Here is a 576,716-nt window from a genome sequence, read left to right as displayed (position 1 = left end):
TTATTGGTTTCCTAATGTATTGAACTGTGCTTCTTTCTAGCCCAGATGTCAGAGCATTTCTTCAGATGGATAACCCAAAACACCAGTCAGATCCATCTGAAGATGAAGATGAAAGGAGTAATCAGAAGGTAATAAAGCATAGATATAGATCAGTCTCCTAAATTTTAACTATTTGACAGCAATCTTAAATATATTACTTACAGAAGATTACCAGTTGGTTTTGCAATAAATCTTTCCCATGATCTTTTAAACAGAACTGTTCTGCTGCAGGCTGTAAGATGTTTTCCTGTCTAGTATAAACTGCAGAGAGAAGTAATCCTGATCATGAGCTTTGCTTCTTTCCCCACTTGCTGTGAGTAGAAGAGGCACAGATTGAGTTATAGTTTAGCTGTCAGTTTTTTCAGTCTCCTCGAGCACTCTTGCTAATGATGACTGGCAAGGAGCAGAGGCAATTGAATGATTTTTTCTTTGTCTTTAAAAGAAAGAGAGATGCCATTAAGTGTTGGAACGAGATGAGCTTTAAGGTCCCTTCCAACACAAGCCATTCTGTGAAGTATAATTCTCATGAAGGGAAAAAAAAAAGTTGCAATCTTTCTTTAAGTTGCTGAATTTAACTTTAGCTCACATTTAACACTACCAAGCCTCTTCTGTCAGAAAAGCCCCTAAAGAAGTGCAGTTTAGATGGGTTGTCTGAAAGTTAATTTACAGTCTTCAGAAACAGTGCTGATTGAAGAGAGTCTTTCTAGGAAGGCAGAAGTGCCATAATTAAGTTTATTTTCTCTGGTTTACTTCATGGCCTTAGCACTTCTCTTTTTATTCAGTCCTCTTACAGAATATACGAATAGGCTATTTGAATCAGCTGTGGATCACACACAATGCACCATGTTTTCTCAGTCTCACTTCCAAAGAATGCCAGTCTTTTGCTTTTTTTTTTTTCTGAGTACTTGACAGCATGGTGAGCATACAGCAGAATTTAATTTAGATGACAGATTTCCTCCTCTTCGTTTGAAAATACTTGAAATAACATGAAAAGCTTCCATAGAAAATTAACAGTGTATTACATCATAACAAATTTCAAGCTAAATGGGGCACTCGTGCTTAGTGGCTGAACCGATGAGCTGCAATAGGAAATGGGTGCTGTCATAGTCACTGTAAGCGATGAAGATGTGTGACCAGGAATAAGAACGGTCCCCTTCCCAATCCCTGCAGTACTGAAACTTGCACGCTGACTTTTCTGAAACTGCTGAGTACTGTTGTGTGATTGGTTACTATTGGTGCAGCTGTCACACCTGGTGTTGATGTCGGGGCGTGCTCTGTTTCTGTGGGTGTGCTCATTTTGTGATGCCTGCTGGCCCGTCTCCGGATAAATTGTTCTTCAAGTTTATTTTCTCTGATAAAATCCAAAAGCACAGTGAGAGTACTAGAACTGCTTTTTTATTTGAAAACAAATTGGAGAAAGTTGCTTAGATGACGGTGATTTCCTCCTGTCCACATAATTTAGAGATTCCATCATCAGTGTGTACTGGTGAGATTCGTGCCTTTCATGGAATTGAGTTATCCATTATTGTCAGGGTAGGAAAGATTCCTAGTGGCTTTTCTTGGTAGAGGAAACTGTTTTTGTTTCTTAAAGCACCATATCCTTAATTAATTAGACTCTTGCATAAACAGTGGAGTTCTACAGTAATTTTATTGGAATAAAAGGTAAAAAGCAGTTGCAGAAGGGTCTGAGTTCTCCATGGGGAACATTGTTTGTTGACACAGTCTGAAATTTTTGTTCCTAATCTTGTCCTCTCTGTTTGGACGTAATTATTTTATTGCCTTTTTTCTTCCATATGGTGTATATAGAAATGTTTTGTGAGAAGGTGTTGGTGGGCAGATACTTGAAACTTATGAAGTTCACAATCCTAGATATCTTTAAAGAGATATCAGAATATTTGATATCTTCAAAACCTATCAACAGATGTAAAGATATAGTTTGAAGAAATTAGTATTTTGAAATTACTACTGGTTGAAGCATAAGAAAGGTTTATTTTATTGTATTCTATTTGTTTCTTCCAACAGTTAAATTCTACCTCACCGAATATCAACTTGGGACCATCTGGAAATCCTCAGTAAGTTTTTCAATTAACTGTATACTGAAAAATTGGACTGAATATAATTGCTAGTAGTATGAAGAGTGGTTTGAATATGTGGCTTTATCTTTTCTCTGCCCAGAAGGAAGCAAGGCATTTAATCCTGTGTTCAGTAAATGAACTCTGTTAAGACATTTCCCTTTTCATCTTGAGGTTTTGTTAGTCTGCTGTCCTTTCACATGAGGATTCTGTGGCGAAAAATAAACAAAAAACAAAACCCTCTCTCTTTCTGGAACGGTCCCACAGCAGTTAGGAATGTGAAACATTCTGAAAACACATTTGTTTTAATGCATGGCAAAGGAGCAGCTTAACTTGTTGGTATTACAAACTTTATCACTGCAGTTACAACTTGCTTCTCTGGTGTTTACTTCTGTAAACTACTTTCTCAGTTCCCTGTGCTTTCTTCATCTGAGAGATGACACCTATTTTGATTTATCTTTCCTCTCAGATTTTTTTTTTCTGGGCTAACAGGAAGAAGTGCTTAACAGATTGCAGTGAGAAATGAAATTGTAAGAGTGCTTCCTTTGAGGGGCAATAAACGAAGAGTGTGTCGTAACTGTTGTTTCAGAGGTGGAAAACGTAATTGTTTTGCTGACAACAATACCTCTAAATTGTACTTAGGAAAAAGTGAGGTAATTAGTGGAAATTGCTGGAAGTAGTAGTGACTTGGCAAATGGAAAAACAGTGAGTTCATACAAATAACACATAGAAGAGGAAGGTGTTGGGGCCTCCCTCCTGTCACTTTAAACTGGGGAAGCAATGGATGGTAGGAAGGATGGGATGAGGAAAGAGGATGAATGATAAACTTCCTCCTTCTGTCATGTAAGCTTCAGAATCCGATTGGATGTCTGGAAATGGGAGGTAAGCTTTGGGAAGAGTCATGGGGAAAAGAAGACTTGAAAATTAGAATCTTGAGTCTCTGGGGGGGGAAGAATAGTCTTGTTCATCCTCTGCACTTACACTTAAAATGAAAAAAATGAAATAAATTCAAATGCTTTAGCTCTGTCACTTTTTCTGGAGGAAAATGGAATTCCAGGATGAAGGGCAGCTTTGCAGAAGTCCAGTTGTTGATTAGCACGAAGAATTAAGAAAGGTGCTGACTTCACATTACGGTTGAAGGGCTACACTAGACTTCTGTACAGCTATGAAGCTTGTAATTTGTACCCAAATGACCTGTCTCCTTCCTAAATATCTTTCAGCGCTAAGCCAACGGACTTTGATTTCCTGAAAGTTATTGGGAAAGGCAGCTTTGGCAAGGTGAGCTGTCTGATTGCTGTGACTTGCTGTGGTGCAGGGGTGCCAGCTGGTGTCTCACGCATGGCACGTAAACTCCCATGTTGGATTCCTGTTGCTACTTGTCCATAGCCCTGCCATTGTTATTTTCTCATGGTACTTGTTGCCTGCCTTGGTTGCTTGTTGGGATTAAAAAAAAATCAGCGTTTCCCTTTCTTGCTAAGAGCAGTAGGGATCCCCTCTTGCCCCAAGGGAGGAAGGGAGGTACCCCTGTGCTTATGCAGCTGGAGTACAAACCCTGTGTTTTCCTTTGTTCTGCTTTCTCAAGCGCCTGGTGCTATGGAGCAGTGCAAACAACTCTGAGCAGTGCTGAAAAATGACTAATATTGATACTTTCCAAAGAGATGCATTTAGCTTTTCGTTATATCAATGTATAGAGAGACTGTACTGAACTGTAAGATCACACTATTAGTGATTGACTGTATTAAAAACAAAGAGACTATTGTGGACACATAGCATTAATGCTTTTCAGTTATGCTGAAATTAGCAAGTCATCAGTGGAATGTGAACTGCAGCCATAACATTTCTTCATTTGTTTTGAATTTCGCAGGTTCTTCTTGCAAAAAGAAAACTGGATGGGAAATATTATGCTGTCAAAGTGCTGCAGAAAAAAATTGTTCTTAACAGGAAAGAGGTATAAAGAAATGCACTTTCTCCACACGCTTTTTTCCCTTCATTACAAAATTGTGTCTGTTCACTTACTGATCCTTTACTTCCTTACAGCAAAAACATATCATGGCTGAACGTAATGTGCTTCTGAAAAATGTGAAACATCCATTTCTAGTTGGATTACATTACTCATTCCAAACAACAGAAAAGCTTTACTTTGTCCTGGATTTTGTTAACGGAGGAGAGGTATGTGGGGATTCTACTTGGATTTGTGTCTGTTTATTCTGCAGTTCTGTTATTCTGTGGGAGTAACAAAATGATCCTTTGCAATGGGCTGTGATCAGTATTCTCCCAAGTTTTGGAAATCCCGTTACTTAATCTCCAGTGATGCTATTCCTGCAGACTTCCATAGCTAGACAGACCCTGTTCCTCTTCTTATCAGCAGCGTTAATACAGAATTAATTTATGATTGTCAGATATAAATACTGTCTCTTTGACAGTTACCTAAATTTATCTGTTATTAATTAATCATGTATTGACATTTTTCAGCATGTAAAATTCTTTTCCTTTTTCATCTGCATTATCTGAGGTGTTTGTATTTCAAAAGTGTGAGGAAGGCAACAAGCAAACAGACAACTGATTTTATTGCTATGATTTCTCTTGAAATCCTGGGATACTTCTGTGGCTTTGCAGATGTAATTGCTTACTGCCAAATAGCCCTATTCTCAGGATTCTTCTCCTTGGAGTGATGCTGTTGAGGACAAGGAGTCCACGAGTAACCTAAGGGAAAACTTCTAAAAGCATTAGAAAAAGTCTATAAATACTTGAATAGTGTTCTGGAGCAGCTTGCCTTTAGCTGTTGCTTTTCAGAGTACTTTGAGGAGTGCTCAAGAAACTCATGATTGAATAGCTACTAAACATGATAAGGGTATAAAACGTTGTTTTTATTTCTTCAAAAGATACTATTGTATGCTAATTGTATGCTAATAATACCTGGACCTGTCTAGCAAATGAGTTGTGATTGAAGATCACAAAGCATAGTGAAAAATGATTGTGTGCAAGTAACTGTACAGCAAAAATGCTTAAAAGGGAAGCTGCTTGTACTCTAGCAGTACTGTTGTAGATAGTAGAAACTAGCACCTGGCAGAGGGCAGGAGAAGAAAGGGTAGAATTTACATTTGTTTCTGCATATCTCAGGTTTTCCTGTTATGTCACTGCATCTGAATACACTCAGGATATACATATGGTGAATAAAGCAGGGTGAGGTTCATACTGTGACCTATATTGGTTGATATTCATAAAGACTACATGGCAGCATTCATGATGCTCCTGGAATTGAGATTCTGACTCCCTTTGAGTGCTGGAATCTGCACTTGATGGGCCTTTCTCTGGTCTGATGCACTGCCATCTCATTAGAAGAATATGATCAAACTCCAGGTTTGCTCTACTCTTCTTCATTTGGCATTCTTCCAGGCAAACTAAAACACAGTTCAAAACAGCTCTCAAAGTTGAATTAAGAACTTGTAAGATTTTGGTTGCTTGCTATATTTTCTTTCAAATTTTGCAGATAGAAAACAGAATTTGTTCTTTTTTAATTGAATGTATAGTACAGTTTCATGTGTGTATGATTTAATCTTTGGCAAGATTTGTGCATATGCTCAACTTGTTTAAAGTCTGAAGACTGTCTGTAGTTGAGAACATTAATGGATGAGCAGACTGGAACATACATCACCCCAAGTGCTCTCAGAATAAAACGCTTTTATACAAAGTCTGAACACAAAGATACTCAGAAATGAAAGATTCCTTGTGTGGCACCTGACTATCTGTTAGGAGACTATTTATGCACTGTTGTGCGTGCCCCATCACTAGAGGTGTTTAAGGCCAGGTTGGACAGGGCCTCATGCAGCCCTGCCTGTGGTGGAGGTGTTTGGATCTTGGTGATCCTTGAGCTCCCTTCCAACCCAAGCCATTCTGCGATTCTGTGATCTTGCATAATTGAATCTTGCCACCCTCAGTTAACATGGTTTTCTCTAGTTCTTTCTGACTAGTCTTGCTTTTAAGGGAATATCCTTGTTAGTAAGTTGTCTATTTATTTCTAAGCTGTGAAAGAGAAAAGGAAGTGAGTGAAGGAACGTTGTCAATTTTATTTCATTTTGCATTCTTAAAATTGTAGGCAGCTCAATAAAATTGCTGTTAAAATTATACCATATTAACTTGGTTTTGTGTATGATTTTTTTTTTCTTATTTACTACTTTGCATATTTACAGCTGTTCTTTCATTTACAAAGAGAACGTTCCTTTCCTGAGCACAGAGCCAGATTTTATGCTGCTGAAATAGCCAGTGCACTGGGATACTTGCACTCCATAAATATTGTGTACAGGTAGGTTTCTGAAGTGTATTCTTGTCCTGTGGAAGTTCAAAATTAATATATAAAAATTACTGCATGAAATGATCTCAGGAAGTTTGAACAAAATGTTTTCACCAAAATGTCAAGCTTCCTTTCAGCTGAAAAATAAGTCATTGCCTTTGAAGCTTTTGTGTTACTGACTGCTGTTCTGAGTTAATACGAAGATTTTTTTTTTTTAATAGGGATTTAAAACCAGAAAACATTCTCCTAGATTCACTAGTAAGTAAGCCACGTTTTTGTATTTTATATGTCCTCTGTCAAAATTGACACGTGGATTTGTAAATGTTGATTGTGTTCTGTTTTTTAAAACTGTTTCTTAAACAGGGTCATGTTGTGCTGACAGACTTTGGACTTTGTAAAGAAGGGATTGCAAGTTCTGATACTACTGCAACGTTTTGTGGGACACCAGAAGTATGTTGATGACTTTGGCATCTTTTGGCTGGTAACAAATGGTTGTTGAGTGTTACTGGTTGTGTAAACGGAAAATCAAATATGTGTGTGTTTATAGTTATGTGTTGTTGAGGACTTAAATTCTTTTTACGGGTTCTTCCATGAAACCAAAGACAAGTTTACTGCAGGTCTGTTCTTTGTACTACTTCTAATGTTCAGTATTTCCTACTTAGCTACCCACATTCTCATAACTCTTGTCTGTCCTCTTCCCTCTTCCCAGTCCTTTTCACATACTGTTTCTTCCCGTGTGTCTGACTAGAAGTAAGACAGTTGGCTTGTGTAACAGCTGTCACAGATTTGTCAATAGGAATCTATTTACTGTATCCTGCCATTAATTTTTAGTAAGTTTAGAAGCACTTTGTATCTTTGAGACATGAACAAATTTTGTGTGTGGGAGAAGCTTTTGAACTTACTGACTCTATTGTCTTCTTTTTACTAAGAAAAATGGACTGGAAAACTCAGAATCTGGAAGTCTTAAAAATGTATGAGGTATTCACCTAGATGTCAAGAGCAGTGCCTTTGATATTTTGATAAAATACACTTCATATTATAGGAAAGGCCTTTGAAAGCAGTAAAGGATGGGTGAGGGATAATGTACTGAAACATTTGAACTCAAAAGGGAGAAAAAAATAAAAGGGCAATGTGTGACAACTTAGCTATCATTAGAGTAGGAATTTAGATGGTGATCTGAGCTGAAATAGCATTTGTTGGATTGTTTTGGAAAGCACAGTGTGTATAAAACAGTGATGGTTTTGGAGTTGTTGGAGGACAATCTATGAGATTTTTGTCCTGTGCTCAGAAGTGTGGGCTTTGTGCTTATCGTGGATTTGCATGAACTGCAGCGTAACAGGATGCTTAATTTCAGCTCTTTAAAATACCAAGACTAAACACAGCAACTGAATATTAGTCTTTACATGCCAAGATTTAGGTTAAAATCTTTCATGATCCTGTGATAAGTGTAATGATATTCTCTGTGTTTCTGAACACTGAGTTGAATGACTTAGTTCCAACTCACTATGTAGAAAGTTATGAAAAATTAGGAAAGTTAGTTCAAAAATGCTCTGCTGCTTTTCATGCTTTCTGTAGGGTTATCTATAGACGAATGAGGTACAGAGCACTCAAGCATATAGAAAGTTTGAGAAATGCTGACACCATTGAACAGTGACTTACCTCCTCATTACAAATGGTACCTGCCTTGTCCATTAACAAATAGATCTATTTTGTACATTAAATTTCAGAAGGTGGATACCAGTGAGTGATCTTGTATTCTTGTACTGTATATGAGAGAAGGCTTTAGAAACCGTGTGTGCGCTGTGCAGGGGCGACTGAGATGACAAGGATCCAGCCACAGTAATTCTATACTAAATGTCCACAACAAATAGCCTTGTACTGTGAAATGCCTTTGCTTGTACTATGGTATTAGTGAGTTAGATTTCTTCTGAAACTATGACTAAAACCTAAAAACCCAGGTTTTATCATTGCTATCCTAATGCACTGCTTTTTTTTTAATTTCGTTTTTAGTATCTCGCACCAGAAGTTATTAAAAAGCAGCCCTATGACAACACAGTAGATTGGTGGTGCCTTGGTGCAGTTCTTTATGAAATGCTTTATGGACTGGTATGTATTTAATATAGGTGGGAAAGTGCCATTAAGGATGCTAACTTTTTGCAGAGCGTTGAAGTACTCTACTTCAGTGGATGAATGATTTGTCTTAACATAGCATCTCTTTTTCTCTTTGGGATTTTGCATTGCCTCTCAATGTCTAAACTTCTGCTTTCCACTGAACTTCTGGACATCAGCTAAAGACAAACCGTGATAACTAGAGAGATGTTGAAGTAAATAGAATCAACAGCAATAGCACCCAATAAATTAAAACATGTATTTTGGCTTGGGTCTTCCAGGATTTCTCCTAGTTCTTCTGCTTCTTGATACAATATTAAAAGAAAAAAAAGTCTTACTGTACTACTTTTAGTCATCTGTAATCACTCTAATAGTAATCTGTTCTGTTACTTTTCTTTTTAGTTTTATATGCATCTGGATATTAAGTAGGGAAATAGATTTCTTTTCCCACTCTCATTCTTTCCAGGCAAGCACAGTGGGAGCTTTGAATCTTGGTGGCATCTGCAGTTACATTACCTGTGAGTGTAAGATGTTTTGGAAAGAGGAGGTGGCAGGGGGAAGTTATCAAGCATGGAGAGCTGGCTGTGTGAATGACTGAATTAGAAGTTAGCTGTCTTAAGATTTCTTCCTTGACTCTTAGTAGTCTGCTGCTTACAGACTTGTTTGTTGGTCCATGCATGTGAAACAAAATGCTGATGTAGCTTTGGATTAATGTGTAACATTTGGGTTTTTTAGCCTCCTTTTTACTGCCGTGACGTTGCTGAGATGTATGAGAATATTCTTCACAAGCCCCTAGTCTTGCGTCCAGGAATCAGTCTCACAGCCTGGTCCATTCTGGAGGAACTTCTGGAGAAAGATCGGCAAAGCAGACTTGGAGCAAGGGAAGATTTTGTATGTAATCTCCTAATTTATCAAGCTCTTCTTCATTTAAATAGACACGAATAAATTTGAGTGCATCATGCAAGTTTGATAGCAGGAAACAGAAAATGCATTTCCATATATCTGTCCCTGTTTGTTTTTTTTTTCTTTTTTCTTCTTTAAAGATATTAGTTGTGGTCATCAAGTCCTGAAAGATGTTTGGAATAGAAAGGGGGTAATTGTTGTGGGATATAATATTTTTAGCTTGGTTGGTGTCAAACCAGTCAGCAGGGAAACAATTCCCGGCATAGTAATTGCTAAGTAATTAATAAGTAATTGCTAGTTAGTTAGTTAATCTAGGAAATAATCAAACAAAAAGGTGATTTTCTGGTAATATCAGTTTACCTGACTACATAAAAAGGTGTTCCTCAAACACAGAATAGAACAGTACTGTACAAGTAGCAGCTTTTTCTTTTTTTTTCCTCAGACTTAAAATCATAGTAAATGTTTTCCCAGTACAACCTTGAATTTTATTTTATTGTACTTGCAAAAAGATGTTGCTAGGAAGCACAGACGACTTCAGAAATGTACAGTGAGGAATAATCTAGAAAGACTGTGCTTCCATCCATGGATCGTGAGTCTTCTGATTGCAGCCTTAATGTTAGGCAGTGTGTTGACCTCATCGTAGAACTGCTTAGGTTCAGAGGGACATTAAACACCATCCAGTTCCAATGTCATGGGCAGGGTTGCCAGCCACTGGATTGGGCTGCCCAGGGCTCCGTCCAGCCTGCCCTTGAGCACCTCAAGAGATGATGCATCCGTAAGTTGCCTGGGCAACCTGTTCCTGCACCTCATTGCTCGCTGAGTAAAAGTTTCCTGCTAACATCCAACCTAAATCTCCTCTCTTTTATTTCAAAGCCCTTTCTTTTTGTCCCGTCACTATCAGACAGTGTAAAAGGTAATTCCCCCTTCTGTTAATAAGCCCCTCCCCAAATACTAGAAGGCCACAATGAGGACTCTCCAGGGCCTTCCCCAAGCTGAACAGCTTATCTTTGTGGGAAAGGTGCTCCATCTTGTGATTGATTTTTAAGCCTTAAAAGCAGCAAACAGGGTTTTAAAAGGAAACTAGTTTGTATAGGCAGGCTAATTTTAATTCTCTTTTTGCCAGCTACAGCTTTTATTGAAAAATAAACTGTAAATGCAGAACTTGACCCCCTTAGGTTTTGTTTGTGCATTTACTGTGATGCATGGGATGGATTTCTGAAACATCTGTGATTTCTATTCTTTACTGCAGCTTGAAATTCAAAAGCACCCATTCTTTGAATCTCTCAGCTGGACTGACCTACTACAGAAGAAGATTCCACCACCATTTAATCCTAACGTGGTAGGTGCTGTTTTAGTTCCTAGCTGCCAAATTTGTGCCTGTGCAGGCTCCTCTATTTGGAAAGAATACGCTTGTATCAGAGTGGATGGGAACCTCCTAGTGCTGACTGCACTTTAGAGCAGTGACACTTCTGAGCAGTGATGCTGTCTTTTTGACTAAAAACTCACTTTGACACATCACTGTTTCTTCTGTTTTTTTCCCATCAAAGGACTCACAGTTTTTTATGGTGTCTGAAGACCGAAGAATTTACAACCTCTTTTAAATAAGCCTCTTTCAATTTGCAAAGACTATTTTTATAAGCCTTAGTTGCAGCCCTACTCCTGTTCATCTTCATAGTGGTTTTACGTCTGTTTGATGAAGAAACCTTTGCTGCCTTGTTTCTTCTCTCTGTAACTGAATGTTACTGTGCTTTAGTTCTTAGGTCCCTTACTGCAGATGTGACTTTATAGTAGCTACTGTTGATGCTGGAATGTAACAGTTTTATATTATTGATGGAAAAGGGAGAAAGATAACTGTATGTGGTCATACAGTTTTTATTTCAGTTTTTTTTTTCTCTAACAGTCAATTAAGAAAGAAAATATTTCTTACTATTTCTTATGTTTATTGTGTCATAAATGTTGTGTAGCTCTTGGCCTGATCCCTGGCCCAGAAAAAAACAAGCAAGCTTCTAATAAATGCTTTCAGGGATGCTGCGGTGGGTTTCCTTAGGCTTTATATACTTAAATAGGAAAGAATAGTACAATTCAAAAAATACAGAATTAATGTGAGAAATGATAGATCTTCTGTTTTCTAGGTTGGCCCGGATGATATTGGGAATTTCGATGCGGTGTTTACAGAAGAAATGGTCCCATATTCAGTTTGCATCTCTTCTGATTACAGCATTGTTAATGCCAGTGTCCTAGAGGCAGATGATGCGTTTGTTGGGTTTTCTTATGCACCACCTTCTGAAGATATGTTTTCCTAGGAAGTTAGAAGCCAACGCTGTTCTGGGAGTCTTGGGATGAACTGAAACATTATGAACACATTCCAAATTAGTGTAACTAGTGCCTCATTTTGTATATAGATTTGTAACCTATGAAGAAACGTTCTCTGCTGTATAGAAGGAATTTGGGCATTTTTGGATGGCTTTCTTTGGGATTTGAACTGTTTATTCCTGCTGCAGAAAATATTTTTTAAAAAACGTTAAGTAACACTCTCTACATTAACGTATTTTTTTAAGCAAAAACACTGACTGTTCCCATCAGTCCCTTCAGGTTTACATTCGTACATATCTAAGATAATGCCGGCACAAGCAGCAGCGTATTTAGTGAATTTATAAATGCCTTTGTACCTATTTACAGTGACTTTGTGCTTGAATTGTAACTATGCAAATTATCTTTTGTATATCCTGGTTTAAAAAAGGTAAATGTTTTTTTCCCTGTTACATTGGTATGAACTTTGTTAACCTGTCTGCACTTAAATGAAGACTTTAACTTAAGACTGAGATGCTTGGAGGATTTACGTAGAATGAAAAATCGGGTATGTAAAACTAGATTGCCACTTTGTGTCTGCTGGAGTACCTGCGTCTCTGAACTGGATTATTTGAAGTATGCAGGATTACTCAAAGCAAGGATGGAACAAATTAACTATTCATTTAACTTCACCGATCATGTGTTCTACCTTTTTTCCTTGGGATAAATGTGTCTGTATTTCAACTGCATTAAAAATATTTTTGGTTAAAACTCTGCTTTTCCAAAGATAATACGCAATAATCAGTGCTACTTTGAAAGGCTATCTTACTTTAACCTTCCTGTGGTGGATGGTGAGGGGATCACGCCAAACATTTAGTACTTTTCTCACTGATTGATATTTGGAAGCACTAATATGTTCCAAATCACTTGTATTTCAACATGCATAGCTACTTGTCTTTGTGTCCCATTTTTAAATCTTCACTTAATATTTGAGGGGAAAAAAAAAAGTAAATTGTGCTTATAGTTTTAGAAATGTGAAAAGTTAATGTATTTCTCATAACATACATGTGTATGGAGAAACTGATCGTTCTGATCAACTTCGGTGTAAGGAAAACTTTTAACAATGCAAAAACTGCTGTTAGTGCGTAAAAGCTTATCATGGCAGGTAGTAGTATTATTATGTATATCACCTGTAAATAACAACTTATTTTTGTCTGTTCCTTCATAATCGTTCTGTGGTGTGTTTGGTGTTTTGGTTTGGTTTTGTTATTCATAAATACATTCAGTTGAAAGCCTTGGTTTGAGGGAAGTCTGATAGGGCACAGTAAGCAGCCAGAGTCCTGAGGGAGCTGGCTGATGTCACTGAGCTGCTCTCAATGATATGTGAGAAGTCGTGGTGGTCAGGTGAAGTCCTTGGTGACTGGAAAAAAAGGCAATGTAGCACTGCCTTCTTAAGAAGGGTAAAAAGGATGTCCCAGGGAACTATCAACCTGTCAGCAAAATTGTAATTATTCTTGAAATTAATGATGTCAGCAGCAAAGCATGAGACAAGTAGAAGCTAAACCAGGATTGTTTGCTTTTTTTTTTTTTTTTCATTCTTTCACGTAATGCCTAAGTAATGCTGAGTAGCTGCTGTGTGAGGTGTGGGAAGGAGTGGCTGGGTAAAGCAAGTAGGAATTAACGCTGGCATGGGAAGAAGGAAGGAACTGTGTCGTTTGTGGGAGGGGACTGGTGGCTCTGTGCTCATTTCCTGTCCTTTCACACTGAAGTTTTGAGAAGTTTGAAACAGCTACACAGCTGTTCAGGACAGCCAGTGACTTACATGAATTGCAGTTACAATCATTTGGCAGCAAAGTACGTCTTTCTAATGGGCTGGAAGGCAAAAATTGTTGCAGTATGGTATATTCTGCACCCTTTCATTTTCTATCCTTTCAGAAATGGCTGTAACTAGCTTCCTGACCACGTGTGGGCTCTCCTCTCTCTCCTCTTTATTGGGGTTTCTTTCTTATGGCTTTTTGGTGTGAATGTGTTCCTTTTCGCTGGAAATGCTCTGCTCTGTTATTCCTTCCGTTCTCTTCCATGTCGTGAAGTGCCCCAGTCAGATCAGGACCGCCAAAGGCAGAGCAGCAGACCCTTCCATACTTCCATAGATCAGCGCTCTTGTTCTGCATGTCTTTGCATTTCGTGACGATACTTCTCATAGTAAGATGGTGAAAGTGGGGCGGGCCCTTCACAAACCCTGAGTTGAGAAGTAAAGTCTCAAATGGTGGTGGTAAATCCGAGGCAGGAGAGCCTACGTGGGAACCGCGATGGTATTCCCTTCCCGTTGCGGCGGGTACTTGAGAAGGGGAGGTGCCATCTGTGACTGACGGAGGAGCGTTAGGACTGACCGCGCGGCGCCGCGTTTCCCCTCACGAAGCGGCGGGGCTCCTGAGGGGCCGCCTGGTGCTGCCCCCGAGCCCGCCAGCGGGCGGCGAGAGCGGCAAAAGCTTTGGCGCGTGGCGAAGGGAAGCCCTGGGCTGAGAGGAAGGGTGGTGGCAATAATGGGGCAGCTGGGAGCGATGGAGGTGTTAGGCGCGGTGCCGTGAGGCAGCGGAGTGCGACCGTGGGGGATGCGGTGGTTGCGAGAGGCTGCGCTTGGCTCTGTGAAACTCAGGGAGCGGCAGCGTGTGGAGAACGCTGTGAGCCGTGGTGCGGGCTGTCCTCAGGCTGTCCCCGCTGTGCTGCGTGACTCTGCTTTGTGGCCGAAGAGCACGGCGCAGTAACCTCAGGGCGGTGGGGGCCAGGAGAGGCCGTGGTTTCAGCTGGACTTTAATGTCTTGTAAAAGGTTTGAAGGGATGGAACGGTAGTTGCATGGGATTCATCCTAAAGAAACTGAAAAATAAATCCTAATGTAAGTTCTCCTTCAGTTTGTGCATAAAATGTGATGCTTCAGGCCAGATAGGACGCATCTTCCAGCCCACCCACAGCATACAACTGACAAGAAGTTCTCTGCTGCTGCCATACAGGTGCACCTCAGGTACCCTGTTCTCTCCACGTCTGTCTGTCCTCCAAACCGACTTCTGTGACCTCCCGCCATGAATCGTTCATAAATGAAGAGCTTTTCTTTCTCTTCAGCCTCTTAATGCTGAGTTTTGTCCTATGCCAGGTAGCTATGTCTCTTTGAAGGTTTAAGTGGTGTTTCATATCGGTTACCTTTAGAAGAGACAGATGATAATTTGTAAAATAAAGTCTGTGTGACCGTCAAAAGATCATAGAATCAAAGAATCCTTAGAGTTAGAAAGGGCCTTTAAAGGTCATCCAGTCCAGCTCCCTTGCAACAAACAGGGACATCAGATGTGTGTATACAAAATGCCACATTTTGGCCTTAGTGGTTCTCCCTCTAAATTCATAAGAGAAGTTCTGAAAATGCTCTGAAAATACATGAACAGTATGCAATAAAAACAACACTGAAGAGTGTGGTCACCTTCTAGACCAACTCTGTGGTCTTGAAAGTTTTATCTACAGGAATAAGAATTGATCACCTGTGCATACTGATGTTTGCAAGATCTGCACCTTAAATGGATGCTACAGGAGGTGACAGCAAACAAGGAAAATGTAATTTAAGAAATAAATGATTCCTCAGTTTCATGTTTTCAGCAACTGTGACAGCCTTCATAGCTCTCTATATATGTCTCACTTTAGCTCCAATGACTGGGGGGGGAGGTAAGGAGAGGAGGGGCTAAATGCTGCCTTTAATTTTGATGGGTCAGGGTTGGGTGGTGCAATAATTCAGTAATAAGAGGAATAGTAGAGCATTTTAGGAATTTATTGTTATTGTAGCACGGCCAATTCTGAACTAATTCTTTCCAGCTTATTCCAGAATTCTCATTAAGAGTCCAAAGATCTTTTTGGAAGATGCATGAAGAGATACAGAAAATGAAGGAAATTATCCTTATTTACCTTGACAGAAGTGGTGGCCTTGAGAAATTTGTGCACGATTGCAAAAAATACAACGGTATTGCTCACTCAGTAGATATTTTGTTAACATTGGTAAGTATTGTTAAGCAAACCTCTGTCATATTTAAGACCGTTTTTGCTCCTGCAGACTCAAAACAAAGTTATGCTGTGTATCGTTTCGTTATTTCAATAAACCCTTCTGATGTTGCTGAACTGGATGCAACTCTTGGAAACTACATTCTTCATAGGCCCATGAAAGCTGCAGGGATTTTTCAGTCAGTAAGTTTATAGTTGTGGTCAGGGCTGACAAAAAATAATCCTTTTCTATTTTAACTAGATTTTCCTTTCTAAAGTGAAGTTATTTTTCAATTACAGGTATGTTTCATAGCTATTAAGACATTATCATTAATTGAACAGTTACAGACGGAGGCCCAAGTGAGTCTACACTGTTTCCCCAGTTAGATCTTAAATCTTTTAAGTCTGGTGAAGTATTAGCAAAGATTATTTTTTGTATTAATTTTTCAGCCTTTATATTCCCTTTGGTTGTATTATCCTTTGTACAAAGTGCAAGTCTCACCTCAACATATTGCAAGAATCCTGGCATAAATGATTGCTTTTCCACTTGATACGTTTCTTTTTCTTTTCCTAAAAGCTATTTATACACCATGTTGCATTTCTTCATGTAAGCACATTGAATTTATAAACAGCATTTTAATATATTTAATCTATATATTTTTATTTCAATGTCATCGTGTCTCTTGTTAGATAAGCATACTGCTGAAACCAACACATTTACCACCATTACCGAGTTATGTTCTCAGTCTTTCTGCATTTCCATTTAATTACACATCTAAGAGATTTTATATGTCTGAAGGAATAGTGATTGCAATGGGAACTGTCACAAAATACACTCAAGGAGCAAGATTTCTTTGCACTGGGGAAACCTGTCCACTCTCTGAAGGTAGTAGTAGAAGAAATTAATATTATTTCATAGAACTGTAATGTCACCAAGGTTGGAAAAGACCTCCAAGATCGTACAGTCCAACCATCCACCTGCCACCAACATTTCCCCACTCAGCCACGTCCCTCAGTACAACATCTAAATGTTTCTTAAACACCTCCAGGGACCGTGACTCCACCACCTCCCCGGGCAGCCCGTTCAGTGCCTCAAGAGCTCTTTAATAATTTAGATAATTTACCAGATTGAAAACCTATCTTGAGAGTCATTTTCCTACGTAGTCTTTATGGGCGCATGTCTTTGTGAAGGCGCGTATATACAGCATGTATCTGTCCGGTGTCATTCCCACATGACACAGAATAGGGGCGCTCCGCTGCTGAGAGTCAGGCCCTGCAGTCGCGGTGGGGAATGTGCGATGGGGGCACGGCGCCATCTGGCGGCCAAACGTGCGGGAAACACGCTTGTGAATTCGGAATTTCCCTGCCCAGTTTTTAGTTACTTCTGTGCTTAATGTGAAATGCAGAATGAAAACCGTGCTCTCATTATAAATGTTTACTAAACTTTTTTCTTTTTCTTTTTCTTTTTCAGGGTTTAGGTACATTAGGGTGCATCTGCCCGGAGCTACAGAATCTGCCACAGTGAGGAATGACTTTGTGTGCAGTTTGTGTTCTTCACCACTGCAGGAAGATATGAAATTCAGAGTACTCGGTGGTAGGAACTGTGTAGTTTTATTTCTGGGTCTGTTATTCTCCTACTTCTGATACACAGTACATAAACAAAAATGGCTGTGGGGATAACAGCCCCAAAAGATAGTAGTCATCCTAGAATGATAGAATGGTTTGGGTTGGAAGGGACCTTTAAGATCATGTAGATCTAACCCCCCTGTTTTAGGCAGGGACACCTCCCTCTAGACCAGCTTGCTCAAAGCCTCATCCAGTCTGGCCTCCTAGAGGGAAGAAAAAGAAAAAAAAAAAAAAAAAAGCTTAGTACTTGGTTTTCAGGACAACTAACCTTTTCCTTTCCTTTTTTTTCTGAAAGATAAACAGATAGTTGAAATGATTGATGCCAAAGTTCTTCATGCTTTAAAAGGATATTCTGATCATAAATCGCATTTTAGGATTCAGACTTTTACAGTTTTCTTGAGAGGTATGCTGAGTTTCAATTCTCAGACTTGCTAAAAATATTTTAGAAATGAATTGTGACAATTACCTGCACTTCCTTACAGGTTCATTTCTCTGAATAAACTGATGAAAGTCATGATAATTTATATTGAGGTTCTTTCTCTAAAAAAAATCAGGGGGGGAGGGGGAGGGGTCGTCACCTGAGTAATGCAGGCACAAATGATTGCAGAGAATAATATATAGCTGTGGTGTTCACTTCTATGTCTTCATTTAAGCAAGATCCCCTGGCCAGCTCTGCTGCATTACATTCTAGTTGAAGCTTGTTTTTTCCTCCTCTCTACTTCCTTTGGTCCTGCTGTTTTGCACCCATTTCATGTGTTTTTGACATCCTTCCTCAATCTAGCTGGTTTCCGGATTCAATCAGGATTTTTGGCTTCTACTACCACTGCTTTCCACTGGAAACATTAAATGATTTCTAATGTGAATACCCGACTAAATCACAATTCATCATCATATTTCCAATAATTTTATCTGATACCCAGTGTCTATGGAAGCATACAGCTCATCTCTTGAAAACTCACAGTAGCTCCAAGATCATGAGATAGAATGGCAGCGCTGCATGTACTGTTATGTTGGTGCGATGCTGTGAATTGTGCAAGTACTGAAATTCTCCTGGCTTCAGTGAGCAGTGCAGTTAGACAGGATCTTACAGGCTGAGATGCACACTTAGTTGGACACAGCTCTCACTTCTGAAAACTAAACGTGACTTCTGAATAAAGTGCACAGAACTACAGAGCTTCCCAAAGCTGTGTGTGTATCTTTTTGAAATCTTTGCAATTTGTCATGTGTAATATGGTCACTTTTTTTGTGGGTTTTTGTTTGTTTTTTTTTTCCTGTCATGTTTATAGGACAGTAACTAACAATGGTGGAACCACAAGCTTTGGAATATACTTGCAAACAGCTGTCCATTTTCTTTTCAGTGCAGAACCAAGTGAATCATTCATTTTCTTTATCAGGAATTTACTTCTACTCACCCACTCTCCTTCCTTACTCCACAATGGTAAACCTGGATTCCAACTGTTGTTTTCAGCAACTACGTGTGAGAAATGAAAGCAGTTTAGAAAAGCTGACTGTGTCTTTAACAGTTTTTTTTTTTTCTTAGCTAAAACATCTTCAGGTCTCCTCCACGTTTTGTTTTTCATTTCCAGATGAACTGGCCAATAGAATGACAATAGGAAACCACTACAAGATCATAGGAATTCCAGCTTGTGTACAAAATGGCCCACAAGCTACAGCATTTATAGAAGTCAGTAGTGTAGAGCTCTGTAAACCAAATGGTAAGGAAGTTCCAATTAGAATTGACTTAAAATTTTGAAAAGCGTTTTTTTTCTGCAAAATCTTGAGAACTTTTTGTTATCTAGAAGCCTGGATTGCAAAACCACTGTGGGACTTTTCCTCTTACTGGGAATGGGTTCAGTCAGTCAGCTGAGAACGTCTCTTCCCCACTTCTCTTTCCATGCATTGGGAAGTGACATAATTATTTACTGCAGTTCTTCAGCTTCCCTTTCCCAACTTCCCTTGTCACTTGTAAGCTTGGCAATCATGTGTGACACTGACCCAATATTTGAGTTTCTTATTCCTTTCTTATCCCATTGGTTTTAGTAGATCATGTCTGCAGCCTTTAGAGCAGTAAAATGAATAGCTGTCTGCTGTTTACATTCTGAATTTGTGTTTAATGCAAAAATATCTTAGTTCTTTGTAAGCTTTTGTATAAAGACTCGAATGGCAATGTATTCTAATGTGCCTGCACTGCTCAGTTAAGTGCTTGTTAATCTCTATTTTGTTTCACTTAGGTCCTTCTTTCATTGGTGAAAATTTTAAGTATCTACTCTCACTGACCTCAAGTTCATGCTGGAGGTTTACAGCCATGCTTGCCAATATTTTTGCTTCTCAAGTTGTTCCACCAGGCACTTACAACACTCTTAAATTGGCAATATTACTGAGTCTGGTACAGACGTGTGAAATAGAAAATGCAGATTACCTCGATCTACTGATTGTGACAAGTGACACTCTAATAATTGATAGGTAAAGAGATTCCTTAACTCTTTTTATTGTTTTAAGACAATAGGGTTGGCCCTACATCAAAAGCAAGAGATGAGGCTTAAAAGGCATATAAAGGGTTCTGACTTGCTAAACAATAACCGTGAAACATCTCTACTTCAAATGATGTATATAGGATTGCAGCTAATAAATACCCCTAACAGTCTCATAATGATCTCTGTAAGCTTTTAAGACTGGCACTGTTTGGCAGAGGTCAAACTAAACCTTTTTCTAAAATCAAAACTATGGTTGCCCCAAAAGCTGGTGATTATGAAAGTGAAGTTGTCTGCTTCTCAAATCTTGTGTCACTTTAAGCCTTTCCATCGCTAGCTTCCCAGCTACCTTAATTTTCAGTTATGTCCTGGCTTGCCTGGGACAGAGTTACTTCAGAGAAGCTTACATGGGGGTGAAGTACAGTTGATGATGGCCAGCTGGCTCCAGAAGGCTTTTGGTCACAGCTTATGCTATGCACACAGTATTCTGTTATCATTAACCTATTTTAATCAATAATTTTATGCTGTTTCTTAATATGAGAAGAAATCATGCTTTAACATCTTAAAATCATAAGGAGCCTTTGACTGTGGGCCCAAGCAGTGTGTAACTGTGTGCCAAGGAATATAGTGCAGGGGAGATTAAAAAAAATTGAGCACTCTCCTTTCTCAAAAAGAATTGGGGATGTAACCCAGGTGGCTGCAGTCTAGAAGTTACCAGCCTCTTCTTTTTTCCCCCGATGGCCAAGAGAATTATGAATCCTCTGCCTTGCCCTAGAACAGGAGTAGGCATTAATGGTATGGGGTTACATTTGGGGACTTCTTTGATTTCCTAGGTATTACTTCTGTTACAAGCCATGGTTTGCCTCATGTTAAAACCATCAGAAATGCAGTCCTCCTGGGCCTTAGATTTCTGTATTTGCACTGAAGTGTATTTTACACATGTAGTCTTGACAGTGGTTTAAATTTGTTGTTGTTTAAAGGTAGATCTCGATATATCTATCACTACCACATGTTAAGAACAGTGTTAATTTAGAAAAATTAAGCAATGTTTTGACAGCTTATGACTGACAATTATTTAATCCTCTAGGCTTCTGAATTACAGCCTGTGTCTCCTGCCTCGTGGCATACGCCACCCATCCTCTAGTGACATCTTTCCTTCTGTGTCCAAAGATAAACATGGAACTGGAAGTGCTAGTATTCAAGCTTGCAGTGCTGTGCTGGCTCAGGGTGGTATCTGTTACATAGGAGACTTCTCTTCATACAAAAAGGATAAACTTGAACTCCTGCAATCCGGTAATTTCATATCTACTAACAAATGAGGGGACAGAATGAAACAAACATAACGCCTCAGCTAGGTCTGTTCCTCACCTTATGGCCCTCAAATGCTTGGAAAATATCAGCTATTTTTAACAAGTCTGAAAGAAATGAGGTTAAAAATGGCAAAATCCAATAAGCTTGCATTTGCTATACGGGCTCCAGCACAGGGATCCATTTATTGGCAAAACAAGCACTACAGTGAGGTGGAATGAGAAGTGTATTCATCAGGCTTGCAGGATTTGTGATCTAGCCTTTAACAGATTTAGGCACTCACACACTCAGCCCTCAAAACTGGTGGTGTGGAAGTGCCAAAACTTAAGACAAATTCAGTGAAATAAAATAATGACTCTTTTGAGCTACTGTGCTTGGAACTAGGATTTATAGTCAAACTACATCAATCACATCGCTGATGTTTTTTGTCCTCTCCTAGTGCTAGAGAGCAGGACGACAACGCTGTTCATTCCTGGGAAGAAGTATGGAGAAGAGGCTGACCAACAAGTGACTATTTCAATTCAGACCAACTTCTGGTCTTATGTAGATGTGGGTTCTTCCCCAAAGAAACAGACAGCAAGGGACAGCTTTTTAATTGGGCAGATGGTAAAGCAACTGACAGTTATTTCTGGTTATTGTTATTTCAGCTTGGGAAATAATGAAAACAAACAGCTTAAGTGACTTTAAATCAAGTGTCTTCTAAAATGAGCTAGCTTTCCCAAAAGTAAATGCCATTTATTTTATTCACAATAGCTTTTGACAACTACTACTGAAACACAATTATGTTGCTTATATTATAGATAACTCATAGCTATTCTTGCACCCTTTGGCATATGGATACTGAATATTACAGACTGAAAAAATTGCAATGTTTCTAATAGTCAAAATTCCATAATAATTTGTTTTCTTCTCTGGAACTTCTCTTCAGGACCTGAGTTTGATTCCACCTAATCTTTTAGATGTTTTTGGGCTGTTGATATACAATGAATTTCCTTCGTGTCAGCTGTCTTTTCCTGTAGTGCATCATGTCTTGCAAAAAGCCATTAATCCTGAAGCCATGCTGTACAGAGTCTCACAGCAGTTCAGAACACAGGATTATGAAGAGGTAGTTAGTTATTATCTAATAATTTAGCAATGCATTATACTTGGAATCGTATAGAATCATAGAATGGCCTGGGTTGAAAAGGACCACAATGATCATGTAGTTTCAACCTCCGTGCTGTGTGCAGGGTCGCCAACCACCAGCCCAGGCTGCCCAGAGCCACATCCAGCCTGGCCTTGAATGCCTCCAGGGATGGGGCATCCACAGCCTCCTTGGGCAACCTGCTCCAGTGCGTCACCTCCCTCTGTGTGAGAAACTTGCTCCTAAATATCATCCTGTTCCTAGAATCAGAAGGTTCTGTCCTGATACTCTGACAGATTATTTTCAAACCTGTCAATATTCACCTTGTACCTCTGCCCCCCAGCACTGAGAAGATCAGGAATCTGACTTGCTTCAGTTCTGTCAGAGTTGGCATAATAAATTCAGCATCACCTGCCTTCTGAAAAGCATGCTGGGTCAACATTTCTATGAGAACAGCCCTCTAATACTTGCTTTTAACAAGAACAATTTATAGTCAGTCATAAAACTTAGTGTGAAATACTTACTAGTTAGTACTGAACTAGTATTAGATCTGGAGGCTGGCAGCCCTGTTTGAGGCAGGGGGGTTGAAGCTTCATGATCCTTGAGGTCCCTTCCATCCCAAGCCATTCTCTGATTCTATAAAAAGTTAATATTTCATTCTAAAGAAACTGTCAGTATTTCTAATACAATTAACTTGCAATAGGGAACCTGCTTTAGCAGGTTCATCTTCCTTCCAATCCCTGTAATTCTGTAACAGGTAATTCAGCCCAGTATCTAAAATCTACCCTTATGCACAGCTGAACAGTGACAAGCTTTTTACAAAAATTGATGGTGAAATACACTGTTCTACCTCTCTTACTATGCCAGTATGTTAAAAGCTATGAAAAAAAAGGTGTATTATTTATTTCCCACAGTTAAATGTTTAAAATTTTTTACCTTCTCTCTAGTTTATTTCATTCGCAAAGAATCTTCACGTCCAACTGAGTTCTGAAGCAGAAAACCTCATTCAGGGCTACTATCTTGCAAGTCGTAGAGTGAGGAGAGATTCTTTGCGTGGATCAAAATTATCAGCATCTGCACTAAAAATCCTGTATGTCCAATGCTCATAGCAACACATCTCAGTTTCCAATAGAAACTGCTAACCAGCTCAATTTATTAAGTAAAAATGCAGACATTGTTTGAGTTTGGAAGAGTTCAAGTATAAAGAGTATCTAAACATTAATGAATACCACCTTATAGGATTGGTTTTAAAAAATGAACTATTTAAAGAATGAACTATTTCTTAGACTTGATGTTTCTTCAATTTTTTTTCCCATTAAAGCTGTCTAGAAAAATAAAAATGGGGTTTACATTTTCATAGCTTTCTCTTACATAAGTTTATTTTTAAAGCAAGAAGCCTCTTGATTTACAGAAATGCTTGCAACAGAAAAATATGCAACATCTTCATTTCTGCAATTTTTTCAACCATTCTGACATGCTTACATTCATCTCTTAGGATTTCACTGTCCAAAGCTCATACTAAACTGAGTTTGAGGAAGAAAGTCCTTGAGGAAGACGCATTGATTGCCATCCTGTTGTTTGAGTCATCTCTTACCCTAAAATACGGTGAGGCAGTCTTTAGTGTTGGGTGTATCGTTTTCATGTTTTGTCAGTTTAAAAAAACTTACCTTAAGTCAATTGCAGTAACAGAGGTATTTCATTTCAAGTGAAAGCTGAGATCTTTCAGTTGACTTTCCAATGGTGTGCTTCAGTACTGTCCATAGTGAGGCCCCAGACAGCACCAAGCCTCTATCCTTACGATAGCACACTGGAGACACTTCTGCTGCTATAGCATCGGTCCAGGTTAAACCCTAGGCAGAACTCTTTCCCTGAAGAAGTGTTTTCATTATCATGTCACGTTTGTTCACACACAAATTTGGCAGTGACAGAATCACAATGTAATACAGAAGTGCTAACTCACAAAATGAACTAAGTGATCTGCAGCTTTTTTTTTTTCCTCTCCACTCCTTAAAAATACTGGCCAAAGGTTGCCAAGCCTCCTAAGGTCTGAACTGATTTCTTCTTTGCTTAGGTAAGTCAGCATTGTGCATAGAACCAAACGCAGTATTTCCATTCGACCTCAGTGATGAAAACAGCCTCCAACAGAGAGATATTTACCTACTGCAGTGCCACCATCAACTGCTTCAGTTTATTGGTGCATATAGCCCAGGGACTTACGTTAGCACTAATGAAGAATGAACTCTGCTGCGAGTCCGAAGCTTCTACTTCAGCTTTCTGGCACTGCAGTTACAGAAAAATAGACAACTATTTTCAGTGCTAGTTTGCAAAGAAATAAAACATAGCTGATAGGATTTAGTTGAAGTTGCCTGGTAACACTGAAGAAAGACAGAAGTGATGTTTCTGTTCTGGAAGGCCACGGCTTCAGAATAAAGCCAGAACCTGATCTTCTATTCCCAGCTACCACTATGATTTAACTGGATGAACAGAGACAAGTTTTTAGTAAGGTAACTAACATTTAAACCAAGAATGCTTAATACTGTATTTCATTTCAACTATGAACTGTACTTTTTCCTGTTGCTTCTTTTTAAATGCATTATCCAGCAAGGAATAGTTTAAATACACTACAAAAAACAGTACTGATGTAAGACAACTTCAAGTTATTCATGTACAATATAATATACTATAAATTTTAAGATTTATATCACCATACTGCTTCTTGCTTTATGTCTCAGTTTTACATTACAGCACCATCATATCAGCACAGGATGCAGGTACGCTCCTGCAATCTGAAATAAAGCTTAAATAAGGACACTGGAGACAGGAGAGCAAAAAAAAATTATTAGTAGGCCCACCAGGGAGGAGGCAGCTCAAGGAGTTCCAGCCTAACTGCCTCATTGCAAAAATGAGTGTGAAGACTGATACAGTGGGTACGCTGTTCTAAGTAGGGCCTTCTCTTGCTTTCTCTTCCTACCAATGCTGCAGCTGTAGCACAACACTGGGCAAGTTTTACATCAGAGGCACACATTAAATGCAGCAGCAAAATGGACAGACTTCTACTCGAAGATGGATAAGCTGAACAAATACTGAGGGCTTGCTGTAACTTCGGCACAGGTCATGCAGCAAAATCACGGTGCTGCCATTTACACAGCCTTAACAAACACTACAGCCATTGGAAATATAAATCCAGGATTTTATTTATGCAAACATTGCATTGAAAATGAGCAGAACAGCTTCTACCATTATTATATACACTAATTTAGGCAAGAAAACAAAATTTCCTGCGTTTTAACCCTGAAATCAAACTTTGACTGCACTTGAATATTCGTACCGAGTTCTAACATTGTCTGAAGGGCTACTTCTCACTCCACTCTCACTTGAACTTCATTCAGGCATTATTCACATTTTCATCTAAACTCTAACTCCATCTTACTCAACTTCTTCCTTTCAGCATGGTATTACAAGTCACAGGACTTCACCCAGAGCACATTCAAATCAAGCAGTGCTTCTGAGAAGCAAGAAGGGCCAGCAAAGCATTCCCAAGTGCATTAGAAATCCACTTCTCACACTGTTCTCAACCTGTAAAAAAAGCCAAAGCATTTCAAATTTAGCCACTTTTCTATAAGCTTAATCTCATACGAAATTATACGAAGTTACTAACCGTGCTGGCATTTCAGATCCAATGATACACATCAACAACCAGTCAGATGGGTAAACGGCAAAGATATCATCATTATGCCAGCACAACTATTTTCGTAATAGACTTATCAGAAATAAGTCTGAAAAGAATTCTGTTTAAGCCTTAATAAGGACTACATATGACTACATATCCTTAGAAGAACAATATTCAGCAAAAAGAACCCAACTTTTTACTCTTTCCTCTCCCCAGCTTTACCTATGTGATGCCTTAAACAAAAACTGTAGTTCTTGTAGAAGGATCACGAGTAAGAACTACAAAGTCAGGCAGCAGTATAAAAGCTTAAGTAACAGGCCACATCTTAAGCCACTGTAAGCTGGCACAACTGCATGCAGCAGCAAATATGGCTAGCAAGCTCTCCCAGCTAGTGAACACCTCACTGGAGCCTCAGCACTGTAGCATCACAGCAGAAAAACAACTTACCTTCTTAAACACCCATACTTCTGGAAATCAACAGTCTGCTGTTGGCTATACACAGCTTGAAGTCAGCGGAGAAAGTCATCTGATAACCTTTGAAAGATTAGAATAAATCAAATCAGAACCAAAAGGTTTATCCCATTTGATTTGCCACCTACTGATGAGCTGGCACATCAGAGATAGTGTTACTCATCACAGAAATCAGTTGGGTAAACGGCAGAGAGTCATCATCACAGTGCCAGCAGACAGGTTCCCACGTGCCTTAAGACTGGAGCTATTCTTCCCAGGTACCAAGTACAAGGGGATTTATTAGGCTGGCCTCCAGAAATGTGCTTCTAGAGATCTAAGCAGAACTGTGTTTTCAACCATTAAGCACAGAACTAATTTGGTGTAGCCAGGAAAAAAAGAAAAGCTCTTTTAGGGCACAACAACATGGGTCTCTGCTGATACATTCAGGCCTTAGATGCCAAGTGTTTTTTTTCTTTTTTTTCCCAGAGGTGAAGTTCACTGCCACGATTCTCTGTCCACTCTGACTGTATTCTGACAGACTGATGTGGTTAAGTACCAGCAGGGATAGCTATCCGAGTACATGTTCTCCACTTCAGCCTTTTACTTCCAGCTAACATCTGGTTAATCCTTCACAAAACTATTTATCCAGTTAAAACAGGATTCTCCAGTGTTCTCAAGTCTCTCATTTCCAATTCCTTCATGATTCTTAAATTGATACTGACACCCCACAACACAGCAGTTGCAAAGGCCTTATAGCTGGTATAATACCTTTTAGAATTTTAGCCTCAGTAAAAGCTCAGTTAGCTCTCTACTGTCATGGAGTTCAAGTTCAAAGAACAAAAGGCCAGATTTTAAGGGCTATGGTTGTTAATTTAAAAATGGATAAAACCTCACCTTCCAAAATGCATGGCAGTAGTACATGGTAAGGCAAACTGAGCTCCATCATAGACAAATGGAGTCATTATGTAAGTAAAAAGCTTAGTAGTAGGAAATCAGTCAGTAATTCAAAACGTATTAACTGGTCTGTGCTAACTGAGGAATACTCTCTAGGACAGTTTAAGACTTAACCCTTCATGCAAATGATCATATATCTTGTTCCATCAGTAAGACAATTTACAAATCTTAAACAGCTGCAGAAATCAAGACCTCGATTTCAGGAGACAGCTCTGGATGATTTCCTCACCACTAAGAACAGTGAGAGATACTTCTGTCACAATTCATGTGACATCTTCCTGCTTGCAAGGTAACAGCACAGAGCCGAGCCTGAAGATTCCCGAAGCCAGAAACCAACTCATCTCCTAATTGCCTTTGTTGCCTAAAACAAGGAAGAGAAGAAAAAAAGGTTTTATTCTCCTGAGCATTCTACTATTGGGCCTCGAGCAAAACACAACAGCGTTTATCTGGGGAAAGCAAGCCAGTAAAAAAAATATGAAATGAGACTATTGTTGGCTTCACCACAACCTGGGGAGAAAAGCAGAGAGTGTCAGTCAAAATTAAGGTTAAAAAGACTGTATTCCACCAACAGAAGAGTTCCAGAATGAAGAATGACAGATTATAGGATCAGGCTGCTCCTAATGAACAACTACCACCAGGGAGAAGAGTATCCCAGCACAGTACAGCAAATAAGACAGCCTCTAAGCCCTTTGTGGACTGTGCTCTGCAGCACTGATTGATGGGTTTCCCTACAAGCTGAACTTGAGGTCAGCCCCTGCGCTACGGCCCTGGCAGGGCACTGCCACAGAGACACCTGGGGCTGCCCTGACCCTTTGGGATCTGTGCCTGCTGTGCAAAAAGGGCACGCTCAGGGTCACAGTGCAGCACCAGCCAAACTGGGGAAAAACAGTAATTTATCTTCACAATTAGGACATGTGCTTGCCAATCAAAGTGACTTATCAGCAAAACCAAGTCTCTCCAGGTGCCTCATTTCCCACTACTTCAGAGGCCTGATGAGCAGCCTGTGAGGTCAGCACCCCAATTAGACCCACTTTAAGCTCACAGGTCACACTGCATTGCCAGAATCCTGCCCTGGCCAGCAGGCATCAGCCTGAGCTGCACCGCTCAGCACCGAGGTGAGGCCACTGATAGCAATCAGGCACCTCTGGTGAGCAAAGCAAAGGCTGATAACACTCGCTCATCCCTCAAGTGATGCTTTAGGTTTGGTAAACGCAGCCAACAATTACTGCTTTCAGTTTAGAGGTCGGATTCATTTCACTGCCAGGACTGCACTCTTCAAATTAAACTGCTGGCGACATAACTTAATGCCTTAAAAGAAAAAACAAAACAAACAAACAAACTAGAAGCGACTCACTTAAAGCATCGAGCGCCGAGATTGACGTGGGATTGACGCGGAGCTGCAAGGCAGCATCAGCGAGCCACAGCCCTCTGCAACCACCCGAGACCGGCGCTGCGCCCCGTGCCCGCCGCACAGCACGGAGCCAGCCGGCCAGCCGCCCGCCCGCCCTCAGGAGCGGCGTTCGCCGGGCACGGCCCCGGGTTCGTGCGCCCCCAAGCCTCACGGAACTCAGAGAGGCTCCTCCAGCCAGCCGCTGCAGCACTACCGACCCACGCCCCGCACCACCAGGGCCCGGCCGTAGAGCCCATCGCTGCTGCCCCGCGCTGCGCCGCCTCAGGAAAGGGCGGTGCAGCCGCGCGCTGGCCTTAAATAGAGCGCGCGCCGCGGGGAGGGGCGGGAAAGGCGCGCGGGCCTGCGGCCACCTCCGGCGGAGCTGCGCACGCGCAAAAGGTGGCGTCGCCGTCGCGCTGTGGTGACGGTGAGTCGGTCCCGATGGGTTGGCGGGAGATCGGGGTGAATGGAGGCGCGGCTCTGGGCTGTTGAGGGGGGGTTGGAAGAGCGGGAGCGGCTCGCACGGCTGTGGCTGAGCGGGTGGTGCGCGTGTGGCGGCGGGCAGAGGGCGTTCCGTGTCTGTGAGCAGAGCGGTGCTGACAGGGAGCGGGCCGCGTTCTTCCGCTGGCCTGTGACGAACCGTTCCCTTCGGCAGCGGCGTGCGGACGCAGCTTAGAGCCGTACGTTGGAAGGGACCGCTAAAGGTCAGTTCCCCCACACTGGCCGACCTCTACCATCGCTGGGCCGGCCGTGCTGTCCGCACGTGCGTCCCCTGTGTTTTACGTGCTTACTTCTCAAAGCCTCGCAGTGGCATGAAAGGAAGAAGCCTTTGCAGACCAGCGGGTGGCATTTTGTGTTGCTTTGCTGTGGGCCTCCTGAATTCTGTCCCCTCCAGGTGTGTTATTTAGGAGCCGCTGCTGCACCAGGTAACTGCATGTAACAGCATGCAGCACGCACATGTCGTGTTTTCTCTTAATGGTGATTCATCGGCATGTTATTACCTGCCCACAGTGCAGGCTGAGCTTTGGCACTGCCTTCTGGCTGTTAATTTCACTGCTTCTTTTTGCCCTGACCTGCTGCCATTAATATAGGTTTTAGTTATGTGTGAACCCCACGTGACTTCTCCGTGTTTCTGCCATCCTACTTGGCATTTTCTCAGCCTAAAACTTCATCTGCATCTTATGCCCTCATCTCGTGCGTTATTTTAAGACTTAAGTTGTGAAGAAGTCCTCAGAACTGTTAGTATAAATGCACTCCCAAAATTGAAGAGCCAAAATTACCCCATTCCTCTACTAACACTGAAACAACTCCATGACGTTATTATCAGTAACTGTTCACCCTATGCAATTAGAAACAGAAGTGATACAGATTTTGCATCTCAATAAATATATAATGTCCAGTGAATAATATTTAATGTTTACCTTGACAATAACAATATATGAAAAGTACGGTGTTTTACAGAACAGATACATTAGATGGCACTGGTGCATTTAGTTTAAATATTTCTTGCCTAAATATAGGAAATGATGTAGTGAATCATGTGCTGTGAACAAGCCAGCTCTCAGGGCTCATTCATCTGAAGCCCCGGATGAGAGGAGTGTATTTTGATGTAATAGTTCTGGGGTAACACTTAACAGACACATCACATGCAACACAAGGCTATAGATCAATACAAGTAATACTTAATTAATGGAACTACATTTAGTCTGTAGAGCAGTCTGTGTTTGTTGTGTGTGTGTAGAATAAATTTCAGCACATCTTTACTTGAAGTGAATGTGCGCCCCCATTTTCAAAGAGCTCCATGCATTTATGACTACCTGAAGGATAAAGGCATGACCTGACTGCTGTCTGTGGGCTTTCTGCTATTAGCTTCATACCACAAGGAAAGGGCACGCGTTATTTTGATGGCTATTTGCAGACTTGTTTGCCATTTGTTTTTCTTCAGAGCTTGTATTGCACTGCACTTAGCCAGTATGCATTTCCTTGTCTCTTTTTCGCATCGTGTACCTATCAGCTTCCTGTGCAGAGGTGGATGAAAACAGCTGTTGTCAGCAGTCTTGCCCCTGTGCAACAGGAGACAGTGCAGTCTCCTGTTGCCCTGGTTCAGATACCAGCAGTATCCTCAATGATGGAAGGAAGTGATAAGTCTCATGAAGTTAATGAGGTATCAGAGATCTTTAAGAACCAATTCCTTCTGATCTACAAACAGTATTTCAGGAATTACGGCTTGCTGATGTGGTATTTTTTTTAAATTTAAATATATATGTGGTGTAATAAATAACTTTTTTTAATGAAAAGGGAGACTACTGTTGAGAATTTGTTGATGTTTCTCCTTGGTTTGCACTTTCTCCTTGTGCTGAGTGATTCAAAAACTGTCCTGTCGCTCCAATGTATAGCCTGGATCGCATCGGCCATTTCTGCAAGACAAGAACAAGCACCATGCTGAAACACCTGGGGTCTGAATGCAGCTCTGAGTGACAAAAGCAAAGCTTTATGTGGTGATGGAATCATGACAGAAGAAAATAGGAATCTGACAGTACTGCCAAAAAAAGTTGTGTCTTGTCACTTACTGGAAAATTAGGGTCTGTGCAAAGGAACTGCAGCATGGATATCTTTGGGAATAAACTGTGAGATATAGTTCCTAGAAATTCTCATGACCCAACAAACAATTGTAACTCACACTGCTGAGGTGTCTCACCACAAGTTGCATTGCAGCTGCTCTGCCACTAAAACAAAGCAAACCATGCCCTCGATGCTGGAAGGGACACTGCCAGGATGCCCCAGTGTTGGCTCTGCGTGCAGCCCCTGCATGCACACCCAGCTGTGCCAGCCTGCCTGCTCTGATGGGGAGGGTTTTTCTTGCAGCCTGGGAGTTGCCGTGCTGTGGGTGTTCGGCTGTATGCCTTGCTGTAGGAATGGACGAGCTCAGCTTGAGCATGGTAAGCTGAGTTTGGTTGTTAGAATTGGATGCAACATGCTGTCTTTTCAGGCATCCCTTTGACGCAGAAATACCTGAAAAAGCCAGCATGGTCTTCCAAGTAGTACCATTCTTTTAAAATTAAGGCACTTGGGGGAACAGGCTGGCACCTTTCCTGAGCAACAAAGGTAGCTCTAAAACTGGAAGGGGGCTGTCAAAGCTTTAGCACTGCAGTTAGATTTCAGCCCTTCCATTTAAAGACATAAAGAAGCAGAATGTTCTCTCTTAGAAAGACCCAAAGATCTCATTTGGTGTTTTTATTGCAAACCTGATGTTATGAATTCATCTATATTAAGGCATCTGAGACATTACCTAACTTGAAGTAATTAACCCTGCTTCCTGGTCAGTGTACACACAACAGCACCTGAACGGTTTAGTTTCCACATTATTTGCATTTACTGTGCTTGACACAGGAGTGTTGTTACAGCCCTTATCTGCACTGCTCTTCTCATATCCTGCACTCAGATTTTTTGAAGCATTTACTGTGATTTCTCTGGGACACTTCTGTTCTAGTTCCAACTAAAGCATTAATTTACTACCCAAAATATCAGAAAGTTTGGTTAGACTGATAGGATCTCTGGCAAAACTGCAGGTAAATGAAACGCAAATAGGATTATCAAAAATAACTGCTGAATGAATCAACTGTTGCTGTATTCCAGTAGCCTGGGAAATGTGCAGCTGGATCGTTTAACTGCTTTAATGGCTATTTTTTCTGCTGGCAGTAGTTGGCAGCCGTGCTGTGAGACCTGTGTCCCCTCACCCTGGCCAAGCGAGCTAACTGAAGCTAGTGAGAGCTTATTTTGAAACACATCACAGTGTTTATTTTTTTTTTCTTAAATTATAGCCATGTTCTGATTTATGTAAAGGTTTTGCTTCCCTAATGAGCCTGCTAATCATTCGAATGGGCTGGGAAGCCTACGTTCACATCGCGCTTTTTACCACGACCAAGAGCGTGAACAAGGAGGTCTCTGTGACTCAGTCACTTTAGAGGAATTAGGGATTACTTCACGAATTAATCATAATTAAATCATTCTGAATTCATCAGCCTCTTAATAAAAAAACAGCAGTGCGCTAATTCACTCCCTTAGGCTGGAGCCAAAGAAAACACCTCGCAGCATTTCAGCATCACATGTGTTTGGAAACAGCTCCCATCCACAGGTACTTCCTAACAGCAGTTCCCCTTTCATGTCCTCTGCATCTCCTGGACCTATTTTGATGAAGGCAGGAGAAACAGCAGCATGTACCAACTATGTGAAATACAAGCATCAGAAAAGCACTTTCACAGGAGGAATTAATGCATGGCCAGTAATTAATGTCTTATTTCTTATCTTGGCTGCTTCAGCAGGAGAAACTGCAGACTTGCAGACATTGCCAAGCACTGCCATGGCTGGGATGGCCACTGTAGAGCATTTCACATCTTAGCAGTTCCCCCATACATTGTGGTGGGTTTGGAGCGGGTCTGCCAGGCTTCCCATGGACACTGAGCAGATACTGGCATTTCCCTTCTTAGGATGGAGTCCCACTGCACTTGGACTTCAGTTGTATCGGATATTTTTGTGAAAAGTCCCTGAAGGAGGGGAAACGCCAGCAACTCCAGGTATTTCCACCAGGCCTGCAGCAGCCAGGTGCGTAGTTATATGGCTCTGGCAGACTCAGCTAAAGCAGTCTTTCTGCGCATGCGTTCTAGCAAGGTAAATCAGCCTGCAATTGCCGGTTTCGTCTGAATATTTGAACACCAGTTAGCTGCCCTACCTTGACAGGATGGAGGTACCCATCTCCTCGGAGGGCTCCCAGGGCCTCTCCTGAAGACTCCTCCTCGTCCTGGAGGCTGCGCGTGAGGTGTGCAATGTAGGTGGTGGCCAGGAGGAGCACGTCCAGCTTGGAGAGCTTGGTGTCGGGCGGCACGGAGGGCAGCGTCTTCTGCAGCTCCAGGAAGGCATGGCGCAGGGTCTGCACCCGGCTGCGCTCCCGTGCGGCATTGGCAGCTGCGGGTCGCCCTGGGCCTGTCCCGGCCCGCTGCCCGACTGTGGGGGGTAGGCAGGGGCTGCTGCTGGCAGCTGGAGGTGGTGGTGACTCGGGCTCTGGGCTCAGGGTCTCCTTGCGGGCCTCAGGTAAATGCCTACAGTCCATGGGGGGCTTCCCTGTGGGGAGGGGCCTGTAAGTGACAAGAGCGTCCATGAGGCTGGCAGCCGTGGCTGAGGGCTCATGTGGTGCGTGAACCTCAGTGCCGGGCCAGAGCTCCCCAAGCTCCTCATCACCCCTCACCTCATGTCCACCATACTCCTACTGCGCTCACACTGCAACTCCTCGTGTGCTGCCAGGAGGAGACTGGAAGCCCCACGGCCAGGAGTCACTGTGGGACCAGGAGACTGTGGGGTGCAAGCAGCATCCAGGCTGCTGGCACCGCCCATGGCACGGCCCCTGCTGAGTACAAACTACCTGTCTGCAACCTCAGCTTGAAAATAAACACAGGTTGTGGGCATGCATGCACCAAAAAAACTTACTAAGTGAACGTAGTATTTTCACCACCCAGAGATAAAGCATGGAGTCACATTATCTCCTGACTGCTGAAATGGATACCTTCTAGAAGCAACTCCTATCAGAAATGTGAAGGCTGCCAGCTCTAGGAAAACCAAGGCTGTTGCATAAGGATGTGAGTGACTTTTGGGCTCACTGTTCATAAATTGGTTTGCTGCCACACGCAGGTACAGAATGAGAACTTTCTGGGTGGTGCTGCATGGAGCCAGGAGTTGGATGCAACAGTCCTTATGGGTCTCTTCCAACTCGGTATATCCTGTCATTCTACAATTCTATCTTACACCCTTGAAAAGGTGATTTTTCTTTTGTTTGGTATTACAGTGAGCACTCTAAGGATTACTTTTTGCTTTTCTGAGCAAACCTGGCTGACCACGCTGAGCAGTGCTGCCATGGTAGGTCCCATTTATAACCAACAACATCAGAATAAGTGTGATTTTTTTCAAAAAAATACTTATTAGTTAAATGATATGGGATGTGAGACTGCGTATATTTTTTTATTAACAGTCTCACAGGTAATCGGGGCTCCATTTACTGCAGAAAGAAAAATGTTCCTTGCAGATATAAAGGGGAATAGAGCCACAGAACACAGCACCCGTGTTTTGAAGGGGAAGTTTGATGGCTCAAAAGACTGGGAACAACATCTGCATGTCCTTGTACACCCAGCATCATTCAAGCCTTGCTGAGCTTGTCCTATCGCTTTTGTTTTCTAACTTAAAAATTGGAGTCCTGTAAGCTGTATTTCAGCCTTCGGGGGGCAAAAGAATCATGTGAAAACAACAGCAAAAACCTTTCCTTGAGCAAAGCTGCAATAACTGCTGAAAGGTCTTTCCCAGCTTCCAGAAAAGCCTGTGCCAAACTCTTTTTCCTTGAGCTCATTCAGTTCCCCAGCAATAAATACTCCATCAGTGTTCCCCAACGCACGGCACTCCGCAGTGAGAATCATACCTGAGCCAGTCGCTTTTATCCAAGCAGAGCTTCCAAGCTTCCTGGGCAGCTCCCGGCTTCCCTGCGTCGCAGAGCTCTGTGTTGCCTTGGGCCAGCAGCAAAGGCACCTTATGAAAGCAGTCAAAAACAATGGGATTTTAAATATCTAAATAAAAATCAATACACGTGAATGACTGAAGGTCTCCATTTACAGAAGTTAGACCTTGGTGCTGCAAAGCGTTTCAGCCCCACACTGAAGTCCCCAGAAGTCCCAGTGCAGCCACAGCTGACAACAGCAAAAAGCCACAGCAATGAGCCGAGCCAATGGCTGTGATAATTATCATCTATGTAAAGTAAAACTCATGGAAATCTACTTGAGCTTGTCCCGAATGACAGCAAAAAACAGTCCTTGAGTCCCGCTGGCAGTGCAGGGGTTTAATTTACTATGTGATCAGGTAATAGCATATTACTTTCCAGTGTTTTCTCCCTCTGTTAAGCTGGCTCTGCGTGCCTGTTAGTGACACAAACATCTCCACTGCCACTGCTGAGTCAGTATGGTCATGAACAAAAGCAGAGCGTGGTTACAGCTCCCAGCTTCATCAGTGGGATTTCTTGTTTGCTATCCCGCTGAAATCCCACTGAAATGAAGCAGTCTTCCCTGACACTGGATAAGCCTGTGTTGCACAAGGATACAAATTGGATTAGCAGTGCTGGTCAATCTGCTAAAACACTTTTACGGCGGGTTTACATGCAGTTATGTCTTTGCAGTTTTGGAGTGTGACAAAGCAGAGTTATGCTGGCATTGTATATGATACACAATATAGAAACACACGTACCTGAACACCTCATCTCCTCATGCGTCCCTTGGAAACTGGAGCGAGCGTTGTAGGAGCTTCACATCTGCAGGGGATGAAGTCCTGGGCCTGAGGAAAATAAGCAACAATTCACCTGTGGAAATCAGAGGTTTCATTCACTCCAACTTCCGTTCTGTGCTGTTGGTTTTCTGTTGATAGCACCAGCCTGGGACAACGTGATGCCCAGAAAACCAGAGTGTCTGTGGGGATGTGTGTTTGTGCTCACATCCCACTCACTGCGGTTTGCTACCCTGGCTTCTGTGGTCCCCAACAGCTCATGATCCAAAATGCCACTGCAAATTAGTTCCTGTATCACCTGGTTGCAGATTTTGCAAGCAGGTTTGGGTTTAAGGCAATGAAACATTCCCCTGAGCAGTGTGCCAGCACACACGGACCCAGGGCAGGCAAAGGGACCTGGAGCCAGTGGCACAGCATCTCATCTCAGCATTCTTTCTGATGCACTTCTGCTGCATGCCGCATTTGTCGGGTGGGCAGATGCATGCGGACTTCACACGACATCACAAAGACAGCATCCGTTCAAAATTTCATTAGTTTGCAAGAGAAAACAGCGCGATGCTTTCTCATTCTCTATGCTGTGTGAAAGAAGTGGTGATGAAGGGGGGGGGGGGGAAAGAAAAGAAAAATGAAGAAGAAAAAGAAGAAGAGAGCGAGAAGCCCCGACGGGACGCTGATCCGCACTTACCGTCCCGGCTGCGCCACCCGCCAGGCCCGGCCCGCCTCCTTTATAAGCCGGCGGCGGCCGCAGCGCGGGGCTGGGCGCACCTGGCCCCGCCACCGCCCGCGGGCAGCGACCGCCCCTCGCCGCGGGGGACGGACCGACAGCGCGCTGCGGGCGGCCCGGCGGCTGCGGTTGGGCTCCGCCGCGGCGTGGGTTGGAGCGGCGGCATTGAACCGGCGGGCCCGGGGTCAAACGGTTCTTGTAGCGAGCTTTCCCCCGCCCCGTCGCCAGTTCTTTCTCCGGTTTGTCCCACGGCCGTGTGTCCGCCCGTTCGTCCGCGATGCTACGGACGCGGCCTCGTCCCACGGCCCCACACGGCAGTTGGCACTCCGAGCTGCGGGCGGGACGAGGTGCAAGGAGAGCCGGTTTGGAACCGAGCGATGCCATTGCGGATCAGTGACGCTAATGAGAAGGGACGGGGCAAATAAACAGCGAAGGGATAGAGTTCTCCCAGAAAAACATTTTGAATGGAGCCTGATTTCACGATAACGCAGGCACGATAAATCAAGCCTTGGGAGCAGTAGAGAAACAAAGTCTGAGCAATTTATCACAGCTTTTGCAGCCAAGAAAATTAAGAAGTTAATCGCTAGCTGTTAGGGGCGGTTTGGGGCAGGAGATTGGGGTCTGTTGGGCACCTCCGGCCCCGTCCTGCGGCTGCTCGGCTTCTGCGCTGCCCGGCTCCGCACGGTGGCGCGTGGTGTCGCCCCACAGACAGCCGCTGCTGGGATCGGGCTGCCGGCAGTGTGGGGGTTTCCCCTCTTCCTTCGGGAGTGATTCTAACAGAAGTCGCTCTGTGGGGATTTACAAGGCCGCAGTTACGGGCCTTGTCTGCACCGTGGATCGTAGAATACCTCGAGTTGGAAGGGACCCACAAGGATCGTTGAGTCCAACTCCTGGCTCCACATCCAAAATCCAAGCCCTGTGTCTCAGAGTGCTGTCCGAACTCGTTGAACTCCAACAGCTCGGGACCGTGCCCAGTGCCCGGTGCAGCTCCATGCCCACCGCCCTGTGGTGCAGACCCTTTCCCAGCTGCCCCTCCGCTGACACTGCTCCATGCCGTTCCCTCGGGCCCTGTCGCAGTCACACAGAGCAGAGCTCAGCGCTGCCCTCTGCTCCCTGTGAGGAGCTGCAGCCATCAGGCCTCCCACTCTGCTCTGCGCTCAGCTGCAGCTCATACACCTTGCCCTACAGACCCTTCTCCATCTCTGTAGCTAATAGTTTTGTTCCCTTCTTATGTTGAGGCGCCCAAACTGCACTCAGTGCTTGAGATAAGGCTGCACAGCACAGAGCAGAGTGGGACAATCCCTTCCCTCAGCCATCCAGCAGCTGTGCCCAGAAGAATGATGGCTGTGGCTCCCTGGACGCTGATAGAGCACCCCCAGTGCTTCTCTTTCCTTTCTTGATGGCCACAAATGCACCAGATCGTCCACACATCAGAGGGCTGGTTCTGCCATACCCCAAGGCAATGTCCTTGCCTGCCCAAGACATATCCGTTCAGAATGGACTTTTAACTTCTTGCATTGCAACGAGGAAAACAGATCCAGTGATTTTTCCTTGCATCAACTGGTAAAGTGTAACAGGCTGCTGCAGCTGCTGCTTCTTCTCTCCCAGATAAATGCCTGAGTTGCTCCCTGGCCTTACCTTCTACAGTATATTTCAGATGTGAGAAATGCCCCGGTCACAGAAGAGCCAGATTTCAAGTGTGATTTAAGTAAGGCACAGCTCTGCTGGAGATTGTGATATTTTTCCAGGTACGCTTTGCTCCCTTCTTGTCACATTACTCTCTGCTTTTACAGCTCCAGTTCAGTGTGAACACTTGTGGCACTTTGCTCCATTTTGTTCATTTTCACCCATTCTTATTTCTCTGATAAGAATTTAAAAAATGTGTTTGTCTGCTGATAAGGTACAGCATGAATATTAACACTACTGACTGCAGTGCGGTGTGAGCTGCTGCTCCGGGGAACCTGTGAGAAATCCCACAGCCCATTCTGGACAGGGAACTGCTCATTCAGATCTTAAATATGTATATAAATAATAAACTAAAATCTTAAAGTGAAAGTTGAAAATACTCAGAACCTATGAAGACTGTCACACTCTGGTTGACTCACAGCAAAACCCACACGGAGAAGTACTAAACATCCTTTAAATGTTTTTAAATGGAGATGTGCAAGGGTGGGAAGGCATCCCAGATACACTGTGCTACGAAGGCCAGAGGGCAGCTTTGTAATGCCGTGCATCAAATCCAGCAGCTGGTCAGCGTTCAACATTCACCAAAATATTTACATTTGTCTTTGGAAATTGTCTTATTGAGAAGCAGCTTTTACAGTTCTGTCTTCCTTGACCTGAATATCATAGACAGTGGCAGCAGAAAACAGAGGTATCATGCTGGGTCAATACTAATTTCAGTAATGGACTACTGGCAACAGTTACACATCAGAACTTTTTTCATTGTTTCATTGTTTTCTGGGTTGTTTTTTTTTTTGTTCTGATGCTGAACTACTCCAAAGCTTTAATGGAAGCAAGTGACAGCTCCAGGCTGGGATATCACTCAATTACTACATTAGTTTTGGAAATCTGTTTCTTTACTACCATTGAAAAGTATCTTGTAACTCAGGGAAAATGCATACGAGAGTTAAGTTTATTTGAATTACATTTATCTAAAGACAACAAAACATAAATGACAACAAAATACACAAAACGCTGAATGTAAAAAGACAGATTTTCTGATTCTGGGAAAATTCTTTCCTTATTTCATTGAGGGTCTCAAGCACAAGACATCTATACTGACATACTGACATTCAGACAGAGAAACTCCATTAGGAAAGGTTTCATTCCAAGGGCAATTTGCAGTCCATACTTTCCTTATCTGTACATTTGGAGTTTTCCTGTATCTGAAGACTTGAGCACTCATCTAATTACTCAAACCAGAGCAAAGCAGCCAAATTCAAGTCCCAGCTACATAAAGCAGAAGCTGATGTCAAATTAACGTGCAATATTCCCAACCCAAAAATTCATCAGTACAGATACCATCAATCTTGTTGAGCTTTTTTCTAACTATTCCACTTCATTTATCAGAAACTGAAAAAATCCTAATCATGGAAATAGCTTTTTAGGACTACGAATCTTCTCACACATCATGTGCTGATGGCTCTCTTCTTGCACTATGGGACTACTAGCACACCTCTGAGTAGCTGTTAAGAGTATCATACATGGAAATAACCTAAGACACTGGTTAAAGGAAACTTATTTGCTGAGGAAAGTTAAGAAGAAGACAACTAGTTAGCCCACTAAGTGCCGATATTTTCACATGCTTACAATACAGAACGTCGCTTCTAAATAAATCGGCAGTCACCTTACATTTGGAATGCTCTTGCAAGGCAGTGTTAAGTTCAACATACTTAATTTTGTCTGCTTTTTAGATTATAAAGACACAGATAACATATTCAAATAGATGTCAATAAGCTTTCTTTTTTAGTTTCGAGAAGGAAAAAAAATCCAATAATGGCCAACTGTGCATCCTGTAACTTCTTTTAAAGTTCAGCTTGGCTCTGCCATTTTACTTCAGATTCCTCCTCAACCTGCATCAGAGAGATCAGAGAAGAGAGATCAGACCATTACGGCAGAAGCACACCAAAGCCACCATTGCTTCTGTCTCCATCAACGTGCCTCAGGACCACGCAGCATTTCTACAAAGTTTATAATCGGTGTTACCAAAAGCTGCAGGTGAAAAAGGAACAAAGTATGCTTGGTCCTGCCCTGTTGTGAGGATATCGACCTAATTTCATGATTTGGGATATGAAGGGACCCACAGCACAGAACTGACCAGCTTTTTCCATTTACACATTGAAATATTTGGTCAGCCATCAAGTTTATATCAAATACTGTTAATTTTCAAGATCCACAAGAAATAAAACCTTAGTAATAGTCAAAGCAAATTCTCATCTAAATGAAATCAGATAAGACGAGATCACTTATTCCAAAATATTTTACTACAAATGATGTGTAACTGATTACATCCAACTTTACTAGACATGTTATCAGTGATTAATATGACACGGTAATATATTAACTCTCTAAGAAAGGAAGATCTTATTATTCCAAATCTCGTTTTTGAATTAAATTATTAGTTTGCTATGTGGGTCATTTCACTGCTGGCTCTGACTTTTCTTGGTTTCGATGCAGCAATTAATTCTGCTCAGAATGAAGGGAACAGAAAGATGTCAGTATTTCTGCAGTCTCTGGTTACAGTGTTACTTGAGATTGAGAGAGGTTCAAATACATCTTTTTTTAGCACTGAACTTTTACAATCCTTCAAGGTCAGGTGACTAACAAAATAAAAACACTTTCTAGCGAAGTAGAATAAATTACTGATTACAGTCACCATATATTACATTTATTTTATTGGCCATAATTAGGTATTTTTGAAGTTTCATCAGTTTCTGATCCAAATTTACAATTCATGTGCATACAGTGATCCCTGCATTTACTCTAAGATCAGAGGAGCACCACGAGGAGGTGTTCAATGCCTTACTTTGTTTCCCTGATAGTACTTCCAGCAGAACAACAACCTCCAAAATCACTGTGGGTTGCTCTGGAAGCATCAGGATCTTTATGGAAAGGCCTGGTCTCAGACCTCCCAGGTCTATGGTCCCTGTAATGATTTTTGGTGGGAAGAAGCACCAACAACAGTAGATGATGATTGAGTTGGAACCACTCAGGCAAATCTGACATATCCAACTCTTTGTAACTGGATGTGATGCAACCTGGAGTGCTGTGAGAGCCAGCCAATGCCACATGGAGATGGCTCTCATGATTATTTAAAGGTGGCGGTGAGCCAGAAAGCAGCAAAAGCAAATGCCAGCACATTTTGGTGTTGTCTGCCCTCACCTCTGCCCATAGGAACAAATCTTCCTGAAAAGGAGTTTCAGGCATGTGAAGGATAATAAAGTGATTGAAAACAGACAAATAGCAAGGGAAGTTCCAAGTGGGTGTGAGGGAAAGACAAAAATGGCAGCGAGGGCATTTGTGCAGCGCAATGGTCTGTGGCATTGCCATCCTTGAAAACTTTCAGAACTCCACAGCAATCCAATCTGACTTCAAAAGCTTTAAGTAGGCAGTTGTAACAGTAGCATAGAGATGGTTCTGTTTTTAAGCCCACACTTCATGATTTCCACCCACAATCATAGATTCTTTCTTCTCTGAAAGAGTGGTCAGGCAGTGGAATGGGCTGCCCAGGGAGGTGGTGGAGTCACCAACCCCGGAGGTGTTCAAGGAACGTTTGGGTGTTGTGTTGAGGGCCATGGTTTAGTGAGAACTATTGGTGATGGGTGGATGGTTGGACTGGATGATCTTGTAGGTCTTTTCCAACCTGGTGATTCTGTGATTCCATGATTCAGGCAGTCGTGCCACTGGAACACTGGTGCTTAAATGGAGCTTGAAGGACTTCAGAAATTTTCAGGTTATAGTGAGAACAAAGGTAATATTTTACTTGCTGAAAACGTGCAGTCATTCATAATACGTAGGAATTCAACAGCCATTGCGACTTGTGTTCACAGAACTGTGCAACTTTAAGTTGACAAGGTTCGCGCTTTCACCAAGCAATTGAGGAACCCAGAGACAGGAGCACGCGCTGAAACGCCCCAGTCCCATTTATGCTCAGTGCTGGCTTACAGAGTGTCTGATAGGAGCTGTATCTGCTCAACTCTGTGACTTTTTGTTAGCTCACAATGGTTCTTAGAGATGTTTTTTTGAGCAACCTGGTCTAGAGGGAGGTGTCCCTGCCAATAGCAGGGGCTGAAATTAAATGATTTTAAAGGTCCCTTCCAACCCAAACCTTTCTATGACTCTGTGAAGCCAAATGGTGAAGCAGTGTTTATATCACTGTAGTAAATGAGTGCATTGAAACTGGCTTCAGCTGGAGAGCTTCCAGAGTTACACTGCAGTTGTACAGAAGTTAGTAAAACAGCTCCAGTTATTTACATTGTTAATTGGATGCATGCTTCATGCAGAGAAGTGACTTGTATAATTTTGTACACTGCACAATAAAAATGTGCAGTGCTAAGGCAGCAGACTAAAAAGATGTTAAAGGGCTTTGAATGTTTATCACAACAGCAGGCTGTTCAAAGACTAACAACAGAGACCTAAAGATAGGAAGAATACTATGTAGTCTAAACCTGTTTCATTTATCTAATAACTTTTATAATGGAGATAAAACCTGTAACACCTGAAAAATAGATATGTAAACTTTAATTTTTGCATATTTCCCTACCCTATAGTACTTTACTCCACTTTAAAATCACTGAGCAGCCCTCTGTTAAAAATATTAGCATGTATCTCTGTTAAAAATATTACTAGTAAAATTCTCATGTACGTTACGTGGAAGGTTTCAAACAGGTCTGGGTTTCAGTGCTGGTGTGAGCATACAGCAGGTCTGCACGTAACGGCCTCCAGACCCAGATGAGCCCTGCTAATTTCCTGACCTCTCTTGCCATTTGCACGTGCCATTTGGTCTTCTAAGGTCGGGGAGATAACACACATCTCCTGGAAGAGGAGGCACACTAGTGCAGGCACATGTGCCCCTGCCCCCCTGCCAGCAGCATGCAGCTCCCAGTGAGAACATGCCTGTGAGGAATGTGCTCATCTGGACGTGGAGGGGGTGCGTGTGGTCTGGCTGGCAAAGCTCATCAGGAGACACGCACCCTCATTCAGCTATTTGAAAAAGGGGTTGTTCTTTTCAAGGGTACAGTGTGTCTTTCAGCGTGTGTTCTATTACTGCATGAAGTGTTCCACACTGTATCTAAAGATCATTTATCTTTCCCAGTTTTGGGCACAGACAGCTGCACAGAGAACTGGAATGGGGAGGAAAGAAAAGGTGTTTCCAAATCAGCAACCTCCAGGTAAATGGCAGAATTCATGGCCAAAAAGGAATGCTTTCTATCACTGCCTTTGTGATGTGGCAGCGTTAGGTATCGCAAATTTGGTGCATATGAAAGCTACTTTTTTGAATAACTACTACAGAAATTTAGTTTAGACAGAAGATCACAGCATTTGAGTATAATCTTACATTTGTATTGATATAGTTGTCTTCTGCCTTCTAAAGAGATTATGAATTAGCACATGAAGAATCATTCAGCACCACACTTAGCAAAACTGTAAACACAGATAAAGAAAATACCATGAAGGTTCGCAGCGCAGTGCCTTTAATTATGGTTCCTGAAAGCACTCCTACTCACCTTTGCAGGTATCGAATCTCCTCCAGAAAAAAGGCAAGCAGCCACTCAGTTGTCTGAATTGCCAATTGTAATCTTACAGGGACCATGGCAACCAGAAACTGCTCACACCTGATATCCAGCCCAATAGCTCTGCTTCAGCGATGCTATTTCAGAATTTCCTCTCTTCATCCTTATAGTTTAACTTATCTAGCATTCCACTGACTCCTCTCATATCCCACAACATGATTTTCACATCCCATCAAGAAAACTCCTTGTTTCTCTTCCTCAGCCTTCATAATTAATTGCCAACTGGTACTTTCTAGACCTCACTGAGATGTTTACATTTTTTCTTCCACACCCCCACCAAGGAAAGGCAGAGAGAGGGGATGTAGCTGCTGCAAAAGGCACTCCAGGCCGGTTGGAAAACACGATCTCAGCTCTGCCCCAGTGCTCCAGCTGGTATTGCCAAGTATTTTATGCACCTAATTCTGAGTAGGGTTGAACTATTTGCAGGCAGTTCAGTGGCTCATTGCAGCTGGAGGGTGCACAGCTAAAATTTCACTTATTTGTATCTCACCTCTGTAGTTCCCATTTTTTTCTGAAGACAAGGCTGAGAGTGTTCCTTATTTTTGAAGGTGCAGAAGCGTGCTGAAATTGATATCCAGTAAGGGAATGATATTTAAGGTTGTGTGGAGGTAATGCTCCTCTCCATCCCCCAAATAAGAGAACTATATTCTCTAACATGACATAAAAGCAAGATTCTAAGTTATCTTTTGGGTACACAACTAAACTGATGCGACTACAAGTTCCTTGAACTGCACAGGACTAACACGGTGGCCAGGAGATTTCTTATGGTTAGCTGACACAATCTAGAGTAGGAATTATCAGTCAACTGCATCATTTAAATACGCTGCCATATTTTCAAACACTGCACATACACTGGAGAAACAAAAGGTGACTTTCCCACCGAATTCTGAACTGCAAACCTATAACAATATTTACCTTAATGAGTAAGGAAATGTGGGCAGACACTGCTGGTTACAGTTTAAGTTTACAACATCAAAATTTCAACAACTTCCCTACTCAGGGAAAATTAATAACAGTGTTTCCCATTGGAAGGTATTGAGTATCTTTAATATGGTTATTTGTTTTCTTTTAATTAATTCCTGCCAATATCTCTAAATGTTCAAAACTAACTTTCAAAATCCAATATGAAGTTGCTATTGTTTTTGTATTATCAAAAAAGAAAGATTAATGACACATTTCAGTAATTGAGTAATAAGTGGCTTTCTTCATTGTTCAAGCTATATGTAATCCTCAGTGGATCTTAGATGTAGGTTAAAAAGGTATTTAATGCCTGTTTTTCAGTTGCCAAGGGTCAAAAATCACCTAGCTTGTATAAAGAAAGAGGAAACATCTGTTGGAATAATTTATTTGGCTAACACAGAGGGTAGGATTAAAATTCACTGATTTCTTTGGTCTGATACTGAATTTCAATTAAACAATGGAAGTAATTGTTCAGTTTGACAAAATTTCCTTTGCTTCACACTTGGGCACACTTGTGCATATCACTGATTACTGAATCTGACTAGGGAATACTCTGATTTGTGATTACTTCACGTCTGCCTGCACTCCAAGAAAGAATATTCCTGTATTTCAACTTGTTTTTCATCTTCCTAAACATTTTAAAGAATTCACAAACCATTTACTAATTCTCAAGACTCTTTGGTTTCAACAACATTCCAGCAGTAACAAGAATACGTTGTTAAGACGTATTGGAACATGGGCAATTACACATGGAATGGCATGTATGTAATTGCACACGTATGCAACCTCTGGCATCCAGGGGAAGAGTCCTACTTTCAAAGCTTGTTTGAAATATCAAATGCGTAATGCCTTACTTTCTTCACTATGATCTTTATGTGAATCCAATTAAAAACGTGTATGTACATGTGTATACTGTATATGTGTACATTAGGCTAACACATACAATATGTATATAATATATTTACGTATGGATATATTATGTCTGTATAAATTGCAATAGTTTACAAATGCAATCTTTGCCTTTCTAAAGTCAAAAGTCATTTCAGAAGGGCTAGGATTATACTCCAGCTTCTTAATATTGGCAGAACTTTTTCAAGCCACGAAGCTCATCAGTTGAACAGCTTTTTAACATAACAGAGTAGAATCAGAATGTTTTGTTTAAAGGGAGACAGCAGAAATTCTTTCTGAAGAAAGTAAGTCGGAGGTACTGCACACGAACATTCCATTCTCCGTTAGAACTAAAGGGCACGGTAAATGAAAGCTTAATTTTATTTAGCCTGGCTCAAAAGACAAAATACTAATAAAGATGAAATGCAGGCTGACAGAACACTGAGTTTTAAGCTTATTTCACAAAGGAATGCATGCGGTTCTTATTTTTGAATTTCTCCATTGCTGTGTGCCTTCTGCATCAGGAAAAAAATATCAAGAATAGGTGCATTTGTGGGTTCAGTTTCTTCTTAGGACAGAATATATCCATTGCCATTTGAAGAGCAAACTACTACTTCAAAATTGATTTGTAATTCCTCTTCCCATTTAAGGGAAAAGTAGATATTTTTAATCAGAACAAATAATTGGGAGGAACAAAACCAAAGAAATGGGAAGCAGTAAATTGTCAAGAATAAAACAGTGTTAAATGTTGCTCGATCAAAACTTCAAACCTACTAATAAATTCTGATTTGAATGTAAACTAATGCTAAATGCTACATTTAGTGCTTTAGTTACAAAAGAATAGCTGTGTCAGTTAAATTTGTTTGTTTTACAGAAAGGACTGCTTAAACAATGTTTTTGTTGTTGTTATTGTTGTTGTCCAGTAGAGCTGATAAATAACAAAAGAGTTAAGTTACAAGTAATATTAAAAGACTGAAAGGAGTGGTGTTCCAAATGTGGTTCCAAATACTGAATAATCAGAAACACTTTTATCAGGTAACACTGGAAAACCTGAGGTCCCAAATTGCAAATCCCTGTTAGATTTTATTCCCACAGTCCTGTTAGAGCTGGCAAGGATGCCTTTGTGAATAGGGAATACATACACTGAATTCTAAATTGTTTAAGCTCATCTAATGTCTGAATGTCTGTGAGGCACACACATCAAATTTCCTTTCCTTATTACTTCATCGGTCTTCAGCCGATGCTACAGGAAAACTAGTCGTGTATGTAATGCACTGAACACGTCCATTACAAGTAAGCCATAGTAGTGAAAAGTTTCTCCTTCACATAATACTGCACACAGAGTACCAGTGCTCACCAGCGCTGTTGACAGTAACTGCATTTCCAAGAATTAACATCTGTATTGTTTCACTTCTGTTTACGATGATGATCAAATTCTGAAGATCAACCAGTGACACCTGAGTACAGTTCTTACTGTTACCTCGTCTGCTGATTTGTAACCAGAAACCAGAATCATTATCCTGACTTACAACAGATGAAGACAATAAACACAACACCATTTAAAAACTAAAACTGTTTGAGATGCAATTCTACTTCATGTACTTGTTTTCCACTGGCTCAGCAAGAACTGTAAAAGCAGTCCCCAAAAGAACTAATAGGAAGATGGCTGAGGTACATACCTGAGCTTTCCTCTGATTTATGTTCTTCCACAGTTGCTGGCAGAGGATTCCTTCTGTCTTCGTGCGTCTCAGACAGAATTAAAATATTTGTTTTTTCTGTCAGAGATGGACTATAGTTAAAAGTGAGAATAGAATGAGGTGTTTCAAGGCCAGCTGCAGAAACCAAAGAAAAAAAAATTAATTCAGCATTCCAAGTCAAATGGTATCTATTTTAATATTTAATATAGTTAATTGTGAGCTTTGCATCTCAAAATGAATTTGTTTTCTACGTCAGGAATTCAGTGTCTTTTCTTTTAAGGCTTTTTCCTTCAAGACTGATTGTTTTCTAAGTTTTAAACTTTTCCTTCTGCTAGTTGTGTGTTTTGAAAAGGCCTTCACAGGGCTGGCGGTATAAACAGATAAAGTAAGTATACAAGTCTGGTTTGTTTCAGACATTCTTACTGCAAAACACTCAACGCTTTCTTTTGTTACATACATGGGAAGCAATCATGGGTATTTACAAACATTCAGCACATACCAGCTACTCCTTCCCATGATTCTGGGAGGCTGCAGTGGGGAAATCAGAAACACCCGTGAGCTGGCTCTAAAATTAAATTTGATATTGGAAAAGTTCAATTTCAACTCCTGTGCCTTTGTCTTACTGCCACTGAAAGCCTCATCTCTAATATATTTACTGTGAGCTGCTATTACAGTGCAGTCATGAAGTGATTAGTTTGCTTACAAAAATGTAGATAGTCTGCATGTTCATTTGTCATTCTTCCTTTGCTTTTTTTCCTGACACCTCTGGAGGCTTTCCAATTCATTAGGAACACTCTTTCAATTTCTTTAATTTCTTTCCCATCAAGGTATTCTGCCAAAGAAAAGAGAAAATTTTCTATGATACCAGAAGAGTATTTGGTCTCTTCAAATCCTTTTTTTTTTTTTCCCCTCTTTTTTAGTCTTTTGGTAAAAAATGATGATAAAAAATCCAACGATACATTCCAGCTTGATATTCATATTTTAATTAGATGCAGGAGTGAGTTGACATGTCTTAAATGGAAAAGGAAGCACCAATTCTTTTTATAATTTTCAAGACATATGTATTCAGTTAAAATTATGGTTTCATGATTAAGGACAAATGTTATACACCAGAAATTCAAACTGGTGTGGTAGGAACTACTGTCACCAAAACACCTAAGCAACGCCCACAGGCTGACAGAGGATCAGGCTTAACTTATCTTTTAAAACCAGTTTTACACCTGGAATGTGAACACAAAGAAGTCTTGCTGTCTTATAACAATCTTGCTAATCATCTATAGCTAAAACTAAGGGTTACTGTTACTAGCAGCAGAAGCTATGTAACAAATGGTGCAGTTGTTAAAGGAGCAGTTTTAGCTACGTTGCTTGTACATGAAGTCAAAATGCATCATTTGACAGAACTATATAGGGCAATAATTGGCTTTATAATAATTGCCATTCAAGAATGGTTAATGCAGCAGCTACTTTCTAAAACAGAAAGGGTTAAGAGCACGTTCTTTGGCTGTTGCTTTTATTTTTTACCTAAAGTCGGTGACTGTACAACAATCCTGTCCCTGTACTTCGGTTTGTGGCAGATGGGGTTTCCTGTAAGATCCATGCTGCACAGCTTAGTCCATTTGTTTAATACAACCTCCAAATCCTACAATTAACACGAGAACAGAATACTGTGGTTATTTTCCCTTCCCCACTGTAGAACACAACAGCAATGAGATTTGTTCCGTCAGGCCCTAATGCCGCGCACAGAAGTCTCTTCAGTGAGATAATGCATGTACTTTGAGAACGTGCACCCTCAAAGTGGTGTACAGCATTCCATCAGAGATCACAGCTGCACAGCGAAAATGGTGCAGCAGTTGAAAAACTGTCTTTAAGGATACAGTGATGCCAGCTATGGAAAATGACCACTGCAATTCCTACTCCAGTCTCACCTATAAACTCCTACAGCAGAAGAATGACCAGATAAAAATGCATATGCATCAAGTAAACTGTGCACCCCCATGCTCTCAAAGAGCCCTCAGAATATCACAGAGTCTGAAGAGATTTTGAAAAATCTGTGAATAACTGTTTCACAGAGACCCTAAAAAAAGCTACAAGGCCTGGAAAGCACAGCAGATTCCCTCTCTATTTATACACACGTAAATTGTATTTTAAAGGGGGAAAAGTAATCCCCACCCTTCAATAACTGTGGGTGGTTGGTTATAATATTGGCCTCAATAGTGAAATTTTTGAAATACACCTTTCTCCATCTGGGTTTCTGCCTGGTTACCCAAGGGCAGTATGACCCAGAAAAAAAAACAACTTCTCTCTTTTAAACACAATAAATTCAAGGTAAAAAGATGCAAAGCTTAGCAGACTGCACCTTCCTACTCAAACACTCTCTGAAATCCCTTGTTTTTAGAATTCCACCTAACTGTCATTATCGATGTGCTTCCTTGTATGTCTATAAAGCTTAAGCAAGGATTTAAAACAAGGTATATGAATGCAAGAGATTTTTTTTCTGTTGTATAGTTGTATTAATTTGGAAAAATACAAAAAAAACAACAACCCGCAATGATTATGATTTGATAGATTCTAAACTGTGAAGTCCACAGAATTTTGTGCTGTGATGCCAACGATGGAATATCTAGCAATTAGAAATCTCTTACCTCCTTCAAACTTAGAAAATCACTCTGGGAATTCTGGATTTAAGTTAAGGTTATTAAAAAAGAAATAGGATTTAGCAAGTTTATTTATTTATTCTTACCTGAGCATTCAAGCATTGTTATTGAAATTTATAACGTGTTCTGGATTTCACTAGAGAGACTTTTTTCAGGTAATAGTTTTGAAACACAACATTGTCTACTACTGAAATAAAATGTATACAGTTTAACTTTGATGAATGCATACTGGGAGTCCTGTAGGTTTTTGTTAGCTGTTACTTACTTGATAAATGACCCAGAACATGCTTACTCCAGTGTGTGTTTATCTAAGAGCACACTAATCCTGTGCTGAAATATGATTACCCTTTCGATACGCTCTAGTTGTTCATTGCCTTCCTGTCTCTAATAAAGTGCTTTCACTTCCCAGCCTTTCAATAAGCTGTACTAAAGGGACCAGACACTCTTTTGGGCAGTCTCCGTTTGATAAATGATCATGTCATGCTATCACTTTGAGGTCTGCTACAAAATACTGACGAGCAAATTATATTCCATCTATGGGGGGAGCGGGGGAAGGGCAAGTGCCTTAGTAGGCAGCTGTAGTGCTGGCAGTAACATTCCTACCAATTAAAGATGGCCATTTAAGAATTGGTATTTGACCAGTTTGCTCCAGTTTTTATCGGAGATGTCGACTACAACCATTCTAACTGCGTCTACAGACAGCCATTTGTCACCGTTTTGACTACCTGTCATAATCAGTTGGAGAAAATCTATAATTTTTCTCTCGTTCCTGACTCAGTTCTGAAGTGAATGAATTCATCTTTTGTGATATCCTCTTGTCATAATCAATACTGGGCAGAGGTTGAATAAATTAAAGACTTACGTACGTGTACATACTGACTTATGTACGTGTTTCTAGCTGCACTTTTGCTGTCTAGCCAAACACTTCAGTCATAATCTCCCCAAATCTGAAGTCTGTTGTTTATACATGTATATACACATATGTGCACTCTATGTCATCAGGACTTTTAAAATCAGAAATAGCTTTGAAAAAAATTCCCCTTAGTATTCTTACCAGAACATACAGCAACTTAGAAGACCTGGTGAGCCTAACTGAAGAAGCTCCGTAGAATGACATAGTAACAAACAATAGAAAGCAAAGAAAAGCCAATTCTATAAAAATCAGTGGTACTGTTGATATCTCACATAACATGCATTTTACATGCGGCAGGCTCAGTAAATTGTTTTCCATGTGCTGGGTAGAGTTACCTACTTTCTGTTCTGTCTACTGTTCTGACCACGTTACGTAAAATTCAGGCACGTGAAGTGAGGTCATATGCCTTATGCCTCTTAACTATGCTAACAATTCCCTGAATTAGCCAGAACATTACATGCATGAATTCACTAGCCCTAATTTTCTACTATGCTGAAATCAGCACGGCATCGTTGAAAATGCAGGGAATACAGGTTTATATCAAAATGTGACAAAAGCTGAGATAAATGTCTAAACATCAAGGATTGTACTAATTATAAAAAGTAAGCAAAGATTACGTGAGGAAGTTGCCTTTCGTGCATTTGTTACTTTTTCACAATTCCCTTTTTTTCACGGACCCCACTTCATTCCTGCTGTCATCTACCTCTGCTACACAGCTTACAGCTGTTGAGCAGACCTGCTAAGACCGGATGGCTTCTCCACAACTGTTCACTGGGTGAAGCAAAGCTGAGTACTGACTCTCTGTTGCTCCTCACTCACTGAGGCACCACCACAGTCTCTGATCAATGCAAAAAATTCCTGGATATGATCTTGCTGGCAGTGATGGGCTGGTAGGGATAGGAATATGGGATTTAGAGCTGGATATCCAGCTGTGTTACCCCGTTTGTTTGACACATTTAATACAGTAACTAGTTTACAGGTCTGAAAGAATACAAATAGAAATACTCTACCTGTACCTTCAAAACTTGGACACTGCTTATACAACCAAGGACAGCCACCTTCAAAAATTACCAGAGCTTGATCTGAGTTTAAATGACAGCAGGAGCTGCAGGTAACTCAAATGCTACACCTGTGATTATATCACATGGAAATCTGTATGTCTAATTTACTGAGATAGATATTAGTTCTTGTCTGCCCGATGAGAAAATAATGAGTTCTAATAATTAACTGAAAAATATACACATAGTTACTGAACAATGTATTGTTTTCATCCATTCATTCTGTCTCAGAAGACACTGTCTTTTTTCCTCTGACACACTGAAATACCGCTTCTAAACCGGCATCCTCATCCTTAGTAACAACCAGCTGTTTGGCTAGGATGATCTTTAAGATCATCACAACTGAAGGATTTTGTACTTAGAAGAAGGAAAGAAACAATGAAAAAAATCACACACTAAGCTTTCTTTTGAAATGGATCCTTTTTGAGAGGAATCCTTTTAGAAAGACATACATACCCATTTAAAAAACCTCAGTGTTATTCTGATTCGGCCAACATATCCAATCTGGTTTTAATTATCTAGCCTAAGCCTATATGAATTGTACGTCTATGTGAATTCAATTACAATTACCAGCCAGAAGCATAGCTTGAAATACAAACCATTAATAATACTCTAGCTGAAAAAAAAGAAAAAAAGAAAGGATGCATTATTCAACATCTTAAATATTAAAATATATTTTAAACAAAGAGTCCAAATAAAGTATATTGACCCAGGTATTTGCTAGATATGTACAGGAATCTCCTCATCAGTAAACAGAACTGCCAAATTAAACATAAAAGGCATTATGTATTCTAAGAGTTAGTTGCCATACTTGTTCTAGTAATTACTGACCTATAGTAGTTCACTTTTTGTAAGAAAATAGAATGTATATGCAAACCAGTAACAAGACAGTTTAATTTAATCAAGGTATTTTCTTGATGAATTGGGTTATGATAGAAGCCAATTCATTTTAGTATTTATTAACTAAATAAGTCAAAAGAAAGCAAAACATGAATGCCTCACGTTTATATGAAATGAAAACAGTGTTTATCGGGAATCATTTATCAAGTTTGTTCTTTCATGCCTGTACCATCCAGTGATAGTGTTAGCAGTGTTAGCATACTGTTCATCATAGATTTACTACTCACTATTATTGAGCATGAAACTCAAATTATTTTTTGAACTTGTTTACTTTAAGAAGTAGAAAACATCATAACTCCTGAAATAATGAGAGGTGAAAAGGCCAATGTTCCTGTTCCTTTCTGAGAGGCTGGAAGTTTTAAGTCCAGAACGTTCTGCTTAAACCATATCCACTACTGCAAAAGGAAGAGCAGAAATACTTTTGTGTCATTTGTTTTAGTTGTTACTGTGGGACTTAGAGCTCTTGCTTATGGAGACTTCTGTTTCCTTTACAGAAAGAGATTCAGCATATTCTTGTGTCAAATACTTCTTATGCTATGCCAACGACAGTCAAAAAAAGCCATTTTGATATTAGAATGGATAAAGGAACAGCTACATAATTTGATATCTAAGAGTTTGCTTTTATTTACATTTAAATTGAGAGTTAAGGACTACAATATAGTAAATAGCTGTGAGTTAATTACAAAACACTGGCCATGAGCTCTGCAAATTAAACCACTAATAGTCACTCAGATGGCCAACACGTACATGCGTTCTCTACGTTTTATACATGTTATATTATAAATTCTGTGCATGTTGGATCTATCAGGTTGATAGATGCATGCACAGCTGTGTCTTCACATAGGATTAAAGGACATTTGGACATCCGAGATGAATGGCTCTCCATTTTTAACCTCAACAAGATTTCTGAATAAGAAAAGCTGGCTTGGAAAGTCAGAGGTTCAGAAGCTGTAGAAGTGTTTTTTACTTCTTTACTTGTTTATTTTGTGATAAAGATGAGTGTAACTTCTTTTAAAATCATCCTTACTAAGTTGAAAAAATATTGATTTTAATACCTTCATATGTTGAAGTTGATTGTCAGCTGCTCTAAGATGAGAAAGATTTTCCAGAACTGCCAGTTCTTCCAATTCATCAATGTTGTTATTGCTAATATTCAACACAGACAAAGATTTCTGGAGGAAAGAAAATGTAGAAAATGATTTTTTTCATGCTATGCATGACTTGGTTGTAAATTCTTGACGGAAAGTGTCTTAAAGAACAAGTGTGAAGCACAAACATACATGCAAACACTTCACACCTCACACATTGTTTTCTCTTGGCTTTGCACCCTGTTCTGAAGTGCTGGCTTTGAAGTTAATCCAAAATAAGATTATTTCTCAAGTATTTCAGAAATTCTTAGCAAATACAGATGCATTTTTTTTCCAAACAATACAGGTATACATATATATATATATATTTTCCCAGATGCTTTACGGAGTTCTGCAAGTTTACCAGCTCTACCTCAGACGTAGATAACAGACAGAGAAATTGACTTCTCTAATGTTACATCTGAACCATACAGAGCTGAAATCCACATCTGATACCCACGCTCCCATTTAACAGCTCAACTATCTGGTTTCTCATTTTGGCTTAATCCTGCCAGCTTCTCTGTGCACGTATCTCTGGTTTGCCCCTTTGGAACAGCAGTGAGTCACATGATGCACTTTGCCTTTTCTAACAGGTAATAGTTGCAGAGATCTTTACATTCTAGATAAGAAGCAAATGTAGTTCAGGTATTTATCTCAGGAAATACTTAATGCGGTGTCACATAAAAGCAAGGAGAAGGTGATATGTCTACAAGATGGAAACGAGTCCCTAATGCAGTCAGTTTAGAGTCATACCAGATATGGTACTTACCACTGGTTAGAAAATGTCCATTTGTTTCAGCACTAAAGATCATGAAACTTAGCCTCCTTTTCAAATCTGAGCTACCAACAAGACCTGTGTTACAGACCGCAATTGCCAGTATCCTCTTGATACACACAGTGTAACAGGCTCCTCAGACAAATGATACAGCATACTGTCATCAGCAAAACATGTGCTTGGAGTGCACCGAGAGCTACACGGCCCCATGTTTTGGCTCTTTTGTCTGACGGCATTGAGAGCCCCAAAAGGGAGAAGATGAGATAAGAAGACATCTTGTAAAAAGGGACAACATACTTACTGATTGAACAGTAAAAATAGAATGTTTTACAGGTAGCTTCCAAAAAGGTATAACGTGATCAAAGGTGAAAAGTCTGGAAAGAAAACCAAACCAAACCAACCTCCAGAAAACTTAAATATTAGCTAGGAAGAACAATTTGCTAGCGAGTCTTTGCAGGGTGCTGCAAAACACTGGAATATATGAGCTATCATGCTGGGAAAATTGAAGCTGTATAATCCTCCTCTACTTTCATCATCTCTCCAATGCAGAGGGAAAAAAATAAAAGTGCTGTCACAGTAATGGCCCATTTATTTTAAAGAAAAATAGTAATACATGTCTTGGATTACGACATCTCGAACCAGCAAGAATTAGAGCTAGGTGAAATGTTTGTGATATACACATGAAAAGAACTCACTTGTCAGTGAATGTTCTTTGTTCATCTTCACAAAACAGATCATAAATCCCTGACTGCATCAGGAGATACAGCAAGTGAATTTTACTGCAGTACAAAACTACAAACACTAGTAATTGGAGTGTACTTTAAAACAAACAAACAAACAAACAAAACTATTTCAACAATAAATTTGATGTTTACTGAGCAACTAACATCTCAAACAAACATTTCAAAAGCTGACTTCCTGGAATTTTTATATACCACAGCATAGAAGAATGGCATGGCCAGAATGGAATGCTTCAGATTGCCTCTCACTATTGCCATCGAGGAGCTGTTTGCCCCTGCTGCTGGCCATTGCAATATCTGGAGAAGTACAAGAGACAGTAAATAAATTAATGTGATAATCAAATCAGGGAAATATCAACAAAATAATTGTTTACTCCTTGCTTGTATGACAACAGAGATGGGAATCCCTCAGTAGAATTTGTCAGTCTGCCACCAGTTCTCAGAAAAAGCACACACAACAATTGAGTCCTTCTAATCATTCACACTAAAAATACTGACCTATTGATTAACAGCCCATTGAAAATCTCCATGTACTTACTGCCAAGGACCTGAGGGATCTGGGATCAAAGAGAAGCTTTTCGCCAAGAGGGAGGTGTTGACTTTCAATATGTAGCTCCCTTATTTCTTTTAATTGATCCAGACCCTCTACTACAGCGATGGAGTTGCCCCCCAGGTACCTGAAGAATAAAATACAAAGTTGGTTTTACGTCCTGTGAAAGTGAACACAAGACATCAAAATACTATTTTTAAAAAAGTGTTATTGTGTAATGGTTGGAAATTATAATAGAAAAAGTAAGGTAGCGTGCCAGTAGGACACACAGCTAATGGATTCCTTGGAAACTTTATGTTTAAACGAAAAAAAGAAATACATGTTAAGATGTCATTACTTTACTCATCATAGAACACTTCATTGAAAAATCATAAGCAATTCTTTTTAGTTGAAAAGCCAAACTTAACTATTGAAGAGACCTTAATGGCAGCATCTTTTTTTCATTTCTTAGTGTAACAATTATTCTTTCACCAGTAAAATAAATTCACCGTTTTCAACTTACAGTTTTTCGAGGTTTTTCAGTGATGAGAGATTTTCTATGCATGAAATGCAGTTGTTCTGCAGGTAAAGGTGTGTTAAATGTGAAGCAAAGCCCAGGTTCTGGATTTGACTGATTTGGTTATCGTATAAATACAAAACTCTAAGGTTTCTGCACAACGAGATGTCACCCTGTAAGAAACAACAGCAAATTGATGCCTTATTGCTTTTATTCACTGCCTGTTTCTGGAAGCTGTTGATTGTTTTTACATTTAAATTTATTATTACACTTTTAACTATATTTTTTTTCCCAGAAAAAAATAAATTGGAGTCAATAACAATCTCCAACATAGATTTATGACAGCAATAGGTGGTTACTGTTCTGCTGTCTAGAAGTTGACGATTACATCCATCAGCAGCAGATAGATCAGATCCTGTGTGACTTTATTCCCTTCCCTGCCTTCATCAGAAAGATTTCAGAAAAGCACAATTGTTAGTGAGTTGTCTCCACCAAACCTCAGAGATGTAATACAAAACAGTTCTTGGCAAAGGAAGAACGATTTCTACAAAAACTGTGTATTTGGATGTACTTCTTTTGTGACAGTTCCACTCAAATGTCAGGTTTCTTTCTACTCCTCTCAAAACACTCAATGGTAGCACGTTTTTTGTGAGTTTCTCCAAAACTTCTCTGTGGCACCTGATGAACCAATCCCAAGCAAATGGACTGATGGAATTAACAACTCACTGAGGCCATTCCAAGGAGTGAGATGAATGGAAAAACCTATTTGCTTGCCTGGCTCTGTTCATATGGTACAAGGTACTTCAGACCTCTTAGCTGAAACCACGCTTTTGTTTTTAAAACAGAAATCCATTACACACAACAATTCAGTTATTCAGGGTTCAGCCATTTCAAAATGTGCTCAGTATCTTCAGGGGATTCAAATTAACTCGGGACTTAGGAAACCGGTATAAATTTCATACCATTGAGCTCAAAGGGGGGAGGGACTGGGTTAAGTGTGCGGGTTTCGTTTTTGAAAATGGAAAGGTCATGGATTATTTCTTAAATGAATAAGCTCCAGGGAGCAATTAAAAAAAAAAATATGTAGATTTTAACCTGCCTAATTTGAAAAAGCCACTACAGCAGTCCAAATCTGTTAACCTCACTTGGCTCACATCCTGTTCCTGAACTCTCCTTTCCTTTCTCAGACTTCCTCTGAAATCTAAGGACTAAACCACAGATACACGGAAAATATTATGCTGAAAGTTAACAACCCTTCTTGAAATTCCCAAGAATGGAAAAAATATGGCATTAGAAGGAATGAAATGAACATTGCACTTAATTGGATGTAATATCGTTACAACTTCCTTAAAAAAAAGAAAAAATCTGATTTCCTTATCTCTCCCTCTGTTTCACACTTCATATTTTTGACAAGCATAACCATCAATACATACAAATCTTTAAAGCAAAACCCAAACTTTTGCTGAAAACCTTTTTTTTTGGCTTGGATCTAAAGTGCCCAGAACTAATATAGCTGGATGTCAGCATTAGAGCACTGCCATCAGAGTCCTGCACCTAGTGATTCCATGGCAAAGACCTGGCTGCAGTCTATAAGAAAGCATCATGTCTAAATGATTAAATTTAAATATTACATTCATGTAAGCAGCTGAAGAAGTGGATTCATCATTTCTATTCTGGTGACTTCCTAAGAGGTCCTTTGCAATATAGCGACTGTATGAGATAATAAAAGCAGCAAATTGTGGTTTGTTGGTGTTTTTTTTTGTTTTGTTTTGTTTTGGTTGGTTGGTTGTTTTTTTTTTTTTTGGTAAGCTGCAGATCTGTGTAACACTGCAATACTGAAAATGCTGAAATACTGAAAAGATATTTCACTATCACACTTCAATTCACCACTCTTCCTTGTATATTACATGGATTTTCTTTAATGGCAAAAATGAGTAAATGTACTGACAATGCCTTTCTTGTCAGCCACACTGATGTATGTATTTCTCCAGTTTCACATGGGTAAGGCAGTTGAACACAACTTTTGGTACAGAAAGAAAATTGTGTCCGTTTGATACAGAGGGACTCAGCAGACTGTTGGAGGCACTTGCTCTGCTGTTTTCTATGAAAAGTTTGCTTACATATTTCAAACGCATTTGAAAACCTTCAGTATACCAGCAGGTAAAAGCAATTTTCCACAGAAGAGCAGCATGTTAAGCAGTGAATGCTGAAGCATGTTTCCTAACTGACACATTTTTAAGGCTTAGCTTCAGATACAAAGTTCGGATATTAAGGAGTAACGTAGCTGCTACAGAATATAACCTTTGCTTTGCTTGCTGGTCTCCACAGTGATAAACAAGTCATCAGAACAGTAACAACGGATCATCTACCGCCGGGTTAAAAGGAAGGAAGAGGAACAGATCTTACGATTGCATCTAGGTTTCTATCTGATAGATTCAGATGAGTTATTTTTCGCAGGTGCCGTCCCAAGTCCTCCTCCCTGCGGTTCCTGTGGCCGAGGCACCTGGCGACGAGGTCAGTGGTCAGCCGCACCATGGCTGCGCTGCAGGCTGAGCTGTGCTTCCTCTCGGACTGATGTGCACACAGGACAGAGAGCCTGAACGTGCCTGCAAAACAAAGAGCGAAGGATCAGGCTGCTGGCAGCCCGAACCTTGAACACAGCTGGTGTGTGTATTCCAGGCGTGCTGCTTCCCCACGGGAACCGGGGCACCCGAGCAGCGCTGCTTTGTGGGGAGCTGGCAGAAAGTGACAATGAAGGCCGCAGAAGCAGCTAACTCCCTTGCTTGCTGTTTCAGCTTTTTATTTTTGTTTTAATGAAAGGAGGACAAGATGGAAAGCAAGAAGGACGCTATTTCTTTTCACTGTGACCCATACTTCTTTCTTGACGGTTTTACACGACAACCCTCCCAGAGCAAACAGTACGGCGGCGGGACGAGCCGGGCTGCCGGCAGCGCCGGGTGCGGGACCGCTCGGCTCCGGCTCCCAAGCCGCCGCGTGACACCGAGCTCCGCACGGCTCAGTGACCTTCGCGTCCCGTGCGACGGTTGCTTGTACGGCCCCGCCCGCAGCACAGCAGGGCCGGGGCAGGCAGAAAGGGGCAGGGTCCGCTCCCAAGAGGAATCCCGGCCCCGCTCCCCCCTCACCTCCCGGCCTGGCGGCCACTGAGGCAGCGCTCCAGCCGCCACCGCCGGCGGTTGCCACGGCAACCAAACGCCAACAGCGCGAGGGCGGGGATCGCTCCCGCCGCGCCCAACCCGCGCTGGGAGCAGAGCGGAGGCGGGAAAGGCGCCGCGGCTGCCTTAGCGCAGCGGGGTGACGGGGCGGGTGGGAGCGGGCTTCATCGGCCTCGGTCTGAGCCGCGGCGTGACTCCTCGCAAGTCGGGACGAACTGGGGCTGCGGGCTGCTGGTTTCAAGCCCGCAGGTCCCTGGGGTAGAAGGCTGCCGGGCCAGGGGTGCCTCCCGCCTCCTCCGAGCGCGGCCAGCCGTGCGGCGCACCTCAGAGCCCTCAGAAGAGACCGTCACAACCGGAGGCTCTCGCGGGAAAAGCTTTGAAGGTTGTTAAAATAAATGGGTGGTGAACAGGACCGCTGTCAGTGCCTCGTCGGTGTAGCGGTAACGCCGTGTGCCCTGGCACCCATCACTTGCCTCCTCAATTAATCAATGAGAGTCTGATCACAAGAAATACCTCAGGAAGCAAGCTTTGAGCCAAAAAACAAAGGATTCTTACACCCCTGTCTTGTGGTGTGCCTGGTGACGGCAAAGCTACAGCTTGTACGTCTTATCAGTCTTTCTTAGTGCCTTTCTAAATGAATGAGTTAATTGCTGATGGGAAGGGGGCTGTGCTGCCATCCACAGCGACCTCAGCAGCAGCCTCATGAAGTCTAAGTCATGCCCTGGGGAGGAGCAGGCCCAGGAAAGGCAGGACAAAGCTCTTTTCTGCTGTGCAGGCAATGGAGCAGTGGCACAGGGCTGGCTGTGAAGCCATCTGGATGTGGTCCTGGACACCCTGCTTGAGCCAGTGACCTCCAGAGACCCCTTCCAACCCCAACCAGTCTGTGATTCTGAGAATTAAGCATATGAGTAGAATCATAGAATCCTTGGGGTAGGAATGGCCTAGATGGCCTCTGAAGGCCTCTGAAGGCCATCTAGTCCAACTCCCCTGCAATGAACATGGACACCACAGCCAGATCAGCTTACCCAGGGCCTGATCCACCCTCACCTTGTAAGTGTCCAGGGATGGGACATCAACCATATCACTGGGTGACCTGATCCAGTGCCTCATCGCCCTCACTGTAAAAGACTTTTTCCTTGTATCTAGCCTAAATCTACCCTCCCTAAGCTTGAAGCCATTTCCCCCTGTTCTACTGACACAGATCCTTATGAAGAATCCATCCCTTTCTTTCCTGAAGCCCCCATTTAGGTACTGAAAAGCTGCTATCAGGTCACCTCTCAGCCTTTTCCAGGCTGAAGAGCCCTAGATCTCCGAGCCTGTCCTCATAGGAGAGGTGTTCCATCCCTTGGATCATTTCTGTGGCTCTCCTCTGGACGTGCTCCAACAGGTCCACGTCTCTTCTGTACTGAGGACTCTACATGTGGACATTTGAGTAACATCACATCATCGTAACTCAGTGTAAGCCAATAAAACGTATGTGTGCTATGTGCTTGCTATGCATCAGTTGAAGTCAGTGGCAAAATACACTGATTCCAATGAAACCAAGATTAGGATTTTTATTTCTGACAGGAAAAATGACAGTGTTGTAAAGAGCAATCGTGTTCTGCTTTGACTTTTGTTAGAAATGCATACAAGGTATAAAGAGTCCCCTTCTTCCAACCTGGAATTTCCTATATTCTTTTGAAGATACAGATCATAAGATGTCCTTATTTCAGCAATGGAATCCAAACTGTGCGTACCCTCAAGCTGCTTGTTCTAAGAAAAGTTTCTGTCCAAAAGAAGTATTTTAATATTACAAAAGTTAATTTTGGACTTAGTCTGTTCTCCCTCACAGCTGTAGATTCTGCAGGTGTCCAGGGCTGTCTGTTGGTAATTTGATTTAAAGGCAGAAAAAATCTAGGAGAAGTTTCAGAGAGAGTATTTATTCATTAAGATTTGAAATAGGATTCTCATCTAGTGGCACAGAGCATTAAACAATCGTCTGTGTACTCTCCAGTGTGGCAGTAATTTGGCTGAGTACAAATAGTCCTTGTCTTCAAATCTGCTTTTGGAAATACCTGTATAAAAACACTGGTGGCTATATTTCTTACTAGATTGGAACACTGAACACACATTTATTTCTATGGACATAAAACACCTTAAGGGTCTCCTCTGTGTAAAAGCTAGTGTGCATTCTGCATAGTGCTATTTCTGTGTGCATGAATTACACGTGGGGGTGTGTCATACAACGATTGAGGCAAATAATCTTAGAAAATATTTAATACTTCTAACTGTAAAATATTACATTCAAGCCTAACTATTTCTGATAAACTTTTTCAGAGTCAGGTTTTAAACCTTTATTCAGTAACGGGTAAACCTTCTCCCAAGCACCTTACCTTCCTCCTTTATAGTTAGAGCTATGTGAAATGCAACTGACACAACTGCTTCAGTATAGCTGTTTTAATGCATAAAATATCTGAAATAATTAATTATTTCCACCAAATTTAAACATACATTTTGCATTTTATATATTCGGGGTAGCAAATATAAGGTTCACAAAAATGTAAGCTTTCATTCAATGATTTTAATAGGAGAGTACTGTACTGAAATGTCTTTGAAAAACAAAGCTATCATCTGTTCAGTCTGACATTTTTTCAGCCCAGTTTCTTAAGGAAATGGTACTTACATGTCCTTGTTGTGTCTGCCTGTATACACAGCCTGCTAACCCAGGATCTGGTAGCCAGATGGGCAGCAGGAGCAGTGCAGAGGGTGTTACAGATGTGGAGAAAGACCTCCAGGTATGAACAACTATTTAGTTACAGTCAACAGGCAGTAAAATGCTACAGATAAGGCATCATTATTTTTGCTGCTCACAAATAATAATTCTGGTAAATACATAGTTTTCTCAGTAATAAAGTTTTGTCTGCATGTCAAATTCTGAAATAGGTGTATTCGGGTATAACTCCACACATTCATATTTCTGTTCTGGAAGTGTTTCAGTTGAGACACCTACCTGGAATAATTAGATAAAGCCATAACCTTGTGTACAGTGTTTCATGTTCTTGGACTCGTTCTGTTCCATGACAACTACTTGATAACACCTCGATTCTTGATTTTGTTTAAGCAGGATCACTTGCATGGATTCTTGCAGAGATTGTGCATTCAAAGCTAAGGTCATTTTTCCTCCCTGTGCTGGCCATGTTTGGGCAGCACTGGATTGGAGTTTTTTCCCTGCAGTGCATTCTGCTAAGCATCCTTCCAGTGAGGGTTACACGATCTTCACCAGATAATTTTCACTGCTTGGCTTTATTCCTTTTTCTGTATAATTTCTGTTTGCAATTTGATTAATACTTTTGCTGATATTGACTGCTGATGTCAGTAGAACTGTGTGAGCCTAAGCAAAACCTAAGCTCTGACAGGAAATCCCTGAAGTAACTAAATGAAATAGGTAACAGGCTTGCTGAAGTTTCCAAAATGATTTCTGCAATTAAAACAGGTACAACAACAGACAAAGCCACAAGACCAATATAGATAATTATTACTACACAACTTTAAGGTCTGTTATTACTACAAAACTATTACCATCATTATTGGCAGTTGAAGGCTTTTTTGACCTTGACCTACAAAGTTCTTGCCTGTAAGACTGAGCACAAATTTAAAAATATTTTCCCCAATGACTCAAGAAGAATCCATCTATGTAGTATCTGTATAGGGAGACAAGAAGTCAAATACCCTCTGTGCACTTCCCAGCATTAAAATCTATTGCAGCCTGAAAGTAAAAGTGAAGCTATTAGAAAACTATATGCTTGCTGTAAATGTCTTTATGGTGTTTATAATAGGTCTTCAGTAACATTGCATTTTACCTCCAAAAGAGACAACAATGTTGATTCAGTCTCCAAAGATGAGTGAAAGTAAAAACTCAGAACATACTTTTACAGATTTCACCATGGAGAGAATAGCCATTAATTGTGCTTCCACTTATCACCAGACAGAGCTGTAGAAGACAACAGCTTTCCATATAGTGTTGTGAAGTTAGATACACGAACCAGAATGTAGAAGTTACATGCTGCTAATACTCAGCATTCAGAAGGTGTACTGGTCTCAGCATTATTTTGTCAAACACTGTGTGCAGAGTGAATGTGAGTATTCATGCAGTCACTCCATGTTCTTAAATAGATTTAAGTTTTATTTACCCTTTGCTCGTCCCTGGCTTTTACACAAGTATTTGTTAAACCATCTTAATCACTTCAGAATTGTACCTAGTTGTTGTAAGATCTTTTTTAAAGGAAAGGTAAACATTCCACAGAAATCACAGGTTTAATGAGAAGCTAATTTTGAATTTATAAACCACACAAAATACCTAAACCTTACTGAAGTTGGAAGATTATCTGTGATTTTTGTTGTTCCACGCTTCTTCAGTTATATCTCCAGCTTTGTGGAACTCGGACTAAAAATGTCTTCCTTAGGGACAGATTAAAAGCACAGGCTTAATTCTAACCTCAAGTGATAGGGTAAGTGAGTGCAACTTATCTTCAGCTGGAGAGAAAAGTTCAGATGGTTGTAATTACTAAAGGCTGCTTGCCATTAGATGCAGGCACATAAATTAATTTCCGTTTTTAATAAAGTAATGCCACTGCAGTTATACACAAGCCCTAAGGTAACTGTGTCTAAAACAAACAGCAAAATTCACACAGGAAATGGTGGACAAATTACATAGGAGCTGATTGCATGTTTCAGTTGGAAATTAAGAGTCCCAAAAACAATATATTTATAATCCCCTCAAAGGGCTGAAGCACTTCCTATCTGAGATGACATAAGAGATAAACGACACAAAAGAATAAACAATCTTTGCTAACAGTATTACTGAGAATTGCTGGTTGAGGTTGTCAGTGTCTGACAAATTGAAGATGCAGTGATGACCTTTGGTTTATAAGATGATAATGCTCAGATATCTTTTTTAATCTGTATTTTTTAAAGGCTAATGATCAATCTCACTGTTTCAGAGAGAACAAACGACACTTGCTCTGGCAAAAATGCTTTGCTCATGTTTACATACTCCTGGTTTGTGAACAGCCAGGAAGAAAATCCAGTTCTCCTGAGATGGAGTCCTGTAACCTATCCAGTGGACCGTGCTACTTCCAGAACATTGTCGTCTTCAGAAAGCCCTCTACGAAGCAATTTTTCTTAATTAAAAACAAACCAAACGTCACAGCAAATATTTCCTATGTTAGAAGTTTCATCTAAAGGTCAGAATTAACGTTCCCGAGTTACATATTTCCTCACAGATATTATTCCTACAGCTCGTTAGAAAAATATACCCTGAGGAACAATTTGCTTCATTAATTCCTTAAAGGTTCAGGATAATTGTTTTTTAACTCTAGAAAAATTCTCCAAAACTAACTGGAGTTCTCTGATGACTGTTCTTCAAGACTTGACACCACCTGAAAAAAATTTATGTGCAAGCAATTAATCTTACCTATTATCACCCCAAATTTCAGTCATTTTCACCTCTAAAGCACCCGCACCCTTAAAACAATGATAACTCAAACTCTAATGCTGGTATGAAAATTTTGGCTGGTTTTGGATTTGGTCTGGTATTTGCTTTTATCATTTTATCGTACACTAATTTACTGCATGATATTAAAAAAATCTCATCTCTAAGGCTTTGAGTTAGTACTTCAAATACTGTGTATTAACATACTAGATGAGTAGCACAGTGAAAGCCCAATTCTGACTTGGAATATTTGGAGCAGAGCAGTAAGAGAAAGTAAATAATATAGTTAGCAAAAAGAAGGTAACAAACCAAGGTTATTTTGAAACTCTGACCCCCCCAAAAACACTACCCTCACCCTATCACAAACATTTACCAAAGGGCAGAAAACAAACAGGTTAACTAATGCCTAATCATATTTAGCACATTTAGGACAAGGGCGATGTGAAAATGGAATGTCTGAAAACAAAACATAGTCAACGTTTTGCCAAGACACAAGTGATAGAGATGCAGGACTATGCCTTGTCTATTAAATAGGAAGTTCAATCAGGAGGAAGTTTTTCACACAGAGGGTGGTGACGCACTGGAACAGGCTGCCCAAGGAGGCTGTGGATGCCCCATCCTTGGAGGCATTCAAGACCAGGGCAGCTTGGTCTGGTGGTTGGTGACCCTGCACATAGTAGGGGGGTCAATAATCATTGTGGTCCTTTTCAACCCAGGCCATTCTATTCTCTTTGATCTGAAATGGTGCATGCAAACTACTACTGAAGGCCAAGAAAATGAGCATCCCTTGTAAAAACAGAAGAGACACTGGAGTGAGGGGAGTTTCCTAGAACACAGGCTGACAATGAACAGAGGTGTTATCCCTAGCGTGAGCTGCATGTTACTGCAGTATCAATATCAAGTTCTTCCAACCTGATGTGAATGTGAGGCAAACAACTACTTAATAACTCTCATGTTGCTCAAAAACAAAAGAACATAAGGTTAGCAGTTTCATTTGCTTTTGTTCCATGCACGCTCTTGCCATTTTCAGGAAAATGAACAGCTCCGAATACTGAAATACCACATCATTTTTCTCCTGCCTCCCACCACCACTGCCATGCTGGAAGAAACAAAATTGTCCTCCCATCTAATCCTGACTAGCTCCAATTTAAAGCATTCTTCCTGAACTGCTGGATGCTGCTGCTTTAAAACTCTTGATGAATTTCTGCTTCAGGGTATCTGTGTTTCCTTGCTGAATGATGTTCCCATTGTGTAATTGCATCTTAGCTTCAAACACACTGGAATCCATTGGAATGAAAAGTCCCAAATGAGTAATAGCTATTACAATTTCCAGACCAAAACAAAAACAAAACCCACATCAAGGCACAGTTAAGGTTGAAAAGGAATATTAGTTACTTAAGGTATAAAGCATAATGGCATATTGTACAAAGCATGTTATAAATTATCCCAAAAGTAAACATTCCAAAAAACCCAGGAAACTCAGGATTAAGGATAAAAACTTAAAAGAAATCCAAACATCTTGACTTATTGAAATGCAGTATGAAAGCCTCCAAAACAAACTTACATCAGCTGTGCAGCAGCACCATGTTATAAGGCAACAACGATGATTAATGCATTTCAGTATCTGTGGCCCTAAACGAGGCTAACTCATATTTCAGAGATACTGGGTTTTTTTCATTGGGTTCCTTTGCAGGCAACAAGTGACCATGTCAAGCAATAGGAGACAAGCAGGAGAAAAGTCACACTGTGTGAGCCTCATGTTAGTTTCACAGTGCACTGTCTGTAACTTGACTATCTAGAAATGAAAAAGGTTCATCTTAATTGTGAAGCTAGGAGCAGAACATTGCCATCGGAGTGAGAAGAAACCATTTCTGGCAGGACCAATAAAACTAAACCAGTAATAGTGCCATTACATTTAATAACTTGTTAAAAGATAAACAAATGGCATTAAAATGTTAAACACAGAAACAAAATCTAAGATCCCAACTTCTTACATTGCATAAATCACCTATCCAGTCTAAGTGGACACAACACTTCCTTGGAACAGTAAGAAAAACAGGTGATAAATGTTTGCCAAAAAATTCAACCCCCAAAACATTTGTTCATTTTTAAAACTGTTTTATTACAATTAGATACTTGAGATAAATACTTCGGACCAAAATCCAGTGAGTCACATTTATTTTCCTTTTGGAGCAGTTCTCAAAACTGGTTGTGTTTTATGGAGAAGAACAAAAAGTTACACTACATTTCAGAATGTTTTATTCTTTAAATCCGGTCGGACAGGTGGGAAATATTAAAGTACTACAATTTAAATGAATGATTTTCCACTTCAGATCCTTTTCCCAAGTTGAACAAGTCCAAGTGAAAGAAACCATAACTTTTTCTGCTTTGGAGATTCATATCAGCTAGCGATGCACTTCAAGCTATATTAATTTGATTAAAAAGTTTATCCTTAATAACCTGAGACATCAATCCATGTATAGCTTCTATGGTGGTCTTGCAGCTGAAAAACAAGCATAAATTCAACGTTGGCTAAAGACCGAACTGAACTGTCATTTTATTTAAAGATATTCAGCTGTTTTGGAAGTTCAGGGTGCCCATAACCCCATGAATCTCCACAACTGTCCAGGAAGGAGAAGTCACACACCCCAGTTCAGCCATTGTTGCCAATAGCTCTGAATGCAAACTGATGGGATCTAGACACACAAAGACCAGCTCCAGGGAACTTGTTTAGCAATTTAGGGCATCTTATGTTAACAATAGAAAATGAGCTCTGTGGTCTTCTGATCAACAACAAAAAAATCCCCCAAAATCCTGGGGGAAGAGGGCTACCACCTTTTATCAGTGCTTGAAGGTTCTCACTCTTCTCCACCTTATCCCAACCTCAGGAGTTCTTAATTTTTAAATGAAAGTATTACACAAGTATTTCTTAAACTTTCAAAAATAACTGGTCATATCTGGAGTCTCTCATTCCTATCCATAGCTTTCCAGGATATGATTTTATTGGTTGGTTACTACAAAGGACTCGATAATTAAGTTTAACACTTTTTTCAGGGAAGAACACATCCATGCATTGTCTTACCTGTCTCTTGTTGCTTTAGCAAGTTTGTCCTCTGATTTCTTATCGTGAGTCTCTAAACCCAGCATAAAACTGCCCCGTCCAAGCTGAGCTTCTGACTGCTCTAGTTTTTCAGACAAATCAAAGACTTGGCCAGTGGTGTAGTCAGCATTCTTAGGAGAAAGCAAGCAATTACCTTTCTGAGTTCTAAGCTATAAACTCAAACATTTATACAGAAAAATACAAGAACAACATCTAAAAGAGTCTGTAGTACTGCACATTTTAACCTCTATCTGCAATTTATGTACTACAGAATACAACTGCTACGTGAGTGGTGGCTGACAAAACAGTGTCTCTGCATCTGAGAAACACTCACTACTTAAAAACTGAAATGGTACTCTTACTATTTTCCAGCCACTCCTAAGTAATGAAACCAAGAAAGTGCAAGTAAAACTTCTCATTTTGGCTAAGAGAGAGGATTTCAAACTGGCTTCTGCAGAAGGAAGCTTTTGATGCTGTTGCTGCTGTCCCCCTGAAGGCCTACTTTCCGTCTATCTTGCAACCTCATTTTAACAGTTCCACCTGTTAGGTATTTACAGATAAAAGCAGCAGTAGAAACGGTTACTTATTCAATGCATTACCTTAAGACATCCTATTGATTGCAGGGCTGTAAAGGGATACATGGCTAAAAGATGTTTAAGACAGACACATGCACATAATAGCATATTATGGTACTTACAGTAAGCAAACTAGAAGAGCTGAGAGTGTTCACCCAGTACTTGTTCCACAAAAGCTCAAGCAATTTACGATCCAAAGATGATTTAAAGTAAGATACTTCTAATGCATAATACCTTTAAAAACAAACGTGCACACAATAAAATTCCATATAAATACATCTTGTTTGCCTCTAACACCCAAATGATATCCATCTGAAAAAGTCCTTACTAGTGACAAGTACCTTCAGAAATTCAAGGTATTGAACAATAAAAAAAGTTACTCCCACTTCCAACTCTAACTCTACAATATGTTTTGTAATTATTTCATATATAGCCTTAATATAGGTTTACACAACTCCTATACACACTGCTGTTTTATTTAAGAGACTGCAAGTGTTTTTGTTAATTTTGTAAAAGCAATGCGATGACGCACTGTACAATAAGGAGAATCCAGGGAACTACAGGCCTGACATCCATACTGGGAAAGGTTATGGAGCAGATGATCTTGAGGGAGATCATACATCATGGGGGATCAGGCCTAGCCTGCATGGGTTCATGAAGTGCGGGTCCAACTTGACCAACCTCATCTCCTTCCATGATTGAGTGATCTGCCTTTTGGTTGAGGGAAATGCTGCTGATGTAATCTAGCTAGACTTCAGCAAAACACTGTTTTCTACAGTATCCTCCTGTAGAAGGTGGCAGCCCATGGCTTAGATACACTCTGCTGGGTAAAGAACTGTCTGGAAGGCCAGGCCCAGAGAGTGGCGGTGAATGGAGCTAAATCCAGCTGGCGAGCAGTCATGAGTGCTGTTACCCAGGGGTCAGTACTGGGGCCTGTCCTCTTCAGTATCTTTACCGATGACCTGGATAAGAACACTGAGTGCACCCTCAGTAAGTCTGCAGATAACAAAGCTGGCTGGAAGTGTCGATCTGCCTGGGCCCTACAGAGGGATCTGGACATGCTGGATAGCTAGGCTGAAGCCAATGGGATGAGGTTCAATAAGACCAAATGCTGGGTCCTGCACTTTGGCCATAACAACCCCAAGCAATGCTACAGGCGGAATGGCTGGAAGACTTTGTAGAGCAAATGGACCTGGGGGTATTGGTCAATGCTTAGCTGAACATGAGCCAGCAGTGTGCCCAGGTGGCCAAGAAGGCCAATGGCATCCTAGATTGTACCAGAAATAGTGTTGCCAGCAGAAGCAGGGAAGAGATCATCCCCCTGTACTCAACACTACAAGAAAGACACTGAGGCCCTGGAACGTGTCCAGAGAGAGGCAACAAAACTGGTAAGGAGTCTGCAGCACAAGTCTTACGAGGAGTGGCTGGAGGAACTGGGATTGTTTAGTCTGGAGAGGACATGGCTCAAGGGAGACCTTGTCATTCTCTACAACTACCTGATGGGAAATTGAGGTGAGGTGGGGGTAGGCCTCTTCTCCCATGTAAGTAGTGATAGGACTAAAGGGAATGGCCTCAAGTTGTGCCAGGGGAGATTCATGCTGGACATCAAGAAATATTTCTTCTCCGAGAAAGTGGTCATTCACTGGATCGGGCTGCCCAGGGAGGTGGTGGATCCACTGACCTTGGAGGTGTTCAATAAAAATGTGAGGATGTTGTACTGAGGGACATTGTTGAGTGGGAACTATTGGTGATAGGTGGATGGTTGGACTAGATGATCTTGGAGGTCGCTTCCAACCTTGCTGATTCTATGCCTCTTCAATATTGTAATTTTTTAATAATAAATCACTAATTTTGCATATCTTGCATCAAATTCAATTAGGAACATTTGATAGCAGTAAATGTTACTAATGGACAAATAATTTTGTTATACCATACTTGTTTTTAAAGTCAAACTTTACTGGTACTATGCAATTCATAAGAGATGACAAAGTAGACAGAAACCTGAGCTATGTGTAGATGAATTACAGCAACATTAAAGTTATGCTACATTTTATTTTGATCAGTAAATTCTTCAGCACTATTAGTGCTTAATTTCTATGGAAAGTTACTGTTACTATGAAGCAATTAGTAGTGACTAGACTACCAAATAGTGAGGATTACCATTCAGGTTGTCTACATTTTAAATCTGTAGTGCAACTACCCATACTACTGAGAGGAAGAATCACTCTAACCTGTTGTAAACAGTAGTTCAATAATATGCCTAAATTCCAGTTTTAATTCCATCTTTTTCTGTAACTGCTGTTTCTTTCTAGGGAAGACTGGAAAATATTTACTTTGGATGAAAAGAAGTAGCCTGTAAGACAGGCCAGCTTCCTGAGATGGAGATTATGATGGTAACTGTTAAGCACTGACAACTTAAAAAAAACAAAAACAAAAACCCCACACACAAAAAACCCAAAAAAACCAACAGTAAACCCCACAACAAAACCCCCCAAATAAGCAAATGAACTCTCCCAAACTGACCACTTCAAATAAAGAACAATAAAACACAGCTTCCTGTCACACGTAAATACGTTGGTTTATGGGCAGTGCCCATACAAGGACTATTCTGCAACAACAGAATCATTACAGTTCTACAAAGATTTCTGTGTAGTTACTGTTCTGGATTTTTCTCAGTTTGTACAGGAAAATCAATTCTCAATTGTATTAATTTCTTCAACCCTCGAGGCTCTGACTCTGCATGCAGCTATAAATGCACTAAGAATAGATATCCATGCACCAAAACCATGGAAAAAAAGAGGCAATGGCCTACACCATATCCATGAGCCCACATGGCATCAGTGAGATCTCAGAAGCTTTCTGTGCACAGTTCCTTAAACTGTAGGGCTTGTCAAACATTTGAAGACGGAATCTAAACCAGAATGAAAGAAGCAATCCCATCTTTCTCTCGCTGATCCCTGGATGCATTCAAGGCCAGGTTGGATGGGGCCCTGAGCAGCCTGATCTAGTGGGTGGCAATTCTGCCTATGGCAGGGTGTTGGAACTGGATGGTCTTTAACATTCCTTCCAACCCAATACTGCATCTCCACCATCTGCCTCTACCTTCCACTCCACCTTAGCTTAACCAGCAAGAACAAATTGGATCTGATCAGGGGACTGAGTTGGCAAAACAAATGCTTTTCCAAGTAAGTACATGTATGTATGAAGCAAGGAACACTTGACTGGGAGACAGGAGAACTATCTTTAAACTGCCTTTAAAATTCATGGAAACTATACTAGTGGGAGAGAAAAAGCAGTAATTCTTCCTGTTACTGATGTTATCCCTTGAAACAGCTCCACTTCACCAAAGAGAGAAACAACTCAATATGATTGAAAACCTGCAGCCACGTTAACAGTGACACAGGATAAAGGTATGCACTACAGTTGCTGTTACTCAGAAGAGCAGCCCTGCTGCTAAATCTACATCTGTCTCTGTGCTCCTTGCCCTAAGAAAGCACCATTCCTTATAAGTAAACCAACTGCTAGCTCTTTCAACTAGGTTAAAAGAAACTTCGTCTTTAAAACAGTTCCCCTGTAGAAGATCTTCTGATAAATGATACACGTTTCCACAAAATCAACAGTGTTAATGCAGCAAATAATGTCACAATTTGAAACATACCAAGAAATGCAATTTTTGGTGAATCACTAGGCTAAATACAAAAACTGAGAATTCGTGCTGCAGTTGGTAATTTTTATATTACTTACTGTTTACAATGAACACCAAAGTCTTCTATTTTATTAAGTGGAATAGTTTGGTATTCAGAGGGACCTTCATCCGGAGGTTTGTACCCCTATAATTAAACAAAGAAAGGGCAAACATGACACAGTACATCTGGGACTTCTACAGAATGACTAAGCTCTTGAAAAGCACGTCACAAAAATTCTGATTTATGCAAAGAAAGACACTTCCCTAAGGAAGATGACATTTCCCCCACTAGCCTGAAATTTGGAATTTTCTTACATCTCTGGTTTACATTTCGCTTTACTAAAACCGTTGGAAGTGAACAGGGTGGCAAGTTATGATTTGATCTTTTTCTTCTTCTTTTGATCAAAGTAGTAAAGTGCTTCTAATGCAAGACTTTTTTTCCTGTTCTGGGAAGTGATTTTGGTCCTTTTTGGAGGGAAGACAGAAGGTAAGAGAAGTGGGAGGAAACATACTTGCCCTGCATATGCCCTAGAGATAGATAAAACTTCAGTTACCTATTTAGCTAAGCTGCTGCCCCTCACAGCTACTGACTGGCTTGCAAAACAATCCAAGGACTCCCTAAAAATACCCATCTCATGTGCATTTTCTACAGAGGATTTGGTTCCCAGGTGCAGGATTCTACTTCTCTGCTCAAAATATGGCATTCATGAAGTGGTTTTGCCAACAGAGGTGAATATTCTTCTGAAACACAAATTGTGCAAAGTCGAGCTGCTGTATATTTTTCAACTCTAAAATGATGTTGAATGCAAACTGGAATGTCTCATAAACATTCTTGCCAATTACAGGTATTACAGGTTTACTGAATGACAGATGAATGTTCTTGACATGTCAATGATAACTGGAAATTAAACTTCCAATTATACTTAAGCTTTATTAGATTGAAATAAAATAACAATTACATGTGTCAGAAGTATAACTGTAAGACTGCATGTGGAGATCCAGATCTTCAATATTTTGGTGATTCTTAGTTTTTAGCCTAACCTTTCCATGTTAATTCACCTCCTTTGTGTGGTGTTTTTTTTTTGTTTTTTTTTTTTATAGGTTCATAGTGTTTATCTAAAAGAGGTAACTACAGAAAGTTTCAAATGTTTTTTCTAAAATGAAAAGCAGATTACAACGTATGAGATCAAATTTCACAAGCATGTTAGGTCTAAAGAAATAATAGAAAAAAATTAACATAAATACATTAATGAATGACAGGAAAGCTCCTTTATCTAGAAAGTCTATTTGATTTAAGACTGACAAAAATCTATTGAAAAACATACTAGAACTCAACTTTTCTAAACACTGTCAATATTCACACAATAAGCAGTATAGCATCAAGTCATTATGAATGCACAGTGATACAGTGCAGCAGATTCATCTGTCAGATGATCAAACTGCACTAATCTTTAGAACCAATCAATTAAAGAGAGGTTATTGATCACACTGCAAGTAATTTTAAGTATTTACCTTAGGATATGTCCTAAATGCACCAAGATTTACTTTTCCTGCAGATATTGTTCTTGTTGGATCAATCTGTAAAAAATAAGGTAATGCTTCTTATGTAACATTTAATGTATTATTAGAATTAATAGCAATCATACTTCACAAACATAATTAGTGCAAATTCTACTCGTTTAGTCATAAACACATTTTTTCAGTTGACATCCATGGGCTTTTTAAGGACCATATTTCAAACCTATTTCACCATTTTCCCAAATACTTGAAAAGAAACTGCACTTAGAGCAAGCAACAAGCCAGAATAAAAATCCACATTTTAATCTTACAACACATCACAATCTTACTAGAGCTAAGAAAGATCTTGTGATCTACTTTGGTGGAAGAGATAGAAGAATTGCAAAGGAATCTCCTTGAGAACAAACTTACTGATGTTCTGTCTCATTTCAAAAGAAAAAAAAAGAAAAAGGATTAAATGAAAACAGAAAGAAGTTCCAAAGGAAATGTTCTGAATCCCTAAAATTGTCATAACATGGGGAAACTCATATGGTAGAAATACTTCTTCTTAGGGTGATTTACCCTTGTCTAATAGAATTCTAGCATTACCTATATCCCTTCTTTCTGACTAATTTCAGTCTTTTATCCTTTATTTCCTTCAGCAGCAATAGTTGCACAAGTTGTACTTAAAGTAAGTTTTATTTTGATTTAAAATGTGATCTGCAGCCTGAAAGGGCCCAGTTTCTTCAGATTTTTTCTTCAAAGACTTCCTACGCTTTCTACTTTACACCGTGCCACTTATTTCAGCTAAAAGGCATTTTAGATTCAAAGCAACAGAACTGTGTGAACATAATCTATTCACTTTTCAGAACAAGCAACACAGAGAACAAATTTTTCTTACATTGCAAGAGGTTAAATATGGATTGCTAATGCATTTTTTTGCAGAAGTACCAACTTCAAACTAAGAGCAGCATACAGATTTGTACAGCACTGCATCCTCTGGAACAACGAAGCAAAAATGGCCTCAATGAACAAGACTACCAGTTTGACCAGCACGTGGCCAGCAATGCAGAAGCAGTAATAACAATTTAAGATTTAGATCTAACACTTCCATCCTGCAAACTACACATTACTAGACTGCTAATGGACAAAAATCTAGAAGTGACCCCCCTCTCAACATAATTTGCTATGCAGTTTATGAGCTATCAGACAGAACTTACCACCACTGCTACAAAGGGTTCTTGAAATTGCTGATTAAGCATCTGAGTACTGACATCGATCCCAGAGAGCCAACAGCCGTAGCCAGGGTGACTGTGGTACCAGCCAATTGCATTTTCTAGACGACCAACCTAACAGTGGTGAAGGAAAACAAATGCAGAGCTATGATCCTCATTTGTAAAGCATGGGCAGCCCTCTACTGGGCCTTCCAGCACACTACAACGCAGCAAGGGGATAAAAAGAACGTACACACAGCCTGTATGCTAACTTTAAATATTCAACATACACCTTATTTTGCTTAACTACCTTCCAGAAATCGTAAGATCTGTAGTATCAGCTGTCAGAGCCGCTACCTCAAGACAAATAACTCCAAGAACCTAGTGACAACAACTTCAATGACAGCTGAAGTACAGAAGAGGCTCCACAGAGCGAGATTAAGTAAGCCAGGACTCTTCAGTGTGGGATTTTTTTTAGTGTGGAGATGATGCCACTATGTAGAAATGCATATAATGTATAGGAAGCAAGCAGAGAATGAACACTATTTAGTACAGAAACACACTTCAGAGGCATACAGTGAGATCATTGGTAGGTTTAAAGAAATAGAAACTTGAACGTTTTTGGAGACCAGAAGTATCAGAATTCATTGCCACAGTACACAGTATGCATTGAAAACCAAAAGATTATTTTAGGTGATTTTTCACCTCAAAGAAACTCATAACAGAAGTTTCCAAATAATACTCTGAGCTATCTCTACAAGTACCCCAAACAAAATCAAAAATCGTGGTTCATCAAGGAGAATAAACACTCACTGCACCTAGTTTATTGAAACTGGTCATGAATTGTGTACTGGCTGCTCAATACTGAGTGAAACTGTTTCAGTACAGCCTACATGGCAGTGTGTTCAATGCATTTAGCTGCTTGGTTTTGCCAAATACTGAGCATGCCAGGAAGGTTAAATCTGGAAACTATTAAGAGACAGAACATAGTATCTACTGAACTGAAGATTTACTTTATTTTTGAATTGGTGAAACAAATGACTTTATTCTTTTAACCATTTTAACATTGGATCCTGCCTGTGGAGGAGCGAATAACTGCAACATTAGCTTCTGTAAAGCACTTATGTGGAGGGATATTATCAACATGTAATCTAATATTAAAAAGAGGTATTCCAGGACAAAGTGCTTGCCAACCTCTGATGTAAAGCAGCCAGCATGCACACAGCCAGAGCAACAGCAAAGCTGAGTTATTATTTTTGCTTGATTTTCATATGATGAATACTCCCATATAAACCTGGGCTGTTTTAAAAGTCGAATGAACTAAACTGCATATATAAATACCAATGCTATGCTCTATACTTAAAGACATTTTTTCTATCTACAAACATATCTTCAGACATTTCATTTTCTACACTTTTCAGCAACAACAGTATTAAAATCATTACTTTAATAGTATCCAGATACCATTAACTACATTAAATAACTACTTTAGAATTTTCTCATAAAGAAGTGTGATAAATTATTTTTTAAAAAGCCTCAAAAAAACCCACCACAGGCCTTAGAACATATTTACCTTTGGTCTGTATTTATTCTCTTTTGAAGTCATGATCCAGCCTAATTTATTTAAACCTCATTAAACCCACGGAAAGCTGTGACTATAAGCACGCCTCGCCAAAATAACCCAAATAGCTGTATCTTTATCTACATTATGTAAGGACCCTACAGTTTCAGCTGATTTAAAATACTTCAAGGATTAACAGCAAATCAAAGGTTAAACTGGGCCTCAAACTATTTGAGCTTGGACAGTTTGAGGGATTTCAGTGCTTATTTGCAGTGTCAGAGTGCTGTATGTTGGCAGCAGCAGGCCAGCTAGCGCTCATATGACATGCTGGCTTCTCCATCAGCCACAGCGCAGATTAATATTTCACAGAATCACATAGTTGTATGGATTGGAAGGAACTTCTGGGGATAACCACCTAGCCCAATCCCTGTGCCAAAAGCAGGTTTCCTATGGTGGCTCACACAGGAAAACATCTCTAGGCAGATTCTGAATATCTTCAGAGGATATTCCACAACCCCTCTGTGCAGCTTGTTCCAGGGCACCATCACTCTTATGATAAAGTCCTTCCTTATGTTTGTATGGAACTTTCTGTGCTGCAGATTTTTTTTTGTTGTTTCTTGTTCTGTTGCCGCATACCACTGAAAAGAGCCTGGCTGCATCCACTTGACTCCTACACTTTACATATTTACAAACAGTAATGAGATCCCTCAGCCTTCTCCAGGCTGAACAGTCCCAGTTCTCTCAGCCTTTCCTCATGCAGGAGATGCTGCAGGACCCTTACATCTTTGTGGTGCTCTGCAGGTCTCTCTCTAGAAGCTCCCTGTCTTTCTTGAACTGGAGAGCCCAGAAACGGACAGAACACTCCAGATGTGGTCTCGCTGGGGCAGAGAGGGAGGATCACCCTTCTCGACCTAGTGGTTGTGTTCTTTTTAATGCACCAGGATCCCATTGGCCTTCTTGGCCACAAGGGCACGCTGCTGGCTCATGGCCAACCTGCTGTCCACCAGGACACCTAGATCTCTCTCCAGCAGGTCAGCCCCTCCTCTCCAGAACCTGCTCCTCTCCAGCAGGTCAGCCCCTCACCTGTACTGATGTGTGTGGTTATTCCTCCCCAGGTGCAGGCCCCTACACTTGCCCTCACTGAAGCTCATCAGTTTCTTCTCTGCCCAACTCACCAGTTACATTTCTGCTACCTTTCTGTAAGTGAGAAGTTTACCGCACTTTCAGACTTCAGAAGGCAAGAAGGTAAGAGTCATGCCATACCCCCCCACTGCGTACCTGCTTGGCGTTCTCGATGTAGGCGGCCATGTACTCATAGGCGGCTGCCTGCGCGTTTACGCGGGTCTCGGTGCCCTCCACCGGCAGAGCGAAGCTGTCCATGATGATCATGGTCTCTCCGTCCACCTTGCCCAGCATCAGCCCCATCACCTCCAAGTTGCCCCCAGAGCGGGCGTGCATCACCATCTTCAGCAGGGCCAGCGCCGAGATCTTGCAGTACTTGAAGTAATGGTGGCTGCAGCGGGACAGAGGCCGCGGAAGCGCTCAGGGCCTCGCCTCGCCTCGCCTCGCTTCACCCCCCGGCCCCGCCGCGCGCCCGCCCGCCCGCCCCACGGCCCCGCTCTCACTCCTTGGTCCAGGGCTTGGCCGCCAGGATCTCCTGCTGCTGCTTGCGGTCGTACTTGTAGATCTCGTCGATGCTTTGCGCCTCCTGCATGTTGTTGGCCAACTCCCACGTCTTCTGCGCCATCCCGCTCCCTGACGAGCCGCTCGCCGCCGCCATCGCGCCCCGCGCCCGGCCCGGCCCGCTTCAACGCGCCCCTGCAGTCGCACCGGCCCGAGCCAGGCCGCGACTCACTGGGCGGAGCGGGGAGGTGGCGGTACGATCCGCGCAGGCCTCGGGCCGGGTCCTCCGCAGCGGCAGGGGGCGCTAACGAGAAAGCCCTCCGGGGCAACAGAAAGCCGCCAGACGGCTTCCGGGGAGGTGGCAACTGGCGCGGGAGGCGGACGGGGCTGCGAGCGCCGGTGAGCGGCGGTGCGGTCGGGAGGGCGCTCGGTGATGTTTCGCCCCGTTTTGCCCCATTCCCAACTCCGCAGAGCGGAGGCCGAGCGTCCGCCCCGGGTTGCGAACGGAGCGGGCGAACTCGCCGTCCTCCGCGGGGCGAGCGGCGGGGTAACGGGACGGGCCCGTGCGGGGCGCGGGGAACAGGGAACGGGGGCGCGGGGAACAGGGAACGGGGGCGCGGGGCCGGAGCGGGCTTCCGTGTTCCATGTGGGGGCGGCGGGGCGTTCCGGTGGGAGCCGCTTGTTGTACGGCCGTTGCCTGACAACGGAGTAGCGCTGCCGTGAGGGGCCGGGCGCGCAGCCCCGCCCCGCTCCGGGTGCGGCGTGAGGAGGCGCGGGGGTGCCGGGGCCGCCCACGTCGGGAAGGGCTGCGCTGTTGGAGCAACAAATGTCAGCCGTCCCTCAGGGCTTCCTCCAGTTCATTTGTTCTGGGACCGTGGGACGTGGTCTGCAAATGTAGGTGAGGTCTTAAAGTGAGGGGAAATGACTCACAGAACTCATTGGCTTGTTGTTTCGATGGATGGTTGCCTTCACAGTTAGGAAAAGTCATTTTTTTTTTATTTTTTTTTTTTTAGTTAGAATCTGGTAACTGTGAGTGTGCCTGTAAGTGCAGTTACTGAACGTCACACGCGGGAGCTTCTTGGAGCACTTCACTCCCCTGCCACCCTTGCTGCAGTTTCTGTGGAGGAGAATGGCCATCTGTCAGGTTTTCTGGATATTTAGAATTATGATAGCACAGCACGCAATCTGTCTGATCACATGTGCTGATTTTAGATCCTTGCCTCGCTTTCTTGAAGAAATATGAGGGGAAGGGTTGTGGTTGGACTTGATGATCTTTGAGGTCTTTTCCAACCTGAGCAATTCTATGGTTCCGTGGTAAAAAGGAACACAGTGAATGTTTTCCTAAGTAATGGAAGAGATGCACAGTGCACATTCCAATATGGTGCTGCATATACAAACAGGTGGCTCGAGTGTCTCGAGGATGGAGGCATGCATTATTAATTGCGTTTGGGTGTAGATCCAGTGTCTATCTCTGGCATTAGGACATGTTTTTTTGTCTTGAATGTATCTATGCTTTCCATTGCTTGCTGTATGTGACTAAGATGATGTCTGTCTGGCTTTTTGTTTATTCAGAGTTGCTTTTATGAAAAATTCCATTTTAAAAATGATAGGTTATAGAAGAAAAAAAAAACAAAAAACAAAAAACAAAAACCAAGCTAAACAGTCTTGAAAATTAAAAATATATTATATATATATTGACACATCTGTCACTTGTACCATGTAATTCTGAAGACCTGTGGCTAATTGTTACGTTTTCCAATGTTTACCACATGGTCCTCTCCTGCTCTACACAGAGTACCCACTGAGCAATGTCTTCAAGCCTGGTTTTGAACCTGCTGCTATCACTAGGAATGATTGCAAGGATCTGGTAATTCACATCATTCATTCTGACACATTGCTAAACCAACAGCATACTCTTTTATTTAGGATTGAGGTGTTCTGTGGTGATGAGTAAATCTTTGCAGCTGAATAATCTGTCATTTTCTCTTGTCTCATAAAGCTTACGCTCCTTCATGTGGGAATTTTCCCTCCTGTGGATGCTGCACTTTGTAGCTGATGCTAATAAGTTAATTACTATTTACTGTATATTACTAGATTTGAGTTGTTGGTCTCTTCTCAGAGGTGAGAGGTGACAGGACAAGGGGAAATGGCCCCAAGTGACACCAGGGTAAGTTTAGGTTGGATATCAGGAAAATCTTCTTTATAGAAAGGGTGGTTAAGCACTGGAATAGGCTCCCGGGGAGGTGGTTGAGTCACCATCCCTGGATGTGTTTAAAAGCCTTTTGGATGTGGTGCTCAGGGACGTGATTTAGTGGAGGGCTGTTAGAGTTAGGGTAGTTTGGTTAGGTTGAGGTTGGTCTTGATTATCTTTAAGGTCTTTTCCAACCTGAGCAATTCTATGGTTCTATGACAAGTTATTTTATCCACTCAGAACAGGCTTTTCGTTATTCTTACGTAACTTAATAGGCTCAATGAAACTCATCAGAGCCTCAAATCTTACTGTCTTATAGACATCTTTGATCTGTTATCACTGTGCAAAAGTAATGAGATTAAAGTTTTAGCATAAATCAGATGGGGAATTTATTTTTGGAACTGATTGTCCCGTGTTACCACTAGGGCTTGCAAATAGGATGTCCTAGTTCTGCCTCCTTTGTAACAATATCAGAGTTCAGATTTTCAATCCAAGAGAGCGCTCATGGAAGACATGACGGTTCAAGTAGATGCATTCCTTGTATTCCTTAAGTTGAAGTAACTGCACATTAACTTATTTACCTGCTCCAATTTTGACATCACTTCTCTTGATCTTGATTTTCATAGTAAGCATTAATCACATTCTCCCTGAACACTGTATTATGTTTTCCTGCTTAATGTCTTATTTTCCTGGGCTTTGTGTGTGTGTGTGTGTGTGTGTGTTATTCCTGGTTGTTCTATTTTTATTTTTAAATTTCTGTGATGTTCTTCCTGAAATTATTTAATATCTTCTTACTCTGGACTTACTGTTTACTTAACATAATTTTTAGCAAGATAGTGAATTAGCCTTATTTAAACTGCTGTGCAGTCTGTGCTTTAGAACCTGGATAGGATGGGATTGATGAAAGCCTTCACAAGCAATTGTGTTGCTGAAGTTATGGGGTTAGCATTTGAGTGACTTAAGGATCTTGATTTCCTCCTCACTTCATTCTTCCTCTAAGAGTAGAATATAACACAGGATTTTTTTTATCCATTGGCATGGTTTCACATGACTTTCTTCAGTGAGGTTGGTGGAAATGCTGAGATTAGGATGAGTGGGCTTGAATGCAGTGACTCTTTTCCTTCTTTTTCTTCCCCCATGGCTATGCAGTGTGCAGCTTTTCAGCATTTCTAGTTCTGATAAACTACCCAAACCAGCTGTGTGAAACCTGAGGATGTGCCCTGACTTCTGTACCATTCCACCATCACGGATTTAATTCACTTTTAATTTTTATTATGAAATTATCTAGCAGCAAGAGTGTACAATAAGTTGCACTACAATGATGCTAACATTTCAACCCTGAAGAGCTTTCAGCTCCATAGGTAAGATGCACAGCTAACAGAGGAGGCAATCAACTGTTCCTGCATGTCTGATTAAAGGCAGTGCTGCCTGGTATCCATGGCAGTACTGTTATTGCAAGATGGTAGCTATTCCTCTTGCTCCTGTTATTTTATTGATACAAAAAGTAACAGTACGCTGTCCAGCTCCTGTGCGTGTTTTCTGGCTTTCTGTTTGTTTGTTTTTCTGTATTCTGACACAAATGTGTTTTTCCTACCATTTAGAAATGATGGCAGAAGATTTAGAAAAGTTTATTGAAGATCAGAAGGCCAAGTTGGCACAAGATAAGGCAGAGCTTGAAAATGATCCACCTTACATGGAAATAAGGGTAAGAGTATTAATTAGTTTCTCTGAATTTAAACACATTTCTAGGGTCTCACTTTAAGCTTTTAGTACACTCTTAAAGCTGTATATTTTGTTAAAGCACACACATATTAATGATTTATCTAGTCAAACCCATTTCTATCATAAATACTTCTTATCTGTACTTAGGTAGATCTTTTTATAAGCTGCTTGCCACCAAGCATACGCAGTAACATTTGTATTTTCCAATTAGGGAATCGCTCTCTGCCCACTCCAAGAGAGTGGGTGGTGGGATGGGGATGGAAGGTAAAAAATAGCCTTAACGTTTCTGGTAAGGAAACTACGAAACAGAAAAAGAATAAATTACTGAGTCCAATCAGTTCAACAAAATCTGTTCTTATCATGGTTTTCCTGTTAGAAAGCTTAGCGCCTAACTCTAAAGCTGTACATCTTCTCTAATTTGCAAATCACCATCTAGGTTTTTTTTTTAATAGTACTTAGCAAGAAGCTGTCATCTAAATTATTTGGCTACTGTCACTCTCAGGCTGCTTGAATTGGGTCCTCAGTTTAAAAGGAAAAATAAAAGCAGGTGGACATACCCCCAAATAGCTTAAGCTTTTAAATGCGTTTATACTGTTTCATTCTTGGTTTTGTTTTGGTAGGTTATTGGAATTTCTTTCCCTTTATGTGGGTAATGTCAATGTTTTTACCTAGTTGTAATACATCTCCTAAGAAAGTTATTTCTTACAGAGTCATTGGGCTGCCTGCATTTTTGTATCCACTGCACAAAACAAGATAAAGAGGAGGAAAATGTTTCCAAGCCTGTGTTTTGATAAAGTCTGAAGGTGTGTGGTGAAAGTGTAGTTACAGGGAGCAGGTACTTTCATCTTGCCCTGAAATACCTTGAAGTTCCTTCATGGTTTCTGTCAGAGTGCAGTACATCAATTCAGCTCCCACAGAAAACAGAGATAATACATGGAAACCATGTGGAAGCAGTTGAAATAGCTTATGATGTGAAACTTACTGAGCTGATTTCTATGTTGTAGAGGAGAAGCTACTTTTCTGATAGAATCAGTGAGATCTATAACCTGTTCCATGTGCTAAACCTTACTTTTAATCTCCTTTCTCAGGTGCATCAATGATGTTGTTAATGATGTTAATGATTAATGATGTTACATTAATGATGTTGTTGGGACATTTCTTTCTGATGATGTGGGTGGTTTTTTGTTTTTGGGGTTTTTTTTTTCAGAATAAGGAATCAGAGAAGCTTTCTGAGACTGGCAAAATGTTCATCTCCATGTCTAAAGAAAACATACCTCCAAACAGTCAACAGAACTGTCCTTTAGGTACAGTATATATTTTTGCATCTTGTGGTTTAAGTAGTGCTTGATTACCTGTGGGAATTTTTGGAAAGCAATTACTGCTTTGGATTTTTAATTAAAACATTAGTTAAAGTGTGTACTGATTCTGTATTCTTTCAAGTATCTTGGTATTGTGTGGAATTTTTTGTAATTATTATTGTTTTTTCTGGGATTTGAATAAGGAAAATGTGCAAAACACTTTTTTTTCCAGAAGTAGTGTTATTTGAGGAAAAGCAAGTCAAAATTGCTGCTTAGTCTTCAGTAGAGGATTGATGTTTTCCTGCTATGTGAGGTACTGGTAGCAAAAGCTTTGAAAGTCCATCTTTCATCTGAACTGCCTTCTTGCTGTTGAAGGGCACTTTCTCTGTGCTTTGTGCCAGGGAAGTAAGGATGCCTTTTCTTTTGGCCTCGCAGCTTGCAAGGCTCACTCAGACCTGGCTAAAACAAACATAGTTAAAGTAATTTTTCTTGCAAATGCCAAATATCCATTAAACTCTTAGGCATAGAGTACTAAACTGATTTTGTTGCTTTTATGATAAAAGTTGTTATAATGCAGTCATACGTTATCCAGGAAGGAGCAAGCACTGAGTTAAGAATCTTCCAAGACCAGTGAAATGATTAGATTTCTGAATGTGTTGTGACTGGACTTTTTAATCACAGCTGTGGGTTTTGGGTTTCTTTTCCCATGTGTATCATTCTGTTTTCTTTCTCTTCTCTGTGTCGTTTGTGATTTTGGTTTGTGGATGTGTGGCAGTGTTCTTTCCTCTGTTTTATTCTGTGCTGCACCATCCTACCCTCCTTATCATACCATCTCCTTTCTGTAGGCACAACTACTTAGTTGTAGTTTAGGCATGTCCTGACAACTTTAGAGCTTTTTTTGTCCCCTCTTGATTGGTAGGCAATCCTTTTTTTTTTCTTCATGTATACACTCCTAGGTTTTGTACCTCATTTATTTCCATGTTCTAAACACTGTCATTTTTGTGTTAAAGAAGTGGAAATGCTTTCAGGGAAACAACAGGCAATTAAAATGAAAGTTGCAGTCCTTTTACTGTGTGTTTTTTTTGTCCGTGGGAAGTGATGGAAATCTCAGCAGAAGTGGTCTGCTAGGGCAGAGCATATTGCTTACAAAACAGATGAATGTATTCTGGGAACAACAACCAACTTCCGCAGCATTGTATTTTAAGAGTGCAGCTGTAACAAGGTTACACAGTAACTCTTTAAATGAACTAAATGTGGTTTGAGTCTGTTAAATAAAAAAGAAAGTACGGCTCACTGAAGTGGAAAGAAAAATTGAATATCGTTATTATGAAGTCTGATTCCTTCTAGTTGTATGGAAGCCAATGTAGATTTCATGTGTTTCATGCTAAATGAGCAGCTTGCTGCTTTCTAGTTTAGCATATTTCATCTTGTGTGGTTAGCAGTGCCTAAAATATCAGTAATTTATAGAGTAATGTGAAAGAAGAGAGATTTCCTTTGAAACGCTTGTTAAAAGAAACAAGTCAGAATAACCTGAATATTGTAGATAGTTGATACTCTCTTTTAATTAATTTGCTCCTTTATTCCAGTGGGGAGAGAAGAATACAAGCACTAGAGGAAAACTGATATTCCCCCAAACAGTGAATTTTTCTAGCATGCTTTCCATCCAACTAATCACAGAGAGAGTGGGTTTTAATATTGTTTGTTTTGTACTTGCTGCCTGCATCGATCTTTATGTTTTGCCATGTCTGATTAAAATCCAGGTGTGTGTTTTGCAGCATGTGCTTTGTATTGATTCCAAATGGTAGAATAATAATGTTTATCAGAGTTAAACTTCCAGGTGACTACGGCTGGAGTTTACCTCTCGGAGAAGAATATGAACGAAAGAAGCATAAACTGAAAGAGGAACTTCGACAAGATTATAGGCGGTATCTCTCTCAGGTAGTGATTCTTGTCTGCTTGTCTGACTTCAATGAGTCTTTTACAAGAAGAGAGTCATTTTAATTGAATTAAATGGCAGGAGATTTGTGAGAAATTTGTGATAAGAAAGCGCTTGTTATGAATTTCAAAGGTTTTATTCAAAAGGTTTCAAAGACCTTTTGAATAAAAGTACTTTCAAAGTGTCGCTGCTGAGAAGGGTTTTATATTTTAGGCTTCTAAATACATTTTAGATTTTAGATCTCATTGCCATTTAGAATCTAGCAGTATTCTAAATTCCTTTATTTGTCTCTTTACTGCTTTATTATTACTGAAGAATTTAAATATCACATGCTTCTAAAGTATCATTCTTAAGTACTTATTTATTCTGCTGTCTGTAATTCCTCTAAGTGACTCCATTTCCTGGCTTCTTTTTAGTTTAGTAGAGATAAAAGAGCTTCCATGCTCTGCTTAGCAGGATTGATTATCTGCAACAGTAATAATTTTAAATGGAAATGGTATGTATGAAGTGTCCTATCTTGGGAATATTCTGTATCTCTTCTTAATGTATCAGGTCACACTAACAAAAAATCAGGAAGCAAATAATTTCCATTTGAAAATGCCGATCAGTGCCTTTAGTTCTTAGAATGGAATAATGGATTGGCTGTAAGAAAATAATCAGTTCTTGCAAAGTCAAATGTTTGTGAGCAGAAGACATTTTTTTGAATAGTATTTTTTCCCTGATTTTAGGGTATTTCGCAGGCAAAAAGAAAGGTAGGGTGCCTGCAATATCTTTTTTTTTTCCCCTATTCAATTAGTAGCTTTTTGCTTTGTTTGAAAGCTTCAAGCCCTCTGAATTAAAAAAGAAATCATTATTTTTTTGTGCTTTGTGTATTTGTTCGTGCTGTAGTGATTAGTTGTGATTCATTGCATTGCTTGTATTGTGCAGAATGATTGCTTATTTATTATTTGCCGTTATTATGATTTAAAAACATTTGCTGATTTCTGTTGTCCCTTGCATTTGCTATTGTTACTGCCTAATGCTGACTGCACAGAAGTTTATTTTAGTAGACGTTTGCTTCAAGGCATACATTAGATAGATGTTAAGTATGTATATCTAAACTCATAATAAAGATGAGGAAAAGTAGTGAGCTCTGAAATATTATAAATGATCTTGGAATTACAGTGCAATCTCATCAGTGGTGCTTTAGGAAGCATGGAGCCAGCCAGTAGTTCAGAATGCAAGAATGAAGGAGTTTGAGAAAAACAATACCAGAGGCACATCTTTTTGAGCTGCCTACAGTTGCAGTAATTCTTCTATATACCATTGTGCTGTCATGCATGATAATGGTTAACTTTCACATTTTTAGTGTTGTGTATCCAGGTTTTTCAGATTAAGCAACTTCAGTAAAGGACCAGAAGGTAGCACGGTAGAAAATCAGTGGCTGTTCTTTTTTGGACTGTGGATAACTTTCATGTGAAACAAAGTAACTACATTAAGTGTGCTCTGGAATTCCTGAATTACAATAGCAAAGCAGGATGAGCAGGCTTCTTAACCTCTAGTTGAAAGGATGTGTATATAATTGTTGTTTCTTGTTTAATCTGAAACTTCAGAAGTTAGAATGTTGTATGAAAACTTAATCAGTTTAATAATTCCCACCAAAGCACCTGAATAATAACATTTTTGAGTTGAGTTTTAGTATTATCTTCCCAACTGAATTCTGTTTTCTACGTATTTAGATGTTTAAGCTTTTCAGTTATGCTATATTAAGCTTGTAAAGCCTGAGGAAGAGATAAAATAACTTATTTTTTTTCTAGGAAATGTAACTTAGTTCTCCGTATTAATATAGTTGTCTCTGTGTTTGAATATTTGCATGGTGCTTAAATCCCTTAAATCTTTTATTGTGTAGTTGTGGAATGTAAGTCATAATGGCAGGGTTTTGTTCCAGAGCACACAGAACTCTTATCTATTTACTCTGAGCTTTTAAGCTAAGTTACAGCGTAGATAATGGGAGGACGATTCCATTCTAGTAAAATACCATACCTATAGCAATACCATTAATTCCCCTCATCAGCCCAAATCATGGAAATAAATGAGCTTTTTAAATATATGTATTTATAAAACATCATTTGATTGACTGAGAATGGTTTGAGGATGCTTTTAGTAAAGGATGGTGTAGAGGCAACTAGACCTCGAGACTGAAGGTGTGTTGCTTGGTGTTTGGCTGGAAGTGCTGATGTTTTGGCCAGCTCTACAGTTCTCATGCTGTGGCCCAGGGAGCTGGGCTAAACAACGCCATCGTGTTTCCTGCTGGAAACTCATTGAGAAAGTAGCTGATGTTCCATAAGGAATGACAAGGCTTGGTAGTGAGTTGTTATCAGGAAACATTGCTGATTGCTGTTGTTGCAAACAGGTAGTATTGATATGAAGAGTAGTGACTAGCGTTAGCATGGGTTCCATCTGTTAAAATAAGAGAGACCAATGTTTTCTCTAGTTGGAAAAATTAATTTTTCATCTTAAGTAGAGCAGCGTCTTGGAAAAATCCTCTATTGCTTATAATTTTACAGAAAAATTCAGTATTTTTGTATTTTAATGTGTTTATCTTCTAATATGCAGAGACTAAATAGTCCTTGAGATAGTGTAAAGGAAAGTGCAGTGAACACTTTCAAACATAAACTTAAAGCGTGGAACTAACAAAGCCCTTCACTTTCCGTATTCCTTGACTTCACTTCATCTGTTCTGAGGAAATCCCACATCTTCAGAGTATGATGGCTATCATCAGTCTTTGTTTCTTTGAACTGATGAGGTACATTTCAGCAACTACAATTCCTGCCAGCTATTTAGCAAGTGAGATTGAGTGTTTTAAAGTATAGTGAATTATGTTTTCTTTCTTCCTTGTTGTAGAAAAATTACCTGACTACAGGTGAAGTAGATCCTTATACTCAGGGATTATCTCTTCCTATTGATGAGCGAAGGTCTGCCAAGGTGAGTGCTTGGAGGAAATTAAATGATGTGCAACTTGAAAATGAACCCAGATGTCTTAACTGTTACACAAAAATTGTTTCTGCATACATTTACAGAGCACTTGAGCTGTTTAAAAGCTCTCCTGCTTGTGCTTGTTCTTGTCCAGCCTGCATACCAATTAAATAAAAGACACTGCTTTTTCTTGTGGATACTTTTCTAATTTTTGACTCTTATTCCAGTCTGATGATAAGATCAATTTGAAAAGTATTTGCTTACAGTGATTTCTGTAGTGATATCTCTGCTTAACAGAAAGTATACTTTCTGCTATATGCAACTTGTTTGGATTTCTTTCACTGTACACTTACATGTCTGTACACTACCTGCTTATTGTCATGGGATCATTATTTTAAACAGCTATATCCAGGAATGTAAAATAAAAGCTGATCTGGTATTTCACAAATTGCCTACTGTTAGTACAGTTTTCCCACGTTCATTTTTTCTTTGAGAGAACTGTACTGATGTATTTGATGAAAAACACACATTCTCTACATGTAACCTGAGATGTCTAGTTTTGTTTTCATATGTTGGAGAAATGTATCAACCAGGTTGGTCTCTGTTATTGAATGTTGGTGGAGGCTAGACACGAAGATGCAACACCCATGTGTGGGTTTTATTACTTCTGACCTGTTGTGCTGAAGCATAGTATCTTTCTGTGAAGGCCTAAAACTGTATTATGGGGGTCACTTGACTCTTGAGGCCTTCACACAGTTTGCTTTATATTACCTCTTCCTTTCTTGTGCTTTCTTATGAATTGATGCATGACACTGAAACAGTAGAAATATTGTCTTTTATTAAATATTTTTGCTGACTTGTTGATTACTACTGGTTTATAAGGATCATTGAAACCCTGGTCAACATGCAAGGGAAAGAACTAGAGGATGACTGGACTGTTGCTGCATTCTTAGCCCTGTAGATGCATATTTTTTAAACCTGTTTTGTTTTAGAATTACATTCTTGCTCTGTGTTTGTGGCTACACAGTCACTGTAATCTCGCATGTGACTTCTGCTATGGAATGTGTTGCTCCCATCCTAGCTGTGCTTATAAATTCTTTCTGCCTTCTTTTGTCCTGACAATAACGTTTGGGCTTCTGAGGAGCCATGAGACCTCGAATGAAAAGCATTACAAAGAAGCCCCAAGTCCCCCAAATTATATTAGTGTGAAGACAAAGGGAGACAGCAAGAGTGAAATGCCTGGGGAAGGGGAAGAATGTGTTTGTGCCAGATTAAGTTGGCTTCAAGTTTTTGGGAATGGTGGAAACATATTTTTGGTTAATTCTGTGGAAAATAAAGACATCTGAACTTGGGATTTTTTATTTTTATTTTTTTTTTTGTAACAGCAGTTTGACATTCAGTTGAGATTTTGTATAGAGATGTGTTGTATTCTCTTTATGCATTTATGTACTGCTACTGTAGAAACTAAAAGCAGCCAGAAGGTGTCCTGTTGTGCCCTGCTAAATAGTCAACCTCTCTGCAGATAATGTTTAGAGGGTTACACATTTTTGTTTTCTGTACCAGGTAAAATGCACTTGCATTTTTGTTTTCTTACTAGGTAAAATGTGCAGTCACCCAGCATACTGATGTTTCTGCTGGGTGTTTTAGTAGCTTTTAAGGATGATGTTAGTTTCTCAGCCTAGGAGGATATACCCCTCTGTCAGTTTTCATAGCTGTCTGCAGTTTCTGCAGGCTTTATGGTGCCCTGCAAAAACGTCCTTTATTTCTTGGATGAAGTGAAGAGATTAAGTTTTGCTACTCAGAATGCAAAATTGATTCACTTCTCAATGTCTGTTTTAGGAGAAACTACGTCTTGAAAGAAACAAGGACTACAATCAGTATCTCAGGGATAAAGAAGAATGGAATGAAAAGCTAAGGAAATTAGCAAAGAAAAGCACAGAGGTAATTCACTTTTACTGAAGCTGATAGAAAAGAGAACATAAATGATCTTGTTGGTTATTCATCCTTGACTAAAACATGCAAAATAAGACAAAAGGAGCAAAGAATGTTTTTTACCTAGGCCACATTTTCATGGATGGTATCTAGTGATTCCTGAGTATGAGCCATATGGCACAGTGCAGTTCTTGATTTTTACTTCTGTCATGTCTGTGTGGTAGAAGAAAGCTTTCATTCTTCTGTGTCTCTGAAACTGGTCTCCACATCATTCTTGGTGGTAGAAGGGTGGCTAAAGAAGCAGAAGCTGTCTCATTGGACAAAATATTGAGCATCACACAGTGCTCCTCTGCTTTTCCTCAGTCTGTGTTCAGTCCAGGAGAAAGCAGGACAGGTGCTAGCTGTCCAGTATATGATGCTGTGCAGTTGTGAGTCAAAATAATGTCTTTATTCTTGAATCCAGACTAAGCATGTACTTGATAGATCTCGGATTCTGAGCTGAAGCCTTTCATTTAATGTGTTGATGCGTTTCAGTGCCAGTGACAATTTCTCATTTAGTGGTTCTTAGGTTATAGGCAGCTACAAATTTGCCACCATTTCCTTATCCAACCTGACAATTTCAAATGGCTACCCAGATTTTCTTTGTGTGAACTTTGGGGAGAAAGGGATCAGACTTCGTACCTTTGTCTCCCCTGTTTCTCATTTAATTAGCTCAAAATCTTAGGTGATGGGCCTGTAAAGATATAGTTGTTCTTTTCCTCAGTCAGGTTTTGAATGAAGACTTGCTTTTGTATTCCTTGAATGTGATTTGCTTATATTCAAATTTTTAAATATTTTTTCCCATTAAACAGCATCAGATGGACAGGAATAAAAAAGCTATTGCTGTTACCAGGCTCCAACCTGAGTTCCATCCAGATGTAGAGTCCCGTACTGCAGCTGCAGAACCTCTCAGGAAAGATGCCTTTACTTCCACAGAAGGTTATGAAGAGCTGCTGAATAAGCGACGGCTGGAAGAAGACAGGTACCATAGGCTAGATGATGAAATTGAATTAAGAAGTCGACTATTAAATAAAAGACTTGATGAAGATTTGGATGTTCCTGGTAGAAGACATCGGGGATTTGCGAGCCAATCTCTAATTCCTATTAGAAGGTATCACAGACTTGATGAGGATCGTGACTTTGATCGAAGGTACTACAGAACGGACTATGATCCTGAGATAAGTGAAGAACTAGATCCTAGATTTAGATGTGAAAGTGCTTATGAGAGAAAACCTCCCCGGCTTTATTATTCTGAAAGGTATTTTTAACTCTGTTTTCTACTTTATTTCTGTAGTCCTTGTGAACAGCCATGGTTTGCTCTCAATGGAAGTTATACAAGATTTACGTGTGAAAACAGAATTTTTGGACTTATTTCAGAAAATAATTTTGTCATCGTTTTTGAAAAATGTTTAAAACTGGAACAAATACCTGATCAAGTCTATATTAGGTGGCATTTTATATACAAACCAAGGGTACTGATGAAGTTACACCAGAAAAAGTACTTTTAAGTACTAACCAGTCAGAATATATGTGTTTGTGAATAGCCCAAGATAAAAGAGTGAACGCTTCTAGAAATAACAGAAGACAAATTCTGCCACTCTCTATGGTGTTAAGTACTGCAATTATGTTGAATTTTTAGTTGCTGGTGGACTGACTAAACAATCTTTTGAGTCATTGTTTACAGGGATAATATTATAGATAGTATTGGAAATGAGTATCTGGAAAAAGCAATTCCTTAAATGCTCTTCTACTGGAAACACATTTTCTAAATGGAATGAGTCATCTTTTCTAGTATCAAGTGGCAGTAGAGTACAATAATGTTGAAAAGTATTTTTGTAGACATTACTTCTCAGCACTTCCAGTGTTTATAAAAAGAAATCATGAAGGAATGAAGGTAAGCAAGTATGGGGAAAATGTCTGGAAGCATTTGGGAGGTGCAGATTTGTGTGTCCAACTGTGCTTAAAAGTGCGTATTTCCTCATGTAATTCTGAAAAAGACTGGCTAAATGGAAGCACAGTGGTCAGAAAGACAGCAGAGCAAGACTATCTGTTTCTGTCGAATGTAGTTTGGAAAAAGAGAGTGCAAAATGCAAAAATTTCTAATTTCTACCAATGCTGTGCCACAGGATGGAGCAAGGGGAGTCTTAAGTAGGATCTTCTTGTCCGACAGATTTGCAGAATGAAACAGTGTAGAAGCTTGATTCAGCATCTAACAAAGATAGCTGAAGTGTCAGTGTTTTTTAGGAAAAAAAGCATTGCCATAGAACCTCTATGCTAGTTACTACTTTGCAGACTTTTATTTTTTTTGACTTGAAAGTGATTATTTTTCAATCATTTTTCATCATTTTTATATTAAATGCCATTTGTAGTCCAGTATTTTTGTCCTTTGGAAGGAGCTCCATTCATCTTTTTACAAACTGCAATTGGTGTTTCTTCAAGAAGAAAATTCATGCCACTGACAGTTGAGTTTCTAAAGATTTTGCATTTTTCTTAACAGTTTTCAGAAGTAGTCAACCTTTTCCAGATCTTGTTTGATTTATAACAGAAACTAAGATGCTAAGTCAATGTTTAATAGTTTGTTTGCATCCTTTTGCCTTTGATTATTGGCTGTAACTTAAATTACAGAGATTCACAGAGCTGTGGATTTTCACACACGAAAAAATGTTTCTTTCTATATTTACATCGGATTTTTTTGGTTTTATTTCTTTAATAGGAATTCCATGACTTTGCCCAGCTTTGGAAAATATACCTTTGTCTTTTGCATGCTTTATTTTCTCATTGAATACCTATTCTTGCCTTAGTTTCTCAGGGTAACTGATCATTCTCATTACAGACTAATTTTCAGGGCTAGAAAAATTCAGCTACCCTAGATGTTTTCAGGAAAAACTCTCATGTGCTTGTGCAGTTTTTAGCATCTTTGGAATTATTTGGAGTTTCTTTTTTATTTCTTTGAACTTCAGCTCCTGAATTTAGGTATTCACCATATTACCTGTCTTTAATCTTGATCGAATGTTGTCAGGTGCATAGTGAACAATAGGCTGTCATTAAAAAAGCTGAAATGACTGTTTCACTACATTTACCCAACAGCTGTGGTTCAAGTTGTTGTAGGCTTAATCCATTAATCCTGTTAATCTGGGATTAAGAGCAAGATGAGTTCCAATCAATGCAGTCCAAATGCCTAAGCGTGTGATCCTGCATCACTTCTGAGATCTTGTCTAGGGTTGCCACCAGTGGTAGGATTGTAGTCATATCAGTGTACACAACAAAGAGTAATAAAACTTGTCAGGGAAACTGGCTCTGCAGTGAAGGATTTCATAGAATCACCAAGGTTTGAAAAGACTTCCAAGATCATCTAGGCCAACTGTCCACCTGCCACCAGTATTTCCCCACTAAACCAGGTCCCTTAGTACAACATCTAGATAGTTCTTGAACGCCTGGTGATGATGATTCCACCACCTCCCTGGGTAGCACATTCCAGCACATGACCATTCTTTTTGGGAATAAACGTCCAACCTGAACCTCCCCTTGTGCAGCTGGAGGCCATTCCCTCTAGTCCTATTGCTCATTACATGGGAGAAGATGCTGACCCCCACCTTGCCATAACCTTTCTTCAGGTAGTTACAGAGGATGATAAGGTTTCCCCTGAGCCTCCTTTTCTCCAGACTGAACAATTCCAGCTCCTTCAGCCGCTCCTCATAAGACTTGTGCTCCAGATCCTTCACCAGCTTCATTGCCCTGTTCTGAACATGCTCCAGGGCCTCAGTGTCTTCCTTGCTGTGAGCAGAATATCTGTTTTTGTAAGGAAAAGTAAATTCTACATGGGAAAGTCCAGCTAGCATGCAGTCAGCCAGACATTCAAGTAAAAAGATATTTTGTGAGAGATGTGGTATCCCTTTGGCTTGAAGGCAGACTTGGGAATTTGAATTCCAGACAAAGTGTTGCTCTGATAATGCTAGCAAAATGAATTGTTCCTAAAAAAAAAATTGTGTAGTATTTTCCAAATTGGTTCTGTTATCCAGTGTGCAATCAGGCTGAGGATCCATCTGCTGCACCTTTCATTTCAGATTAGGTGTTTTTAGGCAAGTATGGTTGAGTATTTTCTATTTCTTTAAGGCCCGATCTGGATGGAATAGTAAGAGATCTTCCTGCAGATTATGAAGACGAATTAAAGGAGAGATCACACGTGCAGCGGATCTCGCGAACTGGAAATTTTAGGTCTGGTATAAAATGTGTTTTGTACTACAAAATCATGGTGAGATGAAAAGCCCTGTTTAAAATCCCTAATCCAAAATTACTTTTCTTTCAGCTAAGCTACTAAGCTAAGATGTAAATGCACCTGTCACGTTTTACACAAAGCGTAACTAAATTCTCAAGTCTAATCTTTCTGTTTTCTTGTTTGTTTTTGCCAGAAATCAGGCACGGATTAGTTCTTTAGCTAATGAACCTGCCAAATCTGCTCCTGAAATGACATATGCTACTGGCCTCATTCTTGGTATGTATAGAAACTTATCTAATGACATAATTAGCTTTTCTTTGTGCAGTTCATTTTTTCTTCATACTTATTTTCCCTGATACTGGTAAATAAGTGTTATTTACGAAGAGAAAATAATACTAGTAAAAACTAGACCTTAAGTTAAGTTTGTAGAGCTTTCTAATTAATTCTGAAGGGCCCAAGTTTCTTCTTAGTTGTTATCAGGGTAAAGCCCAGATACATTCTTACATTTATCTTTTTTTTTTTTTTTAATGAGTAATAATACAGAATGTTGGCGAAACATTAACCTGTACATTTTCAGATACACCAGAACCTGATACTCCAAAATGAATTGCAGAAGTATGGGAATGGGTGGTGTTCACAACTGTGTGCAAAAACACACAATTCTGATGCTTAAATGTAGCCATCATATTTATCAGTGAACATCATTATTGAGCTTATTGGAGAGAAGTACTGCTGAAAAAACAGCATTTCTAGCTACAATCATAAAATAAGGCAGGAACAAGAAAATTGATTTTTCAGATGCAAGCCTTTGAAGGCAGGCTAGATTTTAGTTGGTGGCAAAATTGGATAATTTGTTGTTGCATGATGTCAGCATTAGTTTCTGTTTATTTTTACATATGAGTGTACCTGATCTTCAGTGTATGTGGCTAGATGATTTTTTTCAGTGGTTTGAAGGCAGAGTTAAAATCACAGTGCTGTAACTGTCAGCCTCTCCAACCTGCTTGCAAACATCTCACTGTACTCACCTGAGTTACGACTTTGTCTTCCTCACAGAAGATTATAACTAGGTTGTGTGAAAGTTGAAATATGTGGAAATAGGAAGTGATTTCAGTCACAAGCCGTGAGGTTCCCTTGCATACTTGGGTCACTTTGCACTCACAGCACAATAACTGAAACTTGAGTCAAATGTGAATCGTGGGTATTTATTTTCCTTCTTTTTTTTTTAACCTTCTTTCTCCAGCCCGCTTCACTAGTCAGGTCTAAGTCACTGATGATCTAGAGTTATGTTTTTTTATTTTTGTTTGCTTTGTAATCTATTATTAATAGAAAGCTCCACATATACACTGGAGAAATTACCAAAACTGGAGGGTTTTTTCCAAGTTCATAAAATCCCCATGAGATGTAATCACTGTTTTCCTTTAACACATGCATATCTGCCAGTACTTCTCTAATTCATAGTAGTCATGGAAACCATCTTAAAAGTACGCTTTTTTCCCCCATGGGTTTGGCTGTTTTTTGTTTTAACTTTCTTTTTATCCAAAGCTTCATAATTTGGACATGCCACAGTGCAGCTTCCTTAGCGGAGGAGCGTAAGAGGGAAAGAATTAAAAATAACATAAAATTGAAGTAACATTTCTTCAGTCATTGTGTTGCCTGTATGGGAACTGCTGAATCATGGCCTGAACCTCTGATTGACCACCTGAGGCAAGCAATAGTCAGCCCTGGGAGCACAGGTGAAGGCAATTCATCTGTGCTGCCAGAAGGAGTGGAGCCTGGCTCCGCCTCCCGTAATTCCCATTTAAGTGCTGACTGCCACTGAGGAAGGATCTCTTCCTGGAGATTGCTCCTCATGGAAGATATTGTGAGCCTACAGCATCAGTAAGCATTTTCCACTTATTATCTTCCTATTATGATAATCTTACTTAGCCTAACTTTCTTGTGTGTTTCTCAATCAGTGAATATACAGATGTTATAATTATACAATTGCCTCATGGCGTACCGTGCTGTGTTTCATGTTTCTGATTTGAATGACTTGCAGTGCGTTTGCCCAACTACGTTTGTGTATTTTGTGAAGGGTTTATGTACTGTGTGACCATTTCCATTAGGTGATCAAGACCTAGAACTTCTCCAAAGGAAAAAGGAGAAATACAGGCAAGAATTAATTGAACAGATGGCTGAACAACAGCGAAATAAGAGGCGGTAATGGAAAGTTACTTTATTTTTAAGAGAGGATATCTGAAATTTAAAGGAATTTCATTAACTGGATGTGATAATTTTCAAGCTAGCTAGGTTAATTACATCTAATTAAGTTGGGGGCATGGGAACTTTAGTTTTCAGTAAATTCACCAGTTTTCAGCTTTCTTGATGGTAAAAGAGTGAGCAGTTACTTTGAGAAGTTGAAAATGAATCTTTATTCCTCTCCAGTTTAAGAAAGTAACCTTTCACTTTCAAAGTTCTCAACCATATGACTTATGCAGAATAATAACATACCAATTTCTTGCTTATGTATTAGTAGTTGCTTGCTGGGTGACAATGGAGATATACACAAACACACCGTTAGGCCAATGGAAGGATAATGAATTAAAAAGTTATTTCTGACAGCTTCACTGTGATTGAAAATTGTACACACTGAACAAACCTGGGACTGGAAATTACAGTATATTATTTATTGTAGTTCTGAGTAATTTATTTGAGTATGTTTATTAAAAACTTATCCTGACTCCAGAAGAAATCAAATAGAAGTGTGTTACAATGCAAGAACTCTATGTTTTCAGAGTTATAGCCATTTCAGAGCTGTGATGTTTGTGCTTTGAAAAAAATAAGTCTAGTTGTTACTGCTTTCTGATTTGATTCTTTTTTTGTTGTTGTTATTAAAAACAGTGAGAAGGAACTTGAGCTCTCAGTTGCTGCTTCTGGGGCTATAGACCCAGAAAAGAAGGTGAGGAATATGGGGTGTTTTTTGTTTTTTTCCCTACTTATGTGGGATTTCTCTTATGTAATGTTAAGGAGCAAAAGCATTTTTATGTGATTTAATTAAAAAGATGTTTAATGTTGTATTACTTGTAAGACCAAATGCAGAGCTACCACTGCCTCCACTTCCTTATTAGGGTAATTCTAGTAAAAATTTTGATTATCCCGTATATGAGAGTGGACTGTCAGTGCCAGAAACATCCATGGCAGATTGCTTGCCACACAAGTATGATGATTTGCACGTCATTTGCATGTGTGTTTTGTTTTTTTAAGAGGCCAAAGCCAGTGCATCTTGGGTGCTGTAGATGTCTGCTACTGGAGATAAAGGATGGATAACTTTCTCAAGCAAGAGTAAAGTGGTTGTTAGTTGAACTGGTTACCAGCTTAAGTTATCAGTGGTACTGTTTTTTGAGGAAAGTACAGTGTAGAAAGGAACTTGAGGTACTTCTGGAGAGAGGCATGAAAGGAGCTCTCATTTTTCTAAAAAATGAATTTGACTGTATTGCTGCAGCTTACTGTCAGCAATAAAGTCAGCATTTGAGGCAGGAGACAGAAACTGCAACTAAATAAACAGCTAAGCAGAACCAGAATTCTTGCTTTACGTGGGGAGATAGGGCACAGTCATGTTCCAGCTGCATGTTCCTGGCCTCTCTGCTGAAAGCATCTGTGATGTCAGTTTGAACTCTTTCCACAAACTGATTTGGTTTGTTTAGGTGGCATTTTTGCCAAATCTCTTTTGTTGCTTTAGTTGGGTTAGAGCTAACTGGGAATTCAGATATTGAAAAGGAGAGGGTTGAAGTGTATGTGTGAGAGTTATACAGGAAAAGAAGACAAACTGAGCAGAGGATGCTGCTGATCTTGGCTGCAGCGAGCATTTCTGATCAAACCTGAGCAGTCATATGCGTACTGTGGGGAAGCACTGTGTATTCTGCATGCATCTCAGGGACTGAGAAGTACTTGTATGAGCAAAGTTACATCCAGAGTAAGTTCAGGACATGTTTAAAAACCATTAGTTTGGCCAAAAGCCTTTGATTAAGTAGAGTTGCGATATCCATTAAGCAACGCTCACTGTTAACTTTAAATTGCATCTTGAGGAGAGATTCTAATGAGGTGGTTTTCTTGATTATTTCCAGGTAGCTTAAATAATAGTGCTTGATTCAGAATATATAAAAGGAGACTGTTGTGTTTACTGCTTGTTTAGAAGAAAACAATCCTCAAGATAAACTGACTGCCAGAGTTACCTCTGTAATTAGTCCCAGAGCTGAAATCTGGGGGATGCTGGGAACTCTTGATGTTAAACTTGTTAGTGAGAAAGACTGCTTTAAATGTTCTCCTGCTCCATATCACAGATTTGAAAAAATAAGATAAATAAATAAATAAAAAATAAAAACCAAAAATGTCTGTAGATAGCTTTAGAATTTTAAATTGCTGTTACTTGTATTCACAATTAGGCGTTTGAAGTTAAATGTTAAATAATAATAAAAAAAAATCTAGATTTTGTGAATTCTAATCTTAATGCTGTAGTCCATGATTGGTGAGTACTAACTGCCTTGTATATACTGTCTTGCAGCTAAGTGATGAGGAGGTAAACATTTAATATTTTGCTGAAACACTTTCCTGTTGTAGGACATGCAGTTTGCTGTTAGATATTTAATATTTAGCTGGTGCTAATATTACTGTCTCTGCATGCACGGTAGCTGAAGCACTACAATGTTAGGACTGGTAAATTCAGAAACAGTCTGATTTTTACTTACATAGCATATGGTGGGTTTTTTGGTCTTCTGTTACAGTGGTTCATTTAAACAGATGTTAAAGTACTTATGTGTAGCAGGTGGTGTAGGGGCTTTGTGGGTGTGGTAGGATAGTTGTGAAACTAATCGACTTGCATGCCTTTGTTCTACTTGCATGTTGCCTTTGACCATTTTCTGAGGCTGCCAGTTATCAATAAACATTTGTTACTTAAGAAATAATATTTTTAAAAGTGTAATTGTTCTGCTTGAAAAAAATCTAAAGGAACCTCAAACATAATGACATTGCAAAGAAATGTTTATTGGAGAAAGTCTCAGTGTGTGTTTGTCTTTATTCCTACTGATTATGATCTCAATGTTAGAGGGGGGATGGATTTCATAAACTTTGTTTAATATGAGAATGCTGTCAGTGCAGGAAACTGGCAGCTGTAGTTAAGCTCTACTACAGATAAGTAAATACTTCTTCCTGGATAATGATTAGGGCAATATAATTCCTGAAACCAGCAGTGGAGATTATTTTTAAATCTATGGTAAACATATTAGATCTCCTTGTAGTAAAAGATTTCCAGTAGTTCCCCAAGAAGGGGGAAAAAAAAAAAAAGCAGTTACAGGAAACGTGAACAGTAATTAGGTACTAGTGGTACTAACACAACCTAAATGGAGGTTCAGAATATTCTATGTTGATAAAATGTTACATACTTTTTTCTTCTACTACTTTTCTTTCTCCATTAGCCGAATAGATTGAAGCAGTTTGGTTTGACAGCAAGAACTTCTGAAGAGAAATTGCCACCTGAAAGGCCCAGGGTTGCTTTCCAAACTCCAGTGTCCATGCCTTCTGTCTCTCCAGGGAATGAAGACTTTCACAGAGGGCTAGCCAGCGCTCTTGGTGAAATGGCAGCTCCCAGGTGCTTGATCATCATCTTGATTTTTGCATGTTAAATAAGCTCAGTGTTCATCATGTTGCTGCTACTTAGAAAGGCAGAGCTCAGCGGTGTTGTCAATCCTTCTCCAAGGAACTAATGAAGATGGAAGTAATATTAAAATATTAACAAAAAAGAGCTTAATAGTAAATTACTTTGCACTGACATAACATTGCATACCTAGGGTTTTCTTACGGTGGATTATCATAGAGTCACAGAATGGCTTGGATTGGAAGGGAACTTACAGACCATCGAATTGCAGCCTCCGTGCTGTGGACAGAATTGCAGCACAGTAGATCACACTGCCAGGGCCCTGTCCAGTCTGGCCTTGAAAACCTCCAGGGATGAGACATCCACAGCTAAAGCTGTGCTGCTTGCTTTTTGGTCAGAGACTGCTGCATGGCGTGTTTTATTTACTGTTGCAGAGATAACCTGCAAATATCATCATCTGAACCAGTTAAAGAAGATGGGCTTCCTTTACACTCCTTATTTCTAGAATAGTGTGGTTCACTTGCTACTCCCTAAGGGAAGGTTGACTCCTTATTGAGATTTATTGTATCTTGTTCCTACGTGGCACTAATGAGAGTTCTTGGATTGAGCTACATTTTCCCACAGTGAATTCCCTCTCTTTCTTTTCTATTATTTCTCTAAGTGATCTCTGTTCAGTTCAAATCAAAAATGGTTCCTGTTTTCTTTAAGGCTCGCCCCTATGCCGCCACCTCCACCACCAGTTTTGACAGACAACTATAGAACACCTTACGATGATGCGTATTACTTCTATGGAGCAAGGAATCCTTTGGATCCCAATCTTGCATATTGTAAGTTGATGATTTTGGATGGGTTGGATGTAAGTGATTCAGATAACTGTCTTTAACCAAGTTAACTGATGAATAATTTAACTAGTAACAACTGCTTGTACCCAGCTCTTAGGTGTGTGCTGAATGTGAGAATGAAAAGTAGATTTTTTTTTTTTTTTTCTCCAGTATTGGTTTTGAATGATGCAAAAAGAAGCTACAGCTTCCAGAAGTCTTAGGACTTTAAGATCAGTTGCTTAGCCATTACTCTGAACACATTATTTTCTTTGTAGCTTCAATAATAGGAACTTTTTTTAAATTACTAAAATGATTTTGTGGTTAATTGTTTGTCCTGGTTTCATTGTGATTTCAGATGTAGGTATTTTTGAAGGAGTTATATTAAGTAAACCAGTGTGCTTTTTTTTTTTTTTTTTTTAATTTACCCTTTGCTTATGATGGTCTAATGAGTGACATAAATGTGATTAGGGAAGGTTTGGTGTGGTTTTTGGGAAGGGGGGAATTCTAAAAAAAAAAAATTGCTCTGATACCTCCATAGAAAGAACTAAAATACAGAACAAAGAAAACTTTTGATGATAGTTTTTAATGGGATTGATGTCAGTTGGGAATTTTGTGAATGCTAGATATTTAAAAGCAGTAGCTTTTTAGTCTTATGCCCCCCATTATAAATTTCTCCTTGAACGGTAGTAGCTTATGGCTTGATAGATCTTTGAAGTTACAAGGAAAAAGTAAGATGGGAATCTGTGATCTTGAACCTCTAGAAGTTTCTTTTTAGTCTTGTCATCAATGGCTTACTGTTTAGAGTATTAAACAAATGAATGCTTAAAGTTCACCTGCAGGGTTAAGATTGTCACAAAGTAGGATATAGCTAGGACATGAAATCTGAAAGTATGACATTGTTTTAGAGTTGCATTTCTTACTGTCTCGGACTGAAGCAATAGTACGTGTAGTGATTTCAAGCCCTGCTGTGGCACAGTACTATCTTTCCTATTTCAGTATGAATACAGATGTCAAATACAGTGGTTTTGATTGTTTTACTTTGCAGATGGCACAGGTATGATGGGAATGCAACCCACACCTAACCTGGATCCTCCTTTAGCCCAAGCCCCAGTAGAGCCATCTGTGTAAGTAATTATGTTTATTCTTTGTTGTATAATTTATACTATTTCTATATGTATATTATTTATTCTTTGTCAGCATTGGATCTTTGTTTGCATTTCTCTGTGTTGATATGATTTTCATACTGGAAGTAGTTTGCTAACAAGGTATATTGAATTAAAGTGTGTTAAAGGCTACTCTTCAAGCTTACATTTAACAATCTCTATCTAAATAATCCAGTGAACTTCTCTGTTTTGTATAGATAAACTGCTTAGGCTGTAATGTATTTTGGTCAGAGCTTTTTTTATTTAATTTTTTTCCCCTTCCCTTTTGAACCTATGTTTGATGTTTTCCACTTTTATATGTGTGGATTTCTGCTTCAGAAGTAACGTTGGACAGAGGAGTACAGGAGACAGACGAAGAAGCATAGGAGTATTTTCTGAAGAAAAGTCAAAGCCTTCCAAAGAGGCAACGTTGTCTTATCAGCAAGAATTGCAGCAGCAGGTACTGAGTTACAAAGCTGCTGACATTTTCTTCTTGTTAACATGTAATGGTTGTAACTGTAGTATTCTTTCAGAGATATTCGTTCCATTTGCTAGTAAAAAAGCCTTCTTAACCCTCCCTCTCTCCATTGTTTCCTTTCTGCTGGTCTTCTGACCTTTCTTTAGCTCATTTTAGCTCTTCAGGTAAACAGCAGGCTTTTCAAGCTTACTGCCACGTGAGATACTGCACAATTTGACATAAAGATCTGGCAATCCTGACAAGATAATTTTTCAAAGCTATAATTCTGCATATCTTTAAAAGCGAGCAGAATATACTGTACATTCTTTCATTTTCTCACTGTACACAAAGCCATAGAATCATAGAATTGGTAGGTTGGAAAAGAGCTTAAAGATCAACAAGTCCAACCTCAACCTAACCATACTACCCTGACTCTAACAACCCTTTGCTAAATCATGTATCTAAGCATGGAAACAAGTCTTCAGATTGGAAGTGTCTTTGTTTTGACTCATTGCGTCTCATTCAAAATTGTCTGATTACCTGATGTAGTGGGTGGCAACCCTGCTCATGGCAGGGAGTTGGAAGGAGGTAATCTTCAAGGTCCTTTCCAATCCAAGCCATTCTGTGATAAAGGGAAACTTATTTTTATTTATTTGATGCATGAAAGGAATAAACTTAATGTGCTAACGTAATTTAGCTACAGAAATAGCAGTGTGTTTCAGGAGCTTTGAATAGAAGTTAGATTGGTTTTTTAACGGCTGTTGTCTTTATGAGAGCTACATGAAGTAGTAAGGACACTGTTATGTGTATTTAATGCAGTCTCAAGGGAAAACAAACCATATGAGCAGTCATGCATTATTTGCATGTATCGTCATGTCTTACTGTAGTACAGCTGTTTAATGAATAGTTTCAGAATTGTATCACATTCTCTTATTGTTTCTGGGTAAAAGTCTTTATCCCATCTCTGAGTTTAGGCTGAACAAAACATGTCAGACTGAGAAGCAGTACAACCTCCTCTATCATAAGATCCAAGAATGTGGGACTTTCGATGCAGGGACTGCAGGTGTCAGACATGAATATTTGGAAGACTTCCAAAGTGTTCCTCTGTGATCACACACAACTGTACTTGCGTGTTGTGACAGTTTGGTGTTCTGTCTGCCTGGTAGGCAGTGAAATGAAGTTTATTAGATACAGGTGGGGGGATGAGTGCACTCACCTTATTTCTTTGGCTTTTTAATCAAATTATATGCCTTGTGATATTTTTAAGCAATTAATTTTGAATTGTTTCTTTTTAGATAAGGGAGAGAGAGGAAAGACGCAGACAAGAGAAAGAAGAGAAAGAACGTTACGAAGCCAAGTTAGAAGCAGAAATGAGGAATTACAACCCCTGGGGAAAAGGTGGTGGTGGAGCTCCTCTCAGAGATGCAAAAGGAAATCTGATAAGTACGTTTGCCAAAACTATGGGCTGTCTTTTGAGGATTCTCTTGCTCCTGTAAGGGCTTTATTCACATATGTTATTTCATGTTTTGTAGCACTGATAATGCTTTATTTACGAACACAAATACTTGTTTTAAGCAGATGCGCTCTGGGAATATTTAAGTAATCGATTTCATTTCAGTAGAATGATTCAAAGGGTACTATTTAAAAAAAAAAAAAAAAGAACAAATGCAAAAGTAAAGGGTAAAAAGAAAAAAGCTGCAGTAGAAATAGGCTGAGGTCTGTTCTGGAGGCTTTTATATAAACATTTTCCAGGTTTTTAGAAAGCTTTACTTGTGACATGGAAAATGTTAGAATAAATATCTAAACCTAAGTGGAATACTTAAATCTCCAAGTAGCACTGCTGGCAAATGGTTGTGTAAATGGCAGTTTGTCAGTAATGTTTTAAAATTTTATTTCTTTTATTTCTAAGCACTGCTTTATGCAAGATGGGAGCAGCAGGCTGGGAGATGGCAGATGAACAACTTGCCCAGATTATAGCCTTCTGTAAATCAGAGGTAGATGTACAACTCAAACTTGTAATTCTGGATCCTGGACATAGTCCCTGCGTTTAGGCAAAGCTTTCTCTATGTACAGTTATGCTGTAGGGTTCACAACAGCAACAAAGTTTTGTGCAGAAATTAAAATAGTTCTCAGTAAGCACAACTAGATTCGTACATTTCAAAATGAATTTCTTAACGTTAAAGTAAGTGCCACAAAGTGTTTCTTTTGTTGAACTGTTATCTCCATGTAATTGCCATAACTGTTTTGGAAATCCCCTCAATCATTTCAGCTGAATGAAAGATGTTTGCATGCTCACATTTGATCCTGTGACTTGAGGACTTATGCCACATCTCAGCAGCCATTTATCTCTTGTAGGCCTATTCTAGTTCAATTCTTGCCTTCAGCATCTTAGCTTGAAAATAGCTATACTGGCTCTTGAGCAGCGATTGAGAGATGGATTTGTTTCAGGCTTATGGTATAAGGAAACTAGAGTAGGTTTTCCATGGGTGAATTTAAATGCCATGTTGATTCTGTATCATATCCAACCTGATTTCAGTGTTAAAGATTCAGCTTCCTTCATGATTCTGTCGTTTATTCAAGAGGTAATAATGACAGCACACAGAAACAGTAAGTCAAATGGACTTGATGTTTTCTTATTCCTCCTCCCAGCTGAAAGAATTTAAATGCTTCCAATTAATGTGGAAAAGAAAGGGAAGACTCTAGAAATTATCCAGTAGAAGTCAAATGTGATGTTTGAGACAAGCATTTCTCATCCCCATTCAGGGGTATGATACCAGTCATTTTGTGGAAAGCTGAATACACTAGTGGAAGCAATAATAATAATGGTCAAAAACAAATAAAAGCAGTGACTTTCAGAGTGGATGAGACTTAAAGCTATGTAACTGTTGATTTCTAGTGTGATGCAAATTGATTTTCATGCTATTGGAATATGATGCTGCCTTCCCGTTAGGTTTTCAGAATATGTCCTCTGGTACTAAAATACGAGAATCTTGAAAGCATGGAACACACACAGGGTAACAGTCCATATATAGGTAATAAGTTTCAATTTTATGACGCCCCAATGGCATGTGGCTAGTCATTTGAAGATGGAGGTAGGGTTCAAAGGCTTTGCAAAACCTGTGTGCCCAAATAGTAAGTTTAGAAGCTCGTGTTTATCCCCAGAGCAGGTAGAGATGTTGTCACTGCCTATCTTTAAGCACAGCATTTGAGTACCTGGTTTCTTGCTCCAGGCTTTTTGACAGTGTGGGTAGTGTAAGCCAGAGAAAAAGAGATTGCTTGTGTTAGCCTGAAGTGTGCATATACTTCCTCAGAAATTTGTTTGTGAATGGGGAACCAAGAGAAGATTGTTAGCTAGTTTTCCTGGATTATGTATCTAAAGTTATTTATCCCCATTGTACTTCAGCAACTTGAAGGATAAGGTAGGAGTGAAACATCATCAAACATAATGTGCTGTTTCTGCTATGTCTCTTATTTTGTGCAGTGTGACTTTTGCCTTCTTGAAGATGTCTGTAAACAGCTTCTGAAACACTGATGCAAAAGGTCCTTTACAGAGAGGGATGTAATTTCAAGTATTTGAAACCTGTGTGTTTAAATGACTACAGTGATTCCTATGTATCAGAATGACTATTTTGAAACATAGTTTGGAAACTATGTAGTAGGGTTGGTTTTCTTTGTCTTTATTTTGGAAATGAGCCTTTTAGGAGTAATACAGTGACTGTTTCAAGATGAGCTGAAATTGGTATCTTTGACCAGGATTTTTCTGGTAACAAATAAGCAGTGTGTAAATCTTGATTGAAATGTGCTTAAGAAAAAAAAAAAATTGGATGACACTATTTTGCACAGACATCAACACTTGGACTATTAAGGTGACATGAAGACCACAGTACACCTTAATGGCTTATTGTGGTTATTGCCCCTAAAGGAATGAAATAGACTAGGGATTCAGTACTTAAAATACCAATTCTAAACTGAGAAGTATTTTACAGCTTTTAGGAAATAGGTGCTCATCATCACAACTGTTTCAGTCTGTTTTGTCTTTGAGCTCTTTGCCTTTCCTTTTCATAGCTTCTGGTGGGGCAGAGGTTTGCTGTGAGGAATCGTTCCTGGCAAAAGAATTCCTTGTAACTAATATTTCACTGTAGCATATATGTTCTTATCTTTGCTTACATTTTTTTGTTCCTGTAGTTGCTGCATCCAGAAATGAAGTCTGCTAAAAAGCCCTGTTTTTGAGAATCTATGGTGAACGTGCTTATGTGAGAACAAAATGCTATAAACAGTTATTTCCCCTTTCCTTCAGCTGACTTGAACATGATGCACAAGCAAAATGAAGATGCGTATCATAATCCAGAGGCGAGATTATACGAAGATAAAAGGGCTATTGTATCTGTTGACCTAAGTTTGGCCTCACCAAGACCTGAGAACGCAGAAGCATCTACAAATAAAATAGCAGGTTTTTAAGAACACTATTATAGCTCTAATTGTAGGTCTTAGTGATCAAACTCTTCTAGTTTCTTTTCCTCCTTTCTTGTAGTCCTTTAGCAGCATTAGTGCTTTGTGCCATTGAAGTCTATATAATTATTCTTCTGCAAGCTTCTCTATTGCTGTCATTTGTGTGCGCTGAAAATATATTCTCCTATCTGTCTCATAGTGATAAATAGTAACTGTTGACAGTCAGAATCAGTACATGAATTTTCCAGGTTCAAAGTTACATAATCAAATCTTGATACATATGTATTTTACTTCTAAATGGTGCAGTGAAATAGGACTGTATAGTGGGAGAAAAATGCCATAGAAGTAGGGGAGATGGCCTGCAGGTAGATGATAGCGTAAGATGAAACAGGCATAGTTAAGTTCAAAGAGGGAATGGGTACACTAAGTAGATATGCAGCCCTGCATACTGCCTCCAATTTTTAGGGATTCTATTTGACTTTCTTATTTAAAAAACAAATGCATCTTTCTCTCATGTTTCATGAGACATCTGAATGAGAGTGCTGTGATACTCCAGACCTGTCCCCAGGATCTGCCCTGCTTGGGTCAGCTTATATGCTGATTTCTTTTTCCTACTCCATCTGTTGCACTTGTATGTAAAGATGTTAATTGGAACACGAATCTGTTTCCCAAGATCAATGTTCAATGTCACGACCGTTGACTCCTGAATCTTCTTTTTCCTTTCTTTCTGTGCTGTCTCACTTTTCCTACCTGATACACTGTGTATTTCACCATTTAGTAAGAGGTGGAACACGCAAGGCTGTTAAAGCCAAGAGTCACCTGGTTAGATCATTGACACTGAGAACAGAAGGTGATATGGATGAGAGTTGTGACCAGGATGGCCTTGCACCTCCCACTTAAATAGTCAGGCATTAAAATGACCTTGTTTAGACTATTTCTATTTTATTTCATTTTTCTCCTTCCTGCTAAACAGGAACTTGCTGGGTAGTAGCTTTTACACAATAAGTTAATTCCTGGATGCATTCCATAGTAACTTGTCTGCCTTGTTGGTGCCTTTTAAATGATATATAAGCTTTCTTGTGAATTTCTGCACAGGATGGATTGTGTGAAGTAAATCCATCCTGAAGAACCACATATAAGTTCTGTTTTGGAAGCATTCAAACAGTGATTCAGTGTGAGGAAAACTAGCATTAACCGGAAAGTATTTGATTCTGTAATTAGAGCTGAGTAGTAGAAGTAAGCCTGTCTGTCTCTATGGGAATAAATGTATATCTTGTTTCTGCTTTCATCTGGCTTGGGTGTTAAGCCACTGCACAGGGAAAAGTAAGGGAGGAGCATGAGAGCAGCTTGTAGCTCTATTCATCTCAACTTAGTGGAGCTGTAGTGTTTGCACACCCCTGAGGCACTATGTCCTTTGGAGGAGACATGGTAAGAATGAGGATTATGCTGTATCAGTTGAAAAGAGAACACAACTTACGCTTATTTATTTTCTTTCTCCTCCACTTCCTGTAGAGATTCTGTTCTGCAGAGGCTGTTCTGTTATCTGAGTTGATCCTCTTCTCTAGAGCTATTGGGACTGTATGGTTATGACACATTCTTAACTCAGGAAGGTTTACTTGGTGACCTGTCCCCAGTGATGTTGTTTCCAATACAGTGGAGAAAGTTGCTGAGCTCAAAGAGACCTGACACTTCAAATTTCATGGAACAGAAGGTGCCTTACAATGGCAGAATTTCATTTTCTGAGTGCTTAGAATTTTATTTGCCAGTTTTTGGCTTTGTTGTTTGTAGTATCCATTGCTACTTTACCTCATACTCTGTTTTTAAATATTGAATAAACCCAAGAAACAGAGCTATGTGTGTTAAATCAGAGTAGATGGCAAGCAATAGAATTATGAAATATAGAATGTTTGCTATTCTAATTAACTTCACTGTGACTTTTTTACATCTTAAACTGTAGATTTCAGGGTAAAATATGTGACTTGTTTCATGATATCCTAAAATCTTTTGTAGCTGTCATTTTGTAACAAGGCATCTAGCTCACACATTAATGAGCAGTAAAAACGTTTTAGACAGGCAGTGTGAAAACTTTTAATTGCAACTGTTGTTTTCAGCTATTGCCTTGAATTAGGGCTGTCATAACTACTTTGTGAAAGGTAACTTTGTGTCTCACATTCCTCCTCCTTCACTCTGGTTTGCTCTCTTCAGTTCGATTTGATTTTTAGCTGGATTTTTTTTTCCCTATCTCCCTCTTAGGTTTTGCATTTGCACAGACTTCTCCTTTTGCTCGGGGCAATGTGTTTGGTGAGCCGCCATCTCCACAACAACTGAAGCGACAAGAGTCATACAAAAACTTTCTTCGTCTACAGGTGAATGCTTACACCACTTGTCATGTTAAATAATTTCTTTTAAGAGGGATTACATGCAAATTAAATCATTAGATAATGTTGACTAACCGAAGGTTTTATTGTGTCGCAGCCAATTCTGCAAGCTGGCTGTATGCTGAGAGCTGTATGCTGTTGAATCTGGTTGTTTTTTTTTCCCCTTCATAAGAAATGGTTATGAAAATGATGCTATTAATAATTGGCTTCATTAACTTAGATTATGTCTCTTTTCCGAAATGTGACTCTCTAAATTCAGTTTGGAGTTCTCAAGCAGTTCATACAGTACAAGCTTATATACATAAATGCGTAAAGGAAAAAAATTGCCCTTGGAAATGAGCGTGTTACAAGTGCATGTTTGTCAGAATGACATGCACTTGTCATTGTCATTGGGACAGTAATAATGTGGTTATTTGTTGATGGCTTTCTAAAGTGTGACTGCTGTTCTATCAGTTTCTGTCTTCTGTCCGTAAAGCTTTGTGTGTAATTTTACTCTATGTGAATTAGATGTCAGTGTAATTACAATATCAAGGAAATAGTAAGTAATTTAGAAGTAAAAACATTTACATGGGTGGATAGTAATAGGACAAAGGGGAATGGTTTTAAACTGAGACAGGGGAGGTTTAGATTAGATATTAGGAGGAAGTTTTTCACATAGAGGTGGTGACACACTGGAGCAGGTTGCCCAAGGAGGCTGTGGATGCCCCATCCCTGGAGGCATTCAAGGCCAGGCTGGATGTGGCTTTGGGCAGCCTGGTCTGGTGGTTGGTGACCCTGCAGATAGCAGGGGGGCTGATACTAGATGATCATTGTGGTCCTTTGCAACCCAGGCCATTCTGTGATGTGTATCTCTTAATGAATGAAAAGCTTGAGTCCTTTACGTGTATAGGGCTACCAAAAGTAATTAAGAATGGGCTTTGGCTGCAGTAAGTCGACAGTGAGTCTATAAATACAATTGTGGAAAAGAAGATGACAATCACTGTGTCTTTTTTCTTTGGTTTCCCATCTTCTTATTTGTTTGGTAAAGTGTTATTTCGGTACCTCCAGAGGAAAGTGTTTGCAAATATTCAGATTTTATTACTAGCACATATAATTAGTGTTTGTACTGAAAGATGGTTCAGTAAATAGTGGCCAAAAAGAAACAGTGAAGTACTGGCTTGTTTTAAAGGAATCCTGAAATTGAAACATAGGCTGGCCTTTGAGATCTTTCAGTTGTTGCATACAATTGTTGGTTGCATGAGCAGAGATTCAAAGTTCTGTAGATATTCACGATGGGAGATGTTTATGAGATTACTGCTGTCTGTTGATAGCTGAATACTTCTTTGTTTTGTTTTCTAGATTGATGAAAAGAGACGTAGGGAAGAAGCAGAGCGAGAAAAACTTAGACTGGAAGAAGAAAAAGAAGAGAAACGACTAGCTGAACAGAGGAGGAGAATTCAAAAAGCATATGAAGATGAACAAGAAGAGAAAAGAAGGAAAGAGGAGGAGGTGTAATATTTTGATCTCTGCACTTCTTTCATCCTAATTTAACCCTTTGAAGTATTTGTCTTCTAGATCAAGAGGGTAAAGTTAGAAGTATTGTGAAGTTGCCTCTGTAATTAAAGTAGCTTACATTAATCAGAGGAGAAAAAAATTGTAGGAAATGATCATTTTTAATGCACGTTCTTCTCGCTTTTTATAGTGTGCTGCCAACTTGAAATATCATTAATTCTTCTCAGAAAAAAATTTAGTTTTATATCTGTCAGAGGCACACTCATATTAAAAGAAAATTGTCAGTGAGGCCACTACAATAAGTTTTGTCAAATCAGTCAATTAAAAACAAACAGAAACACACTTATGTTCATTAGTCTCTTCCATCTAGCTCTAATGCAGTTTTTGTATTCTGAATGCAGCTTATTTCAGAAAGCGTGTTTGATTATTTGGCCAGAATGTATCTTTGAGATAAAATACTACTTTTTTTGGAAGAATCCCAAGCAAGTCTAATAAGTATTTCAAGTCTAATAAGTATTTGTCACAAGGTGAACTTGTGATTTAATTCAAACTCAAACTTTATCGATCAGATGTGGAAAATTGAATGAATTTGTGTAATTCAAAGTCTCATAAATAACTCTGAGACAAGGACGGAGGGCCATCAGATCTGGGAGAATCTTTCAGTATCTTTTGTGGTTAGGAAACGTTACATGGGAAGGTGTAGTTTGGGATTTCTGAAACTTTGTTCTTTATGCACAGTTTAGTTGGATGGGTTTTCTGGATAAGAGAATGGGGCATCGGTAGCATAGGAAGCAACTGGTTTTCATAGGAAGATTAAAGCTGTGACCTTTCTCTGTGGGCACTGCTGTCATGTTGTGCTTCTTCTAGAAATGGTGGCCTACAATTTGGCTGACTGACGTGGATCTGGGGACAAAAACTGACGTGTATTGAAGTTATGAGAAATTCTGTTAAATGTTTATACAGCCAGGACTGCAGATGATTATCTTCATGGCACTGTTTTGGATTTGAATTTGAATGTTGTGGAATATACTTTCATATTTCATACTAACAGCTTAATTGAGTTCTAATTTCTCCAAGAAAAAAAGCAAAACCTTAAAACTGTTGAATCTTCTTTAAGGTATGGATAATGTTTTTATTACAGCAAAGGTTAAAAAACAGAGAAATTATTCGATTAGATGAAGAAAGACAAAAAGAGGCAGAAAAAAGAAGGAAAGAAAAAGAAGAAAAGCGAGATGAACAACTTAAACAGTATTTTGAGAAGGAAAAAGATGCCAAGATAGAAGAGGAAAAGAAAATGGTAATGCTTCAGTTACTTTCTAAGATACCAATTACTTCCTAATTTATAAGAATAACTGCTTTGAAAAGAGAGTATGATTTCAGAAACCTCTGCCAGTATTGCTCCCTTCTTGGCCTCCTCAGCTCCAGTACACTTAGCAGGTGCAGTACAGCTGATGGGAAAATATCAGACACAGGACAGTGGAGCCTTATCTTGCTGATAAAGTTTCATTTAAAAGTACTATAGAGCAATGTCCATATTAGTAAGCTGCACTCTGTTTTTTTTAAATCTGCTATGAGGAACCTTAGCCTGCTTTTGCTGAGGACCAAACACAAAGAGAAGTTATTAAATATTTTAGGGGACTGAAGGACAGTGTATCTTCAGCAAAGAGGCTTTTTGTAATTTAATTATTTTCCTTTGACCTGGATGAGAAGTCCATTACAAAGTTATAATAGGCAATATAAATTACAGAACTGTTTCTCTTCTGTATTTCTACAAAGCATTTCCCTAAAACAAATACAATGGAATTGGCTGGAGTTTAAAAAATAAATAAATAAATAAAATAAATAAGAAAAATAAAAAGTAACAACTGTAACTGAAAAAGACATGCAACACAGAAACGCATATTAAAACTTCTATATGTAGTAAATAAAATCACATGAAATTATTTTTGCAATCATTTTATGGGGTTAAGAGTTAAAGTTAATATTAAGTATAAAAATGCTTCAATTAGCAATAAATAAAAGCATTTTACTGTCAAATGAAGCATGTTAACAAAACTCTTGATGTGTATAATATATGTATATTTTAGAGCCTTTAGGAAAGTAGTTCCAGTCTTTCTTTACTCCTTACAGTTCTCGAGGAAACCTTCTCCTGTCATTCCTGCTCTTCAGAACAAGTCAATAAGAAAAGAAGAGAGGATTCCATCAGCTGAAAGCCATATATCTTACTACTCACAAGTAGGATTTTTCTAGTCATCTTGCACTTGATGATTCTTGTGGGTTCCTTCCAACTTGGGATATTTTGTCATTCTACTTACCTATATTCAAGTCAGCGCAGCATGTGAAATCCTACTCAGTTTTTCCTCTTTGCCCATTTGTTCACTGGAACACAATGAATAACTAGAGATGGTCTTTATTGTTATTTAATGGCTGTAAAGCTTAATGTTATTGAGAACATAAGAATTGTTTGGAGTGTCTTATTTTAATTTTTTTCTGCACATTGTGTGCTTTCTGTAGTGAAGAGCCTCTTGTTTTTCAGAGTAGATGCTCTGTTCAGCTTTCCAGAGATCTAAGGATCCTCGTCAGCTGGTTGAAGGAATGAATTGTCCCACTCTGCTCTGTGCTTTGTGGCCTTGCCTTGAGCACTGCATGCGTGGCACCACAACAGAAGGATGTAAAGATATTAGAGAGCCTCCAAAGGAGGGTTACAGTGATGGCAAAGAGATGAGCAGCTGAGGTTTTTTTCTCACATTCAGTTTGTTGCTGGGTTCTTGCTTGTGAATGCAGTAATCCAGAATGTTCACTAAGAAAAGAACTTAGCTCAGACTTGCAACCTGACTGTGGGCATTGTTTTGTATTCCTGAAAGTACAAAAAGTTTGCTGCTACACTTCACCTTCTGTATTTTTTTAAAATTCCTCCTGTGATGAGTAGAGTAGATTAAATAACTGTGAATCTTGAGCTACATTTCTGACTTTTTATTGGAAACTGTTTTTATTATGTATGTAGGAATGAATTGGACTATAAGTTCTTTAAATGGGTTTACCAGGAAGTGATAATTTGGCAAAATATAGTGCAGTTTCAGAAAATGTTTTAAGACTTTAAACCTTGTCTAAAACCAATTTGTTTATCTGTATGTCCTTCCAGCACATAGCACAGCTGTGTTCAGATCTGAGTGTGTTACAGTTCATATTGCTATACCTTGCTTAATGCATTTAAAAGATCAGATTTAAAAAGCAAACAAACAAACAAAGCCCTACGCATTAATGACTTGCTAGGTTACTGTTCTTTTTGCTGGTAGTAGTGGTAGTTAATAAGTTGGACATAAAGTAAGGAAATAAAAGGCTGCTATGGCTGATGTAGTTGCTTACTATGACGTGTTAACATTTTGTGTTCATTCTGATGATTAGGATCCTCCACAACCCAGAGCTCCTTCTCCACCTGTCCCAGCTAGAAGAAATCAGTTGCGAGCACTTGGTAGGTACTGCCTTCACTGCAAAAACACATGAAGTGTAACAGTAAGTGCTGTCCTACAAATGTAGTCAGTACCTGGGTTTGTTGTAGCTCTTCCACTAGGAAAGAGGTTCTTCATGCAGCTCATGGAAATTGAAAGAAATGAAGAAATATGGATTAACTCTTGTGTAGGAGCATTTAAACTGGTAAAACTTGCTCACCTGATAGATTCTGCAGTCAAACTAAAAGGTGCTTGCTAGAATGTATGTAATGTGAAAAACAAGGAATTTGTAAAACTTGACACTTGTTGAGGAATGTTGTCCTAACTACAAAAGCCCAGCAGCTGAGACCAACAGTAGTTCTGAAAATTCAGCATGAGCACACTCTAAAAATAAGTGTTGAAGTTGGAACTCCTTAACACTTAAGAGATGGCACTAAGCAGATTGATATTTCTCTTTTGAACTGTCCAGAGGGATTTAGGAGACAGAAATGGGTTTTATGTGTTGATACCACCTCAGTTCCTGTCTTCTAACTCTCAGGAGAACTGTGTAGATTTACAAACTGCAGAATAAGGCTGCTTACTGTCAGCATCCAGTTGCTTCTTAGCTTTTCCTTTTTTTAAACGCAGCAGAACATTTCTGTTGAAGTTTGAATGCTTTTTGCTGTTCTGGTGACTTCATCCTTCTGCTGCCTTAAAATACAAGTTCTCCCCTGGTTTCTAAAGTATGAAATGCTTGTGCATATCTAATCGCTTTAATTAACAGTGCATTGTCATTTTTTTCACCTTGCATTTACGAGGCAGGCAGGAAAGTGTCTCTAACACTTTATTGGTGTTAAATTACAGAAGAAAGAAAGAATGTGATAAATGAATTATCAGAGATGAGGAAACAGCTTCGTAGTGAAGAGAGGCGACTGCAGGAACAGTTGCTAAATGTGGCTAGTGATGATGATGGACCCATTACACGGTGAGAATTTCATCTGCATTTTTTAGAAGTCAGCTTTTATACAGGAACTTGGAGCTACTGTGTATTAGAAGTGTCAGTTGGCTAATATGATGTGTTAAATGAAAACATGGGCATTAAACTTACACATACCTTTTTTCATTTTTCTGATGTGTGGTTGGCTGGTTGTTTTTTCCAGAAATCTTTCTAAGTTTCAATCTAAGAATGAGTGTGTTGATAATGTTGGTAGTTAGAATATTTGGTCTATTGGTCTAAAACTGATGTCTAAGTTTTTATCTCAATGCCTTCCCTCCAAGGCTGTGAGTTGTGTCTGGAGACTGCACTATCTGTTAAATAGAGCAGTGCTGTGGGAGTACTTTCTTCCTTACAGAAATTCGTGCCCTTTTATTTAAAACTTCATGGTTTGCTTCCAAACTGTGCTAGGTAACTGTACCCACTAGTTGCAAAAGACTCATCAGATCAGAAGTCATAGTTCTGTTCCTTAAAGTAAGAGGTTCTTTTTTCTTTGTTTCAAATAGATTATTTCTTCTCATTACATGATATGCAGTGTGATTATTTTCAAAATTATTAGTAGCTTTAAATAAACAGTTGCTCAGTGCCTAAGTATAAGAAGTGAGTTCTATTAGCATTAAACTATGCTTTCATGTAATTCATGAGTATTGTGGTTTGAAATGATGTTTTGCTTGTTTCACACACTTTTCAAGTGGGAGGAGAGAGAAGAATCCAAAGGACATATTTGAGATGGCCAGGCTGCGTCTGCAGGCTCCGGTGAGGCGGCCTTCATCAAAGGATGCACAAGATCCTGTCAACATGCAGAACATCTGGGATTTTAATGAACTTAAATACAAAGGTAGGGAGATCTTGTTGCTGAGGAAGAAAGTCTGTGAAACATCTTTTCCTCCGTCTTCCACGTCACTCAGGATTTAAAACAAAAAACACTGGCTTCTTCTCAGCCACTGCCTATGCGCAGCATGCTCTGTGGGCAGCATTTTGCATGCATTTATGTCACTTAGTGTGAGTGTTTCTACAAATGTCTACAGTTTGTTGTTAGGTACTGCACAACTGCCAGAGTCAGTGTGCAACCACTTGGCACATACCTTATGGGGAGCCTTGCTAAATTTTATGGGGGTCTTTTAAAGAATGCATGTAATTTTGATGGAGAAATGTTTTTCTTTTCCAAAATGTTTGTCAACTGTTGAATATTGATTCAAAGAATGCTTTGAAAGATTTTAATTTGATAAATTGTTTAATTATATGATTTGAGCTGTTCTCATAAAATTTTTAATTTGATCGATGGAGACCCCCCCAAAATGCCTTCTAGATTTTGGAGGGAGAAAGCATTGCTCTTCTCTGTAAGGGCCTTCTGGCTGGAGATGTCATTTTGAAGTTAAACAGGAGTGCAAGCTCTTTAAAATGAGGGTATATCAGCCTGCATCTCTTATGCCTGCCATAAAAGTGTGCTACTAAACAGCTTGGGGGATAGAATGCCATTGTCACCATTCTTTTTAATGTTTCTTCTGACTGTGAATGTGTAACTGCTTTAAAATTTCTTTTCCAGAAACATTAGTTTGAAGTAAAATTCTTATTTCCTATCTTTGTTCTAGATTCTGAAACACGTGTAGGCTTAAGGCAAATGTATCCTGATCCTCCAAAAGATGACCAGACTCTAGAAATTCAACAGCAGGCTCTGTTGAGAGAGCAGCAGAAGAAACTTGACAGAATGAGAATGAGGAGAGAAGCAGAAGGTAAGGAATGAATGGACCAAGATAATTTCAGTGGCTTTGTCTATTGCTTTTGTATTTGATGAAGGTTTTTAAAAAATGGCAGCTCTGATTTTACCTTGATGTTCCCTGTCAGCACTGCAGCACAGAAGTGTAAAGCACTTCTGTTCACCAGAACACTGAAATTCTGTCACATTAAAAAGCATAGAAGTATTGAATGACTTCTTTTAAAAATTAGTGTGACTATTTCTCCTTATTTCCCTGAAAGGAATTTAATTACTGCTTTGTGCTTGCTTCAGAACAATGCAAGAGAGAATTAGGTTGGTTACTTTCTGTTAAAGAAAATCATAGAGCAGTAAAAATCTTCAGCTGATACCTGGTGGAGGTGTTAGCAGGTAAGTCCCTCCCAGCACCTTTTCAGTTCTCACTGGAGGAGATGGCTTTGAAGCTGTATCAGTTATAGTGCAGCCAATGTGTCTCCTACTTTTATCTCTTAGTACTAAATTCCTTTTATGTTTGTAGTCATGGTTTGAATATTTCACAGATTCAGAAATCTGTATCCTAGAGCAGACTTTGCTTTAGAAATCATGTGTAAGATTTTGCAACTTACTAGCAACTCCAGAATGGGTGGATGTTTGGGTGTTCAAGCAAGGTGGGCAGTATTGCTTATGAATAATATAACATTGCAGTTACAAATCAGCATCTCTGTAACATCTTCTGGGCTGATTACAAGATTTTAAATATCACAATGTCAAAATTGGGTGTGCAGGGTTGCATTCAGTCTTGCCCTTTCTGGGGTGGACTGAAATTGTGCAAAAGAGGTCAGTAGTTTCAGTGGAGAACTGTGTGTTTCTGGTTTTGGTTTTCTTCCCATTGGAGTATTACTTAACAGGCAGTCTGAGAAGGCTCTGATTTAATGTTGCCTGGAGAGCAACCTCCACTAGCTGGAAAGCAAACTTGCCTTTTTTCATTAGTTTTAAGGCTGAGTGGTTGTATTAGATGTAAGCTAATGCTGAATGGATACTGCAGTCTTACGTGGGGGCAAACTAGCAGCAGGCATTTTCTGCTGGAACGCAAGGAGCTGATTTCCAAAATAACTTTCCACTGAATCTTACAGAGGATCCTCAAGCAGCCTTTTCTCTCTCTCAATCCCATTTACTGCTTTACAACATCATTTATAGCCTGTCAGCACGTACTGAGCTAGATAATTAGTTACCATGTTATCTCTGTATTTCCAGTTCATTTTCCTCAGAGACAAGTTCATCTTCTTCCCCTCAGTGAAAATCGATGAGCAGTTTTATTGTCTGAGATGAGGCAGACAGGAAGATGAATTAAAGCAATATGTATTGTGGATAAGAGGCCGTGTTACAAGCTGTTGTGGCAAAGGCTTTCCTGTTTTATCATACTGTATGATAGTGTGGATTGCCTTACCTGCTTAAAACAAATATTTGAAGAGAGGGCTGTGGGGAGACCTCATTGCAGCCTTCCAGTATTTAAAAAGGGGATTATAAACAGGAGGGAAATCAACTTCTTACAAGGGTAACAGTGATAGGTCAAGGCAAAATGTTTTTAAGCTCAAGGAGGGAAGGTTTAGATTGGATATCAGGAGGAAGTTCTTTACAGAGAGAGTGGTGAGGTGCTGGAACAAGCTGCCCAGAGAGGTTGTGGGTGCCCCATTCCTGGAGGTGTTCAAGCCCAAGTTGGTTGGGGCCCAGGGCAGCCTGGTCTAGTACCAGATCTGAAGGTGGTTGGCCCTGCCTGCAACAGAAGGGTTTGGAGGTTGGTGATCATTGGTGTCCCTTCCAGCCCAAGCCATTCTATGATTCTGTGGCTGTCCATAGGACTGCTGCAGCTACTTCTGGGATGATAAATAGTGTAGTTTACACTCTTTTTTTCTTCTTAATTCACAAATATATTTAATAAAAGAAAAGCAAATAAAATGTACAAAATACCTGTGAAGGTGAAGATAAGAAGAATATGCTAGAAAAGGCAGTATAATCTTATAGTAGGAAGGCCATATACTTTCAGGTTCCCACGTATAGCTTGGAAAGTTCAGATTCACAGAATCATAGGGGCTGGAGGGGACCTCTAGAGGTCATCAGGTCCAGTCCACCTGCAAAGCCCCCTACAGCAGGCTGCACACGTAGGAGTCTAGGTGGGTCTTGAATATCTCCAGAGAAGGAGAATCCGCAGCCTCCCTGGGCAGCCTGTTCCAGTGCTCCGTCACCTCACTGTGAAGAAGTTCCTTTGCATGTTGGTGCAGAACTTCTCTGCTCCAGTTTGTGGCCGTTTAATTGCTGTCTCATCTGCAGTTATTTAAGCTGGTGTGTTTTCTCATTACCGTGTCCTAGTTTCACTGGGGTTCAGCAGTGTGCAGAGCGTGTCACAAAACAAACTTCTTTCTAGCTGTGTACCTAAATGTCTCGTCAGATACAGTATTTCAAATGATGTGTAAAGATGTTAAGGTCTCAACAGGTGAAACTGGGGAGGGTGAAAGAAAAACCCAGGTATTCGTGCAGCAACCTTTTGTGCTCTCATGGGTTTATTTGATGCTTAAAACTATACATGTCCAACCCCGTAGTTTTTTGTTGCTCTCTTTTAAGAAGAAAAATCTTTTAATAAAAAATGTTTTAAAAATCTTTGATCCTTACGTACCTTAACTATATGATATGTTTTGAATGTGGCCCAAGACAATTGCTCAGGCAAGCTAAGAAGTTGGACACCTGTGGTAAACCATCTCACAAATTGAGGTCTTTCATAGAATCATAGAATCATAGAATCACCAAGGTTGGAAAAGACCTAAAAGATCACCCAGTCCAACCGTTCACCTATTCCCAATAGCTCCTACTAAACCATGTCCCTCAACACAACATCCAGCCTTTCCTTGAACACCCCCAGGCTCGGTGACTCCACCACCTCCCTGGGCAGTCCATTCCAGTGCCTGGCCACCTTTCTGAAAAGTAATACTTCCTCATGTCCAGCCTGAATCTCCCCTGCTGTAGCTTTCTGATATATCCAGCCCTTCAGAAGTGTGTGCACTTGAGAACCCTCAAGTGAGAACCCTGGTGTTCTCAGAAATAATATGCTATTGACTCCTGTTTGATTTTTCTGGTAATACTTACATTGGCATTCAGACACTTCACTGATGTTCGGAGTTTTCAGGTGTTCAGTTAAAATGTATACAATTTTAAAGGAAGTTGTAGTAGTTGACAGTGGTTTTTCTCTTCCATGTAGTAGCAGAAGTTTTGTCAGCACGTCGCGTGTCAGTGTTCTCTCTTTTCTTATGACACTGTAATTATTTAATCTTTTCTCTATGTGGTTCTCATGGATGAAGATGATTCTCCTTCTGCCTACAACCCACAAACCATGGGACTGGTAAGAACAAAACAAGTTTAAAAAAAAAAAAAAAGTAATATTGTGCTTTTTTCAAGCACAAGAAATGCTTAATGCTTATTAAATTGTGTGGCTTGTACAGAATTTGGAGGAAAGAATTACACCCAAGACAGCGAGCTTCTTTAATGCTATTGCTTAATAGAATGATTAACAGGTTCTTAAGCTTGACGTGGAAGTTGTTTATCTTTGTATATAGAGATTGTTTGATTCATTAGCTTCCTTTTTTAATATTCATCGATACTTACTTTATATTCATATGATGTTAGATTGCTGCTGGGAGTGTGAATTAGTGGAAGCAGCCGAGCCAGCAGCAGTAGCTCTGAATCCACGTGACTTGAGTGATGCACACTGTCTCAAAGGAGAGGTTTATTTTCTTGTGTAAATAAAGCCAAATGAAGTGCTATCAGAATTGGGTTTTTATTTTTTTCACTAACCTAACTGCAGAACAGCATACTTCAGTGGTGTTTTGTGGGAGTGTGGGCCCCTATATGGTGGAAGACTGCAAGGAACAGCCATTAGCCTCAAGGATAACACTATAACTTCATGCGGAAACGAAATATTACTGAGCAAATGGAAAATATACATCACCTTAATGCATGTTAGAGTTGTAAATTAATACCTGAAAGTCTTCTCCAGAGCAGTAGTTTGCAGTAAAAAGTTTGTTTCCCCTTGTTTCCTCAAATAGTTTCCACTACTTTGATTTTCGTAGTGATTTTCAAGTTGAATTTCTGCTGCGAATGGTTGCAACTATGCAGTGAACTGTAAGCAATGATCTTACTGCTTGTTATTATTAGGAAGATATTTGGTGCTTTAATACCAAAGATTGCACGTGGTGGGATAAGCAAAAACATGAGGAGTCTTCCCTCTTTTGATCAGAGCTTTGGACAAACCTTGGGTGCAGGCCTGCTGCCTGCTTTGTCCTGTGGTGTAAAGCTCAGGTGGTGACTGGGATGCACCCCTTGATGGATATGGTGGCTTGCACAGACTGCCACAACCACTGCCACGTGCAGACAATTACAGTAAATGGTGCTGCAACAGAAAAGTCCAAAAACTACTGCGTAAGGAGAACATGAACTATTTGAAAAGATGCACTTTTTTGCAGCTATGAAGTATAGAATAGTGCAAAACACTGCAGAGCTGCTGTTTCCTTTGCAGAGCTTCAGCAGATGTTAAATGTACGTTATTTATAATTAGGTAATAGATATTGAGGCATCTGACTTTGCGTGTCTTCTGCTTCACCTTTGCAGTTCAGGAATGACTCCCATGAATCCTTGAAAAATTCGCTGTTGGAATCTGACAGTGCTTTTATTGGTGAGTTTCTCTCTTTTAGCACATGAGGGGTGCACAAATGCACCTTTTAGCATAGTGATACTTTTCTGAACAGATTATTGCTGTTTTAGAAGTTGCTGTGGGTATAGCAACTGTGATTTATTTTTTTTTTAAAGTGATAAATTATGCCATCAGTACAAATGCAGATCTTTATGGAATTGTACTGCAGTAAACTTGCATGGATCACACCTAAAGTCAACAACTCTGCTAAGAGCCTTAGGCTGCTTTATGTCTTTTTGTGAGAAGGCATCTTTCTGTGTAATGCTCTCTCTGGGATGTCGCCTTGCTGGGGAGCTTTATTCATTTATTTTTATTTCTGATAAAAACCAGAAATGAAACAAAACTGAAAACCAACCAGCTCAGGTCTCTTAAGTGTTAATTTTCCATTAGTAGGCATTACAGTGCCTTGAAATTCTCTTTGTCATCTAAGGGAAATAATCCTATATGGTTTTTATTCTCTGCTATGGGGAAGATGCAGTACTTTTTAATGAAACTCAGTATTTTTCCATATACTGATTATAATCACATCTGGCTTTGCTTAAAAGCTTTTTTTTTTTTTTTCATTTGAAATATATTCAGACTTACTCTATTAACATGTGGATCCTGGAGAACCTGGACTTTAGGAGGGGCACAGGGTATTGCTTTCAGCCTTGTTCAATGCATTTGGTGCTTTCTGTAGTCTTACATTCTTCGAATTAGGAAATCCTATTTATTATTTACTGCTCAGATGATGACAAGAAAGATGCTCAGTGCTCTTAGATGAAGTGAGTGCATCAGTCTAGAATCTGGCCAAATAGCCTGCCTGTAATTTTGGTCAAGATGTGTGCCTGTGGAGAGATGTGAGCAGGAGGGCAGCTGTTGCTGCCCTGCAGGTGCTCTTCAACCCCCAGTGACACAGAGCTCTGAGGCTACCTGAGCCAAATGCTGCATGTTTACATTTAATATGCCTTGATAAGGTGAGGCTTTGGCTCTCTGTCCTCTATGAACTGTATCCCCTCTTTTGGAATGCAGGGAATGTGGCCACTGAGGACAAGGAGAAGGCTGAGGTCCTCAATGCCTTCTTTACATCTACCTTCAATAGTCAGGGCAGTTATCCTCTGGGCTTTTTATTCCCCGATCTGGAAGTCTGGGATGCTGCTCAGAAAACGCCCCCAGCGATTCAGGTGGAGACAGTCAGAGAGCTCCTCCTCCATCTGGACTGTCACAAGTCCATGAGACTGGATGGGCTGCACCCTCGGGTGCTGAGAGAGCTGGCAGAGGTGATTGCTGAGCCCCTCTTGGCCATCTGTCAGCACTCCTGGTTAACTGGTGAGATCCCAGAGGATTGGAGGCTTGCTGATGTGACTCCCATCTTCAAGAAGGGCTGTAAGGAGGATCTGGGGAACTGTAGACCTGTCAGCCTGACCTCAGTACCAGGGAAAGTTATGGAGCAAATGATCTTGGATGAGATTGCACGGCATGTGCGTGGTGTCCAGGGGATCAGGCCCAGCCAGCACGGGTTCGTGAAAGGCAGGTTGTGTTTGACCAACCTCATCTCCTCCTATGCTGGGTGACCAGTCTGACAGATGAGGGAAGGGCTGTTGATGTAATCTTCCTAGACTTCAGCAAAGCCTTTGACACGGTCCCTCACAGGCTTCTTCTGGGGAAACTGGCTGCCCGTGGTCTGAACAGATATACACTTCTTTGGGTAAGGAACTGGCTACAGGGCCGTGCCCAGCGGGTCGTGGTGAACAGAGTGAAGTCCAGCTGGCGACCCGTTTCAAGTGGTGTCCCCCAGGGGTCAGTACTGGAGCCCATCTTGTTTAGTATCTTTATTGATGACCTAGATGAGGGGATTGAGTGCACCCTCAGCAAGTTTGCAGATGACACCAAGCTGGGAGGTGGTGTCGATTTGCCTGAGGCCCTTCAGAGGGGTCTAGGTAAGCTGGACCACTGGGCTGAGATGAATGGGGTGAGGTTCAACAAGGCCAAGTGCCGGGTCCTGCACTTTGGCCACAACAACCCCATGCAGTGTTATAGGCTTGGGTATGAGTGGCTGAATGAGTGTGAAGAAGAGAAGGACCTGAGGGTGTTGGTTGATGCTTGGCTGAACGTGAGCCGACAGTGTGCCCAGGTGGCCAAGAGGGCCAACGGCATCCTGGCCTGCATTAGAAATGGTGTGGCCAGCAGGAGCAGGGAGGTGATCATCCCCCTCTACTCAGCCCCTCTACTCGAGGTGAGGCCGCACCTCGAGTACTGTGTTCAGTTTTGGGCTCCTCACTACAGGAAAGATGATGAGGTCCTGGGGTGTGTCCAGAGAAGGGCAACAAAACTGGTGAGGGGTCTGGAGCACAAGTCTTATGAGGAGTGGCTGAGGGAGCTGGGGACATGGGGTAATGGCCAGAAGTTGTATCAGAGGAGGTTTAGATTAGACATAAGGAAGAACTTTTTCTCTCAGAGAGTGGTCAGGCAGTGTTCAAGAGGTGTCTGGATGACGTGCTGCGTGATATGGTTTAGTGCTAGTGGTGGCAATGGTGATGAGGAGATGGTTGGACTGGATGATCTTATAGGTCGTTTCCAACCTTGTGATTCTATGATTCTATGATTTTGCAGGTGCTAATGGAGAAACTTTTTCTGCCTTAGAAGAAATTGACTTATCATCACAGCTTCCACTTTCTGCAAGGGAGAGGAGACGAATAAAGAAGAAAGCACTGGAGTGCGCTGTAAGTATGGTAACCAGATTGACTTAAATATGAAGACAGGACACAAACCTGTCGTTGTTGGATAGTGCTTGTGGTTCCTTAGTGGCTGGATGACATGGATACAGAGGGTGTACATGTATGCCTAGTTGCCCTTTTTAAAAGTATGCTGGTGTTGTGGTTTAACCTGGCAAACAGCTGAGCATGATAGAGCTGTTTGCTCTCTCCCACCAGGTGGGTTAGGGGAGAGAATTGGAAAAAGTGCACGAACTCCTGGGTTGAGATAATGGCAGTTTAATAAGAAAGAGGAAAAAATAAAGTACAAAAAAACCCCTACCCCACAAACCCAAAACAACACAAGAAGTGATGCACAACACAATTGTTCACTGCTGGCCAACTGATGCCCCACCATTCCCTGAGGAATGGCAGCCTTCTGGCCAACTCCCCCATTTTCAACGTGGCAGCATGTGGAATAGAATCTGTTTCGTTGGTCTGGGTCAGCTGTCCCCTCATTCCATGCCATCTAACTCATGCTCAGGTCTTACTCTTTCCAATATGTCCTCACCAGCACCCTTGCCATCCTTTGATACAAACGTACAGATCTCATTGCTCTTTTTCTGTGGATTATCTCTTTAAAATGTCCATTGAGCTTATTTAGTCCATGACTTTGAGCTCCATCTGTCACAGCAGTCATTCAGGGCTGGAGAGATGGTGTGTGGTGTTGAATTGTTGCATGCTGAAGCCAAGCCAGGTTCCATTGTTCTATTGCTATACACCAGTGAGAAGAGCCTGGCCTCATCCCTTTGCCTCCCACCTCCCTTTAGATATGTATAAACATTTATCAGATCCCCCTCTCAGTCTTCTTTTCCTCAGGCTGAACAGACCCAGCTTACTTAGCTTTTCCTCATAAGGGAGATGTTCCAGGCCCTTAATCATCTTTTTGGCCCTCCACTGGACTCCTTTCTAGGCGATCCTGTCTTTGAACTAAGGAGCTCAGAACTGGACACAAATTATTGGCTGTTCTCACCAACATCAAATCACCTGGAGGTACACAGCAGACTTCCTCATCTTTACGCATTACCCCCAAGTGCACCCAGGTCCTTGAGAAAAAGCAGCCTTATGCATGGGTTTGCCTTTGCTTGAGGCAGGACTAACCCATACTGTGGTGCCCTACACAGGGCTCTACAGGGACTTAATCACCTTCTACAGAGCATAAGTTTTTTTCTGGGCAGGGCCAGCTTGACTGGCAGATCTCTGAATGTTGATTAACAAGGTGACTTTTGTTAAACGTGTGCCCCAGTGTTTGAATATCCCAGCACCCATTGCTCTCAATGTAGTTTTTAACAGTCCATTGTATCATTCCATTTTCCAGAGGCTGCTGCATGGTGGGGGATGTGATGTACTCACACAGTGCTGTGCTCTTTGGCCCAGGTGTTTATGGGGTTGTCTCAGAAATGAGTCCCATTGTCTGACTCAGTTCCTTCTGGGGTGCCATGTCACCATAAGACCTGCTTTTTAAGGCCCAGGATGATATTTTGGGTGGTGGTGTGGAGCACGAAATACATTTCCAGCCATCCAGTGTTTGCTTCCACCATTGCAAGTATGTGGCACTTGCCATTATTGTGAGTGAGAAGGTGATAGAATCCACCTGCCAGGCCTCCCTGTATTTATGTTTCAGCCATTGCCCTCCATACAAAGAGGCTTGCTTGGCTTGCTTAACTCCAGCATATTTCACATCTGTGGATAACCTGTGCAACAGTGTCTGTGGTCAAATCCACCCCTTGATCCTTATCCCATCTGTATGTTGCTCCTCTTTCTTGATGGCCTGAAGCATCATGGCCCATTGAGCTAGAAATCATCTTTACGCTGCCAGTCAAGATCTACCTGAGTCACTTCAATCCTAGCAGCCTGATCCACCTGCTGGTGGTTCTGGTGTTCTTCAGTGTGTGAAGACTCTTGGGTAGGTGGGCATCTACATGTTGTGCTGTTACCACCGTGTTCTCTACCTGGGCAGCAATATCATGCCACACTGCGGTGACCCAGATGGGTTCATCCTGGAATCTTAGTGTATGTCCCAGCTCACCCAGGGGTGATCAGGAGGTTTTTGTCTCGTTTATGAGTTCTGTCGCATCCACCTCCTGTTCTTACGAATGCTTTGTAACAGTTTGCTTCTTCTGATGCTTTCTCCTGCTCTTTGTTTAGGAGAAGCTGCTTCTTCCCTTACTGAGTGAGCTGACTTCTGCTCCCATTCTTTCTTCTTGGATACCTGTGATGGCTCTGCCATGGTGTCTGTTGCAGGGGTTGGATTATCCAGTGTTGTGGGTCTGTTGCTGTTAGATCCAGAGGCTGTCTCTTCCTCTTGAAGGTGGTGACTGGGGCCAAATGAGGCTAGGTAGGCCAAACCCCGGCATGCTGTAGTGATTTGTGTCTCTTTGGAGCTGCCAGGTGATGGTGTAATCACAGGTTTCAATCACTTTTTCATATCTCTGCACTTGTTTAGATTGAAGTTTCAATGCATTGGAGGTGCCCTGTGTTCTGGGTGCCTGCCCATGCCTTTGCAGCTGTCTTGCCTTGGGGCAGAGCTCTGGGTGGTGGTCTCAAATAATTGTTTAGCCTCAGGATGAAACCTGAAACGTGCTCAGGAGACACAGCAATAACAACGTGCTGGTTTGGGTATCCCAAAGGTATACACAGTTCTCAAGCATTCTTCTAATTGATCTAGAGGAGAAGGGTTGACTCTCAGAGAAGGAAAGGTAAGAAGTGTAATTGCTGATAGTTTCCAAAGTAGAAGGATGGCAGCAATGCTGAGTGCAGCAGTAGATTATGCTTTTATCACTTTGTGAGTGTTATGCAGTACAGCAGAGTGAGAAAACCCAAAGCAGTCTTTAACCAGCCCTCTGCGCTGATAAACAGCAAAACGGGGAGCAAGTACAGCAAGAAAGGGATTGCACCAAACAGCCCTGAGAGCAGCCAAAGCAGCCCGGAGAGCAACCAAAGCAGCCCTGACAACAACCAAAGCAGCTTTGAGAGGAGCCAGAACAACTCTGTGAGCCAACAAATGAACATTGTGGACAGCAGCTATTAAAATAATGTGATAATTATGAAAAAATACAAGCAAATGTGTTCTCTGTAACACGCTGTGGTCAGATCTGTTGCTGTCTCAGCCTGCGTTGGGCACCAGAAGGAACGCAGTGGTGTAATGCAGGAGCAACTCAGCACCACGCTGTCGTTTGTGCACTCCTCCAGGGGAGCTGGGGGAGAGAATTGGGGAAAGGTTAAAAAAAAAAAGTGTGAGAACTCACGGGCTGAGGTAAGGACAGTTTAATAAGAAGGAAGAAAAGAATAAGCAAAATGAAGAAAAGAATGAATAAAACAAAAGCAATGCACGACGCAATGGCTCACCAGCAGCCAGCTGTACCCAGACAGTCCCCGAGCAGCAGCAGCCCCTCTGCCAGCTCCTTCGGTTCTACTGTTGCTGTGTTTTGTCACATGAGAAAGCCCTCTGGCCAGTTAGGTCAGCTGTCCTGCTTATGTCCCTTCCCAGCAGCTGCTGCACCCCCAGCTCCTTGCCGGCAGGGCGGTGTGACAAGCTGAAGAGTCCTTGACTTGATGTAAGCACTGCTCTGCAATAACTAAAACACCGATGTGCTATCAACATTGTTTTCTTCCTGAATCTGAAACGTGGCACTGCATGAGCAGCTATGAAGGAAATTAACTCTGTCCCAGCCAAACCGGGACAGCTATGTAACTGCAGGATTTCTGTTTTTTGCACTTGCTGCAGGAATATGTCCCACCAGCCCTGACACCGCTGCTGCAGCCTGACAGTGTGTCTTTGCACTCCGACTTCAGCCTGGATGTTGATCAGATGAAAGGCAAAAACGAAGAACGAGTGCGCAGGCTGACCGAGCTCCAGCAGAGATCTGCTCACTTAGGTACGCCCGTGTGCTAGGATTTACTGTGTCATCTCTAGATAGGTACAGCAAAGGAACGAGCGTTCGTACACTGCCTGTAGCTGAGCAGGGAGTGCCTGGCTCCAATAGAAATTACTTATCAAGGTCGGTAACCGTTGTGAGAGGCTTCCAACAAGCTTCAAGCAGCGTGTTGTAGATAAAGCTTAGAAGAGCACAGTGGGACAAGATGCTCTGAGTGCTGCCTCGTCACGCTCTGCTGCTTGTCCCATCCGTACCACTGCTCATACTGCAGGGTGCTGTGTGGGTTACAGCAGCACGGTGGCGATGCTGAGGGAAAGAGAGCAAACCCTGACTGTTGGTGGGAGGCCTGGCCTTTCATTTTTCGTGCGATGTGATTTGTGCAAATGAATTCTTTCATGTAAGACAGAAATCTTTTTTTCATCGAGGCAGTCGCTGTGCTGTCTGGTAATTACAGTGTCAGTACCTTTTTATAAACACTGTGAGAGTGTGAGATGAATGAGATTACAGCTGCTGACAGGCTTTCTGTTTCTGTAGCTATGGGTTCTCTTGCGATGTTTTTTGTTTGTTATAACCACCTTGCTCAGATTTTTAGTGAATATGGAGGTAGGGTTTTTTTTTCCTTCTGTAATTCCAAACAAATGGGTTTGCTGATTTCAGTCCATCCAAATTAGTCCACTTTTGCCCTGTGAGCTTCTTTTGCTCTCTTCCCCCATTTTCTGTCATCTCTTCTTTGTAACCATTTGTACTTCCAGCTGCTGGAGGAGGTAAATAAGAACAGAGGCTGCATCTGCCCAAATTTAAGTACTACTGTCTCTCAAGACAGGAACAATAAGTGCTATATGTCTTTTTCATATTCATATATGATAATAATAATAAAAAAGCATCACTGATATTCTATGCTGCACTGTGCCTAAGATATAAGGTCTGTATCTATGGCTGACCTGCAAAACCAGTCATAATAGCCTTCAGAGTGGTAGTGGACCCATGTTCTGAAGGGAAGCAATTGGTGGCAGCAGGCTCAACAAGCCCACTGCTTGGAACGACATTGCATTACGGTTCCTAGCTGTGCTGGAATGCCATCTGTGCAGGTAATTGCATTTGCCCTGCTTGCCAGTGCTAAACTGTTTATTTCTTGGGTGTGAACAGAGTGTCTCACTGAGCGTGCTCAGCCATAATGCTGTCACTCAGTGGCTTCATTCTTCTCTGCATGTGTGCACTGGTACATGAGATAGGCCTTTGTGCCAAGAGGCTTGGGGTGAGCAGCTGGGCAGGCACAGGGGGATCTGCCCACATCAGCCCTGGGTTGGTGTGACACAGGCTGTTGGCATTGGGCATGGAAGGCCCGTGGGGATGTACCTGCAGTGGGCCCTGACCTGCATAACATCTGAAATGAGTCTTGAAAACAGCAAATCTTTTTTGCTTTTGTTCCTGCTTAGTCCAGACAAATCAGCATGTTTGGTGTAGGGATGATGATGTCTTTTTGGGAGGAAGTTTTTCACACAGAGGGTGGTGACACACTGGAACAGGTTGCCCAAGGAGGCTGTGGATGCCCCATCCTGGAGGCATTCGAGGCCAGGCTGGATGTGGCTCTGGGCAGCCTGGTCTGCTGGTTGGCGACCCTGCACACAGCAGGGGTTGAAACTACATGATCATTGTGGTCCTTTTCAACCCAGGCCATTCTATGATTCTCCTTCAGCACACTTGTGTTGTTCCTCTCCCCACAGGTGAGGATGTTGCCCTAGGAGAAGCAGATGACTTGCTGAAGCCTCCTCCATCCAAGGACAGCCGCCCGCCCAGTTCTGTTGACTCCATTGCCACAGAGCCCTGGCTGCGGCCGGGAACGGCAGCGACGCTCCGCAGGTTCCTGACGGAGCAGCAGAGCCCAGCAAAGCTGTCTCCTGAGGGCACGCTGCCGCTGGGCTGGCAGGGCCTCTCCACTGCACACGGCTGAGCACAGCCTGAATGGAACCCACGTGTGCCTTGCAGCAAGGGAAGGGAGCGTCCTGTTCGGCACTACTGCACTTTTAGAGTCTCTCATAGGGATAGCTGTACTCGATGTGAATAGCGTGGAGCTCTGTGTGCAATTACAAGTAGCAATAATGAAGAAATGGAAGCTGCAGTGCAGTGGGGATTCTGTACTACAGGGTGGTGGAAGTGGGGCAGTGAAGTATTTTGGCATTTTTTGCACTTTTTATACAAGTTAGTTTCAGCCTTAGAGGCGAATTTGCAAGGAACAGTGTGTGTGGGAATTTGATATTAAATCAGAATTACATTTTACCTTTGCTCATAGCAAAACTCCAGGACTGTTTGTTTGCAAATAGAGGCACAACAGCAGAGATGCAGTTTGAGCTTTTACCAAAAGGATGAACAGCCTGGAGGAGGCCACTTCCCAGTGCTGAATGGGGGCTGTGGTGCCGAGGAGGAGAGCAGTTGTTATATGGAAGAAGGTCTGTTAGCAGTATATCTTACCTTCCTAACTTGGTTTGTGTTGGAGTATATATTTATGTTTCTGATGCAGGTGATAATAAATTATTTTGTTACTAAAAATCTGAAAGCAGGCTGAAGTAGCATTAGTGCTGCAGTTGCTGTCACTTCCCTTCTCATGAAGGAAGCGGGGTGCCAAGGCCCTCTTCAAAGCAGGAACAACCCATGGAGCAAGAGCTGAGCAGAAGCTCTGCTCTTCAGCAGTGTCCACAGCTTTTAGCACAACCCCATTCCCTCTTGCTTATGGTTCCCCCCCTTGGCCCCCGCTATGCTGTTTGCATTCGAATCCTGTTGGCTCTTCAAAAAGGATCCTCCAAATCTTTCCTAACAGCTCAGTAGGCAGTGCTCTTTTTGCTACACCCCAGAAAGTCTTAATGTTTTATGAGTGCAGACTACACAGAGGTCAGGCCCTTTAATTCCTGTCAGTTGCTTTTCCCCAGCTCCTGCACTCAGCTGCTTCCAGCTCTGCCTTCCAGCACCCTGCTGCTGCCTGCTCTGTTCCTCTCCCTCAGTTCCAAGTCATGGATCCGTGGCAAAGGAAGGTATAAAACAAGTGCTGTTGCTTAGGCTGGTTTTGATTGCACTGATGAAAGAGTTCAAAAACTTTATTGACCTATAACCCGATTAGAGTATGCCAGATGAGAACCAAATATTGTACAGAAAGTTGTACAGAATTTTTTTTACATAGAAAACTTTACATATCTGTACCATATACATTTTGTCCATCTGAAAAAAATTTCTACATCCATTGTAATACAGAATGCTTGACAATCTCGTCTTTTAACCATCAGAGCACAATTCACAGTATGAATACATTTCCAATAAATTTAACCATCCCCAAACCATGCCCGATTTGTTACTCGAATATATTCAACATTAAATTCTGTACATCAGAGTGAAATCTACATCAAACAAAAAAACATGTGACAGCAGACACAACCTAGACTTGTTTGCAGTGATTCAAGTTCCACTCCTTGAAGGATCATCGTTTTGATGGCTCGTTATACTGAGAAGCCCTAAAACAAGTATAGTACAGGTAGTTCAGTCAGTCGTGGTACTTCTACCTCTGCTCTTGACCAAAGTCAGCAACACTAACTGCTGGGCTACAACGAAACCAGAGAAATAAACCACAACCCCCCAAAAAGAAACCCAAACTTCTAGTGCATTTGGTAAACAATTCAGTGGTATGGGTTTTCAACAAATCAAAAATACAGAAATAAAACAATTCAGGAAGAACTGTATAGTGTTAAAGAGTTTATATTACAGACCTGCATCTCTGTACATTTTCACAGAAGGATGATTACCGATGTCTCAGTCAGCCTGAGTGTGCAAAAAATCTTAGAATATCAGACATAGTCGCTAAATAACTTTTACCATCAACAATAATCTCCTTTTTCTTTTCACTATAAACATTTGATCCTTCAAAATACAGCTCTCCTGAGTTGTACTTCTCGCAGAAGCTCAAACCTTTACATACAGAGTTCTTTGGGTACGTTTTCCTTTCACACCCGCCACAACCACATGTTGCTGTACTGCTGTCTAGGACAGGAAAGGATGGCGCAGCCCAACGCTGACGAGGGGACTGTGCTGAAAACTGGCTCGAGGGGACTGTGCTGAAAACTGGCTCTGTGCTCAGCACCGGCCAGGGCAGAGAAACCCATAGACAATCCATCAGGAAACAAAGGGACTGGAGTGTTGCAAGCCTTAATTACAGGTGTAAGCATCTGTACCATTCATCCTTAGACACACGCTGCCTGCCGTACAAAGAAACCATTTCTATGGATGCCCAGACAGAACGGCTCAGCTCGCTGGTCCTTTTATTTAGCTGAGGAGTTCAGGCTTTTAAGGGAGCAACCCCCAGTCACTACGTGCTACTGCTTGCTGATTGCAGACTCGTGCTCTGCTGGTTGGGATATCTGAAAAACCACGCCGATCCGCAGGAAAAACCTTCGCAGAACAGCCCGGAGTTCAGGGATAAGGTCAAACTGCATAATTTCACACAAGAGAGGATAGTAGAAAGAGGCGTGAGCCTTGAACTGGGGAGAAAACAAACAAACAGCCAGGTTATTCCATAATGCACCAGCACACCTCAGAAAGCCTGCGAGTGAAGAATTTTAAATGCTCTCCTAAGTCAAGGTGAGAAATCCATGAAGTGACAAGCCGAAGCATCACCGTAACAGGAGCCTGCAGTGCTGGGATAAGGCTAAGGCAGCTGTCAAGCCTTCTGACATGCTCACTGGCTGCACACAGATCTCTAACTCTTACTCCTCACTAGGAAGAATTTTGCCCTCATCCGTTATGTCTGTGGTTGTGGTTGGCCTTGTTCACTTAATAATTCAGCCCAGTTCTGCTAGAAATGGTGGGAGATCTAAATACAGATTTATTTAATCCAGAACTGCTTTGGAAAAGGTCAAGGTGACTCACGTGCAACATGGGAAGCAAAAGCAGGAGTTACTTCCAAGCACTTTGAAAGCAGTACCAGCCACTAACCCTTCTCAGCAGGAGAAGCATAAAAGCGACTTAAAACACATTTCTAAACAATTTTAGCATCTTTAAAATATTCTCAGACAGCTCAGCACTCACTGTACCCCCATTCTGCAATGCAGCCGTTGGTAACCAACGAGTGCAGCTGCAACACAGATTTCTACAATACACAACCCTACAGAGCAGCAGGAACTTCTGAAGCAAAGAGCTGCTGGTTTGGAATGATACTTAATGCAGCATTTCAAGTAGTTCCCATTACCTACCCTTTCATCACTTATCTTCAGAACTTTAGTCAAAAATAAGAGCAGTAGATTAGTCCAGGCCTCCCGATGGCTTTCTGATGTGAGAGTAAGAAAGTAACTCAGAGCCTCACTGCAGACACTGGAGAGAGAAGACACAACCCAGTAACTCACACTGTATTTTGAGATCTACTGTAAGGTGAGCTTTGGCTTTGTAAGTAGCCACACCAGCATAGAAAACTGGCACAGAACCACATTGCTCTGGGAAAGCTACTGTGAGTCTCGTGATTAACAAAAAGCAGTGGCTTTGCTCAAATGAAAACCAAAACCCAGTGCTAAACAGGATTATGAACTGTAATAGCAGTGTTTGCACGTCTACATAAATGGTACCAAATGCTCTCTGAGGGGTGTTAGAATGCAAGACAAAATGATACAACAGACTGAACCTTGTGCTGATGCAAGAACATACTTTTTCATCTTTGCTCCAAGTCCCTTTAATAGACTTGGTCTATTAAATCCTAAAATACTTCCATTCTTTCTCCACCATGGTTTGAAGGCCTCTGTTATTCCAACTCTGGCTTGAAGGACTTTGCAAAGTAAGAACGTTCAGGTAAATCTGAGTGGATTATAATTAATATTCAACAATGCAAAAAACAACATGCCACAAGCTTCTATGTGCCCACAGGATCCTGAAAGCCTGTGCTCATTTCTACAGATGAGAACAAACAGCATCAGCTCCCTAAAACAGCTGAAGTTACTAGGAAGAAAAAAAGAAAAGTTTGATATATACATATATTCTTTGTAAAAATCCCTCACTGACCCACATGCTAGCTGGGACCACCACCACACAGCGCTGTTCACTCAAGTAAGTGTACTACAAACAAGCAAACCCAAACCAGCACGTTCTTTAACAGAGATAACATTAACAGGTTCTGCTATACAGCCCTTACTTTAGCAGCCTTTGCTGGACTTCTTCCCACGCGCTGGTTCGGCTTTCATCCATGTACATGCGGAACAGAATGCGTAACCCACAGGCAAGACTGCTTGTCTCCTGCTTCAGAAGATTGGGCTTGGACTTGCCTTTAAAACCTAAAGAAATTCAAAGAACCCATTTAGGGTTTTGTTTGTTTCACTTAAGTTTTTGGTACCTCTCCTGAGCATGTCCTGCACATAGACAGCATACTACACATGTTATATTTGTTAACATACAACACACAACACATATGAACAGAAATAATACACGTTTATACAAATATATGCATTTAAGTATTTATTTTACAATGTATACTATGTATTTATAGATTAATACTGCTAATTTTAGTGCAAGGAATAGGTTGAACTGCTCCAGTACAGAGATTCCATTTTCAACCCGTTTTGGAAAACGCCACAATTTCAAGAGCAGACTTGTTAGCACCACAACCCTCCTAACACTGTTTTGTACCTGTAGTTTCCAAACACAGGACTCACACCTACAGCCAGTGTTTAACTTGGCAGCTGCGTACACCCAAAGGCAGCCCCTTACATCTTTGGAAATCCAAAAGGCATTTGCATCCAAATAGATGGGGCTTCCTTCACTTAGGGATGTCTAAGGATGTAAAATTACAGCATCACTGTATTTTTAAAGCTTTTGTACCCATCTATTCAAAGCAGAGCAGAATGTTCATGAAGAATCTCTCTCCACAGAGACTGACTGACTCACCTGCTTTCCAGAGAGCAGTTCTTTGTTCATTGTTGGAATTAAACGCCTTGGCAAACCTGTGAGATTCTAGCAGACAATCGAGGAGTTTGAAAAGCTGCTGTGATGTCAGAAAACGATACATCCCTTGATCCTGTGTATCCACGTGGACATCAAAATCTACTGCATCTCTCTATTTGGGGAAAAAAAGATTTCAGGTCAGAATTGACAACTGCCTTCATTAAGCTGCTGTGACATTGCAATCCTACCCTGTTTTCATCTGCAACTGTACTTAAACTTAAAACTGTATGAAAAATTGCACCCCCATCCCAGGTTGGAGAGATCTCTGAACAGCAAACATTCTAATCTCCACAGCATAGCACAGAAGCACAGCGAACCCCATTTTACACAAGCTGTAAAAGATCTCAACAGTCTGCTGCAAGTTCTCTAGCACTTCTAAAAGCTGTAAATTCGATGTTACAGGAGTTTATGAAACTTTGTCCACTTGAGAAAAAGCTGTTAAAGAGGGAATACACCTGCACATTTTACTTACTTGTGCTGCTGCTAGATTCTCTGCATCCTCTTTTTTGCTAGTTGCAGGGAAGAACACAATGTTGTCGATAGTCTGAATGAGTTCCAGTTGTACAACGCACTTGATCAGAAGAGCAGCAAACAATTTCTGTTCTGGAAATTCTTTGAAAAAGAAATAGTGCTTAAAACACCAGAGTATTATCTTACTTCTCCAAAGCTGTTCTTCAGTTTATTCCTACAACAGTTCAACTTCAAGCACATAAACCAACTCCGGAATCTGCCCATCTAAATCACTGTTCTAAAATCAGGGCTGATGACCGTGTTAACAAGGAAGGCTTTAAAAAATTACTTCCTACCTTTTGCCAAGTCACCTGCCATGCACTGGGCAAACAGTCAGCATTACATAAAATCACCCAACTTAGCGACCCTGTTTTTAGCACCAGTGCGGCAGGCAAAGGAGGCAAAAGATAACACTGGTATCACAGATGTTTGCCTTGTCCTTGGGGCAGTAATAGCACTAGGCAAGAGCATTTTAGGCGGCAATGCAAAACTGCACGTATGTATCTTAAAGGATTGATATACTCTCTTCAGACCTGTCTACGTGTACTTGTTCTACCTACTGATTTTATTGCACTCTACACAGAAACAACTGTCTTCTTACAGAGAAAAACTACTCTCTGATACAGGACTGTAAGGAGAGCACAATTTTTAATATTTTGCACTAAGTAAAAAGCCTACAAAAGCCAGCAGCATCTTTCTCACTTTTTAATGCACTGCTCAAAATTGCAGACCCCACAATATTCCAAAGGAATTCTGTCATACAGCATGGAGACAAAAATGTAATCCATGCCATTTTTTTCCCACCTGATTTTTCTTAAACTGCAGTTGGAGCTACAACTAAAGACATCACCTGCTAAGTACTACCCAACTGATGCAAGACACCAAACCACTCAAACACGCACTTGCTGTTGATCTGGCTTTGCTCACTTCTTCACTTCCTGTGGGCACTGCAGTGGGTTGATGTGGACGTCCATCTGAGGATCTTGGTTGAACAGTATCATGAATATCTACAGATTTCTGGGAGATTGTATCCTATAAAGAAACCCCAAAAATTATTTACAGAGAACTTCTGTGAGCTAATCATCAATAGCAGTGTGCTTCTTACACAGCAAGTCAATGAGAAGTATTTTGGATATTTCTTTTTCTACATCAGCTGAAGGTTACAACCACAGAATGGCTTGCATTGGAAGGGACCCCAACAATCATCAAGTTCCAACCCTTCTGCCACAGGCAGGGCCACCAACCTCCAGGTCTGGTACCAGACCAGGCTGCCCAGGGCCGCATCCAACCTGGTCTTGAACACCTCTAGGGATGGAGCATCCACAAGCTCCATAGGCAGCCTGTTCCAGCACCTCACCACTCTCATAGTAAAGAACTTCCCTCTTAAATCCAACCTAAATCTTCTCTCCCCTAACTTAAAACCATTTCCCCTTGTCCTGCTGTTATCAACCCTTTCAAAGAGTTGATTCCCCTCCTGTTTGTAGGCTCCCTTTAGGTCCTGGAAGGCTGCAATGAGGTCACCCCACAGCCTTCTTTTCTCCAGGCTAAACAAGCCCAGTTCCCTCAGCCTGTCTTCATAGGGGAGGTGCTCCAGTCCCCTGATCATCTTTGCAGCCCTCCTCTGGACCTGACATATTTGTACCGAACACTTGCAAGCTTTTAAAGTATTGACTTGGCAGCTTACCAGTTTTTCTTTTGCATCAGAGGGTGATACAGGGACAAAAGCCCCACTGACCGGCTTCCAAGTCAGCAGCCTTGAAAAGGCAAAACCAGTAACAAATAAATTAGTAAGCATAAAAGAACACTCAAAACTGATACTCTAGCAGGCAAACCACTCTAATAAGGTGGTTGGTTTGTTTTCAAAGTTAAGGAAGCAAAACCTAAGAAGTGGATATAGACAACTTTGTAAATTAATAAACTTATTTCACTTTTAAGGAGTAAAATAGATACATCTTGTTCTTTCATACGTATTGAAAAATTTCAGTTATCTTTGTTGTTTTTTTTTTTAAAACTTCTGCATTTCTGCCAATTGCCTGATTGGACAACTAGATTCTGTTCTAGGCAGAATATCAGAACTTTAGTGTCACCAGCCAGCCTCATTCTCTCATACTGCCTTAAGCTGTCCTCAGAACATGGACTGAATTTATCCACCCCAGGCCAAGTCAACATGCTGTGAAGATCCTCTGCCATTCTCTATTTGGGATATGTGCCAGCATTAAGGTTCTATTTACACTTAAAAGTAGACATTTCCACTTAAAATTCAACATATCCATGTCAGGTCATTGCTGTTATAAGGCAACAAGACACTGACAGTACTTCTGATCTCTCTCCTGCTATTTTCCTATTGCATGCAGCTGTCTCAAGGCTCTGTGCCTTAAACACTTAAAGGCTTTATCAACTGCAGTTTATGGAGGCTGTTTGTGCCTGACAACAATTGAGGGAGCTCAGGTTAAATAACTTAAGTGGGCAAATCATTGCTTGGTCCACCACAAGTATTGCTAGAAAGAAAATTAAAGTTATTGGTCATTGTTAGCATGTCAAACTATTTAGGAGGCATTTATGGAGTAAGGCCTCAATCTGAATGAAGCAACCCTTGACGAACATTTTTGTCTGTATTTCTTAAGTAAGATCTTCCCAAAACTGTAAAGGATCCTAACTTGACACATCACTGGTCTCCATACAACTGAAATAGGACAAATCACAGCAAGTGAAAAGATAAAATCTAGAAGCATGTAGTGAGGCACCAAAGTGGAGCAAATAATTGAATTTGTTCTTGAAAGCTACCAGGACACAAGCTGCAGATTATTCTGGATCACAGGTTAAGTCTTGACAGCCAAAAATAAGTTAGACTAGGCTTAAAATGCCATCTGCTAACAGGGACATTAGAATGAGTCAACACAGCCAGGTCATCACAAGTTGTGCTAGGAACCAATTCACCAGAACAAGAGGGCATTCACTCTGACTTTCTGCCAGGAAAGCTCAGAAAGAAGAAAAGAAACTCGTACAAAGTTTCCACTAAAAGTATGAATAAATATCTGTGTATCATAATCACTTTTTTTTCCCCCCATATGAAAAATTCAGCTTTATTAAGACTTCAGCTTTAATAGAACACATTAAGGATAAGAGAGTACTTTTTAAGTGGCCCGGTGAGTGCTCAGAAAAAAGCAAGCCACAGGAAAGAAGACTGATTATATCTGCTCAAGGGAACACTTGGGTATAAAATCCAAGCGTGATTTACTTAGCTCTGCAGAAATTAGGAAGTTTCCAGCAATGAAAGAAGGGATAACATAATGGAATTCCCTAAAGAAGGTTTAGAAAGATTTCAAGAGATGGGAAAAAAAAATGGAAATTTGTGGAAGGAAATAATGCCTATTTTTCCGTCATCTAGCTAGAGGCAACAAGAGTATTTTGAATGCGTCTAAAGATTAGGATATCCCGTGTGCTGCTCTGAAGCAGTTTCTGGTATATAACTGCAATACTACCCACAAGCATATGCTTTGATCTTATGTGGAAAGGGAAGCTTGTGTTCTGCTAGAAAATGTTCTGCTTTCGAATTATGGGACGTCCTAAGTCAGGGCTAATTTAATTGGATTTTTATTCCCAGAAATATGGTTTCAATTTTTAATTTTGGCAGTTACCAAAATGCAGACAAGTTCCTGGCCCCCTGATGTTACAGCTTTATTTTAATAATAATTCCTACCCACTCATGTAGACAAGTAGGTGAGGTAGTTATATATGGATTAACTTAGGTTTCTTCAGGTCAGAACTAAGTGTTGCCCAGAACCAAATGCTAAGAACTAGCTCACAGACATAGAACAAGTCCTAATGTAGCAATCCAGTATCATCAGGCTTGAAAATAAGAAATGTTTCAACTCAGTGCTGGTGGAGTAAGAACTAAAAAAGAAAATCTAGGCTCAGACAATGCTGGAAGTGGTTTCTTGTTACACTGCTCTATGATCACAGAATCACAGAATTGTAGGGGTTGGAAGGGACCTCCAGGGATCATCGAGTCCAACCCCCCCTGCCAAAGCAGGTTCCCTACACCAGGTAGCACAGGTAGGCATCCAGGCAGGTCTTGAACATCTCCAGAGAAGGAGACTCCACCACCTCCCTGGGCAGCCTGTTCCAGTGCTCCGTCACCTCACTGTAAAGAAGTTCTTGCGCATGTTTGTGCAGAACTTCCTATGCTCCAGTTTCTGGCCGTTTCCCCTTGTCCTGTCTCCACTCACCACTGAAAAGAGTCCGGCCTCGCCATTCTGCCCCCCACACCTTAGATATTTATAGACCTGGATCAGGTCCCCTCTCAGTCTCCTTTTCTCAAGGCTGAACAGACCCAGTTCACTCAGCCTTTCCTCATAGGAGAGATGCTCCAGGCCCTTCACCATCTTCGTGGCCCTCCGCTGGACTTTTCCAAGAGATCCCTGTCTTTTTTGTACTGGGGAGCCCAGAACTGGACGCAGTACTCCAGATGAGGTCTTACCAGGGCAGAGTTGAGGGGGAGGATCACCTCCTTTGACCTGCTGGCCACGCTCTTTTTAATGCACCCCAGTAAGCCATTGGCCTTTTTGGCCACAAGGGCACACTGCTGGCTCATGGCCAACCTGTCATCCACCAGGACACCCAGGTCCCTCTCTGCAGAGCTCCCCTCCAGCAGGTCATCCCCCAACCTGTACTGGTGCATGCAATTATTCCTCCCCAGATGCAAGACTCTACACTTGCTTTTGTTAAACCTCATCCGGTTTTTTTCTGCCCAGCTCTCCAGCCTGTCCAGGTCTTGCTGAATGGCAGCACAGCCTTCAGGCATGTCAGCCAATCCTCCCAGCTTTGTATCATCAGTAAACTTGCTGAGGGTGGCCATTATCCCCTCATCAAGGTCATTGATGAAGATGTTGAACAAGACCGGACCCAGCACAGACCCCTGAGGAACACCGCTGGTTACAGGCCTCCAACCGGACTCTGCACCACCAACAACGACCCTCTGTGCTCTGCCAGTCAGCCAGTTCTCAGCCCACCTCACTGTCCACTCATCTATCCCACACTTCCTCAGCTTTGTTATAAGGCTGTTGTGGCAGACAGTATCAAAAGCCTTGCTGAAATCAAGGTAGACTACATCTACCACTCTCCCCCCATCCACCCAGCCAGAGACAACATCATAGAAGGCCACCAGGTTGGTCGAGCACGACCTCCCCCTGGTGAACAAGTGCTGACTACTCCTGATAACCTCCTTCTGTTCCAGTTGTCTGGAGATGGCATCCAGCATGAGCTGTTCCATCACCTTTCAGGGACAGAGGTGAGGCTGACATATATGATATATATGATGTGTACATATAATGTACTAACTTAGAATAGTACAGCTTCACTCTTAGAAAACTCACACAGGAAAAACACCACAAAGGGAAAGAGCATTACAAAGTATATACACAGATTTTCTTGAGAAGATTAGGGCTCAAAAAAACCAACCAAAAAATACAATGTATGCTAACAGACTCAAATCTGTAAGGTAACTGCAGCATTGTAACCAGTATTTTTTGAAGAAAAATTGACTGTGGGGAAAAAAAAACAGATATGTAATTACAAATTGCAAGATCAGCCCACTGGTTCCATTCTTCTATTAAAAAGACCGACTAAAAAAGCAGACAGTACTTCTCAAAAGAGCAACTGTTCTGATACTGCATAAAGCTACAGGTCACAGATACCATATCCCACATATGGTATTTCTAATTATCATTTACAACACAATAAAAGTAAATCCAGCACCTAACAGCTATATGTAACAGTTTGAAACCAGTATCTGCCATCCAGCTAAACCATGTTACGAAAGTGAAGTATTAACAGTCCTCTTACGCATGAGGAATTGTAGTTTTGAAGATGTCCAGCATGCAAGTGCAAGTTTTATCCCAGATTTCCAGGGTAAACTTTTCGCCATTTAGGATGACAACATTCTCCAAACAGTTTGTACCAGAGCGTGCCAGTTGTTCATTGTCTGGAAAAGAAAAATAGGGCATTTGTTTATTTGCTTGCAACATAGTAAGATGTCAGCATTGTTTAACATAATTTGGTACAGTCCTACCTTGCTGCACACACCAGTAGAGCTGTGCAAATATATCGTCCAGGAGAACATCACTAAGTACTTCCAGATACTGTGTGAATACATCGCATATTGCATAAAGTGCATGGTTGCAAGTAGTCGTCATCCATTCAGCTTTCTAAGAAGGTTAAAAGGAAAAAAAAAAAGATAGCAACCTGGTTTAAGATGAAGCTTTTAAGATACATCTTCCTACAGGTATCTAAACACATTTATTCAATTTGGATTGCTTTAGAGTGACATGTCATTCCTTTCTACCCCAGACTCCTCAAACTTAAAGCCCTCAAATTTTGCTTTGCTCATCAGCAGGTTTAACACAAACTATGGAAACAGACAGCTATCCCTAGAGACCAAGCTGCAGGACTAACAAAGTGTTCATCCTCGTGGAGATGGAAAGCAAACTTAGCACACACCCTAGCTCAACAGTTTAACACCAAGTTAAGCTTGTCTCTGAATATTTTCTAGATAACACAAACGTAGAAAGCAAGAGTTGTCCTTCTATAGTCAGATGAAGCTTCCCAAACAGTTGACATTGCTAAGACAAGTAATTTAAACATAATTTACCCATCTCTGTTTCATTCATCTGGATAGTATCCACTCGCAGGGTCAAATGGCTGCACTGAAAGCACTGCTGTTTTTTACTTTCTAGTCATCAGAATGTTTTGAACTAGCAGAACTAATTTCCCCTAACTGTGACTTCACTCCTGACTACAACTTGTTGCCATGAAATGATGTGCATCAGATCTGACATCATGTGCAAATGCTGAGGTTCATAAAAACCCTAAATATACTGCATTTTATATTATCCTGCCACTGTCTGCAGCATAAACTACTGCTCCTTTTACATGTGTGGCTTAAAAATATGGGAAGAGTGACAATAAATCCAACAGAATGCTAATAAAATAAAGTAAGGAAAGCAGAAACACAGGTCAACGGTGCCATTTTCAAGGGATGCCTCAAGTGACTTGATAATCATGTTTTCTATGTAAATTCTTTCTTTCTTTCTTTCTTCACCTCAGTCTGCTGTTCTGGCAGTTTCATGTTGTCAAATATCCTGAAGACAATACGAAATAAATCCTGCCACCAGTGTTTTTCGTACGTATGGCCATATGTCTTCATTATCTCAAACATTACTGTTAAGCCCCTGAAATGAAGAGAGAACAACAATGTTAAGAGCATTGACATGCAATAGACCAGGTATGTCTGGACAGCAACAGCAAACTCAAATATTATGAAGAACATTTGATGTTGACCTGGTAAAGGTGTATGCACCTCAGTCACATCAGTACACTATAATTAACTTTAAAAGCAGTTTGAAACACACTTTACAGTTATAGGCAATAGTGAGACAGTAGTGGCCATTTCAAATAGGATTACAGCTTACACAAAAGACCACAAAACCAAAGGAACAAGTATTTCTAGGTAAGAAGTATGTATTTAGCATTAGAACTCCAACAGAATGTGTCTTGTATGGGGAAAAAACACTTATTCAAGGAAAAGAAGGAGGTATTACATGAGATTGGAGTACAACTTTGCTTTTTCAACTGTTTCTGCAATCCTCAACCAATGAATGCATCTTTGTGTAAGAAGAGCTTGTAAATTGTCAAGGTATGATACACAGGACACAAGGGGGCAGGCAGAACTGGAGTCACAATACTATCAAAAACAAAGGGAGATTCCAACGGAATTCAGCTGTTGGGTTCCACTAACACAAAATCTAGTCATTGCATGGAGCATTTTGCATTTCCTTTAATCAAAAACCATCAGAAATGTGATATGAGGTCTACCCAGGTCAACCATGACAAATAATAAGATGGAATGTGTAACTAGCATATTTCATAGAATGTAACATTACTAAGCTTACTAAGTCCTACATTTAAACTTACTAAAGAAAAGAAGAGGATCAGTACTGCCACTAGAAAAAATACAGATTTGGATATTAATCCAACAGAACATCTCATGCAAAAAGAAAAAAAAGGCCTACTGATAGTTGACTTTCCACATCAAAATACTGTTTGACTGTCATATATTAGCAAAGTTAAATTTGAGTTTTACATACTACTAGGTTCTATGCATAAACTGTCTCCACATCATCTAATGGTAAACGTTGAACTGGCCTGTCTTAAATAATTTATGAGTTCAGTGATAAATCAACTGTTAATAATATACCTATTTCTAATCTTCAAGGTTTTATAGTTGCTCATCGTAAGCAAACACTGCAGATGTGCTTGAATATAACACTTCACATGTGAAGACAGAATTTCTACGTTCCAGCATCTACTTAAAAGGTGTTTTTAAAAAGTCTGCTCTTCCCATTGTGATACCACATATTAAATCCACGAGACATTTTATGCTAGTTACACTTATTAAGAGAGTTGTTTCTATTTTTAAAGTGTAAAATAAGCCTTCTAGAATTTGAATTACAAACACTGATTGTTACCTGGTTCTTACATCTAATTTGCATCTATTGATGATACAGGATAACTCAAACAGAATTGGGAACCATCCTCTCACCCACACTCTGTCTTCAGGAGCTACATTCATATCATCACTTGTATATTCCTTGAAGGCCTTTAGAAGCAAACACAGTGTTATACGGAGCCAGTGCAATTCTTCACAAACAAAATACAAACTGGACTAGAAATAACAAGCTCTACTATACTAATACTGGGCTAATACTACTGTATTAATATAATAGCTTGATACCTCAGGTGAGTGAGAAAGTGAACTGGTTTTGAAGTAATGCTTAGCATACTATGAAAACTCAAAAATAAACTAAATGACAGATTCAAACATTAGATTTTGCATGCTGTTTGCTCTGAGTTCTGTTATGTCAAGACAGCACTGAAAGTAAGGATCTATCAAAATATAAGCAGATCAAGCATTTTTGCTTATGTCACTATACACTAACATTTCTCAGTGCAAAGCAGATCCTGAGCTATGTTCATCTCCATCAACAGATGAACTAGGAAGTTGGGAGGCAAGACAGAGAGAAAAGAAATTTGCTGATAACTTTAAAACAAATGGCATTTTATACTCCCGTTCCTTCTGAATAAAGTATGTTTCTCACTAATCTCTGAAACCTGAAGCAAAGCCAATAAGGTTAGCATTTTCACTTTATTAAAACACTGTTCATTAAAAAGCCCAATTTCATGAATACAGATTATACCTGAGGTCTATCAGATACGTATTTTGCACAGTGGCGGATGAGGCGGATGGCTTCCATGCTGGTATCTGGAAATGCTGCATTGCAGGCAAATTCAGACAAGCACTTTACTGCATCCTGGAAAGAATCTATGGTTGCTGGGAAGTGTTTTTCAAACACGATTGCTGGCAAAAAAAAGTGTGAACAGAAGAAAAAGGTAATGTTTCAAAAATCTACTAATTCTAGTATGAACTAACTGTAAGAGAAGTCACAAGAGGTTGGTTCATCAACTGATGTTGTGAAAGGCTTGATTACTGAACAAAACATCAATGCTCAACAAAAATAATCACTCTGAAAGCATTATAGTTTGAAAATCACTGTCTAAAATAAATAAAGGTAGCACACAGCCTAAAGGAGATTACAAGTAAATGAGAAGAGAGCAATAAGCTTACTGCTTAACACTAGGTCTGCGACTGGAGCTTCACAGGGCCACCTAAAGCAATGTGATTCGTTTTCCCTCAGCAGTATGGTCCTTTGGTCTTGATTTTTAAATAGAAGGAATTTTGAAAGAATGGAACGTTCAGAATAAAATGCTGAAAATGTTTTAGGAATTTGCAGATGCTGACAGAGAATAAGAGAGCCCTTTTGGCATTTAAAGTCTGAGCTCTAGATCAGAATGGAAAAAAAAACAAAACCCAGCAGTTCTATCTATCTCAGCAGAGCTGCACACAAACACAATTCAGAAACAATGAGAAAGATAAGCAACCAACATAACAGTAAAATGACTGCACAGTTAGTTGTTATGTCTTTCTTCCCCTGGAAAAAATACATTTTGCTACGCTAAAATGAAAAAGTACATATCAAAGAAAATAATCTAAGGCTTGACTGGTTTTATTACAGAAGACTGTAAGCAGTCAAATGTTTCCTAAGACCTAAGGGGAAGACAGATGACAATGACCTGACTGAATTACAGCAGAAAGCATTTTACCAGAGGATTGTTTGTACAGTACATAACATATAACATGGTTTCCTGAAACATCCACTGAGCTTTTACTATGTAGAGTGTAGAACTAACAGAGAAACAAAGCTCCTCAGCCTGCAGCGTCACAGCCCGTTTCATGATGTTTGATCACCATCAATACTCACTGACAATGTGTCCTGTAGTCTGGAATGCAAGTTCCACTATACTTTCATCCTGATCTGAGGCAGCCAAATGAAAAACTGAAAAAATATTCTTCCAACCAGAACGGATGTTGGCAGCTTGGGAATTCACCATCTGCGCAATGCACCGAACAACCATGTCTCTAATGGTAGGGGACCTGAATGAAGAGGATAAACAGTAATTGTTTAAACTAAATTAATCAATTAGGATCATAGAATCATAGAATATTATTATTCTTCAGCAACTGATTTTACGAAGGCAATCTGAAACATTAACTGCAAAAGTTGGTGCTTCTCATCCCAAGAGACTGAGTTAATTGTAAGTCATTACCTGTTTCTCTTCATTATATGTTCAAATGGTCTTAAGAAGTCCTTCTGAAATCGGAAATTCGCAAGTTCTCCTTTTTCTAAGAACTTCATTGATAACTGTCTTAACGAGTCAACTGCAAAAATAGCTACATCTTCATTGGGATTGCAGCCAACCTGACAACACAGAGTAGTAATTAAAGTAAGCTGGGATCAGAATTCTTATGGATTCAGCTTGCCTTTACATTTGATCATGGACAAGGGAGCAGTACTGGAAAATTAACAAAGTTAAACAGTAGCCAATTCTGTAAAACACAATCATTAATGTAATTCATTCATTCCTAACCAATTCCAACATTCCATATAACTAGCCTTTAAACTTTCTCAAAATAAACAAGCTGTGTACGAAGACTTCTACAATCTGTATTGAAAACGTGTAAATCTTCAAATCTACTTTTGTAGATTTGAGTAGAAAACAGCCTCTGATCAATCCCAAGCCTCATAAAACTCCCAAGCACACAGCCCACAGAACTAGAAGCTAGTTCAAGACTCAAATCATTATAAATAACTTAATTTGTGCCCCTGGTTTTGCATTTTATTATACTGTGCCCCTCTGCTTTACACATTTTGCAAGCTTTACATTTTTTGATATTTTAAACTACTTATGGCAAATGACACAAAATCAATATCATTCAGATGAGAATGCTTTCAGCAAATCTCTAAATAAAATCTGTATTAATAAATCAAGCAGCATAACAATTAACAGAGAATACCTTATTAAAATGATCTCCAATAACTTCCCAGATTCTAGACCACTGTAGCCTAATCCGACCCATGTTGTAGTAAGAAATCTCTACTATCTTTTGCAGGCTGAACATTCGAGGGTGAGTAGCAGACAGCAGTTCATCCATAGATACAGCACAAAGCCAACGAACGAAATCCACTGTTAAATGAGCACAGATATTAATAGAGCATTGTTCCAAGGTTTATCACAAAGATGCTTTGCAGTTTGCAGGGAAATAAATAAAAATGAAATATAAAACCTACCAATAGCATTTCCATCCAACCTTGTAGATCCTGTAAATATTCTGTAAAGTAAAGTTTAAGACTTTATTACAATGTCTTAAGAAAGTATCTATTAACCACGTACTCAAGCCTTTATAACCATCTAATGTTATCTATTCAATATTAAAAACTGTGAGAAAAGATTGAGCTGTGAAAATAAAAACAGAAGTACTTCAATTATTTCTAATATTTAAAAATTGCTCCACACAATACATGGGCAGTGAGCACTGTTTCAAATTCTATCTGCTCCCTGACAATGACAGATGAATAACATCAGCAGCTTTATAAACTATGCAGGCCTCCTTCAAATGGATAAAGCAGCCTTCTCCAGAGTGCATGATTCCTACTTGCCATGACAAATAGATACTTGAAACACTTTTCGTTATGAAGTGTGGAGAAACACAGCAAACCTAAAGAGCTGTTATGTGTTTGACATTAAGCCCCTCCAGGTAGCTCAATGCTATTTTACTGCAAGGCAACTTTCACTGAACTGACATCGATCTTGTTGCTATACTCAATCACAGAAAGCCTGCAAGCCTTTGGAACACCGCTTTGCTCCAGGATTGTCAATTTTGACAACCATTTAGAAAATGATACTTTCTGATTTCTTACAAGCTGACACAGATAGATCCATTAAGACCTCAGTTCAGATTGGAATTTTGATGATGTGTACTAGGTCTTATCAAACCAGTTAATATAAATATGATTCAAAGAAGGCAACACTGAAATAACAGTGTTGATAATAACAGACAGCACCTACCTACTCTGGAGAAAAGCAAGAAATCGGTACCACATTTAAGAGGGAAGGGATTTGTCTATCAGTAATGCTCCCTGTACAAAGGCAAAATAAGATTTGCTATTTGTTACTACATTTAGCCAATCAAAATTCACCAGATGGTGCAGCAGCCTCCATTCTGCAAATGCCCAGTAATAATTTCACATCACTAAAACAGACTTTTTGCCTGATCTTTATTCCTTCTTGCAAAAAAAAAAATCTGCTCTTCTTAAGACAGAAGTGCAAAACCCCAAAGCATCCTTACATGGCAATATCTTTGTAGTGCCTTCCATGGCAAACTCATGGTAAATTAATAACTTCCTACTATCAGAATACTGAATCAAGTTTTAAAAAAAAAAAAAAGGAATCTTGAGATGGCAAGAATAAATGTAATACAGTACCTGTCTACAGCAACAACAACACTTTGGGAGCTAGTTTCACCAATGGACTCTTGAATACTTGCTATCTGCTTCCAATCCACGTTTCCACCAACTGCAGTAAACAAGATGTGGAAGTGGATGACAGACAACAAAGAAAGGGCAGGGAAGAAAGGAAAAGTCATGTCACTACAGTGTCATTATTTCTAATTCACAGTAAGTATATTATTACTTTCCCATCAAGAGTGAACTACTGCATAATATTCCGAAGATTCTCTATACATATACAAGCTCATTAGTGACATTAAACAGTCCCCATTTTGAACTTTTAGATAAATATAAACAAGAAAAAATAATTCAAAAGCACAAGAACCACTTTTTTCTCTCCATCTTTAAATAGATCCGTGGTTATTCTGTTACTGGAAAGAAAAACTAGGACAGAGAACACTGGACAAAGGTGAACATTTCTCACTCTAAGAACAGCAAGTAAGTAAATCCATCCTGACAGGTTTCTTTCTAATCATTCACAGAGAAGAACTCCCATCAAAACTCCATCTCAAGTACAGCAAAATTATCACCCAACAACAGTGAGGAAAAAAGAAACAACTCCGGAAGATAGAAACTGTAAACAGCACCTGGAAAAGCTCATATTAAAATGCTAACTTCAGCGAGTAAGTTTCTCAGCTTTCCTGTAACTTCTGAGCTCCCCAGCATCAGGAAAAAAAATGACAACAATCTTACAATCACACTGGGTAGTTCTACCTACACTATATGCAAGCTTTTCCTCTTAAGGAGCCTATCAGAAAGGTAAAGAAAACAGAAGATTCAAAGAGAAGTGATACTGTTTTCAGCTTTACAGGGACAGAGAAGTTTTTGCATTTCAGACTGTCTCCCAAAAGCCTGCCATTTAGTCTTGCTGTGCTCCGCAGATGGAGGAGGCTTGTGATGATGGCCATCAGATCCAGCTCAATAGGGCTATTTGAAAAATTTTTCTAAGACTTCAAATAACTTTTCAGCAGGCACACATATACACAACCTTATTCTAGTATTTCAGCAACTTGTAATACTGTTGGATTTGATTAGAATTTTTATTTTAAGCATACAGATCAATTGCCAAGCTCAACTGGCTTGAATACGAGTAACATGTCAGCTAAGAAATGCACTGCTCTGTGTGAGGTGAACTGGGAGAGGTATTTCAAAGTCAAACAATCCTAACCAATTCTGCCAGTTTACACAAAAACTTGTTATTACCAGAGGATTTATGATCAATGCTGTAAAGCTTCTACAGGCAGCTGATTTTTTTTTTTAATATGCATTTCTATTCCAACATTTATGAGATCTTTTACAAGGAAACAGTCACTTACATAATTTTACTTTATGAAAAATGAATTCCTTAAACTCACATTGCCTGTGGAGGACTTTCAGTTACCTAAAAGCCACACTTAGGCTACAACTTACTCACTGCTGTCTTACAACTTTGCACATAGAAATTAGAGACCTGTTAAAACTCCAAGTTTTAACTCCATTCCTATCAAGGAAACAAAAGAATAATTGGCTATTCCTTTACTTCAACAACACTACAATGCTGTGAATTTTCAAGCAAAACTGAAAAGGTTCCTAGCAGAAAGAGTGATGAAGACATTGAAAAGTAGGTGCTGTAAGAGTACACAGCTGAATGGCTTTTCATGCAGTAAATGAGCCTTTTGTTTTGCTTTTAGATAGACACCTCTACTTCAGCAGTAAGAGTTAAAGCTGCTGCATACCTACACCAGATTCTGGACACAGGTTTGAAAGATGAGACTTATGTGACATCAGGCTGCACCTTCAATGATTAAACAATTACTTGCCTGTAAAATGTATGGCTATATTCATGTGCATATACATTATGGGTTCTTCACAGAAGTATAGTTTTATGGGTAGATGGCTAGAAAGCAGCATTCCCAAAAGTCACCACAGAAAAAAAAAACAATCTGCAACACAATGTGTGAAGAAGAGTAAAAAAACAGAGAAGTCAAGAAGGGGCCCTGTCAGAACACAGTCACTGAGTGTATGAAAACTGAATTCGAGTGAGTTAAACATCTTCCAATAAGATTAAAATTATATTAAGAGAAAACAGTTAAATTTCCATATGTGTACAGTAATAAATATTCCAGAAATTCAATTTGGGCAGAAATGTTTTTATGCATTTGGGCATATGATATGTTCCTTAGAAATGTAGTTGACAAAAGGAGAAAAAAAATATTTATGAGCTGGATCTACACCAATGACTGGCAAGTATGATTTAGAGACACCTGACTACAGTTTACATTCTTGAGCTGTTAGGACTTAAAATTTTTAAGGGCCTGTCACTGCAATGTAGAAATACTCTCAGTGCTTGGAAAAAGCAAAGCTGGATAGGTCATCAGGGAAAACTAAAGTGCAAGATGCATGTGATGAGGGCAGAGAGAAGCACAGTATATGAGATGTTGGCAGATGCAGTGATTTCCAGGGATAAGGTTGCCCTTCAGCAAATCTTGGCAAGGTGAGGCAGGCCAAGGCAGAGCACGATGGAAAGAAAAGCACTGACTGCAGAGCAAGAACTACAGGAGGAAGACACAAAGCTAGATGAGGATGAGCTGAGGGCTGATGTCAAGGTAACTAGTAAAACAATCATTACTGCTCGGAAAGAACACTGCAAGAACAATAAAGCTTGAGGAAACACAAAGGTTTTGCTGTACTGTAGGTAAAGTCACTCACAAAGCAGGAGAAACCTAGCAACATCTTGAAATGGAACATTTCTAACAGTCTAATGGAGTTACACAGCCTTGGTATTTCGATACCCTACACCTTTAGTCATACATGGTACAATACTTAGTGCGTTAACTCTGGATTATTATTTAATCTGGTCATACTATCAGCAGTACATTCTTACTTTATCAGCTATATTTTAAGAAAAATAAAGTATAATTTCTTTACATTTCTTACTTTCTCATCCCAACGATAATGATTCACAGAACAAACCAAATATTCCAGAGATGCCTACTCAAAGCATAAGATACACCATGTAAACATCATTTCAGAAGGACCACTCACAGTCAGATCTCTGAATCTTGACAGACACCAATAATGAAAGCAAGGTGCAAACTAATGCGTGCCTGCACATGAAGTACTTAGTATCTGCATTACTTACCCAGCCCTAGCCCCACAAATTCATCAGGTGCCTGGTCTTTTGTTCCTGTAAAAGAACCTTCCCTGCCACGCACTGTCCCTGAGATGTAACGAGGTTTTACTCCAGTTCCTATTAGCTGGGCCAGCTCAAGTTGACTGATGCATTTCAGAATCTAGTACAGAGAGAAAAGAAGTTGGTTAGCAACAGAAAGTAGTTTAAAACAGTAAAAACAAAAACCTTAGGGCAGATGTTTATAAATTAATCTCCCTCCCCCTCCCCCCCCAAGTGTTCAAGGCCAGACAAGAATTCTTGCTCTTCAATATAAAATGAGAAGTAATTTGAATACTACAGCATTAGTCTCTTGCAATTCTTTTTTTTCAAAGCTGGACATCTTTTGCTACTTCAGCTGGCTACAGAATAAGCAATTCTATGTAATGTATGTGTGAAAGTACATATGTGACACTTTAATATAGAAAAATGTGTTTATGCACAACTGAGCACACAAGTACATTCAAACTCAGTAAGCACTCTTATAGCTCAAAAACATTAACTTTGGTACCTCATGCCAAGAATTTCCTAAATAGTTTCCATCTGTATGAGCCACTGTGATGAGAGTTTTAATTGTGTCAATATTCTTCTGCTTCATTTCAGTAATACCAGAACTCACTGTAAGTAGTGTAAATCTTGCTAATGCTTGGACGTAGGCATCTCTTTCAAGCTACAAAGGAGAGAAAAAAGATTTGCTTTGCATTTTCTCAGTTTCCTGTTTTCAGTACAATATGTAATTTTAACAACTATACCATTTACCTTTTTCTTTCTTAAACTGAATTTCTGATGCATTTTACAGAACAAAAGTCTCACCAATTCTTCTGTAGTAAGCCAAAGGATAAAGTCAGGATCCCTCTACTCGGGAGCATGAAGTATAATGCGTGACAGCATAGAACACACAGGACACGAAGGTTATTAGCTTTCTAAGTCTGTTTGTTACATGACTATTTTTACAACCCTGAAACAGGATGCTGTTACAGAAGAAACACAGCTTCTTAGCTAAGCTTTTAGTATTCTTTCACTGCACCTGGACCTTTTCTCAAAATGCTGCCTTAGCAGATTCTCCCAACTTTTACAATTTTTTTTTCTTTTTTTTTTTGCAACGGAGTCTAACTAACACATCTATAAAGCATCTTTTTGCCAATTCTGCAGAATTGTTCAAAAAATATTTGATTTATGCTACACACTTTGGACACCTCAAAAGCATGTGAGATGACTGTTACAGTTGGGTAAACAGCAACAGACCTATAATCTATGCAGATGAAATCCATCAAAGGGGCACAAAAGGGAGCATTCCACACATAGGTATCTGATTTCTAAGTATAGGGTGCTATTAACACCAAAGGAGAGACCTCAGTCTTATATCAACCCATCACAAATCTAGAAGGGGGATTACAGCTGAGCTCTCTAGCATATTTTACTCTTCTGTCATGTAAGATCTCCACAGTTGATAAAGTGAAATGGCTGCAAATCAAAGAAACAAATGACAACTATGAAAGATATTTAACTGAATGCTTAAGACTGTTTTAAAATAGAAAATCATTCAGCACAAAATAATAATACATAAAAAAAATAAATAAATAAATCCCAGAACATGAGGAGCTATGAGATATGGCTTAGTAACCTGTGGTAGCAATGGTAGTGGGAGGATTGTTGGACTAGATGATCTTGTAGGTCATCTTGCAGGTTGCAATTCTATGATTTATAGAGGGAGCAGGAATACCACAACAGAGGGCAGCAATACAAGAGTTGAATTCTCATAGTCATGCAGCTGTCCCATTCAGCCCCAACTACTATAACAGAGCATGCTGGTTAAGGCACAGCAAATGAAGTACAGGCATAAAAGTGGAAGTAGTGTGGTAGTGAGTGAGTAAGTTTTGGAGTCTACAAACTATTTATCTTCTGATAAATAGTATTTTTATCTCTACCTTCCCACTCTGTTCTATACATATATCCCTTCCTTTTCTGATCCTTTTTCTAAGCCATCGAATTAAAAGAGAAAAACTAAGGCATGCATCTATTCAAACAGAAATCAAAAGAGATGAGGTAAGTGAACTGCATATATCCTTTATACGAACATCTTGTCCCAGCTGCTTAAGGAAAAAACCGAGAATGTGACAGGTTGAGGTTAACAGTATAAGTGATGAAAACAGAACCTTTTTACTGCTGTCAGAGGTGAACATGCTCAGCTTAAACTCTATTGTGTGCTTACACAATTAAAACAAAGCGTCTGGCTCCCTTCATTGTCTCTCTGGGCATGTAAAGTAATGGTTAACTGTTGAGACTGATCTGAACTTCCATATGTTTATTCAGCAGTACCAATCAAGAGCACAAGAAAAATCTGCTTCCAACAGTAAGGATCCTTAAGTTAGCAGAAGCACAGATTTGCGAGACTCCTTCAAACCACCACAACTCTCTGGCACCTGAAGTCAGACAATGTTTTCACCTCATCAGGACCTTGTGTAATGGAACCACATCCTGTACTGTACTGAAGTCATCAACAAACCAGCTAAACTGCTTAAACAATAACACAACAGAATCTCCAAAGAAAACTAGAAACATCAGTTCTGAATTGAAATAAACAGAAAACATTAAGTTCCAGCAAATGAGAAGTGCTTCTTTTGAAACACCTTTAGTTCAGTACAGTTTGTACCAAACCAACCAACAAAAAATGAAGTGAAAAAGACAGGGAGGAATCACAGAATGGCCTGGGTTGAAAAGGACCACAGTGATCATCTTGTTTCAACTCCCCTGCTATGTGAAGGGTCACAACCACCAGACCAAGTAGCTGTATGAAAACTCTCAATGTGCCTTACCACATTAGTTCTAAAAAGTTAACTAATTTGTTCTATCAGAGTGAAAGAATAAACATAAGAGAATTGTTTATTATCATCACATTTCAACAGTTTGTATTTAAGTTAGTCTTACATGTTCCTTTTTTTTGGCGGGGAGGGGAAGGAGGGAGTTGGAGGGGATTGTTGTTCTCATTTTTAATTGTGAACAAGAAATAATAGATGAATTTGGATTACTCCTGTCTTCATTTATCCCTACAGAGGCTTATGGCACACTAGTCCATCATTCAGTATGTTTACTACCCATGATTCTAAAATGAAAAGCAAAAACCAAAACCAGCCAACCAAAAACAAACCTCACATTTAATCAGAATTACTGTCCTCTAGAGACATAAAGTCTGGAACTCTTGGCATTGCACTTAATGCAAAATACATTTTTATGCATTTATGTCAGGAAAAACATTTCCATTGTCATTAAGGTTAAAATAGTACCCAAATATTAAAATCTCAATTTACTATTTTGTCTCTGTATTTGAGAACAGTACTTCAAGTACAGTTCACAGAAATATTATTTTACTTACAAAAAAGCCTAGAAAGCTGATATTTTACATAACATCACCTGCACTACTAAAAAGCTGAAAAAAAGTACACTGAGGAGAAGTGCTTATGAGGAAACAAAAAATTCAGTCCATCAGCATGACAGCATTTATCACAAAACAACAGGGAAGATGTTACTTTAAACGCTCTCAGTCAAATACAATACAAAGATTTATGTTGGAAGAAATCCTTAAACATCAGCTGGTGTAAGACTGTTGTAAACGCACAAGCTGCCTCTGGGAATTACAGTGTACAGCTTTAGCAACAAGAACTTATAGAACGATACTAAAACTATGCTGCTACTTAAAGCATTGTCTCAAGCTTAATTTTAACGTTTATTATTTTACCTGTATATTGAAAATACAAGCAATCCTGATAGCACACCGTATACCCTCCAAACAAAGAGATGCAACTTCTGTGTCATCACAGTCCTGAAGACCCACACTGAATGCAGCTAGGAAAGGTGTCCACGCCAACTGGAACATATGCAAAATAGAAGTTACATTAACAGCTGCTAGAACTTGGAGAGAATAAATGTTACATTTTCAACACTTTGCTGAAGCTTCAGTTCAGCCCTCAACTCAAAAAAGACCTTGAAGTTGCCTTCTGAGAAAAGGAAAAAGTTGTAAGAGACACCAGAGAAAAAACAGAAGTAATACAGACAAGCATTCCCATACAGAACCACTCTGTCACACCAAACAACAAAAATGTCAACTTGAGATAGCTAAAAAAAAAAAAACCCTATCCCCAAAGTTACATCAATTAAATGTCTATTACAGTTTTGGTACTCCCTAGATAACCTATCTGTTCTACATGAACACTTCACAGAACAAGGAATAAAAGTAGAGCCAATAATTATGACACGAGCAGGTATGTTCAATTTCGCAGCACACAGTGTGCAAAGAAAGCTATGTACTTCAGTAAGTCACATTTATCGTGGCTTAAAAAAAAAGGTTGAAAAAAGTAATGCATAAGAGAATGTATTTTATTAATTCAGCTACAATTACTCGAAGACAGTAAAAGGCTGTATATGGGCCCACTGTTTCCTCATGCCTTGTGTAGGACTGCAAGTATACTACACGATGTTATGGCAGCAGAATCCCATGCTGCTGTCCTTGTGGCTTAAGTTCCCTCTCCAACACGCAGAAAAAGGGATCTGAAGATGCAAAGGATTCTGTCATAACTACATGCCGTTATGAAGAGGAAACCACAGGGTATCAAGAATAATTTTAGCAATAATTACCCCAAGACACCACAGATGCAAGACAGAATCAACGGCCACTGCAGGCAGCAACACAATTTCAAGTGAAAATGATTCATCAGAGTTTTGGATTCGTTCAAGCTACTAATTCCAAAAGCACTACCTTGATAAACTACTTAAAACTTGCACACATCAAAACATCCCCCTGGGAGACTGTTAGAAAATTCAGATGAACTCCTTGATCCAGGACTTAATTCCCTACTGCACAATGCAGAAGTGCAGTATTACTTTTTCTTCTTTTTTCCTCACTTCCTTTTATGTGAATTTTCATTAACCAAAACCAATGCGAAATATTGCAAAACTGAAATACTTTCCTCCATTAAGAACCATCCAGAGGTCATTATGCTATGCTTTGTAACTACATTTATGCTGTTACTTATAACAGACTTTTGTCATAAAAGGTGAAAATCCATCACTTAAAACATATACTCAATTTTGGAGTGCTTAGATGGTTGCATAACATGTACTACTGTTCCGATTTAACCACCTGGCAAATCTGTCTATACAGATGTGATAAGCTTTACTGTATCATCAATGGCTGAAGGAGACAGCTGGAAATTTAGAACATTTGCTGAAATCTAAATTATAAAGTCTGAATAGACAAGAGATTTAGTATTCATAACTTCTATACCTCATGTTTGCCAAAACAGTTCTCTCTCCAACATACATACAGCATTGTCATCTGTTCTTTAATTAGCTTATGACAACAAGAAAATTTCTCTGATTAACTTCACAGAAGATGTTTAGAGTGTTTCTCAGATGGCTTATATTTTGCTCTTTGAGAAAAACAGGATTTTACTAAAGAACTTTTCAAATAGAAAAGGCTAGAGATGTCAGATCAGTAGGGCTGGTAAAACAAATGGGAAACAAAAAAATCTGTGATTTTTTTACATGCCTGTATGCAAATTATTTCATTTCAGCCTTTAAGACGACACTAGAGAGAAAAGGCATACAGTACATCTCTGCTAAGTAATGTCTGAATCTAGATCTTAATCAAGGGCTTCATTCTGCATCATTTTGTGTGGAGTAATGACCTACTTACCAATAATTAATACTGGTGATAAGCAACTTGGAATTTTGCCTCACAGACAGCAGTTTCACAGCTACATCCTCATTTCCTCTCTAGCCATGGTCTAAAGCTCAATCTGACTCTATAGCAAACTACATCAGGGAACTATTTGTCCCTTTTCAGGGTAGTCTTCTGAGAATGTAACTCCCTGGAGTAGTTCACAAAGTGCTCACATATGAGCACCTGGGAAAAGGGCAGCAAATGAGAGCAGACGGAAAGAGCATAACGACCTCTATCAGGGTCAGTTTACCAAAACGAATTAGTGGCCAAAGATCATATCCACTACCATTCTCTGACACAGTAAACTACTGAGCATATTTTTTTAAACTAAAAAACTGAGTCACTGGTATGGGAAAAGGCATTTGGGTTGCAGATAACTTTGCACCTACAAAGTGGTAAGGAAGGCTGTTTAGAATAATACAAGTTTTAAAAGCAAACAAATAAAAACCATCCAAGCTTAATACAGATCTAGCTACTTACCCCCAAACTAGACAACCACCTAAGTCCCATTGAAATACTCATTTGAAACAGAGAACATCAGGCAGAAGTTTAATCCAGTAACTGCTCCCCCAAAATGTGAAGTAATCACTCTTCAGAGCAGCAGGAGGGACTCAAACAATAAACTGGGATTAGTCTGAGATTGCTTGGACTACATCTCCATACACGAAATAAAAATTCCATTATTTCAAGTTTTTAACTAGTCTTTACACTTTTGTTTCTCTCTGCACTCCTCCTAATTTCTCCATTGCATCAAGGCACGCAAACTCCTGAAATCCCAGTGTAAACGGAACTGCAGTAGAAGAGCTCGAAGCTCATTCTTCCCTTTACATGTTAAATAGATTAGAAAAGAATCAAAACACAGTGGACACATACCTTCAGTATTTTCAGCAAATTCTGTCTGTCAGCTTTTTGTATGAAGAAGAAACTCCACAATATTTGCATTAAGTATCTAAAAATGTAGCTCACCTTAAACATGGGTCTCACATGCTCCAGGTGTGTTGCACTGGTAAATGGTGCCTGAACATGACTCACTGCCTCCATAAGAGCTTTAGCTGTCTTAGCCATTTGTTCCATTTCCAGATTATACAGGAGCCTTCTCTGCTTTTCACTGGCAACACCTGCAAACACATTTTTTCTTCTTTTTACATTCGTACATCTATAGCAGAGGCATCTTCAGGAATAACAGAATTTTAAAAATTTTCCATCAAGTTCCATACTTGAATTCAGGTGTTTTTGTTTGTTTGTTTTTGTATTCTCATTATTCTCCAAAGTTACTACAGAATCATAGAATGGCCTGGGTTGAAAAGGACCACAATGATCATCTAGTTTCAACTCCCTGCTGTGTGCAGGGTCACCAACCACCAGCCCAGGCTGCCCAGAGCCACATCCAGCCTGGCCTTGAATGCCTGCAGGGATGGGGCATCCACAGCCTCCTTGGGCAATTTGTTTCAGTGCGTCACCACCCTCTGTGTGAAAAACTTCCTCCTAATATCTAACCTAAATCTCCCCTGTGTTAGTTTAAAACCATTCCCCCATGTCATATCACTGTCCATCCATGTAAACAGTCATTAAGTTAATGCATCAGCAAGGTAGAATATTGACATCATTTAACTTAAGATGAGTTTATGTATGAAATGTAACCTAATTTTGATCCAATTTGCATAAAAAGCATTCCTTCTCTATCACCTCAACTGACAACATAAAAATCATATCCACTAAACTAATTTCAAATTGAATAGAAGTTTCATAGCAAGCCATCACTACAGCAAGCCACAGAAGTGCAAGGCCATCCTTTTTCTCACAGAACTACTTTTTCACCTTCTCATTTCAGTAGCAGAACATCCACCTTATCAAGAAAAACAAACTGAAGCCTAATACATGCAGCTTTTTAAAAATTATAATAAAAAATTAACTGAGTGATGATAGAAAACTGGATGGGTGTTTTTTCAGATAAAATTTCCTGCAAGCAACCTGTTCAAAATACTAACCTAGGACTTCTATACAAATCTGTCTACATTAGGAATAAAGCAACAGTTTCACTTAATAGTCTCTGTCCAATAACTAGAATGAGTAACTTCTGAATTTTCACATGGTGCAAACCACAAGAAAGTCTATCTGGTATTAGAGAGAAGAAAAGATAATCTGAAAAGCATAGTCAGCTAGGGCCCTGTAAATGAGAAAGATTTTTGAAGAAGTCTGCTTATTGCAGGAGAAAAAAAAAATCAACAACAATAGAACACCACCACAATGCTTAGCCCAAAGCCAGAAGGTACTGCTACTGTGTTTGTTCTGCATCACGCTTATTTGACAATACTCCTATTTCATGAAGCCCTCATACGTATCTCCCTCTGTTGTTGGTCAACAGCAAAGCCCATACTCAGCATACTCAGTGCACTAAAAACCAGAAATTCAGTAGCACAGGGAAGCGAGAATAAACAGTTGCATTTAACACACATTTGAAGGTGCTACCTACATGCATTTATGTCAAGTAAAAAAACATGATGTGAGTTATGTGTCTATTATTGAGTTATATAAATCATATTGATTTCATTGCTCTCCCATTTTGAATAGGACACATAGTTACATGACACTGAAGAGCCAGTGCTAACTGCAGTTACTTACTTTGCTTACTGGATTTTGTAGGTATTGTTAATTCTTTTGTTTCTTTCATTGAAATCTTCTTTCCAGCTATTTCATTATAGATAGCAGACAGATATTCTTCAGGGAGATCTTTACTGTCATTGATACCTCTATTCATTTTAATATATTGTTCTTTCGTCATTTTATTCTTAACCTGAAAACCAGAAAGAATCTTTTAATACGAACAAGAAACATGCTCATAGAAGTTAAAACACTTCCTAAAAGCAGCTGGACAGATAAGTTAACATGAACTTTCTGATTCAAAAGCAATTGTTAAGTACCCAACATATGCAAGATTTCTTTATCAAATCTACATCGTCGTGCATGGACATGTGGGCACTACAACATATATTCAAGTAGGAACTGCAGGTATATCAGCTATACATTACCAAAAAATAAACTTTGTTCATACAGACCAGACTATTTGTTCTAAAAATAACCCCAGAATTCAATACTTTTTGCAGATTTATTTTTTTCTTTTAAAATAATAATGGCTAATTACTAAACTTTCAAATATTGTGCACTGTGGAAGCGAGCTTTTGTTTACTGAAATAAGGCTGTATCATAACTGTCTGAAATCAGGAGTAGATTTGTGCTAAAATCAACGGGTAATGTAACTTATGTAAGTAATTACATAAGTTCTACAAGACAGTAGATTACTACTTTCAGTGTCATAACCAATTCAAGGTAGGAAAACAATACCTTACAGAAAGTGCTAACCAAAACAACTTAAAAATCTTCATATCCATGGAATAGTGTTACTTAAAAGGTACACAAACTTTAGCTACCATATGTTTTACGTGCATACTACCATCCCTATCTCTAAACAGGAGAGATATGAAGGGTAGACTTCGGTGGATAATGAATTGGTTGGAAGTTGTAATCAGAAGGTTAACGGTCAGTGGCCCTACATCCAAGAGGATGCTGGTAAAGAGTGGTGTCCCCCAAACAGTCTATATTGGATCTACTACACTAACATTAGCAATGACATAGATGATGGGATTGAGTGCATCCTCTGCAAGTTTGCTGATGACACTAAGCTGAATGGGGCACTTACACATAAGAAGGAAGTTAAGCCACCCAGAAGGACCTCAATAAACTCAAAAGGCAGGCCCTTTGTGAACCTAATGAGGTTCAATAAACCAAAGGGCAAGCTTTTGCACTTGGGTCAAGGCAATCCCAGATATGTATGCAAGTTGGGAGAAGAACTCCTTGAAAGCAGTCCTGCTGAGAAGGACTTAGGGGTCCTGACTGATGAAAAACTTAACATGAGCCAGCAGTGTGCACTTGTAGCCTGATAGGCCAATGGTATGCTGGGTTTCATTAGAAAGGGAATGACCAGCAGGGTGAAGGAGGTGACTGTCCCCCTCTGTTCTGCCCTTGTGAGGCCCCAGCTTGGAGCACTGCATCCAATTCTAGGGCTCCCAAACATAGGAAAGATGTGAAGTTTTTGGAGAGGATCCAGAGGAGGACCATGAAGATGATCAAAGAGCTGAAGCACCTCTCCTATGAACACTAGTTGAAAGACCTGGACTTAGTCTGGAAAAGAGAAGGCCACGTGGAGACCTCACCGCGGCCTTCCCATATTTAAAAGGAGATAATAAACATGAGGAATATCAACTTTTTACACAGGTAGATGTGATAGAACAAAGGGGAATGATTTTAATCTAAAAGAAGGGAGATTTAAATTAGATGTCAGGGGAAGTTTTTTACTGAGTGAGTGGTGAGGTGCTGGAACGGGTTTCCCAGAGAGGTTGTGGGTGCCCCATCCCTGGAGGTGTTTAAGTCCAGGTTAGATGGGGCCCTGTGCAATCTGATCTAGCATTTGATCTAGTGGCTGGCAATCCTGCCTACGGCAGGGAACTTAGAATTCAATGATCCTTGAGGTTCCTTCCAACCCAAGCATTTCTATGATTCTGTGATCAAACTGAACATTAAGCTTTTACAACTACATTGTCAAAAAGGCTGAAATTTAGATGTCTACAGATGATAAAAATATTTCCATAGCAACATACCTGTGGACTGTGAAGATCTGTTGTCAACATGATAATTGAGTAAGCCAAGACATATGCAGTGTCTGCACTAGCAAAAAGAGTTTGCCTGAGTTGAGAAAGAAGAAAAATAACAGCAAATTTAACGTATTAGGAATCTTCACTTGTTATTCAACTTTCCAAAATTCAGGAGATAAAGCATGGCTTACCCTTGGTTACATTCTAAATATCTGGCAGCAAATTTCTCCATTAGCCGATCAATTTTTTGAGCCTCTCCTGGAAGGCGAAATCCCTCTAGAAACAGACGCAGAGCTGAAACAAAATCCTTTCCTGAGAAGTCATGCTGGTCTACGTACGCATACATGACTTCTTTGTTGAATTTATCATTGTCTCCCAGGAACTCCCCAACCTGAGTCTAAAATAAGAACAGAGAAATGCAAACTAGCACACTTACATTGGGGGCAAGGGAAGAGAGGTAGGCAGATTAAGAATAACAGACTCACTGCCAATACATTACACAAAAAGAAAAGCCTGAATGCAGCTCAGACACACACTGCTGCTTCTCCTCTATTCTCTAAACCAAAGCATTTTGCCTAGACGTTCCAATGCTCTCTTACATGCTCTATATGCCTGCTCTCCTCTGATTTGACTCATGTACCATTTTGTTCTATTAGACAAGGACCACATGTATAAAAGACAGCATTACCAGTAACTTCCTTTCTCTGCTCTTTATAGCTGGGGAACTTATAGGAATGAAAGGTTTACTATCATAAACTTGATACCCACTACAGTATAGACTTCAAATGCCTGAGAACCATGCCCAAACATATGTTGGTCATGTTCAAACACATCCCCCTGATGGCTGTCAGTGCAACTATCAGTGCTACCTTGGATTCAGAGAAAGGTGTCTGTAAATATAATTTGCATTCAGATAAAGGTGCCTGTATATATAAACTGAGGTTAACAATTTTTGATGGCTGATTCTAAATTCCAGCGCTGAAATTTGTCGCTGAAGCCAGAGCTGCAATCATGGGTATATGCACACCTTTCCTCAGGAAATAACTAGGTAGATGCTGAGCACAGTGGTGCTGGCTGCTGTTTAAGAAAGTTGTGTCTTCTGTGACAATACCGATGTAAGATATTCCCATCATCCTCTGCCAGATACTGCAGGACAATCCCAAGTTCAGCAACAGCTCCCTAGCAGTAAACCAAATCAAACACAATATCTAGACTAACTAACTTTCCCCTGGGAGGCAGCAAATGCACTTTTCACATTGTCAGTGCCACATTCTTTTTCAGCTGTCTATGAAGTCCAGTTAATTCTGGCAGTCCCTTTCTGGACTCAATAAATATAGTTAACTAAAATACATGCCTAGGAACATCAGCAAGTCTTGAGTCAGCTCAAGTAGGTCCACCTTTTTACACTCCACTGAACTGTAAGATGCTTATGTGACAGTGTACAACTCTCTTTCATATTGTAAGTTATATTCATAACTCCATGACTTCCCAAATTTTCAAAGACAGAAGTTTCCTTCTCCATTGCACAAACAAATTATATGCTTTAAAACACTCGTGTGACTGGCAATTAATATCAAAACCTCAACATAACCAAGAAAAAACATCAAGAAAACAATTTTCTTACTGAATCTAATCTCTCCTCTTGATGCAAGAACTGAGCAATATCCTCAGGGGTAATGCCAAGCATTCCTTGTTCTTGCAGGTACTGAATCCCCCTCTTTGGCTTCTTATTGAACCTGTAAAATCAAGATCAGGATGGAATGAGAGTTAACTCTCACCTGTGCACAAAACTATAAATGCTTTAACAAAGAAGATTAAATAAATTTTGGATGAGAGATTAAAAATCTGTACGTAAGTATTTTCCCTTTATCAAACTATGTATCAGAAAGGAGTAAGTTATTCCTGATTATTCCCTTCATCAGACGATGAATTTTTACTCCTGTGAATGGCTGCCTCTTTCTCTTTCTTATGTAAATGCCCTTATGGCATCCAAGCCGGTCCTCACACAGAACCCACACAGAAACAGAACTATTATTTAGTCTGATTTTCAGTTTCTGCCCTTCCCTGATGTAACAAAAACAAACTGGAATTCCATGTCTATTGCACATTCCAGAACTGTATATTCGTGTAAACATATGAATATGTACATAGATGTATAAACAAAATGCATTTTGAAGGGTTATCTTCAGGAAAAGAAAAACATCCACATCAGCAAATCAGCAAATTCTTGATCTGGAAAGAAATAATTATGCTTTATTGCTCTTCGTTTTTGTCTTTGTGAACGACTCTATATATCCACGAGTTGCCTATAAGAATGGAAATGCACTAGACAAGGAACCAAGCGACAGAAAGAAACTGAAACACTGAAGGCCTAAGGCATGTCTTTTCAGAGTCTGAATACTACAGAACAGAAAACTTCTAGTTCTGCTTAAAGTGACCTCAATGAGGAGATGAGGTGACGAGTCTGAAATCACATGGAAGAGTCATGTCAGAATCCATGAGCAATGATATTATCCTACAGTTCAAATTACGAAAAAATAATGAATTAGGAGGAGGCTATTTCACTTCCGCCAGTAACGTGTACAGCAAAACAGGTACTATTTAACTGATTACGTGAGCTCAATGTTCTTTATATACCAATTAAAAATCTTATTTTTAGACAAGCAGGTCTGGAGAAAAAAGAACAAACATTCAGAGTACTCATCTTCTAGCTGTGAGGAATTAGGTTAACACAAAACACTGTTGACAGGCTCCAAAGGGGACACCATTCAGCACTCTTTCACCAGAGGAAGTGCTGTTACATCCAGAGTTTTTTTCCTAACACAAGATGAGTATCTATGAGGAGAAGGAAGAAAAACCCAGGAATCTTCATAGTTCCAAAAGAATCCACCCTCCCATGGGTGATAAAAGGCACTCACAAGTCAATTCCTTGTTCTATTATTTCCTTTTGTTGCTTTAGGACCTCAAACTGCTCTGGGTTGTCAGTGCCAGACATCTGTGTGCTGTAGCTGCCAATTCCTGATGAAGCAGTAGAATCCAAGGAATTCAAGCTTCCATATCTGTTAATTGTTTCCGGGTGTTTGGTTTCATTGCTGTCCTGTTCTGTAGGTTTTTCTTGCCCTACAAATTGAAAGGATTACATATGTAGGAAATACAGCGCATTCAAGTGAAAAGAAATCGAAATCAAATCAAAATAATTCAATTATTTTTCAAATCCTCTCTAAAGGCTTCTAAAAGTTGTAACAGTTATCATCAATGATATATTTTTCTATAAATACTCTGGTTTTGCTTTCATTGGGAAGATAAGCAAAAAATCACTAGAGTGCATCAAGGAGGATTCTTTCATCGTATCACATATTTGATATTTAAACTTAAATTACAACTATACTTTGTAGTACTTAGGGAAAAACAAGAACAACTCAGAAATCTAGTTATAGATTCTTTTATTCTTGTGGTGGAAGTTACCTTTGACAAAAGCAAATGACACTGCAAGTTTCTGAAACAGAGTGCCTAAAAATGTTTATGATCACACATGCCAACTAGCTGGTGCTCTCACTCAGTTCAGTGACAGTAGTGCTAACCACCTCTGAGCTTCCACTTCGTTACTTCAACTACCAAACTAAGCTCTTAACATAGAAATTCTGATATAACCTTAATAGTTTTCATCTCAGGCCAGATTGAAACAAGAATAAAGCAAGTAGTGATTCAGTTACTTCGCTATTTACAACAATGGAAATTTCATTAGCTATATATTAATAAATCACAGAATCATAACATGGCCTGGGTTGAAAAGGGCCACAATGATCATCTAGTTTCAACCCCCTGCTACGTGCAGGGTCACCAACCACCAGACCAGGCTGCCCAGAGCCACATCCAGCCTGGCCTTGAATGCCTCCAGGGATGGGGCATCCACAGCCTCTTTGGGCAACCTGTTCCATTGTGTCACTACCCTCTGAGTGATAAACTTCCTCCTAATATCTAACTTAAACCTCCCCTGCATTAGTTTAAAACCACTCCCCCTGTGCTATCACATTCAGCCCATGTAAACAGTCATACCCACTCCTGTTTATACTCTCCCTCCAAATACTGGAAGACCGCAATGAGGTCTCCCTGGAGCCATGAAAAGAAAAAAAAAAAATCACCCTCCATCCTAGTTGCTTGAATAGTAATTTAATCAATATGAAACTAAAGGCATTTCAAATTACATTTTATGGTCTTTTTCAAAGTTAGAAATATGTGAAATAAAAGGATTTAGTAATCTCCAGCGTAACCGCATTATAGGAATTCATACAATTAAGACAGACAAATCACATAAATGACACTAATCCATGCATGAGGTTTTACCAATCTGGAAACTAGAAATGTCAAAATACTGTAGAAACTAAATTCCAGTGGCACCTCTTTACTAAAACTAAAAGAAAGACGCCTCATGCCTTACCAAGTGTTGTCTGAGAATTGGGATTTACATATTGATCCTTACTCCACTCCACCATGCATTTCAAGATTGATACTAAACACTCCAATCCTTTCTTCCTCAAACTTAATTCCTAGAAAAAAAAAAAATCAAAAGAAATACATTAGTGGAACAAAGAGCTTCATTTTATCCTTTCAAGAAACATGAAATTTCAAAAGGTTTGGTAGTTGTTTTTTTTTTTATTTTATTCTTGTTGTTGTTGTTTTTACCTGAACATTGGACATGCCTAGTTCTTGGCTACCTCTTCCTTGAGCAATCTTTGATAGGTCATTAACCAGCCTTTCAAATATATTTGCTGCATTTAAGTCACAATCATAGTTCACGTAGATGTCCACTACACTCTGGGCATCTATAAACAAAGTGACATTGTCAAACCCGGAATCAAGACTACATCGTTCAACAGAAGACAACTATTGTTTTGGTTTTCAGCATAAAAATGTAAAAACTGTAACGAAGAAGATCTTAGTACCTGCACATATCCGTGTCAGTGTCTGTATAACCATCCACTTATGATCGAATGAGCTAGTAGATGTTTCCAAGATATACAGGAAAATTTCTTTGAAGAAAACCTAATATTTCAGAAAGAAGAAAGAAATCCATTACTTGCACTGTAGTGAAATTTGATGGCCAGTATTCCAGTACATTATTCCAAAAGATCACGTATAACAGAAAAGAACACTCAAGAAAAACAGGAGAAAATAGAGTAAAGAAAAAAGGTAGAAAATACAGTTTTTGTTTCTTGTGTTTAAATCGGGACTTCAAATTAGTATTTACATACTTCTGGACAGCTAAAAACTTGTTTTATATTCTGATCACTCAAAATCAGAAGAACCAAGAATGCTGTGAAATACCCAAAGTCCATATAGCCTAACAGGAAATCTAAGATACTTTTAGAGTTCAGAATCATTTAAGATTTGGAAACAGACATTACCCACCACAAACTATTTCCTCTACAAGATGATGATATGTAAAGAATGGCAAATCATGTCAATTAAAAATATTAGTATCATTATAAGGGAGATATCCTGATACAGGCGGATCACTAAACAGCAGCAAAAAAGTACCGGTCAGACAGCATTGAAAAATGCAACACATCCATTAACAGGAAGTTCATCTTCTAAAAACAAATATTAACTTTCCTTGGAATTACTTCAGTGCTAATGTTTTTGTTCAGAAGTGTGACTATTTAAATCCCCTCTCAACTGGGTCCTCACCACATGCATTAGTATTTTAACCTGAATAATTTCAACTGGGTATGCTTAGCAGGTACAGCAGGCTTTTTCTCACTTCTTCTAGATTCCATGCTAGCCACCAGCTAGAGACAAGAACAGGGCTAATTTCATTTTAACTCACATACTTCGGGAAAAACAAATGAACAAAACACAACAAACAAAACAAACAAAACTGACACTAAGGTATTTCCACGAGGAAAATGCACTAAAAAAAATTCATTTTGTTGACCTCTTTAGATCAAAACATGCACACAGCAGCACAACCTTGGTTACATTCTTAATAAGGATCCTTATGAAATATAAAAGGTTCAACACATAACAGATCAAAGACTACTGTGAGTGGAACAAAATTTTAAGCATTTAAAAACACTCACAATAATGTGGTTTTATTAATAAGTTTATGGAATCCAAACAGAGGAAGACAATTTTAATGTATGTCCTGCTATGAGCAATTCTTAGTTTTGGGGAGGGGAAAAGGAGCGTCAAGGCAGAGATAAACATCTTAAGCACAAAAACATTTCAAGCTACAAGAGAAATTAAGAGCACAGTCTGCAAACTTTAAAGACGCTTTAGATCTCTATGCTTCTTAAGTGGAATTTTTGCTCCTAATATCAGCTTTGGAAAAGCATATTGCATGATGAACAATTTCTCGAAGTTGTGCTGATTACATACCTTTAATTAGTTAAAAATAGTATTGAGCACTATGTCACTTATGGCAAATCATGCTATAGAGCTGAGTTTTTATTTCTAGCATATAAAAAAATTAAACTGGAAAAGAGCAATTTTTTTTTCATTTGGTCAACTGAAAATAAAAAAAAGGTGCTAACTTATTGTATAACCAAGATGTTATAATCACAATATAATTGTGTATAATCAATAGATATCAAAATGTTATAATCACAATATAATCAAGAGAGTAAGGCAAAGCAAACAAGGATCACAAAAGAGAATAAGTGAAAGAGCTTACCCTTGGGTTGAGCTCACCAGAAGATACCAAAAGAGGGGATCTCCAGATGAGATCCTTCCCCTCTGGTAGCCAGCTCTTAAATAGGTCCAGGAGGGGTGGAGCCTGGCTCCACCCCTTCCGGCAGCACAGGTGAATTGCCTTCACCTGTGCTCCTCTGGCTGACTCATGGCTCACCTCAGGTGATTAATCAGAGGTTCAGGCCGTGACTCAGCAGTTCCCATACACTTATTCACCATCATCAAAAGACAGTGATGGTTACACACAGTCAAGTGGCACTCTTTGATACCTAAGACCAGATTTGGATGAAAACCACAGAGCAAAAGGAGTAGGGAGACAGGAAAGTATGCCAGAATTAGCCATACATTACTGTAAATACAGCCAGTGACCCATTTAGAAATACTGTTACAACAGAGTTCAGAAAAGACCTAGTATTTAACTGTCAGAGGACACTGCTAGTGGAAAATTTAAGTCAAAAGACCAAGGGAGGTTGGTCTTTCAACAGAATCTGAAATTACTCTTTAAAATATGCTAAGAATATCTTGAACAGATGATGAACATTGCCTCAATCCCAAAATCTATAGATTTTACATACTGTAAATCAGAGCATATGGCTCTCCTTACAGCTCCAAGACAAAAATTGAATGTGAAGATATCTACTTGTCTACCCACATCTTTTGAATAACCTTTAGGATCAGTAGCTGCAAGAAAATTCTTTACTCACAATCAGGGAATAGATTTCTTGAAACCATACTTTTGTAACAGATAGATATTTAACAGTATCAAGTGCAGGAAAACTAGGTTCTTCCTCTAAAGATTTCATTAGACATCAACTCAAACAGTGACATACATAGATGAAGAAAAGCGTGAATTCAAGGTCTTTATGACTAGAATATTATCTACATCTCCCAGCATCTTTTCACAAGCTTGACTTCCAGACTTAAGAGACTATCTGTAAATCAAAGCATGTTTTGCACAGTAAAATTTATTAGTTTATGTAAATGTCTACTTTTAAGTGATGAAATGGCCTACTTCTTTTTCAAGACTTCATTTTATGTTCAAGTTAAAATATGATGGTAATTTTTTTAAAGAGTCCTCCTCAGAAAAATTTTCCCATCAGTTCTCCACTTAACCACTCAACTTGAGACTGCCTGAAGTGCCACTCCTGATGTTACAAAGCAAATCTTACTGAATCTGTAACTATTTCAAAGTAAATGTTGACATTTTATTCAAATGTGATTTCAAAGATATTTCACCAATTGCCACTAGCTGAGAAAGAGTTTCTGTGCATGGACAGATCTGGAAAGTCTTGCACAAAAGCTGGAATTCAGAAGAAAAGAAAGAGAAGAAAGAGAAGAAAGAGAAATTTCTTTAAGCAACACCAAGTTACATATAAATATAGACAGAAGTAGACTTAGCCCACCACATCTTTTAAATTAGGAAGCCACACAACGTACCTCTATTTGCATCTTCAGATGAGTCTTAAAGTTTGAGAGAAGGGTAAGAAATATGGAAAGTGAAAGTTCAAAAACTTCTGGAACTGATGAGACTCCATTTTTTGACAGTGCAACACAAAGATACTGCTTAATAGCATTAATAAACATCTCATTTGTCCTGAAGACAGGCCCTGCATTTTGTAGAATGGACAGAAGCAACTGCAATGAAAGAATCTTTGACCGCAGTTCATGAGATCTGGAATAAATCAAAACAGTAGATCAGCCCAATACAGTACATGAAACAAACACAAATTCAAAACAATTTGCTTCCTTCCACTACTACTGAGCCACTCTCTCTTCTGTAGTATGGCACATCTAGTAACAGTGACAACAGCAGGCAATGCTATCCTTTCTTAGTCAGAGCACAAAGTTCTTGTTTTTCTGCTTTAATGGCACTTTGAAGATCTCATCTAAAAGATCCATTCCATCTACAGAATCCTGACTACCAAAAGCTGACAAGTGACTTCAGGAATTCTTCTTCCCTGTTTCCACCAGAAAGGAAAGAAAGGTAAGGACCATAATGAAAACAGCCTTAACCTACTGCTTCTTAATGCATCTATTTCCTCTAAATATGTTATTTCACAGTATTTATCAGTCACTAACCTCATTCCACTCCAAGTGCAGCAAAAATACATAGTTTGCCTATTTTAAGTGTGGCATTAGCAAAATTGAGCAACTACAGCGTTGTCAAGAGTTTCACAGTAGCAATGTGCTTCATACAGACATCATGCATGACATCAAGAGTACAGCTGGCACACAACCATACTGTGTTTTGCAATGAATTGCAAAAATTTAACTATAAAGAGAATTTCAAATGTAAATTAAGTATTACATATTGACTACTTCCAGAAAGTGTGAACTCATAATCCAATCCTCATTTGTGGGCCTTACTAATTCTGTGAGAAAGTGTAAGCTTGCTTAATTTTACAAAGTTTAAGGACTGAAATCTAATAAATAAACCTTCAGGGCATTTCTTTCCCATCTTATTTTACTTAAGGGGAAAAGGAGCCAGTAAGTTGCAAAGAATGCAATCTTGATGTCAACTTGTGATTTTAAGCTAAATCTCCATGCCCAGTCAGCCAGAATTTTAAAATATTTTCATTAACATTTCTTTAGAAAGCCAATTTCTTTAGAAAGCAATTTTTATAGAAAGGAGGATATATTTATTTGTTGTCACAGATATCCTATTCTCTCCCAATTACAGCATATTTGTAATAATTTATAAAGCCATCAATGCCTCAGAACCACAGATAAATTCTAGGCGCTTCTCCAAAGCCAGAACATCTCTGAACGTCTTTGCAGATAATCCCTGTTGTTCTAAATGCCACTTCGTTCTAGATGAGGAGCCTAATCAGCTCTACACTGAACATCAAGGATTTCATTCCAATGAGATGTGCCAAGTACCTTAATATTGCTGCCCTTCTAGATTAAGTTAATCCTTAAAGCCTTTGGTAAATTGATACATTCCTAGATCCAGTGTACCAACTGAAAGACTTTTGTGGCACTTCCAGGAAGACAAATTCTCACAAAGAGAAAGGAAAAACCTCATGCCCCAGTCTTCATTCCTGCATATCTTGACTTCCTGTAGTGCCTCAGAAGATAACAGTTTGAAAAATGACTAACCCTTCAAAATCATTTGTACTGCATGATAATTTTCAGGTTATTAAACTCACCACACTACTATAAGCGATTAAGCTACACTGTCTTAAATTCATCTAACTTAGATGTTAGATCTTGGAAGAGTAAAGCTGATTTTAAAGAATACTGAATGTCTGACTTTCAACAGTGGTCATTTTATAGTTTTAGTATCTTAGGAACAAAAAAGCAATCCTCTTTAAAATTGTCACAAAATGTTCCTAACAGACCAAGATTCCATACAGGTTCCATAAGACATGAGGAAAACCAAGGTCTTTGCCAAGAGACACCGTGACACTGTCACTCAGCCATGAAGGAGAACATTCTTCTGTTTGTTTTCCAACAAACAGTTTGTTAAGCCAAACTCAAAATAGGATATCTTCAGTCAAAGGGTAAGATTTTCAAAACATTTGTGTTCAGAAACAGAAGCGTTCAACATGAGCAAGAAAACAAAATGCACCGTAACACCAATTTGCCATAATGAGTACCAGTTCAATGCAAAGCATTCTGCATACATAAGGGCTATCCAACATACAAGAGAAAATCAATAGGGTACAAGCTTAAGGACTTCTTTACAAACCCTGCTGAAAAGCATTAAACAGGGGAGCTAGGAAGAACACAGTGTACTTACAGGAAATGAAGCACTGTATTAAAAGAGCAGGCATTATTAAGAAACTTCTGAAGACTAGATGGGTAACAGCAGATGCTTTCATTCAACATATTAAAATGCTTTAAAATCGAAAAGGACCTTCTCAAAGGTGCAAAAAACCTTTTAGTAACAGGGTATTGTCAAAAATATTGAAATAACTTATTTTTATTTTCAAATTGTAAAAAAAGATTAATTATGAGAACTCTCAATTCTACTTACTTTGGATCTGGTGGTCCATCTGATAGGGGCTTCATGGAGAGTTTACACAGTGACCTGAATACAAGGAAGGCATCCTTTTGTAAAATGTGGGAAAACTTAGCACCAGGTGTAGGTCCTGAAGAATTTCCAGATTCCTAAAGAAGTTAACATATTTCAGTATTCCATTCTGCATTAGCAAGTTGTGTAGGGAAATCCCCACCTCCTAGCAACAAGAAGTTAAGATATTATACAGATATAACCAGTTGAAGACTAAACTAAAGTAAACAAAAAAGGATTCTGCAGTACAGTTAAAATGAATGAACTCTGTAATAATACATGCTATCTCAATAAAAAGCCAGTATTACATTGAAGACTGTCCCTGAAATTATAGACTAGTGGGAGACGTGGAGCTGTCTTGGGCTGAATGACCACAAAATAGCAGAATTTCTAGTCTTGGCACAAGAGGAGGGCCAGCAAAATTGCTCCCTTGGACTTTCTGAGGGCAGACTTGGAACTATCCAGGACACTAATAGGGATGGCCCCCTGGGAGTCTGTCCGGAAGGGTAAAGAGGTCCAGGAAGGCTGGATGCTCCTCAAGAAGGAAGTCTCAAAGGCACAGGAAAAGCCTGCTCCTGTGCTGTAAGATGTGCCAATGGGGAAAAAGACTGACTTAAGTATACAGGGAATTTCTTCTAAGGCTCTATGAGAAAAAGTGAGTCTACCTCCTATGGAAGAAGTGACAGGCAACTCTGGGAGAGTGCAAAGCAGTTCTTAGGATATGTAGGGAGAAAATTAGAAAAACAAAAGTGCAGCTTGAACTCAACATGGCCACTGGGTTAAAAGAGAACTAAAAACTTTTTACAAATACATTAACAGTAAGAAGAGGGCTAATGACTGTCTCCATCTTTTACTGGATGTGGCGCAGAATTTGAATGAGGATAGGGCAAAGGTTGAGGTTCTCAATGCCTTCTGTACATCTATTTTTAAAAGTCAGACCAATTACCAGAGTGTCAGGAGCACTGCGAAATGGACCTGGAAGTTCTGGCTGATGCTTATCAGTACTGGCTCTAGCTGAATGCAAGCCAGTAGCGTGCCTAGGTGGCCGAGAAGTCCAACTGCATCCTGATTTGTATCAGCAACAGTGCTGCCAACAGGACTAGGAAAGTGACTGTTCCTCTGTATTCAGCTCTGATGAAGCTGCACCTCCAGTACTGTGTTTAGTTTTGGGCCTCTCATTACAAGAGAGACATTGAGGCCCTGTAGCATGCCCAGTGAAGTGTAACAAGTCTTATGAGGAGCAGCTGAGAGACTGCTCAGACTGGAGGAGACTCAGGGGACACATTATAGCTCTCTGCAACTGCCTGAAAGAAGACTGTAGGGAGGTGAAAGTTGACCTCCCTATATATAACTAGTGAGAGGATGTGAGGGAATGGCCTTAAGCTGCAGAAAAGGAAGTTCAGGCTGGATATCAGGAAAAACAACTTCTTCAAAAGAACTAGAATGGGCTGCCCAGGAAGGCAACTGGAGGTGTTCAAGAAACATTTGCACACAATACTAAGGGACATAGTTTTGTGGGGAATTGCTGGTGGCAGGTAGATAGCTGGACTGGATGATCTTGGAAATATTTTCCAACTTTGGTGATTATATCATTCTATAGGGGTCAGGCTTAAACATGGTGCCTTGTGAATAAACTGCCTTTAATTACTTTCTGTAGGTAACTCCAGCTCAAGAAAAAATGCTTGACATTTCAAAAGAATGCAAGTGATTTCGTATCTGCAGCAAAATACTCCAGCAAAACTTCTGTCCTGTGTTATACACCCCTAAAATCTTGCAGTTTTGTGCTGTTGTTCCTGATATAAACAAAATGTTAATATTTCACTTGTATGGCATACATGGCATACATTTTAGCTTACAATCTATTCTCCTCAAACATGATTATTGAATACACTTTGGTATCAATAGATACTGCACACATGGTATCTGATACAACACTGGGAATGCATTTCCAGATCTTTTTTGTTAATGAAAATGAAATCTCATCAGACAAAGCTATTAATCCTAAATCACTGCAGAAACAGTATGCTATAAGCTTTGAATTTGTATTTATCATGTGAAAAAAGCATATGGAAATTACATAACCATGTGTACAATACGTATATATCTATTTAGTGCTAGTTTCATTGTTTCTTAGGTGCATTTTGAAAAACAGGGAAGAATTCTCTCATCTTGAAACACTGTTTCGTGCTGCAGCTAAAAATATGGTAGTCACATGATAAAAATTGACACTGAGTACGAATATTTTTTAAAATAAACAGTGCACTAAAAGGATGTTTAGAATGTGAGTTAGTACTTAGAATTCATTTGAGTAAAATATTTTATGTAATTACATCAAATATTTTCTGTATAACCACTGGGCAATACTTAAAGCGTCCTGCTTGTTTTCAGTATTTCCTAACCTATACCTGCCTGTACCTGAGTATCATTGGAAGAGACGGATAATCTGTCGTCCGGTAAAGATGGTGTATAAGCAACAGAAATTGGAGTCCCTGGAATTCCATTTGCCTGAATGTTTTCACTGTCACTGCCATCCTCTAACGTTACAATTGTTCCATCACCACTTGCACTTTCAGCAGATCCTTCTATATCTAGCAGAGAAGAAAAGATGTAAAAACTAAACCAAATGTTAAGTCAGAGCACAAAATAGAAGAAGTGTACATTTAATGCTTGAATAACAGAAGTACTAGAAGCAAAAGTGTTTTAAGAAAAATCTTAAGGGAGAATTTATATGGCTCTATATAACTAACAAACGTCCAAATAATTTTTACTAATGAAAATTACAATAAGAAACAACTTAGAATTTGACACTGCAGTTTTACCATTCTGCCAATTTTCCAGCAAGTACTGGAAAAAAGTCACAGATTTTATACACACTTTTCAACAAACTACAAAATTTAGTGTTTCACTGCTACTGCAGAGATGGCCCATTTAGGAATACATTATTTGGGAACAAAACTAAAATAAAACAAGATTTTTTTCTTAAATATCATTAGTATTCAATAGAGAAAGCATAAATGTATGCAGGAAATCTCGCCCATTTTATAGCTAAATAACACATAGCTAAGTCAGACAACTGAAATCCCTTTTCTTCAGCATTATTATTAAACAGTGATGAATTTTAGTTAAATATCTAGAAGTGTTAAAATAATTTCTAATGTCAAGACTCAGACTGTATTACTAGCTAGACAAATTAATATAGTACCTCCAACTACTATGTTCACCATTTCCTGTACAATACTTTCTACTATTTCTTGTGCCTTCTCTTCACATTCATTGCTTTCATCATCATACGTTTCTCCATCAGCTTTAGAAAGATCTTAAAAAAAAAAAAAGAAATCATAAGAATATTACTGAGAAATTTGTAAACTAAGGAAATATTTTACTTTCACTGATTATTTAAAAATTCAGTTACAAATCTCTTAATAGCTAGGAATATATTAGAAAAATGAAATTGTGTTTGAATGTTTTGAAAACAGTATTTACACAGCATAGCCATTCCAGCGTTTAACTAGTATTTAATGCACAGGCCTTATGCCAATAGGAGACAAATACATGGATTCTGTATTTTCATGTACGTTAAACACTGAAAAGTTGCTGGCATTGAGGTGCTATTCTCAAAACTTTCATAACATCACACAGGGGCAAAGAGGTACCTTTGCTAGAGCAACTAAAAGGATGCATAAGACTAAATGGTACTTGATATAAAATTTAGCAACGATAACAAGGACTACAAGCAATTATTAGAAACTGTCTATATGCCTGACTCCAAGTTTGGGAGAAGAAAAAAAAAAAGACAGTCCTCAGCCTTTATTTTTTTTTACAGATCTTTTCCCTCCCTCCATGAAACACAAATACACACTGATTACTTTCTGCTGCTGTGGCTTGGTCAGCTTCTGTTTGCTCATTTTCAGCACTAGAAATATCAGATCCATTTTCTGTCTCTATATCTTCCTGAAGGTTCTTGTCCACATCATTCGTGTTGTGGTCAAGCTCTCTCTCATGTTCTTTAGACAGCTGATCAGCCTGTGTTGGAATATGCCTCAACTGAGGTGACTCAGGCTCATGCTGGCTTACTGGAGACTGCTGTAAATGGTGTTGCTGCCTGTGTCTTTCTTTTTCCATATGTTTGGCTTCCTGAAGCTAGAAATACATTGCAGTTACATGTTAATCATAACAAAATTACACGTTTTATCATCAAAACAATGAGCTGTACACATACTTCATATGTTATGGTAGAAACATGAAATTTCTACAGGCTCTGCTTACACGCTGCCTTCATAAACTTCTAATAGTTTAAGAAAATATATTATTTGTATTATTTCAAAGAAATATAATATATAATAAATGCAAAAATAAATGTAATTATGTTATTGGGAAACAATGTAAATAAATGCAAATTACATAAATAAATAAAAAATGCAATTACATTATAGGGAAGGACTTTTTGTCTTTGGTGGTTGGCTTTGGTTTTTTTTTGTTTTGCTTTGTTTTTTAAATCATGGATTACTTCTTCAGTGCATACCCTCACAAGAACATCTGAACATTTCACTAACTCTAAATTATTCTGTATGTACTCTTACACAGGTAGATTGCCATCTCTTGACAGACAGAGTAGAAACTGGAGTCAAACACATTTATTAAATAAGCAGGTCTACTGTAAGAATTTTAAACCCTTATGACACTCCTCCCTCCAAAATACATTTAACATCATTTTCAGAGAACAAAATGCAAAAAGAAAAACAGAAGTCACCAGATGCTTTGTCAAACATAGATAAGTTAGCAAAGTCCAAATTTAATGACACAACTTTCAAGCTCCTTTCTATACAAAAACACTGGGATACTCACTGCTTGGTTTTCCATACGCGCAAATATGACATTCAGCATCTGTGTTAGAGTGGCCTTGGCTGTGGTTTGATTTATGAGATTTTTGCTTGCTAGATAGATATTGTAGCATGTTCTAACAGCCTGCAGCACTGTTCCTTCATGGATTTCTATATGTTGAGATGTCACTGCAGTAAGCAAAGCCTGAATAAACAAATATATGTATTTTCCAGTCAGAACTTTTCTTTTCAATGAAACAGTTTGCAATTGAATAAATACCAGGTTTGGATTAATTGTTAAATAAATATGTATCTTAAACTCAAGTTCATTAAGTTTTCTAGAGAATTTTGTAGCTGTACCAGAATATCACACACTGGTTACACTGTATTTAATATTTTAATCAATGTATCTAGAAAATACAAGCTTTTAACATTAAGAAGTATCCAGTGGAGTTACCAAGTTGTTAACAAAAGCCTAAAATTGCACCCGAGGACAAACTGCAAAGACACTATCAAAAGCATATGATGGCAAAGAGAAGGAAAGCAGAAGAGCCTTGTACAGATCCAAATAATCATGCATACACTGATGACTGTACTCCAGTAGAAGGTGAGAGAAAAAAGGGAAGAGTTTTTTGCATTGAAATCTTTGACAGAGTTAATGATTACACTGAACGTTTATGGAAAGGAACAGAGAACTTGAAGCCCTGGAAGGCTAGCACAATGGAAAGTTTCTCATTGGTAGTTAAAAACACAAGGCACTTCAAGTGCTGTGCAACTTATTCAAACTATGCCTAATTACTCTTACAGAACCTCTTACAGCATTGCCAGCATCTCTGTCCACACACAGTACCAGAACATCTCCTTCTCTGGAGATGTTCAAGACCTGCCTGGATGCCTACCTGTGCAACCTGCTGTAGGGAACCTGCTTTGGCAGGGGGGTTGGATACGATGATCTCTGGAGGTCCCTTCCAACCCCTACAATTCTGTGATTCTGTGATTCTGTGAAAGTGGACAAACGTGCTTTCCTCAAACACTAAAAACCCTCTACAGTCTAACAGGAAAACAGATGAACGAACAAACAAACAAACAAACAAACAAAAAGATGCATCTCACTGCAATGCAACTCATGAGACCTGAGTTCTACTTCCAGACTTACAGTTGCTTGCAGTCCCTTCTTTTTCTACTTGTGGTGCTCCTGCTTTCTCATAGGTAAAGGCACATGCACAGATGACAGTACTTACAATCTTCACTGAACAGAATACATTACATGACCAAGAAACAGCATCTAATGCTATCATCTACAAACCATAGTTCCTAACAGCCCACTAGAAAGCTTTTATTTAAAAAGAAAGATGACTAAAAACAATCTCTATAAAACTAGCTAAAGAAAAAAAACGACAGAGGTAAACAAACTGTAGACAACAGCTTCATTAAATACAGGTACTTTGCTTCTTTTCCTGCTCAAAATTCCTGTTACATTACACTAGTCTTCTGAAAGTCAGGGAGTGGTAAGTTGAAATTCATCAACCATCCTTAATTCTCATCCTCTCGTTTTTTAACAATTCCGTTTCTGCACAGAACTTACAAAAACTCTGCTCCTGCTAATAGAAAGTATCATATGAGAAAGATGACAAATAAAAGTTGCAACAAAATTAAGTGCCACAAAAAGCTTTGCACTGCGCTCTCCCTTACTTCTAGGAGTTCGTGGGGGCTTTGTGAGACTTGCAAGTATTGAGTTAAAACATGCTGAATCCAAGGATCCTGAACGTCAGAAGAGTAAAATTCCACCTGTTCAATGAATTACTTGGGATGCCCTGGGATACTGTCCTGAGGGACACAGGAATGGATCAGGCCTAGAAGCTCCTTAATGATACCCTTCTGAGAAAACAAGGGCATTCCATACCCCAGCAGATAAAATCAAGCAGAAGCAGCAGAAAACCAGCATGGCTGAGCAAGAACCTGCTGGTCAAACGGAGGGAAGAAACATACATACAGCAGATATAGGGATGTGTAGCCTGGGAAGAATACAGAGATGCTGTCCAGACATGACATGGTATCAGGAAAGCCAAGGCACTGGAACAGGTTGCCCAGAGAAGTTGTGGGGCCCTGGGCTGCCTGATTTGGTGGGTGGCAACCCTGTCTGTCTGTGGTATGGGAGTTGGAAGTAGATGATCTTTAAGGCCTCTTAAGGAAGTCATCTAAAAGCCAACAAATAGCACCATGTATGAACTCTCCCCCAACACTGGCTCATAGATCACAGAATCATCATAGAATGGCCTGGGTCGAAAAGGACCATAGTGATTATCTAGTTTCAACCCCCCTGCTTTGTGCCAAGGATTGCCAACCATTAGATCAGGCTGCCCAGACCCACATCCAGCCTTGCCTTGAATGCCTCCAGGGATGGGAGGCACTGAGGGGAGGCACTGACTGGGAGGCCAGATGCTGGAAGAATAGCTGGCAACTTAATAAAGGCCATCCTTCCAGTAGGCAGAACAAAAATAACCCTCCAGGGAGGAAAGTGCTGGATTGATCAGGATTCTTAGGTTTTACAGTGATCGTGGTTACAAAACTGTCTCAAAGGAACACTGATTATGTTTGAGAGAGCAAGTAGAGAAAGGTGAAGACCCAAGTCCTACATCTTCTACCTCCTGTTGGAATTAAAACTCATCAGAGAGCATTATTAATTGCCACAGAACATTCCAAAAAGGCATGAAATCCATCCTTTCATCATACTGGATCATTACGCATCATACTAAGTCATACTGGAGAAAACAGGTCCACAGACCAGTTATGAAGCCTAATAGAATAAGACTAACCACTAGGTTTCATTATTGTTCATGGTAGAAGCCAAAAGTTGTGGTATTCGCTAACGATTTCTAACTTTCATGTTTTTTATAGCGTACATCCATTGGACACACATGCAGTCAAAGATATCCACTTTCAGCTGGAAGGTTAATTCTGTTAGCATCTTGGCCCAGGTAATGGGCTAAGGGTTGAGAGGGTAAAATTAAGAAAGCATTTGGAGACAAGGCACTACAGCAAAGGAGAGAGAAAATGATTTCAGCCGCTGAAAATAAGAATGAAAACTTTCCTTTGCAAGATAAAAAATGTCTTAAGCGCTTGGGCAAAACAGAAACAGATGACAGAAACATAAACTCAATGTTTTTAACAATTATCTGCTGGAGAAATTGAATGTCAAGAAAAAGGATGAATGGAGCTAAGAAAAGGAATAGGAGAAACAAGTACCTAATTTGCACTAAAACAAGGAAACACGTTCTACGAGAATGTCAACCTCTCAGGATATCTACATACAAGAATACAAGCCAATAAACACTCTATTATTGTTACCTATCTTTTACTGTATTGTTCAGTACCACTCAACATCCAAAACATTCAGAGTACAGTCAAAAGAATAGAGCATGATATTTCCATTAAGTAACTTTGATTATTTAGATATTTTCCCATAGTGAGTTTCCATAATTTGATGGGTGCAATCAGAAAACAGCTAGATTCCACCAGAAACCCCTGTATAAATTCCACAAGCATTGTTTACACAGCCTACAGAAAGAAAGATTAAATTTCTTTCAAGCATAAGCTTATGAAAGAGCAGCACAGAGATATCTTGGTAACAACTGACTACCAGGTCTAATTCCATTTCATAAAATAATTTCAAAGCGGATTTAATAATCCTAACATTTCTTAGTTACCATCATCCCCTGGCAGTACAGGATTTTTTGACAGTAATTCTTCATAATTAGAGATGCCACTGAATTGCTGTGAATGAAATTTCATCCAGTGCTCTATGTATCAGACTTTAAGCCACAACCAGGAATTCACTCAAAATGCAAAGGGAGAGAGTAGGGAAAGGAACACAGGATATTCAGCTTCCATCTCAAGCAAACAACAAAGGAAGAACTATCATTATACTTAGAAAATAAACATTTCTGCTTTTGAATTCTGAGGTCATAAACATCTTCCTGTTGTCACCACTACAAATAGGGAAGTAGTGGCTAATTGTAGTACCTTTATTATTTGTAGCTGAACTCCTTCATCTGTTTGAGGTCCTTGAAAACAGCCACATATTGTCTCAATAATTCTATCAATTAATTTTTTGCCCGGAGCTGTACTGTCTGGAGCATTCCCTGTCAGATGACCATATGCAATAAGTTTCTGGAAGAGAAAAAAAACATACAGAAGAACTTAAAAAGTCAGCTTTTTGTTAAAACAAAACTCATTTGATAACTCTAATTTGTACACTCTTCTTAAAAGAAAACTGTACGTTCCACACCAAATCTCAATCAACAGAAAGGACTGTTTTTCATAAGATCCTCCAGGTTTATTTAATTTTCACTCAGCAACTGTAACACGTTTGTCAAGAAGCTTAACATTAAAGCTTTTTGTTCAGTGATAAAAGTTTTTAAGAATCCCATTTGTTTTAAAACAACCTCATATCAGATTGGTCTTCACCTGTAATCAGCATACAAATGTTTTTAATAACAAATAAACCACCAACCACCTACAATTTTTTTTTTAAATGCTACTAGCTAGCTAGTCTTCTCTTTTTTTTTTTTTTTTTTTTTTTTTTTTTCCTATTTTCTCTCCCTGTAGGTCTTCAACACTTTGAAAAGCAACATATTAACAAAATGAGCAATATACTGGTCCTATCAATTCAAGCATTAGAATCTTATAAATTTCCACACCACTATCAGACAGCATGCCAAGTATGCAAGTGCCTGTGAATGTAAATGAACTGAGTTCACTGCTGTCGGGCCACTCGTGAGAAAAGAATAGCTAAATCCTATGCTGCAAACATAGTTCTGAAAACATTATATTTTGAAAGACTACATACCTCATATTTAAAGTATTTTACTGCAATTACAAAAAGCATAAAATAAATTAGACAACTATATTCCCACAGTTACTGAAATCTTAGTCTTTCATTAATTGTACTGATAGCAATTTAAGTTAAACACATGTAAGTAAAAACAGGTAGCTGCACATTAATATAAAATGGATCAAAACACACAACTACTGGTGGTAAAGTATGTATAAAATGAACATATACAAATTATAGAGTAACTAGGACACATTCACCTACTGTCACATACACAGTTAATTTTGTTTCTTGTACACAGTTCAAGAAAAGTAATACAAAAACATTGTTACATATAACTGCTACTTTTCTTTCATATCAACAGATTCTGTATTTGACAGCTGAAACTCAACCTCATACAGACCTGTAAACAATCTAGAGATGTACTGACAATCCTGGGGCATTTTGACTGGCATGCCAATTCAAATGGTAGGAAGTACTTGTCTGCTTCAATGAAGCTCGTCTTTGATTTCACAGGTGGCAGAGTGCTTGAACCAGGTTTTGCTTCTCCATGAGGGGGACTAAACAGAATGATTTCATTAGAATGCTGTAAGTGATCATACAAATAGTTTTCACCACTGCAACATTTATGAAATAAACATAAAGAAAATTAATATTAGGAAGGAATAACTTCTACAAAGTTAACACACAAAGGTAATGTAAGTATTCTTAACAGCTTGTATAGTATCTTTGTGTTATTTATGGAACAGCAAATTGACTTATTTATAGAATAAGTAGGTATCCAGTGGTCCCTGCTGGTTGGAAGGAATAGAAACTTGTTTCCTCTGAAAACAGAAAAAACCTCTCCCTACAGCAGGTGAAGTTGTTAGGGGGGAGCAGCATGTGGAGCACAAAGAGAAGAAAGGAACAAGAATTTCATTAAACATCACTTCTCTAGGAATTAACACTCAATGTGGAAGTATAATAAAAAGTTACATTACTGAAGCAGATAAAATTTAGATGTTTAGACGATGCTGGAAGTTAGAAGTTACAACTACTATATTACAATACAAGTTTGGTTCAGTATTTCAGAGGGAGTGCATCCATTCTGGAGGTTAGATCTTAAACATCAATTAAACGTCAATTCTGGATATAAATTGAGGGGAAAATATCTAAGAAAAATAAATCCATAAAACTTTTTATTTTAAACAGTTTTAGCTGTACTTCAGATGACACCACAGAATTTTATGGTTCAGTGCTTACCAACATATCTAATAATCTGGAAGGACTGTAAGTATGTAACATTTAAGAAGATTATTAAGATTATTAACAGTTTAACTGCTTACAGTATCTCTAATACATAAATCTCTCTACGTATCTTTACCTACAAAGTAAACTACACTACCTTACACAGATTTGATAAATCGTTCAAAGAAAAAAGCATAACCTTGTGTTCTGTAGCAAAGGATTACAGAATTATTGCAGTAATATTTAAATAAATGTAAATAAATAAATTTATAGAATAACTGATTTCAAATCAAGGCCCTCCACATTTGCGTCAAATAAAAGCTCTTCTTTCAAGGAAGTTTTTCTATCATCCTGGGTACGAAAATGTTTTTCAAGTTGCTGAAACACACGAATAAACTGTTAGGAGTTTATTGTATCTCCAAGAAACAGATGCACTCCCAAGCCCCACAGCAGAAGCCTTAAACTAACCAAGCTGATAAAATATTAGTATTTCAGCTTTTTAAGGAGCAAGCTGAAATTTTCAAATCCTTGAGAAAATATCTGGTATCACATTCAAACATCAATCCTTGTTTGGGCACTTTAAAAGTGTAAATTTCTAAATTCCAAGTCTTAATAATGAATAGTTGGTGTTAAGACTCTACTTTTCTATTAAGTAATTCCTCTTTTCAAGATGTAAGGATTTATCCCCATACATTTTTTTTCCTTGAAGAAAAATAGAGGCTTGCTCTTCAATCGGATACATCATTTTTACTTATTGCTCAATAATTGCTTTGCTGTAGACAGAGCAAAGCAATTTTTTAGACAACTCAAATCAGATAAGTTGCTGAAGAATGCTGTTCTTATCAAATCTCTCTGAAAATCTCTCTGAAATTTCTGTAAGAGCTCGTCTGTGAGGAATGGAAAGATGGCATCTCTTGTTACAGTCTTAAAACAGACTGCTCTACATCTATTGATACCATTAAAATTAGGTTAAAATGATTCTTTGTAAATAAAACCGTAGTTTTTCATAAATAAGGAACAAGCCATGATGAGACTCAGAAAATGATGAGCCTACTACAGAAAGCTACTGCAGAAGCATGAAGCTTCCTTTAGGTGTAGGCTGGAAAGATAACTCAAGAATCCATCACCTTGTTGATGATGAAAAGGAGTGGACAGCAGGGAGAAGAGAGACCCAAAGGTCATCTTAATGCCAGCCAAGAAATTACTTTGTCTGGCTGTTTTCTGTCTGTTTCCCCCCTCCGCAACTCCCCTCCCATCTGACCATGCAACCAGAAACCGTCTAACAAAACCATCCTCCACCAAGAGCTCTACCAAGTATGAGGAATACAAAAATCAGCTAATATTTACATAAATGATTCTATGACCCCCTAGGAGGAGACCCCACATCTCTCTGGGCCCTGTGCAAGTGATTTGGTACCACCAAGAACAGCAGTACTGCCTGATAGGCAGGGGGTTGTGGCTCTGGGTCTGGCTCTGGTCACCACTGCGAAGACAACCACAAAACTTATTTTCTCCTCTAGGCTCACATCTTTGTTACTGTTCTGTGCTCTTAGGAGAACACTGAGAGGCCTGAAGAGAGGAAGTGAGAAGCAAAATTTAAAGGCACAACATGTCCCGCTCTGGCAAATACTACCTATTCCGTTTAGTTTGGGTGACTCTACGTGGAGCTAGGAGTTGGATTTGATGATCCTTATGGGTCCCTTTCAACTTGAGATTTTCTATGACTCTATATCACTCCTGGAAACAAGCTAATCTATACATGAAATGATGAATTTTTAAAATGATTTTGGCAGCTTCAGCTGTATAACGGTTACATAAATCACCCTGTCCTTTTCTATTCCCCTTTGTGTCACTGCCAAACACCAGTTCTGTTTAAACAGAAAACGAACTAAAACAAAGAAGCTGTTTTCTGTGTAAAATTATGGGGATGTATAATCTATTTTTCAGCACATTCCAGGTGAACGGTGAGAGCCTTTTGCTAGAGCAGGAATTGAAAAAAATTAACCAATTATCACTGTAAGACCTTTGCTAAGATACTCAAATCTCAATTACAGCTATCAAAATATGAATATTTTATAAACTAAGAAGTTTCCCTATTTGGAGACCTATAAAAAGAACTCCTTCTCATGCATGTAAAAAAAACCAACAGACTTTATGGTAAGATTGGCATAAATCCAATCACAGCTCAAGTCCAGCAATGCCTTCAAAGCAAAAGGCTACTGCCAGAATAAAGACAGCACTAAAGAAATCCAAATCTATTTATCAAGCACGCGCAGACAAGACCTACATTTCATACCACAAAATCGCAACTTGAAATATTGACTGGACAGAATATAAGCACTTGAAAGTTCAGAAGAGCTGCTCTGAAAGTAATGCCTCCTATGATGTTACTGCACTGGCCCATGACCTCAGAGGCAGATGTTGGTGATATGGCAGTAAAGGCTGACCCTTCCCGCCAATATTCCATACACGCTGTTGCTGTTTGACAGCTGGCAGCAGAAGGGGCAGTCTGATAAAATGATGTTTGACAAGTGCTGAGGAAGCAAAGGTGTGTCACTGAATTCCTCCATGCAGAAAAAGTTGCACCCACTAACATGCATTGATGCTTGCTGAACGTTTAAGGAGACCAAACAGTGGATGTGAGCACAGTGAAGCAGTGGGTGGTGCATTTCAACAGTGGCGACAGTGGGTCATCTCCACTGGTGTGGACTGTTACAAGTGTCACATGTAGGTTCTTGTTCATCACTGGCAAAAATGTAGAGAAAATACAGTGGTGACTGTATTGAAAAATAGTGTTTTGTAACTGAGAATTTGCTCCATCAAACAGTGTTATTGTGCTTTTTGTGGTTTCTGTGGAAATAAATAGGAGGCATTACTTTGAGAGCAACCAAAGTTTATTACAGTTCAGCTCTACCATTACTTTTTTGATGGCATTTAACTGCAGGACAAGATATTACTTATCCTTACTCAGTGCCCAGAACAAACACCACTCACTGAATATTTCACGTTATGCAATTTTATTTTTTCTTTCAATTCTTTATAATGTGGACTTTTATTTTATTTATTCTACTGTTAACAAAGCTTTTTATAGGAACACAACATTACTATCTGGCTGAGACTGGTGCTCAGTGCAACATTATCCGAACACTGCACAAATCTTAGATCTGTTTTTACCATCTAAGAGCTGATAGTATTGATTTTACTTTACTAGAGGGAACTGAAGAATAGTGACTTAATCAGATGCCTCCATTAATTTTTGTATGCCCAATCTGAAATGTCATTAGAATAAACTGTTCAGTGTATTCGATATTAAATAAATCCTGATATCTGAAATAAAGTTCTTGCTTGCTTCTATTCCAGCTAGAACTGTTTGAATTTCCCAAACAAAATCCATAGCTCTCCACTTGAGTGCCCAAAGGATAAAGCAGAAATTGTTAGCAGCCAGTTCTGACAACTGTGGTTTAAATTATTTGCCTAAAAGAAAAATTCACTTCCAGAGCAGAGAAACAGGTCCCCATGTAGAATTCAAATTCTTATGCCATAAGAACAGTTCTTCAGTCTCATCCACAAATCTGGTTCTTTCAGCAAGCAGTAAGAACTGTCATAGCAATGCCATGACTCATGGTTAATGATGTACACTCAAAGATAAGGAAGATCCTGTGGAACATGTAATTAAATACTAATAATGCATTCATAGTCTATCAATACTTAACACATTACTCACTGACAATAGAAGGGAATTGCATACCAACTCTGCCTTCTGCCTTCACTTCCTCTAGAGGAACTGCCCACAGAAATCTAGACCTATTCCCTAACAAAATCCTTTCCACACTATCTTTTCAAATTACAGCACTCTACTCATTCTCACTTACCCATTTCAGCCTCTCTCTCCTTGCCTGCTCACAGTTCAAGTATTTTATGTGCATTCCAGGCTTTTGTCCTCTGAACTCACATGAAATCCTTTTCAGCTCATGTCCCTCCCTACAAAGTAATTTTCTCATCTACTCCTACCCTTGCCAGCCATTTTCAATCAGTCCCCTCTAAGCTGTCTCCTACCTCTACTCCCAGGTCCTGTGCCTTCTAACCTAAGAGACAATAATAGAAGCAGCACTAGCAGCACTTCTAGAGTGTTTCTGGATACCACCAATCTTATGAAATGAGAAAGCTTCTCAGAGTGAGCCCATTATCACAACTCAGAATAAGCATGGCACACATTATAAGAAGACAAAGCACAATTAGTCAATATAAACAACTACCACATACCTTTGCTTCTCTGTTTCAGTCTTTATTTCCTCTGTAAAATGAAACAAAGGCATAGTTATGGAAATGGAGTCATAGGCGCAAAAAAAAAAAATAATCAAATGTTAATTTAAAATGTTTGGAAAGTGAAACTATTTAGGCAAGCATTTGAACTGGAAACTTAGAACAGCAAATAAATGGTTCTAAGCAGTTTTGTTAAAAGTTTCTACTATTCCATTGCATTGGTTGCAAACTATATTAAAATCACATTACAAATCTGCATGACAAACTAAGCACTTAAGCTTGCATTCAGTCATGGCAACAAAACACTATAAGCCCAAAATGTCTCTGCAGAAGTGAGTTCCAGAAGGCTGTGTTTCTGTCTTTCACAGTTTGAACACATAGAAATAATGAGGAAAACTCAAAATACTAAAACTATTCATCTATTCATAAGCAGTGACTTTGCTGCTCATTAAATGTGGATTTTTACAGATAACAACAAAAAAGCCACTGAGGGATTTGGGCTTGTTTAGCTTGGAGAAAACGCACTGGAAAGAGCTCACTACAGCCTGCCAGTACTTGAAGGAAGCTCTCAAACAGGAAGAGGACTGACTTTTCACACTATCTGATAGTAACAGGACAAAGGGAAACAGCCTTAAACTAAAAGAGGGAAATTTAGGTTAGATGTTAGGTGGAAATTCTTTACTCAAAGGGTTGTGAGGCACTGGTACAGCCTGCCCAGAGAAGCTGTGGATGCCCCATCCCTGGGGATGCTTAAGGCCAGGCTGGATGGGGCCCTGGGCAGTGTGAGCTGGTGGGTGGCTTCACCTGGAGCGCTGTCTGGGCTCACGAGTAAGAGAGCTGGATGTAATGGATAGAATCCAGTGAAAGGTAGCAAAGATAATAAAGGGACTGGAGAACATCATTCCAGAGAGCTGGGACTGCTCAACCTGGAGAAGATGAGGCTCAGGAAATATCTCATCAATGGCTGTAAAAGGGAAGGTACAGAGAGGACAGCACCAGGCTCTTTTTAATTGTTTCCAGTGCCAGAACAAGAGGTAATGGACACAAACTGCAACGCAGGAGGTTCTCTCTGAACATCATGCAGCACTTCTCTGCAGTGTGGGTGACTGGCCTGGGTTGTTCAGAGAAACTGTGGAGTCTCTCACTGGAGATCTTCAACAGCTGCCTGGACACAGGCCTGGGCCCCCTGCTCTGGAGTCCTGCTTGAGCAGGGGCTGGGCCAGATCAGGTTGGGAGGCAGAGGGCTCTGTCAACCTCAGCTGTTCTGTGACCTTATCTCAGTTTGATAACATCCAGAAATAACACACCAGCATTAGGAAGATTAGAGTTCAATATAGTGCTATTTAAGCCTGAAGACACTGCTCCATTCGCTTTAGAATTTTATCTTAAAACAGAGTCCATTAGGCAAAAAGGACTAATGACTTCTCCTCAGCTTTTAGCTCTCCTCTCTCAGAAACAAGGAAAAAAAACAACAAACCAGCGTCAAGCCTAATAACACAAATTCATTTTACACTGACATTACTAAAATCCAAGAAAATTGTATATATACACAATAGTTTATTCAACAATTTTACTTAAGATCACTCAGGTGTAGGAGTCAAGCACCCTTTACTGACAATACAAATATTTATGTATTTCTAAGTTACTTTATACTTCGTTTGTGGAAAACAATAATAAAGGAGGCTGAAGATGGAAAACTATCAGAATTTTTCCTTGGGGTTCTAAAAATGGTAACAGTAAAACCTTTCTTAAAGAAGGAAAAAAGCTCTGTGATCTTCTCTAGAAATCTAGTTTGGGAAATCTCTTAGAAAGGAAATAAAGAGGAAAAAAAGTTGATAAAAATGGAAAAACAGAAGATCTGATTTGTTTCAGAAACACAAACCAAAAATCTTCACAAAAACAACAGTAAGTGTTCTCTTTCCACATACACCAAAGTGCAAAGCTTCACCTCATGAATAACTGTGGTTGCCTTCCTCAACACACACCACACTGCAGGAATGCTTAAAACCCTTAAAGCTTGCCTTAAGCGGCAGATTATAATGGAACTCTGCCATTACCGAGAATGGAAAGAATTATGATTATTGAATATGAGAATTACTTAAGGAAGTACAAGGCAGCTCTTCAGCTACACTTCTGTGTCCTTAGCCCCTCCGATCTCCCATGCACAATAGTATCTCTATTAAAAGCAAGACCTAAGCTCCAATATTCTTCCTGCACTATTAAAAGCAGATGTGACAACAGGTGAGTGTTCAGCTGTTCTCAGCAGTTTTACAAGATAGAAAACATGGGTTCAACTGTATGCTTAAACACATTTCTTCACCTAGAAGCACTGCATAAACAGACACAGTCTCCCACAGAGAAACATAAAACAACATTCCTGAAAATGAATATTAGAATTAGTGGCTCCACTTTGCTCTCTTTTTATTCCTAACCTGAAAGAACTTATCAAACTGTGCAATCCTGGTACTACTCGAGGTCATCTGAATTGACTCCATAAAATTTCTCAGCCAATTCGTAGAACCAAAGAATGGCTTGAATTGGAAGGGAACTTTCAGCCCACCCAGTCCCAAGTGCTGCCATGGGCTGGCTGCTCCCACCAGCTCATGCTGCCCCGGACCCCATCCCACCTGGCCTTGAGCACCTTCAGGGATGGGGCACCCACAGCTCTCTGGGCAGCAGTGCCAGTGACAGTTGCTGTGGTCTCTTCTTCACCTTCTACCCCAAAAGCTTGTGGCAGAGTGTTTGGGTATTTTTGAACTGCTGCTAGATTTCCTTTTCTTCCTTGAGCAACTGTGTGAGCTGCCCTATGCCAGGGTAGCTCCTGCTCCAGGAGGGGGGTGGGCCTGGAGGAGCCAGGGGCTGCCATCCACAGGGGAGTTGGACTAGATGACCTTTAAAGGTCCCTTCCAACTCAAACAATTCTATGATTCTTTGTTTTATAAACTGCAACAGTCCTTGAAAGATAATTAAAATAAATAATCCAGTGTGAACCGATTAGAGCTCTCCTTACACTGTTTAAAATCTAAGAGGTTGTCTTTGGAATAGGTCACCATAATTCATAAGAGAAAATGGAAATTTTTGCAACTGAAGTATATTGCAATTACAAGGGAAGATTTTTTGGAAGCATTAATCTAATTAAGCAACACTACTATTTCAAGCAGCATTGTGCAACTCTGTTGATGTAACGTACAGGTGTCATAACCTTAAATAAAAAGACAAACATCTTCAAAGCAGCCAACACCAATTCTTTTAGGAGGCTAGAGCATTTTAAGTGGGAAATAAATAAGCACATGCTATGACACTATTGCTCTGAGTAAGACAGACATCAGACTGAGAGTTTACTTTCACCCTTGAGGAAAGAGAATATCTTATTTTCATGCACTGATAGCTCCCTCTCCTCTCCACACCAAAACACAATTCAATCACAATACAATTACATGGTCACGTAATAACCACATTCAGTAGGAAGCATACATAAACTTGAGAAGCATTATCAGCAGGGAAAAAAAAATCCACAGCAGATCATAATCAAGAAAAGTAACAGTTCTTACACTAGCTAAATAATCCCTTGATGGCAGATGAACTGAAAGACTGATGCATTATTTTTCAATGGGAAGAAGTACTTCCTAAAACTCCCAATAATTACTTAGAAAAGCAAGATGAAGCCAGGCACAAGCTGTGGGCTGCTTCCTTGTTTTGTTCATCTCCTCTCCAAAGCACACACCCAAAACCACAAAGGCAAGAGTCAAGGGCTGGAAAAGCTTATTATCCAAGCATGACAGATCATTTTGAGAAGGAAGCATAAGGGAAGACTTAAGAAGCTAGAATAGAGGAAGAAAACCGTAGAAAAGGACTACAGCTTCCAAAGTTTTTCTGCATTATCAAAACATTACCAAAAAATAACTACTGTGGAAAATAACTCCTATTAGTCTATGACATCAAAATGATGATGCATTCAAAAATGTAATTTATTGGGGCGAAATGCAGCAGAAATAACAAGAAATGAATTCCCTCAAACTCTTTCATACATAGTTCTAGAAGAAGACCTGCTTAATAGAGCCCTAAACAGAGTTGAAAGAAATGTGGCTCTTACTACTATTATTATTTACTGTAAAATAAGAAAATACTTCACAAGTTCTTTACACAGTTTGACGGCAAGAAAATAACATACATTTAAATACATTTCTCACACATTTTCCCATTCTCACACAGAATTGTATTCAAAAAGCAAGAGAACATCTTCCCACAATACTCTATTCCAAACAAGTAACTTTGCCTGCCAGAGAAGCACACATTAGGTCAATTCAACAAAGACTCGCACATTGGAATACTAATATTCAGAGTAAACAGAATTGAAGCTTATTTACCTAAAAGAAAACTTACTGGAACAGAAAACATCCAGTGTTTTCACTGGAGGAAAACAAGCTAGCACATAAACGTTACACCTCAGATTTATTCACCTATATGTTAATGTGATGTGTCCACACAGACAAGGGTTTGTGAAGAGAGCTGTGTCCAGCAAACACACAGCACAGAAGTCCTCATGCCTCCAGTCAGAGCCTCTGCTCACCCACTGCTCCTGTTCCAAGGTGTTTTCCTGTACTGACAGTGTATGGAGAGTAGCAATAAGCAAATTTAGATCTTGATGCTTTCCTCTTCCACTTTGTTTTTAACTGTAGAGGTGTAACTGACTTTCACTAACTTTCAATATGTCCATCTGCAGTGTTAATCCCTTTCAGTATAAGTAAATAAACAGCAATCCAAAAATGACAACTTTTTAGAAGTATCACTAGGACTCTAAACTACCATAAAAATAATTAAGCAGTTTGGTACAATACTGTTATTCTCAATGATCGCATCAGGTTGACCTCCCTCAAATTGGTACTGGAGTACGCAAATTCACTACAGGAAAGTCGTATTGAACTGAGCAGTGCTTTAGCCTCCAGAAGAAACCATTCACTACTAAAAGTGAAGTTCTTTCTTACACAGAATTCTCAAGATACACGTAACAATGTGTCCTCCTGTAAGCCCTGTAAACAGCTTTCCCCATGACATCTTCTAGAACACACACATCTCCTATCTCCTGCCTTGCCCCAAATCCTCATAAACTGTTATTATGGACCAAAAAAAAAAAAAAAAATCTTCTTTATGGGACTCCAGGAAGAGTCTGACAGCAGCATAGTACTGTTTTAATCCAGAAAGCCAACCTTACCCTAATTAGAAAGGAGTGGAAAGAACACAAAACAGGTACATGCATTTATAGCACCTGAGCATGAACTTCAGCTGTGTGCCTCCTCTCTGTTCTAATAATGTACCACATCCTTAGCTCAGCTCTTAGAATTGGCACCCAGTTTTAGTTTATTTATGCACCTGCTCTTCTTACTACTGTTAGTTGCTGGAGTCCCTTAAGCTTTCTTTTTATCCATCTCCGCTATCTGCAAGATCACAGCTCACACAGCTGTGTGCAGGCTCTGTGTAGATACAAGCACTGCTATGCTTTACATCCAATTAAGGCCATAACAGCAAGTCATTCTTATAAGGATACATAAAATAGACTTAAGAACATAGTTAAACACTTCTACTCTCTTTCCATTTCAGCATTTATTATGCTGTTACAACTTCACACCTACAGGCATTGAGGGAATAACTAAGCAAGTAGCAATTAATCACATAATTAAAGAAATGTTCCAAACAAACACCAATTATATTTCAAGTCTGACAGCTCTTGCTGAAATTCAGTGGAGATCCTCCTTGCCCTACTCTGCAAAACTCTGAAACCTCTAGCCAACTGTAATACTATGGCATATCTCAATAGCTTCAAAAAAACAGGGAATTACAGCCTTTGAAGTATGCAGAGAACTAAGTATGTGTACATACACATGCATACATATAAACAAGAAAACTCTTCACAGGTGAGGTACTTCAACTTCAGATGGCACTTATAATGTTCCTTTGTTATATTCACTTCAGCTTTAGTGGAATATGCAATTTATTATACTTTATCTTCTGATCTGTAAGAGGTTTGAGGCAAACCTGTTGAAAAATAATGAAATATCATTATTTTCACATCTGCTACTCGAAACACAGCAACTGTGCCTAATGGTCCATATTGTGCTTTTCATCTATAAAGTAATCTTCTCATTTTTCTTCACAGTCATTCACATAAACAAGAGCTACAACTCCCTTCCCTTGCTCACAACAGAATTCATTTGGGAATACCCAACCCTGGTGTGAATTCGGAAACCTAAATTCATAACCTGACTTGACTCAGCCAACTGCACCACCTACTCCTCTCTGGGTCTTTAAGTATGATGTTTTCCAAGAGAGAATCACTAGCAAACCTATTCGAAAGAATAAACTGCTGGCTGCTTTCTGCTCAAAATTAATTCAGAATAGTTCAATGCAAGGGTGTTTTATGACTAGAATTTCTGTAATAACTTTCTATTTCCAAAGCCAAGTCAAGAATACTGTCAAGTTGCTTCACTCATCTTCACAGGGAATGAAGGGGGGGAACACTCAGATGTAGGTCACACATTACCAAGAATAACTGAATTGCTTTCAGTAGCATTTATATTCTAACATGTGGCTGAAAAGCTCTTTTTCTGTAGCAGTAAATCCCTCTGCTTCCCTCTGGTATTTTAAAGTCTCCATCTTTTCTTAAATCTACAGATAAATCCCAGAAGTATCCAAACTTCTGTCTTCAAACCTCAAAGACATCTCTTATACTGAGATCAAAATCTAAGAGTGAAGGAACTGTTTACATCTTTAAACAGTTAAAAGAAGAGGATAGCTACGTACCTTTATTTTATCAAATAGTGCACACCTTTAAACCACCTTTCCCCTGACGTTTTTTGATACATTCTCCCATTACACTCAGACACTGGTTTTATTCAGAACTCACTGTACAAGTTGCTGAGAAGATGCATTAACACATACACAATTCTGTTTCTTACCAAATACAGTCACCTACACGGACTATAGGAAAGATCCTGATGATCTTTTGATCTCAATGCCTTCTTTACATCTGCCTTTAACAGCCAGATCAGTTATCCTCTGGGCTTTTTATGCCTCGATCTGGAAGTCTGGGACACTGCACAGAAAACGCCCCCAGCAATTCCAGTGGAGACAGTCAGAGAGCTCGTCCTCCGTCTGGACTATCACAAGTCCATGGGACTGGATGGGCTGCACCCTCGGGTGCTTAGAGAGCTGGCAGAGGTGATTGCTGAGCCCCTTTTGGCCATCTATCAGCGCTCCTGGTTAACTGGTGAGGTCCCAGAGGATTGGAGGCTTGCTGATGTGACTCCCATCTTCAAGAAAGGCCATAAGGAAGATCCGGGGAACTACAGTCCTGTTAGCCTGACCTCAGTACCAGGGAAGGTTATGGAGCAAATCATCTTGGATGAAATTGCACAGCATGTGTGTGGTGTCCAGGGGATCAGGCCCAGCCAGCACGGGTTCATGAAAGGCAGGTCGTGTTTGACCAACCTCATCTCCTCCTATGCTGGGTGACCAGTCTGATAGATGAGGGAAGGGCTGTTGATGTAGTCTGCCTAGACTTCAGCAAAGCCTTTGACACGGTCCCTCACAGGCTTCTTCTGGGGAAACTGGCTGCCCGTGGTCTGAACAGATATACACTTCTTTGGGTAAGGAACTGGCTACAGTTCCCAGCGGGTCGTGGTGAATGGAGTGAAGTCCAGCTGGCGACCCGTTTCAAGTGGTGTCCCCCAGGGGTCAGTACTGGAGCCCATCTTGTTTAGTATCTTTATTGATGACCTAGATGAGGGGATTGAGTGCACCCTCAGCAAGTTTGCAGAAGACACCAAGCTGGGAGGTGGTGTCGATCTGCCTGAGGGTAGGGCGGCCCTTCAGAGGGATTTAGACAGGTTGGATCACTGGGCTGAGATGAATGGGGTGAGGTTCAACAAGGCCAGGTGCCGGGTCCTGCACTTTGGGCACAACAACCCCATGCAGCGTTACAGGCTTGGGGATGAGCGGCTGGATGAGTGTGAAGAAGAGAAGGACCTGAGGGTGTTGGTTGATGCTTGGCTGAACATGAGCCGACAGTGTGCCCAAGTGGCCAAGAGGGCCAACGGCATCCTGGCCTGCATTAGAAATGGTGTGGCCAGCAGGAGCAGGGAGGTGATCATCCCCCTCTACTCAGCACTGGTGAGGCCGCACCTCGAGTACTGTGTTCAGTTTTGGGCTCCTCACTACAGGAAAGATGATGAGGTCCTGGAGCGTGTCCAGAGAAGGGCAACAAAACTGGTGAGGGGTCTGGAGCACAAGTCTTATGAGGAGTGGCTGAGGGAGCTGGGATTGTTCAGTGTGGAGAAGAGGCTCAGGGGAGACCTCATTGCACTCTACAACCTCCTGAAGGGAGGTTGTGGTGAGGAGGAATTTGGCCTCTTCTCCCAGGCAACGAGCAGGACACGGGGTAATGGCCAGAAGTTGTATCAGAGGAGGTTTAGGTTGGACATAAGGAAGAACTTTTTCTCTCAGAGAGTGTTCAGGCACTGGAATGGCTGCCCAGGGAGGTGGTGGAGTTGCCGTCCCTGGCAGTGTTCAAGAGGCGTCTGGACGACGTGCTGCGTGATATGGTTTAGTGCTAATGGTGGCAATGGTGATGAGGAGACGGTTGGACTGGATGATCTTATAGGTCGTTTCCAACCTCGTGATTCTATGATTCTATGAGAGGTACAGTTTCCCAAAATGCTTTGCCCAATCCAATAGAGAGCAACCACTAGAAAAGGCGGCTCCTCTTGTTCTATTCCACATGCTTCTTCATGCCTAGCTGCACACTCCATACACAATCATTGCCAAGGCACAAAGTTTAAGCAGCTTGATAATTCAAGACTTCACTGGGATGAGTGAGCTATTTCATCTCACTGTAAAACAACACAGACACTATCTGCCAGGCCTCATGCACATCACACATTTCAGGAAGCAAAAGCTAGAACAGAACTGCCCACTGCAGTTCACTGGAATAAATACACTGCAAGATGATATGAAATTCACCCATTTTCTTTCATCAGCATCAGTACTTTTTGTAATGAACTAAGTTTAAGAAGGCCAACAATGTTTCTTCAATAGAAAAGACAAAGAGTCTGCAGCTGGATCTTCCTCTTCATGTTCCCAATGCGTGGATTGTTTTCTAAACCCTTTTTTTCCCCCCTTACAGCCCACGTTAAAATTCTTGGAAGTGTGTAATTCCCAATTCCAGAGGCTTCTATTCTAAGCACACGGCAACAGCTATTTTAATTTTTTTTTTTTTTTTTTTTAAGAAAAAAGAAGCTGGCAACACAGTTTTGAAAACTACAAAGTTCCCGCAGGCATTTTGATCTTTTTTGTTCTGTTTTGTTTTGTTAAATTAAGCAGCATATGCATGCTATGCAGACCAGTAAATCAAACACTACTAAGGACAAAGAAACCCTTCTCAGAATGAAAAACTGAAGAATGTTGTTCAGTGAGTCGAAAGGCACAAACCTTCCTGCTGCTTTGTGTAACATGCAACCTTCTTCTTCACAACATCACCTGTATTACGACAGAGCAATGTCTGTGCATGTCTGCACAGGGACCTTACCAGTTGAAACATAACACAATTACACTGGATTTTAAAAACTATAAGTTGAAAGCTTTTAATTGAAAGTTTAAATTTTTCTTGATTTTTAAAGCATGAATCAATTCTTTCATCTGGTTTTACCTTGTGGCTGAGGGTAACATACAGAAAAAGAACTGCTTTAGCCACAATTAACTGCTGTTGCTGGGGAAATATGGGATGTTAATTGTAACAGACTAGATCACTGAAAGAACAGAAAATTAAATTTAAGGAGTAAACACATTCTGAAGGAGGCCATTTATTACTTTACTAAAGAACTGAGGAGAACAAAACTCCGTAGAGAAACAACTCAATTAAAACCGATCACCTAGAAAAGTCTCATGAAAGGATATACTACAGCTATTTAGATTGGAAATGTAATTTACAGAAAATATCATTTTACTGAATGCAGTAGCATACGGTATTCTGATCAGTATACAAGAATTCTGTTAGTGTCTCTCTCTTACCTGGTAACAGCATGCCGGACTGTGAAAACTACTGCAAATCTTATGAGACAAACCAGCAGCTTTTCTGCCTTAATACCTAATTGATTTGACTTTTCAAATACTCATCCCAAGAAACATAAGTACCATCTGACTAACCCACAACAAGGAAAAAGAAAATAGTAATTATAAATCAATAATTACGTCTTTAAATAAATGAGATTTATGACAGACTTTATAGTCAGATTCTCTCTGTCATGCAACACAACATCATAAAGCACACAATGCACATTAAGTTCATGGGAATATCTGCTACTCCACAAGAAAGACTTAAGAATTTACTCACTGAATTACATTTCAAACTTAAGAAAAGAGGAAAGGAAAAAAATAAAGAGGAAGCCTTAAGGAATGATAAAATTTAATGGTTCACAGTACTACATAACCCGTTCACGTTTCTCCAGAGCAGTTCATACAAGTTAATAGGAACATTTTCCCAATACTTCCTACTGATTCAACCAATGGTACATAGCACTTTCTCAGCATATTTATCAAAGAGATATGACCCAAAATATCCAGACCTATTCTCTATTTTTTCAGCAATTCATCCAAGTGAGTATTTTCTTTCGGACAGCAAAATTCTAGCATGGGCCACCTGTATGAAAAGGCCTACAGAGAGTGTGTGGTTTATGTTTCCTCCAATCCACCAGGAAATCGGGTCTCTGTTGTTATAGGCTGTAAAACATGTTTGCCTAGTTCTAGAGAAGGTGAATCAACAACTCTCAATATGCCACAGTAGCTCAATACGTTATCCTCTGAAGTTGAGAGAAGTCAAAAGGATGCCTGTCCCTGGAGACACTCAAGGTCAGGCTGGATGGGGCTCCAAGCACATGACCAAGCTGTAGGTGTCCCTGTTCACTGCAGGGGAGCAGGACTAGATGACCTTTAAAGGTCCTTTCCAACTCAAGTGATTCTATGAAAAGCCCTTGCTATTACTGCTGCATTTTTTAAGAAACAAATTTGGATCTAAGTCTTTGTGTTTTTCACTTTGTAGACTGAATAATAATATGGCTATTTTGGGTAAACAGCAGGAAGAAGAAAATTCAAGCTATGAACTCCAAAACTGAGTGTGTGTGTATATATACACACACATATACACATACACAGCTCCATATTTAATCTGTGATTTTTTGCTTCCTACATCAGCTTGAGGAGGAAATTTTAATTCAGGACACACTATGAACATTTACCTAATAGTTTGACTCAGGAGATAAACCAGGAGTGAAACTGTAACTGGAAAACTGATTTATCTCTAGCCTCGTCCACTGTTTATCAGGCATCCTGATAAGCTTTTTATGAAGAGTGTGCCTTATCTACTAAAAAATAGTGTAGAACCTTTTTTTCTTTTGAAAGTTAAAACAAACTCATAAATACAGGCAGGCAGATAAAAGAACTGATTGTGTATATTTCTGGTGAAAGCTAAAAGAAATGTAGTACAGTATCTTATACAGAACGAAACAATGTGGTAACACAAACTGTTCCTCTTCATGTCAAGTTGGGCTTTTTTTCCCTCCTATTAATACAGTAGGTTAGCTTCCCTCATTTCTAAGATCAAAAACTCACAGAAGTGTGTCAAACCCAATCCTCATACTCTGCTTGGAAAAACATGAGTTTCTGCCAAAATACAAAGATGAGAGAAGCAGAAACAAATTTCACAGCAGAAGGTAAATTACATTTGAAATTGGGAAAGCATTTTCAATCCAATCATTTCTCTCTGCTTGGAAAAGCATTTCTGAAATTAAATATATACAAATCAGAATCTCGTGAATCCATCCCTTGTCTGAAAGGACACAATAAGTTCCTTTCCAAAGGGCATCTTTAGTCTGACCTTTAAGGTCAAAGTAGGCAAAAGTGGGCAGCCCAATTAAAAGAAAAAACAACAAAGACCTGATAGTAAGAAATTACCTTACCCCTTTGTAATACAGCTGCTGGATTCTTCCACCAAATACATCCCTCTAAGGGAGAGATTTGTGCACAATTTGTCGTGCTGCTACCAGTGTAATCCCTTTTGCACTAGGCTGCCCAGAGAAGTGGTGGCCTGCTGCTAGAGAGGCCTCCAGCTGGTCTGTGGCCCTGCTTCCACCAGCAGCCTTCTCAGTTCCCTTCAATCAGCATGTCTGACTCAACTCACTCATTTCAAGTATTCGGTACACAAGAAGCTCACCTCAGCGTTCCCTTGCAGTCGAAGAGTGAGATAAACAAAAGGCTAAACAGAAACGATTCTGAGTAACTCTCAAGATTTAATCAATATTAGTATTTTTGACCATATTGAAAACAGAAAAAGCATCACATACATTCAACAGAAGCACCTCGTGAAGTACCTGATTCAAGGTAGGATTCAGTTTCATACTGCAGCATTGCCATCTGTGCGTTTTCACACACACTGGTTGCTCAAACCTTTGTACAGGAAAGCTGCCACAGAAAGCTGGGAAGGCTGAGCAGCAGTGTGGGGTGGGTTTGCTGAACCTTTCTGCAAAGCCAGCCAAGAGCCAAGTGGGACTGCCAGTGCCATACTGACCCAGTGCACATGAAGACTCCTAGCCTAAGCACCTTGCTTTTCAACCGAGTCTTGTTTCAAAAGCTTATGCTCCCGTAACAGGATCAATTACATAGAAACAGCAGAACAAATGACAAGTGATCTGACAGTAACAAATTCAGTTTCTCATTTTTTCCTCAGCACAAGTATCAGCAGAAACTTAAAGAAAAAAAATTATGACCACTCCAGCTAAATAGCTGGCTTATTTACAAACAAAAGGTTTCAAGGCCTAACAAAACATTACTTAGAAAATTAAGCTGTAACACATTTTGCATCAGTTCAGCTCCCCTCGTGTTATACAAGCATTCTGTTCTTCCTACATCACATACAGCACAACTTTTTATACCAACATGCAAAGTTTAATTCCAAAATTTGTACCTTCAGTTCATAACGTCATTCCCAGAAAACCAGCCTTTTCATTACAATTGCATGTCCTCAGACAGGGACTTTCATGCAGTGGCATGAGTCCATTTAAAGGAAAGAAAATGTAGATATGGCTAAGCATGCTTTTTAACATGTAAAATTAAACATCAAAAAAAGAATTCAAAGACAGTTTAGTAATATTCTGAACTTCTGCACTAGCCAGCTCAAAACCATTTCACTAGACTGCAGAAGTGATGGAACTCAATGAAAATAAACTTCAAATGAGAGACACAAAAGTCAACCAATTAAACTTTCCAGCCAATGAATGTCTGAGGAAATGCATAAGCAAACCACAGGGTCCAAAACAGGAAACACAACCAGAGCAACCATATCTCAGCTTTTTAGAGGAAGTTCATGTAATTGAGGACTAGGAAAACTGGGCTGCATTAAAAGGAGTGGCCAGCAGGGAGAGGGAGGTGATTATCCCCCCACTTGGCTCTAACTTACATTTTGCTGCAATTATTGTGTCTAAGCGAACTACAAAAGCAAGGCAAAATCTCCAAAACTGTCCCCTCTTACCAGCACCAACCCGCCTGTTGCTTATGCCCTCAAGCACCAGGACTGTTCCTTCACGTTTGACAACTCTTACAAAAGTTTCATGTAATTACTGAAGGTACTTAAACTTTAAGGATCAGTGTAATTAAAAGCTGTAGGAAATAGTATTTTTCATTTCACTTTAATTAAGCTGTTCTTTACAGGTTTGCTGTACCTGCACAACAAGAAATTACAAGTAGTAGTTCTCCCTTCACGTACAACCTTATAGACCTCCTTCACATCTACTTCCTTTTCACAACCAAGAAGCAAGAGGAATACTCAACTTGATCTCTTTTAGAAGAATAACTTCGGCCACCCTTGCTGACCTCCTGTGAGTATTTTGTCACTGCACTGTCTCTTTGGGAGACAGCAAAGAGCAAAACCATTAGGTGGAATATGTGGAATCTTTATAAGGCAATTTAACAATTTCATTTTCTTCTTTCTGTTTTCCAATTTGTCTTTTTGACAAAGGAATCAATATTTCCAGGGAATCACTCACAGCAACTTCAATTCTGTTTCCACTGATGGATGAAAGTCTCACGAGAGCCTCTGGTGGCACACACACCACACACACACACAACTGAGACCACTTCTCTCCTCCACTTCCTCTCTCCTGCTTCTCATACTGATTAGTTTGCATGGAACAACAACTGCAAATTTTTCTGTGAGTGAACGAGTGTAACACAACTACAGGTTTCAACAGGTTGATTTTGCACTATCATATATTTATTCTTGTCAATCTTCATCACCTCATAATCCACCCTGAAACAGAATATGCCTTTATAAAATTTTAATACCTGCTGCGGAACAGAATAACTCAATACCTCTAACAACCAACCAGGTTGAGGTTCACTGGAATTGAAAAGCAGTGTAAAACTGGGTTTCCATACACTTACCTACATGTCACTGACTGCCTTACAGATATGCACCTGCCAAGTCTGTGCTGCTGCTTCCTCACTACAGTGCACACATCCATTCTGTTCTCCACCAGTTTTGTGTTATGCTACAATTCAGATGTGACAGTCCAACGTTCTCAAGATTTCCCACTCCCTTAATCCCCTACCACATTTTTCTTTAAAAACATAAAGTAGATTGATGCTAACATCTACTACTTCCCTTTCCTTTGTTAGGGATCAATAAAGTGCTAATGTTATACAGTTTATTAAACATTCAAGATTAGAGACTCTCTAGAACTATAATTCCAATGAGTTAATGACAGTTCTGATTTAAACTTCAAACTGGGAAAATCTTCCTACTCATGCCATCATACCAGTGATGATCCACTCTTACTCCATAATTTTAAAAACCAGCTAGTACAAACTACTGCTACATACACTGAGGATGCTCAATAATAAGTCTCACATATTAGCCAAGATACAAAGACAGCCTGAGGGAGCTGACCTTGTTCAGCGTGGAGAAGAGAAGGCTGCAGGGTGATCTCACTGCAGCCCTTCAGCACCTAAAGGGACCCTATGAACAGTTGGGGAGCCAACTCTTCACAAGGGTAGATAATGCCAGGATAAGGTGAAATGCTTTTAAGTTGAGGGAGAAAAGATTAAGGTTGGATATCAGAGAAGTTCTTTACAGAAAGAGTGGTGAGGTGCTGAACAGGCTGCCCAGAGAGGTTGTAGATGCCCTGTCCCTGGAGGTGTTCAAGACCAGGTTGGATGGAGCCCTGGGCAGCCTGGCCTAGTATTAAATGGGGAGGTTGGTGGCCCTGCATGCACCAGGCATGCTTCATGATCCTTGGGGTCCCTTCCAACCCAAGCCATTCTATGATTCTCTGATACAAAAAGCAGTGACATCTCTGCTGTTACATTCATGAATGCAAGCACACAACTTACTAATTAGATGTGATAAGCATACTGAAATGATTCATAGAATAAAACAAATCCTGGCATATAATGTTGGTTATTCTAAGCCAGGCACATGAGCAGAGTTATCTCAAAGTTGGTGTTTATCTTGACAGGTTTATTTTGAACCTTTTGTTTTGTTAAAAAAAATAATAATAATCCAGAGTTGAAACTGACGAAATTAGATACGTAGCTATCAACTACCTGACTACAGGGCAGTCATTCAATATAAAACATGGAATGCCTACATGAGATTTCACTGTTAAGTAACCAGTAGCGTGAATTATCCCAGCATTCCCAAGCTTTATTTCAAATTTACCTCCAAGATCCTTAGAAGTTCCATTATACCCTAAGAAATGGTTAAAATATATGTAGTGCCCATTAAGTGGCTCGCTAGCATATTTCAGAAATGGTCTACAAGTAAAATCAAGAAGCAAAACAAATGACACTGCTAGACTTCTATTCATTTCAAGCACTAAAACTTTAAAGGTCATGTGAAAGTTCATATCTGACTTATGCTACTGATAAAAATCTGCTTGAAAAGCATTATGACACTTCCCCCTGCTGTAGCTCCGAACGCTACAAAAATGGTGACGGCATATTTTCAAGATACAAGATAGCCACAGTTTAATGATTACCTATAAACTCTGTCAAACTACACTTAAGAGAGAAAAAAATATCTACAGAATAATGAAGAAGTATGGACTTTGGTTGATCTTTATGTCTTTAGAATGCCCCAAAAAAGCTACAACCATGCCAGCTTTGTAATTTTCACCTTGAGCAAAAACTCCTATTTGTAAACAGAAGTTCAAGCTTTAAATCAGAAGTTCTGATGTGTGATCTTTCAACTGAAGCTTTCAAAGTGATCACGCTATTGTTAACGACCTGATTTCTTCACTAGATTCTGATACAGACAGCAGCTCAGACTAACATGGATGAACACAATAAATCAAAATACGATTATCTCAGTATTACAAAAGCTCCAGTGTCACCAGCAAATGCACATATCCATTAGATGATTAATACAATAAAACCTTTACCCATTACCTCATTTTATCTAACTTAGAAGGAAGTATGTTTGAAAGGCTGCTTAAGTTAAGACAACTACTCCTATGACAACTTTTCCTTCTTTTCTCAGGTTAAAATTAGAAGACAAGTGGAAGATACTTAAGAATGGTCAGCACCACTCAGTACTGTTAGGTCCATCCACACTGCACACTATGTCACACGGCCATACTTCTACCCATGCTTACTAAAGCTGTGAAGAACATAACTATCAAAGTGTTCAATTCAGTATTAATTGAAACCACGATTTCATAAAATCTGTTATGAAAAAATGTACTCACATTGACTAGCACAGGTGATTTTTTTTTCCATGTAATTTGTTTGTAATTACTTGCACTTTTTACTGAACTTTAAGAGCATCATTGGACATAGGATAAAACAAACTACTATGAACCACAACAGACCTTTCAAAACAACCTTCCCTGTTACACAAATAAATTACCTATCAGTAGAAGTTTCTTTGCATTTCAGAAGCCGGCACACAACTGGTTATTTCTAGGCAATCTATTTGCAGCCATCTTCCACCAGCAGCTAATGCTGATCATCACAGAGGCACCTACTAGGTTACATATAATCTGGGCTATTCATAGCTTTTTTCCCCCTTTCTTTAAAAATATATATGCATATAGTTATACACACACAGACAGATGTACACTGCTAATAGCCCCTAACTTGTTTTTTAAAGCCTTAAAATTACACTTTTCTTGCTCTTTCATACACAAATTAAAGTCCTTCATTTCACTGTGAGGATATTTCACCTTGACCCACACAGGGGGAAGGTTTTTGCTTTGAAGGGATTGTTATTCAAGTGGAATCCTGCACAAAAGCATAAAAAAAAAACCCCAGGGGTAGAGGCAGGAAGCCTCAATGCCATGTTACCTGCCTGAAGTTCAATACCGGAAGGACTGCAGAGCAACCAAGCAGACAGACTGCAGCTTCTGCTTTCAGGTGAAAGCCGGTGGATGAAGGATCAAATGGTCCAAATGCCATTTCTCCTTCCTTACAGAAGAGCATTAGGAACCCAAACACAGATTTTTGACTTGAGCTTGAAAATACAACATGAAGACTCAGGTAGGGCAGGTCAAATTTATCTCCTCTTCCTTTCTGCTTCTCAGATACAAAGCTAAGGCTCCTTCAAACCACTAACCATTTTCCCTCCATTCACAACAAAGAAGAGAGACAACCTCAAAGGCGAAAACTATTTCTCCTTATTGCCAAATGTCTAAGTATTCTACATCTACTTATATGCACAACATGAGCACAGTTACACAAAACAGTGTCATGGCTTAAATTACAAATGGAAAAAAAAAAAAAAAATCTATGAGTCTCATTTCACTGCAGGTAAAGAAAATGTTAACTGCATTTCTCAGACATTTAGGCAGTCTTCATCCAGCTTTCAAAATGCTACGCAAATGCAGCTGCCCTTCTCTGGCAGTTTTACTTATTGCTGTTATAAAGCTCTGTTTCCAATTCAGAATAATGAAACAGAGGTTAATTAATTCCTATCCCCTTTCCTATATACTGTACAGGATGCAATACACACTCTTGCTGATGTCACTGTCCATTAGCTAAATGAAGCAAGCTAGGCTAAGACTCTGGATTTTCTAGCTTTCCTGAGCTCCAGGAACACTATGGCTTTTTATAAGGTGCTATGCTCTTGGTTCACGCAACAGTACTGTCGAGACTTTTACACACAATTTATTAACCGCATTACAAGTACTACTTTGTCATGGCATCACCAGTTTAAATCTGTAGCAGTTTTAGAATTCATGTGATTTGAAGCTATCAAAGAAATCAAACCAGCGACAGACACACTACTTACAGTAAGTACTGATTTGTATTAAATTTACAGAACGGGTTGAAAAATCCGTGAGTGTATCTCAACAATATCTGTACAGCTGAGCCCTGTAGACTAAAATGCTATTTAACATCCTAGTAGTAGAGCCCAATACTTTCACCATGATTTCCAAAGTACATATATTTGTTCCCTCCAGTTGCTCCCTAACTGCAAAGCAGCACTGTGATACAGAAGCGTGCTGGTCATTCAGACATCCCTGACAACTAACTGCTGTGAAATTGACACTCAAGATTCCCACACTCACACCAAATGAAAGCATGAAGCGCTAACACACCTCTGTGCCCAGCCCCGCTCAAAATCTCTGCACATGAACTATTTATACACCTAATCATACTTCTGTTGGTATGTGAAATGAACAAATAACATTCCCAAACCTGTTAAAATTATCAAAACATGAAGTGCTACAGACAATGAATGCAGGATTTGTATCATCAATGGAACGTTTTTTGTATTCATTTTCCTCTGCATTTAAAAACAGAGGCAAAATAGGGATTGAATAAACTATATTTGAATGAAAATATGTAGCATTTTCAAGTCTCTTAAGAACACCTTAATGTTTTTTCTGACCCAAGAAAATCACAACATGAAAAAAGATCTAGGGGCAGTAGACTACAGACACTTGAACACAACCTGATTAAGCAGCCTAACATCAATAACCATGCAATCTCATAATGGATAACATATATGATGCATGGGGCACAAGAAAAGTTGGGGGTAACAAAAGTAATGCATCCCAGACAGAAATTGTCAACTGGAGGGGAAAGGAAAGCTCACAGAAATTACAGCAGAGGTGTCCCAGCAGGAGAATCTCTTGGTTTGGGTAAAATTGAGTTGTTTAGGTGTGTATGTAATTCCACAATCAAAAGCCAGGATAGGAGACACAAATGCAATATGTAAGGCACGTATCACAAAAAACCACAACCAACCCGACTTATGTAATGCAATTAGAATGAGCTCTGTTTAGCTGAAAAATTAAATAACACAAGAACAGTATACTTGCAGAAGTCAGAATCTGGGCCAATGAAACAAGCAGTCACATGAAATTATCTAATTAGACGGGGCTACTGGCCGTTGCTTTGGTAAAGTGTTTATCCGCTTTACGGTTTTTTCTTTCCAGGTCCACCTGAGAAGCTGTTGAAAAACTGTGCTTTGTTCCAGCTCCAAAAATAATAATAAAGTCACAGGAGGATGAAATACATTAAAAGTGAGCAGAAAAAATATTTTGGAAATCTAATCAGACATTGCAACCAAATACATAACTGCTTTGGAATCCTTTGCTAGCAGGAGTATATTTGATGGCAGCTTAGAAAAAAGCCACAAGCAACCCGCTTCACAAAATAAACTCCACTGGCGTGCAGCAACGGTCACCCAGTTCAGGAAGTTGTGCCTGAAGAGGCAAAGTTCAGTGGGCAGATGATGAAGATGGAGGAGGTGACATTCTCTCTCTCTCAAAACAGTATTTGTTTGGTAGGAATGAGTGCATGCTTCCTGTTAAACAGCACTTCTACAACACATGAAATACATGAATTTCTCAGTACAGCGCTTAAAAACATAACTTCACTTAAGCCCGTGAAATCAAGTGCCAATTTTCTATTAATTTCCAAAAATCTTTCTTTTTTTTTTTTTGGACCGGTAACAGGAAGTATCCAGTGGGAATATATTTTATAAAGTCCTGAAAAGCAAATCCAGATGCAAACAATCTCTGAAACAATTTTTCCTCGAATTAAAACAAATTTTTTGAAAGAAGAGACCAAAACACAAGTGTAATGCTAATAAAAGCAGCACACTGTTCTCCCTCCCATGTCTAAATAGAAATAACAGATCTAGGAATCTTGACTTTTGTGCTTTTCTTTGTACGCCTCTTCAAGCATGTCTCAGATAATAAAATCCATCTAAAAACCAGGAATAACATTACCATAAAAGCTGTTCCAGGTACCGAGTTAGTAAAACCCTCACATTCCCAATCCAGGCTTCGAAGCTGCTCAACTACAACATCTTTCTATGAGCTCATGTTTCTCAGGAACTCTCTTAACATCTCTTGCTTCCAACCAAAATCTCATTACCTACTAATGCGCCTGCACTGACTACAAAGAATGCAAAAACAACAACAAAAGCAATAGTATAAAGAAAACCAAACTCAAAAGCCTAGAAAGAAACACAAGCAAAATCCCCAGCACCAAAAGGGCTGGAAGCTAAGATGATTGGATAGAAGCAACACGACAGTGGGAAAAGAACAAAATAATCTGTCAATATTTATGCACATATATATTTTTAAGTATTAGTTTACACTGTTGGAAGTAACAACTGCCAAAGTTAAGAACTGAACAACACAGGCTGTGTTGTGTTTTACCAAAACTCACGCTGGTGGAGGGTACTTTTAGGGGGGGTTGGGGGAACAGACGTTAAATCTTCCTGAAATTCTTGCCAACTGGTATTTTCATTCTCACTCATCACGTATCAGCTACTCCTCTACCTTGCTGGCACTAACATTTGGCCATTACAGTACTAATTACCGAGGTCATCCTATTCACCCTTTTAACGGTGTTGGCACAGTAGGTGATTTCTTCCAGTCCTTTGGAATTTTCACAGTGCCCTAAGACTTACTAGAAATCAATAAGGGAGTTCTGCCAGGTATTTCAAAATCTAGGGACTCAAGATGCCTATTTATAGAAAGCACTTTCACATTTGCGCTCAAAATGGGAAGCATGACATAACAAATATCATCTACCTTGTCCTCAAAACAGTTACTTCCATTTGACACTCTCCTGCATTCATTAAGATATCCATAAAGCACATATGCCAGGGATTCTGTTTGTTGGTATCAGTGAGATTTAAGTTCTGGTACTAAGTGTTTTTCACAGAAACTAAGCACACCAGCTATCATCTGTTCAAGTATCCTCTACCTATAAAAATCTCACAGAAGTGCTTTCTGTCTTCCCTGGTTGTTTAAAGAGTTTCTGGATATACTTTATATTAAGGCTTGGTTTGCCTAACAAGAACCTACTGTTTCTTCTTCTATTTACTCCAGGAAAGGGCATGGTAGCAGCTGTCAGTTATGTACAGAGCACTTCATGGTGCATACCTGCCTGACTAGCACAGCCAGAACACATATTTTGTGCTTGCAAATACGCACGGTGCAATTTTGTCTCTTCAAACATATTAAAGCTTTTTCCTCAATTCTCTTTCCTCCTCTCCACCTGCAGTTGTGCTTCCTATCATTTCAGCACCGATGCTCCATCGTCCTTCTGAGATGAACATCCTGTTAAGTGTCCCTGTGATGCTCAGCAGTCTTTCCCAGACAAAAATACATACAGGAAATCCCCGGCTCGATGCTGGAAATGTGAAACACTCTCTCCCATTTTAAAGTCAATCACCAATCTATGGCTGCCCTTCTTAGACATGCAGAGATCCATGCACAATCTCACTGCTCTTGCTTACCAGGCTCTTGGCAGCCTGCTTTTACTTTAAAGCACCAGAGACTTAAAATAATCAACACCAGTGGACAGACAGGTTGCCCTCTAAAAAGACAAGACTTCTTCACCTTGGCCTTTGTGAGCCTTTGTGATTTTCATGGGTTCCCCCAAAAACAGGAAAGAAAGCCAAAAAGACAGTGGCTGGTATCACCTTGCTTAGCTGTCATGTAGGACTGTCACGTGGCTGACATGTTTAACAACAAACCAACAAAATACCATCTCAACCCTAACTACTCACTGAAAGCCTGCAGAAAAGGACTTGAATGTACATCTGATGTCAACAAACAAAGTTAGGGCTTTTTTTTTTTTTTTCAATTTTGTACAACAAAGACCCACAAGAATGGACGCTGCTGTCACGTTGAAGAAAAAAAAAAACAAACTAATGTAATAAGGCTAACAGGAGATGGGAAAAAATACAGACGAAAACCAAAGGAAAGGAGAAAAAGTTGACCATTACAGGAATAACACACCAGAAAAGGATATGCAAACAGATCAGCTAGGAAGGAAACTACAAAACAGGACAGGCATCTCATTGTAAGAAACAGATGCACATATTGTTGTCATATGACAGTTTCTCTTTCTAAGCTTTATCATTCCAATCACTGTTCTGAAGTAAGCAGAATAAATACACTTAAAAGCTGCCTTATATTACAAGTCCTCCAAGACTAGGTTTTAAAAATAGATCAAAAATCAATATTAGAACTTTCAAAATATCAAAAGGCTTTCATTCATGATGTATTTCAGAATGAAATCAGAGCTCCACCTGAAAAAACACCTGTTTTATCTTCTTTTTCTAAGACAAAAAGCAATTATTTGATACTTACTTCTCACCAACAGTTTTCCGACTCAAATACAATCTACCTTGTTTTCTACAAAAATATTTTTTTATGTGCACCCTGCCAACCATTCCATTTCTCAAGGGAGATTAAAGCTTGTCAGCACTGCCATTCTACACAGCCAACAATTGATTATATTCACAACAACAACTCCCACCATACACCGCTTCTCTTAAATGAGCCCCATAAATCTGACATAAACTGCACTTTACACCTCAGATGGAGAAGGCAACCTGAAAAGCAGCCCATGTGGCCAACCAAACCCTACTGATACCAAGCTACATTCGAAACCTTTGCAAAAGTGCACAAGAACTCAACCACAAAGAGAAACCTGCTGAAGCCCAAGCACAGCAAGCAAGAGGACAGAAGATTTTTTTTTCTGTTAAAATATCTTGATTTGCAATAGCAAAAAATCTCTATTCATCCCTCTTGTTTACTCTGCAGTGTGTTTCAGAAGAACAATTACAACCAGAAAATAAACTTTGCACGGACAATGGCGGCTTGTATATTGTGAAAATCAATGCCTATAGCACATGCAAACAGCAGACAATGGTACAATACCATGTCAATCTCCATCGAAAAGATCACTGAAAATTCTGGGTTTGCATCTAAAACGAACAACTGGATTTGATAAACGACAAAAGCAGTCTATCGAAAAGAGCATTATCCAAACTATAAACAGAAATTTTGCTTATCTAACACTCCTCCAGCCAAACTGAATCCAGAACACAGTAATTGTCTTCAAAAGGCATTTTTAACTGTTCATACTGAAGTTTGTCAATGCATGCAGCATTTGCAACATGTACATGCCTTTCAGTATTGGCAACTAGTGAGCTTACCTCCATTAGAACATGGCTGTACTACAAGACATTAGAAAATGATAGCAGGATGGGTAAAGAGAGACAGATAGAAATGCTGGTGAGGCTGCCCCAGGCCATTCAGAAATCTGTGCAGGCAAAGGTCAATCTTCCCACCCCTGAGGCTAGAGATCTATTCCCAACTTTGCTCGTCTTCAGAAAAACTAAGGTTCAGTACTTACTAATCTCCCACATATGCCTGTAATGTCAGCACAAACAGAACAGAGCTTTTACATCCACGCTGCATAAGGATCCTGGATCCTACATCAGCAGGATGTTTGCCTGAAAGACTGCACAATCAGGGAGCATTTGAAGAACCTTTTAGAACTGCATTTCAGCCCTCTTCAGCTAACACTTTCAGAATTCCAAGCAGCACATGCACACTTCTCTTTAAAGTGCACATTAGTTACACATCTTTATCATTTCATATTTTTTGCAATTTGGAGATTTGAAGAGAACTTCTTGGGTCCCAGTCCGTGCACAAAAAAGCGCTCTTTATACATATAGGGAATTTGTTTTCTCAGCTAGGTCCTTCCAAGCTGACAAACTCAGCCTGGATTCTGACACAACACGCTGACAGCTTTTGTTCTTTCTATTAAAATTTTTATATCCAACTGAGAAGAGCTTTTTTCCCCAAGACCTTGTACGGACTGCACACAATGCAGTATGTTTACAGTAAACTTCCCTAGACTGTAACAGACAAAGAGCAGCACAACCAGCAGTGCAGGGACCTTTCAATCTAATCCTGCCAGCTAGATGCCTGATGCCTTGCAAATGTACAGTTTTAAAGATAAACTTGCTCCTTACACAGCTTGAAAGTAAGCTGCTATATGCACACAACAAAAAGTTTCTAATTACCCGTATTTCATTAGGTGACTAGTGAAGGAAATGTAATGTTTCTTACACACAGAAAATGTTTTTCAGAAAAAGCAAACTTACACAATAAATACATGAAACCTGGAGCTGACTATTCTGCATTAGCCTAGACAAAACCTGGTGGACAGAAAGACATGGGACGTCAGTTACTAGGCTTAATTTCCTCCCTATGTCACTACATCAAAATATCCAGCAAAAAAAAACCACCAACAAACACTTTCGGATTAATAACAACTGTTAGTAGTTATGATATTTGATACAATAAACAACGACTTACTATTACATTCATGCAGCTGGAAAAAAAAGCCCAAATAATGGAGTTTTCTTTACATAAGATACTTTCAGGGAAGACCAATCAATTAAACACTCAGGCTGCAAAAGATGATGTTGGCTTGCAAATATGTAATTACTGTTATGATTTTTAAGAGCTACCTTTTACACAAGAAGCATTTAGGGGAGAGAGAAAAAAAAAAAAAAAAAAAAAAAGAAAAAACTTTAGAGTTTGTCACAGTTAACTTCAAATCCACCTTAACTCTAAAGCACCGTTTTACTGAATTTTTATCATTCATTTTACTGGTCTCTGTAATCAAACAATTGCACAGGAATAAAAAAACATTTACTCCTTGCTTAAGGTGGCCAGGAAGTGTCTGGCCAGAAAGTACTTCTCAGAGCAGATACTATCTGGTCCTCCAAAGGAAAACGAAACTTATGCATTCGACTTCCAATTCTGCTAGAGCAACACAGCCCAGTCTTAATCCCAGCCAGCCTACATGCAAAATAGGGAGGAGGTTTACTTTTCTCCGAGAAGCTTTTTATAGTTAGATGTGAGCACTACTATTTGGGAGTTATACTTTGCCACTGTGGAATTAGGTCTCTACGATGCACAAAAAAAAAAAGAAAGACATACTACATTCATAAACAATCACCAAATGTATTTCACTGTGCCGTAATATAACATCACTGACTTTCTGATATGAATGGTAATTAACATCATTTCTGGCTTTTCTAAAGTAGATGATACCATTCTATGCACATTAGCTAATACACACATTTCCTTTACCCCTGCTTTGCTGTCTTTTATGCCCGCACATGATATGGTTGCTCTTATTTATGGCCCAAATAGTGCAATCAGACCAACAAGACGAGGTTTCACTGAGGCTGCAGCACAGCAATCACTGGGATGTGTGCTGGGGGTCTCCTGGCACAGATCAGTGCACAAGAGGCAGGCCGCACAACCCAAGGCTTTGCTTTGTCAGGTGCACAACAATGGACCATGCCTGGGAGGGATCCGGTGACACTTAAGGCAGATCTCCCTACTGAGAAAACAAAGCACAGCACAAACTCAAGGTGAGCACCAGCATTTGATTCTACAGATGACATCCAGGCTGAATGCAAACTCAGCTAAATAACAGAATATTTCTCCGCTTTATCTCTAACTTAATTATGCAGTATAAGGTCAGTAGAAAAGCCAAAGGGATCTGTCAAAGCTGTAAGACTATTATTAATAAATTAGGGTAATAAATGAGTGATACAAGAACTTTTTCCAACATATTTGAATTATTAAGAAATAAAGAGCTGAACTACTGCCATTTCTCCCCCTGCATTTGATGGACAAAGCCAGAAAGCAGCAGCACTCTTTTTTTTTTTTTTTTTTAAATGAAAAATATTTTAAAAGAAAAATGAACAGAACAGAGAGCTTGAAAATACTTCATTTTTTAAAACAAGCGAGTTTCAGTATTTTCTCTTCAAGCAAATCAATTTGAACAGACATTATGACTGCACAAAAAAAAAAAATAAAAATCAAGAATTCATAAAATAATAATCCCCAAACCCAGAAGCCATTACACACAAATGGGAGGGACATAACCCATTTACGCATTATTTCAACGAGGCAGGCATCTCTCCAGAAGCGTTTCAGTAAACATGCTGTGTTTTTGCCGGTTTTTTTTTTGTTTTTTTTTTTTTTTTTGCCAGGAAGCTTCGAACCCTGCCTCCCCCTGCACTCATCACCGGCCCAAATTCCCCTTTCAGCTTTCCGGCTGCTGGATGTGTGTGCTTTGTACAGCCCAGCGCCAGCGCTTTTACGATGCTTCCACCCGAGTGCGGCCACAGCGCAGACCCCACACAAACAGCGCACGGCGCTGCGGCGCTCCGACCCCTTCCCGACAGCCGCCTCCCCCCCAGCAGGGACGCGGTTAAGCTCTCCTCGCACACCTCCATCCCTCCTCCCCGCAGGCCCAGCCGCGGCCTGCCGTCATTGTCTGTCGCTCGCCACCATCCCTCGGTGTCACCTGCTCCCTCCCTGTCTACTTCCAGGTCAGCCCGGCGCCCGTCTCTGCCTATTCATCCTGCGAGCAGGAGGAGGAGGAAGAGAAGGGCCCGCCGCAGCCCGCAGCCCCGCCGTCACCCCGGGGCTCTCCGCTGACAGGCGGGCGGTGACGCGGCCAGGCCTCGGTCTCCCACCCCAGAAGCGGATCCCCTCGAACCCCACGCCTGCTCCCCCCAGCCTTTCGCCCCCAGCCCCGCTCCCCGCAGCCCCGGTATTAGGGGGCAGGCGGCCCGGCCCCGCCCGCGGCTCACCGAGGGCCACCTCGCAGGCTTTGCGCAGCTGGGAGTGATGCGCCTTCTTCACCTCCTTGTCGGCCAGGATCTTCTCCAGGGCCCGGGTCAAGAACATGTTTTTCGTCTTCTTCCCTTCATACATGGACGCGATCGAGCCGGAGGAGGGCAGGGCTGGGGAGGGCAAAGGGAGCGGGGCGCCGGCCGCTCCCGCCGGCGGAGGACCGCGAGAAGCCGGGGCCGAGGAAGGGCTGCTCGCAAGAAGGGCCGGGGCGTCCCGACGCCTGCTCGGAGGGGAGGGAGGCTCGGGTGGGCCCGGGCAGCGGCCAACCCCCGCGGCGGAGGGAGAACGAAGCCCGCTCCTCTCTGGCCGCTCCGTCACCCCCGCCCCGTCGCGGTGCGCGCTCAATCCCCGCGCCGCCCCCGGCCCGCGCCCGCCTCCATCAGCAGCGACGGCAGCGGCGGCGGCAGCGGCTGCAGCGACAACCTGCCCTCGCCATGTTGGAAGGAAGCGACGTCAGAGCCGCGGCCGCACGGCAGCCGAGCGGGAGGAAGCGGCGGCAGTGGGGGCCGAGGGCGGGCGGGTGGAGGGGGACGCTCTGCTTCTGCCCGCCCTGTGGACGCGCTACAGGTGGAGCGGAGCCGGGGGAGGCGGTGGGGAGGGAGGAAGGGACGGGTGGAGATGGCCGCTGCCACCTGGGAGCTGGCTGAGGAGGAGGGGTGGTGCTTCCCTTCCGGGCCACCGGCGCAGAGAGGGGAGGAAGGCTCTCCGGGAAGTGCCACCTGCCCCGGCGGAACGACGATCAGATGTAGGGGAGGGGCCGTCCCCTCCTCGGTTTCGCTGTGGGGAAGCCCCCAGCCGTCCCTCAGGGAGGAGCGGCCGAGCGCAGAGGGCAGCACGGGGCGGCCGTGCCGGGCTTCCCCGCCCTCCTTCTCGAGGGGCGGCCGTGGTGCCGTGGGCTCTTGGGATGTCTCGCCTTCGTCTGTGCTTCGCGTGGGTGCTTTCGTGCTGCCCCTCCATATCGCCTTTGCTTTTCTAGCGCAGTGACTTCTATATTTTCGTGCCCTGTTAAACTGTTATAAATTTTTCAAAAATTATATTTTTGTTCGCTTGCATTTTGGCGTTTTCCCCTCTTGTGATGTGAAGGGGTAATGTCCTCCTCTTTGGTTTGGGGCCAAGAAAATCTCCATCTGATCCTGACCAACAACATCAACTCCTGTGTGCAAAAACTAGGGTTATTTCTAATAAAACAGTAGTTTCTACTAAAATTTCTAATAAAACTGGTATTTAAAAGTAGAATCTGGCACTGACAATAGCTAGGTCGTAATTATAATTCTTTCTTGACCTTAAAGAAAAAGCAGTACTTCAGAATCTATCTGGAAATGGAAAGATGGGATCCCCAGATCTGCCTTTTTGGGCAGAGCTGAAGGTGGCTGGGCTGGGGAAGCCATGTTGGGCCTAAGAGCATTGGATGCTCTCTGGAAGGAACCCCACAGCTAACTTCGCTGTCTGTTCCTGACCAAAATACTAAGAATGTAGATTTTAGCTTTATAGAAGCACTGTGGGATCATTCAAAATCACATCCCCAAATGCACTGATCTTTGCAACAAATGCACAGGGGGATTTATTGGCCGTTTCCAGGTTATGTTGGTCTATGGAGAAGACTACATCTATAGCAGCATGGCTACTAGGCATCTCAGAAATTACTCCAAATCATTTATACAAGGGAAAATGTTTGTCAAATCTCCATTTTGTTCAGAACTTGTGATGTCGAAATGACCTCAGACTCTCAAAATTGATAGCTAATGAACATGTGGCAAGAGTAAGAATTTTCACAGACTTGCTGGTAGTTTTTACACAAACCACCTGAGTCCACATTTCCATAGCAAAGTCAAAGCTTGCAAGTGTTATTTAGCATATGGAGTTTGCTATTGATTTTCACGGTTCATTTGGCAGAAATAGACTTGCAATTAGACTATCATGAAGACAATGGCTATCTGTATCTAAAGAGGGCACTGAGGACTGCAGCTATCTGTTCTGTTTATATTAATGTCTACTTTCTTATTTTGTACACAGGATGATTTTATGTGAGTATTTCAGTTCAGCATCAGTATTTTAGTTGGGTACATAGAATTGCTGCTTGGAATATCACACTACTGGAAGTAAAGGCCTGTCAAAAAGACACTGAATAGATGAATAGATATCAATGAATAGATTGAACTTCTTGTTCTGTTTTGATTTCTTAATGTGGTTTGAATCTTCAGTTTCTGCTCTCAGGTCAAACAACTGCCATTCAGTTCACTCAGTTTACAGCTTGGCACCACTGATATCCTGCATCCAAGTGCTAATCACAAGGCAACCCCTGCCTAAAACCCACAATAGTGTACAGCCAGTATGTAATCAAAGGACTACTCCTGAAATTATGCACAAAGATCTTACTGTAAATCATCTGTTGAGAACGTTGGCAAGCACTTTCCGTCCAAGAGCTGAACCAATAATGGTGGAAATCACAGGGGAATAATGATGTAAGTATTGGCGATGGAAAGACAGTCCAGTGCCCTCATTGAGGGCCATGATAGGAATGGTTGTCATTTTGTGTACAGGCGCCGAGTACTTTGGATAAAGTCATTAGTCATGCCAGCTTTATTTACCAGGGAAGCCACGTATTAGAATAATGTTTGATATAAAGACTTCTATGGACTTTGAAAAAGCATTGTGAGGTCAATTTGTTTTAGTGCTGGAGACTACAGGCCATAAAGGACATATGTTCCGCTGATTTGCTGATACATTAAAAATCTAGGGTTATATCTCTGTTGAAAGGAGAATTAGAAAACACACAGGAAAGAAAGGCTGAAGGTTTAGAATATTTCTATCTTACATGGGTTCCTAACTAAACTAAAGATGGTATCTTACAGTCACAGGTGCCTTGCAAAATGGTTGTTAGATGTGATGGTTTCACATAGATGCTGTTTTGGTTTCAGCATGCAGACTTCTCCTTTGCTTGTAATTAGCATCAGTCAGTGGCTGGTCCAGGGACTGGAATCATTGTAGCTGTAGATCCCAAATTTTTGTCTGGTAAAGTACTGAAAGATACTAAAAAAGGAGCGATACTTGTCTTTGCTTCTGGAGCAACCTGTATGAAATACTATGTTTCCATTTACATTTTATTACCTCATAAGAGGCGTGTTGGTAAGCATGTGATGCAGCACAATTGCATCACTGCTTTGTTGGAGCCTTTATGATTAAACAACAGCACAAGAGAAAAAATGTATTTGAGCAACATTTAAAAAATTACTCATTACTTTTTTATTCAGAAGCTATTCAGAGTATTTTCAAAGCTATTTATAATGTTTCATGTATTTAAAATGTTATCAGTATTAGGTATTTGTTTAGTTAAAAACTGTGGAGAATTTTTTGTCTGACATGGAGCTTGTAACTACTGCTTTTGGTAACTATGTACAGCAACTCCAGTGTAGTGCTTGTTTGAAAATGCTGAAGAACTAGAATTTAAGCTTTTACTTCAGACCGGCATTGAAAAATGGTACTAAAAGTGCAGTTTCATGCTTGGAACAAGCTGATCTATGAATGTTACAGCCTCCCAAAGGGAGCCCTTTCACCCCTTATTGTGCTGATGCACTTGTGCAGCTCTGCAGTGAGTCAGTTCAGCTCACTGCTCCAGCTGGAAATCAGCCTTACAAGAAAATGCAGTTTTAAATGAGATCGGTGAACTGTTCAGTTTTATATGCACATTCAGTAACTCTTACACAACAAAGAGAGGGAGTAAATGTGGTCAGAGATGGTGAGGGGGCTGGACTACTGCTCCTGGTGGCACTGAGTTGTTAAATCATCTTGATAAGCTTTGAAACAGCACATGAAAAGCTGGGCTCTGTTTGCTTTTAGCAAGATAAGACAGAGCTCCTGCTAAAAGATGCAATCGTTCTTCCTGCTCCTACCTGTATGTTTCTGCTTTCTTGGTCAGCATAAGCATTTGCATTGTCATGTTGCGAATTATATGTTGAATTATGTTCACGATTTAATTAGGTTGAAACTAACCAGACAAAAAACAGAGCTTTTAAAAATACAGATATATTCCATACTCTGCTTCATCAAGCAGTCTCACAGAGGCTTGTTGACTCAAGGGAGGGGATTACACGAATACAGGAACAAGAAGAGGAAGAAGAGGTCAGACTTGCATTTTTGGGCAGCAGTGCCAGCATGAAGCATTGTTTAAACTGATGCTTCACATATGAATTATCTTCAGTATTTGAACTGTAAAACAGATGGCTCAGCACTGCTGTACATGAGACTTTGTGTACTGGGTGGATGGGTCGGTAGCTAGGAGCAGCGTAGCAGTGCTCCTTTAATCACAGTGGCTCATTGCTTCCTCAGTTGTAGTACGGTAATTTGTGTCTGCTTCCATTCTGTTCTCATCTACCAGATGCAGATAATCAGTGTGTGATGGATCAGGATCCAGCATGGATCCAGCACATATGAACATAGAACAGGAGAGAAGCTGTGGATGCTCCGCAAGCACCTGAGTGAATAAGCTTTCAAGTCTCTTACCAAATGCATGGCCTGAGGTGCTGGATTATCTAACACAAAGACAGGTACAGAGAAAACATTTATTTCTTTCCCTTAATGGAGTCCTAGGCGAGATACTCTTATACAAGTAAGTGAAGCATAATTCAGAATACCCAGTGTATTTGTTATGCAAAGGATCTTGATCTGTCCACTAAACTGTAAGAGATAGTCACTGTAAATGTGCTTGAACAATTTTAAGAGGGTTGTTTTGTTTTGTTTTAATATTTTTTATTCATGGGTAAATCCAGGAGCTGGAGCTAAGAATTCATAGCTTGCTCATAAGGTGAATATTCTAACAGGTTAAAACAGGCTGCAGTGTATCCACTGCAGCACTGAGAAAACAAATGGCACATGTTTGTTACTGCAGGGAATATTAATCGATAGGTAATTCCTAGGTTGCTTCAAACCATTTGTACAGAAGCGTGAGACAGCCCTGCAGTGACACATAATGAAATAAACATCCATCACTTTCAGGAGGTTCTTGGAGAGTGACAAATCTCTTCCTGAAAGCGAAAGGGCTCTGACTTTTGTTATATTGAAACACATTCTCAATGCTATAGTTAAGTGAGGATACGTACTCCTAGTAAAACATGATATTTTTCAACTTGTGACAGCTGCGGGAAAAATGTCAGATAGCAGTGAAGGGAAAAAAGAAAGCACCTCTTGTGGTTGCAAATTGTGGCTGGAAACTGTGGAAGATATCAAATGTTCCAGGCTATTGTTTGCATTCATGTGATGGGAAGCTTGTAGTGCTGCATTTGTTGAAGTGTGATCCATTTTTGCTAGTAATTTTTCTATGGGAATACATCTTTTTTCTAGACTAGAGGAGTTTTCAACAACGTCTTTCTTCAGCATTTTGCTCCTGCTATCAGATGAATAATTCAGATCCCAGCCTCCATGGCGCCTCAGCAAGCCATTCCCTAACATTGTGTGTGAAGGAGCACTACTAACTATTTTAAAGACGAAAGGAAATACATATATTTTTAAATGGCTATATAAGTTTTCTTTCAAGTTTCTTTAGTAGTTTTTCAAATCTAAGGATGTGGTTATGAATAAATCAGTAATGTACTTCTGTGGGTATGGTATACATTTATTGTTGTATATGAGGCTATGGAAATGCAAATATAAATTCATAGAATCACAGAACCATAGAATGGCTTGGTTTGGAAAGGACCTCAAAGATCACCTAGTTCCAAGTCTTTGCTATGGGGAGGGTTGCTACCCACTAAATCAGGCACTAGATCAGGTTGCTTAGGGCTCCATCCAATCTGGCCTTGGATACCTCCTGAGATGGGGCATCCAGTTTCTTTGAGCAACCTGTTCCAGAACCTTTTCACCTTGTCAGTGAAAAATTTCCCACTGACATCTAATCTAAATCTCCCCTCTTTTAGTTTAAAACAGTTCCCCTTTGTCCTATTACTATTTACCCACATAAAAAGTTGATTGTTCCTCCAGCTTATAAGCTCCTTTTAAGTATTAGAAGACCTCAGTGAGGTCTCCCCACAGCCTTCTCCAGACTGAACAAGCCCAGCTTCCTCAGCCTGTCTTCACAGGAGAGGTGCTCCAGCCCTCTTATCATGTTCATGTCCCTCCTCTTGATCTCGCTCAAACAGCTCCACGTATTTCTTGTGCTGGGGGCCTTAGGCCTGGACACAGTGCTCCAGATGGGGCTTCACAAAGGCAAAGTAGACCCATTGTTGTGAGCCCTTGGTAATGGCAACTCTTTTTGTATGTGAATAATAAGAATACAAAGTGGTATCCCTACTGTTACAGCTTTCCTAGATTACTCTGTGAGTCTGGTTAATTAATTATCATCCCAATCACCTGTAATAACAAGATCTATAGTATGGTAATGCCTATTTTTTTATTTCCAGTTTTGATTTAGAAATGGGAATATTTTGACTTGTGACAAATGAGAAGAGTAACAAATTCACTGAAAATGATGACTCTCCTGCCCTTCAATCCTAGCTTCAGACTTCTGCATGTCTCTGTAACTGATGTGATGGGGCCAGTGTAATGCATGCTGAATTGTCTTACAAATTAGACGTTGAATAGCCTGGCTATTGGAAGCATGCAGCATTAGCTTTAACCTAATTTTTATGTGCTGAAAGACTTTCTTTCCCTTGATCTAAGGTGAATTCAATGTATCACTTTAGAACTTGTGCATTTTCAAAGGTTGATGCGGATCTCTTTCAATAAGCTGATAATAAGAAGGAATGAAAATTAAAAAGAAGAGAGAAAAATCAAATGGAATTCAGCTGCAGAAAATCTCCCTTAAATCTGGGAGTATGGTAAGACAAATGAATGATAAGGATGGCTTCCAAGCATTTTAATATCCGTTTTGAAAGGCTTAGACGGAAGGATCATAAAAGTCACGTGAATTGAGGTGACAAGCAATGAGACTGGAGCAATAACCACTTCTAACTGCCGCAAAGTGATCTTTGAATCTGCCTGATTGTTTCCTCCAGCAGCTGCAGTGGGTTATTTCCTGTCAAAAATACAATACAAACCATGGGCTTAATGGCAGGGCTTTGCAGGAGGCTTCAATGAGGAAACTACAGGATATTAAAAGGACTTTGCATCCCTTAGAAAGATGCTAAAGAGATCAGGAGAGCAAGAAGTGTTCTGCATTGTCCAGGAAAGAAGGAGGAGAACAGATCAGGTAAATTACTGGCTGAAGGAATGGTGTCACGATCAAGGTTTTGGGTACTGTGATACTGGGCAGGCCTTTGAGAGACCAGGTGTGTGGGCATCAGATGGAGTGAGACTAACCAGATGGAGCAAAAGTGTTCTGGAGAGCAAGCTGGCTGGACTGATTACCAGATCTTTAAAGTAGATGAGAATTCCTCATGACAGAGAGAGGCCTGGTGATGCTGCCATTTTAGTAAACTATGGAGAAAAGTCTCTCAGTTCTCCAGTTGGATCTTGTGAGGTCTCCTCAGAGAAGATAACATTGCCAACAGCCTGACTTAAACCTTCTTGCACCATTCTAGAGATACCTGCACCTTTGGCTTTCCTCAAGTGCCTGTATGGGAAACAAACAGGAAGAACTAGAGATCTGTATGTGGTCAAAGGGCCACGATCTCATTGCAATCACAGACACATGTTGGGACAGCTCACGTGACTGGAATTCTGTCATAAATAGCTGTGTCCTCTTTAGGAAAGACAGGTTGGTGAGGCAAGGTGGTGGAGTTGCTCTTTATGCGAGAGAGCAACTAGAATGTATTACTGAGCTCCATTTGAGAGGGAATGATGAACAAGTGGAGAGCTTGAGGGTAAGAGTTAAGAGATGACCTGCTGGCAAAGGAGCTCTGTGGAGAAGGACCTGGGGGTCCTGGTGGACAACAGGTTGGCCATGAGCCAGCAATGTGCCCTTGTGGCCAAGAAGGCCAATGGTATTCTAGGGTGCATTAAAAAGAGCATGGCAAGCAGGTCAGGGGAGGTGATGTGATCCCACCTCTCTACTCTGCGCTGATAAGGCCACATTTAGACTACTGTGTCCAGTTCTGGACACAAAAAGACAGGTATCACCTAGAAGGAGTCCAGTGGAGGGCCACAAAGGTGATTAAGGGCCTGGAGCACCTCCCATATGGGGAAAGGCTGAATAAGCTGGGTCTGTTCCGCTTAGGGGAAAGAAGACTGAGAGGGGATCTGATAAATGTTTATAAATATCTAAAGGGAGGTGGGCGGCAAATGGATGAGACCAGGCTCTTCTCGGTGGTGTGTAGCAGTAGGACAAGGAGTAATGGCCTAAAACTTGAACATAGGAAGTTCTGTACTAACATCAAGGGTCTTTTGAGGTCGTTTCCAACCCCTGCAATTCAGTGAAAGATTTTGAATATGAATAATCAGAAAGATAAAATTGACTGGGAGTTAATGGCATTTCTTGCTTAGAAGAAAGATATTAAAGAAGACAGATATTAAAGAAGAGCCGTTGTACTGATTCATTCTGCGATCGTAGTTAGCTTGCTAAATATTTCCTAGGTGTGTATTCAATCAAATATCTATACAAAATGTTTTAATTTAAATATGGTATGTTTTTTTCAGAACTGCGCTGGCAATACTCCCTCTGACATGGTTAAGGTCAAACTGAATGTAGATGCTCTGCTCTACTTAAAAGCCAAAACACTAAGCATAGGCAACCAGAATTTTTGCTTTTTTTGAGCAACTTACAAGAATGCTTCCTTAATCTTAAGGCATACTAGTCCACAGAGAAATAGGAAAAGCAAGGCAGACAATTGTGCATAATTTTAAAATGGTAATTCAAAACATTCTATCACAAAATGCATGATCCCATCAGAATTTTCCCCAAGTTTGTGGACATTTAATTTCATGGTTTCATTTCTTTTCATCATAGTGCTGGATCAAAGGTAGAGGATTAAAATCCAAATTGACTTTAAGTTCACAGGTTCTATATAAGAATGAGGCTGTGCCATTTGAAATTGGTGTGAGCTCTGTATGGAAACTGACTGTGCTCTGATGTAAAAATCAGACAGGTGACAGACTGGTCTTATATCCAGGCTTTGTGTATTTGTGCGCATTTGGAAAATGTGATCAGTGTGTGCAATATAATATTAAAACATTTGAGTATATTTGCAAATCTAAACATTACTGCAATAATATGGCAAGCATTAATTTGTTTAAAAAATACCACAGAATGCAGGAATCTGTAGTTACTATTTCTGTATGTAATGCCTAATTTTGAGGTTATTTTTAGTATGTCATTTATTAGAAAGTATTTTGTTCACTCAGACAACTCTAGTAAATGTTTTACCATGAAACTATGACTGCCTTTTGTTTTTCTTGCTCACAGTAAGCTCCAAGAGCTTATGAAGGTATTGGCTTTTATAAGAACAAGACTGGATTCTGCAGAGGAAGGCTGAGCAGGCTATGGCTGACTTGGATCAGTTGTTTACTAGTCTTGATTACTGATCATTTTCATCTCTTATAAGGCATCTTTCTCACTGTAAGTTCAGTGATCACCTTAAACTCAGTAGCCTTTAAATATCGTGAAATGCCTGCTAGAGGCAGGGAAAAGATAAAATTAGCAGAGGAGAGTGCTTAAAGGAGCGTATCTCATAGATTCGGCAGGCAGCTGGTGGCCAGCCACTGGGTAAAATCTGCATGGCCTCACCAGCCCTGGAATCTGCTGCTTTCAGTGACAGATTTGGAACTGCCTCGTGATGGATTTTAAATACTCTACTTTGCTTGATTATTTATATATTGGCATGTTGTATATCTTTGGTACTGTTTGTATGTTGCATAGTAGTGTTTGTCTAACTGGTAAAAAAAGTCTGTCCAGGATAAAAGAAGAAAAAGTATGCATCAAGCATGCATCAAGCTAGATAACTAATGTAGAGAACTGTTATTAATAGAGGGTGCCAAAGCTATTTGCTTTTACAATTCTGGCACCAGCAATCTGCTAGGAAGGAAATGTATAGAGTGACCAACACTACTGGCAGGAGTAAGAAAAACATGAGAAACAGGGACAGAAAGGAAGATGCTTTCATGGTCCACAGCACTAGCCTTCACTTGTGGCAGCTGAAGAAATTAGCTCTGCTTGAATTACAGTTGAAGTTAAAAGTCAGAAATATATGTAGACAGTTTGCCAAGTATGTGTGCATCAGTTCCTCTAAGACAGTTTCTTGCAGCTGAAATACATTTAGGAAAGCAGTTTGTTCCTTACGTGTCCCACAAGCCATGGGCAACCTTGAAAGGAAAAACATCAGGCATCTGAATTCAGCCAGAGCTGGATTTACTAGAAAATTAAGATTAAATCTCAGTAAAGGTCGAATTTGTCTCGACTAATTTTAACATTTATAAAATTTCACCTAGCCCCCAGTCATCTGGGCTCTTGCTATGTGAAAGGAGTAACATCTAACAAGGAACTTAGATAGAAGCAATAGCACTGAGCTGAAGATACGTACTCCCTTTACTTTTCCCTGCCAGCTATAGAAGGTAACAAGTCAGTTTAGTTTAGATGAATAGCTTTCATATAACTGAAGTCAGATGATTTAAATCCTACCTTCAGAGCAAGAGAACTGTGAATTTCCCTTCCCAGCCAGGTGAAACTTGAGGCCTACCACCTCAAGGGACAAATTCAGGAAAAACAGAACGTGCATAGCAACAGCAGTAAGCCTGTAACTGTAACACCTCCAGCATCCACAATACAACGCTTTATCATCCCCCAGGAGCAGGCATAAGGACTGCCTGTTTCATCCAGCCACAAAAGAATGGGAGGCTTTGGTGGGATATCTCAGAAATCTCAAGTAGGCTTTTGGCAGAAGGATTATTGCCCGTTGTCAAAATGCTGAATAAAAGTGAATGGGCTGCTAAAGGTTTCAATCCTTTTCATGGCAGCCTATATAATTGTCAGGGAACACCTAAGGCAAAGCATGGATATAATTGCAACTGATGTGTGTGAGCCTTCATAAGTGATACTCTTTTGTGTGACAAAGAATTTTGCAGAATTTGAAGACATTTATTTATTGTTCCTTTGTTAAAGATGTGTACCAGGGAAGTAAACTGGCTCTTGCTGTGTTAAAATAATTTCCCACGCTGAATGTCAAATAAACTGATATGTAACCAATAGTTTTCCCTTTCATGGCTGCTTTGGTTTCTATACTCTAGTGAATTTGTGCATAAAGTGTGGTTTAAATAGATATACATTGTCAAGATTTAGTGAAGCCTAGGAGAGCCTTCCTTGGAAACATTCCCATGTAAGTCTCATCTTCTGGGTTCCAGTGATCCTTTTTGCTTGGAATTTATTGCTTGTATTTAAATTCATGCTGTATATTGGTAGTGCTGCAACTTTATCCTTTTCAGCTATGGTATCAATCTATTCTTGAAAAGCTGTGCACTTAACGAAAGTACACTGCAATGTAAAGGAATAGAGAAAAATCATCATAATGGATTTCTAAGTGGAGAAGAAATGCAGTTCTACCATGCAGTTGGATCAATATTTTGATGAATTTTATGTTGAGTTATGTTTTCTGTAAAGGAAGCTAATCCTAAATCTCTTACGTTTAGGTCTCCAGTATCTTGCAGTGGCTGTGTGGTGCTTTTTACACTTATTCGTTCCCTTGTTGAAATACATCCCAAATGTAATTCAGATTGCTTCTGCTGCCTCTGTTTCTTCACATATGAGATATGCATCCATTTCTGCTGTGTTAGGTTTTATCCACATGTACAGCTAGAAGGGTGAAGGTAAGGGATAGACCTGTTCAGAGTGAGAAATCCTCGGACTGACAGGGAAGGCATTACTGTATACCTTCAACTCTTTGCTAAATATCCATAACATTAAAAATTAATGATGTCAGAGGATTTCTGAATATTAATATTGTCCACACGAGAGTACTCCAATGGCAATTTTTGCACTTAAGAGAAGCTTGAGTGAGGGCTCTTACACCATCAGATGAATGCACAAGTGATTTTCTAGGTTTGTGTCCTTTCAAATCCTCTGCTTGTTACTTTAGAAATACTCAGCAGTATCCATTTGGTTACATTTCTTTGGGATGAAGACGTTTTTATGCTTCTCACAGAGAGTCATTCAAGCTAAAATGATTAGTCTTTGATTTTTTTCCAATTTTTGTTCAATTTTTCTTCTTTCAACAGTTTGTTTAGTCACAGAGAGCCATTTGCTCTCACAGTAAGCCATCTGACCCAGCAGTCCTCTAATTACCCAATGTTGTTGGTTTCCTTTCATCTTTCTTAAGTATCAGTGCTTCAGTGTTTTTATTCCCGGTCTAAAATAAAAATGCATTTTTATACTCATTTAGGCAACCTCTGTTGCTCTTGGGGCCTAGAGTCTTGCTGTTTATTTTGTACTTTTTTCCCTACACCATGTTAGACTTCTGTCTTTGCCTTTGTTATCAGTCTATCTGATCCTGAATGAAAATGGAAAAACATGCTCCAACCAGTCTGCCTTCAGTCTGTGCATTCAGAATTGGAGTAGGAAGATGATACATACTGTACTTAGTATGTTTTTTGATAACTTGCCTTTCAAGATTTATTTTTCTGTACCTACAGACTTAGTTTTCTATGAAATGGAAATCATAGAATCCAAAAAGGAATTTTTAAGAAACTAGCTTTTTCTGTGCCCTTCAACAGATGCCTAAACGGGATAGTTATTTTTGTGCATAGTCAGGCTTTGGCACTGATGGATTGTTAAGACTCTCCCAGGGTCCAAAGAAAAACAAGGCAGTAATTCTGGCACTTTTCAATACTGCTGTTTCTGATGGGCTGGGTGTCAGTGGAAGTGCAGCCAGGCGCACCACCCAAGGAGCCCTTCGTTTCTGATGAAGTGCAGAGTAGTGTGAAATGAATGGGGACCTTCCTTGCTCTGTTAAAATTCTGAGATAGATTTTAACACTTTTTTGAAAACTACAGTCCTGACAGCTGTGGAAACATGATGCTCCTACTCTCTACTCAGGAGGGGAGATTTATAGAAGAGCTCCCTGCATTCATCAGCATCACCTCTGAAGGGTAGCTCATTCCTCAGTCAGTGTTTGCTGAGAGGTCTCTGCTGAGACATCTCCTCAGTGTTGCCATTCCTGTTCGTAGTGCTGGGAGGTGTACGTTTGACAGGAAGTGGACTGGATCCACTGACTCCCTAACCAGCCTTCAGGATGACAGCAACTTTGTGTTAGTTCTATCTTGTTAAAATCAGTGCAGTAGCTTTAGTAGAAAATCTTTCAAATGCATAAGAAACTTTTTTTTTTTTTTTGGTCTAAACTTATTGTTTTGAAAATTTATACCTTCAAGTGGGTGTTACGTGGAAGGGCTGTTCGTCGGCTAAAGCAACCCACAAATCCTGCCAGCCTGTAGGTTTCCCAGAGGTCTCCTGGAGCTGCCAGGACCAGCTGAGACACCCCTTCAGTCACTCTGGGCAATGATACATGGCCTTCGTCATAACCAGTGGGATAGCAAAGACTTTCTGGGGTGCACCCAGCAATGAGGCTTGAAGACATAACACCTCATAGTAAAGCCCACTGTGGAGCAGACATTCATGACAGCAAAACCTGACCCCTTGGCTCTGTGCTGTGCGGTGGACAAAAGGTACGGACAATACTTGGAGCTTCTGTGTGATACACAACAGAAATACACTGTAGGAATCCCAGAAGAAGAGCTTGGGGTCTGACACGGTTGTAATAGTGCTGGTGAATGAACTGGGGTGCCTGCAGAGGGGAGATGCTCACACCCACAGCCTGCTGCCTGCACCCCTGCAGCTCCCAAGGAGAGCAGCGCCACCATTATGTAAGGCCTCACGCACTAAGTACGCACTGTGCAGACAGGCACCTTGTTTGTGTGTGAATGGGGCTGCGTAGGTATGTGGGGAAGCTGGCACATTTTAACAGGTTCACCGCTTAAATTTAGCACCGAAAATTAGAATCTGTTAGAGCCCAAAGTTGTCGCCGACAGACAGAACTTGCTTTGGTTTGGGAATGAAAGGAGAAAAAAGGAGCCATGTGCAGCGTGGTGTAGCAAATTTACCCTGTGAGATAAGGCTCAGTACATTTTGCCTTTTTGACAGATTCTGTGCTAACAAGGCCAAACAGCAGCCCGGCTTCTCCTGCCACAGAGGCAAGCACTGCTTGCTTAACCCTTGGAAAGCTGGCTGACTCCCAGGAAAATAACAGTGCTGCTTTCCAAACCACATTCAGCTTTGTGAACGTGATAATTTAATTCAGAGCAAAGCAATTAATCTGTGCAAAGAGCTTAAAATATGCCATATTGCTTTTTTTTTTTGCTTTTTTTTTTTGCTTTTTTTTTTTTTCCCTAAAAAACCACAACCAAGAGCTATTTCTGGCTAATTACGTGCAGAAGAATGTTTCACACTGCCCAGTCAACCCAAATTTTTTGCAATCTGGAAACAAAGTAAAACAAAACAGTAAGTAGATCAGTCATTTTGGCTAAGATTTCAGACTGCTGTACTGTTTTTTGTTCCTGCAACTCCAACGTATTTATTATTTTCAAGAAAACGGAAAATTATGTGATAAAGTAAAACTTTCTCAGACCTAACTTGATATTCTGCTCAGAATAGGTTAATAAAAAAGATTCATTATTTGGTTAAAAAATGAGACACTCTCCCCACCAACAGCAAGCTGTACTGGTAGGCAGAGGAACAGCCTGGCAGTTAGTAGTCAACACAAAAGACTAAAACACCTGCTCACAGTTCTACCACAATATTTATTTCAGAACTGTTATCTATTATTTCTGTAAAAGTGTGCACTTCTACAGACCTGAGGATAGATTAAAATATTTCCCTGTTATGACTATTCAGCCCACTTGTATTCCAATAACGCCAAATAGTGGTAGGGTAGCAGGAACCTTGGAGCAGGCAGGACAGATAACAACATTATCCCATTTTTTGTTGCAAAGGATAGATTTTCTTGGTCACAGACAGTGCATTTTCTGCATGACTGGGGACAGTGGCAACATTTCTTAATTAACATTTGAATCTATTATTTATGAGTGTATTCCCTCATGTACAAGTTCAAGGGCAAGCCCTGCCATGCTTGACTCAGTCTCTCTGGAGACCATTTGAAAGGATCTGCACATGCAAAGAGCCGTGACTTTCTGGTTGAGCATTTCTAATTGTCAGAGACAAACATTTAGGGGCTTCTGGGTTTAATGGCACACCACAGTGTTCTTTAAATGCCCCAAACATCTCTTTCCTTGTTAAGTAGAACCATGTATGAGCTCATTGCTCTGAGGTGACCCTGGTTATCTCAAATTTGCAGATATGCACAAAAGACCTTGTTGTTAAGGTAGGCCCCTCTGACATCGTATGAATCTTAAGGATGTGAGTTTCTGAGCACCTGCTTCTCAAGTATGGAGATGGGCACATTCAGGAGTGTGAAAAGCTACTCTGGACTTTAGTTCACCTTCATCCAAGTCAGACCAGCCACCAGCACCTATAGATGTGACTTGAGGGTCTGCTGATACAATCTGCCAGAACACAAATGAGCCCCCACACAGATTTTTTTTCTTACATTGATAGGAGGAAACAATTAGATCTGTTTGGATCTTAAACTTTTATCCTGAAGTTATTATATGATGAAATATAATTAATGCTACAGGGTTCATATTTAAAAACTCTTTCTGTAATTTTTTTGAATTTCTGTTCTCATTTCTGTTTCTGCAGTGGATGGAAAGTTGATCTCTATATAGTTGAGGCATTATTCTGGTGTTTTACCATCACCTAAGAACTGAATGAAATTGGTAACATTCTGGCTTTTAGTCTCAAAAGTCAAAACCATTAAATCTTTATGTGTGAGACTAGCATTTTTAGCAATGAATGTGACTTCCATAGCATTGGATTATGGAAATTATTGGATTTATTGAAATTATGGAAACGGTAGTTTCTCACAGCCAAAGGGAAGGTCAAAATGGTGGTGGTGATTTTGTGAAAAGGCTTTCAAAAGTGTTGCTCAGCTCATGGTTCTGAATATTTTACTCTTTGAGCAGTGCCATTAAATTGAATGCAAACATAAAAAGGGAGGGTGTTGTTTAACACAAATAAACTAGAATTGTTAAATATTAACCTTGTTTTGTTAGGAAGTGTGATACTTTCTTCTCAACTTTAGGAGTTAGGTGTAGAGTTTTCACTAAGCAGTAATTTTGTGCAATCCTCCAGCAGACAGTGCAATCAGCATGCTGCAGTTTGTTTTGTAGACAAACTGACTGGTACTGGTTGTTTCCAAGAAATGAATGTTGGCATTCAAGGTCATTTGGAATCTTTCTGCTCAAATTTCGGACATTTCAAAAAAAGAATTGCATTTTTCTGTAGGCTTTATGTGTTGCATGGGTGACCAACTATAGTGGTCTTTTTGAAGCAACTTCTGGAAAAGATGGTGAAGCTTCAGCCTTCAGCTTTGTTCTTTCTTCAAGATTTGCAGCTAAACTCAGTACCTTATTCAACCTATAAAGGTCATTTTTGAAAATCAATTTATGAATGACAGTTCAAAGTCCTTTGAAATCTTTCTAAGTTCTCATTTGGGATAATTTTTGTGCTTGAGCATGGTGACTTGCAGAGCTGTGGGCTTGTTTCTTTCACACAAATTAACCTCACATTCTTAAAACGTAAAAGCTATCGAAGGAAAGATATTTACAAAACCTTGTCTGAACACTTTTTTCAAGTTACAGAAGCAGTTGTATTTAATCTATCAATAATCAATGGAAGTGTAACTCCCGAATTCACACAATGATTATATATATCTGATTTTGTCTGCTACATTAATAAACCACTGTTTTGCTGTTCGTTCTATTCCTTTTGCTGTGCTTTCTATTGTGTTGAAAAACAAACTATACCTATCATCATAAGATAAACTCACATTTCTCAAAAGCAGTTACCAATTCTGCTGAAGGGAAGTACACTGGGAAGAGATGTAAGTAATTATGGAGACAAGTAAGAAATGTTCAAAGTAACATCTTTAAGTCAAAAAGGCTGTTGTTCTGTATCCAAATAGCTGATATAGAGCTCTTTCCTTAGCTTAAATTGCTCTACTTAGAATCACTCTTGCTGATATTTGTCTTACTGATTCTTAATTCAGGAAATAGGGTTTATTCTTTGCCAGTTGCCAGAGTCTTTCAGATCAGCTTCAGTGACCCTGAACTTAAAGGAGTCAGAGACTGTTTACATTTGCATTCAGTTATGAATCACTGAATTATCCGGTATGGGAAGATCTTCAAAACTCAACTCAGTTCTGAGGTTTCAGCTGCATGCAAAACGTAGTATTCAGGCTTAGTCTACCCAGAAGCCAGGATGCAGATTTATTCATCCATTGTTTTTGAAATCAAATATATCTAAATGTCAAAGCTTCTTAAATGTGTGTGAATACTTGTCATTATTCCTGTACAGGGTTACCTGTATCTAAAATGTTAGGATCTTTTTAAACTAAAATAGTTGTTTTGTTTTTATTGTCTTTTCTTTTAATATCAAGTACTTTTCAGTACCAATGGAGATATGATGGTATGGAGATAAAGCTGAAATGTTTCTTGTGATGAACCATTAAATTATGAACAGGAATCAGTTCTTCACATCTGTTTTTTCCTGGCTCATATGTGGAAAAGTTTGTAGTGTAGCACTGCAGTGGTAAACTGCCTTATGCTGGTTAGGCATCTTTCACACCTTCTGTCCTTCACTTCAGTCCCACATGTCCTGGTAATAGTTTGATCTTATTACCTAAATCCAGAATAACTCTTGACAATTAGCACTACCTACACTCAATCAAAACTGCTGGTCAAGAATTTGTACACAGCAAAAGGTTGCTCTTGCTGCCTTCAAAATATTTATAAATTATGGTCATAAGCAAAGGGGAGATGACCAGTGGGTTTTACAAATAAGGAAAATTGTTAAATCCATGAACTAAGACCATAACAGTGAAATAAAATACGAAGAATACTTCAAAAGCCTCTGATGATTTTATTAACAAATACATCTTATTTAAATTGTTATGGCATAAGATTAAACTCAAAAATAATAAAGATTAAACTCAAAAATAATAAAGTAAAATATATGCTTTTGCAGATGTAATATGATGAAAAAATACTATTTTAAAAGCACCCAAAAAACCCCAACAAGTTGTTACATTTTTTCACGTAATTATTCTTTCCAACATGGTGCTTATTCTCTTTCAGCTGTAAAGCTTCTGATTTCACATCTGTCCCACTTAAGAATCTATTATTAATTCCTTTAAAGCATGCAAAAAATATGACTTCCAAGAACAGCCACATAGTCACAGAACTCACTGCAAGGTTACCAATGAATAAAATATCACTTAGCACCATAATTGCAGTTTAAGTCTATATCCTCTGCTGATGGAAGTGGACACAGGGTGACTACAGCAAAATCCAAAAGAGCCTGTTGCCTGCCTGGTTCCAAGCTCCATGTTGTGGCAAGTTGCTTTGTCACCTACTGTCCTTCCATATAGCTCTACTGTATAGTTCAATAATATTTCATTATAATTCTTACGTGTCTCTAGCAAAGTTACATTTTCAAAGGTAATGTGCCCATTCCAATGTATATGTTGGAAAGTAGATATTTCTTAACGGCTAAAGTGAACACTGGGTCAAATCTCACATTATATGAAAAGAAATCACAGAAGTGCAAATACATATGAATGCATACATGCAGAAGAAAGCCGCTTTGCTACCTGTAGCACAGCCAGCTGGAACTCTATGCCACGCTGCCATTTACTGCTGTAGACATACAGCAGTAAAGTAGGCCCATGCTGGGGCGCAGAGTGCGTGTACATGAATGTAAACTTTATCCCCTGGTTTGAGAAACTCTGCTAAGGGAAGTCTTTATGTTCGGGAAAGCAGTAAGGCCAGGGACAGTCTGGAAACTGAGTTTTCTCTCAGGCATCTTTATGTGGCCCTGGGCCTGCCCCACTGAAGTCCCTGTCAGAGATCTATCACGAGAAAGAACTAAGCATGTTACATCAAATGGATAGCTAAGATAGTATATCAACTTCATGGACTTTTTTTCCATTTCCAGCCATATGAACCTAGTAGAAACAATACCATATTTCCCATTATCTTCTATGGCTTCTATAGGCCAAGCTTAGCATGATAAATTCACTGAAAGGCATTAATTCTGGAAATAAAATTCTCAGTTCCAGAGCCTAGAAATAGCTCTCAGTGACATTTCTTCAGCAGATGAAAAGTGATATTTTTAACTGCAAGCATGGTCTCTGTGCAGGTTGGTCTGATCAGTGTCTCAGGGAGTAAAAATCCAAAGTGCCCGGTGTCGCGCAGCTCAAACGCAAACGCATATGGGATGCCGTTTTTGTAGGCCCAGTCCATAGAGCTGCCAGAACTCACATCTGAAACAGAGAATCAGCAACTACTGAAAAAAAAACCAATTTCAATGCAGGTCATGTTGAAAGCGCGAGATAGATAAGTTTTCATGGCATTTTATCTACAGCACACTGTGAGTATACCTGCAACTCAAGCTGCTGCTCCCTGACCCTGAACACTCTTCAGAGATGGCCAGAACCTTGTGAAAGGTGGTCAGCCCAATACAGGATTAGACCTTTGATTTTCACAGGAAAAAAGTTAATAACTGACTTCTCTGAGTAAAGCAAAAATTCAATAAAGTGAACTTTTAGTGTAAAGCCCCAAAAGGTTCTTGTCTCCAAGTGAGTGCAGTAAAGCTTTGCTTCCACAAAGATCTCCCAGCTGGACACTTGCTTGCATGCTCCTCAGTTTAGCTTTTTTTCAGTCAATTCATTAGCAGAGAGAAGGAAGAAAGATGATAAAATAAACTATATTCTCCTTTTAAAAGTTCTTCTAAGATTTCTTTTCATTTCTGTCTCATTGTCTCATGACTTCCTTACAGCATGAGAGCATTTGCATAGGTGGTGTCTAATATTAACAAACCTTCCAGAGGAAGTGTGTTTCTTATGCTTTTCGTTATCTCCATATGCTGATTACCCAAGACACTTAACATTTATATAAAGATCCATCTCCCATGCGGCCTGATTTCCTCTGTGCAGTTCTAGCATTAACTCACAGTGCTATTCCTTTGACACAGCAAACAACTGCACTGTAATGAGCACAAGATGATGACTGTGCTGTGAGATGGGGGCCCATGATAAAGTGTGACACGTAAAGCCTCAACCAAAACACAGCAACAGCAAGGGAGATGCAGGAGATTACTTGTGAAAGATCTTGCTATTTACTTAAGTTCCTCACTTTTTCAGTCTCTTCTCTTTGCCAAGTGAATACAGGCCTCATAGTTTAAGTAAAGAGAATGATAGGTTTCTCTGAAAACTATTTAATATCATTTCCTCTTTCCTGTCTGCGTGGAGAGCTTGTCTGACAAATGTCATTATATATTTCAAGGGCATATTTTAAAGACATTTTGTTTATAGGATAAAGTGCATTTGAAATCAATCTCTGAAAAATGAAAGATATTTACATACAGATACCATTGCTGTCAGTTATCATCATTTAAACACTGAGAAATTTGAAACCTGGGTTTTAAAGAGATCATCTTAGATTTTAGAATGAGCTCTCTGAATGGCTGTATCTGTCACAAGGGCACAGAGAGCAAGAGAAAGCATTGGTGAAAAATGAAAACTACTTTGAATTATTTTCTCCCAAATGCTTCACAACTTTGCAGTGCATTTGCAATATCTGATAAAGATCTTTCATAAAAGAAAAATCTGTTTTTATATTTTCTGAACACACTACTTGGCGGATTTCTTCTCTCAAATGCATTGCATTTTAATCTCTTTTATTGCATCAGTTGGCTTAATCATATTGCAATCAACTGACTGAGTCAGTTACAAAACTTCTTCCGCCTTTCTCACCATGCACAACAGGAGCAAAGTTCATTTAAACAGTGTTTGCTTCCTTTGTTATAACAAAGATGGTCTTCTTGTTATAGGTAGTCATACACCTGCATCAGAGGGAAACTCACACAAAGTGCTGGATGCAGGACCATATCTGTATCTTACACCATAGGCAGACTGAAGAGCATTAACAGCATTATAGGCCGCAGATTCCTGTGTGGAGGAGAAAAAACAAATGCATAAATTAGATTCTGAATTAAATACTGCACTGGGGCTGAAAACTGAGCTATGTGTCACTGACTACTGGTGCAGTGCCCTGTTCTGTAAGCCCATGGCAGCTAATCTAAAGTGATTTTAAGCGAGAAATACATTATTTATTTTTACTGACATGCTTAGGACTTGATTCAGTATTTTCATGACACATATAAACTCACTGTACTGTAAATGATCAGCCATTAAATATCTGTAGTTATAGGTGTATGTTTACCAATTCAGTGACACAATGAATGCTGGAAACATGTGAGATGTGGGATAAAAGAATCTCATTTTTAGGCAGAATAAAAGCTGTGCAAACATTTTTCTGCCAACAGCTGCACATATATTTCCCTGTCTGCTAAACCTCATTTCTACTGTGTGAGTGAAGACTACACTGTAGAGTGGTTAAGTGAGCAGAGTGGGAAGAGGGAAAGAGGCAAACTTTTCTCCTGAATCTCTGATGGACTGGAGAATATTCACGACTGGTCTAACTTCCTTTAGGATCAGATGACATAGGCTTGGAGATTTATTTCCACTGTTGGAGAAATGCAAATTCAGAACTGTACAAGGAAAATCAGTGTCTATATTTCAAGATCCATAAGGAGGCACTGTATTTGGGAGGTTTATGGCATTCTGTAAAACTGGATGCAGAAGGCCTGGTCCAAGGCAAATTCTGATGGTCATAATGAACAGTGCTAGCAAGCACAAAGAAAAGGTGCAAATGTTGGAAAGGAAAATGAATACTGTATTCTCAGAAGAAAGATCGTGTAGAATGTAGAGTGAAGGCGGGACACCTAGAAAATGCAGAGTGATCTCCCTATACAGAACATCATTGCAGCTAGAAACTGCTGGAATTTGAACCTCTGTGGGCTGCAGTATTTAAGTATTTTTATTTACTGAAGAGCTGTAGTCTTCAGTTTATGCAAGTCCTGATGAATTTGGTCCTTACGCTGCTATTCAGCAAACATGGATGAGTGCATTGGAAAGGATTACTTTGTACCTGCCTTGAGTTTATTCACTTTCTCTGAACTTCAAGTCCTTTGCCATTGTCAGGAGTCAGAATTCTGGCTTAGTATCTGATTTGACCAGTACAGACATTCCTGTTTTGGATCTTTATCCATTCCAACAGACAAGCTAGAGAAAATTGCTTTAAAATGACATTCCGGAACATAAAGCAACCCACATTTATTTTTACTCACTGGTGGCACTGGTGAGCAAGCAGGGCTTTAGGCAGTTAGTTTTACAATGAGAATTGCTCTTAACAAAGAAGAGAGCAATTTTTTAACCCCATTATGAAACTCCGCTAGGCAAAACTGGATTTGTTCAGTTCATTTCTTAGTGCAGGACTTCTGTTCTGGAGGATGTGGCCTGGTGTTTTCAGCTCACCCCTCATTTCCATCCTACCTCCATGAGAAGTTGCCCTGCTGAGGTCAGTGCAGGGCTGGGATGTGGCAGCCAAATACTGCTGAAGGGTAACTTCTGATTCACCCATAGCAAGCATGAGAAGGTGATGGGAGGCCTGAGGCAGAGAGAAGTGCTGTCCTTGGGACTGCTCCCCATTTACACGTGCGGATGCCTTGACTTTAGTGACTCAGGGCACACACATAACCCTGACGAGCCAGGGGGTGTCAGATCCTGTTAGGCTGCAGCCGTGGCAGATGTCCCAGTAAATATGCCTTGGAAAGGAGAACAGAGCCACAAAGGAGAGTGCTCCCTGCATGGCTTACAGAGCAATGAAAGAAAAGGGGTGATCCATGTTGAAATCACTGTGAAGAAATACTTGGGTAGTTCCCACTCAAGTATGTAGGGCATGCAGGCGGGTGTTCCCCCACGGCTCTTAGTCCTGAGGGCTGCTGCTCACAGCCACTGCTGGGTAACGCAGCCGAAACTGGGGACTGTGCTGCTGATCTGCATTGTGCCAAGCAGATCATACCATGAATATACCTAACCAACTAGCCTTTGAGCGCTGTAAAGGAGAAAGTTCCGTTCAGAACTGTCAGATATTTATGAAGAGATACACAAGCTCAGCTGTGTCATTTAATCTCACTGTAAACAGTACAGCAAATGACGGCACAGGAAAAAAGGGAACAAACAGTAGGTGAAATTCAAAACCCTCTAGGTGAATAAATGTTCCTGCTGTTTTGTTTTTTTGTTTTCTTCAGTCCTAAAGTATGATTTACATTTTAAGCTTCTTAAAAGAACAGATTTCAGGAGAGTGTTAATAAGAGACTTATGCCTAAATTAGAACAGAATATGCATGTTGTGATCGGTACACAGCTCTCCTCTTTCAAAGCAACTCTAAATAATTGAACACTTTAATCTAAACAGTAACTGACAGCTCTCCAGAATGATATAACCCAGACAGAAACAACCTTTCTTTTGCTTGGGATTAATTGCACCCCTCTGTTAACACCAAATACTCTATCTGTTGTACATGTGGAGTCCTCTGTACAGAGTCCATGTTGACCAGCAAAGCTTGTTCCATCAGCAGCAGGAAACAGGGACTGCCACCTTCCAACACACTGTAATTCTGCAAGAGAACTGGAGAACCTGAAACCTCAGCCTAAGTCATCATTTGAGACATTTCAAATATTAAAGATTGTTCAAAGGAGCCACCAGCTGATGGAGCCTTTGGCTGTTGGCAAATATTAAAACTTAGAATTAGTAAGTAACAGTATTCCATTCATTTTCACTCTAACATCTTCACTGAATTTTCTAAATAACAGGAAATTACTTCAGTTCCTTATTCCAACCTCCGTGTTCTTTTTGCCTCATTGTAGTAAAAATAACGATGGATTCAAAATACTGGCAGCATATTTAGAATTGGTATGGAAATGTACTTCCATTTGTCCAGAACTGTTTCTTTGTTGCTTTAGGTCTGCACACCACTCCTGCTGATGCAAAGCTTGAAAGATCCAAGGTCTCATAAACTTAGGGGACACTTGGCACTCATCAGAAATGAGCTCCCTTAGTTTAACAGCTGTGGATGTAAAGTCAGAGTGTGTGCACTGAGGGACAGTCACCCTGCTCAGAATGGAAATAGCTACCAAGCAATAAGAACGTGCATTAAAGACTTGGCGATGTGTATGAAAACCCTTAGAGATTCCTTTTCCTTGGGATGAATTTCATGGCACTGTCTGCTGCTTTCTTACTTTAGTCTGAGTGTTGTTGATAGCCAGCAATCATCTTGCAGAGGAAATGCTGATTGTTTCTAACACCACGTCTTTGTGCTTTTCTATCTTGGCTGTTCTAAAAAAAACCAGAATGCCTGCACCTGCTGGTCTTCAAGTAAATGAGATCCTGGGGTTTAAAATTTCAAGTGTACATTTTTTTTTTTGGTAAGTAATAGTTAGCAGGCTCTTCTTTCCCTTTGCTACTCCCCAAAAAAGGGTGGAGAAGGAAGAATAAAAACAAGGTTCACGGATTTATTCACAGTCAGTCCCCAAGGATCTTATATTTTTAGCTTCACTGACTGCATAGCTAACTTCTGATTTTCTCTGTTTCCCAAGAATGATATCACAAAGTAGAAATTTTGGTAACTCATGCAATTAAGTGTCGTAACAGAAATAAACCAACAAAAAACTCAGTTTGTGCAGTGCTTGCTGCTCAGCCTCCTCAGAGGGCAGCAGAGTGAAACTTCAGTGAGTCTCCAGGGACTAACACATCATTTATTCTGCACAGGATAAATCTAAGATGCAGTTAAGCTCTTTTTGAAGTAAACAAGCTTAAACTGGTAAGCTAAATGTCACCGTAACTTTCAAGACCAAAATGAGAGATGTATGGACAATGTAATTTTACCAAGAATTGAAGGGCAAAAGAAGGGGGCTTGCTACTGATTGCTGCAATGGGTGCCTGTTAGCAGGAGCAAACAGCAAGTGAAGGATAAGCAATGCTTTCCTAGGAGAATGGGCTAAAGGGAGGGTTTTGTGCAGAGGAGGCTGGCTAACTGCAGTCAGGGTGAATAGCTTTCCTGCATTTGGATGAGCATGGAATACATGAATTGTATGTATTCATAGATCAATGGGCTTGCATCAAAATCCACACTATTAATTTATTCTCCTAATAGACAAAAGCTCCAAAGCACTTGATGTTAATTAACTGCTTGTTGTAAAGTGCTGAAAACACTATACCTGATACACAAAGCAACAGAAGCTTTATTTTTAGTGAAATCTACCAGATTTCTCTTCTAATGGATCAATGTAAACCACTTTAATTTTATTTTTTGGTCATAAAATTGAAGACAATCTTCTTTGTGCCTCAGATTTGTCACTCTGTTCTGAGAGACAAATCACACTCAGATTTGTGTTTCTGTTCTAAGCATGAACAGACAGAATTCCAGATAGATGCCCGAGTACTTAACTACATAATTCTTCTTACTGTTAATTAAATAAAATTAAATAAAATGATAATACCTATGATTAAAACCCAGGGATTTATGCTATCAGGTAATTTGCAGGAACTGATGGATGGAAGGCACTATACCATTTTAATCAAATTACTGCTGACTCATTCAAGTGAAGGTTATATAATCAGAAACGAGATTGCAAGCAGATCCAGCATTCATACTGCTATGTATTAAATAAGTGAAGAGCATGGATGGAACAACTCTGCTCCCAGAACAAAACGGTATCAAAAAATGCTATATGGTGAATTGTGTTCTCCCCAGCGCTAACGTACTTACCACACAGCTGAAGTTTGGAATAGTTGCATATTTGTAAGAATAAGGGTACAGCAACATCTGTGCGTATGCATGGAAGGACAAGTAGGCTTTTATTTGTTTGCGATGTTTGCGAAGAAAATGAGCAACAGCCTTTACTTCAGGCTCAGACTCAGGGAAGGGACCACAGTAGGTGTCATCGCAAGGGTGAAGTGAGGCCCCTTCATCTAGAATGGAATGAGAAAGCTGATGGTGAACAATCACAGTGAATTTCTGAGGGTCAGCCCGAGTGACCTGTGTGCAAAAGCATGAAAAGCAATAAACAAATTGCTTTCATGTGACTGATGGGCATGAGCCAGTGGGACCTCAGTACAGCAATCTGCTCATCTAGTAGACGCACCAAGTGGCCAAGTGGCCAGCTCCATACAATGCTTCCCAGAGGTCATGCTTTTAATCCATCAGAAAAAGGGGAGTCTGACCTCACTTTTCTTCAGTATTTTCTTCAGTAACTTTCCATACGAGGGGCACTCTACATAGCATTCCAGCATGAAGATCGTGTTAAAACCATTTCAAGGTTTCAGTTGGTTTATTTGAAATCAGAGACCTGAGCCCCCATCACTAGTCACTGCCAGGACAAATCCAGCCTCTAAGAGTAGTTTCGTTTATGAACTCATAAAGTGATAGCTACAGTGAGGTAGCTAACCTCAACATGCATTACCTTACAGACTGGTTTAAAACAGGATAAATTCCCTGACTATTTTTACTCTTACAAACCCTATGAGAAAAAAAATGATGTGATGCATGGAAGATTGCTCGGTTAGCTAAATTAGAAATCATCTCAGCTTGCACAGGGCTTATTTTTCTTTCAAAAAGGGGCAGGGGTTCAATTGTGAGGATTTCTTTCACCACATCATCCTGCTCAGGTGGCAGTAAGCCACAGAAGCAAAGCCTACATGTAGTATCCCATGAGGTAGTGAAAGATGAAACTCAGAAAAGAAGACATAGCAGTGGCTCCTTTATCATCTAACAATTCTGGTTCTAAGCCACTGTCTCATTTACAGCTGAGGGCCTGGGCCTAAAAGAACAATTTTTATGCAAATCCATGCTACTCTTTTATCCACTGTGATTTCAAAATGCCACGTTTTACTTTGACCTGCAGAATAATAATAGTTTGTTTGTGACATTCTCTTGTGCCATCAGGGACTTACAAAAGCAGTGTTTTATTAGCTTTCCTTTGTATAGTAAGTACTTCCATCTTCAAATAATAAGAAAAGAGCAGTGAGAGTGAGAATGCATAATAATATGAAATAGAACGAGGTTATGCAATCATCCTAATGCAAAAAAAAAAAAGAAAATTAAAGTGAAAGTATCCTATGCTGCACCTTCATTTGTAATATGAAAAATGAGGCTATCATTCAATGGCCACAGGTGAGGATATCAAAAGGTATTAGTGCTTACACAGCAGTGGATATGGGAGTGTTATATTGAGGGCAGATGGTCTCCTCCCTGCAGAACAGATGGCCAACATGTCATCCAAATCTCAAGAGCACCCTGCCTCGATGTCTTGTCAGATAATATAGCTAAAGGAAAGCTATTTCACAGAGCCTGCAGAGCCACTGCTTTTTTTTTTTTTTTTTTAATGGATGCTTCATCTCCCATAGCAGTGTTGTATGCTGAACCATGAAAACGAGCCTCCTTCTTAATAAACAGCATAATCCTGCAAGCTTACTGTTAAATGACCCAGTAGTAAAATATGACTCAGTTTAGTAACTTCTAGTGAAGAAAAGGTTCTCTGTATGTTCAGCCTACTATCATGAGCCACTTGCAATCCAAGCTGTAGTTAATGCTTTTTCTTGAGTGAAGGTGGCTGATGGTAAAGAGGCCAAGTTTCAATGGTGCCCATGGACAGTGTAAGGATATCCTCAATTTTCATACTGAAAGTTCTTTTAAAGTAACAAGAAGGGGAAAAAAAGAAACAGTGCTATCAACTCCTGTGAAATTTCAGAGTTACAGTCACTAGAAGAAAATGGAAGTGCACAAAATGTCATCATACTGCCTTATTTTGGTACCTGGGGGAGGGCAGGTATCCTCTGATATACCTCATGAAATCAAAGATGCAAAAGAAAGGTGTGCAGAGACTGGTAAAACAAAATCGGATTGGCTACAGAAGCAAGACTGGGTGTACAGATGACTGGAGCATGATTCTTAAACTTCCTTGCAGCCACTTCCCCTGCCATAGTGGAGCTCTGTCATCAGTGATCAATGAGGTGCACTGGAAATTGGGATATACTGGAAACTTTTACTCCTACTATTTCTCTCTTGGGAACTTTGGATGCAAACTTCTTCATTGGATTTGCCATATGAACTGATTTAATTCTTTGTAACTAATTACTGATTTTAAATTTGTGATCTTGTGGACTGATTGCAAGGCACAGAATAGTCTTCTGCCATGCAAAACAATGACTTGTTGTCCTTTCCCCTTCCAGGTTGTCTCATAACCTGTTGCTTCAGGAGTTGGACTCGATGATCATTATGGATCCCTTCCAGCTCGGGATATTCTATGATTCTATGATTCTGTGATTTATCTCAAGAACGTTAAACCATTGTGCTAGTTACTGCACATATGTATATCAGAGAGCATCTGTACCCCAGAGATCTTGCAGTCAGTATTCACCTAGGCCTGGCTGCAATTTCTGTGTGCTATTTTAGGCACAGGGGGCTGCAGTGACATTTGTCACAATAAGTGATATAACCCTTTTTTCAGCCCCTAGGGAATACAGAAGCAATATCATAAAGCTTACATCAAATCCCTGCACTAGATGGGAAGAGGAGACCAAAGGAGATGCTATGCTATCTTTTCCAAGTGGATCTGCGTGGCTTTGCTGGGAGCCCAGTGGGAAGATCAAGCCTTCCTGCGAACTCTAGGTACGAGTGAACTGTATTAAAGGATTTTTACAGGTGTGTGCAGGATTAAATTTTAAATGCATCACGATTATACAAGTCTCAAAGTGTGATATGATCCAGATTCTTCTCTGCTTCATTTAGTGTTACATTAATGAGAACACGGGCTCCGGGTGAGGATCTTCTGAGCACCAGTCAGCCCTGGCCATGAAAGAGCTCTTTATTCTCTGCTGAAATAGAGAGTAAGGTGGAATTTGGGGTCTGGTGCAGGAAGCAGGGCATGTGCTTAGTGGGATGGTGAGCAACCCTGGAAGAATTTTTATTTTTTAAAGAGCGAGGACCTGTCTTTCATGTGTAGTGCAGGGAAGAAATGCAACAAGCAGTGGATTGAAACACACAATGTGTGTGTATTGTTATAGTTTCACTCAGCCTGGAAAAACTCTTTTTCTTTTATCAAAAAATGAATAAGCATTACTGGGACTCAGCAAAGAATGTTTGAGTTTAAATACTTTTTTGGGAGTGGGAGTGTTTTAATACAGGAGAGAATTTTTAATACAGGAGATAGGGGAGAGGGAGGAGAAGAATGACTTGAACCAAAAAAAGATTAATTAGGACTAGAAAGAAAATACACAGTGTGAATATTAATATCCCACTGATAGGTTTCTATAATACGGCTCTGAAGACTATGTAAAAGAATGTTCATTCCAATTAAGCTGCTGGCTGTCTTCTGAATAGTAAACATATGTCCCCAAAATACCTCCAGCTGTGACTGATGTGCTTAGTTAAAAGATGGTAACAGTGATGTAGGAGTTTGGTTCATTTTTACATTATTTTTGCAGCATAAAGTTGCTTTGAAGATCATGGTAGCAGGGCTATATTCTGTAAGAGAATTTCTCATCTAACAACTGTAACTGCTTCCATGTCTGTTTTCTCTTTACTGCAAACAGATACAAGTTTAGTAGTTGATAGAAAAGGGTGACACCCATCTCACTACAAACTACCTGAAAGGAGGTTGTGATAGGGGAGGTTCAGGTTGGATATTAGGAAAGATTTCTTCTCCAAAGAGCGGTGATGCATTGGAAGAGGCTGCCCAGGGAGGTGGTGGAATCACTGTCCCTGGAGGATTTCAAGAAATGTGTAGGTGTGTGGCATCTGGGAACATGGTTAGTGGGCATGGTGGTGATGGGTTGATGGTCAGTTTTTATGAAAGTATTTGCAGAAATTCTAGGAGCTTTAAAATGGATCTCCATACATGTAAAAGCATCTTCTTTCTTCATCAAATCACTAACAATAATAGCCTTAAAATGTTTTCAGACATTTCTCTATGAGGCCAACAAAGCAAATTTGTTTCCAAAACTAAGTTCATCTCAGAGTTTAGATAAATTAAATAAAACAAATCTGAAATGTTCCCTAAAGTTGTAGTCAGGTAGATTCTGAAATGTGATGGGCCAAACTCAATACTGAGCTTTGAATGAGTTATATTGCAGACCTACAGAATAGCTCTGTACGTGCAGTTTTTAAATCTTGCCACACATACCATAAACACTCTTTTTCTGATGAGATACTTTTTTCCAAAGTTTAGGACTTTTTTTTTTTTTCCTTAAGATAGAAGGAACATTTAAGCCCTGCCTCATGGTGTTATGAGAAAGAAGCTTCAATTTTGACAATGGAAAAGAGAACACTTCACAACAGATGTGACCTAACCTACTTACTGTGTTGGATAATTAAATACAGGGTAATCTGAACTGCTGGACCAAAGTATTTCCAGACTTACCGCACCATTTCACTTTCCAGTTGCGATTAGCATCAACCCCATGACACCAAAACCTGGAGTTCTTTGATCTTGTTTTTCTCCAGAACCGATCCTAAGGTAAGTTTTAAAATAGTTAATTAGTAGTATTGCTGTATTTTGGCAGAAATCTCTCTGTTCATAAACAAACACACACAAAAGCTCAACCCAGTAATCTTTTCCAGTATTATATTTTAACTGAATTAATTTACTTCGATTTTGCATGATACAGAGTGATGAGTGAGATTATACAGAAAGTCACCTTTGAATGGCTTAATAAGCTTTCAGTCTTCCTGTCTGAATAATTTTTTGAGTAATACTAGTGATAGTACTTACATTTGTCCAGCTATAATGGTATCCATCCACATTAAATACAGGCATGACATAGAAATACAGCTGAGTTAGCATCTTTTTCATGGCAGGATCAGTCTGGTATGTCTGAAGAGCCTAAAGAAGATAAGCCGAATAAAGTAGTTTCCACACCAAAAATAATTTCCAGGTTTAATATGGTGACTGGCTAAATGGTCACTCAGCCTTTGGCCGCATAGTGGCCTGATCTTCCTCCCTTCTGTCATTCCTAGAGCTGTACATGAAAGCCTGACATATTCTTGGAAACGTGATTAAAGGGAGCATGTGTACACATAAAAAAGGTCTTCAAAAGACCATATCCTCTCTGCTTCTCTGTTCCTTTCAATAGCTAAGAAAATACAACTCACATTCCATAGAAACAAAAAAGTACACAGTGTTTCTTTACATAGGTTGAGAGACTGTGGAACAGGTCCTTAACTGAGGAAGCTTGTTTAGCTTCCATAAGGTAATGATGGTGAGGTCAAAGCATCTCTAAAAAGAATTTAAGGCTCACTCTGTGTAAGATTTTGTTGCATTTAGAGTAATTTACTATGTTCAAAATCATCAACACAGGCATCTTATTCCTTTACAATTTAGAAAACCCTGTGATTTTGGAGAATCTCAGGTATGAAGGTTAGTGGAGAAAGTCTAGATAGGAAAATGAGAAGCTCTTCAGTGGTTCTGTTTGCCATCAGTAGAGCCCCTTACCATTTTCAGAAAGCTTGCTGTGGCAAAAACTGTCTCTGCTTATAGCTAGGCATCAAACTTCACAGTTTAAGTCTTGATTCTGTAAGACATGGAATGAAGTGCTTCACTGACAGCTGGAAAGCCCAGCACATTGCCACTGGGTTCTGAGAGAAAACAGGATTACTTCTCTCCTCCAGCTGCCGTGATTCTGGCCTGCAGTATTTCTAGCCCTCAGGATACCAGAGGAAATGTGTTTGGGGCACAATTGGGAAAGTTGTTCTGAGATAAAGTAAGCTAAAAGCTTTTCAATTGACAAGTGCTAGGGAACGGTGCAAACTGCAGGATTTCAATACTTCTGGGCTCCAATCCATGCAGCTGGTTGGATTATTGACACTGCCACTGGGACTGATGGATGCCTTCTATGGGATGTCTGCACAAAATGCCTATACCACTGGATTTTTCTGGGGCTGGAATTTATTCCTTGAGGAGTGTGAATGTTGTTTTTTTCTTTACTGAGGGCCAAATGAGACTCTTCATTACTTGTTCATTACCCTCTGTCATGCAGTGGGATGAGATGTTGAATTAGGGCAAGGTTATCACAGCGGAGAAGTAGAGGACAGCAGGTTTTTGAAAGCAGTTTGCTGCAGCCATGGGGATACTGGAAAAAGTATCTCTGGCCAATGCAGATGTCACAAGTCTCAGGGCACCTTTGCCATCAATTTCCCAGATTCTTAGCCGGAAAGGTATGGCATTTAAATTCAATTTCTGTGTATTAAGGAAGCGACAGAAAGGCTACAAATACATCTGGATAATAGTAATGGTGTTCAGGGAACTTCAGCTATAGAAAAAAAGAGTAATTTCATCAAAACTGAAAGCAATGGTTACTCAGAAATAATGATTATGAAAACAAAGGCTCTGTTTCATTGATGTTCTGCATGCCAAAAACACATACTGAAGCAGGGCTGCTCTGTGTATTGCCACACACTTAAATCTTAGCAGGATTAAAAGCCTATAAGGTAAGCACGAATGTTAAACATGTCTGACTCTGTTACTGCAGTGAAAACTGAACGAAGGTGTGCTCCAAAATGGGACTCTAGGGAAATGAAACTTCTTTATCAGGCCTATTTCAGGGAGAAGAAATTTGGTCAGGGAGGGAAAAAAGTCACCACACATCACTTCCTTGACTTTTTAATGTTTTTCTTTTTTTTTAGCCAGTGTTAACAAATACAGCTCAGCTTGTGTTTTTGTGATGAGCATATATGTGACAGAGGCAATGGAACTGGCATATTGCTTGTACCTCTCACTATGTATGCTATTATTTCACTGCAAATTACATCTGCAATTATGCATTTTGTTACACTGGAGTGTTATATATAATGTACTGTAAACTAGAACGCTGGAAGAATGAACTCTACAAAACACTTTATAAAATCATTCCTTAAAATAACTACAGATAATTCATTAATTTAAGGCAATACATTCCTTAAAAATCACATGAATTGCCTTTGAAAAATTGAAATTTTGAAAAATTTTGAAAAATTGAAAAATTTCAGAACTTTTCCAAATCTGCAAAAAGTGACATAATGAAAACATTTTAATACCTTTTCATGTTTAATGTGTTTTAAATTCTGTGAAGGATATCTTTTTTCTTGTTAGATAAAAGAATCACCACTTAAAAACAAAACAAAACACAGACTACAAAATGTTGAGCATCCTTTCATTTTTTAAAGCTACTCTGTATCATTTTAGTAGCTGCCATCATTGATGAAATACTATGAGAAACTTTGGTTTTACAGTTCCCAGCAATACTTTTCAAACTTTTATATCTTAAAATTGATCTAGAGCCAAATATATCAATCATCCAATTCTGTTCTTTAAAGCATATATGGTTTATCTTAATTTGGTTGACCTTTTTGAGTACCATCTCATTTAAAATATAATGGACCTGGTACAGCTTTCTTTTTCACAGAAAGCAAGAGTACAGGTACTAGAAACTGGTATGAGATCACATCCTTGTTCCTGAAATTATTTTGTCCTTCACAGTACATTTATATCTGGCAATTTTATTTGATACACATAATAAGGCAACACAGGCTGCACAACCTTACCTCCCTTAGCTCGGAGGCCTTTGGCAACATGCCTTATGAGCACCAAGGTGTGCTGCTCCTGGAGCACAGCACACAGCTCATCGTTTGGAACGTGACTCTCAAATCTTCCAAATAATGATCATGAGGCCCTCCTAACAGTGTTGAAACGTTTTCTCCTCACCGTGGCACAAGCAAAAGGAATATAAGCCATTAGTGAATTAACTGCATTGTAGTTTGCAGTGAGCTCTCAGAATACAAAGTGATGCTACTTCATAGAACTTGATTCTGCTTTCCCATCATGCAATCAATAGCAGCTTTGCTGCTGAATGTGCAGAGAGCAGGGCTGGCCCAATAAATGCTGAATAGAGTTATTAGTGAATGAACAGATGATGCAGGAACCCTGCCAACAACATGCAAGCAATCTGCCTGGGGGATGGGGGAAACGACTGGTGATTAATAGGAGGGGGCTCAATCATCTGGATCAGCAGAGAGTGGTGGTTGCTGATAGACCTGTGCCAGTTTAGGTTGGCTGAGGATCTGGTCCATATGAAATTTAATTCGGGGGATGAAGTAAACAAAACAGCCAAGGCAATAAAATGCAGGAGTTTAAAATGGATTTAGGATACAGTTGTGCTTTTAATAAAGCAAGGGGATTTACTCAGAAGGACAAAGCAAGGAGACAGGATTGAGGAAAACTCTGAAACTGTGTGTGAGCTTAGTAACGATTTCCTGTTCCCCAATTAATTGTTATTAAATTGAAGGTAACAGTGAGCTTATGTTATTTCTGGTTTTGAATTTAACATTCATGCTGAATTAACCTGTTACTATTTTAGCACAGGAATTGGCTCTATTGCTGTTCTAACAGAAATCATATCAAACCACTCCTGATAAAGCAGGATGAGCTCTTCTATCCATTTAGGAAGTCATCAGTTAAAACATCCTTCTGGTGGTAATGTGCAATGTTTTACTATTCTCTGTACTTCTTACATTTTAGCAAGGCAATACTGTAATCCACCATTCAGGCACTCACGGCCATTTTATCAGTTTGGCAAGTCAGTTGTTTTCTTCGTCTTTGTAGTTGGAAACAGTAGATCTTTTAATTTCTATTTTCCTTTTTACTACTAGTGCCGTGCTTTGGCACTCAGATCACAGGCAGAGTGAAGCCCGTTACTAAGGAGAAGACACAAATGAGTATCTAGAACCAAACATCTTATAGCAGAGTCCAACTTTAAAGGTCAAAGCTTGAATTGTGCCTGTAACCTGAAACAATTATTTGCTTGTTTCTTTGTTTATTTTAAAAAAATATATTTCTTCCTCTTTGGCAATATACAGAAAATATAGCTAACAGAAGGAATCCAGAAACAACAAAGAAATTTAATGGTGTGCTGCAACTACTCTGCAGAACTCAGAAGAGAGCTCACTGAAAAGTTTACAAAACAGAAGGACCTGCAGGATACCAAGAGCTTGTTTATGCCTCTACTTAAGGATGGAAATGGAGATTACACTGAAACAGAAAAGAGGCAGAGGGACAAGAATATGACTGACATGTTAAAGAATGTCCCAGTGTGAACTGGACCACTCTAGCAAAAGCAGCATCTTGTGCGAAGAAGCCAGACATGATTATGCAGATCTTAGTGGAATTTAGAGATACAACTTCTTGGTTCAACATCATCACTCAGGAGTGGACTGCTAAAATATAATGCAGGATTTCTTCCCCAGGACAAGTAATATGCTAGAACAAAAATGTGAGTGATCTTCACACACCCAGCAGCACAAAGGCCTTCACCAGCAGTGTCACTGGAAAGTCCCTACCGCAACACAAGGCAGCTTTAGTTACCTTTATTTTATCAAAATGCATTCACACTGTGAAAATGAATAGCTGCAAGCACAAGAAAAGTAATTATTGCCTTCCTACGATCATGAATAGTTAGGAAGTTGTAGCTGAATAACTGAAATTGCAGAAAGGAAGTAATACAATATATAAGGGTGTTTTTTTTTTTTTCCTTTTGGAAAAGGAAAACCAGAAGTATCTTCTTTTTTTTCTTTTTTTTTCTTTTTTTTTTTTTCCATCATGAAATTATTACATCATAGGAAAGGACCTTCTCTTAACAACAGTAATGTTGAGTAGAACTTGGGGAAAATCCACTATGTGCCAAATGAAAAGGAAGCAACACTGCATAGCACAGAACTAGTTTGCTACAGCTGTTTTTAAAACAATGCATCACATGCCTCATTGTGGTGATACAATGGTATTGCACTCCATCTTTTTTGGCATTGGCTTAGGTTTTATCCATTAGAAAAAGCCAACACCAAAATATCACAACTGAAGGCCCAGTCTTGTTGGCAGTGTTCACTGCTGCTTTATTTTCCTACCCCTCAGAATTGGTGAACTGTTTTCAGTAGCACGGATGTCTTGGAGAGATGCAGAAACTCAGTGGGATGCAAGATGGCTGCTGAAATGAGGTTCAAAACTGAACCAGCTGTGGAGTGGAGGGAGGTTGCTGAGTAGCAGCAGAACCTAGACATAGATAGGTGTGACTATGGCATGGAAACTTCAAATGGCAGTAACAGTATTTGGAAGAAGAAAAAAAACAACCTATGGATAAAACAGATTCTGCATTTGCACTAGTGGCTCTTGCTGTTGGGAGGCTGATGAATGAAGTACTGAAGAAAGAGGCTGAAAGAGGAGAACTCTCTGATAGAGCAAAAACAAACAGCATTTCAGGCAGAAGTTCCTGACAGAAAAGAATGAGCTAAAGATAAGTAAGGTTGAGTGTTTCAAATATAGATGCTGCTGGATGAAACAGATGGATTTTTCCCCCAGATAATGGATATACAGGGAGTACTCAGAGAAGATGATATTTCTTTTCTTAGGTTAGATAGCTAAAAAGACAGCTGGGGAAACTGTAGTCTGGCAAATAATGAAAATTAAGCTCCAAAAATCGTATTACATTTATACTGAAAAAACCTGTCAGAGTATTTGCAGAGATCCATCACCAGGTGACTGGGCCTTCACAGGTGCAGAGCCCCATCCTCACCAAGTCACTACCACTCACACATAGGCAGGGAGCTGTGAGGGGACGAGATAAAGCCTGTAGAGCCTTCTGGTCTTCAGGAGGGAACTGAAAACTGATGAGCAGGAGGAAAGCCCAGAGGATACTTCATAGACAAAGCAGGTATGTTGGTTTAATGAGCAACAACAAAAAAAATCAAATCAGGCCAACATCAGCTGAAGAGCTGTAGCTGAAGGGAAAAGACCTTGGAAAGAAGGAGCACATCCTGGTAAAGGGTGAAGGAAAAAAAGCTGCAGGTGCAGTATTTGTTTTGGCCTTGCATGCCTCGGATTCACTTTGGGATATTTCAGAAGCTCTTCAGATTTCTGAGAGCCGATACTCAAAGATACGCTAAGATCAGAGGTCCCCAGGTCAGGAGTGGCATAAATAAATGTATGCCACACAGGGAGGCAGTCAAGTCTATACTTGCATTCCTGCAAAAATTTCTGCCTAGAAAACTCGAAAAAAATTGAGATGGAAAGTATATCATGGGGAGAGTGAACTAAGTACATGATCTCAAAGAGTCCCTAAATAAAGGTGTAGTGAGCATTCTTTAAATGAACTCTGAAATCTTGGACTGTGGGCAATGTGCCATTTCATCTGTACCTTCAAAGACTTCAGTCTGTTGAGAAATGATAGACCAAGTATTTAATCTTTAACAAACACTGATGTGTTGCTTCATATAACACACTTACAGAGCCCTGAGATCAGGATGTTTTTCACACACTTCAGAAACAGGTGTCTGAATCTCATCATCACCAGAGAGAAAGGCAGCATTTGAGACTCTGGTACTTATGGAAAGCAAAGGAAAATAAATCTCCTGAATCCTAAAACCTTACCCTATTCTACGTAAAACCTTATTTTGATGTAGTTCAGCAGTACCCGAAATGATTGAGAAGGTGAGGCTGATTCCTAACAGTGAACATCAACACTGGGCTGATGAACTGAGTGCTGCTCTGACTGTTGATGCAGTATCCCACAGGTGTTTTGTCCATCAGGACACAGACTGAGGAATTTTGCAGAATGAGTTTGAACGTTAAACTGGCTTTCAGCAGTTCTTAAAGCAGGAAAAGTTACAGCTTTATGGCCTTTTAACCACGCAGTCTGCCCAGCGCTGAAAAATAACCAGAGCTCTTTAAAAGTCATGCTGTCATCATGGTCTCCTTCTTAGACCTGCATCTGGTCACACAGTTGTCTTTTTTTGGTTCTATATATGTATGCCCTATTATTTTAGGTATCCTGCCTTCACAATCAAGCACTTCATAAACATTCCTGGGGAAGAATCTGACGCCTCAAACCATGCAAAATTCCTGGTAAAAACTGGTCTCTGGAGCCTGGTCCACAGGTCTAATGGCTGCCTAATTGGCAGTATCCATCCCACAAGATTTCTGATAAATCAGTCTCAAACTTAGCATTGTGCAGGCAGGTGTCGTCATTTTGCATCTTGGACAGTCTCTGTGTCTCTCTTAGCTCATTACTATGAAGTGAAAAGATGGGATTCAGGCCTGGTTTTGGGAGCAATTAATATCAATGTCACTTCAAAAAACTCTCCCCCCTCCGTTTAATTTTTCTTTCTGAGGCTGCCTGTTTTGCTTCCTGGCTGCACTACGAAGTATAGACACATCGTGGTGGATAATTTGGAAACTCATACAATTGGGATCATAGGAAACACACATTTCAGAATTTGGACTTTCAGCCATGCATCTCACAAACTGAAGTATATGGAACGTACTGATTCTTTTTTTTTCAGATTTGAGATTCTTCTGAGATAAGACAACTATCATGGCCTATATTTAAGGGGCAAGATGAGCAGGGATTCAGAGACGTCCATTTGGACAGCTCCTTCTTAGAGAACATTTGGATGGAGGTGAGAGCCTTTGTGGGTGTCCGAGCAAAGTCAGTGCCTGAACTAAACTTTATCTAGAAACACTGATATGGTCCAGAAAAGGCAGAAGTAATTCTGAACATTTTCTCAGCAAAGATCTAAGGTATTGGCTAGATTCTGTCCCAGAGGAGGGAGTCAGTAACATAGCTAAACCTGGTAAAGAATGCACAATACTCTCACTTTAAAGAAATGTGGGTATGTGCAATGCAATTTAAGCTGGCACGTATTCAAAGAATAACAACATTACTCTGAGACACGCCCACAGATTTTAAACATTTCAAAAAAGTAATAGCCTAGGTAGTCTATGAAAGAGAAAGCCTTAATTCACATATGAAATGCAGACCTGTTGAATCAAGACAAGATGACGGACTTCCATTTTTTTCCTGAAAAGGATATATTCTTGAGAATTGGAGAAAATGATGACGGTAGAGAGGGGTGTACTTCCAAAATACGAGACTACTTGTGCTTTCATGGGAAGTCTTGATAAGGCCACTCCCTTAGGGGAACATACTTTATCTCAACAGACTTTATCTTTCTACTTGTCATTGGATTCTAAATAAAGGTACAATCTGTTTTTTTTATTCTTGAACATTTTTCATTACATTCCTTGAATTTTCTAGTTTTTTAGCCTTTAAATACAAAATCTCCAGCGGATACAAAGAATAGTGCACCTTAAAGTTGCATCTCTTGTATTTTGTTTTCTGAAAATGTTGTGTGAGTGGCATTTCAAGGTTATACGTCATTGGAAAGGATCAAATGGCAGCATTTGTTAGAGTGAAGAGAGTCAAACCAGATGTAATGTGAATCCTCATCTGCTTCCACTAAACTGAAATAGAATCTAGTTTTGATGTTAATTTGAAGAGCAGCCTGTGAAACATATTTCAAAATTTCAAAACAATGGTAAAATTCCGAATCTGAGATCTGGATAATTTGATATCTGAATTTTACTTCTCCTGAAATAGCTGCTCACTCAGTGAAGCAAATTTAAATGCTCTTTGTTAACACATACATATATTTAATGTACTTCATTAGAAAGTCAGTGGATATTGCTTCTTAAATTCCACAAAGGGCTCTTTTGGTCTAATACGTTATATATGATAATTACAGGCTCCATTAGACTCATGTATCCTTGCAGGCTGCCTTCAGAGTAGTCCACATGTAACCAGTTCCATTTCCTTTCTCAGTTCCTTTTGCTTTCCTATACTCCACTCCCAGGGACTTTTTTTCTGGCCCTTTTCACAGAGTAAGGCTTAAAGTTGCTGGGATTCCACTGTAACCTGTATCTGTAGCAAGTATCTATTGCCAAGTTTTCCACTACAGTACCAACACAGGCACTTCTCTGTGGCTCTTTATCTGATACCTAAAGTGTGCACAGGAGTCCCATTTCTTGACTTGAAATGCAGTGACCAGTGGTTAGGGTTTGTCAGAGGTCACCACTTTTGCTAATTCCTGTAGAACATCTGATTATCTGTAGCTGAGAGACTAAAGGCATTTAAGAGATGCCTTCTACAGAAACAAACAGTGAAGTTCTTATTAATACCAGACCTACATGATACAGAGCCAAGGTTAGAGCTCATGCTGGAGTAGATTACAGTTGTTAAAAAAGTGAACAAAAAACCCACCCCAAACCCAAACAATGGTCTTTGCTCTCCTTTTGTTTGTTTCAAAAGACAGTGAGGTTTGGTTTTGTACTTCACAGTTGCATTAGCACATACTGCAAAACTCTTTCCTGTGTTCTTTCTCTTTTTAATCTTAAGCCTCTCATTCTAGATCTTTCTCTCTCTTTCCTTCATCTGTTCTTTTTCTCTAACTAGTGTATTTGCTTGAATCCAGAATAAACTCAAGTAGCAGGCAGCCTCTTGCCTTCCCAGTCTGTGGCCCCAAATGCTCATTTCCCAAGTCTACTCTGCCTTGGTCTGCTTTGCATTTTCATATAGATAGGAGTCAGGATGTGCTTGGCTGAGCATCTCCTGATGCTTTAGAGAAAGTGGGATGCTTCTGCCTGTAACCCAACAAGCCACTAAAAACCAACTGCCCAATGGCACCTCCACCCTACAGAGGTAGGTGATGTGTCCCACGCTCACAGAAAATGGGCTGGCACCCTGAACCTGCTGCTTTCAGGAGCACAAGGAACATAGCAGGGGCTCCCAAGCTGGCTGGGCTAAGTCTTGAGCTTGAATGTACATTCATATGCAGAGGCTGTTTTCTAAGCTAAATCTCTTGAAAAGTTTTATGGTAAACTGGAGTATGGATTCCCCAGGAGGTGAATTATGTCTTGAATCCCACAGACCTGCCAGTTAGGTCAAGAGGTTTCCTATGTACAAAATGACTTTGAAATTAAAGTCAAGTGCTTCAGAGCTTCAGTGTAAGCAATCATATGTTTTTCCTTAGCTTATGGTTGCCAGGGCCCTGAGGGCTGCCCCAGCTCATGCTGGTCCTGTCCACCCCAGGGCTCCCCAATCCTGCCGAGGGCCTCATTAATCCCCTGGGGCCATCACCACAACAAACTCACAGCAGGGGTGATCCTCACTTCTTACAGCCCAGTCCTGCTGGCCATGGGCCCCACTAAGCCAGGCCCACTTGCAGACCCATTTCCCAGCCTGGTCTTGGCATTGCCTGGGGCTTCTGTCTGGGATGGTGGGAAGGGATGGGCTTTCAGGTCCCCAGTGCCCCCAGCTATGGCCCACAGGGTACCTATGGCCCCTCAGTAGTCTGACAGTAGCAATAGAAACAAGTGGCACAGGCTACACGTTGAAGTGAAAGCAAGGTAGAATTTCAGATTGCCTGCACAGAAAAGGGACACGTATATGCTGCTCCTGCTAGAAAAAAAAGCTAACATCATATAAATCCAATTTCTCCTTTTGCTTGCCTTAAATCAATGAGCTCATGTTGCTATTCCTTAGAGTCAACAGACATGCCTGGAAAAACTGGTTTCCAAGAGGACTGCCCTTTCTCAGAACTGCACATAGGCACAAGGGAAGATGGAAAGTGCTGCTGGGCTGCTGAGATGCTTATGGGAGGGAGTTTGCCAGAGAAACAGAATTACAGAGTCTGAAGCACAAAGAGTCCTTCAGTTTTCCCAGATTTCATTCTCAAAATGCCTAATCCATTTGAGAAAAGCATTATCCTAACATTAGCAATCTAATTTTCTTGTCCCTCCCGCCCTCCCTGCCACTTTAATACAATGAATCTACAAGCACAATTCTTATTCAGATGCTGGATTGCAATATTGTTCTAACAATTCTTAATCCAGATGCTGGATAGAAATATTGCTCTAACAAAAGAAGAAAATGTCTGTCATTGGTGAAAAAAGGCAATGCATGACCAAGATGTGCAAAACTGTACATTCTTGTAGTCTCAAGTAACTCTTCAGTTCTGTAAAATTTTTCTTTAATCTAGGAAAATGCCTTTATACAGTTAGTGAAATATTCCTACTAGCAAGCTACTCTCTGAAGATCTCAAATAACAGCCAGAAGGTTTTCCACATACACATGCACAGGCCATATTCTTCCATAAGCTCTACAGAGAAATCTCACAATTTTTACCTGACTGTCACATGGTAGTACTTTATGTTAAAATCCCCATAAGGAAGATGTACTTGAGCAGAAGGCTTTCCCACAAATGTCTGTCTGTTCCAAACCTCTCCTTGCTTTCCTGCAACCTGTTCTCCTGGGAAGGAGAGCTGCTCAGAAATACTTGCAAGTTTGTTCACCCTCACAATAACAACAGTCCTAATAAGAAGACACATTATCATTGCATACAACTTTGGAAAGCAGCTTCTGGATTTGGTTTAGCCCGTCCATGCACCAGCAGCCTAAATTATAGTGGCCTTGTTATTTCAGTACTTGCTGTGCATGCTGCTGCTGTGACTTCTGGGAGTAAGATCATCTTAGCTATCTTTGTAGTAAAGACCCAGTCTCAATTCATTAGGATATGAGGTTGGACCAGATGATCTCCGAGGTCCCTTCAACCAAGGCTTTTTATGATTCTTTTCTATGATCCTAGAGTATTCACGATAAAGAAGTTTAATCTCAAGAAGTAACTTACAGGGTCAGGATTTTCTGCTGAATGAAGACATCCCAGAAAATAAAGGCAGATACTTTAAGTCAGAATTGTGGAATTCACAGCGGAAAGGTGAAAGAGAAGTGAGGTGAGTGAGAGAGAAAGTGAAAGAAGTGAGAACTGTGTTTGTAGAAAGGACCTTGCAAATAAAGATTCTGCATCACATATTTTGTATAAAAAAAACTGTACGCAAAAATACTCAAATTACATCTGCTTTTTTTTGTTTGTTTATTTTGTTTTCTTTGTTTGTTTTTGAAGCCCTATTTGACTTCTGTAAATTTCATTACAGAATAGTCTACACTATGCAGCTTATATTATCTTCAGCAAAATTTTTTTGGCTAAGGCAAAATGTCAAAATCCTGCAAACATATCATGCAGCTGAAATGAATCCCAAATCAGAAGAGATGAAGAGTCAATGTTACATAAATACATAAAGAACATTGCATGAGTAGAATGCAAAATTGCAAGTGCTTTGATTTCCCTGAGCATTTGAAAAATGGCACGGGGATGGATATGAAGGTTAGATTTTGGATATGAAAGAGAAAAGGAGTATAAATCTGATAACATAGAATCAAAGAAACACTGGAGGAATCACATGATACTCAGAGAACATTTTAGGTGACATTTGTATACAATTTTAGCTCCCTATTCCTATAGAATTATGCAAAAGAGGATTTTTTTATTTATTTATTTATATTTTAAATTTCAGTCCTTAAAGCAATAGGATTGCTGAACTCATTTGAGTCAGTATGCTGGCACTGATTTACCTGGACAATTACCAGAATTACATTTTTAGGTCTTGCAATAAAATCCTGCTTCACATCTCTGCCAATGTACGTCTGGCATATTTTTGTCCTGTGCCCAACTGTGCCTGGCTGTCACTATCAGCTTAATTTACCAACCACCTCGTGTTCCACAAATACTAATTAAAAACAACAACAAAATAATAGCAGTAAAGTAATAGCTATGGTTCATACTGGTACTTTGCTGGATTGGCTATAGCAAATATGCAGTGTTTATTGAACTGAAGGACTGCATGGCTCTAAATCATTTAAAATACTTACTTCTTTCACGAACCACTGGCAAAAAGCAGGGCCAATCCACTCTCTTGCATGAATCCCGCAGTCTATCCAGACAGCTTTCTTGTAAGGTCGTGATCTTTTACCTAGCTTGAAGTTTGAATATTCACAGACATATCAATAGATCTTATGACATTAGTGAGATACAGTAATATGAAGATAACAGACTATTGATGATATGCAGGTATGGCCAAGATAGTGAACCTGATCTATGGAAAAACAAACAAACAAGCAAAACATTACAGGAAAACTGAGATCTATTCTTTATCAAGAAAGGAAATTCTTAACTATCACATGGAACAGGCTGAGGAGAAACAATGCTGCAGGAACACCTTAATGGAGAAACAAATTTTAGGAACTCTTCAACAGTGGATAAAAATTATATTGAAAGTAACTTGTTTAGTACTGTGTTAACACCTTGTCATTCTGTCATCCTAATATTTTGAGTTGAAAGCACACAGTCCTGGACTTTTGTCAGTAGCCAAACCAGGTGTGTGTGTGGCATGTGCTGAGAAGGGATCCAGAACCCTCTGGGGTCCCTCTCTGGCATAACTGCTTTACAGATTGGCCACAAAACTTTCCAGCTTCCTTAAATCCAAACCCTGCTAATGGTACCTGCTGTGTGCTAGGTGCATGCATATCAATCCAAGTGAATAGGACAGGGCTTTTAATTTTCCAGCCTAAAACAACTTTTTTTTTTTTGGTTCATTTAAGGCCAAGTTCAGAGATACACTTAGGACTTGACAACTCATCCTTTAGGAAACCCTGGTAAATTGCATCTCTGGTGCACCTGATATAAGTAACCATCTGCCACTGATCACAGAAAGTAGCCTGATTAACAAGTGCTTAATCTTTACCTTAAGTACAAACAGTGGTCTTCCTTCATAGGATTTTCCAACAGAGAACATATGAACAAGATCTGAATGAGTTTTATTCAGATAATACATCCATTCCTCGATCTGCAAATACAGAAATAAAATTGTTGCTTCAATCTTTGCACATCATGGGAAGTAGCTGTAACTCATTAACTAACCTCAGCTCCCAGTCCTCAGTCCTCAGAATCTTTTTGGATTTTCTTGTAGTTTTTATTTGTTTTGTTTTTGTTTTCATACTTGAATTACAATTGGGCTCCCATATTCATACTGCCAGAGGCTAAAAGCAGCCTGTAAGCTTTTTTTTTTCCTTTTCTTTTTCTCCCCATTTTAGTATTGGAATGCATTAGCTGTTCACCAAGAATCTAGGGATGAAGCTGATCAGGTGATCCCATTAAATATAAAGAATAGATGGAAGGAGGCCCACATCCGCTTGCCAAGACACGGGATGGTAAACAGATTCAGTAAGCAAGGAGCACCTGTGGGAGTCAGCATTATTAGTGTTTCACAGGCACCAGATTTCACTGAGGCACAGCAGCTGTGTGCTCAGTTCAGCGTCTTAATTTTGGTGCATGCTGAAACTGTGTGAATACACCAAAATCAATAGATTACTTACCAGCTATCTTTCAGGCTAGCATCTTATACATGAGTTTGTACTGAAATGTTTTTAAAGCTTTGGATGCCTCATGCAAATGCTTCAACATTTGCTCATATTGCTTACTTAACTCAGTGAGAGCAGTTGCTTACTGAACTCTCTTAATCCATCAGAATCATAGAGTCATAGAATCCTTAACGTTGAAAGGGACCTTTAAAGGTCATCTAGTCCTTCTCCCCTGAATGAACAGGGACATGTGCTGCTACCAGGTTGCCCAGGGCCTGATCCAACCTTGCCTTGAATATCTCTGGGGACAGGGCATTAAAAAGTCTATTTTAAAATCAAAACTCAGAAGCTGTCAGAGACAGTTACATGTAAATATATGGCTTGAATACAAATACATAACAATATACACATGTATTTTAAGAAGGCACCTATTTCTGAAGAGGCATTTAGCACACTTTTGAAGATAGCCAAGCAACTATTGCTTCTACAGAGACTGAAACTTCAGCCTCATTGAAGACAGAGGTGTAGCAGATACGAGGTGCAATATGAATTTCCACGTACTTCTTCCAGGGAATGATATACTTCATAGTTATATGCAGGTAGAGACCTTCGATGCCTAGATGCCCTCTGTTCTGTTTGGTTTTCTATTGCTTTCTGTAGATCTGATATGAGAGTCCTAGGTGAAATAAAAGATAGAGCTTATTCTGAGCAGCCAGTACAACACGCACTTTAAAGCAGAAAAACAGCAACATTTAGAAGAAATACACAGGAGCTAAAACACCCTGATGCTACATCATCTGTTATATCATGACACTACAGTGCTTCAGGCTTATTTGAATATATGCTGTCACATAAATAGCCTTCTTCCTTTGAATTGTAACAGTGCCTTCAAAAAACACAATGAACTTCTTATGAGAAAAAAGCAGAATGATGTAAATAATGCAGCCAATGTGAAGAAGAAGCCACTTTCATTTGTTCATGGATCAGCATTTGTTGTCATCTTTTATAATCTAGTTATATGTAACTATGTGTCTTCAAACTTTGATTTGAAAACCATAAAATCATATTTTCAGGCTTAGAATAAGACATGCATACATTTTCTCATGAGCGTTGTACCAGCATGAAACACTACATATACCTGTAAGTTGCAGAGGCAAAAATGGAGACTTTGACAGCATTATTCTGCGAATTGCAACAAATGACAGCAAAGAAAGGGTCTTAAATATGGTTTGTTGTTTGCATTTATCTACTTTGCAACAGTGGTCTGCCAGTTATTTCAAAATAACTTGTGAAAAACATGGAACATCATTAAGTTAGTGTAACAAGTATGCAAATACACCTGCATAATTAGTGGGAGGGTCTGTGCTTTAAGAGTGAAAGGCAGAAAAGGCTGAACATTTTCCTGTTTTATTGCAAAACTAAATAATGATGCACATCTAAAAGTATAGTATAGAAAATATCTAAAAATAGAGGGTGGATTGTCTGTCACACAGCAGCAGAAGCTGGGAATACTGTCATTAACAGCAACAGTGATATCTGTAAAACTGAGGGCGCTGCTGGCATTACCACGACCTTTGGAATGAACTCCTAGAGCATGGCAGTGTGTGATTGCTATACCACTTACTCATCGTTCCTGTAAAATGATGCTCACACCTGGCCTTTTAAAATCTTATAGGCATTAGTTCTATGATCAGAAAGAGATGGAAAGAACCTGCATTCAATTAGCTCCAAAATAAACAGCATAGCAGATCCTCAAAGACAATCAAATCATAGAATCATAGAATGGTGTGGGTTGGAGGGGTCCTTTAAAATCTCCTTTAATCCCCTGCTACAGTCAGGGAAACCTCCCTCTAGACCAGCTTGCTCAAAGTCCCATCCAGCCTGGCCTTGAATGCTTCCAGGGATGGGCCATGCACAACCTCACTGGGCAACCTGCTCCAGTATCTCACTGCTCTCACAATAAAGCATTTCTTCCTAATATCTAGTGTAGGTTTCTATCTGCATACAAAGCAAAGGTTATTGACATTCTTAAAATGTCACAGGGAAGTAACTACATAATTAGGAATTATGCTGTTCTACATCATTTTTATTAAGCAAACTAAGGACTTACAGTTTTGACTTACTAACTGCCATACAAGACCAGTCTGGTAAAGCACTAGAACTTGTAATTAGATTAAAGCAGTGGTTTTATTCAAATCATTAGAACATCTAATATGTTAAAGCAATGCTCGCCTGCTGTGCTGACTTCCAATTAATGTCAGCACTTGCCAGGATCGAGCTCTGTTTGCTTTTACAATGCTAGATTCAATTTCACAGCTCCCAAATGTCTGTGTGTCTGTACTCCAAATAGTCTTTATTTACTTTTAAACAATTGTGTACTGTGTGCTTACAACATCCAGAGGCTCTTAATTTCCTGAGAATTGAACACAACCTAAATGTCAGAGAACTAAAAATTTAGACAACTCGGTGCTGCAAATGTTCACCTGATACCTGCCCTATTTATAGCCATCTTGTTCATAGAATCATAGAATATTAAGGTTGGAAAAGACCACTAAGATCATCTAGAGCAACCGTCAACTTATCACCACCATACCACTAACCATGACCCTCAGTCCACATCTACATGGTTCTTGAACACCAAGACCACCACCGTGGGCAGCCTGTTCCAATGCCTCATTTTTTCTTAATTTCCAACCTGAATCTACCCTGGAGCAACTTGAGGCCATTATCTCTCATCCTATTTCACCCTGTTGTCATAGAGTCAAGCACTGGGACAGACGGCCTGTCTTTCAGGCCAAGGCTGTTCATCCTCTTCATTATTAGATCTGCTTAATGCTTCCTGTCTTTAGGCACTGGCTGTCCACCCCAGCAGCCTGCCTCCAGCTTCAGCCTACACCTGCTGCTCCTCTCCTGACAAATCCTCCTGGAAGCTCTCACTGAGGCACAGATATCAGGGGTCATGTCAGGACAAGCACATGCACAGCATCCAGGACTTTCCAGGGATTGAAGCTGCGCATCCAATGTCTGGAAACAAGCAAATGTCTCCAAATGGGCAGCAGGGAGATGAAGGGGAAGAGCAAAGATACAGCCTGACCCTAGCAAAATGCTGTCCAGCTTCCTCAAGGGCACATACCTCATGTGCACCAAGTGTCACAGAGGCCCTTTAGAAAGTGAAAGTAGTGTAATTCCTGTGTTTGTAACATAGTACAATTTTAGGTGAACTGCCAAGACCCCTAGCTCTAGTAGTTCTTACCTTTTCATGCTCCCTTTTGCAACCTACATAAAGTTCTCCGAGTACGATGGGTATTTTTGACACATAGTAGTTGTCCTTCTGTCATATCATTTATGGGGTTTACTGTGAGCAGGAACAGATGTGAATGCAAGCTGCTGGAGCACCGTAATTAAGGGGCTTCTTGTTGTAAGCACAGGAAAACAATTACAGAAACCATTATCTTCTTTTTAAAATGTAAACAACCCTGAAGCAGTGTAAAACCCACATGAAAGTAACTCTGACCTTCAGCTACTGGGCCTGTGTAAATAATTACCTTATGTCTGTTTTCGTATTTTTAAAATGACGAATTAGTAAGAGACTGGGGGTGTAATAAAAATGTAATTCTGATACCAGCACATATAACATACAATAAGCTTTGTGCCATTCTCTTGTCACTGAGAAATAAGAATAAATAGCCTCATGTAGGGCTTTATTCAGCAAATGCTGGTGTGAATACAAATAACTCATCAGCTGAGTACCCGTGTACTTCCGCACTGCACTTGAAAAGGCTTTAATGACAAGATCATCACTCGTGTCTAGTGTATCAAATTGATAAATACGTTTCACAAGTACACTTTAAAAACAGTCTTGAATGCTTTTAAGAAACACTGTAAATGATGTGTGATCCTGAACACGTATTTATTCCATATGACTTGAAATGGGTCACTAGGAATGGAGTGTTATATGACAGAACTAGTATGTTCCTCTATAATTCATGAATGCTTACCTCCTCATTTACAGCACACTGTAAACAAGCCTGGCTCCTGCTGAACACAGGGAGAGGCAAAGCAGACTGCAGAATAAGTAATTACCCGTTCTCAATCACAGACGTGATTTCCTATACTTTGAAAACACATAAGCTTGACTCCAAAGGAGGACATTTAATTAAAACTGCCTTCCCGTGGGAGATTTTCTGTTCTTCCATTAAAATGGTTGTTTTCTTGGCAATGTCTATCTGCCTGCCAGTCTAGTTGCTATGTAGAACATATTTTCAAGCGTACTTGGTGTGGCAGATCTGCCTGGGAGGCCAAATCTCTGCAGAGATGCATAGAAAGTGAAGCACAGGCTTACGTGTAGTGGATGTTGGCTTGCTGGAGGTAAGGTAGCAGACTTCGGGATGTGTTCTGTGGCACATGCACATCGATGACCGTACCTTCAGAGATGTGGAAGGTGCTGCTGGGCTGCCACAAGTCCACCTGTAGTGCAGGAACCAACCTGTAATTCATATGTATTCAGTGTAGATGGGGAAATCCAGGAGATGGGACACTTGAAGCTATGCAGGCAAACACTCTAGGCATAATATAGACAATAAAATCATATTAACTGGTTCTGCTGAACATCTGTGGGGAATGGAGCAAGTTTTGAGGAAAGATTGCCTCCAGCTTGCCAGAATTCTCATGGTAGATTCTCCAATGGGAAAAAAAAATGACCTCAGGGACTCAATGCCTCCTCAAACGGCTCAAAACAAAATCCACCTCCAAATTCTTGCACCTCAACAGACCACTGTATGTTCCCTTTGTATTTCTTCCTGTGGAGTCCATGATCGTTTTTTAAATTTGTTTTACAAAGTGTTTTATGTGTTCACTAGAGCACTAAAAGATGTGAACACTCAGGAGAGGTAGAAAGTATCACATATACCAGTGTTGTTTGCAAAGTGTGCCCATTTTATTCTTGACAATAAATAGATCAGAGCTCAGTAACATAAAGCCATCAGTGTTCTGAAGGAAACTGTGATCTACTCAGTAATTTTAAAGAAAGTGACAAAATGATAGGATTGATACAGTGAAATGTTCGCAATCTTTAAAAAAACATGCTAGTTACTAACTGATAGCACAGTTACTGTGGAATCTACACTTGAACATACCTAAGGTTTTACTTTCTTCTGTTGAAAAATACGAAATACACTTGGAAATTTTAGCCCAGAACATGAAATATTTAGCACATCTTGCCTGGTCTTGCTACAAAACTTGGAGAAGAGAGTACACTCCTGCAAGAGAGGGTTAGTTCCAGCCATGTCTCAGGTGGTAGTAAGAATATTCTGTCAAGAAGGCATCTGACCTGATACTGCCTCTCAAGCAGGAGCATCTTCAGCCCAGTTTAATGCAATTAAATGTCCACTACATTGTAAGGAAAAGATTGAAACACAGCAGCAGCCTCTTCTATTCCTTCCAAAACCTCTCTCTTCTTCATGCTGGTGCAATATGGTCTATAGATCTATGCGATCTTGCCAGGTGGGCGCAGCATCTTTTGCAGTCCAAAACCAGGACTGGCAAAGTTCTTGAGGCTGGTGAAGCTGACAGCAGCTATGGCAGATGGTCAGTAGAAACTGAACTCATGAATTAAATGGTGCTAAATGTAACTTATAAATAAAGATCCTCTCACTGTGCTAACACCTTATGTTTGTTAGTCTATCCATCATTTCTATTTTAATTAATTATAGTCATTCAGTGAATTTCCCCCTTAATTCAATAAAGTTTGTCTTAAACATGGTAATTAGGACTGTATATTTGAGATTTTCTAAGATTCTAAGATTTTTTCTTAAAAGCACACAGCACAGAGGGTAAAACCCATTGCTCTTGGAGTAATAGCCTATCAATCAGCTATGTGTGAACCATCTTTATAAAAATAGCAACACATTTTTATATGCAAACTAAATGCAACTGAAGTGTTTCCTGATATCTACACATACAAATCTGGAAATAAAAATTACAAATATTAAGAAAAAAAAGACAATTGAGATACACCTGAAACTTGTCTGTGTTCTTGATAGTTACTCAGGACTCATTTTGTTGGATTTCTTCACTATCATGGACGGGATAAGCCAACAACTATTCACACCATTGCTCATAACATCATGGAGCTTTTTCATTTCTGAGGTATTCTAGCTGTCCTTCAGATTACTGGCTACAAGGGAATATAAAAACCAGAACCATTTACTTAATTGATGAAATCAGCAGTGCATTGCATGCCTGAATCTGGTGGTGAAAACAATATTTCATTACTAACATTGTCCTGGAAGTGAGACAAAAACATCCCATTTTTAGAATGCAAGCCACTCCTCTTTGACCCAGTTCCCTATTAGGACAGTTTGCTTTCATCTGACTCTCCCTTCGTATGCTTTGCAATGTAAACAAATTACTGAGCACTCATCTGGGAGATGTTACCTGCGCTATTCAGAGCACCACTTCAATTGCTTTTGTTCTGTAAAGCATATAACAAGAAACACATTTCTCCAACAGACATTTTATGTTGCAACTTCCAACTTGTCCTTGACATGGCATGGAGACCATGCATGAAAACAAGACACACAGAAGATGGACTGAAAAGCAGGTATGTCAGAACTGAGCATATCCAATCATCTTTTACTTACTGTCAGTTTTAGGAGACCTCGTCATTGCATCCCCAGTGGGTACTAAGGGCTCTATTGCAGTCATCACTCTTCTTTCAGCATCATTCCTCCATCAAGAGTGCCTCGTATTTCAATTCTGTGTTAGCATATGGCTAGCAAATGGTGTTCTTCTGTTCTTGAACTATCTATGACAGTATGTTGTTGTCCCCACATATTACGCATTACCTATTACATAGTATTTTGGATGTGTACCAGCTAGTGCTAACAGACATGTATTTTCTCATGGGTGGTGGGATTTGCTGGGTCCTGAGAAGATTCTTCAACTACCAGAACAAGCAGATGCAGAAAGCCTACTGAACTGTCTGAACATGCAGCCAAATATTTGAACATCAAAATTTACCTGGCATCTTGAGAACAGAGAAGAAGAGATGCAAGTTAGAGTATGTCTTCAACCCTAGATATTCTCATTTCATTTGACTGGGACCTTCCAACAGTCTTGTTTCCAAGTCCTCTCCTATCTGTCATGAGTTGCACTTAGAGAGTTGGAGTTTTCAATCCTGCCCAGGTGGGGATTTTCAGCAGGATCAGACTTGGAACCTGCTGCTGCACTCAGTGTGACTCTGAGTGCTCGTTCTCAGGCTCAGTGGTGACTCTGCAGATGCCCACTGAACGCTCTTTCCCAGAATCTCATTGGAGGCGTGAGTGTCACCTTCTATGAACATCTGTAAAAGCATATAGAGAGAAACCTATTCCCAGAGGTTTTTAAATAGTTACTGATTTATTTAACAAAGAAAATACGACACATTATTAACTGTGACTACATAGTAGGTACTCTTTATTAACTTCATATCCTTTTTCCAATGTTACTCATCCCATAGAAGTCGCAAGGATTCATTTTATGCTAAGGAAAGACAGTGCTCCTTGGGTTTCATATAGGTAGTTTCTTTTTAACCTGAGGTGTTAAGGATAGCTCAACAGTGTAAATGTATTAGCTTTTAGCTGGACAACTTCCAAACTGCAGAAGCCCTGAACCCATTAGCCACGTCTTTAGCTCAGCATAACAAAGAAAAGTCAACACCAGCAAAAGGGACAAATATTTGTAAAAGATTTGGGTGCTGAGCTAAGAGAATTCAGAATTTCTTCCAGAACTAAAAATTATGCAAATAATTTTCCAATAAGACAAATATTTTCTCACTGTAATCCTATCTGTCATAAATAGTGTACAAATCTTCACTGCTCTGCTGAGACAGAAACCAGAGCAGGGAGCTTTTTCATTACTAATTCCATGTTTCCCTCCAACTACTTCTGTGTCTGTGGAAGGGGAACCCAAGAAGAAAGCAGCCTCCTTATTCTTCCCCACAAACATGACTGCATTAATCCCACATTCCTTTTCTCCCTTTAAGTCACTGAAAGAACTCCCCGACTTCTTCAGATCACAGAACTTAGTATAATAGAAAGTAGTGGATAGTAAAATTAAAAAAACCTAACGCTTTGTATTTAAAGCCATTTTCCTGGGCAGTTGCCTCCAGTTTTCTTTACTACTTGTTCATAATTTTTTAAAATTTTCTTAGTTCCTTCTTTCATTTAGTATGTAAGGACAATGCCTGGTGCTCCCAATTGATTTGTTATCATGTGTAGGAATTTACAGTCAGTAATGCAAGTATTAATGCTGTCAGGGTGTATAGGTTTTGCATTCGCATCCGTATGTATAGACGTAAACACCCTAAACAGTGCTGAAACTCATTAGATACATTTTCAGTTAAAATACCATAGTAGAAAATAGAGAATAGAAGTGGAAACTGCTCTAGCTTCACAAATGTTGTCAGAAGTCTTACTATCAAAGCTTGATCACATAACACATAAGAAATGGAGTCACGCACATGTGAATACACATGGACATATACAGTGTGCGACAGAATGACATTTTAAACTTCTTCTGGTATACTTGCAAAGAATGAATGAAAGGAGAATGAGTCCTGTTGAATCTGATATAGGCAGATAATTATAATTGTGCTCTAGTTCACCTGAAAAGACTGCAACTACTCCTCTGTAAATGTAGTCACCCTTACGGATATTTTCAGGATCAACAATTATTTCATGCCCACATGCCCCTGCCAATTAAGGAACTTTACAGACAGTCCTGACTGCAAATCTCCTTCGGCTTCCCTTTACATGCAACAAACAAGCAAGAGATTCTTTATGCTTTCTAGAAGGACTTACAGGGTAGTCCTGGATGCTGGTGCAAAGTAATTTAAGTTTCTGATTTAGCACACTAGACATTTAATTGGCTCTAACTTTTCAGTATTTATTTGCTTTTGAGTGAGGCTGCTAAGAATAATAAATCAAGATTGATTCACTGAATTGCAGCAGTCATAATACTGGCAGTAAAAGACTGGGAACAGTCTTTTACTGAGAGGTCTTTTACTGAGTCTTGAGGTCTTGCATTTTGCAGGTATTTCTGAAAGTATAACACAGTAAAGATCTTGCTATTCCATTCACACTGATATAATTTTACCCAGGACACCACACTGCATAAAAGAACTTGTTGGTTGTTCCTCAAGAGAGTCACTGAGTAAAACACGTGGCACAACTATTTGGTAATTGAATGCCTGTTCCCACAAGTACAGATGCCAATGGGCTAAGAAGATTTGAAAGATGTGAAGCATCCTTTAGCAGACTCATAAAAAAAGCAACAACAAACAAAGCAACTCAAACTCTCTTTTGTTTCTTATTAAACTATTTATGGCCTGGTTCATTCTGTAGTTGCTGCTGCACTGAGTGAGAACTGGAGTAATGAGCCCTGGGCTGGTCCTGCTCCTACTGAAGCAGTGGGAGCTGGGCGATGACTTTGTTGATCTTGGACTCAAGGTTCCTCATCAGTTAAAGGGAAAGCAGATTTCTTCCACCTCAGAAAGTCCAGGCTTGCTGTATCATATGTGAACTCGTGTGTGTACTCGTTATACCTGGGCTCTCTGCTTTTGTCTTCAATCTCCTACTAAAGTTTTCTTGGAACAGTACTTTCCTTCTGAGCCTGGAAAGTAGTTTTATAGACCCTTGTTCTGATATATTGATGTGTAACCCCATGATGGTCCATCTGTATCTGAAACCTTCTGTGCGTATCTGACTACCGTGTGAGTTAGATTAAAATTGACTAAAGCATCTGGTTGTGTAAGTACAAGATGTTCGTAATATATCCAAAGTAAAATGAGCAAAGCCCTGGCTACTGAGCTTATTCTGCCCTTCTGCAGGGCAGGAATGGCTTCATTTAGGCTGCAATGCGTTCTTACTGCATTTTCAGATGGACTTTTGTTCTCTGAAGTCTTTTTCAGCATTTGCATTTGGAGCTGCAAATGATCAGATTTACAGCCAACTGATCTTTTTGCCCCATATTTCTGATTCCCTGAACTGCAATGACAGGATCAATTCAGGAATTACAATGGATAAGCAGCTGCTAGAGAGGCTAGAAAACAATTGGAAGGAGCTGTGGCTTCAAGACCTGCTTGGCTGGCTCCTCCCAGTGTTGAAGAAGTGCTTGGCTGCGCCCAGGAATTTCTTTTGTAAAACCTACTGAAGAATGAGTGGTCTGACTCTATTATGCCAGGAATGTTCACAGAGCAGTAGCTTCTTTGCTGCTTATACAAACAACGCCAATTCCAGTCAGGCATATGTGATTAAATGTGCTCATAGACCACTGGTAGAGTAGAAGTTATCAGTCAAGGCTTGAATAAAGAGGCAATTCAAAAATAATGCTTATGAAAGAAAATTCCGGAGCAGATAAACCAAATCTGTGGGTTCTAAAACCTGAGCAAATCTGTTTCTTTGCAAAGCAGTTTGGAATGTGACATTTGTTTCTGTCAGTCAAGTCCAACAGATTTAAAACCATGAAAAAGTTCATAAATCAGCATTAGTCTTCTCAGATGGTGTCCTAATCAAGAAAGAGCTAGAGACAAGGGGCAGTCACTGGAGATGATATGAGGCAGAGGGGCAGGGGATGGATGAGAAGAGCCCTGCAGGACAGAGATTGGACAGTTCTGTGATACTGTGGTCATTCCATCTCATCATAAATATTTATCTTTCTTTGTTGACGACTGTAACAACTTGCAAATGGTTAGGATGAAAAGAATGAATCTGAAAAATAGCATTTCTGAGTCAGAAGTAAAGTTTTGTGTCGTATCAGTAAAATGAGATAGCAGCAAAGGATTGCAGCAGGATAGGATTTTAGATCAGTGCCTATGATTGTATCAGAGCAGCCATCAGTCCAGGAACCATGACAGTGATCAATAATTAGAAAGAAAGAACTCCATGTGTATGAACTTGAGTTGTTAAAAATTTTGTTGCATTTTAGTCCATTTCAACCGAATGCAAACCTGCCTTAAAACTGCTATGCAATGTTCTTACGTGAAAGCTGGAGGAGGAGCTCCACCACCATTCATCCCTACCATACTCACCATTGTATCCACCCCAGTGGTCTCAGACACAGGCACTGCACAAGAGGTGTTTAAGGATGTGCAGTGGTGCTGGTAGTGGGAAGCCTGGTTACTCTGCTCTTACTTCCCCAGAGAAACTGAAAGAAACTTGATGCAGGAAGGTACCAGAGACAAGGGATGCTGCTGACTCGTGGCATCTCCCCCTTCTGCAGAGCAGTGGCTTCCAGCTGCCGCTGCCTTCATCACTGGGTGAAAACCAGAAACTGAGACCTTCTGCCTTAAACGATGGCAGGCTTCTTACCTGCTTTGTGTCTTAGGAGCTCAGGCACATATTGCATTAAGAAGCAGAAGTACTTGCAGATGTGGCAATGATTGAGGTGTCTAAGAACTTCCTGACAAACTGCTCTGAGATGATGGCACTGTGTCCACAGAGCGGGGCTGCAGGGGGAGTGCAGGGCCCCACTGCGCCTGGATGGGTCAGAGCCACCTCCTGCTGCTTTGCGGGCTGGATGGCAGCCAGCACGACCCAGTGCATTTATGCTTTCTTTTTGCTTTGATACCGTGGATGAGTTTGTTTGAGTTAATTTGTTGAATTCAAAGAAATTTAAACAACTTTACAGAACTCACAGCAGGCAAATTTTCTACTGTAAGGCAGGCTATTTTTAATGGCAGTTCAGGTCTGCAAGCTATGATCGCCCATTGGGGAAAAAAAGCAACATTTTGTCACGTACAAGTTAATTGAAGTACGCTATGAAATCATCAATTTATAATAATGATTAATAACAAAGCACTGTGGGCAATGGAGCTACAGAGCAAAACTAATTTGTGGAAATTACTCAGCAAGTGATTATGACTAATGTGATTTGCCTTTGGGCAACTCATGAACCAAAAGTTAAACGTGTGGAATGACATTAACCATTATTCATTCAGTATAGACAATGGCATTTGTACTGTAGCAGAGCCTATTTACTCCAGGCAAGTTTAAGGGATTTATTATAATAAGCGTTACATGGATTTTATTTGTTTATTTATTCATTTGGAGGAGGGAGGGAGGGGGGCAAATATCTATCCTGAGAAGCTCCAAATACCACGGTTAAAAAGTCTGAAAGGATTACACCAGTCTGAATTAGCCTTTTAGTTCACATATTGGGAGTACAACAGTGCTGTTTGTGATCAAACATTTTCATGTGGACTGAAGTCTTTGAGTATCCATGCAGCCTCTGCTGCAGGTTTTGTCGCTCGCACAATGGCTAGCCTGTCATTACTGCCCAAGTTAATCAGTGAGGGCACATTTTAAGATATTTCAAGCACACTAAGACATGGCCAATTCCAAGATCATCCTTCAAGGAACACTCAGTGTAGGTTTCTATAAATGCACATTTAAGAAAAGACTCCTTTTGTGCTTGACACTCTCCTCAAAAGCGGTGGCGGTTGCAGCCTGCTGGCTTCTATGGCATTGGGTGCAGCATGGCATCCCCGCCTCTTCCCTTACTTCCCTGGTGTTTCTTTCTTTTCCCCAGATCAGGTGAGGCAAATGACAGATAGTTCATTCTAGAAGGATAAAAAAGATCGGCACTTTCTCCATGCTTTCATACATTTTTAAAATGTTCGATGCCATGGGATTTTCTTAGGAAAAACTATCAGCGGTGGGTTCATTTTATATTATTACCAAGAAATGTAATACCCCTAGAAGTAAAGGAGATCTTTGTAGCTGAGCAGTTTGCAGAAATAAAGAAGCCAGAGCAGACTTAAAATGACAAAATATGCTCAGGAACGATTAGTGGTAAGGACAGTTATTAAGAAATGAGTAGATAAAATAAATGTGTGAAAAGACACATAAACCACCCTTGTTAGTGCCCATTTATTTTCTACCTGATTGTTTTCCCCTTGTCCAAATCAGTGCACTCTAAGAAGGAGTAGCTTTGCATTTCTTTTGTTGTCAGCTTGATGCTAAAATATACTGCTTTGTTATAGGACAATCAGTACTTTTCTGTGACTTCATGATTAAGCCCTTCGGAAGGATACGACCATTTGAACTTGACAAAGATGACATTTTCTTTTAATTTCTTTGGGTTATGAAAGAATGTCCAGAGGAAAAGGCTAAGTGACTGTCTTATAAGTGTAGATTTTAAAGGCAGAAGGAAATGGCTGAAATAAATTCAGAACACAAGTCTATTACAAAGCTCTTTCCACGAGACACAGTGAGAAGGAAGTCTGGGACAAAAGCGATTATCCTCTCTTTCCCTTGCCAGACTAGAGAAAAGAGAAACGAGCAACCCACCAGTAGCCACAGCAGAGGGATCATAGAATCATGGAATCACAGAACCATTGAAAAGACCACTAAGACTCTTGTCCAATCATCAGTCCATCCCCATTTCCAGGTCCTAGCTCTACCAGTACAGTTTGGAATGATCTTTATTTTGCTGCATGTCAGGTCACAGTGCTGCATTATGCAGCATCTTGTCAGCAGGTCAAGAGAGGTTATCTTTCCCCTCTCTTTAGCCCTGGTGAGGCTTCAACTGGAATACTGCATCCAGTTCTAGGTTTCACTGTACAAGAAATACATGGAGCTTCTGGAGCAAATCCAGCAAAGGGCTACTAAAATGATTAAGAAACTGTAATGAGACCTCTCGTAGAAGGAAAGGCTGGGGCAGCTGGGCCTGTTTATCCTAGAGAACAGAACACTCAATGGGTGTCTGATCAATGTATTGAAAGGAAGGGTGCCAAAAAGATTGGGCCAGACTCTTCTCACTGGTGCTCAGTGATAGGTCAAGAGGCAACAGGAGCCAACTGGAACACAGGAAGTTCCATCTTGAAGACAACAAAAAACTTATTTGCTATGAGAGTGACAGAGCACTGGCACAAGTTTCCTGGATAGGTTGTGGAGTCTCCTTCCCCAGAGATATTAAAAAACCACCCAGACACAGGTGGACATTAGTTAGCAGGGGTTTGGATTAGCTGATCTTCGGAGGTCATTTCCAACCTCAACCTTTCTATGTTTCTCTGGTCCCATGAATTTGTGATTCTGACCACATGTAGACAGGCAGTCAAGTAGTTGCAGATGGGACAGCCCCAAGACCTAAAAAGCAGCCAAATCCATACTGTTTTCGTGAAACTGGGTGTCAGTACTGTCTTATATTTTAAAAAATCTTCCCATCAACCTCCTTAGCTCCCTACCTCATAAAAATCAATCATTTTCTAATTAACTAGTCAGATTCCAGTGCACTTTGCCAAAATTTTATTATCCTGTTCTCAGAGTTGTAGCATGCAACTATTTATTCAAGTTTCTACTGCTCCCACTTTGATGAAATTGGGTGAACGAATCTCCATCTGGGAGCCTAAGGGAGCTCTGTAATGAGAAACAGTTGCAGGAAGGTGAGTAACCCTTTTGCTTTGCAGGGTTTGCAATATGAGGAGAAAGGAAAAAACATATGTGCTCCCTCTTTATGTTCCAGTATCCAAAGGGAAGAAATTAATGCAAAAAACAGCTTCCACATGTATTTCTTGGTCTGATGGTTAGACTTTTTTCCTAATTTGAGTGAAATGATTATCCTCTTTGGGGTTTTACTGTAACATTCAAAGCTGAGGGTCAGGCCCAAAGTCTCCCTGAGACATTAGTAAACTCTGCAGAAACTACTATAAGATGATATTCTTTAACTGACTTGGGCATTACAGTGCAAAGCACTATAATACATAGCATTGAACACTGAGGTTCCTCATGCAATGTGTATGGAAGCCAAATGCCTTAAGAGCAACATTTAGTATCCTAAGTGGAGAAATAACCAAACATGTCAATAAGAAATGTAGAGGTGATGGAGAGAACCTCAGCCTACCAACTTAAAGCTAGTGAGGCATCAAGCCTCACCTGATGGATATTCTCTGCAGTGAGTCTTCCCCTGGTGTCTGGAGTCTAAGGTTCTGTCCACTTTCTTATGAACCAGTAGCAAGAAAGCTTCATCAAAACCAAAAGGTGGAACACTTAATGTGAGAGCTCTAGCAGCTTCATTTTTTTTCCAATTTGATAAGTAGACTAAGATTTGGTTAGCTTGTATCCTTGGTGTTAACTACTGGACTATAAAATTACATGCACTTTCACTCTTTGTCCCAGTGAGAACATAATCATTTATATCAGGCCTCAGTAACACAGAATGAGATTCACTGCAGTTTGCCAAATAGTTTGCTTGAAGTTGAAAGCAGTGAACAGCAAAGGTGTTTGCTCATGCTCTCAACACTTTGATACTACTGATGTGACACAAAACTATATTACCCAGGACTGACAGTTACCACAGTGATCCACTGGCAGTGTCCATACAGCTCTTGTCAGCCAGACACAAATGTAGGCTTGAGTTCACTCTGCCAAATTACTTAACTTGTTGTGTCTGTGCTACTTCTAAGGCTGCCCATCAAACTGCTCTACCTTCACAGTTATAGGGAAAAGTCAGCTACTGCCCTCCTGCAGAGCATAAGCCAACACAGGTAAACAGCAGAACCTGGGACTCACGGTCAACACCTGGAACAAATTCAACATCATGATCAACTTGCTACTTCTTTGTTTCTGCTTTGGTTATTCTGTTTTGGAGACTGTTAATGAGGTTCATCCATCCCTGGGTGCCTAAGCTAAGTCCATGTGCATGGCACAATCCTTGCTTTGCTGTTGCAAGGATTTGGGGTCCTGCTTGTGGGTAATCTCCTTTGTTGTCTGTGATACTGAGCCAGATTGCTACAGAAGGAGTGCCTGTGCCTTTGGTAGTTTTGCTAGCAATGCAGAGCACATTTATGTTGTGTTGCACCAGGTAGGATCTCACTCCAAAGCTTTTCATTTATATCTTCAAGAAAAGGCTAAGGAAGACGGTTTCTGGCTTGCCAGTGAGTCCTGCCTGTGGACATTCTGCTAGAGATATTCCCAGACTAAAGCCACTTTATTTTTCTTACTTCTGTATGTGTTCATATCTTGAAGTCAGTATTTTAAATTAAATCAAGCTAGATAATGAAGCATGCAATTGTGTATGCTGGCAAGAAGTGGGAGGGGAAAAAAACAGCAAACTTGCAAGTGTGTCATGTATATTGTTTTAGGCAGTAAGTGTTTTCTGTTAAAATTATCAGGCATGATGAATCCAGTTCCTCTGCCATTTTATTGAAAAATTAAGAATTTAATGGGAAAAGGCTGTTTTCCAGAGAATTAAATAGCTTGAAGTAAAATGACAAATTAAAGGCATTTAACCAGTGCAGTTTTCCACAAAAATGGGAAAAAGAAGATAATCAAACTCACCTTAAGCTGGTTAAATGCAGCCTTCAGGATCTGTGTCTCCCTCTCGCTCTCAGGAACAACACGAATGACTTTATCACTGCCAATAAGAGAACATTGAATTGACACTTTCAGGATTCTTGCAGCAGCATAATGCAACAGTAAATAGGTTACAGTGGCTTTAATTGCACTCGGCAGCAGCAAAATGCCAGACGAACTGGAGCTGTGCCTCTAAACTTTCTGCTTGGGTCATGCACTTCCATGCAAGTGTTCTGCTCTTTGCAGACAAGAGTGTTATGTTCTTCCATTTCTGTGTAAATGCTTTTGTTCCTTGCTTCTAACAACCGTTCAAACAGGTATCTTCCATACTGAAAGTGTACCTCAGATAAAAAATTATCCTTTATATTGCAAAAACATAAAATGTCTTTCTGAAGGCAAGATCAGCAAGATGCACTGCTTTTATAGGTTTGAAAATGTAATGGGCTTTGGAGGATCCAGTGGTCTCATACTTTAAAGAGGGGACTGTAGAAGATAGGTGGCCTTCATATGAAGGACATACCTTTTGCCTTACCCTTGCACAAATCTGTCATGTAAACATGTAAATAGCTATTCTTACATGCTCAGAAGGTTCTAGATAATAGCAGCTCATTCTATGCACTTTTTTTAAGCAGATTATAACGAACGTAAATTTTGAAACATAGAACAAGAAACTGAATAGCTGTCCATCCATCTGATGGAACTGTGGGAGGCTGGAGAGCACAAGGTGACTGCAGAAAAACGCAAGCTGTGATTGTGCAACTAAAACATTAAATTCCACTCACAAAAGGGGCTGAAATAACTGTGCATGGCCAATGTTAGTTCTGGTGTTTTCCTACCTTTTAAGACTTTGGCTTCACATCATAACATTCAGTACTTCTCTCCCAAAAGCCCAAAGAAATCATACGCATCTTTATTTGGACAGTTCCAGCCTCCAGCCAGAATCCTCTTCAATTTTTTTAAAGTCCAATTTCTTCCTTGCTTGGGAATTTTATGCTGTAGAATTTCCCTTGACATTGAGAGGAAGCTTGTTACAAAAACATATTGTGAAGCCCCTTATCTTCCTGATGCTTCTGAATCTGCTCAGAAGATACTTGGCTAACTAGAAACAACACTGGTGAGTGTGCCTTCACCTTCTCCCTGTCTTAGGAAGGTTCCCAGGCTGCTGCCATTTGTCAGAAAGCAAGTACTAGATCCTTCCTTTGCGGCTGCAGCTCTTGTAAGACTCCCCAGCGTTGTAAGAATTATTAAGATATTTACGAGTAAACATTAAATATTATCAGAGTGTCATCCGAAATCTGGGAAGAAAACTCTCTAAATCCAATGTGGTGCTTGAAAGTGGCACTCCTTTATTCCCCATGGCTCACACAGGGCAACTTGACAAGCAAGCACACCCTCTCAGAGTTCAAGTTCTACAGTTGAACAGTTGGGACATACATATGCAGTACATTGGCATACATATTCATTGTTTTTCAAGGTCTCATAGATATGTGCTAATGTCTCTTTGGGGGCAAGCTCAGTGGTATCTAGGGTGGTCGAATGCCCACCTTCTTCCCATTTTTTCATTATCAGCTCCATCAGCAAAGCCTTTGACCTACTTCCATCCACTTTTCCCTGGTTTGGAAGATTTCATTGCTTGTTAGGCCATAGTGAGTCACTTTTTACAAACAATGTATGGGGAACCTGTGGAAAATGTCCTTGCACATTTTGAGGCAAAAGATAAAAGTGTGTTGTGACTCCAGTACTTCTTGCGAGGCAAAATCATTGAGACAGAAGATAAAAGTATTCTATTATGTCTCCAGTGCCAAATTACTGAGGAAAAACAAGACTGTTCACCCACTAAAGCTGAAATGGAAAGCTTTAGAACTATCCCTAGAATGTGTGTGCAATAATACTGATGTAGCCAGAGAATTGGACTACATCAGTCCACTGTTCTCGGCTGCTGTTGGCCTTACCTGACAAATGGTCTGTGCCTCAGGAGGAAGACTTCTGGAAGGAACCTTTTTATAATTTGGCAGCTCTAAAAATTCTAAGGGAAAGATTTTTTACTAAGCTTTTGAGACAAGTTGAACCTCCCTTATAGGACCTTACACAAAAACAGAATGCTCCTTAGAGCATAAAACTGTTGTGTATTTTCAAGGGAAGTAAATGCTCTTAATTTATAATGCACACAGCAGTAATAGTCTTTCCCATTACTCACTTCTCTAGGAGTATTAAATTTCTGTTAAGAAGGAAATTATTAAAAAGCAGCAACGATTGCCCAGGACATGTGAAGGTGAAGTAATTAATAAACATTCATTGGAAGTTTCTGGAAGAATTGGGGCAACCAACATATGCGGAACAGATTTTAATGAAATAAGTATTTAAGCATGTGTTATACATCTATGATGGAATGTTGAAGGGACTGATATCACTTAGGTATGGTCCTGAATTAATACACGTCACTCTAAACTGTCTTGGATTAGCTCAGCAGCTCTGTCATTTCTCATGTGATGAAACACATGCCTTAAAGGGGAAAACACTGGTGCTGTGACTGATTGATCACTTGACACATCATTGGGAAATGCCTCAAGCTGTGGCTGGCCCTGCTCCTGGAGAGCTCAAAGAAAGCAGTTTGTCATACCTGGTGCTGTTAGTATTTCATAAAAGGATGGTTAAGCCAATGCCACAAGGCAGTTTCATTTTTTGTTGTGCAAGCTCCAGGAAGGCAATGAACTCCTGAAGGCTATCCACAAACTCCCACTTATGTAGGCTAGCCAGCTGGTGGGTAATCATTCTAGGTTCTTCCAAAAAGCACAAATACCAGATCCTGCTTTATTCTTGATATCCACCAACCAAATAACATAGTCCTAAGCTTTCCTAGGAATATTTCGCATTAAAAAATCAAATTATTACATTAAGCACTATGCAGTACCCAATGGATTTAAAGTAGAGATCCAACAGCCTATACAATTTTTAACATTCAGCAACAAATTCTACCGGTTCATGGACTGCTGTGGCTGACAAATGGCAGCTGTATCCAAAACATTCAGAACTATCCGTAGTGACATCCCCTATCCTTGCTCCTTGAGCTCTCAAGGAGAAAGGATCAAGTTGATCACATACACATTTAGGAAAAGTTGTTTCATATTGTCTTGCCTGATGATGCATGTCAGCAAAATGCTGCTTTATGCATTATTTTTCTAACTATGCTGTCTCTAAAACATTTCTTAAAAGCCTAATTTTAAGATTTTAAACAAATAGCAAGATGGAATATATTTTGCAGAAATTAATATAGAACATTCAGTCAACGAGGACAAACTTTCAATTTATCACCAGCAACTAAACTAATGGCATTAAGAGCTAGGATTTAGAGGGATGGTTTGAATTTTGTACCAACACGACTGAAAGCATTCACAAAGAGAAGTACACAAGCTTTAAGAATTAAACTGACCAGTGAGATTGGTGAGCAAAGAGTAGCAGCCAGAGAGTGATGTCCCCATGGACAGTCTGGTATCTGAGCAAAAAGGGTGACAAACCATTGGCTAGCACTGACATGCAGAGGGTTTTATGTTCCTCGTGATCCTCTTATATTTTTAAGAACTGCATGAAAAATGGTGCAGCTGCTTTTGAAACACAGAATATGCTACGTGAGTCTGTGATAAACTCTGCCACTGCTGGGGAATAAAAATTCTTCGTTGATTTCTTTGGATCTTTTTATTTACTTCATTGTTTTACTTATCTATGAACAGACCAGATGGATTCAATGAAGCCATTCTGGAGCACACGCAAAACTTCTTTACCAACGTTGTGTATGGAATTTCTCTCATGAAGTCACATGGCGTGAATTGTGTTTTTGTAAATTTCTCATTTCCTTCCGGAAAATCCTTATTGTTATTATCTTGACTAATGTTAACCTTAATCAGCTCTCTCATTTCCCAAGGAATTCAATTAAAATATGTTTACAAAGATTTTACAAGTATTTTAAACACAGTTTGAGGAATTATGTTATAAATCAAATACCTACAGGGAAAAAAAACACCCAAAATGAACCCAAAAGAAAACAAATCCCCACAATCCTCACTTATAGTCATCTACTCCTAATGGCAGGGGAAATCTTACAGTTCTTGAGAACAAGTCGCCATAGGTTTTGCACTTAACTGGTTCATTAAGGTGACGGGAGTACACACACACTGAAAGATACATCTGAAAAAACTACACCATGAAAGCCTCTAGACAACTCCCAATATGCCATCAGCTTTCATGTGCAACAAAAGATTCACTGCTTCACTCCTTCATCTCCGCTAAACTCTTCTGCTAGTCAAAATGTTTCAAAATATTCAAACTTTCTTTATCTGTCTGTTACTGGGATAGTGTTTCAATCAGAGCTTTAGGACTCTTTTAAAAAATTGCTTAAATAAGGTTGGGCTCTTTCTGGAAATTTAATAGGACTGTGTGGGAAGGGAACTTAACAAAACTTCCTGAACACAACTGTAAGGTTTTCTGTATTGGAACAGATGCCGATCCAAACAGAAAAGAGAACCATTTGTGTTTTCTATATAGCGTTCTGTATAATTTCTGCCTTTTAGTTAATAAGGCAGGAAAACTGATGTTATTCCTGGTACAAAGAAGAGCTAGCTTATCTATAATTTTGAAAGAAAATGATTTTGCTTGGGTAATGTAGGAAGAAATGCTGAGGAGGTAAAATATTTTATTGCACAATATTTATCAGTATCGAACAGATGACTTCTTTGAAAACAGAACTTATATGCATGTTGCCTGCTAATTCCCAGACTTGGTCTATCTGAGTTTGAAAGATTTTTTTAGGTGCAAAATTGATGTCCTACTTTACCCAAGCAAGAAACTTGCAGGCCTAAACTATGCAGTATTACCAGCACTATTCCTTTAAACAGCTTCATTCTATGAACAGGTGGTATGCAAAGGTGAATGTTTGCAGTTTAAGTTCCAACAAAGGAATGATGTTTTTTCAAGCAAAGCTGGCCTCCAGTGATTTGCAAACACTGCACATAGCTCAAACACAGAAAGGGGGAACCAGTTGCTTCCGTCTCATAAAAAACTCTGTATGCTAATGGATGCCATCTTGCATCAACAAATGTCGTTGGGTCTTATGTAAATACAAGAGAGAAAGAAAGCACTTTCTCAGAGCAGAAAATAAACAAAATCATAGAATCATAGAATGGTTTGGGTTGGAAGGGACCTTTAAGATCATGTAGTTCCAGCCCGCTGCTGTAGACAGGGACACCTCCCTCTAGACCAGGTTATTCACAGCCCCATTCAAGCCTTGAATGCTTCCAGGGAGGAGGCATCCACAACCTTACTGGGCAACCTGTTCCAGTGTCTTACCATTCACAGTAAAGAATTTCTTCCTGATATCTAGTCTAAATCTACCCTAACTCAGTTTAAAGCTATTTCTTCTCATCTTGTCGCTACATGTCTTCATCAAAAGTACCTCTTCAGCTTTCCTGTAGGCCCTTTCAGGTACTGGAAGGCTACTCTGATGTTACCCTGGAGTCTTCTCTTCTCCGGGATGAAGACCCACAGCTCTCTCAGCCTGTCCTCATATGGGAGGTGCTCCAGCCCTCTGCTCATCTTCGTGGCCCTCCTCTGGACCTGTGTCTACAGATTGATGTCTTTTTTTTGAGGTCTCCAGGACTGGATGCAGTACTCCAGATGGGTCTTCCAACCCCAGAGTAGACCTCCTTTAACCTGCTCCACCTCCTTCAACCTGCTCATCATGCTTCACTTGATGCAACTCAGGATATGATTGGCCTTCTAGGCTCAAGCACACATTGCCAACTCATGTTGAGTCTTTCATCAATCAGCACCCCCAAACCCTTCTCTTCTGATCTCAAGCCATTCATAACCCAACCTGTATCTATGCTTGAGATTGCCACAACCCAGGTGCAGGACCTTGCACTTGGCCTTGTTGAACTTCATTAGATTGGCATGGACCCACCTCTCAAGCCTGTCCAGGTCCCTCTGGATGGCATCCTTTCCCTTTAGCATGTCAACTGCACCACTCAGCTTGGCATCTTCTGCAAACTTGCTGAGGATGCACTCAATCACACTGTTCTTGTCTCCTACAAAGATGTTAAATAACACCAGTCCCATCCCAGCACCCATCCCTGAGGAATGCTACTTGTCACCAGTCTCCATGTGCACACTGAGCCACTGACTGTAATTCTCTGAGTGTGACCATTCAGCCAATTCCCACTTCCTAAGTGTACCACCCATCAAATCCACATTTCTCCATTTTGGCAACCAAGATGTCATGCAGGACACTGTCAAATGTTTTGCACGAGTCCAGGCAGATGATGTCAGTTGCTCTTCTTCTATCCACTGACACCATAATTCTATCATAAAATGCCACCAAGTCAGCATCAATTGGTCTTTCTGCAGCCAGGTTGGTTTTCACCAATCACCTCATCTTCACTTTCCATGTGCCTCAGTAGGGCCCTCAGGTGGATCCGCTCCATGATCTTGCCAGGCACAGGGGTGAGACTGATATGCTTGTAGTTCCCTGGATCTTCTTTTTTTCTCTTCTTGAAAATGAAGGTTATGTTTCCCCTTTTCCAGTCAATGGGAGATTCACAATACTGCTGCGACCTTTCAAAGATGACAGATAATGGCTTGGCAACTTAATCTGCCAGTTCTGAAGAAATCATAGAATCATACCATTCTATGATTCTATTATATTATTCTGTAATTCCCTCAGAACCTGTGGATGGATCTCATCAGGTCCGATGCACTTGTGCATCTTCAAGTTCTTTAGATGGTCTCAAACCTGATCTTCACTTACAGGGGGCACATTCTTACTTTTGCTTTCTGCAGCTTAGGCAGTGTGGCTAAGCCCTTGCTGGTGAAAACAGAGGCAAAGAAGGCACTGAACACCTCAGCTTTCTCCATATACCTCATCTCCAGGTCTTCAGTTTCCTTCCAGAGAGGTCCCACCTTTTCTCTGGCCTTCCTTTCATCACTCATATATCTGTAGAACTTCTTCTTGTTCCCTTATGCCCCTGCCTAGATTTAATTCTATCTGTGTTTTAGCTTTTCTAACCTGATCCGTGGCTGCTCAGACAACTTTTTGTACTCCTCCCAGTAACCCATTCCTGCTTCCACTCTGCATAGACTTTCTTTTTGCACTTAAGTAAGTCCAAGAGCTTCCTGTTGATCCATGGAGGCCTCCTGGCATTCTTTCCTGCCTTCCTTTTTCTTGCGATCTGCTGCTTCTGGGCTTGGAGGAGATGGTTCTTGAATACTGACCAGCTCTCTTGGGCCCCTCTTCCCCCCAGGGCTTTATCCCATCTCACTCTGCCAAGCAGTTCCCTGAGGAGTTTAAAGTCTGCTCTCCTGAAGTCCAGAGCAGCAAGTTTGCTGTGCACCCGCTCTGACACCCCTGCTTTTGAACTCTACCATTTCGTGGTCACTGCTGCCAAGGCTGCCCTTGAACTTCACATTATTCAGCAGCCCCTCCTCACTGATGAGGACACGGTCCAGCATAGCACCTATTCTCCTGGGCTCCTGTACCACTTGGAAGAGGAAGTTATCAACATATTCCAGGAACCTCTGATTTCTGGTGCCCTGCTATGTTGTCCCTCCAAAAGATATCTGGGTGGTTGAAGTCCTCCATTGAGGACCATGATTTCTGAATGTGAAGTTGCTCCTATCTGTTTGCAGAGGGCCTAAAAAAAAAGTAAGAAGTAGCAAAACAAATATGTGTCTTAAGAAAAACAAACAGTCCAAAGCAAGAAAGCAGGCTACAAGGAGATATGGTACTAACTGTGCTGGATTAATTAAGATATGCAAAAACTTAGAAGCTATGAACAGAAGAGTCTGCAGTAGTAAGCATGAATTAAACACTCTGTATACTCATTTGAATTCACTGCCTAAGATATGTATTATAATGACATATTTGCATGAAGTAGCTGATGTTGTTAGCTTAAATGTAATCTTTGCAATGACATATTAAGCTCACTTACTTTTTTTAAAAAGACCCATCTTTTGTCTGGTCTCAGAGATTACTGAAAGGAACTTATGCTGTAACTCCAATCTCTTTCTCCTCCAATATGTTTCTCCTGTGCTCTGCTTTTTGTTTTGTATGGAGATTTGAATACATGGTGACTTTGTCAGGCATGGCACGGCCCCAGTATGGCAGTACCAGGATGCTCAGTCCATCTCAGTGCTCCCGTGCAAAACAGGAAAGCTTATCCTATGCTCTCCATCTTGACTGAAGAGGCATATTTGGCTTGTGTGGCATGGCTAGACAAATATGGCTTATTGTCATAATTATGTTAGGGCAAACAAGCATAGGGCTGCCCAGCAGGTGTCCCTGGACAAACTTGATTGTATCCATTGCAAACATTTTTATCCCTTTTTCCATCTTTTCACCCTCACTTCCATCATGCTCGTGCTTTGCTTTCTCTGTCTGTCTCCTCTCAAATAAAAACTCAGCCCTAACAACTTTTTTCTCCCCAGTGGTCCCAGGTTTGCTGCTTCTTTATCCAATTTTGGGATTTCTAGGTAATCTCATCTTTGCTTGATGTTACTGACACGGTTATCTTGTTGGTTCTCATGTCCCCAGTACTGTCCATAAATTACATGTAAAATTGAACCATTTCTCATGTAACTTCACCTTTATCTCTGCAAGGTCCAGCCATCCTTCACAGTCCTATCTGAAATTTTGTTCACCTTTCCACATTGTCATATCCAGCAATTTCTCATGTCAAATCTCATATTGTATCCATGTCCTGATTTGTTTGTTTAACATCAGGTCAGTGCCAGCATTTGCCTTCAGTCCTCACCCTCTGCCTCACTAAAAATCCGCACAAATGCTTGTGTGCCTTTCTAAACTTAAAAATTGCTTCAGCTCACCTTAAACTCCATGTATGTCTTCAGACTCTGCAGCAACAATTTCAACAACTTTCAAATTAAATGTCATGAGATTCTGCCCAGCTCTTGACCTCAGAGAAATCAAAGAAAGAAAACCAAGACTGAAAGATGTACAGAATTTGCATGTCAACAGGCTGAAGGGATGAACGGTTTGGTGTTACGGATCTACATTTGACTTCTTGTGTTCCAGCTTCCTTTAAGACCTTGAGCAAACCACCACAGGTCGTCTTCAAATAAGGTTTGACAGGTTTTTGAGCTCCATATGTTTTATATCCACATTGCTGTCTGAATTTCAGTCATAAGAACCAAACACCATATATTTGCGCAGAGATATTTGCTGGTGGACTGAATTATGTCCTTCTCTTATGCCCCATCATTTCCAATGGCCTGCACAAAAAAATAAGTCTGGGCTCTATTCCTGTGGATGTGCTCGAAATACAAGTATTAGCAAATGTATGAGATTCAGTCTCTGTAGCTGAGTGCACACTTGCCTGCAAAGCACGTGGATGATGGACAAACTTGGACTAAGAGCTGTGCTTAGCTGACTGTAAATATGGTTCAGCTCCTCACCTTTGTAAATGGGGATGATAATAACTTTTAAATGTGCGGGGGTATTAAGACAATAAATATATTCATGACTTCCAAGCTTCCAGATGGCTATGGTAATGAGAGCAATGAAAGACGTAGCAAGCAGTAAACAGGCATTTCACAAAAGCTAAAGAAAAAAAATCTGCAACTATTATTCATGTCTTGAAACATTGTCCATTTATCCCATAGACTTCAGTGGTGTCACAACCACCATGCAGAGATCATCTGTAAGCCTACGAAGATACCAAACAACAACAATACCTGGGTCTTTTTTTGCCATGGGGCTCTAACTTTTTGTCTGTGTGCCTTTGTTCTTAGAAGAGGGAAACAGATGCACTCATACAAATACAGTGCCAAGAAATGGACTGGGCTTCTTCAAGCCCTATTTTCTATCACACACACACACAATGGAGGCAGAAGAGCTCTTTTGTTCTAATGGTTATATTTTCCCCAAGAGTTATCAAAGACCGTACGACATGAAATTAGACAAAGGCTGATGCCATTGTCGCCCAGCTGGTCTTACAATGCTACATAAAGACAGTGAATGTCACTGCTCATGTTTCACACACAATAGGGAAATAAAAACTGGCATTTTCTAGCGGGTCACCTGAAAAGGGCATTCTCAGCATTCCATGACAACTCTGCTTTTACTGAAGCTGAAGTAACATCACATCAAATGGATGCAGATTTAGTTTTTCTAATAAATTTGTTTGAGATCAGAAAAAGAAAGACTGGTCTGCAAAAAAAAGATTAGCAATGCTAAGCTACAATTATGTCTTCTTAAAGATTGAATAATGGTGCTTTATTATTTGTGTGGCTCCTTTGCCTACAAGAACAGCATGCTTTTTTTTCCCTGTATCCTATGCATGCCTTTTTAATTAAATCTAATATTTTCCACATCTTGAGCTTTCTCCATACACACCTACAACTGATAACATAGATTGCCAAGGTCTTGCCTACATGCAAACAAATAATGGGGTGTGCAGAGGACTTTTTAAAGTTCAGTGGAAGGTTTTTATGCCCTTTGACAGACAATAAATTAGTATTTCTAAAACAAAAAAAATAGAAGAGCTGAAACATGCTCTCTTGCTTTGGAGACAGTTATGAAATTGTGAAATATGTTCAGAGGTTGGAAATAGCTTTAATTCTTTTTTTCAGGCAAACTATAAAGCTGGAAAATATAAAATATTATGTTTTCAATGAAAGGAGTCTTTTACAGTCTTTAAAGAGAATTTTAAATGCTAGCAGTTTTCTGATAAAATTGCATGAGTTGTCACTACTATATAGTAAAACTAGTACTTTACCATGAAAAGCACAGTAAAATTGATTTACTGTAGACTATTTTGAAAAGTCTTGAGATTAAAATTCTCATGTACCAACAAATAACAAAGTAACTATTTTTTCTGATACTGATAAATGGGTTGACATACATAAATGTAAGGTCTATAACTTTCTTTTAGACCTTTCTAAATTCAGAGGAAAAAATTAATTAAAAAAACATGAACTGTGTGGACTTAACTGCTTATGACTGATGGTTTTACCTGAACTGGCAACAACTGAAGAAGAGAACCTTTGAGTAGAACGTCTGCCCACCTCTAACTATGCTACAGCCACTGAATGGGGTAAGTGATTTATCTGTCCCCGTTCACTGTTTCTCAAAGACATGACAATACTTCAGTCTTTGAAAAACAAAGGGAAGAAATTGTTATTTTTATTTTCACGAGCCATGCATTTAATTTAAATCAGCAATTTATTTATTTTTTTTAACACAATCTCTATGGGATGCTCATAAATGTTGCTAGATTCACTATGTAGTTTCCTACAAAGAAAGGAAAGGAATAAGATGTTATGACCACAAGGTCTTTTCCAGCACACTGTTCCTCTCCCCATCTGTAATGAATTCAATGCAAAATAGTTCCCAGCCATAAACAATTATTGTCATAGGCTGATAAAGTCGATGACATTAAAGTCCTTCCAGTACTAGAAGGGGGTCTACAGGAAAGCTGGGGAGGGACTTTTTATAACAGCAGGTAGTGACAGAATGAGAGGAAAAGGTTTCAAGTGGAAAAGGGTAGATTTATACTAGATGTTAGGAAGAAATTCTTTACTGTGAGGATGGTAGGACACTGGAACAGGTTGCCCAGTGAGGTTGTGAATGCCCTCTCCCCTGACCTGGGCAACACTCTTGCTGATGAGTCCAGGCCATTGCTGGCCTTCGTCACTGCACAGCTGTACTGCTGATTTGTCTATGTCCAAATTGCTCCCTAGAGAGCTGCTTTTTAGCCAGCCGCCTGCCTGAATTATTTTGTGCAGTTTGATGCTATTTAACACAGTTTGATGTAATTTCCTGCAACGCGTTGCTTACTGTTACTTGGGGAAGGATAGGATGACTGCCTAAAAAAAGAAAAAAGAAGATTATGTTTGTGCTTTTGAATTAAACACAACTGTCCTACATTTGTACTTTGGCATCATATATATCACAATCTCTTTGAATGACAGACTGGCAAACTACAAATTTCCAAAGAACTTGGATGTGTCAATCTGCAACTTTCCCACAGCAATAGCAAGCTATTATTGCAATATTTTATCACAACTAGGTTCAAATACACAGAAAAATGGAAGCAGAATACTGCTGAGATTCCCTAAGTGCCTGTAAGTAAACTGTATTGTCCCTTGTGGAAAATGTGCCTAGCAACAATACTTTTAACATTAGCCACAGATTAGATATAAGTTACTACTGTTTTCATTCCAATTACTCCAGAGCAATGGCCTCCTGCACTTACTCCCTCCAAAACTAACCATAATTGGAACTAATTTTCTTTTCTTACATTAATAGATTTCAGTTAGCTTAAGAGAGCTGAAAGCTGGATAAACATTGGAAAGGAAGATTAATATAGAAGGAGTTTTCATTTGCTTCACTGTTCTCTTTCAGATAACATTTCCCTCAGCAGGTGTAAAAAAGGTGTGCGACGTAGATTCTTCTAAATTTTTTTGCTCTCTTGTCCAGCAAGGAAGGTTTTCTGCATGGAAAAAACCCCTGAGCAGCAAAATAGGAGACCATATGAAATTCACTGAAATTGGATTTCCTAATTAATGTTCTTTTGGAAACAATTTTAAGATCAGATGATATATTTGGAGTTCATACAACTGCCTCATGGCATTACGGTTACAGGTAGTAAAGCTACTGGACCCTGATCCTTCAAGCTCTCGCAAACTTATAAAGCATATGGGTGCCCAACTTTTTGGCAGGCCTGGGACACACTTAGTGAAAAGGAATTATCTTGGGCTTCGTATACGTAGACTGCTCCAAAAGTAATGCCTCCAAATTATTTAAATGGAAACTGCAACAGATAGAAAAATACAGTAACAGTATTTGATAGGGTAGCAAAATCTCAGCTACAAAACATTATTTTTCAACATAGCCATCATCATTGGCTCTGCATTTTCACCACCAATGAACAAGAGCCTGCATGCTGCACTTAAAAATCTGCACCAATGAAGGTTCAGATTGGTTCAGTGGCAGAGACTGCAATTCTTAGTGAAGACTCAAGGTGTCTGATAGAAATTTTTGATGACTTTACTCTTCCTGTATGTCATTAGTTAGATATGTTTTTCTTTATTGTCTGAAACTTCTGTATAACATACTTTTCGTTACTTCTTTTCCCTCATACGTTGTATTTTAGGGTAAGAGGCAATGGCTTCAAATTGTGCCAGGAGAGGTTCAGGTTGGATATTAGAAAGACGACTTCTTTAAAAGAGTAGTGAAGCATTGGAACAGGCAGGTGGTGGACTCATCATCCCTGGAGTTGTTCAAGAACCATGTGGATATGGCACTGAGGGACACGGTTAGTGGGCATGTGGGGATGGGCTCACAGTTGGACTGATCTCAGATGTCTTTTCCAGCTTTAATGATTCTATGATTCATTCTTGACCGTTGTTCACAAACATACATACTGACAAAAAATGATGACATGAATAAGATGTGGCTGTGTAAGAGATTATTCTTTTACATCATTGTCTCAAAGCTTGCTGGGGACACAGATGAAGAAGTCCAAGCAAGTCCTGGGCAAGGGTTGAGAAATCCTTTGTCAGGAGAACACTGATGGATAAGTCCTGGGCAAGGGTTGTGAAATCCTTTGTTTGAGGGACACAGATGGACAAATAAGAGATAAGCTGCAGCTTAATGGCTGTGAAGCGGTCTTTTGTGTGGGCTTTTCTCAAGGAAGATGGCCATCTCAGGAGGCACTCACATGTCTCTTGCTCAAGCACCCAGGGATGTCACATAGGCACAAAAAGAAGAAGGATAAAATGGGCACCTACAGTCATGAGGTTTAGGTTTTCTGGCAACAGATTCCTCATGAAGAAGAAGAGGTTTCTGCCATGAAAAACTTCATGACTTGCCTCTCTCCCTCCAGGACTTGCTCTGCACTCTACCATGATGCTGAAAAAGAACAAAGGTGTCTGCCATCAGATTCCTCACTACTGAATTCCTGCATGCTGATGGACTCTCCTGGTCCTGCTACCTGAGTCCTATTGCTTCCTCCCGGATTGGCTCTGTGACTTCTTCCTGCTACCTGCTTGCTGCCCAAGGCCGACCACGCTGCTGCTCTCCCCCCCTGCTGCTTTTGCCTCGGATCTTCAAAGCGTCGTGCAATGGGACACGCTGCTGGTGGTGACTATCCCCACTTTACGTGATTCTTGCTTCTTTCCTATCTTTTCTATCGCCCTCCTTCCCTTCCCCGTCTCCCTGATTAGGATTTATAATAAACTGGTTGGACCAACATTTGAACCGTTGTTTTTTAATCTCACACCGGGTATACAGATATTAAAAGAACCTCATTTCCCTCCTATAAATTGGAGTGAGACAGGCTGCGAAGAGAAGAGTATTTCTCTCTGGTAAGAGAAGGGTTATGAAATTCTGGGAAAGAGACATGATCAGGTTTTTGAGTTGAACATCTGATTGCAACTCTATACATTCCATTTGAAAATGTGCAGGTCATGTATTTATGTTGACAAAAAAATGGTGCCGCAAACATGAATTGATGATTTTTTTGGCAATCTTGAAACCTATTCTCAAACTCCTCTATCAAAAGTGAAAGCACAGCTGCATATTTTTCACTGTTCAAAGTACTGCATTCATCCAATGTATCAAAATGCCTACAATTATTTGCCATCACTTGAGTCAGCTCTCACAGCCCTGCCCTCCCCATGCCCTGGTTTGAGTCAACACAGCATGAATAGCACACCAATGGTTTGGTTGCTGCTGAGTGATGGGTGTGTGCTTGGGGCCACTTAGTGAGGCAAAGCCACTGCCATGCTGGCATGGGGTGAGGGGAGGCCACATTGCCAGCCATATCAGGCTGTGAGTTGGACATGCCTGGTGTAGGGCATTCAGAGTTAGGAAAAGGAGGTCTGCATTCACTGCTTTACATGGCACAGAAACAGAAGTAGCTGGTAAGAGTGTGAATTTCAAAGTATATAGAAAAGAGATCAGAGGATCTGTCTCATACATATTTTAAAAAGTAAATGTCAAGATGGTGAGCTTAGTTTTAATTTAAGACTTATCATTAGTGTTTTCTATGCATTTATTCATTTATTCAAGTTGCAGCAAGATCGATGAAAATATTTATGGAGTAAAAGAAAAATGTTATGGCATGAAATACTGTTGCATCAAGATGTCTGTAGCATGTTAAGTTTTCCCAAACTATTCTGTCATGTCTTACTGCCTAATTTGCTTCCACTGAGTTACTTTGTGTTTTAATTCATGCAAAGCACAAATTTAACATCACTATACAAACAGTGCAAACAGGACATAAATCTTTTCAGATCTGCAGGAGAACAGGATCTGTATGTTTCAAAACTGGTGAATATACCAAATTCACTAATGAAAAGCCTAAGTCTACTTCTCTTTTTGGTGGTGTTATTGCAGTAGGATGTTGTAATTCCATTAATTTCAAGGTAGTTATCTCTTCATTGTGTCTAGGTGTTGACACTAGGCTAACCAAGAAACAAGGAGCAAACTTTTACCATGACAGGACAATCAGTTATTTGGATGTCGAATTGTTCATTAACTCAGTATGCTATTATGAAGAATTCATAAATCTGCAAGCACTGAGCCCAGGAGCAATTACATATGATGTTAATTGCTAAATTCTTGTCTCACAGGGAAGGCTCTCATCCCCAGAGAGACATGGCTCCTGTTATTGGAGGAAGGTGTTGACCTGAGATGGAAAAGCTCTGTGCTCAAGTGAAGTACCTCTGAAAGGGGAACTGGGAGAGATCCTTAGGAAGGGCAGTTTGCACACACAGGTTGGGGTGGAACAGGGTTTATGAAGGGGTGCCTACAGGTGCACTGAAGTGACCTTGATTGCGGGGGAACCGAAATCCTACCAAATCTGCTTTTTATTTTGCATTGCCATGTCTTGTGGTATAAAATATTTTGAAAATACCTGGAAGCCCTTTTTGAATTTTAGTTATGTAATAGGGTTTATTTAAATAAAAATAAAAATATTATTTACAAATCAATGTTAATTTTTTTTTTTTTTTAATTACATTTTCAATGATCATGGAAACCAAATGTGTGAGACAAGAGGCGAAAGAAGTAATTTCCATGAAAACCTTTGGCTGTAATCATCCCTATCAAAGCTGGTGAGGGGTCTGGAGCTCAAGTCTTATGAAGAGAAGCTGAGGGAACTGGGATTGTTCAGTCTGGAGAAGTCTGGAGAAGGGAGTCTCAGGGGTGACCTTACAGCTCTTTACAATTGCCTGAAAGGAGGTTGTGGCGAGGTGGGGATAGGCCTCCTGGCCTCTTCTCCCACATAACAAGCAATAAGACAAGAGAGACATACACTTAAGTTGTGCCAGGGGAGGCTCCAGTTGGGTATAAGGAGAAATTTCTTTTCCAAAAGTGTAGTCAGGCACTGGAATGGGCTGCCCAGTCTCCATCCCCAGAGGTGTTAAAGAAAAGCTTCAGTGTTTTACGAAGGGACAACATTTAGAAGGGAAATATTGGTGGTGGGTGGATGGTAGGTCTGGATGACTTTGGAGGTCTTTTCCAATGTTGGTAGTTCTATGATTCTATATGACAGAAGTCTAGAATTCTAAGGAATTATACTCTGAAAAGTGTGGCTCCAATTCTGTAACAATATATACTTCAAGTTGCAGTGTGTTTACTGAACCACCTTTCCATTGACCGAAACCAATTCAATTACATATGTAATTTGTAATGGCAAATTAAGTATGCAAGTGTGTCCAGAAGGAAGTGTTATTTAATTATAATAGATTTTTAATGCTCTTATAATTTACAGATAAATATCAGATTTATTTATCTTTTTACTGTGAGAGTTCAAAACCACATTTTGGAGTTAGATGCAGCACTACAAAGATAAACTTCATGACTCATGGCATTTCCTCTCTTGAGGACTGCTATGGTGGGTATTTATAGGCAAGGTTCAGAAACCCTCAATAGTGGATCATTTTTAGCATGCAAATCAGAAAACACTTATCCAGCTGCTGCACATGGCTTTATGGATGTGTATTGTCTTTTTCATTATCAATACATTTGAGCTAGATTAAGGCCTTTTAACTTACTGCCTGAGCCGTTTTGTTTTAACATCCTTTTACATTTTATCCCATTTGCTTCTCATAAGGTGGGAGCGACATGAAACTTGCACAAAGGGAGGCTGTGGCTCTCTGCAGAGCTGATGCTGTCACCCCTTCCTCACCCAATGCTCACAAGCCTGCGACTGCTCAAAGGGGTGCTTGCAGCACTTGTCCCAAGTGTGTTGTGTTAAAGACACAAATACGGAAGATAAAAATGAAGGTAGAAAATATACGTTAGCATTTCAGTGACAACAAAGTTAGGACCTCAGTGTAAATGTGTCACCTTACGCATTTGTTAACTGTACACCCAATTGCTTGTAGGATCTGAACGGCAAAAGCTATTTGCTTACATCTGAGAATTAAAAATACCCAACCAACAGCAGCTGAAAAGTATTTTACAAGCTCTGAAACAGTAGCCAGGCAGAAATGCCTTTGCATTGATAATCTCCATTTGAACACATAGGGCTTTTTTAGGAGAGGAAAAAAGGTGGTGGTGTTTTTTTCGTGTGTGCCTTTTAAAAGGAAATTAAGTAAGGGCAATACACATGTACACTTGGAAATTCTGAGGTCATCTGCACTTAAGAGCTGGGATGTGGAAGGCAACCAAGCTTATTTTGCTGGAAAAGAGGTCCCTTCATAAAGGCTTCCCAAGATTCCCAAGATTCCCAATGCCTTTGCATTTGTCTGTCCCATCAGCATCTACATTTCATTTTTCTCATGCATTTTTTATGCATAAATTTAAGTTCTAACCTTGTATGAAGATTCTCAGGACAAACTGTCCATGCAGCATAGGACTGGTGTTTGTGCTTGCCATTTGCTTTTTCAGTGGGGCCATACATTCTGTTGTTCATTCGAATGGATGCAATGCATTTTATTTTTCAGTTTCAGAAATGAAAGCTTAAAACCCCAAACAGACGTGATAAGTAGGGAACAATTACAGCAGAGAGGCTTCCTGGCCAAGCACCCAGAAAATGAAAGAAGAGCCAAGATAGTGGTGATGACTGCAGCTACATCTCAGAACCATGCATTCAGTATTTTCTCGTTAGATGCCTTTGTGTTGGCATCTAAGACATTCTTAAGCTCTAAAGATGTTGTAATACAGATTTTGCACATGCTTAATTTTGTTTCTTGGTAAAAATGATTTCAGGATGCTAATTTTAAATGTGTTTATAATGGTTTGCAAGTTTGCAGCTTCACTTAACAGCAGGGAATGAATGGGAAGGAAGTGTATACCACTGCCACACATATAAACAAGATAGTGTTGCATAATTTTATGGGTCCATATCTTTGAACTTAGTCTCGATATGCATATATATAATCTGATTCTCCTTTGATTTTGATTTCCTAAAACTAATTCTTTTCTTTTCTTCTCTTTTCTTTTTTTTCTCATGGCACAAACCAGTCCTTACTATCTTACACAAAGCTGACCTGCTATTGTATCACTGAGAAACGCAACCAATTGTATTGAAGAAAATGAACAACAACAAAAACAACAACAAAAAACAACCCATAAAATTCAGAAGACTTTTCAAAAAACAAAGCTGAATTGGAGAAGGAAGAAGGCTTGGAGAAGGAAATAAATATTTTAGTGGCAATGATATTATTTATTCTCTGAAGACAGTTTATGTAAGGCAGCTGCACCAACCATTAGAGCAATTATACTTTGCCATTGTCATGAACTGCTTGAGAAATAATTTTTCTCCACTAGATTAATGCTATGTCAGCTCTCTACAAAATCACTTTTGACTTAAGGGACTAATGTATACATATACATATGCATAATTATGGAGGTAAATCCTCAGGACTTACTTCTTCATTGTATAAATAGCTGCTTGGGTTGGATGACTTAGAATCCTATAGGAAGTTCTGTGCCTCCTAGTTTGTGTATATCTTGATCTAAAATGATACCATAACAAGATTTCCTTAGCGAAAAAAGTGGTAAGACTGGCTGTGCTTAAGATAATAATGCTCAGTTTAACTGTGCCTACTGTAATTTCAGTCCAAGTGAAAATGAGGCCAACTCTGCAGGGCTTCCCTAAGCAGTACTGATACACTCCTGCAAATTATAGCAGTCCTGTTGATGGAAAGAATCATTTTATTATGCTGTGATAATCCGAACATATATGAGAGATGACCTTTGCAGGTATCTAAGAAAATCTTGCCCCTTCCTACCGGAATGACTTCATGAATAGACCCACCACAAAAATGTTCTCAATTGCTGCATACTTTGTAAAGAAGACTGCTGTCAGGTAAGTATCTTCACACATCACTTTCTGAACATCTCTTTGCAAGGGACTCACATCCACTCCACGCTATGCTAAGCAACCCTACCCTATATAGTCCATAGTGACCGATGGGCATCTCAAGACTATTCAGACTACTAAAGATCTGAACTACCCTCTAGAAGTCCACATTCTGTCACCTACACAGTGAAAGAAATATTTCCAGAAGAATCCATACAGTGTAGAACACAACCTAATTAAGATATTTTATATTCTCTTCCTCCGGCAGCCTTATCTTAAGGCTATCTGTTTCACTGTCTTCAAGGAAACCAAACATCCTGTTTTATGATTCCAGGGAAAAGATTGCTCTGGGCATTTTATTTTGTGTTTTTCACCCTAACCTAACTGATACATTTTCTTGAATCAGCTGAGAATGGTTTTTACTGCTATTCCTCAGTAGCACAAGATATATTTGTATATATATATTTGGATATTTTTAAAATATGACTAATAAATAAAGATTATCAAGCAATTATCAATTGACAGATTTGGTGAGGTCATTTTCCTAACCAAAGTGAGATTAAATACTGCACCAAGGAATAAATGCAATCCATATATTATGGCTGTGTTGTGAAGCTGATTTAACTTGGCAATCTGTGTTTGTGAACTATAATGAGAAAGATTTATATTGCATATTTAAACATTAAAATATCTTACACAAACTTAGGATCAGCTTTTATCGTTTAGGTTAATACTTGTATTCAAGTCATTGGAATTAGGGTGGCTTTCATAAAATCAAAATCTGGTCTTGAGTTTTAGTGTCTGCTGACATCTGTGATGTGCAGATGTTAGTGCAGAATGTTTACTGCAGGATGTTTATTGCCCTGCAATTTGTAAATCCATTATGGGTACTCATTTTAAATATATCTACCTTGCATGGGCAAATAAATCTGTCTGCATTACAGCCCTCGCAGAAACATTTTCAATTTTGATAGCATTCCTCTTTGCTTTTCCTGAAAAAAGTCCTGACTGCAGGGTGAGTGAGATGGAATACACAATGAAGCTGCTCAACCAAGAGGTTGTCTCTGTGGTACCAGGAGGATCACTGAGCACACGGGAAAAACAGAGCACACACGAAACCCCATTTGACAATGATGAGAATTTTGGCTGAGCAGTTCATGATGAAAGACCGGAAACTTTCCCTTCATGGATGGACAACAAATGAAATGAGAGGACTCAAACCTGAGTTAATCACATCACAGAAGTATCCCAAGTACAGCAGGTTTTATGTTTGATTTTTGAGTTTTAGTTTGAAACTTCTCTTTCTCCATAGCGTAAAGGGGCTCCAGCACTGGGAATGATGACTACTCAGTCAGCAAGAAATAAGGAATCATATTCTCCTGACTTCTCATAAAAGGAGCTGTGGCAAGATTAGAGAACAATGGTGCAGTACACTATGAATGTTAGGAAAGGGTACAAACCACTTTGTACCGTGTTCCTAACAGAGCCACATAGCTGTGCTTAACATGGCAATTACGTCTTTTATAGGGCCTGTTAATACAGGCATGAACTGCTTGCAGTGTGTGCTGCAATAAAGCTGCTTGGATCTGCCCATTTGCCAGAGTAAAAAGAAAATACTACTTTTAGACTTCATTGTTCACACTGAGCTTATCTAGCACACCGAGCATGCTGATCTTGTGAAAATGCTGAAAAGCCTACCTAGTGTCTGCTAAATCTTTTTCAGGGTAAAGTCAAAGCATTACAAGCTGATCAGAAGAATAAACGACACAAGGAAGTTAGACCTTCTGTTTTTTATGATCTCTTAAAAGAAATTACAATTATGATGTTGTAAAATCTTACCAATACTAAAGATATTTGAAATAGCACCCATATTAGTATCAATACTAAAATTAATAAATGCTAAATACGTATTTTAAATAATTGTATAGAGCTAGATTTCTTTCTAACACCCCTCAGGATAGAGTGCAATGAAGGTGATTAATGCAAGGAGGCAGCAAAATTAAAACACACTGAAATGATGTCAGGTAGAGGCTAAGGCAGCTCCTGCATAACAAGAAGGGACTGCTGAAAGATGTGAAAGAAAAGAGAAAAGCAGTGAAAAATGATTTTGTTTTTGCAAATAGAAAGCCCTGAGTTAGTGCTTTAGCTAAAGAAATACAGTTTTGAACATTAGGAAACACATAATGAATTTCTGAATGCACAAAAAGGGCAGCCTAGGGAGATGGTGGAGTCAGTGTCCCTGGAGGTGCTCAAGAAACATGTGGATGTGGCACTCAGGGACATTGCTTAGTGGGTATGGTGGGGATGGGTTGGTGGTTGGACTAGATGAACTTAGTGGTCTCTCCAACCTTAATGATTCTGTGATTACATGAAAAAATACTAACTGATCCATGGATGCTATGGATCCAGTGAGATGGTCCAGACCTTCTGCTGATGGGCTGCACTAAGCAGACTCAGACTGCCATGCTGTCGCACTCACCCTGCCAGAGCCACTTTCCTGATGCCAGCAGCTGTTCAGTCATGGTGCCTACAGCAGGACACTTCCCTTTTCCTTTCCTGAGTACCACAAGTACTTTAATTTCCTTAAATACCTCTTGTTGTGCTTCAGTAAGTCATGCAAAATATAATATGCACACTGGTTGAGGTTGGTAAGACCCCCTGGGTCCTCTTTGCCCAACCTTTGCTCCAGCAGGGACACCCAGAGCAGAGTGCCCAAGCCCACATTCAGGCTTTGAGATTCTCTGACTGTCAGCCAAAATATGATTATTTTTATCAAGACACTGCATGGAAAACTCTGTATATGGGACCACTCTTCTAGCCTGGGCCTAGCAGACTGCCTACAGCTGCCTGCAGCCGGATGGCCACTTGGTCCTGAGCATCAGCTGCACAGGAGCAGCGCCGAAGCACTTTGAATTGCTGTCACAGAATCTGTTTGCCTGCTTTTCCAATAGACCATAAAACTGAAGTAATGTGGAAAATAGCGTGTGGTGTATAATGGGAGGTTTTTCCTCTACCCTCAAGCAAGAAGCTGTGAGCAGTTGTGCACAGTTTACTACATGGGAAGCTGCCAGCCGCAGACAAGTTTGTGTCTTCTCTTAGATCCTCAGCCCAACCTCAGTCACTTTCTGGGACTGTTGGAACATGCCTGACATTTCTTAAGCCCACTGATGTTAATATGACTCAATTTTTAGAAACTTCAGAAGTGAAAACTTGATATTAACCACTTTTGTTAGAGGAGAATTTCTATTTCTTGTTACTGATGCTTTGGTTTCCATAAAGGAAGGATACAAACACAACTTCTGAAGGGAATTCAAGGGAAAAAAAAATAACACTGGAAGTTCATGCTTTATTATTTTTGTTATTTGTTAGTTGGGTGTGTATATAGAGTGTATTTTTGAGTGTGTATATAGAGACCATTGATGGGGCTGAGTCTTGCCTTGTGCATTTACCTACAGTGGTACCTCACTGTCCTACCAGCAGGACCCAGCAAGGCAGCGCTCAGTGAACTGTGCTGTGAGGTGGTCACGGATCCAGACCTAAAGACAGCACTCAGATCCCTCTGCCCCAGGGGATCAAGCTATGGCTGATGGGCCATTTCTCCAAAGTCCTCTAGAAGCATCGCTCAGGTACACACAAGTAAATATTTTGCTTCACCCATCGTCTTCTTTATGGAAAGATAAATATTGTTCACTACATATTGTTTGCTTTGATCAACTAACAGAAGAAACTGTATGAATGATCCCGAACTGCTCCAGTATTAAGTCAGCCAGCTCATTTCAGATCTCTGAGGACAGTGATTTGAGGTGATACGGCTATTACTGACATAACATCCTTCAGCACACAGATCCCAACAAAGAAATGGACTATGGCCGTGTTTTATATTAGCTAACATTGCTTCTATAGTTATCATGACTAGGCTAAAAGCCAAAGAGGAAAAAATTTGTTAGTTCAAATGCATTGCTGGTACATAGCAGGCACTTTGGCCGTGTTCCTTTAAGGCAGTGACTTCTCTTTTAGGCAATAAAATCTGATTACAATGGGAAAATATTCTTCTGAAAAACGAGAGCCAGGGGCTGAGTAAGGCTTTTAGAAAAAGTACAAAGAAAGGAACCGTGGATCACTCTGGACAGAAGCTATTACACATTATACCCACAAATTACAAAAAAAAAAAAAAAAGCTAATCACAAATACAGCCATTTCGTATCTTCCCCCCAGACATTTCAGAGATTTCAGTCTATCAGTGATAAACAGTGGAGATTAGGAAAAAAAATCTTCACTGCAGGCATGCTATTTAGCAGCTGCAGTGCTCATTCTTTAGGCATGTACGCTGGCAGAGGGACAGAAGACATATAAACCTTTCAGTTCAGATGAGAAGTGCATTCCTGACGTGAACCTGAGTGTCCCTGCTCACCAATATGTGGGTCATGTTGCCAAGCAGCCTCAGGGTGCAGGTCACTCTATGGACCAGTCTCAGGGTGCATGACCTGGGCTTATGATGAACTGAGAGATGCAGTTAGAGTGTGTGCAGTGTGCCCCAGCCACAAGGGACCAAGTTAGCCAGATCAAAGCAAAACCTTCCCAAATGCATTTAGGTAAAATACCTGATCCTCTACACTAGCTGATCCACTCCCATAAGCACGCTTACATAGCACTGCTTTCTAGTACAGACATTTAGGAATGGTTAGACCTACATTGTATAAACCTAAAGGGATGGCTATTTTGACCCAGTATGCTATATTTATCACAGGTGCTTGCTTTGGTTTAAACTTAACCAGATGTCTTACTTTAAACTTAGCAAATGTAGTATAACAATTGGGAACATTTCCTTTCCTACAGAACAACTCTTTATGATGGTTTGGGTGCATAACCTACACAACTGCTTGTGGAAATCTTTTGTTCACCCAAACCCAAGTTGATAGCATTTTAGCTACAAGTCTTGTGTTTTCTGGTGAGTGGTTTCCTCTTCAGACTTCTGTCATAATTGAGGTAACTCCTGATTTGTCATTAACTACTCTGTAAATTTATTTCCAGAGAAATAAGTCAATTCATTTAGCTTCCAGAAGGTACATATACTTTTAATACTTACACACTGTGTCCTTTTTTTTTTTTCCTTTATAGATAGTGAAAGCATGGAAAAACTCTCACAGGAATTTCTAATCAATTGAATGCCAATTTCATCCAAAAAGGCACAGACCTTTGATTGTACCAGGCCTACTTGACAGATGCTTTCTGTCTGCAGGGGCACTATGCTACACAAGTGTTGAGATCTGAGTGCTATCGAAGTGGATACATGCTTAAACGTGTTAAATAAGCTTTTTGAATTTCACGTTAGAGTCTTCTGTGAAATATTACAATTTTAAGCAAGTGCCAATGAATCTGAAGCACTTCTCTTCTAAACTTCTCCATAAAATACTGTAATGATCTAGCTGTGCATTAGCATGGCTTTCTAAAGGTCTTCTGCAAAAACATAAATTCTCTGTTCTTACAGATTTTAGAATCTCATGCCGTTAGCCTAAATTTCAAAATTAAGTGCTTTAAAAGTTTAACTGCTGATTCTGATGCTTATGGCTTCTTTCCCCTTCAGTATTCATGTTTAGTTATTTCTGTTTAACACGTTAATGTCAGCCTTAAATTAGGAAGTGCTCTCTCTGAGCCAAAGTGATAGATTTTATAAAGCGATTTGATAGATTTTAGAGGCTCTTTACATGCTTCAAGGTTTGCATTTCACATTTATTCTGAAGGTCAATTATCAGGAGAATGAACTGTGTAACACAGAGGCTGTCAGTTGAGCAGATAAAGTGAGCAGATGCCTAATTCCCTAGGTAGATGATTATTGGGTGCTATTTGTCCACAGGGAGCCTGTTAATCTGCCGGAGGTTGATAGAGTTTGCAGCAGCACTGAGTGCCATTACTGGTGCGGTGTTATTACTCTTCTAAATGACCATTCTGCCACATGATCCTGTACCAGATAAGTACAGTATATTACAGAAATGCACCAGATTCGTGCCTGTTTTAAGGAGCAGAGCACGGTGGTTGCTCGCTTGCCATTAACCTCGCTGTCAGTTTGGATTCCTGAAGCTGTACGTCTCCTTACTCCTTCACACTTAATGAACAACACTTAAACCTTGCCTTTGGGTATCCTCTAAAGAGCTGAGTAGCTGCTGACTTCCCTCGTTCCACTGTTGCTTACAGTGAAATTAAGGGAAATTCAGTTTCCGTGGGACCCCTTTTTATACTGGTATTATGGATTAAACTATTTTAATGATTTAAAACCAGGTTAATAGCATATGTAGAAATAGAAGAGTACAATTTTCACAGAAAATTTTTTTTATATTAGTTTGGGAAAGATTCAATCCATGTAGCCCACCATTGGTCTAAGGACTGTGTGCAGCAGTGCTTTCTAAATGAACACTAAATTGTAAGAGGAGCGAAAGCACCATTATCACAGGGAGAGCACTGCAGAAGTTAGAGGCAGGGGACTGGCCTCAGCAGAAATGGAGGTGAAGAACAAGGAAATGGAGATTTAGACATGAAGACACAAGCAGACAGACGCAGGGACTGGCATAAAGAGGGAAGTTTTTTTATTCTGATGTCAAATTCAGCCTAGAAAAGTTAGAAGTCGTTTGTATGAAAACACTGGACTGTCACTTAGCATAACAAAATGGCATTGAATCATCTGCTGGGGCACAAGAGAAGTCAGTAACACCTGTGATGAATAGCGCCCAGGGCCTGAGACAGAACTGACTGCAATCTCCTGCCCTGCTGTTTTCTGCTCTTCCTAAGTGCTGACTTCAGGTGTTGAAGCAGTCTCTGCAGTCTGAGGGAAGTTTTAAAAACTCATGAGCAAAGGAAAATAAAAGTATCAGGCTTTCTATTTATCTCCTGGTTTCAAGCACATAGGTTCACAAAGGAGACCTGTTTTCCATCTAAGCAGAAAAAAAAAGTAGTAATTCTGAAGATCAGTATGAATATTTTTGCTCCATGGGTCCTGAACGCCTCCCGATAGAATGCACTTGAGCATTCAGCAAAGCTGCTATGTTTTATACATGCCCAAAGTGTCAGAGGTAGGGGCAGAAATACTAGGATGCTGAAACACACACACACACAAAAGGAATGGATTAAGACTGAACTATCTTGATTCCTCTATTCCCTAGCTCACTTCAGTTGGAAAGTAACTTCTTTGCAGTTTTATGCTTTACTAGGGTTTAACATCCAAGAAATAACATGAGAATTATTTTCCTCCTTAAAAACATCTTTCACTTACTTCTAAAAACAATAAGGAGCTTCTCTGCAGAATACCTTAAATCAAGATACATGTAAACAGGGCTATTTACAATCTGTATTTCAGATGACATTCCCAGTCTGATCCTAGACCTCATTTTTATCACTGGCAAACAGAATTCCCCCAGCTGAATTCCTCCAGTAACAAAATTCTGTATTCAAGGCCAACATCAAACTAGAAACAAGTATATGAAGTTCGGATTCAATTTAGTAAAGTAAGTGACTGACAAGTTTCTGACCAGTCAGTGGATGATGGTTTTGTACAGATGGGAAATGTAATTATTTCTTTTGAATGTCTGCATGTCTAAGAGCTTTGGGCGATGCCCAGGAATATTCAGGATCATAATTCTTGTAACACTGTAAATTTGTACCAGCCCTTAGAAAACCAATGAAAAATGTACACTTGGAGGCTGAAAAGCAATGCTCTAAGCTCTAAATATTACGACTGATCATGAAGTTTTACCTTTGTGGAGGTCGTCCCAAGTGAGAGAAGAGAAAGGAATAAACCTACACATTAAATGTTAAAGCTACCACAACCAGGAACACATGGCAGTCCAGACAGCCCATCACCAGCTAAAGCACGTGGCAAATTCAAAGGCCTAATTTAAAGCTGGCAATATAAATGTCTGTGTAGGTTTCCAGAGAACCAGATGTCTCATGCCTGGAAGAGTCCATTTACTAACTCTGGTTATGGGCCCTGTAATTGATATCCCAAAAGGGCAGCATAAAATGTTCATAATCCAATGTGAGGTACCGTGGTCACTGGCATATCTAAGTGCTCTTCTATTATTTTTTATGTAAACAAAAGTTGGAAAATCTTTCTTACCAACTTAAGAGGAAAAAACATCCTTTTAAATAGTCCATCTTATTACTTCCAGTAGTACTTTGGACTTCCATGGGCTCAGAATCTGTTACCAATATAACCTAATTTATGGATAAATGTTTGTAAGAGAATACAGAGGTTTTAATTTAATTTGATAAAGTCAGTTTATGGATAGATAATATAAATATTTGTGTAGAAATGTGGAGTATGGTTTGGGGAGTGCATTACAGTTTCCTTCACTTTAGAGAACTTTTTAATTTTTTGAAAAAACAGCTTGCTTACTGTCGTCTATCCAAAAGCTGAACTTGCTGAGCCAGGCTACCCCAGACTTACTCAGTTTTCTTAATCTGATTTTATGGCTGATTCTTTCCCAAGCAACCCAATAGTAAATCAAGAATCAAAAAGTGAGGTGGCAGTGGCATTTCATCTACAGCAACAACCAAGTTATATGCTTGAAGAAAAGGTTTTCTTGAAAAAAAAACTTTTATTTGATTGGAGAATGGATATAATATGGTTTGGGAGTCCTTTCTATTACCAAGAAAAGAAATGCAATCTACATTTCATTGGCTCTCATAAACAAAAATCCTAGAGTTTTTATTAGATGGTAAGGTTTTTGTTTTCACCCAGGTAAAACAAGGCTTAATGCTCTGAACTGAAATTTGTGAAAATGTCACCTACTTGACTGGTAATCACTTTTCCTTTAAATTAAGAAACATTCATTTTTGGCTGAGTGCTGGTTTTATTACTGTAACTCCATCAAAACTGGTCTGCAGCACCTTGGCTATCCTCCCAAAATTCTAACTGGCAAAGCAGCAATTCTTGTTTTTGCAGCTCAAGATGTGGTTGGCTTGGAATATTCACTCCAAATGTGATGTGACAAAACATTTCGCTCCTCTTTCTGGGGAAGTCACAGAAGATGGTGAAGGGGCTACTTGGAAGGCTCACCCCACTGACCAAGTGTAACATATCGCATTAAGCCATCAAGCACAAATCGTGGTGCTGGAGTCCTATGGCATCTCTGGTAAAAATCTGATGTTACATGCATTGGTCTGACAGCTTACAGATGATTTCTTGAGACATGCCTTTACATTTGTTTATAGAACGCTGAAGAACATTTGTTGCACTGATTATTTGTTAAACATCAATTTGGCATCTAGCTTACCCAAACCAAAAGCAACCACCCCAAACAAATGTAGAGATCTTCCTTAAGTGTTATGTCTTGCACTGCTACTGAAATACCAAACTCTCCATCTGAGATTTTACATCATTCATTTTAGATAGTTTACTGCTGTGTTCATAGAAAAAAAAATATTCCACATAGCCAAAGCTAAACTTATGAAGCATGGTGCAAACATTCTGCATAACATTGAGCAGAAAGCAGATGCCTAGGGCATTTTGCAATTATCCTGGGAGTATCATTGCATCACAGAATGGCCAGGGTTGGAAGGGACCTCAAGAATCATGAAGCTCCAACCCCTCTGCCACATGCAGGGCCACCAACCTCCCCATTCAATACCAGACCAGGCTGCCCAGGGTCCCATCCAATCTGGCCTTAAACACTTTTAGGGACAGGGCATCCACAACCTCTCTGGGCAGCCTGTTCCAGCACCTCACCACTCTCTCTGTGAAGAATTTTCCCCTGACATCCAACCTAAATCTCCCCTCACTCAACTTAAAACCATTTCCCCTTGTCCTGCTGTTATCTACCCTTTCAAAGAGTTGATTCCCCTCCTGTTTGTAGGCTCCCTTTAGGTACTGAAAGGATGCAATGAGGTCACCCCGCAGCCTTCTTTTCTCCAGGCTGAACAAGCCCAGCTCCTTCAGCCTGTCTTCGTAGGGGAGGTGCTCCAGTCCCCTGATCATCCTTGTGGCTCTCCTGTGGACCCTTGCAACAGCTCCCTGTCTTTCTTGTACTGGGGGCTCCAGACCTGGACACAGTACTCCAGATGGGGCCTCAGAAGAGCAGAGGGGGACAATCACCTCCCCATCCCTGCTGGCCACCCTTCTTCTGATGGGTTACCATTTGCTTTCCAAGGTGCAAGAGCACACTGCTGGCTCATGTTAAGCTTCTCATCCATCAAGACCCCCAGGTCCTTCTCTGCAGGGCTGGATGGTTTCTAAATCAGCTTAGATTTGTAACTGTAATTTTCATCAGATATCTGATATAGTAAACGTTTCTAAAGATTTTATAGTTTTTATCTAGGAAAGACGGATTGTTTAGTCTACCTTACTGAATGACATCATGCTATTTATAGTTTCTGTATGAAAGACAATTACCTTTGTGCATGTCACTTTGACCTAACAGGTTTGAAGGTATAGTTAATGCCTTCCACATTTCAGAAATTTTATGCATAAATGTGTGTGAACGTATAAAAACATACAATTTTTAATGAGAAAAGACATTGCTATCAGCTTAATTTAAGATATGAGTTACCTTGGACTGAAATGGAGCGGGATAGATAGTGCCTTTTTAGACCTACTAGTTATGACTTCCTGCTTACTTCCCTCTTAATTAATCACAAATTTAAACTCTCAGAAACTTACTAAAAACAAACAAGCAAGAGCATCCAAAGAAAACAGGAGAAAAGTATATTCAGTTCTGATGGTGTCAGTAGAGTCTTGCACTCACACATCAACTACTCAGCCTTGCTCATAGCAATTCAGCAACTCAAGAAACAGAGCTTTGATGGTAAGTATCAGTTAATTTCATAAATGCAATTGAGGTTCTTTCTTGCTATTATAAGTCACAAAAAATAATGAAATGCTAAGGAAAATTGCTAGCTTCTTAAACTCCATGCTTGCAAGCAATTTTGTGCAGCGCTTGTTGCCTTCTGTCAAACAGAAAATTGAAAGCCTTCATAATAAGAAAAGTTTGTTAAGCTTACTTGCGTCAATATAATGCTATTTATCATCCTGGCTGGATGCACTGTCCAAAAGAGCTGTGTTAGAGCTGAAACTACTGCTACTTGATTAGACAGGAAACACAAAACCGCTGAGACCTGGAGTTACCTGCTGAACCAGCATGTGGTGAAATGCCAGTCCCTGCCAAAACTGTTCTGCAGGCCGTCTGCAACAATGTATGAGAACAGTGAAGTAAAGGAAGGAGAATAAGAACAGAGATAGGTAGGAGGGAGAGGAGCTGGCTTTAACACAGCAGGGTGTAATCGCATCTCGGCACCTGCACAGCCAGCAAAAGGAAAGGTCCTTTGAAAATGACAACTGAGAAACTCTGTGTATAGGCCTTGTGTGAAATAACATTCAATATCATGTGAATAGCGTTTGATGCCAAATGCTATATCCATCAGGGAGCTGTTACTTGCCAAGATTTGTTCCTCAAGCAGCATTTTCACTCAAGTCTGCTCCTGCTGCTGTAACACCCAGCAAATCTATCAAAGCGAGACTCTAATGTTCCCCATCTGAAATACCAGAGAGAGAAGAGGGAAAGAGGGAAAGATTCTGCAGGTCTATGTAATTTGCTGAGTTGGTTTTTGTTCTTGTGAACATGACAAAATAGTATTTAGCTCAATTTGACTGAAATGGACAATAAAGTTGAGATGAAATTTTGCATGAAGAAATATAATGTACTAAGAACGTTTTGGAAGTTGTGATGAATACTAAACCAGTGTCAGTATTCTGTCCTAGAAGAGGACAAAAGACGACTCCTGTGTTTTGCCCAGAGGAGTAGGATTTAGTAAAATATAAACTAAACTATTTTGGGGGGGTGAAATAAACACAGACAGTGTATGCCCACCAAACACTAACATTAGAACCTAGATACACAGCTGTGTTTAGTTTTGCTGTTAGTAATTATAAGAAAAAAATCCAGCTAAAATCACATTCTGTGCTTTTATGTGAATATACATTTACAATTTGTGTTGCTTTTTTTTACATTGTATACTGAGATAAATTCGTGAAATGAATTAATTTCCATTCAGAATTATTTCACTGTATAGAGCTGTGATGTGGAACATATGTGCAAACTGAGCTACCCTTGATGTGTTGTATGAAGTAACACCACACAAATACAGAGCTGTATAAAACTATGAAATTGTTGGCTCTATTTTTCTGCAGCTTCTTTCTCTTTGTATGTTTGCCTTGTTATACTTTTGTCCCCAACTATCTTCACATAAGTTTTCATGGGAAATGGAGTTGCGTGCTACATGCTATGGATAAGCTTCCAAAAGCTTACACTGTGCAAGAAAGAGTACAACACGAGGCAATACTTTGCGTTCATATCAGAATTTTGTGTTTTCCATAATGAAGTATATGCCTTTTTATTGTATCACCATTTTTCTTTTGTAAAATAGATAGTGGAGTGACCTAACACATACATCAAGACATGCATCCAACAGGCAATGTTTCCTTTAGCTAGTCCCTACCATAAGACAACTCCTGACACCTACCTTTTTTTTCTTTCATCACACATGCTTTTACACTCCCCCTTCCCTGCATCACATGAATAATAACCAAGCTTAAGACAACAAAACCCCACAGTCTATGGGAACACAAGTCTTGAAAGCAGTGAAGCATGGTTGGTGTTCTTACGTTTGAAGCAGACTTGCTTTATGAGTAAGATTTCACTGCTAAGAGCTAGCATCTGACTTTTCCTCAATGGATTCCAGCCTTCCTCTATCATTACTTCATGGTATGACATCTGGTATTTTATAGCCATGGAGTGTAAAAATAAATACTGGGTGTGTAATTTGATAACTTTAAAAATATTACCTTAAACTCACCCATTTATTTATTCTTGTAAGAGGCAATGTTCTTTATACAATGACTAATTTAAGAAATCCTTCTTTGTTTGCCTGAAGTTTGTGTTGTTTTTTTCTTCTGAAAATGTAATATTTTCCAGTGGGGCAGTTGGACTGTTGGTTGCTAAATACACACTAGTAATTATGTTTTCCATTGGCTGCTTTGAACCTGGTCCTCCTGGTGAGATCTCTGTGTTTTCCTCTTGCATAAAGTCCTTGTGTGCGTGTGTTGTTTATGTATTTTAATAGAATGATTATTTAGCATTTTATTACCCAGCTATTACCTACTCCATTGTTATGACTGTATTTAATTAGCTTTAACAACATAACTGAAATCTGTTAATCATCTACAACTACAATAAATCTTTAAAATGTTGATTACCCTCAGGTAATCTCACGTCACAATATGTAGTCCTAAAAATTAGCCTTCTCTTTGCTCACACCTCCTAGTTTTCACTGAGTTGTTCCATACAACAGGATGCCCTTTGTACCATTTGCTCTTCTCCCGAGTATAGCTGTGAAGCCTGCAGCCCCTTAACTGGCATGACTTGCTGCAGGCTCTGTGAGCAAACTCATTCTAATTCAAAGACCACCCCTGGTACAGCTGCCATACATAAAAGCCTACCAGAATTTTTATCAGCAGAGATAACGGACTCTGGATTAAAGAAAAACAACATGGAAAGATCAGATTTCATAGAGCACGGTGTAGATTAGTTGTCCTCTGTAATTCTTCACTTGGAGCTGTTTCATGGCACTTTCCTGCAAATTGGTAGGATAGTTCTGGGTGTAGGTCTCCTCACTTCTCGGTTTCATTTCACAGAAGTAAAATATCAAGTTTCCTGGTCCCTTGTCCCTTTTGCTCATGATTCCACAGGGAAGTTTGCATAGCACCTGGAGAGGATGCCCGTCGTGAAGACATGAGGACATCTCATCTTGTACACTAGTCTCCCCTGACTCCTTACCTTGTAGGAAACTAGTTTTACTTCACTTTTTTATCATCTTTCAGAGGCTTAAGCTAAGTCTTTCTCTTGCTTTGAGCTTCTTCCCATCTGTTTGTGACATGCAGTAACCATCACAAATAGTTCTGTACTTCGGTCAGGCAGTGGCTGCCTTTGCTATCATAATTTGCATGTACCTTTTAGTCCATCATTCATCATATGGTGAAGAAGTTCCTATTATATTATGGAAAAGAGAGGACAGGTCCAATGAAGGTAGGATGGCCATGGTAAACAGAACACACAGGTGGGCTGCACAGAACTAGTATAGGGACTAAGTACTCATAAAAGAGGTCCTGGATCTCAAAGTGGAACACTGATGGTCCTAAAGTCTCCAGCTCTGTGACACCCATTAATCTGTTTCTGAACTGCAAGAGCACTGGAACTCACTGGACACCTATTTCCTAGTTTATGTGTATTTTTGGCAGCTGGGGCTAGATGCAGGGCTTCAGAGACATGATTTCCTCAGGTGACAAGGAGCATATGCCATATACAGAAAGAAATGCTGAAGCCCTTTGGCCATTCCTCACCAAATTAGAGCCCGATTTTCAGTCTGCCCACAACCACTTGGGATGACCAAATCAGAGCCTTTTCAGGTGTCTGTCTGATGACGTTGACTGGGCAGTCTGATCTTGTGGGTGCTAACCCTATCCATGAAAGAGGGGTTGAAATAAGGTGACTACTAAGGTGACTTCCAACCCAAGCTATTCTATGATGAATGGTGGTGTTACTCTAGACAACATGTAGCCTAAGCTAAGATCTGTAGAGAAGTCCTGGTTTCCCGTGCTTCCCACTACTTGTAACTGCTGTGGTGGAAGAACCACAGCTCTCCCTCAGGATGACATGCAGAAGAGAAACAACTCCTGCAGTAGTGTTGAAAATCTGCCTAATAATTAAATCTTTTGCTGCAGTTAAAGTCCTATGCTAGGCCTCAGGAAGTACAAAAAAAAATCACAACTTATTTTTATGTTGTTGGATAGTGAATATAAAGCTTCTACCCTTTGTGCCCCAGTGTTCTGATTTCCTTTTAAGTTTACTGACTAGACCACGATTTAAAAATTGCACTAAAACTGCTTTTACTAAAACAATAGAATGAGCTCAACTGAGCAGACTGAAGGTGAAACCGTTCCATTTTTACAAGAAGGCAAGTTACTTAGATTTTATGTTCCATTAACTAGATGTCCCATTTTTTTTGTGTGTAGTCACTATCACAAGCAGATGGATCAGAAATTCAGTCTGCTGATAGCAGAGCAGAATACAGACGTGTCCTTGTGCCACAGGATGTCCTTACACTGTGTACTGCCGGCAAAGATGCTTGCTCATGCTGTTGCATCACGAGGCTTATTAGCTGAGACTTGGCAGTATGCTTACATGGTGATTCTTGTTATTTGGTACAAATTTTAGGCAGAGTATGTTCTTGGCTGCCTGTTCTGTACAGCACAAGTGAACCTGAAGTTTATTTCCCTGCTGAAAGCTCACTGTGACAAAAATGCCAGAGCTCCTAATAAAAAATCCTTATTTAAATGTGTGCCTTGTTTTCTTGAGAAATACTTGCAGTTTGTCTAACACTAACCAGTTTAATGAATATAGAGGTTATTTTTCTGTGGACACTATTATGTCAGACTTGACTGTGACATAAAGGACTTAGAGGTTAGGAAGAAATGATGAAGCCCCTTTGGTTCAAAATATCATATGTGACTATGGCTAGTAAAAAGAATGACTTTTAATTTAGTTTTTGCACTTTTAAGAAGAAGCTTATTTGAAAATAAGCATCCCATTATACCCACTGTGAGCCTAAAACACTCACTTGAGATTGTTCCACTGACATCAGTGCAGAGAGAAATCTGTCAGAATTGTTCTGGAAGCCACGTTCCACTATCTTAAAACCATGGGGTTCTTGGAGTGCACACCTTGAATTAGCTGAGTTCAGAGGACCTTTTCCTGCGCATATGTTCACAGGGAGTCTGAAGCCCCTAACTCAGCCAGGCACAGAAAAAACAGCAATTGCCACTCCTCCAGGCCAGTGCTAACACTCCATAGGCTTTACAGCAGCCAGATCACAGACTGAAAAGCTGAGAGCTAGTCCAGGTAAAAATAAATAAATAAATAAAAAGGAGGAAAAATACTTTTCTGCCCTTTTTGCTCTGGAACTTGGTCACTACTGGCAAAGGAGTGCCAGTGCCAGAACAGGGGCAGGGGCTGCACATCTGGAGCAGCGGGAGCATACTTGGCTCTTCTGGCAGCAACCTGCCCTTAGTGGGTGCAGGGGCTTGCCTGTGTCTTCGCCCTGCAGCCTTAGAGTAGCATCTGGTGATAATCTCAGCAGGAGCACAGTCACATAAATCAAAGGGCACCAGTTTTTCATCAGGCCTGCTAAATTCATTTCTCACAGCTGTCCTAAAGACCTGTCTTTTTTTCAAGGTTCTATCCCATACTTGACTTTCCTAATCAAACATCTGACTTCAAGGGATTAACCTGTTCATTTATTTCAGTATAGTTAACACTTTCAGTGCCTTGGAAGAAAAAGAAGGAAATGGCCAAGGGTTTTATCATATGTGCCATCTCTCAAAGCAAATACAAATAGAAAGTTTGTTATGTTGCCTTGTACTTAAAAATGTACAGAAAGAAAGCAGAAAGATTTCTGCTGCTTACCTGAGCCTTTCAAACCTGTAGTAATCATGAATTACTATTCAAATGCAATGTTAAAGTAAAATAAAATAAAACAAGCATCTTTTTCTTTCTTTTCTCAACTCCTCAGCTCTGGGCTGAACACACCAAGCGTTCTCAGCTGTTCCTCATGTACACTGCCCTCCAGGCCCTTCCCCACCTCTACAGCCCTCCTTCAGATGCTCTCCAATAGTTATATGTCTTTTTTGTACTGGGGTGCCCAAACCTGTACCCAGTGGTCGAGGTGAGGCTGCATTAGTACAGCACAGAGGGGAACAGTCCCATCTCTCAACCAGCTAGCAATGCCATGGCTAGCTAAGCAGTCTAGAGTATCTCCTCCTCAGCAAGTGCAGCTGTGCGCACTGCCTGATAACTGTAATGCGTGTCTTTCTTTCAATACATGCACTCAGGAGTCTCGCTGTTCCCTGAGGAAGAGTGCTGCCAGGCCTTGCATCCCAGTGCACTCAGCCTGGCAGCACAGCTGTGGGCAGATGGAGCTCTGTGCTCTCTGCCAGCCCCCGGGAGCAGCACCCAGCAGTGGGGCAGTCCTGCTCCTCCTCGGTCATGCACAGTGCCTTTCTGTTCCACAAGAAAGCAACGAGGTCAGTAGCCCTCCCCTTCAATTGGCAGTCTTAGAAAGTCTTAGAAAGAAAGGAATATATTGTCTTCATCTGTTTGTTGCTCTGAATTTTAATTTGGAGCACTTTGGCTCACCTACCCTCAGGTGCCTGGCACAGAAACCTGTTTCAGAGTTTTCACTGCCAATTCCTTCTTTACAGTCTGTATCTCTTAATCATTCTGACCTGATATGCTGCATACAAATCAGAGAGCAAAATCAATGCAGGTTTTGCTCTAACACCAATATCAAACTAGAACCACATCTTTTTACTCAATTGTGTGAACACAAATTTCGTAAATCAGAATCAAAATGGACTGGAAAAAAATCAGAATTGGGATTGTCTCCAGAAGTTTGTTGCCTATCGACCTGTTCTGCAAATCCAAGACCAGCAAAAGTTCTGTTAAGTTCTATGAGATTTGTCTGCAGTGGGGTTTTTGGAAAAAGTCTAATGTATAGCTATAATTATAAGTTCTCATTTTGCAATCAGACCTGCTTATTGTTGTAAATGGAATAGAGAGCACAAAATTCACTGAAAAATTTCTGCATGAAAAATAATACTGATAGCATAAATATGTAAGCCAGTTGGGCAGGGGACAGTAGCACTACAGTTTGTTTTATTTCTTTTGATGTAGGGGGTCAAACTGCAGGGAAATTCACCCTATCTCCTACTGATCATGCTGCCTGAACAGTAAAAATACTGAATGGTGAACTACATTGCCTGTTTCTCATTTTTGCTGCTGTATGAATACTCACAGCAGGGTTTTCTTACAGACTGCTGAACAGACTCCCACTATATGGTCTCAATCTCAGCTTCTTTCTTGACTCTTGTGTGAATGTTATACTCACAGTGCATCTCCTTAAATAGTATGTTTTACAATGAAAGATGGAGTACAATTTATTTTATGCATTCAGAGGTAAAATTAAGGAGAAAACATAAGTGAAAGACAGTTCTGTGAAACAGAGATGATAGTTTACCTCCTGGAGATAGTGAGAAATGATTAATGATGGCCATTCCTCTTCAACTGCATAGAACAATAAACGTTTCCTATGGTGTTCTGACCATGTAAGGCTGTTTCAGATGTACAGATCACACTTTTACAGATTTTAGATTTTCAGGAGACCTTGAGCTCCTGTTTATTGTGCAGTGTGGGAAACAGTCCTATATAATGTACTAAACTAGAGTTCCCTGCAAAGTTTTAGTGTATTCAAGAAAAGCAGCTTCTTAGCTTCACTTTTTCATATTTGTTCATTCCAGAGCTTTGATTTTCCTTCTAGGATTGCAACTTAATTTCACTGTCTTTCATGTAGGTAGATCACTTATCTTGGATTCCATTTTTTAATTAAAAAAAAAAAAAAAAAAAAGTTTTACATTATTTTTGTTGTATCTGTGCCTAAGTGCTTTTGAAAATCATGTATGAAACGTTCTATGCTAAAAATCATTTTGAGAAGCCCATGAGTGTCTCCAGGAGAATGAACACACAACAGCAGCAAATGGAAGGGAGTGGGTATGGTGTACAAGTGGGAGCACTGAGGTTCATTGGAACTCGTACCAGAAGCTCCAAGTATTCAAAGTGAATGGTTTAGATTGAGGGAGTAGATGGTTTCGATATGTAAATACTCTTTTTTATAAGTATCTTTGTGTAAGTACATCTTACATTTATGGGTTTTTCTAGTTTGTTTGTTTGTTTGTTTGTTTGTTTTCCCAGAACATAACTGTTGGACTTAAACACAAGGTCAAACGTGAATTTTCTTTGATAATATACTACATTCCTATTTGTAACTATATACTTTTAAAAATGAGGAAACTGTGTTTACTGGAATTGGACTTCCCAAAGAATCATTCTTTCTAGAAGACCATAGGTTTCATCTACAGTAGGAGACGTAGGAAAGTTTCTAAGCTCCCAAGTGTGGTTGCAAGCTTTGCCCATGTCCTCATTCTTTACGTCTTTTTTTGCCCGTAGAATCACAGAATCATAGAATCGTTTGAGTTGGAGGGGTTCCCTTAAAGGCCATTTAGCACAAATCCCCTGCAATGAACAGAGGCAGGTCTGAGCTACATCAGGTTGCTCAGAGCCCCATCCAGCCTGACCTTGAATGTCTCCAGGTACGGAGCATGCACCACCTATCTGGGCAACCTATGCTCAGTGCCTCACCACCCCTACTGTAAAAATCCTCTTCCTTAAATCCAATCTAAATCTCATCTCTTAGTTTGTAACCATTTCCCCCCTCATATCACAACAGGCCCTCTTAAAGTGTCTGTCCCCTTCTATCTTACAGCCCCCATTTAGACACTGAAAGGTCCCTTGGATCCTTCTCTTCTCCAGGTTGAACAGCTTCAGTTCTTTCATCCTGTCCTCGCTCCCTAATGGACATCCTGTCCTGTTCCATCCCTTAGATCACTTTTGTGGCCATGTTCTGATTCCTTATGGTTTCTCTTAGCCCTCAGGCTTACTGTTCCTCTGCTCTACATGTGACGGGAATCACAACATTGTCCACCAAAGTCCCGACCTGGACAAGTATGGGATATGGGATAAGGTTCGCATGGACACATGAAGCTGGAGATCAGTTTAGATACAACCATAATGAGCTGGGAGTCTCCACTCTGCCAGTGTAATGTGGCTGTGAACTGTTGTTCTAATCAGTTTAAAAAAAAAAGGAAAAAAGGGTAAGAAAGAACAACTGAAACACTTCATATTTCTTGTTTATAATAAGGAGGGTAGGGAGGCTGTAAAAGGTGGATTTAAAATGCCTGGTCTTAAAGGAAAAAAAAAGGAATAAAACCTTGGCAGTATTCTTTTTTTCCTTTAGGAGAACATAAATGATGATGTGCTGGGGGAATATCAGGTGATGAGAAAACAGAAAAACTAAAATTGTGGTCGTGAGGCAAGAATGGATATAGAGATGCCTGAGTTTTCATGGATTTAGTAATTGCAAGTGTTTTTATTACCACATTATTAGTTATCTGATAAGAAGATACGTAAAATTGTTTGTGCATGACACTGGAGTGTTCATAGCTTTTCATCTTTTAGAAGGTCCCTGACATCATCCAGTGAAGAAGTATGTGTGAATTTCATCCAAAAGAATACCATTAACTTCAATACAGTGCTGCTGGTGTGCTTTCCAAATGCTTTTTTTTTTGCCAGTTGTGCGTATGACATTTTACTTTGACTTGGAAGTAGGAAAGGAGACCAAAGTAGAAGAGGGAAAGAACATTTATTACACAGCAAAGCAGAACTTTTATTTTTTTTACTATTTGGAAAAAATCTGCAGAAGGGAGCAGCACAGGAGGAGCTCCTTTCCACTTCTCAATTCCCTCAGCAACTAGTTTTCATCACACTCCCATGTGTTTTTTCCATGAGACAGAACAATTGCTAGCTATTGTGTGTAAGGTACTGTGAGATCAGAGACACTTAGCTATGGTATGCTGGGATATTAATGGGCATTAAAATATTTGAAATTTGCTGAAGCACAGATCTGAGAGCATTATCTGCATGACCAGTTGGTTTATGCAGTTTCTGGGATGTGACATTCCAGAAGTTGCAGCATGCTACATACTGGCTTACAGAACATACTGTTATTATTTTTTGTTTTTTACCCACCCTAAACTCACTTCCAGATTTTCTTAGACAGCTGTTACACAATAAGAATGCATCATAGCCTTTACCTGACCAAAAGAATTGGTAATATCTGCTGCATTGTAACACATTGCAAAACAGCCTAACATTTTTGGAGGAGTTAACATCTCAATATAATACTTAAAATAACCCCAAAATCTCCAGTCAAAACCTAAGAGAGGAACTGGCCAATTATTTTTCCAGTCTTTACCTGCATTCGGTTATTGGAAGTGAGATGAATTCTGAATAAGCAGAAACAAAGGGCATATGCCCAGCCACCACCTATTGGGTGATGGGAGATGAGCTGGAGTAAAATGAACGTAGTAGTGAATTGTAAAAACAAATGAGAAAGGTGCCTTTTCCCCCAAGAAATCTTGACTTTTTTTAATGGAAAACCATCTCTTTCATAGAATACCTAAGAGCTGGAAGATTGTTGCACTTAGTACTAAATAAATGAATAAATAAATAAAAATATGTTTTCTTCAGTAACCTGCTCTTCTGAATTGTTAGAAGGCCCAAAGAAGAGTAGCAACAAAGCAAAAGTGTATGATATTACCAGTAAGCACCCTTCCAGTGACAATCATTGATCTCCTGGCCTGGATGTCATTTCAGGGGTATAACTCTCAGTAGATCTTTCTTCCATGGATCTGTCAAACTCCCTCAAATCCTTGCAAATGTTTCACATCCTTCAGCAGAGAGTTCCACAAGTCTCACCCTAGCAGGTCAAGGAAACTCATTTTCAACCTGACTCTTCCTAGACTCATTTTATGCCTCCAACTTTTTTTAACTTGAAGACACAGGGAACAACTGACCACTGGTTCAGCAGGAGGTTCATCACCTCCATGTGACTCAAACCTGTAGGCATCTGTCATTCCCTAAACTGTTTCTATTGGAGACCAATGAGTCCTGGTTTACTCAGCAAACATGCTTTTGCCTTTAGGAAGGCAAATACATTTGTGCTTCAGTCTTTGCAAGAGCTCAGTGGGCATGAGAGCTCCTGCCTCACTTGCTGCTCTTTTCTGTGACTTTTCAACTATTTGTTGGCTTCCCAAAGGTATCTGGAATGTATTTGCTCAAAGATGTGTCCATATGGCATACTTGGCTTGCTCTGAACAGAGTTTGGAGGAGTTAGGCTGGAGAAACACATGGAATATCAATCGTCTTAAGGTCAGAGTTCTCAGCTAAAGAACTGCAATGCTCTGCGCCTCCTAGTGCTGCTCTGAGTTTATGAGAAGTGTTTTCCATTAACTTTTTTGTTCATTTCTTCCATACTTTTGCCTTAATTATAGTTATGACTTCCTTCTATACGGTACAGCTTATGACAAAAAACTCCTTAGCACAGAAAGAATTCAGAAGGTTGGGACACTCTAATGATGAACATTAGGCAATTATGTTTATCTCCTGATTGCCTTTCTTGAAATGAACCTACCCGTCCATTTTTCCTTTTGAGTGATGACCAGGCTCAGTAGCGATGGCTCTTTACAGTCATGCTACTGTTGAGCTCACTGCTCACCTGTTTATATTCATGGAGGAAAACGAACTGTTGCACACACAGAGGAAATAAAACAATTCTGCCCAAGATCCAGAGCTCATGACAGAAGCCTCTGAAGGACAAGATATCTGAAATTCTAAATTAATGCTCATCCCGATTCATGCTGATTTTTCTTCATTTTTATTGACACAGAGAATGCCAGAAGAGTAGAAACTGAGAAGATCAGTAAAGTTATATCAGGCTATTTTTTTCCAATTTATTTGGCACATGTGCTACACATTCTGTTCTGGTTTCAAATGGGACCACATAATCAACACGACTTGTAAATACATCTCAACTCCTTACTACAACCACCTACTGACCAAGAGTCTTTTACTCCTAGGAGTGAATTTTGTTGTGCTTTTCCAAATTTTGGAAACTGATGGGAAGTCTCATCTTTCTCTGCAAGACTCTTCATGAAGGCTACAAAAACAGGGATAATAGAATCATAGAATCATAGAATCACAGAATGGCCTGGGTTGAAATGGACCACAATGATCATCCAGTTTCAACCCCCCTGCTATGTGTAGTGTCACCAACCACCAGACCAGGCTGCTCAGAGCCACATCCAGCCTGGCCTTGAATGCTTCCAGGGATGGGGCATCCACAACCTCCTTGGGCAACCTGTTCCAGTGCGTCACCACTCTCTGCGTGAAAAACTTCCTCCCAATATCTAACCTAAACCTCCCCTGTCTCAGTTTAAAACCATTTTCCCTTGTCCTATCACTATCCAAAGTGATCAACAGGGGATCAACAAGGAGAGTTTGTTGGCGTCACTCACACCATCCAGAGCTCATCAAACATTTGGATATGATTTTAAAAAGGTTAACATTCATGTATTGAATAGAAAAAATGATGAATCAAGGAAATTTTCAGAGATACAGTAATTGAACTTACATGTATTTTTTCCTATTTTAACAGGCTAGATTATAAATAGACAAACTCATTTAAACCTAGCAGATACTAAATTATGTATTTTGACATCTCAGATATCCATCAATGGACAAAACATGTAACTAATATTCAGAAAAAGTTATGTCCAGAACCTAGAGTTTGTTATTCATCTCAATGTAATCTGTAAAAGAAATGAACAAAAACTTCAAAATAAAATAAAAAAAAAAAATAATTGTGTCTTACTGAGCCTATGACCCTTTAATGGGCTCCATAGGTAAGAACATAGATGCTGCTGCACAGGACTTCTGAAGGACTCTGGCTTTGGAGAGGTATTTCATTTTCTGTCCTGTTCCTTTCCAGCACTGCCAGGCAGGCTCCTGACTACAGGGGCTGGTTTGGTTCTGCACAAAGGTACATACTGGTACATACTGGGAACCAAATGGAGATGGTGACAGCTGTCGATGACTCAACCACTGCTGTGTGAAATAGGGACCTGGGGGGAATGACTTCATGTGGCATTAGCAAGTCCATGGAGCTCAAGTAATTTGTTTGCATCAAACTATGTTTTAGTAGTGGAATCCATGTGCCTTTAATTAAGTAAAAAGAATACAGCTCCTACTTCACAGCGATGTGTGCTTATCCCAAGGAATTTGCTCATCAATTTGAAGGAGTTTTATACTGTACGTGGAGAGATGCCATTGGCTTCTCATGGTCCTCAGCGTGGCTGTTCTTTTATCTCCATCATAAATCTCTGCAGATACAATTTCATTAAATACTTGCTAAAAGGCAATTCTCTAAACCAGGTGGGAAACATGTACACTTTGATGCACCAAAGCTGACTAACAATACCACAGTTTTCATTGTACTCCTAAGTTCCATCTCTCTAACACAAACCTGAACTTTAAATGACAAAAATAAGACTCGTTTGAAGTACATGATGGAGTCGCAGGAAGGTTAACCAAATTCCTGTGCTGCCTGGGCTTTTTATGGGTTAAACCTGAACACACTTTAAAAAGTTCAGCTTCTTCAAAACACAATTTTAAGTCCCACTGAGCGTGTTCCCCAAAGGCGAATACAAACCTCCATTCGCTCCTGAGCACGCCGAAACCCCTACAACTCTTTCTCCCCGTGCAGAATGGCAGTTTCTGCCAGGACACAAACTTTTTTTTTTGTCTGTCTTTCCGCGCAGCATCCTCACACTGATGCCTCACAGCACCTATCTCCGGCGCACGCCGCGCTCGACGGCACCTAGGAGCGGCCAGCTGGAGGGCGAGCCCTCGCCCGCGAGGTACGCGCGAGGTCGGCGGGGCCGGGCGGTGCGGAGCGGAGCGGAGCGGGACACTTACCCGGAGTAGCGGGGGCGGCGGGGCGGCAGCGCAGCCTGGAGGCAGAGCAGACAAAGGGGCAGGAGCGCGGCGGGGCGCGGGCTGAGCGGCATGGTGCGGGCACTGCGCCCTCCCCGCCCGGCGGCCGCCGATCCGCGCACACAAAGCCGGCGCGGAGGCGGGGGCCGGGGAGGAGCGGAGCGGGGCGGGCGGAGGTGTCGCCGCCGGTCGGCAGCCGAGGGAGGACGGCGGCGGGGCAGGGGACGGGGCGGGGGCTGGGGGCGAGCGGGTGGCACGGCTCTGACGGGGTGCCGCGGGGGGGGGGGGGGCGGCTACAGGTGCGCGGCGAAGATCGCCGCCGTGCCTAGGGGTTTACCCGTGAGTTGGCGTCGGGGGAAAGAATGTGACAGGAGTTAGAGTGGGTGGTGGAGAGGGACCCTTAGGCATCGCCAAGGGAGAAGAAGGTGGGATGTCCAGTGACAGCACTGCCGACAGTCTTGGGCCCGAGCAGTGGGAAGGAGAAGAGAGACTGCTGGAACCAAATAAAACCCTTTTGTTTTTACTTAGTAGAATCACAGAATGGTTTCGGTTGGAAGGGATTTAAGATTATCTAGTTCCAACCCCCTGCTGTAGGCAGGGACACCTCCCTCTAGACCAAGTCGCTCAAAGCCCCATCCAGCTTGAATGCTTCCAGGGATGGGGCATCCACAACTTTGCTGGGCAACCTGTTCCTCCTCATATTCTTCTTCTTCTTCTTTTTTCCTTCTCATATTCTTCTTTCTTCTTCTTCTTTTTATTTTATTTTATTTTATTTTAATGACTGTGATTTTGTTTTTTTCTACTCTGCTGAAAGACCCACCCGATGCTGGGTTACTAGAGCACTGGGAATAGCAAAGAAAATGGGGAGAGTTGTATTGCAAATAAATGTGGTTTATAGAATTCACATGGATCAGTTGTTAAAATAAAACAGTAGATGAGAATGTAGTGCCAACGTGGAATGCATTGATAGCTCCTTTAGTACTTAGCTGTTGACTCTGTGCTTCAAAAGTGCTTCAGAACTAACTGATCCTTTGCCTCTGAGAGACAAACAGAGGGTGGGCTGCAGACAAATGAAAGCAGCTGACATTCGAACATGTGTGAGAACTCCCGTAAATCCTTGTTAATGCTTCAGGCACAGGGAGCTGTTTGGAAAGGTCTGTATTAAACCACACGCACTTCATGCTCTGTGACCAAAAGGTGAATGAACATTTTCCTTTGTCTCTTTCCATGTGGCACCAAATCTGATGTGAACTGTGTGATGGGGTCCGGTGGTCCAGGGCACAACCACCCCATTCTGCTTGGTTACTAGGGCTTTCTCCCTTGAACTCATCTTAAAATCTCAAATTTGTTTCTGATGGAGCTACATGGTAGTGAATTTGTGTATTTGTGCCAGTACACAGGGGTGTTGTATGGCTGTTGCTGAGAATGCATTCCATTACAGGGGAAAAAAGGAAATAAATCAATACTCTTCTGCAAATCTTCAGTCCTGTAGTAAATGCAGTTCTAACGTTATGGACTTGTATTTAGTATACAATCCCATGTTCAGAGGTGACTTCAGAGGCCTAGTCAGCTGTCATTAGGTTGAATAAGGGATTTTTTCAGAGCACGTGTGTAATCTTAAAGCCAAAAGTACTGCTTTTTTTCACTTGTTATTCCTAGTTACTTTTCTCACTAGGGATCCTTGCTACACCTGAAGAGCTTCAGGTAATGCGTTGATGTATTAAAATGCAGTTTGGCTGTTGTTCTAAAATATTTGCTTTACAGATGAAAATTTGGCTTCGTTTGAGCTAGAGAGAATTTCACTTTTGGCTTCTGTTTGCAAAATGGCTTGGCTATTCTAAAATGTTTGCTTTTAAGATGGAATCCTGGCTTCATTGGAGTTAAGGATAATTTTAATATGAGCTTCTGTAGCTCTAGACTTAAATCTTACCTTTCTGCAACATTCCCTAGCAGTAAAATGCAGGAAAATATGAGAAAGGAAGAGAGTTCAAGCACCAAAACTGAATAGTGAAGATAAATAACAGCATGTGGAATAACACTCAAAATGAGATACTGCTATCTCCCTGAACATGCAATTCTTCTGCCTGTTTAAAATGAATTTAAAATTACATCCTTAGAATTGCAGAGAATTTGGAGAGACAATCAGAAATAGCTTTAACAGAGACTGGAATAGTGAGGGGTACCACAGATCCCTCAGTCCCACTCTGGTCCATCAGTTTAAGTTATAGGAGTGACTGAGCAGGCTGCAGAGAGAGCTGGAACATCATAGAACTGGCAGCTAGGAAAGGACTGAAATGCTCCAGACAAACCTGGAAGTTATGCATATGGTAACATGTCTGGAAAGATGGGGCCATAAAACTTGTACCCAGTTAAGCGAAGAATTTTGGAGGAAGAAAGTCAGAGGTGGAAAGATGAATTGCCATCATCAGGGTTCTGGTGTGCAGCTTTGCCTTGAAGGTGTTGAGAGCAGGAGAAAGACTGGGACATAGTCTCCCTCTTAAAGAGGTGGGATTTAGCAGAGCATCCCACACTTTACAGGGAGCACAGGCTGCAGAAGCAATCCTAGATGGAATCCTACAGAGGGTGGAGAAGAAGAGGAACAGGCTGTCCATAGAAGCTGTGGAGGTCCCATCTCTGGTGGTGTTCAAGGTCAGGTTGGGGAACCTGATCTAGCACTTGGCAACCCTTCCTATAGCAGAGGTGTAGAACTATGATGATCTTTGAGGTCCCTTCCAACCCAAGCCATTCTATGATTCTGTGGTGTGAAAACAAGAAAAGCTTCAAAAAGGGAGAGTGGGCAAGCAGCCTACCATTGGTACTTGAGCTTGAGAACATGCCATTTATTGAGAAGTCTGTAATTGCACAGAAGAACTGAAAAAGGGAAATAGTTTCTTACAAACATTGTTTATATCTTTGGGCTGTTCCACGTCTCACCTCTATGAGAAGGTTCATGTTGCCAGAATGAATGATCCCTGCTATGTCTGTTAGAGCCACAATGGTACAGAAACAGAAGGTTAAACAAGTCTTATGTCATTCTAGTTCAAGTCACACTGGTTAATACTAAATTGGAATAAGTGTATTCACGCTGGGTTTTGCACTGCTATAACTAGATTTAAATAATTGAAGTTGATGGAGTGCAATGTCCTTTTAAAGAACTGGTCTGTTTCCTTTAACTCACACTGAGACTTTGAGGCCTGAAGGATAGTAAGAGTGACTCTTTTGATTCTGAGCTAGTTAGGTTTGGAGTCTGAAAGAACATGAAAGCAATGTAATACATACGTGAAAGCCATGGTTGAGTTAACTTTGTGTAGTCAAGAGTGCCACTGTAGCTGATAGCCTGAGAACTTAGCACTGCTTAGGGCTGGTTATCCGGTTTGTGCTGAGCTTTGTACTGTCAGGGACAGGTGGCATTGCTACCTGAGCTGACATAAATTTAGTTGGGCTACTAGGCATTGCAGTGGCAAGATACCTAAGGTGTTCTCTTCTTTAAGTTCCTTCAACCTCCTGTTAAGCCTAACACAGACTTGTGTTCTTCATAGGTCTGCTGACAGCTGGTGCTGGGGAAGCTGCCACCATCACCTTTCTATTGCTGTGTTCTAAGACATGGTGGCACAGGAAGGAAGGAATGATCAGCTGGTTTTATAATAATGGATCAGTGCTGAGCATTGCCTTGAAGTGTATTCAAATGTAATTATCTTTCTAAAATGAATTACAAGTGTCCTTAAAAGTGATTAATTTTGCAATTAAGAATCTCGACACTGCAGCTTACATGGGGATGCTGCATTACTGTAACCAAGTCCTTTCATTTGTGTGAAAGGCACTGACATATTATAAAACAATTCTCAAACTCTTTCACTTGAAATATTTCCATCTTCTGCCATTGTTCTGTTGTTCTACAGAAGGATAGAAACGCAAGTTAAATATTATTTTCCATTTTGTAGAAATGAAAGACATTTAAACCTGGGTACACTTTAGAAACAACTAAAGGAAATCTGATGCGTAACATGCAAATCATCAAGACATCAGTGCCCATGGGATTCTTTAGAAACAATTCTGTTGGGGGTTGGAACTAGATGATCTTAAAGGTCCCTTCAAACCCAAACCATTCTATGATTCTATGATTTCCTATATCTGAAACTAAGGGATTTTTATTTGAGTGAAAAATCAGCCTTTCCTGTAGGCAAGCAGATTCTCCAGTATTTGTCTCTTGATGAAAGTTTTAAACTTGGAATAAAGGAATTAAAAAAAAAATCTTGCACTTCCTACACGAATTGTGTGCATTTACTTTCTATACAAATGACTTATGTCTACTAATATGCTGAACATTTATTGCAGAGTCCTCCAATTTCTGTACCTTGCAGTCATTAAAAATATTAACTTTCTCTAACTTCCTGTAAGACTGGATGTGTTTTGTAGTTGGGAATGCTAAGGTATGGAGAAGTCGAATGATTTGCCCCAGATGAAAGAGCATGTCTTTGACAACTGTAAGCCTAGAATTTGGGTCTCCTAGCAGTTACCACTGGAGTGTTTGCCATTAGTAAGTTTCTATTAGATTGTATTTTTAATCTAGAAGGCAAACATATGAATTCTAAGAGTCCTAAATTTGTCTAACCACATTTAGGCATAGATACAATTTCAGTTATTTTATTCCAAAGGGAGAACAGTATTCACAAGAAAAAATCATGTTCAGTATCTAGTTTGAACATACACATGATATTTGCATTTATTGGATACCCACTAATGATTTCTTCTAATGTTAAGAAGAAACAAAGAACAATGACCATATTTATTTTGAAACACTAATAAATCTAAGTGACTTCTGAATGTGTGAATAATGCTTATAAATGTTTGATAGCAGCTACTGTGCACAAAAAGATGACAGGAACTGGGTTTTTATTTATGTCAAATACTGTATACCATATGTGCACATGAAAATATTTAGAAGGAAAAGGTACTTTTGAAAGAAGTTGTTCAGTGAAGTAGTGTGGCGTGAGACTTCCCAAACAACTCACAGCTGCAGAAGTTCTGCAGTGGACTATCATTATATCATCAATTCAATGGTTTTAAGAGGAAAAGAAACATTACATAAAATACCATCCTGAGTAGAGGTGAAACAGAAACTAATTGTTGTCAATTAACTAATGTTAATTAATCTCTCAGCTGTACTGGCATGAAAAGTATCTTTCCTCCTCCTCCTTTCTCACCCTTAACATTGCCTGGTAATTATCAGGTCAATTTACCATCTGTGCTTAGAATGATACTTGGACTGCCCTTCCTCAAATTTGGATGCCTGGATTGCTTGAAAGTGTATATAATTAGGTACCACATACTTCAGAGCTTTACGCAACTTGGGTACTGAAAAATATTGAAAAGACTGAAAAATATGAATAGTGAAAAGTACTGGTATTGCAGGATCCTGTCATTCTAGTTCTGAAGTGTTAAAGAGGCAGGGAATAAAGTCTAGATTGGGCAAATTATGTCAGAACTGGGAACAGAAGTAAAGGAAGAGGACTGCCTGGCTTACATTTAATGCACACAGCCTGAGACTGAGAGACGATTTTATTAATGTTTATAAATATCTTAAGTGTGGGAGTCAAAGGGACATGGCCAACCTCTTTTCAGCAGTCTGTGGGGACGGGACAAGGGGACATGGCCATAAACTGGAGCATAGGAAGTTCTGCACCAACATGCAAAGGAACTTCTTCACAGTAAGGGTGACAGAGCACTGGAGCAGGCTGCCCAGGGAGGCTGTGGATCCTCCTTCTCTGGAGACATTCAAGACCCACCTGGATGCCTACCTGTACAGCCTACAAAGAAGGAAGCCTTCTTTGCAGGTGGGTTGGACATGATGATCTCTAGAGGTCCCTTCCAGCCCCTACAATTCTGTGATTCTGTATCCCAGGGCTGGGGCTGCTCTCATGTTCCCTAGCTGCCCAGCTCCTGGCGGGGGTGGTGGGGTGGGACAGACTGCTAGGCCCTAGTCTGAGGCCCTGGTGGATCCCATCGCATCCAGCTGTGGTTTGCAGGGAGCCTTTGCTGCTCCCTGGTGTGAATTTGATATTTATCTTCTCCGTCTTGGTAGGTGAAGCAGTGAACATGCTCATAGTCTCACAGTTGAAAACACCTGAAAAACCACCATTTAAAACACTTCTAGCTGTTATGTTACTGTCCACGGACACAACCAAATGAAAACAGTGAGCAATAATAGTTCAGCAGAGTAGAAGATGCCTTCACCCTCTTTCACTTTTCTGAGTTGTGTCAGTAGTTGGCAGCTTGATAGTTCTGTAAGACATGCCTTTCTCTGCTGTTTCACAACAAGCGTTTTTTTCACATACCATCCTTCATTCTCTGTGTAATTGTGCAAGTTGGATAATGTCTTATAATAACAATTCAACACGGCATATGTGGAGCTTAGTAAAGAAGTTGAAAAAACTCCATTCAGAATCAATTATGAGTTCAATTACTCAAATATGAGTTCAGCTACCTTGCTAAACTTTAAAAGGCAATTGTGTTTCTCCAGCACAGTGGTGTCTTGCTTTCCTGCCCACAACAGGACCATACAAACCATGAACATTTTTGAAACCAGGCTCCCTGGAGTGAAAGCTCTCCTTACTGTAAAACACCAAGGCTATGGAATCTTTTCCCAAGAATGAGATACTGTTTGCTGCCCTCTCTCAGTGCAAAGCTGTGAAGATCCATGTGGATATGGGTCATTTGTCCAACTAATGTCTTGGTTGTTATATAAGTGTTCTGGCAGAATTTCATTTTTCTTCCTCTGATACAGTTTATTGCCAGGGACAAAAAAAAAAAGCGAATGCAATCAGAATACTGCTGTTTCTGGGAAAATGGAAAATATACCTGCATGTTCTTTGGTTAAATTTTGTCAAATTGGTTGATATATCTGATAGCCAGAATTAGACTTACCGTGCACCATGGAAACTGTTTCCATAGTGAAAATCTCTCAGCTCAGAGACAGTTCTCCCTGGATTAAACCCAAGGATTCAGACTATCTAGAGCATCCTCTAACAGCTATGAAGGTCAACACTTAAGAGAAAGCTGCCATCCAGCTATCCTAAGTTGTACCATTCTGCTGTTGGAATATTTTCTTATCCTCTAGAGCATGAGAAGTGCCATGATGTTTCCTCCCATTCCATGTGTCTTTGGTATTCAAAATGACATTGGGTGATTTGGAGGCAGTTACACATTCTGTAAGTATTGTCAGTAACCTGCCAGAAACACAGAAATACAGTGACATCTCTATGTAATAATCCTCCTCTGTAACACCTTAAAAAGGCCAGTTACTCCATAGTAGTGGAACTGCTTTTAACTGATGTATGAAGGACAGAGAGACTGAAAAGCATACAAGGGCAAGGTCTTTCACATTAAATGCAATGTTGCTTGTCTGAAAGTTGATTAAGGTAGAACTGTGAGATCTTGAATGCTTATGGATAGACATTTTAACAAAGCGCAGGAAGAGTGCTAGTTGGGGGTTGCAATAGACTGTGTCAAAAAGACGAGTTAATTCCTAAACACCGCTCTAATAAATGGAAATAAGAACTGTATTAAATTAAATGTTCTTTGAGAAGAGGTTATCTAGTGGACTGAAGGCACGGTGCAACAGTTTCTATTTCCCAGGAGGTAAGACAGCTCTGGCTTAAAGCCCATTCTGGTTCAGCAGTGAGATAGATAATGGCTATTAAACAACAAAAAGGCAATATATAATAATAAAAAAGCATAAATATATAACATTTTCTACACTTCATAAATTAGGAATTATGATGGGACATTGAGGCATCAGAGAGAAATTCATGGCTAGCAGACGTAGGAACAAAAGAGATTTAAATACACTGGGTATGGTGTAAATCCTAGCAGTGGCAAAAAGCCACTGCTTGACAAAGAAATCATTAGTAACAATGCAGGAATAGCAGAAGTGTTCACTAGGAGAATCTGTTATGTGCCTGGAAAGAAGCAACATTGTATCCTCATATCACAAGAAAAACTGTGTCTTGGTTCCTTGTAAGTATAAGAAAAGACTGGATTTCTGAGAAGTTTCTGGAATAATCAAATACAGTTCCATATTATGAATTATAAAGTGGAGATGGCTGCTGTAGGTAAGCATAAAGTTTTTGGCCCGAGGCAAGTTCTAGGGAATCAGAGAAAGTGTTTATTCAAGGTGCAATTAGAAATAAAGTCTGAGGATTGAAGTGGAAGCAGTGCTAGGTGGTGTGGTTTGTACAAAAAGCTACCTCAGAAAATTGAAATTGAGTATGCTTGACATTGGTTTACAAAGTATAAGCTATTCCTCTTTGAGCTGGCTTGTTAAAGATAGCCATGCAGGTGAAATATATTCACATTCTCAGGAAGTGTAGGACGTGATTTCATATACCATGATGTTCTGTTGAGCACAAACCAGAAATAACTCTATACAATATTAATAAAGTGTGAATGCACAACTGAAGAACCATCTGAGAGATAAACATAGAAAGTAGTGATTACTGGGTATAGCAGGAAATGCTACAAGTCATGGCTTGAAGCACTAATTGCGCACCTGGTGGGAAGGCAGGGTCAACCCAGGGGAGCTTAGGTGCACACAATGTACCTGAGTGACTGAAAGGGGTGGAGCCAGGATCCACCCATTCTCAGTACTCATTTAAGGGTTGGCAGTGGAGACAAATGTATCTTGCTGGGGATCTTTGAATAGCTGAAGCATTCTGAAGGTAAGCAGCTTCTTTTCTTCTTTTCTGTGCTTTTGGCTGCTGTGTGTGAGCAGATCCTCACTTGCTGAAGTCTAGGACCTTGCTGGTCTTTCCATTGCATTACAGACAGCATATGTAGCAATGTTATTATATAATAATGGAAGTATTAAGTTTTAGTACTTTCATCTGTGATTTGGAAGCAAATATAAAATCACTACTGGAAAACACATACTTACAAAACAAATTCCACCATTGCAGTAAGTGAAAGAGTAATGATTATTGCAATAAATTACAAAGGGTCCTTTGGCTTAAGTTCAGTATGACTTGATTTTTCTGTCTGCAGGTAAATATTTTAGAACACCTTAGAAAAGTATCCTGTATCTTACAGGATTAATGCTAAATGTGGAATGGACCATCAGATGAGGTGGTTTAGTGGAAAACATCAAACAGACTAGTTGCCGTTATCACTAGGAAGGTGAACTGATCGCCCACTATGTGTCAAATATCAACATGAAAGCTAAAGATGGTAAAGAACAAAAAAAAAAACAAACCCATGAACTTACTATACTATGTTGGGAGAGAGTAGAGGTCTTTTTGACTGGACCTGGTTGCTTGTGCCAGCCAGTTCTAGTGGGTCTGTATTGTCTTAACAACTGCCCCATGTGGTGGATGTAGCTAGTAACTCTTCTAAGAAGTGTTTCTTACAATGAAACAGTTGGACAAATCACTTAGTGAATGGAAAGTAAGGGTATCTTTTGGAGTCCTGAAATACTTCAATAATTCAGTGACAAAATTTTAAAAACCAAGAAACTGGAAGGACAATATATCTAGAACTTACTGTGCTGTTTCTGTAGTGGAGCCCCAAGTAGCTGCAAAGACATATCCTGTTTTTCTAGCTGGTGCAAATCATTTGTGGAATGAAGTAGGTAATTGCAGATCAAACTTCCATGCCTCCTTTTGGCACTTGATCAAGAGCTAATTACTTTGAACACTGAAATGGTGTTCTGAATCAAATGATTCTCAGTAATAAAAAAAAAAAAAAAAAAAAAAAAATTCCCTCTTTATTTTCTCCTTCACACTAAACCAGTGAATAAGCAACTCTCCTGCTTCTCCTAAGACTTGATTGCTAGTGACAGCAACACCATTGGAAGATCTGAAAATAAAGGCAATCCTACCAAGATAAACATGTATTTGTGAATAAAACCATAATTTAAGGTTCTGCACTCTTTATTACCTGATACTTCAGTTTTTCTGCAGGACTTTAGTATCACGGGCTTGTAGAGCTGGAGGAGACACTGCCTAATTTGCAAGTCCAGTGCTAAAACCAAAAGCTGCTCTACAGGAAAAGCAGACCTGCCTCCAGAGCAGAGAACCTGTCAATTCTGTGGGAAGTCTGCTGTAGTAATTCTAGCTCTCTCACTAAGCATGATACTGTATGAGAAATAATGAAGGTATTTGCAACAGATTTGTTAAGAAGCCCCTTTGCACTAGTAACACTGAAGGAAGTGCTTACATGGTTTCGGTCCAAAACTAATGTAGGTTTAAGCCACAGTTTATGACTATAATGATTTAGAACGCAGGGGGAAGGAGGTGATATGAACCTGTTTAAAGTGCTAAGCAGGATCTTGGTCCCTCTGGTCCTTTAGCTGTGCCTAGCAGCACTTCAGCAGAAGAAAGGAGCATCCTTGGTGTAGAGTACTCTTAGATTTCATCTTGACTTCTCATTCTAACAAACACTGAGGTTTGATATTTCACAACTTCCTTCTGAGTAATTAATTCCTAAATACACTGGGGTCTTCTAATGAAAGCTGGAAAAACTTTTCTGGGGTTTGAAATGCATAAAATCTGTTCCACCAAGCTGATCTCTACATAATTACTGAAAATATACTGGTCTATTCAAACACAGCGATTCTCCAAGGAAAATCTTCATTTTAAAAACATTAAAATCTATTCTACTTTATTTCAGAGTCTTTGCTGTATCTCTCACTTTGATTTTACTATCCAGTTTATGAAACTGCTGGCATTTTTTAAAAAAATTCATTCATTAAGAAGGCTACCATGACATAGAAGAATTTACTTCTGTCTTCTGCCATCTAGTGACAGAAATAAAGTACCTCATCCTATACTTGATGCAGCAAGGAATGTGGTCTCTGAGGACAAGGAGAGGGCTGAGGTCCTCAATGCCTTCTTTACATCTGCCTTTAATAGCCAGGCTTTTTATGCCCCGATCTGGAAGTCTGGGACGCTGCTCAGAAAATGCCCCCAGCAATTCTGGTGGAGACAGTCAGAGAGCTTCTCCTCCTCCTGGACTACCACAAGTCCATGGGACCGGATGGGCTGCAACCTCAGGTCCTGAGGGAGCTGGCGGAGATGATTGCCAAGCCCCTTTTGGCCATCTATCAATGCTCCTGGTTAACTGGTGAGGTCCCAGAGGATTGGAGGCTTGCTGATGTGACTCCCATCTTCAGGAAGGTCTGTAAGGAGGATCTGGGGAACTATAGGCCTGTCAGCCTGACCTCAGTACCAGGGAAAGTTATGGAGCAAATCATCTTGGATGAGATTGCACGGCATATGCGTGGTGTCCAGGGGATCAGGCCCAGCCAACACGGGTTCGTGAAAGGCAGGTTGTGTTTGACCAACCTCATCTCTTTCTACAACTGGGAGACTAGTCTGATAGATGAGGGAAGGGCTGTTGATGTAGTCTGCCTAGACTTCAGTAAAGCCTTTGACACGGTCCCTCACAGGCTTCTTCTGGGGAAACTGGCTGCCCGTGGTCTGAACAGATATACACTTCTTTGGGTAAGGAACTGGCTACAGGGCCGTGCCCAGCGGGTCGTGGTGAATGGAGTGAAGTCCAGCTGGCGACCCGTTTCAAGTGGTGTCCCCCAGGGGTCAGTACTGGAGCCCATCTTGTTTAGTATCTTTACTGATGACCTAGATGAGGGGATTGAGTGCACCCTCAGCAAGTTTGCAGATGACACCTCTGGGCTGAGGTGAATGGGATGAGGTTCAACAAGGCCAAGTGCCGGGTCCTGCACTTTGGCCACAAAAACCCCATGCAGTGTTATAGGCTTGAGGATGAGTGGCTGGATGAGTGTGAAGAAGAGAAGGACCTGGGGGTGTTGGTTGATGCTTGGCTGAACATGAGCCGACAGTGTGCCCAGGTGGCCAAGAGGGCCAATGGCATCCTGGCCTGCATTAGAAATGGTGTGGCCAGCAGGAGCAGGGAGGTGATCATCCCCCTCTGCTCAGCCCCTCTACTCGAGGTGAGGCAACACCTTGAGTACTGTGTTCAGTTTTGGGTTCCTCACTACAGGAAAGATGATGAGGTCCTGGAGTGTGCCCAGAGAAGGGCAACGAAACTGGTGAGGGGTCTGGAGCACAAGTCTTATGAGGAGCAGCTGAGGGAGCTGGGATTGTTCAGTGTGGAGAAGAAGAGGCTCGGGAGACCTCATTGCACTCTACAACCTCCTGAAGGGAGGTTGTGGTGAGGAGGGATTTGGCCTCTTCTCCCAGGCAATGAGCAGGACACAGGGTAATGGCCAGAAGTTGTATCAGAGGAGGTTTAGATTAGACATAAGGAAGAACTATTTCTCTCAGAGAGTGGTCAGGCACTGGAATGGCTGCCCAGGGAGGTGGTGGAGTCGCCGTCCCTGGCAGTGTTCAAGAGGCATCTGGATGACGTGCTGCGTGATATGGTTTAGTGCTGGTGGTGGCAATGGTGATGAGGAGACAGTTGGACTGGATGATCTTATAGGTCGTTTCTAACCCTGTGAATCTATGATTCTACCTCTGGTAGCTTACTTGCTTGTGCAGCTTTAAACTGTGCATGACAGTGGGATTGTTTCAGTTGGTGTTTAGCACAATAAAATATAGGTTAAAAATAAGGAAGAAGTACTTCCATACTCACTTACTTTATGACTCCTTATGACTCCTATATAAGCACTAAAACCTTACTTACAGCCTTTAAAATGTATTTGGCCTTGAAACAAGGTGTAAAGGAACTTAGCATGACTTAGTAAAACCCTATATGATCAATCAACTAAGCATGTGTATTTTTACATATAGTTTTGGGAGTAATGTGAAATACAGTAACCAGCAGTTGGTATAGTATACTATTATCCTCTTTGTGGTTTGGGAGCTGTCATGAGGTACTGTTTCAGCAACCCAGGTGAAGCTTATGGAAGCTTTCTGCACCAGTTGCCAACAATCCAACTCTCTCAGTGAGAGCTATAAAGAAGGTGAGACAGGTGGGACTTCCCAAGGCAAGATGGTATGACCAGCACTTTGTGGAGATGAATTCAAGCTTACTTTGTAATGAGGTGAATGCTGTTATGTTTTTCCATCCTTTGTCAATCTATTCCTTCACTCTACCTGTCTGTTAGTTTCCAGGTCTCATAGTAAGAGATAACTGCATCTTCCTCTTTTCCTTCTTCCTTCCTCTTTGCAGCAATTCTTCTGCAGGCTCTTTTTAACTTGCTTACTTCTTAGCCTAGCTGCCTTTTTCGGTTTGCTCTAGAACTTTCACCATCCTGTGATTATTTTTCTCTTCAATACAATCACTACTGCTTTCCTCCCATTGAATCCCCTCCCACTCTTAGTCATGCTTTTTCTCACCTGTTCCTCATCCTTCTAGATCTGGATTCCAGTCCCAAGCAGTCTAGTCTGATCTCATAGCTATGTCTCTTTCAAGAAGAGGGTTGAGTTAGAAACCTCTTGAAATCCCTTTCAGTCTGAATTTTCCTGTGATTCTACGCAAAACTCTGAAGAGAAGGCAGATTCATAGAATCATAAGCTTTTTAGTGGGGAGAGACCTCTAAGGGTCATTTAATCCACTCCCCTGCAATGAACAGGGACACCTACAGCTGGATCAGTATGCTCAGAGCCCTGTCTGGCCTAACCTTGAATGTCTCCAAGGAGGGGTATTCACTTACAACTATGGGCAACCTGTTCTAGTGTTTCACTACCCTTACTGTTTTTTTTTTTTTTTTTCCAAAAAAAAAACCAACTCTTATATCCAATCTCAATCTCCCCTCTTTTAGTTTGAAACCATATCCTCTTGTCTTATCGCAACAGACTCCACTAAAGAATCTTTCCATTTCTTTCTTGTAGCTTCCTTTTAAATAGTGAGGTCTTCTCAGGGCCTAGTTTATCTAGTTGACTGTTCTCTGCATACACTTATTAACTTGACTTATTAACTTTTTGCTGTTAAATTCAATGTCAATTCAATAACATCAATAACAAAATGCCACTGTTTTGTTATTGAGCAGTACAAACTTATTATCACAGGTGCAACTACAGTGATAACACTTGAAAATTCAGTGTTGCACAGATACACCATCAATACCATAGATCAACTGATTTGGGTAGCAATCACATTCTGGCTAAAATCTGTAAGATTGCAGTAGGAAGGGAGTTTTGAAGGAGTAAGGTGGAAAACAAAACAGTGAGTCTAGCTGCAGTTATACTGGGAATAGTTCTGACCCTGGACAACTTGTTTTTTTCAGCAAGTTTCTTAAAGCAACTTTCAAATCCTTGTGGAATTTATTATTGTTACATCTTGCCTTCTTCTCTGTACTTGCAGTATTATTTGAATTGCAGATCCTGAGGAGGATCAATACTCATTGTACTAGCAACTGTATCAACAAATTTTAAAATAAAGGAGTTTTGTGGAAGATAAGAGTATGGAACATAATTCGTGTTTTCTTGATGTTGTTTCCCATTCAGAAGAACACTTTGAATCCCATTTCCTCCCCTCAGCTAATTAATTTCTTGTGCAGACATTTGTTTTTGGATGGAGCTTTCAAATAAAGAGAAATCCTCTCCAGTGATAAAGGAGCAAGGCAGTTGGACTGCTGGTAATAACTGATACAGAGGCACTAAGTTAGGACATTTTAAAAGCAGCAAGCTTAACATTTATTTGTGTTTACAAAACGTAAGCTGAGAAACTGTACTCATTTCTAAGGTGCACTGACAATTTTTGTTTTGTTAACTTATCTGCTCACCTGTTCCATTTGTAATGGGAAGCAAGGTGTGTGCATACCTACAAAAGGATCTGCATGAACAATGTATATAAATGTTATTGTATAAGTAAATGTTAACAACATATCACATTATTATATTAAATGCTAATGCAAAATGCAGCCTGCTAATTGTTTAAGAGAAGTGGCCTTTATGTCTGTTATTGAAGGATCCTGCCTCAGCCTCAGATATTGATAAAGATATCTAATACCAGCATCGTGCGTCAGCTGTTCTTCAGGAAGATCCAGAAATTCACTGGTGGAACAACTTAGCATAAGAGATGAGTGAGGTAGAAGAATCAAGCTCTATGCTTGATTAGAGGTCCTCTGATATCCTGAGCTAGTGTCTGACTATGATATAAATGTCATTCTAAAGTGAGTGAAATTCACAAGAAAAAATTGATCTTTCCAGACCACTGGACAATGACATCCCTCCCGCACACTTATCACTTCTGTCTGAGTAGTAGCTTAGCCTGTCCTTGTGCGCTATCTAAGCTTTGGATTGACATTCCTATCACACTTCCACTGTTTTATTTGAACTCAAATGGTCCAGAGTTTATGATACTGACCTAAAAAATATGGTTCAGTTTTGGTTCAAGATGTTTTGTTGTGGTAATGAGGCAAAGTTTTACAGACTCCCATAAACAGGGTATTAATACACAGATAGTATCTACTAAACACGGCTATTTGGCATATACTGTATCATTTACTTCCTTTTTAAATTATCTTCCCTCTAACTTTGCAGATTTATGAGCATAAACTCAGATATATGTAGATTAAGACTACGTGGTAGCACGCCAGTTAGTAAAGCTCTTGTGATTAGTAGGCAGATGTCAATATACTTTTGTGTCAAGAAAGCTATGTGGGAAGGAAGTGAGAGAATGAATAGAGCTATGAATCTTCCTAGCACTTGTCACAGAAGTGCTCTATAATGGGCAAAGTTCACTCACAAATTATTCCTTCACCTTTAGTGAGAGAAAATTAGAAGTTTTGTGGGTAGACCAAGCCACAATGTGTGTTTCAGGCTGCTATTGGATGATGTAGTATGTGTTAATCTCTTTTCTCAAGACTATATCAATAGTCTAACTATACAGGCAGCCAGGGAGCAGCAGTGCAGGAAAAACAAGATCGCATCTGAATATGATATTCCTGATCTGTGACTCCTCTGTGCTTTAAACCCACAGGCAGCTTAGCAAAAACTGTCCACCAGGGGGATTGATTAAACCACTATAAAAGTAAAACTAATGTGCAGAGATAAAAACAGTTTCAACAGAAAAGGAAGTGAAAACAACAACTATATATAATATATGCAAGGCCTTTGACTTGGTTGCTCACACCATCCTTATCCCTAAATTGGAGATATATTGGTTTGAAGTGTGGAATACTTAGTAAATAAGGAATTCATAGAATAATAGAATGGTTTGGGTTGGAAGGGACTCTTATGATGATCTAGTTCCAACCCCCTGCTATAGGCAGGGACGCCTCCCACTATATGAGGCTGCTCAAAGTCCCCGCCAGCCTTGCCTTGATTGCTTCCAGGGAGGGAACAATCACAACCTTACTGGGCAACCTGTTCCAGTGTCTCACACCCTCAAAGTAAGGAATTTCTTCCTAGTGTATAGTCTAGGTCTATATCTGCATATAAATCAAAGCAAAACTTACTGGCATTCTGTGCTGGGACCCCCAGCATGAGAAAGATAGGGAACTGTTGGGGTGAGTCTGGAGGGCTACAGCACCTCTCTTATGAAGACAGGTTGAGAGAGTGAGGCTTGTTCCTTCTGGAGAAGGATCTAGGGAGACATCACTGCAGCCTTCCAGTACTTAAAGGGAGTTTATAAATAAGAGGCTGGCTCTTTACACTGTCTTAATAGTGATAGGATAAGGGAATGGTTTTAAATTAAAAGGGGAGATTTAGACTAGATAATCAGGTGAAAATTTTTTTACAGACAGGATAGTGAGGTACTGGCACAGACTGCCTAAAGATGCTCCATTCCTGGAGGAGTCTAAGACCAGGCTGGATGGAGCCCTGGGCAGCATAATCTGGTGGGTAGCAACCAGACAAAGCAGGGGGATGGGACTGGCTGGGTTTAAAGGTCCCTTCCAATACAAACCATTCTGTAATTCCATGGTTAATTTTAAGCAGAGGTCTAGTTTCTATTCTTTATATTTCTATATGTGATTGCTTTGCCTCATAATTTTAGCATGTGGGAAAAAAATTGGGGAAAAAAACCCAAGTTTTTCTGAGATTGCAATAATCATCTCTAGTGCTGGCAATCATTCATTTCTTAAGCAGTTTTTCATTGTCAGTCTTATGACATAGAAAAGAAAATCTCCAAAACCAAGGAAAAAATGCATTGGAACAACACTGAGGACTGTTGTAGGAACTTGACATGAAACACTGAGGACAGACCAGCATACTGCTGTTATACCACTCAGATATCTGGGAAATTAACATCTTACAGCTTTTTCTGAAGCTTTGTCAAATAATGGTTGCATTGTTTCCTATGCATTTGTTTTATCCTTTTACAGTGAAGATCGTAGGGCCGGTCCCGGTTTCAACAGAAATGGTGTTTGGCACTGAGAGCACCCTGCTGTTTGGATGTTGCTGGGTGATGGTGCACACCTGGAGCTGGGCTGCTTGATTGAGGCCGGGGGTGACTTTGTACCACATGACATAATGCAGAGGCATTGCAGTGCCTCACAGTAGTAGGATGTTGGTTGGTGGCTGGAGGGTGGTTATGCTGTGAATATGTACATATCAGTGCATTTTTGATCCTATTTCCCTTTTCTGTCTTAGTTTTTATTTTGGCCCATGAGTTCTGTTTTGTTTCCATTTCTCTCCCTCGTCTTCTTACTTGAGGGAGGAGTAAGGGGAACGGTGCCATGGTGCTGAGCTGCTGTGTGGTGTTCAGCACAGGGGCAGGATCACCTCTCCAACCCTGCTGGCCATTCCCCTTTTGATGCAGCCCAGCATATGGTAGGCATTTTAATGTTAATTTAATCATTTAATATAATTATGCAGTCTCTGAACAGGGTTTTTGGGTTTCTTTAGTTGGATTTTTACATGATCTATGGGCCTTGACATTGTGAATTAAGGAATGTTGGTGATACTGGAATGGTATCCAGTTCCTGCCATGGGTTGAAAACAACTGTTTTTTTTTGCAGTCTAACACTACAGCATTTCTTAGTACAGGTTTAGACTGTATAATTATTTGCATGTAGGCTTTTAGCAAAATAAATGGTACTATAACTGAAGTTCAAGAATATGCAGAAACGTTGAGTAGCAGAAAAAGGTAAGGGAAGAAATGTTCAGAGGTCACTGATGTGCTGGTACTTCTGTAATTGTATATCTTTGATAGAACATGATGAAGTAGGTTTCAGCTTTAAATGTGGTAAAGAATTCATCTGCTAAGCTGTTCCATCAGTTCAGAGCATCTAGAAAAGAGAACAAGCTCCCAGATAGCTAGATATTATCACAGACTGAGTGCTTGTCAGAAGAACTGCATTGCTGTATGTGAGAGTTCTTAGGAAACCCTTTGTTGCCTGCAGTGAATGATAGGAACCCAAATGAGGAAGAGTTGTCCAAGGTGTGCTATTTGCTTTGAGTTTAGGTGAGGCTGTGGAGAACACTGTGGGATGATACTACAAATCTCCATTCCACTGTAGCTAGCCAGGTGTCTAGAAAGCTGAAATGGAAGGCATGGAATGTTACCTGGCGAGACTGTTCTTTTGATTTGGAAAAGGACTTTTAACCAATATTTAGCCACTGTATTTTACATGTTTCCATCCAATTCTGACAGTTATGTATCAGATGTATCTGTGTTTCAAAATCAGTATGTCCATTTGGTTTTCTATAAGCTACTTAATTATCTACAAATGCTTGCACATGGAAATGCAGTTTTATAATATTAACAAATTAGTGTAAGGCTTGGGAATGTATTTCTGGTATTTACCATAGCTATGACATCATTAATAATGTTCATATATAAGTATGCAAAGACTGTCGAGAAGTTTAATTATCACATTCACTTCACTAGCGTAATGCATTTTCTTAATGAACTTTTCATAGATCACACCGTTGCTTTAATGCAAATTTAAACTGGTAATTTCCAAACTTCTCTTCCAAAATTAGTAGGAGTTTGTATATAAGTGATGTTGGTGGAATTTTATTGTTAGAAAATAATACAAACTGGCTGGATGTTGTCTGCAGTAGGGAAACCCAACAATGTCTGCAGCATAGTTATGGAAGAAGTTGTCATGGCAGATGAATGCAGGTAGGCTTAATGCTCTTCCTTTCTCATTTCTTTTGTTGCATACCCAAAACTTCAGCTTACCAAGTTATGTTCCTCAAATGCCCATTCCCGGACATCAGATCTCATACATTTATTTTCATAGTAGTTGTGTCAAAATAGGTGTTTTCATCTGTAACCTTTGTTGTTGCTTCTCCCTGTGTATGTGTTGGGCTGTCAAATTGAAATGACAGCTGCTTTCAGGTAGGCCTAGAGAAATGACATAATGACAGAGAAAGTCACAGGGGCATCATACCCTGGCATATATTCAATAGAAATTAAAATCTCTCCTTACAGTTTCTCCTATGAGTTGACAGTTAGTCATTGGGAATTAAAATTGCATGGATGTGCAGAATAAGGGAATATTTTTGAGCAGATAGTTTGTTTTTTACTTTGCTTCTAAAAGAAAAACTGTGTCCCTAGTTGAAGTACAAAGTTCCTCTTACCTTTTACATCCTCTTTACTGAAGCCTTGTAAAACAAATATCCTTAAGCTTCTACTGGAAATCTTCTAAGGGAAATGCAAGGTGACTAACATCAGTCCCAAGGAAACTTCTCTGTGACTGGTGAATGAGAAGGGATCTTGGATTCAGTAGTCTTCATAGGATAGTTTCAGTGCTTTAGGCAATCCTGCTGGATTTCTTCCTGTTATTTGCAGTGTTGTAATCGATTTTTGGAATTATTTATCTACTTATATAAATACTTGAACATCTCGTTGGGAATAGCTTCATGAGTTGCTCTAAAAAGCATGCTGTACTAGATGACCAGAACAGTCTTTAGGGACAGAAAAGTCAGTTAATTCAAGGTTGGATACATAATGACCAGCAGCTTCAATCTATCTACTGATGAGACAACTACATGGTAAGGGTGTGTGATCTTGAACCAGCAAGCCATGTAGCAGAGCTGCTTGCTTTGCAAGCCTTTGCCACTATAGAAACTGTTGCTTAAATTGGGTTTAAAAAGAGCTCTCTGCTGGAGGAGGTCACCGTAGGCCAGAGCTGATGGGTTTGATGAGACAGTGTGGGGAGGTTGGTGCCAGTTCTGCTTAAGCTGAACCTTTTTGTGAATTCACAATGGAATACAGTCACCATAGCTGTCATTCTCACACTCTTCTGTGCTAACTTGACTAAACATTGAGAGAAAGGAAAAAAACCAGCAGATTCCTGACAGTGTCAATGATCTCGTTTCATAACCATCTGGGAACAAGGTGACTTGTCACAAGGGAGATTTTTGACAGTGTAGCTGAATCACTGACCTTGTAGACTTAAATGCCTGGAGCATACAATATATAAGCTGTGGTATGTGCTGAATTGCAGTTTTCTTCATGAGGAATAAAAATATTTACACATTTTGGGCAAACTCCTTTTAATTCACACTATGCTGAATTACTGATACCTTTGGTTGCACAGAATATGTACAAATGTACATCATGCTCTTTTTTTAATTTGAGTTTCTCTCTTACTGGCTTATCGTAGTACTGCTTGTGCATGCTGCTCCAAATAAATTTTAAAAAGCACGCATATCTGATATTACATTTTTGTTCTAATTCTCAAATGAAGCTGAGCTACAAAGCTGTAATTTTACACTGTTTCTTTGCTTGTTGCTTTTTTATTTCCTTGTACTGCTGACATTTATAGGTAAAACCAATAGTAGGGACAACACACGGTCAGCTGTCTTGCTGTACTCAGCAACCTCAATCACTCTGCTTCTGTGAACCTGCAATATGGTATAAGAGGGTAGCTGTCATTCCCTCAGTCCTGGGATGTGAAGCACTATGACTGAGTCAGGGTTGGGGTAATTATGTAAAATGGGTCTGAATGGAGTTAAAGGCTGCTCCACTGCAAAATTATTAGCAGCAATCTGAGACATGTAAGGCTCTCCTGCACCAAGAAATAGAGGTATTCGCCTAGGGCTGGTGTCAGGTCTCAAAGAAGATACTGCTACCACACCATCTGTTCCTATCCTTGTCCTTGGGGGGGGAAGACAGAAAGGCAATGGAGAGAGCAGGGCAGAATCTGCAGGGCAACTTTGAGTCAGATTCATGGCAATGGGCACAAACTGAGCAGAGGAGGTTCTGCCTGAACATTGGGAAACACTATTTCACAATGAGGGTGACTGAGCACTGGTACAGGTTGCCCAGAGAGGTTATCTGCAGCAACTGCCTAGATCTAGTCTTGGGCACCCTGCTCTGAGTGTCTGCTTGAGCAGGGGTTGGACCAGATGGACTCAGAGGATCCTTTCCAACCTCAACCCTCCTATGATTCTGTGAATCCATCAGCAGTACTTTTAGATTGTTTACATGACTTTCAAAGCCATTGGTATGAACTGTTTGCTGATCTTTCTAAAGATCTTTCTAGTTAGCTATTTGGAGCTGAGCTCTTGGTGTCAACACAGCATGGAATCTCAGTAAATTGGTAGAACTCATTTCTTCTGATGCGCTTGTTTGTTTCATCTTCAGAGAAAATAGCTTAGTCACTATTTTTCATATTTTGGTTGTTGCTTTCCAAATTGCTTAGAGCTCTTATCTGAGTAGAGTTCTCTCAAGATTTTTGTTTCAGCCCACTTTTCTGGAAAATCCTGGGAACATTACATGTAATTTTTATCACCGTTCCATCGTGTATGTGAAATATCCCCTCTGAATACATTTCACTTTTCAGGTTATCATTTATAGGTGCTGATTTACCGGCACTTGTGTAGTTATTTTTACCATGCTGTATTTTCATCTCAGTGGGACTTTTTACTTCCTTGCAAGGCTGCAAATCTCACTGCTCTGCCTAGTATTGCTAGATGAATGTGTAAGCTTGATCATCTTTACAATAAAAGAGCAACAGCTCTTTAAAAAGGAGAGATTAATTTTTATATGTTGGTAACATATAATACAACATAAATTTTTAATGGAATAAAGGATCTTGTGTTAGATGTACACAATTATAATCTTATCTACTGAAGATGTTCCTAGTTTTCCAAGTCATAAATAATATATTAGGAAGTGTCCCCTCTAAAATGGAGACATATTTCCTGTATTTCCTCATATGTCCCAGTCATATGTGAGAAGGCATGCATGTGTAGTAGGATTCTTCTTGATACATAAAATGTTAGGTCAGTGAATGTACACTGAATGAACAGCTTCCTTCTGTTCTGAAAGAAGTGCAAATGGCAGGGTTGGCTGCTTTATTGTTGTCCTTTCAGTGCAAGTTAGTAATGCCAAGGAACAGCAAGGGAAGAACTGGAGGCATTTATACTGATTGTGGCGTTTGACAAGCTGCTTCTGAGCTCTCTTAAAATTAGTGTGAGCAGTATTGCTGAGTAGCATATACTCATATATATCAAAGGGGCTGAGATTTTTTCAGCTGTCTGACTGATTAAGAAAATTAAGAGCTGATTCCAACCATGGCATGTTACCTTGACACCATATTAGACTTAAGAGAAGTTACTTATTTGTCCTATGTAGCTCCCAAATAGAATGGCAGATGCCGTTCTTCTTCTTGATCATGCTGTACTTTGATCTTTGCTTATGGACATGCTGGGAACAAGTTCCCAGACCCTCCTTTCCTGTTCACAGTCAGGGAACCTTTCCTGTGAAAGTGATAATGAAACTAGACTTACCTGCCCTTAAAGACGTTGCTTAACAGGCAGCAGTGTGTTATCAACATTGTTTTTCTCCTGGAATCAAAACATAGCATCATCCCACATACTTCTATCCCAGCTGAAACTAAAATGGTGAACTTTGAGTTGGCAATCTCATCCTGTTTCTATTAGTCTCTCTTGGCCATATTCTTACCTCACACTTCATGCTGGTCTTTTGTTTCAGATCTGATTTGATTTCTCAACCAGCTGAACATACATACTTTTTTTTTTTTTTTTTTCTGGAAGTACTTCTGGAATATACAAATTCTAGTTTAACAGTCTACAGTCATGGGCTCATCTCTTCTGACCTCAGTATATTCCTAGTTTATTCTAGCCTCTCCTCACAGTAACAACGAAACAAATAAAAAAAACATAGTTTTTCTTCTCTATGTCCACCACCTGATACCGGTATGTTAAAGGCTGTTAGGCTGTTGATGTGGTTTATCTAAACCTCAGCAAAGCCCACTATCTTCCATAGTATTCTAATGGAGAAGCTGGCAACCATGGCTTGGATAGGTACACTCTTTGCTAGATGAAGAACTGGCTAGAGAGACTAGCACAGAAAGCAATAGTGAATGGAGTTAAAATCCATCTGGTCACCAGTCATAAGTAGTGTTCCCAAGGGTCAGTACTAGGGCCCATCCTGTTTAATCTCTTCGTTGATGACCTGTACCAGGGGATTGAACACACCTTCAGTAAGTTTGCAGCTAACACCAGGCTTGTCGGAAGTGTCAATCTGCCTGGGGGTCTGATGACCCTACAGGGACCTAGGTGCTCTGTACTGAGGCCAACAGGATGAAGACCAAGTGTCAGGTCCTGTGCTTTGGCCACAACAACTCCAGGCAATGCTACAGGCTTGGGGCAGAGTGGTTGGAAAATTGTGTGGAAGAAATGGACCTGGGAGTGTCAGTCAACATTTGGCTGACCATGAGCCAGCAGTCTGCTCAGGTGGTCAAGAAGGCCAATGGTATTCTGGCTTGTATCAGAAATAGTGCTGCCAGCAGGAGCAAGGATGTGATTGTCTCCCTGTACTCAGCTCTGGTGAGGTCACATCTTGAGTATGGTGTTCAGTTTTGGGGCTATTACTACAAGAAAGTTAACAGGCCCTGGGGCATGTTCAGAGAAGGGCAACAAAGCTGGTAAGGGGTCTGGAGTACAAGTCTTATGAAGTGAAGCTGAGAGAATGTTTAGTCTGGAGAAGAAGATGCTCAGTGGAGACCTTGTTACTCTCTACAACTACCTGGAAGGAGGTTGTGGTGATGTGAGAGTCAGCCTCTTCTGCATAACTAGCAATAGGATGAGAGGGAATGGCCTCAATTCATGCCAGGGGTAATTCAGGTTGGATATTAGGAAAAACTTCTGCAAAAGAGTGGTCAGGTGCTGGAACGGGCTGCCCAGAGAAGTGATGGTGTCACCATCCCTGAAAGTGTTCAATAAATGTTTACATGTTGTACTGTGGGACATGGTTTAGTTGGGAAATATTAGTATAGGTGGCTGGACTGGATGCCCTTGGTGATTCTATGATTTCTCCCTCAGACTACTTACTCAGTCATCAATGCACTTCCAGCCATGTTTTGTTTCTCCTTAACTAGTTTGTTCAACTAGTCCCTTTCTCCTTGCCTCTGTACCCAGCCTCCAAATAAGATCCATTTTTGTTGCCAATGTCTGTTTCTCTCTCTGTCTTTCTGAGTGAGTCTTGCTCTTCATCTGTTCTTAGTCCCACGCACTCTCTGGATGCATTTTGGCTATTTGCTCTCAGTTTTCTCTGTTGGTTCCTGTTGTCCCTTCTGCCACCTGGTGTTGGTCTCTTTCTCAGCCGTGGTCTCTTTCTCAGCCATGGTCTCTATCTACATTTTTGCCTTTTCCCTCACAAACTCAAGGCTGTATTCAAAAAAAGACTTGGTCAGTTTAACGTGGTGTGGAAACAGCCCCTTTCCTGGCTGGCTGCCATGTGATTAAGTTCTCTGTTTTGCATTATGTACTGAAGCTTCTTATTCACTGCACAGGAAAGTCAAGTACCTCAAAATGGGGTCCATAAGAAAATGCTTGCTGGGTGCAAAGCTTTTCAGTCTTAGCTAGTCAGTAACAGCTTGCAGCTGAAGAAAAGATGTTCTTGTTTGTATATCAAAATAGGGTTTAAAAGCTTTATTTATTTAGTGATGTGCCCATGGTAAGCAGCAAACATTTTGATGACTTTACAATTGTTTTTGTTGCACTAATGCTGAGTGACAGCTGTTTGAATGTCCTGAAATTTGCATATGTACTACTCTATTTAGCACCTACACTTGTTTAAATCCAGGCTTCACACCTCTCAGGGTATGTAATTTCAAGTTTTTCATCTTGCCCACAGTAGATCATCCCATAATCTCATATTCCTTCTGCACTTCTGACTCAAGGTATTTCCCAATCCTCAAGCAGCTCCCCTCCTCCCTACCTGATACTGAAGTCCTTGCTTCAGAGAACAAATTGCTAGAACTGTAACGACTACAACAGATTAGTTGGTTGTCGTTTTTTTGTTTTTTTTTTTTAAACCCTCAATCAATTCTGACTACCCAGCTAAACTGTTATTGAAATCTGTTCCTTGCCCTTCTTTTGTCCCTCCTTCCCAGATTTTGAGCTGGCACGATACTTAGCCTGAAAACAAAATATTAGGGCAAACTCGACAAAGCCATAAACAACTTAACTCAGCGTTTTACCCGGGATGGGTTGGGTATGGTTGATAATAGGTTCTGCTAGTGCCATCTACCGGAGGAATGAAGCAATGCAAACAACATAGAAGGGAATTGAATTTCAAGTCCATCTTGCTCTTCTACTGCCATGGAAATCTTTGGAATCCAGAAGTCTATAAAGCTATTCATGGACCCTTTCTTCCACTGAATCCTGTTCATTTGTTTTGTTTTGTTTTTCTTCCTCTCTAATTTTACTTTTGTGACATTGAACAAAAAACCAGTTTTTCTCAAGCCTGGGTCCTCTTGTATTAGAAAATGGATGTAAGACTAGGATATCACATCAGTATATGAATTTCAGAGGGAAACAGAAGAACACTTTCCTTTCTAAAGTTGACCTACTCATTCTGATTGGGTTACTGGGGAGGGAAAACTTTCATGCACTCATTCTGTAGTGTTCCTGGTTGGCTCTACAAGGTGCTTGGAGAAAAGAACTGAAAACTCAGATACACTTCTATTGAATTTGGAGCTCTCTGAAGTGCATTCCTTTTCTATTCTTTCTAAACTCTGTAGTTAGTTACTTCTAGCTGCTTCTGAAAATTAGATTTGAGCATCAATGTCTGATGCTGATAAAAGGTACAAAGCCATTCTTGTAAAATAAAAACACTACAATCTGGCAGCTTGCTCCATAAGGAATTGTATTACACTGATACACAAAACTGCCATCCTATCGAACTGTTCCCTTATGTGTGTTTAAAAATGGGTGGCAATGTCACAAAAACTAAATCCTGAATAAACAACACTGCATATTCCTGGGAGTCAGAAAAAATGAGCACAGGCTCAGATGGAAGGGCTCTACTGGAACCTTCTGCAGTACTGAAGTTATCGCTTCTTGTGAAGAAGGATATGCTGCTGGCATAAGGTGATTGATACCCTTGATCTGCCCTTAGATATTGGCAGTGAGTCTAGACTGTGGGCTGAATCTTCATTTTCACTACAGTGCTATTATTCCTCATCACGTCTGGAGATAGCTATGTGATGTAATGGTTCATCTCTAATACAGACTTGATTTTATTCCCATCAAAGTTGCTTGCCAAGATTTCTTAATTTCAGTGGTGTCAGAGTTGACTGCAAATATTAAAATCTTAGATCATGGAGGATTTGATTGTGGGAGATCATGGTAGAATTGTTGTAATTTTTTTTTTTTTTTTTAATGGGGAGAAATGAGAAATAGTTTACCCTATTCTGAAGTCATAATTTAAAAGATGGTGGTGAACAATGTATGTACTCTATTAAATGATCAGTGACGGGTCTTGTTTTCTTGTACTGTTGGAAACCACAATAATTAAGAGCTTGTGACCTTTTTCTTATAACTGTGAGTTAGTTGCAAATTAATTAAATGGTGAAGGAGATGGAAGGTTTCTTTTGGACTGCACTGGATGTGGCTATTGACAGATCTTATTAGTCATACATTTTAGATACTGAAGTAACCTTCCTGGGGCAACCATTTGGGAACATCCTACTTTACCTTGAAGTTTAACCAAGTTCAAATTCACACAAACTACTTATCTATCTCCAGTGATGAAAATAATTTAAAAAAATAAAAAAATTTTTTAAAAAAAACCTAAACAAACAAAAAACCACCAAAAACACAAGAGTTTGTGATTGTTGGGATTAGTTCAAACTGTAGAGAAACTCATATTTTGAGATGGAGTAAACAATGGTATTGGTCATAGAACTGTTTGAGTTGAAAGGGACCTTTGAAGGTTATCTAAACCAACTCCCCTGTAATTGGCAGGGCCATCTACAGCCACATCAGATTGCTCAGAGCCCCATCCAGCCTGAGGATTTTAACCCCCACCTTGGCTCAGTCTGAAAAGATTTTTTTTTTCTTCCAAGTATATTTGCGGATCTACCTCATCCCAAGCATCAGTTGTATTGAAAGCACTATCCTGAATCCCGGTAGTCAAAATTTGTTTGTTTGTTTGTTTATTAAATCTTGGCCTAAAAAATATGTTAATAAATTTATGTGAGTTATAAACTATCTACATTACTCATAAATGCCTCTTAAAATCTCTGCTGATTTTGGTTCCATTTTAAAATACTTTGCTTGTTTCTGAAGTAGGTTTGGGCCTTCATTGTTATTTTTTTCCCAAATATAATGGATATAGAAGAGAAAGTTTTGTAGTTGAAATTGTCAAGTTCCAATCTATGAGATATTTTAATGTAAAAAGTATGACAAAGAATCACTGATATGAAAGGCTATCATCTGAATGTACAGCGTACACAAGAGTGTTGTTAAAATGTGTATCCCTTCTTTGTTAGAGATTAGTTCTGTAAATGCTTATCTGTATGCCGAAGCATGAATTCTGACGGACCCACTGTTGATATTGAATTCAAGCTAGCATTTACGTGGCCTCGAAAAACCATCTATTTGGGTGTATATTATATTTTTCCACACGGACCCCACGAGAGGGCAGTAGACAGCAAGAGTTCGGGCAGTGCCTCACTGTAGGCAGCTCAGGCAGCACCCAGCAAACGGGGGGAACGAGGCCCGTCATTGCTTACAGAGCATTAAAACCATCTCGAGCCGAGGTCTGGAAAAAAATGTGACAGATACTATAATTTTAGATGAACTTTGTCTCTGATATTGGAATCTGCCACTCTTCTTGGCTCCTGTTTTTAGAACTGCAAGGGTCGTGTATTTATAGAAAGGAGGATGGAAGCAAGCTGGGTTTAAAAACAATTATCATGATAGTAAAGGTGCTGTGGAAATAATGAAAAAAGTATAGTGAAATAAGAATTGTGAAAATTAATGATAATGAATTGTAACAACACACTTGACAGCTATTTCAAGGCTTGAAATAGCACAGATAATTAGACAACTGAGAAGTTGCTACAGCACATATGGTTTTGTTCATAGTCAGATCGTCTTATCTTATTAAAAAACATGAATTCAGAGACTTGCAATCACTGGAACAACTGAACTATTTAAATGTGATTGGAATTTCTCACTTAGGCCCAATAGTTTGGCATGCTGTTTTGGAATGTAGTATTTCATTAATTAGAAATTAAATCACCCACGCTTGTGACAGTAACACATTGGCTTTGTAATGTAGTGATAATGAAAAGGGTGCATCTGATGTACAAAAAATTCAGCATGCCTGTGTGGTTGAATTGTTTTAATTCTGAGTGTTAATAGGTAGATTTTTTTCTGTGAGTTAAGAACTAAATATTTAATGTTCTTCTCTCAAAGAAGGTGACTTTCTGAATATTAATTTGTGAGAGCTATTGAAACTAAACAAAGATTTAAACCCAAATGGGAAGGGGTCTTTTAACCATTTTACAGACATAACATGCATTTTTTGTATGCCCCTCTTGCTTAGCAGATGCCAAACCTCACTTGTGATGCATTAGGTTTACCTTCAGTGACAGTGTAGTGGAAACCCTAAGTCATGGCCTGAAACAATGATTGAGCACCTGGTGGGAAGGCAGGGCCAACCCAGGGTGGCTCAGGTGCAAGAAATGCATCTGAGTGACCAGAAGGGATGGAGCGAGGATCCACTTCCTCCCAGACCTCATTTAAGGTTTGTCAGTGAAGACAAAGGTATCTTTCTGAAGATTTCTGCAGAGCTTTGGCCTTGTGGAGGTAAGCAGTTTCTCTCCTTTATTTCTGTGTCCATGGCTGCTGCATTTGAGCAAATCCTCCCTTTCTGCAGCCTAGGACCTCGCTGCTGTGCTGTCATTGCTGTGCTTTCCTTTTCATTACAGGCAGCACATATAGAAACACTGCTGTAGATCTCAGAGGTTTCTAATTTAGTCTTTTGGACAACTTCTAGTTATGGTCTGATCAAGACATGTCTGCCTTCTGTGTGCAAGTGCCACAACAGATGCTATGACTGTCTTAAGTGTAGTTGCGGTTGTTTATATGTGCTCTGAACAGAGTCAAGCAGTGTTTATGCTCTGTGGCTGCTTCTGGAGCACTTTGATTTTGCTATTAGGACAAGACGGTGACTTGTATAGAGAGTGCATCAGATAAAAATCTCCCTGGAGCCAGGTATAGGGAGTTTGGATGCAGGACTTCACCTGTCCTTGCTCCCAGTCTTTGCTTGTGCTGTTAGGTTTAACTTATCCTTGCACTTGACACTTGTATCCTCTACTCAGCTCTCTGTACAGCAGTGATGAAGACTCATAGAATCATAATGTGGTTTAACTTGAAAGGGGCCTCAAAGATCATCTAGTCCCAACCCTGCTGCCATGGGCAAGGCTGCCACCCCTGGCTCAGTCTGCCATGGGCCCCATCCAACCCAGCTTTTAACACCTCTATGGATGGGGCACCAGTGCTTCTCTGGGCAGCCTATGCCGGGGCCTCACTAAGCTTTGAGTAAATAATTTCTTCCTATCATCTAACCCAAATCTCCCCTCATTTAGTTTAAAGCCATTCCCTATCACTATCAGTCTATGTGAAAAGTTGGTCCGTCTCCTGCTTATAAGCTCCCTTCAAGAACTGGAAAGCTAAAATGAGGTCTCCCTGTAATTCTCCGTGTCTCAATTTAAGGATGGAGAAGCAGCACTACTTCTTCCACTCCCTGCTGTTTTTGTGTGCTTTTGTACTTGTCTGCACACTCTTCCACTGCAAGATCCAGCCAAAAGTGGTTTTATGTGTGTGTGCTTGTAGATAAATACACACAAAACCACATGCAGGCAGGCATACTCATACAGTGCAGTATGTCCTCTGTGGATGGAGGAAAAATGGGCGGTCAGATGGAGGGGCTGTGAGTCTGAGGTATGCTTGCAGGCAGAATCATATTTGTGCATAGCTAGGATGAATAGAGATAATACACCTGGGAGTGACTAGTAGAAATGAAGTGTGTGTCATATTTGAGAAAGGATTAGACAAGCTAAAAATGAGTAAAAATCCACAGAAAGTGCTGAGTGCAACTGAAAAAGGAGGTAGGGAGAAGAGTAGCTGTGTTCATGCAAATAAATTTACACACTGATCATTTATGCACGTTATATACTATAAAGTTACAGGAAAGGAGAAAGTAGTGGAAGCAAAATTTTAGTTATTCATATGTAAACTCCATGAGCAGACCTCAGCTCTTTGCAGTTGTGGGAGAGGCAGACTTGAGGTGAGGTATTTTATTCTTGTAGGCAGAAACATAAATCACTTGGAAGTAAGCTATCCCTCTGTAGAAGTACTCCTCTGAGCATCCTTTCTTTCAGAGAGTAAAAATGATTAATAGAGTTGTAAGAAAATCCTTTAACAGCTCAAATAAGCAAAATGGAACAAGTTCTATGGATGAGGTCTGAGACGTGCTGGGTCTGTCTAATTCTATACCACTCAGAGTTCCCAGCATCTAAAGGGATCAAAGATTATTGTTACATTTTTTTCTCCTGATAGCAAAAGCTCTAACAAATGGCATTTTGTTATAGCTTACAGAATCTGAGTGCCTTTCTTACTGGGATCATCAGGGACCTGATGCAAAACAATCTGTCAGATAAGAGGCTGGCTGTGTATCATCTGGTTTTGCTGAATGAAATTCTCACCTCTACTGAAATGAGTGTGAGAACTTAGTGCCGAGTTGAAAAAGGCAAGGCTTGACTTCTTGGAGAATACTTTAGACCTCTTATTAGAGAATATTACTCCACAATGCTGGGTTCTTTTTTTTTTTTTTCTTTTTTTTTTTTTTCTTAATTGATGATAGAACTGAATGTAGATGTTACAGATCTTAAAGCTCAGGAGGAACCGTTTAGATTCACATTGCCTGTTTTTTTTAGCCATGAAAGACCTGCTGAGGGCTTGAGGTCAGCCTGAAACTCTGAAATGATCCTGACAACTATTTTTGCAGTTCTCCCCCAGAAATAGTCTAATTTAATGAGAGCAAGATTTTCTGAAATCCTTTGCAAAATTGAATGGAACTGAAAGAATGGTCATGTAAACAAAAGTTAAAAGTTGCTTTTCTTTGATTTTTAGGCTTGTAGCTGGGAATTCGTCTTTCATAATTCTTAGAAGGATTTTGTATTATAAATTCTTGGTTGTTTTATATTTTCCTGATGTTTGAAGTTTGCAGTTTTAATTCAGTTTAATCTGTGTATGAATAACTGATCAGCAGCTCTACTGTGGCATCAATTCATTAGAACTACCCAATGTACTCAAGTTTTTTTACATGAAATATGAGCAGTTCTGCCAACAGAAGAATGGTTAATCAAAAGAAATCATAAATTACGTAAGACACTGACTTCTTCCTTTTCCTCAGCAACTATGCAAGTGACATTAAATAACGGACATTTTTATCATTAAATCAGAAATATATTCATATGAGAAGTCCTAATGAAAATCATATACAATTTGAAGCGGGGGAAAAAAAAATTAGTTTTGTTAGGTGTAGTTTAAGCTACAGACTACTCGTAAATATCATTCTTCTAATCAGTGTTGTTGTTACCAGTAGAACAGATGGAAAATGCTCCTGAATAAATAGTGTTTTTCCGAGTCATTCCTATTTGAACTAAGTAGAGACATTAGTATGTGGGGATGAACACACTGAGATGGCACTGTTGTTTTTGTAGTGGTTTCTGTATGTGGAAGAACCATATTGTGCAAGACAAAAGTGTAGAATAATAGAAGAAATAAAGTGCAGAGTAATAGAGTAAACCAAAGCCGATACTGCTTTTGTAGAGATGGAGAAGGCCAGTGTCATGATCCTGCTTTCCCACTTTTAGTTTGGAACCATTTTCCCTTGTCCTATCACATCAGGCCCTGCTAAAGAGTGTTCCTTTCTTTCTTAAAACCTCCCTTTTGATACCGAAAGGACTTCATTTCAGAATACTAAGAGAAGTGGTTCATAGGAAAAAATAGTTAAAATCTTATGGTCGAACAGACAGTAGAATGTCATCCTTGTTGAAGGAATCCTAATTATATTATTTTTTTTTTTTAACAATTGTAAGAGTGAGGAATTTAACTTCAACATACATTAAACTGAACTCGCCTATCATATTCTTTCTCTCCTTGGTTCCTATGAAATAATGTTTAGGTAAATGTTGAAAAGGATGATTAAAATGTATTAAACTTAGTGAATGCCCACAATTACTGAAAGTGACATTTGATGTGTTTGGCTTTTCCTGCTTTCACTGATTTGTTTTCCCTTCATGGAATTATGTTTCTTTTCTTGATGAGATATTTTATCAAAAGAATGCCCTTAGAAAGCATGTATTTATAGAACATACAACACTATTTTCTCTTATTTGAAATGTTAAGCAAAAGAACAACAACAACAACAAAAAAACAACACCAAAAAAACCCAACCCAACAACAAACCAAACTAATCAAATACTTAGAAAATAGAAGGAAATCAGAACCACTGGAGAAAGGCATATTTCTGTCCTTAATTAGTGATGCAGAATCACATTTTTGTCAACCTTTCACTTATAATTTTGTTAGATTTCTCACAAGAGAGAGATTATCTTGATTGCTTTTTTTTTTTTTTTTTTTCCCTGAAGATGCTGTATTAGAAAACATATCTAACAATATTTTTGTATGTTTTTTAGAATTAGTGGTGTGGTTTTGCTTTGTCTGAGAGCACAATTTGATGTTTGAGCTTATATAATCAGAGAAATTTACTGAAAATTATTTGTCTTGAATACATTTCCTTTTCAGTTATTTTTTTATGTACCTACTTAACTTTATAAATGTGAATGGTACTCTTTGTAATTAGTGGCGTTACTGTTGAGGTAGAGTTAAAACTCTGTATAGATGCCTAAAGGTAGAATATCAATCTCTAGTGTTCTCTGAATCCATGACAACGCAACATGCTTTAAAACCATAGAAAAAGGATTTCTTTACTCCAGCTCAGATTGAAAGCACATTTCAAAGAAAGTGTTGCATGATACAATAATATCTGAACTGTCAAGAGCTGGAAAGATGGACAAACTTAATGTCTGATGAAATTTCTGGGATTTTAAAATTTAGAATGCCCTTTTACCAAGTAAGTGTAATGGGATATTTTTCCACCGGTCGTTATCTTGGGCAATAAAAAAACAAAATGAGATATTGTGTAAACCTGTGGTGGACTGACCTTAGCTGACAGTTAAACTTCCAATCGCTCTCTTGCTTTCCCCAGCAGCAAGATACGAAAGAGAATCAAAATAGGATAGGAAAAAAAACCTCCTGGCTCGAGATAAAAGCCAGTTTATAAGTGAAGGAGGAAAAAAAAATGTAGAAACGTGATGCAAAAGCAATCATTCAACACTTGCAGATTGCCCAGTCAGACTCAAGCAAAGCTTTTTTTTTTTTAATGTCACTCTGAAATTTATTGCTGTGCATGACACTGTGATATGGAGAACTGATGAACTATCCTTGGAGGAGGTCCTGCAGGCCTTTTACAACCTTGGTGATTCTATCACTGAGTTTTAGTCAGCTGTCCTGGCTGTGCCCCCCTCCCTGCCTCTGCCCATTCCCAGCCTGCTCATTGAAGGCCAGAGTGAGAAATTGGGAAAGTCTTGATGCTCTGCAAACGTTGCTCAGCAGTAAATGAACCATCAGCTTTTAGAAGTACAATCTGGTCACGAATCTAAAATACAAAAGTGTCTGGGTTGCTGTGAACTCCATCCCAGCTAGACCAGTTACTTGTGAAAGTTGGCAGATCTAAGCAGTCTGCCTTGTGTATTTTCCAAGCTTAATAAGGACTATATAACTAATCTATTTAAAAAGAAAATAAGCGGATGTGAGTTCATACTTTAATTTTGAATTTATGTTGAAAACATGATTGCTATTTGCAATGGAGAGCATGAACTTAGAGACTCAATTTGAGATTACAAACAACAATTGATGTTCCACAGTGAATACAGCCAATGATATGTGGGCAGCTTTAATTTCTTATCTGCATGGCTATTTTTACTTCTTCAGCTTTAGCTGCTAACAATTTATGTTCTTACACATGTTGGAGAGGATTTTTCTGTGAGAAAGTGGGGAAAGAGAAGCCTATTTTTTGTTTAGGTATTTAAAATGATTTAGTCATAAGTTTGGAAATACAACCAACACAAATACACTTTTTAAAAGATGGTTCTTTTTACAAACCAGACAGCTGTGAAGGATATATAAATACACTGAATGTGCCTGCTCTTCTACTGGGAAATCAAATAATGCTAAAATACATTTTTATAAGCTTTGATTGATATCTAAAATGTTGTGGGTCAAATTCTTGCATAGTGTAAATCATTCTGGAAGTTATGAGAAGTGTGATTGAACAGCATCTGATACACAGCTGATGCTGATCAGAGAGAGGCACCATTGCCACTTCAATACTTCATATATTCTTAAATGTTATTCTCTCCTAATTGCAGTTGCTACAACAAGATTACAATATTGGCAGTGGATCCTCTACATTTGAGACATATTTTCCAGTGGCATATCAATGAGCTCTTGTTCTTTCAGTTGTGTTCCACAAAATGACTCAACTTCTGTGATTTACTCAAATTTTCCTCATGAACGTTTTTCATAGCTCTTGCATATTTTTAGTTTTGTGAACTGTGGTGGTGATCATGACAACTGTTTCAGGGCTACTCTTTTCTCACTGTGGTTCCACGTGAGGATCTTGGAGCTCCTGCTTTCTTCTAACATTTTTCTGCACATAATCTTTCAGTAAGCATTAAAATAATTGTATTAACAGAAGTACTTTTTCCTGGTTAGCTGGTAAATAGAAAAAAAGTTAAGTCATATAATGATTGAATGGTATTCAGAAAAAATAATTCTCATACTATTCACCATATGTGTATTTATTCATTCGCTACGAGGGTGATGGAGCACTAGCACAGGCTGCCCAGAGTGGTTGTGGAGTCTCCATCTCTAGAGATATTTGGAAGCCATCTAGGTATTTTCCTGGGCGATGTCCTTTAAGTGGCTCTGCTTGAGCAGGGGATTGGACCTTGTGACTCTTAGAGGTCTCCTTCGACCCAGCCAATAATTCTGTGATTCTCTGATTTGGTGAAAGAGAATATTATTGCCCACCACAAAAGCTTCAAGTCCAAACCAAAGTTCAATTGAAAGTGAGTTTATTCAGCATAACTCTTTGATAATACAGACTGCAGCTGTATAATATTACAATATAGACAAATATAAATAGCTTTTAAATACATAACGCTGTCCAGTGTTTGAGTTGTATTTTGCTTTTCTACTAGAAACATTTTCAGGATACACAAATGCAAATTACACGGGTAGACTACTTAGTGAAATCTCTGGAGCCTTAAGGTGACTGCAAGAAAAATTATCTTGATGAAGTCTTAAAAGAAATCAGTTATTGATCTTAGTACTCTACAGTCATGCTACAATGACAGTGATACTGTAATATCTTCTATCCTTAAGGCTATGACTCTAAACACTGAGAAATGCTTAACGTTTTACTCCAGTGATGCGAACTGAATAGTTGAGGATATATTTAATACATAATTTATTTGTGAAAGTACTTGCACATGGTGATTAGATGAATTATATAAATCTAACATAAGGCACTTTTGTTGAATTTACTGAGTTCAGAGAAAGGGTTGTGTGACCAGGTCTCTGCTGACTTCAACGAATCTTAGTTGGGTATTTGGTACACAGATTAATTCAGAGGTTTGTTGCTTCTTTAGTATGATTTGAGTTAGTTCTATCTTTTGTGATTTAGTATTTGAAATGAAAATGAAGATAATTAAGTGAAATTCTGATTTTTCTCTTATTTTCTGTTGATAAGAACAAGAAAGTACAATGCATAATTGTAGTTATGCAGAGCATGTAGTGTGCAGGAGAAAAACTTAGTTTGACAAGTTACATATTTACCTTTATGTTTATAAATACAAGGTATAATTCCTTTTTTTAGAATGGGAAACTGTTTAATTTTGCCATTGTTAGCAGATGTATGAGTAGCAGGTGAAACAGTGATTATGAAGTAAAAACATCTGTGTTTTGGAAGCTAGAAGATGGTTATCAGCACAGTTGAGTCTTGAAGTTAAATTAGACTGGGAGAAAGGTGATCAAGAAAAAAACATTCCCACGTGTGAAGCGGAAAAGCTCTGAAGAGACTTTTCAACTTGATCAGTCTTTCCTACTTAAAGCTTCTAAACTGTTTCTATTTTCATTCTGTGATTGGGACTAATGCTGTTAAACAGACAGGTTACTTAGAGGGTAAAAAGGCAGAAATGACTGCTTTTCAAAAAATGTGGAACTGCACACAGCATTGGTAATGTTTTAATGGTACAACATCAAGAATACAGTATATGATGGAGAATCAGCCTGTTAGGAGATGGATGTGTATTGAGGCACTGAGACCTATGTGTGAGACACAGCTCTGGCTGCCCAAGTCCAAATTTTCCTTTGGTCTTCCAGCTCATGAGGTGTGGCAGGGAGCAGTGTGGTCATTCTCCAGGGGTGCCACTGAGGAGATGACATGGCTGGTAGAGCAGGAGCATCACCAGCTGAGGACCATCCCATAGTACCTACACGAGGGAGGAGAAGCACTGGAGACTGTGGCTAGATTCAGCCGAGGCTCCAAGTGAGTCATCTGCAGGTCAATATCAAATCTGTTAATGGGCAGGCAGGGTGGTGATAGGGACAAGCTGAAGCTAGAATAGCGTACCATTCTGCTGGTGGTGGTCAGGCATAGCCCAGAATGGCCAGGTGAGGCTGTGGGGATGGGTCAAGATTGGACTGGGATGTGGACTTGAGGATGGGCCTGGCTGATGGCTCTTGGGGGCTGAAATGGGATCCTGGACCCTGGAAAGGATGGGGAACCCCAAGGAGGCAGGGTAAGGCTGGTAAAAGTGACCTCATGACCCTGAGAGAGTGAATTATCTATGGTTCTGTATTCAAAATGTATCTCTTTTAAACATTTTAGCCTGAAAACACTGTCTGTGAAGACGTAAGTGCCAAAGTAGGGTGGTCACTGATTTTTTTTCTTTCTTTTTTTTTTTTTTTTTTTTTTTTTTTTACAAGGTTGTCACATGCATGATGAAATTGGGGCTTTCAGAGATTGTTTGGTTCAGATTCCACTCAACATGGCCCAGTGAGGCTACCTGTCCAAGGGAAGAATCCAGAGAATTCTACACCTCTTTCCTATCTCCAGAGAAGAAGGAAAATTGGACTGGGTTTCAGATATTTCACTATTTTAGTCATACAACTAATTATTAGTGTCTCTTAACAGTATACAGATTATCAGTTTCCTGCTATATGCATGTAAATTTGTTGTGATTCTGTGAAATAGAATCACAGTTATATAATCATAGAATGGTTTGAGTTTTAAATGTCATCTGCTCCAAATCCCCTCCAGTGAACAGGGACACCTACAGCTAGATCAGTTTTCTCTGAGCCCTGCCCAGCCTGACCCTGAGTATCTCCAAGGGTGGAGACTTCTACCGCATCTCTGGGCATCCTGTGCCAGTGCCTCACCTTATCGTAGGAAAAAACAACACAAAACAAAACTTCTTTGTTATATCCAGTTTAAATAAGGAGTAGGTCAAACTCCACTTTTTTTTTGTTGTTGTTCTTTAAATCCTCAGTACACCTATTCATTCTATGCATGTCTAATTTTACTGGGGAAGGTGCCAGGCATTGTACTTCATTCTAATGGCTGACTGCTTTCACAGTTAAGTTGCGTCAGAGGAAGTTTATTCACTAGTGGTTTTATGTAAGGGAATCGTTCTATTGGGTGGCATACTGGTAAATCACACAGTTTTTGTGTTGACTTTATTTTTTGAGGCGCTGCAGATTAAGTGCCTTAAGACTGAGGAAGGTGCTGCGAGTGTGTGTGGAGGAGCATCAGGGGAATGTTGAGGGGGCAGTAGGAAATGGATGTGTGAGAGCTAAGAGTTTGGTGATAGAGATGAAAGGAAGTGAATGGGTGAATGTGATAGCTCATAGGTGAAGGTGTGTAAGTTCTTTACTAGGAGAGTGGTTAGGCCCTGGAACGGGCTGCCCAGGGAGGTTGTGGATGCCCCGTCCTTGGACATGTTTAATGCCAGGTTGGACGGGGTCCTGGGCAACCTGATCTGAATGTGTATGTTTGGTGGCCCTGCTAGGCAGGGGGGTTGGAACTACATGATCCTTGGGGTCCCTTCCAACCCGGGTGATTCTGTGATTCTGTGTGCTTTTGTGTTTGTGTTGGAGGTGCCCTGGGAGAGCTGTGGTTTCAGGGGCTGAGAAGGAGGAGCATTAGGGTCCACTAGTGGTGAGGGCAGGAGAAACTTTTGGTGGAAGGGGGACATGCAACCCGTGATGTTAAGGTCAGGGCTTCAGCATCTGAGAGGGTGGTGGTTGGGTTTTGGGAGTGCCCTATGCCTTCGTGATTAGAGTTGGATGGGAGTCGGGGTCTTTTGGTATGGGGCTGTGCTGGCAGAATGCAGCAGCTATGATATGGATAATGAGTTGAGTGGCTGAGGAGTGAAGTGCCCCATCCTTGCTATTCAAACTCATAAGAGCTTTGCATCTGTTGGGTTGGGAGCTGTCACAGGCAAGATTCCAGTTAGGTTAATTAGCAATATATTCCCTAAACATTTAATTACTGATTTGGGTATTGAGAAAGAAGACAAACAGTGAAAGACTTGAGGAAAGCACTCATAGGTTCTTCTGATACAGTTGTGTTTTTTTTTTTATTTTGAAACTTGCATTTTCCCAGGAATGTTAAAATAATTACATTAGCAGACATAACGTTAACTGTAGTACTGAGGCTGATGAAATTTTGTGTTAGGTCTGTATGTGCTGTTTGATGGGAAGGAACACAGATTTCCTAACTTACTTCCTACCACATGTATATTCATCTAAATTAATCCCTGTGTGGGAGCCCTGCCTTGATGTGCTGCAGTTCCTGCTGTGGAGTAGTGGAGAAGCAGGAGTTCCTGTGCAAATAGCTCTCTTGCTTACAGGTCAATCACAACAAAAACACTATCCCTCACTGTGCATCTGTCTGTCTAATTCTTAAGATGGAAATTACTTTTGATGTCTTATAATTACATCAGATTATACTGGAATCATTAAGCAAATAATCCTGCTACAATGCAAGATGACTTTCTGGGACACGGGCAGCAATCACTCAAGCCCTCCGTAATTTTTCTTATGGGCTACCCTGAGATTTTTTCATACTGACAGCTGTGGGGAATCATGCTGAAAACTGTTGAAGAAAGACTGTAACTTACCTGGAGCTGCAGTGAGTACTGATTCCTTATGGGTGTATTAGTTCACTTCCTATATCTTAGAACAGGTACCTTGAAAATAGGGTAGCTGTATGAATCCGTAGTGATAATACAAAGATTTGGATATATTTCCATATGTTTATCTTCTGTCAACCAGTTATTTTTTGTGAGCTTTGGAGGTACTGTTCTCCATCTGTATTTGGTGTACTATGATACACTGCACAGTACATTCAAAGTGTAGGGTCTACTGCATAGACTACATAAGTTATACAGGGTGCAAAGCCTTTTCTCTTAGTCCCTGCATCCTCAGTCTTGCTTGCATTTGGGCACTTCCCGCTTTAGAGGTAGTTTCAGTCATTGAATTCAATTATGAGATGGGATAATAAGCAGTCTTCAAGATGATCACATAGGAATATCTATGGATTTCATTTTTATTGTGATCGATTATTGAAAGCTTTAAAATACATGTACGTAGCAGTGAAAAAGCATGTCATTGCATGCATGAATGCGAACACTGACATTTGAGCTCCAGTGCATTTCATACCTGTGGCCTGTGATATTTTTTTATTAGCTGTTTCTCTGTCAAGAAGTTACCCATAGGAAAGCTGTGAAGAGGTAACTTATGTTCAAATTTGCTTTAGAAAAGGGGATGAGGGACGGGGCTTCTAATAGACTGGAGAAGCAGTTTCTGAACCTCTTTGATCATATGCCTTTCAGTAAAAAGATTTTGACTGTAAAACCAGTATATACATAATTATTTATAAAACACATTAATGTACTGTTGAACTAATATTACATACATTATGAAATGAATACACAACACATTTCAGAAGAGTGAGATGAAAATAAAATAAATATTTTAACAATGTATATTTATAATAACATAATAAATGGTGCAGAATTTCATTCCTGCCGTTCAATAGAGTGTCTTGTGCTCTCAGTTTGGACAACAATAGAACTGATGATGAATTTTAGTGAAGGAAAGGTGAACCTACTTTTCTTTCTGCCAGCTGTGCTGTAAAATTGATGATCTTCAATACTACAGAGAGTAAAATCATCAGGGTAAGCTGCTGTTGATATATAAATACTTTACACAGTGTCACAAGAGAGAAATATGCCTTGACCTGAAAGAGTCTTTGACAAGACAGTCTGCTAATTCACTTCAAATCTGGATATGCTCACGGAATAACAGAACTACTGATCTTGCAAAGCAATTCCAGATACGTGCTGGCTCAGTTCCCCTGCTTGGGCACTTAGAGCTGATTGCCCAGAACCTTGTCCAGGTGGCTCTTGAAGACCTCCAGGGATGGAGAATCCACTACCTCTCAGGTCAACCTCTGTCAGTTGCTCTTGGATTTGCACAGCAGAGAAGTGCTTCTTGGTGTTCAGATAGAACCCCCTGTGCACCAATTTGTGCCTACAGCCTCTTGTGCTGTCAGTAGGCATTGGACAGAACTTGCTTCTGTCTTCCTTGCTCCTTCCCTTCAGATATTTATACACATTGATAACATCCCTCCTGAGCTTTCTCTTCTCTAGGCTAAACAGTTCCAGTCTAGGCTAAACAGTCTCATATATTTATCTGTTGTAATGATAACAGATAAAGTTCCTGTATTAACAAATGACACAACAAAAAGTGTTTTCTACCGTTAAGGAGTGCAAGCAGTGCTTTTTGAAGCTGCATGTTGAAAGTGGGACAGCAGACCTTACAGCTGTGCTACAATTGTGTATAAACTTCTTTAAAAAAAGTAATATCTTATGTATTACAATATTTTGAAAAATGGAAGAGAGAATAAATATTGATGAAAAGTTATTACTCTGCTAGAATAAATTTCTGTTGTCTGAGATGGAGAAAGGCTAACAGATAGAACTTCCACTAATTTCAATGGATGCATTTAGCTTCCTGTGGTGAAATTCCTGTTAGTGAAGTGGTCCTTCAGCAGCAAATGTCTCTTTTTGGTGGCAGATAATTTGTGGAAATACTCCCTAGGTATTTTTGACAGTATGAGAGCAAAGTGTGAGTTATGAAGACCTGTGAAAGCACAACAGCTGCTGAACAAAAACCAATATGAGTTTGAGAGTTAGTGGTAGTTGAAGTCTGTAAATGGAGGTATTACCTTGTAGCAACCTGGGGTGAGTATTGTGGAATGATTTAGTGGCATTTACAAGACAAATTAGCGGTAAACTCCAGATTCAGTTCTTAATTTATTGTTTCCTGGTCAGTGATTCAAGCTCCTGCATCGGTGTGCTGAAATATTTCCTTTTTCAGTTGTTATTTCATGTTGTTGATAGAATGTGTTTGTGTGCTGTTTAGACACAAACATTTCTGCAGCTCCTTCCAGCATTCAAGGAGCACCTGTACAGGAAAGTTTTTTGATTCCAAACAATGTTAGGGTGGCTGAGTGAGAATTCTTGTAGGGGAAAATAAAATAGAAAAAAGCTACTTCCCCAGGAAATTCCCAATCCTTCATTCCCAAGGCTGTCTTGCCACACTTACTGCTATGTGCTCCTTGAGAATGCCAATGAACAATTTCTGGTTTTGACATAATTTTTGTTCAAATTACAGATCTTTCAGCAGTCATAAGTCAGTGTGCTGTCACTTGTGGTCGCTTTTACATTGTGCAGCTAGTGACCTTGGTCTCAAATCCTACACAGCATTATACTGCCGCTGACCTGTAACACTTTGTTAGCCACAGAATGATGTTAGCCTTTACTAATAACCCAGAAGAGATCAATGCTGAGGCACCACTTGGCTCCGTTTCAGGTTGCATTTCTTCTTGGCAGAACTGCAGTGCTTTTAAAACAGCATAGCCTGCAAGTCCTACATTTTTTTGTCCAGAAGGAGAAGTAACTCAGTGACAAATAGATTGGATTGAGTAAAAGAATAAGAGTGCAGCCAGCAAGGAAGTGACTCTTTCTCTGTGTCTGGCACTTCAGGGACTGTTGCCCGAGCACTGTTCTCAGTTTTGGGCTTCCTGATACTAGAGAGACATTGTTGGATTGGAATTATCCCACCAGAGGGCCAGTGGGAAAGCTTATAGGGCTGGAGAACATGATGCCGAAGGAAGGGATGAAAGAATTAGCTTGGTTTGTTCAGCCTTTAGAGCAGAAGGCAAAGGAGCAGCTGGTGCTCCTTTCTGCAGCTCCCTAAGTGGGAAGGTGTCTGTGGAACCAGAATGTTTTCAGAGATGTGCAGTGCAAGACCTAGATGTTTTGGTTAAACTGAGGTAGAAATTAAGTATTATATACACTAGAAAGTTAAATGATTTAGTATAAAACTTTTTTATTTCCAGCTGAAATATTCATTTTCTCTAAGCAAACAGTCATTTTAAAAGGTGATATACAAAAGCAAAGGAAGCAAAATCCTGGAAGATAAAGTTGCTGAATTAAGTTCACTCTTATTTTTACATTAAAAAACAAACAAAAAACAAATGCAGTTTGTGTGTCCTTGTCTGGTCAATCTTGCCTGAAATAAATTGTTTTATTGCATTTGTATTGGTGAAGTTGAAATGTGGCGGCCTGTCTGAGGATACACATTATATGACCAGATTGTTAAATTCCTATAAGTAGAAGGGAAAGTTAATGAGAAATTCAGAGCAGATTATTATGTTTTATTTAAGGAATTTTGCAGACTTTTATGGTGTAATCCTTTTGTAGCTGACGAACTAAGTAGATCTATGAAGGACTGTTGTTTAATGTATAAAACTTATGGTAGTGATTTTTCTTTTTTGTTTTTAATGCTTTTCATCCTTTTCCTATCTTCCCCAAGAAGAAAAGTGTTGTAGGAATGCACTATAAAACAGCAACTTTTCTGCCAAGTAACTACTGCAAATCCCTGGTAATGATTATTCTTTTTGTACTTACATAGTTAAAATAAATGGGTAATAGTTCAAGTATGATTAGATTGCTAGTCCATATTTCATTTGAATCTTTAATGGTGAGCAAAATTAATGGAGTTATAATGATTTGTGTTGGCCACTGATCAAACTTTGTGCTGTTTTGTTTCATGATTAAAGCACGTGGCTTTGGCTGCAGAATCTTTGATTATCAACAAATGGAGAGAGAATATCAGAACATACAAACCACAGTCTGTAAGATAATTTGCTTTAAAGAAAGTTGCTGCTTTGGTAAACTTACTATTCAAACTTCATGAAAATCCTGCTTTCATAAATGGAGCGGCTTCATTTCTTCACAGAAAAATTTTACATAGAACTTAGTAGTTATCAGCTGTACTCAGTGTGTCCAGTTCTACCATTTTTCTGCTAATTAATTTTGATGAAAAGAAGATTTATTTTTTTTTAAGGATTAATTTTTCAGACTCTCAATCTAACAGTAACAATCCTACTAAAGGAACAATATGTTTACTTAGGTTTCTTCGTGGTAGTTATCATTCCTTCAGCTCCTTGATAAAGAAATTGGGCCCATCAAAATAAAACAAGAGTTTTTCAGTGTAATGTAAAGTTCATCTTTTCTTGATTTATTGGTTTTGCTAGAACCTCTAACTTGGAATGCTTTCAAACTACTCCTTGCTCCATGCTTATACTCTTCAGAGGCTTGGAAATAGAAAATATCTGCTTTGGGTATCATCAGCATTAAATCTCTGGTGTATACTGACAGTTTGTTCTGTACTTTAACTAGTGAACTTAGCATCTCAGCTGTTCTTTATTATCTGTGGAAGTTGTTGCATGACAAAAGAAACTAGGAGGAAAAAGAAGCTTTGCTGCCACATACCTTGTAGCACATCATAACTTGAACAGTCTGTATTGACTCTTGCTTTGGCAGAAGCAAACAGATACAATGCAAGTATCAGTTAGTTAAAGCAAAATGGAAATCATGCAACTTGTCAAATGCTGTTTGTTTGTGCTGATGTTACCAGTGTGACCTGCATTTTGCTTACGTGTATGTATAGCTTGTTTCTCAACATCTGCTTTATGTTACCTCTCCTTGTCTTCCCACCCCCACCTGAAACATGCAAGTGCCTGCACAAAATAATTTCTGACAAAGTGGGAATTGAGGGGTTTTTGTCCTGGTCTTTCAATTGTTAATATTTGAGTATTATGACAAAGAATTTAATTTCACCTGGAAACCAAAGCAAGATATACACATTTTATACTGAATTAGCAGCCTTTCTTGTTCTAGTATGAAGATTTTCAGCAAATATTGACAGTGCCTTACACTGTGCTTGCTATGATAAGAAATTAGTAACCTTTTTTACACATTAGAAAAAAGATGAAAAAATAATCTAAGTCATTGTATGAGAGTAAGTGTTAAAACAATGAGAAAACCCAGTTTTCTAGACAGCAAAACAAAGATTTGTTGAATACACTTAGTGTATTAACTTCGGAACAACAGTAGCAAGTCTTTTGCACGTTGTGGGACAGAAGTTTCTCACTCAGATTAATAAAATTACAGGGAAACTGTCTTGATAATGTTTTGTATCAAGAACATTTTAAGCTGAGTTTGTATTTATATAGCTAATGGTTCAACTCCTAGTGCTGGAACTTACTTAATCCTGTCTTCTACTTGACTATAAACAGGATATTGTCTTTGGAGAGCTTGCTAGAACATAATTCTCACTTAAAGATTTCTGGTAGGAAGTTTTTAAAGACTATTTCTGTAACCAATAGTTCAAATTTATATTCCTAGTGTAAGCTGTCCAAGGAGTTTAAAACATCTATTGTGATGCTTTGCTCTTAGGTAGCTTTTTACTACTAGATTTTTTAAATTATTTATACCTTGAAGTAAATTAAATGGAAACTCACTATGTTTTCTTTATATTCATTTTTGCTTTACTGTCCTTTTTCAAAAAGCTCAAAAAGTGATTATTTTTGTCAGGTTCCATGTAACGCCTTGTTCCTCAGCCTCTTTGATTGTTCTGCAGTGCTTCCAAGTCACAGCAGATCAAAAAAGGTGCTTTAATCAATCAGTTCCGTGTTTTTTTCCCATGAAGAGTCCAGAGTGATATAAATCTGACTCGCAACATGAAAGACCTTGCATACTCCTAGGCTTGTTTTACTTCTCACCAAGATGTAAGGTTCTATAAAATTACTTGGATAAACTGTATACGGCTTATTTCAACTGGCGTGGTTAGTAATTAATTTTCTTTCAATTTCATATCAGTTTTAAAAGAGGCTATTAAATATCTAGTGTGAAGAGTCTGTAATCAATCCGATGTCCTCTTGAAATGGAGGTGGAGTTAATTGTCCCCAGCTGTCCGTTCTATCCTTCTGTGCAGATATGAAATAGATTTTGTTTAAATGACTTTCATCAAGGTACACGAAGCTGGTGTTGAACCTAGTGGACAGCATTTTTACTAGCTTCACGTGAGGTCTTTTTTCCTAAACTAACAATTTCCTGAGATGATCTGGCCATGTTACTTCATGGGGTTTTTTTGTTTTTGTTTTTTGTTTTTTTAATACCACTCTAGGTTCAAAGGTGTGTGAGCTAACATCACTACTGTCATGAAGTTCTGGAGGCATGCTGGCTGACATTAGATGTTCTAAAAAAAAAAAAAACAACAACCATCTGTAGTGATTGTTTGCCATTTTGACACTTGTATGGCTTCTTGCTGCAGTGTTTCTTAAAGGTACAATTGATTCTAATAGCAAAAACCACTCCTTCAATTACATGAAGTTATAATCTAAATTTTTGAATAAATTGTGCAGCAGTTCTTTACTTGCACAGGAAAGCTGAATGTCAGGTTTGTTTGCTGCATCTCCTGTGCTGGATGGAATAAAATAATTAAAAGCCTTTTATACAGAGATGTACCATTACTAGCAGTTTGTGGAAGATGTGTGTGGTGAAGTCCAGCATATTCAAGCTTGGACAGTAATAGCAGTCTAGGTTTTCTTTTTTTTTTTTTTTGGTGGGGAGTTGGTTGGTAGTCAGAATACTTGAAGAAATCTTTTGATTACATGAGCTCACTGTAAGCAATCTTATGGAGGTTGGGGCCATTTAAATGTCTTTGTGGTTAGAGTATTTTCTTCTTCCTTAAGAAATGCCATGAAGGAAGATTACAAAAGTGAGTACTTTGCTCCAATATGTACAAATAATGACTTGTTTTTTAAATCTGTGGCCACAAAGATTTGTTCAGTGTAAACTTTGTGGTGAATGATACACTGCAGTGTGTCAAGCTTAGCCCATAACAGTTTACAGTTAGTCTCTTACATAGTAACCTTTTCATTGTTTAATACAGTACTAGGCACCTGTAAACAGAGTAGTTTTATTCAGATGGACTTTGGAATGTTGCTTCTTAATAACATTTCTTGGATGGTTCTCTTAAACATTTGTGTGTATTTCTAATTCTGGTAGTACACTGGTAAAACACTTAGTTCTGACAGCTTTGATAGCAATTTCTGCGTTGCATGGACAGTTTAGGGAGCTTAGACTGGGAGAAACTGCTGCATTTTCAAGATTACACAGAGAAAAGGAACCCCTCTGTAGTGTCTTCTACAAGGACAGCAGAAATGGCTTGCTTCTGCTAGACTGGTTTTTCTGCCCTTCTGGAAAACTAGGCTTGGAGAGAGAAGGTTTTGGTGTTAGTAAAAAGCTTATGAAGTAAGCAGTTCCATCTATTGATACAGCTTCAGAAATTTATTTTGGCTTTCTCCGAAGGCAATTTAAAGTTACCAGCTAGACTGAAGACTCCTCTACAATGGTGTGACATGACAGGATACCCGGCAGAATGTTTGATTGCTTTTATCTGGGATTCTGGAAATCTGCACTGGCAGCCATTGTTCAGTAGCAGTACATAAAGAAATCCATGTAATTTTCCCATAGAGTACACAGATCTTGTGGCAGATCTCTGATCTTTAAATACAACAGTCTCTTATGCGTTAGGGGCTTAATATCTGGAAAGGAAGCTAGTTCCAAGTTATCTGATAGCACCACAAAGATAAGTAAGGGACTGGAGCATCTTACATATGAGGAAAGTGAGAGAGATGATAATAACATTCAGCTTGGAGAATAGCTTATGAGCAGTTTTATCAATGTTTTGAAATATGGGAGGGTACAGGAGCCAGATCATTCTCATAAGTGCTTACTGAAAGAAAAGCAGGGAACGAGCACATTAAATTCTCATTGAACATGAGAGGAAATGCTGTGCAACACTTGTCACACGATGACACAAGTTGTCCAGAGGGAGGAGTCCCCATCTGTGGAGATGATCAAAACTAGATTGGGACAATCTGTCCTGGGCAGCCTGCTGTAGGTGATGCTGCCTGAGCATATGGAGGTGAACTAGAAGGTCTTGAGAGGTCCTGTCCATACCTAATGATTATGTGATTTCATAAGCAGGCCAAAAGCTGTGTGGTGCTATATTTTTTTTCACTGGGACTCTTTAATTCAGACTTGGCCCTCAAGTACCTTTGGACCAGAATAACTCTTGATGCATTCTGAAGAGATGTTGGTATAGCACTGATCAATGGGAAGAATCTGTTTTTTGTGATTTCACCAAACTTATGTCTTTATACAGGTGGTGCTATCTATTATTCAGGTTCCCTGGTAAAATACAGGACAAAACCTGGTTTTCCATTGCTTACGCCTTATTTGAGCTGAATTTTTATCATGTGTGCATGTCCTACCTTTCATTTTATTCTTTCTTTCCAGTTTTATTGGCATGAAAACAACAGTTGGAGCAATTTAGCTTTTCCTTGAGACTAGGGGGGAAAAGAGCAATTTGTCTTTGTTTTTAGTACTTCAGGCAAGTTATCAGGAAAATTGATGAAGCTTGTATGATTGTATGTTTTTTCATAGATTGTGTCTGGTATTTAGAACCTTTCCCTGTCACTGTGTATCTCCTGTGGGCTTTGTGTTCAGTGGCTTGAAGTAAGTCATAAAACTCTCTTCTGTATTGTCAGTAATGCTTTTGCTGGCCCAAATAGATGGAGCATACTTGAATTAAGGAGCAAGAGTGTGTGAGGATCACAGAAATGTAGACACAGACAGGATCACTTAAGAGATCCTGCAAATAATATGATAAATATTTGAAGGAAAGGAATTCTTATTGCTCTAGATGATGAGAAAACAACCCTAGGCTGCTGCTCCTGACTTCTCTAGCCTTCATCTAGATCTGTGAGAATGCATGCAGGCTGTGAAAAGTAATGGGACAACTGTCTAAGGCAAGAGTAAAAGGGAATGTCCAAATCCAGAACCTGTACTGCCAGGGGGAAGAGATGGTGCTTTCTGACACGAAATGTAACTATTTTGAGGTATCTGGTTGAGATAAGGCACCTGCATGTTTTTAGGAATGAGGAAAGCAGTGGCTTTGTGTTCTTCTCCAGTGGTTTTGGATCTCTTTGGTAGTTAGGTAGTTATCACTTAAGAAAACTGGTTCCATCATGGACTTTTTTTTCTTACTACCACAGCATCAGCCCTCTTGGTGCTAGTGCAAGCAAGTGTGAAGTATTTAATCTCCTCCTCAGGTCCAAGGCATTCACCACAGACTTTTGGAACTTTGGGTCTGTGCCACTGTGGTGGATCCCACCTGAGAGGGTGAGGAAAGTCTCCAGTCAACCACCAGTTTATTTCAGGCAGGTTTCCTAAGGAAAAAAGCTTCAATGATTGGACTATATTAGCTTCTGTTCCAGTCTGTTTTGAACCCATCAGTCCACATGAACGGATTTGGCAGGAGAATAAGCTTCTCAAAAACATGAAGTTCTGATTTTCATGAAAATCAGAATGTCTGTTTTTGGAATATGAGTCCTAAACTTCACTGAAGGGCAAGCTCAGTAAGCAAGCATGCAAGCTAGTGTGCAAGCTTGCCTAGTGGGAGGGTGCTGTGTTGTGTTTAGAAAAGGGTGTGAATGCCTGTTTCTTTCAGTGTGTACAGATTCCCTGCATTTTCATTTCAGCTTGCAGAGAAATGTCTTGTGAGAACTGTATTTGCTGTTTCCCAATGGAAGTCTGAGGCTGACAGCTACATGATTTTTCATTATCAGAATGCAAATGTCTTCCCCTACACTGTCCCACTAGGGATTCTTCTTGCTGTGTCAGTTTGCACTGTGGCTGTAGAAATTTTACGCTTGTTTCTCTTTTCTTCCTTCCTTTTAGGATGTTGCAGGTTTAGGCACTTGAATATGGAACGTGAGTATGTGAGTTTTCTTTCCAGTTTCAGACTGAAGAGAAACCTTCAGCTTTTCACCAATGAGCTCAAAATTCACACTGTAGCATCCTGACATTTCAAGAAATGAAAGATCACAGGATCATTAAGGTTGGAAATGACCAATTAAGATCAACTAGCCCAACCATCAATTCATGACTGCTGTGTCCACAAAACCACATCCCTCAGTGCCCCATACATTTCCTCTTGTATGGGGTAGTTATATAGTTGTTACTGACTGAAAAAGTTATTGCATCTTTTTTCCTCTTATAATGTATTATGAAAATCTGGACTTCCAGAGTGGACAAGACAACTGTAACCTGGGGATTTTATAGAACTGTGTTTCAACAAACAACAAGTATGTCAGAAGAACTTTTCTGTAGAATATACTATTTACACCTACTTAGCACATAGATGTTCTCACCTCTGTATTTGTTCAGAAGCAGAGTGCAACACGCAGTCACACGTGAGTATATTTGTACTATTTGTGTCGTGGGAAGGTGTGAAAGGGGAAGCAGAAATGGCTTTTTTGCTGAGGATTGGAACAAACCACAAACAACTGCCGGTTCCCTGGCCAGCCAGCTCGCTGGGACATTTTTATAATTCTTGTGCTGTGTTGCTGGAGATCTGCAATTAGCCTCAAACCGGAGCTCGCAGCTTGTGTGCGAAACAGGCAGCTGCTGGCACGCAATCTTCCCCGAAGTTGTTTCCTTTCCTTTTTCCTGAGATTTAGCGCAGGGGGGGAAGGGGTTGGAGTCACATGGATACAGAGCTTTTGATTAATGTCCAAGTCTGGGCTGCGGCGGAGGCTTTCCAGCCTCTCAGCGAACGGGGCGAGCTGGGAACCAGTGACCGCTCGTTTCCTCCGGGCTGCGTCCCCTTCCTGACGGGAAAGGAGCGCGCACCGGGCAGGCTACTCGCCTGCGGAGCTCGGGCGGCTCCAGAAGCCGGAGCTGGGGCTGCTCCGTGCCAGGGCACCCGCGGGGGCCGGGCCCGGCCGCGCAGCTCCGCGGGCTCTTTTGTTGTTCTCGCCGGCAGCCCGGCTGCGAGCCCCGCTATTCCGCGCCGCACCATGACGGAGGAAAGCAAAGGGGAAGGCAAGGGAGAGAGCGGGAAGGACTTGGAGAAGCAGCTTCGCCTGCGCGTATGCGTCCTCAGCGAGCTGCTCAAGACGGAGCGGGACTACGTGGGCACGCTGGAGTTCTTGGTGTCGGTGAGCAGCGCGGGGGGCTCGGCTCGCCTCAGCCCGCAGGGAGGTGGCGGGGCCCTTCCCCGCCGGGAAAGGCGTTCGCTGCCGCCGAGCTGCGCTGAGGGGGGAGCGGGGCTGAGGCGCTTCGAGACGGCTGCGGAGCGGGTACTCAACGGCTGCCCCCCTCTGGAGCCCGCTCGGATGACCTCACTTCTCCGGGCACGGGGCTGGGGGGCAGAGTGTTGCGTTCGGGTCTGTCCCGGCTGCGGGGCTCGCATCCGTTCTACTCTTTGCAATAGTCCCCGAAAGGCATCGGGGCGGGGTCAGGCGGGGACGGAGGGGTGCTGGTGTGGAGCAGCTGCTTGGCATTAAAGCCACATGTGGCCTCGTTCCTGTCTTGTGATGCGGGGTCAGCTGGAAGGTAGCGCGCTGTGGGCAAGCCGGGCTGCAGCAGCCCTTGCTTCCCCTGCAGCTGGCTGTCGCTGTGGGTGAGTGTTGTGCCAGGTAGCCCCCAGCTGGGAAGCCAGTTTTCACCCTCTGAGGAAAAACAGAGGAACGACGATGACTAAACAGATGCATGTGGTGTTTCTTTCGCGCAAAGTGCCAGAGCGTCACCTCAGGACCTCCTGAGATGAGTATGTCCAACTCATGGGATCATTAAGATTGGAAAAGACTGCTAAGATCACCAAGTCCAACCATCAACCCCTCACTGCCATTGTGCCACTAAACTGCATCCTTCAGTACTCGTCTTGTTAACTTTGCAGATCTTTCACAGTAGCCCCATGTACTTTCCTCTTCTCCCCTGTCCTATTGAAGAGGGGAAATCCTTCATACTGCAAATTTCCTGCTTTGCTGCTCTGAGATCTGTGAACTTTCAGCTTATTATCATGAAAGAGGAAACTCTCAACTTGGCTGTGACGGGGAGAATAAAAGCACAGACACAGGAGTGAAATAAGATCTACAGAGTAGCTTATTTTCCCCATATGTTTATCCTCAGCAGAACCATGAAAAATGGTAAATGGTCCAATATGTTTTCTATTTTATTTCTTAACATTTAACATGCATATTTGAGAAGGTGGCTGTGCAATTGTGTTTTATTTTGTTTCCTTTTAACTATCAGATTTTACCTACTGTAAAAAAGAAATAAAAATCACATGGAGGAAAGGAGGAACATTGGAGTTATGCATAGTTATGTCTTTTTTTTTTTAATATTCATTAATGTTTGTGAACAGAACTCAAGTGATAGTTCAGAGATCTAAATTCTTCACAGGGAGATGTCATGCTCTTTAATTGTACCTTAGCCTTGGTTTGAGGAAATATTTTCTGAGCTTTCCCTCAGCATGTCAACTGCAACTGCTGTTGAGCATGGTGGTGGATTTTGGGAGGGGAACAACTCTGGAGTAATCTCCAGAATGAAGACCAATCCCATCTAATACATGTCATCACTGTGCTTGTTACTTAGCTGTTTCTTGGTCCAGAGGCTAGATCTTCTCATCATGAAGTTGTCTAGGGCATACAGGCTGGGTTCCTTATGGATGAAGATGAAAGATTTTCTCTTCCAGTGTGTTGAGTATTGATGAGTGTGGACTGGAAGCAGACTGAAGTGATTCCCCCACATAATAGTGTGGGATCTCAGTGATGACTGTTTTTCTGTCCAAATCCTATCCTATCTATCCTATTTTTCAGGCTCCTTATTAAACTAGAGACAGCTCAAGATGTTGAAGTTCCACTGAAAGTTAATAGCTTGGCTTCCAGGTCTCAACAATGTCAGTGGATCTCATTGTGCTAGAAGCTTGGTTTCCTTGTTGATAGGAACCGGAATAGTCACTTAAAACAAGTGTGGTGTCAGGGCTTATTTCTTCTGCAGGGCTACAGAACTTAGTGTTTTATGATGTGTATGGTTCCTGTGGAGTTGTAGCAGTGGACAGGAGAGCTAACTTTTCTCCCATTTGGACTGAAATTGTCATTTTGTTCGCATACCTAGTTGAGAAAGCAGTTATATTAAGAGACAGAAAATTCAATTTTCTTCCATCCATTGTTCAGGGACAACACATGTATGGGATTTGTGAGGAAGTATGATGTATGTCATGCCATACCTAGCTCTTGTTCTTGAATACTTTGTGTGTCTTTTGAAGAGAATTGATAACATGCACTGCCCTTTGGCTGAGGCAAAAATTCGCAGTTGCAATGGGCAGTATGTAATATAAGCAGATGTGGAAGGAAGAGAGTAAACCTGATTTAACTGCACAGTGGGAAGAGGAAACCTGTGTTGTTGATAATCATGGTGGGGAATGATGTTTATCTACTACAACTGGTGGCTGGCTGCAGAATGAAAAGATTTTAAGGAGGGATTAGCTTTGCTGGTGTATGTTTACGTGGGAAATGCTTTGATCATTTTCCTGGGGGATGTCTATTATTTGTTAAAATTATTTAGGTTCTTCAGAGATTAAAAAGTGTCTCACCAAAGACAGATTTCTTAATGGTTAATTAAAATGCTCTTGTTATTTTGTTCTGTTGTGATGGTTCATTCTCCAGTTGGTTTGTGTACTCTTGTCAGAAGTCTACGAGTCTATGAAGTGCAAAGCAGATTTAATAGGTTCATTATTTGGCTAGATAGATGGAGCTGAATCGTTCCCATGTGAGGTCATTACCCTCTTCTTGTTTTTATGCTTTGTAAATACAGTATTGTTTTTAATCTGCTTTCATCACAGATCACATCAGTGTGAAAAGATTTGTTTGTTTTCAGCTCGCCTGAATCTTCCTGGAATAAAATATGGTAGTATGTTGATATATCAATAATACTGAGCAGTGACAGTTTTAGGTCCACTTGAATGAGGTCTGCAGGTGTACATGAGGTGGATAAACTGAAGTCCCCCAATAGTCACAGCAATGTAAGAGGGAGTAGATACACTCAGGAAATCAGGAAGAGGAGCTTAAACTTTTCCTTCAAACATTTCACTAAAATACTTGGACTGACATTTCATTACCTGAGTTTTTGTTCTTGTTAACACTCAGCATTTCTTGAAATAGCTGTATCTACTGATGGAGAACTTAGCTGAGGCACTAAAGCATTTTTGAAAATTGTATCTACAGGTGGAGTTTATTATGGCCTATAGTATGAGGTTTCAATTGCAAGATATTAATGTTTGACTGGCTAAAATAACAATTGGGATTTTTCTGATGCTGGGTCATACTTCTCCGGTAGTCATGTCATCTTCCAAGAGAGAAAACTCTGTTTTCCAATGAAGTAGAAGCTGTATCTGAATAGAGAAGAAAAGAGGAGAACTGTTCATTTATTTATTTATTTATTTCCCCACCAAGTTCTCTCTGGAGGGGATATATACCTCATCTATTTCATTCTTTTCAGAAAATGAAGAAGTACTTATTTAGCTCTCTCTGTGTAACATAGTGAAATTTTCATGTTTTCCTTCAGAAATAGCGTGATTAGTTAAGTAGAGCAAAGCCAAATAAGCTTTTCCAAGATTATTGTTGATCCAGTATTTTATGCTGAGGAATATACTTGACGTTTTAATGAATTATTAAAAAGTTTTATAAGTAATTAGCTTTATGCTTTCTTAGGAAGTTTCATTTTCTACGTAAAATTGGGTACTCATCTGAAATCTCAACATACCAGTAGTAAAGAAACCAGTAAAACTAGAGTTAGAAGTTGCTGAGAATTTAAATGTTGTTTGATAATAGAAAGGTACTAAATAGTGGCTGGCTTAATTTGTTACTTTGTAACTGGGTTTGAGGCTTAGTTATAGCTTTATTTCTTGCTGATATTGAATCAATAAAGGCAAACCGAGGTATGTTGCAGGGATATAGGCAAAATACAATTCGTTAAAATATGCTTAAGGAAAAAGATTCAACTTAAGAATAGAAATTGGATGTGCATTAGATCTAGTACATTTGGTACTTTTGGGGGAAGCTGTGGAAGTAGAGTTTATTTATACATGATAAGGATTGTTTTTCTGATGCAGTTCTGTGTTCTGACAAATTTGACATTGATAGGAATAGCAGCAGATGTTAGCAGTTGTGTAAGTGTTCCAAAACCCCATGGCGTAGGTCTGGGCAACTTGTTAGATCCTGAGGCAGCTGGAAGAAAAAGACAGCCAGTTATGTAGAATATAGCATGGTTTACAGAATCTCTTCATGTACTTCTCTGCCAGTTAATTCTCAAATTTGTGGTTAATTCCATTAGATTCTACTGTGCTATCTTGTCTCCCTTCTGCTTACACTAAAGTGAAAAAAGGTTTGTTTTCTGTGAATGTGCTCTGTTAAAGGAAGCAGAATCCTTGCTTTTCAGTGGGCATAAGAGGATCTTGTTTATAAGGTTTACTGCCCAGCCTTCACAATGTCTGTGTGATGCCTTGGGATCTGTATTTCCCTGCCACGCTGTGCCTTTCCTTTCTCCTGTCTTAGTAGGTATTTCTCTGATTGTTTAGCAGACTAATTAGCTGGACAGGTGATTAATAGTAACTGAGACTCCACATAAGCTTTAGTCAAATTCAGCACTACCACTTCAGATTGGTAGTGGATGTTTTGTCCTGGTTATGTCCTGTCCCCAATGGTTATGCCAGATGATGCAATTCAGGGTTGGACCTTTGACAGAAGAGCCATTTTAAGATGATCTTTTATGGCTTTGTGTTGTTTTTTGTATGCGTGAGTATCTATGTTAAGCAGGTTAAGTTTTTTTTATATATCTCAATTACAGTAATGATTAGTAACTTCATAATGGTTTGCATAATTACGTTTAATAAAAGGGACATTTAAATGAATGGAAGGGGAAGGGTTTTAGCTGGCTGCATTTTTTGATAAGCTTATGTGATTTCCTTTCTCTTCAGGAAAAGAAAAGCAACATTCTATGGCTACTTCATCATAAAAAGTCAAAAGGAAGTGCAAGTACAATTACCATAGAAAGTCAATATCTTTTCCATTCACTTCCAATTTCTGCTGTTTTTTTAACACGTCTAGGCATTACAAAATACTGAATATAGTATTCTATTCTTGTTTGGCTTGGTTGGGTATATCAATTACACCACCTGTGGTCTTTGTCAGAGTAGGGGTAACTGCTTAAAAGCTGTTTATTTCTGTGTAACCCCCATCCTCAACATTGAAAGCTTGCTTTGTAGAGTGAATTAGCAAGAAGAGACTACTCAAATCTCTGCTAGCTGAGCACAGAACCTTGTACAGTTTGCAGAAGGTACAATGGCAAAAACTATTTTTTTTAAAAGTATTTTCAAGCATGTATCTATCATCTTGTTTGAAAGCACAATTTTACAGAACTACTGATAAATATTTGATACATTTCAATGGATTTTCCCCTTACTGCTCTCAGATGTACTTACGCTATTTTGAAAAGCTGCTTTTTAAGAAAAGTGTTTTTTTTACACATTCAGGGAAGCATTTAAAATACTGAAAAGAGAAATCTTTTTTTTCATAGCATCTAATAAACTTTTTGTAAGACTTACTATAGGCTGAGATGCAGCATACTGAAGAGGATGATATGCTTAGGATCTTATACAGTTTAACTTCTTGATTTATCTGTATTCATAAATATCATTGTGCTTGTAGTTTTTCAGTTACTCCTTTGGTCTGCCTTATAGTTCAGTCTGAGCTCTCCTGGCCCTTATATTTCACAAGATTTTGATGTAAGCTGCTATTTAAGAAAAGACAATTTGGAAGAACCATCCATTCATAAATCCAAACTCAGTTACCCTGTGCAGTCTAACACAGTCGAATGGTATCCCATTTGAAGTGATTTCAAGTATTTATGGAGACATATTTTTCAAATCTTTTCAGGAACAATTTTTGTCACCATTTTAAAACAGCAAGTGGTCTGGAACTGTGCGTTCTGAGGTTAGTAGGTTTTTGGTAGGGTTAGTATGAAGAATAAGTTTGTCAATACAAGGGAATTCCAAGTTAGTGACATTATTACTGTATAGGGGGAATTGAGAACTTCTTCACATTGGAAACAAAAAGGAAATGTATTTTGGCCAAAATAAACAAATCCTAACTGGCTATAATTGACCTAAGATACAGGTGGGGGCAACTTGCCTGTCAGAGGGCTATTAGCCAGATGTCTGTATGTTAAGTGTATGTCTCTGTTTGAGAAGGGGTTGGTCTGCTCATGAATGAAGTATAGAGCTGAGCAGGATAATTTAAATTATTAATTTAGGCTTTATCTTATAAAAGTATATTGAACAAGTTTGCATTCATTTGTACTCATGGATATTATTTTTCAGGATTTTTAATTATTTTCCCGTTCTTGCTTTAAATCTAGGCTATACACATTTATCCAGTTTTCTGTAAATGACTGTTTATGAAGGTGGATTGTGATAGGACAAGGGGAAATGGGTTTAAACTGAGACAGGGGAGGTTTAGGTTAGGTGTTAGGAGGAAGTTTTTCACACAGAGAGTGGTGATGCACTGGAACAGGTTGCCCAAGGAGGTTGTGGATGCCCCATCCCTGGAGGCATTCAAGGCCAGGCTGGATGTGGCTTTGGGCAGCCTGGTCTGGTGGTTGGTGACCCTGTACGTAGTAATTGTCTAGATCACTACATGATCATTATGGTCCTTTTCAACCCAGGCCGTTCATTGATTCTATTTTCAACTGAACAGAATTGTCCCTTTCTTTGGTGAATAGATTGTGTGCGTTGGTGTGGGACCCAAGTGTGTGCTTAGGGACAGGCTACTGAGGAGGAATATAAAGTCTTGTAAAAACAGAGATAGCAAAGTCCAAATCCAGCTGGCACTGAAATGATAGCTGTGAAGGCCAGCGAAAGGGGCTTTCAAAAATACATTGGTAAGGAAAATGTGTGCCTGATCCTCATCAAAGCAGGTCTTGTGAAGGGGGTAACAGAAAATTCTCAGGTACTCCATGCTTTTTCTTCTGGAGTTTTCAGAGAAGAGTTCCCTGTAGTCCTGTTGAAGCCCACTCACTGGTTTTGTGGGAAGGTGTTACTGCCTTCAGCAAAAGGAAGCACAGTTACAAAACACGTAAAGCAAGCGGATATATAGAAGTCTGAGTCTTAATGGGATGTATCTGAGAGAGCTGGCCAATGTCATTGTGAAGTCTTTCTTTCATCTTTGAATGGTCATGGAGATTGTGGGGAGTTCCAAAAGACTGTGAAAATACAAGTCTCCAGCACAGCTTCAGGAAGGTCAAGGAAGAGGATGTGGAGAAGTTCATCAGCCTCACCTCAGTCCTTAGGGAGATTATACGGTCAGTCATCTTCAAAACAGCCTTCATGCTTTGAATGAATGAAGAAGTGGTGATTGAAAACCAGCTATTGGGATGTCAACAGGCTGTAGCAATATACTGAGAGGAGCTTCATGAAGTTCAGTGAAAGCAGTAGAGCTCCTACCCCAGGATTGGAATGACCGTGTGCCACTAGTGTAGTCTGGGAAGGCTAAGAAGCAGCTTGAAAGAAAGGCCTTTCTGAGTGCTTGTGCACAAGAACAGGAATGCAGCTCTGCATTGCTGAAGGCAGTCAGCATTCTGGGCTGTTTTAGCCAGGCTGTTAGCAGACTAGGAAGTGAAGGAAGTGATTCTTCCGCCTGTCTTCTGCATGTTATAAGAATTTAGCGAGCCAAGTTTTGCTCTCCTTTAAAGAAGAAATTTGCTTACTGGAGAATGTCAAGAGGAGGTCCAGGAAGATGATGAGGGACCTAAAGCATGCTATCTGTGAAGAGAGACTGAAAGAATGAGGTTTCTTCTACCTTAAGAAGCAAAGTCGCAGGAAATTTTTATTGCTGTCTGTAACTGCTCCCTGATGGAGATGCAGAGATGGAGCCACTTTCCTCTCAGGGTATGCGCTGTAGACGAAGGAGATGCAATGGATAAGTAGGAAATTCCAGCTCATAATGAGGAGCAAAATACTCCTTGCTAAGAAGGTGATCTAGCACTGGACCAGGCTGATCGTAGGCTGTAGAATATTTATGGTTTGTTCAAATCTCAGCTGGGCAAGACTGAGCAGCCTGTCCTAGTTGATGTTGTTTTGATGAAGTGATTGGGCCAGATGAACTCTAAAGGTCCCTTCCTGCCTACATGACTTGTCATTTTAGCAGCTTATTGATATGATAAGGAAAAACACTGTCTTCCTTCAAAGTTTGAGCTCTTCTGGGGAACAAAACTTTGCAGAGTTGTACCACTTTTTTGTTTCCTCTGTCCTCTGAAATTGCAGTGCAGTTGGACAGGCTACACCATTCAGCAAATGAATGTTCAAAATAGTAGAAGAAACAGATAATTTTCCTACTGTATTACCTTTGTTCAGGGAACAGATAATCTGGCAGTTCTGAAATATTTTTCTTTATGTGTTCAGAGATCTCTCCGTGCATTTCTGTCATTAATAAATCAAATCTGAGTAGTTCTACAAATGGTAAACTTAGAGGTGGAACTTGATTTTTTTTGTGTCCCAGAGGAAGCATGCAGCTGAGCCAGAAATATAATCTGATGTCTTGATTCCCAGTTCAGTACTCCAACAGTAAAATTGTCCTTTCCCTTTATATATAACTGATGCTAGAGGAATGGATATCTGCTTGAAACATCTGAGGAACTTTAAGGATAACTCCTGAAAGTCAGTTTCATTTTGCACAAGCTTTACTGCTACTGTAGTACTTTCATAGTCTGTTCACAGCTCAAGTTATCACATTCTAGGGACAGAACTGAGATATTAGGGGCTAACACTTGTTTCTCTCATGAGCTGGACCATAGAAAGTTCTCAGTATTTGAAGCCTCTTGAGAGATGCTAAAGATGCTTTTATTTGTGTCAAAAACAAAACAACAAAACAAAAACAAAAAACAAAGGAAAAGAAAAAAAAACCACCAAAAAACAATCAGGAAGATATAATTGGATAGCAGCTATTCAGAGCTTAAAGGCTGGTCATGAGTTTCTGGCCAAAGGACAATAGCTAGTGACATATACAGTGCAGTCTGAGAAACAGCTCAGAAAGGGATGCTTGGAATGTATGTGTGGCTATGAACTCTGAGTCCCCAGATGAAATGGCTGGGGTGTATTTCAGAAACTGTAACTCAAAAAGGTTAACCTGTTGGAGAGTAGTTTCAGTCAGGCTAGACTTGTGCTCGTAGTTGCTGTACTTGTTGTAAATGTCCAGCTCTTTGAAAAGCCTAATTCTTTGACTTACTGTCTTGGAGTTGCTCATAGAAAGCATGCAGCAATTTGTATCTTGGGGCTTGGTTAGGAACAGTTTGCTGGCAAGCACTAAAAGGTGAGTTTGGAAGAAGCCAAGTGTCTGCTTTAGAACACCTTGTCATGGGTGCAAATTCGTGAATTAGATGAGATACCTGTGTTTGTGTCTTCACTGCTCTTTGCTCCCCAAATCACAGCAATTTAAAACAAGCCAATTTTATATTGTTACCCAGCTAAAAATTCCAAATTGGGAATTAAGTGAGATGCTGATTACTAGATAGCAGTGTGAAAGTGGAGTATCCCCTGAAACTGACCGTATAGTTTGTGTGTTCTTCAGAAAAGGTGTCACAGGAATTGGTGACCTTCTGTTCTGTATTAATGAAAAAAGATGTACTAGGTGCAAAGCCGAAGAATGGAAAGTAAGATCTCTTCCCTATCCTTTAATACGCTTTCAGGATGTTCTCAGGTTCTTCTGTGAATTTAATTGGCTGTGTTTTTACTTCTTAATCCCAAATGTAACATTTTGGAAAAAATCGGGCACTAAAAGCACTAAACTATAAAGTTGAAATGATATACTGTGTAACTGAGTGATTGATCTCTGGGATGCTATAAATTTGTGTAACAAGACTGGAAAATCACTTCATTTTATTGCTTAGCATGTGCTGTTACCTTACCCAAGGAATTTAAGCATATGGTGTATCCAGATGCCTAGCTGAAATGCAGGCTGTATGAGATGTCCTTGGATTTTGTAGTGTGAGTGTGGTAAAGGGACTTGACTTTAAAAGTTGAAGGTGTTTGTGGCTGAGAGCTCTACATTGTATAAGCAGTGCTTTCATTAAAAGCATGTCAAACCTTTATATGATAGGGGGAAGTAGTGGCACATACCTGCAGAGTTGATGTTTTGTGAAATGTTCATTACTGATCAGTGCCTATTTATTCTTTTGTGGTCTGGGCAATGATGCATTTTGCAGAAGCCATATAAAGCAAGAAGATTGTAAATAACATCCCGTTTCATAAAATGTCTTTAAAAACAGGCAACCTAAATTTTTGTTCTTGAAACCTTATAAAAGCCCCTTAAAAATGAAGTTGCATTGTAAGATACAGACTTAAAGTGAATTGTTGGAAGGAACCTGTGAATTACTGTGATACATTTAATGGTAGGTCTGTGTCACAGTAGTTCTTTTTTTTAACAGTGTTGATGAGTAGCATTATCTTATGAAATCACTTTCTTCCCATCTTTGGACATGAACATTATCAGGGCTGTTTGTACTGGAATTTGGATGGAAGGCCTGGATGTGAACTAAGTAATCTCTGAGTTTGGCTACTTTTTTGTGTGTAGTCCGTAGTTTTTTGAGGTCAGTACCTTCTGAATGTGATTGCTACAACATAGTTTTCTTGGGGTAAGAATAAAATTGCTCACAAATGTGTGTAGTTAGCACCTTAAGCCTTGCTTTTCTCTTTATTAAAGTATCAAAAGCAGTATTTTTTGAGGTTGGGGAAGATGCTTGAGATATGAGTTGTAATGACTGTTTACTCCCTTTCAGCATTCTGTTTTTCAGTGTAAAAGTGTGTGTGGGGGGGGAAAGGTGTTGTAAACAGGCTCAGCAATGGACAGAAGCAGTCAATGACAATAACAAATGAGGGGCAAAAAATCTTAAAGAAGAAAAGAGCACCTTTGAAACTAGTTGATTATATGTTGAGATTACCTCATAATGCAGTATTTATTGTTAGTTAACACTGGCTTTTGCAGTGTTAAATGAGGTGCCACTCATGGTTCTGTAAATGGTGTAGTTGAATTGTTCAAGTGAGTATGGCTAGTAATAATGTACAAATGCAGGTTTGCACGTCTTCATGCACAGTCAACTTGAGGTGTGAAATATCTTTGCTCTTCGTTTTTGTATACTTATTTGCATTCTTTTTAATGGTGAGGCTTCAATAATTATTAAGGGCACATTGAGGATTTTGTAATTAAAGGAGGCAAAATATGAGCTGTCTTTAGATTATCTCAAGTTTAGAAATGAAGAATGTTTTCAGGATGATGTGACTGATTTAACAGTTTGGTGACAGTTTGTATATTCCTTTATAATGCTGCAATATTTTTGGCAGAGTAGAGGTACTTAGAAGTATCCATGGAAAGATTATATCTGTTTTCTTAAAGTAGAAAGACTTTTTTTTCTAACAAGTTGTTGATTTCAATTGCACAATACAACAATTAACTACCACCAACAATAATATTGAAATTAATGAATGGAAATTGCAGAATGAATTGGATGTGATTACTGTATTTAAATATATTGTCATATACTTGTAACATGCCAGCCCCTTTATGTAGCCACGGTTAGGAGAGTGAGGTGCTGATAGTAATAACTTGAAGTTTTGTTTACTTTAAGGTTCCTCCTCATCCATTTATCTATTTCTCACTGTGTGAGATCCTGTTTATTAAGAATAATGCCTGGAAGTTGGCAGTTATATTATGTATGAGTGTGTTAATTTCTTCCCATATGCTGTGAGGTTGTCCTCACAGGAAACAAAAGGACTTTTTCCCATGTTTAGTTATGCTGAACTGTTTCAGTAGTCGGAGTGGACAGAAACAGTGGGAAGGAAAGTTTCCTGTTTTGTGGCTGCGCAGATTTTGAAGAGTTCTTCAGTTGCAAAGAACATAAATCTTTCTTTGTTCCAACTACGAGTACAGAAAGAACTGATTTTCGGTAACGTATGAAGTTACTGTAGTTTAACGAAAAGCAGTGGTTCATTTTCTTAAATGTTTCACAGGCTATTTACTGTCCATTCTACCTGCCTTATTTATATTTCAGTAGTTGCAATTAGGTATTTTTAATTAAGTTTCAGAATTTGATGACACCAAGCTGAGTGGTGCAGCTGACATGCCCAGAGGGATGGGATGCCATCCAGAGGGATCTGATCAGGCTTGAGAGGTGGGCCCATGCCAAGCTCATGAAGTGCACACGGCGAAGTGCAAGGTCCTGCACCTGGGTCACGGCACTCCCGAACACAGGTACAGGTTGGGCAGGGAATGGCTTGGGAGCAGACTTGAGAAGGATTTGTGGATGTCAGTTGACAAAAGACTCAGCATGAGCCAGCAATGTGTGCTTGCAACACAGAAGGCCAACCATATCCTAGGTTGCATCAAGATGTGTGACCAGCAGGTTGAGGGAGATGATTCCGCCCCTCTGCTCTGCTCCCATGAGACCCCACCTGGAGTACTGTATCCACTTCCATGGCCCCCAACACGAGAAGGACATGGAACTGTTGGAATGAATCATGAGGAAGACCATGAGGAATATCAGAGAGCTGGAGCTCCTCCCCTGTGAGGACAAACTGAGAGAGTTGGAACTTTTCAGTGTGGAGAAGAAAAGGGACCTTATAGTGGCCTTCCAGTACCCAAAGAGGACCTACAGGAAAGCTGTGGAGGATTTTTTTTATAAGGGCATGCAGCATCAGGATGAGGGGAAATGGCTTTGAACTGGAAGAAGGTAGATGTTATGAAGAAAGTCTCCACTGTGAGGGTGGGTGAGACACTGCAACAGGTTGTTCAGTGATGTTGTGGATGCCTCCTTACCTGGCAGCATTCAAGGCCAAGTTGAGTGGGGCTCTGAGCAGTCTGGTCTAGAAGGAGGTGTTCCTGCCCAAAGCAGGGAGTTGGCACTAGATCACAATGGTCACTTTCAACCCAAATCATTCTCTGATTCTATGAATTTGTAGTTGTAAACTTCAGAATGGGAAGTTGGAAGTTCCTTCTTCATAAATGCTCAAATTTATTGTGCTGTAGTTAGAATGCTTTTGAGTGGTTGATGAAACTATTATATTAAATAATATTCATGTTTTTGTGACTGCTGTGGGTATCACTGACTCCCTCAAAAGGGAAGCAGAGGGATGTAGGCACAAAATCTTTTCAGGATAAAAGGGTTTGAACCACACACATTTATTTATTTTTTTGATCTACTGTGCCATGACAAAAGCTAGTGAGTAGGTGACACAGCAGATACAAAGTGAAATTTTTTCGTGAAGCCAAGGACAAAATATGCTGATACTGCTACATTACATGGTGTGTTTCTAAAAGAAAAAGCTTTAAAGGAACTGTAGTAACTCTACAATTCATCATTTCCTTCAATAGACCAAGTGAAGAAACTTCATATTAAGTTGAAAAAGTTTTAAAGTGAACTTCTAGTCTATAGTTATAGTAATTTATAATCTGCTGCAATGTAAGTTTTTAAATCAGTAATTTCTCTTGTTTGTACACAATCTCTGCAAGTAGTTAACTTAGATCTTGTAGTGCAATTGTCAGATGAGGATACTTATAGTCCAGGGTAACGTAGGTTGTCCAAATTTCTTTGTAGCACACTTCTTCACTGATAAATGGTTTTGGTAGTAGGATTCTTTCAGACATTTTCTTGGGCCTAAATCAAAGATTTCAGCTGAATCAATAACAACAAATTCTTTGCTATCTTCTGAAGCGTGTCCTATTTCTCTGTCAAATCTATTTTATATACAAAAGCAACTTTTTTACTACAGATATCCATGTCAGTGTTAGATAAAATGCTCAATTTTCCTGCTGCTGACATTTAAGCTGGTTTTATGTAGGTTACTGTATGGGATGTGTAAGCTAGTGCTGTTTGTTTCTGCTGGCAACTGCTGTGTCATGAAAAATGAGGTTAATTTAGGCATCTTATGAAAAAATGAGTGAGCTGGAAATATACTGGGTTAATTATTTTTCTGTTCTTTGTGTACTGTATTGCACATTTTTCTTTCTATGCAATAAAGGCCATAATGTCTGTTCCATTCTCTTTCCTGTTCCTTTGCAGCCACCAAATAGCTCTGGGCTAATGCAGTGCATCAGCCTTTGACTAACCCATTGAATTCAAAACCTTTTAATTTTAAGAGTAAACATTTCTTGTGTGCTGGCTACTAGTAATGGAAGGAAGCATTCGCTGTAGTTATCCCCCAGATGTTCAAAAGGAATTTATCAGTGTATTACAGCACTTCCGGTTATTGACTCTTCTTTCCCCCATTTGTCCAAATTGTGATATTTTTCTTTTGAAGGAGATGCTCGTGTTCTTAATAGACAACTGGAATTTAGAGATGGGTGCATTAAGTTTTATTTACTCACCTTTCAGTTGGAGGAGATAATACTGTTCTGGGTAGATAAGTGGATTTAAGAGAGGTGCATTGTTCAGTGGCTGTAGGACAGCAGTATGGATGGGGAGCAAGTATTTGTGCACTGAATATTCTTGCTTGAACAGAAAGTCTTGCAGAGTGAAAACTTTTGAATTTTTTTTTTGTGGTTAATTAATAATGTAAACATGCCACAGGCAACCACATTTTAAACTTAATTCATTCCAAGGATTTTGAGAGAAAAGGTAACAAATGTTGCAGAGAATATCTAAGAACAATATTTTTGATCTCTACAGAGTCTCTGCTAGTACAATAAAAAGCCAAGATTTCAGGGGATTTTAAATTCGTGTCACTGCGAATTTTCACAGGAACGTCTAACATCAGTTGATCCAAACTTAAGGTACTAAATCCTAAGCATGGTGATTCTCAAGTGCAAATCTTAATTTGAACTAAGGCATTCACAAGTGTAGAAAACATTCAGATTTTCCCCACCTAGGGGAAGAAACACGAAGCTTCTGACAAATGGGAATCAGTAAGTAAACAAGCATGGAGGTAATGAGACAGTGCCAGAAATACATTTCCTCCTATGGTGGAATCCTCCAGTTTATCTCAGTGTTCTTTGTTTTTTTTCTTTTCCCCATGCATCTTGTACTGCTTTCCCAAAAATCAGAATATTTCAGTTTCTTACCAAAGTGTGGATCCTGGTTTTCCCTTACAATATTAAGGATTTGTAATTATGCTGACCTCAAATAAGACTATCTTGTTTACAGAGTAGGAGAACAAAAACATAGAATGTATATAGAAGAAGTCTCAGTAATCTTGGTTTTTAGGTATTATAGAAATGTCTGCATTGTTGCATATATCTGTCTTGCACAGGAAAATAGATTTAATTTCAACACTCACAATTTCTAGTCATGTCACATAAAATTGGATTATGCCATTCATTTGGGTTCTCTGTGTTGCAGAAAAATAAATACTATCAGAATGAGACTATATCTGAAGGTAGTATTTGGAGACATCTGCTTGGTTCTCTCTTTCTTCCTGGAATATTTTTTGTTAGTGACGCTCCAGTTGTGAATTGTAGAATCACAGTCATAGAATTGCTTGGGTTGGAAGGGACTCCAAGGATGATCAAGTTCCAGCCCTCTGCCACAGGCAGGTAATGTGATTGCCATGGGTCTATCAGATCTAAGCCTTCTCTGTAAAGACTTTTCATACAATTTAACAAATTGACTTCTATTTCTGTCGTATACAAGCCTATGCTACCCAGTGTTCCTAGTATGTCTCTAGTTCTTGTTTGTATGTATACCAAAGTATTACATGGATTGTAAAGCTGTGGTGAATCATGATCAGAAGTTGCATATAACTGTTTATCACATTTAATAGTTATCGAAACATACCAGTAACTAACCAAATTTTAAATCTTTAATTGTACCCCTTTAATTTATATGGAGACACCAAGGGCAGATCATGCCTGACCTGTCTGCTGGTCTTCTATGATGGAGTGACAGTATCAGCGGACAAAGGAAGGAAAACTGATGTCGTCTATCCAGATTTGTGCATGGCCTTATACATGGTTCCTCACCATATCATTATCTCTAAGATGGAGAGAGATGGCTTTGAAGGATTGGACTGCTCTCAAAGGAGAGGTGGCCAGCAGGGTGTGGGAGGTGACTGTCCCCCTGTACTCTATCCTTGTAAGATCTAATCTGCAGTACTGAGTCCAGACCTGGGACCATACAGCACAATAAGGGTGTGTAGCTGTTGGAGCAGGCTCAGAGAACGGCAATGAGGATGATCAGAGGGCTGAAGCACCTTTCCTAAGACAGACTGAGAAATTTGGGTTTGTTCATTTTGGAGAAGAGAAGGCTCTGGGGATACCCTCATTGCAGCCTTCTAGTACTTGAAGGGAGCCTCAGGGCCTCGAAGTCTTTCATGTAGTGAGGGGCCCAAAACTGACCACTGTACTCAAGAGGTGACCTCACCAGAACTGAATACAGGGGGATGATCACTCCCTTTCTGATATAAGCCAGGATGCCATTGGCCTTCTTGGCCACCTGGGCACATTGCTGGCTCATGTTCAGCCAAAAGTCAACTAAGACTCTCAGGTCCATTTCTTCCACACAGTCTTCCAGCCACTCTGCGCCAAGTCTGTAGTGTTGCTGAGGTTGTTGTGGCTAGAGTGCAGGACCTGGCACTGTCTTGTTGAACTTCATCCTATTGGCCTCACCCCAGCTATCCAGCCTGTCTACATCTCTGTAGGATTATCCTACTCCAGCCAGACTGATACTTCTTCCTAGCTTGGTGTCATCTGCAAACTTAATGAGGGTGCATTCAATCCCTGGGTCCAGGTCATGATTAAAGATCTTAAACACGATGCGCCTCTGTACCAACTTCTAGGAACGCCTCTCGTGACTGGTCATCATCTGGATTTAACTCCAGTCACCACCTCTCTGTGCCAGTCCCTCTAGCCAGTTCTTTACCCAATAGAGAGTGTACCTGTCCAAGCCATGGGCTGCCAGCTTCTCCAGGAGAACTCTGTGGGAGATGGTGTCAGAGGCTTTGCTGAAGTCTAGGTAGACTATGTCAACAGCCTTACCCTCAGTCACCAAGTGGGACACTTGACCATGGAAGGAGATCAGGTTGGTCAAGCAGGACCTGCCTTTCATGAACCCATACTGGCTGGGCCCGATCCCCAAGCTCTCCTGCACATGCTGTATGGTCTCACATAAGGTCCAAAACTTTCCCAGGTGCTAAGGTTAGACTGGCAAGCCTGTAGTTCCCTGGATATTATGAAATTGTGAAATCCTGAACCTGTAGCTCCTGGTGACTGGAAAAGCTCCCAGCTAAGCATCAGCCTGGGGCTGCTGGTTCATGTAGCACTGGCCTGCTGTGACTGAGTGTTGGGACTTGCACAGACTTTTTCTAGGGTACTAAAAAGGGATATTTATCTGCTGTTTCTAGGTAGTGGTGAACATGGTGAGAATCATAGAATGGTTTGAGTTGGAAAAGACCGTTAAAAATCAGCTAATCCAACTCCCCTGCTATGAACAGGAGTGCCTATAGCTAGATCAGATAGATCAGAGCTCTTTCCAGCCTAATTTTGAATGTCTCCAAGGGCAGGGTATCCACCACCTCTCCAGGCAACCTGTTCCAGTGCCTTATCATCCTTACTGTAAAAAAAACAACCAAACAAAAAACTTATTTCTTATATCCAACTAAATCTACCCACCTTTAGTTTGAAATAATTTTCTCTCTTTCTATCACCAGAGACCCTGCTAAAGAGCTTGTTCCCTTCTTTTTTATAGCTTCCCTTTTAGATACAGAAAGGTTGCTATTAAGTCTCCCTGGAGTCTTCTCCAGGCTGAACAGCTCCATCTCTCTCAGCCTGTCCTTGTAGGATAGATGTTCCATCCCTTGGATCATTTTTGTGACCCTCCTCTGGATGGGTCTCCAACAGGTCTGTGTCTTTCCTGTACTGAGGACTCCACAGCTGGATGCAGTACTCCAGGGAGGTTAGACCAGCTCCGAGTAGAGGGGCAGAATCCCCTCCCTTGACCTGCTGGCCATGCTTCATTTGATGCAGCTGAGGGTACTGTTGACTTTTTGGGCTGTGAGGGCCCATTGCTGGCTCATGTCCAACTTGCCATCCACCAGTATCCTCAGGTCCTTTCCAGCAGGGCTGTGCTTTGTCCTTTCACCCTCAGCTTGTATTGGTAGTGGGGGTTGCCATGACCCAGGTGCAAGACCTTGCTCTTGGGTTTGTTGAACATCATGGGGTTTGCCTGAGCCCACTGTTCAAGCCTGTCAAGGTATCTCTGGATCGCCTCCTGTCCCTCAGGTGTGTCAACTGCAAATGGGCATTTAACATCAATTATTGCCTAGCCTGAGGCTTTGCCCAGACTGAGACAAAGACCCATCTTGCTCATTAATTCTCAGGTTCTCTTAAGATTCTCTGTGTAACTGGAGGAAAGTAGTTCATTTGCCAGCAGTTGTGCTGCTCCCAGCTAGTTGCATGGGGACGGGATTTTTGTAGCACATTTCTGGAGCTCGGTGTGTAATTACATTTGATAATTAAATTTTTTTTTAATGTTCTTTTGATCGCTACTGTTCAGGAGTATGTCATCTGGCCTTGGGGAGATAGATACTGCTGCTTCTGTCTTAAGAGGCTCAGATTTTTCATTAAAAATAAAAAAAAAAATCTATGTCCAGTTTTTCCCTTAATGAGAAGCAATGGCTTCAGCGATTAGTACTTTAATTCTGCAATTATGAAAATAAGTTTAGATTGCTCTTAATTTTCTGTAAACAAACTTTTTGCACATATAGATGTAAATTTATGTTCATACTTACGAATGTCTTGTTAATTTGAATTTACAGGAAAATGGTTACCTTTGGCTTTGGGAGGTTAGATAAACAGGCTGCTGATCCCAGCCTATGTACTATTAGTTTTATTTCCTGGACCTGTTAGATAAAGTCTGGCAAGGCAATGTCAAATCAGAATAGTAAAATAATTATGGTTGTATATTTGTTTAGATTAACATCTATCTATGTGTATATATTCAAATGCATATGCCTGTCCTAACTCAAGACATCTATGAGAGAGCCCTGTTTTAGGAGCTTTTCATCTAGGTAGCTAATAGGCGAAGAGGAAATGCCTCAAATTCCAAGCACCTTGGTCGAGAGACTTCTATCAGTTATTGTTCTAAGTTAAATACTCTTCCTAATGCTGACCAGTAGGTTTTTCCTTTGTGCGATCCATTTTTTTTTTTTATTGGTCATTTCAGCACCCAAGATTTCCATTGGATTTGTGTATAATGTTTCATTTCCCTAGAAAACTTCTTATTCTTAAGACCTCTTTTACTACGTTGTTTTTTCCTTTAAATCTTCTCTTTCAGATCCTACTATGGATTAGAGATGACAGTTTCTATTGCTTCTCTTTGGTAACCAGAAAAATGAATTAAGTGACCATGAATAACATATTCAAGATTCCAGAAGAATATTTAACGTCTATTCCAAACATTGCTGTACTTCCAGTACAAAAAAGCACTAGAATGTTCATAGTATCTTGTAAGTTTGGTATCATAGTGGAAGTGCTTTGTCTTAGATGAAAGAAATTGAATTAATAAAGTAAATACTTTGAAAGTCCAAATTTACATGAGCAAAAAAGATTGTTAACGTGTATTGTAGATTGTGTATTCTGATAATAGTAATGCATAACATAGTGGATGTGTTCTAAGAACGCCACTTATTCTGAGATCTGCGTCTTACTCCTGTCACATTCCAGCTCTGATTATTTGGAACAACAGGAGCTCAAACCTTGCCCTTCCTATTCATGGTGCCATTCTTTGCTCTAGGTAGCTATTCTGACGTAGCTGGAACGTGAAGTGGTTGCCATATGAAACACAGGAAGAAACAGAGAGAAACTGCTAAAAACTGGCTACTGCTGGCCCTGCCGGTAACAACTCTCTTGCAACTTTAATGTCCAGAATTTTATTTTCTTCAAGCATTTTAATAATTATAGGTATCTTTTGAAGGTGTACCTCTTCACTCTGGAAATTTTCTCCAATTTCTTGAATTTGGTTAGGGAAAGAGCGTGAATGGTGAATTTAACTGCCTCCTGCTGATATGACTACAGTACTCCATCTGTGGTTACCTCTGTCTGAGATAGATTAATCTACTGTAGTGCAAGAAAACATTAACAGGACAGCAGATCAGCTTTTCCCTTTGAGCAGGATCACTGGCATGAGAGAGCCTAAATGGAGAACAAGCAGTAGGCATTGGAATCCTGGCTGAGATTCTGTCAGCAACAGGAGAAGAAGAGGGTGGGTTAATTTGAAGGCACTGTAGAGAAAACATAGCTATAGGATAATAGAAAACACAGTGGTGTTGATAGTTTAAATACAAATTGGTGCCTTTCAGTGCTGTGTGCTGTGTGCTCCACGTTAGCAAAAGGTAGCTGGATAGTACTTTGTTAATTTGATTTAAAAAAAGCCACAACCCTCTCATTTGGTCTCATGACATAGTATTTAAAATTATTTAGTTGAAAAATGACATTGAAATATTTGATATTTTAATACATAAGATACACATGTATTAATACATATACTGTATGTAATATATATATTTAACATTTTAATGTATTCTGTATGTTTTTAAGCACTCAGCATAAATGAAAAAGTTTGTCTGCATTGTTTTATGGTCAACTTGCTGAAGAACATATATAATCAACAGGTTTGAAGCAAGTATAGATTTTTATGTGTTCATCTGGAAACTGGCACCTTCATATTTCATAGAACTTTATTAAATGTGAGGGAGAGGATTCCAAGGGAAAGGATTTGTTGGGGCTGTTTTGCTCATGTCACAGAATTTGGCGTCAGTGATTGAGGGCAAACACAGTCAGCTTCACTGAATGAAAAGCTCAGAAGCACTGGGTGGAGGCTCAATGGAAGCCTGTACCATAGGTTCCCATTGACTCAGTTTGTACTCAGTGTTCTTGGCACCCTGCACACCCCTGCACTTATGCCACTGTTCATCTGCCTTCTCTGTACAGTAGCTGAGCCTATACCAGCCCAAAGCCACTGGCCTGAGTGGGGCTTTCCCAGCAGTTACATCTCTGATAGCCTGGATCCTTCTGGTACCAAACTATAAACTGGATTGAGAAAGATCTGTCCTCTTCTTTCAGTGCCTCTTCTCCTTCATGTCAGAATGTGGGATAGAGGAAAAGGAAGCATTGTGCTGGCCCAGAGGGTGATTAACTGCTTGGATGAAGTGATGTCAGGAGGAATAAACAGCATAAAGCAGATGTGTGATTTACAACAGACTGACTGGAGTGTGTGGTGATAAATGCTGGGTCAGGAAGAAGAAGTGTGAGCCAGGGATGCATGGCAGAAGTGGTGAATTGTGGGCAGGAGGAAAAACGTAGGAAAAACCCATAAATTGCAAGCAGAAATCATACATAAGAACACCTGAGTGCACTTTGCTTAAAGAAAACTTGGACTGAAATTCTAGGTTTCCAAGTCTTACTTTACTGCTTGTTCCTTGGCTATGTGGAAATAGTTGTGAAATACCAGGCAAGAGCAACTTCTTGCTCTGTTAAACTCTGAGAACTGCTTAATCTGTGGTAGTTACCTGCTAGTCTATTGACATGGTCTGTGCTGAATGTGAATGCTAATGACTTACACAGAAGTGCATGTTATTTTTTGTGTCAGAATATATGTTTCTGAGTTCTAAAAAAGATACTAGTATTAGATTTTAGCACAATTACTGGAGGACAGGATACATCACTGCTCATATAAAGTGAGTTGGGCAGAGGAAGCAGGGCATGACAGCTCCTTGTTGCAGTGGCATTGGCTGATTCTTGCTGGAGTTCTGCTAATCTTGTTACTCTTCCTCTTAGTTCTTTTTAGGAGCAAGTTTTTTTCAGTGTAGGATCTACTTGGTATTGCAGATGGAGACAGAACCTGTGTTGTGATACTGAGACGGTATACACAGTCCAGTCCCCAGTCTTCCCTTTCAGTTATCTGAGATGCTAATCCTCACTCTGCTCCTTGTGATGGTCATCTCTTTGCTTGACAAATCCCAGTTTTTTCAACAACTGCGGAATATCTGTTTTATGGAGGACCTGCCTTGTGACAAAGAATGGGAGAGATCACAATAAAAGTCCATTGCATTTACAGTGCAACTTCTGATATGGAATGTTTCTCTAAAGACAGCTTTGAGTCCTGTTTTTCAACTTTTGACAAAGCACCTCACACTGCTCTGCAGTTTTGCTGTCTCATCTTTGTCTATGAGATGAAGAGATAATATGGACTGGATGGAGAGATGCAGCTAGGGGAGCTGCCTCTGAAGTTATCTTGGTCCTGTGCTTGGAAAAGGTTTCTGGCACTAGAAGTCAGAACTTTTCCAGTATGTTCATTCTGATCTACTGTGGTGTTCTTATATTACTGTTAAGTTGATGTATGTTACTTGAGTTCCACAAGAGTGAAGTTCTGTAGGAAGCTAGGATGTTTTTGAGTAGTTTAGCAAAGTACAAGTGTTACTAAATGAAAAAAGACAAAATCCTGGGTGCTAGTGTTAGTAGATTAAAATATATCTGCATTTAGGTAGATGTAGAGAACCCATTTTCTCTTGGAACAGGGAAACATGGATGTTACACCAAGCAGTTTCTGAAATCGAAGTGAGAAACTTGAATTGCATGCTAGGAAGCTTAGTAAATTTGCATTTTAAATGACACAAATGAGACAAAGTAATATGGTATTTTGTGGAACATGAAGGTATTTCTTGGTTGTCCTAAGTAGATTGTTTAAAATTGTTTTGATGAGTCCTGTATTGAAGTTGTTCTGAGAAGGAGTATTTGAACATAGCTAAAGACAACAGAAGAGCTAAACCAGTACGTATCTGAAATGGACGTTGGTTGTTCTCTGAGATTTTTAACAGCCTCTTGCTCTTAAGTTAATGAAAAGAATTGCTTGGCAGCAACTGGTTCTTGATCTAGATCCAGCGGATCTAAAATTTAGCTTTAAAGGACTTATTTGATTAGGTAGAACAGCTATCACTAATTTGGAAACCAATGTAAATGCCATTAGCCTAAATAGATTTGGTATTATTTGGTATCATCTGCAAATGCAGATTAGTGTTTTAGTTAGAAACATGTGGTAGTTGATGCAAGTGAGCAGAAAAATAATGGCTTTGCTGTTAAAATAATTGTATGGTGATAAAGTTTTTTTTTGCTTTGTTTGTTTTTTTCTTCTTGATCAGTACGGCCTCATACAAAACAAAACAGAACCTGCACAAGGCTGGGGGTACAGAGACTCCGGGGTCAACAGTAACTTAGGAAAAGTATGCGGCAAGGTTAGAGATCAGTTTGGGGCCCATTTATCAAGTGAACGAGCCACAAGGGCTGCCTTGCCGATGGTTCACAAGTTGATTTGGAAAACAGGAGGAAAAGCAGCGGGATGGAAAGCACAGCTGAGATTTCTCAAGCAAGCGCATTGATCGTGCTGAATGCCTTTCTGGGTCACGGTCCTTCCACAAGTGAGCGGCTGATTTCCCCCATCTCTGGTGCAGAGGGAGCACTGAGGGCCCGGCAGGGTGGATGGAGGGGCCTGTTGAGCAGGGCATGCGGCTCATGCCGCTTCATTCACAAGCACAAGGGTGGCATAGGGCCCAGACTCTTCATAGAAGTCCTGCACAGCAGCTTTCAGTCTAAATTCATGCCACTGATGAGATGCAAAAGTTTCTTTTCATTCATAGCAGCCAATTCGTTCCAGTGAGCAGCGAAACGTAACATAAAGTATAGAAAACACATCGAGCAGTTGCCAGTTTCTAGGCAGATTAAACTTTTTTTTCTGTAGCTGAAGTATGCTTACCATGTAGATTTCCCTAATCATGACTTGTTTTCAAAGTTAGCACGATGGCAGAGTGAGCTCTAGTAAGCATTTGGTATGCTTTGAAACTTTGCTGCCAGGCTAATTAATGGGATTTCAGCTTGGAGGATGGGCAGCGATGCTTGTGGTGGTGTTGTTTTTGTAAAGAAAAACTCCATGGAGAATTTAGAATAAAGCTGTAATGATTGGTTTGATTGTAATCAGCTCTTGTCGTTTTAACCTTGAAAACTATCCATACCTGTTTTCACATGTAATGGTTTTGTGTACCTCTAATTAGAATTGTATAATTTTTAGTTTGTGGTGTTGTTCTTTTTTCATGTTATGCTAATGAATGAAAACTGTTAATTGGAACACCAAACTGCTGCCTATAAGGGCAAAGAATGCTGTGGGTAGCTAAAAAAATTGCAAAAAGTATTACCTCTTATTAGCTTCTAGGGCTCTGAAGATGAAAGTAGTCTATAGGACTTAGAAAATGAATCTGCTTACCAGATCTTGAAATATGTGGAGCAAATCATCTTCTACGGCACTTTTAATAGTTTGGAAAGTTGAATAGGTCTGCAATGCTATAAATGTAAGCAGAATTTTTCCCTATTGTTTCTCAAATGCCTGAGTAACGGGCATTCTTTATAGCCATTGTCTTTTTCTAGTTTTGTGGCTTGCTTGGCATGGTCAGTGTGATGAATACAGTCAGGCTTTGGGTCAGTTTAGGTCTTAGGCATTATGTAAAGTGAAAGAAACTAGGTTTTTTATTTTTATTTTTGTGTGTGTATGAAATAAGTCTGAACCAAATTTTGCAGACAACTTCTGTGCTCTTGGCTGGATCCTGGACATTCTTCCCCAAAACATGGTCAGAAACATTCAAGTAGCGATACGGTTATGGGTTCAGTGTGTGAGGGAAAAAGAAATAGTTCAAGGAATTAAAGACGATGAATCAGAATAAAAGATCTTAGTGATCTAAATTCATAGGATGAGTTAAGTACTGTGGTGCCCAATCGTTACTAGTCTGGCCAGAATAAAAGGACGTTTGTTTATTATTGCCATCTGAGGACATTCTTCTTCCCCTCTACTGCACTAAGCTGTCTGCATTTTCTTATGATGGTTAAAAATGGAAGTCTTCATAATTGAAATATTTGTGTAACTGTGTTGTTACACAGTACACAGGCAACTGTGCTGAAGCATAATTGAGAAGATGGTATTTAAATTATTTGCATCCAGTTGGAAAGTTATTTGGGAAAAAAGGGCAACAAAATCTGTGTGAAAAAAAACTGTCTGTAACAGTGCCCTGGATGATGATTAGACTGATACTTCTGCTTTATTTTTTCAGTGGCAAGAAGAGTTCTCATTGTTAGTGGAACCCAATTAAAAATAATTATGCTCTGTCATTTTCCATTCTGAGAGACAGTTTGGGCTGCAGTGATTCTCCATTCATTTCCTTGAAGCTTAGGATACAAATTGGACAGGAATTTTATTTTTTTAAATGTAATGCGTTAAGGTGTTTCCATTAATAAATTTGAAGTGCAACACATTATACCTCATATTCCATGAATCTTGAGCTGAAGGTCAGAGACTTCAGCAATGATATACTTTGTTTTATGAAGCTCAGTGTGTTAGTAAAACTGCTTGAATTCTTTATCTGGAGCACTGTGTCCAGATCACAAGCCCCAGCAGAAGAAAGACAAAGTTTTTGGAGTGGGTACAGAGGAGTGCCACAAAGATGACCAGAGGGCTGGAGCACCTCTCCTGTGAAGAACGGTTGAGGGAGTTGGGCTTGTCCATCCTGGAGAAGGCACTGGGGATATCTCACTATTTTCCAGTTCTTGAAGGGAGCTTATATGCAGGAGGGATCTGGACATTTTACAGTCTGATAGGGGTAGGATGAGGGAAATGGTTTTAATCTAAAAGTCAGGAGATTTAGATTAGATGTTCGGAGGAAGTGTTTTGCTCAGAGAGTGGTGTGGCAGTGGTATCCAGTATTTATAATTGAAATATTTGTGTAACTGGGCACAGGCTCCCCAGAGAGGTTGTCTTATCCCTGGAAGTATTCAAAGGCTGGGCAACCTGACTTGTGAGTGGCAACTCTGCCTGTGCCAGGGATGTTGGAAATAGTTGTTTTTAAGATCTCTTCTAAACCAAGCTATTCCATGATTTATCTCTCTGAAATTCAGCAGGCAATTGCAGAATGTCATCATTATTTGTACTTTCAAAAATCTGTACTCCATAAAACCAGAGTTATTTGTGGATTATTTTTTCTAGCGATGCTCCATTAAGATAAAAACTCATTCTTACAGTTCTGCACAAAATACCTAGCCTTTTATGTATATATTAGCAACAAACTAATCTGTTGTTAGTATTTGTAAATATTTTCAACCTCTAAAATATTTATTCGGTAGAGCACCTAAGAATTTGAGGGACAGAATATATTGTTTATTCTTGGTAATGATTCTGTATTTTTATTTTTTGAAATGAATACTGTAGTTCACAAAACATCATTTCAGTGCTTCCGTGTGAAGCCTGAAGTTTTTTCAAAGACAGTCATGAGTCTGAGGACAGTGTCCCATTGAAACTTAATGTGAATTAGAGATGAGATCCAATTAGGTGTCTGACATTCCTAAAAGGAAGTCTTTCAAGCATTTGTCTAAACAAAATTGTTAACAGATGACTGCAGTGCAGACATCCCATACTCTTAAGAGTTGATGCAATTAGGAAGGCAGCCTGCTCCTGATCTTCACCTTCTTTACTACCTCCAAACTCAGTGCTTTGAAATACAGGTTTCATTGTAATGTTGCTTCCAGGCAAGCCGAAACGCCGAAAGGCAACCACTGTTTCTATGTAAACCTGCTCCACAACGCCATAAATGCGCATGAAAATGGAGGAGCTAAGAATACTATGATAGTTCAACACTGAAAATTTGTTTTGCTTCTGTAGTGAGTTTTAAAAAAGCATCACATAAGCATCGTACTTCAAATGTTATGTCTAGGTTATACTAATATGTCATTCACTGGTAGAAATTTGTATTAAGATGTAGTCATGATATCCAGATGAGCTTACATTTAGCCTTTAAGTGGCTCTAAAACAACAACAAAAAAGAAGTTTGAAACTTGTAATAATACTGATGGCATAGATTTTTATTAATAGGAGTTAAATTAATAGAAATTAAAATGTCATTTATGATGTTGCATCAGTGTTCTCTGAGTTAAACAGTGTTCTTTGAGTTGTTTAACTCAAAGAGGTGAAAGGTTTTACCTCTTTAGTCAGCAGTAAAAACTGGGAGAAGTTTTGAGTTTTTAAATTCTCATCATTTAAAGAAATGCACCCAGGAAAAAGTATTTCCAAAATAAAATATTCCAATCAATTCAGTTAACTGAAGAAGACCTCAGAGAAAAGAACTTATACTTTTATTCTACTTAGGAGCTCATGGTATGGTAAGGAAGCCCAAATTTATGGTTAAACTTAATCATCTTTGGAATTTGTTCCGTAGGCAGAATACTAACATTCACAACTATTTATTTCCTGTCTTAATCTTTCTGTAACTTTTCTTACAGCTTTTTTTTTTTTCCTTGGCTAAATCACTTCTAAATACATGGCTCAGTGGGTCAATTCCACCACATACCTCCTTCAGAGATTCATTACTGTTCCAGGCTAGTGCAGTGTATTTTCAGCTCTGAAATTTCTTGGTTTATGTGTGCTTACTAACAGTCTGACATTCATAAACAATTAACTGTAGATAGTGCAAATGTTGATGATACTAGGAGTCAGAATGTTTACCTGGTAGATATTTTTGAAGTAACGTTTTTATCAATATGCTCTTGCAAATTCCCTCAGCTCTGAGGTGATAACTATTTATGATGTTCCTTTAGCTTGCAAGGCAGCATGCGAACAATAGGATTCAATAAGAAGCAATGAAAACTTCTTATTGCAGAGAAGGAAGCAACTGTAATCTGTTCTCAGCTTCTGTTTTTATTATAGCAATCTCCCTGCTTGCCCTCGCAGCCCAGAAAGCCACCATATGTGGGGCTGCATCAAAAGAAGTGTGGCCAGCAGGTTGAGGGAGGTGATCCGCCCCCTACTCTGTGCTGGTGAGGCCTCACCTGGAGTACTGCATCCAGATGTGGAATCCTCAGTACAGGAGAGATATGGACCTGTTGGAGCACATCCAGAGGAGTGTCACAAAAATGATCCAAGCAATGGAACACCTCTCCTATGAGGACAGGCTGTGAGAGCTGGGGCTGTTCAGCCTGGAGAAGAGAAGGCTGCAAGGTGAAATGATAGCAGCTTTTCAGTATCTACAGGAAATCTGCAGGAAAGAAGGGGACAGACTCTTTAGCGGAGTATGTTATGACAGTACTAAAGATAAATGGTTTCAAGCTTATTAGAGGGTAGATTTAGGTTAGATATAGGAAAACTTTTGCAGCAAGAGTGGTGAAGCACTGGAACTGGTTGCCCAGAGATGTGGATGCCCTGTCCCTGGACACTTCCAAGGTAAAGATGGATTAGGCCATTGGCAACCTGATCCAGCTGTGGTTGTGTTTGTTCATTGCAGGGAAGTTGGACTAGGTGGCCATTAAGGTCCCTTTCAACTCCAAGGGTTCTATGATTCTACTGAAAGATTTGGCAGGCAGAGTTAATGGTCCCTTCACAGTGGAGTTGACAGTTTTGACTCTGCTGTCAGCCAGTAGGATGTATGAGGACTACGTAGAGGACTGTATGTGAGATTGCTTCATTTAGCAAAAGGTAGCATTATTTTTCGAAGAAATCTGGGACTGTTTGTACTTGATAATGCTGTCTGTACTGATTTTGGAAAAACCCAGAGCAAGTGCAGTTAGCCTTGGAGCATCTCCTGTAAATCGACCACTGCTTTAGCCAGGTCTTTAATCGCTGCTGATTGGTTTACAAGGGCTAGAAATCTTACTTTTGAGAGGCACATAGAGATGGAATTCTCAAATGTTGACCCTTTATAATTCAGATGATCATCATTTGTCATCAGTTTTGGAAGTACAGCTTTGTACAGGTGAAGAAGGCCATTGAAAGCATGTCCTTACCTGTGAAGAAATCCAGTTTCATGTGTAATGATGTTTTGGTAGAGAAACAAGAGATTGCACTTCAGAGTTCCCATGACCATCACATAGTGTGAGGCTGGCTTCCATACTCTGACACCCGGTGCTGTGAGGGAGCTGTGCCAGATACGCTTGCACCTACCTGCTTGCACTTACCACTCCATGCAGTGAATTGCTGCAGCGTATGGAGCAAGCACATGGAATCTTCCTGCTGCTAAGGCAACTATTCCCACACATTCGTACCTGTTATTTGTTTGGTTGGGTGTGATTAATGTTTATTAAAAATTTAACTCACATTTAAAATGTTTGGCTTCCTTAATAAGGAAGAACGGGCACCTCTTCACACTTAAGTTTTACATGCTATTGAAGTAGATTATGTTTTCCTGGATATTTAGAAAGCAGACAGGGGTCTCAAATGCTGTTTAGAGTTACTGTTTATAATAGGTGTGTTACACAAACCTAAAGTATTGGAAAAAAAGAGAAAAAATAAGGAAATGTATTTGTTTACAGCAAAGATGTTATGTGTGGGAGACAAGATGATTATCCTTGTTATTTTCAGTTATTGTTTATTTCCTTATATCCATACGTTACACATCATTCACAGTGGACTATGACTTGTAGGTACATGAAGGGCCCACCATAGCTCCCACAGTTTGATAACAACAGGTAACTGCTAGAATATTTAAGGTTCATAACTGTGTCATCCTTTTACGATTGTGGTTTTATATTGCAACATCTCAGTATTTATTAGAGTGAAAAAAACCTGTCCAAGTGAATGACATAAATGCCATGACTCAGAAGTTCTCCACTTCTGAAACAAAAATTTTCATGTAAGAATTTATTCCAAAACTTTGCAGGAATATGTCTGTAATCTAGGATATTATTTTTTATCTCTTATGCAGTTCAGCGTAAAACATCAGCGATTGATTAGAAGCGGTCTGGCAAATTTTGCATTTCAGATGTGATGTGAATTTTGTAATAGAAAAAGGTACAAACAATTCTGATGCAAGAACTAAGAGGTTTCCAAAACAAGCTTCTTCCAGCTTTTAATGTCTGTACATTTAAACACAAGTTTTTTTAAAAAAGCTTCAAAGCTGTATGGACAACAGTAGAAGTTCAGTGTGTGCATTTGTAGTACAATGCATTTTCTAAAAATATCTGTCAAGGATACTAAGAGTGCTCTCAAGTATTTTGTCCTATATAAATGCTTATATTGTTCACACTGTGATGAGTGTTTTTCATTTCTGTGCTGAGTGATATGACTAGCATCTGTCATATGGTCTTTGCTCTTTCATCTTTTCTGCAGGAGAAAAAGCATGTGTGGCATTTTGTTTCAGGAGAATGGTTATGATTTTCTCGTTTCAGTGTTTTAGCTGCTTTGTTTTTAAGGGAAGACAAAATCAGAGGAATGTGTTGCACACTTGAAGCGGAGGGTGACCAAGACAGTAATGTGCCCTATTTCCTGTAGGAACATCAGGAAACGCTTCTTGTACAGCCATTGCCTAAGCTGTCAGATTCTTTTTTTTTTTTTTTTTTCATGTAAATTAATTAGACTCTTATTTACAGAGAACAAGATAATACCGAAGGAACATAAGTGGCCATTGTAGCCATTATACCAGAGTTTGTTGATCTGTTATGCAGTCAGGTTCTGATCTGTACTTCCTTGAAGCCGTATTAATATTACATGGAGAGCATGGACAGGTGTGATGTTTCTGGTTTATTTTACAGAATTGTGCCTGTGTTCTGCACCAGCTGCAGTTATTAGGCACTGAAGACTTCCTGTCGAGGTCCGTTCACAGTTACGTAGATCTGTTGTGGGAATACCAGCCTTAATAACTATTCCAGTTGAACATAAGTAGATTTAATAAATTACATGGCTTTATTTCCCTCAACTTCAATTATCCTTTATGTAAACTAAAGCTTTTTAATTGTACCTTTTTAGAACTAATTTTTCTTGGCAAAGATTGCAAGCTGATCATGTATATTCAAGTTGTGCTTTGCTGCAGACGTGTGTTAGCATCCTTTTTCTCTTTTAGTTTCTACAGCTATGATGTACAGAAGAAATGACTTAATGCTGCAAATGTGTTGTAGAAGCTTGGTGTACTGTTTGTGAAGTGCTTTCATACCCCAAGATGAATGTGTCTCAGAACAGAAGCAAAATTATTGTTCTCCAAATATCGAGTAGCTGTGTTTTTTTGTTTTTTGTCAATAATCTTTAGTTATTTTTAAAAGGATGTGGAAGGGAGAAGGAAGGAGGGGAAAAAAGCGTTCAGTGAACACTAGACAAGTATGACGTGTGAATATGTAAGGGATACTCCAAAAGTAATGCCTCCTGCTTTATTATGTTGGCTCATGACGCTGGAAGCAGATAGTGGTGATACAGCAGTAGGATTGAATCTTCTCACCAGTGTTCTGTTACATATTGTTGCAGCAGAGTGTGTCTGTTTAAATAACACTGACATGTGGATGAAGGAAAGGTGTGTCACTGAATTCCTCCATGTGAAAAAAATTATACCTGGAGATTAAACAGTGGATCAGGAGCACAGTGAGTTTTTTCTTTCTGCAAGGAAAGACTTAGGCTTAGTTTTCTGAGGCTATCAGCGTGTCCCTGAAAGCACTGCTTGCAAGTGCTATGTGATTTAAGGATTGTTTGTTTTTCCACAGTTGCTGTTTTCCTTTTAAGATGTAACACACATTTTGTAATACTTAGTCCATAATTCTACATTCCTGCAAACTGCAATTGACTAATCCATGAAAGTGGATAGTAGCACTAGTGCCCTGAGTGTCCTGGTGTTGTATCACTGGCACTGACTGTGCTCTAGTGTGGCAAGGAGACACTAGACACTAGGCAGTGTCTAAACTAAAAAGGTTTACTTTTGAGCTTTCTGACCTCATGCCTCTTTGTGAGGGTACTCCTCTAAAGTGCAAGGGAAAGTTAGAGCTCCTGTTTGCATCAGCACATCCTTACTGTTTGCCTGACTTCTCTTGCTTTTTAATTTATTTTTTATTTTTTATTTTTTTTCCTCTGAAGGAAGAAAGGCTTTTTTTGATCTTTGTTTTTATAAAGTATGGGCTCTATGGATGGAGTTTTCAAGAAAGTAATAGTTGCAATTTCCTACAGCTTATGTTGTACTGTGAAATAAACTGTCAGGAACTTGTTGGTTATTGCAAGTTAAACATGTGTTTTTTCTTTGTTGCTGTTGTTTCTTTGTTTTGTTTGTTTTCAAGAAATGCCTTTTTCTAACCAGCACTCTTCAAACTTTTGACACTTGAATCTCGTGGATTCAGCCTACAATACCATAAGCAAAAAATGATTTTGCTTTGCATAGGCTATGACTGAAAGTTGATGGTTAAAGAATGTCTATTGTTCTGAAAAATATTATTCCCCAGTTAGCAAAATCGCTCGATCCTGAAATTCGAACCCAGCATGTGCCTCGCCAAGTACTTGGAATCTTGTGAGAAGATTTTCAAATATATTGTAAAATTTCTGTAGCCATCTAAATCACATTATAAAAAATAAACATTGCCATTCTGTACATGCATGATGGAGTATGCAAGGAACAATATCCTGACAAAGTGCAGTACTGACTTCATTTATTTTGCCTGGAATAACCTAGTTTAGCATCATAAAGACAGCATACTTTATGTGGGTAATGTGACATGTTTATGGAAAACACATGCCTGAATTCTGCTCTTTTCCCCAAGGTTAATCCTGTAGCATGAGAACTATAGAACTACACAGGTAGAATATGTCATTCATTAGCAAGGCCATATAGAGGAAAAAGCTTGTATCTGCAGCATCAACATCAACAAAAGCAAAGACAAACAAAAACCAGCAATCAAATCTGAAACAGGCTATCATCTCAATTACAAGTTGCTTTAAGTTCTGTTTGGTTGAGTCTGCTCGTGTCAGGCAGTGCATTATAGATCTGCATGATGTTTTAATGTAGCCTCTGTGTAAGGTGGCTTTGCTAGTGAAAAGTTACAGAAGCAGAGAATGTCAGGGATTGGAAGGGACCTTTCAAGATCCTCTAGACCATTCCCCCTACCGGAGTAGGAACACCTAGATTAAGTCACATAGGGATGTGTCCAGTTGGGTTTTGAATGTCTCCAGAGAAGGAGACTGTGCTACCTCTCTGGGCAGCCTTTTCCAGTGTTTTGTTACCCCTTACTGTGAAGAAGTTTTTTCTCATATTTATGTGGATCCCTCTATGTTCCAGCTTGCACCCACTGTGCTTTCTCCTATCATTGAACGTCACTAAGAAGAGCTTGCCTCCATGCTCATTCCACTCACTCTTTACATATTAATAAAAGTTAATGAGGTCACCCCTCAGTCTCCTCCAAACTACAGAGACCCAGCTCCCTCAGCCTCTCCTCATAAGGGAGATGTTCCACTCCCTTAATCATCTTTGTGGCTCTGTGTTGGACTCTCTCATGTAGTTCCTTGTCCTTCTTGAACTGAGGGACACAGTACTGGACACAGTATTCCAGATACGGACACAGTATTCCAGATACGGTCTCACCAGGGCAGAGTAGAGAGGGAGGAGAACCTACTAAAACCACAAACCTTCTAATACACTTCAGGATACCATTGGCTGCCTTGGCCACAAGGGCACAGTGCTCGCTTGTGGTCATCCTGCTGTTCACCAGGACCCCCAGGTCCCTTTCCCCTGTGCTGCTCTCCAACAGTCCCCAACCTATACTGGTACCTGGGGTTGTTCTTGCCCACATGCAAGACTCTACACTTACCCTTGTTGTATTTCATTAAATTTCGCCTAGCACTTCAGCCTGTCTGGGTTTTGCTGGATGGCAGTACAGCCTTCTGGTGTGTTAGCCATTCCACTCAGTTTTGTGTCACCAGCAAACTTGCTGACAGTATGCTCTATTCCCTCATCTAAGTTGTTAAAAATATGTTGAATAGTATTGGCCCCAGTACCAACCCTTGGGAGACTCCACTAGGTACAGGCCTCCAACTATACTCTGTCTTAATGACCACAACTGTCTGTCTCCTTTCCTTCAGTCAGTTCACAGTCCACCTCACTACCTGATTGTCCAGACCACGTTTCCTGAGTTTAGCTGTGAGGAAGGTGTGGGGGATGGTGTCAAATGCTTTACTAAAATCAAGATAGACCACATCCACTGCTTTTACCATCATTTATCCACCTGTTTATGTTACCGTAGAAGGCTATCCAAAGCGTCTCAAAAAGTTCTCTTTCAGCAAAATCTGATCCTAGTTATTCATATAGTGGGCAATCAAAAAAATATATCCAATTATTAACTCAGGATAAATACTGTTAATAAGTTAAATTGTTAATTGTTAAAAAGATGTTAATCTTTTCAAAGTCTTTTTTTTTTTTTTCTGAAATTAGTGACTTAGGCATATAGTACTTTTTGAAAAGCAAGTCTTGATTCGTGGAAGGGAGGCAAAAATGGATGAAGTTTCTCCTTCCTATTGAAGTTATTTCAGCCTCACACTTGATCCAGTCAGAGACAAGCAGTAAACCTAGAGAATATTTCCCATGGTTGAAAATCAATCAGTTCTGACCATGCTATTATGATAATTTTGCTCATTTGATGAATGGGAGCATGTTGCAAGGACTTTTCACAGCAATGTCCTGCTTTGGAAGAGAAAGTAAAAATGTAGAATATTGGTATTTACAGCATGACTTAACACTGTGTTGTTGCCCATACATGGTCATAGAGGTAGATTTTTTGTGAAGCAGAGCTAGTCACTAATGCCTATGTCTATCCCAGCTATGTGGCACTTTGCTCTGTGCCTTTCCTTGGCTTCCCACTCAAATCTAGCTGTTGATCTCTTCATTTCCCTATCAGATCCTTAGAAAAGGCTAGTGGTTACAGTTCCTTCCTGTCTAAAATGCACAGTCCAATCTGATGGCTAACATTGTATGACCAGGCAAACTGCACTGACTATTAAATATCTGCCTTTGCCTTGAAAGATCTGTTTATGTAATTCAGTTGCCTGAGCTCAACCAAGAGCAACTCTGCCTTCACTGGGGCTTTGACTTTAGTGTGGCCTACCTTTTTTGCATGTGAAAGCATTTTTTTTCTCTCTTTCTTTCTTTCTGTCTTTCTTACTGTTTTTCTGTCTTTCTTTCAATTGAATTTGTCAGATAAGTTTGCTTAATGACTGTGATCGGTTGCTCAGCCTGGTAAGACTTGCCTACTTCCAAGCACTTACTCCGGTTCTGAAAGATTCTGTAGTGGTGAGGCCTCCACCCTCCTTTGTTCCTTACGTGAACTCTGATTTTCAAAATAGGCAGGAAATTATGCTCTTTTCCTCTGGTCCATTTCTTTGGATGACAAGGAAAAAGAAGTGTGCTTGCTGTCTAAAAGGACAGTTGAGAAAACAATATCTGGATGTCACCCATCCCTTTGGAAAATGAGACAAGCCTTCTGGTGCTTCCAGAAGGAATTCTGTTTCAAATGAACTCCCCACACTCACTGCTGCTGGAAATTTCCATCCTCATGTGTGACAGTTCTGTGCACTAAACCTTGCCGCATTGTCCTTAGTACTAAATGGAGGTATATCTAATAGTGCTGTTTGTTATAACGGATGTTATATTTCTCTAATTTTTTTTTAATTATGTATGACCAGTATCTGTCCAGCCAGAAGGAAAGCTTGCAGATGTTTGCTGTGTTTCTGAGTTTCCTTGAAATTTTATTTCTGTTGTTTTAGTCCTAGATGCCAAGTTTCTCTAGAATAAACTGTGATGTGCGCTTCTTGTGCTTTGTAGATAGTGACTAAAGCTATGAGGGGGATACAGAAATGTTCCATAATAGAGATTACTTTTTCTTTCATAGTAGTTGTGAACAGCTGATTTATCTCTTCCATAAAAGAACTCAGGTTTTCTATGACTTGCATATTAAAAGTTTCTGCTTTTCAGTTATTAATTGAGAGAGAGCTTACAGAGTCACTGATAAGGATTTAAATTTTTCTTTTGCTCGTGTGGTAAAGACCATTATTCCAGAATTAGCACAGAATTTGCAGAAAACCATTTAAAAGATAGGAAAATGCAAGTTATGAAGTACTGTCTCATCAAAGAGTTATTTTCTGGCATAATAAGTTAAATGATAAATACTATAAATAATATATAATCATAATATATAATAAATAATAAATTAAAGTGATAACACCAATATTAGAGCTGAGTCCACATGGTGGATTTGTGATTTTCATCTGCTGATGATTTGCTGATGGCAATTGTGGAAACGTGCTGCATTATTGCAAAGGACATTCCAAAGAAGTGTTAAAGTAAGATTTAAATACGACATTCATCTAATAGAACCCTAATTGTAACCTTTAAATCTTTTTATCTCTGAGACCTGCAGTTCTTTGCTCAAAGGAATAGCGGAACATCCTGTTGCCTTGATGTTTGCATTCTACTTTGTCAGAAAATGTGAGGAAATTTAGAGTGCTTATTTTGTTATACCCTCCGTAGCCAAAGTGCCACATGTGTGCTCTTTCTATCAAATCTGGGAGAAAACATGAAGATATTTCTGCCCTAAAGCACCTTGCTTTCTTAGGTGTGAGAAAGTACAGGGGTTTGGGAAGTTTTGGTGTATGGGCAGCAAAACACCAGTGCCAGCCCAGTCTGTAGGACATGAGTAGAAGTAACAGGAACGTGGTATCAACATGGTATCAAAACACAAGAGACTATAGTCAGCAAACAGGATGATAAACTTCCTGGAAGCTTGTAGTTTACTTTCAAGTTGATCTAACAATGATAAGACAGTCTGTGCACTTTTGAGCTCTGTTTTTTAACAAGAACAGTAAATTCAACTGTAAATAGTACTGAATTACCATTTATTTGCTGGAATTTCTTTTCTAACAAACGCTGTTTGTTTTAGTGGTATATTTGCCTAGTTAAAGTCTCTAACAATCTCAAGAAGTCTAGACTAGCATGTAGTGCCATTAATTCAGTCAAAAAATATTTTAAGGACGTGGGCTGCCGTTGCTATGTAATTGGCCATACTATTTTAGGATAGAAGGTGAAGGTCAAATCTTTTGGGAGTGATGGTTTTGTTTGTCTGTAGTGATAGCATCCATTCTGTAAGTCATTGCACTACAGTCTTTGCAGCAAAAAAGGCCAGAAAAATACCTTAAAACGAATCTTCAGCACTTCAAAAAAAGCAAAAACAAAAAACCAACCAATACCCCCAAACTGTGAAAAGCTTCTAATTCTGAGGATTTGGCAACTTTTCCTCGGTCCTTCTCCCAGTATTTTTCACATGCCCCTGGAAAATTCACTCTTGCAATTAGTAACTCTTAATGGGCAGCTTTGGGAAAGCAAGATTAAGGCTGAAAGACCAAGCAGTCTACTTTTATTTCTGCTTCCTTCTGACAGGATCTCAGCTTGTTAGTGTAGTGTCCACTTCATTTATGTGTGCAGTATTAATTCTTCCTCTGTGCTTGTGCTTTCTGATTGAGAGTGAACCTGTCTTCTGAGATGTTTTGTTTCTTTTTCCCTTCACTGTTGGTAAGCTGGCAGCACTGCACACCCAATGAGTAGAGAACATCCAGCCCTGGCCTCACTGCCTCTCTTGCCTGCCAGCCACTGGTCTGTCCTTCCAGCAAGATCTGAGGGAAGATGGAAAACAAATTGTTTTCTAAGAGGGTGATGTGTAGTCCTGGAGGTGGTCAGACTTGATCTTGGGGTCAGGTCTCCTCCTAAAGCTTCTCCCTAGGTAAGCTTCCCTAGCCAAGCTCACAAGGGTATCTTGCCTGTACTTTCAAATCTGCCCCTGCCAGTTCATTCTGAGGCAGCCTTACTGTGATGGGAACAATCAGAAGAGTAGGAGTACTACTTTGCACAAGTCAAGAAATGTGTATATAGATGATTGTGGAACCTTTCTTGCTCAGGACAGGCTTCTGTGGCTTACTGGCTGGAGTTTCAAGGCCTTCAGACTGGAGTAAAGCAAACTGTAGTGTTCTATTGTGGATATGAGGAAGACTCCAAGTGGCGTCATTTCCTCCCCTCAGCGGAAGGAATGCAGGATTCAAAACTATTGAAGATGCTGGAAAACAATACTTTATTTACAGTTTTCTGATTTCCTGGTCCAACATTATTGTTCCTTTGTGTTGTTCCTAAAAGTCTTGTGTCTGCGGTTTTGAATGTTTTACATCCTTATTTTTTTTCTTTTGGAGACTGGGTATTAAAAGTACCTTCCTCCATGCAAACTCATGAATGAAATTAAAAAATAATAGTAATAAAAAAATATATATACATATATCCTAAAATAGCATTCCATATCCTTGTGTAACCTTAAGCGGAAAGACTCTGTGAGGCCTCAGCCTGTTTGTGTAATCAATGTGGGTGTTTTGGTAAGCAGCAGTATTTCCTGGTACAAGCAGTATGCAGTGCTGTCAAATGCTGGGTGAGTATTAACAGATGGCAGCTGCCACCAGTGTGCTCAGCCTGCCCTTGTCTGCAGCTACAGTGCAGGTACTACAGTGATGTGGTGAAGTTGATGTTTTTCTTAAGTAGAAGTCTTGCAAACTGTCCTCGTGCACTGATTGGGTGTGACAGTTTTATTTATACTGCTTTTTATAGACTTAATATCTTAAAAAAAAATCTCTAAATCCTCCTTGATTTGAATGGAAGATGCTTGAAAGCATCTTATAGCCTAAAAGAAAGAGGCTCTATATCAGGAAAGGGTTATAGTAAGGTCTCTTGTCCTAAGCTCCCAGCATTCAAACAAAAAATTGCATTAAGGTGATGAGTAAAATTATACTGGAATCAGGCTTCTGTCTTTTGTTCTTTCATTAAAAAAAGAAAAGGAAAGAAAAGGAAAGAAAAAGAACCAAAGCAACAAACCCATGCATTCCTTGTGTTCCTGAAGAGCATATGCTCCACAAAGTGAAATTGTGCAGTCATGCTGGGAACTTGTTGAAACTGTTGACATAGGCCTACATCAACCTGCAAAAAAGGGTCTATGCTTGAATAGGGCAAGAAAGAAAAAAAATAAAAAAAGGACCAGTGAGAGAAGAAAACCTGGAACTAGTGATGGTTTATTTTGTCCACTCTGTGTCGTTTATGTGAAATTATTAATTTATTTGACTGTATGGAAATCTAGCCATTCAAATGGAATCCTGCAGCTCTATTCTGGATGTCAGTATGCTTCTTTCGTTGTAAGATTGTGGTGATCATTGTAGCCTTCAATAAATGAAATCTTTTTTGGTGGATGTAAATGAGATTACCATGTAAATATCCTCTGATATAATTAATATTTAGCAGGTGATTAGATAGTGGCATAAAGAGAAATGGTCAGGGAGCTAATAATACTCTTTCTGATATTTATCAAGGCAATAAAAAAATAAAGGATGACATATTGTTTGCATTTGCACAGTTGAAGCAAATCATGAATCAAATAAAAGCCAGGAAAATATTAATGATTGCATTTCCATGGAAATTGGCTCATAACCATGTAAGCAGATGAAAATTCATGAGGCCAGTTCATGACAGGCAACAGGGACATGTAACAGTGTTTTGTTTGTTTGAAGCTGTATGTAAAATAAAAGTAGTTTAAATTTTGGTATGGCTGTAGTTGTGTTGGAATGGACTTAGGACAAGTAACTTGGACATGTAACCTTCAGAAGTTTCCTCATTTACTAATTTTATTCCCTAAGTTCTAGTCTGAAGTAAAAAGTATGTTTTTTAAGCCAGGTTGGAAGACTTGCATAGCTATAATTGTTGTTTTTTTTTTTTTTCCTTGGATGACACAAGAGTTAGTTTCTTTAAACACTTGAAAATATTTGTTCAGAAATGGGAGTTTAAAGTCACAAATCACATAAGTATATGTGTACCACTGTTGTGTTTATTAAATATAATTGTTTTCAGTAAATGTACTGTAATTAAAATGCTTCTAGTTTTTCAAAAGGTGAATTGGAAGACTATTTCTTGTCATCAAGATATATTTGATGTAGAGTCAATACTGGTTTTAATTTAATCTTTTAACAACCTAGTCAGATTCAGTTGAAGAGAGTTGAGTCCTGTCATCGATCCCGGAGGGACCCTGGATCAAAAGTGCTGGGGATCTGGCAGTGCTGCAAATCAGAGCTGGATCTCTGTTGATATACAGAAATAAGAAGAAACTGTTGCAAACAGTTTACATTTTTCAGAGTAGTCTAGTTGTTTAGTTTGTTCCATCTGTCCACTCACAATGGAGAAAAAGAACTTGAAAGTGAGGGAAATAGTCAAAGAAGAGCAGCAGAGTTTTTCAGCTTGTTACAGAAAAAATGTACTGTTTCAGCCTTTTCAACTCTTTTTTTCAAGCTTTCATGCCTTAAGTAATTACCATAAGGAAATAATTGCTTTGGTCAGCCTAGCTGGAAATAATCGTTCTGCTCTGCCTTGTTTACAAGATAACGCGAATTCACTGCTGTGTGCTGCTATGGAAAGAGTTCATGTACTAATAGACAAGAAGATTCCACCACTGTTGCTGGAAATTGAAAGGGTTTCTCATCTCACAAAGATGGTAAAGGTGCAGGTGCTGTATAAGCTGCTGCTGGAAGCAGGAAATTCAGCTTGGTTTTTGTAGAACGGGCAATTCTTGAGTTGGGATAGAGGGGCGTTCTTATCACAGTATTCTATTTTATTTAAAATTCTGAAGTGTTAAAAGTAGGAGCAATAAAAGGAGGTTTTAATTTAAACAAATATTGAAAATGTGGACTTTGTTTTATTGTATACAATAGGACTGTATTAGTCTGATGATGACATTTCCTACTATGTGATTATCAATGGTTTGCGGGCTGACTTGGCCTGCTTCCGTGACTAGTGGGTGGAGGGACCGATGGATCCGCACCCTGGAAAAGGGATAAGGGAAGAGGATGGAGAGATGGGCCTAAAACAAAACAGCGCCAACGATCTGACAATCAAACTAATTTACTAAACGAGATATCACAATACTAGATAACACACTATAATACAGTATAATTAGAATCGGAGCTAATAAATGAAATGAGAGTGTCCAAAAACTGAAGGCTTTACTCTAATGCTGAGGCGAGATGTTTGGTTGGGAACAGCAGAAGGGAGAAGAACCAGGTCCCATGACTTTGCCAGGGATTTTATCTTGTCTATGAATGCAAAGTTCTCTGGCATATGTAGATCTTCTCTTCTGCGACCCGGAACTGGAGTGTTAACTGTTCAACTGCTAGCACACTACATGATGTTATGGTGTAGGATACCGATAACGAAAAATCATGACAGTGGAGATACCACAAAAATAGGTGTAGTTCTCTCTATATATGCTTTTCTTTTATGCATCAGTAAGCATACTAATTTCTGTGGGTTTTGTTGTGTTTTTTTTTTTTTTTTTTTTTTTAAAGACTCCACACTGTCACTACTAGTGTCTTTGAAAGTAGTCTGTCACTAAATTTATTGCAGGATTGAGGAACTCTGCAGCTGAAACTGCTTTCTGACTTATTTGCAAAGAGAGCATGCTGTCTGTTTAAATTCTCTTGTGAAAAATATCCAGTTTTCCACTGAAATTTTAAGAACTTTGTCTTACAAAAGGAAGGCGAAAAGAAGTTTAAAAGTGAGAACTCTGTAATTTTACCTGAGCGCATGTATAGGATTTCTACATTTTTTTATTTACCTAAATTAAATTATGGCCTATCACAAATTACCTGCTCTATCTGTCTGTATAAAGGAAGGATTGCTGCTTAGGCAGAATCGTTCTTCTCCCAGGAGGTATATAATTGTAAGTAGAGTATAAAATCTTGGATTTCAAAACGAGGATCCCATTCACAGAGGTGCTTCAGCAACTTTGCTCATAGGAGCTATCTTGAAGTCCACTGTACTGACTGTTCTGGCTGCTTTGGCTGTTCTGATGTATCTCTTCTTCAAAAGTGAAATTTGAACAGTCTACAGTTCATGCCATACCTCTTCAGTCAGTGAAGAGTTTGCAAGTTAATGTTTTCTTGGAGTTGTTTATTGTACATGTAACTGTAAGGCTTTTTTTTTTCCCCACGATTTTCAGAAGATTATAGCACAAGTGAAGTCAATAGACTTAAATATCTCTAATGAAATCATTTTGAATAAATCCAGAAATGCAAATATTGGTATTTTTAAATTGAAACATTATTACTTGCATATATTGACATTACTGAGCAGAGTTAGTAGAAGTGTGGATTGACTTTAATTTTCTTTGTATTTCTTGGGAGCTCACTCTCAACGATGTTTTCTTGTTTTCTCTATCTTTCGCTGAAACTAGTGAAGCCTTGCTTTTGGTTTGGAATTATTCGTAATATTTTCAAAGATCTTTCGTGGTTTATATTTTCAACTGTTTTATAAATCTGCCTTCCTGTGTATATTGCTGAACTATTGGCTGAAATGAGATCAAAAGGCAAAGCATCTAAATTATCTGTAGATAAGTAGTTTAAATACTTCTTAAAACTTTATTTTGCCTCAAAAATAGAAGTGGTTTCACAATATGTTTAATTAGCAGCCTCATTATAGTTAGTGCAGACCTGGATGTCTTTTGATGATGCGTGTTCTAGGTGTGCTATATTTTAAGGAGAGGGCAGAGTGTATACCATTGTTAGGAGTTTTTCTAAAGTAAGGCTGTAGTCTTCCTAAGGCTTGGAAATGCCACAGTTCATGCATTGCAATTCATGAAGTGCTGGTTGCATGAAATGAGGCACTGTTGCATGTGATCCTTTGAACTCTGTACTATTTGATCATGCCAGCATATATCAGAATGACAAACGATAGAAATTAGCCAGATTTAAGACAGGCTTCATTGTGCCTGGAAGTGTTCTGATTTCCACTGGTTAGGAAAAAAAAAACCCAAAACTTTATTGGGTCGTAGCTGCTTTTTTTTCCCAGTAGCCAGGAATGTACTTTTTCTAAATGTTATGCTACAGCCTTGCTATAGGATTCATGAAGAATTCAAATTAAGGTAGAAAACTGCTTTTTATACTCTTCATGCTACATGGTTTTCTTAGCCTAAGTGTGCCAATATAGATTTGCAGCTGGACACTAAACTGAATATTGAGAAGTACACTTTATTTATACAGTGCTGTCAGTCAAAGTTGTAAAATTCTCCCACAGTCTCATTCCTAATTAGAATCTAACTACATTAAGCAGAAGTAATCTCAGAGTTAAGGACTCAGCAATCTTGTATTAGAAAAAGTGTTATGCGCTGAAAGCAAAGCATGTAATAATGTTTTGGTGGGCTTCCATAATGATGCTTGTCAGTAGTTTCAAGTTCTCTCAGTTTATGGATAAAACAGTTGCTTTTTTAATTAGTTGCTTGCCTTATTCATTAAAGATGTAATGGCTCGTTTTTGTTATTGTCAAGTCAGTTCTTCTCCTTCTTTCTGAAGATTCAGAGTGAAGCTTTAAATTGTGATTCTGAAAGGTAAAATGCTTTTTATCTGATTTTTCTCATAATTTGTGATAAAGATTATGCCTGTCAATCCAGGTGGTTATGTTTGTGTCAGAATGCTCAAACTTGTTTTCAAAGTACTTTAGGAACTTTGGAAAGATAGAGAAGAGAGAAGATAAGCAGAAAATGGCTTTCCTGTCTTGTAGCACTTTCAAGATTTCTAATGATTGAATCAGAAAATATTGAAAATTGTTTAAAATGGGTCATTTGTGACAAATGCGTTTCTCATCTTGACAATTTTACACTTTCTGAAACTTTTGAGTTGCTTTAAGGTAAAAGAAATAGAATGCGATGTCCAAAACTTAACAGTTGTCTCCAAAATATTTTTTGAAATGTTAAATTATTTTGAACAGATGTTCTCCTAAAAAAAAAAAAAAAAAAAAAAAAAGTACTAATTTTGGGATTAAAACTTAAATGAACATGTTGATTTTTATTGCATAGAACAAGCAGCATACAAGGAGTAGAAAACAGATGTATGAAGTGTAAAGGTTTCAAATGTATTGCTGCTTTTCTAATTATGATGGCAATGTAATGGGAACATACTGTTACTTTGAGACCAACGATTGCTCTGAAGTTTTCTAGCTTTTTTTGACTTGCTGATAATGAACACCTGAAGTCATGGAGATCTGCCAGTGAAGACTTCATTTTCTGTAAATTCAGGAAACTGTTAACATTTATGAGAGGTAAACTTTGTCGACGTCTTTTCTCTTCCATTCTCACTTGAGTAACACAAGTTCAGCTGTATGATTAGCAGCATATGATTCCTTTTGTAAAATGTACCAGCAGAACTATATGATGTATTATCAGAGGGAGTTCCTCTCATGGGAACGTTTTTCAATGTAGAGTTTCTTTTATTCATCAAGAGATCTTCAAAATACCATAGATCAATCTTGTACTTCAACAATATTCTGGAAACATTTTTTTCTTTTCCTGTTGTTTCATTATTGCTTCATAAAGGTCTGTTTGAATGATAGGGCCAAATTGTGAAGTCTTTATCCATATGGACCCCTCTTGTTTATCTATCTGTTGCAACAGACCAGCAGTCTGTTGCTTATGCTGAGACTGGAATCTAAGCTGTTTGCTTTTTTTCTGGGATAAAGGCTCAGTTACCAAATGCATGTGTTGTATACAACATTTGCAAAAAAGATTACACTCTTATCTTATGCTCAGCTTGCAGATCAACATTTATCCTGTATGCCAGTGTGGCTTTTCTCTAAAGTTCTAGTTAAGCAGCTTTCTTTATGTGGCTTCCATCTGTAGCAGTATGTATGAACTAGCGTGACATCCAGCCTCTGATCTGCAGTTCAGGCATGTTGTGAACTTTGAGTGTGCAAGTACTGAGACTGCAACCATAGAACCAGCTTTCAAAAATGGAAATATAGATATGGGAGACAGGATTCTTGACATCTGCAAGGAAAAGGGAGCGAATATCTTCTGATTTGGTCCACTAAAATGTTGCACTAAATCTTCCTGCTTCAGTACAAGGAAGAAAGTGGAGATGTGTGATGTCTGGGTTGGCTGAGGAGAACTGGGCCTGGACTGTAGATATTGTCCTTTCATCTGCTTTAATGCTGAAGGATCAGAGAATCAAAATTAAAAGAACAGTCATGGCTTAGGGAGGTGATTTTAAAGGTATAAGAGGTCAGTTAAATGGGCATTTCCTTGTTGAAAGAGGAAGATGAGTTAGGAATCTCTGTGTGCAGGAAAGGATGAAAAAGATGTGCAATGAAGAGGGCTTGAAAAATGTTGACAGTTATTAGGGAAAGGTGGGGAAGGTGATAAAGGTTCCGGAACAAGGTGGAGAAAGTTTTCTTGCTCTTGGAAAAATTTTCTGATATTAGAGAACTTGAACAGAAAAAATTATATGAGAGATAGATTACCCCATTGTGTGGCAGCATGTCCATCTATGAACAGGCTATGAAGATCCATCTTTCCTCAACGTGATCGCATTTGCCTTGGTATATATTTATATTTCTAAGAATCACGCTTGGTGAAATAAAAAAGACTTGGCAGCTCTGTCAGGCAGATTGATGCCCATTTGGGGCATCTCCGTATGAACGGAGAAAGGAATAGTTTGGTTGGTTGTGGAAAGGAAATGAGCACTGGGGTGGGAAATATTGCAGATGCAGCCCATTTATTCCCACATCTTTACAGACAGCAGCATCTGAAGTCAGCGTTGAAAGTAGCTGTAGGTGCCGGATGGAGAAACAATTTCTCCATCCCTGGCTGGTGCTCCCTGTGCTGCTTGCAATTCATCCAGTCTTGCAGGCAAGTTGGGAGAAACAGGTGGTGCCTCAGCTGGTGAATTACTGAGAGAGAAGAGTCTTTTGTTCGGCAGCAGAAGCCAGCCTGATTAGCTGTTGCCACTGCTGCTGGCATAGGTTGATGAGAAGAGGAGGGGAAATGCATTTACCACAGCTGCTACTGCTGCTGGAGTCTTCTCTATTGATTTATTTTATTTTATTTTTATTTATTTCTTTGTTTGTTTGTGGTAAAATTGCACGAAAACACTTCAACAAAAACAGTATGGTGAGCTTATGGGACCAGCAATGGGACATAAATTAATTATCGTGTGCAAAACCTTGAACTGGTGGGGAAGATACTACCTTAATGTTTGTGAACTAAATTAGCCATGATAACAAAATGCATTTGGCTAGTCAGCTGTAATCCTGAGCACTTCTCTTCACAAATGTAGAGCTCCATCCTTTGCCTAGGATCATTCTGAATATTGTGAAAAGAGCAAAATATTGTCTACCATCCTGCATGTCTGCAGCTACATTAAGAATGTGGAAGCCAACTAGCCTTGTCTGTGATAAATTATAACATATGAGCACTTTCCTTTTTGTGGGTTTCTTTTAGAGTTTCTTTGACATTATAGAAAATAAAATTTTATTCATCTTCAGTGTACAAAAGATCTTGCAAGCTTTATTCAGCAGGCTTCAAGATGGTAGATTGGGTGCTTCCATTGTCCTGAAGGCAAAGTATACAGGAAATGACCTTATTAGAAAAATACTTTTTGTAGTCTGTTTTGCTTTTTATGGCAGTGTAAATTTAAGAGTTGTAACAATATTAAAAGCAATTTGAAGGGGAAAAGAATAAGTGACTTGTTCTTTAATTTTTCCTCCAAGTGAAAAAGAATATTTCTTTCCAGTCTGACAAAAAGATGATTGCTCTTAGAAAAATGGGTATATATTATGTGATCCAGGTGCTGTGACATAATTGCAGGACTTAATTTCTTATCTGTCAAAAAAGACAAAAACTCTTCATGCCCTGGGAATCTTCTGCAGGCAGACGTCTTTGTCTTCCCTGATTTCATTCCAGATGTCAGGGAAGTCATCTGTGCTGTTGGCAGATTCTTGCACAAACTGTAGCAGTGGTGTTTTTCGTTTTTTCAACAGCACACAAAGCAACTATGGAGGGGAAGAGAAAACAAAAAATGCCCAACAACCCTACTCTTATTTTGATAGGATGAGAAGTAAGAACCCCATAACAGGAACTCATTGTGCGTTGTGTGAGACACGCTGCTTCACAAAGGGGCAGCAGATCAACAGACAAGCGAACCAATTAGTGCTTCTTTGGCATAATTAACAGATTCTTTTTTAATTTTTTTGATTTGAATTTTCAGTCTCTGTTTGAAATTGCAGTCATGGTATTTCCTTTAGTGTCTTACAGCAGTGTTGTGTGAACGGTAAAAGTACAATAACTAATCCAGAAATACATCAAAATAATTTTCAAGATAATAGTTTTCCATAGACAGCTCTAAAATTTGGAATACTTGTGAGATCACAGGAATCTTTTTTTTTTTTTTTCCCATCTCTAAATTCAGAAAATCAGCTGGTGAAGAGAGCATGGGTCAGCAGTCTCAATTTGCAGTGCTGCAAGGGTGAATCTAGATACTATAGCAGATATCAGCAAGCTGTTATGTGGCATGCTGGTAGCAAAAGATGAAACTTTGGAAAATGGTGTTATGTCAACTATACTGCTTTACTGCTCCTTGAGAAAGCTAGAAATTGAAGGTAAATTAAGGGAAACTCTGGAATCCACTTGGAAAGTTTTAGGAAAGGTGAGCTAACAAAGGTCTGGAGTCCTGGAACCCATGGGGATTTATTTTCTATGCTTGCTGTTGGGCCTAGACCTACACAGATGTGTTGATGTGTCGTGAATTGACCTCAGCAAGATGTGTAATATGTTTCAGGAAACCAAGATGAGTCATGATTTACTGACGTGTGCATGGTAAATGAAATTACATTGTTTGAGCTGATTTTTTGCTGTTTTTATTTTATTATTTGGTGAGCATGTTCCAGTTGCCCCAGCTCCAGTCAGTTAAGTTGCAGTCAGTTAAGTTGCAGTCAGTTAAGTTGTCCAGTTAAGACAACATAACTGTGTCCATGTGACTCATGTTATTTTCTACTCCTTCATGTAATGCGGTGTTCAGTACTGAGTCTGGATGTTGAGAAGCAGACTTGGAGTTATGGCAGAATGTTTTGTGCTATTTCATTGGAGTTTCTGACTTTAATTGATTCTTTAGCGAGTCATAAATTGGGTATTTCCACTTTATACTTTTTTTTTCCTAGGTGTGCTCTTTTCAGTGGTTGTTAATGCATAAAAATCTTCAAAACTTTCTCTAAACTTTTTTTCTGCCAGCTCAGCAGCTGTCAACTCCTTAGTAGTTTATGGGCATCATTGTATATTTTCCTTTTCATGTCTGTTGTTTACTGTTTTTTGAAGAGTTCTTCTTGGCTGTTCTCACTTGATGTTCAAATAATGCCAGTCTTTTGAATAGTCATCCCTCTCTCAGACCCACTGCATGTTCATATGTGTTTGGAGACATTTATTTTTCCACAGTCGCTGTGAGGGCTTAAGGTTATTTAACACTGTAACAAAAGCAGTAACTTTTCCATCCTCCAGCCTGATGACAGCTGTCTGTTCTCCTAGCAAAGGCCCTGGACGGAGATGATGTGTGCATGGAACCAGTGATGTTTCCGCATGCAGTAGAGGTGTTGATAAGGGCATTGGGCATCAGGGAAATGTGGTGAAAACCCAGAGATTTCAACTTTGCTTGGTGCTGTGGGTGAAGATCAATGGAGGTCTCCCTACCCACTGTGCCCTGAATTCTTTCTCACCATAGTCCTAGAAGAAGTGCAGTTGTTCAAATTGCTTTGCAACATGTGTGGTTTTGCAGTACTTCATGGGTGGAAGGATTCAGTGCTTTGTGGGACATAGTATTAAACATTTTTTAGGAAGTAGATCTGCACTGATGGGAACAAGCGCTGGCGAATCTTTAGGAAAAACTAGCCTTGTGGCTGCACTGCTCCTGCTGTATGAGAAAAGCGACGTAACATGAATTTGTGCCAAGTTGCTGGAAAAGGCAAAAGTCACCTCAGGCTTCCCTTCCTCAGTGACCTCCGACTGGGCTCCTGAGAGCTGGGATTTTCCTGGATGCCATTTTCTGATAACCTCAGCAGATGAGAGGTCTGGGACAGTTTTGCTTGGATAAGTGGGGAATCTGTTTATTGCAGTTGATATATACTCTTGTTGACCTCATGACTCTTAGCTGGTATCTTGAATCACTCAGGAAAAACTAATGCCCCAGCTCCCAGATCAGTTTCTCAGTTTCACCCTTATCCAGCTGAATACTTACCTTCCTTCATAGTCATGGGAAATGAAGATCTTCTGGGATAAAATAAATGCTGATAAGCAGTGTGCTTGGTCTGTAGGGAAATAATGTGAACATAGAAAGATTTCAGTTTTAGAAGTAGTTCTCATGATTGTGATTTTTTTTTCCTTTCAATTTGAAAGCGTACTTAATACTGTTGACTGGTTTTGTGAAAGCTTTTATAAGTGAATTTCAAGTCATACAGCTTAGCGGGCTTTCAGTACGCGTGGGAATGGTTCTGCACTGTACAGTCAATACACACAAATGTGCCGTAACCCCTGCAGATATTCATAGCATGGAAGGATATAAAGGGCTGTTGTCCACCAACAGTGTTGCAAATGAATTAATGGCTTTTCAAAATATCAGTGAAACACTAGGAAGAAAGCGCTAATAGTTAGGAAAAAGATTTTTAAAAGCTGAAAATCTACATTGGTGTAGAAAGTGGTATGAAACATAATGTACTGGCAATAGTCCAAACTTAATTTTGTTTATGTCCTGGATAACTAGTTTTGTCTTATCAGTAATAAAAATGTTCAGAGTTGCACAGTCCTCACCAGAGAAAGGGTCACTGCACATGAAAATGTTTAAGTTTCAGCAGATAGGGATGCTGTGACTCCTACCCTTCCACACAGGGGTTATTTATTGCTTCTTTTATGGAATTTGCACCACGCCAGAATTTAGATGAGTTCTCATACAGTGTACAATGCACAGTGGCTCGGAGCTAAACGGTTATGAAAGACATGACATTTGTGCTTTTGTGGTGCCAGTTTTTAATGGGCAAAGAATATGCATGTCTCTGAAGGATTATCAGTGTTAAGATCTCATCCACAGTGTGTAGATACTTTCAGAATGTACTGAACTCTTTGCAGTAGAATGAGTTTGTAAAAAATGATAGCCTTTGTATCTGAAATACGATTTATTTATTTTGGAATGACTGTACATCTCTTCTTGTTTCCAGTTCCTGAATGTGAAATAGAAAACACTCTTGTTATTTTGTTAGTGATATTATTTACTACTTACTTGATCCCCAAAGATGATATTCTTGGGAAGGAGGAAATGTATGCTTACAGTCAGCTGCACCTGGTTTTGCTTAATGAATTGTTTAAACCAATCGACTTTACAATAGGTTTGATTATTAATACAGCAGAAATCTTACTTGTGGTTACTATGGTAAATGCTGCACTTCACAATAGTATTTCCAGATTAATTTTAATTTAGAAACTAAAGGCTTTTCCTGTGGTAAATCTGTGGTAAATCTGTGAAGTGCTAGAACTAGATTTTGAAAATGACTCATTTTGCTCTTGCTTGATTGTTACATGAATGCAGGGTGGAAATTGTACTTCAGAGAACATGTACTTCATGTTCTGTTTCTCAGCTTCATTAGTATTTCACTGCTTAACTCTTTTTATACTTTACTGAGCTAGTCTTTTACATCATGTTTAGGATAACAGAGTTCCTAAATGTTTTAGAAACAAAATACTTATTTCAGATTCAGAATAATACTCTAATGTAACTCTATATCCAAAATGTAAGAAATTTAGGAAATAATTTGTAAGCATAAAATGCCAAACGATATTTGAGTGTTCTTGAAATAACTGCTTCCTTCTTTGTCTTACTTCATGCAGGCATTCCTTCACCGAATGATCCAGTGTGCTGCAGCCAAAGTGGATAAAAATGTCACGGAAGAGACAGTTAAGGTTAGTCTCCTAATTGCACGTGTATTTTATTTTGTATAGGTTGTTTTATTTATCTGTGTTTTATTCTTTTGCAGATGTTGTTTTCAAATATTGAAGATATTCTTGCAGTTCACAAGAACTTCCTGTCCCTCGTAGAGGAGTGTTTGCAGCCAGAACCCAGTGCACACCATGAAGTTGGAACTTGCTTTCTTCATTACGTATGCTGTCTTCTATTATAACTTTCTTTCACTTTTTTTCCATTTCTGACCATCTTTATTAATTAATGTAATGATGAGGAAAAAATATGACCTGGTTGCATAATGTTGAGTACTTTGAGGTCATCTCTTGGTTACTGTCATCCCTCAGAAAAGGAGGGGGGTGGAGAAATGAAAGAGGAACATAAAATGGGCAGTTTGTTGTTCATTTTTTATATTCAGCAAAGTAGCAGTGATGTCTTTTGCAGCTATGAATTTTTTATTTTTGTAAAATACTTTTTTTTTTTTTTTTTAAATGAAGAGGAAAAATCAGTTGAGAGAGGTAAATGTTAAACCTGTACCAAGCAAATGACTATGTTTATATCTGCTGCCAGAGTTTTCACATGAACTCAACTTCAGGACCCTCATCTTAAGTTTGAAGAGTCAAAAGTGTAGTTGAAAACAGAGCAGGGCTTTAAGTTTTTTGCCTAACAGAAACCTACAACTGCTTTTTAGCAGTAAATGTAATGTCAGAGGTCTAGTACTTGCCTGTGGCCTGCTGGATGAGAGACTACCCAAGAGCAGAGTGGTGGCTGGGGCACTGGCACGTGAGGCTGTGGGAGAGGACAGAGCACTGTGCTGCAGCAGTGGTGTCTTCTGGTGGGCTGCAGGAGCACTGCTGTGTCCCATGGCACTGTAACTGGTTATAGAGTGAGGAGCCAATGGCACCTGTGGATCCCAAGGGCTGTCTCTTTCACCAGAGCTCTATTTGGTATAAATTCACATGGGGTGATGGTTTTTTTTGGAAGGGATCTCAGCCCAAACTGACATACCAAGCCCTGTGGTGTAGGGGTAGCTTGCTGCTGCCAGCACGTGCAATGGAGGTACCAGGAAAAGGGGAATATGAAAAAGGTAAAGTGTGATAGACTTTACTTACGTTGCCCTTAGATTCTAGGGAAAAAAATGTGAATAATTAGTGAAGAATTGCTTCTGCTGGGTAGATATTTCCATAGTTCTTAGCTGTGAAGATATTTTATCTCTTATAACTCTGGTACCTCCACAAGCATGTTTGTAAGTTCTACAGTAGTAGTTTTCTTTGCATATTATTTTTCTTGTTGGTTTAAAACAAGGATGTCAGTGTTGCAAAGCTATGTAAAATTAAAGCAAGTTAGTTTACTTTCAGTCCCAGACCTAATGAGAAGTGTAGATGTCATTGTTATCTTTGCTTAGAGTCCCATTTATTTGCTAAATCTTTGTTTATCCACTGTGAGATGAGAAAATTATTACTGGTTAGTGGAAATTGAGTAACATCAGTTTTTGACTCAATGGCAGCATGGCTGACTTTTGCAAATAGATGTTTGCAATCAAAATAAGTAACAATGCCAACAATTAAGATACTAATTGTGCATTTTCTTTGGTGCTTCTTCGTTGGTGGTTGTGGTGTTGTTTCTTTTTTATCCTGTGTTTTGTAGATTATCCAAATTCTGAAATTTTTCAGGGAATTCCCAAGAGATGCTTCCAAATTGTTCACTATTGTAATTAAAAGCAGAAATTAAAAGGACAAGAAAAGCTGGAGCTCAAATAGTAAATGTAGGAGAAATTGATAACCTTCCAAAACAAAGATTGCGTTAGTTAACCAGCTTTCAAAACTGTGATTTCCATGTTTTATTTATTAATAAAATGATCAAAACGGTAACTGAAGAAAAATTTCTTTGTTTCTGTAGAAAGAGAAATTTCGTATCTATGATGAATACTGCAGTAACCATGAGAAGGCACAGAAAGTTCTGCTTGACCTCAACAAAATAAGAACAGTGCGGACATTTCTTCTGGTAAATAAACTTTCAATTGATGTTCTAACAGGTTTTTTTTTTTTTTTTTTTTTTTAATTTGGCAGTGAAATTCTAGTTTTATTGTCTCCACCATGTAAAAACTATGTAGTACCTTCAAGTGGTCAGCGGGTAGTTTCAACTGGAGGTGATGTTTTCAGAAAAGGGGACTGTGTACATCAGCTGCCCTTGGATCCATGCATAACACAGCATTAGGCTTTATGCCTTGATTTTGCTGGCCAAGAAAGAACAGGGTGTAAATCCAGCTGTAAAAAGGAAAAAGAATAGATCAAGTTGTGTGAGGAAGAGTAGAGAGGATAAAGAAATGAAATTAGAGAAAGAAGCTGAACCTCTATGCAGAACTTTTGATGTCTACATTCTGGTACTGTAACCAAGGCTATGCTGAACAGCAAAATGTTTTCTTATGGTTCTTAGAGTAGTCATCCTGATTGTAGACACAGGCTTAATCAAATGTTAAAAGACAAACAAACAAAACCAGAAACCTGCTATACATTTAGTCTTCGACTTTACAAGACAATGAAAGATGAATTTTAAAATGCTGAGTATGACAGACCTCATTATTTTTCCACAGCAAAAACAGTTTCCATATAAATACTGAATTTCCCAGTTGTCGACATTATTTGTTAAATTAAGATTTCAGTGTGGAATGACTTTGCATTATCCTTTGTTGCATCCTGTGATAACAAGGTCAGCTTTGAAGTGCATGGTCTTCTGTGTTGGAACTTAGGCACTTGGAGAGGTGCCCGCGGATAAGATACTGAAATTCACAGTGATCAAATCCAATTACTGTGTTTTGGGACTATGAGTGAACTTGAGCAAATGTCACTGTCAACAAAGCTTCACAGATGTGGTTTAAAACATCACAATATTTATTTATTAATTTTTAGTACACTGTAGGCTTTCACTGCTGCTGTTTCTTGTCAGAGTTCTTGGTGAAATTGTCCTAGAGCAACTTAGTAAATTTGGGAAAGGTACTGGGTCGGACTCCTATCTGCATTAACTTACAGCCAGGGAATTTTGTTATTGTAAGAATGCACAGGGTATCTTGAAGCACCAGCTGCCTTTTTTGCTGTCTCTTATTCTACGGTGTTCCATTCAGAGTAAAAACCAGCAACAACAAACAAACAGCTTCAGAGTTGTTATATTTCCTCAGGGAATGACACAGTATTCCTCAACTTGAGGAGCTGCACACATATAATTCTTTTTTTTGGCAGCAGCATGACTGAACTTAAGAAGGTATGAATGCTGACTAAAGAGACAAAAACCAAAATGACTTGGAGAAAGATTGCAAAGAGCTTGTTTTGAAATAAAGAAAGCCAAGTGTGCAATTGTGGCAGTTCATGTGTTAGTGTAATGTATTCCTGGGGGCATGCTTAAGGCTTTTACAGCAGTTTATCATTCCTCCTAGATTTGGGATGCACCTGTAGAATAGGCAACAACAATCTAACCCAAAGAACAGGATCTCTGACTGTTCAGTTTGAAAGTAAAATTGGGTCCTTCTAGCCAGACAGAACAGTACAGGTCTTTAGAGGTGTGATTATCTACAAATAACTTGGAGTTAAAACCAGACTTCTGTGCCTTTAAATATAAAGACAGACATTATATAAACCTGTAGTTCACATTATTTTGAACATGTTGGTCAGTCTTTTTTGATTGGTAGATTAAGTCATGTACCTTAGGATAAAGCAACCTTTAGGATAAGGCAGAAAATGATTGACCAGGGATACAAAGCAGAGCCTTAGGCATGGATGTACAGATCCCCATAGCAGTACTGGTTGTTGGGCAGTCGCATTGTGAGTTAGACACTGAGTGGAGCAGTCACCCAGTTGTGTAACCTCTGTTCCAACAATGGATCTGCATCCAGATTTGTGGCTTGTATCAAAATATCATATGTGTTTTAAGTGTATTTGTTTAGTGTTTTCATGTTAGACACGTTGCTCTTTGAAGCCATAGTTGATCTCATGTCAATTCCTTCTGGTATCTTGATAAAATAATTTTCATTTTTACTGTAGATCTTTATGCTTGTAGTTTGATTACAGCAATTTCAAATATTTGTTGTGATGTCCCCAGTAGACTTGGTTGTCTCAGATTGCCCTAATTCTTTTTTTTTCTCTCTCAGCTGCATTTTCATGGGTGCTTCTATGCAGTATTTCAAGTATTCTTTGCTCCTGTGTTGGAAGTTGTCAAAAGTCACAGATTTCTTAGCCCATGACTACGGATATTTTGTTCAGTGCCCATCATGTTTAAGTAAAAAAAAAAACATCGAAACAGTAGACCTTTATTGTATCAGGAAACCATATTGAAATCCATCAAACCATTTTTCATACTGCTTTCTACCTCAAACAGCATCTGTAATGATCACTCTGAATTCTATGTTGTTGTTATTGACATGTGAAAGGATATTAGCGTTTTATTTATTGCCTCTTATTGTGTTTACATAAATTGCCACTCTTAATTGGATTAGATGAAGATAATGAGGGTTCCCTGCATAATGATTACTGCATGACACCACTGCAGCTTCCTTGCCATGGAAGTCTATGTACCTGTCTGTACATGTGTTCAATTCTGTTCTTGTGATAGTCTTGCAAATCTCTTTCATCACATACTTGATTTATATGTAGGTTAGCTATTCCTGTGCGCACATGCTCTTATCTTCGTTTTTGTAAATTTTAACAGCAACTGCCTATGTTATAGAAACTTGATGTTTAATGGAGATTAAAACCTATTGCAGATTCATCTCTTGAACTTTAGTGTAACTGATCCTTTGAGAAACTGTAATGTTATCAGGATTTTTTAATTTGTGAAACTGTTTGCACTCTAGAATTGCATGCTCCTTGGAGGACGTAAGAACACAGATGTACCATTGGAGGGATATCTTGTAACACCAATACAGAGAATATGCAAGTATCCTCTTCTTTTGAAGGTACTTCTGAGTTTTTTTTATCCTCGATTTCATACTCTCCATTTGAAGCTGGTTGCCAAGCGTATTTCAGTGAAACAGTGGAAACTATCTCCCTTCAGAGTGAATAATCTCCATTAGATATTGTACCCAGACTTGTGTTAATTAAAGCTAATGCCAAGACTTCTGATATCAGTACTAAAAGGATGGAGTTTGGCTCAATGAAGATTATTAGCTTTCCTGTATATGTAGCAGTGAAGTTAGCTCTTCATTGTTGAATGGAAGTGAGGCATTCAAGTGAGTTTAATGAGACTGATTTCAGCTGGGTTTGACCAAATCTTTGCTAGAAATGCTTGGGGTAATAGAGTTTGTTACCAACATACTTTGCTAAATCTAATTTACCATCATAAAATCGTAAATTAAAAATATATATGAAAATGATATTAAAGAAACACTTCAGAATAACAATAAGATGTTGTGTGATATATTTTTAATGTGTTTGCATGCTTACCTTACTGTTATGGCTTAAAATGTAAAGAAAACTGTTACATGTGCTGATAGGCATTAAATATTCAAGTCTCTGAGCTACTGCAGTTTTCTAATGCTAGGAAATAAGATAATATGATCTTTAGGAAAGTAAGTATTTAAACACATTTATGCTTAACAAATTTGAGATTAACGTTGTTTATTATTTCAAACTATGAGAGAAACAAGAGTGGATTCTGTGTTAGTTGTGATTATTAGGCTATATTTTTTCAGTCCATATGAGTTTAGATCTCAAACATTGCCACATAGAAAGCATATGCATTTCATTGCTCTAACATAAAAGATTAAAAGTAAATACGGTAAAATAAAGATTTTTTTTTTTTTAAACATGTTAATACAATTACAGGGAAGTTTAAGTCATCTCAGATAGTTTGATAGTTAACTCAGATAACTGTAAAACTGTGGTTTTACAGTTCCCTTGGCTTATTTTAAAATTATATATATATTTTTTTCAGTGGAGGTTCTACAGACAAAACAGGGAAATTGACTAATGAATCACACTAGAGGCACACTGAAATGAATATATTTATGTAAAATAAATTTAGAGTGTGCTGGTGGCACTGTTAAGCTACTTGCTAAAGCTTCTGGAAGAACGTACCCAACCCTCTGTCAGAATGTGCACTGAAGGCAGCCCTTTGCTGAGCTGTAAAAGGGGAGTTGGTAGTTTGAGATAGGAAATCTTCAATGAATACAGGCAACTCCACTTTTGTTTTTCAGAATGGCTGATATTGCCAGTAGCCATACAAAATTGGTGAGTCACCTAAACTATTGTTCACTGCTCCCTTGTGTTACAGTAGATTAAACAATGGAGTGGAGATAAAGAAGCTGTTTGGTTTTTTTTTGTCCTGAGTTGCAGGAAAAGCAGGTGTTAATTTCAACTCGGTAAACTAGCATTTTAATGCAGAATTGTTATCTTTGTTGTTGAACAATGCCATCCCACGCTATTTAAAAACAACAACAAATGTCCACATGCAGATACTTTGAGGTGAGAAAAGTAGCAGAAATAGAAGCTTTTTCCTAAGTACTGATTTAGTTTTATTACTAGTAATTTATTTCTCTGTGTTTTAGTTTCCTACCAGGACAAAATGCAGGAGGGCTTATTACTTTTGCACCTAGTGAAAGAAGTCTGTCTATGATTTGATTTTGTATCCTGGTCAATTTAAGCCTCCTGTAATGTTCACTTAGAGATCAAAGACAAGTTCTTTTTTTCTTCTAATGTCATAATAGGAGTTACTGAAGCGGACTCCAAGGAAGCACAGTGACTATGCAGCATTAATGGAAGCCCTCCAGGCCATGAAAGCTGTCTGCTCCAACATAAATGAAGCCAAGAGACAAATGGAGAAATTAGAGTTTTTGGAAGAATGGCAGTCTCATGTTGAAGGATGGGAGGTAATGTCACAAAATGTGTTGCTTTGCATTGAGGGAGACATACCAGTTTTCAACAGGTATGTATTGCACAAGTTTTATCGTCCTGAGGATATGGTGAGTTCCTCACTTCTATTAAATGACAGCTTTTATTTAGGCTCTACACTGCAAATTGTTTTGTCTGTGATTGAGCATTGCTGTGTAGAACCTCACTGATTGGCATCTACATTTAGTCCAGTGAGTTAACTTCTCATCTTAATACCTCTGTACCTCTATCCAGTCTGATAATAGACTGTGATTCAGTTAATCACCCACGTTGGCTACCTGCCAAGATTCAACATCTTAACTGCTGGCAAGATTGGTGACCAGTTTGAAAGCTGACAATCCTTAATGTTCATGTGCTTCTCACTGTAGAAGTGGACATGAGTGCTATCTCAAAAGCTGTCCCCTCAAATCTTGTGCTAATCTTGATACATATAGGCAATGATTCTTTGCTCTCTGTAATATTTAGTGTCTGGAAAAGATAGAAAGAAAAATGTATTTTTTGAATGCTAGACTGGTAGACTGAAATCTAATCTTTTAGCTATGAAGTGGGAAATGGCCTTCATACAGTACAGAGAAAAGAAAGGCTTAGAGGCTCACATGGGACCTTGAATCAGAGAAAGCTTTGAGATGGATCTGCTTGAACTTTAACTGACAGAGTTCCACAGGAAGTGTGACAACAAAAATGTTGACAAGAATAGGCAGCTTTCAAGTAAACATTCATACTAATAAGTAAAATGGAAGAGAGGAAAAACTGTCTATACGTAGCATTGTTATCTCCCTGCTGTTGGCTGTGGCTAAGACTGGGTCTATGATGCGTTACAGTGTTTTTGCAGTGGCAACAAAGTTTGTATAGTACCTTTGAGCTCATCTCTGCTTTGAAATTTCCTATTTATCTAAAAATTTCCTATTTATTATTATTTATATATTTATATATGGATTCAGCAACAGATTTTACTTCGGTCAAAATTCTCCCTGTATCTTCAGTACACTGTAGGATATGAAACATATAACTTATTTTTCCTTTTCATGTGTGGCAATGTTTTCAAAGGTAGCTCTTTCATTGCTGTAATTAGGGTAGGTATAATTTGGGGGAGAAAAATCTTCTCATCCCAGACCTTAGAGCATGATAGTCTTGCTTGAGACTGGCACTGTAACACATTCCATGAAAATTCACTGTGCTATGAGAAGAGGGATCCTAGCAAGTACAACAGCTCTGTAATTGTTGGTCTCTATTCAGTCAAGCCTTTCTGTGTAACTGCATTTAGTTATAGCACTCAGTCTCAGAACAAAACAATCCATTAAAGATGAACAATAAATGACATGGAATATGCACTCATGCCAGGATATTGTTCACAGGATTTTTAAGACGGATGTAAATAAAATAAAGCTTTAAGTGTTATTATGATCGAGAGAGACATCTTATGTGAAAGTAGTAAATATCTTAACAGCTGCTTGTTTAGACATCGTAAAAATAAGTTTCTCCTTTGCAATTAGCTTGACCATGCTGCCATCAGCTATATCTTAAAAAGATTGCATGTAAACATTAAAATGCATGTCACTTTTATGATAACATCATGGAGGAGGCAACAGCAAGCTAACTGGCAGGTTAAGTTCTTATGTTACTAATATTCTAAGATGAGGTAAGCTTGTTAAGTCTGTATTGCCTATCACTGATTTTCTTCCTTCTGTTGTCAGATTTTCAGTTAGGTCTTCTATTGCAAGGATTAAGTTCTACTTGCTTTTGGTGCCTTGAGTGTTATGTTTATGTCAAGTACATCCTAATAAGCACACCCATTGTAAAGTTTTATATTATGAATATGATCAATTCAGTGCATTATTAGTTATGTAAATTGATTAAGAACTATTCTCAAACCTCTAACCCTGAAAAGCAAATTCACTTTCCTGCATTAAGCTTTTTCTCGCTCGTTAAGAAGACTTACAGTAGTAAATATGTTTTCTGTTGGATATACATTAATGAGCAAAGGTAGCGATATGGACAGAAGCATGCGAAACACAGACTTATTCTTCCTCTTCTCAGAATGTGTTCTGTGGACTGTAACATAGTAATTTCCTTCCAGCATTGATTTTCTTCCCTAGATTTAATTTTAGAATTTCACTTGTGTTTGAACTCTGAAAGAATGCCATTGTCTTAAGATCTGTTTTCAGAACAGTTATGTGATATTTACTGTAGTTGAGCTGATCAGGTTTGATGTTATCATATGGCAGCCACAAGGTGCCCAATCTGGCAAAACTGCCCTGGTCTTAATAGGCACATCCTTTGCAAGCATGAAATATGTTTAATCCTTGAAATGGTCAGAATTCCAGAGCATACATAAAAACTAGCAATGTTTTCAATGAATCCAAACAACAACTACGAAAACTCTATGAATGCGATGTATGAGAGTGGATTTAATTAAATAAACATCTGGTTTTCTGCATAGCCTAAAAATAAAGAGGAAACTTGTTGGAGATTTCCTTCCAGAAGGAAATGCTTAGCACATTGCCTGGCCCCAACTAGAAGGGAGAGGGGGGGAGAAAAAGACTATTTTAAGAATCTGATCAAAGCATGGCTTGAATTCCTATACATAAGTGTCATAAAATGAAGCTTGTGTTTGTTATAACAAAAATACAGATTCATGGAAAAATGGAACATCTGCTTCAAGAAAGGAAATTAAATGAGAAAGTCATTATACTCAAAATTTTCTAAGTGGTTAAATTTATTTGCCTGAATCCAGAACTTGTGTAGGTGGCTGTCTCAGCTGGAGAATGGCTCAGCAGCTGAAGGAGCCCGCCAGTAAAATTTGCGTGGATGTTTCAGTGACGGAAGAAGAAATAAAATTGTTGTTTGTTCTAAGCTGGAACCAGAACAACCCAGTGTGACTCACAGGCTGACTTATTAACAATAGCATGGGATATTCTGTCTCAAATAGCATTTTAATAGAGATCTCTGTTTTAAACTCCAGAAGTTTTAGCCCGTTTTCCTGGTTTATTTCTATTTCCTATGCATACGTGCAAGTACTGAAATGTAAGGTAGTAAGTACAATTTTTCTCCTTTATCAGTGATAGAGTGATGGATACTGATTCAGTGCAGCCAGATCTTCATATTTGAATGAAATTTGCTCAGAGTATGTGGATAAGTAACACCTGAAAAAACTGAAACCAACGAATACTGCTTTTGATTTCATAGTAGTAAAGGACATTTTTTACTATCAAAGATATGTATTTAATGACTTAAGGATAAAAGGGGAATATTTTAAATTTCTTTCATATAGACTTTCTCCTTCCAATGTATTTTAGTGTTTTTATTTTGTATTAAGTACTACTCTAAAGAAAGATATTTGGGTCTTCAATGACTCTGTAAGAAAGATGAAGGACAAACTATGTTGTAAGAATTCTGGTTTCACTAAAAATACTTCATCAGCTTTAATTGCTGGTACTTCATATCAATACATGAGTTGTAGCATAGGAGCAGTGCTACAGTGAGCAACAGTATGATCTTCACTTGCAAGCAGCGAGTATATATGATAAATGTTTTCATGAAAATTTTATTAAAGCAAATTACTTTTTACGTTCTAATTGCTCACATTTAAGATTTCCTTGGTAGTTTGAGTTCAAATATTTAATGAAAGCGTGTTTGTCTCAGAAAAACTTGGTAATATTTGTTCCAAAGGTTTGTTCAGTTTTAGCTGTGGAGTCAGTAGCCTCTCCTGCTTATAGGACAAGGGTGTCCTCTCACTTGTAGCCACAAGAAGGACTGCTAAGAGCTGGATAAATGAGTTATCCTAATGGACTAGATATAAACTAGTTTGAGTATTCCTGCTGTAAACCCTTGTTTAAAGTGCAGATGCATCCTTCATGAAAAGGTTTCTATAGTTTTCATTCCTCCTTTGAATTATGTGACAGATATGCTCGTCCTTTGTGCAGCCCATCATGTCCTTCTTTGAGATGTTTTTTGGGATGCTCTGGAGAGGAGTGCTTACTTCAGATGTAGAATCGGCATTACTTTCACATAATATATCCTTCCTCTTCTGTCCCTTTCAGCTCCTTTCCCAACCAAATTCTAGGATCAGGCTGACCCTCACAGTGCTGAACGCATATGGCGTGGTGGAGGGAGCAGAAAGAGGGATATTTCTGCACTGACAGTGTTATGTAGGAGAGCCAGACGTGACTTCTGATCCTATTATCTTATTCCCTTGGACTTCAGAAAATGCAACAGTAATAACAAAATTCATTGACCTACAGCCACACCAGCATGGGTTATGATCTTGTCAAAAGGTATAGGATAAGTGAAGTTAACATTGTTCAGTATTTGGAAGGGAGGTCTCTAAGGGAAAAAAGTACCATTATAATGTTTTGATCATCTAGTAGTTTGTATTAGAAGAAGAGGAAAATGAAGAGGAAAATAATAGCAAAGTATAGTAATGTGATACAGATAAAATGTCATGCTGCAGCGTTAAAATTGAATCGTAAATGAGGTAAATCTTGGGAATTGAGGTAACCTGAAACATATAGATTTAGCATATGTAAAAAATATGGTATTTGAAGTCATGATTCTGACGTAGTGACAGAACTTGCTTGGGCTGTTGGGAGAAGGTTAAATTTTCCTGCAGTGAAAATGAGTATTTCAATATAAAGAGATTAAATGATTTCATTAAATGTCTTCTCTGCGAAAAATACACCCTTTTGTAGAAAACTGGAACTGCTGATACAGTTTTAAAACCTTAAAATTAATTTTTTTGGTTCCCAGGTAAAAATGATAATTTTCCAGCAAAGATGGAATTTTCTGTAAAAACAAGGGAACACAAAACCCAGACTTTTAAAATTAAATTCCAACAAAGTTTCAAAGTAGCATAAGGTATTAGTTACTCTTATTAATGTACAAATGAAGTGAAATAGAATGGAAGGTAATAACCTACTTTTCTGTTGTTGTTAGCAAGAATTAAATACAGTCCTAATTTATGCTTAATTTATATTATTGAATGTGCTTTTAAAATGCTTTGATGTTTGGTTTCTAATAAGACTGTAAGATTAATTTGTTAGCTTCTGGTGCTTATTCTCTCTTAGGAAAGGAAGTATGGCCTAGCATCTACAAATGACATTCATTTTGTCTCATTTTATCCCAGTTAGAATCAAAAGTAGTTAGTTAGCATTGATATTGAAGTTTCTTGATCTGTAGAGCTGAATTGTGGTTATAGTTGTGCAATCTCTCTTATCTCTGTAAACAGCCTTTTTGTCCCTTAGAGCAGAGTCTGAGCTATTGCTCAACATTCGGAGCTGTGATGTACAAAGGAGGAATGGTAAGATGAGGAGCTGAGAGTGAACCCGTGATTGCTTCTTGGTTCTTAATTGAGTGCTTTTTTTTTTTTTTTTTTGAGGGCTGCTGTGATTAGATCAAGAAGAGGAAGTAATGCAGCTATTGCAAGTAGAAATCATTCAGAACATGTGCAGACAAAAGGAAAATCCTGGCTATGGCAGATTTTCCAAGTTGAATGTTGACTGCTTAAAATTAGGAAACTCCTTGGGCCAGGGCTGTATGTTTAGGTGCAGTCAGATGTGTAATTGTTGATAGGATGGTACGAATTACTGTAGCACAGGGATGGGAGATCTGTCTCTCGGGAGCATGGATTTGTATGGCAGTCAATAAGACAGTATGCTGCGTCCTGCACTTGAGCCGCACCACCACCGTGAAGCAGGATAGATATGGGGAAGAGTGGCTGGAAAATTTCTCAACAGAGAAAAACCTAGGGATGCTTGTTGACAGCCGGCTGAACATCAGGCAGTGGTGTGGAACATGAGCCAGCGGTGTGGCCAAGGAGGCCAATGACATCCTAGTTTGTGTCAGAAACAGTGTGGCCAGCAGAACTAAGGAAGTGGCTGTCCTGCTGAACTTGGCACGGGAAAGACCACACTTCAAATACTCTGTTCAGTTTTGGGCCCCTCACTACAAGAAAAATATTGAGTTACTGGCATATGCTCAGAGAATAGCAGTGGAGCTGGTGGAGGGAATAGAGAAGAAGACATTGAAGACTGACTGAAGGAACTGGGCTTATTTAGTCTGAAGGACAGGAGGCTGAGTGGAGACACCTATGCACTCTACAGGAACTTGAAAGGAGTTCTGTCTCTTTTCTCTACTGACAAGTGTTAGGACCTGAGAAAATGGCCTCAAGTGTTTATAAACAGGATGAGGGTCAACTCTTTGAAAGGGTAGATAACAGGAGGACAAGAGGAAATGGTTTTAAGTTGAAGGAGGGAAGATTTAGATTGGATGTCAGGGGGAAATTCTTTACAGCGAGAATGGTGAGGTGCTGGAACAGGCTGCCCTGAGAGGCTGTGGATGCCCTGTCCCTGGAGGTGTTCAAGGATGGGTTGGATGGGGCTCTGGGCAGCCTGGTCTAGTACTAAATGGGGAGGTTGGTGGCCCTGCATGTGGCAGGGGGGCTGGAGCTTCATGATCCTTGAGGTCTCTTCCAACCCTGGCCATTCTGTGATTCTGTGATTTGCCAGGGGGGTTGTTAGAACTTCATGGAAAAGGTAAAAAAACCATTGGAACAGTGATTGGAACTGACTGCCCAGGGAAGTGGTGGAGTCTCTGTTTCTGGAGATATTTTGAGATGTGTGGATGTGGCACTTTAGAGATGTGGTGAACTCATTAGTGCCAGGTCGATCTTTGGATTTGGTGGCTTTAATGGTCTTTTCCAACCTAAATGTTTGTGTGAGTCTATGATATTCAGAACAACAAAGAACAACTTGAATTCAAGGCAGGCTTTCTCAGGAGGTTAGTTTGCCTTTGTAAGGCATTGAAATGGTAGGAATTTTTCATAGAAATATTTGTGGAAAAATGTTATTCCTTGTTAAAGTTGCTTCTTTTTCATTAACCTTATTGAAAATGCCCACCTTCTTTTCAAACAGGAGAATGATCTGCCTGAAGAAAAATGAGGCATGGGAAATTTTATCCCAAGTGTACAAAGATTAGCAAAATTCTGATGTCTTCAGAGTATGTTAAGTAGTATGCTAGGCAGTCTTAATTTCATATGCTGTTGTTAACTTTGCATGAATTTTAAACGTTACTGATTTTTGTTTTGAGTCTATCTGTAGCTCAATTTAGTGTGGAATTATATGTATAATTTTAGTGATGTTTAAGTTCTAAGATACCTTAGATTTCCAGTTCATCTTGGCATACATTATGTGTTTCAAAGCCCCACTTTCACGCATTTCCTAATAAATATTAAAATTACTGAGACGTGTTTGCCTGATTTCAAATGTAAGCGTTCAAAAAAGGAACAAACCATTACTCCAGTTACTACATGAACACAAAGCTAATGTTAAACATCATTAAGTAAATTTTAAAAAATATTAGTTACAAAGTAATATAATACCATGTGTATTAATCTTGATGTTTTGGAGAATTGTTACCACTGTCTGTGTGAAAGACGCTGTCCTTTCTTGCTGTAGAATTCACACAAAAAAATGATCTCTTTACTACTGTCTGTAGGGGTCTAACATCACTGATACATGCACAGAAATGCTGCGAAGCGGATTACTTCTGAAGATTTCAGCGGGAAATATCCAAGAGCGGATATTCTTTCTCTTTGATAACCTTTTGGTATACTGCAAAAAAAAGCACAGGTAAAGAATTCACTTATACTTGGAAAAATCATTTGTGTTTTTCTCACGGTGGAGCTGGTTCTTTGTATGCTTTTTCTGAATATTTAAACAACTCCAAAATACTTACTGTGATTAATTGCATTGACATTGAGGCCCTGGAACGTGTCCAGAGAAGGGCAACGAAACTGGTGAGGGGTCTGGAGCACAACAAGTCTTATGAGGAGCGGCTGAGGGAGCTGGGATTGTTCAGTCTGGAGAAGAGGAGGCTCAGGGGAGACCTCATTGCACTTTACAACTTCCTAAAGGGAGGTTGTGATGAAAAAGGCTCTGGCCTCTTCTCCCAGGCAAATAGTAGGACCCAAGGAAATGGCTAGAAGTTGTACCAGAGGAGGTTTAGGTTGAACATGAGGACAAACTTTTTCTCTCAAGAGGGTGGTCAGGCATTGGAATGGCTGCCCAGGGAGGTGGTGGAGTCACCGTCCCTGGCAGTGATGAGGAGCTACGAGATATAATTTAGTAGCTTGTGGTGCTGGGAATGGGAGGGTGGTTGGACTAGATGATCTTGCAGGTTGTTTCCAACCTTGCGATTCTATGATTCAGTATATACTTCAGCATTTTCGGAGAAGACCTATCATCAGGGAGAGATGTATTTAATTCAAACACTGAAAATGTTGTGCAGTAGTGCAGAAACCAAATGGTGATGTACAGAGAGAAGGAATCTACTTCATCAGACTTCCACAATGAGTTCTATGTGATAGTCCCACTCTCTTGTAGGAAGGGTAAACAATTTGAATTTATAGTTGAAACATGTAGTATTGTAGCTTATGCTATAAAATTTGTCTCAATGGATTCAAGTATTTCAAGCCTTTGCACATCTAAGCAGGGAAGAGAGGACACTATTTCTTGGTATATCACAAGGAACAATTCTGTAATTCAGCAGCAATGTTCTACAGTTAGTGTTCACTAAGTATTCTTACACTTCTGCAAAATAGGAGTTCTGAGTACAGGTATTCCTGTTTGAGTTTGTCTGTTGATGCAAAACAGCTTTGAGTAGCCAGTAAGTACACATGCTTCTAAATAGATCCTTTGTGGGTCCTTAGATACAAAATAGACCTTGGAAATTCTCTCTAGTACCGCAGCCAAATACAATTCTTTGCCACTGATAATGGAGACCAGAACTCCAGTGTGGGCACCACAATCTTCATGTATTGTGTAGTACAGCAATGACCTGAGAATGCTTCAAAACACAGTATGATGTATATATATATACAACTAGTCAGTGGAAATTTGTCCTTAAAGAGTATGAATCTAAAACCAATCCTTAAGCGATACTTTAAAATTTCATTAACAACTTTTGTTGTCTTATGTGGTGTATAGTTTATATTTGTATTCTTCACATTAATTTTTGCATATTACTTATCATGGCAATAATTTTCCAATCATATTCATTATACTTCTTTACCAAATATTTTATATTCATATAACACAAGGGCATGTGGCTAAAGGAAGGATATCCCTTTTCTCTCCTTACGTGCTAATTATAGTCTTTTGGTTAGATGTAGTACCTGTACAACTTCTTGTTGAATTAACACGAGGAGAAGATGTTCTCATCAGTACACAGTTGGCAAAGCAGAAAATCATAGTAGTGCAAAGCATCCCTGGGCCCTTTTGATCAGGAATATCATATGAGGAGTTCTCTAAATTGTAAAGTTGCTGAGCTTGTTTTGCAAGGGCATTATTCAGACTGTACTGGAAATGCTGGTTCTTGCTGTGACTTATAACTGAAGGAGATACTTGGTAATTTGTGTAACTGAGGCCCTGATACGTGTTCAAACAAGGGCAACAAAGCTGGTGAGGAGTCTGGAGCGCAGGCCTTGTGACAAGTGGCTGAAGGAGATGGGATTGTTCAGTCTGGAAAAGAGGAGGCTCAAGGGAGACCTTATTGCTCTCTATAACTACCTGAAGAGAGGCTATAATGAGCTAGAGGTTGGCCTCTTCTCTCATGTAACGGCGATAGAACTAGAGGGAACGGCTTCAAGCTGCACCAAGGGAGATTTAGGCTGGGCGTTAGGAAATACTACTTTTCTGAAAGAGTGGTCAGGCACTGGAATGAGCTGCCCAGGGAAGAGGTGAAGTCACCGACCCTGGAGGTGTTCAAGGAATGTTTGGATGTTGTGTTGAGGAATATGGTTTAGTGAGCACTATTGGTGATCAGTAGGTGGTTGGACTGGATGATCTTGTAGGTCTTTTCCTCCCTTGGTGATTCTGTGATTGGCAAGTAGGCAAAGAGGGTGTTCTTCACAGGAAGCTTGTATTTTGACAATTTTTAAGTCCTTTTTTTTTTTTTTTTTTTTAATAGAGCAAGATATTTTATATAGTTTTTGAACATTCTTTTCAGCACAGTTGTGTAAACATGGGTAAATAAGCTTTAGTTTCACAGACACAAATGTCTCTTGGGTTACTGGGTTTAGTTTACTTCGGAGAAAAAATATACCGAACCTTTTATGCTTACTACCTCTGGTTTATCTTACATAAGAGAAGCTGCATGGGACTAGGAGTCTCAAAAAACTTTCAGTAGGTTTGCAGTTATACCAATGCCTACACAAAATTTCAGCAATTCTTAATTATAATTTGTGATTAACTCTTATGTAAGAAAAAATGTCTTTATTGTTCTTTCAGGCATAAACACCACAGATGAGGTTAATGTTTATAGGACACAGTTTATATCTAAAGGTGTTATTTCATTTTCTCAGTCATACTATCCTTGTTTTGAATTTCTTGAGAAGTGTAAGGAGGTTAAGCCAGGAGGAAACATTCTCCCATGCTGTATTTTGTCTTTAATGACAGAGTGACATGTAAGTATCAAGGTACTGGAACAGGACATTTAGTATGAGACTTTGTTTACAAAAATGTTTTGTCATCTAGCAGTTTGTATATAAGTCTTGTCAGAGGTAGCATTTTGCTTTAATGTCAGGAGTGTCCTATTCAGGAATAATTTCCACAGTTCAGTTGCACAGGTATAAGTGGGCTATGACACTTTTAGTTGTCATTAAATGCTACTTGTACAAGTAGCATTGTAGAAACAAATCACGAGATTGTGCGTGACTGCTTACCTGCTCCTCTTTGATCAGGCGATTGAAGAACAGCAAAGCATCTACAGATGGCCATCGTTACCTCTTTCGGGGCAGAATAAACACAGAAGTGATGGAGGTAGAGAATGTAGATGATGGAACAGGTGAGTATATTTGTGCTGCGGATTTACAGAGTAAATGGTGCTGAAATCAAATGCAGCTTCATAATTTCTTTGAAAATAAAGAGAATAAGAAGCCACTTCAAAAGAGCGATCTGCTCTTATCAAAACTCTACTTCTGTGACACATCATTGCTTTCATACTTTATTAGCTCAACAGTCATAGATGACTTTTACACTAGCCTGAACAGAGTAATAAAGCAGAGTAACATTTATTGCTCAACTGGAGTCATATGTTTAACTTTACAACATTACAGCTCTACTAAATAGTATCCCTAGGCAGGTGATGTATTTGTAGTAGCAAATGCTGAATTTGTAAGGTGTTTGAGGAAAAGAAAAAAGTTTTTCATAATACTCTTAGGACATAATAAAATAGGAGGCATTACTTTATATTTCCAATGATTCTATGACTCATACTGAATTTCTAGTTTTCTACTTTTCTTTGCAGTTTTCTGTACTTTGAAAGTTATTTTCCAGAGAAAACTAATTAACTCTCCCTCTATTAGTTGACATCACTTAAATTATAACTCTTGACATTGCTGGGACCACATATATCCACCATGAATATTCTAAGAACTTTGTAATACAGCATTTCATTGTTTCCAATTCCATGTATTACCGTGCTTTAAGCAAATATTTCTTCTGTTGTCTTTAGTGAAGATTTCTTTCTTTCTCCACATTCATCATCTCTATTTCTCAAGGCTGTCATTACTGTCTTCATTAGCTTTTTCTTGCTATTCCGTACTTGATCTTGTTTACACTGTCCTTCTATTTCCTGTGCATTCATTTTTAGACATAAGGAAAAGCTTTTTCTGTCAGAGAGTGGTCAGCACTGGAATGGCTGCCCAGGGTGGTGGTGGAGTCGCCGTCCCTGGCAGTGTTCAAGAGGCATCTGGACGACGTGCTGCGTGATATGGTTTAGTGCTTGTGGTGGCAATGGTGATGAGGAGACAGTTCGACTAGATGGTTTCCAACCTTGTGATTCTATGATTCTATGATTCTATGATTTTCTTAGTGAATTTTCAAGCGCAGGTTATCCCCCTCTCTGCTCCAGACACCAGTAGTCTAATTTCCTCCATCAATAGGAAGTCTTGCTACCTTACCCATTTCCTATAGCCTTGCATACAATAGTGAAGGCCATCTTCCTTCCTTCCCACTTCCTCTCCTGAGCCATTTCAAATCTTGTTGCTTTGTTATATGGAACATTTCTAAAACCTGGAGTGGTTCCTTTCCTCACTTCAGAAACATGAGTTAATGGTTTGATTATTTTATTTTGTGTGTAATTCTCACCTTTTTTCCTCCACATCCTCAAGTATCCTGCCTTCTCCATTTCTATTAGTCCAGTATCCTAGAACAGTTTTCTTGTAATTATTCTTTTTTGATGTTCTATAGTTCTCTTTGAAATATCGAAATATTTGCCATTTCCCTGGCCTGTGGAAGCTTTTTTTTTTTTTATTTCTATAACTTTTTTCTTTCTTTCTTTCTTTTTTTTTTTTTTTTAAATAAACTTGTTTTCTTCCTTGTGGTCAGAAGTCCCTCTCCTTGTGCTTCTGTAAGTTTTATCACGATGCTCTTCTTTAACCTTCCACTGTCTTATTTTTTGTACTGTTCTCATTTGTTGCACTCAGATGTCTTGTTTCTCATCCCCTGTAGTCATCAGCCTTTGAACTTTAACCCTGTAATATTTTATTGCATTCTTTTTGCCTTATGTAATTCTCAAGAATAGCAATGTGTTCTTTGAGCCTCGTTCATATAAGCTTTGCAAGTGAATGTTTGTTGCATTATTTTCTTCTCCTTAATAATCTATTATCCATCATTCTCCATAATTCTAATTTCAGAGTACAAGCTCTTAGGGGCATTGTGATTTTATTTCCATAGCTGTACCCGACTTTCTCATGTATTCTTCATGGGGCTTTTGTAAGCATTAAAGACTTGAATCTAGGTGATACTTCCACAGATCTTTATTGCAGATTTTGGGATCATCTGTTCTCTTGGTATGAAGAACCATAGTGCTCTAGGGAACTGGATAACTGAGTGTGTTTGCTTTCAGCACTGATAAACGTAGGAGTGTAGTCTTTACTGTTGATAAACAGATGAATAGAAGTAGGAAAAGAGTGTCCTGGTGTGGTTTATTGTCATGCTAATGAACAGTATACCTACAAAAATTAACAAAGGTTTTTCTTGACTGAGCAGTACAGTTGAGAAGCTTTCTCTCCTTTCCTTCTTTCTTCCTCTTTTTCCTTCCTTTTCAACATCATGAAGCACTCTGTTTTGTTTATTCAGTTCTTAGAATTCGGAGGAAAGTACATTTTTAAAGGCTTTCACCCGTCATTAAATGAATGCTATTTAGTTTACGAAGACAGGCACTTGATGCTTAGGAAATTCCAGATTTATGGTTTATTATGCTAGTTCTGTCTTGAAATAAAACATGAAACAGAAAAATCACTGTGTGATAATAGTAACCAGAGATTGCTGGAAAAATGTATAAGGAAGAGGCAGGGAACCAAGGCTCTGCAGCAATTATGTGATCGGTGTTTTTGAGCACAGGTGTTTTTGAACACTGTGACACATAGAAGTCCTTCAACATATTTATTTATTTATTTATTTGCTTGGAAGAGAAGTCTATTGCATATGGCACTAACAAATTGCTTGATATGCATCTCTTAAAAGGTTGAGTGTTGAATTTTGTAAAAAATCTGTCGCAATTTTTCAAATTGCAAGCTTTTAATGTATTGCTGTGTATCATTAGACGATGTCATCTTTCATCTCCTTCTCTTGTGAAGATAGAAACTTAATAAATTGTTCAGTGTGCTTCTTTAGACTTTGGGAAGATCACCTTCAAGTCTTTGCTGTAAAGCGTGCATGTTTCCTGTGCAGCTGGCCCATCAGAACATGCACACCTCTTGTCTGTCCATCCAGGCAGCAGGTGTGAAGCTCTCCATCGGATTTCGTTCAACAGGCTGTCCAAAATTGGCAGGAGTTTGTATGGAATAGTAGCAGAATGCTGAAATGCCATTAAGATGACTTTGATAGGTGTACTGGGGAGGCCATACAGCTTGAGGGCTTAAAGTCATGGGTAGCACATGGATCAAAAAAGTAAAGGGGTGTCACAGTTAAAGGTAGAGATCAAAGTCGAGCTGGACCTTATAGTAGTGGGTTATTATTGCCGAATTTGGTGACAGCTACATGTGTGCATCCACCTGAACTGACTGCCAGCTAACATTAGGCAGTCTTAGCACCCAAGTAGGTGTTTGGGCTTTTCAGAGAGTTCTGTGATTTTTAAGGGCATGAGATAAATATGTTATCAAATTGCCAGCACTCAGGGTCCTGCAGTTACAGAAATTCAGAGGCAGTGAAAACTGCAAATTTAAAATGCCACTCTGTACGCTGACATATTCAAGCAGCTGGATGAGCCAAATTTTCTGAATTAAACTCTTAAGTTAACATCAAAATTTGGTTCGCAGTTAAATGTAGGTACCTAAATCTGTGTTTTTGACTGCTTTTTTTACACACAATTTTAATTGCTGTGTTAGAGATCATATTTCCCTGCCAAATGAGGGTGTTGGGATCACAGACGCATGATGAAAAAAGACCACAGGAAAAATATTACCCTGTAGTTTTGTACATGTTAACCTGCAACTTAAAAGCAAATAAACAAAAAGGTGCAACTAGTGCTTAATTGCTAGATTTTTAAGCCCATACAAAAATAATACAGGCGGATGTAAAGTTTCCTTCCTCTAGTAGCCCTTCAACCTCTCATCTCCAGAAGACTGCAGCCTCTCAACTGATAGCTTCTGTCTGAGATATTATTTTCTCTGGCTTTAGACTGTAGTTTTCTGGAGTTACACAAGTGATATGATGGTTATTTTTAAAGAATCAGTGTTTATAAAGAGGCAAAGGATTTTAAGCATAGGTTATGTGCATAAAAATGTGGTACATAGGTAAGCAGTATGAAATGTGGTATAGTAAAAATAAATTCAGTTTCTTTTCCATCATACACTTGCTTGCACTTTCTTCCACTCTTTTGATTAATAGAAAATTTTGTTGAGTTAGAAAGCAGCCATCAGTCTCATAATTTTCTAGTAGTTCCTGACATTTCCCAGCCCACTGTAGACAGCTTGGCTGCTTTCCATCTAATTAAAATGCAGAGTTACTGAAAGGATACTAGCATGTCTGCTGAGATTTATGAGAAATTGTAGCAAGCATTTCAGCAGGAGTTTCGGTTTTAGAAAATCCCATCTCATTATATAAAACAGGGCTGAATTATGAAAAAGTATTTACAAAGTAAAGAGGTCTGTATTTGTTAGAATAGTTCAGGGCTGGCCCCAGGGCTTTCTTGTTTATTAATGAAAGTTTATGGTGAGAAAATTCTGACCTTTGATTTTTGTAATAATTTGTACAATAGTTACTAATTCAAGTTTTAATCTATATTTTATTCAAAAAGATGTGTTTGTTATCAGAGGCTGTTTATGCCTCACAAACTTTGCTTCAAGAGATGTACCTAATCCTATTCAAGGATATTCAGACTGTACAAAGGCGCTAGTTTCAGAGAAGATCTGTATAGCAAATTTCTGAATAAGATTTATGGACTAGCATGTTAACATGAAATGTCATGTAAATAAAGAAAGGGCAATGAGGTAAATTATCTATTTTTTGTAGCAGAGCATTTTACATGTTAACAGGCAAAACTCAGGATATTTACAAACATCAGCAGCAGTTGTTACTTCTCTCCCATTACGTGTATGCTGAAAATAGGCTGGTTAGGAATATATTTCAAAAACAGTGCATTTGCTTATAATGGACTTTTGTTATATTTTGTTATATTGTAGTTTGTGTAAACAAATTGTTTTTTACTTATGTATTTGACATCAAATATCAGTAAAAATATATCTGATATGATTTGCTTGTTCTTTAGAACAAAATTGTATTTTCCTCCCTGTGTCCTTAGTCCTTTCATAAGCTTAATAGTAAATCATTCAACTGGCAGAACAGCTCTGAGACATTTAATGGCTGAAACCACAATGCTGCTTTTTATGGAACTATTTATGACAGTTTAACACAAACAAAAGTATTCTAAGTACAGCAATCAGTTCTTTTAAGAGGACTCTGCTTGTTTTAGCACCGAGTCTGTCTTCTTCCATATGCCAGGCAATTGTGTCACATGATAAAAAACATGTCGAGTTGACTAAATGTTAAAAGTACCACTCACTAAGGTATAGTAGTTCACAAATGGCACAAATAACTTTCATTTTTTTTTAGTTTGTTCTGCTTTACTTTGTTTTGTTTTCCATATTTTATAATTTTTGCGTGTCATGCTAGGAGTTCTTAAGAATTACAAGTATTTATTTTGCAAGAGTTCTTAGTCTTCAAGCCATTTTTTCTATTCTCAGCTGACTACCACAGTAGTGGCCACACTGTCATTAATGGCTGGAAGATCCACAACACAGCTAAGAACAAATGGTTTGTATGCATGGCAAAAACTCCTGAAGAGAAGCAAGAATGGTTGGAAGCTATTTTGAAAGAGCGAGAGAGACGAAAAGGTAGGTTAATAAACTTCTTTGTGTTGATTTGCCAGAAAGCCATACTATATTGATATGTTGAGATATAAAACAAAACCAGCTGCTAAACAAATTTCCGGTGTCAGGTTCCGCTGATGGTTTATGAATACCAGCTTGGAAAAAAATAAAATTGTACTGAGAAGGACGTAATGATTTGTTTCATATATTTTGGTAGTGAATGTTATTTTGGAAATGGGGAGATGACTTTGTGTGATTTTGCAGCTTATCCTTAACCACAGTATGTTGTCATAATTTCACTAAGGCCTGAGAATGGTTTGTGATACAGGAGGGTCTATTCTGAATGCCTTTTGGGATCTGTACACATTTTGTGAATGGAAATTTGAATCACTGAAATGAGCAGGTTTCCTAAGTTTCTTCATGCAGATGATCCAACATGAGATGGTACAGAATATACCCACTACCCCATATTTCATGCATTCTCCTTAATCAAAGATGGTAAAAAATCACCATTACCAAACAGCTATCTTTTTTGAATCTCTGAACCAAGGTGGAAGAATACTTGGCTTAAAATTGATCCTGTTTTTTTTAATGTGACTATAAATAACATTGTGTATTAAAGGTGAAACTGCACAAAATAGAAACAAGGAAAAATGATGCATCATCATCTTCTGAAGCTAATTTCATGTGTAAGCTGAAATTCCTAATTAGTAAGGAAGTATGGAGTCTTGGTAGTGAAAGAAAGTATGACCTTGTGGTGAGATCTGTGTTTCTGTTTCTGGTCTGTCTAGATTTCCTATGGACTGTTGTAGTAGCCAGTGTTTTGTGACTTCACTCTGAAGAGAGTATAACAGTGTTTCTTTGGTCTTTTAAGTCTGACTGCTGAATGTTTTTTGTATAACATCTGCCATCGGATTAGAGTTTCCACTAGAGTGTCTGAGAATTGACAAATTAATGGTGCTCATGAGAACTAATATTGAAAAAGCTAAAAAGGTGCTGTAGAGTTCCCAAGCATCAACATTTTAGAATATTGAATGAAAAGCAGTGTGAAAGAGATGACATCAAATGCAACAGATAATGGAGGACCTTGTCTGAATTGGCTAAAAAAGATTTCTAACAAATCCCACTTCACTTTTGCGAAGTTTTTTTGGTTTCTCTAGATGATTGGCACCTTTAGGTAAGGAATACAAAGAGTAAGTAGGAGTATTTTGTGTTGTTGTATTCTTGTTATTTCACTTTATACTGCTAGCAGAGGTGAGTCTGACCTAAACCTTCCCAGTCCTGACGTCGAAAGTAGCTTTCTAAAGTCAGGAAAAGATTTTAGCATCTTCTAATTTGAAGAATTACTCAGCTCTTGGAGGTCATAAAGCTTTTGCCACTGAGGAGGCATCCAGGGAAGAAATAAGAGGAGGCTAGAGCACGAGAGGATTTGGTACATGCTTGGTTTGTAACACAGAATCTTCACAAGTATTTCTTGAATATCTCAATTACTTCATCCTCTTATAAATGTATCCATCCCCTCCAGCATAATTTTTTCAAAACATCTGTATATATACCTATTAAAAAGCAGGATACATCAACTTCATTGCTAAAAGGTTCTCAGATCACTCAGAAACAAAAATGGGCCTGTTTTTAGAATTCAGATATTGTCTGAACACTGCTGTAAACACTTTTTCAGGAATTCGTTTTGAACGTAAATGTGCTTTAATTGTGTATTTGCTTAATAATATGTAGAAACTGTTCATGCATTATATATTTATGTTTATTTACCCTGAAGTGTAAATGACTAGCACATATGAGGACAGTGTTTTTGTCTCCTTTGTGAGTCAGCCACCAACTAAATTAAATAAACACACTTGGCAAATCTCCTGAGCTGCGAGTGAAGCTCACATGATTAACTGCCCCCTTTACTACGCTGTGTGGTAGAGCTTGCCTATGCATTCCTTCTTAGTGATGCTGTGTCCCCCTCATCTCATGTAGATCCTTAGATTGCAGTGATCTCTAGACTAGGTGAATACAGAATGTGGAACATGGTAATGCAGCTTGGTATGCCATGTCTTGGGGCTTTCTGGACCATTGAGTTTGGGAGACTTGGAGATTCAGTGTGCTGAGAGAAGCTCAGCCTACATTATTTGCAGTCTGTATGGTGAGGCTGAACAAAAAGGCAGAGAATGTCCCAAGTGAAATAGTTCAGCAGACTTTTCAGTGGTTATTGAATTCACTCTCAGCTAGGGCTGCATTTTTAGATGTATTTTCTTTCTATGAGAAATAAAGCTGAATTGGAAACTTTTGTTAGGAAATCTTTCCGTGAGTACTTAGACTTCTATGTAAACATCTGAGACATTCTGAAAGATAGGAATCTATTTAAATGGTCATCAGTTTTAAGGCTGATGGTGCTGTGGTTACCTGTTTCAAATAATCAATACAGAGAAAAACATCAGAATCCCTTAAGCTCCATAAGCAGTATACTGGTTAGATGTTCTTTTTCTGGGAGTATGTCACGTTTTATGGTTGTGTGGCACCACTGCTAACTGGTTTGTGTGTAAGAGACACTTCTGTATCTGTGACCAATACCTTTGTTAGCTTTTTGTTATAATTTTTTGTCTGGTTATTTTTCAGAATTAATGAAGAGGCAGAGTACTACTTGAATATACACAGTTATAATTTCTAAAAATGTGCAAATTCGGAAAGAGAAACTGAAAACATAAATAAGACATTCCAGAAATGTGTGGTTTATCCTGAATTAAGAACTGTTGTAGAGAAAATACAAGGTTTATGAAGATCTGTGGTACTCCTTGGGAGAGCAAACTTCTGTCAGTGGTCAATGTGATGCATAATTCAGCAAGAACTGGTTGTTATTGTACTCATCTGTAATTCTGAAAATATAGTGACTTTCTCAAGAAGTGAAATAGATGAAAATAATAAATGTTGAATTAATCTCCTTGATAGCTTTTGGGAAAATTCTGAAACAAATAAAAATCTAGTTATGAAAGTGCTTTTGTGGAAAAGGGGTAGGTTAATCTTTCATGAAATTAACAGGTTTATAACAAATAATTAGGGACAGTTCCTTGGAAATCTGAAAAAAAAAAAAGTGTATAAATACTTTTCTCGTAACAAGGTAAGAGTATGAACAAAGTTGTTTTTAAATCTCCCTTGTAAATGTTCATATACTGAAGTCTGAAAATTACAGGATTAGTATCACTGCAGTATCAATGGTATTGTTGGTAAAGGTGTTACGTTTGCAGTAACGATTAGACTTCACTGTAATTTGTAACTCTCATTTGATTATGCTTTATGAAGATTAGATGTTCATAAATAAGTCTTGATTCAGAGTAAAATAATAAAAACCAATTCCTTTTGCTTGTTGAAATGTAAAATATTGATAGCGCTTCTCAATTTTGATGAAGATTTTGAAATGTAATGGCAATGTCATTTCATAAAATTTTATTGTAATTTTAACAGGTTTGAAATTGGGCATGGAACAAGACACTTGGGTGATGATCTCTGAGCAAGGAGAAAGACTGTACAAAATGATGTGCAAGCAAGGGAGTCTCATCAAAGACAGGAAGAGGAAATTAACCACGTTCCCCAAATGCTTTCTTGGAAGGTATTACATGCATTCAAGACCAGGAATTCTAACTCTCTGAAAACACATTTTAAATCTTCTTTGGGATTTTATGAAAACCACACATTGTCTGTTAGAACTATCCGTCTCAGAATTTAGTCAAAGTGCAAAATGGTCTGCCTGAAACTGGATGTGTAGCTTTTAAAGGATCAAGGCGGCAAAGGCTGAAACTATGAAAATGCATCCAATAAAATAATTTCTTTAGAGAAATAATTTTCTACATGTTCAATGCATTTTTGTTTCTCTAATGCCTAATTTAGAGAGTCAAATTTGCTTTAATCCCCTAAAACAAATCTGTCTCTAAAACTGTTTCCCTTTTCCTCTTGCCTGAATGTCAGGTATGGAATTACTTAATGCAGCATACATACTTAAAAAATTTACCCCTATTGTGTGGAAGATCTTTAGAATGCTATGTTCCTCGTGCATGCAAGAGGAAGAGAAAGTAATAGGTACTGTAACGTTAGATGTTATGTATATTACCAAAAAAAACCCCACTTTTGGAGGCAGATTTTTTTTTGGAGGCTTATTTCATCTGACCATAAGACAGATGAGTATGGAAATGTTTTGATAAAAGTACAGTCAATATTTTGCACAACTGTGTGTTTTGGTGAAGATTCTTACCACCGTGTTCAAAAGAGGAAATGAAACAGGAGATTTTCATGTACTATCCAATATCTTGTAGCCAGTGAGAGTTGAAACCAGGATTAAGATTAATTATTAAGCTGTGACTGAATCATTTTCTCAGAGGGACTGTTGGAAGAAGGTGAAGAATACAGTCATCATATGGAATTTTGTAAAACACTTAAACCTTTAAATGAAAGGTGGTTTTTTGTGTCTTTGAAATGGACCCTTTTGAAGTATGCTGTTCTCTGGGTCACCAGTTAGAACCTATGAATATTGCACTGCCTTTCTATGCAATATTTTGATTTGTAACAGATGTACAAATATCTAATGTGCCATAAGATTGATATCTCTGGACTGCATCAGATCTATAGTGACATAAACACAGTATTTCCTCATTGTGCACCACATACTTTATTTCTGTGCTCAGAATGTCTCAGAAATAACAGGCCTACTGTTCTATCATACTGCCATACTTTTGGAATGACCTGCGTATTATGTCTAAATAATAAAAAGCAGAAATTATTTTTTTAAAGTTGATGTAGCATTCTAATGGTTACTCAATTTAAGAAGCACTTATGAAGTTAATAAGGCATCTTTCTAGACTTGTAACTGAGAAGAAAATGTAGTAGATATGGTATCATGACATTTCAAGTTTGTTTTTTTTTTTAATATGTTTTTCTTCAGTGAATTTGTGTCCTGGTTGTTAGAAATTGGAGAGATACACAGATCTGAAGAAGGTGTTCATCTTGGCCAAGCCTTATTAGAAAATGGCATTATCCACCATGGTAAATATAATTAGTTTGAACTTGCTTGTTTTCAAGGTACTTATTGTAATTGGTGTGGATTTAATTTTGTCTGACAAAAAAGTGGTCATATGTTGAATCTTCATTATGTCTTTTTAGGGATCTATGAGGCCATTGCCCGTACCTAAAAAATTTACGAGAGATCTGCTGATTTAATCAGATTTAGACCTGTGCAGTCCCAGCATTGCAAACAGGACCTGTAGAAACATTGCTGTTACGTTCTAAGCAAAAGTAACTCTTGGAATAAGACTGAAGTAGATTCTGCATTTAAGGATTTAAACCTTTTATGTAGGTGAGGTGAGGCTTTTTAGGAACATATGTAGGACTAAGAGTTGTTAGGAAAGAGCAAAAACTCACAGCTGGCTGCTGGTAAATGTACCTTATCCTCTGTTGAGGATTACAAGTTTAATCACTAAATCTGGCCTAGAAACCAAAAGTTTTAACTTTTGAATTTTAAGGCCCTGTTCACTAGGTTGTAGACTCAATAAAATTCATATTTTTATATTGAAGTTTTCAGTCTGCTAGTCAACTGTCTGTATTAAGTTCATTCTGTAGGGATGTATCACTGAAATGGTACCATTTTTGAGCTGATAAGGTTTGATTTCTTCAGGGTAATTTCCATTGGTAACATTTTATCTACCGGACATTCTTGTCAGAGTGGTCCTTGTCTCTGTTGCTTCTAGCAGGTATGATCCAGCAGGATCTTATAAACAAACTCGAGAAACTTCTGCTTTTGAAGGCATGTTTGGTTTACAGTAAGTTCAGTCACTTGAAAAAAAATAAAAAGCAGTTAGTGAAAGAGTTGTGAAGTTAGCTACTGTTCTAGCATGGTTTCAAGGCATAAATTTAGATGGAATTATTGATAGTTTTCATTGTAATGCTTGAATACTTTAGCCAGTAATGAATTTAATACTTTGCCACCATGTTTTCACATCCTTGGCTGTAAAGTGGGAGCAACAGAGTGCCACTTAGCTGTATGCATGTTAGACATACACAGAGTAGGAGGAAAAACACTGAAGTTATTCATCAGCAATGATGTAGTCTTAAATGCCTTAATGTCAGTCTATGTGATTTTCTTCTGTTGTCATTCAAGTGGCAGATGCTATTGTGTTTCCTACACACACAGAATCACAGAATCACAGAATCACCCGGGTTGGAAGGGACCCCAAGGATCATGTAGTTCCAACCCCCCTGCCTAGCAGGGCCACCAACATACATATTCAGATCAGGTTGCCCAGGACCCCGTCCAACCTGGCCTTAAACATGTCCAAGGACGGGGCATCCACAACCTCCCTGGGCAGCCCGTTCCAGGGCCTAACCACTCTCCTAGTAAAGAACTTCCCCCTAACATCCAACCTAAATCTTCCCTCCTTCAACTTAAAACCATTTCCCCTAGTCCTGCTGTTGTCAGCCCTTTTGAAGAGTTTACTCCCCTCCTGGGTGTAGGTTCCCTTCAGGTATTGATAGGCTGCAATGAGGTCACCCCGCAGCCTTCTCTTCTCCAGGCTGAACAAGCCCAACTCCCTCAGCCTGTCCTCATAGGGGAGGTGCTCCAGCCCTTTGATCATCTTTGTTGCTCTCCTCTGGACCCTTTCCAAAATCTCTATGTCTTTCTTGTACTGAGGGCTCCACACCTGGACACAGTACTCCAGATGGGGCCTCACAAGAGCCGTGTAGAGAGGGACAATCACCTCCCTGTCCCTGCTGGCCACCCCTCTCCTGATGGAGCCCAGGATCCCATTTGCCTTTTGAGCTGCCAGAGCGCACTGCTGGCTCATATTCAGTCTCTCAACGCATGACTGTTTCCAACTGAATGGTTCTTTTGCCAGAGATTCTTCTCTTAGAATCGTGGAATAGTTTGAGTTGGAAGGACAATTAAAATTCATCTAGTCTGACTCCCCTACAATGAACAGGAACACCTACAGCTAGATCAGGTTGCTCAGAGCTCTATTCAGCCTGACCTTGAATGTCACCAGAAATGGGGCATCCATCACCTCTCTGGGCAGCCTATTTCAGTTCCTCACCACATTTATTGTAAGACAAGTTTTTCCTTACATCTAATCTAAATTTCCCCTCTTTTAGTTTGGAACCTTTTCCCCATGTCCAATCACAACAGACTCTGCTAAAGAGTCTATTCCTTTCTTTCTTATAGCTCTCCTTTAGATACTGATACTTGATCTTGTAATTTATATCCCAGATACACTGATGGACTTTCTCAGTACAGATTTAAATGAATATTGTGTAATTTCATACGATAAATGGGTAATTATATTAGACTACTGAAATTTGAGCCAGACATGTTACTTTGAATAGTTGATCCAGCTGTGGTTCAGTGAAAATAGAACTCTTAAAATAAAGTTGAATGAACCATCTGTTTTCACAGAGGGAGCAAGGCAGAAAGAAAGTTTGGCTGTTATTCACATTGTGAATGTTGTAGGGGGCTTTGTTAGACCCAACATATTCTAGCACATGGCTCATTCCAGCTGTGCCAGACCCGTGTTGTGATGGGCATTGTTTTGCTTCCTTGTCTGTGAACTCTTAGAAGCTAAGCTTTTTTTCCTTGTTTTTTTTTTCCAGTTTTGCAAAAGATAAAATCTGTTTATTCATTGTCATAGTGAGATATTTTGTCCAGTCACTTACTACTGATGAATAGAGGTGGAATTTTCCTCTCAAGACAATAAGGGATTGGTATACTGATCTGAGTCAAAATTACCCTGGGAGAAAAGTAAAAATAACATGTTCATGATGTGTGCCATATAAAAATCTGTCCCAAAAGAGAGTATGGGTATAGGGTTGGTAGTGAAATACAAAACAACTTGGCATTCCTTATTTTAGTGGTAGTGAAGCAGTTTATCATCTTTAAGCATTTGAAACTATGCTCTTGCAAATGTACACCTGAAACTGGTAGATATCAGTGGTTGATACATCTGTTCTTCCACTTGAGTACAACAAACCAAATCAATAGAAAAAAAGAATAAAAAAAAAAACAAACCCACCTTAAAATGAATAGCAATTCAGAGCTTCACTCACAGCGTTTCCTGGATATATTTAGTATTTTGCACAATACATTTGAGTTGGAAACACCTTTGTCTGGTTTCCTTGCCTTCTGGAGTTCAGGAAGTGGCAACTCTGTGGGCCTACTACCATAGTTTTTGGTGTGCTTTGTGTTAGTAGGGGCTGTGAAGACAAAACAGCATTCTTCAGAGCAAGGAGACTTCTCTGTTCATGAGCAAGCAAGAATGGAAAGGTGCTTTGCAGGCATTTTTTTTTCCTCTGTGATACGATCCTGGTGGTGGAGTTTTCTACCTCCTGTAGTTTCCAATTTTAAAAAACTCCTGATGTGTGTTGATGTACTGGAATATGTATTTTCTGCAAGGGTAGGATATTAGTTTTTAAAATATATCTATTCCTCCTTGAAATGATCGTACTACAGTAAAATTCATTTCAACATTTGTGCCAGGCACTACATGTGTGAACTTTGTGTCTGATGTACTTTGAATTTATGGTATGTAAAAGAGGGTTTATTTTGGGTAATCACCTCAGCACAAGCCATCAGTTCAAGACAATTGGAATAATGTCTTGGGCTTTACTATCTGTAGATATATCAAATGCAGGTAGAGAAGTTATTTTTCTTTGCATATGACACCAGTGAAACCACTGTATATATCATGTCCAAATTCTGTATCCACAAATCAGAGGATGTGTGGAGATACCGAGGAGCTTGAAGACTGTGAAAATGTTTTGACAAAACATATGAAGTTGTGAGGTTTTGTTCTCAAAATTTTGTGAAACTCTGTTGAATGGAAACCCACCTGATAAGATCCTTCTTTATGGATCTTTGGCAAAATGACTGCTTTATATTTACTTCCGCAGTGTAAGGAAGGGATGCCATTTAGAGGGATCTCAACAGACTTGAAAGGTGGGCCTGGGTGAATCTCATGAGGTTCAACACAGCAAAGTGCGAGGTTTTGCACTTGGGCCAGAGGAATCCCAGGTGTCCATACAGACTGGGAGACACAGTCCTTGAGAGCAGCCCTGCAGAGAAGCACCTGGGGGTCCTGATGGATGGAAAGCTTAACATGAGCCAGCAGTGTGCTCCTGCAGCTTGGAAAGCACTGAGCTCCATCAGGAGAGGGCCAGCAGGGACAGGGAGGTGATTGTCCCCCTCTACTCTACTCTTGTGAAGCCCCATCTGGAATAATGCGTCCAGGTTTGGAGCCCCCAGTACAAGAAAAACAGAGAGCTGTTGGAGAGGGTCCAGAGGAGAGCAACAAAGATGATCAAAGGGCTGGAGCACCTCCTCTGTGTAGGCAGTCTGAGAGAGCTGGGCTTGTTCAATCTAGAGAAAAGAAGGCTGCGGGGTGACCTCATTGCAGCCTTTCAGTACCTAAAGGGAGCCTACAAACAGGAAGGGAATCAACTCTTTGAAAGGGTTGATAACTGCAGGACAAGGGGAAATGGTTTGAAGTTGAGGGAGGGAAGATTTAGGTTGGATGTCAGGGGGAAATTCTTTATGGAGAGAACGGTGAGGTGCTGGAACAGGCTGCCCAGAAAGGCTGTAGATGCCCTGTCCCTGGAGATGTTCAAGGATGGGTTGAATAGGGCTCTGGGCAGCCTGGTCTAGTACTAAATGGGGAGGCTAGTGGCCCTGCATGTGGCAGGGGGGCTGGAGCTTCATGATTCTTGAGGTCCCTTTCAACCCAGGCTGTTCAAGAGCCTTGTAAGAATTGCGAGTCTCTTGCACCAAGAAATTCAGCTGGCTCTCTATAGTGGAAGACGTGCCCTCTACCCTCCCCCATGCAGGACTGATCAGGTATCTGGAGGATTCTTTATTGACTCATCTGAGGTTGGTTTCAGCAAGAATTAGAGTAGAGTACTGTGGAAAAATAGATTGATAATTGGAAAAGAAGCTGTCTTCTTGGCTATTTGATTGATAAGCTTTGCAAAAGTGCTGACGACTACAACACATGCAAGTGCCTGGTTTTCTAGACTGTTCCCAGTCTGTTTGTTTATCTTATTCTGTTACTTAAAATTCATTAGTTTCCTATGGACTACCTGAATGTTTTGAAAAATATCACCACTGACATAGAGCAACTTGCGGCAGATGATTTACTCATTTCCCTTTGTCAGAAATCTATTTTGTAATGAACTGTTATTAGAATCATTGACTTTGTCCTTCTTTACTCTCCTGTAGGAAGAATAAGCTGACAATGTACTTTTTTTTTAAATTTTAATTTAGTTACTGATAAGCACCAGTTCAAACCTGAACACATGCTGTACAGATTCCGATACGATGACGGAACATACTATCCAAGGAGTGAGATGCAGGAAGTGATTTCTAAGGTAAAAAGTGAAGCAGTTGCTATTACAAAGAAAAATGCATTCAAAATGGAGATTCTGCTTGAGAAATGAAATAAATATTATGCAAGAATACACAGCATCCCCTCACACTTGCCTGTTTCTGTATTCATGTGAATTGGATTTTGTTTTCCATTTCTGCTTTTTTTCATTATAGCTTTACTGCTGGTATTTGTTAATGCAAGGTGTATCTAGAGTAATATTCAATACTGAGCTACCAGACACAACAGTGTGGGATGAAATCTACTTCAGAACAATTTTTTTATAATCATATATTATAATCTACTAAGGATTACTTATGTGATTTTTTTTTTCCAGTACTATTTTTTGGTGGTAGTATTTTAGTTCCTCCAAATGTTTTATTTGTTTATTTATTTATTTATTTAAGTTGAGAGCATTTCACATATCTGAGATGATTCATTTTTTAAGTTTCCTAGTTAATTTGTGATTTCAATATAAAAAGAAATATGTGTGTATATATATATATATGTATATTTAACTTTGCTTTGTGTGTAGAAGAGTGAACAGTGATAGGGGAAACCTTAGTACACAGAAAAATTGCTTTGTAATTCAGATTTGGTGTATTTTTTTCCAAATACTATACCTTAAAAAAAACGTTATTGCTACCTTAAAGATTATCCTCTTTTGCGTTGTATGTCAGTGCAGCTTGGTTTGAAATGTTTTATTTCTCATTTTTTAATAACCAATATTGTTGTCTGGAATTTTTTACTTTTGGCACAAATAGGCATCTGAATAGTTTTGTTGCGTTAGCTACATGAAGTACATTGGAACTTTTTATGTCCATTCCCCTTATGCTCTTTGGGGTGTGAATGCATAACTAACCTCATCTTTCATTTTAACAGGGTGTACGACTGTACTGTCGTCTTCACAGTCTCTTTACCCCAGTAATTAGGTGAGTCCAATTGCAAAATCCTTAGAGACGTATTCAAAAGAAGCATGTGTGTTCTGAAGATGAAAATTTCATGTTTGAACATAGGAAACCCATACCTTAAGATTGCTCGTTTGTGAGAAGTAAAAAAGATGGAAGAACTATGAAGACAAAAAAGTGTAACTGCATAAAATGACTACAAACAAAGTTCAAGATGACTTTTTTTTCCTCCAGATTTTAAGTGCTTTATAGGTCCTAATGTATATGCTTAGGTGCTTACTGTATTGATTAATATACTCTCTTCTTTACTAACTCTCCATTATTTCATTTGTAGAGTCCCAGCTATAACAAGGCACCTGTCTTTGCACTTCAGTGATGTAATTAGCAATGATATGTATAAGATATGTTCAGGTTCCTTCTTGCTGTCTATACTGGAAGGTTTGACTTGCTTTACTTCAGAGGCAACTTTAGAAGCTTTATTTCTGAATTATTACAAAATGCTCAGTTCATGCTTGTATTACCTTATGTAGAAAAAATAAGGGTTGGGTTTTTTTTGTTTGCGTTTTTTTGTTTGTCTTTAATTTTAGACTCTTTTGATGTTTTGGTTGATGTATATATTTATTTATTTTATTTTGGACAGGGATAAAGATTATCATCTGCGAACCTACAAATCTGTTGTCATGGCTAACAAACTCATAGACTGGTTGATTGCACAGGCAAGTTTGTACCTTTGGATTTATGTACTTGTCTAAAAATTGTATTTCATTTCTGATTTGAAAGGTTGTGATGGAATAAGTGAAATAACATGCAAATACCATGAGGGTTATTAGAACAATGTATGTTTAAGTGTAATCCTCTTAAACTAGCAAAGTAACAGAAATCAGCTGCCGGTAGCTATCCTATTAATTCCTTTTGTACTTATCATCCTTATTTGCAATTGAACTTTAATGAGACTTAGCTTTGTGATTCAGCATGTAACCTTATTTGAGGCTTAAAATGAAATGGATAGGCTATGGAAACTAACTTACTAACTAGAGGGATGAAAGTGAGCATCAATTTGCTGTCATGATTCCATTTTATCTTATGCAAACCAGGAACAGGATAACCTGTTCACTCAGTCAACATGTACCAGCTTTGTAAATAGAAGTTAAAAATGTCAATATTTTCAGATTTCATTATGCCAATTTTAATTGAGAATGCGCTCTAATTAAAATATTTTCATTTTATAACTATATATATTATAGTATAATATCGATGTCATATAATATCTCATGTGATTCTGTGATTCTGTGATATGCTCACTGTTAAAAATCCAAAGGTGATGATGGTAAATGTAATCTACAACTATTGCTGGCACTGTGAGATTATGCCATTGCAAATAGAAAGCATTTTGCTGATATTTTAAAATATATAAAAAATACATCTTATGGTTTAACAGGGAGATTGCCGGACCAGGGAAGAAGCTATGATCTTTGGTGTAGCTCTTTGTGATAATGGTTTTATGCACCATGGTAAGTAAATGCATTCTCTACAAGCTATGTTTGTTCTAATGCTGTCCACATAGTAGAAGGGAAATGTTGGGGCTCTTAAATATTTAAACAAGGAATTGCAAGATGGTTCATTATACCACTGTTATAATCTTAAAGAAGGAAAAACACGCCATTTTATACTCTAAAAATTATTTTCGGTCAAAGTGCATACTGAGGGTTTCTTTGAAAGAATATTCTTAATCAAGTAATACATGTTTACTTAGGTGAGATTGAAGATGCTAATGGAGGTAATTTGTAGGAACAAAAGGAAGTATTTTTGGAGGAATGATATTGAGTGCAGGATCATGACTTCAAAAAGTGTGAAATGACAGCTGTAGAAAGAGGACTGCAGGGATAAAAAAAAGAAAAAAGAAAATGCTAATGATAGCAGAGAACAAAGAGTGTGCCAAAAATGAAGTGAACAAGGTTGCATTTAATAGCATCAGAGGGAAAACTTAAGTAAAACAATTGAAGCAATGGGTCATTTACTGAAATAAAATGAGGAAAAAATGATTTTCTCATCAGCTGGTTTAGATAAGGATGGAAGATTAATGTCCTTTCGGACACTGTTCATTCTTTTGCCCCTTAGTCTTTGAATATGCAGACTGTATCTGTCCACCGTTCCAGTTGCTTCCATAGTCCCAGCAAACCCATTTGTAATACTGAACCTGGCATACTTCACCATTTGGAGAGTGCCAGGTCTTGGCTGTGAACATTTCCAGCGGCTGTCCAGCAGAACTTTTGAAAACTGTATATTTAAATCTGTTTTAAGAAGAAATCTTGTGCTTTGTATTTTCAATAAAACCTTTTCAAGCTAATGTTTATTCCTAAGCTTGGTGAAATCCAAATTCTGTAGCTGAAAAGGATTTTAGTGTTACCTATATATAATGGATCCGGAAAAAAATTTTTTTTTTTAGATTAAAAATTAAGATTTCACTAGGTTCACACACAAGATAATCAGCTAGTGCTTAACCTGTATATTGATGTTCAGTAATACAAGTACTCATGTCTGTGTTTCTGTTTCTTACAGTGTTAGAGAAAAGTGAATTTAAAGATGAGCCACTGCTGTTCCGTTTTTACGCAGATGAAGAAATGGAAGGGTCAAATATGAAACACAGACTGATGAAACATGATTTGAAAGTAGTGGAAAATGTTATAGCTAAGTCAGTGTTGGTGAGTTAAACCAAATGATTATATGCTTGAATGAGAACAAAAAATTGGTTGTACTGACAATAAATTAGCACTATGTGTTCATTTATCAGTTGAGCTATACTTTCCTAAAGGACTTTCTGAATAATATTTTGAACAATTCTATTTTTCAGATTAAATCTAATGAAGGCACCTATGGTTTTGGTTTAGAAGATAAAAATAAGGTGCCAATTATTAAGGTGGTGGAGAAAGCATCGAATGCTGAGGTATTAAATATTATAAACTAACTTCCCTGTTTTATTCTAGTTAAGAAAATGTGTATTAGATGATAATTACTATCAGAAGGTTCTGAGAAATCTGTGGTTATCAATCTTTGTTTAGTTTGAAACAAAATAGAACTGTGAGCATTACCAACACTTGTTTTCTACATAGGAAATTTGTGATACAAATTTTTTTTTAATACAAAAATAATAAATTTATTTTTATGCTTATTAAAATATTCCAGTTATGACATTGCTCATGAGTGGAGTAAGCATCTTTGAATAGCATATTAAATGAACATAGAAAAGTATACTAGCCTGTAGATTGTATTTGATGTATTTCATAACAAAGGATATATTAAGCAAAATCTAGAATTTAGAAATCTGAATGAATGAATTGCAGCCTTTCAATCTGTTAGTATTGCTTTAGTTGCTCTTTGAGTAATTTGATATTATCTGGTGAACAACATGGGAGTCGTATGTACAAATATACAGACCAATACTTCAATGGGAAGAAACATTTAGACCTGGATTTCAAGCCCTTCTACATCTCATTGTGGGACTGAAGTTTTAATAAAAATAGATGTAGTAGATCACTAATATAATATAGCCATACAGATATGTCCAGGGCTATGTTTCTCTTTTTTTCCCTCTGTTAGCTTTGTGTGTTTCCTTGTGGCCTTTTACAGCAGTCAGGTGCTGGCATCATCTAAGGCTTAGTGTGTGCCTTAAGCAACTCTGTGTATGCCTACCATGCTGGCTGGGAATGGTTTCTTTCCTTGTAGGCCATAATTTAAAGCTTGTACATAAATTTGTTCCTCAAAGGTATGGCCATAGAAGTTTTAAGGATACATTTTGTTTTGAATTTTGGTATATGTATCTTTACAAAGAAGCTTTTAATTCCTTTCTAATTCCTGTTTTGTTAATTTTCCAACATTAACTAATATGGTAATGCTTTCATAGCATCTTGAATGAAACTAGGGCTTGTATTTAGATCTCTTCATAGGTCTCTGTAACCAGTTCCAGAACACTTTTGGTGTCTTTTGATGTCTTGTGTACTTATTGAGGGGACATAAATAATTTTCTTTAAATGTGTGGTGATTATTCGTATTGGCATTGCATGTATTGGCAAGCATTAAGAAAGTACAGTGTTGTTGGTTGTAAAAGCAAAATGTATACACAACTGTTATTGTTTTCTAGATGGCAGGCTTGGAAGTTGGAAAAAAAATCTTTGCCATTAATGGTGACCTGGTTTTTCTGCGTCCCTTCAGTGAAGTGGATTGCTTCCTGAAAATGTGTTTAAACAGCAGAAAGCCCCTGCGGGTTCTTGTGAGCACTAAACCACGGGAGTAAGTTGTCATTCCTTTGGGGAAATTTTTAGAAATTGTAAATGAAGCAAATTTTCAAAGTCAAGTGGAACTTCAAAAAGCACCACTCTAAAGTTATTAGTAGTCTTAACTTCATAAAGCCAAGCAATTTGATCTGCTTTGACTTTGTTTTATTATATTTGTCATCAGCAAAGAAGAGATGAATGAGCTTAGGTCATCAGGTCTGGCACTCTACATGTATGCAGAAACCACAAGTGTATAAAGAAATACTGGAATACATGGGCAGTTTCAATCCCCTATCTCTTACTATATTTATTAAACAAGTTCCTCTGTGTGACGATTAGTTCCTAGTTTACCAGAAGCTGGACTTTGTGATCTGATGGGCCTCTTTGGTATGTGTGCCGGATGTGTAAGCAACCCTGCAAGTAAACAAATTCCAGTCTTTCTGCAACAGATGAGGTTTATACAAAGTTTTGAACCCTCCTACCTGAGTGGAATTTGTTACGTAGAAGAAATTCTAAGTGAGGCCTAATGCCTGGGTTCATTTGGTATGTAAACAAGTGTAGATCTGTTAGTAAGGTTAATGTAGTTGTTAATGGTTTCTACATAATAGTGAAATAGGAGGGTAAGAAACAGCAGCTGGAGGAAGTTCTCATCAGGTTTTGCAGAGTAAGTAGGAAGTCGTGCTCTGTTGTCAGAAAACATGTAGAGAGCCTTGGAAATTTGAGCAGCAGAATGGAGACGTTTCTTCTGTTAATAAGGAAGATGTCTTGAGAAGTACAGTGGTAACCATAATGGGAAAAAGAGCAAAGAAATAAGAGTGGCATGAAGTCAATAACCTGGACTGATAATAAAAAAACAACAGCAATCAAGCAGCAAAAACAACAAAAGCACTGAGATGAACGTTCTGTAGCAAACATAAAAAGCTTGTATTAGCGTTTCTTTAATGCTGATCTTGGATCAATTTCTCACACAGTGAAAATGTGAGTGAATTTCAGGGTTGACACAGATGATCTTGTGAATGAGGAGTTCGAATGAGTTTAAGAATTTATTTCCTTTACTGTCTGCATTTGTCAGAGGCTGCTTCCATCACAACTGTGTTGGCAGGAGAGACGATTCTCTCACAAATTCTTAGCTAAAACCTCCAATGACGTTTTTTCTTAGTTTATTCATTAACAAGATCACAAGGTATATTTTGTACAAATATTTTGTACAAATTTATGGGCTCCAATGGGATTTGGATCTCATGTCTGCTTGTAATTGGCTCAAAATGCTAAATGTTGTATTTACCAGAAAAAAAAAAAAAACACCACACACCAAAAAAACAAACAAACAAACAAAAAAAAAAACAAAAAAAACCAAACCAAAACAAAAAAACCCTGGAAAGAACAAGATATAATGCAATGATATTATTCAAATATATCTGAATGTCAGAATTCTTATAGTTCAAATGCATTTTGCATTCACTTATCAGTTTTCTTTTGAACTGGCAAATGGAGTCCAGGGCAAAGACCCGTTAAATATTAACAGAGCTGGCTCTGGAAGTAAAGACTGTAGAGTTAGATCAGTGCAGTGTTATGTGTGACCTAACGAGCTCAGATAAGGGCTAATGCAGCTGTGTTGCTTTTTCTGGAATCTGAGCTAATACCACATTAACTTATTTTGGGTGAACTCGGGGTTTCATTTTAAGGAATAGATATGAATTTTGATTCTCAGAACAGTGTTTTGTTGGTGATGATTCTAAGGATTTTTTTTATTACCTTTGCGCATAGACTAAGCAGGAGTGTAACGCAACATGTGTACACATTACATGAACAGTAGCAGGCAACTCATTTCAAAAAACTCAGCACTTTACCTAGTTGCTCAGAAAGGCTGTGGACAATAAAACAATAAAAGTTAACAAATTCTAACACAAACACAGTCTCCACAGCCCTCTGCAGCTCATCTGATGAGACCTGCTGTGATCTGAGGTCCCCAGGCTCTGTGCTGCAAGCTGATAGACTGCCTGCATTCCCAGGGCTTGCTGTTGTATGACAACATACTCAAATCACGGTCCTTTGAGAGGAATTTTAAATCTGCAGGCTGCTTTGGTCTTAATTGGCATACTGAAATTTTGTGTGAAATAATATTGCCTTCCTCTGGTTGATATCAGTATCTCTTAATTCTGATGCTAGTGGTGCATATGATCAAGAAAATGAATGATGGTGAATCTGAAACTGTGAATTGACTAAAAGTGTGGATTTTACACCCTGTGTAAAAAACGTCCTACTTATTGCTGTCCACTTTTATGTTAATGAAACACTATCTTTTGCTATATTCATATTGGATTTTTGCATGTATCAGGACAGTGAAGATTCCTGACTCTGCAGATGGACTTGGGTTCCAAATCCGAGGCTTTGGCCCTTCAGTTGTCCATGCTGTTGGGAGAGGTAAGTTGTAAGAGCTGTCAATGCATGACGTAATTATACATTTTTCATGTAACTGTCTTGGCTGAGATGAATCAAAATAAGATCCACTGAGTAATTAAGGTGAGGTATAGTAAGGCTGTGATTTGAGGAATAGCTGACAAATCCAAAAGCTCATTATCCTGTGAATGGAAGTTGGGAACTGTTTCCTGAAAGTTCCTTTGTTATGTGACCATTTGGTTCCCCAATGTTCTGTAAACATTTTACAGAAAATCCACCTTTTATAAATCTTTTCAATAGTGCTAGTTAAAATACTGCTTTTTCTATTTTGTGAATGTGATGGTCAAATGCTTGCCGGCCCTAACTTGATAAATTTTGGATTGATGCCTTGTTAATAAAAGAAGGAAAGCATTTTTGTTGTTGTTGCTGTTGAATGTTGTTAATGGTAAAGCCATCTACCTCTGTATTTTCAGCTATTGAGGAGCAGTTATGTCTTTTCACCTCCTCCTACCTTTGTAATTGACGAATTTAAAATGAATTGATCTGCCAAGCAGGTTTGAACAGAGCTCTATGATGACTTTTTTTTTTTTTTTTTCTTAAGCTGTGGTGCCAGAAATTAGATTTTTGAGAGAAAGTAATAAACTGCAGACTATTAAGCTGATGTGGTAATTATTTCTGCACCTGGTTCTCAATTCAGCTGCCTATCCTTATTCGTTAAGCACATACATTATTCCAATTAGCCTCAGTGGTACCTTAATCTTGCTTGTGTGGTTTGTTAACCTGAAAGACTTTGAGCATATGTTTAAATACTTTGCTGAATTGGAATCGTAGGTTTTTGTTGTTGTTGTTTTCTGCTTTGAAGAACAAAATTTCTGCTTTTTGAGAGATGTTTAATAATTTATTTAAATCCAGACTTTTATAGATTACATTAGCTAGTAATAATATTATTTCCAAAGACTTTAATTGATATTAGATTTAAAATGCAACTGTTGTCTATTCCCGTGGCTTTTATTTTTCTAAACAGTACCAAGACCTAAAAATAATAGAAATATATATGTATTGTTTCTATTATTTTATGTCAGATATACTAAACTGACAAGTTGTGAGGTAGTTTTCCACTTGTCAGCCCTGCAAATTCAGTTCAGCCTTTTACAACAGTTGGCTTCTTCACTTTGATGTTTCATTCTCTAGCCAATAGGTTTTGACTTTACTTGCACTTTTCTCGCAATAGCCAGAGAAACGTAAGGAACTGAATGGGTAGGTGGTCATAATCCAGCAGGCTTTCAGGACTAGGTTTGAGTCATACTGAAAAGACCTGGAGACACCCGCTTTTTTTTGTAGTACTCTTTAGGTGGATATAGAGAATTTTCCCAAAGATGGCTGTTCTACTGTGGAAATAAATTGCTGAACTATGTGTTTTGCATTGCTCAAACAAATAGAGTTTGTTGGAAATTACTGAAGTTTCTTAGAACTTCTACTCTGCTTTGTGTATTTTGCTTAAAATTGTAAAGACTTTTGTCTTTATTCACTACAATACACTATTGCAAGTGAATTGGTAAAAAAAAGACAAAAACACAGACAGGATCCTTGGGAATGTCAATGGAACTCTGTTTCCTTTAAGTCCAGCTGACTTCAGAAGCGCTCTGAAGTCAGGGGCTTTTGAAATGTAAGTTTTAAAGGAAATGTTTAGGAAGTCTGTCAACTACATGTTTTTGTGTTATTTCTTTTTTAATAGGAACAGTGGCAGCTGCAGCAGGTCTCCACCCAGGCCAGTGCATAATCAAAGTGAATGGAATTAATGTCAGCAAGGAGACTCATGCAAGTGTTATTGCTCACGTCACAGCATGCAGGAAGTATAGGCGTCCAATGCAGGTACACTGCACTTGTTAATCACTGGAACAGGCTGCCCAGGGGGGTTGTGGAGTCTCCTTCTCTGGAGATGTTCAAGACCTGCCTGGATGCCTACTTGTGTGACCTGCTGTAGGGAACCTGCTTTGGCAGGGGGGTTGGACTTGATGATCTCTGGAGGTCCCTTCCAACCCCTACAATTCCATGATTCTGTGATCTTGCAAATTTTCTTTTTTTCTTTTTTCCTGAAATAATCTCTGCAACCACAGTAAACAGCTGGATCTGTTTCTCTGTCCATGCACCTATTGAGTTTGAGTGTGTTTGAGTGGAAAAGGAGTGGTGAATAAAAATGGAAGGAAGCCAGATGAATTATGAAAGCTGAAGACTGCTCAGTATATTACGGATATTCAAGATCTGATTAATCTCTGCATTGAAAAATATAAGCTTATAGCTAACTTTTAATACTGTATTTTTAAAGCTTAATTCAGGTTTTTCTTGAAAGCAGTAAGAGGTATACTTTTATCATTATGAAGAGGGATTTATGCAGTTAGGTGCCTGTTCATCAGCCTGAGTATGTAATGCAAGAAGCTGATCTTCTAAAATTTTGAAACGCTTCAGCAAATAGAGAGCAGTGTGCACAAATTTTGTCTATGAAAGTCCATTTGTGGTCCCACTGCATTCCAATACTGGAAGTTCAGGGCTCAAAATTTCCCTTTTTTAAATATAGACATTAAGTTTTGTTATCTTTTTCACGTAAGTTTAGGAGAAAATCTAATGTTTTCCAAGATACAAATTGTAGAGAAGAAAATCAAACCACTCTGATTGTATAATGTAATCTTTCCAAGTTCCTGCAAATTTTTCATAAACTGTGAGCTGGTATCATTAATTAACTTCACAAACTCTTCCAGAGCATGTTAATTGGGAAGAAAAATCCAATTAAAATCAGGAGTGAAATCCTTCTCTCAAACCTAATGCATAGAAATGAGATAAGAATTCTAAGCAAGAATTGGAACTGTGTCGTGCATATACTGTCTTCATGAAGATGTCTGAATGTTTGTGCTTTTTAACTGCAGTATAAAATTGAAGTTGTTACATACATAGCAAGGCAGAGCTCACCTATTTTTCAAGGGAATATGGGCTCCGGAAAAGAGCCCATGTGCACAAATAGTAATGCTGGCTAGGGAAAAAGATTTATTTTTTTTTTTTACCAGATGCATTTTCTCTCTTGTCTAAGTGTGGAGTTCCTCCAGAAGTTAATGACATTGGAATAGAAGTAATTACTGTTGTCTGGAATGAATTTATATGCAACGTTACTGTTGTTTTATTTTTTCATCCACTTGTGTAACATGTTGCGATACGTACCTATTTTTCCTATGCAGAGTATTCATTTCAATCTAAAAAGTGTATCTTTAGCAAATCACTGGCAACTGACATCCCCCAGATTCATGAGAATCTATAAGAAAATCATTGTTTAGAATTTAGTGTTATCAAGTGCTATAAGATAACTGTGTAGATGGCCATCTTCCTGTGTAGATGGCCATTTTCCTAGACAGCTAAACTATAATTTATTAATCAGAAATGTGGATTTTTAATTATTTGGAAGATGACTATGGATTTATCCTATTTTGTAAGTAATTACTCTGTCATTTAATTAACATGAATATTGCAGTCTCTCCTGTGGTTGTCAATTTCATAATTGAAAATGAATCCTATTCTGTGTTCTGAGTATTCCACTTCTCAGTGTAAGGAGTCTTCCAAGCTGCCTGAATTATGAAGTTTCATTTTAGACTGTTGCAGTGTGAATAACTGTTGAACAGTGTTTATACTCTTGGTCTTGCCTTGAAAAAGAATACTGACTTCGCTTTTTGAAATTCCAAACAATTATTTGCAGTGATACTAATCATGTTGTGACAGATTTATGCCTAATTTATTACTCCTGCTGCATTTAGAGAACATAGTTCCAAATTGAATAGTGTTGTATCTTGTAGCTTTTGAAGGGTTGACCTCCAGTTGGAGTAGGTAGTTCTTCAATTTCATGATTAGATCAAATTCTGAAATAAAGGAAATCTTTGGCATAACGTACATCACTTGTTACATATTGGCATGGCAGTCCTATGCCCATGTGTTCGAGTCAAGGAAACCTTTAAGACTCCACAAATAAGCATCAGGCTTTCAGGTGTGCATACAAAGATGAGCGGGTTTCAAAACCATTTTTGTTGTTCAGCTTTTGCAAAGATATCTTCCAGCAACTAACAGAGGGCTCTGAAAGTCAAGGGCCCTTATTAAAATATTTCAGTGAGAAGTAAGGCATGGATGAATCTACAGAAACTATACAGAAAGGGTACCTTTATTGTGTGGAACTGTAGTTATCTGGGACTAATGGGTTAAAGACAGTGGTGGAATATTGTATATTATTAAAGCATAATCTGATGTATTTGGCATTTTGCCTGAACATTTCAACATTTAACTTAAATTTCTGCAATTCTTGCTTAACATTGAATTCTCAACTCAGACTTCTTTTTAAATTCTGTGAATTCAGATTAGTCATAATTGTGGCACTTATTCTGCCGTAGCTGTTACAGAGTGAATGATTAACTGACAGTCAAACTTCTTTTTTGAAGTGTAAAGGGAAGAGAAGAGCATTCTGAAGATGCCGTGTTTGATAGGCCCATCCATATGGATGTGATGAGCATGTGTCTAAACAAGTGAGGGGAAAATACAAGATACAAGGCTTACCTTCCATAGGCTATGTGACCAAGCCACTGTTCTTGTATTCACATGCACCTCGAACGTGTAAGATGAAGAGCTTGTGGGGCCTGAGATTCTGTCCTTTTACTGTGTTTTGATAAGTGGGTGGTAAAATAAAACATCTAATAGAGTAGCTGTCAAAAAAGAGAAAAAAAAAAAAAACAAAAACAAAATGAAGGCTGTAGTGTGTAATCTTGTTGCCAGCGATAAATGGGTAATAGATTAGGTGGACATGCTATATGGTTGGTTGGCATTCCATAATCTTTGTCAGTGTTGCGGATGAACTGCAGATTTTGCAAAGCAAAAATTATTTCTCTTTTCAAAATTTCTTATCTCAAATATTTCTCAGTCTGCAGTTGGATTTGAAATGTCTTAGATTATTTTTGGCAGAGACGTGAAACTGATGGATGTCATACTGTCACAGATTTGCTACTGCTTCGTGACAATATATTTTGAAATAAATTAGTAAATTGAAATGCTTTAGCCAAAGCCAAAATTCTCTGTATTTTCAAAATACTATTTTTGACTGAGTTCAGAAAGTAATAGAGATTATAATAATCAGGGCATTAAATCAACTATTCCATCTTTGAGAGCAGATAGATAATTTGCTGCCAATTGCACTTGTAAAAATTTTCTTGTTTTTTTTTTTTTTTGTTTGTTTTGTTTTTCTTTTTTCTTTCTTCTTTTTTTAGCAAGACTCTATACAGTGGATTTACAACAGCATTGAAAGTGCACAGGAAGATCTTCAGAAAACAAATGCCAAGCCCCCAGGAGATGATGGAGGAGATGCCTTTGACTGCAAAGTGGAAGGTATATAGTGGAGGTTTGATTTTGTTTTTGCTCAGGAAGTTGATGTAAGTAGCAAGGAAAGTAGGCAGTGGGTTTTTTTTAGTAGATGAAGCTGCAGTCAGACAGTAGGATGTGCTTTACATAAGGGTTTGCTTTTTTCTGTGTTCTAAAAAGGTAAATATAACATGCTGTTCTTTGAAAATTGTTACGTCTCGTTTAAAAAAAAAAAGTTTCTGTGAACACTTTAGGAAAAAAACTATTCAGTTCTTATTTCTAATGCTGGGAATTATCTGAATTGTCACCACTAGCAATCACTGAATGTTAAATTAGATGAGTTAGTGACTACTGCACGAGAAATAACAAATCAGCTATCCTTCAGATTATTTTCAGGCAACTAGCATTTAGATAAGTCTGGATTCATATGCATGTATAAGGATTATAATTAAAGAGGTGGTTAATAAGAATTTTGTATTATCTGAATAAATGCTGACATAGTGGTTTCATTTCTGGGCATTTTCTTCTAGCTTATTTAGAATTATTCAGATTTCCAATTTATTTTTGTTGCATTGTATAGCTCTAAATTTTAAATGAAATTGAATTAGTTCCCTTAAACAATGACTTTTTCTAAAAAGAGTCTGTAGTAAAGTGTCTGTTATGCAGGAGTAGTATTTTAACATTTATAAACCTCCTGGCATTCTGATTTTTAAATCACTCACCTCCTAGTTGGGATATTAATGCATTTTCAAGTAGAATAAACAGACCACACCTATTCCTAGAATGTTTGCCTGTGTCCTTTTTATTATTCATTTTTTAATGGCCAATGCTCCTCTACTGATTTGTGTTTCTTTATTCTAGAGGTAATTGACAAGTTTAACACTATGGCAATAATTGATGGGAAGAAAGATCATGTAAGCCTGACTGTTGATAATGTTCATTTGGAGTATGGAGTGGTTTATGAGTATGACAGCACAGCTGGAATCAAGTGCCATGTGTTAGAAAAAATGATTGAACCAAAGGGATTTTTCAGCTTGACTGCAAAGGTATGAAGCAATTTTTTGTGTGTGTTTATTATTGCTAAGCTTAATACCAGTGCAGCAGCATCTTTTTTTTTTTTTTTTTCTTTTTTTTTTCTGCTTAGGGTTGTATACGTTTCATTTTATATCTTTTGACCTTTGTTCCTGTTACATTTAGAAGAATGATTTTGTACTCAGGACATAAAATAAGTTATGGTGCCAATATAAATTGAGTCTCTAAACTGAACAAACATTAAAGAGCTTCAGTCTTCCATTCTTCCTGCATCTTTTCCTATCTTCTTAATTATCAAATAAAACTTCAAATAAAGTTGAAGGCTCAGTGAAACATCAAAACTTTGTGAAGATAGGCAATAGTTTCCAAATGTGGTTTTGATGAAGCAAAATAACATACAACTTAAATTTGTTTCTGCGAGATTAATAGAAGTAGCATAGCATCTTTCTTTTTACGTTTTAAAATAAAGCTGTGTGTATCTTGGTGACTAACAATGGCAAAATCAGAGATGAAGTAAAAAACAAGTGCAACTTAGGAGTTTTTGGTGAATATTTCCAAATATTAAAACATGCAATAGACGTGAAAGGGACTGTGAAGGTTTTTTGTTGATAGTTCATAGAATGGCTGGGGTTGAAAGGGACCTTTAAAGACTGTCTAGTTCCGGCCCTCATACTGTAGTCAGGGTTGTCACCCACTAGCTTAGGTTTGACAATCACAGTGATCAGTTCCTTCAAGATCATGGGATGCTTGTTTAGCCTGGCTAATTATTAAAAGATTGCACTTCCATATTTTTTTTTAATAATATGACTGTGTTAGAAAAGTGATAGTGATCAAAAAGATGTCCAGTAGCTTAAAAACAACAAAATGAGCAGACCCCTTTGCTCAAAGGCAATAATAAAAACTGTAGTGGCATTTTATCAATCATAGCTGTCTGCAAGTGGTTCTTGGTGCTCTATATGTAAACTCTGCACTTGCAGTTAGATAATATGTTTCTCTCTATTTCCTTCTCTCTCATCTTGCCATGTATTGTTGCCCTGCATTTTTAAACATCTCTGTGTTGCATCATATATAGTACAGTGAAGTATTGTTTCAGATAGTGAAGGATTGCTTTCTTATATTGAACAAATCTTTACTGTGTTTTGATGGCAAGTAGCCAAAGTTGTATTGCAAAAGTTACTTAATTTTAATGCATTTAGCATATTTTTCCATCTGTTCATTAAATTATTGAAATATTATTATTAATTAAACCGAAAAATTGCAAGTGTAACCAGAATAATTGGAATATTTTAATGCAGTAAGTACTCACTGTTGCAAAAGAGTTGGTCTTTCCTCTGTCCTCCTGAGGACATGAGAAAAATCTCAGGATCTTCTCATGCATAATCTGCAACTTCTTAAAGTTAAGATTTTGTACTCCAAAATCTCTGTCTAGTGTCATTTTTTTTTTCCTAAAATTTTCTAAACTACTCAGGCTTGTAACTTGTATTTTATAGCCTCAGTGATGGATAGAGTGGTAATGAACAGTAGCAGAAGAGAGTTGTAGTCATAGTTCTCATGATGTATTAATGTTGTGTGTGTTGTTTGTTCAGAATTCTTTGCAAGTTGGTGTAATATTAATACTATGGGATTGCCTTATAGAATTGTTATGTAGACTGACTGGCTGATGTGGTCATTCTGGTATCAACAAGATTTCTTTGTATTAGGCCACTGAACTTCTTAATTTCATTTAAATTTAAACTTCTGCAGTGTAGTTGTGAAAAATCTTCCAGTTTTTACGATAAATTGCTTGGAGGTAGTTGATTATCTCTAAAATTCAAGCCACTTGTGTTTACATGTGTTAATGTGGACTTGGGATGCCTTTGTTAGGCCTTTCTAAGGCTTTAAATGTGTGCTTTTCAAACACATTTTCAGAGGTTGGACACAACTGCAATAGGGATCTTCCATGCTCCATCATACGTGAATTTCAGTACCTGAAATACATCTTTTACTCAAATAAGGGCTATATACTGCCCTGTTTAATGCCCCTTTCTTTCAGTATTCTACCGTCACTTACTGGGATTTTCATCACAGCAAGACTTCAGTCTTTTCTGGCTAGCATAGCTTATTCTGTTCACTATTTCATGTTTTCTATGCAAACAGTGAAAAAAAGGAAAGCGCTCAGATTTATTATATGCTTTTTCTTTTTTTTTTTTTTCAAATATTCATCTGCCCATATAATGAATGTTTGCTACAACTAATGAATTGGTTCAGAGGCTTTTTGTAATATGTGCTGCTAAAGTAATTACAGCAGATATTGAATTTCAGGTGAGCCATGTTGGTTGCATTAGTAGGAAATTAGTAGTAAATCCATTATGAGAGAGTGTCATGAGAAGCCAAGCGAAACTACTTGCTACAGGTATAATTTATGCCAGTGACAGGGACAAATTTAGAGAAATGTTTTTTGCTTCCCAGATTTCCTTTTTTTTTTTTTTTTTTTTTTGTGATTTAGTTCTGTGAAGTTAGTACCTATAATGTTAAAAGGCAACCGATTATCTGGCTTTTTCAGCCTAGATTATAGGGGATAATAAGTAAAGGGTTCTTTTAGTCATCTTATTTCATAATGTGATGATCTTGTTTTTATTCTCTTAGATTCTGGAAGCACTGGCAAAAAGTGATGAGCAGTTTGTGCAGAACTGCAACAGCCTCAGTTCCTTAAGTGAAGTAATTTCTACTGAGCTTCAAAGTAAATTCAGTGTTATTTGCAGTGAGAAAATTGAACATATCTACCGAAGAATTTCTAGTTACAAAAAGGTATGGCCTGCATGTCTTAAGCTTTGTGATAATTGTCTTTTAAGGGAAAATAAGCAAAATTGTACGATTTGAATAATTCTTCTGAATGTTTGTTACTGTGAAAAAAATATGGCTGAAAGATTAGTTATATTGGGCATTGAATGCCTTAACTGAGTTATTACATAAATAGTTTTTGAACAGTGCTCTTTATCATTCCTTTTTTAGACACTGGGTAGTTCATATTCTTTCTTGTTCTCTGTGTTCAGCTGCAGATAGAATCAACTACATATTTCCTACAAGAGGGCTGTCATACTTGATCAATATTGTGAACTTGCAGATTTTAACCAAATATGAAGCGATAACAGCAGAATTGTTTTTCCTTCTAGTACGTCTTAATTTTAAATACTGAATTGTTATTCTTTTATTCATCTCATATGCCCTTCAAATTAGTATGACTTTTACTAGCCAGCCTATTAAGAGCAATAGCTCTTTAAATTGTTAGATATTAAGTTATGTTAATAAAACTTTATAGCACAAAATGAGCGGAACACTTCTGACTTTCATACATCTGAGATCTAGATTAAACAGATAGAAATGAACAAATAACCCAGATTGTGATCTATGACTACTGTCAGTTTATTTTTCTGTATTTGTTTAGTTAAGCAAGACCTAGCCTAAACAACCATTTGTTAATGATGCATACTTAGTTTTTCATACTGCCTTCTTTCCCCCCCCCCCCCCCCCCCCCACACACACACATAACATCCTGATTAGTAGTGATTAGGGACTAGTTTTAAGAAATCTGAGTTGTGACACCTAAAAATATGTCTTTTCTGATACTTTATATGCTGAAAGAGAGAGGTTTAGTGCAGAAGCTTTGTACTATTCTATAAGTTGCATATTTTCTGAAGGGAGAGGTGGGAAATCTGTGAGGATAGTTCTGTATGGGATAAAGACAAAGAGAAAAGAAAAGAAAAGAAAAGAAAAGAAAAGAAAAGAAAAGAAAAGAAAAGAAAAGAAAAGAAAAGAAAAGAAAGAAAAGAAACGGTTTCCAACGACTCAGATAGGGTAGTCTTCACCAAAAAATGGAGTGAACTCAGGAGCTGAATCCTTGGAGGAGAGATTAAAGTGGTACTGATACCGCATTGTTTAACATCCACGCTCTCAGCTTTTTTCCTGAACTACAGATTCCCACGTTTCTAAAAGCAGTTTAAAATCAACATATTGTTTTGAAAGCAAATTTTAGAGCTTGAGTAGCATGAGGTATTTTATACCTTTCCTCTGGCAAAAAAAAAAGTTGACAATGATGTACACTTTCTTTACAGGAGGCCAAGACAATAAGTGAAATTTTATTGTATTATGCTGGTTATGAATAAGCCGTGGGGAGGTTTTCATCATGCTTGTGCTGTCTAGAAAAATATATTTGATACTAACTGCACTTTTAAGCTCATACATTCAAAAATCAATAGTTTCATGGTTAGAGCTTTTAATAACAATTAATAATGCAGTGAATTGCAGGAACAGATAGGTCATTTTCTTGGCAAGGTAAAGGTAACCATAGTTACAGAAGACTTTCAGAATGCCTGAGCTTGGCTTGGCTCCTGGTTTCACTGTGAAAGTTCGAATTCTATAAATAGAAACCCCATAGATTTCTGCAGTTCCTACTATTATTATTTTTATCAGAACATTTTGCTCATTATAAACTTGGAATCTAGTACCCTGAGTCCCAGATGTTTCTCAACACATACATGAAAATAATTTTGGGCCTGACTTATGACCTGATTAAATCTTAGCCAGGCATTTGGTCTCTCTGGAGAATGATGTGTGGGAGATTGAGATGAGAAATATGTACTGCTTGCAGAAACATTTTCATCATTGAATGTCCTTAGTGCCCTTCTTAACTATTCGTACATTCTTCAGCCTTTGAACAATTCCATAATTGGATTTCTTCTAACCTTCTAGATCATGTTCTAATATGAAGATTTAAATATAATTTATCAATCAGGAGTTTACCAAGCTGAAGTAATGTGACACCAAAATAAACAGAAATTTAAATACCAGCACAAAAAGCTGTTACTTCTCAGAGGGCATATATCTTGGTGCAGCTAAAATGACAGTCAAAGCCTGGTTGATGGAATTGGTACTGACATATTGTATGAAATAAGCTGTACAAGTTAACTTCAAAATATTCTTTTGTGTGAGTTATGCTCCATAACTGAGTTAGTATCAAAGGTCTTTGCAGTATTTTCTTTCTTTGCACCTTGTTCTTCACTGGATACAATCGAAAAGAGCCTGGATCCACAGTCCTTGCATCTTCTCTTTGAGTATTTGCATATGTTGATAAGATTCCCTCATCCTTCCGTAGGCAGTCTCAACTGACTCAGCCTGTCCTCACAGGTTCTACCTTCATCATCTTTGTGGCCCTTTGCTAGACTCTTTCCAGTATGTTCAGGTCTCATACTGGATACAGGAACTGGGCACAGCAGCCTCACCAGTTCTGAGCAGAAGGGAACAGTCACATTTAGCAGCCTGCTGTCAGTACTACTAGTGCAGCTGTGGTTACCATTAGGGAGAGCCATTTCTCTGTATGGAATTCATAGCATACAGTTGCAAATTTTCTTTTCTATATTCTTTACCAAGCTAAATTTTTTTTTAATTATTTTTTTTTTATTATTTTGTCTGTATCAGAAAGTGTTCATATATGTCATGTGAAATACAGCACTGAATTGTGAAGTACTTCTAGGCTTCCTCTTCTGGAACACGTTAGTATTTTATGTATTCCAAGGAAAATAAATTTTACATTCATAAAATGTGTCATTTACTTGAAAAAATAAAATATATTTAAACAAAAAAAGCCATTAAAATTATCTTTATTTTTTTTTGAGAAAAATGGGATTTAAGAATTGAAGTATAGCCAGTATTGTAACTTTTGTTTTCTAGTCATGTAGTTAAGGTTTGTCAGATGAGTGCTGACATACCAAAAGCTACTAATCAAAATTTTGTTTTCTTCCCCACTTCTAGTTTTCAAGAGTATTAAAAAACAGAGCTTGGCCTACCTTCAAGCAAGCTAAATCAAAGATTTCACCACTTCACAGCAGTGATTTCTGTCCAACCAATTGCCATATCAATGTAATGGAAGTTTCTTACCCTAAAACCTCAACTTCTGTTGGAAGTGCTTTTGGTGTACAGTTAGACAGCAGAAAACATTCTTCACATGAAAAAGGAAATAAAAACAATGACCAAGGTAGGCCAGTAGAATGTGAAGGAACTATGTCCAGTAGTTTGGTTACAGAATCATACAATATTAACATTAAGACAAACATTTATGAGATCCTCCTTTTTCAATATTTGTTTGCTTTAAAACATAATAAAAGCTAATTGTAATTTCATTGCCAACTTTTTACTTAAGTAGTTAGACTTACATGTGGAAAATAACATGCAAAATCAAATAATTACATGAAAATTCAAGTGGGTAAATATTTCAAATTTATTACTTATTTTACTTACTTAAAAATTTATATTAGCACATATAAATCTAACTGCTTTGTATTTCTCCTAGGTAAACTGAATCCTATGATTTATGTTCAACATAGCATTACTACTATGGCTGCCCCTTCAGGACAGTCTCTCAGCCAGCAAGAAGGTCATGGTCTGAGGTATCTCTTAAAAGAAGAAGATTTAGAAACACAAGATGTCTACCAGAAATTGCTGTTCAAATTACAAACTGCACTGAAAGAGATGGAAACCTGTGTCTGTCAGATAGATGAGTAAGTGAATGTTACTATCTAGGCTTTCTTTTAATTTTTCCATTGACGGTATTAATGAATATTGGCGTCCCTTCTATGTGTAATGGAATCAATAGATCAGTATTGACTGCAGAAGAATTGTAAGAATTGCAGAATTTTCCTTTTTTTCCCATGTACCTATTTTTTTACCCATTTATTTGTAGCTTTTGTGAGGAATGGAATAATAATGTTGAGGTGAGAGAAATATGAAATGCGTATTGTCATCAAGGCTTTCACTAGGAATGGAAGCAAGAGGCAGAGCTACAAAATTATCTTATTTATAACTCATCAGTGATTGCTAAATAGTCCTGAAGATGAATTTGTTGGCAAGGTATTTTTTACTGATAGGAAGATTATTAGCTTATTAGACATTTTTAAAAAACAAATCAGCCTTAATGAAGGACTCTAGGTCTAGAGCTGCACTTGAGTGATTAGGACACTTGATTTGAATGTGGGAGGTTCAGAGTCGCATCAGTTTGTCCTAGCTGAGGACAGAGATTTAAAATGTACTTTTCCAGTCGTGAGATAAGTGAGGTGACTGCTTGGATTGAGGATGAAGAATGATAGATGTTTCTGTTTTGAAAGATTGCATATGTGATATAAATTATTCCTTTTGAAAATACAAATTATATATTTTTTTTAATTTAAAAGATCTTTTGTCATGTCCTTCGGTTGAGAAAGATGGTCTATCCTGTTATTTTGTAGACCATAAGAGGGTTTATCCTCTCATAGTTATTTCTGAGTAGGAATCTTTTTGTACAATTGAGATGGTAAAGTAATAGTTACACAGCAAAAAAGTAATTGTAATGTATTGCAATGCATAGGAATGAAAGTAAGTATAGACTGATTTATCATTTTTTAAAGAAAGAATTGGTTTTTTTTGTCTTTAAGTAGTTCTACTAATTATCATTTTGAAGGTAGTTAATATGATTTCAGTGCTCGGATGTGCTAAAAAATGACTATCTGTGGTGCTTGTATTGTAACTGATGATCAAGGAAGTCAAGAGATCATATGTGGAAGTTCAGTCAATAAATATTTCAGGAAGCTCCATTTACTGGACTATCACACTTTGCTTTCCACCCTCTTGATGGCTCTATGATTCTGTGACGTAAGAGCGCAGCAACTTCTCAGCCTTTTTCTCATCCAAGCGCATATTTACAGACACAGGTGTATTTACAGACACACATTGTTTGTATGTGTATATCATATGTCTGCCTATATTGATTTTGAGTCCAGTTGTGGAAGTAAGAGCAAGGGTTCACTCTTTCCTCTTTCATGAAGTTCCTATACACTGACATTGTAATAAACCTTGCATAAGGTGCACAAAGTTACTTAGCAAATATTACCTTTTACGATTTGTAAAACTCAGCTTTTTCCTTCTTTATTCCTAACAGGCTTTGAGTGGACTGTCAGTGTATATTAATTATTATAGAGCAAAGGAGTTCCATGCAGGAAATGAAATATGCAAGAGACCTACTTAAAACTGCTGAATAGGAAAAAGGGAAGACAGCTGAGCAAGAACAGTTGAGGAGTACATAGCGTATTGTATCAGAACACAGTTACAGCTACCTCATGAGAGAAGTGTTAGGATTACTAAGAAAGAGAATAACAAGATAGAATAATCAGCTATGTTGTAATAGGAAATATTCATAGTCCAACAACTAAGAGTGTCTACTTAAACATGTTGGTCCTTGAACTTTACAGTGGCTGTACAGCATGCTTTTTCATTTTGACTTCAGCAACAATAAGATTCATGTCTTTACTGAATTACCTTTTTCTATATAAGAAGATCCTAACCCTCATTACCATGATTCTATCAGAAAAGAAAATAGAACCACAGTAGCATGATTTTAAATCTAAGTGGTACAGATTGGGCTACTAAATGACTGTCGGTACCCTTCGTAATAGTAGCATTTGAGAAACTGTTGCTTGTCATGTTACAGATGTCTCTGCTTTGTGCTAAGATCTTTGTCCCTACCCTCAAAATCCAGGGGCGGTGAATCTGCCCAACCCCTTCTATCTGTTAGTGAATGAAAGAGAACTGAAAAAGATGAGTGTTTCACCTCAAATAGGTTGTGAATTATGGGTAGGGGATAAGTAAGAGAAGATGGTGTATTCCTAGCATTATCTCTATAATAATTTCCATTGTGGCTCCTAAATAAGTAGTATGAATGGGAAAAGAAAGGTACAAACAAAAAGGCATTTATTCCCTTCTCACAGCCTCTCAAAGCTCCATTGACTCCTTGTTCAAGTAGTTTAGCAGTATCACAGTATTTCTTTAGTACTGTTGCCAGTTGCCCAGCATTAACACGAGAAAATAAGTGCCTCCAGTTCTGTAAGAGCTTCTTACAGGGTGACTTTATATTCTTGTTTCACATGCAGTCAGCATTCTCCCATGATCCCAGGTGTTTTTTGAAAGATACTTGTTGGAAGCTTGAACACTTTCCAGTTTTTTGCATGAGGAAAAGTCAGAGCAACTTACAAGTTGCATTGGTGTGATTTTTGGTCTTTTTTTCTTTCTTCTTTCTTGGGTGCTAGGGAAAAGGGGCTGGCTATCCATTCTTAATGCTCAGACTGACCATGACATCTTTCGTTTCTGACATACCTATAGAACTGTGTTTACTTGGTTCCCATATCAGATTAATTCCATCCATGAGGGTTTTTTTGGTCGAGTTTTAAATTTCTGTGTTTATTGGAATTTTATTTTTTTCCTTTTCTGTAGTTACAGGGACTTTCTGGCTATTAGTTACTACTCATACACATATTTTTCCTCTGACAGATGGATGTCTAAGACAATTTTGTTTGTGGTAGACCATCTCCAAAGAAAATACAGTGTGTGTATACTATATTTAAAAAGAAGAAACACAAGAAAATAAGTCTATTTAAAGATGGCTGATGTGTTTTTCTGAGACCAGGTCTGGTTTTGTGTGTTTTAGACTCCCTGAATTGGGTTTCTGAAAGCACTTCAGTGACCTCAGGAACTCCAACTCCAGAGCTCTGTTATGCAGAGTTCCAGCTTTCGTTCACAGTAGTTCAGCAAAAAAATTTCCTTAGAAAAAGAGCCTGCATGCTGGGAGAAAGTGAAAAGCTCCCTTAGGAAAAGCTCCAGCTACCTTCATCAGTCTTTTTCCAAGATCTTGGCAGCAGTGACTAAACAGCCGCATAAAAGAACAGGATATAATAGACTGTCTGTTTCTTGACAAATAATTACTTAGGGGAAGATATTTTCAGGAGCTGAAATAGCAATTCATTATGCTTGTTTGTTTCTTACTCTCAATTACTTTCTTGCAACTACAAAATCCACAAGAAGTTACTAGAATGTATCTGTCCAGTGGTCTTTTCTTTTTTTATCCTAAAAGGAGGTCAAAATGGGAACACGAGAAAATAAGAGGAGTATGTATTAGTTATTCTTTACCTCATCTTCCAGTAGACAGTGCTATTGGGTCTTCTTGAAATTGACCTTTCTGGAAAAGTTAGAATCACCTGCCACGTGTTTGTCTAGTTCCTTTTTTGTATTTTGGTATTCAGACCAATTCTTACTAATTGGACTTACAGAGTTGAAGAACTGATTTCTTAAGATTTATGTTTTCATAACACATAATGAGAAGATAGATCAAACTGAACACCGCTGTAAAATGCACACTCCATCTTCCTTCCCATCTTTGTGAAATCCTGCTAAGAGATTGTTTAAAGTGATAGGGAAGAACTGAGTGGTGATTTCACACTGAAGCATTAAGGCATCATGTAGCCCAAATATGTCTTTCTAGTGGATGGATGAGTTTAAGGCCCAGTAGAATTATTTTTATTTTATACGTAATTTATCTACATTTCAGTTGCAGTTAGGATCAGTATGTTTCCCTTCATGCAGGATACATGTACCTGACACATATATTTATCAGTCTGTCTCATTAGTTTTTAGTAGGAAAAAGCTATGCAGAAATGGTGAAAGAAATTGCTAAAAAGCTTTGTTTACCGTCCTTGTTTTCTTCAAGTTAATGTCAAGTTCTATGTTAACATCAATCAGGTCCTAATTTCAATGAGCCAGAGCCATTGTTTGAGCTATGTGTTCATTGCTTTACAGTAAACAAACAGCATTATGGGGATAGTTTACCCTATCTCACATCTGAAGTGTACGTTTCCTTAATTTCTTAAGAACTCAATGTCATCTGATTTAGTGAAAAAATTTAGAAAGAAGTTTTTGCAAGAAAAATGCTGCCTTCCAAATTCAAACACTAGTTTGAAAAGATCATTGCAGTGGAGTGTTCTGTTAAAGCAGAATACTCTGTATTATCTGTTCTGATTTTGAAAGTAAATGAGAACATCTCATTCTCAATATGAATTAATCACTCAGGAACACGAGTCTTTCTGCTTCCAATATCTGCATTTTCCAAATACAGCAGTTTGTACTGTTCTCTGCTCTTGACTGGATGTCATTTTGTGCTCTTCACAGAAGCTTGTAGATTAATCATCAGTTTTACTAGTGATAGTGACTTAGACACTTGGAATGTGAGGAACACAGGCGTATTAATAACAATTCTTAAAATGTTTTAAAAGAGTTTGTGATGCAAGCTGCTGTATCTACTATAGTAATAATTAAGAAAATATATATTTTTCACAGAGAAATAGTTTCTTTATTTGTTGTCTTGCTTTGTGCTGAGAAGCACCTGATTCATTCCTAAAAGTAGTTCCATTAATATAAAATGTCTCCAAGAATAGACTGTATTTCATTCTCAAATGGAACCTTGCTTTCATAGAAGATCGAATAGTCAGTTAGTTTCATTGATTAAAGCACGATCAAGTCAACTGTAACACTTTTTAATAGGAGAATATACCACCTTTGTCCCTTGTTTCAAATAGTGTTTCAAAAAGATATGGACTGAATTAATCTCATGTGATAGGATAATATTTGGAAGATGTTGATGAGAAATAGTTTGTTGGTGGTTCACTTTTGAAAAACATTAAAAATCTTGTGCTTTTTTTTTTTTCTTTGTCTCACAGCCTTCTTTCTTCAATAACGTACTCTCCAAAATCAGAGCGTAAAACACCTGAGCCTTTAGTACCAGCAGACAGTGACAATGAAAAGGGGGAAAGGAATGGAAAGAAAGTCTGCTTCAGTGTGACAGGTGATGAACAAGAAGATTCTGGTCATGATACTATCAGCAATAGAGATTCTTACAGGTACTTTTACTAATAATATTTTAATTTGTCTGTCTAACAAATCAAGCCTGTGTGTTTGTATAAAATCAAGAAGAATATAAAAACAAGAGGTTCTGACATTTCTAGAATGACTGGTGTCAAGATATGTTATAAGACATGTGAAATAAACTTGTTTCCTTATAGATTAGCTATTATATCTTAAGTGTCCTTAAACTTAATAGGATATTACAGCCAGAGCTGTTTTCTTTAGATTACTTGTAAGAAATAGAAAGTTTTTGTTATGATGCTCCCCAACAAAATCTGAATGTCTGCCATGGAAAGCAAGAAGCCAGGGCCACCATTCTTGCTGATTTCAAGGAAAAAAAAAATCTGATTCTCAACACATACTCTTTTTCTTCTTCTGGTCAATACTGTAGCAGCATTCCGCATCTAGAACTCATAGTGCATCACCCTTACTGTGAATTAAAATGCAAAGAAATTTGAAAAGGAAGAAGTAATTATATCAAGCACAGGTCTTTATAAAGACAACCTCCTGATGCTTAGAGAGAATTGGTTAATTACACTTGATGTAAAATCTAAATTAAATTTTAACTGCAAGTAAAATAGGGCTCTATTATACAATGGCTTCCCCAAAAGTAATGCTTTCTAATTTATTATGTTTACCCACGACAAGGCGGATGTTAGTGGTATGGCAGACTAAAGGTTGAGCCCTTTCAGCAGTATTCCATTGCATTTTATTGCCGTGTGACAGATGGCTGCAGGGAGCAAGTCTGACAAAATGGCACCTGACATGGAAGTGCGTATGGAGCAAAAGTCTGTCACTGAATTCCTCCTTATGGGAAAAAACGGTGACCATTCTCAGTCACATTCAGTGTGAATGTGAACTCAGTGAGGTAGCGGGTGGTGCACTTCAGCAGTGGTAACAGCAACGTTGGGTCACCTCTGCTGGTGCAGATTTTTGAGAGTGCAGTATGCAGGCTTTTCTTCATTTCTGTTGATTATGCATGGCTAATGGTGGTGACTATGTTGCAAAATAGTGTTTTGTAGCTGAGAATTTACTTTATCAACTAGTGTTATTGTATTCTTCGTATCAGTTGTAGTTTCCATGGAAATAAACAGGAGGCATTACTTCTGGAGCAGTGAACCATGATAATGAACACACATAGATTGATCTAAAACTAATGCCTCATGTTTATGTCAATGGCTATGTATGTTCATTGTCATGGTTCATTATTATGACTAGAAGGTAGAATCACTTTTTTTTTTGCCTTTTTTTTAGTTTCTTTAAATAATTACATTAGACAAAACTTGAAATTTTCAGATCCCATTGTGACAATATTATAATTAGTATGCTAATTTCAACTGTTAGAGTACCCTAATTTTATGTTCTAGGGCCTCACTGTAAACCTTACAACACACACACACACACACACACACACACACACACACAAAAGCAGAATGATATGGCATATAGTTGTAATGTCTAATCTGTTTTTTATTTTCCCGTGTTTCATTTTCTCATACTTAGCACAATCCTGTTTTAAATAACCTTCATCTTCCCTCTGGGGAATTTTGTATGTGAACAGAATTAGTTAGAAAACATTTCTTAATATCCAGCCAGAAATTCTTAATAATCCTTGGACTGTTCATCCACTGTAGGAACATGTTACTGATGTCTTTTCATCTATTTAATGGATTTGATTGTAATTATGCTACAATGGTTCAATGTAACATTTTCCCCACTCACTTGTAGCTGACTAGATAAGTTACTAAGCCAAAAATAGTAGGGGTAGCTTCTATTTTTACAAAAATAAACAAAGCAAATAGGGAGCTTATGAATGAATGAATAATTGTAGCAATATGTAAAAAATATACTTATTTATGTCTTGATTTATGGTACACCCAATTCATGGAACCAGAGCCAGTTCCTTACATTTAAATGTGCTTTAGGTACATTTGTACATGATCTTATATTCACTGGGGTTTTTAAGACTCCCTCTACTGGATAATTACTTGATCATTTCCTGTATCTAGACAGTCTTCTTGAAGTGAATAAATCATTCACTGTTGAAGACTTAGAATTCAATTTTTTCTTCACAGTTTTTCAACCTTTTACAAAAGGTTAAGTTTTACTCTGTGCTGCAGAAGTAGATATGTTCTCTGTCTATTTTCAGTATGGAACAATTTCTTATTGAGAGAGAGGACGAGGTGAATGAGTGTAGTATCTACAGCAGAGAAAACATCAGGAAAAAAACCTCAAATTTTAATCCCCAAATCTCCTTACTAGACTAATAAGGGTCAATTTTTTAATGCATAAAAATTTGCACTGAAGTTGTGTGTAAACGTCTACATCTCTCACAGAACGAACAATTGGAAAAGCTGGACTAATAAAACGCATTTTGGCTGTGTTGTGGTTTAACCCAGCAGCTGGCTCAACACCACGCAGCCCTTAGCTTACTCCCCCGCTTCACAGTGGGGTGAGGAGAAAATAAAATAAGTGGATCTTGTGGGCTGAGACAAAACTATCTACTAAAAGAAAAAGAATAATATATATGTGAATGAATATAAAAAGTGATAAGCAAGCAATTGCTCACCACCCCTGAGCAATGCCGAGCTAGCTCCTTTCTTAGCGAGTGGAATAGATGAGAAGAACTTCTATCTCCTTCAAAAACTCCTTCTGCATAATATCCCTTTGAGCAGTTTAAGTCAGCTTTCTTGATTCTGTCCCCTCCCAGCTCGTTGGCCCTTCCCTATAAATGGCCTCAGCTCCGTACAGCACTGCTTAGCAGCAACTATAAACACTGGTGTGTTATCAGCACTGTTCTTTTAGAACCAAAATGTAGCATCATACCAGACACTCTGAAGAAAGCAGTTCTGTTGTAGCTTGAAACTAAGCCTGGTAGAGATAAGTAGTTCATAATTTGAGTTTCTCTGCTAGTGAAATTGATAAAATCTGTTCTAAGCCCAATATGAGTTCTAGTTTTCAAGTCATAAAACCAGAGTACTTGGTAATACTGTATTAGTTATGGACTGAATACAGAATTTAAATGTAGAGTTACAAAATTGTTTGAGGCGATAGATTCAAAAACTGTCACTCGTGTAAGAAAATTTAGTTGTTTCACATTGAAAGTATATATTTTCAGTCTGCAAATACTTGCTTGCAGTGCAAACTTAACAATGAAAAGGGTATCAAGTTAGAGAATCTAGCTGTCTGAGCTTTACCATGACTAAATTATGACAGCGTGAGTACAGGGATATTTAATGTTAATAAAAAAAATTTAAGGACTGTCTCATCACTAAAGTCAAAAGCAGAAAAGGGAAAAAAAAAATATAATTTTGATATAATGCATGTGTAAAAGGAAATGGCTTTATTTAATTCTGCTTTGTTTTGTTTTCCAAGTGATTGCAACAGCAACAGGAACTCCATTGCGTCGTTCACCAGCATTTGCAGCAGTCAGTGCAGTTCTTACTTTCACAGTGATGAAATGGATTCAGGTATGTTTAGAGAAGTCAGCTATGAATCTGTCATTGGTTCCTTTTACCCAAGTTCATTCTTTTCATTTACCTGGGACTTCTGTTGCTGTTTTCATTATAAAAATTGCTTCCTCTTTGGTAATAGAATTGTGTTGTTTTGTTTCTACCTAGCTAGAGCTGCACTTAGAGTTCTTCTGTGAAAGAGACAGCATTCCAGCACCTCTGTAGATAGACTGAATTAGTTAGAGCTCTTAGCATGACTACTTTTAACCACTTTCATGCCCTGACCTTGTCAGAGTTATGTTGAGATGTTGTACAGGGTAAGGATCATTTTAGGTGAGCACAGAATGCTTGCCCAGCCTGCGTCAGCATCCAGAATGCAGGATATGGCTGTGTATGTTTGTGAGACCACATAGGAGCACATATTTGTTTATGCCATGACAAATTGAATTTAAATAAATGCAGCTGCTAATAGGAATGAGACGGGATTTAACTGCATGGAGTACAAGGTCATATACTCAGGGACTAATAATAAAAATATTTGCTCTAAGCTGTTAGTTTATCATTTGGGAATGATTTAGAAACAGAAAGAACTGGGCATATTAGTTGAATATGAGCCAATGCTGAGACTTAGTCATAAAGAAAGAAAACTTTAGTGCTGTTCATATCAGGAGTTTTTTTTTTTAGGAAAGTATTATGACATTATGCAAGGTATCTGAGATACTTTATGAATAATGTAATTCTGGTCAGCTACTTTCAAGAAATTTGAAGAGTGGGGAGCAGATACAGAGAAAAGGGATGAAGAAAACACAGGGTCTTTATCTTCAACCTAGTGTATTGACAAACAGATATGACCTAGTGAAGCAACACTCTGAGATACTGCTTTTAGGTACCTGAAAGTATAGGTGTCAAGTGCAGATATACGATGTTAATGTTGATAGGTATTCCCACTCAGTGAACTCCCACTCTCTGAATGACTTAATTTTCTTCTACTTCCAAAACTAGCATGGCTGACGTCAGATTGGAGTTCTTTGGCACTGTGCTCCATGTGTTACTAGTAAAATCTTCTGAAAAGTTATAACTGCTGCCTATAAGGGCATCTAAAAGAGCTGAAAGGAAAATCAAGGAGACAAAATTGCTATTTAAGTGTTTCACTGACATAAGAAAAATGAGTCTAAATTGACCATGAATAAATTTGGGTTATAAATTATCAAGTGGCTACTTGTTATCTGTCATTGTAACAGCAAGGGGGAAAACCAGTTGTAAGCTCAATTTTTCAGTTTTTGAAAGAGTTCAGCTTGTGTCACCTGTTGTCTGAGAGTGCAAGTGACTGACAGTCGTGACCTAGGAGAATCCTCCTTTGCGTTGTCTTAGTGGTACACAGAAAATTGTTTTCTAAAACCTTTGTATCAAATGCAGGGTTTGGTTACTGTATTGTTGTTTAAGTACCGAACTATCAGAACCATTTCAATAGTAAGAGCATTAAGATTGTGAAGAGTCAGTCCCTATAAAAATGTCTTGATTTTTGGCGACTTTGTGGTCTGCACTATTCCTGCTAATTTGCTGTTTAGTCTGGGGCTGTGTTGTCCAGCACAGAAGATTCTTGTGTTCTGATCATAGGATCATTGGGGTTGGAAGGGACCTCTTAAGATCATCCAGTCTAATCCCCTGTTCAAGCTAGACCACATTGCCTAAATCCATGTCCACTTGGATTTTAAATACGATCCCTTCTCTAAGTGCTATTTCTGCATTATTCTGTGTGCCTAATGCAAATTACGTGGGATTGCATACTGTGGGATTGTGTTGAAGAAACATTTAGATGTTGTACTGAGGAAATGGTTCAGTAGGGAAATGTTAGTGATGGGTGGATGGTTGGACTGGATGATCTTGGAGGTCTTTTCCAACCTTGGTGATTCAATAATCCCATTCTGTGATTCTGAATAATGTACTGTGTTTACCAGAACTATGGCGAGTATAATCCTGAAGGCCTAAGTATCAGTATATGTGCAAAGATTACTAGATTACCCAGGCTATAAATATTTTGGAAAATGTGCTGAACCTTCTAAACAATTTTTAATTTTAAAATATTTTTCAGGCGATGAGCTTCCCATAAGTGTTCGAATCTCTCATGATAAACAAGACAAGCTCCATAGCTGTTTGGAACATCTTTTTGGTCAAGTATGAGATTTTTTTTTTTTTCCCTTTAGTAATAACATAGATATTTGAGCTAAAATGTCTTTAGCAATTTTCTTTTCTTTTCTTTTCTTTTTTTTTTTTTTTTTACTTTTGCTTTCCACTGTTTATTGGGATGGTATGTATTTACTCCTTCTCCTTCTGTTTTTCTGTAAATAGTTCAAAACCACCGATTAAACAGGCCCTTGTATTTAGTAACATTCTCTAGTCCTGAGCTTTAACTACAGCAATTAGGTAAGAAAGCATCCAAAGGTGTTTTCTTCTAGTCTGTGTTTCTCAAAGAAAGAATTTCAGATCTCTGCTATAGAAAACACCTGTCTGACAGAATTTTGATCCTAACAGGTTGACTCAATTGTCAGTCTTCTGAAAGGACCAGCTGTGATGAGGGCCTTTGAACAGACAAAACACTTCACACCGGGCCGAGGCCTACAAGGTAACAATTCTATCTATCTGAATCAGAAGGCAGCTTGAAAAGTATATGGATGTGGCCATGTGCTCCTTGAGCTGGGTGTTAAAAAACTGATTTTTGCTTATTTTTGCCATACTGTGTGATAATTGATCTTGGAAAATTTTAAGTAGATTTTAGACTTAGTGGAAAAGCTGTTTCTGACACTTCTATTGCACAACGTATTTCATATTTCTTAGAAAATCAACTTTAAATTTTAGATTCTTAACTGGCTATAGAATTACTGAGTTTTTTTGAAGTAAGAAGCTGATTTTGTGTGTTGCAGGTGTCTTTATTACCTATTTGTCTCAATTTCTGATCTGTTTTAATCTATTTTGTAGTCATTTTGTACATATTTTTGTTATGAAGTTGGTTTACAATTTGCAAATGTAAATTTATAGTCACAATAATATTTATACCATTTATGTACTTACATAAATATTTCTGATTTAAAAAAAAAAAAGTGTAATTTGAGATACTTTGCCACTACTTACGTAGTTGCTAATTCTGAACATATAAATAGGCAAGTGGTGATAGCCATAAGATTATGATGAAAAACACTATGGACTTCTTTTAGCAAAGAGTTAAAAATAATTAGAAAGGTCAGTGGGAGGCAGAATGTTGTATTGTGTATAGCTGTGCAGTAGGTTTGCTTATGGATTATTTGACCCTGTCAAATGTCTTTTTGCAAAGAAAGCTAATTGTAAGTGGCAGAGAGCAGATCTGTCTTCTACAGATCACCAGAATCCCACTGAAGTCAACAGAATGTAATTGTACACCAGTTACCTGGTCTTTTGAAGCCTTAAGTACTCAGTGAGTTTGTTTGGAAGTCAGCATAAACTCTTCCTCTTACTTACTTTCTCTTTTTCCATTTCCAATTCTGGGACCAAGACTATGAGAATGAACCTAGAGCATTTGTGCTCACTTAAGTTTCTCAGTGTTTCAGGCTAAGCATGTGACAGACTAACAAAGCATTGACCTTTCAGTGATATAATAAATGTCGAAATAGTCACAAGGTATGGATGAGCTGGATGTTTTATTCTTGGTATTCATGAACTTCTGAAGAAGTACAAGGGGTACTTGAATGATTTAAGAGACTAGGTCAAAGAATAAGTAATTTTGTCTTAATTACAATTTGATTTTCTAATTGGATTAGTTTTGCATACACTTGCCTCTAAAAGTTCCAGGCTCTCTTGCTCCATGAGGTCACCTTCTGTCTTGAATACCTGGTTCAGAAGGAGCTATTTTTTGTCTTGCTGCTTTCTTTCTCCTTTGACTAAGTGGAGAGCTTTTGTTAGGCTTGTCACTCTGACTGTAACAAGAGTTAAATAAGATCATCTCTTCATGTGGTGTGAAAGCATTTAGACAGAAATAATGCCTTCCTGTGATTTTTCTCAAGAGATTTATACAGAAGAAATATTGTTTTTATTTTTGTATAGAGTTTCAGCAGGAAATGGAACCGAAGCTTAGCTGTCCAAAGAGGTTACGACTTCACATCAAGCAAGACCCTTGGAACCTTCCCAGCAGTGTCCGGAGTCTTGCCCAGAGTATCAGAAAATTTGTTGAAGGTCAGTAGGAAGAGCATGGCCATAAACAAACACTCAGTTTATGGTGTAGTTCCTGGAAAAGGGAAGGGGAAAGGTACAGTTGCTTGTTTCAACACCTGAATGTGAGGATTTTTTTTAATGCTTGTAGTAACAAGATTAGTAGAACACGTCTCAGCTGCCTGATGCTTACCCTACTGATATTAGATACTGAAGGGAAGAGAGTTTTCAGATAAGTACAGGGAGTTTGACTGATTTGTCATCTTCATGGGACACATAGGGCTTTCCTTGAAATTAAAATCCTTTTTTCGTACCATCTTAAGTGGAAAGATGAAGACTCTGCAAAATAACCTTTGGCCTGTTTCTTCCTCTTATCCGTCATTGTTCTGGAATCATTATCACTTGCTCAGTCTATCACACCTGGTGCCATTATTGTTCTTTCTTTACCTCCCTCCCACCATTGTGTAATAGTTACTTAGTGCTTTGCTCTTCCTTGCCACTAATTGACAGTGTGATCTGTGGTTTCCTAGTCTCCTGGCTTCATAAGAAACATGGATTTCCTCACCAAAAAATTTTACGTGTAGCTTCTGCTTTATTTCGTGTACTGTTTGACAGTGAAACAGAAATAATGAGCCAAATGATCTTTATAGAACTGTTTGCACTAGGAGTCTATGTGAGAACAAAGAATTGTGTCAGATCTAACTTTGAATGGTTTGTGTGTATGTTTATCTTTCATTTTCTTGGCTAATTTCCATGGTGCTCCATTAAGAAACAACAAAAAGGTGGATCACTAAAAAAAACCTTTCTGCTAAGTTTTACTAAGATAAACCTCCAGAAATCAATCCATCAAAACAAACTCCTCCTCATCTGAATTTTTATTCTCAGATCAGAAACAATCATATTTTCAGACTGTGATAGAAAATTATAAGAACAACCACAAGAATGGCTCCTGCATATATAGGGTCAATCACAGCGGGCTAATTGTTTAATACTAAGAATACTTATTTTAATTTAATTATGGTTGCCACGGAGTGAAAAAGTATTTTTTGTACTTATTTTCTGAAGAGCTGTTTCTAGTTTCTATCAAAGAATATTCAAATATTAATTTGTTTCAGAGTTTGGGAGGAATGGAAATATCTTTAACAGTCTTTCACTGCCCCTCTTCTAAAGATTCTTCTGAAGCCTGACAATCTTTTGTATACATTATTTGCCTGTAAATAGCATTAATGACCAGTTTCAACATTGATCTTATACCCTTAATATTGGACTGAGATTATTCCAATGAATTTGTTTTTAAGCCTAGTACAGAATTTCATGGAGGACTTCAGCAAGGTCCAAATGAATCACCACCTTTCCATTATACAAGATTTCACTTTTTCAAATGCTACTATAATGTAATAGAGATATTTATCAGAAAGAGTCTAGAAATTTACTGAACATTTTCTCTGTGTTTCAGAAACTAGGATGAAAAATAGATTTTCTCTGTTAATAATTTATAGTAGCTAACTTTATTGCAATTGTTGTGCTTGTAAATGCTGCATGGCTCAGAGTTCAGAACATGAAAAGGCATTATTCTTGTGTTCAAGGACAGCGTGCAATCTGCCTCATCTTTACTCATCACTGTGTCTTGGAAGTTATCTGCCAATTCTAAATATTCTTGGCTCTCTTGTTCCATCCATGTCACCTAAGGATTTGTCAGAGATTTGTAACACTGGTTCTGTGCCATCTTTTTAACCAAATAATTTGTTTTACGGTTAAGTTACCATCTGAAGCTGTTTATTCAACGTTAATAGTCTTTAAAGGTTTCTGCTGTATTGTGTTTTTTTTTCTTAGTTAATTCTTATTCTGCCTCCTGCTTGTACCACTCATACTTGGTCCTGAGAATCTAGAGGAATGTTACCCAAGTCTTCATCATCATTTTGACCTGTCTGTGGGACCAAGGCCTTCAAGTGATGGGAAGGATACCTGAAAGCAAAAGATTCTTGTGGCTTCCCTGGCACAAATGGTGTGAAGGAGAAATAGGAGAGTGGAAGTGAATAATTGCTTAGTTTACAAGGCATGACTGGACAGGTATATTTAATTCAGTGCTGAAAAGATTCAGAGCAGAAACGTGTCCCTCAGGCAGTTTTGGAGGCTGCTGTCATTCAGTCAGGCTTAGGCTTGTATAAATTGAATGTGAGACAAAACCAGCGGCTGCATCTAACTAAAATCAGATGAGCAGAAAGCAAGGTTAAAAATGCTATAGCAGCTAAATTTTCCCCTCATATCTGCATTTTTCTTCTTTCTACTTTTGCCATTATGTGTTCTGCTCACATATGGTCAGGATACACAGAAGACTTTTGTTCTGAGCTGTTTCTGGCTGGAAGCTTAACACATGGTACAACAATTAACTTTCTTTTTTCCTCTCTTATTTGCATTTTTTTTTCCCTTTTCCCTCTTTCAGAAGAAACAAAGTATGTGCCATATTTGACTGCTTGATTGGGCTTAAGCCTCTTTTGAGCAAGTTGAACAAGGTCTTGGGATATTCAAAGCTGTCTGAAGTATCTTCGTGTTTGTTCCTAAGTAAAGTGATATTTCAATAATCAGAAAGATGTAATTGTCTCTTATATCAGGTTCTAGAGAAAGTAAGCAGAGGAAATCACAGACAGAAAACCATGGGGAAAAATAGTTGTAAATAACATGCTTAACCACTACTGATGAGTGCTAAAGTAAAGCAGAGATGGATGCTTTCAATAAATACATTCTCTGTACTGGAAACCAACTCATTTTTATTTTCAGAAATATGTCACAGACTATTGTGATATATATATATTTACTTTTCTGTTGCCTTGTGGAACATGTTGTGTTATATGAGACTGATTAGTAAATTAATGCAGAAGGAAACATGAGATCCTCATGAAAATGAATTGTTTAATACCTAGATCTTGTTACTCTTTTTATTTAATTTGTTTAGTATGTATGAAGAAATGGGGAAACATAAGAATGCCTTGAGGATGAGAGAGTGATTGTTTTGACCAGTTAGTTTTCTTTTTATTAATACTAGATCTACAGCAACAACAACAAAAGTAAATCTTCCTTCAGAATAACTTTAAAACACATGAGGTTTGCCTTCTCTCTTGTCAGTTGTAATATCATGTAATTAGAAAAGGAGAGTTTACTATGGTTGCAGTAGAAGTGAGCCTTGGAAGGCTAATCAAGGTGATGGACTTGAAGAGTCCTGTGATTAAATGGCATACATATTCTAGGAGGATTTATCTGGAGGTAAGAAACTTCAGGAAAAATGAAAGTTCTCATTTAGAGTGACTGGGCCTACTAAATTGTTACACCAAAGAAGGTGAAGATAAATTCTTGGCTGAGGCAGATCTTGGAAGATGGAGTTTTTTTTTTTTTTGTTTTGTTTTTTTTTGTGCAGGAGTGAGCAGTAGTCACAGCACGAATTCAGTGGTTGATGAACAGAGAGAAAATAATGTAGGTACAAGATTTTGAAAGTATATGAGATATGTGACATGGAAATCAGAGTGCAGGAAAAACAATATGAGGGATGACTTGAGTAGGAAGCAGGAAAATCAGTTTGATGGATGGGAAGAAAGGGAACTTCAGGATACGTAACAACAGAAAGGTGTAAGGACGGCAAAGTTAAGCTTCTGTAAATGCTTCCCTTCACTCTCCCTCTCTCCACCCTGCTAGATAAAAGTAGCATATTTAAAAATGATGTTCCAGAGGACGTCAAAGCCAGTCACACAAACTGATGAGGAAGTGCAAGTTTTTTGTTAACAAATTAATTTTAAGTTTAATCAGGGAACATTGTTCTTTTGAGAAAGGTCACGTTTATTTTAGCATGGAGTGTAGGAGCTTTTTAGTCAATGAAGGCATAAAAATATATTTCAAATGAAATAATAAAACACAAAGTACAAATCTTTGTGTTACTACAAAAATATCTTCATATGTGAGAAACAAAACTAAAATCTAGCCTTCAAGATAAAAGTTTTTCTAGCAAAGACCAAAATAGTGTTAGAGGGGGGAAAAATGTTGAAAGGTTCTTGTACTGTGTAACACATGATCTAAAGAGAAATTGCTGGAAAGTTATTCCTTTGCATGTGCCATGTAGCAAGGGCTGAAAACTTCTGTAGCATTTGGATTTTATTGAAAAACAGGAGATTGAGAGACATCCAAGGTTCTCTTGTAACCCCAGGTAAGTCTCCACTTAAATAATCTAAAAATATTCTCTTGTGTGAGGGTATATTTTGAGACTTCTAGCAATGATAAAGGCAAGTCGATGCATCCTGTATTTTTCCCGTAAGCAAGAAATCATTATTTGTAGATATCTCAAGTGCTTTTGAATTTGGAGATCCAACAAATCTCATATAAAACAAGCTGCAAATAATAGTCTCACTGTGTCTAAATTCTTCAGATAGAAAATACTTTCTCCTTTATTATATTTTCAGTTACTAAGCTAAATGTTAAGTGGAGTACACCTCACTGCCTGAGATCAGAAGTTATTAGTCTCTCTATTTCTCAAGTAACAGAAAGCAAATGCAAAGATTTTTCACCAGGCAATTTTCTAGAGTAATCATTAATGTTGATTCTTGTATTTGAGATTCTGTGGGCAGGCATTTTGATGCACAGGCACTGTTAGTTCCTTTCTTAGTGTGTGTACAGTATGGCTGAAGATCAGGCTTGAAATGTTTTTTAAGCATAGTCACCAAATATTAAGTACCACCTTTAGGTATTAATTCCAACTTTGAGTAGGTATGGTCAGACACAGAGTCCAGACTGTGCTGTTGATACTGTCAATTTCATCACCTGAGATGAATGCATACCATATAACAACTGTTTGTATTCCTATTCTTGAAATAGAACTGCATAGAAAATTGGGTGTGTGGAAGAAAGACTGGCAAGATGCGAAAGCATGTGAAATAGTGACATGTTCCTCAGGCACTTACTGTAGAAAAACTGATGTGCTGGAAATTTCACAATCTAAGGTTGTAGTAACTCTGGTATCAGATAGATGGGAGGAATCACTTCCTTCAACATGAAAACTTTGACAAATCAAAAATAAAATGTGAAAGAAAAGGGTTATTTTGTTTTTTATATACTGTATTTTTTTCCTTTTATTAAACAGTATAAGTAGATGTATGAAAAGTTTTTGTCAGCATGATATTTGTTAAATTTGTACCTTTTATTATATAAATTGTTAAGCAAAACCAAATATTACAAGGAAAACAATATGCTGAAGACTGAGAATTAAGTGAAAATGTGATTTCTAATTTTTACTGGATACTTTGATATAGACGAAAATGTCACATTATCCTCATGTTGAAGTATGCAACCAGAGGGCAAGGGGAAAACTGGAGTAGTCTGGGAATTGATGAAAACAGGTCTTGTCTTTCAAAGTATTAAGACAGAAATTCTTCATATTTGCATTGACCAGCTGGTACATGTGTACTCTGAGATAGGAGTTGCTTCTTCATGTGTTTTTTTTCTCAACGTTGGTGCTTTTGATGCTTATTGGTTTTATCAAGTCAAATATAAAACTGAGTGAAATTGAAACTTAAAACTGTTTTGTAGGTATAGGATAGGATGGCATACACAAGAACTTGGAAGCTACTTATATATGGAAGAACTGCCATGTTTATAATATAAGTGCATAATTATCTCGGTGAAAATCCTTTTAACTGTGACTTCAATATAATTCTTTTTTTCTTTTTTCTTTAAGAGGTGAAGGCACGGATACTCTTGGCACTTCTGGAGTATACAGGTAATTTTGCTTATTTTGGGAGGTGACATTGACAATTTTTATTTGTTTGTTTTGTCAGAATAGAGAAAGGGGTAGAATACCAAATATAACCTGATAGTAACCAGCGTTACTCCCGTGTTTACAGCGAAGATCCCTGATGGATACAATTCCAAAGATGATTCTATCAAACACTGCACATTCAGTGTTTAAGCAGAATGCATTCTCTGGCTATACAGTTTGAATATTGGCAGGTGAAATAGCTGCCAAATTACTAAGCTTGTGCAAAGTACTTCTGCTGTCTTTCTTCTTTTGTGCTCTTCCCTTTTGACCATCTTTTATTTTTTTTCCACTTCATTCCTAACTCTTTCCAGACTTGCCTTGCTATTATAACTTGTGCCTTTCCTTTTATTGTTCTCATACTGTGTACCTGAGACAACATAATGGAGTGCAGAATTGTTGTTCAGTTGTGTTTTTTTTAATATCCTTGCTTTCTCGAAGGCATCTCACAGTTCTGTGGTTTACTTTCAGCTCATACAGCTTTAAATGCACAGTGTTTATTTGTCTGCAAAAATACATGAATAAAAATAATACATGAATAAAAATAAAAATACAAAAATACATGAACACTAATTAGTGTTTAGAAAATAATACGACAGAAGGTTCTGTGTGTGATTTGTAGGTGCATAAGCGAGTAAGAAGCAGTCATAGCTCACTGTAGAAGCTGATTGTTGTAACATCACTATCATGTGAATGTGTTGTTATTGCATGATTTCATGACATTAGATTTTATAAAGGAGAGTATAATATTTCTTTTTCATATTTATTCCACATTTTATAAGAATTTAAAATAATTTTTTTGAGCATTTAAAATAAGAAGTGGCCTGAAAAATAACCCAGACTTGATTTTTTTCCCCCCTATAAGCTGTGTGTTCTATTTACATGATTACTTAAGGTTACAAATTCTGTAATTTATTTTGTATCTTTTTTTTTTTGTGAAAAAAATCCTGAAGTCCTCTTGTATGCAGAATCTGATATTCAAGTAGTATTAGATAAGATTTCAAAACGAGGTGTCAGAGAAACAAGAGAGCTGCTTCAGAAGCTGATTGTGTGGAGGAAGGCCCTGAAAATCAGCTGCTGTTAGACAAATAGCGATAACACTGAGCAAGGCAAGGTTAGAGAAGGTTTTTTGGCCCCAAATCCCTAAGCACTGCAATGACATTGGGAAAGTTTTAGATCATGTATAAGCCAGTGGGATTTCTGAGGCTGGAGGAGAGTGGTGTTTTTAAAGGTGAAAAGTCTGTTTGCACTGGCTTCTGCACAACTTGAGAGACTGATAATGGAGTTATATTTTAGTAATCAAAATTGAAAGGTAGGAAAAGGGACAGAATAACTTTCAGAAGTACATGGAGTCCAAGAAAAGTGTACTTACAAGGTCAAAACTAATTTTGTGACTTATGCAATTAAATTGCCAGCCCCAAAGAAATGTGGAAGAAGAGATAAATCTCTCAGAGGCAGAGCAACCTAAATTGTGGAGAAAGATTTTAGGCTTTGGAAAGACCTCTGTCATCCAATCTTCCTCTCTTACTATGAGAAACAGTAAATCTACCTGTACCTTCTGTGATTGACGTTTGCCTAACAGCTTATAATGATAAAAATACTTAAAGATTTTAAGGAATTGGAATAAGGAGGAAGTACTGAATATTTAACAACAGGATTTTGTGCTTTATTTGAGAACGTTTCCTTTTCTAGCTGCTTTCAGCCCTAGCTAACCTGATGTCTGTGCCCTCCAGAATAAATTGATAGATTAGCTAGACCCGATTTTAAATCTGCTGCTAAGGATTCCATAGAATGCTACCTGGGGACCTGCCTTGGACTTTCCTCACTGCATAAATCTCTACTGCTTCCAGGATATGTGTTGCTGCTCTGTGCTTCCTTTATAGATTTCACATTCATACGATTGTGTCCTGCTAGCAACACTTCCATACCCCTTGTCTGCAAATTATAGCAGACAGTCTTCATCTGCCCTACACAGCTGGACACTGTAAAGCTGATGAGATGACAGAGTCATGTTAAGAACTTCTGTCTGTTTTTACTTTCCTGTATCAAGTAAATGTTTTTGTGTCCTCCTGGTTTTCCCACAGCAGCAAAGAGATGTGACTCACATCCATCACCTTCTAACATTTAAAGTGCATGAAATTGATGGAAATACATGGAAATTTGAAGTGGAAAATGACAGTTCTGGTCATGACTTACCACTAACTTGAATAACATTAGGCTGTAAAGTTGTCATTATCTTGGGCTAGAAACCAAATTATTTTAAATAAAAAGATCAGTTCCAGTTACTTTACTGTTAATCTTCTGCTCCATCTCTGCTTTGCTTTTCCTATTTTGGCTTTTATCCATCACAGACAGCGAGATACAACTGAGGCGAGACATGGTCTTCTGTCAGAGTCTAGTGGCCACTGTCTGTGCTTTTTCCGAGCAACTGATGGTGGCCTTAAATCAGATGTTTGACAACAACAAAGAATATGAAATGGAGACGCTGGAGGCCAGCAGAAGGTGGTTGGAACAGATAGCCAGTGCCGGTGTTCTCCTTCATTTCCAGTCACTGCTGTCACCTAACCTGGTAAGAACTCTCACAGAAAGTACTTGCAAACAGCTGATGTTTGTTCCCCAAGCCAGGAGCATGATTAAACACTCTTAGTTATAAATGTGTTTTCCTTGTCCTTTGTGCTTAGCTTGTCACTTAATTAGGTGCTATTTGGGAAGCTTGTGATTTGGATAATTGCAGATATGGGAAATGTTTGTGATATGGGAAATATGTTATTCATAAAGATAGTATTACGTTGGTTTTAGTTTAGAAGATATTGAATGTACCCACGATTCCCCACCGCTGTCATCATGTTCCTTAGCACTGAATGCAATATTAGGTGATAACCAGAATTTGAGTCTGCAATAAGTAGCAATGCAACAGAAATGAAATACCTGTTTTGGATACCTTTGAATGACTAGGTATGCTAGTCTGTGTTGACCCTGGCACAGGGCAGATTCTCATAGCCTCTTGGGATAACAGAAAGTCTGCTATTTCTTCACACACTTGGCAAAGAGCCATGGCTGACAGCACAATTTTAAGAAGGACATAGCTTTACAGTCCTGTAATCCTCAGCTAAACAAAGTGCTTCTTCAGCTGTTTAAGCTACCTCTCACACTAGACTTGTTTCTGCTAACCTGAAGAACTCTAAAGTAGTTTGCAGAATCTGGTCTCTGTCAGTCTTCTCAAACTCTTGTTTAGCTCCATAAAATCAACTGCGTTTTTTATAGTTGTCATGAGGTTTTCTTGTGCTAGTGTTTAGTCTTACTGATAAGCTTTAAGATCTGTTAACAATGTGACTATCAATATTTCATTTAATTGCCCAACGTTGGATGTGGGATCAAACTTCACAAACCAATGTCAGATTTGTACATCTTACTGCATGGGAAGTCCACAAAAAAGACAACGTTCCTAATATCAAAAGTTATTTTTCCTTCTCTGTCTCATCATCAAATTGCTAATGAGATGTCCTTTCAAAACAGAGGAGTTTTACTTAGGTTGCTCCAAAAGTAGAGCCTCCTATCTATTTCAGTGAACATTGTAACAGATACAAAAGCACAATAACACTATTTAATAGAGCAAATTGTCAGCTACAAAGCACTCTTTTTCATCCCAGTCCCCATTAGCTATGCATTTTTACTAGCAATGAAGAAGAGCCTGCATGCCACACTTCCAGAGGCCGCAGCAGAGGTGATCAGCTGTTGCCAGTATGAAACGCACCAACCCCCCTTGCTGTTCTCACATACCCCATTGCCAGAGTGTAACACAAGTGTTCAGATAAAGTAAAAGGATATCAGTGGGTGCCTTTTTCTCTGTATGGAGGAATTCAGTTCCACCTCTTTGCTTCCTACACACTTTCATGTCAGATGCCATTTTATCAGACTGCCCCTCACATGGCAACAACATGTAATGGAATATTAGTGGGAAGGTTCAGCCTCTACTGAACCTACTGAACCTTACCACCAATGACATCCACCTCTGATGCTGTAGGACAAAGTAATAAAATACAGTCAGAACAGCCCTTGTATAAAAATAAAGATATTTCTAAATTACAATCATGAAGTCTATGGTATTGTTGAAGAGCACTGATCTTAGCTAGTGTAAGTGCCAGTCTCACAGGCAGTCAAGCAGCATGCATGTTCTTATATGGGACAGGGTGTTAGGATGAGTTGTTCTTGCTTAAAAACAGCTAGATTACTGCCTATTAGAAACAGAGGGCTGTTCTCTACATGAGAAGTATGTGAAGAAAGCATGATCTGGGGATCTCCTGCTTCTGTATTCTCTTGGGTGCTTTTTAGCACCATTCAGCACCAGACTGTCCTGGTGCTTGTGTCCTCAGTGTAGAAGAGTAAATTCATCTGATACTTATGACTTAATACGTGCTTAGTTGTGTCATCAGTAAATAGCTTTTTCTTTGTATCCCTGAATACTTCTGTTTTTCCTTTCAAGATTGTAGAGACTTATTTTGTAATGCAGTCATGCTACTTAGCTATTTAAATGTAGTCTGATACCAGCAATATCCATTGTTGATTTAAGAACAAAACCCAAACCTACATTTAATCTCTTGTGTATATGTGTTTGCATAGAAATTCTGAATTTCAGTTATGACTTTTCTTAACTAAGGAAAAACAACAGGCAACCTTTTCAATACTTTCTCAGGACCGTTTTGCTTACAAATGATCCATGTTGTTTTAAACAATGGTATTTGAAGGAAATTACACTCGTTATGGCCAGAGTTCAGGAAGGCATTAACAGTTGTGCAGTGATTTCCCAAGTCACTGAGTGGTTTTTGGACTATTATGCTGATAAAACATTGTTTTCTCCACAGAGACTTTATAAATTGAACCAAGAAACAAAATATTTCAAGCAGTGATGCTTTTTCATAAATACAAGGGGAAATAATTTTTTTTCCTTTCTACAATTCAGCAAGCTATAGTTTGTTGCTTTTTCAGGCAGCTAGTTGATTATTCCTTGTCTTCCTACTGTTTCTGTTCTTTTAGGCATCTAATTTAACTCCTCTGATTTATATTTAGCTCTAGGTAGCTTAATGTGCTAGGAGAGGGTTACTTTAAGTGATTATTGATTTCTGCTATAATTGTTCTGCATATTTAGCTCAAGATAGCCATCCTTGCAGGTGACTATTTTTATTTTTAAAGATGCAGTAAGCTGCTGTGAGAACTTAGTAATTTATTTCCTAAAACTTTTTGGTAAATGAGGTTGGATATTTCAGTGTTGTGCAAATCACAACACTGATGTACCTGGTTACTTGATCTACATCTAGGTTTTTGTAGGCAAATCACTGAGCTGTACTTATTCTCAGCTATTGGTTCAATTACTGGTGGCTAGAGTGGAGACAACGAACTGTTGTCTAGTTTTCATAAATGAAATACTGAAGTAATGGCATTTTTAAAAGCAGATTGCCAAAAAAAGTGGAATTTGCTTTTCAGATTTGCTCTACGTTGGTTTACAAGATAGGCTTTGTATCAAGGACAAGATGTTGAAGTCTTACATGAAGAATGTTTATTATATTGCTTGATTAAATGCCCTAAGGAATAATGGTAGCTGTAAATTGCCTATTAATTTACAATTGTGAAATGATAATGTTATTTTATTAATTATGGACAAGTAATGAAAGGGAAAGTGCTGATAGAAGCAGCTATGTTTACGTTATCTAGGAGTTAATTACTTTATGCTGCATCAGTAAAATGTTGTGCAACATTCTGTAGCTTTTCTTACATTCTTATCTGTTGCTCTCATGCTATTTCTAGTAGAGAAAGCATCTGTCCAAAATGACCATTTCATTCTTTATTTTGCCTTTTTAGGCTGATGAACAAGCCATGCTGGAGGATACACTGGTTGCACTGTTTGACTTGGAAAAAGTTACATTTTACTTCAGACAATCAGAGGCAGAACCACTAGTTGCAAGTGAGTAATTATAATTAATATCTGGGTATTGCTGTTCAGAAATATTATCTGTATTTCTAATATTTTTATCTCCTAGAACATTCCCTCCCACAGAAACTGTTGTATAACTTGGGGTTATAGACAATTAGCTCTCCTAATAGTCCAAGAATTCCTGGAATGCAGCTAACATCAGTCCTGATGGAGAATCATTAAATGGTGATATCAGTGGTAACCTGGAGGGAGGAAGTATCTGTTTAATTGAAGTTTCCATTGGGAGTATGTGACCACATAAGGAAAGTCCCTGGAAAATAAAAAAAATGTTTTTCAGGAGTTGTGTTTAAAAGAAGCTTGAAGGCCTTAGTAAACAAATGCAACCAAGATAAGATGGAGAAGCATTAAAAGCATTTCATTTTAATATTATTCAGCTTCTCTGATAGACAAAGTAGATCTCAAAAGAAACAGTTCCTTAAGAGACAGCAAATGCTGTCAGAGTAGCTTTAAATCTTACAAGAAACTTCCTCTGAGACTTGGTGATGGAGACAGTCAGAGACATGAACTCTTCCTTCCAGTACTCCCCCAACTAGTAAGAAGGAATTGCAGACTGCTTCGCAGACTGCTGGTTTTATTATACCCTTCACTCATTTTCAGCCACTCCTTCATTCTTTTCACTAAGTTGAGATTTTTCTGCAGTGAATTTTCTGTAGTGAGTTAAAAAAAAAGAAAAAAAAAAAGGAACATAACAAAACAACAAACTCCCCTGGGAAGGGAGGGAAAGCATGTCTGCCTAACTTCAAACTTTTCTGAAACAATTCTGTTGCTGGATTGAGACCACACATAAGAGAACTTCTGCAGTAAACAAAACCAGAAGAAAAAAAGTCCTCCACAAAGCTAATGAGAGGTTTCTGTGCTCTGAAAATTTCTGAAACACACCCATTCCCACAAGTTGCAACTCTGGTATCCAGGTAGGAACTGGCTAATATAAGACCATTTTTACTTTTCTAAGTCAAGTAAGGGTCCTGCTCAGAGATTTTTTGGTGGGTTTTTTTTTTTTTTTTTTTTTTTTTTTTAAACAAAGCCTTGCCAAGCTGGATGACGAGTTTTAAGAGGGTTTTCTGATGGAGAGTCAACCATAAGCTGTTCACAGAGTCCTACTGAATTGTAGGGGTTGGAAGGTACCTCAAAAGATCTAGTCCAACCCTCTGCTGAAGCAGGTTCCCCACAATAGATCACGCAGGAAAGTATCCAGGTGGGTTTTCCATAACTCCACAGAAGACTCTGCAACCACTGTGGGCATCCTATTGCAGTGTCTCTGTCACCCTGAAAGTAAAGAAGTTCTTCTTGTTCAGATGGAATTTCCTGTGTTCCAGTTTGTGCCCATTGCTCCTTGTTGCTGCATTCCACTGAAGATAACATGACCCCATCCACTTGACACCCACCCATTAGATAGTAATAAGTGTTGATAAGATGCTATCCCAGTTGTCTGTTCTCCAGGCAAAACAGTCCCAGGTCTCTCAGTCTTTCCTCAGAAGGGACATGTTCCAGTCCCCTCATCAATTTTGTGGCCCTCCACTGGTCTCTTGGTAGAAGTTCCCTGTCCTTTGCAAATTGAGGAGCAAAGAACTGGACACAGTACTCCAGATGTGGCCTCACCAGGGCAGAGTAGAGGGGTGGGATCACCTCCCTCAACCTGCTGGCTGTGCTCTTTTTAATGTACCCCAGTATTCCATTGGCCTTCTTGGCCACAAGAGCATGCTGCTGGCTTATAGCCAAGCTGTTGTCCACCAGGACGCCCAGGTCCTTCTCTACAGAGTTCCTTTCTAGCAGATCAGCCTCTGACATGTACTGATGCATGCAGCTATTCCTTCCTGGGTGTAGGACTCTACACTTGGCACTGCTGAATCTCATAAGCTTCCTTTCCACCCATTGCTTACAGTTTTGTATCATCAGCAAACTTGCTGAGGCGTACTCTATCCCTTCATCCAGGTCTTTGATGTATTTGTTAAACAGGACAAGACCTACAGGACCCCAGTTAGACTCTAAGCTGCTGATCGCAACCCTCTGAGCTCTTCCAGTCAGCCAATTCTCAATTCACTTCACTGACTGCTCATCTATCCTACACTTCATAAGCTTACCTATGAGGATATTATTGGAGACAGTTTAAAAACCTTGCTGAAGTCAAGGGAGATAACATCCACTGCTCTCCCTTTATCTACCCAGCCAGTCATAACATCATAGAGGGCTTCTAGATTGATCAAGCATGATTTTCCCCTTGGTGAATTGATGCTGAGTACTCCTGATAACCTTCTTTTTCTATGTCTTTTGACTGAAGTGTTTGTGCTAAAATAGAGAGGAACACAAAGTACATGTGCTCTAGGAGTGTAACAAACTCTATTTCCTTTTAGCTTTAGTGTTGCCACTACAATCATCTTTACTGTAGTTTCAGAAAAAAAGGAACTTTCAATGACAATTTTTTTTCAACTATGATTCTGTGTGATCAATAGAAGTGCATTTCATTACCAAAAATAGTGAAAAATATTCACTGTGTATGAAATATGTCTCAAGCTACTCAAACCATCCTTCTAGTGGTTTCAAACCGTGCACTGTATGTACACATTTCTTCAGATTTTCAGAGAATTCAACATAGACTCATGCCATCTGTATTTGCTTAGTATTTGTGCTGCCATTGGCAGCAGGGCAAAGATGGATTTATGCTGTTTTTCTACTTTTGAAAATGGATGGGCCAAAAGTGACCGGAGCAGCATTAAATACGATGTAAAATACTGCACGTACTCATTTTGTTTGTAGTGATTTTGATCTAACCATGTGAACTTGGGGTGCAGAAGTTTCTGGAAAAGGATGTGTGATTGTTTTAACGAAGCACTAACACTGGCTATATTTTCAGATGTCCCAATCACATACCAAGCAGAAGGAAGCCGGCAAACTCTGAAGGTTTACTTCTACCTTGATACTTACCATTTCGAACAGCTTCCTCAAAGACTGAAGAATGGAGGGGGATTTAAAATCCACCCAGTACTTTTTTCACAAGGTAACTTGTTTTATTTTTTTCTGATTCTTACAAATAATACTTAAGTCTCTTTAAACCCTACTTACTGTTACTTAAATCTGTAACTGTAAGGGCATAGTTCTTTTAATGTTTAAATGTGTTGTTTAATTTGTGCATTTATTGAAAGCTTAGAATTAAAATGTGAATTTAAGAACTGCTGGATTTGTGGTAAAAAATAGATGTATGGATATGCGTTTCTAATTTTATAACTGTAATATTCCAACACCAAAAATGAATGCTCTTTCATCAGTGTTGTTTTGTTCTTCGTGCAACTTGCTGTTTAGTGTTTTGCATTCCAAATATTATAGTAGGCTTTTCATATTACTTCATATATGAAGACTAAATTGTTATCCTCTGAGAATTCTCTCTCTTCAAAATGTTATGAAGACTTAAATAACCTTTTCAGGCTTTTGTATTTATGACACTGCAGACATTACTGAAATGATGAATGGAGGCACTGATGTTCATGCTGTTCATAAATTGCAGGCAGCCTGCATTAGCTGCAGTGTCATTACAGTCATCAGGAGCACAGAATTTGATTCAGTGAAATGGTAAATGCAAGGTGCTGATTGCTTTAAGCTGACAGTGCACTGTACCTTGAGAAAGGCTTCCAGGGTCTGTGTGAACAGGCAGAAGTCAGATACACAAATGAGGATTTCATGGAGGGCTTGGTTTCTGATGAGAAGAATGTAAAAGGAAATAGTGAACAATAAGATACGTAAAGAGATAGCAGAATTTACTGTACATATAAAACATGATTTTTCTTAAATAAGATCCCTGAAGTCTGATTTTTAAATAAACTAAAAAGGATAGACTTCAGTGGATTTCTTTGAATAGATTGAGTTCAGTCATATGGGGAAAGGAGAACAATGAGCTTCAGACACATTTCAGTAGAGCAGACAAAAAACCACATGAAAGAGAATGGAAATTGTCTTTGTTCAGATGAAATCTTGGAAATACCTATTCATTTAGACTCAGCGAAGGGGGGCAAAGATTCAGTGTGCTGCAGAATTTATTTTGCAGAAAATTTTCCCTTTCCGTTTCAGAGGCCCCAAATATTTTTAATCTTTATAATAGTGTCTTTGTAATGAGCTGAAATGAAAGGGCAAAGATTCATTGAAATATCGCATCTCTTTATTAATTTTCAGTAAAAGTTTACTCCTATCTTTATCATACCTAATTTCTTTAATTTCCAAGAGTTCTCCTTCAAAATAGTCTGTTACACTCCAAGAATAAGAAGTCCTGGATAAGAAGTTACATAACAGTTTTTAAATAACTCTTTTTTTCCTCTCATTAATGAGTGTACTGAGGTTCTGTTTTTTACCTTTCTCCTGTGAGATTTGAATGAACTGCCATCAAACTAACTCAGTAGATCCCTGTCTTTAATTGAAATTTATTAGATAGGAATGTAGGAATCTTCTGTGAGTTCCCTTGTGAAGTTACTTCTTGCTTTCCAACCTTAAAACAGCTAAGCTATTTCCTGTCTGAAAATAGAGTGGTTTATAATGCTGAAAAACTGAACATTCGGAAAATCATGCTTATGCAATAGCTTTTCAAAGGAACAAGTCAGAACATATCAGTATTGTTTTATCTGTGTTGCATAGCTCCATTTCTAAATCTAGACATGTTTCTATATTTGCAGGATTAGGATTGTCAACTTTTTTTAATAGTTTTAGAACATTTATTGAGTCTTGGTTATGTATCCTTCCTCTTGTTGTCCTCTTTATTGAGTTGATCAACAGCTTTCTTGTACCACGGGGACAAAAAATGGACACAGCTTCAAGATGCAATCTAATGAATGCTAAAGAAAGTAAGGATAAACATTTCTGTCAGTCTAGCAGTTATGCTTCTGTTAGCACCAAGGATGTAGTTGGCTTTCTTTTTTTTTGCCAGGGCTTATGAGGAGTTTGCAAACTAACGTGACGCACAGATTCTTTCCAGCAGAGTTGTTCCCCAGGCTCCATCTTCCCAGGTGCAGGACTTGACATTTGACTTTTCAGCTTCACATTGTTCCTGCTGCCCAATTTCTCCAGCCTAAGTCCCCCACTTGGTGGCCCTGTGCTTAAATATGTACATTGGTTTCTGCTGTTTGGTTGCAGCTGCAAAATTGGCAGGAAGCGTCACCTCCTCTGGGTCGGATTTTGAACAATGTAGATCTCTGTAGTAATCTTGTAATGAGCCTCTAGATGTAGACCATGTTCCAATAATACTCTTTAAGCTCCCCCTCATCCTCCCACTCAGTTTATTTCCCATTAAGCTGTCTATATGTCCAGGTCATAATATCCTAATATCAACAGAAGAGTACCATGGAAGATATGTTTCAGTTTGTAAGGAAACCTGGCCTTACAAAAGAGCTTTTCAATATACTAGGTAAAAATATATTAAATTCTACAAATGAAGGAGGGAGCCAAAGCACACAGTATTGGATTCCCTGCTAGCAACCATGAGAATGACCCACACAGTGCCTGTAGAAACAGAACTGTGTGCCCCAATCAGTCCTCACAGGTGACTGAGTTTCCTGGTGAGTGATATAACCAGGATAAAACCAACTTTATGCCAGTGAAACAAGAAGTACAGATAATCAGCTCTATGTTTGTAGTAACCTCATGTTAGAAATGGAGTTCTGTGGATATTTCCGTATGGGCTTTCTGGTGTGATCTAACACCAAATAAGAGGCAAACCTAAATGTTGAAATTTAATATTTTTTGCACAGAAACAGAACTGGAAACTTTGAAAGCACCAAAGGGGATTGCAATTTGCATGTTCTTTCACACTGAATGAATTATTCATTAACTGGTCATATTAAGCAGTACAGTTACTGCTTAATACAGATTTAATATTCTGTGTACAGCTGAAGCTGTAAAGACTGCAGCATGTTTCCATCAGAACTCTGCTTTGCATGCATTTACTGATAGGGTGATGAATTCCATTACTGTGTATGGATTACTAAAGTAGTAATGTTCTTAATTGTGAAATCTTTAATGCTCCTCCCTAAAAAGCCTGTTTTACCAAGAGCCTATGTTTTATGTTATAAATAGGTTAATCTCTTAATAAGTTTTCATTAAGTAATGATCTTGATTTTTCTGGACAATATTTGCTTGAGATGTTTCAAACACTTGAACATTTAATGCAGCTTAGTCAAAGAAAAGGGTGAGCATTCTTGAGTATTTAAATTTAAGGATTGGTAGGTTGTTTTTTTTTTTTTTTTCATTCATTTCCTTTTTTTGGGGGGGGTTGCTTTTGGAAGTTATTGCTTTTAGAAGAATGTGCCAAAATGGGAAGGTTGTACTTCTTTTTTCTTTCTTCTGATATATATATATATATTTTTAATTATCATATGAGGACAGTGTCTTTTACTGGAAGCCTTTATTTAGGTCCTGAATTCTTGTAGCAATATTTCACCTTGCTTTTGTAAAGTGAATACAGCAGAGATGAGTGAAGCGTTTGAACATTGAGACGTACCCAATACCTAAAAAGGAGCTTATATAGCTTATATGACATTTTCAGAGATCCAAAGAAATTTGTTTTACTTGTTGTGGTAGAAGGCTTTCAGATTATCAGTGTAAATATCTACAGGTTCAAGAATTCCACATCTCCCCATATGAGGCTTCACACAAAGTTAGGTCTCCCTCTGTGAAAGTAGCTGGTACTTTTATCCATTTCTTCTACCCCATTTCATTTTACTGCTTTTCCAGTATATATCAGAAATTGAAAGTATGGTTTTGCATTCAGGCTTAGTAGTACTTCAATTAGAGCAACAAAAGTGTATTTTCTACAGGGACAGCAATATAATTTTTCTTGTAAATGAAATCTTAAAGAGAATTTGATGACATAACAAACAGCTCAGCAACCCACAGGAGTCACAACTTCAAGGTTAGAAACTAATTCACTAGTCTGTGAACAAAGCTACAAAGGTGAATATTAAATATTTAATACTGATTTTTCTCTCCTTCATTCTACTTTCTCTTTTCATAGCATTGGAGAGCATGGAAGGATATTATTACAGAGACAGCGTTTCAGTAGAAGAATTTCAAGCTCAGATTAATGCAGCATCGCTAGAGAAAGTCAAGCAGTATAACCAGAAACTACGGTGGGTAATGGTACCATGCAAGTTTTTACTTTCTGACCCAGTTTTTATGACATATCTTTAAATTAAAGTGCATTGTGTGATACTTGTTTTTGTTGCTTGATTGAAGAAGATCTAAGTCTCGTGATTCTGACTTTTCTTACTTCTGCACTGTTAAGATTACATTGAAATAGAATAATATTTTTTTCCTAAATTGTTTTTCCATGAAAATTACAGCTGTAGTAATCCTGAGCTGTAGCCTCAGGATTGTTTTACTAATGTATATACAAAAGGAAATGTCTGCTTGATCACAAATGCTGATCTGCTGTATCAGTTGTTGAACTTCGTGGTCTGATTTTGCAGATCATATTTCTGTAGAGTATGACTTAAAAATAATGCTGTTTTCATCAAAGCAGAATGTATTTGTGTTTTTGTCCATTACTAATGGGCCCAAACTAATGGGAATAAAAACATTTCTGGGTATTTGCATCAGCTTCAGGTATGGATAACAGAGCACATATGCATTGTAATATGATACAGATTGTGTATTTTGGTAAATAGGAAGCTGCACGTTAAGACAGAATTTTTGCTATACTAATCTATTAGTGCTGAATAGAATAATGAAGGTATGTACCAAGACCACTCTTGCAGCAGAGTGTATCTGTGGAAAACACCTTTTAAATATACCGTTTACATGAGTTGAAAAGGTGCAAAGGACTGCTGAAAAATCACATCTTTTCACTTTTTAAATCCTTTACTTGGATGGAAACTACCATGTTAGGCAGCTTTCAAACAGTAGAAAACAGGAGGTAGAAGAGAGATTAAGGACAGCTGAGAAAAGCAAAGAGGAAGGTTGTTCAGTCATCCCATGGGTATTTATATGGGGAGAAGCAGATAAGTGAAGGTCTCAATATTTTTCCAGCTATTTCACCTGTTGACCCACTCCTGTGGTTGGGACATTTTTTTCTTGTATCTTGAAATGAAAATGTATTTCTGAAATATTTTATCAAAGCAGCGCATTTTCTAAATTTGCTTTAATTTAAGTGGTATTACAGCAAAAGCAATTATAAATCTACTTGTACTCTATGAATACTGTAGATCTCATTTCTTTGTTCCATCTGTGTCAGTACAAATGTGTCCTAATGGCAAGCGTAGTATTTATTTACTTATTCTGTTTTCCACATTGTTTTTTATTTTTCCAAAGTCACTATTTGGAGGGAGAAAAAAAAATTTAATCCTTTGTATTTATTTAAGAAGTGGTATGTGACCATTCAGTTTTATAGGAAGCTTTGGTCATAGTGATATTTAATGCAAATTCTGCATTAAAGTATTTTCTATCAGTTGGTCAAGGCAATTTTTTTGTCATGTTCTTTTCTATGAATACATCTGATTTAGCCCCATAATAATCCTTAAAATAAGTTCTTACCAACTTTACATTCTAATGTTGCTTGGCCTTGCTTATCTCATGCATTCTAGTTAGGATCTTCATTCATGCTTTGGATCTAATGAGACATAGCACTCTTACGGTGTTTTGATTCATGGATCTGACCAGTTGCTAATGATTAATGCCTGGTTTTGCAAGGAGCTACTGTGAAAAAGTTAACATTCAACAAAAATTACCAATGGTAGCTCTGTCCAATTTGAAGAATAGGAAAATTACATTTTTCTTTTTTTTTTTTTTTTTTTTTTTTCTCCTAGCCATTTCATGTCTGATGAGGACATTCAGTAATTGATCTCTACATTTATTTTCTGTTGAACTTAAGCCATTTCTTAAATGAGGCACAAAGAGCTTCAGGAATTCACTAACATAATGTGAAGAGAAGAGGAAAAAGAGAAAAGCAGATGCTTTGTTCTTGTTCTGCTCTTTGCTAGGCAATGTAGGTGTTTGGACAGGAGAATCTAATAAACTAAGTACAGCAGCAAAAGCTATTAACATTTGGATAATTGCTCCAAAGGAAAACATAAAAGTGAAATTGAATAGTCCCTGGAAACATACACAAAAGCAATTACATTGTCTTAAACTCTTCATGTGGAAGAAATCCTCTGTGTAGCACCACCTAATCAGTAATAAAATGTCATTCAAGACACAACCAGTAAACCATCATTTTTCTGTACAAAAAGGAATACAATGCTACTCCTGGAATTACTATCTGATGATCACTTTTCAGTCTTTCCATTGCTACAGCAGCAGAAAGCAAAGCAGAACAGCAGAACTTTTGAAGCAAATTCAGCTTCTCTTATTCCTGATACATTTGACTAATAGCGTTCTAATCTGAACCCAATGGAGCCATTTAAATTGTAGATAATCCCACTTACAAAGGAACTGTGGTGAAATTGAGCAGGAAAATAAAATTTAAAAATGTTTGGTACCTCAGCTGCTACTTAATTTTCTGTAGTAAAGTTCTGTTAGAGAATGAACATATAGAATACTTTTGAGGAATGCAGTGTCTTTTGGGTGAAAAGACAGATACTGGCATGTACCGTACCGAATTCACTTGCAATTTATTTATATAACTGAATCAAGAGATATATTAGTAAATTTGTAGTGGTTTGTCAATCAAGTAAAATAAAAAATGGAATCCTTACTTATATTGCAGAATTCATTCATTCATTGCTAATGAACAATGATCAACTTCATCACAGTATCAGAAGTGATATAATCCATCCAGATCCTCCTCAACACCAATTTGAGCAGTCATGAAAACTTGTCTCTTTCATGGTCCTTGCTTTGCGGCCTTTGGAAATGCAACCTCAACTGCAGAGCACTAATCATAAGGTTGTCATTGGTAGGATATCGTATGAAAGACAGTTGAAAACCAGTTACTTAATTTGATACTTATGTGGAATGGAGGTAATGTCCCTCCATCTTCCATAATTGACTTTAACCCTACCTATCAGAAGCTGATTGGTTATACAAGAAAACTTTCATTCTAAGACCAGCTAAGCATTTCTAGCTTTTCTATAATTCCTGAGCCAAAATCCTTTGCCTCTGTGATGTGTAGGAAGTCCTTTATCTGAATAAATGTTATTTTAAAAACAGACTAGTTTATGAGATTTCTGGAGCTGCTGGAAAATCTTCCGCATCTGGCCCACAATTGTTCTTAATGATGCTGGATTTTTTTTCACCGTCAGCCATCGTGCTTTTATTTCTGTAGTTCAGTGCTTCTCTGACATGCATAAGGGAAAAAGCTGTACTGACATTGTATTTGCAAGTTGTGCTGGTGCACTGTAATTTTAATCAAATGGTTTGCTAGTAGGAAACATGTAATGTAACCAAGTGAAAGCAATTAGGTCAGTAAAGATTTTTGAATATATTTATTACTATGTCTTTGATATCCCTACTGTTGTCATACAGGAGGACCAGTGCATCTTACCTTTACAGATACTAATGTTAAATAATAATATTCTACATTCTCCTACCTCCTTTCAGTTTTCTTCATCTTTCTGCTTCACTACTTCTTGCTGTTCAAATAGCCTTGTTCCGTCTTGAATCAGTTGTTTTGCTTTTATAGATATGAGTCAGTTTTTCTTCAGCAAGGCACAGTGGTATTTGAATTCATATCTGCAAGGAACAGTGATACAAATAGTGATAATTCATGAATGCAATATAATTACTTAAACTGTTGGATTGAGTTAAATCTTTTCTGGCACATCTTGAATCATATGTGATTGTAAAAGAATGAGGGAAAACTTGATTTATAATTTTTGAAATGTTAATGTTTTAAGAGTTATTTAGTTAAAACACACTCTGTCCTATGAATATGATTTTTATATTTGCTAAAGGTTTATTTCCTGCATGATGTGATTCATTATAGTATTTATTAGCATACTGCATAGAAATATATCATACGGTCATTACAAAAGCTTGGTTATGTTTGCAGGCCACTTAAAAGCTGGGAGAAACCCTGATCTACATGTCAGCTGAATGGCCATAACTCAAGCAATCCTTAGACTGAATGGTGACTTTTAAGATAAAACCTTTAGCTGAATATAAACACATTTTCCATCAAAAGAATTAAGTTTTGGATTAGCTTCCTGCAGTAAGTGAGATTGTTTTAGAATGACCTCGATGACTATAGGAATGCTTGTGTTGATTTGTCAGAGGTTTAGGCTTGATGGCGTAGAATGGGCCTTCCAGTCTACGATAATAAGGAAGCTTGCTTTTCCGGTCTTTATTTCTCCATGAATATTTGACATTTTGACACATATCAGGCAATTCTGATCGTACTTTTTTCATCTATGAATTATATTTTTGGGAAGGAAATGGGCCCCTCCTTCAACATTCTGTTAAAATCTACTTTTTCACAGGTGCTCTTGGTTATCATCTTAATCAAAAAAGTCCAGGAACATCTGTTTTTAAGAGCTTTTCTCTGGAGCACATGAATAATATGTCTCAAAAGTGGAAAAGGTGTTGGGATACAGGGCATTCAGTGGGGTGTGGGGCTACAACTATGTGAGATGTCTGCATTTGTTCCACTGCGTTCTCTTGACACCAAGAATAAACTCTCATGGAATTTAGGTGCCTATACTTGAATTCTGAAATTGTCTACACAGCTAATTCTTAGCTGATGAGAAATTAGTGCAATCATTGGCAGTTAGATTAATGAACATCTTTAATGCCTCTTTAGCACCTGTCCTTGCATTTAGATATCTAAACACCTTTAAAATTTGGTTCCCAATAATATGGTGGTTTGAACTGGGAAGATTAAGAGGGGAACAAGGAAAGGAGTAGATGAAGGTGAACTTAGGAGAGCTCTACTTCCAAGAGTGCTACTTCTTATATTTATTCCTGATATGTCTCTTTCTGCTGACATCCCTGACAACATGATGACCTAGTTATTTAGGCCAAAGATCACGCTGTGGGAAAGGTAGATGAGGATTGCTGTCCATTCTCACCAGTGGTGTGAGTGCTAATTATTACTGTGTAGTAATTAACTTGCCTATGCATCAACATAGAAGGCCTGAAGAAAATGTTCTTTGTGCCTGCTGTTCTGTGTGATTTGGAACTATTCTTTGAAGTGAGCTGGCACTAAAGGGAAAAGGCCTTTTTAAATTTATTTTTTTCTTTTCATTTCTCCTATGTTGCTGCTTTCTTTGATATCATTTTGAGGTAAATTCAAGTCTGCTAGGCTAAGGAAGCAATTATAATCAGTGAATCTAATGACAAATGATTTAGCTAACTATCCTCATTACACTGAACATCTGATTACGTTGAATGCAATATTTGTCATTTTAAAGTGTTTAATTTACAACGTAACTTCAAACTGTTTCTCTTTCTAAAGTCTCCTGCATCTATCTGATGACATAAGAAGCCTTTATCGGAATATTGGCAAATTTAATTTAATCTTGCTGTAATTCGTGAGAATTTAATATAATTATTTTTTATTTTAAAAAAGAATTATGAAGAGAGAATTTCTGCCCCTAGAATTTATATGAGCATGGAACAAAAATATGTCTATGTAATATAACATCTTTTTATTAACACAAACATGCATACATACTCAGCAGCTTCTCAAGCTGCAGGCTCCTTGGCAGGCTGAGATTTTCCATACTATGTATAACTTACTCTAGGCAGAAAGTAGATGTGATAGCACTTATGACTTCAGGTTGAGCTAAAATTCTCTAATGGTTACTTTGGTAGAAATGACACGACATAAAAGATCTATCTATTTAGAGAGAGTTAATTACTATGAAAGAAAGAATTTGTCTCTGGAACAAGAGTATGAGTCCTCAAGACCATGCCTGCATTATCACACAGACAAAATCATATATCAAGTCCCATAATTAATGCATTAAAAGCCATCTTAAAACTGACAGACTTCTTTTCCCACGGTTTCCAGTGGGAAAAAAGCCTTTCCAAATGAAATTGCTCATGAGATTAAGAAGCTTGTGCTGTTTGTTCTTGTCCCCCTCTTGTCCTGTGAATTTAGTGTTATTTTCCTTTCCTTCATGTCTAACTAGTCTTTGTTATTGCCATCAAATTCAGAACATAATAATCTGGGGAGACTTACAGGTTTTAGGTTGTAATTCTATGAAAACATTTTCTTTCCACTGAAGTGGAATATTTATGAACTAGGCAAAAGCTATTTTCCTATTTTTAATGCCAGGTATTTGATATATTGCATTGTGTTTAAAAATACAGCAACAAAACTGAACTGCAATGCTATACATACCAATTTATCAAGTAGTTTATATGCCTATAAAAAATGGAAATCTGATGCCTTTTGGAATTGTAAGATGTGATTCCAAATGAAGTAGATACTTCTAGCTGAACTCTATATAATGCAAAATTGTTATGAAGGAGAGACTGAGAATTAAGCATTCACTCTGAAGGACATAACAAGGAAATAATTGCCAGATTTATCTCCTGACAAACTTAATGAGAAACATTTTAGGTAGAACAGAAATTGGGATTCATTGCATCTAAAGTGAAGCAGGACCAGAGTGAACAGAGAGATACTGGATAAAGTAAATTAAATTGTCTAGCTGGTCTAAAAGATATCTCCAGCTGGCTCAGATTTAGATTTTTTTTGTTTTTGTTTTTTTCTTCTTCTCTCTTCCAGTTACATACCCTGTGTGTGAGTATAAATTTCTTACGCTCTTTAGACTTTTGGCAAAGTGTGATCAAAATTTATTACAGAGAATGTTCAGAATTTGAAGATTATGCTTCTTGATACTAAAGAATAAAAACACCTCGAAATGACACCTGGATCATTCTGTTTTCTTAGTGCTTGGCAAATGCAGAGAAAGTGTGTCTGCAGAGATTAGAGATGAAGCTTTTTCTTTCACTTTTGGTCACTTGATATGAATTCAGTTCAAGCCTGTAGCTTGTACAGCTTGTAGGTGTAGTAGAAATGCTTGCTACCCTATGACTGTTTGGCATGTTATCACCTTAACACAATATTCCATGTCTAGAATATCATAAATCAAAAAGCGAAATATACTTTGTGATAAAGAAGTGCAGAAGCTGTTAGTACCAATGGGTTCAGTGTGGATTTGGCTGTTGGTATAACAGGAGAAGCAGTAAGGCACCTAGAAGTGGTGGTGGCTCAAGATCTTTCCTTTCAATTAATAGAACAGGATGATTTCAAGTGATCTGGGAAGTAAACAGAGATGACTGGAGGCTTAGCATGCTGGGAACTAAGATCTCTTCTGGATCACTAGAAAAATAGAGGGTAAAATGCAACATCTGAAAAACAACCAGAGTTACATAGAGAAAAAGCCTTTTCTTATTTTATTTTTTCTATTTTCTGCCATCCAGAACTTTTTGTGCTCACACTTCCACAGTTCTGTTTGGTTACAGTTAGAATAAACACTGGCAAAGCTGGTGTGTCACTGTCCCTAGAGTTAGCCAGGAGGGACTTACACATGAAATATAAATTACCCAAGGTATATTCAGTGCTACGGAGTGTTCAAATTTTCTTTACTGTGCTTTGAGTTGCACAGTAGTGCTTGGAAATGATCAGAATATTACAATCTAAACTGTTTAAGAATTTAAAACTGTGAAATTGTCATGAAGGTGTTTTCTTGTTATAATTAAACTTTTCTCTAATAATAATATTGTACACAGGACTGTATCACTGTCACGTATGTTAGGGTTATGGACCTTAATCTCCTTGATGTCCATAATCTTGTTTATGATGAAACTACAGAGCTTCTGCACATTGTCCTTATTGCTGAAATATGTATTTTTTGAGGCGTGTAAATGATGGAAGGTGGGAAGTCCTTGTGTGTTCTTACATCTGATTGCTCATGTGTGCAGACTTCTTTCAACTACTCAGTATGCTAAGGCTTCAGTGGGTAGTTATCTTAATGTATTCTGTCTACATAAAAACTATTCCTTTCTTGTGCACTTAATTAGAAAGAGAATGTTACAGTTTCTTTCTTCTAGACTTGGAGCATGAATAGCAATATAGAAATACTGCTAGCAAAATGTACAGGAGTTGTGCTGTGTTGCAATAACTGTCAATTCAAATCGTGTCCAGTGTTGGACCTTTCTACAGCAGAACCCCCAATTAACCTTTATTTAATGCGATTTAATCCAATTATCTTGCCACCGTGTCCAGTCAGAGAATGGATGGTCAACATCCAGTATAAGCATATAGACTTCCTAGAACAACAATTTGAAAGCCTAGGAACTTGATTATGCACGTACATGCATGTACAGAGTGTCTCAGACAGACAAGCTTTAAGCTTCAGTTTTCAGTGTTTCATTTTTTCAGGTTTTTACATGTCTAAATCATTTTTTTTAGGGTAACCTACAAAATCCTATCAGTTTTTCTGCATCTAATGCACAAGTTATGGGAAAATTTATTTTATGATAGGTTTTTCTTTTTGAGCCCTAACCTACTTGTTACTTTAATCCATAGTAAGTTTTCCTTGAGGTATCTGTCCCGTTATTTGACATTTTGACACAGGGAGTGTCTTTAAAAGGTGGAACATAGCAATCATCTCCTGTAGTTTTAATATCTATTGTTTTATCTACCTTTTTTTTCCTCTTTAAAGGAAAAGGCTTTTCTACAAGAATTTATAGAAATTGTAAGGCTTTTAGTAGCACAAAACAGCATCACAATTGCAGACAAAGAACTATGATTTCATTCTTGTTCATTTCAAATTGATTAGAAAATACTGTCTGAACTGGGCACTGCGCCAAGATTGCCATTAACTTTTCCCATAAAAGATGATGAAGGACCTTAACAAGCATTTAGTAATTAAGCGAAGTGCTTTGGAAATTTATTTGCTGTCCACAGTTTGTCATGTTCTGTAAAATACTGAAGCATGTTTTTATGAAAAGCAATAAAAATAAAGCATTGGAGAAACATCTGGGAGTGTTATCTGATTGTAGTGGAGGGGGAATTGTTTCAGTGGTAGCAGGATATTTTGATATTCAAAATTAATGTTGTGTACAGTTGATTTCTTTTGTTCTTTAACTTAATGAATAATGGACTGAATTAATATAGTAATTCTTATAATTGTATATCCTATTCTAGCACTCGTGTTGCTTCATTTTGTACCCTGAGTTGATTATTTTCCATGTACTCCATTAATGTGTGTACTGTTCTATATTTGGTTTCTGGTCTCATTTAATGCAGTTGAATTTACTGAAATAATAGCACAAAGAAAATGGAAGTGAAGAACATACTGAAAATGGAGCAGATTTTCCTGTGGCATAGCAGGAAAAAACAGTGAAGGCTTTTAGTCTAATAATGTTTGGTGGGTGGCAGGGTGGTGCTTTGGTCTTTAGCTTTGCTAACAAAGAGAAAGGCTGGCCTGTTGCTACTGAGGTAGCTTTTATGTGCTGTGGCCACTCACAGTGATTTATGAGTAATTTTCTCTGCAAACCTCTTTTCCTTTCAATAGTCTCCAGCTTCCTTTAACAAGGAGTAAATTCTGGATTGCACGAGGGCTTAATGGAATAACAGAATGAGATCAGATTTCACTGCTGTGCTTTGTGTAAGGTTCAGACCTCAAATCTGGGAGAAGATGCTTCTCAAAACTACAAAACTATGGGCAGAAAAATCTACTAGCTTTCAGATTTGGTTCTGATATCGTTGCAGTTATTTGCAACTGATATTTAAACAAACATGCAAACAAAACTTGCAGTACATGAGATGCAGGTGCTGTTTACGTACCGTGATTCCAGGTTTCCTAAAGTTACTGTTAAAATCTGACAGCTGCCACAAACCTTTCACTGATACAAGTGTATGTTTTGGTGAAAATCATTTTCAAAACATGTTTTTCTTCTGAGTAGAGGTTAAAATTTTGCAGTGAATTGTCGAAGGGCAGAGGGGAAATCTCCAAAACAAGAAAAGCATTTCTCATTATTTAAAAAAAAAGAGCGTTAGTAACTGTTTACCTTTGTAAATTCTTGACCCTCTCTTGTTATGATAGTAGTAGTAATAGTAAGATAATAATCCAACCTTAGGACAATTTCTCAGAATAGTCTCCTTCATCCATTTTGTTCAGGAGTTCAAATAATTAACAGTCTTTGCTGTATTATGTTTGTTTTCTCAGGGCATTCTACCTGGACAAGTCAAACCTGCCTCCAAATTCAACATCTAAAGCAGCTTACATAGATAAGGTAAATAAAAGTGATAAGTACCTAATTAAACTTTTTATGTTACACACCGTGTCCTTTCCATTGAGAAATGGAAGTGTTCAAAGCTACATGGGCAAGGAAAGGAGAAACTCTTGCAACTTTTTGTTGTACCCTCTTCTAAGGGCTCTCTGTTGCAATTGATTCTGCATCAGAAGATGAGGCTGGAGGGCATCAATGTATCTGAGAAAGAGAACTACAACTTTTCTTTTTCACTGCATTGTCAGAGTAATACAGTCACACCAGGAGCATTGATAGGCTTAGGCAACGAGGGAGTAGATGCAGGCAGATATTTTTAGTTCTGAAAATTGGAATTGCTGTTGAAAATTAAGTACTGTTTCAGAATCTTATACTTCCTCCTAAACCTGCTTTTAGGCTTTCTTCAAATGCTTTAATCTGTCTTCAAACCTCTGTGACTGAGAGATCCCAGAGGCTAGGAAAATTCATTTAATGCTCCCCTATTGTCAGAGAGTTAATAGCCGTATTGCAGCTCAATAAAATTCTAGGATCTTGTCTGTACTGAATTAAAAGCGAAAGTGATTGAGTTACTGTGTCTTGAGAAATGCAATGATTGTCACTGAGCTCTGTGACAGACTGAAATTTATGACTGTATCACACAGTATGACCATTAGAAAACAGACAGAATCACAGAATTGCTATGGTTGGAAAAGACCTTAAAGATCATCTAGTCCAACCATAACTTAACCATACTACCCTAACAGCCCTCTGCTAAATCACGTTCCTGAGCACCACATCCAAATGGTTTTTAAACACGTCCAGGGATGGTGACTCAGCCACCTCTCCGGGAGCCTATTCCAGCGCTTAACCACCCTTTCTGTAAAGAAGTGTTTCCTGATATCCAACCTAAACTTACCCTGGTTCAACTTGAGGCCATTTCCCCTTGTCCTGCCACCTGTCACCTCTGAGAAGAGACCAACCCTGCTGTTTCTTGTTCCCGTTTCTTGTCTCTGTCCTGGACTACATGGAAGGGGAGGAGGAGGTGAGCCTGTGCTTCTCCTTCTATGGTGTCAAGAACATATATTTTTTAAATGTCACAGCCGCAGCAGGACAAATTTAACTACATGTGGAGTGCTTGTTACCCCCAAACCTGCTATTTCAGTAAAAAGGTCAAGGGCAAGATAAAAGCAGCTCATAATACCGATCTAACCAAGGGATGCTAAGTTAAGCTAATGCATTTATTTTGCGATTGGAGCAAGCTAAGTGTGAATGCATGATCTCAGTTTGTAGCTGTAGCTGTGACTTTTGTTCTCTTCTCCATAGCTCTGCATTAGTAAATGGCACAGTTAAAATCAATTTAAATGGATGCAAGTTAGATCAATAGGAGTTAAACCAAGTTAAATCTGTTTGTGCCCAGATTTAAATATACTTTTTCTAATTTATTTACCTGAACTGTATGCTTTTTAGTGAGGTTACCTCCAAAATGAGCAAGTGAGGCTGACATTTCTCTAATTAGTTAAGGATGTCTTTGGGGTATTAATCAGTCCTTCAAAATATCCTTCCTTTGGGTAGTAGGATTTTGTTAGAATCTTTAAGTATTTCTGGTAGGAAGAGAAATGGAATTTGAATTATGGAATCTACAAAACTGTGCTGTGAATCTTTTCTTTACACAAAGAACCATGGATGCTGCTTTTCATTGCTAAACTTCTTTTGAGGGTTCCTCTTCTGAGGGCAACCTTCCACTTGAATGATTCACCTAATAAAGAAAGGTGAATCATTCATTTTCCATACGCTAGTGTTGAGTTTTGCAGTATATTTTGTTACTCTTGATCATTTTTCTCTTTCCATACTGTTAGTCGAGATTAGAAAACAGCTGTTTGCATAAATGGGGGGATAGTGTTTCTTAATTATAATCTAATTTTATCAGTGAGTCAATTAACCAGCCTTGGCGTCCCTCCTCTGCATGCATTATGGTTGTTTCTTTGTGGTTTCCCTTTTCTGAAAATACCAATGATAGAAATGGCACTTTTGGATCTGTTCAGTTTATTGAACTGAAGATCAGCTCACTAAGCTGCTATGGGAATGAAAAAAAATGTTGTTCTAAGTCACATAGCAAAGGACTACATGTTCTTTATGTAAGTTACAGAATCTCACTTTGGCTGTCCCAGCTTACCCCATTATTCCAACAAACATCTGGGAAGACTTACTCCAAAACAGCGTTTCACATTCTCTTGGTAGCAAATACTAAAATTTCTTTTTCTCTCTTTCAGCTGATGAGGCCACTTAATTGCTTGGATGAACTTTACCGACTCGTAGGGTCCTTCATCCGATCTAAGCGCACTGCTGCCTGCGCATACACTGCTTGCAGTGCTTCTGGAGTTGGATTGCTATCAGTTTCTTCTGAGCTCTGTAACAGGCTTGGAGCTTGTCACATCATTATGTGCAACAGTGGAGTTCACCGGTATGGCAATTTATTTTCCTCCCTTTGTTTCAGTCATTCATTCAGACATTGCAGTTCGGAGAATTTTCTTTTTAAATGGAATTCTTACACTGTCTTTTCACGTATGTGACTAAGTATCTCATACACTTTAAAGTTTTCTGGTGTAATTGTATAACTGTGCTTTCAGTGATTGACAGAAATGAGCAGTATGATTTTGTTCTGTGTAGTTGTTATGGATTGTTCCTTATTCAAGTCAGGAAAAAGACAGTAACCTTAATTGCTAAAGCAGAAGAAGAAACGTTTCCTAGGTGAATAAAACACACTGTATTAAACTCTTAATGCAGGCAGGAAATGCTGATATCCATATCTGCTTTATATGCTGGTGAAATAGTAGTTAAGCTTTTTTTCCAAGGGAAAAAAATAAGCAAGATGCATTTCTTTATGTGTACCATATCATAACTAGAAGTTCTGTCTGTATTAATACAATACCGGAAAATGAACCATAGCCAACTGAACTTTGTTGTCATCAAGTCTGAAGATTTAATGCACACACATTTATTTATATATATTAAAAAATGCGATAGTGTCATTATTCTCTCTAGTATTTAATGACATTAGTTAAAGGCAGCAATATGTTTGTATTCCAGACTAGCAGACTACAATTTTGTCTGTATTATACCAAAAAAGCTGAGACTGCCATTGGAAGAGAGGGAAAGGGAACAACAACAGAAGTCAAAGCTATAGCCAAGATCATGATGCTAAATACCTACTCCCTTTCTAAAAATTCCTAACTGGTTTACAGGTAGTGATGTTAAAAATACTCTCATTAGGATTTGGACTTGATGATCCTTGTGGGTCCCTGTGGGATATTCTGTGATTTTATGACCTATTCAAATCCTTATTTTAAGCAGGCTTGATTACCAGTATATTGTACTAAAATGAGCATTACTTCATCCTAATTTTAAGTATTGTCATTTCTTTAAAAGAGATTTAGGGGGAAAAAAATGCAAGATAACTGCAATGCAGGTTACTAGGTATGCAAAATATAAAAAGCTCTGTATATAACCAACACAATTAAGTTATATAAAAACAGTGCTAGCCATTTCTCTTAGCAGAGTTTGCAACAAATGTGTTGCTTTTCATTGCTGGTACAAGAAAACGTCACTTTGTATACAGTACTTGGTTTTAGACAATTGCTAAGTAACACTACTATTTAAGATCAGTCACTACATAAGAAGATGAGAATACTATATAGCATGGATTGGCATGAAGTTGTCATTTCAGAACACTGTGAAGATGAGCCAGAGAAAAGCTGTTTCTTGCTTTCATTTAGAATACTTTAACAAGAAGTTTTTCTTGTAGAGACATTCTTTGTGTGTCAGAGCTCTTGTTTCTTAATATGGTTTTTGCTTACAAACATTGCTCTGAGAAAGAGCGAACAAGATTGGGGATAGGGAGTAGGAAATCAGCCTTATTAAGGCCTGCAGAATGAAGCAATATTGACTGAAGAACAGCGAAAAAAATAATAATACTCAGATTGACCTCATGTTGATTAGCTGCTATTATTATTTCTTCAAAGCCCCGAGCTTTTATGAACAAATTCTTTATTGCGGAGTCCTCTTCTGAAGACATTTCTGTGTTGAATAAGACAAATTTCACTTCCTACATGATCAGAAGAGACTTCGGGCTTGATTCTGCTGTTTTATATAAAAACTTCTCTGAGTTTCTTCATGATTTCATGGCTCAAGTTCTGAACTTGCAAATATGGTCATGCCAAAAATTCTAGTTGTTTAAGAATAAAGTCAGAGCAACTTCAAAAGCCCAAATAAATGATTACTCTTAAATGAAGATGAATTATTAATGAGATCCCTGCTCTAAACTAAGACTAATTCGAAGGTCAACAACTAATAAATATCTGGTAAGTATATTTAAAAAACAAAATGTTAGAAAGCCAGCACAAATTGGATTTCAAAATATTATTACACGTAATGGGAATCGAGTATAACTGCTTACCATGTGGGTTTCCATCTAGATGTTAAAGGATTCAAGATGGCCCTTTTATATAAAATCACAAAACACTTTTCTGTAAAGCATGACCAGTTCTGCTTTACAGAAGAGTCCATTTCAGTTTTTCTATCAGATTGCATGACTTCAGTTGTGTGATAATACTGCCTTTGTGGCCACCATCTGTTCAGAGAAAAAAAAATAAAATCAACTCTTGGCATTCTCACAGACATTTTAAGATAGACCCTCCAGGAGAGAGGAATGCATTACTTGAGATTTTGTAGGTACTCAGATTTTTTGCCCTGAATTTCTGGAAGTTCAGACAAAAACTCATATATTTAGAAATTGGAAGGAATTCCCGTGCTATTATTTGAAGTGACAGAAATTAAAGAAGCTTTTTTATTCCTTCCAAGAAGCAAGAGTCACCTGAAGATACTGTTATGCATACAAATTGGATGGACGAAGAGGTCTTTCCTTAGAATGTGAAGTCATATAACATCACATACTATTTTCCTTCTGGCCTTCGTAGGCCAAATTTCTCCTGTCCAGCACTAAATAAACACTGCTTTTTGACATTCGGAAATTGCCTTTGTCCAGACAAAGTTTGTTTCATCTCCAGCCAGTAGGCTCGCTGGGTGTTCCTGAAATTACTGCTGCTAAATTCTGCTGTGTTTTTTGTGAACCTGCTTGTCTTGACACTTTGTAGAGTGAAACTCTTACAGCATCATTAAATCTCGTGAGAAGGACAGAAAGATGAATAAGAGGCTGGATGTGATCCTGTCCCATAAACAAAGAAGATTTTGCCTCTTCCCTATAGCCTTGGGGGTTGTACTCTTTTAGTTTTTTGGTGGAATATTATTTAATCAGTGCAGATAATCATAAAAAATAACGTTATTTAAATTGTGAGTTAGTTACTGATTTTTCAGATAGAAATTTTCATTTCTGATTGTATTTGGCAATTTGTCTGGCCTTCTGTGTTCTTAGATACTAAATACTGTGAAGTTGTTGAATGCAACCAGTTGCAGAAATCCACATTTTTAGGCCCAGACCAAAAGCTCTTGACTGAAAGTTTTTTGCACTATGATACAGGTACTAAGTGAGTTGAAAAGTGGCATTATCTACTGATTCCACTATGTAAGCAGATAGCAGAAAGATGTGAATTGTTATTGCAGGAATTATGTTCTTCATTTCTCAATCTTCTTACCAGCTTAAAAATGAAGAATAATGAACACAGAGCAACTTTCTTACATGCTTTCTTAAAAAACAAACAAACAAAAAAACCCTCATTTTGGCCCAATTTCAATGTTTGGTCTCTAATGGAAGAGAATCTTTGAGTCTGTGGAAGAGCTCAGGGTGCTCTTGGTTGGTCAGCACCTTTCTTTTTTTCCTGGGGAGTGGGATCTTAGCCAAGCATGAATCTGTCATTTTAGTATACTTCAAACTTCAACCTTCCCCCACTCAATTTATGTCTTACCAAAATGAATGGAGAGCCTTTACTGTGTTGTCTTGACTGAGGTGTCATGCATGACACTGCAGGTTTCTGTCACCTAATGGGAAGCAAATCCCAGATAGCTTTGGAGGAGGTGCTGGGATGGCAGTCTCAATGCAGAAGAGCCAAGAACAGCTTGGTCTCCTTTGACAGTGATTGCTGATCTGTGGATCAGCAGTGTCTTGGTTTCTGACTTCTCTCTGATCCATATTAAATTGCTTTTTGCACTGCACTAGACTAAAACAGCTTGACAGAGTTTGTGGTTTTATCCCTATATCCGAGATAATACTCGGGATTTTGAATTGCTGGCGATTGCTTTGCTTTGATTTTTATTATGACAATATGTTTACCAATTTACATTAGAGCCTGAAATCCTATATCTACTTCAAGCAGCAATTCTTTCCAAATATATTACAGTCACAAGTAAAACAAGGATGGGAAAAAATAAGTCCCTTTAACCTTCACTGTCCTCAGTGACATATGAATACTGCAGACTGCCCTTGGATTATCCTAAGTGAACATGCCTTGTTGATCAACATCAGGAACAAAACTCTAAATTAGCCCAAGAAATCGATCATTTGTATTTCTGTTTTGCCCTTTTCTATCATCCGTAATTATATTTCTGCCTGCCAATCAACTGTCACCCTGTAAACAATACTCTGCTTTCTTTACTTGTATTCGATCCATTTGAAGTTGTAATCACTCTGCACAAATGTAGGTGGTGAAAGGCACTTTTAAATTTTATTGAATCATGATGCTTGCTCCTGCTTCAGGGGGAAGTGCAGACTTGGCTGCACAGACATGCCCTCGCCTCTTTCCATGCCAAAATGAAATTAGGTGCAGCAGCTGCAGAAGCCTATTCAGGGACCATCAGACTTACAAGCTCAAAGGAATCATTTAAAGCATCCGAAACAATTTTAAAGCATCCGAACATTTAAAGCAAACGAAACAAATCCCAACTTTATTTAAAATTCTGCATTTCCTGGAGGATTGAGAGAAGTCTTTGATAATCTTGATGTACCCCAGAAAAAAATCACTGTCTTATTTTCTTTTCTGACTTTTAATTTCCCCTCCAGAAAGTCTCTCCTTAGCATTACCATCCTTCAACCAGTGGGGTTCTGGCTGGCAGCACTCAGCTGAATGATGAAGCAGGTTTTGCCAAGGGTTGATTATGCTGTCTCCTGCAGCTGGCACAGCTCCTGAAATCCAGCTAAACCGAGTGCATCTTCCACACAGTGAAGCAGAGGAATGCCATAAGCTGTCCACCGTGGCCAGCTGCCTTTTAGTGAATCAGATAAAAGAAGCTGAAAAACAGGAGCCCTGATTTTATATTTCAGATGCTGTATCATATGAATACTTCCTTTTAGATTCTTAAAATTGTTTTTTGGTAGGAATTTAGTTCTGAGCTCAATGAGTCTGTGCTACAAACAAATAAATTCTCCTTGAAGTTTTGCAGATGTAACTCATGAACTCCGCAGTAAGACGACTTTCTGGGGTTGATGGGACTAATTTTTGGGAGCAGGTCAGCATGAGCTGAGGAACTATCCTGGCTACTCCCCAACTTTCAGTGAAGATTCTCTATTTTAATTGCTGTTTTATTATGTCTGTCTGCAGTCAGTGAATGTGCAATCTCCCAACTGAAACATAAACAAAACTTATGTTTTCCTTAAATTATTTTGGATAGTAGAGTATTTTATTTTGTGCTAGCTAATATTAGAAATAGTTACGTTATCAATATGCAGGAATTTGTCTTAATATAAACAAGGCTTTGCACACAAACCAGTTATCTCTACAGTAGCAGTAATTACAGTAGTGGAAGGATTTGCCTTTCTCTGGCAGCCTGACACATTTTTGTTTTGTTAATTTCTACTGTGTGTATGTGTGAAGGACTGTGGTCATTGAGTTTGCTTACACATTTTAAAGTCTGAGATACTCTTTTGTTTAAATTGCAGTCTGAAAATGCGGAGAAATGCAATGAGATGGATGGATGGATCTAACTTCCTGCTAATATGAGTGTGCTAATATCAGTGCACTCTTCCTTTGTGGATGCGTTGTAACGTTATGCACTAGGATAGACACTTGGCAGCAGAGTTGATAGATGACTAATTGCTTTGCTCTATAGAAACATCTTCTTACTCTTCAGTTGCTGCAGTATTGTCTTACCTACCTATATTTACAGTTTGGGTTAGGACAGCTCGATACTGTTCTCAGTTCCCCTGGGGTGACCCTACATCAGATGGAAGCTACAGTTAAGAGTACGATGTGCTTCCCAACTCTTCTGTAGGTTTCCCAATCTTATTACTTCCATGTCAGCAAAATGTTTGTAGCTTAGGAGAAGATGCTGCTCTTTTCCAAACCAAAGCTCATGCATTCCAAAACCTTCTCCCACACTGCAGCAAGCAGCCCAGCCTTGTTAGCAGGCTGCTATCAGCATGGGATGCTATCAAACTGACTGGTAATGACAGGCATGCTGTTAGAGGAGACAGTGAGGCAGAGGGACAATTATTACTCCTTGTAAGAATTCCTTTACAGCACTGAATCTGAGAATCTGAGTTTTCCTCACAAACATTGCTGTGTTGTACCAAATATACAGCAAATACTCTGGGACAACCTCACATGAAAAACTTTTCCAAATCTTTAAATTGTGAGGTGGAGAGTAACCTGAGATCTTAGAAGACAAGAAGTAAATTGCAGTTTTCCAGCAGACAGATTTACTTTCTAGCGTAGTAGCAGAGAAGCCTTCAATGTAAAAGATGTTCTGTACAGAACAGGAGAGGTAGTGACTGACATTGGCTTTTTCTGCCTTTAGATGTTTCTTGTTTGTTTTTCCAAGTATGACTGAGCAAGCAACCAAAAGGCAAATCTTGAATCTTTCGGAAATGTTGTTCTTTCATAAAACAGAAAGTAATAATGAATGGTTTAATTGACTCCTTGCAACACTTTCTGCTGATTAAAGGTGCCAAAATCTCGAGGATGAATGTTTCTGAGAAGGTGTCCTGTGCAGCTTTTGAAAACTAGCAGATGTATGTTGAAAAATAAGTGTTTTTTTCTTTATTCTTCAGAAAGCTCTTTGTCTTATATAGGATAGAACAGACCCATGTTATGTCTGAAATATATTGGAAAATAATGATCTTCCTAATAAGCTACAGAAAAAAAGTCATCATTACTTTACATATAATACTTTACATATTCAGGATTAAAAATGACTAACTTTGAATTTAATAAACCTGTTTAAAACAATATTTCTGAACTACAAAAGCCATTAACTAAGGCTAGCACTGAAATATGGCTGATGTATACTTACTTACGACTGATTCCCTAGCTTGATTAAATCCATGTCATCTACTTCAGCAAATTAGAACTTTAGGACAAAATGGCCTTAGATTTTGACAGATGAAATTGGGTTGGATATTAGGAAAAATTTTTTCTCAGAAAGAGTGGTGAGGCACTGGAACAGGCTGCCCAGGGAGGTGGTGGAGTCGCCGTCCCTGGAGATGTTCTAGAAACATAGAGATGTGGCACTGAGGGATGCGGGTTGGTGGGCACGATGGGGATGGGTTTGATGGTTTTAGATGATCTTAGCAATATTTTCCAACCTTAATGATTCTGTGATTCTCTGACTTTGTTGATAGCTTGTGTTGGAAAATACTGGGTAGAGCTGCTTTGGATTATCTTGTCATGGAATGGGGATTCATGTCCACAAAGAGAGATGGGATATATTTATTTTGAGGTTTGCACAATTTCATGTTTGCAGTGATGCATCTTGTGAAGGAATCCTTTGCTTGCTGATGCTTAGTAGAGGCAGAAATCCCCTTACTTATGAGCTGTCCATTTCCTTGTGATGTAGTAATATTCTCCTCAGTCACTTTTTGAAGCATTGTTTATGATTACTGAGTTGCCGGAATTAAGTATATTTCATATGCAGAGTACGGTTTGGTATACGTTTGCACATTAATGTAAGTACTGGACAAATGGCCCAGCTCGGATAGAGTTAATTTCCTTCCTAATAGCTGGTGTGGTGCTGTGTTTTGGATTTAGGATGAGAATAATGTTGATGGCACACCAGTGTTTTTGTTGTTGCTGAGCAGTGCTTACGCTGAGTCAAAGACTTTTCAGCTTCTCACAGCGACCTGTCATTGAGGCACTGGGAGGGGGCAGAACCAGGACAGCTGACCTGCACTGACCCAAGAGATGTCGCACACCGTATGGCATCATGTAGAACTGGGGGGGTGGGTTGCAGGGGGTGCACACTGCTTGATGTGTGGCTGGGCAGCAATCAGCAGGTGGTGAGCAATTGTTTTGTTTATTCTTTTATTATTAATATTATTATCCCTTCTTTTTCTGTCATATTAGACTCCTGTTAGCACATGAGTTTTATCTTTTTCCAGTTCTCTCCTCAATCCGTCTGCAGGGGGGAAGTGAGTGAACAGCCATGTGGTGCTCAGCTGTCTGCTGGGGTAAGCCACAACAAACCCTATTGCTTGAGTTCAATCCAACGCCGATTTTGAAGCGGTGATCTTTCTGAGAACATCTCAGCTTCACTATAAGGTCTTAAAAAGACTGAGCATAAGTCCTGAACTTCAGTAGTTTTATTGTAATTGTAAATTACAGTGTATTTATACACTGTATAATATATGTAATAATACACTGTATTTTATTGCATAATACATTGTATTTTATTGCACAAACCTCAGCTGCATTTTATCTCTAGTACCTGCTAGATGGCTGAACTTCCTTCTCCCTGTGAGAAAAGCAAAAATTCTGTTCTGTAAAGTTTCAGTGTACGGGCATAGAGAATAGAAACTTAAGTATTTGCCTGCATGGATCCATATTCCCACAATGTCAGTAGCTTAGAAAATGTAAGAGACTCTACAGCTTGACATGCGTGCAGTTTTTGTGCTTTTTTTTCTTATAGTACTCAACATCTTCTCTTCTTTTGAGTTTACTAGGGGTTATTCTTTGGTTTTCCCATCAGAATTACTGGGTATATAATATGCATTATATACAGAATTACTGGGTATACAATATACATTACCCAGTCATCACTAGTAATTGCAGAGAATCATCCCCAAAGTAATGCCTGCTCTAGAATTATTGAAAGTATAACAAGAGCATTCAACTACATTTTGAGTAGCAGCCTTAGATTTTAATTAGGCTAAGCATACGTGTATCCTTTTCATATTTTTTTTCTCTTCACATAACCAGAACATAATCCATCTCAACATCTGTGACTGGGTAACTGATATGATAACTACTAAACCGACTTGTTTCACCTCGTCTTTTTTATTTAGGGTATTTTTCTGGGAGATGCTTTGTTGCCTCTTTGGATGCAGGGTGGCTGGAATCCTAACTGAAACCTGCCAGTGATTTGAACAATGTAGATTCTTTTAGCTCTGGTAACATAGATACACAGTTTGCTCAGTGGCAGCTCTGTAGGTGCTGTGCTGTACATCGGCTCAAATTAGTTTTCCTTTCAGGTGACATTAAATAAGATGCTATGAAATAATCAACTTTTCAGAGATTTTCAGTCTTTTCCTCTGTTACAAATCTGGTTTTCAGGGTGTATATATATCTTTCTATCCACTAGATTTGCAAATGGTTAATAAAAATCACATTCAGTCACAAAAAAAAACGAAAAGCAAAAAAAACAATGACCAAAATACCACAAATGAATTCTGCTGGGGACGCTGGTGACAGAAAATGATTTAGCTTCTTTAGTTCAGGATGGTCTCAAGCAGCAGATAATTGAAAGTTTGTATGCAATCTTCTTATCAATATTGCCATGACTGATGGGAGACGGGAGATAGCAGGCAGGGGATGGGAGCAGCTGCAGCCCCTTCTGTTCCCCCTTGGAAACCAAATGGATGGATGAGGAATTCTCAGCCCAGTCATGCTGGGAAAGCCAAATGCCTGTGCTGACTGCTGCTGTAATCTGTCAAGGGGAGAAATCTGTGATTCTAACTGACTGACACGAATTCTGAGAGGATGAGTTTGGGTCTTTGGTTTTTCTGCCATATAAGAGGAGATAAGAAGCAAAGACAGGGAGTGAAAACAGATTTAGATTTGTTTACAGAGTAAAATTAAAATATTTAGATTTGGAATTTATGATTCCCATAGCATAATCTTATGATAGCATTAGAAGGTGTTGCTTCTTTTTCCTCTGGTATTTTCCTTGTTTGGGTTGTCTGGACTGATTGCATCCCAGTGACCAGAAACTTCCAGTGGTTAGAACTGCTTCTAAATCGCTTTGTACATTTTAATACCATCTGCTGTTTTGTGAGTAGATTAGTTTCTTCTACAGCTGGTTTCCAGAACATTTTGATTTGTGAAAATGAATATGTGGTGATTCAAGAATTATACTTGAAAATCTGGGAGAAAGCACCAGCATGTAAATACAGATCTACTCGTGACTCAGTTCAGTGTAACCCCAAGGAAAGATTTATGATCAGTTTTAAAACAGGACACCATCTAACTGATTTGTTAACTGATTCAACTAAAATAAAGTTCTTTCATTGTTGTTTGCTGTGTTTCAAAAGTAGTACTTTCTGTCATAATCACACAACAAAAGCCACAAGCAATCATTTTTATTTTAATTCTGGTTTTAGCACTGCCATTCATCAGACCTCTTGCGTGACTTGTGAGAAACAAAATCTAGCAATATTGTATTGTACCACTAAAGAAATATGAAATGAAATTATGCCACTGGTCCTATTGTAACATTTTTAACATACCTTAAAAAGTCAGAACATGTTTTAAAAGAAACAGTGGATGTATCTAACCAGTATTCCTCAATCTTGAATATAAAGTTTTATAAAAGGTTTGTACTGATAGTCAGCATCATCATGGCTGTTATCTTGAGTGTCTTCACTATTGATTTTCAAGGACATTTTAATAATATTATCAGAATTAATATAGTTATTTTTTACCTTGAGGTGATCTCTTCAACTTTTGGCAATTGCTACAGTATAATCAGGAAACATACAAACAGTCTATCTCTGTAGTAGCTCATTAAAGAAATCTTCTTTGTGCTATTTTACTCCGTGTTTTTTCCCACTTTGATTATGTCTACACCCTTGGTAACCTTATTTCTGAATTGTTCTTGGCATTGTAAAAATGTAAATGGCTCATAATGTCCATCACCTGTGCTCACTTCATCAGGTTTTGAATAGGGAGAAGTTTGGCAGTCTTTTCCAATTACAGGATTAGTATTTGAATCTTCAAGCTGACCTTCATTTACAGCATTCTTCTGTTAGTTTTGATTCACTCATGGAGAATATGATTTCTCTGTTCTTTCAGTCTTTTGGGTTCTAAGAAGATGGGATTTACTGGAAAGCTGGCTCAATAGCTGGTTGGTTGAAAGCTGCACTTTGAACCCATTAACATCCATTACACCTACAGATAACCTTTCTACCCCTTTTCCCTGGCTTAGATTACATCTATCAAATTGGGATATCTACTTTAGCTTTTTCAGTTTTGAATAGGATAAAGCTTTTTTGGCTGTTCTTGAGGGTCAGATATTTAGATTTTGGTGCTGGCAAATATTATGAGCATGGTTGTTGTTTTTTTTTTTTTGAATGATAGTTAACCATTCAAAGACGAGATAAAAACATAGTATGGAGAATTTTTAGTCTAATGTTTAACTGTTTTTCACCTGAATCAAACATACAACACGAAAGATCAGTGTACATTTGGTTCAAGTGATGTGAGGTCCGTGTATGCTAGAAATAGGGGAATAAAAATGATTTCATTACCGAAGAAACTCACTTAGCTTATACATTTTTAACAAAGGGCCATTAGTAAAGATATGGATCAAATTTAATATCTTCTAAACTAACTACTGTGAAAATTTTTACAGTCCATAAATTTACTTGGCGGTACTTCAAACACGTCAGGGTGTATTAGTTGTGGGGTTTTTTTTTTTTTTTTTCTTTTTGTTTTTTGTTTTCAGTAAGAAAATAAGTGCAGATACATTTTTCCTCCTACAGATCTTCTGCTCAGCAAGATGAGTGTTTGACTGAAACACATTGTCTGTTCTGTGTGCATAATGTAAGCTATGCAGAATCTTCTGGTCAGGATTTTGCCAAAAGCATACTCATAAGTACATTTTAACCACGGTCTGAGCTTTATTATTTGAACTTGTAATACAGAGTTTTTGTCAGGTTCTGCTGAGATAGGATCATTCAATGCACGTCATATTTCTGCTTGAAGAGATTTGGTTATTGCAGTTTTTTATTTTTTATTGCATTGTTAGTGGTGCAGAAAGCAGATACTGTCACCTCTGGGATGATAGCAGCCCTCACACTTGTGTTGTCTAAGATGCACCCACCCATTCGAACACAGTTTTGTTGCCTTTACCTAGAAGTCTTCTATAGCTTTGGTCATAATTGTATGAGAAGCTGCTTATCCATCCTTATCCTCACCACGAGCCAGTTGGCATGGCCAGAATGACTTTCCCTGGTCCTTCTTGGCTGTTATGATTACAGGTTTTCCTATAGCCAAGTTCTTTGGCTCCAAAGATTTCCTGGTTGCTCTGACAAAGCTGCTACAGCCTTTTTACTGGGATGTGGTACTTGGAGCAGTTTTTGTGCTCACACATTTACTTGAAAAAGATGGTGAAGTAGGAGAGGATGGTTTATTTGAAGGAACACCTTCCTTTCTTTCCTCTTTAAATTAAAAAGGAGTGATATCCCTTTATTTGGTTTGCAAACTGTAGAAGTGGCCATGAGAATACCCAAGCTGAGGTCTGCATTAGTGGTGAAGGGCAAGAGATAACTTGTGTGGAAGTCACTTGGAAAGAGATTTCTGCAATTAGAAGAAATTCTGCTCTTTGTATTGTCACTTTCTCATGCACTAGCCCAGCCATAGTCAACACTGTGGATTACTGTTTGTTGTTTATTTTTAGCAAACATAAAAAGCAAATACATGTGCTTGTAACTTTGGTTACACTCAGAACCTTTCCATTTCAGAAGTGTTTTGTGTCCAAACTAATACCTGCAAAGTCTGGGCTATCAGAAGGTGTTAGGAGGCAGATCTCCTATGCTGTCATTCTACGTGTACCTTTTTTAAAAGAAAATTAGAAATGTGTTAGTATATAGGAATTACTTAAAGCAAACCATTGCTAGCAGATTGGTGACCTCAGCCTTCTGTTGCAGCTGTACCCTGAGTGTTACCTTGGAGCAGGCAATCATTCTGGCTCGGAGCCACGGGCTGCCACCTCGCTATATCATGCAAGCTACAGATGTCATGCGCAAGCAGGTAAGGTGCTCTCTTTGGGTAAGAGCTTGCTGTTCCTTGGCAAGACTTGGCCAAACATTTTAACCCCCATCTGACTGTTATGTTAATGTCTTTGCGAGTTTTCTTAGTTTGGTGTTTGGTTTCGTTGTGTTTTTGTTGTTGTTAAAATTATCTTTAAAATGATCTTCATGTAAAAGGTTCATCATTTTTTACAGGGTTGTGATTGCGCTTATTGGTTTTTGTAAAGAAACTGCTGTGGCATCATCATACTTTAGTATAGTCTAATGAAATATGAAAACAAATATTCTAATTATTATCATTCATAAGAATAATTTAAGATCATTAACAATAGTTAATAAGTAGTGACTCGCTGAATGAAGAAGGGGAAGCCCAGTATTGTGATTCTTAACTTTGCAGGCAAGATTCCTGAGGACACTGTGCTTATTTCACACTGTGTATTTTGATCTTGTCATAGTAAAATATTAGAATTTCAATGCTGCTGTGGATAGATAATCACCGCAACATGAACTCTTAATGCAGATGTATGACAAAAAATTGCTGTATTAAAAGCGAGTATAGACTGAAAATGGGAAATACAGTCTACCCTGTAATGGCACAACTTCTAGAATATCCTGTTATCAGATATGTGGTTTCAAAAAGATGTGGAGACTTGGAAGGACTTCAAAGGAGGAGCGTGAATATCCAGAGGTTGTTAGACAAGCTTTATGAAGTGAAGATTAAAGAGCTCAACCTATTCATTTGATCAAAGAGAGGCTGTGTGGAGGCTTAATCAGTATTGTGCATATGGAACATATATCCCAGCCTGTTCCAACTTTCAACAAAAGTGTAAACAAGAAGCAGGGTGCAAAATTCCAAGATGGACAAAATTCAGCCTTGAAGTGAATTTAAAAAAAAAAAAAAAAAAAAAAAAGGTACTTATCTGTGATTCATTAATCACAGATAAGACAAGATTCATTATTTCTGACTTTTAATTTACATCTACCTTATTATTTTCCTAACTTCCACTTCTTATTCTGTGCAGAAATCACAGTTTAATTACAAAAATGATGAAATGACTGTACTGTACTTCTAGGTCAGTAAATGGAGAAGTACATGTATTCTAGATCAAACTTTTGGCAATTAAAGCAGTTATATAAGTATTCTCAAGCCATAGATTTTGATCAGTGATATGTAAGATATGCAGACAAAAAAATGATGCATCTGAATAATTAGGATCATTCCTTTTCATATCTGATTTTCACCTTATTCGGTGCATAAATTACATTTCTGTAGTGAATAAATATCCTCAAGGTTCTTGAATCACGTTGTGAAGAACTGCTTAAAATTACAGCTTTAACTTTATATTAAAAGCAGTCTACTTTCATTAAAGGATAAACTTACATTTTGTACATTGATGTGTTTGCTCTCAAAGTTTGAGACAAAAAGCAGATTTGGGTATTTATTTAACAATAAAAAAGCCTGGGCATCGAGTTCTGCCTATATGCCAGCTTTCATTCTGTCAAACAACATATTTTCATGCTCAGTTCCAGGGAGTTTTCGAAAACGCTGATTCATTTCTATGTCTTCTGCAATTCATTAAATGAAAATGGAAGACAAAGTGTAAGTAACTTGCTAACGAACCTGAGCAGCTATAATTGTACTGAGACTTGCTCAGAAAGATGTAGGAAAAAGACTGCTGTGGGCCTACTCCTCTGCAGTAAAACAGTAGGTGATCAATAGCTATTAAAGATACCAGGATCTCAATACCACCCACAGATACTGTAAATCCTAGTATATCAAGCCAGACTTTGTTCACACATTCTTCCTCTTGTGAGAAACCACTATGGCATTTAATAGAGTAGTAATCTTTTGTTCTAATTTTAAATCAGTCCTGGATTCCTGTTGTAGATATATAATCCTCCATTAAATTCTGGATTAATTCCAGCAACATTCTACAGTGATTTCTAGAAACATTTTCTGGATTTAATGCTTCAAACATAAGTAGGATTTGACTATCAGGAGCATAATGCAGATCATAAAACTGAGGGGGAATAAAAAAGCGTGTTGGGATTTGTTACAGAACACTTAGGTAAGGACAATACATGTATCTTTTCCCTCCCTTGATATTTATGTATGCATTAAAGGTCTTTATTTGAGAAAAACAAAAGTCTTTCATACATACACCATCAGTGTTGGGTTGAATAAGGAGAGATTAACCAGAAGGAATGGTAAGTGAAAGAACATTTATTCTGACTGCTATTCAGAACTGGGGACTGGGAATGGGAGGAACTGGGAATGTTAGCTCCTGGCAGCATCAGCTTTTCACAGAGGCATATTATTTCTTGTAGAAAGTGATGTTTTTTACAGTTTGGGGCAGCAGTACTGGATAACTGAAGACACTCAGTTGAATGAATGACCTCAGGATATTTTTCTTCTATATTAGATGAAGTCATTACCAAGACTCATAAATAGCAAAAAATGTTGGAACAATTTTCAAAGTAATTGCTCTTGTCAGTTGTAATTAGGTACTCACAAGCACCTGTTCTGCAACATGTAAAGAAATAGACTTATGAAAGTTGGTATGGACTTGGGTCTGTGGGATGGTTTTTGTTAAGTGGCACCTGTTTTTCATTGGCTAATCCAGTCTAGATTGATGTTAGAAATATGAATTTTGACAAAACATCACCAATGCTTTTAATAACTATTTACTCATAAACGTGTATTTACATAAACACATGTACCCACAAAATATGACCTAAAGCTTGCTGACAGAAGCGCATCTTCAGAATGCACTAAAAAGGGGTGAAAATGCAGTAGGGCACAGGGCTACAAGAAGAAAGATAACTAAGAAGCTGATGAACAGAAAAGATTAAGAGAGAATTTCTATTGTCTTTTTAGTGATAAATCATTTTCTCAAGCCTTTCTGGAATGGTAATAATAGTACCACATTTTGAATATTCTCCTAAGAATGATGCTGATTTAGAGCTCTTTGAGTGGGCCATAAAGAGAATCTATTTTCTTTATGTGACTAGATTTTGCCATCCTTAAATTAATGTGTAGCTTGAAACTAAACCTGTCGTCATTCCTCATGGCAGTATGAATGCTAGTTCTTATAAAAGAGTCCAGATTGATGGTGAAATTTCTTCAGCTAACAGGATCTTTCATGCGTGCACAGGCAGTCCTGGTACACAGAGGAAAGTATTCTGGAACTGCAAAATCAAGCTGTCTCTTACACATGCATGAGACAAATATGTCAATATTTACATTATTATAGGATTATATTATTATATTATTATAGGAACAATACTGGAAGAGTATAAATAAGTATATCATTTTTTGAAAATCAAAAAGACATAATGGTGCTCAGCAGATACTAAGAGATGGTAGCAAGTTGATAGTAATTCTTGTGGGATTTTCTTCAGAAGAATTATGAATCTGCTGGTTGTGAGGTCTAATTTGTCCTCCTGCCAAACTATAAATTATACTTTGTTTAAAGCCAGCCTTCTTTTTAAATCAACAGATTTTATGTGAGCGAGATACTAAAATTAGTCTAGTGTCTGATGCAAGTAAAAATAGTCTCTTTTTGTTCTCAGAGGTAGTCAGTGAACCGAAGTTTAGGATTTACTTGTAATTAATTTTGATATTTTTCCTATGTACATACATATTATGTCTCTCAGTTACATTAACAATATACCAATCTCAGCCACTGATAGTCTGTCATGGAATTTTTTTTATAGTGACAAAATTTTACAGATTTTACTGAGAAAATGTGATGAGGATCTGAACTCAACATACCTGACCTTTTAGCCAACACAGATCAGTTATTCTTAGATAATTCAGGACAGACACTTGTCTTATCTGTTCTTAAAACTCCCATAATGAAGATTCCCAAGGAGTCTGTTCCAGAGTTTTCTTATTCTTTTCATAAAAATATTAGTGCTTTGTTTGCTTCTTCTTGACAATTGTAAATCAGTATATATAACTACTCAATGATGCAGTGAGGAAAAAATCTAAACCCTAAATTAAATTCAAACTCAAAATAACTGACTGTGAGCTGGCCTTTATGTCTCCTGATTAAGACCTCAGGATAAAAACCATCAGCTCTGTTCTCAGTAGCTATCAGTAAAGCTAGGCAGAAGTTAAATTGGTTTAGGAAAGGATAGCAAATAAAGAAAGCAGAAATTTAGAATCGTGTTGTAATGACTCTTCATTTTGAACTGTATGATCACAGAATCGAATCCTTTGCATAAGGATGTACCATGATGGGAAAGGGTCAGAGAGAGACAGAAAAAAATGATCAAAGGTAGGGAATAGTTTGTAGATAGGACAGAAAGGCAGATAATGTAGGATTGTTCACCTTCATGAGGGAAAGAGGTTATGACAAAGGTCTAAAAAAGCATGTGGCATCTATGAGATGGATAGGGGCTGACTGTTGTCTCCTCCAGTAGAGGACTAAAGGTGTCACATGAAACCAGCAGGTTCAAAACAAGTGAACATAATAATCTAGCCTTCTACATAAGATGTGGATTTACTTCCACAAGGATGTTATAGATGCAAAATTATTCATGGATGCAAGATGAGATAGGAAAGAAAAGCTGAGAATCACTGAAAATGATTAAATACATGCTTTCTGCTGAACAGACAAAGTTTCAAGTGACTGGTGATTGAATTCTGGGGGAGTTTCTGGGGAAAGGCTTAGCTTGTTCTGTAGTCAGGTGCTCTTTAAGTTGAGAATTAATGCTATGAATTAACTGATTTCTCACTTCCAAGGAGGAGAGTTGCTCTGGGACATTGACCATATGTGTTGATTGTTTATAATCAATTGTTAGGTTCATCTAGAAAGCCCAGAAATGTTTCCATGTGAGCTACAATTTATTAAGCAGATTTTTTTCTTTTTTCTTTTACAGGGTGCAAGAGTGCAAAATACAGCCAAGAACTTGGGAGTGAGGGATCGAACGCCACAGTCTGTTCCAAGGTAACTGATTGTTTGTATCCTAGTTCACAGTTTGTTTAGTTTGTGCCAAGTTCTGTCCTAGAAGCCCAAGAGTTAACAATAAACATTGACTGCACTGTGTACTAAATTGTAAGTCTGAATGTGCACAGAGTCAATTACATTCTTAGTTGTACCATTTTAATTAAAGTAATTAGTTGCAGAAGTTCAGGCTGTGTGGCATTTTGAAACCTGCTTGAACATTCAACGTTCTTGAAAAATGAAATACAGTTCTTGTTAGTTATGAAAGCACTGGGGTAAGTCCTTTGTCGCTTGTGAAGTTTAGTGGTGTTGGGGAAATATTCAAACTAAATCCATTAACCTATTTTAATGAAATATTGTACTATGGTAGCTTAGAAAAACTGTGTTCTTGTTACTCTTAGAGATGATGTAGTCTCTCTTTGTCTCTTTCTGAAACATCCATTAGCAAGAAAAATGTGAGTGTTCTATATTTATTGAGCACTCTAATGCTGTGATGGATTGCAGGTACCTGAAATGTTTCTTAATAAGCATGATATTTTGAAATGAGAATAACAAAACATTTTTTAATTCTCTCTTGGTGGTTTTATTAATTAAGGTCCAATTAAAACTTTTTCTTTCTACCAATTCAAAACTTTTTTGTTACTGTTAACTACTCAGAACACAGTGAGTGAACTAAGCAGATATATATAACATATATATATGTTTTATATATATATATATAAAAGCAGATATCTAGAATATGTAACAGGCTCCCTGTAGTGTTAAAATTAAGTACGGAAAGAATGAATTAATAATATCCGTTAGAGATAACCAGGTGAATGAACATATACTATCCAAAGCCTCAAAGAAAGACTTCTGACAGGATTTTGGTAGTACTCAGGAACTTTTTCTCCCTATGCAATTTGTTCCCTTTTCCCATTTCTTTCAGTAGGGAATCAGACTACTGCACATAATTTGTTTATAACAAGTATCTGCACATTGTGCCTTGTTTGTGCAGAATCTGATTATAGAAAGGGAGCGCATCTGAAACATACAAGGTATGAGTGAATCTGCATGGCAGCATTTGTTGGAGATATACAGGCATCTTGCCTGCTCTGTGAAGGATAGAGTAGATGGATTCCTTCAACTTCCTCTACCACTTATGGCAGTGAGACAGAACTGGCAACTGAGTGGCTCAGTAGTCATCTAGAAAATATTTATTTGCATTTTAGCTGCTTTCTGAGAAGTTTGAGCTTCACATTTTTGTTTCTTAGGTAGAACATTGAACAAACATTGACAGAAGTCTAATATAAACCCTGAGAATTCAAGATCTACCTATTTGTTTACAAACTTCTTCTAAATAGGCCCAATTTATATTCAACCCTCAAAGAGGATAAATGATCCATGTTGAGAAAATGAAAACATGTAATGGGAGCACAGGTTATCTTGGGCTTGGGTGACTAATTAGCTAGGACTAGAAAAATACCCCCGAAATATTACAATGGCTTATTCAAACAGAAGCAATACTCTGCTTCCACACAAACTAAAGAAAGTAGACCAAGCCAAACAGTCACACTGGCATCCCAAATTTTGGTGGTGACCATCAGTATCAGTAAGTACGAAGAACGCTGCTAATGTTTGGCTGAGCCAGCAAATAGGTTTAGCAGCAATATCACCACTTTTTGTCCATTTATGCCATTAAAAAATTTCAGAAATAGTTTCATGCATCAAGCATAATGCTGAAAAAGAGCATTTGTAACAGTGAATCTTCCAAAGACGAAGTTCTCTATCAACATCTACAGGCATGTAGATTAAATAAGACATAACAAAATCACTGCTTCAAAAGCAAACCCATCAGCTGACTACCAGAGCATGAGGGCATCACTTCTCATAGTAGTGATTAACTTAGAGGCAATCTAGGATCAGACCTGCCTGAACAACTGTCTCGTATTAGCAGAACCTAAGGCATAAAATAATATTTCAAGCTGCTTGAAGTCTTTTGAGCAGTATGAATTTGGCCAGAACAGGACAGGTACATCCAACACACTTGCAATTATGCAGCAACAGTGATGCTACAGGAATATCTCAGTGGTCTTGTGATTTTGTGCGTTCGGTATATTATTAGAAAGAACTAGTGTAGTGTTAGAGAGAAGTCACATATATCAGATAAGTCATCAGCATAAGCGATACTCTCGATGTGGTTTTCTGTTCTTTGACTCTCTGGCAAAAGACTGGCCATTAAAGTCGGCTCCATTTAAGGGCTCTTGACAATGTTCTCAGTTTTCTGCTGTTGCCACTGTTTCGTCATTTCTCAGCTGATCTGTTTGTACCAACTAGGACAGTTCCCCTGTATTTACTGACTCAGGACAGCCTGTTTCTCATCTATACCATCTTAGGGATTTATGCAGCCTCACTGATAGTTTGTCTCAGAATTTCTCTACGTCACCTGCTCTGAAGATAAATAACCTTAAGAAGGACCATTTTAACCTGAAGAATACATAAAACTTTTGTGCTGAGCTTTCCTGCATGTTGTTCCGTAGAAGTAGGATTTTGCTAAGACTTAACCCTAAACTTATCCTGCTGCAATTACTGACTTAGATGAGATTCTGGCAGGCATTCCACCTGTCTTTTGTTAGCTTTGAGTTTTACTACTTTATTACATCAGTAGAATCAAGTAACTCAAATAAGTCCTGTTTCACCTATCTCCACATACTTGTCTGTATAAAGATCAGATCATCTCATTCTCTCATTGGTATACAAATAGGAGGAGGTATATGCGTTTTGGCTTATATACAGCTTGTATCAAATTTACTGGCATCTTTGGAAATGCTTATGTGACCTTAAATAACCAGATTTCTGAGTCTACCAGATGAAAGTGTGGAACAGCACAAAGATTTTTTAAAACACACCAGTGTGAAGATTTGAAAGCAGGTTTGCGTTTGCTCTTTGGCTTGAAGAACTGGTGCTTCTCGTTCTCACCATCCAGAAGCAATGCTACCTGCTGAGTATTTCCAATTAGACTTCAGTGAAAAATTATTTGGCCCACCACAACTATGTGTTGTCAGTGTCGCATGGGTCTTAATTTGTATGGAAAGGGAAGTCATGAAACAGCAGCTATCCTGCCCTGCTTTTGCAGGATGCTTTATCTGGCAGGATGTGCCCAGATACTTGCAGTACTTACAGGAGCAGCCACGCAGACAGTGCCTCAAATAACATCAGTGGCAAAGCATCATGTCAAGAAAGCAGCAGCCCATAGATCTGGAATTGCTTCTGGAGTCACTGAACTGTAGGGGTTGAAAGTGATCTCTAGAAGTCATCTAGCCCAACACCCTGCTAAAGCAGGTTCCCTACAGCAGGCTGCACAGGTAGGTGTCCAGACAGGTTCTGAGCATCTCCTGAGAAGGAGACTCCACAACCTCCCTGGGCCACCAGTTCCAGTGTTGTCACTGAAAATAAAGTTCTTCCTTGTGTTTGGATGGAACTTCCCGTGTTCCAGTTTGTGCCTGTTGCCCCTTGTTCTCTTGTTGCTGTTGCTCACCACTGAAGAGTCCATTCCCATTGACTTGCCTCCTACAGTTAAGGTATTTGTAAACATGGATGAGATCCCCTCTTAGCCTTGTTTTCTTCAGAATGAAGAGTCCCAGCCACATGTTGAGACTTCTGTTTTCTTTCTTGATTTGTAGTATAATTTTGAAATTCCTGATTAGTTAAAACATGGTCACATAAATGAACGTGATGTTTAAGCAAATTTGTAAAACATTCTTGGAAAACTCACATACTGTGAGCTTTGTAAATATCTATAATAGCAAAAACAGTGTATCATTTATTATCTTCTTGCATCCTGACCTAACAAGCCAGTTGTTATTTACTCTGTTTTAGTACTCCAACCTCATATATCCTTTGTGTTAAGTATTAATGCACGTGCTGTGTCTCTTCATTTTGGTTTCTAATAGTTTTTCCCCTTGCCACACCACACTTGATCTCGTCTCTTTGTTATTCCTTTCCCCAAGGAAAATATGTAATCTGCACATGAGATAATGTCTACTGCTGTTTTTATTTGCTGTTGTTTTAGTGGAGATACTGTATGCTGGTATTGCTTACAGAAAAAAATATCTCCCTTAATGAGCCTGAGGTCAGAATGACTGCCATTTATTTTCAATATTCCTAACATAAGTTCAACTTTTCTAACACTCGTTAACACTTGCTAATACATGTTAGCAGGTGCTTGTAAGTCCATGCAAAAGGCATTAATGGAAATCCAGAATCCTTTTAAAATGTAGAAGTGGTGAAGAGTTTGTGCTCACATATTGTGGGTCTGATCTGTTTGGGTTCTTGGATGTCAAGACCAAGTGGCTTCAGTTTTATAAGGGAACTGTTACAGTGAGGTCAGATTCTATGCTAGCACACCAAAACTGAGGCAATTGGATTCACCGAGCGACCAAAAGTATTTAGAGATTCAGAGCAACAGCTGGTAACTGGATTAGTGAAGCTTGCTTTGTCCTGACGGGTCTCTGATGCAGAGGTATGAAAATTTGACTAAACAGAGATGTCTTTATTAAATTGCTTAGAGATATGTGGGTTTTAATAACAGTATGGATGGTCAGTTTAAGCATCATGCTCACGAATAAGGTTTTACTGGATTTATATCAATGTTATTAAACTGAATTCAGTACCTGCTGTTTTGCAGTACAAGATTTAGATTTAGCTTGCTTCTAAACTTACCTATTTTAATAATGACTGAATGCCCAGAGTAACAATTGCTTTGTTGTTGTTTTTTCTGTTGTTGTTGTCAGATTATACAAGCTGTGCCAGCCACCACCACCAGTTGGAGAAGAATGAAGGAAACAATCAAATAACGGCTTTTAGGACACTGGAACTGTATGACAAAAGCTAACTGCACTATAGCAGTACGTTCCTGGGCCTTTGATAAATAAATAAAAAACAACCAACCTTTACTCAGGATAAAGAAAGAAATATCATATTCTCTATTGGCAAAAATGACTTTCTAAAAGCGTTTCTGGAACTTGTGCCCTCCAGCTGTATGCCAGTAGAATGGGAGTCTTCCTTAGGAATTTTACACTGGAATCAGGTTCATTTTGATGTGTTTTGTTCAGCCACACAGTAGGCATAGCCAGCAGATTGAAAACAAATGTCTTGTTCAGAGAGAATGGTTTCACTTGTACACTCCCGGGGATGTGTTCTTGTGGAAGGAATAAAAGCCTAAATAAACTAGGCCTGGTAATGAGCATACACCTCACATTTGGCCCTTTGCACTGATAATCCCTTTTTATTTTTCCTGTCAGCACCATAACCTCTGAAAACAGTGACATCAGTGTTTCAAGGACATAATGTAAATGAAAGTGAAAGATTAAAAACTCACCTCAGAACTTGTGCCTAATGGCTACAGACTGACTACTTCTATAAACGTCCCCATGTAAGCACAGTAAACTCAGCCATTGCTGTACCCTTTTAGAAGGAGTACCTACATGGCATATGAAGTTGATGTTTTCCCCTGTTCTCACTGCCATTATAATTAGCCTGAATCTCAGACTCTGTCTAGTGGATGTTTTACGTTATTTTGCCTCAGATTTCAGAGTTTTTCAGAGCTGTGTATATTCTTGTACAGCGTTAGGCTAGTGAATCAACACTGAGGTATCGACAGTGAGATGCTATTGTTATGTTAAACTGGAACGATGCATTTTAAGTGGAAGCATGATTTGGTGTTTCGTGCACCATTTCCCTTATTTTGTCAGTATTGTTTTATATAGCATAGAATATAGAATAGAATATAGAATTCTTGTTCATTGTTCATAATTGTGACAGATTTATTTTGAAAATTGTGCTGAATACTTAGAGGGCCCAGGGAAAATAGCTTTGGATTTGGCCATTCTTTTAGCCAAAGTATTTACAGAGAAAATGCCCCTAAATGAAGTTTTTGATTGTGAATATATTAAGGCAAAAAAGTATATTCTGCAATAGTTCTCCTTTTAGCAGTAGCTACACATTCTATTGGAGCTGGACCTATACTGATATAGTGCTTGAATAAAATTTATTTTTTGTACAGCAGCTGATTATAGTTATGCTCTAGTAATCACTTCTAGACCAAATTTTGTCTAATTATTTATGAAATCTTCAAAAATACATGAATCCATAATGAAGTGAGAATTCAAAAGATGTACTCTTGCAAAGAGTGTTCTTTACATAGGATTTCTGGGAGACTTGATACTTTTCTCCAAAGGAGGAATTAGGGCTCCTACCCTTTTCTTAATGTTTTTACACAGACTTTAACTTTGCTAAGAAAATAAATATTTTTATATATCCACAGGTAAATATGTCTGCACATATATTTTAGTTTCTGTGTAAGTAGTCATATCCATTACTGGTCCATCCTCCAGCGTAGGATTCTTTTCTTTAAACTTGCAGTAACAAACTTCAGTAACAATTTGTCCTTTGTGTTTTGAAGCCTTCACTACTTAGTACTGGTTGGAAGCAGTGGGACTTTAATTTTCCTGATTAAAAAGAAAGTATTGCTTTTAGTAACTCATTTTTTTTTGTCTAATGCGACTTAATGCTTGCACATGAGTCATGATCTATAGAATTGCTATTCCAGTCAGAATCTCATATTTTTGGATGTGTTTTATTCAGTGAGGCAGTGTTGGCTGGAGTAAACCCTGCTCCAGGCAAAAGTGCCCCAAATGCTTCAGTTTCTGCTTGCTCAGACACCAGAAGTACAGAGAAGCCATAAAGTGCTCCTGCCTGGGATGGTGCCACAGAGCATGCGATGGCGGTATGCTGCAAATGGGGCTGTCAGGCCATGCTCAGATCTTGCAGTGAGATCTGCCCACATGCGTATTTTATGTTTTTTATTATATTTTTTTGCTGTAAGACAAGCTCTTAGCTGAATAGAGCTACTGGTTCTTGTAACAGGACAAATTACACAACCTAAAAGACAGTATCTGCTGCACACTGTAATTGGTTGCATCCTTTTTTTTTTTTTTAATCTCATTGACACTGATAGGAATGCAAATATGCCCAGACAGTCGCTTGTACAATATGGTAATTATCTGCTTTGTTTTGCACTTGAAAGCAGAGGGTAACAGACATTGGCAAATGCTGAGGGACAAACAGTTATGAGCCAGTCCCTGGACCAAATTCTGCAGTTATTGTTTCAGGAGTGTGCATCTGAAATCTTGGCCTCTCCTTTGTTTATCTAATTTTGGTTCCTTATTCCATGTTTTTTTTTTAATTCAGAGGGAGTTTTCAAAAACTTATTTGGCACTGTGAACTTCATTGGCGACCTATACTGCAAATCATGTGCCTGTTTAGCAGAGATGCTGGCTGACTTAAACCCTTGTTTCTTGGGTGGTAAGGTAACATGTAGAGAGGGGACTTTCAGAGGAGGTGAGGCACATGTCCCATTGACTGTCTATCAAATGTAGGAGCCTAATTTCTCAAATTTTCTTCCAAAAGTCGATATTTTTCATTATTTCTAACTATTATTTTGGCCCTCTGATCTCAGAACACACAGGTGGCACATCTAATGTTGATGGGCATACAGGGAGCTCATTCTTTAATTATAAATGTACGTGTGTTCATGACTAAAGCTAATTCTCTTGTTTGAAAAACATAGAATATGTCTTTAATCCTTATGCAATGTGCAGAATAAAAAAATTCAGTTCTCCACACAGAATGTTTATGCTTCGTAAATTTTTAGATATCCAGATGACAAGAAGAGATGACCAAGAATGATAATTTACAAGAACTGTAACACCCAGAGCTTGTGAAATCTTTCCTTCTACTGCAGGAGATTATGCAGCCTATTTTTATGATAATGTGTTGTACTGACTTAGGGGAAACATTCTGTATGGAGTTTTTACTTGTTCATCCAAGACAAGTGTAATTCTTCTGGGAATAAATTCAAGAATCCGCAGAGATAGTTACCAAATACTGCTGTAATTCATTGGTTGTCTCTAAGAGATTTAACTGGGAAAGGATTGTTAAGGGCCATGTAACAGTTATTTTGCCATGGGTTCATGCTTGGAGAAAATCCCCGTTTTAAGATAGACCTGAAGATCTCTGGCTTTTTTGTAAGCACCGCTGCTAAATAATAGGATGCTAAACAATCTTGATTCTGAGAAATGAGTATTGATTCAGGCTTGTTTCCCAAATTACTTATTTCACAATGCTTGTTGTCCTCACAGTTTGTAAAAGTAAATGAATACAAAAAATGACAATTTTTTTTTTTGTTAGGAGTCCATTTTAAAATAAATTCCCTTGCTTTCAGCTGAAGCAACCATCTAACAGAGTGACCACTGAGAAAGCTGCCGCCTTCAGTGCCTCTTTAGACAGCTTTCATGGGTTTAAGCAGATGCATTGAGTTTTGAGGTTGTTTCATTGTTTGTTTTCAAGGCAGTCGGTCGTATCAGAACTGCCTTCCTGCTCCTTTGGAGGAAAAACAATTAAGTTTATGAGGATTTGTAGTAATCATATTTCATTTATTAAAATACTCTAATGGAAAAAGAAAGCAGTTTTTATTGATCTGCTTTTAGGAAGAGAGATCCATAAGCAAACTGATCATTTTTTTTTTAATTAATTGATTGTCGGATGTAGCATGAACGTATTTAAGACAGTTGCTTGAATGTGAGTATATACATCATGACTAACCATGATGCTCAAGAAAGGAAAGTATCTTTCATTTATTTTCATTTAAATGGTGAAATTGGTAACTTTAGTGTATATACATATTGCTCCATGCTTCTTACTTTATTTCATGGTTATGTCAGCCAGCATTGTCTGCATACTTTGCACTGTTCTTGTTTAATGTTATGAAGACAGGAGAGTTTCCAAAGCTAATGCGTTGCTTTGTGTATTTTATCTCTGTAATTGTTGATAAATGCAGGTAATTCCTAATTGTACTCTAGCAGTACACTGGCATTGGTAAGTTAGATGCACAGTACGTACCTGTCTCAGGATACATGGATTTTTCATCATTAGGTTTGAGTTATAAGAAGATACTGAACTCATATTTTTGTATGCTGACAATTGTGTTTTGTTGTTGTTTATATATATATATATATATACTGTATATATCATTAAGTTTTCCTGAAGAAAATGCATTATTAGGAACATTTCCTTTTTTTTTTTTTTTTTTTTCTGAAATAATTGGGTTTGCTTTCTTACGTTTGTGTAAATGAATATGCAGTGTGCAAAGTCACACAGATGTTAACACTGGTGGGAAATTCAGATTGTCTGGGGGGCCATCGAGTGCTTGTTTCTTCTCCAGAAACCTCAGCTCTGTGCTAGAGTGGAACTGCTTTAGAAGTAACTTCTGCTTCAGCTTAAATGTCTTATGGAGTAGCTGGGGCATTTTTTGCAAAGTGCTTAGCTTGGAACTTTCATGGAAATATCTACAACATTCTTCATCGTGTGTCTGTCCTGTTTGTACAATGAGTCAGATTTTAAAAACTAAGCAGCCTTATTAACACCCTGTAAATAGTGTATGTATTTGGTTATAGTTGTGTTACACTTAAACAAAAAAAGACCAATTAAGTTTTGCATTGAGTATTGCACAGTTTTTCAAATAAATACTTTGTGACATCTCAGTGAGCACAAGAGAGTATTACTGCTTTGATATACGTAAGTACATCCGTACACAGAATCTCTCAGTGAGCAGGTAGCAGCTCTTGTGGGTAGTTGAGTCTATTGGAAGTGACTTTCAGAATTTAGTGTTAAATATCCTTGAAACGTGGATTTAAATGACTCTCTTCCATTGTTATAAAGTGCCTATGTAGCAGACTTTGAGTCAACTTCTGTATTGATTATGGGTTAAACTAATACTGTGTACTTTTAGATCTATGGTTTATTTTTTTAGTCTACATATTAAGGACTGGAATGGTAACAATGTATTACAAAATGTCAGATGGCAATAAAACCATTCATACTATGGCCACTGCTAATCTCTTTATTTTTAAGCAATTAAGAAACGTTATTGGGGTTGGTGGTCTTCAACACCTTTGGTGTGACTGCTCTCAGAATTCTGTTGCAGGAGAGCAGAAATCCAACTGCTAGAAATGAGAATTCAGAATCAGTCTAGGTTCACTGCTGACCACTGGAGTATATCTTTATAACTAAACAAAGTGAGGCCTTCACGAGCATAGTCCCTGGATTTTGGCACTGTATTTTCTGAAGGCTGGAAGGGAGACAGGCATGAAAAATGCTTTTCTGTGCCAGTGGTTCTATTACTGCCCAAAAAGATCCAGTGCAGCCGGTTTCTAGGACGCATGTGTGGTGGGCTTAACTTCTACAAGTGCTTTCTCAGATACTGATTGATCTTTTTCCCCATTCATTTCTGTATACACGTTAGTAAATGGTTTTTGAAACCTGTGTTACGGGTAGCTTTGTCTGAAGTCCTATATGCTGTTTTTGTCTGGACTTTCTGGACTTTCTGATTCCTTGTTTTGCTTTGATGGGCCTGGGCTGTTGGCAGAGCCCGCCATCCCTCCAGCCCTGCAGTCAGGCTGTAGTCAGCCCCAACTCCTGGCTACTCCTGCCCTGGGGAGCAGCTCCACTCCTGGTGCTTCCTGAGAAGAACATCTACTGCTGGATCAGGCTCTGCCTTATTTAAATACCACTGTGGATTTGGGGATTAGATTGTTTTTGGAGGAGGAAAAAAAAAGGCCGTTTCCAGTTACAAGACAGGTGGGAGCCCTCTTCCACTGATTTCAGTCTTAGGATGAAGAGTAGCATCCAGAAAGGCTCTACAACCCTAATTTGGAGAAAATACTTGAAAATGATCTCTACAATCTGACAGGAAAACAAAGAAAAGAGGAGGAATGCAAGATAGCATGCTTGCTGGGCAATGCCAACATAGGAACGAACTGTCCTAAACATTTTACTTCAGATGTTTTCAAAGTGTTAGAAAATTCAAATTACCATAGTGACTTAGAGCCACAACTTTTTGTGAAGATCTACCTTTTAGCTAGTCATGTTTTGTTCTTGTTATTTAGATTTCTTTAGGGATTTTCTTTACGTTTCATACTTCTTGATATTCCAGATAAATAATCGGTGTCTTTCCTTGTGAAGCATAACTGCCTCTAAACGTAGGTGGAATTTGTGCTGTATATATTCTGGGACCATAATCAAATATAAGGAACACCAAGCGGATTTGATTCAGGTTTCATTTAAACGAATAACCGAATTTTCATTGACTATGGAGAATGAATCTATAATACTTGGAGTATTATGCCAGAACCTGACTATCTTGAATGCTTGTCAACGTGCTTGGATCACCTAATTAATGAAACTATTCATGTCTCAAGGCAGAAAGCTTGACTGGAAATGAGAAGCAGACCATGTGTAATCAATGGGGTTTTGTCATCAACCAGACATTCAGTAGGTCTAATCAAACTAATACAGGGCATGATTACAGGCAAATGAACATCAGTATTGCATTAACTGAAGTCAGTGCATCATCGCAATAGTTAATGACAGTATCAGCCAGACTGAGAGAGAAATTATGTCTGATCTTGATCAGTGCTGCTACTTTGTATTGGATGTAATACATTTCAGAATATTCTGAGGAGAGTTGAATTCAATTTCAAGACAAAGTGAAGACTGAATGAATGTTTAGCAATGTATGAGATGCTGTTCTCAAATATGTAAAGGTTTTATATGTTAAGAAATAGTGTAGGTGTTTGGAGTTTTGTCAGCACACCCTGGCAAAATGGTAGCTTGGGAAACGCAGTATAAATGTGCCAGTTTTAAAAGACGTTTGTGGGTCTGATGCAGATAGAACAGACAGTGGGTTTTCATTTCTGGACTACCTCCCATGACTTTGAGGAAAACGTTAATATTTGAAACTGCAGTATGGGACCAAACTACGTTGTGTGGATGCTCATCACACAACAGCTGTGGGGAGAAAGAAAAAAATGTTTTGGCTTTGAGCCTTATCTTTAAAGCTCGTATTTTCATTTCTAATGGGGAATAATCAGTGTCTGTATTGTCAGTAACAAAATGTGTTGAAGAGGAATCCAAGACTTTTTCCTTTCTTTGTATTTTCTTTCATCTGAGGCTTCATGTGGGGGCCTGACCTGATAAGCGGTCAGGCAGAGGATCCTGAAGATCTGGAGGAAGGGCCATGTGCTTTTCACAAAATATGCACTCTGTTTCTTTTGGAATTTAGCTATGATTAAAATGAGCTTATACCAAAAAAGAGTTAGTTGTTATAATGGAGGTAGAATATCATCCTTACCAATAGCCATTATATATCTATTCCCTAGAAAAATACGGAAACAGACCTCAAGTACTAGTTAGAATAAAAGTGGAGCAACTGCTTATATCACACACTAGGATGGTAATAAAGCTTTTAATGAGAAGAGCAGAAAAAAGCAGAAATTCCAAGTTTTTCCTAAAGAATCCTTAATATTTAAATTTGCTTTAGGCCACGTTAGATCAAAAGAATGAGATTTATCCCTAGTTATAATCAAAGTTTCGATAAAGTTCAGAACAGTTCCAACAAAGAAGTACAAAATTTGATCTAAGTGGGGAACTCATTCTGCTGTCCTTTCACTCTCTATTTCCCTACCTCCAAATGCCCCTAATCCCTGTGACTTTACCTCACAGCAGACTCAGTGGGGAGGCCAAAGAATAAAACAACATGGAAAATGGATTGTGCTTGTGTTCAAAGGGAAGAAAATCACAGTTGTCAAAGACCTTTCAAATGTGCCAAGCCACAGCCATGTTGTGTTTCGTGCTGCATTGGCCTGATGTATTTGGTGCAGGAACATAAGTTCTGCCAGATCAGTTCAAAGCTGTGATACAGGGAGGCAGGTCTGCTCTGAATGAGACAGGATGAAATGGAAGAAATGTTCTTTCCCTTTTGGTGAAATTTGGTGTTGGGATCACGTATAGAGCTATTCAAGTATGCTACACTGAGAAATAAGACTTTCTATCAAGCTGGATCTAAACTGTCAGTCTACTGAAAAATATTCTACTATTTGCAGCCTTAAGCAATAGTGTGTAACATTTTGGTTACTGGTAGTAGTGGGATGATGTGGGAGGAGAGATCAGAGATGATGACAGAGTTCCTCTGGTTGCACCACTTAGCCCAGTGTCTTGTGCGTGGCTTCACCAGGAGGCACAGGGAAGTGCTCTTCTAGAGCATGCCAGGCCTTGGGGTGGCTGTGGTACAACTGCCTTCAACTGCTTTCAGGCAGATGTTTGGACTGATGTTTGGACTAAAAACTTTGGCTTTCCAGCCAAAAACTCTGAGAAGAGTTCCAGCAGGTGGCCCGGCCTTGCATGTGTTAGATGTTAAAAATGTATGCACCTGGGATCAGGCATGCTTTGTGTTCAGATCCTAGAGGCATTTAGATGAGAGTGAGGGACAAAGGTATCTGGCTGTCTCTTCTAGCACACCTGCAACTCTGCTGCAGTCACTTAAAAGCACACTCACGAGCCATTTGGAGTATATAACTGGGAGATTAAGATCAGAGGAATTAATCCAACTTAAATTCCAATCTGCAAATGGGCTTCTGTTTGTTTAGTCACTGCTGGCAACAAGTGCTGAGTGTCCAGGTATCTCAATCACTTCTGAGCATAGAATTGATGCTACTATTCCCTTTGCCAGCTCTCATAACTTTACAACATCCAACTACTTCTGACATAGAAAGAAAGGCTGAAATTCCTTTTGTGAGACAATTGTGAAAATGCACCTTACTAATCAGTGTCACCTAAGGATGAGAGACATCTGGAGACCTAGTCATGAAGACAACTACTTGTCTAGCTTTCTAAAGCCTAGTCCAAATTATTCCCGTGGCAGTTAGGCATCAAAATGCTTTTAGTAGCCTCATCAGGTTACCTGTGCCATTTTTAATGAAGTAGCTTTAAGAATCTCCTCTAGATCACAGAATCACAGAATCACCCAGGTTGGAAGGGACCTCAAGGATCATGTAGTTCCAACCCCCCTGCCTAGCAGGGCCACCAAACATACACATTTAGATCAGGTTGCACAGGACCCCGTCCAACCTGGCCTTGAACACGTCCAAGGACGGGGCATCCACAACCTCCCTGGGCAGCCCGTTCCAGGGCCTAACCACTCTCCTTGTAAAGAACTTCCCCCTAACATCTAACCTAAATCTTCCCTCCTTCAACTTAAAACTATTTCCCCTAGTCCTGCTGTTGTCAGCCCTTTTGAAGAGTTTACTCCCCTCCTGGGTGTAGGTTCCCTTCAGGTATTGATAGGCTGCAATGAGGTCACCCCGCAGCCTTCTCTTCTCCAGGCTGAACAAGCCCAACTCCCTCAGCCTGTCCTCATAGGGGAGGTGCTCCAGTCCCCTGATCATCTTAGTTGCCCTCCTCTGGACCCTTTCCAAAATCTCAATGTCTTTCTTGTACTGAGGGCTCCACACCTGGACACAGTAGTCCAGGTGGGGCCTCACAAGAGCCGAGTAGAGAGGGACAATCACCTCCCTGTCCCTGCTGGCCACCCCTCTCCTGATGGAGCCCAGGATCCCATTTGCCTTTCGAGCTGCCAGAGCGCACTGCTGGCTCATGTTCAGTCTCTCGTCCATCAGGACCCCCAGGTCCTTCTCTGCCGAGCTGCTCTCAAGGACAATGCACATAAAGTATAAAATGAAGATGTAAGAGACTGAGAAGGAAAAGGGCTCATGTCCCCCAACACTTGGTAGAAGACTCCTCTTAATGGGATATGGAGCCTTGTAAAGGCAAGGTATTCCTCCCGACTGGTTTCCTTATCTTGTGAAGTCTGTGCAGATCTGCTGAATTACAACAGGCAAATGTAGTGGAGGAGGGAGATAAACTGTGGCTGTGCACCAAGGAGAGTCATCTAAGTGAACATTTTGGTAGGGACAGAACGAAATCCCCCTGAAGTCCCTCTGAGCCAATGCTTGTGCAGGCGTAAGGCCAGACCTCAATCACAGTGTTTACAGGGGCCTGAGGACTGCTCAAGGCCCAGACTCATTTCTGGGATGTTCTAAAGAAAGAGTGAGCTTCCCCTTTCAGGGAAGCTGTGAGTTGAAGACTGCCAGTTAGGGTGCATGTCCACCACCAGAGGAACAACCCTGATCTGTCTTGACATCGCTGGATCCAAAGGTGGTGACTCACTTTTCTATTTCTATCTTTCTCTCTCTCTTTTGAAGGTGCGTAAGAACATAACACAAGGCATATAATCATAGCTTATCACTAACAGGGCTTTTCTTATTATATGGCACCAATGATCAAGTTCCTCAGGTAAATTTGAAGCTATTCCTTATTTGAATAAAAGTGTTAACTGATCGTTCGGTGTTGTTTCACCTTGATTTACCCCAGATGGAATCTCAAACCTTTTGACTACCGAATGTTACCCAGGATAGTTTGGAGTAGGGTTGCAACAGAAGATGATAAATTTCAGTGCAATAAACTGTAAACCAAAGTGAAATATAAATTCCTATAAACCAATCTGATCTTTTCATTTCTGATTTTCCAGTTATACTCACTTCCAGTATTTATTATTACCAAAGCAACAGCCTTTCACTTGCAGTTCAATTCACCACTTGTCTAATTTGTCTCAAGTCACTGCTGTAGTGACCTTTCCCATTAACTGCTTGTTCCAGTATGTGACAAGTTATGTTTACATTCTTGCTGGTAAAATAATCAGTTATTCCAAAATCCTGGCTTTTATTCAGAGCTTCTTCTTTAACCTTCTTTACAAATGTCCTTGAACATATAAATGTGTCAGCTCACCATCTCATGGCAGGCTCTCAGGTGGCTCCCACCTACTGCTAACCTTATGACTGAGGATGTCTTTGTCCCACCATTGGCTACCAGGTATCTCAACTATCCAAAGATTTAAAAAAAAAAAAGTGCACAATCTGGAAGATGAGAACGTGAGTAAATCAATGTTTCTGCTGCAATTGCACAGAATAATCCCTAGCAAGTATCCCCTAACAATACTGTCAGGCACCATAATATCTTCAAAAATTACTATATAGTCATCTTATCTGTGCCATTGTTCAGTCCTCTATGTATTACGTTATTCTGAGACTCATGTGGAAATGCTATATATAGCTGTCCTGTCCTGCTGTGGGATTGTAACTATGTTAGGGAAGAAGGACAGTTTGTGACCATGGTAAGAAACTAAGAAGTCTGGAGTGTTTGCAATCACTTCCAAGCAGTTAAGTATTTACTCAAGGTAATGAATGGAATCATTTATGGCGACATGGCATAGCCAGCCAGTGTGAGCAGCCTGTCCATCACTGCTGCACTGACTGATGTGAGCAGCAGTAAAGCACTGAATACAGTTACCTGGAAGATCCTCAACCTCTGGACTTTCTGGAGAATGGGCTACCTTTTCAGAAGCATCAACTGGGTAAGTTGGGTGCACTGAATTAATTAATTCTTCTAACAAAGGCTTCAATGAAGAGCTGAGCCCTATTTCAACATATTATCATAAATTATTCCTAAAATAAGAGTTTAAATGGACCAGACAAGCCAAGACAGGTCTTTGTCAATACTTTTCAGGCTATTAGGATGGTATTTATTCTAAAGCTATCAAAAGAGGAGCTATGCAATTTGCTGAGTCTATAATTCTGCTGGACGTTATCAGCTCTGCTTTGCCCTAAATGTTTTAACAAATGGGTTATCCGCAACAAAACATATTCAGTGATATTTCTGTATTCTGCCTACACAGTGAAAACAAGTGAAATTTTACATTAGAGTATTCATTATTTAGTGCGTCCTCATTCTCTGGGCATAGTAGAGTGCCTTGAATTTGCCTAAATTGACGAGGGAGAAAAGAGCAGCAGAGGAGGATAGGGAAGTAAATAAGCTGATAAGGTGAGTAAGCTGTATACACAGAAGCAATGCTTATAACCCAGTAACATTAATGGTAAAATCTCTTTTTGGCATCAGGTGGATTTGCAGGAGCCTTCATTTGCCTTAGAAGATGCAGAGAAAGCTCTCACACTTCTAAAGGTGAAACTAAAAGAACAGAGTGGCAGCATAAAATTCTCCAAAGTTGTGTTTTCACAGCAAATGGGTCTGGATGGCATAAAAGAAGAGAGAACATTGTATGTTTAGGAAAAACAGAGACTGTGTTATATGACATAGGACTTTGTTAGATGGAGAAAAAACAATTCTAAAACAATTTTATAATTCTGAGCAACTGATTTGACCTTCACATACCCTTAGATTTTTATACAATTGCTTTTCTCTTTGTGAAATTTGGTCAAATGATGATATAATTTTTATTATGATTTGGGCTGAGTAAGTAGTGTAAGTTGCAATTTTGCAATTCTGCAAAGAAAGATGCTGAGATTATGGCTATTTATATTGTTTAGGAGGTATATTAAATAGACATAATTGCCAAAGTGTTGCTTATACTGTTGGTTATACTGAAGAGCTTTCTGGGAGCAAGCTTTCCCATAAAAAAATAGGAAAAGAAAGTGTGTTTCAGAATATCTACCTTTTTTTGTTGTTGTTGTTGCTGGAGAACATTATTAAGAGCCCCTGAGGATGCTCAGTGTGCAGAAGCATTCTGCAGGCTCAGCAGCCAAGCTGATGGTAGATCGCATTTAGATTTGACTAAGCCCTAATGTGCATGATTGCTTTAATTTGCTTGGAGAAATAGGTCTCTCCTGTGTATACTTGCAACAACAAAAAAATCTTTCTACTTTTCAGTCATTCAGAGAGCTCTAGATGTTACTGTGTGCATACAGAAGTTGTGAAATTGGAAAAATTTTGCATCTCAAAGAGAGGTCATTCAGGATAGGGGACAATATTGCCAACTAGCATTTGCTTCTGTAACATAACAGAATACAAATTGAGTAAGCTTAGTGGAAAACTTGTTAATGCACTACTTATCTTAGTTACATGCAGAATTTCAAAAATTAATTAAAAAAAAATTCCAGAGAATCTAAATTAGGTGTTCTTAGGGCCATTTACTTTCATTCCTCCTGAATTTCCTTGACGTGACTGTCTGGTATTCAAAAACTTTCCATTAAATTTAAATCATTCTTCATAATTTGCAATGAGAAAAGTATGGTAGAAGAACATAGAAACAACATATTATAAAACTTCAACAAAATATAACATAACAAAAGAACATTCCCCCAGCCATATGGAAAAATCCATATGGTTCAACTACAATAAGCAGAAGTAAACTAAGCACCATACAAGTGCTGTGTACAGAGTGAAACTTTAATTCCAGGAACAAGGGGACTGCTTTACTGAAACAATTTCTTTCATTTTTTTCCTCCTGGAACTGATGCAACACCAAATGGATTTATCTCCAGTGGAAAAATTAAATCATGATTTATTTAAGATAAATAATACATCAAGAATCTCCTTATTATAGAGGGTCTATGAACTACTAAAAGACTTGATTTACAAAGTAACAGATTCTCAGACACGCTGGCTCCGATAGATTCTATTTTCTGAAAAAAGCATCAGAACTCAAACCTCAAGCTTAAATTAAAACGAATAAATAAGTAGAGAACATCTACTTCTTATCTTTTTCTTTTTTTCTTTTTTTTCTTTTTTTTCCCCCCATCATTTCAGTGGTTGCAAAAGGAAGTAATTTCATCTCTTCTGTGGAGCAGTTTGGAAGGAACCATGTTCAAGGGGCACCAGCTCAAGTTTCTTGCTACCCTATCTCAGAAACAATGCAGGTCTGACATTTTATAAGCTGTGAAAAGATGGAAAAATCTTGTTGACTTGTCAGTTAAGAAGACCTGCTAAGCAGATGCATCAAGCTGCGAGTTGGAAACTACTTCAGTTGTTCCAGTTTTAAGACTCCATTTGGGAGCGTCTTCTAGAGCTGAACATTGGTTAATGAAAACTAGAGCTCTGCTTATCGCAGCTGAGAAAGGCGTGTGCACGTGACTAAGACTGGTCTTACTGTCTTTGGAAAGAAAAAAGAAAACAGCTCATTTGGAGCTTCAATAGATGAGAAGTTTTCTGTTCTAGTGGTTCCAAGATATAAATGCCATCCTTCTGCTGGCCTTCCTCTTGGGCTGTTTGCAGAGTAAATGTTAGCAAAGATATCTGGCTGTAATGAAACAGTGCAGAAAGGGGTAGGCAGTTTCAGACAAGGCTATGTGTGTTTGGTTTTGTCACTAATGCTACAATTAAAGGCTTTTTTTTTTTTTTTTGGCCAGACCAGAGGTAGAACTTTCTTTGATACTCTTCCAGGAGCTTACCAGGTTTTCTCTTACAGCTGAACACCACGACAACATAGTGGCCTCCCTTGATGAGCTGGAGGAATAGGTTCATGGCAATCTCACAGAGTCCAGTGACGGCAAATGCAAAGTCCTTTGCCTAGAGCAGCAGTGAAGGCTGGCACAATTAATTGGCTAGGTGATAGCTCTGCAGCAAAGGGCCTGCAAAGAAAACTAACCACGTACAGGGCTGTCTTAGGGCATAACCAGAAAATCAAGTGAAGTGAGTGATCCCACTACTTAGCATTCAGAAGACCAGACTTGGAGTATTCTGTCCAGTTTCAAACCCTCACACCACCCAAGAGAAATGTCTAAAAAGTATGAAGAGCTCAGCTCAGAGAATGCAAGGGGCCACAGCCCTGCACACATGATCTGACTTTGCTTAGCCAGGAAAAAAAAGAGTTTCGGAAACAAACCAAGATTCTTCTCAGAAGTGTAGGGTTGAAGCACAAAATGTGATGGTCACAAGTTAAAATAAGGGAAATGCATCATGACCAGCACTGAGGGACATTTTTTACCTCAGCTCTAAGCACTGGGACAGATTGCCCAGGCAGGCTGTGGCATCCAGTCTCATCTTTGGAGATTTTCAGTGTTCAGTTGGAAAACAGCCTGAGCAATCTGATCTAACTTTGAAGTGAGCATGGCTTTCAGGTCCCTTCTGACCTAAATTACTCAGACTGCTCAATCAATCAGCCACCAGCTGAACGTCTCAACCACCAGCATGCTGAGCCTAGGATTGCTGCCAGCTGAGAGGTACAAACCAAGGGCTGTAGGCTTAGAAGCCTTCCTGAAGATGCTAGATGTGGTGAGCCAGATATGATATGGTTGTTTGCTTGTGGAAATTGTGGACAGGCTGCCCAGTCACGCCAGGAGTGCTGAACCAAGTGCCTTTACCAAATAGCATTGATCTGGGCAGAAACACTGCCAGTTCCCAACTCCAGTTTTTGCAGATACTTAGACAATCTGCATAGCAATGACTTATGTTATGCAATTTGGAAGGCTATGAAATGCCAGATGCACTTCAGCTGGCAGAGATTTGAGGAGGAGAAACAAGAGGTGGCAACTACTGCTGAATGGAAGTAGAAGTTAATACCTCTGACTGTGTCTATTGCATGGTATTTCAGCAACATAAGAGAAGCTTCTGTGTAGGTAGGAAAAGATGCAAGGTAAGTGTTGTGCCAAGCTGCCCTCCAGCTATGCTGCAGCATGAAGTCAGTATGCTCAAGAAAACATTAGCTTAGAGCTTGACCTGGAACGAATGTCCAGTAGTTCTTATGATAAGGTCTCCTACTTTTTATAGGTCTCAAAGATAACAGGGACACATCTTTACTTTTTTGTTTTTTTTATGTGCCAAGAACATGACTGCATCCCATTTACCTGATTATAACTTTTCACTTCAAACGTGTGGTGAGTGTGTCAACAATTTTACTGGACTGTGAAATGAAAGGCGAAGTACAAAGGCTGAATGCCTCATCACTTCTGGATGCAACTATTCAAAGAAGAATAACAGCAGGAAGGTGAAAGCCATCTTCAAAATAAGAACATCTTTTTCACTTATTCTCATATAGCTCTGGACATCTGCATGGGAGTTAAAAGATTTCATTTCCTGTGGTAAAATGACTTAAAGTAAGCATATCAAAGAGCAAAAGTAGGAGGAGCAAGAAGTTTCAGACTGCTAACTACAGTCAGTGCTATGAAAAACCTGTAGTAGTCATTTAAAGTAAACTATGAATATAACATGATTTTTTTTAAAAGTAAGATCTCAAAACCTCCATACTCTAGTAAAAATTAAATTCATGAACATATAAAGAAAAAAGGTGTGACTTGATCTTTCAAGTTTTAGAGCCTGAATGTGAGATGGAAAATAGTCCTAAAATAGAGCTTAAAAAAAGATAATATATGCATATTAATATAAAAAGGAAAAACACCAATACTCGTTTTCTTTGCTGCCAAAAAAAGAGTGAATGGAATCTCTCAAAGGAGTTATAATGCAGAGATGGAAATCTGGCTAAAATGTAGCCCCCTCATGAAGGCTGGATGAGTGTTCCTCCCTTTTTGGAATGGTCTTGGTTACTTATTGAAAAATTAATAACGGAATGCAGTGATAGTGATGATTAAGGGATGCTTTCATCCCTGCAATGTAGCAAGTGGTGACAGCACAGTGATTCCATGAGATAGAGCCAAGGATCATGAGAGGAAAAAAAGGTAAAAAGTGAAGTTTTGCTTTCCTTGAATGAAACAGCATTTTATTTTTCTATGAGCTTACCTGGGTTTTCTACACAAAACTTACACTTTGTTAGGGAAATCTTGGTTTACTCAACAAACATTTTTTTTAATGATAAATCTTTTCTAATGGATATTTTTAACCAGAAGACAAGCTCTGGTTTTTGTTTATTGTTTTTTTTTTTTTCTCCTTTACTAAAACTGATTTTCACCTATATTGAAGGCTGCTGCAGAGAGGATGGGATTTTTCCCTCCACGTCTTTCACATGAGTGATCTCAAACAGCAGGGAAAAAACAAGGGAAAATTAGGAAATGCTTTCTACTGTAATGTGTGCAGCCTCTCACACTGCAGGTCTTTAATAATATATTTGACAAATCTGTGTCACAAGTGATATAGCTGATTTTGCCTTTGAACAAAGGAGGGCATAAAAGCCTCTCAAAATTGTTTCCAGCCTTATTTTTCAATTCTTTAATTATATTGTAGTGTGAATCTGAGCTTACCCTGACCCATAGGCTGATAATGAAACCCAGTCAATGCTCACTGCAAATCGCTTGTGGTTTTGCACATCTGCTGGCATCAATAGATAATAGCTCTTTCTTTATTTGAATGTTCAAAGTTACATTTGGGAACTGCTAGTATCTGGTCATTTAGAACAAACATAAAACTACTTCAAAAGCAACCATTACCATAAAATTTCTATTTCAGATTTGAGCTAAATTGTTTTGTGTTAATATAAAGTTATGCGAAACAGAAGTTAAACACAAAGATGAACACTTTCAGCTGGTATAAATCAAAATTGTATTATTGAAATCAACTAAACTGTTGCTGCCTGCTTCAAAGGGTTATCTACTCATAAGCTTTTCACTCTAAAATTGGGTTTATAGAAGTAATGAATTAGAGAAGTAAAAATTGTTGGCTGCCATTGGTTTTGGGATCAGGAATCAAATGGAATCAGTAACAACTGGAACTGGAAAGAGTATCCATTTCCTGGAAATGGAAAGAGTACTCTATTGCAAGCATTCATGATGTTTCGCATATAGCCTATGGAATAAGGACAGTTTTAAAATGAACTGCACTTTGGTGTTATTTTTTCAAGGCACATATAACCAGGCATATAGCCTTGTACTTCCTTTTTGCCTCTGTTTCTTGGGCATTACATATGCCTATATATGTCTCTTTATTGCATTTATACATATGCATGTGTATAAATACATGTTCTTTTTTTGTTTGTATTTGCTCTGGCTTTCCAAATTATCTTCCTCTGTGAACTGGTCCCATGTTTTCAGAGCTGCAGACCCCTCAAGTCCTCTTGAATCTATGCTTATGAGATTATTAAATATAAACTGAATAATTAAATAAAGTACATATGTATGTGTAATTTCAGGAACATGATCTGCACTGTCTTAAGCCACCTAAATTTAAAAATGTGGCTACTGCTTCTAATTGATCTTGTAGGTTCTGTGATTCCTGTTATAACAAGGCTAACCTAATTGCCTGTGTGCTCCTACTATTCATGGTTCCCTTATTAGATATCAGGAATACTTACACAGCACGCGTCTCCCTTTTTGCAGATTTGCATTGAATTGCAGTATGCAGTTCCTACCTGTGTGCCTTAATGTCTTGTTCCTCTCTGTCTAGAAGTTTCTAGCTGTGCTGAACCTTGCAGTAAGTCTCTGACCAATAAAACTGTTGCAGACATCATCACAATTTCCAAATACTGACTTTTTTTTTCCCTCTCATCTGCAAATATGTTTAGGATTTCACTGTGCTCTGTGATTTTATTCTTCTAAGCATTACTTTCCCTCAGCTTGAAGCATTTGTTTGGCATGGCTATACAGCAGAGCCATCAAAACAACATCTAATTTGATAAAAGCATTAATTCTGTTAAAATGTATAATACGTGTTCATTTATATTTTGTAACACTTTGCTTGCATGGAGAGCAGTTACATAAAAAGATTTTAAAGAATTTTAAATTAACAGATATACACATTAAAATAAATGCATAAATGCCTATTGAAGTTAGAGAATGTAAGTAGCAGTGTATTTTTCCTATTATCTGTTGAAACAGTTTCACAAAGGAGATACATAAGCAGTTTAGTAGATATTGTGCAAGTCTGATTTTTTTTATTTAAATTTGTCTTAAGATTCACCATACCATTATGAGAATATCTGAATAAATCACAGAGTCATAGAATCCTTAGAGTTGGAAGAGACCTCTGAAGGCCATCTACTCCAATTCCCCAGCACTGATCAGGGACACCACAGCCAGATCAGGTTGCCCAGAGCCTGATCCAGCCTCACCTTGAAAGTCTCCAGGGGTGGAGAATCAACCATGTCACTGGACAAGCTGTTCCAGGGCCTCACCATCCTCACTGTAAAAAACTTTTCCTTATATCCAACCTAAATCTATCTGCTTTGAGCTTGAAACCTTTTCCCTTTGAGGTGATAGAACAAGGGGAAATGAATTCAAGCTCAAAGAGGGTAGATTTAGGTTGGATATAAACAATAATAAACATCCACCCAAGCTCATTTGCTGGTCCTCGTTTTGCTGAAAAGTGTTTATTGTGTTCTCTGGCATAGTCCTCAAATTTTTAATAGCAATCATACATATATATATATATATTTGTTCATCAACACTGTTTCCACAATCTAGAGCTGCGTGTCTTACAGATGGACTGCAATTCCATTATAATGCTTCCTAGTTGTGATACCTTGTTAATTTCATAATAATTATGAATACGGAGTACTGCTGCAGCTGGATCTGGATAGAAATAATAAACTTTTGTGGACCTAATAGAAATAACAGTCTTTTCTTTAGAAAACAAACAACTGGCTCTAAGAACAAGCAAACAAATAAACTGTTTTTTAAGACCATTTTTAAACAGTTGGCAAAAAAATTGCCAAGTAAAAGAATTGCTGTAAAAGACCAAATGAAAAAGGTCCAGAGATCAGAGCAGTTCAAAAATTTAAATGGAATAGAAAAATTGTGGTGTTACAGGAATAGATAGGTGAGCTGAGGATTTGGAAGAGAAGAGGATCTCCCTGTTCTTTCTTCTCCCATGCTTTTTAGTTTCTGGAACAGACTTCCACATTTAAAGAGCAGAATCGAAGGGCTAGTTCTCTGTATTGAAGTCTGCAGCATGGTGCAAGTTGGAGCCCTTTGGAGAGTTTTATGTACCTTCCAGTCCGTATTTTGAGTATGTGGTTAAAAGAGTGATCAAATTGAGGCTTTGGAACACACTCTGCTGCCCCTTCTCATTTCAGAGAGCACCTTCTTCCACAGGTACTTTGGATGTCTGTGGGAGTGGCAAGAGTTTAGTATTAGGAGAAACTTTTTCTCTCAAAGGGTGGTCAGGCACTGGAATGGCCTGCCCAGGGAGGTGGTGGAGTTGCCGTCCCTGGCAGTGTTTAAGAGGTGCCTGGATGAGGAGCTACGAGAGATGGTTTAGTAGCTTGTGGCACTGATAGGAATGGGAGGGTGGTTGGACTGGATGATCTTGCAGGTCGTTTCCAACCTTGTGATTCTGTGATTCAAGTTTTTATACATCTGTTAAAGCCATCCAGAGGGATCTGGACAGGCTGCAGAAGTGGGCCCATGGAGACCTAATGATGTTCAATAAGGCGAAGTGTAGGGTGCTGCACTTGGGTTGGGGCAATCCCAGGTATTTATACAAACAGGGGGTAGATCTAAGATGATCAGAGGACTGGAGCACCTCTCCTATGAGGAAAGGTTGAGGGAACTGGGCTTGTTTAACTTGGAAAAGAGAAGGCTCCAGGGGACCTCATTGTGGCCTTCCAGTACTTGAAGGGAGCATATGAACAGGAGGGGGGATGGATGTTTACGAGGGTGGGTAGTGATAGGACAAGGGTTTTAAACTGAGACAGGGGAGGTTTAGGTTAGATGTTAGAGGAAGTTTTTCCCTCAGAGGATGGTGACGCACTGGAACAGGTTGCTCAAGGAGGTTGTGGATGCCCCATCCCTGGAGGCATTCAAGGCCAGGCTGGATGTGGTTCTGGGCAGCCTGGTCTGGTGGTTGGTGACCCTGCACACAGCAGGGGAATTGAAATTAGATGATCATTGTGGCCCTTTTCAATGGCCAAGCCATTCTATGATTCTATGATAATGACATTATGTGGGAAAAAAAATCCTTCTGAGGAAGTAAAATTTGGTCAGGAGCTGGAATCCACTTTATCTTATGAGCAGTTTCTGCAGCAATTTGGTGTCTTCCAGTCCATATGAAGTTAAGTCACATTAGATGAATTATCAAACTGCAGATCACCAACTTAACCTAGAGCAGCCCCTCTTTGTGTTTTGGAAGAGCATCAAAACGTGGTGCAGCCTGACCTGAATTAGTTTGTATGAGCTGATGAGATTACAGAACAATGAGTGCTGCTGTTCATTTCTGCCATCATTTCAACATAAATAAGTAAATGAGTGAATACAAAGATCGCGTCACACAGAGGAGAGCCATAAGGACTTGGTAATTACATGAAATAATTAAATACTAAAATATGCATAATGGTTTATAATTAGGTAAAACAAAGTACTCTTTTGTAAGAAAGTTTGAGAAACTGTTGGTATGGCTGTTTACTGCGAGGACAAAAGTTTATGCTGCCAGCTGGAGAAAGGGAAGAAGGAGAACAGGGCAGAGATTAGGTTTTTACTCAGTAATAATTACCCCTGTGAAGGCCAAGCAGTTTCCTACTTGCTGGCTCATCTCTTCCACGCTGTAGAATGAGCATGTAAGCACCTTGATGGGTAGACAAAAACGGTTACTGATAAAGGTGTTGCCTGAAAGCTTTTAGTTTTTCAGGCTTTTTCTAATTGAAGCTCTTAGGTTAGGGGTTTTTTGTGTGTGTGATTTTCTTTCTTTTTTTTTCTTTCCATATTTCTATTGCAAGTATCAGCATGTGCCTTTGTGGCAGAACTGGGTAAAAACAAGGCTAATCAAAGGAAACTGATCATCCGTATCACCTGGACAACATAGCCCAGGTTCATGATATAACTTAAATGACAAGCTAAACGTTTAGGGTTTGTGTAAGGATCACACAACTCTTTGGAATGTATGAATCTGTGACATTCAACATTTTTTTGTTTTAGGAGAAATGAGTACATCAGAGATCTTTAATATCCAACCCAGTGCATTGTATCTGTACTGAAAAATTTCTAATATGCTAGAAATTCTGAAGTGGAAAAGAGAATGCTTTTTCAACTGCTGGTTAAAGTAACACATTTGTATGGAAAAGTTTTTTTATTTATCTGATAACTGACAGATTTGATGCCTGGCTATCTCTTGGCTTAATCTAATGCAGAATTGGAAAGCTATTCCAGAACCTTTGCCTGACAATTTTGAAATTTCTTAAAAATTCCACTGTTTTATCTAGAAGTAGAGTAAGGTACAGCTCAGCTAAACATAAGCAAAGGGATGGATACAGCATGACAAACATACCTGTGCAATAATTGTTTTTTGGTTGTTTTTTTTTGCACCTGGATTGTACTTTCAACAGGGCTTTGCAGATGTTTTAAATGTAATTCTGCTGTGGGCTGTCACCTTTTCAAAGTGTTAGGTAGCATTTTAAGAAATTTTTGAGTGATCTATAAATATCAGATCTGTAATCACAGTCTAGTTGATTTGGAAAATCTAATTTAACAGAATGTATATAAAACTTATTTGATTTCTAGTCTGTCACAAGAATATTTTATATCTCTGTGGCCCAGTTTCTCGTTATTACTTTATCCAGTGACAGTACCTTTGTCATCAGAATAGATCAGCCACTGCATTTACATATTCCCAAGACCTAGCTCTAATCCACTTCTTGAAATCACACTAACTCTTCTTGCAGCGTGAGTTCTATGTGTATCTTTTAACTATGTTACTATTACTACAATCACTCGTCTCCTAATACTCCTTCAGCTCATATCGTCTTTGTTCTGCTTGGCATGCTCCTTGGACTATATCCAAAATAGTCTCCTCCTATTTTTCAGTAGGCCATATGAGAAAACACATCTGATCTGACTCCACAGCTCATCACCACCAGCGTATTTCACAAGTTTTCTTAGTTGAGAGAGAATTTTTATTTCACGTACTTTATTTACTTACTTACTACAAATTTAATTGCAATTCTTGGGACTTATGTATTAATCCAGTTCATTTTATTGTCCAAGTGAAACTACAAGTATCATTTTTCTTGCTTTCAGGGATTGGCGTTAGCATTCTCTTAATTCACAGTGTCAAATCCTATTCTCTGCAATAGATGAGCACTAAGGAAACCCCTACTTTTGGCTTCTCCAAGCTCCAAGTGTACTGGCAGATCTTTATGTAACTTCATCCTCCAGCCCAGGCTGAACATGAATGGTTGTATATATTCTTATTCAGCCTGTTAAAAGAAAGGAAGTGTAGTGGGTCCCAAGCAGTTCCTTTATTCCATGCTGTTGTGGCACTCCATTTTGAAATGGTACTCTGGTTCCTTCATTCTCCTTTCCTACCCCAAACCATGCCAGCAGTATTGCTTGCTCTTGTGCTCTGTGGGGCTATTTTACTATTACCTCCCTCCCTTCTATTTTATTTCAAAGCCTGAGAGCAGAATTCCATGTAAAGAACATAATGTCTTAATCCGGTAATTTATATATATATATAAGCTACTCTTTCAACAGCCTTGCAATTACATTACATTCTCATAAAATAAATTACTATTACAGTCAATTTCCTGATTTAGATACTACCCAGTCCAATTGCATTATATTTGTCTTTAAACATATTGTATACATTTGCATTTCTGATATGTTGTTTTTCAAGCTTCTTAAATGTGTACTAAAACTAAATTGCACTCTGTTCTCTATTTGTAAGGAAAATGTCATCTTGCTGTATTTCCATTTCCTTCCTTTGTTCATGCAATGCTTTCTACAAACATTTAAAACTACTTTTTTAAAAAAGTTAAGATATACTAAAACGTTTTAAAATAATTCTCAGATGGCAGTTTCTTTCCTGCTATCCTGAGGTGATTTCCTTATGGGAAGTAGAAGTGTTTTTGTCTTCTTTCAGACACAAGAATCAGAAAACTTATAAATATTGTGGGTTTCTTAATTTATTGAATGGAAATATGAAGAGCATGTCCATATGCTAGCCATCTTTAGACTGGTTTAAGGTGCTGGCTATGGTGGATTAGGGATCTCTATTTGAAACAACTGTTTATTTGTACAGTGAAAAACACTAAAAGACCCAAAAGCTAATATTTCTTCTTGTGAATCAACTTTTAAACTAAGAAGAAAATTTAATTTTAGTGTGAGTTAATTTTGCCAAAATTAAAAGGTAATTTGTTAATTTGTTAAGATAGACCAGTGTCTATCCTGCTTGAATTTCCTGCTTGTTGAAATGCAATACAGTAGAAAATAGCTCATCAGTTTAAGCCAGCCAATCGTAACTCTATAATGGAAATAAGTTAGCATCATAGCTGTAGGGCATAATGACACAAATGGGCAGCCACTTATAAACCAAACAGAAGTAGAAGTTTTGTTGTGATACTAGCACAGAAATGATTTGAAGAAACATTCCAAATATTAATATTCCAATAAATGAGGCAGAATATCAACTTTTCATCACTGCAGACTATGGACCACAGAAGGCAGGACACTGAAATTGCACATAGGCAGTGACTGAAACTGAAAAATTTGTCTAGAATGGTCTGCAAAGGATGCTTGAGGAATGCTGAAAATCAGTGCGACTTCACCCTCAGTGGTGAAGTGAATGGGATTTGATGATGAAGTGACAGTTGCAATTAAGTCACTCTTGCAGAGCTGGTGTAGGAAAACTACAACTTTTTTTCTGTCCAGAGGAGCTTGGGTAGAAAGACTAAAATGGTGATTTCTTGAAGCAAGACTTTACCACTGATGGAGACAGAAGACTATATCCCAACTTACCATTTCTTGATGTTATTCAAACTTGTACTGAACTTGGTCACCTTCCTCAGAACTGAATTGAAAAATCAGGTTTGCAGCCTTAAGCGAGAGCATCCTTATTTCAAACGTTTTAGCAAACGCAGGTGGGAGGGCCATAATGGCCTAAAGTAACAACTGAGATTCCTATCCCTATAACACATGTTATAAGACGAGGAGCAAGAGAGCATCTAAGAGGCCTGTTCAGTGCAAAGCAGGAAAAGAGAGATGCTGTTTGTTGTTGGTGAACAGCTAGATTATCCTATGTCATGGATATCCTGGGCCACATCAAATGAAAGAGAAATTGCCTTGGGCTACATAGGTTGCTCAAAAGTAATGCCTCCCATTTGTTTGTATGGAAACTACAACAAATACAAAAAGAACAATAACACTGTTTGATAGAGCAAATGCTGAGCTATAAAACACTACTTTTCCATACAGTCACCATTGTTAGCAATGCATTTTTGCCAGTGATGAACAAGAGCCTACATGCCATACTTGTAAAAATCTACCAGCATAGGTAGCTCTGTTGCCATCTATTTCATAACAAGAAAATGTAATCCAATATTGGTGGGAAGGTTTAACCTCTACTGCCATACCATCAACATCCACATTTGATGCCGTGGGCCAACATAATAAAACAGGAATAATTACTTTTGGAACAGCCCTCATAAAGTATAAGCATGGTGCACAGGGTAGCCACACTGCAAGCTGTGCCAGACCACTTGAAGTGTATGGGCAGTGGGTTGGACATGTCTGTCCAACTAAGAGAACTACACCTGATATCTTTGTTTTCTTTCCCTCCTCCTTGTATTGAATTTGCAGAGTATTTTTATTAATAAATAATCGAGAAATAGATTGTATCTACTTTGATAGATAACATACCTATTTTTTAATACCTTTTCATAGCAATCATAAATGATAAATAGCAAGTGAGTAGGAAGAAAGGAAGTGGGAAAATTGGCCTTGGGGAAAAAATCTATTGCATTCCAGAGAGGGCTTGTGGATTAATTATTTGTGAGGATGTTCTCTACCATCTTGATTTCCAATAATCCAAACTGGTTCTCCAAACCTTTCAAAATGTTTTAAATACCAGTGTAACTTATCTAAAGCTCAATAATAGCAACCTGCCTAATGCTCACAGTCTGTGGGAGACACAGACAATGCTGCTACCTCTCTTGTATTTGCTCCATTTTGAACACTGTTCATTTGTGTATCTTTCTGCACTTGCAGCATGTTGCTACTTAAGAAGAAGGCTGCATCAACAAATCTGGCAATTGTAGCTGTTTTCTGCAATACAACTTTTCAAAATTCCTTTTGAAGCTTCCAGCTTTCTCTTTGTTTTATCATTTACATTGGAAAGGGTACATGGACCTGATGCTGATCCCACTAAACGTAAGGGCAGATGGGTCCAGTCTTACAGGTATGATTCCAAACCTCTTGGAATCCTCTTGTGTCTTCTTAGGCACAACAGACAAATGTCTTTTTTACTTTCGCATTTTGACAGAACTGTCAGCTTAGAATAGAATTCTGAGCTTGATAGTCATCATTATCTAAGGAATCCTCATACCTGGTCTGTGATCCTTTCCAGACCCTTCAGAGAACTAAGCTGGTGTAGACTGCACAATTCTAGAATTTTGCTCAATCCCAAAGCTCTTATTAGTTATGTAGATACTTGTAGATACTTATGTAGATATCCTAGAATAAAAATACATTTTAAAATGTTATTAGGGGATGCCATGTTTCCTCCCTTAACAGTATTCTAACCACTTATTGCTTTATGCTTTTCTCTATGTTGCTTTTTGTTTCCCCGCCATCATTAGGTGTCATGAACAAGCAAGTCCTCTTGTAAATGCAGAATTGGTAGTATCCCTGTTTCTGTTTTAAAAATCTCTCTCCCCTACAGCACTAGCCAAACAAGCCTTAAAATGCAGGCGAATGTAAAAAAATTCTTATGCTTATCTTTGATAATGTAGTAAAGCCCATAAATTACATTTTTTAAGCCATACATTAACGCTTACCTAACAGTTGGAAAAGAGTTGTGGTTGCAAAGAAAGCCACTGTGCTGAATTTCTGCACTGCATTGTCAAAAATACACTATAATTTTCATACCTGGGCACAGGTATTCCCCACAGAACAAACCACTCATGACTCAGTTGATAAATCCTACCAGGACAGAACAACTGCAGTCCAATTCACGCAAATACACTACAGATTTAAAGCAGGTTGGAAAACAATTAGAAAAATATTAATATCTTGACTGCTAAGGCACTTAAAAATACAATTAGTTTTTAACTGAAGTGTTCTTCTTAAGCATTAAATTAGTATCTCCACAATATGTGGCCTATATTTGCATGCTTTGCTCTTTTGAAAGGAATGTATTTTTAAACTTAGTTTAGAATTTATGTCTCCTGATAAGAATAAAACTGAACTTACAATATTTCTGTAAGATAGATAATAAATTCCTCCATTTGCATGAAAAAAAAAATATGTTTCCAGCAAAGTAACCATCCGCTTCTTTTCATAAAGTACTCAGGCACATAGGTAACCTAGTCTCCAAATAAGTCTTTCAATTTTGCTACTGAAGATAATCCTTTATTTCAAAATTGTGTAGGACAATGAAGCTTATGAAATGTAAATTGCTTTATCAAGTACTTGAAAATTAATCCTAGAATAAAAATACATTTTAAAATGTTATTAGGGGATGTCATGTTACTAATCGTAAGCCAAGCTTTTCCCTCTATTTTGGGACAGGAGACAAATTCAATTACCTTTTTGCTAATTGTCTGATGCATGTTCTTATTCTAATGCATATTATTTAAATGCCCAAAGTTTGCAATAGCTAGTGGGAACCAGCTGTATGGCTAAGATTTGGTGTACTAGGTGGAAAACACAACTCATTATTAAGACAGTAGCGTATGTAGACCTGCGCAGATGCTGCTTTAGGAAAATCTGCTGAAACTTTTTAAAATTAGATGGTTGCAGATGTGTTAAACTCCAGTTACTTTCATAGCAGAAATACCAATCTCTCTTTCCAATTAAGCAAAACAGCCATGATGATATCATGTTGTGTCCAGCAGTTTACATGAAAAACACACCCAAAGGGATGGATCATCAGCCAAGAATTTTCTCCCTTTAGAAAGAATCAGATGTGTGTGATAGCTGCAGTGCTGCCAAGGGCAAGCATTCAATGGCACATTCAGTCCAAGGTCCTTGTCCTCCTCTTCAAGGACTATAATGGGCATTGGCATTAATATTTCAAGGACTTCCTCTAATTTCACATCCCTCCAAGCATTAGCAGTAATCACCTAAGATGAGATATTATTACAGAATGGTTGCTAAGCTTCCTACTACAGGAAATTAAGATGGGATCATTGCTAGCCTCCCTCTCACTATAAAGCAAGTCATATCTCTGCCTGTATTTTTGCATGAAGATAGACATCTCCAGGTTAGTAAATTTTCAAGTTTTAAGCTGTTGTCCCTGAGTATTATCTTCAAATCCAGCTACATTATGCCTGGAAAAGGAGATACAACAGTGTTGCCAACTCATATATCTTTTTTATCATTACTCCTTTTATTTCTAGTGGCTTTTATTCTGCCTCTAGTTCCCACAATAAAATAAAAAACAGAATCTTCACTTCCACTTATTAAAAAAAAGTAAGAGTTCCTACAGATCACAGCTTTGTGTCACAGAGAGGGAAACAAGAGTTGGGGTGGCCCAGAGCCTTTGAAATAGTTAAATCTATATGTTTACAGTGCAGTTTATGGTCTCTCTTTATGATTTCTGGTGTAGTCTTTTTAAATTTCCCTTTTTTAATTTTTCCTTTTTTTAAATGCTGGAAGCTGGCGTTGCTCTTAGCATAATCCCATTCATTCTTAGTGATGTGATGGTAAACTTACTTTACAAAAAGTACAATGAAAAACAATCTCCTGTGCACTTTGGGGATTCCTAAGGAGTGACAAGAATCCTTGATTAGCGTAAATGTGTGCTGTTAAGAGCAGAGGAGTCAAAGTTATGTACACAAAACCATCAAAACCTAGCTGTCATAAGCTTCCTCAGTCTAGATTGGTTCCTGTGCTGGCTGTCTCTGTAACAGCATTAGTAGCCTTGCCTGCATTCAGCAGTTGCTGGGGACTGCATCTCATACAGGAAGCTACAGCTTAGCAGCTATACTAGGCTAGAGAGGTACTTGCGACCAATCTCTGCTGCTGCCCCTCTTCCCCCCCCCCATCCAATACTGAAACGGCTATCATCTGGAAAACCACTTTAAATATGATTATCTGGAAACATCTAACAGCCTGACTTACATGCCTTGAGATAAAAACAAAACAAAAAGCAACATGGTAAGGTGCTCTTGTTCTGGGGGAGCATGGGAGCATACATGACTTTACTGCCGCAAGGAATTAGCAGTACAAGCATTGATGGTAATTACCAAGTGAGTACACAAATATATTCCAGGTTTATAGATTTTTAAGTAAGCCATGCTATCCGAATACAGTATGCACAAATGCGATCTGACTGCAACACGAACTATCGGCCAGCTGACACAGGCGCTGCACTTGTTCATGGACACCTCTGAGCTGCGTCCTGCACAGCAGAGCCCAACGCAACCCACGGCAGCAGTGTGACTCTTTATTCCCCCCTAGTGGCTGGTCTGCACAACGTTACAGGTGCTAAGCACCGATCGGAAGAATTAGACCAGACAGCATGGTTTGACAAAAGGTCTTCTCGGTTCAATCCTTGCTGTCATCCATGCTCCCAAAATGATAACAGTGTGCAAACAGATGCTCTTGGTCTGGCAGAGCCACGGAGAAGAAGGGAAAGGAACAGTTACTTAAGAAATGTATTTTATGCTCTTCACCACTACCAAGTAATTAAATTAATATTTGTATCCCTCTGGAAGGAAGAAGAAGGTAACTGGCAGCTGGTGTTATAAATCTTTTATTTAATTATTTCAGTCCCTGAGTGTTAGAGTTGCTGAATACGATCTGGTCTATCTGCCTTTATGCTGGTACTGAGAGCCCTCCTTAGCAGCCTTGTCAGCTAAGTTGGCTTCCTTACAATGCCTGCCCATAGTCTCCCACGCTTAAACTGTGAAATCTTAGAGCAGATTTGTCCTTGGAGCACATTTAACATTTTGGAATCCCTGCCCATGCCAGGAGGGGTTGGAACAAGATGATCTGTAAGGTTCCTTCTAACCCAAGCCATTCTATGATTAACATACACTTGGGTCCTGCCCTATGATCAGTGTTCTCTAGTAGTGCTACTATTCCTTTTACTTACGTGTTATGGTTATGGGTAGGCAACCAGAAGGAAGCAACTATAAATACGCTAAAAAAGGATAAAAGTGGCAATAAACTCTTCATAGGGTAATGATTTCTGTTAATGGTTGGGTTAATAATAAGGTAACTAATTTTTTGACGTTTAAATGCATTTGTCTCTAAATAGGATGAGAGAAGGGCATTCCTAAACAAGCTACTGAAAACAGGAAGGTGAACATGAAGAATGAAAACAAACTACACAACATATCTGAGAATAAGACAAGTTGGAGAGAGAGTCACTCATCCTAAAGCACAGCGTGGGCTTATTAATCCAGGATTTTAGTGATTTGCTCTTGTCCCCATGGAGTGCCTGCTGATAATGCAAGCTTTTATGTTCTCAAGAGTTCCAGACCTACCTGCAGGGAATAGGAATGTTTTATTGCAGAGGTTGAGTTTTTGTGGCCAAGATCACCATTAATAATGGCCAAAATACTGAAAACTTAGGCAGGTTGAACCTTCAAGGAGAATGATGATCTTTTTTTTACAGTGAATCCAGCATGGATTTTAAAGGTGCATGGCTCTTATCTCGGTGTGAATATAAAAACATAGGATGGATATTCAGGGTTGTATAAATTCAAGTTGATGCTAGTAGGGATATTATCCTCTACTGAATAGGTTTAAAAAAAAATGCACCAAACAAGATTAAGTCTACAAAATCATTAGCATGACCCTTCCAGTGACGTTATTCCCAGTTCTGTCTGCTAACTTGATATGGGATAAAAGGTAAATTGGATATTTCAGTACAACAAACTAAGATGCTTCAATTTCTTTTGACAACATACTATCTGAGCAGATCCATTTTTAGAAGAATAACTAAATAAAAAGCCTAGATGGAAGCTTTCTAGGTCAGGAACTGCTAGACCTCCATTATTTTAAACAGCTTGAAGCACTGCAATATTCAGCCAGTGTGCGTGTATGCTGTTTCAGAAAATTTTACAACAGGGGTTTGTAAAGTTCCCAGGCTGTGCTTTAGCCATAAAAAATACTGCCTTGTGTATAAGGTGCAGGAAATGAGGGATTTTTATTTTCCCGAAGGTAATTTCAGTTGCATTTTTAAAGCACAAACATACAATGAGAACTATATTTAGTTATCTGTTGACTAATGGCTCTCATTGCTCTTAGTGAAGTAGATAATAACTTTGTATAGAATACCAAATTCAATAGAAACACACCACAGAAACGGAAGAAGAACTCTGTTATAGAGTTATTACATTCAAAGGAAACGACCGACAAATTGAAAGCTTTTTTAAAGAAAATGCCACCAGCTGCCTGCTATGTTGTTGTTGTTGTTTTTTCTCATTTGTTCTTTTGAAAAAATGTTAAGAAATTTCAAGCAATGATTTTTGATTGTTGAAGCACGGAAACACTGGAACTACAATGCTGTGTAAAGGTCTGTAATAAATTCACATATTGCTACTAAAAATTTATCTTAGGTATTAATCTAACTTGCACTCCAGATGCCATCTCAAAAAAATAAAATAAAATAAAATAAAATAAACTTCCTAAAGAGCACATGGATCAAATTTTAGCCAGCAGAGAGAAAATGGCTGACTTGGCATTGAGTATGTGTGATCACAGTGTGACAGACAGCCAAGTCATCAGTTTCCTTTTTCTGCCAGGCAGTGGCAGTTCTGATTCTCCTGAAGAGTGCCTTTATTGCATGTAATGCCTGGGTATTTTAACCCCAATGAGTACCACGAATACCCATAATCTGAAAATTTATTGCTCAGTGTCTAAACTGCAGCAATCTTATTTATGAAAAATGGATGACATGACTGAGATTATGTAGAATGCTACAGAATTACTTACTGGGACCCTACCTGAGCTAAATAAACAAAAAGCAACCAATCAGAACACATCGTGCACACTCTTCTTCCACTGGTGAAGACAGGATGAGAAAACAATGGTTAATATGCACAAATCTCAGATATTATGGGGAAATACAAAGGATAAAAACTGGGTAGAGACTTCATAAGCATCTTAAGATTAGCTTTTTGGTTTTTTTTTTGGTCTCTCCATAAATTTTTGTACCTTATGGTTTTCACTTCTGTGGTGCATATGATTTGAAACAGGACACCTTAATTTCTTTTTATGTCTATGTGCAAATTCTTGCAGTTGTTACTGTTCCTGTTGTTCCATTTCAGTCCAGAGCATTACATAGATATGCATGCTGTATACTCTTCTTTATACCAAATATGTTCCTATGAGTAAATATTGTTTGGATTTAGCAAATAATATCTAAAAAATGAAACAGGGATCATAGGACAATACAGTACAGCAACTATATGCCTCAACTGGGCTATAAAGACGTTAGAGTAAAAAATGCCAACAGTGAAGTTTCTTTTCCTACTCCATCATGTCACTGAGTCTGTGCTCTCTGCAGGAGACGTCTGCACTCCCATCTTTCAGCACTCAGAGCTTTCTGTTAGAGAGCTGCTGGAGACCTTGAACCAGAAAATAGGAACACAAAGCTCTTGGTAAAGAGCTGTCTGTGCTCATGTCTCCCTCAAGTGCCTAATCCACATCAAAGAATAACCTATCAGGTAAGCGTTACAGGAATTGTGGAATTAAGAAGTGTATCTGTTTGGAAAATTAGTTCTTTGTTTGCCTTTTGAAAATTTCCCAGCAGGATTGCAAAGTTTAAGTTATGTGTCTGAGGAAACAGAGAGTAAAATGGATATCAGAAAGATGCACTGTCCTTGGAGATGCTGAAAAGCCATCTGGACATAGTCCTGAGCAACTGGCTCTCGAAGGTCCTGCTTCAGCAAGAGGAACAGACCAGGTGACCTCCACAGGTTCCTTCCAAACTCAGCCATTCAGTGGTTTTATGAAAACAGAACAAAACCAAAAACCAACCAACAAAAAACAACTGAAGTTTTAACACTGAGATCCTATCCTACTGCACAACATGCAATGGCAGACAGTTCTACTGTCTTCAAAATCTCCTTTGATAAGTCCTCTTTCCTATTTGTACTGTTGATAGTCTAGTTTCTTTTTTTCTGTCTTTTGTTGGTTTCTGTAGAGCAGTGATAGCTTAGAGTTGCTGGTGTGGTCAGGTCACAGAAGGTCTGAAGTACTGCTGCTTTGAAAAGTCAGTGTGTGTATGGCCGTAGAAACACACATTCTCCTTGTTCTCCTTTTTAGATCATTAGAAAGAGGCATTGCTTTGCAAAGTGGGAGAGTTATCTTGTGAAGCCTTTAAAACATTTTCATTTGACAGGAATAATTAGAGGCACTATAGAGAACCTGCATCGCTGGTAATAATCCTTATGACTATGATACTCATTAGGCTGATTAAACTAGCTTAGCATGATGTTATTGCACTGGCACCAGGTAAAGTAGCTGCCCTTTCTGGAGATTATATGCTAAAACTTTGAGCTGATCTGAATCGTAGAAGATTTGCTAGCAGCAGATTAAAAACCCAAATTAAAAATAAGAAAAAAAAGTATTTTTAGTGGCTACTAAAGAAAACAAAAATTGCTTCACTGGGACTGGGATGAATAGTGAAACTGAGCATGTTCCAGAGAAACTGTTAAAGGATTTTACAAGCTATTGCCCATGTTACAGAGTATGCAGCAAGCTATCTTTGTCACACAGACTCACACCTGACCTCCTCCCAAGTAGAGACAGAAGTTTTAGGTCAGTTAGGAGAACTTTGAAGTCAAACAACAGTGACTGTGTGAGGAGAACTCATGTTCCTTTGACTCCGGACCGAAGTCATCCTTCTTTCGCAGCTCTCCATCTGGGGAGGCTGTACTTGAGCATTCGCAGAGCACAGCGTGATCTGATTCAGCAGATGTGCTGAGACGTGAGCTCTCCCCACAGCTGTTTCAAGCTTTTA

The 576,716-nt window shown here is 39.0% G+C and overlaps 9 protein-coding genes and 1 long non-coding RNA gene across 26 annotated transcripts in view; 4 read left to right on the top strand and 6 right to left on the bottom strand.

Annotated features, from left to right (window-relative positions):
- Positions 1 to 12,869, top strand: part of SGK3 (serum/glucocorticoid regulated kinase family member 3) — a 55,631-nt gene extending 42,762 nt beyond the window's left edge. For all 4 annotated transcript variants that reach the window (XM_048939210.1, XM_048939212.1, XM_048939209.1 and 1 more), the window contains 12 exons: positions 41 to 128; positions 2,062 to 2,111; positions 3,332 to 3,389; positions 3,976 to 4,059; positions 4,149 to 4,280; positions 6,302 to 6,414; positions 6,624 to 6,660; positions 6,766 to 6,852; positions 8,413 to 8,508; positions 9,247 to 9,402; positions 10,664 to 10,753; positions 11,547 to 12,869. In XM_048939210.1, coding sequence (XP_048795167.1) covers positions 41 to 128; positions 2,062 to 2,111; positions 3,332 to 3,389; positions 3,976 to 4,059; positions 4,149 to 4,280; positions 6,302 to 6,414; positions 6,624 to 6,660; positions 6,766 to 6,852; positions 8,413 to 8,508; positions 9,247 to 9,402; positions 10,664 to 10,753; positions 11,547 to 11,717 — 1,162 coding nt within the window. In that variant the 3' untranslated portion in view covers positions 11,718 to 12,869. The remainder of the gene's footprint in view (positions 1 to 40; positions 129 to 2,061; positions 2,112 to 3,331; positions 3,390 to 3,975; positions 4,060 to 4,148; positions 4,281 to 6,301; positions 6,415 to 6,623; positions 6,661 to 6,765; positions 6,853 to 8,412; positions 8,509 to 9,246; positions 9,403 to 10,663; positions 10,754 to 11,546) is intronic.
- Positions 12,870 to 13,196: 327 nt separating this feature from the next.
- On the top strand, positions 13,197 to 25,147 carry MCMDC2 (minichromosome maintenance domain containing 2). The gene is made up of 15 exons (XM_048939214.1): positions 13,197 to 13,557; positions 14,614 to 14,723; positions 15,567 to 15,922; positions 16,019 to 16,078; positions 16,409 to 16,604; positions 17,190 to 17,312; positions 17,640 to 17,747; positions 18,931 to 19,059; positions 19,576 to 19,807; positions 20,903 to 21,108; positions 21,563 to 21,729; positions 22,052 to 22,228; positions 23,194 to 23,336; positions 23,742 to 23,851; positions 24,318 to 25,147. Exons 1-15 carry the CDS (start codon positions 13,526 to 13,528, stop codon positions 24,482 to 24,484), a joined length of 2,316 nt encoding a protein of 771 aa, XP_048795171.1. The 5' UTR covers positions 13,197 to 13,525; the 3' UTR covers positions 24,485 to 25,147.
- A 268-nt stretch (positions 25,148 to 25,415) lies between these two features.
- On the bottom strand, positions 25,416 to 29,068 carry LOC125690966 (uncharacterized). Of its 2 annotated transcripts, XR_007375857.1 has the most exons (4): positions 28,675 to 29,065; positions 27,550 to 27,681; positions 26,364 to 26,450; positions 25,416 to 25,822 (listed from the first exon to the last, which is right to left on the bottom strand). It is a non-coding gene; the product is annotated as an uncharacterized LOC125690966 (long non-coding RNA). The 2 variants fall into 2 exon arrangements; XR_007375856.1 differs by having other exon boundaries at positions 26,364 to 27,681; positions 28,675 to 29,068.
- Positions 29,069 to 31,006: 1,938 nt separating this feature from the next.
- On the bottom strand, positions 31,007 to 36,757 carry TCF24 (transcription factor 24). 2 transcript variants are annotated; one of them, XM_048939794.1, is made up of 5 exons: positions 36,707 to 36,757; positions 35,986 to 36,072; positions 35,171 to 35,277; positions 33,440 to 33,842; positions 31,007 to 31,127 (listed from the first exon to the last, which is right to left on the bottom strand). In XM_048939794.1, the coding sequence occupies exons 4-5, from the start codon at positions 33,815 to 33,817 to the stop codon at positions 31,014 to 31,016; spliced, it is 492 nt and encodes a 163-aa protein (XP_048795751.1). In that variant the 5' UTR covers positions 33,818 to 33,842; positions 35,171 to 35,277; positions 35,986 to 36,072; positions 36,707 to 36,757; the 3' UTR covers positions 31,007 to 31,013. The 2 variants fall into 2 exon arrangements, with proteins under 2 accessions (XP_048795751.1, XP_048795750.1); XM_048939793.1 differs by having other exon boundaries at positions 33,440 to 35,277.
- A 2,493-nt stretch (positions 36,758 to 39,250) lies between these two features.
- On the bottom strand, positions 39,251 to 60,004 carry PPP1R42 (protein phosphatase 1 regulatory subunit 42). 3 transcript variants are annotated; one of them, XM_048940071.1, is made up of 9 exons: positions 59,942 to 60,004; positions 59,205 to 59,404; positions 56,805 to 56,971; positions 56,291 to 56,429; positions 54,166 to 54,282; positions 49,107 to 49,224; positions 48,289 to 48,417; positions 47,568 to 47,720; positions 39,251 to 40,320 (listed from the first exon to the last, which is right to left on the bottom strand). In XM_048940071.1, exons 2-9 carry the CDS (start codon positions 59,331 to 59,333, stop codon positions 40,316 to 40,318), a joined length of 957 nt encoding a protein of 318 aa, XP_048796028.1. In that variant the 5' UTR covers positions 59,334 to 59,404; positions 59,942 to 60,004; the 3' UTR covers positions 39,251 to 40,315. The 3 variants fall into 3 exon arrangements, with proteins under 3 accessions (XP_048796028.1, XP_048796029.1, XP_048796027.1); XM_048940072.1 differs by lacking the exon at positions 59,942 to 60,004 and adding an exon at positions 59,673 to 59,783; XM_048940070.1 differs by lacking the exons at positions 59,205 to 59,404; positions 59,942 to 60,004 and having other exon boundaries at positions 56,805 to 57,150.
- Positions 60,005 to 67,342: 7,338 nt separating this feature from the next.
- On the bottom strand, positions 67,343 to 78,958 carry COPS5 (COP9 signalosome subunit 5). Its single transcript, XM_048940440.1, has 8 exons — positions 78,702 to 78,958; positions 78,355 to 78,589; positions 75,522 to 75,650; positions 74,317 to 74,382; positions 72,864 to 72,949; positions 69,242 to 69,353; positions 68,527 to 68,675; positions 67,343 to 67,947 (listed from the first exon to the last, which is right to left on the bottom strand). Exons 1-8 carry the CDS (start codon positions 78,854 to 78,856, stop codon positions 67,863 to 67,865), a joined length of 1,017 nt encoding a protein of 338 aa, XP_048796397.1. The 5' UTR covers positions 78,857 to 78,958; the 3' UTR covers positions 67,343 to 67,862.
- On the top strand, positions 75,710 to 131,763 carry CSPP1 (centrosome and spindle pole associated protein 1). Of its 9 annotated transcripts, none has more exons than XM_048940430.1 (31): positions 75,714 to 78,321; positions 82,492 to 82,595; positions 83,820 to 83,916; positions 85,748 to 85,848; positions 86,575 to 86,598; positions 88,730 to 88,810; positions 90,641 to 90,742; positions 91,585 to 92,030; positions 94,886 to 94,987; positions 95,182 to 95,264; positions 97,094 to 97,187; positions 97,869 to 97,926; positions 100,439 to 100,611; positions 101,326 to 101,444; positions 102,484 to 102,562; positions 102,920 to 103,040; positions 104,333 to 104,480; positions 107,335 to 107,487; positions 109,740 to 109,852; positions 111,203 to 111,352; positions 112,497 to 112,652; positions 113,486 to 113,590; positions 114,761 to 114,827; positions 115,648 to 115,768; positions 116,470 to 116,615; positions 117,370 to 117,510; positions 120,821 to 120,861; positions 122,127 to 122,190; positions 124,801 to 124,910; positions 128,668 to 128,818; positions 130,543 to 131,763. In XM_048940430.1, the coding sequence occupies exons 1-31, from the start codon at positions 78,168 to 78,170 to the stop codon at positions 130,767 to 130,769; spliced, it is 3,831 nt and encodes a 1,276-aa protein (XP_048796387.1). In that variant the 5' UTR covers positions 75,714 to 78,167; the 3' UTR covers positions 130,770 to 131,763. The 9 variants fall into 9 exon arrangements, with proteins under 9 accessions (XP_048796390.1, XP_048796395.1, XP_048796387.1 ...); XM_048940434.1 differs by lacking the exon at positions 75,714 to 78,321 and adding an exon at positions 79,008 to 79,098; XM_048940435.1 differs by lacking the exon at positions 75,714 to 78,321 and adding an exon at positions 79,483 to 79,597.
- Positions 131,764 to 131,892: 129 nt separating this feature from the next.
- ARFGEF1 (ADP ribosylation factor guanine nucleotide exchange factor 1) lies at positions 131,893 to 215,941 on the bottom strand. Its single transcript, XM_048940428.1, has 39 exons — positions 215,605 to 215,941; positions 188,619 to 188,649; positions 183,532 to 183,688; positions 182,318 to 182,464; positions 178,320 to 178,499; positions 177,341 to 177,614; positions 176,677 to 176,790; positions 175,890 to 176,062; positions 173,439 to 173,572; positions 170,897 to 171,131; positions 167,713 to 167,812; positions 167,453 to 167,592; positions 167,208 to 167,316; positions 165,688 to 165,889; positions 164,394 to 164,505; positions 162,961 to 163,166; positions 162,776 to 162,860; positions 160,743 to 160,914; positions 159,087 to 159,238; positions 156,138 to 156,266; positions 152,913 to 153,071; positions 152,375 to 152,525; positions 149,230 to 149,320; positions 148,036 to 148,076; positions 147,762 to 147,931; positions 147,014 to 147,165; positions 146,668 to 146,840; positions 145,546 to 145,706; positions 144,817 to 144,947; positions 143,391 to 143,520; positions 142,362 to 142,497; positions 142,136 to 142,274; positions 137,976 to 138,045; positions 137,194 to 137,323; positions 136,254 to 136,393; positions 135,725 to 135,893; positions 134,976 to 135,114; positions 134,050 to 134,167; positions 131,893 to 133,338 (listed from the first exon to the last, which is right to left on the bottom strand). The coding sequence occupies exons 1-39, from the start codon at positions 215,726 to 215,728 to the stop codon at positions 133,174 to 133,176; spliced, it is 5,541 nt and encodes a 1,846-aa protein (XP_048796385.1). The 5' UTR covers positions 215,729 to 215,941; the 3' UTR covers positions 131,893 to 133,173.
- Positions 215,942 to 233,595: 17,654 nt separating this feature from the next.
- On the bottom strand, positions 233,596 to 321,059 carry CPA6 (carboxypeptidase A6). The gene is made up of 11 exons (XM_048940439.1): positions 320,917 to 321,059; positions 277,059 to 277,134; positions 265,085 to 265,209; positions 261,304 to 261,418; positions 260,127 to 260,228; positions 259,255 to 259,359; positions 246,405 to 246,515; positions 246,054 to 246,144; positions 241,403 to 241,605; positions 236,595 to 236,679; positions 233,596 to 234,993 (listed from the first exon to the last, which is right to left on the bottom strand). Exons 1-11 carry the CDS (start codon positions 321,006 to 321,008, stop codon positions 234,806 to 234,808), a joined length of 1,293 nt encoding a protein of 430 aa, XP_048796396.1. The 5' UTR covers positions 321,009 to 321,059; the 3' UTR covers positions 233,596 to 234,805.
- An 8,566-nt stretch (positions 321,060 to 329,625) lies between these two features.
- PREX2 (phosphatidylinositol-3,4,5-trisphosphate dependent Rac exchange factor 2) lies at positions 329,626 to 548,120 on the top strand. Of its 2 annotated transcripts, none has more exons than XM_048938904.1 (40): positions 329,626 to 329,651; positions 422,086 to 422,157; positions 422,232 to 422,354; positions 424,055 to 424,159; positions 426,999 to 427,100; positions 428,850 to 429,011; positions 436,525 to 436,658; positions 439,769 to 439,872; positions 445,277 to 445,426; positions 448,865 to 449,009; positions 450,336 to 450,436; positions 455,694 to 455,797; positions 456,676 to 456,725; positions 457,342 to 457,417; positions 458,140 to 458,212; positions 459,261 to 459,403; positions 459,553 to 459,645; positions 460,840 to 460,988; positions 463,311 to 463,396; positions 465,108 to 465,244; positions 468,661 to 468,778; positions 469,613 to 469,797; positions 472,409 to 472,570; positions 475,571 to 475,793; positions 476,109 to 476,316; positions 481,333 to 481,512; positions 484,892 to 484,986; positions 487,061 to 487,143; positions 487,501 to 487,591; positions 489,043 to 489,171; positions 494,864 to 494,905; positions 497,293 to 497,510; positions 500,798 to 500,900; positions 503,782 to 503,925; positions 507,919 to 508,033; positions 518,024 to 518,090; positions 520,334 to 520,524; positions 533,149 to 533,251; positions 538,138 to 538,205; positions 542,975 to 548,120. In XM_048938904.1, exons 2-40 carry the CDS (start codon positions 422,101 to 422,103, stop codon positions 543,018 to 543,020), a joined length of 4,665 nt encoding a protein of 1,554 aa, XP_048794861.1. In that variant the 5' UTR covers positions 329,626 to 329,651; positions 422,086 to 422,100; the 3' UTR covers positions 543,021 to 548,120. The 2 variants fall into 2 exon arrangements, with proteins under 2 accessions (XP_048794861.1, XP_048794860.1); XM_048938903.1 differs by lacking the exon at positions 329,626 to 329,651 and adding an exon at positions 371,129 to 371,697.
- The last annotated feature ends 28,596 nt before the right edge of the window (positions 548,121 to 576,716 follow it).

Source organism: Lagopus muta, chromosome 3 (genome assembly GCF_023343835.1).
Source record: "Lagopus muta isolate bLagMut1 chromosome 3, bLagMut1 primary, whole genome shotgun sequence".
NCBI classification, from domain to species: Eukaryota; Metazoa; Chordata; class Aves; order Galliformes; family Phasianidae; genus Lagopus; species Lagopus muta.
Note: the sequence above shows the minus strand (reverse complement) of the source record. Positions and strands in the feature narration are given on the sequence as shown.

Excerpts from the sequence above, each read along its gene's own strand:
- TCF24 (XM_048939793.1), bottom strand. The coding sequence starts at position 33,865 with ATGGACGCTCTTGTCACTTACAGGCCCCTCCCCACAGGGAAGCCCCCC. Across the intron at positions 31,128-33,439 it reads GGTACCTCCATCCTGTCAAG|AAATGGCCGATGCGATCCAG; the intron begins GTAGGGCAGCTA and ends CTTGTCTTGCAG.
- COPS5 (XM_048940440.1), bottom strand. The coding sequence starts at position 78,856 with ATGGCGGCGGCGAGCGGCTCGTCAGGGAGCGGGATGGCGCAGAAGACG. Across the intron at positions 69,354-72,863 it reads TTTGGTGTTCATTGTAAACA|GTATTATGCATTAGAAGTAT; the intron begins GTAAGTAATATA and ends TTGTTTTTAAAG. Across the intron at positions 68,676-69,241 it reads GCTCTTCTAGTTTGCTTACT|AATGCTGACTACACCACTGG; the intron begins GTAAGTACCATA and ends CTTTCTCCTAAG.
- CPA6 (XM_048940439.1), bottom strand. The coding sequence starts at position 321,008 with ATGCCGCTCAGCCCGCGCCCCGCCGCGCTCCTGCCCCTTTGTCTGCTC. Across the intron at positions 246,516-259,254 it reads GCCAGTGGTTCGTGAAAGAA|GCTCTTCAGACATACCAGAC; the intron begins GTAAGTATTTTA and ends TATCTTCTTTAG. Across the intron at positions 241,606-246,053 it reads CTGGAAAGTGAAATGGTGCG|ATGAAGGGGCCTCACTTCAC; the intron begins GTAAGTCTGGAA and ends ATTCCATTCTAG.
- MCMDC2 (XM_048939214.1), top strand. The coding sequence starts at position 13,526 with ATGAATTGCAGTTACAATCATTTGGCAGCAAA. Across the intron at positions 16,605-17,189 it reads AACCTGTCCACTCTCTGAAG|GGTTTAGGTACATTAGGGTG; the intron begins GTAGTAGTAGAA and ends TTTCTTTTTCAG. Across the intron at positions 21,109-21,562 it reads ACTTGAACTCCTGCAATCCG|TGCTAGAGAGCAGGACGACA; the intron begins GTAATTTCATAT and ends GTCCTCTCCTAG.
- PREX2 (XM_048938903.1), top strand. The coding sequence starts at position 371,245 with ATGGATACAGAGCTTTTGATTAATGTCCAAGTCTGGGCTGCGGCGGAG. Across the intron at positions 429,012-436,524 it reads CTCATGTTGAAGGATGGGAG|GGGTCTAACATCACTGATAC; the intron begins GTAATGTCACAA and ends TACTGTCTGTAG. Across the intron at positions 460,989-463,310 it reads GTGAGCACTAAACCACGGGA|GACAGTGAAGATTCCTGACT; the intron begins GTAAGTTGTCAT and ends TGCATGTATCAG.
- ARFGEF1 (XM_048940428.1), bottom strand. The coding sequence starts at position 215,728 with ATGTATGAAGGGAAGAAGACGAAAAACATGTTCTTGACCCGGGCCCTG. Across the intron at positions 167,593-167,712 it reads ACTGACACGGATATGTGCAG|ATGCCCAGAGTGTAGTGGAC; the intron begins GTACTAAGATCT and ends CTTTGTTTATAG. Across the intron at positions 143,521-144,816 it reads AAATTAGATGTAAGAACCAG|GGGCTTAACAGTAATGTTTG; the intron begins GTAACAATCAGT and ends TCTTCATTTCAG.
- CSPP1 (XM_048940430.1), top strand. The coding sequence starts at position 78,168 with ATGTGTGTGGTTATTCCTCCCCAGGTGCAGGCCCCTACACTTGCCCTC. Across the intron at positions 109,853-111,202 it reads AAAACTTTCTTCGTCTACAG|ATTGATGAAAAGAGACGTAG; the intron begins GTGAATGCTTAC and ends TTTGTTTTCTAG. Across the intron at positions 128,819-130,542 it reads GCAGAGATCTGCTCACTTAG|GTGAGGATGTTGCCCTAGGA; the intron begins GTACGCCCGTGT and ends CTCTCCCCACAG.
- PPP1R42 (XM_048940070.1), bottom strand. The coding sequence starts at position 57,130 with ATGTTGGAGATTGTTATTGACTCCAATTTATTTTTTTCTGGGAAAAAA. Across the intron at positions 56,430-56,804 it reads CTGAAAAACCTCGAAAAACT|GTACCTGGGGGGCAACTCCA; the intron begins GTAAGTTGAAAA and ends TTTATTCTTCAG. Across the intron at positions 54,283-56,290 it reads GATCCCTCAGGTCCTTGGCA|AAATCTTTGTCTGTGTTGAA; the intron begins GTAAGTACATGG and ends TCTTTCCTCCAG.